Here is a 576,716-nt window from a genome sequence, read left to right as displayed (position 1 = left end):
ATTAAGTGAATTGTGGAGCCAAACAATTTTAATAGATCTGATGGAAATTTAACATTTTGGTCCAACTAGACACAGAGAATTAATAGTTGTGTTTGAGGATAGTTGCAAAATCATAACCAGGAGCGGGTCAGTGTAGACAGAATCTACCATTTTGAAGCGTTGGTCATGTCTGAGTATGTTGGCTACTTACCTCCTCCCCATATGACACGGGTTAGGAGTGTGTAGAGCAAAACCTAAATGATCCCTCAGGATCTGTGTGTCAGAGAAAAATGGACCCGGTTATTGAAGCAGGCCTTCTCCCAACAGTGACCATTTTGTCTTCCTTTCTGTGAGCCACCCACTTTCAGGGCATAAACCAATCTAGAATTTGTAGGAAGGAGTTAAATTTTCTAGGTGCAAATCAATTACCTGGCATTGTATATTATTGTCACCATGGGATGAAGCTAAGTTGTATCCACTTGTTGCTTTATCAAGTTATGTCATGACCTCTAATTCTATGACAGAAAATATTGTGTCAAGTTGTTTCCTCTCTGTTCATTGGAAAGTCAAAAACTCTCCCAATGAGATGTAGACATCTTGCTCATCAAATATGTGTTTCAGTTAGAGGTTAATACTTTCATAAACTTTATGATTTTTTTCCATTAGTGTGATCCAATCCAGAGGTATTCTAATTTCTGAACAAGTCAGTATCTTCAGTGGTTCCAATATGACTTTTTTAAAACTGTAGGAAAAATCAGGCTGGACAAACATAAAAAAAAAAAAAAATTTACAGGCGAAAGCTGGAATAGCTCTTGACAGATGAGCAATAAACAACTTTTATTTCTCAGATTCCCTAATTATCCTTTGCTAACCCTTTGTAGTTGTTCCAAAATATTTAGAAAAAGAAGATAATGGTAAAAACATTGTCTTATTTTTAAATACTTGTCTACATTGGCTTTTAGTTTTTATTTGCAAGTAAATGCTCATGGTAACCATAGAATCACTCATGCTCAGCACCAGAAGAGAATTCAAAGACTGTATAGATCAACCACCTAAATCCCTTTTGCAACATCTAACTAAGTGGTCATTCACTTTCCGCTTGCATAAGTGCAAAGACGGGGAGCACACCAGCTTGTACGGATCCCATTACCTCCTTGGACATCCCTGACCATTTGGAAGGACTTCTGTATATGGAGCCAAGATAAGTTTCCAGGAAACTTGTAACAATCAGTTATTGTTTACAGAATTATCAAATATCAGAACTGAAAAGGACCTTCTAGATGTTATATTCCAATGATTTACAAACTAGAAACCACTAGTGGTTATAAAAACCAATTTAGTAGGGCTCAACCAGCATTTTGTAAAAATGAAATAGAATATCCGAGTAAAACAACTATATCAAGGATACATTTTCTTTTGTGAAATTTTGTTTTACCTAAAAATACATGCATGCGTCTGTTGGATTGCAATGCAACATTTATTTGTCACCATTGGCTAATTTTAAAGAGTTTAAGAGGCACGGATATAGTTTACCTTCATTTTGTAGATGAGATATATTACTATCAGAAAAGTAAAATGATTTGTCCAAGATCCCACAATTGGCCAGAGGAAGAGCCAAGGGGGAATTTCCTGAACCTACATTTAGTGCTCTTTCTGCTACAACATCAAATGCCTGGGGCCTTGCTGAACAAACATAATATCTTTTCCATGTATTGGTCCTTCAAATGTCAGTAGCCCTGTTGGCTCCCCGCTGAGCTTTCTCTTTTTCACAAAAAGTATTCCTATTTAAAAAAATGAAAACCAAATGGTTTTCAAGTTCTTCTTCATCCTCATTGGCCCTTCTATATACATATATGTGCTTCAAATTGTTTCTATCCCTTTTAAAGTGTGGTACTCAGAACAAACAAAAAAAAAAAGAAGAAGAATTTAGATGTGTTTTCATCGTCTGCATTATTCCAGACACTATCCTTCTATAAAGGCAATCTAAGTTTGCATTATCATTCTGAGAAACCATATCATACTATCAAGTCTTACTGAGGTTGTTTTCAATTCAACCACTTAATCCTTTTACTCATGATGGGAAGAAAGGAAGGGAGCAAGTCACGACAACAAGGAAGGAAGAAAAACATTAGCATCTATTAAATGTCCACCATACCCTAGTTACTTCCACAAGTGTAAATTTCCTTCTTAGAATAATGTTGTGAGATATTTATTAGCATCATTTGATAGATGAATACACCGGAGTCAAGGATGGGATATCAATAAACTTGCCAAGACCACAAGACTCTCCACCAGCAAAAAGATTATGACTCACTTTACTGTGGTGGTTTGGAACTGAACCTGCAATAGCTCCGAGGTATGTCTGTACCTTACTTTTGTCACTATACAAAGGTGAATGGGTTGCAGATGCCCCAACAGTCAGCATTCTGATTAACATTGGATAAAGGTCTGGTGTCCTGATGACTCTTTAACAGTTCTTAGCTTTCCTAGGCTCAGCTTACTCATGCTTTCTTCTCCCATCACCATATTCCAACATTGTGTGAAATGTCACACTCTGCTTGGGCCTTCCAGAACACATAAATCAGACGCTTCACTGGTTTCAACAAGAAATCCACTCATACAGTGCATTTTATCACAGGGTATTTTAATATGCATTAGAGTCCCTATAGTGATAACAGGGAAGGTATACAATAATTTTAAGGGTAAATTTAATGCATGTATTCCATGGTGGTGATGGGAAAGGTGTGTAAAGACTTCCCTGTTTCATTGGCTTTATTTCATCTTCTCTCCCTCCCTAGAATAATTTTTAAAAATTATCCCCTTTGCCATGTAAGGAGTTTCTACCCACAATCAGGTCCCTTGGGGACCTCAGCTTCTCTCTCATGAAATTTATGCCAAACAAATATTGCGTTCTCCTTTCAAGAACTTGTAGTGTATATAATTTTCTTCTTCTCATTATGCCATTATTAAATTTCATACTATTATACAGCATTTAAAAAGAGAGCTTTTCTGCCTCAGTTTTCGCTGAGTCTACAAAAGCTGTGAATATTTAATAAAGTAGGCACCAAATACCCAAAAATAATAGGGACAGGGATTAAAGCACATATGCAGAATACATATTATTCTAAGAGAGTGTATTAGGTTGGTGCAAAAGTAATTGTGGTTTCAAAAGTTAAAAATAACTGCAAAAACTGCAATTATATTTGCACCAACATATGAACAGTCTGGCCAGCACTCGACTACCTCCCATCAGGAGGGTGTGGGGAGCCATGGTTAAAGCTAATTGCAAGCCTTAATGGCTCTGCTAATGCATAACCGGTTTGTGCTCCTGAGGCATTGTCTTTGCCTGCACCTGGAGGGTGCTTATGAACTGCTAAGGTATGAAGTGGGAACAACCAGTTTCAAGACATAGTGATGCTAATCAGGGTAATTGATGGATTCTGTCATGGGACAATCGTTTTGGGGAGTTTCAGTGATTAAGTAAGTTTCTGTGAAAAAGTTAAAAAATCAACTGTTAATGATGTAATGCATTTTTGTGATTGTGAGCTTGCATGTACTCAAAAGGTATAAATTCAGCAGAGAAAATAAACCTGGTGCTTCAGGAGCGGCACATTGGAGCCTATCAGTACATGCGTGGTGAGCACGGCACTGACCCCTCGGTCGAATGAGTGTGTGAGTGAGTGATAGCCCCACGACTTTGTGTTACGGAGCTTGATTGGGCCCCAATCTGCGGTTCCGGTTCTGTCATACGGACGGATTTAGCCCCGCAAGGGACACGGCCAGACGGGCACCTGGGTGATTTCTGTGTGAAAGAAGGACCGAGTCAGGGAAAAGGGATGGGTCTTGCAACCAGCAAGGACCTGTATGTAAGAGGACTTAGGAAGTTGCTTTAGTCGTGTAAGCCGAGAGCAGTTAGATAAATTCATAGACTTTATAAAAAAAGTCTGTCCGTGGTTTCCTGAGGAAGGAACAGTCAGCTTGGAAATCTGGCAGAAAGTGGGAGAACAATTAAAGGATTTTTACACTGTCCACGGGCCTCAGCAGGTTCCGATTGAAACATTTGGACTGTGGACTTTGATCCGGGACTGTATGAACCTTAAAAATGAGGAATGTAAATTAGAGAAAGTGAAACAAGCCGGCGATGAGGAGGGAGGAGGCGCAAAGTTTTTAGAGGGAGTTCTTAAGGTTAACAAAGAGCCGGTTGCTCAAGAGTTTCCAGACGACATATGGAAAGATTTGAGCCCTCAGGATCAGAAAAAATTAGAAGATGAAGTAGCCAATTATGATAGGGACAAAAACCCTCCTTTAGTGGCTATGGCTCAAGGAGACAAGCAGCCTGCAGGCACTGCACTTTCTTTTGCAGATCAGCTAAGAAAGATTCAGGGACAGCTGATTGAGCTTAAAGTTGCTGTGGATGGAGGAAATTGTCCTCGGAGTCCCCAGATTCCTTTTAGAGATCAATAAAATCCTCGGGGTAAAGATCCCCCTACAGTTAATCTCTCTGCACCTCCTCCTGAGGAGCCCTGTAGGTGGGGACCTCCGCTGCAGTCTTCGGTTTGGGAAATGCCTGATGAGCCTTCGCCAGGTTATGTTAAGCCAGGATCGGACTCTGTTGTACGATCCCCTCTTCAAATGGCTTGTGAAAAAGCTCACAAGCAGGGCTGGATCCACAGCCTGAGGCCCCTGTTGTAGCACCTGTGACAATCAGACAATTATCAGGCGTAAAAGATCAAAGGTCCCCCTTACAAAAGATTTTACAAACTGCTAGTACAGGAGCAACTTTAAAAGGGACACATTGCTTCCTCTAATTCTCCCTGGAATTCTCCCATTTTTGTTATTAAAAAAAAAAAAATCTGGTCAGTGGAGATTATTATAAGATTTACAAAAAGTTAATGAAACCATAAAATTAATGGGAGCCTTACAGCCAGGCTTGCCCTGTCCTACAGCCACACCAAAAAACACATATAAAATTGTTTTGGACTTAAAAAGATTGTTTTTATACTATACCTTTAAATCCTGATGACTGCCCTAGATTTGCTTTCAGTGTTCCTTCTGTTAATTTACAAAAACCTTTTAAGAGATATCATTGGCTAGTGCTACCTCAGAAAATGGCTAGTAGCCCTACATGATGTCAAAAATTTGTATCAGCTAAAATAAAACCTACCCAAAGGGCATTTTCAGATATTTACATCATCCACTACATGGATGACATACTTCTTGCCCACTCTTGTGAACCAAAGTTGCTTGCTGCTTTTGCTCATTTACAAAAAAAGCTCCACAATTATGGGCTAGTTCTAGCCCCAGAAAAAAATTCAACAAGTGCCTCCTTACTCTTATCTGGGATATTGTTGAATGCCTCAGGCCATTGTGCCTCAAAAAATACAAATCCGGCGACATTGTTTAAAAACATTAAATAATTTCTAAAAGCTACTGGGAGACATTAATTGGATTAGACCTCAGTTGCGGTTGACAACTGGTGAATTACAACCTTTGTTTAAAATACTACGTGAAGAAGCTGATCCTGCTTCTCCCCGCGAGATAACATGGGAAAGAGGCTTTGCTTGTATTTCTCCAGGTCTGGAAGAAAAAACCTTTGTAAATTCCTGGTCGGTGTTAAACCATACCGTGAACGACAGCCCACAGAAAAAGAGACATCTATAGATACCCATCCACGCCCCTAGGGTGTGAAAAAGCTCTCACTTTCCACAGCTGCAGAAGGACTTTCCACTTCAGACCCTGTTAAATGGATAAAGACTTTGGGTAGAGGGTTTGCTGGGGATATTGCTATTCTGTTTATTGTTCTGTTTGTTTTACATAGTCCTCAGATGTGGACAAATAGCCCTCCGACAGGCTGTAAATGAAATAACTACATGTTCTGTGTTTCTCATGCTTCAAAAACAAAAAAGGGGGAGATGTAGTCACACAGCAGCCTAGCCGACTGTCCCCCCCATGTCTTTTCTTAAAAAAAAAAAAAAAAAAAAGTCAGTGAGACTGTGCCTTTTTAGGACTTTGCTTATCTTTATGTTTTACACCTTATGTCTCTCTGTCTGGTCCCCAAAAGATGGTTTGCAGCCAAAGACGGGTAAGATATCTCAAGGGAGATACAACCTAAGCCAGGCAAAACCGAGTGGGGACCCCCAATGAGCTGCCTTAGAAAAATATGGGAAGAGGCCTTGCCTCCCCTTCCCCCTGCCTGGGAAAAGCCTCTGCTGTCTCTGGCTTTCCTCAAAGGAGATCGGTAGCCAATGACGGGTAATGATCAGTAAGCGTTTTTTACAACCTAAGACAGGAGTCGATCGCTTTGATGATTGATATCCAATGACGGGTAAGTCAAAATGTCTGTACTGACCACCTAAGCCAGACACGATCTCAAAAATATAAAATAAAAAGGGGAGATGTGGGGAGCCATGGTTAAAGCTAATTGCAAGCCTTAATGGCTCTGCTAATGCATAACCGGTTTGTGCTCCTGAGGCATTGTCTTTGCCTGCACCTGGAGGGTGCTTACGAACTGCTAAGGTATGAAGTGGGAACAACCAGTTTCAAGACATAGTGATGCTAATCAGGGTAATTGATGGATTCTGTCATGGGACAATCGTTTTGGGGAGTTTCAGTGATTAAGTAAGTTTCTGTGAAAAGTTAAAAAATCAACTGTTAATGATGTAATGCATTTTTGTGATTGTGAGCTTGCATGTACTCAAAAGGTATAAATTCAGCAGAGAAAATAAACCTGGTGCTTCAGGACCACTGAAGACCGGCCGCATTAGCATATGTGTGAGTGCCTTTTTCATTCCCACTCCCCTTGTCAGGAACTGTTCGACTCGTGGCGGCTGGCTCGCCACAAGTGGCGCCCGAACAGGGACCTGAATATAGGGGTAATAGTGAGGAACACCGCGTGGGAAGGGCCCGGCTCATTGGAGCTTATCAGTAGATGCGTGGTGAGTACGGCACTGTCCCCTCGGTCGAATGAGTGTGTGAGTGAGTGATAGCTCCACGACTTTGTGTTACGGAGCTTGATTGGGCCCCAATCTGCGGTTCCGGTTCTGTCATACGGCATAACGGCGACTGGGCTTTACAACCCACCGGTCCGGGGAATTATACCGGAGCGCCTCTAGCTAAGACGGATTTAGCCCCGCAAGGGACACGGCCAGACGGGCACCTGGGTGATTTCTGTGTGAAAGAAGGACCGAGTCAGGGAAAAGGGATGGGTCTCGCAACCAGCAAGGACCTGTATGTTAGAGGACTTAGGAAGTTGCTTGACTAGTCGTGTAAGCCGAGAGCAGTTAGATAAATTCATAGACTTTATAAAAGAAGTCTGTCCGTGGTTTCCTGAGGAAGGAACAGTCAGCTTGGAAATCTGGCAGAAAGTGGGAGAACAATTAAAGGATTTTTACACTGTCCACGGGCCTCAGCAGGTTCCGATTGAAACATTTGGACTGTGGACTTTAATCCGGGACTGTATGAACCTTAAAAATGAGGAATGTAAATTAGAGAAAGTAAAACAAGCCGGCGATGAGGAGGGAGGAGGCGCAAAGTTTTTAGAAGGAGTTCTTAAGGTTAACAAAGAGCCGGTTGCTCAAGAGTTTCCAGACGACATATGGGAAGATTTGAGCCCTCAGGATCAGAAAAAATTAGAAGACAAAGTAGCCAATTATGATAGGGACAAAAACCCTCCTTTAGTGGCTATGGCTCAAGGAGACAAGCAGCCTGCAGGCACTGCACTTTCTTTTGCAGATCAGCTAAAAAAGATTCAGGGACAGCTGATTGAGCTTAAGGTTGCTGTGGATGGAGGAAATTGTCCTCGGAGTCCCCAGATTCCTTTTAGAGATCAATGAAATCCTCGGGGTAAAGATCCCCCTACAGTTAATCTCTCTGCACCTCCTCCTGAGGAGCCCTGTAGGTGGGGACCTCCGCTGCAGTCTTCGGTTTGGGAAATGCCTGATGAGCCTTCGCCAGGTTATGTTAAGCCAGGATCGGACTCTGTTGTACGATCCCCTCTTCAAATGGCTTGTGAAAAAGCTCACAAGCAGGGCTGGATCCACAGCCTGAGGCCCCTGTTGTAGCCCCTGTGACAATCAGACAATTATCAGGCGTAAAAGATCAAAGGTCCCCCCTACAAAAGATTTTACAAGCTGCTAGTACAGGAGCAACTTTAAAAGGGACACATTGCTTCCTCTAATTCCACTGGAATTCTCCCATTTTTGTTATTAAGAAAAAAATCTGGTAGATAGAGATTATTATAAGATTTACAAAAAGTTAATAAAACCATAAAATTAATGGGAGCCTTACAGACAGGCTTGCCCTGTCCTACAGCCATACCAAAAAACACATATAAAATTGTTTTGGACTTAAAAGATTGTTTTTATACTATACCTTTAAATCCTGATGACTGCCCTAGATTTGCTTTCAGTGTTCCTTCTGTTAATTTACAAAAACCTTTTAAGAGATATCATTGGCTAGTGCTACCTCAGAGAATGGCTAGTAGCCCTACATGATGTCAAAAATTTGTATCAGCTGCAATAAAACCTACCCAAAGGGCATTTTCAGATATTCACATCATCCACTACATGGATGACATACTTCTTGCCCACTCTTGTGAACCAAAGTTGCTTGCTGCTTTTGCTCATTTACAAGAGGCTTTGCTTGTATTTCTCCAGGTCCTGAAGAAAAACCTTTGTAAATTCCTGGTCGGTGTTAAACCATACCATGAGCGACAGCCCACAGAAGAGAAGACATCTATAGATACCCATCCACGCCCCTAGGGTGTGAAAAAGCTCTCACATTCCACAGCTGCAGAAGGACTTTCCACTTCAGACCCTGTTAAATGGATAAAGACTTTGGGTAGAGGGTTTGCTGGGGATATTGCTATTCTGTTTATTGTTCTGTTTGTTTTACATAGTCCTCAGATGTGGACAAATAGCCCTCCGACAGGCTGTAAATGAAATAACTACATGTTCTGTGTTTCTCATGCTTCAAAAACAAAAAAGGGGGAGATGTAGTCACACAGCAGCCTAGCCGACTGTCCCCCCCATGTCTTTTCTTAAAAAAAAAAAAAAAAAAGTCAGTGAGACTGTGCCTTTTTAGGACTTTGCTTATCTTTATGTTTTACACCTTATGTCTCTCTGTCTGGTCCCCAAAAGATGGTTTGCAGCCAAAGACGGGTAAGATATCTCAAGGGAGATACAACCTAAGCCAGGCAAAACCGAGTGGGGACCCCCAATGAGCTGCCTTAGAAAAATATGGGAAGAGGCCTTGCCTCTTGTTCCCCCTGCCTGGGAAAAGCCTCTGCTACAACCTAAGACAGGAGTCGATCGCTTTGATGATTGATATCCAATGACGGGTAAGTCAAATGTCTGTACTGACCACCTAAGCCAGACACGATCTCAAAAATATAAAATAAAAAAGGGGGAGATGTGGGGAGCCATGGTTAAAGCTAATTGCAAGCCTTAATGGCTCTGCTAATGCATAACCGGTTTGTGCTCCTGAGGCATTGTCTTTGCCTGCACCTGGAGGGTGCTTACGAACTGCTAAGGTATGAAGTGGGAACAACCAGTTTCAAGACATAGTGATGCTAATCAGGGTAATTGATGGATTCTGTCATGGGACAATCGTTTTGGGGAGTTTCAGTGATTAAGTAAGTTTCTGTGAAAAAGTTAAAAAATCAACTGTTAATGATGTAATGCATTTTTGTGATTGTGAGCTTGCATGTACTCAAAAGGTATAAATTCAGCAGAGAAAATAAACCTGGTGCTTCAGGACCACTGAAGACCGGCCGCATTAGCATATGTGTGAGTGCCTTTTTTCATTCTCACTCCCCTTGTCAGGAACTGTTCGACTCGTGGCGGCTGGCTCGCCACAGGAGGGTATGAAAGAGGCAAGGAGAAGAGCTGTTGGTGCAGTTCTTGTGCATTGACTTTCTGCCCCCATGGGGCAGGGGGTGGATTTATCTCACTCAGTTCAAACTGTGTGAGAGGAGATTTAAGGCACCCCATGGAATTTGGGAACTCAAGGACTGGTGTTGCAGAGCTAACTCTGGAAAGAGCTGCTCTTCCACTGAGCAAGAACAAAGATCCATACCTTACATGGCCCAGGTATGGCTCCTGCAAAAGGAACCTGGTCAAGATTTTCTTAAAAATTATCTTGTTCAAGTGAGGTCCTGGGCGGTGGACAGACGGGTTGACACCAGAATCTCTGAGGATATGGGAGGAGTCTTAAGTGATCAGCTGCGAGAAAGCCACTTCCCAATCAAGGGACCTATAGGTAGAAGACCCCAGCAGAGGATCTCAGACAAACCCACAAAAGCAGCCCACAACATAAAATTAGTTTTGGACGTCCATCATGCTCAGAGAATGCAGTGATGGTGACCAAGTGCCAGTCAAGACAAAGCTCTTCAGCCCCCATTCCTCTTTTCGTTCCATCTGCTCCATCCCCATAGGGACTAGAAACTGGAGGGACCCTACCTAGTGAGTGTGTGTCCTAGCTCCACTGCCATCAGGGTTCTTAGTTCATTTGGGCTGCTATAACAACAATACCAGAGACTAGATAGCTAATAAATGACAGAAATACATCTCACAGTTCTGGAGAGTAAACATCCAAGATCAGGGTGCCAGCATGGTGGGCTGAGGGCTCTGTTTCAGGTTGCAGATTTCTCCTTGTATCCTCCTGGGAGGAAGGGATGGGGAGCTCTGTGGGTCTCTTATATAAGGGCACTAATCTGATTCATGAGGGCTCTAATGACCTAACCACTTTCCAAGACCCCACCTCCTAATACCATCTATCACACTGGAGATTAGCATTTCAACATTTGAATTTTGAGGGACATAAACATTCAAGCCATAGAACCAGGATACATTTTTACAAACTCTCCATTTGTTTTTGTGAAGTAATATTAGTAAGTCACTAAATATACAATCTTGATTATTACTTTAGCTGAAGTATTATTTTGGGGGAGTATAGTAAGTGGCTATTTTAAGCTCTATTTTAGAATAAGTATTATAAGTCTATCTCTTGGACTATAAAAGCTGTTATGGCAAGGTTTACAACTTTATTTAGCTATGTTCAGTACCTATCAAAGTGGTCTGGGGATTCTCTGAAGATGTTGACAGGAATTCTGCATTTAAATTAAGCTCTTAGCTCCCAGCTCTGTTCTGCCTTATTCAGAAGGTCACTCAAGCTTGGGTGCCTGTTTTCTTTAAATCATCTCAATATCTCATTTAAGACAAGCTACAATATTTAATACAATTGGAAGTCTCATGATGAAGGGCTAAATTTTTTTCTTTAAGAAAACATTATTACAGAATTTCAGAAGGGTGCTGTTCAATTTCAAAGACTGGTCTTAACAAATATTTATTAAAATCTTAAGAAATTTGTAAACCACCAATTACTGGACATTTTAATAGAAGTTCACTTCATTTATTTGAAAAGACTCTTGCAAATATTTTGTTTATATTCTAGAGTGTTGTGTTAGTTGAGATTTCTCAAGAATAGACACTCAAGTAGTTTATTTGAAAGTGGATTCGAGGAGACACCAGAAGAGGAGTGAGGACGAAGGAAGGGATGGCAACCAAATAAGAGTGTGTGATCCAGCTCAAATCTCTGGGGAGCTTAGGAGTCAGTAAAGCACACCTCAGAGTTATCTCAACCAGGAGGTGAGGAAGTTACCTACCCATCACTTGTTGGGGGCTGCGCCAGGGGCACTAAATGTGGGGCAGTTTTGGCCTGCTCTGGGTCAGCTGAGGGGACTCCCACAGTCAGAATAAGAGAGCCCCACATCAGTTGCAGGTCTTTGCTTTAAGCAGACTTGAGGTCCTTCAGATCGTGGAAGGAAGTGACTGGGGAACATGGGCCAGACACTGGCAGCATCTGCTAAACTTGGTCTAATAAGAAATTAAAAGTTACTGCTGAAATGGGTAGTGGTCCCTGCTATAAATCACAAGACCATGTGAGTTTCAAGTCCATTATCGCCTTTCTTAAGGTGAATGGGCAAAGGTTATATTCATAAACCAATACATTTGGAATAATGGAGGTCATTGAAATCAGACGACACTTTGTGAAGGACATTAAATCTATGTAGTGAAATGTCGCATGACCCCACATAAGGGAATAAAGTGGGGCTAAGCCAGAATTAGGGTTAAGTATGGTTAGAGGCAAGTAGAAAGGTCTGTGGATACCTGAGTGGGAGCATGTATGTGTGCGTTAACCATACACTCAAAAGAGTTTGAAAAGTTGGAAAGACTTTATGATGCCTTGTGAAGTAGTTGGTGAGAATAGATTTTATTTTAAATACATATTTAAGAATAGGACAAATTATAAATGCGTGGGAAGTTTGTTCTCCTCTGTTATGACCTGTAAATTTGAATCTTGGTTACCTTTACAAACTAACAACCATCACAAGCAATTGCTCTATTCATTGCCAAGGTAACATCTAGAAATCTCTGTTCTGTCCTTTGAACAACTATAGCAAACCAAGAATCTAATTTGGTGCCTCATAAACGATTGCATTCCATCTTCTGACATTTATTTTTAAATTCTACGAAAACACTGGCTCACAGGATGTTGTGTTTTGTTTTTGTTTTTTTTCTGTCCAGTATTTCTGCTATTCCCCAGCTGTTGGAAACATGTTGTGTCTTTGAGTTCCTCAAACTACCTCCTGTGATGAAGATTACCTTAATTGCTTGTTTGTGGAACATTCAGTCAGAGACAGAATATGCTGTAACAATTACCAGTAGGTGAAGGCTGACATTTTACATTCCTTGATATTCCATTAGCAGTTTCTTGGCTTTTTTCTTCTTCTTTGAAACCAGAATTTCCTTTGAAGTTTTGTGATCACAGCTCCATCATACCCCAGCACAAAGGCCACATCATGGTCAGAAAAAAGACTTATTTCCTTTAAAACAACATTCAACAACCATTTATTGAGCACCTATTATGTGCCACACACTAGTCTAGATGTAGGGGATACAGATGTAAACTTAGACCGGGTCTTGCCTCTATAGTATCTGTATTCTAGTGCAAGAAACACAAAATAAACACGTAAACAAATCAATCTGTGAGGTAATTTCACATAATGACAATGCTATGAAGAAAATAAAGGAACAACCAATGTTATCTTTTTTTGATGTTTTCTCTCCCCACAGCTATTTTATGCACATATAAAAAGTCCAAATACATATTCCATTTTCTTTCCTTTTATGCAAAAGTGGTAGCTTACCTTTGAACAAATACAGTTGACCTTTGAACAACATGGTTTGAACTACATGGGCCCACTTATACACGGATTTTTTTCAATAAACACCTGTGCCATTTTCAGTGCACAGTGGGGTTCTGTGGATTCAGAGGGCCCACTCTATGCAGTGATCTACACCATTTTATACAGGAAACTTGAGCATCTGCCCTTTTGGTATCTGAGGGATAGGATGGGGGGACTGGTTTCTTAGAAGAAATCCCCTGCAGATACCAAGGGACAACTAAGTTTTTGGGGAAACAAAAGTTATACACAAATTTTTGACTGCATGTGTGTGTGCGTGGGGTTGGGGGGTCGGTGCCCCTAACCCCCGCCATTGTTCAAGGGTTAACTTACTGTCTTACCTTTTCTACTTACCCATGTATCTTAGAGATCATTTCTCATCAGTATTAATGAATTTCTTCATTCTTGTTTATAGGGCTACGCAATATTTCTTTATGCAGTGGTATATAATTTAATCCACCAGACTTATTTTTGATGGATATTTAGGTCATTTCAAGTCTTTTGCTTTTACAACCAATGTTGTAGTGACTATCTTTTTATGTAATTCTGACTATTCTTTACATGATTTTGCACATGGAAGGCATAACTGCTAGATAGTTTCCAAGAAGTGAGAATTATTGGGTCAAAGGTATACATATTTATAATTTTCAAGTGAATGTGTTTTGTATCATAACTTTTATGATATAACACGTACACATAGTAAATCTTCAAAAGGAACAAAATTATATATAATGCAAACTAAAACTTTATACCTCTTTTCTCCTAACACCAAATTTGCTTTTCCAGAGACAAATGTTACTTTGTTACTTGTTTCTTGTGTATCATTTCAGACACATAATATACTATATATATACATACACACACATACATATATGTGTGTATGTGTATGTATATGTATGTGTATATATATATATTATATATATATATATATATATATAATGTAGTCTATATAATCACAATATACACACATATACTTTATTGCCTCATCCTTGTATTTCAGCCGTAAAGCATCATTATGTTGGATGTCATTAATAAAAGTGTTGGTTTCATTGACTCTCCCTATATCTTTGTTTGTTGTGAAGGAAGGACTTCTATGGGTATGATGTCCTATACTACCCCTGACCACAATTTTTTGAACCTGTTCTAACATGTCCTTGTTTCATTTGGTGCTCAGTGCGTATCAATCATCCTGGAATTCTCCTTAATCATCAATCTAAAGATTCCCTCAGCTGTGTGTGTGCGTGTGTGTGTGTGTGTGTGTGTGTGTGTGTTGTTTCTTCTATCACCTGTGTCATATGAATTTTTCATTGGAGGTTTATTCTCAACTTTAGGTGATACACATTTTTCAATAGCTCCCTGAGGAAGAGTTTGTGGAAGGCAAATTTTTTGAGACATTGAATGTCTGAAATGTTTTTACTCTGTCTTCTCACATAAATAATTGTTTGGCTAGACACAAATTCTAAGCTAGAAAATAATTTTCTTTTGAAGGGGACTTTTTCATTATCTGTGAACTTCTGCTGTTGCTCTTGAAGATCCAAAACAATTTTAATTACTAATACTTTGTAGTGAACTTCCAGTTCCTCTCTGTAACTCTTAGAATATTCTTGTTCTCAGTGTTCTATAATTTTACAATGATGGACCTTAGTGTGGGTCTGTTGTTATTCATTTTGCTGAGCATTAAGGGGCTCTCTTATATGGAAAAATACGTTTTTCAGGTCTTGGTAATTTTCTTGAATTATTTTACTGACTATTTCCTCCCTGAACTTTCTTTATTCTGGATTTCTTATTATTCAGATATTTCAACTTCTGAACTAGTGGTCTTCCAACTTTGTTGACTTGTTATTCTTATTTTCTATCTTTGTCTTCTTAGGTTCTAGGAGATTTTCTCAATTTCACCTTCAAAATTGCCATTGATATTTTTCTTCTCTGGTCTCATGTTTTTAATTTCAAATACTTTTGAAAAAAGATCTCTGAATGTTTCTTTCTTATACCATTCTTTTCTTGCTTCATGGTTATCATGCAAGCAGATGAACCACCATCTCTTTGCTCCCTTTTCTCATGGAAAGATCAGTATGAGGCTGTCAGAACTATAAATGTAAAAGAAAGTTTAAGTACAGGGTTGTGATGGGAAACTGAGAGCTAAAAATGTTGGGATTATGATCAATGACTGAAATTTGAATTAACTAGATTAAAAAATTACTAAGCTTGATTTAGTTCACTGGGATAGATTAGACCAAATTGTCTTCTCTAGTTGAGTTAAATGTTCAAAGCCAAGAAAATATATGCAATCATAGAAACAAAAATAAGCCTAATAAGCAAAAATAAACCTAATAATAGTAAGTCTAATAAAAATAAGCCTAATATATATATAGGCTTTCTCTGTTTTTCTGATCACATCTGTTTTCTATAATATCTGCCTATTCTGTAGGTTTTTGAGTGATGTTGAAATTCCCACATACCTGTCATGGAGCAGAGGTGCTATGAGAGATTCCTTACTTATGGACAACTATGACAAAGATAGGTAGCTGACCAGTAAGTGTCCCTGTTCTCCTTTCAAGTGGCTGCTCATTCAGAGACTATGTAGTCCATCTCCCCCTTGCATCTAGGTAGGTTATTAATGATTAATAGGTAGGTTATCTATGATTAATTCTCCCCTAAAGTGTGTGAACAGAGTGATATATACCATTGTCACCCAAAGTGCTAATATTGGGTGCATATCTGTAGTCATTCTTCTCCCTATGAAATCTTAGCTATAGGAAGGATCCCTGCGTCATCGGTTGGAGGAAAATCTCATTTCAAACAGAGTCACGAGCAAGAAATAAACTTTCAAAATTGTGTTAAGCCATTGAGATGTTAGGGTTGTTTGTTTTAATATTTTATGCTGATAAATACACACATAAATACATTTTCTGTATTTATTTGACTAGCTGAAGCTAATGGGAATGCTCCTTGTGTTATTGAGATTGCTACCTATGACAAAGATCAGAAATATTCTTACATCTAGGTACATATTCAATCTTGGGGTCACTTTTTACAAAGGTACTATGGTAGAGCTATATCCCACTGTAAAAAAAAAAAAGGAAAAAAAAAACAGTAGATGAAAACCCAAACTCATACCAATAGATAAAATTGATAATTATTCTCACAACAAGAGGATTATTCACTTTACTGAGTAATCTATCTTATCATTAAAAAAATACATCAGGCTTCCTTAGGACTTTAGGAACTATAATTTAACTTAAGATATGAATTCCTTTCATGCAAGAACCAGCTCATGCTTCCCATGAGCTATCCAGTTCACTTGAAATTTGGTGCACATTGGAACTGCTATGCCAAAGGCCAAGGGAGAGCAGTTTCTACTCAATTGACTTTCCTTCCAAGCACTCATCACATCGGCAGTAACACTATAGGATACACTTCTCACAAGTGCAAAGTGAGCAGAAACAATGAGAAGTTCCAGCCGCTTCAGGCTCAGAGCACTCATTTACCTCCTGTGGGACTTTGGGTTCTAGATCTCTAGATCCCTTCTCTGGCTTGTCCCTGGAAGCCCCCTAGTATATGTTACTTTTTAGAATATCACAGAATGTGCTCACCTCAGTTCCCTTCAAGGGTCACCTAGGACACATCCTTTTATCATTTGTGCCCAGTCACTCCTTACTACACAAAAAGCAAGCACTTAGCTTTGGAGAGAAATAAGAAAAGTCTCTTAAAACCATCTCACCTCTTCTCTACATTTTTTGACACTTGTATCTTGGGAAAGGCTGAAGAAGTAAAAGAAATGTACAAGTTCTAGTGGGTCAATGAACATTCCAACTTTCTTGAACTTTAGCAACAGATCAAGGTATTTGTGATAATATTTGAGTCTCATGATATTTCCAGAAATCTACCTATTTTACATTCTATACAACTGTTTATGGTAACAGCTAATATTTATAATACCCTTACAATGTGCTGAGTGCTGGTCTAGTGCTTTACAAGTATTAACTCATTTCATCCTCAAAATTGTTCTCTATGTGTTTGAAGCGCAATGGTTAATTGCCCAAAAAATGTTGACTGTTTTATCCAGTCTACTTATTGAATAGCCTTTTCCTGTCATTCTGATTCTTTTGTCCTGGAGAATCTGTCTCATTTCTGGGTTGCTGGTTCATAGGCCTTGCTCATCTGGCCTTTAACTAAATCAGGTTGTGACAATTAATTATAGTTGTTTTGATTTTCTGTTTACAGTCTCTGCCACATTCTCTCCCACACCACCCCTTTCCCTTCTACTCATCTTTTCCTTCAGTTGTAATAAAAGTAAATACAACACACATGCTTTGGTATTTGCAGAATCATTTTTCATAGAATCATAAGCTTTTGGAAGTAGAAAGAATCTCATAAAATTTTCTGCTTTTTGCAGATATGGAAACTGAGCTCAGATTGAGGAGTTACTCGCCCAAGATTACATAGTTGATTTGATTGTTCAGCTGTTACTATTCTTCAGAAATTCAGAAATGCTGCTTTCAAGTCCATTCTCATTATTCCATACAGACTCACTAAAAGAGAAAAAGGCCTTCATCTTAAAACTTTTTTGAAATAATGATATGGATAAAAATCTCTCTCTCTCTCTCTCTCTCTCTCTCTCTCTCTCTCTTTCTCCATCCATCTGTCTTTCCATCATCTAAATTGCTTAGGTATGCTTTTTCGAAGTGCAACTGGGCATAATTTTCACATGATCATACTGTCATATTGCCAATTAATATGGAGATATCCACTGATCATTTGAATACCATGTCTGTTCATTTATAAATGTTATAAGTGATGAAAATGCAGTGACTGCAAAAAATTGTATGCATTTCTGTGCACGTTGTTATTTAATCACAGAATTTTATGCAGTTTGGGGCATTTCTTTACCTTAGAAGTTTTAAGCTGGGCACAAGTGGTTGAACCACGTACAAGAACTCTAGAAACCATATAAGAAATGCTAATGAAGAAAGATCAAATGGACTATTAAATTTAAATGACACTCAGTGTTGGTGACAATGAAGATGGAAAGAAAACTTGAATAATAAGAAAAATAATTAGAAACATAAGACGAGCTAAATGCAATCAGTTGATCAAGCAGTACAAAATCTTAAGAGCATAATGTTAAAACTGAGAGCTTGAGAATGGAAGATTTTGGGAACAATCTTTAAAGACATTGAATAAATCCTCAATGTTATCAAGATGAAAAGGTTTTATGGGCCCATTGTCTGAGCCAGCCACTCAATAACAAAATCTTTGTGTATACATGTGAAGAAAATAATCCACAAAGTATATACTAAAAAGCAAAACTCAGCAATGACTTTCACATTGCAGGATGCCGGTATAAAGTCACCACCTGGAAACGGGCCAGGCGATTTTCAAACATTTGGCCACGTGAACAAATACATCAATATTTCATTAATAACTATTAAGTTCTGCTTAATGCGTGCATGATGCAGTGTATGATTAAGTTATTGTTCATTCCCATATGGAGAAACAAAATCTCCAATGGGTATTTGGCCCAATGGGTGTTTGGCCCATTGGAGATTTTAGCCACCAAGCTATTAGGATCCCACATTCTTGGATTCTGACTAAGTCTGAATGACCTCAGAGTAAGAAGAGCTGAAAGAGGGATAGTTGGACCTGAAATACAGGTCATATAAAAGTTTAGATTTCTTTCTTAGGGTTTTTTTACCCCTCTGTTAACTTCAGGATAAAGGCTGAGTTCAGAAGTTAAGTTTTAGTTAGAACATTGATAAACTTGAGGACATGTGAGGAGGTGGTGGGGGAATGACCAGGATCATGGATGATCTAGTGACCAAGTCATAGGAAGAAAGATTGAAGGAGCTGGATTCATCATCCAACAAAGAATAATGGTGCTTCTGCAATACACCAGTGACTGAACTGCACTAGGGATATAGCAGTGAGCAAGACAGTAGAATTCTATTCATGGAGCTACATTTTAGTATAGAGACAGACAGTGAATAGATATTTTAATGTAGTGCATTAATATTTAGAGTATGGATTAAGAGCAGAGTGCCATGGGAGGGGTGCCTGATTCATCTATATAAGGGGGATGGTGAGGGACGAGTCTGAAAGAATGAGCAGGAGTGATCCAGTTGATGGGAAAAGAGGGCATTATAGGGAGAGGGCATGTATTAAGGTCCACATGGGAGAACAAGATGGGTTTGGGAACTCAACATAATTCAGAGTTTGATAGATATTGTGTAAAAGCAAAGGAATGATGAGTGATGAGCCTGGAGAAAGAAGCATGGAACAGATAATAAGGACTTAACAGGACTTAAAAAGAAACTGAGTTTTGCTGTGTGTTGTTTTTTTTTTAGAAGATGTTTCTGTTAAAAATATTATTCAGGCTAATGTATTAAGAATAGATTGGAGGAGGCAAGAATGGAGGCAGGAAGGTCTCCCAGGACACCGGGAATAATTCAAGGGAGAGGAAGTAATGGGAGTGAGAATAGAGAGGAATGGGCAGTTATTAAATATATTGAGGTGGACTTTGAACAACTCGATGGTTGATAAGATGCCGGGCAGATGTCTTCAAATATTGGAAAGACTGTAATTTGGAGGTTCTCGTGGGCTCAGGGCAAAAGTGGGATTATTGGGTAGAACTGAGTTTTATAAGCAGGCAGTACTTGCAAACAATGAGCATCGTGCAACAGTGGGACGGGCTAACATTGGAGGCCATGGAGTCCTGGTAGTCACTGTACCCCATTTAAAGCAGAAGACGGGACATTTGCCTGTTGAGAATGCTGCAGAGGATATTCCTTTATGGCACTTGGTCTGTGTGACTTTGAATGTCTACTCAAATTCTGAGATTCTGTCATGGTTGACATGACACCATGTCACTTCCCCTAAGACTGTCTCCAGGCAAGCAATAATGTCCTGATAGTCACCTAGCTCTCTTGGCTCTTTGGATTTGCATTTTTTGGTCTGAAATGGAGGTATTTAAGGGGACATTGAGAAGAATGGAGGGGGAATTAAGGTAATAAAACTTTGAAATGTGAGCTAGTGGAGTCCAAAAAACATTCACTTTGGTGGCAGTGGCAGGACAGCAAAACTGAATTTCCAGGGAAGTGTTGGCAGTGAGGGTTATTGTGGTTTCCCGTACCCCCTACCAGCAGGCTGGTGGCACAAGCTGCAATATCTGGAGCTTGAAGTCATTGGCAATTGCAACCTCACCAGTTCCTTTACGAGATATGGGGCTTTGTTTCTGCCTGCATTGTTTGTGAGTGTGGTTGTCACCCGTTTTTGGTGATCATGTGAACTATCCAATATTCTTAAATTCAATTTCTGCTTCAAATCAACCAGAGTTGATTTCTATTGTGGCAACTAATAATCTTAATTAAAAGAGGACAATGCTCTAATAATCTAATTCTGGGATAGTAAACATGAAAAAAGTTACATCAACAACTACTTTCTCTGTTTGCTATTAAACTCTCTCTAATGAAATAATTATTCACACAATGTATAGGAAGGAGGAAAAGGAGAGCAGAGTATAACTGAGTTGCTTATATTCTGTTATGTTCTATGGGTAAAGGGTTCAGATAAAGAAGGCATGGTATGGAAACTAATTCATACTAAAGTATAAATTACTCTGCTCTGTGACTAATTTGCATTTGAAAAGAGAAACTTGCATTTCCACCAAATCTTTAAGGCACAATGAGAAGATTTTTAGTATGTTAATTGGGCAAGTTATCTCATTCCACTTCAAATATCCTAGCTACTCTGAAAAGAATTCTATGGCTGAACAAATATGGAGAGAGAGATGGTGAGGTAGGGAGGAGCCTCTCAATTTCCCGTTTCCTTCACCAGAATTCTCTCCAGAGAATCAAGTCCTTTGGACTATGGGACCAGAGTCAGGTTGTTAAGTATTTAAATATTGAAACCTGAAATCTCCTTGCTATAGGACACACTGGGAGAGTTATACTGTTGACACCTTGACTGCTTAGAGTGAATTGTGGAGTTAAGGAAATCCTGTGCTCACCATTCTTTTTCAGATTAAGGTATTTGTTTTTCACTGTTTTTATTTGCTTGTTTTATTAGGATAGTCAGCATTTACTGAAAAATAGTCTAAGAATTAGTGTCATATATTTCTAGTTAGTCTTCTACTCACAGGTCCATCTTCTCTTTAAATAGGGTTTTTTGCCTTTATCAAGGCTGTTAATGTGTAAAAAGGTACTGGCATAATGTGGTTTCTGCGATGAGGAAACATATTTTCAGAGTTTACAGGTTCCAGTCAAGGCAGAAAGCCTTAAATAAAAAAGTTTTGAATAAAGCAAGGCACAAATTTGGTAGTTATGTTTCTTTCATAGGGGTCATTAACCTACACTTTATCTTTAATTTCTTCTAGTGAAATAATTAAAACAAAAACTGACTTTTTCCATTCATTCAACAAAACCCATGTATCGAGCACTTTCAATGTGCCATATTCTATGCTTGGCTTGGAGGATTTGAAGATAGGATGAGACATAATCCCATATCTCCAAGAGCTCAAGGCCCAGTTCTATTAGTTGTTAGCTCTAAATTCTGGCTACCATTTTAGGAAGGCACTGGAAGGACTTCAGGACTTGTGCTCACTGTGGGGGAATTGCTCATGTAATTTTCATTAGTGTAAAATGGAAAAGAGGTGTAAATCCACAGTGAGCTGACTGAGAAAACAAACATTCCTTCTTTGACTTCTGTTGTTTGTTTCTATTTGTTCCAGCTTGAGTCAGGGAAATAATCAGGAAAATTATACGTGCTCAATTGCCCGGTTGCTCCAGAACCCTTGGAGTATCTAATCACAGTTAATAATTAAAACAAAGCAAGGAGACTCAAATACTGGATTTAAGCACTATCAAGAGGGAAAGAAACCATTTGAAGGGGAAAGTATGAGGAGTGCTTTGTGGTAGATAGATTTTTATAGACAGAAACATCGGCTATAAAGGGAGAACGTTCTTTTAAAATGGATGTAGATTAGAGCAGATCAGTTAATAAATATATATTAAGCTCCTACTGTGTCCCTAGCTCTGTGTTTGACCATATTGGGGACAAAGGATATTTTTCACAGTCCATCAGGGGAGATGAAACTATCAAATTATATGTGATTGAAACAAAAACTGTGACTGGTGGTATCAAAATAGGACAGGATATTTGAAGTAAGAACATTGACAGAAATTGCAGAACTTGTGGTCGTAAGTCTTGATATCAGTTATTCAGATACTATAAACTTTGCTGCAGCCATAAATAACAACCAAATCTTAGTGGCTTATAACAACAAAGGTTTGGGGCCCTGTTTATGTCTCCTAGCTCTGGGATCCAGGCTGATGGAGTAACCACTATCTTGAACATTGCTATAAAGGGAAAGGAAAGCTCTGTAGGGTCATGAACTGGCAATCAAACGCTCCCTTTTACAACTCACTGGCAAGACTTAGTCTTATGGTCCCATTCAACCACAAGGGGACCAGGAAACACAATCCCACTATCTGCCCAGAATGCAGATAGCTAGAAATAGGTGAGCAACACTAATGATGATGACTTTAAGCTCACCATGCAAAGTGTTCAAAGGAAGTCACACTAAAAGTTAAATTCAATGTGATGCCTGCCCCTTCACCTGTGTGAGATTTTCCTGAAGGCCTAGTGGTTCTCATATGTGGGCGTGCACTGGAGCCACTGAAGGGCTTGTTAAACCATAGATCACTGAGCCCCACAGCTTGTGGGATGGGTCCCCAAATTTTTATTCCTACCAAGTTCCCAGAGAATACTGGTGCTGCTCATTTGGGAACTCCACTTTGAGAACCACTGGTCCAGGAAAATCCAATGAAACATTCCTCTCTCAAACTTCAGTGCAATCGTATTCTATGAGCCTGGTTGGTAGTCTGGGGAATGGATTGAAGGTTTTGATACTCCAGCCAGAGGGATGGTTGCTTGCAGAACCCACAGGGTCCTGATACAACCTTATGAGGGGACTTTAGGGTCTGCCTCTCTCCTTTGTCTCTTGGACGCCTCCTCTGGCAGGGGCCATCTTTCTCTTACTGGCTGGAAGATTCCAGAAACATGTCTTCAGATTCCATGACCAAGAAAATAAGATCCAGAGAGAATTTCTTCCTCTTCTTCCTTCTAAAGTCAGGTCTCCCAGTCTTCATTTCCTCCTTTGGGAACCTCCTTTCCCCAGGATCCCTGACGATTTAAAAGTATTCAAGTCCTTGTTGGGACACCTTGACCCAGACTCACAAATACGTGGCCGCCACAGCACAATCACATCAGAAAACAGTAATGCCAGATCCTTAAAAAAAGATAAACAAAAAGTAAGGAGGGAAAGAGTGGCAAGCTATTTCCATGGCATTTCTCCTTCTGTATCACAGAAAAAGAATGGCTCTTTTAATTTGGAATATTTTCTTAAATCTGGGTTGTTTAGACTTAAGTAAAACCAGATGTGGGTCGTTAGCCTTTCAGTCCAGGCTGAGCTCCCCTAGGCCGACCCAGCTTCCGTGTTGTTGTCCCCTCTCCACGTCATCCTGCTTGTCCTTCCTGTACTCCTTTGATTCTCAAACTTCTGACTTCCTGTGAGCATCAGTTCAAATGAGAGCATGCTTATCTGCTGGGAAACAAGCAAGGGTGATGCACGGTGCCATTTAGGAGAGATCAGAGCGACTGTAGGGACATGTCTCTGCCTACAGCGCACAGTCTCTGCACAGTCACACAGAGCTCTTGGCTCCGCGGAGTCACTGAGAGTCTGGCCCATTTGACATGACTTCCAGAAAAAGGAATACCTGCACTACAGGTGCAGTCAAAGCTCTACCTCCTGAAATGCAGAAAACTGTAGCTTTGAAATGGCAGTTTCCCCAATTCCTATCATCCCTGCTAAAGTTTCAAAATGTTAAGGGTGTTTCAAGCCAGAATTCAGCTCAAGGTGCCATGCATGTGCTTCCTCTTTCTCAATAGTCTTTTCAAATATAATATAATATAATTAATATAATATAATATAATATAATATAATATAATATAATAAACAAAAACTTTTATTTTAGACATAACTTAGAAATAGAGCTCATTCCTGTGGTGTCAGCAGGAAAAGGACCACTTTTACTTTCTATCATGTGATTTATTTTTTTCTCCCAGGATCCCCACCAGAGTGGTACATTTGTTAGAATTGATGTACCTCTGTTGACACATCATAATCACCCACAGTCACAGTTTACATTAGGGTTCCTTCTTGGTGTTGCACATTCCATGGATTTTAACAATATATATATGTATTACTTCAAAGGCCAGAAGTTCTTGTTCACTGAACACTTACCCTGTGCCCAGCTCTGTGAGGGGCACCATAGACTCAGCATCTCATTTAATCCCCCCCGCAGCTGTGTGGTAAGTACTGTTATTATTCCTATCTTACAGGTAGGAAAACTGAGGCCCAGACAGGTTGAGTAAGTTGTCCTAAGGTTGCACATCTGGGAATGGGACCAGAGTCCCAACCTGTGTGACTCCTAAGTCCAAACCTCTCCATATATATATATATATATATATATATACACACACATATGCATATAATGATATATATATGTATGTGTGTGTGTGTGTATATATATATATATATATATCTATCCACCATTATAATATCAAACAGAATAGTTTCACTGTCCTAAATATCCTCTATGCCCTGCCTACTCATCCCTCCTTCCCTACCAACTCTTTGCGACCACTGATCCTTTACTGTCTTCAATTGTTTTGCCTTTTCCAGAATGTCAAATAGTTGGAATCATACAGAATGTATCCTTTTCAGATTGATTTTTTTTTTCACTTAGTAACATGCATTTAAAGTTTCTCCACATCTTCTCATGGCTTAATAGCTAATTTCTTTTTAGCACTGAATAATATACCATTGTCTGGATGTAGCACAGTTTATTTATCAATTCACCACCTGAAAGATATCTTTGTTGCTTCCAAAACTTGGCAGTTATGAATAAAGCTGCTGTAAACACCTGTGTGCATGTTTTTGTGTATTTACTCAAAGGAGTTGACATAATTTTCAACTCCTTTGAGTAAATACCAAGAAGCATGATTGTATGGATTGTATGGTAGCTTTGTACGAAGCCATTGGATTGTCTTCCCAAATGGGTGTACCCTTTTGCTTTTCTAGCAGTAATGAATGACAGTGCCTGTTGCCCCACATCCTCACCAGCATTTGTTGTTGTCAGTGTTTTGGATTTTTGCCATTCTAGTAGATGTATTGATTGTTAGTCTACACATTATTATTTTAATTATTTTAATTTTCATTTTCCTGATGACGTGTGATGTGGAGCATCTTTTCATATGCTTATTTGTCACCTGTATATTTTCTTTAGTGAGGTGTCTGTTAAGGTCTTTGGCACTATTCTAATTTTTCAAATTAGATATTCTAATTGTTTGTTGTTGATGTATAAAAATGCAACTGTCTTCCATATTTTAAACTTACATCCAGGAAGTTTGCTAAAATCTCTAGTGAATTCTAACATGTTTCTCTGTAGACTCTTCCAAGTTTTCTTTGTGGACAATTACAAGTAATTAGTGACAGTTTTGTTTGCTCCTTTCCAGTCAGTATGTATTTTTTCTTTTTCTATTGTACTGGCTAGAGCATCCAGGAAAATATTGAAGAGAAGCAGTCATTCTTGTTTTATTTCTGGGAGAAAAAAGAATAGTTTCAATATTTCATTATTTTCTATGATTTTTATGGTAGATACACTTTATCACTGTGAAAGTTTCCCTTTCTTCACACTTTAATATTTCTCTCATGAATGAATGTTGATTTTTGAACGTCTTTTTTTTGGTCTATTGAGATCATGTTTTCTTTTTTAAAATCTTTTATTGTGGTACATTACAATAATGACTTGTATATATCAAATCAAACCTAAATTTCTGTAATAAATCAGTTCAGTCACAGTGTATTCTTTATAAATTGTGGGATTCGGCTTGATAATATTTTTGTTTAGAATTTTGCATTGCTGTTCTTTTTAAAGTTTTATTAAATTTATTGGGGTGACATTGGTTAGTAAAATTATATAAGTTTCAACTGTGCATTTCTATAGTACATCATTTATATATTGTTCTGTGTGTTCACCACACTGTCAGTTCTCCTTCCATCACTGTATATTTGATGCCCTTTTCCTCTGTTCTTGAATGAGGTAGGCTTATAATTGTCCTTTCCTGTACTATCCATGTCTTATTTTTATATGATGAGTGTTAAGATTCACGAGTGTGTGTGTTCATGAACGATAAACACTGACTATTAACTGTGATTATGGCTGATTAATTAAATTAAAGGTGGTTGTGTTTTCTTTATAATTTGCTGCATTTCTACTTTCCCGCAGTGGGAAAGGATTATATATGATCACAAATCATTCATACAAACACAGACATAATCGCAGACACAGACATGCAGTCCAACACAGGGTTTGATTGTTGATAGCAAGGCATGGATGGCCTGTACTTTATCTGGATTTTAGGATGTTCCCAGATGTGGACAATAAAGACTGTCCTTTGGGAATCCTAAAACTAACACGGAATGCTAGGATGTACTGTGTAAGGAAAATGCAGTAGACTTGGAGGCCCAGGTTTGAATATGTAGTAATAAACTATGTGACCTTGGGCTTGTTCATCTAACTCCTCTGAACTTTAGTTTTCTCACTTGTAGAATGAGGAAAATAATTTATACTCATGCTTACTTCATAAGTTGTTGGCATATTGGAAGCATAGTGAATGTGAAAGTGCTTTGTAACTTAATTTAATTTGTCTTCACACATATCCTATGTATATGAATATACTGGGGGTGCCAAAAAATGTATAAAATTGTAGTGTTCACCATAATCAGAAGTGTCTGGATGCTGATGGTAACCACTTTGAGCACCTCTTGTAATTGAAGAAGTCAAATGTGACTTGTATTCATCTTTTGTTTTTGGTATTACAATTTTAATACAGTTTTCCTTTCTTAAAATGTGTATATATTTTTTGGCTGTGTGTGTGTGTGTGTGTGTGTGTGTGTGTGTGTGAATAAGTGTCAAAAGAAAATGATTTAAGGGACTCAAATAGAGGTCGCTAAGGCTTTATCCAACTGATTCTTTGATTCAGGGAGCATCTGAAGACCTGGTGACATCCTAACAAAAGCAGGATCAAAGTTTCACAGAATAGGAAAAGTTGAGTCCCTGTCCTTATCTCTTTGACTTAGGCAGCAGTTTGCAGCCGTAACTGAAACTCATGGTTGGGGTCATTCCTATTTTGTGCTCCTTGCTCACTAACCACCAGAGCCATATTTTCCAAGAACTAGTTTTTATGCAAGTCTTATAGTTTATTGACTAGTCAAAGTTCATAAGGTGGAAGAGGTAGTTGGATACAAAGAAAGAAAGAGGGTAAGGTAAAAGACAAGAGAAAACTAAGAATTTTCCATTATGTTTGTTTTCAACCTTTTCCAATAAACAGATGTAGAAAGATATAGATCAATAGACAAATTGATGTAGAAAGTAAAAAAAAGAACAAAATTATTAACATATAAGTCAGTATTCACTAACTTTCTCACATCATACGTTATAACCCTCCACAAGCACCTATCTCACTATGGCTCCTAGAGGGAAGAATAGATGCTTCTGATAGCATTTGTTGTACAGATCCTATGCAGGGGCAAAGGAACAACAGCAACAAACTCAAAGAGGATGTTAGTTGATGTTACAAAAAAAGTGGCCGGTGAGGGGTGATATACAAGTTATGAGGATTGAAATTAGGAGAGTTTTGAGGTATGGGAAGTAAAGAGTGGGGAAAATAAGTTTTGGGGAGCAGCTGTCATTCCTGTGCATGATACTGAGAAGGCAGAGATAGGGAGAGAAAATTATAAAAATGGTATTCTGTGCGTAAAGCCTCAAGAGACTAAGTAAAGATTTGAAGTTTTAAAGTTACTTTTTGTCTGCTGATCGAAACCAACCGTTTCTTTTAATATGACACTATCCTGAGACTGGAACACATGGGGCCCCAGTTAAATTTAGGTTATTCATAAGAAATTTGCTTTGGAAGTAGAAGGCTTAAGCAAAACACAGTGTATACATTTACTGATTTTTCTTTTCTTACCTGGGACGTTAGGCAGATATTTGTCTGTGATATAAAGATACTAGAAGAGACAAGTCTCACTGAATGATTCCCATCGGTCATTATTGTTAATCAAAGCAGAGTTATTCAGTAAAAATACAAGACAAGAATTTCCCTCTGATCTACCATCAGTTCTGCAGAAACCCTCCCTTTTGATCCAAACCTCATCAAGATAACTCTTATTCAGATTTTTTTAATATCACTACATACTCAAGGGTTCTGCTTTTACTCAATGTTTTCTCCCCATATTCTCATCCTCCTGCAGAAGAAAGATACTGAACTTTAAAATGCTGGGACAAGAGAAAGACATGGAGAGAACAGGGTTTGGGAATGCTGAGCAAATACAAGATGGGATGGTGTAGCAGACTGTCTGTGTCCTGCCCATATAATCTTGGCATGCACCTTTTTAGTGCTTACCCACCACCTCTTACTGCCACCTGTAATGTGTCCCATGAGGGCTTTCTCTGGGGAGGGCTAGCTGGGTAGTTAATGCCTCTGAGAACGGCCCAGTCAATGATGGATGGGGGTTGGTGGATGAATACCCCAGCTTTCTTGCTCCTAGCTGGGATTAATTCAAAGGTTTTGCTCTCTGTAAACACTCTCACTGGGTTAAGCCTCAGTTGTCCTATTGCTAATTTGCTTGACAATGCTCCTTTTTTCATTGCCCTACTTCCTTAACAGAGCATTCTGGGATCACCTCCTAAATAAGGTACTTGCACTTGTATCTGGTGTCAGGGTCTGCTTCTGGGAGCAACCATCCTGAGATAGGTGGGTATGGAAGGCATTTGAAAGGGGAGTAAGGACATCAAAGACAAATAGTCCCTACTTGTGTGTTGCGTTTCAGTTCAGATCTTCTCGTTCTCCTGTGTTCTTTTTCTGTGGTGAGGTTTTGCCAGCACAGCTCTGTTGTCTTGCATAAGAAAGTTGGAATAAAAACACAGAGTAACTGCATGATGAGCATCTAATGGATGAGATGTCACATTTAAAAAGACAAAAACTTAGAGGAAAGTTTGTGTTTTCTATAGCACTCTGAGAATAAAAATCCATTTCTGATTGATTTCTTTCTTAACGTTGCATCCTCTCCCAAATCCCCTCCCCTCACTTGGATAATCTGGGCAGTTATCTACCTCAGGTTTCAGGCAATGTGCTTTTGACCTGGATTGTCTTCCAGAAAACCTTGACAAGAGATGCATTTTTAAAAGATTTTGCACTATGTCAGCACTATATTTAGTGTTCCAATAGTCTGTCAGACATTCTTCTTTTAGGGGATTGAAGATAGCAGTCAGAAAATGAATAGTTAGGAGACCGCCCATGATGGTTAATGTCCAATACTTTGCGGACCCAGAGATGATAAAGGATGATTCCTAATGATTGCTGGACGTTATGATACTAGTGGAATATCTCTATATGTAGAATGAAAAATGCTATTCTTTTGAACCTCACTGGTTTTTCGGTGTGCAGTTTTTTTGAGCTACCTTGGGCCTAAGTTTACCTCCCTTTCATTTTCTAAAAACATTAGAAAAGGAATATACAGAGCCAAATTTCAAGGTGCTCCATGTACCATTATCTCTGTGTCCAGGTGGAATTTAAAAATAGTACCATAATAATCACTTTCTGAGGATATCCACAGCTATCCTTCTAGCACTTCCCTCTCTTCACCAGACCATAATCATTACCTTGTATTCTCCATTTCTATATCTCTCTCTATTTTGAATAGTGAGCACTTCTAAGGACATGGATATATTTCAGTCATCTTAAGATTCTAGACAATAATGACTACATAGTCTGTGCTCAGTAAATGGTTGTTGAGTTGAATTTTGAAGACTTTCATGTACCTACCTGAAAACAAATCATTGATATGCTAATTTGAAGTGACTGACCTTTTAATGAAAGCACTGGCTATAGATCTTGGCTTTTCCAAGCTTTGTTAATTTTTGGTCCATGCAGTTAATATAAACAAACAAACAAATAAAAACACCCAAATTGCAGTTCTCAGTAATTATTCTGTAATTTGGACTTGTTACTATTTCATATTGTTCTTCTATCTCTTTTCATATTAAATAGTATTTTACTGTATTTCCAAAGAAAGAAATGTTTGGATGGCCAAAAGGAGTTAAAATGGAGAATAAAGTGATGATTAAAGTTGCAAGAAAGGAAGAAGAGAATTTCAAGGGAAACCTAATGTATGTTTGTGAAAATTTGCATGAATTCAGTTCTGTTTTGTCAGCATTAATTTAGCACTTACTAGTAACAAAGAACATGTCTCCTGAGGGATTAAAAGATTATTAATAGTTCTCTAAAAACTGTAAAAAATAATCATCTTTGCATAGCACAATAATTGATAAGGGGCAGGCTTTTGGAAATATATTTAAAAATGATACTATATTTGGTTAAATGTAATATATTTGTATTTATATAATGTAAATAGGAGCTAGGCAAAGAGAAACTTAAGAATAACCCAGAAATAGGAGGTGGGATTGTGGAGGAAGTTTACTTTTTATTTTATATCCTTTCCTTTGCAATTTTTAATGAGTATATGCATATTTTTATGATAAAAAATGCTTTAAAAAGTAGAATAAATAATTCTAAGTCCTCAGAGCACTTAAAATGACCTCACAGAACATTAATGCATGATACATAGTGCAGATCCATTTCCAAAGATGGCTGCCGTTAAGTTCCTCTTCCTGTAAGTCCCTGCCACTCCACTCATCAAAAGATGGAGAAGATTTCTCTTACACTTGTGACTTGCAATGAATATCATGTTGTGCCAGATGCCTAGCACATAATAGGGTCTTAGTAAATATTAATTCTTATCCTCTCCTCCACTCTTTGTGTTATGGGAGCAGATTAGCCTTCTTATTCATGGCATAAAGAAATATTAGTGAAAGGAAGAAGGAGAACTATCTGGAAAGAGAGAAGACTCAGAAGGGCTTGAAAAATCTCAAACTAGAAAACGAACTAGATTCAATGTAGATTGGGTGTTGTGTAGAACATAAAATTGTGGATCATGGGCATTCCTGGGCCCCTTAGATTTGGGGCATATTCCCTCACATATCTGCCTAGGGTCTTATTTTTCCGAGACTGCAAATTCTTAGTAATATCTCCCTCACTCACTATCCCTGTCTTATTACTCTCTCTCTCTCTCTTTGATTTGTTTCTTATCTCTTCTCAGCCACCCAAGATGTGAAAGAAAATCAGAATCAGCCCATGGCATGGATGTGTGCATTCTAGAGCCTGGGGCTGGAGGCTCTGAAGCCGGAACTGCTGCATTACTTAGTTTTGTTGGGTGAGGGGAGATCCTCATATAAGATCTGTTGAGTTTTTCAGGGTACAAGTGATGAACACAAAGATCTGTGAATTTCCAAACACTTGCCCTTCCAGGAGAGGAGCCTCATTCAGTCTGTCCAGTGAGACACAGACCAGGGGAGTCACGCCACCTGAAGGCAATCTCTTATCCTGACAAGAAATGAAATATATTCATGGAGATATTAATATAGGGAAGGGGCATGAAGACTATTTTTATAAAAGAAGGAACTAGGAGGTTGGATTCCAAGGCTGCTAGCTGCATGCTACCACAGAACTCAGGCAGTTATTGATCAATCACACAGAATAGACCATCCCAAGTCTATTGAGCAAAGAGATTCCATTGTAATGGCCATTCCCTTAATGAAACCTATTATAAACTAGCCACTTGACAAAAAGTTAAAGATAAACCTGCCCCTATTCTTCTTGTTCCTTGTAGAAATTAAAGATAAACTTACCATTGTTCTTCTTTCCTCCTTTTCCCCATACCAAGAAATTTTCCACAGAAAGAAGAAACACATATAAACCCTAGCCGGAAGGGCAGAGGGGGTCTCTCTTCCACAAGCCATTAAAACGATTTAGAGACTGCCACTCCGTCTGTGGGGTGGCCTTTCTTACTCTCTGCTAAATAAATTTACTTTCACTTTAAACTCTATTGGCTCATGTTTGAATTCTTTCCTACGTGAAGCCAAGAACTTTACTGGCTCAGGGCTTGAGTTTCCACTCCAGGGAATTTACCTCGCCAGCATCAATATTGTTCCAGGACCCAATCAAAAATTATAATCCCTCTTGGCATGAGACACACTGGCTTAAAATACTGTGTCTACCCTTCAAAGCTATATAACCCCACTGAAAATATTTGATTTTTGAACCTCAATTTCTTCCTCTAAAGAGTGGGGAAAATATCTACTGTACAGTGCTGTGGGTGAGTGTTAAAATAAAAAAAATAGTGTATAGTAAGTATCTGGCACAAAGTAGGTGTTCTACATGTATTGGTTAGAAAAAGAAAGGTATGAGGATGGTACTCAGTAAATACTGTCTCCCTACCATTGAGGGAGGGCAGAGAGCAGGGAGGGTAAAGGAAGAGGAAGATGTGTTAATATTCATTCAGGCCCGAGGGGTATATACTGAAAAGTCTACAGTATCCAAGCAGATCAAATGAGACTCAAGCTCTCTGACGTATCTCTCATTGAGAGATGGTGTCTGTGTCCCTTCCATGTGAATCTGAATGGACTTATGAATGTTTCAGTCAACAGAGTATGACCTCTGAACCTAGGTCATAAAAGACCATGTAGTTCTGCCTGGTTCTCTTAGAACAATTGCTATGGGGGTGAGGGGCATGGTGGGGATGGGTTAGCAGCTACTACTTAAGAAGTCCTGTGGTGCTACCTGTGGTGCTCCAATCTATAGCTCCAGCTGGGTCCCTAGCCAATATAACGTGCCTTGACCGCAGCCCCGTGAGTAGCCATCTTGGTTGGACTGCTAGTCCAATCAAGACTTCAGAGACTGCAGCCCAGCCAATGCCTGCCTGTAATGACAAAATCATAAGCTAAATAAAATGGTTATTTTAAACCACTGATTTGGGGGGAAATTTGTCACTCAGCAATAGATGTCACTAGAATAGCTAGGTAACTGGGACCATGTTGAATTGGAGAATATGTGTCTAAAGGGGCAGCCATTACTCAGCTCATGCAGGTGTTATGCTGGAGGGATTCAGGTCTTGGCTGGCCAGCTGTGTAACAAAGAGAAGTTAGAGTCAGAATTTTGTGAAATCTCTAATTGTTTTAGGTATCAGTGACTAATTTTAAAAAAATTGAAGACACCATGTGCATCACACGAAAGCTGCATATGTGCCAATAAGGCCTGTGGGCTACTAGTTTGCCATATCTGTTGTCCCTAGGAATGTGCAGTGTTTGCTTTCCCCACCCTATCCAATGCTTTCCTGTAAACTGTGGCTATCAGCCCTTGCTAGTGGCCTCAGGCCCAGCACAAATGCCTCTCTATAACATATTAGCATATGAAAGCCAGAATTTAAGCAAGTGTTTGTACATTCCCACATCTAAGCCAAACAAACTCCCTCTTGTTTCACCAGTGTTTGGAACTTTGACCCATTTAAACCTGACAGCAAAACAGCCCTTAGCAGGGGGTGTTGTTAGTGGTGTTTTGATTTGGGAGAGAATGAAAGAAGTTGGAGAGAGAAGATTGAGAGGAGGGGCGATAGAGGGAAACTTCCTGGAGGACAAAAGTTAATCAGTTTTTCCTTGAAACTAATTTAAGGGCAATAGAAAGATAACAAAAATCCTCAGTAAATTGTTACGTGTTTTGAAAACAGCTCTACTTATTGTTTTTGGCTCTTGCTGAGGATATTTTGCTTTGGGCACTTAGGGAATTCACCTTTAACTGGAGTAAAGAAATGCATATCATCCTTTATCAATATCATCCTTTATCAATTTCTTGGATACTTTTCAGGATATGAGTGAGGCAGAAGACAGAGCCGCTGAGCTGACAAAAACATGGCCAGTGCCAAGAACAAGCGGACCTTTGTAGCCTAGAGGTGGGGGACCTAAGAAGTGGGAACAGGTGATCATTGCAAAGCCTAAGTATGTGCAGGAGGGACAAGAGCAGCACCCAGCTGGGGACAGCTTTACAAATAGTGGCAGAAGGGTCAGTGACCACAAGTCAGGCATTAGGGCTATCTATGTGCTCAGTCTTCATCAAGAGAATGAATAAATATATGAATATTCCCTAAGGGGTTCCTATCTCAAAAAAAGTGTTCTATAGTATATTAAAAGACTATTTATGTTTTGATCTTGTACATTGAACTTATTTTTGAATGGTGCAAAGGGCAAATAGTAAAAGTCACATGATATAAACTTCTGGCATGTGATTACTTTGTGCCAAGCACCAGTCTTCAGACTTCAAAATCAAGTGTTCTCTGTTGGACTGTAGTTGCCTCCAGACTCAATGGTTATGAAAAAAACTTGTTTAGAGGATTTTGAAATCTGGCCTATAATTGGCTGAAATGGGAGATTCACTCCAGGGCACCATAAACTAATCTTTGATTTGGGCCCTATACATATTTTATACTTAAAACTCCCACTAGTTATACTACAATCCTCAGGGGTGGGGGTGGGGGGACAGATTTAAACTGTAGCAATACCTTGAATTACAGTATAAGCATAGCCTGAATGTTTGACTGTCTTACTGTCTGCCTGTCTGACTGACTATCTGACTGGATAATTGACTGTCTTATTGAATGTCTAACTGACTTACTGACTGACTGAATGAATGTTTGACTGACTATCCAACTGTCTGCCTGCTTGATTGGCGGATTGACTGAATGTCTAACTGAATAGCTGACTAACTCTGACTGACTGACTGACTGAACATCTGCCTTACTGATATTCTGATGAGCTGGCTGACTGGTTTCAGTAACCATAACATGAATATGTTGCACATGGAGTTCCCGCAGCTGATGGAGGTTGGACTCTCCATTCTAGCACCTAAGCAATCAATTTATTGGGTGACATTTTTTTTTTTTCAATAAGAAACCAACCAGCCCTCTGAAAAATAAACACCATTAAAGGAGGTGTAATTCATAAATTATTGTAACAAATTTATGGTATTTGCACAAGCTTGAGCAAACAAAAACAAAGCAAACAGAACAACTTTTATAAACCTCCAAATGTCTCCAAATCAAACCTCAGAGCTCAGTCAGATTCTGTTGTCCCCTCCCAGCTGCAAACAGGACCCCTCTGAGGTAAAACTGTGATGTAAGAAAACTTTTCTATGAGCTTTCTCCCTGGTAGTGACCCTTTCTCTCTTTTCAGCTGACCAGGGCCTTGCCCCCCTCACCTCTTCCCTCTCTCAAAACATAGAGAGATCTGATCACCAGCCATTGGTACTTGTTGACTGATTGACTGATTATGTTTTGACTGGAGCTCATATTCATCAACACCTTGTCTGAAATAGCCTTGTGAAGTTTAAGACTTTTAGCTATAATTATGGGATGAAAGGTGTTCCACTCAAGTTAAAAGAATTTCGGGCATTAGCAAACAGGAAGACAGAGGTGAAGGTCTGCTTAGCTACCTCTGAATGTGGCTCTGATTTGTCTTCTTTTGGGATTTTTTTCCCCACAAGAAACCTTTGGTACGACTATGGAGAGTAATGCAGGGCTAGCAGAAATAAAGTTGCTAGAGACCTATCCCAAGGATTGTATGGATTAGAACTGTGGCTTCTTCTAGAATCTTCTAGAGCTTGCTCCCATCTTTCCTGCTGGATCACAGACAGACCTTGTTCCTTACCACCTCAACTGAATTCCTGACCCTAGGCTATCTGTTCCAAGTCTCCGAGACACATTATTTACCTGTTCTGGGCATTTTGATAGTTTAGTGATTGTTGAGTTTTTTTTTCTATTATAAGACTGCCGATCTAAAATATATGGCCAATAATATCTCTACCTCAGGTTAGAAAACTTCTACCAAGTACAGAAAATGTGTCATTAATATGTAGCTTATTCATTGATTAGAATTTGAGGGCATGATTAACAAGGAAGCTTGGAAATGAGGACTCTGGGTTTCAGTGTCTCTTTGGAATCTGTAGGTTTGGGGGTATCTATTGAGTCCTAACAGCAAAGGTGGGTATTATCCCCATCTTACCTATGAGGAAATTCATGCTCAGCTCTGTTTAGTGATCTCCCCCCAAGAACACCTCTCTGGTAAGTTTTGGAGCCAGTGTTTGAGCTCAGTTCTGCCTTACTTCCAAGTCATGCTCTTTCCATTACAGCACAACAGAAGGAAATTATTTTATTTCCCAGGACTTGTGTATCTGTAGCTATACAAACAGATAACTATTACTGCTAGTGCTGGGATAAAATCGACAGGACTTATTAAAAAGTAGGCAGTGAATATCACTATTTGTAATATCTCATTGTTGTCTTTCAATCTTTTCACAGTTCAAAATTTTCTAAGAGAAGAATTTTCAACAATTTTTTTTAATTATAATGGTCCTTACTCTTGCAAGAGGCTGGCAAAAACAAGTGCAAAATGGACAGAGCAGGTTGGGTTACTTTTAAAACAGTAATTATTAATGTAAAAACAAATGAGAGAGAGGTCTTTTAAAAAATGAAAAACATGAACTCTTGTCTCTGTCTTGACATTTGTTTTAGGAGTAGGTTAAAAGTTTACCATAATACACTTTGGTTATCTGTTCGGTTTTAAATCCAAGATCGATAAGGCTTATCAGGGCATTTTTATGACTTTAGGGAGGTTATCACCATCTTAATGTAGTGATGAAGACAAAAGCCAGACCTCAAGAGAGGTCAGAACTGAGCAATCAAATTAACATCTGTTAGAAATGACTTGGTCCAGTCTTCAAGGTCAACATATTCACAGATGTCAAAGTGTCTGAGTGAAGAAATGATAATCATTGACCCTGAAACCTTCTGGGGGTTGGCAGGCAGCTGTGGAGGAGATAAGGAGCTTTCTGTTGAGATAGTAAATACATGTTTGAATGTATACTTCCTTATTTTCCTTTTGCAAAATAAGAGGAAATGCCAAAACCAAGTCTTAGTTAACCAGGGTCCTGCTGGATGGAGATAAAGCAGATGGCGAGGTCTCCTTTCCCACAACCACTTTCTATAGAATGATAATTCTGAGTCCATGACAGATGTTAATTCCATGTTCTTTCTTTTACATATTAACCCCAAAGAGGAATGGAAAAGAGGTTGGCATCCAGAAAAATAAAGAGGAAAAGAGAAGTGTTTAGTTATAGCTAATTGATAGAGGGGTAGGCCAAATTTGCATAGAAAAGCCCTAAATTTCAGATAGCTTTAGTAGGCCATCATTAACTAGTTAATCTCTTAACACGATCTATAAACTGAAAGATTTTCCCACTTCAGATCAGAAATTGAGTTCCTAATTGTAATAGAGATCTGGACTTGAATTCGTTAAAACAAACAAACAAACAAAAAAACCCGAAAAACTTAAAAAGCTGACAACTGTGTCCTTTACAGTCTATGATTTTGGAGCCTAAATGAATATTATCTACTGATAATGTAAGCACCTAACAACAGGAACTTTATCTGTTTTTTTCCCTCGTGTATTCCCAATGTCTAGAGAAGTTGAGAGGTACACTATTTCTGTCGCCACGTTAGAGTCTCCTGGTGCATTTTCTCTCACAAAGTGAAGCAAACTAGTCAACTGAAATATGATAAACTCAAGAATACTCTGACAAGGGAGATAAATTGGACTGGAGGCTTGGGTCCTCATGGTGACTCTTTTAAAGAGGTTTTCGTTTATTGGGTATGAAAGTCAGGGTCCTATGAAACTGTTTTTTGTAGAAGAATCAACCCATGTTTTATTCATTTGTGAAATGTTGGTACAAAGTAAGAGTGACTTATAACTTGATTTTGTGCCAATCAAGACTGACTTGACTTTTAATTGTGATGCATGACCAAAGGTCATGTAGTAATGGCCCCATCTATATACTGGCCACAAAATGATGACATTGTAGAATACAACTAGACGGGATGCTATATATCAGCTATATGGCTGATAACAAAAATGTTACACTGCCGTCTAGGTAATAAAATGACCCATAGCAAAGCAGGAGAAAAGGAAGATTGTAATCAGCAAACAGTAATTGGCTAGGTCTATAACTTGGCCAGGGTCTTGTTGGTCTACCTAGGAGAGATAGCATGGAGTGGTAGAAAAAGCACTCAGATTGGGTAAGCTGGGAGACCTGAATTTAGGTACTAATTCTGTCAATTATTGTATTACCTTGGGAAACTTACTTAACCTCTTGAATTCCTAATTATTTATCTCTACAACATTATTACCAGGGGTCCTATAAGGATTCTTCTGAGGGAATGTCATTCAAAATAAGACTTTGCAGCAAAAGACACTTGGGTTAGTTATTAACCGATAAGTTATCCATAAAGTAGATTTCCCACTCTACTTTTTAATCCTAAATTGGCTTCTCCTGTTACTCCTGGGACACTTCCATGCAAGCCCCTGCCAAACAGCCAGTGTGTTTGTGGGAATAGATAGTGAGTTGAATTCTCATGCTCTTGCTCCTCAAGGAGAAAAAGCACACCTTCCAAACGGTGTGAAGAGAACCCCTCACCTGCTCCTCCCCCACCCCCAGTGGCCTCTCTTATCTTATCCTGAAGTCAAGCGTTCCTGGTTCTACAGAAATCCATTAAAGGCCTCCTCTTGCCAATGCATATCAACAGGGCTCAACACGGCCTCCAATAATAACGAGGATGATGATGATGGTGTTAGTAATAGCATTGTGGTTAGTGTGACATGACCTCTGGCCCTCTAGCAAACCCAGACTTTTGATTTTACAGGGAGAGGCTGGCTTCCTTTAAATCCATTTTTCACGCTTGCACCAAAAACATTGGCTGTTGTAGTGATGAGAGGATGTCTGTTTCATGATGGGATTAGGAGCTAACCTAAATTTTGATAAAAGTGAGTAGTGTCTTTGACAAACTTGCTTATTAAGAAAAATCTCTGTAAACTTTCACTTACAAGAAAATACTACAATTCTTGATATAAATACCTTTTGTTAATCAGAAACCTAAGATTTTTCTTAAATTGCTGAATTAAAAATAGGAATTGGATAAAAACTCAGATTGATTACACGCTCAGGAAATGGTAGTACGTTGGGTTATACGTTCCTTTCCATTTTTTATGCCATGCATTTTCCCACTTGCGTATCAGTAGACATTAAAAAGGAGTAACCCCATTATGCAAATTTCTTTTTAGAACATCTACTGTGCTATGCAAAATAGCAGAGTAAAGAAGGAATTCATCCATTGAACGTCAACCATATGCCAGTTTCTTTGGTGTCAGGATCAATTTTCTCCCTGTAAAATGTCTCAGGATAATACTAGTTCATGCATTTTCAAGTTAGTGTGAACATGAAGATCATATAGATCAATCTAGTAAGTCAAGTTTATCCTTAGGGTGGACTCTCACTCCCTAAGCATCCCCAGTACTCTGAGTTGCCCCATGCTCCCAAGGTCTTTACTTTTGCCTAAGGACCAAGTTCCCTATTAAGGAATAGCTGCATAAACTCTTTCTCACTGACTGGTAAGTGACTCATAATTTCTGAAAATGAATTGTCTTAGGGAGATTTGTATTTGGTTGGGATAGAAGCCTTCAGAATGATACTTAAAGAGTGAATTTAGGAGTGAGACAGCTGGCAGGAGCAGATTCCTTTTGGGGAGGAATGGAGGAGTGAGTAGAGTCGGCTTCTCCTTACAGCCGCCATGATCTTCCTCATTTATGAGGAGGGAAGTGGCTGAGATGTGTGTGTGCTAGAGAACTAGGGTGTGCCTGTTCCCTTGGAGATGCTTCACAGCTCATCCATGAGAGGGCACTGGTGCTCTAGATAGCCATGCTTAGAGTCTTTCTGAAGAGAGACATTCATCCCATAACTTCAGGAGTGGTTAGCCACTTGTACCACACCTGTGGTTTGTGTTTGATTGAAGTCACACACACACACACACACACACACACACATCTCCTTAGGAGTTCTTTCCTTTTGCCCAGCTTAGTATATCTGTGGTCTTCAGACTCTGGCTGCCGACTGTTAAAACTACTGCCCATGTGTGGAAGATATGATCGCAGGATGTAATGGGTATTTTCAAAATTAGAGCAACAAGTGATTTAGGAGTAAAATAGAAAGGGACACCAGAACCCCGTGTGAAGCCCTCCAAGGAAGGAAAAGGGCCTCACATGGTAGAAGGAAAGAAGGTGTAGGAAGAAAAAGAGAGAGCAGGTAATTTCCAGTGAAATAGATAATGTCCTGCATACCTCACCCCGAACTGAGAAAGGTCTTTTGACATGGGGGTCAAAGAAAAGATAGCTCAGGGCGCATGCATGCATAGATTTTCAGATGGGAAAAAACAGCATATGACCACCTAGTGAAATCTTCCCTATTCTTCAATAGTCACTCTTTTACATATCATCCTGCTTTATTTTCTTCATAATATTTGACACTATCTGAAATAATCTTAATCATTTGTTTGTTTATTTATCACCTGTCATATTTACTAGAATATAAACTCTACCATGGCTGAAACCTCAGCTATCTTGTTCAGCACTATAGCCTCAGCTCCTGGAAATACTGCCTGGCAGAGTAGACACCAGTATACATTGAATGAGCGGACAATAATGATGCATGAAGCTGTCAAAATTTCACAAAAAGGGTCAAAGTGATTGTATTCAGTGAAAGGCTATGGCTTCCGACATACTGAAAAAAGATTCACAATGCAACATGCCCCAGTAGGTTTTGAATGCGGGCAAAGTGCAAGGGTTGCTTTTCTGACCAAGGTGACTATGTGGTCAACTCAGTGGCCATATACCAGATGGTATTACACACACACACGTATGCACACACACATTTTATATATTTTTATAAACAATACGTAATTCTGGAAAAAGTGTCTACAATGTTGAATTGTCAGAGTTTTGAGGAAATGTGTTATTCTATTGGGCAACATGCCATGAAACAAATTATCTGGGGAAATTCATGAAGATTTGTATATATAACTGACCTACCAGTGGAAAGGAGTGACCATATGGCCAAAATTTTATTGGAAATCCCCATATCTTTATTTTGGGGTTCAGAAGATTTGACCACTTATACATATAAATACTAAGTGACTTCAAAATAGAAATATGATCTTTTGTTGAAGTCAATCTTAATTTGGACTGTAAATTCTGAATAACCAGATAATGAGGTAAGGGTGACCAGCTTTGGATAGGGTGTTGAAAATTCAGAATCAGTGCCTGACTTGGGGAACACCAGACTTACTGGAGCCATAGAGTGGGTTTGCCATGGCCATCATAAATTTATGTCTACTTTCTAGTATCAAATGGAATTGAACAATCCAGAAAATCAAATGGCGGAACACATTTTTGAATGACGATCACGTATTTGTACCAGGCTAAGGCTATGGGGAGCATGCAGTATGGTCCTCCCTTTGAGAAGTTAAACTGTGCTGAGAAAGTATGGCACACATGTATCAGAATTTTTTCAGTTCTTTATTAGTTAAGGTTCTCCAGAGAAACAGAGCCAATCGAATATATCTCTATATCTTTATCTCTATCTTTATATCTACCGACCTACACACACACGAAGATTTATTGATTGATTACAGGACTTGGTCACATGATTATGAAGGTCAAGAAGTCCCATGATCTGCCTTCTGCAAGCTGGAGAACCAGAAAAGCTGATGGTGTAATTCTTGGTCTGAGTCCAAAGGCCCAAGAACCAGAAGCATCAATGTCCATGGCCAGAAGATAGATATCCCAGCACAAGCAAAAAGCAAATTCACACTTCCTCCACCTATTTGTTCTATTCAGGCCCTCAACAGAGTGGATGACCACAGTGTGAGGCAGTAAATTGTAAATATCATGCAAATAATTCAGGTTGGAAATGATTTGAGGGTTCAGAGGAGGGAGAGTTAATATGGTTGATTGAAGTCATGAAGACATACTCCAAAGGATAAAGATAAGATTGGTGTGGCCCTTGCAGGACAATTTTGGGGCATCTTCTCTGCCTAGACACTTTCTGGAGGGTTCTGAGTGTATGAAAGAATGAAGTTTGTGGACAATAAGCCAATGATACAGCCATTGTCCAACATAACTTGCCACCTTGAAATATAGTAGAGAAATTTCCCACCTGTAAATGTCTATACGTCCATGTAGTGCCATTTACTGAGCCCCAAAGTGCCTGGTTGACAAATTTTTCTTCGCGTTGATGGAACAAGTTTCATTTCCAGTTTTTGGTGCTACTATTTGTTTCAAGGCTTGCCTGAGCTGATGATCGGCTATCCCAACAAGTATATTCCCCAAGCCAGTCTTGAAAGCATAGGAAGCATTCTATCACTGGAAGAGCCAGATGAAAACCACTAACTCAATGTATGAGAGATCCCCGTGATCTAGCTCTTGTCTGGGTGGCAGACATTAAACCTTTTGTGAAATATTATTTCTGAAAGGAAGACCTCATATCTTCAGTTAATTTATTTTTATGCTGCCTTTTTATTGACCCACCACACAATAAAACATGGATAAAAGCATTCATTAGTAAACAGGGCTTCTCTGATTGCATCATGGTGGTTCTTGTTTTATAAATTACCACTAGGAAAACATATGCGCGTTGTTGTGTTGTCAGACTTGGATATAAACCATCTTTATCTTTTCTGTTAGAGCTCATCAACAGCATATGTCAATATTGACCCAGGATCTAGGGTTCCATGTTAGGTTTATCTGGATGCTATACAATTTGGGTTCTCATAGAACTTTTTAATATATTGAAATTGTGTTTCTGTACAAAGGTTAAAAGAAAGATAATCAGGAAACCCAGGATATGTATACTCCTACAGGTTGGAAGGATTGATGAACTGGACTCCCCAAAATAGTGTAGGGATCTAAATGCGTTCACTGGCAGCTTCCTGAGGGAGGTAGATAACGATGGATTTCTGATGTCCTCACATCTCACTGCTAATATAGTAGAATCCAATCCATTGATCTATTTCACTTTATATTGGTAAAATGGACTACTTCCTGCTTTCTCTTACTTAGTATGTTGTGTATTTTTTCAGCCTCAGAGTAGTTCTCAAGAATATCTGAACATTTTTTTTTTCCTAGAAAGATTTATCTTCCCATGTTTTAGGTGATATTTTTATTGGCACATATTAAAGTTTTGGGATATTTTTCATATTATACTATCTTAACAGCTAAAATTCCAATGACTAAATACAAGTTAAAATTGTGCACAGTAGAGTTCCATTTTTAATCTGAGGGAATGCTCAACAAATGATTGATTCATTCAACAAATACTTATTGATTATTTATAGTCAAATGCTTTGATTAAATATTACTTCTATTATTATTAGTGTCAGACATCTTTGTGTCTTAATTTAAAGGCTTGTATTTGACAATATTGCCTAATCCTCTATTCCCTAGGTGAAAATACTATAGATATATGCATATGGATATAGTATATATATATATATATATATATATATATATATATATATATCACGCATACATACATATAAACACAAATTTATATTTGGAAAAAGTAAAGCCCTTTATCACTTGCTGAGAAAACTCTGCTGATTTTAATGAAGGTAGAGGATCTTAGATAATTAACATATTACAATAAAGGGAAAATGTAAAAAATGAATGACTTTTTGAAATACTAATAGCTAAGGAAAAACACATAGATGATAGTTTTTATTGTTTTAATAAGTATTACAGGGTTATTCTGTAATAACATTTTGATGGCTGCTGATTGACACTGACTTCGTGTATCACACACCACTGCCCTTCTTCAATCTTTAGATCTTTTTCACTTAAGTGAAATCAGGTGAGACTTTGTTTGGGGGTGCAGGGGAAAAGTCCTGTGACAAGAGTCCTAAATTGGTTTATACTTTGCTGACGACTAGCCGTTTAACCTTAGCCTGTTAAAACCCCTGCTTGTAAAGTGGAAATTACATGGTCCTCATGACCCTCCTGAGTTCTATAAGATGCAAAACCAAATGCCCTTTGGCTTCAGAGGGAAAAAAAAGTCTGGCTTGAATTTCAGACGGACTTGGTTCAAGCTGCACTACCTGCTAGCTCTGTAACCTTGGGCAAGCTGCTTAACTCCTGAAAGCTGACTTTCCTCCTCTGTGCAATGGGGTTAACGATAGTCCAACATGTACTACAGCTGTAACCTTGGGTATGTGACTTCGTCTCCTTAATTCTTGCTTTTCTCACTGTAAAAATGGTGGGAGTAATAGTACTAACTCGTTGGGTTAGGAGTAGAGGCCAGTTTAAGATAGCACAAGGAGGTACTTAGCACGGTGTGAATGGATGGGAGATAGTCAACTGATGGAAATAACTGATGATAGTTAAATGATAGATAGTCAGCTGATGGAAAGATGGTGGCATTAATTTGTTCTCTGCTCTCTGGTTTAGGAAAGTTGAATAAATAAGAATAACAGAAGCTCAAACAAATAGATAGGATGGTGACAGAAGACAGACTGGGTTCGTGCCTCCTGTCTCAGTTTACCTCAAAGCAGCCCAAGATGGCCCTGGGGTGGGGGTCTAGCTTGCTATTTATGGCCATCCAGCCTCTGATACCCTGAAGGAATATTGGTTATGCAGTCTACACAACTTAAAAAGCACTTAGAGGAATGCAGTTCCATTAGACCAGGCATAATGGACCCACTCAGGGCCGTGCTTTGTAAATACACAGCTAATGTCATTCTGACGTGTTTACAGGCCAGGACTTGCTTCACATGGGTCAGGACCTTTGGGTGAGTCGGCTGGCTCTCAGGAGCCAGGTCTCTTACCTCTCACATCCAGAACTTAATCCTTATTACTTGGACATAAAACTAAAAGAAAAAACACACCAAAAACTGGCAGTAAATAAATTACTGTTTCAAAAGACTGTGGAATGACCTTGGAGGTACAACATGTCAGACCAGCACAAGCAATTGCCCAGAGGTGAAGTAAAGCCATCAACATACTTCGTAGCTGGTTAATTAAAGGCTACTTTTGTCATCTTCAATTCTGAGGAAGTCAAGAAAGCTACAGTCAAACTTTCACAAGAGAAATTCCTGAAATAACGGGGTGGAAGAGGCTAAACAATCACAGGTTTTCTCTCTCTTGAATAAGAGTTAAGCATTTGTCCTTCTTACACCCTCCAAATTTTGCTTGGTGCAGTGTAAACCAAGATTTCAGTCCTTTGAAGCTTCCTGGAGTCTAAATTACTTGGAGATGATCCTACAGGAGGATCTTGCTGTTGCAGTTTATCTGATGCCTTTTTCCATTTTGCAAGGTCACTGGCATTACTGATGATAGGCTGTAATAGGTCTTAATACCATGTGTTAAAAACTCACGAAAGTATTTCTTAGAATTTTTCTCTTTAAATTTTCCCCTTTAAAAATTATGTATTAAACACTCATGAAAATCTTTCTTAGAACCTCTCCCTTTAAATTCTGGAGACAATTTGTTTCATTTCTTGAAATACATCAGTATTCCCCCACTCAGAGCAATTTTAAATCAATGCCTAATATTTTAAAGCTAGCAGACTTCTAAAAAGTCATTTTGTGGGCTGCTTTATTTTTGGCACTCATTTGCAAGGTCAAAATAATTGGATTGCAGTAAAAATTTATATATTCTAAAATTCCATCGCAGGAAAAAGTCAGCTGAAGTTAATGATAGCTAATGTTTAGAGAGCACCTCTGATTTCAGAAAGCCTGAATATCTACCGTGTTTCCTGGAAAGTAAGACCTAGGTGGACAATCAGCTCTAATGCGTCTTTTGGAGCAAAAATTAATATAAGACCCAGTCTTATTTTACTATAATATAAGACCGGGTATAATATAATATAATATAATATAATATAATATAATATAATATAATATAATATAATATAATACAATATAATATAATACAACACCAGGTTTTATATAAACTTTTGCTCCAAAAGACGCATTAGAGCTGATTGTCTGGCTAGGTCTTATTTTCCGGGAAACACGGTATGAACTTCACCTCACTTCTCTCTTAAATCCCCCATAAGAACACTGGATCTCCTTAGCAATAAGAGGAAGGGTGGTACATTGTCCTTACTCTTTGCTTCTCTTTTCATTGACAGAAAGATAGGCTGATGCACTTCCAAGTAAATAATCAACTGAATGAATGTTCTAGTCAAATGGTACTACTTTACCTGTCAGATGTTTACATTGAGTTTCTAGGTAGTCAATATTGAGAAATCTATCTTATCGTGAAATTAACCAGTGGAAATGAGTCATGATCTTCAAACCTAAGATTTCAGGAATGGAGCAACCCTAGCAATCAAACTATTGGGGTCCCCGACCCCTGGTGTGTGATAAAGGAGAGGGATCAGGCTCATGAGGAGGAGACTGGAATGTTTAAACCAAGAGTTACTTAAAAATGTTTATTGCTTGGCTTTGAAATGTACTAGATAATTGTTAAGATGCTAGTTGGTTTCTAAACATTTTGGTGTTAAATTAGTTTCTATTTAACACGGAACCACATTGTTGTTTTCCAAATGTAGCTCAGTCTATGGTTTATTGTCTGTCTCACAATGTTCTCTCTCCTTAGATGCACCTTCTTTTCTACTGTTTCCCTTTGCAACTAATAGCCTCTCCTTTGCCACAGCTTTTTCTAGCCATGGCAAATTTCTATGCATCTTTTATTGAGCTGCATGTAGCTAATTGTTTCCCTTTCTATGTGTGTGAACTTCTTGAAGGGGGTCCTCATATTGTTCATTTCTTCCAAAATTAAAACCCAAAGTCTGAGGATCAGTAGGTAATACTTCTTAAGAATTTGGTATGTGCCAAATATTTTGGCACACAGCAAGGCCAAAAGTTAGAGACTGTTGTTATCCCTATTGCACTATCTTGGAGCAGTAACTAATTTGCTCAAAGACTTACACCTTGTGAGACGTGGAGCCAGGGTTTGAATCCAGTTGGTCTATTTTCTGATCTGAGGCTCTTCATCACCAGAGGTGATGGTTTACCACCGGACAGGGTGGTCACCTGTGCACCAAACTCACACAGAGAAAGGAGGACCCCAACTGAAGGGCAAAATCCACTTACAGGAACTTGAGGGTTGACTATGGGACAGCGGTCCCTGATACCTCCTAGATGTCTTACAGAAAGTACGCAGATTCAGAATACACATGGATCCTGAGATCTCCATGGCTTTCATGTGGTTAGAGTTCTAATTATAGACGTGCACTCCCTTCTCCTGTTTCTGTGTTCTAAATCTTATTTTCTCATGTATATGTGCTTCTCAACCAGTTCATTAATCCCTTGCATTCAAAATGTTTTACATTTTCTATAAATCTTAGCAGAATCTCTTGTATGTAGAAGACATTCACTAAAGGGATGCTTATTTTTATTGACGTCATTTATAACTTTTTATTGAAGGATACAAGTCATACATAAAAATGCACAGATCATAAGCATACAGCTCAATACATTTTTGCAAGGAGAATATGCCCATTTCACCGCCACTCAAGAAGACTGCCTTGTGATGTCGCCCAGAAATCACCACCCAAAACATAATCACTATTCTGACTTGTGTCACTATAGGTTTGCTTTGCCTTTTTTTGAACTTTATACAATGGAATCAGAGAATATGTACTTTTTGTGTGTGACTTCTCTTATTCAACATTTTATTTGTGACATGCATCCCTGTGGAATGGGTGGTTTATTTGCATGCTTGCATAATATGACACTGTATCAATGTACCAAAACTTATTTATCTGTTCTGTTGATAGACAAACAGGTTGTTTCCAGTTTTGGGTTATTGCAAGTGATAACTGATGTGAGCATTTGTATACAAGTTTTTTTGAGGGGTGGTGTGGAAGGATGCACATATGTGTGCATTTCTATTGTGTATACATTTAGGAGTAGAATTGTTGGTTCACTGGGTATGAATATATTCAGCTTCATTAGATACTATTAGGCAGTTTTTCAAGTTAGTTGTGTGAGTTTACTGCTCGACAACAGTATGAGAATCCCTGCTGCTTCGTATCATTGCCAACATTTTACATAATCACTTTTGTTCCATTTTAGCAATTCTAATGGTATTTCATTGTGATTTTAGTTTGCATTCCACAATTGATTTTTGTATAGTGACGTGGTATCCAGTAAACTTACTAAATTCAGTATTGATTCTTATAGTTTGTCTGCAGATCCTTTTTTCCCCCTATATATACCGTCATACCATCTGAAAATAATGATAGTTTTTCTTCTTCCTTTCAATACCATATGCCTTTTATTTATTTTTCTTCCTAGGACCCCAGTACAGTGTTGAATGGAAGTGGTGATAGCTGACATCCTGTGTCATCCCCAATTGTAGAAGAAAAGCTTTCAATATTTCACCACAAAGTATGATATGCACTTTGGGCTTTTTGTCGCTACTTTTGTTGAGATTAAGGAAATTTCGTTTTATTTTTAGTTTGCAAAAATTTGTTTGAAATCAAGAACAAGTGTTAAATTTTTTCAAATGCTCTTTCTACATCTATAAGATGGTCATATGACTTCTCCCTGACCTTTTTTCCTTTCTGTTAATGTAGGAATTGCATTGAGTGATTGCAATAATTGTCCTTTCTTGTAATAATATTATCAGGTTATGATATCAACTTTATGCTGATTTCTGTTTCCATTTTGCTCTATTTTTCTTCTTTATTAAGGTTTCAGTTATATATTCTTTTACTGTTATTTAACAGTTCCCTAGGCACTGCAAAACCTATCCTTGATTTATTATCATGTTACCTTTTCCCAAATAATGTTAGAAACTTTGCTTTGTTTATTCCCCATTTTTTGCATTATTATTATCATAGTAATGTGACAGTATTTATACTACATATAATTAATAAATTTGTAAACAATACACACATTACGTACATATTATTAGATTGGTGCAAAGCAGTTGCGGTTTAAAAGGTTAAAAATAATTGCAAAAACCGCAATTACCTTTGCACCAACCTAATATATAATGTACATATCATACATGAATAATATGTACATATTATAACATATTATATATAATGTGTACATATTTTATAATATACTTATCATACATACCAAATATGTATAAATAATATACGTATTTATAAATATTATAAATATATTATATATTATATATATTTATTATATATATATTTATTATATATAATATATATTTTACATATATCTCAATTCCACAAGACATTATTAGTGTTGGTTTTACTGTTAATATTCATTTTTATTTTCCTAAATTTCTACTTTTTCTGCAGTGTGTCCTTGTTTACATCTGGGATAATTTTTTTCCTTCTGCCTGAAGAATTTCCTTTAGTGTATCTTTTAATGCAGGTTTAGTGATGAATAATATTTTCAATTTTTGTTTGTCTAAAATACCTTTTACTTCATCTTCATGTTTTAAAGGATTTTTGCATTGGATACGGATGTCTAGATTGGCAGTTAAGTTTTGTTAGTGATTTAAGGGTAGTGTTCCATTATTCGCTTGCTTCCACATTTTTCTACTGAAAATTCAACAGTCAGTCTTATTATTACTCTTTTGAAAGTTATGTGTTTTTTTTCTTTGATTTCTTTTAAGATTTTCTCTTTGCCTTTGTTTTTCACCAGTTTTACACTGATGTGCCTAGTTTTGATTTTATTTTATATTAATCCTGGTTTGTGATGGTAACACTTTATTGAACTGTTTGCTATGTTTCAGAAGTTTTGGAACATTCCCACCTATCATCTATTCAAATATATTAAATATATTTTCTGTCCCATTTTATTATTTCCTTCTGGGACTCAGTTACAGATGTGTCAGACTTTTTCAAAGTCCACCATATTTTGCTACTGCTCTTTTCTGTATTTTTGAACTGTTTTGCTCTCTGGGATTCAGCCTGGATGTTTTATACTTCCCATCTTTCACCTCATCAATCTTCTTTGCTGTATCCAATCTACTGTGAAACCTACCTATTGGGTTCTTAATTTCAAGTATTGTAAATTTTCAGTTTCAGAATTTCTATTTGATGCATTTCAAAAACCATATTACAGTTTTCTCATGAAATTTTCACCTTGTTCTATCTTTTAAAAACCATATTAATCATAGTTATTTAAAAAAATCTGATCTAGATAGCTCCAATAACTGGGTCATGTATGAATTTGCCTCTATTGTGTTCTTATTCTCTTGTTTCTCCTTTTTGGTATGCCTGGTGGCTTTTGATCAAATGCCAGACATTGTACATAAAAACTCCGGAGACTCAGGTGTTCACTTCTTCTAGAGAGGGTTCGCCACGCTCTCCGATAAGCAGCCTGAGTGGGGACGATTCCCTTATCCTAATCAGACACAGTGCTGATCCAAGGCTGGGTTGCAGCTTTGCTAAGGCTCCATTCACCCCTTTGTTCATCCTTGTTCTTAGGGATGAAAGCCTGAGGTGTTTACTTTGCCATACCCTGCTCCACTTTCAGGTTGTTCCTAAATTTTAATTTTTCTTTCATCAGCATATCAGATTGTTGAAAACTGGAATATTTTCACAAGCTTTCTACTGGCCATTTTAACCTGTTGCTCTGAGAAGCCTCTTGCTCTTTTTAGCCTCTTGCTCTGATTTTGTCCTTGTGTTCCTTTCTATCCAGATTCTTGGTCACTCTAGTACTGCTGACCAGGAAGCTCCAAACCGTAGTTTTTTTCCCTCTCTACCCTGTGAGATTTCCAAAGTTTCTAGTGGCTTCCTTATCGCTTGGCCATTGCTCTCTGCCCAGTTTCTCAGATTCTACCTCATAAAGAAAAGACTCAGCAAATGTCCCGAGATCAGCTCACCTCCCTACGGTTCCCTTCTTTCTAGACTCTTGCACTCTCAAGTCCTGGTTACCTTGGCAGCTCTCCAATACCTTCAAGTAAATGTATTAGTATTTTTTTTCTGATTTCTGAGTTAGTTTTGGAACTATCACCATCATAATACAAAGCAGATGTCAGTAGATTTATGTTTTTTTAAAAGCCTGTAACCAGCATATGGATTATAGTTTCAGTGTGGGCATTAAAACGTCTTTTTGATAGAAAAAGATGCAAAGATAGTTGTGAAGGCAGGTAGAAAAATGGGCTTTTGGAATGCATTTATGATGTGCATGTTATATCTAATACAAAGCAAAGACGATAACGTAGCATTTTGACTAGGCAAACAGTGCTGGTGTTCTATCATTTGACCATGGAATATATAAATGCCTTTAAAATAAAACTTTTAGAGAGAAATAGTTGGGGTTGTAGCAAGGAGTACATTAAAGTATGTTTAGCATAAACTCATACATTCAGAGATAGGCTCATAGGGAAATGAAGAGCAAAAATTCTGATCTAAGCCATTGACCTTGAAATAAATTCAATAGTTATAAGTTGCCAAGAGTAATAATTTTTCTAATTTTACATATGGTTATATTATATAGTGCTATACCTCTTCTTAAACATGTTGAAAAATCTGTATTAAATGACATCTGTCCTTAGAGATCAGTTATTTTTGCAAAAGATGTGGGTTAGGAAGGTTAGATTATTTCCAGTTTTGAACCCAGGATAGTCCAGTGAGAGAATTCATCCAGTTGTCATTTTCCGCTTCAGGAAAGTACTGACCGTGCTTTGTACCATGTAGTGGAATGAAGAGTTAAGGTAGTTTATTTTATTTTATTTTACTAATATTAAAAGAGCACTCTGTCTTCTGCAGACCTTGCATCAAAAATTGTGTTATAAGCCAAGGGACAGTGGCATCCTGGACAGCTCACTCAAATTCCCAGTATCTGTCTTTGCTGTCTTTTCTGTGGAAAAAGAAAGCCAAGACATCATATTCTGAGAGGAGTGAGGTGATGCTTTTTTTTGCCAGAAAAAGTTTGAAGACCAGCATTTGACTCCAGGGAGTCAAAGCACTGCTTCAGAATTGGAAGGCCAAAACAAATCGCATGAGACTCCCTGTGCCCAGGCGCACTTCTGGTGAATGAAGTTAGGCAATGGGGATGATGTCTGAGGAGGTGAGACTTCTGGAAACTGAAACTCTGGGGATCTGGGACATTCTTTTTGATGCCATTAGTATTACGGGTGAGGGAAGTGCTTATGAATCCTTTGATTCATTTTTAAACTTTGGATGGTAAGTACTAGAAAGTGTCCCCGGGCATTTAGAAAAACAGAATGCTGTAGAAGATGAAAAAAACCCCTTTCTGAAAGTCGTTTTAAAAATAATAAGAATTCCCTGGATACCTTCGCTGTCATCCAGACATTCCTTGTTTTGCATCTCGGCACTCTGCCTGTGGTCATCTTCCTACCTATAATCTTCCTTTCGCAACTCCACTTCTTTGAATCTGACCAGCCGTTAAACCCAATTCAAACCCCACCTTCTCCACGAAGCCATCCCAGATGCAGAATTGATGCTCAGAAAGAGAACCTGCTTGGAATGTGGCTCTGGGAACCTTCTCCATAGTACCCATCGCTGGTGCAGGGGCAGGTTGATGCATTCCCTCAAGAGATGGGGCAGAGAGGCTTGCACTTTCAGGGGATTTGTACATTGAGGAGGCAAGAGCAGGATGAAAGCGGTCTGAGAAGGTAAGGAAAGTCTCCAACCCGAGGAGAAAATGAGCTCCAATGGAGTCATCAAGTCCTGAGAGGCCCAGAGGATAAGAGTCACCATTAGGTTTGGTCAATGTGGGGTCACTCAAGGCTTTCAAGCTATTTTTCCCATATATTTGTGGTGAAAGTGGGATACAAAGCAGTACTTTGAAAATTAAAGGATTAAAAATTGCTCTGCTGTGTGCAGTTATAAAGTCATCATCATTATTGTTATAGTGATATAGAAGACTGTACATCATTTTCTTCTATCCTCATGATTTCTTTGGTTCTGAGAGGATTTCTCTACTTCCAAGAAGATTTTGGATAAACATTTCTCTGCTTTCTTCTCTGTGTCTCTTTTTCATTAGTTGCCTCTAAACACATCACACATGGGAGGTTGCATTCTTGAACTGTTTCCTTTTCCATCTAATTGCCATTTTCTCTCATACTGAAAACAAACTCAATCTTTGCGGCTTAAACAGCGTTGTATTTGGAGACTGTCAAGCTTCATTAAAACTGAATATTTTTCCAGGTGGTGAATTAAGGATCAATGTAATAGACTGCATTCGGGGACAGAGCCCAGCCCTTTAAGAGGTTCCCTGATCCGGGAGGTGAAGTTCTATTTATGGGTGATGTATCAAGATAAGCCTTCTCCAACCGATTCAGAGAAAACAGCTCCCTCTCGTTCACCACTGGTCCATTAAGATCGAACATGCTTCCAGTTAGCTTTCTCAAGGAAGAGAAAGAAAAATAGATCAATAATATTTATGAATCCTTGAAAAGACATCTTCTTGCTGTAGTGTTGCTTCATTAAGGCTCTTTGCTATTAATAGAATTGTGTTGGTTGCAATGAGGGACATTAGCCAGGGTGCATCATATCAAGATGGCTATGAAAATTGTCTTTGCTATGTCCAGCAGAAAATGTTCAGAAACTTCATATGAGTATTAATTTTGGTGCAGGTTTGACATGCTAAGAGTAATAATATTGTGATGGCATTGTTTTATGATAAAATGATAATTTAAAAATATTGAGAACAATAATAATACATACCTTTTACTGACTGCTTCCCATGTAGTCTACTAGGGCCTATGCTAAGTTCTTTGCATATATAATATCATTTAATCTTCAAAGCAATATTGTAAAGGTGGCAGCCTCGACCATTTTTAAATGAGGAATTTGAAGCATAGGCAGGTTAAGTAACTTCCTCAAGGTCACATAGAAGCCTGGATTTTGAACCCCAATCTTCCTAACTCTACAGCTCAATTTCTCTTAACCAGACTACTCTGCCTTTGATAAAGTCAGTGATTTATGAATCCGTAACATATAATGTTAATTCTACAGCATAAATTTTCCACTTGGGAAAATGTAACAGTCTGCTTTTTGAAAAGTCACAAATATGATTCATTTAATATGCATGCTTAAGTGTTCTATTAAGCAAGTCTAACTCAGATCTTTTCATGGTTTAATGTCAGATAAAATTACTCAAAACATCTATTTTCAAAAAAACTTTTCATGCTGTTTTTATAATCACAACATTAAATCTACAAATTTACTCCATTGATAAATTAGGTTATTAATGAGATTGCCTATAGCTTTTAATCTGCTTTAGAACATCATGAAAATCAGCACTGATAGCATCAGTAATACATATTCATCTGTGCTGGTTAATGGGTTTGAAAAATGAGCTACAGATGGGTTCATGTTTATGGATGTCCACATAATTTTGCAATAGCTAATGAGGATGAGTTTTGGGCACTTGAATATGTGTCTGATAGGTAGACGAGATGCAGAGCAGGTATGGAAATCTATCCCCCAATTCCCATATGCTCCCTTATCACTGTTCTCTTACTGATCACTTAATAAACAGTATCATTTAGTAATTCAGGGGTAATCATGGTGAGGATTTTTGCATGAACTTTAAGTGTAGGTGTAGTTTCTACCTTCAAGTGTTTTACAGTACAGTGAGGTAAGAATAAGTTGTGAGATAAATACGTAATATGGATCATATGGTAAAGATGACCAGTGTTGGAGGACTTCGAAGTTTGAAGAGATCATGGAGGGCTGAGGAGGTGAGGAGAGGTGTTATGGGCTCAGAAGCTGGGCAGGATTTGGAGAGAGAAGAGAAGGAAGATGGTATTCCAGCTGCTCATGGGAAGAGTTGGAGGTGGGAACTAGTGAATGAGACACATGGTTGATGGAGTAGAAGACACTGGTCCTGTTTTCGCAGACACCATTTAGGAGGTGATGGGGGATACACTGGTTTGGATAATGTGGGACCATGATGTGGAGGATATGTAACAGGTCTGCCCAATATAAAACAGGATGGCTGAAGTTAAATGAAGAATCTTTCCCTCCTTAAGTTGATTTTGAGGGTGGAAGGAAGTGATATGGGAAAGATGGGGAAACACATTGAAAATTCATGTTTTGTGGGGTTACTGGTAGGGAATTATGATTGATTTATGTTGGATTTCCTAATAAAGTTTCCATAATAACTTTTATTGATATTATTTACACTAAAAACAGTATAACAATATTAAAACATTTTTAAAGAGAAGTTTATTTTCACCACTCTGCTGTAAGAGAGAAAGCAAGCTAGTATTATTTTTGTATATGCTTTTCCAATCTGGTTTCACATAATTGCACCAAGAGGGTAATAAAATTTTGTGTTCTGCTCTTTTCACATAACACACATTTTTCCATAGTGTTCATAATTATAATTTTTAATGAACACATAATATTCCACTGAGTCACTTTAACCAAGTTTGCTGAAGTATTAGAGTATTTTTGAAAACTTACATTGTTTTCTACCTTTTGTCATTATACTGCGTTTCCCCGAAAATAAGACCTAGCCAGACAATCAGCTCTAATGAGTCTTTTGGAGCAAAAATTAATATAAGACCCGGTCTTATTTTACTATAAGACCCTGTCTTTATAATATAATATGATATAATATAATATGACATAATATAATACAATATAATAATATAATTTAAGACAAGGTCTTATATTAATTTTTGCTCCAAAAGACGCATTAGAGCTGATTGTCCAGCTAGGTCTTATTTTCAGGGAAACATGGTAGATAACACCATAAGGGACACCAGTATGCTTGTGACGTTTTTTGGCTTCTATTGAATTACTTCCTAAGCACATATTTTCAGGAGGGTGAGTACTGATTCATAGACTAGGAACACATTATAACACCTTCTATATGATATCAGGTTGTACTCAAAGGCCCATACTAATGGAAGATGCCACCAGCAGGAAATGACAGTGCCATTGTCTGCTCAAATTTGGAGAAGGAAAAAAAAGCACTGTTGTAGATAGTAAAATATTTCATTCACTGGAATTTCTGTATAACTGTGAGTTTTGTTCTTTTAAAACATTTACTTTCTAAATAATACGTTTCTAAACTTATTTCTCATTATTATCTGTAAATAATAATGAGTCTGAAGTAGATCAGAAAGAAAAGTAACTGATATGTGATTGGGGCGAGAACAATGAGAAGAAAAGGAGAGAGAGCAATGGATAGGGATGATGGCAAGACGAGAAAAAGAAGACGTGTGGTGTATAACTGTACAGTTGTAGTTAAATAGTGAAGGTGCCTATTGGAGCTCTTTGGTTTCTGAATGCTGTCAGCCTTATCTCTCCCAAGGGTGTGAGAGTTTCTGGGAGGGTCAGGTCTGATAATTCCCATTCTACTTCCTCAGCTGTGGGCACCACCTGAAATTTTGTGTTTTTCTTAAAGACCCATTCCACCAGGGCCTTCTGTCTTTCTTCACGGCTTCTATCTGCAGGTGGGGCTGATGGCCTTGCTCTTTGCTAGCTGGGCATGGAGGTGGGAATGCTTACCAGGGCCAGCTGTACATCCTGAAGCTTCCTTCTTTCCTGTTCGGCCCTTGCTTTTGGTCTTTCCTTTGACAGGTATTTGGGAAAGGCCTTAACTGTTGACATTGGTCTCTGGCTTTGCCCTTCCATTATCTTAGATCCCTGTGGATCACAGCTGTGGAGAGAGAGTGCACAAATATTGTTTTGATTTTTTTCTTTTTAAAATTAAGTTTCTAAAAAATTTACGCATATTAGTGCAGGACTACACGTAGGACCTGTGGAAGCTGGCTGGGAAACATTTAAAGAAAGTGCTGGGGTGGCAAGGACTCCTCTAATACTTCACACGTTTTCCAACCTTATATTTTTGTCAACATTTTATTAGCAAAAGTATAAATATCAGGAAGTTTTAATATAATTTTAACCATCATGGAATGTCTGATTTGCAGAAGAAATCTGGGCTATAAGAAATAATTTTTTTTCTTCCGGAGTGATTTTGCAGGTTCTAAGCAATGGAGGCGTTTCCTCTCCTTGAAATTCTTTCCCCCCAGGTGGTCATATGACTTGCTCTCTCACTTCCTTTAGGTCTTTGTTCAAATATCACTTCCTCAGAGAAGCCTTCTCTGACCATTCTTGCTATGAGTCTTTCCTCCGTCACATTCTATTCCCATATCGACTTTATTTTTCTTTAGAACAATTATCTGATACCACTGTTATTAACTTATTTTTAATTATCTCTCTCAATGGCCAAAACAAAAGTTCTGAGAAGACAGAGCCTTTGGGTCTCACTAATCACTGTATCCCCAACTCCTAGAACATTGCCTGATGCATAGTAGGTGCTCAAAAATATTTGTGGAATGAATGAATGAAACAAAAGTATTGGATCTTTTGACTTAAAACAGAAAGAAACATTCTAAAAATGATTGCACTCGGAATAATACTCGGGCATTGGAAGAACTGGAAGAAATGTATTGAATACAACAGAGGTAGGGTATGAAGTGAAGATGGCTTAGGGAACCACAACATTCTTGATAGTAGAAATTTAAATGCATATCCCACTGCCAATCTCATTTTCATGTGTGAAGTATAGCCTGTAATGGGAGCCTGCATCTGACAGCATACCCACAAATGTGGAAGCGCTAGTTCCCAGTCGTGAGTAATGGGGAGGATGGTGGTGGTTGACTGTGCAGAATCTGAGAAGAGTCAGGATGCAGTTACACTACCAGACTTGGATTGATACAATTGGGGTTAGAGAGCATAGGAAGTAGGTATTTCCTTTTCCCTCTCCCTCTCTCCTTCCAACACAGCCATGCCATTCTCTTTTCCCGGAAAGTATCAGATCTGGAAGTAGAAAGGAGCAAAGGGTGACCAATCATCCCCTCTTCTACAAATCATAGTGATTTTAGCCACTTGTGGGAGCCTAATGAAGCACAGGGTCTCAGAGCCCAAGTGAGGACACTGCAGAGATGTAGCTGGCATTAGGAATGTGTGTAACTGTCCAGGGCTGTTTCTCTCCCTTACTGCTAATGTGACACCTTTTCTCCCACCCTGAACTACTCTGAACGACACAGGGCAACATATCTGAATTATAATTCACTATTTTTCTGAAAGTAACTGGCGTTTGCTTTAACCTTTGGGTGTTAGGAGATGGGAATTCTGTGAAAGAAATTTCACTTGTTCCTTGGACAAGAAATGAGGTCAGGCCTTGCAAGAGAGAGGTTTCCCCTGTACCTTAGAAATCCTGGATGCCAGGTGAAATAGATTGGACCTGCCTCTCTAACTGCCTGGTATGCCTGCCCTTTATAATGTGATTTTGCAGCTCTTCCCATCAAGGGGCACAGTCCATTTCTCCTGAGTGCAGCACAAAGGACCATATAGCAGCCCCAAGCCTAGGCCTCAGGAGGTAGTCTCCCATGGCTTTGTGGCTTGAGACAGGGAGGAGAAGGGCAGAGGTGCAAAGAAGAGCACATTCCTTACCTGACCGTTAAATCTGCTGAATTCAAATGGTGGTAGCAGAGAAGTGTATTGATAAGGAAAAAAAATTCTGTTTTCTTTAACATGCTTGGACATATGGGTTTGGATCTTCGTGTTTGACCTACCAACTACCCCCAAACTTTGGCTTGGAATCCTGCCACTACCACACGAACAAGCCTGAGCTAGCTGTTGAGCGATCTGGGACATGTGACCCAGTCGATGCTGTCATTCCAGCCATCATACAACCACAAGACATGTGATGAGGCCATCCTAGGCGGGTCAGCCCCCAGACGAACCACCAGGTGACCGCAGACACATGAGCCAGCCTGGTCAAGAAGGGAAAAGCCTGGCCCACATCCATAGGCTGCACAGCTAACTCAGGCACTTCAAGCCTTGTTGTGAGGATTTGTTACATAGCAATAGATAACTGATACACCTAGACTCAGGGAAGATAGTTGGGGTACAATATTTGGTTGAATTTGGAAGTGCTTCCCCACTCAGCCATGCAGAGGGGAAAATGGTGGTTTGGGTGTCTGTACTGAAATATTCATATAACCAAAGAGCCAGAGCAGCTGGCTTCCAGACGCTGACACGGAGTTCCTTATGTGGGTGCATGTCTAAACCTTGGCTTCAGTCATGAAGCTAAAGCGACCAGCACTGGCCCTTTGGACACTGCCTCAATCTTGGACCTAACAGTTGGAGAGAGCAACCTCCAGGAGGATTAGACCACTTCACAAAGGAGGCAGGAGCTGTTAAGCTGGGGGTGTCATTTGCTTTCCAAACAATGACATGGGAGAATCTAATTATGTGAATATAATGATTATATTGGACTGTTGGTCCTGACAACTCTTCATTTCAGTGTGAACTCTGCTCGCACCCTGCCAAGGGCCCTCCAAACCCCATGAAAACCTGGTCATAAGTGGCAGGATGTCGATGATATTAGGATGTAGGAGTGATAGATACAATGGAGCAAGATGGTACAAGCCCACACTTGGTGGTAATTGAAAGTGTAGTCAGAGGAGAAATGGAATAAAGAACTCCTAAGATGCAATCACCAAACTCAATTTATAGCCACCCCCCACCTCGCAGCCCCTTCACACTAATCTCATTTCTGCTTGCAATCTGTCAAGAATTTCAGAACTTTTCATGGATAAATGCTGGAATTAGGACTTGAATTTCCTTTAGAGATAAAGGCTCAGGACTGAAAATGGTACTCTCCTGGTGGTAAAGCGGCTTTCGGGTACAATTCAAAGGAAATTTTGTATTTGCCCAGGCTGGTAATTTTAGGAAATTGACGTGTCAGTCAATGCACCTTTCATGTTCTGTAGAATGTACGAACTGTAGTGGCTGGCTGATTGCTAGACAATAAAAAATGATTTTCCCAGGTTTCTGAAGATGGTTGTGGCCTCTGTGGAGCCATCTGATGATGGTTGTTTACAGCCTTGTTTATTGTTTTTTGGTCATAATGCTGAAGTCTCAGAGCACTTTGCCGTGCGTGTAAAGGCTCTTAATTGACTTGACAGAGATGATGGCGTCCACTCTCAGCTGCTCCCCTTGCTTCTTCCTTTCTCTTTCTGGAAGCTTTGGTCAGATCTTATTTCCTCTGTGGTTTGAGTTTCAGACAAGTGTTTGGAAATATGTCATGGAAAGAATCACAGTTTCTAATATTTACAATTTAGACTGTAGTTTCTTTTAAAATATTAATGTTTTCTCAGTCAGGTTAAGTCATTGCATATTTGCCTTTCTTTATTTGCTTTGGTTCTTAGTCAGAAATTTCAGACTCAGTTTAGTAGGTTTTGTTTGACTCCAAATATCAAGGGGATAAAGGAAAATTAATGTGACAGGCATGTCTTTCCCGGGTTAGGGATCAAATGGCTCCAACCTCAATCCTTCCCTGAGTGTACTGTCTGAACACCCACCTGTAGAAGGAGGTACCGAAACTCTAAACCCCTCAGGCTCCTGCAGCATGCTTGTTTGGTCAGAGATCCATGAATGTCTGGAGGGGAGAAGCCTGGTCTTCTTTGGTCATATATCGCTGTGCCAACTGCAGGGTAAGACTGCAGCTGCTCAGATGATGGGGGCCTCAGTGAGCCATGCCCAAAGTGCAGTCAAAGTCCTGACTTCCCAAATGGTCTAGGTGTTCAGGAAGCTTCACCCTTACAGTAACTAATCCTCATCAATCATCTCCCCTCTTCCCAGAGTTCTTCTGTGGAAGGGTTCCTGGCTGAATTGCCTGGAATCATTGGTTTAAGATGTACCAAACCTACATCCCTTGCTGATGTGAGGCTGTGGCGATCTAGGCTGCAGGGCCAGAGCCTCCGAGGAACATAAGAGCCTGGAAGAATATGAGATGTCTGAGGAATGTCACATTGGAAAGCCTTTCCTCCCAGGTAGACCAGAATCTTCTCAATAATAGGATGGCAGTGAAGTCTCTCCAAAGGTGGACATCAGGCTCCTCAGGTAGGGGAAACAGTGCTAGGGGTAATTGCACACCCACATCTCAAATGAAAAATTGCTTAATCATCACTTCTTTCAGTTCTCAAGTGCAGATATTTGCCAAGGAGCAAGTGGGCATGAGGAGCATTGAGTTAAGGACAGTTCCAGGATTCAGCCATTGAGACCAGCACCAAATCGCACACCATCCATAGCCAACACCACCTGTTTGGGAAGAACCATTCTTTCTCCAAGGTCATTAGGTCATAGCCTCTGCACCTGCTCTTCTGTTCTAATCTGGATTCCCTCCAAGACAGACCATGAGTTAAGAACATGGGGTGTAAGTAGTTTATTTGGGATGGGATTCTAGGAAGCATAGTTGGGAAGTGAGTCAGAAAAGAGATGAAAGATATTAAAAGGTGTATTAATGAGCAGGTAACCAATAAGGGCAGCTGGGACGCACCCTGATTGAGCACCCTCTGAGAGACTGCAGAGCCACCTCAGGACTGTTGTGCTGAGGCACAAGGAAACTGGGATACTGGTCCACCAACTAACATCCATTATTTGTTAAGGGTCACACTAACTTCTTGGCCTTTGACTATAAGTGGGTGTTTTAGCAGAACACCCACTTATAGTCAAGGACACCCTCAAGCAGAGAGATGCAGGGCGGCCTTATCGTGTGACAGAAGTGTTTGCCAGTGGATTCTCGAAGAGCTGAGGGGATGTGAATGGGATATGAAAAGTGTCCACTACTCCGTGTAAGACAGACCATGCCAGGGCCTCCAGGTTATGTGCTGTTCTTGCTTATTCTGTTGAGTGGTGGGCAATTTTTCTTATCAAACAGAAGAAAATAACACATACATGCATATATTTAACTCCTCCCCAAGGAGCCTACCATGTTCAGAACAGAAATGTGTGAGAATAGGCTAAGGACGCATACAATGGGAAACACTAAAGAGTTGGTCCCACCTTGAGGCATGGGGTTAGTCTTTTTGTAGCCCCTCCCAATTCAGTCATTGACTGAGGTCTCAGGGAGTGGGCTTCAGCCATTTCCTGAGAAGGGGCTTCAGGAAATCTCACAGTAGTTGGGAGATGGTACATTGGCAGGTAAAAGGGAAGAGGGTGCGTGATAACAGCATCTGTGATACTCCTCTTTCCCATCACAATTTTAGTGGTTAATAACTATTTAAAATTTTTCTTTGATTGTAGCTTACTTAGCACACTGAAGACACCACTAATGTAATATCGGGACTATGTGACAAGATTCAATATTATCGTTGTTTTCCATCCTTTCCCTTTCTCTCAACATGATTTTGATTAAGCTAAACATGCAAGTCAGGAAGAGGAAACATTTCAGGTAGCTATGTTGCTTACAGGTGGGGCTAATATGTTGACATGCTGCATTGGCATTTCCTTTGCTTTAATGTGTTGTAATAAAATAAAAACATCTTTGACTCATCCTCAGAGAGTTTTGTAATATGTTCCCAAGTGAGTGGTTGCTGCTTTACATGAGATGCCACATGGAGAATTTGAATGACCTTTTCAATATTAACTAGTTGGGGATTTATGGATAGATCCAGAATTTTCAATGGAATAAATAATCACTAGAGTTTATTTCCTTCTATTGGGATCCTAATAAGCAGAGGCAAATGCTTCACCAGGAGAATAACCTGCTAATGGCGGGAGAAGACATTCTTAGGGATTGAAATAGGTTTTCATAATGGAAGGAGTGGGTTGACTTTGCAATCTGCCTGAGTCAGAAACAGTATTTACTATGTGCTTCTGTTTGACCTTAAGGCTGATACAAATTGAAATGGCAGAATTGATTTCCTCCTTAATTTATGACATTGCAAGAGGGACAACAAACTCTTGTTTTCCTGCCTCTCAGAGAAATCTTGTCTCGGTTCTCCACGAAGAGGCATTTTCATATTCTGAAGAAAATTCTCTTGAAATGTGTAGTATTAATGTCAGAAATCCTGCTTGTCTTTCTAAAGATAATTACCATGTTTGTTAATTCACAGAAGAAGAAAGCAAGGCTTATTGCAAAATGAAAAATCCAGAAGTTGTCTTATTCCTTGGATTTATAATGGTCATGGGAGGGGTTATGAGCTTTAGGAGAAAGGACTTTTTCAGGTTGGATTTTGGGTCACCTTTCATGAAGTTAGAAACAAAAAGGAGGCAGTTGTAGAGATGCCTCACTTAGCTGTTGGTCGACTGCTAAGTTGGCTCAATGCTTGGGAACGTTTTGCTCCTTACCAATGGCACAACCCCTGCTAATGGCTAAACCAAAACCTCGTTGACTCCTATATTTGTTACTTTTAACATAAAGGAAGTGATCCAAGGAGAGGATTGTTTTCCAAATATGCCAATATACCAAGAAAATATTTATTTTGGGAGTCATGTATGTGAAATGCTTGTAAAACTGAAAATCACTATAGAAATGAGAAGCATAATTATTGTTATTGGAGAAAGACTTGAGAAGTATTCTCTAGGCACAGTTGGCCTTCATATAACATTCAGAGATCCAGAAGATATCATCTGAGTGGTGGTGCCTGCAGAGACCTTGCAACTCTTTGAACATCTGCTGTCACTGGCTTTATTTAGAGTCAGGGGCACACCCCGGGACAGGAACTAGCCCTGAGTGGGCTCCATTCTATAAAGAAGGCTTTCAGATGACTTGCCCATCCAGGCACAGTCTCTTGATCACAAAGTTTGGTCAGATCCATCTGAGGGATGTATGCTTTTAAAACTATATAATACTTTTTGCATATAAATATAGCAAAAGAAGTAATTGATAATGGCCGAATGCAGTGAAGTCATATCATGTATGCATTTAACTAATATAAAATCGACTACTCCAATTAAGCAAAATGGGAAAATATTTCCATGATTTGCTCTGAAAAAATTATCCCCAGTCAAATTACCTCTTGGCCTTATATTCCCAGAGGAAGGAAGGCCACTGCCAAAATACAAAGAGAAACAATACAATTTATAATTCTTGGTTTTTGAACACCAATGGATCTGTGTCCTGGTGAATTCAAATCTGTTGAAGGAATTTTCAAGGATAATTTAGGCCAAAGCTTATTTGTAGGGTCAAACCTTTACATGACATACACATTCTAGAAATTCTATTTATAACAACTAGGGTTTATTTAAGTATAAATGTATACACACCATCTACCAGCATTCTCATTGTAGCTAAGCACACTTGCAGCTCAGCCCCATAACTAAACCTTAGGAAATGCGTTCCACTACGTTTTACCAGGCAACATGAAAGAAGTGTGTGATGAGGCTCTGGTGTCTCCTCTCTTCACAGGGCCTGGCCTTGGAGAAACACCAAGGTGGTCCTGGTATGGTCTGATCCCTCCATCTCTTTGGTTTTTTGGTTGGTTCTGTTGGCTGAAGTAATCTACATCCTACAGTAAAATTATAACACTTGTTGCTTTCTCCTGCGTTAGTAAATCCTAAGGCATTCTTGGTTATGAATCTACGATAGAAAACTAATACAGTTGTTTTATTTCAAGTTATACGTGAGAGTCCTTGGATTTGGGCAATTTGTACAATGATTTTATAGTTGCTACTTGATAATGGCTACTGTTTATTGACTATTTACCACAGACATAGGCACTGCTCTAGGTGCTTTATGAAGAGTAATTTATTTAACCCCTACGTCAAGTCTATGATACGAGTACAATTAACATCTTGGTTTTCCAGGGAGAAAAGTGAGACTCAGAGCAGTCAGGTAACGTGCCCAAGTTCTGAACTCTTGTTTTTTGTGGAATTGTGATTTAGCACAGGTAGATTTCAACAGCAGGTCCGGTTCTCCTGACTTCTCTGCTATACTGCCACCTTGTCTGCCATGTGGAAAGGTCATCAATTTTGTAGATGCGAAAGTTTAAGCCCTGAATTTCTTGATGAGACGGTACTAAAACCAGAGCAAATATCTCTGGGCATGTGGTCGCCAGGGTCAGGATTTTTAGTAAATCATGGTGCTTGTTGAGAAACTCAGGTGCTCCCCAGTCTGAATGGAGACACCTTTCAGCTGCATATAATAGAAGAGCTAGGACTGGGAAGTGAGGTGGGCTAGGAATGGAACAGCATGGGATATTAGGACAGAAATCCTAGGCGGCCAATTATGAATGGACATGTGGTCCCTCACTCTGTGACCTCTTTTAGTAAGTTGGATGTCTTTATCTTTCCGAGCCAAGAGTATGGTCAAATATTGTAAGATTCCATGTAGTTTGTTGAAAACTAATGAATGTGAAATATAAGCAGAAAGATAACATTATAGTTCCCACAACCAAGTTTCCCCTATTTTCTGGGCTTCAGACCATCCACAGGGCACAGCAACCCCTTATCCATCTGTTTCCACTTGGTGAGGTAAAAAATCAAATCATCACACTGAAATCAGTGAAACCAATCATGCTGTTCTTGATGAGAAAGCAATGAGATTTTTTTTTTTTTTGGCTTTTATTTAAGACTATAAAGCAAAAGTATTCAATCATGCCTGAAAAAAAATACGTAACCATTATCACATAAAGATAAAACTAAAGGATTGTTTCAGCCCCGCATTAGCCCTTCCATCACACTTTAAGCGCCCTGCTGCAGGACATCTGCACACCACTGATTCGTGGAATGAGAGCATAGGAGTACGAAAATATGTTCTCCACTGTCCCAGGTCATTTAATGTTTATTTTTCAGCATGCTGAGCTGATGTTTTTTTGTTGTTGTTACTCTTTAGTAATTCCAAGCTTTAGTATTGTCCTACTCAACAAAAATATCATAAAAGCAATCTATTTTGCAAGTAGTGTATTTGATTAAGTGACATTCCATTCTTGGGAAATATAATTGTTGAAAATTGTTTGTCAATTGTTTATTGACAAATACCCTTTACTTAGCTGAATTCCCCTGAATTCATGTCTTTAACTAGCCCCCAAATGAATTAATTAGAGGATAAGGATGAGAGACTTCATGGTAATTTAGGTTAATTTGATCAGAATGGTGTTAGCTTGAAAGATTTCAGAGAACTCTGTTTTGAAGCAGTTAGACTGTATGGAGTGTCTCCAGGTGACTTGTAATTACTTTCGTCTCCTTGATATTAACATGTGAAATAAGCACAGAAGAGGACTGTACTTACATTCTATTATTGACATCCTCATAAACACTCCTACCCACCAACTCAATGAGGGATTCTACAAGACTTTGCTGAATCCTTCATTGCTAGATGATGTGCTGATTTTGTGTGTGATTTTATTTATTTATTTATTTATTTATTTATTTATTTATTTATTACTAAAGTACAGCTGAGAAACAATACTTAAAAAAAAAAAGATTTACCAAGAAGTATGACTTAGTTATATTATGTAACACAGTTTCCATTGTGACTGAAAGTAGTGAATGGAATGGGAGAAATGAGATGATAGAAAACTAGATTTGAGCAATTAATGATTAAATTTGCAACAACTACCATCCGTTTGCATTTTAGGCTTGATCCCAAAGATAGTTGTTTTCATTCTGTTTCCTTTTGACCTGATTCTTACTCCTTGTTGCTCCTTGAGAAAAGCTGAAAATCATGTCCTCTAATATATAAATGTATCTCCCATCCCATCAGTTCATATTAAAATGTGATTTTTAAAAGCATTGTTTATGTTCCTCCATTTTTATCTAATATGGTTTTACTTTTTCTGATTCCTGTACAATGCTTGGTCTGCCTAACTTTATGTCTTCTATAATTCTGAAACATTTCTAGTGTTCTCGCTAGAATGGGAATGTATGCTCCAGCTCTTAAATACATCTTGAAACTTGAGAAGTTGAGAAACAATATACTTATAGGCAGTTGAATTGTAACTCCAGTAGCCAGTTTATTCTGTCAATATTATTCTGATTATACAATTTCTAAAGCAATCTCAGGAGAGGAAAGTGAGATATTGGAGGCAGAAGATGTCATGGGATTTCATAATAGAAACTGGCAACTATCTTCAAGGGAAGTTGGTATATGAATGTGTATTTGGAAGAATGGTCAAATTGCCTGTCCATTGGGAATACCAAGAACTGATTTGTCTCGTAGTAATTATTTCAAAGTGGCCCAGTGGACTTGCTTTTGAGTTAACCAATAATTTTCTCTTGGTTTAAACACTTAACTCAAGATGTCTACTGTGTTTCCCTGAAAATAAGATCTCGCTGGACCATCAGCTCTAATGCATCTTTTGGAGCCAAAATTAATATAAGACCTGGTCTTATTTTACTATAATATAAGACCGGGTCTTGTATAATATCATATAAGACCGGGTCTTATATTAATTTTTGCTCCAAAAGACGCATTAGAGTTGATGATCCAGCTAGGTCTTATTTTCGGGGAAATGCTGTATAATTGAACTAATCTCTACCACCGTCTCCCATTTTCCTTATCCCTCTTTCCAAGTGTTTCTTATCTTGAATGGAGCCAACACCCATTTGGCCGTGCAAAACCAAAGTTAGGAATCATCCTTGATGCCTCACTAAACTTCGCCTCCAATTTTAATGGAAAGACTTACTGATTCTACCCTCTACATATCTCTCAAGGACACTATTTCTTTGCTCCATTGCCACCACTGTCCTAAACCAAGCCACATCATCTCTTGGGTGGGCTTCTGTAGTAGCCTGCTATGGTCTCCCTCACATTGTCACCTTTAATCTTTTCCCTACACTACAGCCAGAATGATTATATGTACCAACATGGTAATCTCTTCTCTATTTAAAACACTTCAATGGCTTTCTCTCACTTTTAGGTTAAACACCAAATTTTTTTAACATGGCACTAATGGCTTGCACGGTGGTGTGCTTATCTCCTGCTCTGACCTCATCTCACCCCTCACTGCTCCTTTCTCCCTAATTTCCAGCCACACTGGCTTTCTTTCAGGCCCTTACAACTACCCTGTTTCCTCCTTGCCTTTGGACATGCTCTTGTCTCTACTTGTAACTTCTTTTTTCTGTCTTTGCCACAATCCTGTGCACCCTTCAGGTCCCAAGTCAATTACTATGTCCTCATTGCAGCTTCCTGGAGCCCCAGACCAGTTCAGATCCCCTATAGTCTTACCCACCTTGCCCCCTCATTACACCTCATTACAATGCTTCTGTAAAATTGTGCTCATGACATTGTGGCTTTATAAGTATTTCTGTGATGACTTCATTATTATACATCTCTCCCACTAGACTATAAGTGCTAGGAAATCAAGGATTATCTATCTGTCTATCATTTATCTATCTCTATCTATCTATCTATCATCTATCTATCTATCTATCTATCTATCTATCTGTCTGTCTGTCTGTCTGTCTGTCTGTCTGTCTGTCTGTCTATCTATCTTCTATCTATCTGTGAAAAAAAATCTAGCCTAAGGAAAGCTTATACGAGTTTATTTGAGCCAAACTGATGACAATTGCCAGAAAGTAAAATATCAACAGATTGAAAAAATGCTCCAGAAAATGGCAGTTTTGCAACTTATTTTGTATATTAGAATCAAAGGAGGAAGGTTACATGAAATCCATTGGTGGTAGATTAAGGGGGTTGGAAAAGGCAAAGCAGGGAAATCTCTGGGATTGGATAAAAAGTAAATTTTTTATTTTTACTTCTTTTACATTGGTGGGTACAGGATAGTTTCCGTGTTTCCCCGAAAATAAGACCTAGCCAAACAATCAGCTCTAATGCGTCTTTTGGAGCAAAAATTAATATAAGACCCAGTCTTATATCACATGATATTATATAAAAGCAGGTCTTATAGTAAAATAAGAGTGGGTCATATTAATTTTTGCTCCAAAAGACACATTAGAGCTGATGGTCCGGCTAGGTCTTATTTTCGGGGAAACACAGTAGTAGTTAGCATTTTACAGCACATAGAGATGGTAATCAAGGGACAAGAACAACAACGAGGGATTCTGTAGTTTCCTGCTCTGGTGCAGGTAGGTTGTTCCCTGGGCAATCTGGAAAAAGGCATTACTCTGACATTCCAAGGGTGTATTATCATAGATGCAAAAACACAATAGACAGGCTCACTTAAGGTAAAGATTGACCTTTGTCAAGGAAGCTACAGGCCAAAGATGTGACTACCGGCCACCACCCGCTTTTACGTAGGAATTTTTATATTCAGATCATCCTAACGTGGTTAATTTCAGACTCTGAGTTTGTAGGGCACACCATGCTGGCCTCCCCTAAGCTTGTCAGGTTTAGTATGTAGCCCCTTTCTCATCCACAAATTTATTTGACCACTGTACTTTTTAGTCACTTTTTAGGCATGTGTATTACATTCTGAAGGATATCAAATTTAGAGATGCTAAACTGGTGTGATTAATAATGCAAATAACTGATTATAATACAATGTGACAAGGGTTTCAATTCAGATATTCTCTTAAGTTTTATGGGAAAACAAAAATGGAATATTTTTATGCCTGGAAAAACCAGGGAAAGCTTTGATCCATATTTGTTGAACCCTAGAACAGACTCATGCTTTATGGATGAGGTCAGAATACAGCCCTGATAATAATAAGTCCTGATTCACTGAGTGAGTCAGAATAAGTTACTTTTCTATTTCTCTTTCATCTGTAAAATTAAGATAGCAATATTGACCTACTCAACAAAAATATCATAAAAGCAATCTATTTTGCAAGTAGTGTATTTGATTAAATGACATTCCATTCTTGGGGAATATAATTGTTGAAAATTGTTTGTCAATTGTTTATTAATAAATACCCTTTACTTAGCTGAATTCCCCTGAATTCATGTCTTTAACTAGCCCCCAAATGAATTAATTAGAGGATAAGGGTGAGAGACTTCATGGTAATTTAGGTTAATTTGATCAGAATGGTGTTAGCTTGAAAGATTTTAAAGAACTCTGTTTTGAAGCAGTTGGACTGTATGGAGTGTCTCCAGGTGACTTGTAATTACTTTCGTCTCCTTGATATTAACATGTGAAATAAGCACAGAAGGGGACTGTACTTACATTCTATTATTGACATCCTCATAAACAGTCCTACCCACCAACTCAATGAGGGATTCTACAAGACTTTGCTGAATCCCTCATTGCTAGATGATGTGCTAATTTTGTGTGTGATTTTATTTATTTATTTATTCATTTATTTATTACTAAAGTACAGCTGAGAAACAATACTTTTTTAAAAAAATGATTTACCAAGAAGTATGACTTAGTTATATTATGTAACACAGTTTCCATTGTGACTGAAAGTAGTGAATGGAATGGGAGAAATGAGATGAAAGAAAACTAGATTTGAGCAATTAATGATTAAATTTGCAACAACTACCATCCGTTTGCATTTTAGACTTGATCCCAAAGATAGTTGTTTTCATTCTGTTTCTTCTCCATTTTCTTTTGACCTGATTCTTGCTCCTTGTTGCTCCTTGAGAAAAGCTGAAAATCATGTCCTCTAATATATAAATGTATCTCCCATCCCATCGGTTCATATTAAAATGTGATTTTTAAAAGCATTGTTTATGTTCCTCCATATATGGTTTTACTTTTTCTGTTTCCTGTACAATGCTTGGTCTGCCTAACTTTATGTCTTCTATAATTCTGAAACACTTCTAGTGTTCTCGCTAGAATGGGAATGTATGCTCCAGCTCTTAAATACATCTTGAAACTTGAGAAATTGAGAAACAATATACTTATAGGCAGTTGAATTGTAACTCCAGTAGCCAGTTTATTCTGTCAATATTATTCTGATTATACAATTTCTAAAGCAATCTCAGGAGAGGAAAGTGAGATATTGGAGGCAGAAGATGTCATGGGATTTCATAATAGAAACTGGCAACTATCTTCAAGGGAAGTTGGTATATGAATGTGTATTTGGAAGAATGGTCAAATTGCCTGTCCATTGGGAATACCAAGAACTGATTTATCTCATAGTAATTATTTCAAAGTGGCCCAGTGGACTTACTTTTGAGTTTACCAATAATTTTCTCTTGGTTTAAACACTTAACTCAAGATGTCTACTGTGTTTCCCTGAAAATAAGATCTCGCTGGACCATCAGCTCTAATGCATCTTTTGGAGCCAAAATTAATACAAGACCTGGTCTTATTTTACTATAATATAAGACCGGGTCTTGTATAATATCATATAAGACCGGGTCTTATATTAATTTTTGCTCCAAAAGACGCATTAGAGTTGATGATCCAGCTAGGTCTTATTTTCGGGGAAATGCTGTATAATTGAACTAATCTCTACCACCGTCTCCCATTTTCCTTATCCCTCTTTCCAAGTGTTTCTTATCTTGAATGGAGCCAACATCCATTTGGCCGTGCAAAACCAAAGTTAGGAGTCATCCTTGATACCTCACTAAACTTCGCCTCCAATTTTAATGGAAAGACTTACTTATTCTGCCCTCTACATATCTCTCAAGGACACTATTTCTTTGCTCCATTGCCACCACTGTCCTAAACCAAGCCACATCATCTCATGGGTGGGCTTCTGTAGTGGCCTGCTATGGTCTCCCTCACATTGCCACCTTTAATCTTTTCCCTACACTACAGCCAGGATGATTATATGTACCAAAATGATAATCTCTTCTCTATTTAAAACACTTCAATGGCTTTCTCTCACTTCTGGTTAAACACCAAATATTTTTAACATGGCCACTAATGGCTTGCACGGTGGTGTGCTTACCTCCTGCTCTGACCTCATCTCACCCCTCACTGCTCCTTTCTCCCTAATTTCCAGCCACACTGGCTTTCTTTCAGGCCCTTACAACTACCCTGTTTCCTCCTTGCCTTTGGACATGCTCTTGTCTCTACTTGTAACTTCTTTTTCCGTCTTTGCCGCAATCCTGTGCACCCTTCAGGTCCCAAGTCAATTACTATGTCCTCATTGCAGCTTCCTGGATCCCCAGACCAGTTCAGATCCCCTATAGTCTTACCCACCTTGCCCCCTCATTACACCTCATTACAATGCTTCTATAAAATTGTGCTCATGACATTGTGGTTTTATAAGTATTTCTGTGATGACTTCATTATTATATATCTCTCCCACTAGACTATAAGTGCTAGGAAATCAAGGATTATCTATCTGTCTATCATCCAGCTATCTATCTCTATCTATCTATCTATCTATCTATCTATCTATCTATCTATCTATCTATCTATCTATCATCTTCTATCTATCTGTGAAAAAAAATCTAGCCTAAGGAAAGCTTATATGAGTTTATTTGAGCCAAACTGATGACAATTGCCAGAAAGTAAAATATCAACAGATTGAAAAAATGCTCCAGAAAATGGCAGTTTTGCAACTTATTTTGTATATTAGAATCAAAGGAGGAAGGTTACATGAAATCCATTGGTGGTAGATTAAGGGGGTTGGAAAAAGCAAAGCAGGGAAATCTCTGGGATTGGATAAAAAGTAAATTTTTTATTTTTACTTCTTTTACATTGGTGGGTACAGGATAGTTTCCGTGTTTCCCCGAAAATAAGACCTAGCCAAACAATCAGCTCTAATGTGTCTTCTGGAGCAAAAATTAATATAAGACTGGGTCTTTATAATATATAATATAATATAATATAATACAATATAATATAATATAATATAAACCTCCTTTCTTGCATTAGTTCTTGCTACCTCAGTGTCTCACTTTTTTCTTTCCCTGAGTTCCTTGAGCCAGTAAAGTCTCTTTCCCCACCTTCTTTTCCCCCAAGTTGCTAGTTCTCTTCATTTGACAAAAGAACACCAAAATGAATAAGAAGAATAGAGTTTCTGACCCACCATTGTTTCTTGGTTCTTTCTTATCTATTTCTTTCATATTCTCCTCAGCTCCTTGCCTGCTCTTCAATTTAATTCAGGGCTGCACTTCCATGAGGCTCGCCCCCTTGAATCACCAGCTAAGCGCTGTGTTAGCCGTGGCGAGTGGACAGGCCACAACTGCACCATTGGTCACCATCCCCAAGATGTTTTATCTCCATGTCATCTGTGCTTCTTAAAAAAAAGTAAAAGACTAAATAATCCAAAATTGCTTAAGAATGAGCCATATGCTTTTTAACTATTAATGAATCATTGAAAATTATTATTTCAACAATCTTTCTGGGAGTGAAATGTTTTCCATGTGTGGGATTGCCCAAGTGGTCTTAGTAGCGCCTGCCATCTGGAATACTTGTTTGGTGTCTCTGGCTACATGACTTTTCTAACTTTTCCCTAACATCTCCAGAAACCATTCATGTCCTTAATTGCTCATTTTTCCCCTCTGAATTTTAATGAACAATGTGGCAGCTGAGGACACAGTTGGTTGGAGAGGTGATGTGATGAAAACTTGGCCTCGTCTGGATAGTCTGGCATCAGGCATGATTGCAAAGTTGCCCTCTTGCCTTCCTTTCTCTTCTTTTGGCTCTTTGCCTTGCCTAAGGCCCTCTTCTTTTCACAAGACATCCATCTTATATCACGTATAGGAAAGGTAACATCAAATTAATGCAGCTTTGAAAGATTATAACTGAGAGAATGGTGGGGAAATCATCGTACCTGGTTAATAGTGTCCTCATAAATATTTCATCAAACTACAAGACAGTGGACTTCCCTGCCTTCCCATTCTGCCGCCGACCTTATTTGGAAGACGACGAAGTGTGTGTGTGTGTGTGTGTGTGTGTGTGTGTGTGTGTGTCACAGGATGCAGTAATGGGATTCTGACTTAGAGTTAGCTGGAGCCCCACAACAATTGGTGTTAACTCTCTCACATTCCAAAACCAGGTGCTCTCTCAGCATCCTAAGCTTCCACTTAGGTACTGATTTAGAGACCTTAGCTGACCACCCACTCCTGATCTACAAGAAGGCTGGAGAGGCTACAGAAGAAGCTGAAGATTAGGTCAAGAATTTTTTTGGTGGAAGATTTGCCCTGGGTCCCACTGCCACCCCTCATGGGTGAGGAATAGGGAGGTTTCTCTCTTTCCTAACAAGCTGCGCTTCAAGCGACCACTGGAGCCCTTGATATGTAACCCTTCAAATCTGGGGAATGGTGTCTGACCCCCACTAGAGAAAGCTAAGGAGCTTAAGGCTGGATGATATAGTCTGTATTACAGAGCCCAGGAAGGCTGCAAATAAGCAGCAGGACCTGCACAGTGAGAGAGCGAGAGAGAGTGTAGAGGTGCCAGGCAGGAAAACTGTGCCAGGGACCTGCTAGTGGGGGAATCCCATAGAAGTGTGTCTGCCAAAACGCCAACAACGCACATCCTGAAAAGGCATTTCCACAATCAGGAAACAACACCCCAAGATCAATGTCAGTGAAGTAAGAGTTTTTGCAACCAAAGGAATAGGGGAAGCTCAGTGGGTGGAGGATTGAGGGGAACTGCATGTGAGGGAAGTAAGGAAGCTGGTCATACCTCTTTCTCACCGTGAGCTTCCTGCCTGACTTAGGCCAGGGCAGGCAAACAGAGAAGCTGAGCTCTTAAACAAAGTTCAACATTGATTATTGCCTGGCATATTGTCACTTCTGGCCACATGCCCTTGGCCACAGTAAGTCACATGTCTGAGTCCAAAGTCAAAGGGCAGAGATGTATGCTTCATCTATAATGCAGCCGTGGCAAGGATACAGAGGAAAGAAGTGATAAAGAATTGGAGCTCCAAATACAATCTACCATAGACAGATCCCTGGGAAATGATGAAGGTCCAGGACTAAACACTGCATATGGGAGGCAAGTGGACACCTATTGTTTCTGCATTGTTTGTGCCTTTAGTCCAGATCTATCTTGGGTGAATAGGTCGTAAAAGGAGCGAGGCAGGGAAGAATTGTGGTGAGTCTGCTTATGGAGTGAAAGTTCAATGATGTTTCCTTCTGTCATTTCAGAAGGGAGTTAGGACCAGCTTTGAAATTCCAGTCAACATGCCTTAACATTTACTATTTTGAAAGTCTCTGTCCCCTTACTGTGATTATTAGAAAATCTCTGAAATAATAGTCCTGGGAGCTTATCTGGGGATATGTTGTTAGCAAGGAGCTGAGGAAACTGTATCCCATTTTCAAATCAATCTTCAGAGGAGAAGAACCTAAGAAAATTGGGTAGATGGAGGCAAGAATAGTGGGCTGAGCCCTGGAGTCCATTCTAGGGAAGCAAGGATGGGAAGGTATTATTTACCGAATGCCTGCTGCATTCTAGGACCAGGCTAGATGTTTTTGTGGAGCATCTGATTTAATCTTCACCAAAAGAACATGATATGGTAGTCATTAATATCCCCGTTTAATAAATGTGAGAACTGATAAAAAAAGAAGTGAGTGACCTTCCCAAAGTCACAGAACTAGTGCCTGATTAAGGTAAATGGACAAAGGGGTCTGTAATGCATCCACCACTCAACTCTCGCCTGAGGTGAGAGATCCATTGTAGAAATATTCTTCCACACCCCAGAGCTCCAAGCTTACATACTTACACTACTTCCCACACTCTCACTGAGACCAGGAGAGTGCCCATTGGGGACCAGGGACGTGCCTTCTCAAGATGAGACACATGATGGGGGTTGATTGGACCATCTGACTGAACCGCATATGTAACACCTCCAGAAATATATAGCTTCCTAATCATTACAAAATCTTGCCTTGTCTCTTAAATTGGGGCTCCCTGTCTCCCAGAATGAAAAAGTCAAATCCATATCTGGTTTATTTTTCAGTGAGAGAGAGGCTCTGCCTTTCTAAGATCCCAAATAACTTCTCCACGTGATTCCTGCCTGTGGCAGGACCAGAGGTATGCTCCCCTTGGGCCCTAGCCTTCATTAGTTTCCAAGAAATAAAAACACGGTCTCTGCATCTCACTGTCATTTTTTCCCAGGCCCAATGCAGGAGAGCGTTGCCATGGCAACTGCAGCAGAATTGAGGACATAGAGGATATTTTGGCCCTGCTGTATCTTTGACCAAAAGTTATGCTGTGTGACTGTGACAGTATCATGACTGCCCATCTGGGGTGTGGCTGCATGTCTCCCTCTCAAAGTTATGAGCATTTGGATTAATTATTTTCTCTTTTCAGATACTTGTCCCTCATACTTGGTACCTTGCTTCATATCCATCTCACCAGTATTCAAATGTCCGATTGCCTGGCTGGCACTGGAGCAAAGCATATATGAGTGTTCAGCTGAGCACTCTGTTTTTCCTCTCTCTAAGCTCTCCCCAAATTATCCCTACCACCTCCTCCTCCAACACACACTAAGAAATATCAGTCACAAATGGGACTTCCCATGTTAGTGGCTGAGTCAAGGGTCATCTTTGAAAGATTTCTCAAAGTTATTTTTTAAATTCATGTTTAAAATGTTTAATGTTCTCTTATGGGGCAATTGGAGTAAGTGGACTAGATATTCGATGTGGTGAAAATTAATTGAAATGGAAAGGTGGTGATAATTAATAATCTGGGAGTTACATTAAGATGTTAATAGGATTAATCTCTGATTTATGGGAATATGGTATACTTATTTTATGTTTTGCTTAAATTTTTATATTGCACGTATACTGCTTTGTCATAATAAAATGTGTTTTAAATTATTAAGTAAAAAGTCAATGTCGTTTTTCAATGTTATTAAAATTCCAAAGCTAGTTAAAGTTTGTGGCTAAAAACAAATCAAAATAGTAAGTTTAAGTTCTACTTTCTTTTCACTCTACGCACGCACACCCAGAAACTCTGACATAACTCCTGCAGAATCACTTTTGAATATGTGAAAGGAAAAAGTAAAGGAGATGATGGAAATAGATGCTCTTTCACCAATGCTTACTATTTCCTCCATCCAAGAGCCTAAGATACTATGGCAGGAAAATTCAACAGTGAATCCACTCTTCCTTTAAAGCTTCCCGCCTTCCAACAATCTTGCTCATCATCCAGCCAGGGCCCTTAGTACGGGAAAGTGTCCTACCACTTTGTCCTTAAGGTGTCGTTTGGGAACCAGCAGCATCAGCATTACCTGGAAACTTGTGAGGAAAGTGAAAACTCAGGCCCCACTCTAGCCCTCCTAAATAGGAACTTGCATTTTGGCAAGATCATCAGGAGATTCAAATGAACATTAAAATTGAAGAAACACTGCCCGATAACCACCTCTAGACCTGAGGATTTTTCTTCCCTCCCAGGCAGTGACAACCCAGGAATTCTTGGCTACAGCTCATACCTATATCAGATACCATAACACATCCTGTGAATGGGTAATTTTAAAAACAAGTCCAGGCTATGAAAAAAAAAAAAAAAAAAAAGATTGGGACCAACATTTGGCTCAGCTGGTGCTACGACAAGTACTTGTCACTCTTAAACCCTGCCTTGCTTGGCTACTTCTGTTACATATGCCCATTGTATAAGTTATCATTGCTGCATACCAAATGAGTCCAAAACATAGTGGCTGAAAACAACAAGCATCTATCTTGCAGTTTCTGTGAGTCAGGAAAAGACAGTATTGTGTAGCTGGCTGGTGCCTCTCAGTCAAAGTCTAGGGTTGCCAGATTTAGCAAATAAAAATGCAAGATGCCCAGTTAAATTTCAGATGAACAATGGATAATTTTTTAGGACCGGTTCCATTCAATATTTGGGACATGAATACAATAAAAAGTTATTTGTTGCAACCCCGTCTAAGTCTCTCGGAGGTTCTGGTCAAGCTATTGACCAGGACTGTTGTCATCCTGAAGCATTGCAGGTAGTTAATTTTATATGTCCACTTGACTGGGTCACGCAATGCCTGGATACTTGGTCAGTCGTTATTTTGGGTGGTGTGCTTTTGGATGAGATTAACATTTAAATAGGCAGACTGAGTAAAGTTAAATGTGGGTGGGCCTCATTCAATCAGCTGAAGCCTGAATAGGACAGAAAGGCTGACTGTCCCATGAGTAAGGGGGAACTCTTCCTGCTAATTGCCTTGAGCTGGGATAGTGATCTTTTCCTGCTTTGAAACTTGAACTAAAACATTGTCTCTTCTTAAGTCAATCTGCCAGCTTTGGGACTAGAATTTAACATCACTAACTTCCTGGTTCTCAGGCCTTTGGACTTGGACTGGAACTTACACCATTGGCATCGACTCTCTTGAGTCTCCAGCTGGTGATGGCAGATCTTGGGACTCCTCAGCTTCCATAATTACACGAGCCAATTCCTTATAATAAATCTATTCACACACACACACACACACACACACACACACACACACACACACATGAGATGGTAACTGACCTATTCCTGGGTGAACCATCCATGAAAGAACAACAGAGAGTATGTCTAGTGTGGGAACCAGTCTTTATATAACCTAATCTTGGAAGTGATATCTCACATCCCAGTAGTTCTGCCATGTTCTATTTGCAGACCACTAAGTCCAGCCCACATGCAAAGGGATGTGAAAACCAGGAGGCAAAAATCACTGGGTGGCTACAGTTAGAGGCTGCCTGTCATACCCTTGCTTCTTTCCACCAGCATGGAAATATGGCTTAGAAGCGGACATAGACACTGAAAATTGCAATTCATATTCCAGAAGCTGATAAAAGTTACAAGAAGGTAGTGAAGTCTGAACCTGACTCATAAAGGTGATGGTCACTCCAATGACATGAAAATGGTGCAAAGAACCCTTGGGAAAGGGATTTAGCAATTAAGCTGACAGGAGGTGCTGTAAGGTCTGAGGGTCCCTGTCTGGCAGCCCAGTCCCTGGCTCCACCACCATGAGTTTCTGTTGAGTTTCCCTTGTAGATTTCTATAGAGACTCCTTGGTCTTCTCAATCTTGCCAAAATTACATGCTAGGTTTGAAAGAGAAATGTCCCAGCAGTATTTGGTGTAGCATTTTAAATACAAAGTGTCTTTAGAGAGCTGAGAAAGTAGGACCAGGGATGGGAAGGATGATATAGTCTAGAAAAATCACCCAGAAAGGATTCTTCTTTTAAATTGCATTCCCACAGCTCATTTCCACAGAGAGAGAAGTGGCTCCTTTCCTTCTGTTCTGCCTTTCTCCTCCCTGCTCATAGAGATATGAGCCACAGATGTGACTACACCATAGGCCAGCTCAATTCTGAATCCAATCATGTTCAGAGCATTTTATGGTAGGGGAAAATGGGATCAAATATAAAGGGAAATAAAATGGTAGGAATGAAGGGCATTCAGCCAAAAGCACCATTAGAATAAGAACATGAAATAAAATACATGTAACCATCTTAAGGTCATTTTGTTTTTGTTGTTGGTGGTTTTTTTTTTAAACACTATGCTATGCAAACATGAAGAAAATTATTTTCACAGAACTCAGCTTCATTTGAGGTGGCCCTATATAGAGCCAACTCCTAATAATTATAAGGCAATCTCACAAAAATAAAGCTAATTCCATGGCAGCCTATCAACTTAAATTCTTGCAAAACAAAACATCTTTCCAAAGTTTCCATTAAGCATGGCCTGGCCTTGTAAGCATATTATGTATTAGACTAAAAAAAAATAAAATAGAAACAACTTAACTAAGTGGTTTTTACATTGAGTTCTCAGAGCATTTTGTACATCATATAACATCATCTGTATTCCAAAAGTAATCTATTCATTTAAATTTAATAGAATAAAATTGGAACTAGGTTCAATAGGGAGATATCCCCAGTGACCTGAGAATTTTCCTTTTACTTATGTTACAAAATTTGGATAACATCCCTTGTTTAAATTTATTGCAGAAACAAGGCTTATTGAAAACTTCTAACTCTCTGCAATTCCCATCAGAAAGAAGCAATTCCTTGTGGAGTTTAAGTGCTGTTCTGTAGTTGGTTAGGTTGAGCACATTAGCACTGGCATTTTCAAAAGGGGCTTTGGTTTTGGAAAGGCAAGAAAAAAAGCGATTGTTTTTTCTCATAGAGTTGTATACAGCTTATCATGTTTTGCTTGTACAGCAGGATCCCTCATTTTTAGCCCACAGCCAATTCAGCAGTTTTTAAACAATTAATCATGAATTTAATTCAAAATATATTTATTGTGTTAAAGGCAGTGTCTTAGCAACAACAGAAGAAAGAGGTGAATATGAAGCAATTTCTACCCTCTAGGAACTTTCCACCTGACAGTGGGGTCCATGCAAATGTGCCAGGTATGGCCATCGTTAACTTCAGTGACATGCTTATTTATGTTTCAGGCAATGTTCCTGGTGCTTTATGGGAAATAAGTAAATTAATTCCTATAATAGCCATATGAAGTAAGTTCTATTATTGTCCTCATTTTATGGATGAGGTAACCAAGGATAATAGAGACATTAGGCACTTTTTCTAAGGTAAAACAGCTGGGCTGTGGTATAGACAGTGCCATGGGCTGAACTATGTGTCTCCAAGGTTCATATGTTCAAGTCCTGACCCACAGTACCTCAGAATGTGACTGTAGTTGGATTTTCTTGCCTTTTAACTGGTAATTAAGTTAAAATAAGGTCATCAGGATGGGCCCTAATCTTTCATGACCGGTGTCCTAATAAGAAGAGGAAATCTGACACAGTCACAGAGGGAAGACCATGTGAAGATACAGGGAGAAGGTGGCCATCTCTAAGCCAAGGAGAGAGAGAGCTCAGGGGAAACCAACCCTGCCAACACCTTGATTTCTCACTTCCAGCACTCTGGTGGCTAGGTTCCTGCTGTGTAAGCCACTCACTTACACGCACTTTGTTATTTCAACTCTAGCAAATGAATACAGACAGTATTCAAACGCAGACTGGCCAGCATAAGTGTTCATGCTCTTTGCCATTACAGCTTGGCTGTGTCACCTCTTTTAATTTAAGAACAACAGAGGAGAGGCACAAGCACATGGCAGTAGAGATTCAAAGGATGGAGCAATCAAACACCTTTCTGATGGCTGGGAACAAAAATGCTCCTATATGAAGAGGCACTTGACGTGGTGCTTGAAGATGGGTAGGACATGGACAGATTTTGACAGCTGGGAGAAGGCATTTCAAGTGGCATAAACAGATGGAGCAAGAGTGCTATAGCTAGTAAAGCTTGGGGTCCACTTGTCAAACCGGGAACTGTCCTGGCATGGACAGAGTGTCGGGTGCGATCAGTTAAGATCAGCAGTTCTGAAACTTTTTTTTTCTTTTGGACCACATAGTTGTTTGGTAATATGGCCAAGTCTATGGATGCTTTTGCAGATAAACGTTTTGAATTGCATAAAAAAATACAAAAAATTTTTTAAAAAATAGTCATCAAAATAATATTAAAAAGTTATAGAGCATATAATAAAAACATATGTGCTTCTTTATATTGAAATATTATTTTATTTTAAGATTTTCATTAAAGTATAGGTAACATACAATAGTATATTAGTTTCAGGTATACACAATAGTTGTTCAACATTTATATACCTAAAGAAGTGATCACCCTAAGTCCAGCAACCATCTGACACCGTGCCACGCTATCACAGTATTATTAACTATATTCCCATGTGTACACTATATCCCCATGACTTATTTGTCTTATACCTGGATATTTGAACCTCTTGTTCCCCTTCACTTTTTTGCCCCCTTTTTAAATTTTCAATTACAGTTTACATTCAATATTATTATATATTAATTTCACGTGTACCAGCATAGTGGTGAGACATTTATATAATTTAAGAAGTGACCCCCCTGACTCGTCTAGTACCCACCTGGCACTGTACATAGTTATTACCATATCATTGACTATATTCTCTATGCTGTACTTTACATCCCCATGACTATTTTATAACTGCCAATTTGTACTGCTTGATACTGTCACCTTTTTTCACCCTGTTCTCCAACCCTGCTCCCATCTATCACCCCAATAAATCTAGTATCCACCTGACATCATACATAGTTATTACAATATTATTGACTATGTTCCTTGTGCTATACCCCACATAACTACTTTGTAGTAACCAATTTGTACTTCTTAATCTCTTCCCCTTTTTTACCCACCCCACCCATCTGGCAACCATCAAAATGTTCTCTGTATCTATGACTGTGTTTCTGCTTTGTTTGTGTGTTTATTTTGTTCTTTAGATTGCACATACAAGCAAACTAGCATTGCATCTGTCTTTTTCTGTCTTATACTCCACTCAGCACAACACTCTTCAGGTTCTTCGTGCTGCTGCAGATGGCGAGAACCCATTCCCTTCCATGGCAAAGCAGTATTCCACTGTATATATACTCGTATACAACCTACTCTTTATCCATTCACCCATCCATGGGCCCCCAGGTTGCCTCCATATCTTGGCCATTGTAAACAATGCTGCAGTGAACATATGGATGTACACATGCCCTCGAAGTAGTGTTTTGGGTTTCTTCAGATAAATACCAGAGGTGGGATTACTGGGTCCTTCTTTGTCTCTTGTTATAGTCTTTGTTTTAAACTCTATTTTGTCTGGTATAAGTATTGCTACCACAGATTTTTTTGTTGTTGTTTCCATTTCATAAAATAACTTTCTTCCCATCCCTTTACTTTCAGTCTGTGTATGATCTGGAGTGAGTCTCTTGTAGGCAATATATCTTCTGATTGAAGCATTTAATCCATTTACATTTAAATTGTTGATAAATATGTAGTTATTCTCAGTTTATTATTCATGATTTTGATCTCTCTTTTTTTTTTTTTAGTCTTAAAAAGGTTCCTCTAACTTTCCTTGTAATACTGGTTTGGTGGTGAGGAACTCCTTTAGCTTTTTCTTGTCTGCAAAACTCTTTTCATTCCTTCAATTCTGATAGCTTTGCTGGGTAGAGTAATCTTGGTTGTAGGTCCTAGCTTTTCATCACTTTGAATTTTTCGTGCCAATCCCTTCTGGCCTGCAAAGCTTCTGTTGAGAAATCAGCTGATAGTCTTATGAGAGCTCCCTTGTAGGTAACTAAAGGCTTTTCTTTTGCTGCTTTTAAGATTCTCTCGTTGTCTTTTACCTTTGGCATTTTAATTATGATGTGTCTTTGTGTGGGCCTCTTTGGGTTCATCTTGTTTGGGACTCTCTGTGTTTCCTGAGCTTGTATATGTATTTTCTTCACCAGGCTAGTGAAGTTTTCAGTCATTATTTTCTTCAAATAGGTTCTGTGGTTTAATTGTAATTGATGTTGTCCTGAGAGGAGGTCAGTACGTTTACCTACTCTGCCATCTTGACCGGAAATCTAAGTGCTTCTTTAGTATAATGCGTTTGATGACTCGTTATAGTGGCCAGTCTAGGAACTACCATAATTTTGATGAGCATGTGTGATATTTTGAGATATCTCCCATACGTGTAGTATGATAGGGAAATATTAATAATTTGTACTGATAAAATCATAGGTACGGCAATTACTATGCTTTGTTGCCTACATTCACAATCAAATGAAATGCTAACTTACAGTGAGAGATTAGTAAAAAGTAAAGATGTACTTTTTTCCATCCAAATTTACAGACCTCTGGCCTGGAGCAATGGTTTTTATCTCTTTAGGTTCCTTCATTCCTTCTAGAATCTGATGCAAGTTGCAGATCTTCCTGCTTCTTACTGCTGGGGGTGGGTGTGGGTTGGGGGGGGACACATGTACACATAAACCTAATTTTGCATGCAATTTGAGGAGATAAGTGGACTGCAATCTAGAAGGATGCCAGACTGGAAAGACAGGTTCAGACTGTATCGTAGGGGACCATAGATAACAAGAAGACTTTCTACTGAAATTGATCGCTAATGATAGATAATTGGAGGGTTTTCAGCAGCAAAATAATGTGATTGGAGAAGTGCTTTAGGAAGATTTACCATAAACTATTTCTTGAAAAGTCAAATAATCTCTTTTTGATGGTCCTTTAATTTAGTTTTTACAAATGTATGAGTCTTTTATTTTTAAATACTTGCACAATCCTAATAATGCATTTTTTTCATGTAATTTCTTAGTAATGTAATTTTCTTGCTTACTAACTTTATGAAGGGGAACCATAAAGAATGGTTATGAAGCATAAGAAGCTCCGGCAGAACCTGCATCAAAAGCATTGGTGACCACTGTACCTCAGTTGTGGTGTTCATGGCAGTGGCTGAGCATTCAGCCATCGATCAACTGCTAAGTATTCAATCCAATTTATTTGTTAAAATGGCTGGAACAACTAGGCAAGTGCCACTACAAATGCTTAACCACAGAACTGGCTTAACCACTCATCCATCAATTGATTTTTTTAGTCCACATGACAGCTGGGAAACCTAAGAATAATCTCTCAACAGTTCATTCATTGGCATTCCACAGACTTAGCTACTCAGGTGAGAGAGTACCCTTCCTTTTCTCCCTGGTGCCATCTACAGCAGTTCTCAGGATCTGTGGCAACACTGGAAGAAGGAATGGGTCGCAGTCTCTGAGGGAGAATAATGGTCTGCAGGAACCCTTCAAAACACAGCCACTGTAGGCTCCGCCTTTGGGACCCTTCCATGACACACAGTCCTGTGGAAGTCAGCCAAATCCTTGACTTGTACTTTTCAAAAGCCAAATGGGGACCCATCGTAACTCACATAGACAGCCTGACTCTGTTTACTTCCACACACTCTGCAGGGATTTTTGTGCAGTGCTCCTACAAACCTCTCTCAACTTCTTGGCCGGCCCTGTATTTATCTCCCATTTTCCTCTTCTATCTTCTCCATTTCTTTATTATGTGGATTGACTAAGCCTTTGTATAGCGAGGAGGAATCCTTCTTCTTTTAAAGGAGGGTAAAAGGAAGGAGACAGAATGTATGCTGGCAGTTGCAAGACTCTGAAGGCCTGGATGGTGGGGAATCTGTGAACAATTCACATCAGTCATTTTGGTTCTTGTCAAAGTCTGAAGACTGTTCAAAGTTGAAGGAGGCCTTGGAAGCCACTGATTTACAGATGAGGATAGAGGGTGTTAGTCTATTACTGCTGCACAATATACGACCATGTTCCAGTGGCATACAGCAATCAGCGCTCACTCAACATGTATAGGTTGGCTGGGGCTTGCTGTTCTGGGCTGGGTATGGCTACACTTGGCTGAGCTTGGCTCCAAGCTGTAGATGGTGTCTACACCTGCTCCAAATGTCTTACATTCTCCTTAGACCAGCAGCTATCCAAGGCTTGTTATTCTTATGGTGAAATGTGGGAGTGTAATAGGCCAAGCCCACCTACATAAGCAAATTTCAAAGCTTTGGTTATATTATTTCAGCTAAATACTATTGAACAAAATAAGTCACACGATTAAGATCTAAATCAAGTGGCGAGAACATATCTCCCATGGAGATGAGGTAAAGTAAATAAATGTTTTTAAACACTAATCAAATCTACTGTACCACCCTCGGGCCTTCTGACCACACTCCATCAACTCTGGTTCTCTTTCTGCTCTTTGAACCTGTTAAACTCATTCCTACCTCAGGGTATTTGCACTTATTTTTCCCTTTGCCTTTTCCAAATGCTGGTTTCTATTTTTTTTTTTTTTTTTAAATCCAGGATTTATTTCAACTGCTACCTGTTCAGAGAGAACTTACCTGACCACCCTCCCTGACTCTATCAGTTTCTATCAGCTCAATCTTTTATATTTGTGTCCTAGCTCTTGCTGTCTGAAAATACCTTTTTATTTCCTGACTCACTGCCTGGTCCCCCACCCTGTCCCTGGCTGCTGACATACAAACAAGAATATAAGTTCTATGAACACAGTCTTGTTCACACTCCACCCCAGCATTAGAACAGCAACTGGTCGTTTGCAAATTTGCAGAAAATATTTGTTGAATAAACAAATACATTGTAAAAATAGTATAATGTTCAATCAACCCTGACAAAAACTAGGCTAAATGTTTCCTTACTTGTACTTTATTTCACACATTCAGGTCCTTCTATCTCTGCTACCTCTTCCAAGGTTTACTTTGTGGGGCGTTTTTGCTTGCAGTTCAATCCGCAATTGCCAGAGTTAAGCGGAAGAGCGTGGTGACAGTTGAGCAACAGCAACTCACACCAAGAAGCTGTGTACCTTAAGATGACTCAGTAGCAAACAAGCCAGTGGTCTCGATTCACAATCAAAATATCTTTATAAAATAGACACCACATAGGATCTGTGTGTGAATTAGAAAAAGTGCCCTCTTGGACCAGGAACAGCTGTAAGATGAGTGGCTTTACAAGCTGAACGTGCTTCCAAGCTAAAGTAAAGTTACCCCTTCTTTTTGACAAAATTTCTTGCACCAGGGTACATAGCTTGTCACATAAAGCAGGAAGCAGATTTCAGCAGTTTTCATCCTCCTTTGCTGGGTGTTTTTGTGCTGTACCCAAACTGAACAACTGTACTCAGTTGCCTAGAGTTCACCTAATGCAAATATCCTGCAAACTTGCTGTGTTTAGTAATTCCTGAAGGTTGTTGGAGATTCTTCTGGATTTTCTGCCTAGATAATCATGCCTTCTGTGAATAAAAATAGTTTTATGTCTTCCTTCCCAAATTGTGTTTACCTTTTATTTCCTTTCCTTGTCCCATTGTATTAGCCAGAACTTCTAGTATGATGTTGAAAGGGCTGGTAAGAGGGAACGTCCTTGCCTTGTACTTGACCTTAGTAGGAAAGCTTCTAGTTTCTCACCGTTAAGTATGATATTAACTGTGGGTTTTTTGGTTCTTTTTTTTGTTCCCTCAGTCCTAGGGGTGGTAACTGCTTCCTAAAGTTTCTAATCTCTGGGTACCCCAGAACCTCTTTTGCTCTTTTGGACTTTCATCAATTGTGTAATCTATTTTTTGCATTAAATCTGTTCTCTTTGAAATACCTAGCATTGTTTCTGCTTTTCTAATTGGACCCTAACTGATATAAAAAGTCAAAATACGTATTTCAGTCTCAACTGAATTTGATCTCACTATGTGAAGCAGCTGTTGTGTAAGGATGTTGTTTTGGGAGGAGAAATGGATTCTAGTTGTAGCTCAGCTAATATTTCACAATTTGACCTTAGGCTAACTACTTCACCTCCATGTGTCTCTCTATTCATCCACAGAATGATTTGAACTCCATCACCCCTAGGGTTTCTTTCATCTTAAGATTCTATGATTTAATCATTTGAAACTCATCCTAAATTTCATGTGAGCAATCAATTAGATTTTCCAATTCTCTCTGTAGTAGATCTCTCTATACCTCCTAATCACTTCAGAAAATTATTCTGTCTTGCAGACAGTGTTCCCCCCCGCCAGGACCTTCCTGTAGCCTTATTCCAGTTAAGTCATCTCTTGGCTACATTGGTTTTCCCAAGGAAAATTTAACCATCCAAGACAAAAATTACCTCTTTCTCTCTGGGGAAGCCTGAGGATGGCCTTGGCTCCCTTCTTAGCTCAATGAACTTGTAAACTCCTCTCTAACCCTGTGAGTTTTGTGCTAAACCAGTTTCTCTATTAATGTATGGAGCTGCACGATTTAGCTATTATGGTTGGCAAGTCAATATTCTGTCTACATACTCTTCTTGACGTGGAGCAATAATAACAATAACAAAAAGAATAAGCTAAATGTGTAACAGATGCCCAAGTGCAAATTGAGGTGAATGATTATGGCTAAGGAACTGTCATCACCTACATCACAAACATATCCAGCTGGTATCTAAGACAAATTATATAGACATGTGGAACACACCCTCAACCTTGAGCATCAAAACAAAAGCGTGTATTTTAATGTTGGTGAAAACACTGATACACACAGGGTGCCCCTCACCAGTTTAAAGCACATATTCCTTTTAGAACTTGGTTCATCTCTATGCCTAATTGGCCCAATTCTTATGCTTGGGAAACAATGCCAGAATCTTGGCCAGAAAGGCTGAAGCAGGTGGTTCTGGGGTTCTCGTTGATGAGCAACATCCTTCAGTGAGATGACATGGGCCTCCCACTGGAGCCACAGCAATTATTAAGTTAGAGACTGAAATGATTGCCAAAAAGATGACATAAAAGAGAAACACAGAATAGAACCTTAGATAATGCTGGCGGATTTTTTTTTTTTCTGTTTCTAGGCATCCTATAGTCATTCTTTTTTATTGATTAATAACTCTGATTTCCAGAAAATAACAATGGAAGAATGTCATGTTTTTCATGTCTAATTTAGGTCTCTCAAACTGTGCTTTATGTGGGCTCCACCCATTGTCCTGAGAGGCAATAGATGAAGAACTGCACAGACCCACTGAGAAGCTTAATATTTCTCATCTCTGGGCTTAGCGCCAACACCACTGCTAGACTTTTAGGGGCTTCTTTAAAAGACACTTGACTCCTTTGACAGCTTACCATGTGTGAGATAATGGAAAATATATATATTGGTCTCTGCCTCCGGTTCCTGGCACAGAATTCCTGAAGCCCTTATAATTTCCTGGGTGATAAGAGTGTTTTTTGTGCTAATGAGGTAACTCTGGGTGGGCGACTAGCTGGGGGCTGATTATTGGAAAGACCAAAACCATGATTAGAAGCTTGGAATTTTCAGTTCAGCCCTCAATTCTCTTGAGAAGGGCTGAAATGGAGTTAATGATTAATCATGTCCATATGACAAAGCCTCCATTAAAATCCCCAAAGTCCAGGGTTTGAAGAGCTCTCAGTTGGTGAACATGTGGGGGTGCGGTGCTAGAAGAGTGGCATACCCAGACAGGACAAGGAAGCTCTGCATCCTCTCCACCATACCTTACCCTACGCATCTCTTCCATCTGGATGTTCATCTGTATCTTTTATCATATCCTTTTATAATAAACTGGTAAGTGTAAGTAAGTGTTCCCCTGAGTTCTGTGATCAGCTCTAGCAAATTAATCAAATGGGAGGGGGTTGAGGAAACCTACAATTTGTAGCCAAATTGGACAGAAGTTGTGGGTAACCTGGGGACCTATGACTTACAATTGGCATCTAAAGGGGTGTGGGAGGCAGTCTAGTGGGACTGAGCCCCTAACCTGTGGGATCTGACACTGTCTCCAGGTAGATAGTATTAGATTGAGTTAACTCCTAATTAGTGTTGCAGAGAACTGCGTGGTGGGAATCCCGTCTCCACATTTGATGACTAGAGGTATTAGAAGTGAAGTGTTTTATGTAAAAGTAAAGGAGACTGACAGCTGGAAAACTTAGCTTTTCTATCACAGCGTGGTCTGGGGAAAGTGTTGAAGGAAAGGGGACTTGAGTGGGTGCCAAATACTGAGAGATCTTTTCCAGCTTTAGACCCATCAGAAGGACAATGCCTCAGGTGACCATGTCTGCTATCATTTTGGAGACAGATCTTGATTTCTTCAATTTCCATTCTCATCTTGTATAATTATTTTCTTTTCAAACCACTCAGAGACTCCTCTCTCTACCCAATAAGTTCTTCCACATTAAGTCCTTTCAAAAAACCTAACCAACTTGGTGAGGGCTATAAATGTCTAACTATGGCATTATTTTGTACACCTGAAACTAATAAAACAAACAAACAAACCCCAAAACCTAACCAAAAGGAGATTGATTTTGAAGAGAGATGGCAAATTATCTGTTTCACTGAAATTACATTTTCTTTTCCAAGCTTAGAGTTGGTCATTGCCATGTGCATTCCCAGGCTTTGGTTATCTAAAGGGATGTTAAAATGGTAAAGGGGGAGGGGGTTGGTCGATGAAGGTAAAGGGGATCCAATATATGGTGATGGAAGGAGAACTGACTCTGGATGGTGAACACACAATGGGATTTATAGATGATGTACTACAGAATTGTACACCTGAAATCTATGTAAGTTTGCTAACAATTGTCACCCCAATAAACTTTAATTAAAAAAAAAAGGAAAGTGTGGTAGAAACCCTTATGCACTAAATATTAGGTATTAAAGTAAGTTGCAAACGACGCCTTGTAGGATTTCAAAGAAAAGAACTGAACGTCAATTACTCCCTAACTTTCATCAGGGCTAAAGTTGGATCTAGATGGACAGACATGAAGGGAGAATTTGTGACAAGGATTTCTTTGAAGAGAGCTGTGCTGAGTCCCACCCACCATATCTTCCCCAAGATGAAGGGCAAGAGATGCTTCCTGTTTAGTGAGAGGCTGAGAGCTACTGTGTGACCTTGTCTTGTGTCTCATGAACTCAGAAGACACAGTGGTTCTTGGATATGGAAGATGAGGTTATTATTTAAAAAAAACAGTCCTTTGCTTTCCATCACTATGGGTGGAATATATTTCACCTGCCTCTTAATTTATCACCCCACCATATGACTTGATATGTTAGGAATGGGCTTGCTTCGTTGGACATGCCCTCTTGGTGCCTCTGTCTGTCATGAGAAGAGGATGCCTGGCTAGGCCGCCGGTACAAGGAGAATGAAAGACTTGTGGAATGCATCTGCTGCCCCAACTCACCCACAGGAGTGAGAATTAATTATTAGTATTTTAGGCCTTTGAGATTTGGGATAGTTAATTGTGCAGAATCATCGTGGTCGCAGATACTGATAGTTTTGCTAACTACTTTGCTAGTAGAGAAAAGGAGAGTTTCTGGTTGCTGCATTGGAATCAGCCCTCACTCTCAGTGTGTCCAAAGACATACTTGGGTGGATGGAATGTGTGCTCTGTGCTGGAAAGAGATTTAACATGGGGATCATGTCGGCAAGACTGACAGATTTGGCTGGTGAAGAAGCAATGAGCCCTTATTGGATTCAAATAGTGTATTACCCACATAGACAGCAAATGCATGAGAAGCCCATGTGCCAGTTTTCTATTTCCCTTGTTCCATGGAACGACACCAGGACAAAAGGGGCTAGGTGACTGCAATATGAATGATGAGACATCGCGTTGAAGAACCATTCTGCAGCTAAGCAGTTTTGGAGCCTGCAGCAGCTGTACGCCAATGGCAGTGAGACAGATAGCCTCATACCTTGTCAGAATCCAGGAGGCAATGAGGGATCTCATGATGGTTCCCAGGAGCACAGGAGACAAGTGAGAGATGGCCTTGTACAGCAACTGCCACACCGTGTGCTATCATTAGTCTCTTAGCTCAGAAAGAGTGTTTAGGTGCATTGTTTTCAGAAGTATTTTCAGATTTCAAAATTGCAAGGAAATTTTCAAGTGCCACGATGAAATCTACCATAATGATAAAAAAAAGTTCTAGCTCCTTCCCTTTTTAAAAAAAATTAAAGTTTATTGGGGTGACAATTGTTTGTAAAGTACATAGATTTCAGGTGTACAATTCTGTAATACATCATCTATATATCACATTTTGTGTTCGCCACCCAGAGTCAGTTTTCTTTCCATAACCATATATTGTATCCCCGTTACTCTCATCTACCACCCCCTTCCCCTGTTACCTGCTGGTAACCACTAAACTATTGTCTGTGTCTACAAGTTTTTGTTTCTTCATTTGTTTGTCTTGTTCTTTCATTGTTTTCAGTTTTATATACCACAAATCAGTGAAATCATATGGTTCTCTACTTTTTCTGTCTCACTTATTTCACTCAGTATAATAATCTCAGGATCCATTCATGTTGTTCCAAATGATACTATTTAATCTTTTCTTATGGCCAAATAGTAGTCCATTGTGTATATATACCACAACTTCTTTATCTAAGCATCTATTGAAGAACACTGGTTGTTTCCATGTCTTGGCCACCATAAATAAAGCCGCAATGAACATTGGAGCACATATATCTTTATGGATAAATGTTTTCAGATTTTTTGGGTAGATACCCAGGAGAGGGATTTCTGGGTCATATGGTAATTCTGTTCTTAATTTTTTGAGGAACCTCCACACTGCTTTCCATAACGGCTGCACCAGTCTGCATTCCCACCAACAGTGTATGAGGGTTCCTTTATCTCCACAGCTCCTTTATAATTAAAGACATTATCAGAGATCTTTGGAAGGCATAGCTATGGATGAAAGTCATCACAATGTAGAAGAAGAGTTTCCCTTTTCTCGTGCAACTTTTTATATTTTTGTAAAAAGCTTTGCTTGTTAGGTTACTGTGAATAAAACCCCTTCCAGATGAGAGTTTAAAAACGATAGCAAAATTTTGCAAAGACTGTCTGGTTGAGTTAGGACTTAATGAAAAAATTTTTATTGTTTCGGGGGGAGATCATACAAACAGAAATTTTATTAAGTATTTGCATAAAGGTGCAGACAATATTTATTCAATGTTGAAGCAAGGCATAGACGATTGTATGGCAGGTGTGGGCTGTCCTGCCTCTATTCTTCATAACGCGACTTAAACAGCATCTGATGTCCTCTCTATTGACATTGAAGTAATTGTCATGAACTTCTTGTACTTTGTCATTTATATTGTTTGACCTAAGCAATGAAAGGATTTTTGTGATATTTTTGGCATTTAGTATTCTTTAATCCTCTTGTATTCAAAAAGCCCATTGGCTTTCTCTAACAATTGCCGTTGAGAGAATCCTCAGTTTATTGAAGCACTGAAATCACATTTTAATTCTGAAGGAAAGGCCCCAAATTTTTGTTGACTTTTTAAGGAATCTATTGAGAGAAGTCTACTTTTTTCTTATTACTTACAGTTTTCAATATCTCTTTAGCAATAGGATTATGCAAACTGAAAGAAAAGCAAAGAGTATTAGTGAAGACTCCATTTTTTTAATGAAACTCCTTGAATACGTTCAAGAAATAAATGACAGAAATGTGTATTCCTTTAAGTGTCAAGGCTGTTTTTAAAAGAACAAACTTACTTATGAACAGGAAAAGAAATTCTGACTTGAAGGGGATAATTATTATAGCACCTGCCATGACTGTGTTTTGAAATGGATTTTTGTCTCTTGAAGAATTCAATTATATTAAATGAACATTGCTACATACTCTTATAATATGTGTAATGTTGAAAAAGAAGGGATTGAAAATCAACAATGCTCTCTCTCTCTCTCTCTGTCTCTCTCTCTCTTTGTCTCTGTAAGTGGAAAACATTTTAAAAATTGTTGATCAAGTGATTCAGTGTAACCCTGAAGAATGGAAAAGCAAGTTGTGCCATGAAAGATGGCATTATGTGTTGTAAGAAATCAAACTTGAGCAATTCTTCGTATTGTTAACTTTATGCAGGGACATGTTCAGTGTATTGGCTCACAATGCTAATTTTGAGCATGGCTTTTCATTAATGAATGTGTAATAGTCAAAAGAACAAAATAAGTTGGATGTGACCACTATAGAAGCTAAGTTACAATGTAATGGGAACAGAGATCATAACTGCAAGAAATTTTATAAGCAAAACAAGTAATTGGTCAAGAAAACCAAATCATTAGAGAAATGTAATTAAAGAAAGAAGGCAATAAGATTTTGGTTTACATTTTTAGTATTTCTTAAGTAGCAGCAGCACTTCCATTAATATTCCCTGGTTAAGTAAACTTCATTCATATAAATGCAATTTAGATACTTATCAGCTATTTCAGATAACCAACAAGTAACTTTTTAATACAATACATTCCTTATAATATTTTTCTTTTATCTTCATCTACAGTGCATGGTCAGCTCAAAATAATTAAAACTTATTTGGGAATCCCATATTTTTATTTACTTATTCTGACAACCGTAGCAAGGAGGTCAAACAAAGGACACTTAGGGCTCTCCTAAGCTATCTAATTTACTTAAGAACCAATCTTTGACATAAGTAGACCATGGCATAAGCAGACTATGACATATGGGGAAAAACTAGCCATGGTAAATATAGGGTCTTCAAATAAACCCTAGAACCCTAGATGTTGTCTAGTCCAACAGCAGAAGAAATCCAATTGCAAAAGGTGACCTTTCAACCCTGCCTCAATAGCTTAATGCTGGAAAGATGCAAATAGACGGTCAGTGCACTTGTATAAATGTCTCAATACTTTGTGTACTTTTTAAAAGTTTCAGTTTATATAAAAGTCACTTGTAGCGCTTGTCTACTACTATAGACAAAGCAAATTCTGATATTCAGCTGGAAATTCAGCTGGAATGGGGCTGAAGAGTGTAGGGGCAAGAGTACTCCTCAGGAAAGAGCCAGCAGGGGGAAGGTGAGGGGATTAGAAAGCACAGTCGGTAACCACAGGATTGCCACGGGATACGAAAGTAAATTTGGGGAATGTAATCAATAGCATTGTAAAGATTTTGTAGGGTGTCCAATGGACACTTGTCTCATTAGGGAGACCACCTCAGGGAGGATGTAGATGCCTGATCACTGCACTGTACACCTGAAGCTGAAGCTGAACAATAATGAATGTCAACTACAATTATATATATATGTATATGTATATGTGTATATATATATATATATATATATATATATATATATATATATATGATTACAAGAAGAGGAGTACAGCATTAGGAATAGAGACAATGGAAATGTAATGGCTGTGTGTGATGTCAGAGGGATAGTGGATAGGGGGAGGGGAGTTGTCATTGTGTGAGGGATATAAATGATAAATGTCTAACTATTACATTGTTTTGTGCCCCTGAAACTAATAAAAAACGTTAAAATAAATAAATAAATAAAATGAAAAAATAAAAATAAATAAATAAAATAAATAAAAAGAAAGAAAGAGCCAGTAGAACCCAACCTCTTTGATGCAAAACAGCATTTTTTCAGATGGCCTCTGAGATGTGTATCATGGTAACTACTCAAGAGTTACCTGATCTACTTTTCAGGGCTTTGCTTTTCAGGTGTTTTACTTTTATAATTTGCAAAAGAAACTCATGAGGATGTGGAGAAACTGGAGTCCTCCTACCTCACTGGTAGGGCAGCCACTTTGGAAAACTGGCAGTTCCTCAGAAAGTTAAACACAGAGTTCCCATATGACCCAGCAATTCCACTCCTAGGTATGTACTCAAGAGAACTGAAAATGTATGTCCCCAAAACTCTTATATGTGAATGAATGATCATAACAACATTATTCATAATAACCAAAAAATAAAAACAACCCATGTATCTGTCAACAGGTGAATGGATAAATAAAATGTGGTACAGCAGGATATTATTAAGCCAGAAGGGAATGAAATACTGATAAAACATATATGAAATTTGAAAACAGTTTGCTATGTGATAGAAGCCAGACACAAAAGTCTACATACTGTATGATTCCATTTAAATGAAATGTCTGGATGAAGCATAAATATATAGAGACCGAAGTAGACAGTGGTTGCCAGGGGGTTGGGGTGGGGCAGAGGAAGTGACTGCTAATGCATATTGGGTTCTTTGTGGGGTGATGAAGATATTCTGGAATTGAATAGTAGTAATGATTGCACATCTTTGTAAATATACTAACACCACTGAATTGCATGCTTTAAAATAAACTTTATGGCATGTGAATCACCTCCCAATTTTAAAAAAGACTCACTAAAACTGGGGGAGAGGCTGGAAAGAAATCTCCTCCAAAGTGAAAGACAGGAATTTATACCTAAGGGACAGAATCTCGATTTGTGTTTGGGGATTCACATATTTACTTTGGGCCTTGGCTAGATGTGTTTCATTTTGAGCACTTTATGATATCTATAAAATAATACTTTTTTAAAAAGGTGAAATTGTGAATCTCATACAAATATAAAATGAACACATAACAGGCTTTATTTAATTCATCAATTAATGAGGAAACTAGTAAGATGTGACAACAGATTCAAAGGAGAATTCAAAGAATGAGAACTACATAGGCAACAAGGGATAATGAAATAAACCTTCATATAAATATAAAATTGTTCTATCTGCAGGGCAATACTCAGTTTTGTTCCACAGGACAGAATTCATTCGCATTTCCATGGACAAGAGTCATTTGCACTATAGGCTTTCTCCAACTCCCAGAGTTGTAAACTAGTTCCAAGTCAATAAAAGGCAGAGAAAACCCCAGAAGAGTGTGCTAGAGATGAGATCTACTAATCAAAACTTTTTTCCCATTTCAAAGTCCACAGTTTTATGTCAATCATCAGCCAATTGATACTTATTTAGTAGCTACTGGGTGCCAGGCCAGCAGCTTACAACTTACATAGGGTCGGATGGGTGGGAGGCACAAAAAGCATTTGAATACGAAAGTGACTAGCCTCTTAATGAGAAACACTGACAGTGCAAGACAGAGTCCAAAGAAATGAGAAATTACTGAGGGCTGGGTTGATCTTAGCAGAAGTCGTACTTTAGCTGATGCTTTAATGCAATAAATATGTATTAATAATAATCAATCACTAAAGGCAATATACTGAGATAAGAGTTTGGGTTTGAAAGACAACCAACCTGGGTTGAATAACAACTTTACTATCTACACCTCAATTTTCTCCTTTTATAAATGGGGCTAATAAATGGAATCTATCTTATGGATTGCTTGTGAGGATCAAAAGAGATAGGAAATGTACAGTGCTGCAAACAGCACCTTGCACAAGTATACCCTCAATAAACAATACTTATGTCCATGAAACTGTTACTGATGGCTCTTCCTTGCCCTGTAAAAGCTCAAAGTCAGGAAGGAAGATAGCTGTGTACAGGGAAGGGGAACTGATTCCTTAAAATGCCTGTAAGTGAAGGCCTTATCAGATGCTTTCACACACATCATTTCCCCTAATTCTCATGACAAGCTTATGAGTTATATATCATCATCCCCTTCTTAAAGGTTAGGAAATGGAGGCCCACAGAGGTGATTAAGATCCTGGTCCACTTTGGGTTGGGAATTAGTGTTTGCCATATAAATGCCCTGTGTTCAGAGCAAGGATGTATGTGTTCTGTGCTGAGAGAGCACAGAGGAGGAATCTTTTCCTATCAGGAGAAATATTTTGGCAGCGGGAGAGCCTTCTAGGTAGGGAAATGGCTTGAGCAGAGGCCCAAAGGCAAACGGGAATCAAGAAATGGGAGGTGAGTGCTACAGACGAGAAAACCAATTAACACATGTAACAATGACAATACATGAGGAAAGACTAATAGCATGTTTGGATGCAAACACACAGAATGGCAGAAGCCTGAGAGTACTACAGCTTTAATTCCTTCAAGCCTTGCCGTTCCTTTAGATCAGTGTTGTCAAGTATTTCATTGTGGCAGCAGGATCCTTTTGTTCAAACATGACGTAAAATAGTTCAGTTAAAAAAATGAACCTCTGTTTGAGGCTGAGGCTGAGTGGGGGGCTAGAGTCTTGCCCACCCATCCTTCTCTGCCTCCAAAAGACAGAACTTGAGGGAAATCTTCGGAACCTCAGGATTTCCTAGAGCTCCCTGGTCCATGGAACATTGTGTAAAAAGTAACGGAGTTGGATAAATATGAGTTGATCAAAGCAACCTGGAATTCTGTGCCCAGCGGGCAGCTATCTGTGGCCAGAAATAGGTGGTATCTATGGTGGTGAGGACAGTGAGAGTGAGGTAACTCACAAGAATCAAAAGTCTGGGTCAGATCCACAAAATTTAGGTAGTGGACTGGAACTCAATTGTGTAGCATGCAGGCCAGGGGGTGGAAATCCCCGAGAGGGAGGCATCACTCCCAGCATCTTTGAGATACAACCACTGTTTGTGTACTTCTGGTGATTGGTGTTTATACCCAGGAGAGCTTGACCACCTATCTGGTTTAGTCATTTTCTCTGAGCATCTCTATCTGGACATGTACTCTACTGTCTGTCAAAGACAGAGCCACATCTTGGGATTGGCCAGGGGATGTAGTGGGAGGGTTATTGATCCTAGGAGTCTCATTATGTCCAACTAGGAAGGTGAGTGAAGCTTGAGGGTTTGGGCCAAGGCTTCATCATCATCTGGGCATTTTTTTCTGAGGCACTTGGTCTCTGAGCTCTAAGACCTTGATGAGGACACTATTGGCTAAAAGTTACTAGGTGTCTGAAAGATTCAGTAGAAACTTACCAATACACTTGATGGGTCTTGTCTTTGGATCCAAGCCCTGATGATGTCAAGGTCACACTGCTCCTCTCCTGGTTTTCAATTTCAAATTCCCCTTAATGAAGAACCTTTAAAAGTTTTACTGAAGAATCAGTAAATAATGATCTATCCAGGCTGCTGATGAGAGAAATGGCCTTTCAGTTATGAAAGGAAAATATATGTTTGATTTTTCCATGGCAAAGAAGAGCCTAGGTTATGGAATTTTCTTCGTAAATTGCGAATGTCTCTGTGTACAGTAGTTTGTAGAATTTTCACTAAGGGTCATTAGAATCTGGTAAGTTTCTTTGTTGCTTATGAACAGATCATGCATGCTGAGAGTAGTAACAATCTAATTATCCAAACTGCCAGTATCTAAGATACTGTCTGCCAAGATTAATGTGTTTGTGTTATGAGTTTCCCTCTGAGTGAGAGACAGTGGTCCTAAATAAATTGCACTGAATTGTTGTAACGAACAATGAAAATAAATCAACTTCTCATGTCAATTCTAGACTTTGGTGATTTCCACTGTGGATAAAACAAGGCCAGTCTTATGTGTTAGAATTAAAGCAAAGCAATTTTGTGGACAATAAAGAACCACAACAAGCCTTCTTGGTGAATGTACTTGTTGCTCTTCTTGAAGCTCTGTCACCTACAATTGTCCTTTTTAAAAAATATTCCTTTCTGCAGATGTTCATTTCACCCTGTAGCTTTCTATCCTGCCCAGATGCATTTGCGTAGTCCTGGAGGTGTCTCACCTGTGGCAAAGACACCCCAAGACTGGGGTAGGTGCTAACATAGTAATTAAAAAATGGCTCTGGAGCCACAGTGCTCAGGTTCAAATCCCAGCTTCTTATTTACTATGCATCCTTGCACAGTACTTAACCATTCTGTGCTTCTCTTTCACCATCTGTAAATGGGGATGATATTGCAAAGATATTTTATGGGTCTTCTTATTTATGAGGATAAAATGAGTTCTACATGTAGAATGTGTGGAACAGTGCCTGGCACAGAGTAGGTTCTTAATAATGTGAGTTATTATCTTTGCTATAACTGCATATTATGATGGAAATTGTCCCGGATATGGAGTCAGAATAGCTGGGTCCAAATCCAAGTTGACTACCATATTCCAGATCTATGAATTTGGGAAATGTTATTTCAACTCTGAAGTCTGTTTCCCATCTATAAAAGGTGGTAACATCTATCTTATGGAGTCTCTGAGAGGATTAAGTAGGAATGCATGTGGAAGCAGCGATAAATTACATAGCGGTCAAGGGCATACATTATGGAGCCACAGTGATCTGGGCACAAACCTCAGTGAGCTATGTGGCTCCAGGTAAGGTATTTTTCCTTTCTAGACCTTAGATTTATTATCTGTAAAATGGGAACAGCAGTGCTATTTATTGTTGTGGAGATTAAATGGCTTAGCACAGTTTCTGGCCTGTGTTCCATTGAGCAATCAATAAACAGTGGTGAGTGGTATTGTCACTAAAGGACTCAACCAGCATTTGGCCTGTAGCTGACACTCAGAGCACTCACATTCCACCTGTTCCCTCTCCCCCTCCACCCACCCCTCGGGACCGGCCAGCAGCCTTCTCCCCTGTACCTAGTTAGGACCTGCTGTTTAGGGTAGTCACAGATTTCAGATCCCCTCTCCCAATAGAAACTATACCCCCTCCTTCCCTGGGAGTGAACCTATCAAGAGATGTGAACAAACAGAATCCCGACCCTGGGCCTCCTGGGAGTGCAGGGCCATAGCAGGAGAGAAAGAAAGGTGTTCCATCCTGGGTCTGATCTAAGTCTTTGTTTCTTTCTGTGGCTGTTGTTTCTCTTCTTGGCAACAGGGCAGACACTCTGCTGAATGGCTCTCAGCAAAAGTATTTCTCAGTGGCTTTGGTGAGATAAAGCTTACCAAAGACTAAAGAGATTATTTCAGAGAATTCAGCTCCTGAAATAATTGCTGTTTCTTCTCCTACTTATTAACTCAGGGAACACTGTTTGTATTGCTCTGTACTTTCCAAAGGGTTTGTATGACAATGAAGTCCTACAGAATAGAGGTATTGATTAGCACCATTCAGCAGATCAAAGGCGTACGGGCAGCAGCCCTCACATTTATCGAGGGTCTAGGATGTGTCAGACATGCATGAAATAGATCACCTATCCCGGTTATGTGGATGCGGGAGATAAAGCTCAGAGAGATGGACGGGCTTTCTCACTATATTGCAGATGGGAAGATCTAGAGATGAAATTTAACCAAGGGTTTGTTTGATTCCTAAACCTTGAAGCTTAAACACAAGTCACAGAAAGAATCAAGGACTTGCCACAGATGTATTATTACTAAAATGTGGCAGAGAGATTATTGGAATGCATGGTATATTTTGGCTTTCTTGATTTAAAAAAATAAATAAACAGTGAAATGTCCAGAATAAGTCAAGAATCAGCCTTAAGGAACTCATAGTCCATGAAATTCATTTGTATAACGGGCACATATCCATGTGACTCTAGCATGCAAGAATTCTGAAATAAACTTTTAGTAAAATCTAAACCTGCATTGTACAATATGGTAACCACTAACCATATGTGAATATTTATATTTAAGTTTAAATCAACTAACATTAAATACAATTAATGCAATTAAAGCTATGTTGTCTGGATTTCCTGCCAATACTGCCCTAGTCAAGAGCTGGGGAAAGTTGTGTTTTGAAGGAATCTAGCAAGGAAGAAACTGCACTGGTCCAGCAGTGAAGAACAAAGCAAGCTGCCTTGAAACCAGGAAGTGGGCAAGCTGCCCTAGAATCCTCTTCTAACATCTTTTCTAAAAAATACAGAAGGGATACAAGGAAACATTTGGAATATGGAAATATTTTATGTGTTGATTGTGGCCGTGGTTTATTGGTTCTATGCATCTGTCAAAGCTCATTAGACTTATAATTTAAATAGATATAATTTCTTATATGTAAATCATACCTCAGTGAAATTGATTTAAAAATATATATGATAAGCACTAAATGCACACACACACACACACACACACACACACACACACACACACTCCCCTACCTCAAGATGGCTAAAATGAAAAAGACAAAAATCATCAAATTTTGATGAAAATGTGAAGTAATTGGAGCTATCCTAGTACTGTTGGTGGACAGATAAAATGTATGACAATAGAAAACTCTTTTGCAGGAACTATTAAAACTTAACATATGCATACTTTGAACCAAAAGTTACACTCCTAATAAATAACTAACAGAAATGCAAACGTATGTTCACCAAAGATGTCCCGTATTAGGTTGGTGCAAAAGTAATTGCAGTTTCTGCAATTATGTTTCACCTTTAAAGCGCACTTACTTTTGCACCAGTCTAATAGAATGGTCATAGTAGCACTGAAATATTCATAGCCTCAAACTGGAAAATATCCAATTGGCTACAAGAGAAGACAGAGCAGGTTAATCAATTACTGTATATTAATTAGTATAATGGAATATTATGTAACAATGGAAATGTACAAAATATAACCACACACGTCAATGTGGATGAATCTCACCAATACCATGTTGAATGTAAGAAGACAAACACAAAAGAGTAAATAGGATATGATTCCATTTATAAAGACATTTCAAATAGACAAAAAATTATAGTTAGAAGTCAGGGTAGTGGTTACTTTTGTGGGGGGTAGTGACAGGAGGGGAGATCGTGAAGGTATTCTGGGGCATCGGAACTGCTTTCTTTCTTGATGCGGGTGATGGTTATGTGCATGCATTCTGTTTGTGAAAATCCATTGCCCTGTGCCCTCATGAATTATGCCCTTTTCTATATGTATGCTATACTTCATTAACAAGTTTACTTGCAAAAAATATCGGCACTGCTTAATTTACTTAGAACTCACAACCAACTGGGTTTGAATCTGTTTTAGGGGAACTTGTGCTTCTTCAGAGAAAATAAGCTGTTACCATTTTAGTGTGTTGTGAATCTGTTCCCCTTGGGTAGACCCCAGGTATCATTTGCAAGAGCACATGGAGTTATTACAGGCAAGACAATCTAAGGTGCTCTTCAGGTCCCTGTTGCCAGGTGGAGGACGAACCACCTCCTGCAGACCAGGTGTTCCTGATCTAAGGCTGAGAAGTCCTGAAATGGGAGTAGGTGAATTTCCTTCAACGGGTAGAAGTTTAAAACGAAAGACGTTTAGATTTTTTCTTCATTTTGTTCTGTTAGGTGGCTGTCTTTCTAGTTTGTGCATCTAGGCGAGAAGAGACTGAAGAGGCCAATGACATTGACGTAAGCCTGGGTGGTGGATGAGGGAAAGGCATCCTAGTGGAACAGAGGGAGTGCGGGCTTTGCACACACACGGGACTGGACTGAAACTCTGAGTCGTCACTTGGTACATCTATGTGAACTTGGAGAATGTTATGAAACCCCAGATTTATCATGGAAAACAGAAGAGAGACAGTCCACATTTGGGGCAACTATAAGCATAAAGGTTAGTTTTACACACTGTTTTTGACCATAATCTTCATTAAGATAAATGTTTTACATTTTATATCAGGACCCAGTACAAGTTTACACACACACACACACACACACACACACACACACACACACCTTACAAAGTAGTACTCTTATGATTTGTGATGGCCTGATATTTTCAATTCTATTTTACTTGTTTTTTAAAATAAAAAGCACCAGTTGTAACCATCAAAATCTATTCCATCACCTACTAGTAAGCCACTGCCCACAGTCTGAAAAACACGAGTGCAAGGCACATAGCCGTCTGGCATAAATGAGACACCATAAAGGTTGGAGCAAGTAACTTCTTTAAAATTCCATAAGACTAAAAATCTGCTGTTCAGTAGCAAAACAGGACCTTCTAAAGCAAAAAGTTGTGGTACTTGGTGGAACTCCTGACTTTAGTAGTGGTTCTCAGGCTTGGCTGCGTAGCAGAATCACGTCTTATGCTCAGAAAACTCTCCATGCCCAAGCCACACTCCAGGCCAATTAAATCAGAATTCCTGAAGGTCATACCCAGGCTCCAGTGACACCTGAAGTTCACCAGGTGACTCCAGTGTGCAGTCAAGACTGGGAACCACAGGTCTAATGGGCCACATGGACAGTCTGTCTCTGCTCCAACTCATTCTTCTTCCTCAGGGGTCAGAGACAACTGGACACTCAACCCTCCATTTTGTCCAGCCCCCAAATGCCCATCAGGTTCACTAGTGATGCCTCATTGATAAGACTTTGATACTCACTTTTGGGAGAAGGGTGAGAACTCACTTTCTATAGTTCAGAATCAATGACTACATTTGCAGTTATCTGTGAATTCACCTGAAATGACCTGACTGGGCAGCCTGCTGACCTCTTTCAGGCTCTTGTTGGGACTAGCAGGCTAAGGCTGGTAAAGCACATTGAGGACCCTGGACCACTACTGAGCAGAAAAAAACAAAATGGTGTCTCCCGTTGGGGTGTGCCCAGATTGCACACTCTGCTGCTGTCACTTCAGCTTGCGTTGTGTCCCATCATGCGATACACGGAGATTTAGCTAAATGAGAGACCAGAACTTCACATTTTTTACCTGTATTCTGAAATGTACTTGTGACCTAAACATCTCATGGCTCACAAGACACGTTTCCAATCACTTTGAAACATAATTGTAAAGATACTCTAAATTCCCAGTCTAATGGCAGCACTTGGCCTTACCAGAAATCTCTTCCTCTTACAGAAAGTGTGGCTGAAAAATGACACAACAGAAATGTTCAGCAAGTTTTTTTTTTTTTTTTTTTTTTCCCCACAAATGAGCATTTAAAAACAAAGTTTTCTTTGCTTGTGTTATTTCTTATATAAAAACATTGTTCCATTTAGCATGTTTAGCAGTGCTGAATCACAGGGGAGGAGGGAAAGAGGATGGGCAGAGCACAGAGAGGACATCCATCTTCTGCATGTCATCCTGATCAATCATTTCAATTATGACATGATACCAGGCACCGAGTTATTGCATTATGGGGCTATCGATCTCAGATCTTTGAGACCCCATTGACTCTTCCAGAGTATGTGCTCGGATTAATAATGGATGGTTAGCCACATAGTTAAGTAGAATGATTGGCATCTTTTATTGGTTGTCTTTAAGACGAAGAAACGGGCTGACCAGAGAGCAGAGGTTTGTTGCTGGGCTGCCTAACAAATGCCTGGCTGTATGTAAAATGAAAAAGCCCTGTTTCCAAAGGTCCAGCTCATGGTACTCTCTGGAAATTTGCTCCATTGTATGTGGATGCTCAAATTCTCTTGGAGACTATGGCCCCTGAGTCTTTCTTTCTTTTTCACCTTTTTGGTAATTGCCAAAAGTTGATGCTGACACACGTATCCCCCTAAGCAGACAACATAACTAGAAATTAACCATTGGGTTGGTGCAGAGAGTAATCCATGGGCCAGGTAAAATTTGGGAAGGATGGGCTGAAGTATGATTTCTAAACATGCCAAAACCTAAAAATTAAAATTAGAAAACCTGACCTACAGTAAGCATTATATGTGTGTGTAAGTGTGTATGTTGAGATCTGCGCTGAGTATGGGATAGGGACTGTGGCTGAAGGATGTGGGTTTCTCTGTGACAGCTGGAGAGTGGGGTGGGTGTGGGGAGTGAACGTTTTTACCACTGTCCCATCCTGTGCCAGACACTGACAGGTATTTTACAAATTGACTTACTACAGCTCATACCAACCTTTCTTGGTGATGTCTGAGCTAGGTTTCTTCTGCTCCGCCTCCCATCTCCCATCCCAGGCCCGCTCTCACCTTGTTCTGTGCCACCTAGGAGGTTGGTCTGTATGAACTGCATTGACAGACTCCTTGTTCTAGGGTTTCCACTTGGGTTTGGCCAACAGTTTAGCATTGATAGGAAAAGGAGTAGGAGAAAAGCAGTTAATTTACTTTTCTGGTCTGTTCCTATGAAGTTGCCAAGAGTTGACTGTATCTCTCTATCAAAGGGCACAAGACTTGTCAGATGACCCTCTCTGCAAAGTTACCCTCTCTGAGTTCTAAAAATGGTTCCTTCTCCCAGCCATTCAGGCCTAAAACTGCTAATGTAGTCCCACTGCCAGTGTAGTCCTTGTACCGGTCCTTGCTCGTTTTGCCAAACCCTTCTCACACCCTGTAAATAATCCCTTTATTGAAATCACCCCCAACACCCAGCTTAAGTGCGCCAACTAATTCCCACCTGAGTCCTGACCAAAACAGTACCCCCAGCCCTGTTTGTAGAGATGAGGGTCTGGAAATTCAGATTGCATAAGTAACTTGGCTGAGGTCATATAGAGTAATTGGAAAAATTGTGTCCCATCTTTTATGAACACAAGGCCAGTATCCTCAGATATCATAGTAATTGAGATCCACAGCTGTGGCTTGATTTTTCTCAAAGCGGAATAGATGACAACTCAGGTGAGCATATGAAATCAGTGAGGGGGATGGGCATGCTGGCCAGGTCTTCTGATGCCTCCTATGGGTCAGTCACCCACTCTACTGCAAAGGGATCTTCAACAAGGGGATGAAGGCATCAACATATCTTAGAATGATAGGGTTATCAAGATACCAAGATCATCTAGAGGCCAAACTAGAGTTTCTCAGAGACAGAAAACTACCACTGTTTGACATTTGCCTTTGTATTGTCAGCTACCTGGCAACTCACCAAGGGATTCTTACTTTCCCCTAACACTTTCTTAAAACTTTTGCAGTCCAGTGGGAATTAAAGATGAACAGTATTGCTGTATAGCAAAACTGTCATGCTGGGAGAACTACTCAGCCCATTAAAACATAATAATACAACTAATATTTATCGAGTGGTTATCATGTGCTAGACACTGTGATCACAACTGTGTGTACATTCAAGTATTTAATTCTTCCAAAGCCCATAAGGTAGGTCCTGGTAACATTCACGTTTTACAAATGAGAAGACTGGGTTGTAGAGAGACTCAGAAACTTGCCTAAACTCTTAGAGCTAGTCAATGGTAGAACTTGGACTTAAATCCGGGTCTGTTTGATATCAATATCTTTGCTTTGAACCATTATACAACATAGGTACCTAGGTAGCTATATAAGTATTCTTCTTTTCTTTGCTATTTCTCCTCTAATATAGACAATACAGTTGCATTATCTACTGAATATGCTCCACTTTCCATCTCCTTCATAATACACATTTTCCTAAGCATTCAAAAGATATCCTTTCAAAGATGGGAGACCTCTTTTCTCATTGTGTAAACAAGACACTGTCTTTGATCTTCCATAGCTTTGAAATTATTGAATCTAGATATTTCCAACTTCTCATTTCATTCTTTAAATGGAGAGAGCACGTTTGTACTAAATGTTAAAAGTAATGGACCAATATTTAAGATGCACTAAGAGCTCTCCCATTCAATACTTTCCCAGAACATAGAAGTATTTCCAATCACTCTGCTTTTCTTCAAACCTCGAATCAACAAATGAGTAACAGATGTCAACTTCCATGGAAGGCTACTTACTGAAGCCTGCCTGGCTGGCTGTTCTTGCTTATTGGAAACCTTTTAGCATGGGTTCTTTGTGTTTCTGCTACCATGATAATATTTGGCCCCTTCCCATGTTTTCTTTTTCCAAATCGGAGGCACACTTCACACAGTGGACTAATCAGTACAACAAGTATTATTTGCCGTGTATGATGGTAGTCTTAAGTGGATTTTGTTAACTGTCCTCTGTCAGGGTGTGTTGTCCATATGATTGCTTCAGTTTGTCAAGTTATGGCATTTAGCACAATTGATATTTCCACTATTTATGCTTCAGATTTCAGCTCAAGGATCACTTACTACCAACTGCTTTCCTGACTCTACAAGGTTGCTAAGGTCCTTGCATTATCTCTTTCATTGCATTTTTCACAATTGGTGTAGTTTTATTATTATTTTCAAATTGACTTATATTTTAGAGAAGTTTTATAGAAAAAATTGAACAGAAGGTATAGAGAGTTCCTATATATCCTTTGCCCCTCCACACACAATCTTCCCCACTATCACACCCTGTACCACAGGGGTGCATTTGTTACAATCAGTGAACCTACACTGGCACATTGTTATCACCCCACGTCAATAGTTTACCTTAGGGTTTGCTCTTGGTGTTGTACGTTCTATGGGTGTGGACAAATGTATAATGGCCTGTGTCCACCATTATTGTATCATACAGAGTAGTTTCACGGCCCTAAAAATCCTCTGTGCTCTGCTTATTCATTCCTCCCTCCCTACCAACCCCTAGTAATCAGTGATCTTTTTACTGTCTCCAGGTTTTGCCTTTTCCAGAACGTCATATAGTTGGAATCATACACTATGTAGCCTTTTCAGATTGGCTTTGTTCACTTACTGATATATATGTAAGGTTTTTCCATGAAAAGATAATCTGACAGCTTGAGAGCCCATTTTATTTTAGCACTAAATAATATTCCATTGTCTGGATGTACCACAGTTTATTTATCCATTGATCTAATGAAGGACATTTTGGTTGCTTTCAAGTTTTGGCAACTATGAGGAAAGCTGCTATAAACACCTGTGTGCAGGTTTTGTGTGGACATAAGTTTTGAATTTATTTGGGTAAATACAAAGGAGCACGTTTACTTGATCATATGGTAAGAATGAGGTTGTTTTTTTTTTGTCAGAAACTGCCAAACTCTTCCAATGTGACTATTTTGCATTCCCAACAGCAATGAGTTCCTGTTGCTCCACGTCCTTGTCAGCATTTTGTGTTGTCAGTGGATTGGATTTTGGCCATTTTTATAGGTGTGTAGTAGTACTTTGTTGCTTTAATTCGCATTTTTTCTAATGACATAGGGCATTGAGCCTCTTTTCATAGGCTTATTTGCCATCTGTTTATCTTCTTTGGTGAGATGTCTATTCAGGTCTTTTGCTCATTTTTTAGTCAGGTTGTTTGCTTTCCAGTGTAGTTGTTCAACGTCTGTGTTCCTGCAGGAATATAAAGTCTTTGAAGGCAGGGGCTGTGACTTTTTCTTTATTGTTGTATTCTCAGCACCTAGCTCACAGCATGTAGAGGAACAATAAATGTCGGTTTAATTAAAGATCGAGGGTGTACACAAACCTAAAAACTGCTCTAGTAATAAGCGAAGCAGTCAACCTGGCAGCACTGATATCCATAGGTGCCAATTTATTCACTCTGTGGCCATGAGTAATTTATTTTAACTCTCACTTTTCTCATCTCTTAAGTAAAGATAATCATAAAACCAAACTTTCTGTTGTGAGAATTAAATGAGATAACAAATGCAAAAACCTTTTATGAACTGTAATGCTAGATGTTTGTAAGATATTATTTGTGATTAAGTTCAGCAAATTGGACCTTAAGTAAACATTTCAGGCCTTAAAAAACAAACCTAGGTGCAGGATGAAATTGTCAAAGATCTATGTCAATATTTGCAGTCTCATTACAGAAGAGTTTAATTACAACTACTGTTAAATGAACGTGGTCTATATGCCAAGTGTCTTACCACACATGATTTTTAATCATTACAATCATTACAAATTCTCTTACCTTAGTCTGTAAGTATCTTTTTTTTTTTCTTTTGCAGATGAAAAATCTGAATCCCAAAGAATTTAAACTTGTGCAAGTTTACAGTGACTGAGCAGGAATTTGGATCCAGGTAGGTTTGACAGCAAACATTAAGTGCTTTCTACTTGCCCTGAATGATCTCTGACAACTAAACTATATCAGCCTAAATGCAAATCTTTTGTCTGCATATTATTAGAGTTTTCTAGGAGAATAACTCAGTCCATGCAAAAGAAAATTGAGAAACAAGAGAATTCCATTGGTTGCTTTGTGTGGTCTTTGTAAAAGTGTCTACCACGTGCTCCCTTCACTTGAGCTGTGTGTGTTGGGAGCCTGAGGCTCTAAGCCCTCAAGCAGAGATGGACAGCGAAGTCTCATGTAGGGGCCGTGGTTAGCCCTGCCTTCCTTGGCTGTGAAGACAGCCTCTTCATGTCAAATATGGACAGCTATGCTTTCCCCGATGGAATTACATGTTTCAGCCTGAGGCCCAGATACAAAGGCATGAATATATTTATTCCTTACCCACCAACCCAACATAAATCCAAAGATTATACTTGATTTGATGGAATGTTCTTTATGACATATGTTAGGTCTGCTCGTTCATGTGTTTCCAGTGACTAAAAGACTGGACTGTTGAATGTTGCTTGCACAGTGACCTTTTTTCCCTCATCTTGCTACATCCATAAAACTCTGGCACAGAAAGAGTAGGAGGCCACCCGGAGTACAGATCACCTCAGACAAGGGGTTTGGAGCTGTGTCTAGTCCTGTTTGTGCAGCCACAACACAACAGATGTAGATTTAAAGGCATCTGTTAGAATCAGTCCTGGGCAAATTTCAGGAGCTTGACAATTGCTAGGATTTCTATTTTAGTCTAGCGTCTGAAAATGTGTTTAGTGCTTATTCTGCTGCCGAGGTACAGGATTCTCCCAGAAATGCTAGCTCTTACTCTCTTTTTTCTTTTCTTTTAAACTCTCTCAGAGGCAGAAATATTACTCTTCTCTACACTGCTAGAGATTTCCCCTTAGAACACGTATCACTTCAACTATAGTAAAACTAGAAAATGGTTAAGTGCTCTGTCGTTGATGAAGGTCTACAAACAAAAATGAACTTTCTTCCCAACTCTACCTTGTCGCCTGTCCCTGGTCATTATCCCTGTCTGAAACATTTCATGAAGTCTGTTAGGACCTCAGATGTGAAAGGGTGTCCCCATCACCAACTCTGACTTCTGCCTTGCGTCAGTGCATTTTATTACCCTTATCTGCTTATTGGATTACCATTAGCTACTTATCTTGACAAATGCACAACCATAAATATAATTTACTGGATTTTGAAACTGTAAGCCATGGCTTGTTTATATCAATCTTTATTTCCAGGCAGAATTTAGTAGTACTTATGTTTTATTAAGGGATCGTCCCTCTGGCCCACTCTGAGCAAGGGTATATATTTCCCAGCTCCTTTCTCCTTTATTTCTCTGATAAAGAGGCCCAAATAAAAACTTTGGTTTATATACTTTTAAACTTTTTTCCTGAAACAGAAGGATATGGCGTTTGAGCAAAATATGGTACTTTCTTCACAGCGATTTGTATGTTAGTGGTGAGCCAAAGAAAAATTCAAAAATATCCCTGACACCTATGTCTCATATACGTGCCAGTGAAGTTTTAGACAGGAATTCATGGAGTAAAGAATCCTTTCATATTTTATCCTTAATGAATGCATGTCTTTCTTCATCCGAGCAGTGTATATCTTATGAGCCCTTGAAGGCACAGCACCTATAAGTTGGGTTTCAGCTGCCAGACATAGAATCATCGATTGGCAAACCACTATTCTGCCTCAGTGCCAGCTCTGCAAGTTCTTTGAAAGGCCTCTTTCACTTGTTCTAAAACCACTAATAACACCTTACCCTTTGCCTGTGAATGCTTCCCCCCTGGTTAACTGAAACACTTTCCTGGAATCTGATATAAAAACTCAGCGTCAGGATATGAACACCTGTGTTGAAAATTTGTACTTGGAGTTGAAGGTAAATCCAGAAACAGAATTCAGTGGCTCGGGCATGGAAGGACTTCAAGAGTCTGCAACTCTGCTAATGGGCTCAGCAATCACTGCTTATAGACCTCTCATCAAGCTGTTCCTAAGGAAGCAGAGAGGACCCACCCTTCGCCTGTGCACTACACAGATTCTCTCCTTACTTCAGCTCTCAGGCCCCAAAGGAATGCCAAGGCACAGGTCCAGGCTGCCTTCTGGCCTCTAATACTCCCTGTTATCACAACATTCTATTTTGAGTTGGGGTCAGTCACACAGGCAGAGGCAAGGAAAGAGCATTTGCAAGTGATTTTATTATTTTTACCAAGTGCACTTAAGAAAACAAAATATTCTATTCAAAAGAGCCCAGAATTCACCAACCAAAGGTCTCAAACTTCTGCGGTGGCACTTATATGACTCACAAGAAAACTCACGCCACCATCCCATCCTCCATGGGATACTTCTCCTGATATCGCAGGAGACTTCTGGGAGCTCTTTGTCTCTTCAGTCCACACTGAATGCAGTTTGGTAACACACCTTTAGGTTTTCTCTTGTTGGTTTTCTTCATACAACACTGGGAACCACTCCAAATCTTTCTCCCCTCAGAGTACTATTAAGACATTTATATATAGTGAAATTTATAGAATGTTTGAAATAACAGAAATGCCTGTATAGCTGGGCACAGGCAACAATTTCACCTTGGATATTAGACATCTGTCTCCAAAGAGTCCATCAACCGTTCCTTACACAGACAATTTATCAGTAGCCAGGACTCCTTGGGCACCAGCAGGATTTTTGGGGCCTCCTTCTCTCTTGATGCCTTCTCTTCCTCCCTGCTTCCAAAAAATAAGTGCCTTACATGTCAGTCCAGCTGTTGACTTCCTACCTCGCATTAATTTACAGGACAACCTCTGCATAGTCAAAACTCGAGGATGATCGTCTAGCTATTCACATTTTATCGGCATAAACTAAGGAACACATTAAACATTTAACAACCGATACAGCCTGGCCCTTGTTAATCAGAGGGCCAGCCATAAATCTTTACATGGCTAGACCATGTGTACCACTGAAATTCAACTGTAGGGCAAGAAGCATGAACAGAAACAATGAAATTATGGTTTCTTAGGCAGGAGTTCCTTCCTCATCAAACTCTGTAAGCACAAGAGTAGTAGTGTAGAGATATGCTCTCCCAGGGGCCAGAGCAAGTCATTTCTTTTCTTTTCTCCTTCTAATTACACAGATATTATGGATATTATTTATTAGCACGTGGAATATCTAGAAATGGGAAGTGAACATTCATTAGGTGCCAGCCATGGACTGGGTACCAGACATCCTGTTTAAACCTAATACACTGATGCTTAGAGAGAGGTAGCCTAACCCACCTTTAATGAGAGAAAGATGGGAGGCTGAGGCTTGAAGATGCTAAGTAACTCACTCAAGATCACACTCCTGGTAAATGGTGGAGATGGGATTCGATCCAAGTTCTGGCTAACTTTTTGGTCCATGACCTTCCCTTCATACACGAGAGTGAGTTCCCTAGAGTAGCTTCTTCTAGTCCCTCTCTCTTGCCTTTTTGACAGGTATCATAATCCAGGCACCTAGGAAGAACCTAGGAAGCAGACGTCTTCTAATAACTTCAGCTTCTGCCTTCTGTCTTCTAAACATACACTGGACTCCTTCGAGAAGAAGTTTTTACTCTCCCATCTAATAAAACACGTAAGTTCTCCAAAGCTTCACAGCTGTGTAACACCTCCTCCTCAAGCCCTGCTGTGGGGTATTCACTTTGTAGGAAGGCCTGGGCTGCATCACACATACTGATTGCATTTTATCTCTAACATCTATTGGCGCAATTCATTTTTATACCTCCATTGTTGTTAATGTTTCAGGTGAGAGGTTATAATAAATAAAATAAACTAGAATATAAACATGTTCTCATTTCCCCACTAACATAGAAGTTTGAGAATCTCTTTTCCCATGTTTTCCCATTTCCTACACTGACTCTCTGAAGGTCAGTGTCTTGTCCACTTATTTGGAATATTGGTGAGGTGACCAATGGCCATGGTGGGGAGGTGGAGATCAGAGATGGTTCTGAATGGTTCACGCTCTCCTTGTTCCTGAGCTCTTTTGATTACAACCACATCTGATGACTGATTCTGCTTCATGCCAAGAGAAAAACAAGAACTCTTGGTAATTTTTCTTGGTCTTGTAGAGTTACCAAGTTTCTCAAGAACATCTTCTCTGAGGGATGAAAGCAGAAAGTTTCACTGACAGATCAGATCAGAATTAGCCATTTAATAAAGAATCCTGGATTATGTCAATAGACATTGATAAATGAGCTTCAAAGGTTCAACAGCAATCCCCAGGACACTGCTGGGACAAAACCATGGTGGACAAGCCACCATCACCTCTCACATGGATTAGCATATTCAACTCCTAACTGGTTTCAACTGTTCCCTTCATGGATTGGGGGCCCCAAGGCTGCTATCAGGCTCAGTGATTTGCTAGAAGGACTCACAAGACTCAGAAAAGCTGTTATACACATGGTACAGTTTATTATAACAAAAGCATGCAGATGGAAATCAGCACAGGGAAAAGGCACATGCGTCAAGTCCAAGAGAAACCCGGCACCAGCTTCTAGCTGCGCTCTCCCAGTGGAGTTGCACGGAGCACACTCGATTCTCTCAGCAATGACATTTGACAATATGTGTGGAGAGTTTCAGCCATGAAAGCTTGGGCTTTAATTGGGGGTCAGTAATGTAGGCATGCTGTGTCTGTGGGACTGACTCCAGCTACTCAGACTCCAGCCTTCTTACCTACTGTGTTTCCCTGAAAATAAGACCGGGTCTTATATTAATTTTTGCTCCAAAAGAAGCATTAGGGCTTATGTTCAGGGGATGTCACCCTGAAAAATCATGCTAGGGCTTATTTTCCGGTTAGGTCTTATTTTCAGGGAAACATGGTAGTGAAACACTGGTAAAAAACCAGCCTGACCTCAGGGACAACACGTTCGTCACGCAGAGTATCCAAGGGCTCCGGGGCTGTCTCCCAGCAGCTCAAGAAGGGCCTCTCTGGAAGCCCAGAGTTTTGTTGTTGTTGCTGTTGTTGAATGTGCAGAGTTTGAGCAACTCAGGCCTGCTGAGTTAACCCTTCCCTGTCCACACCCTCACTTCCCTTAACTCTATTCTTTGCACAGCCAGAGACATTCTGTTTAAAACTAAAGTCAGATAACATCACTCTTCTGCTCAGAACCCTTCACTCTCTTCCCTTGGTAACACAACCGCCCTGACTCCACATGGTCTGGCTTCCTCTCATGCCGTGTTCACCTCATCTTCCCCTCCCTTGCTCACTGTACCCCAGCTGCACTGGCCTCTTCCCTGTTCCTCAAAACCACAATCATATTCTTACCTCAGGGCATTGGTTTCTTCTGCCCGGAATGTTCTTCCCTCAGATATACACACGGCTTCCTCCCCGGCCACACCACCTAACACCATCCAGAACATCGTGTATCTTTCCTCCTTATCACTTACCATTCACTATCATACTCTATAACTTACTTCTTTATTGTTCATTGCTGGTCTCTACCTTAGAATGTCAATGCCTTATGTGTTTTATCTGTTTGTTCACTGCTGCGTCCCGGATGCCTAGAATCAGTGCCAGGAGCACTCAATAATTTTGTTGAATGAATAAATAAGTGAGGCAAAGGTTGTCGCATCTATCTTCATCTTCAGTAGTTAGGAAACAATTATCATTATTATCACCATCAATAAAGTCTTACTCTTTTTTGGCATTTTACAAATTACCAAGAGTTTTCACATCCGTTAATCACCTGGTCCTTACCACCCTCTGACACAGGTATACTAAGTGTCGAGTCCCTCTTCTGAACAAATGCGGGATGTGGGAGAAGGTAAGCAGAAGAAAAGGCAGGGAGGCACAGAAGAAAGAACACTGGATTCAATATCAAAACACTTGGGGTCTTCCACAAATGTCCATTCTATGCGTTTTGCATGGGTCACCTAATCATTTATAGATTCAGTTTATCTTTGTTTATAACATAAAGAGGTTTAATCTGTATTTGATCATTTTAAATCTTGCATCTTTCTGAAGCTAGTTGTAAAATTTCAGTTTTATGAGCTTCAGTGTGATTTCTTTCAATATATATTGTCCGCCTCTCTGTCTGAGAAATGGCAACTTGGATCTATTCTCTTCTTCTTAAGATCCCCAGACTGTAGGTGGGGCTATAGACATGTCCAAACATTCACCATGAGCTTTCTGTGGAAATTCCTGTTATTGCAATCATGAAGGATCATTAAGCCCTTTCTAAGTCTATCCCTTTATTCTAACCAGGAGTCTTTTGTGCTTTCAAATATGCAACAATGTTTTAATGCCTAAGAGATATGCTTATGCTATCTTACTAAGTGTAAAAAAAAGCATCTAAAGTAAATCTGAAATATAGTCTCAATTACATAAAAACATATATAACAACAATACAATGAGGAAATAAGCAAAATGTCAACTGTGGTTTCCTCTATGTAGTTAACTTACGGTTTTTCCACCTAGATATTTGTTCATGTCTGTATTTTTCAAATATTCTAAAATAAAAATACATTGCTAACTAAGTTTCTAATTAGAAATTTTTAATACAAACCAAAAAAAAAAACAAAAAAACAACAACAATAAGAACAAAGCATAAAATATAGAGAGACATTATTTATAACAGCTATTTTTATTTTCCAAGATAATATTTTGAGATTCTCAACATAGCTGAGAACAGAACTGTAAAGTTTGCATTTCCTCTGCTTGTGTTTCATTTCAGCACTTAAGCAATCCCAACCGGTGGCCAAGCTACCCTTTTGGGGATATAAGCTACAGGATCAGACATTCATTTGAGGAGAGTAGACACTAGAATCACAAGTCTTAATGCAACTTAAATTGGTTTCAGAGCTATTTTTTGCTTCAGGCTAAATGAGTTTTCACCAACCACAGTTCAAGGGGAAGTAACTCAGAACCAGAAGGCCTTGCTCTTTATCAGTTCTGTAACAGGTAGACTCAATTAGCAACCAGTTCTTATTCAAAATGGACCAACCCAATGGTGTTGATAGTGGTTCAAACCAACATTCCAGAGCAAAAGCAGTCTGTGTGTGTGTGTGTGTGTGTGTGTGTGTGTGTGTGTGTGTGTGTGAGAGAGAGAGAGAGAGAGAGAGAGAGAGAGAGAGAGAGAGAGAGAGAGAGAGACAGAGAGAGGAGAGACAGAGACAGAGAGAGACAGAGAGAGAGGTTCTTGGTATTTTCTTAAATTGAGTCAGAATCCAGTTCTTTCTCATAGCTGTACATGACTATCCTTCATTTTTGGGAAGCCATGATGTAAAGTAACAACATCAAAACCTTAAGTGAACCATTTCCATGCTTCATTGACTGTCTTTTATTTAACTATGTGCCGAGGTACCTAAATTCAATCCCCCCACTTTCTTCTCTTTCTTATGTATGCCAAAACTGATGGAAGGTTCTTTTACATAAAAAGCAAAATATGCTTTCCCAGGAATCAAGTTTTACAGGAGGGTGTTGCATAGATGTTACCAACTATACTGTGTGTGTTCTGGGTAAACATTTAAACTTCTATTATTGATGTTAATCTACCCAGTTTATACCTTTGCCAGCCAGCCTCCACCTAAACATCCAAGGGATTGGGATACAACTGGATTTTTGATAACACTAATCACCTAATTGTGTTCTGTATCAGTGTATGTCGGTGTACATACTACATCTTCCCTATAAAATTATAAGCTCTTAAAGATTAGGGGCTGAATCTACTTTTAAAAAAAGTTCCGCATCCCATCACACAGCGTCGTTGTAACAAGAGGTTAACAGCTTGTCACTGAGACTACCTACATCTGGGCACTAAGTGGCCTGCTGTTGATGGAAGGGTGGGGACAGAAGAGGGCAGAGAATTGAAGTGCATTGAGCTCCAGCTCTTGACAGTGACTGGACTAAGTACATTACAAAGGCTCATTTATTCCCCATATGATCTTTTAGGTGTGTGTTATTAGCCTCACTTTACAGGTTAAAAAAAAAAAAAGGAGACGTGAGAAAGAACACCGTTTATAAGTGGAGGCATTAAGATTCAAAAGCATTTCAGTCTAATACTCTAGTTCTAAATCTTGTGATTGACTCTTCCATGACTCCACTACACCCTTGACTGAAATTTCCCCCTGATTATCTGACAGTCATGGAAACCTCATGTGGTACAGCAAGAACTGTACCACCTCTCTCTTGTTTTTCTGTAGGGTCCACTGCCCCATTTGTGAGGGGCATCCAGAGCTTGGCTTTGAATATTAGACACACTTGTTGAAACCCTAAATGGCATTTACGAGCCCCCAGGGGCTCATAAGTCTAGTACTTGCAGGTCGATCCCTGACCAAATTGAGATCACCTTTCAAGACAATGGTCTTTCTTTATCTCTGCTTTGTTATATTGTTCAAGGCAGATAACATAGCAGTAACAGCATGTCAATCAAATCTTAATTATTAATTATTGTCAACCTCAGACTGGACACTTGAAAAATGCACACATTGTGTGGCACGTCTCTGAATGTATTTGCTGGTTCACATGACAGCCTTTAAACAAAGCCTACGAATTCAGTCCATTTCCTTCTCTGACTCCAGAAATGAAACATGCTGGAACAGTTTAAAAAGAAGGTCTTGCTGCACTTTTTTTGATCACTGTAGTGAGCCAGCCTGTCTCCCTTCTGCTCACAACATTATAGGCAGCTGGTGATCTTGAGAACACATCTTTCATGTTTAGAGAAAGTAGGAGAACTGGGAAGCTTTGTTGGAAATTAATAGGAATGAAGTACTCTGTGAGCTTCTTGCAGCCAAAATTCTGCTCATGGGGGTGAAGGTGAGGTTGGAAATTTAAGGAGGAAGAACCAGGAATAAACAAAATGACCCCAGCACAGCAGGGACCCCTCACTCCTTCTTTGGGCACATGAGGCTCCCTCCTAACCATTCCTTACCCCCAGATCATTCCAAAGTTGTCCACGCTCACTGAGAGCTTGGTAAGAAACTTTGCTCACTTGAACGTTTATTTACAGCAGAACTGTGCACAAGAAGCTCACCCTGAGATTTCAAGTAACCCCTGCCATTAGCCAAAAGGACCATCTGCAAACAGGGCAAGGATGAGTGTGTCTGCCCATGTGCAATGGGACTTGAGAAAGAGAGCCGCTCTGGACACCACATGGATGGCCAAACGCAGTGAACTTAGAGAGAGTCCAAATGTGCTTCGTGCTTTTTCAAAACAAGAGCTGACCATGAAACTCCATGCTCAGGGTTTCTGTCAAGTTCTTTCCTCTGAAGACTTTATTTTTCTTGTGTTTTTCTGCAGAGGAGCTGGACTTGAGACATGGTGGGTTGTTAATCAAAAACACAATAAACTTCATTATTTACTTAAAATTAGACTTTCATGCTTTAAACACTGAGTGACCACATGAAATGAAACACCCTCGTGCAGATGAGGCACTGGGTGATTACATAACCCAGGCCGCCAGCTTCTCTTTTTCCTAATGAAACAACCGCGCCTTTGGTTTTATGGGCACAGCTGAGTCTGAGAAAGGCACAGGTCAGCTTCCCTCCGGTGGAACAGGCTGGTGAGAGTCCTCCGCTTTGCACTGCTTCTCTTTCCTTCACGCCCTTTGTTGAGTTCTTCCTTCATTCCTCAGCAGAGGAGGAACTGATACGGGTTGAAATAAATTTAAAATGAAGTCTTTGACTCTATCCCTTACATTGGTGACTTCTTCCCACTTGAGTTTCTGGATTTTCCCATGCTGTGTGAGATGTTTGTTTATTTTCATGAGCAGATAGTCTCAAACATATTATGGCTGTATTCCTAAGGACACTTATGGGTTTGTGTTAGAACCCATAATGGGTTGTGTTTGGAAGTTGGGTCCCAAGTCCGGATCACCAGGTCTGATGTTCACTGAGGTCATAGGAGAACCTGACTGTTGAGGCTGAGTGTTGCTATGTGAACCAACATCCCGATTCCTACTTGCTAAAGCAGGAACATGGTTGAGATTTTTGCAGAGAGATGGGTCGTATTCCTACCAGGGAGGTGAGGGCAAAGTGTGTGTTTGGGTGGAGGAGGGATGGAAATGCAGAGAGTCTGGACTAAGGAGCTCAGGTGAGGCTGAAGGACATTGGACCCAAGCGATATCCCTCTATCTGACCTTGACCTTAGCCGAATGCTAAAAAAAGAAGAAACATGAAATGAATTGATTCATCTATGCTATTCCACACAAAGAGAAGTTTAAGTGACGTTTACCTCCACCAATTATCTTTCCTCTCTATGGCTCTCTAATACCCTCACAGGCCTCAAACAAAGAGGCATAAGTCTCTTCTGGTCAGTTTTAGGCAATGTGGCTGTCAAGGGAAGATTATAAAGTGAGAGTTCCTCCCAGATCACGTGAATTTTCATCAAGGTGACTGCTGACCATCTATGTGAAGGCCAACTTGGCCAGCCCTCAACAACCCTGACTTGGGTCAGCCACTCTGAAGAAGCTACATTAGGGAAATCAGGAAGAGAAGAGTTTCTTTTCACAGTGGGCATTCATGCCCCATTTTTCCAGCTCCTTGCTCCCTGGGATGGCCCCCCAAGCCTTGGCACCATCCCACCAGGCGTTGGAGCTGCGCATTACTGAAGTCTTCAGAACGGCTTGGCTTTTTGTCAACATGCACATCTGGGATGTGCAGCTGATTCAGAACTTTCCAGTGGACTCTGGAACTGGGCAGAGTGTTAGGACTGTTAACATTTACTCAGCGTATAGGGGTTACAGCACATCTTTCCTCTGAAGGCGTTTCTCACTCCATCAACACCTGCAGCCCAAGGCGAGAGAGGGAGCCTCTGCACCTCTTGGGCAGAGAGTGAGATCATGATGAAGTTTGATGAACGAGTACAGCACAGAAGTCCAGATGTCTGTCCTCCATGGGATGAGGTTTTCTGTCCAGAGGAGAGCAGGGAATGATAGACTGTGATTAGGGACTCACAGCACTAACTGGTTGCTTTCTGTCTGCCCAGCAGACCATGGCTGCCTCATGGCACTCACACGTAACCCAGGTTGCAGAAGCAGGGCAGGCAGACACAGCCATTCCCACCCTCTCTCCTACCACCCTACTTCTTTAGTGTGTCTGAGTCTTGAACAACAACAGCAAACATTTACTGAATATTTATGAAGTTCCAAGAACTTTATATATATATATATATATATATATATATAACACACACACACACACACACACATATACATACACACACCACATTGGGTTATTGTAATGATTAAGTTATATTGGTTCATTTAATCATTACGATAACCTAATGGTGTATTATTCTTACTCAAATTTGAAGCAAAGGAAAATAATATCAGAGACATTAATTATCTCGGCCATGGAGGCACAACTAGGAAGCAGCCAAATGAGATTCAGTGTCATTTCTATCTGACTTCACAGTCCATACTGTTCATGGCTACGAGTACATCATGCCACTTCTCAAGCACTTTTAACTCTATTTTTCAAGAGTTTGGATAGGAGTTACAGCTGTAGATATAGCATCTGATGCCTGAATTGTCTAGGATACAGTGTGACTGCTGTAACAAAGACTCCAGATATGAGCACCTTATCAAATTAAATTTTTCTCAGTCCAAACAAAAGCAATTCAACACTTACATGGCAGCTCCAGTGTCAGGTAGATACTACAGTCCCCTTCTCAGCCATGTTCCCCAATGCGGTTCTTCATGATGTCTGCTTCCAACTGGCAGAATGAAGAAAAATGTGACAAAATGGGGCACCCCCCCCAAATAGCAACATCCAATTGACTAAAACTTATAGAGCCCACATATAGCAATAAATATCGCTTAAAAATTAGCCTTTATTCTGAACGTTTATGTGGATAATTAAAGTCTAGTAGCAAAGAAGCATAGAAGAAGGCAAGAATGGCTATCTTTGCCAGATATCCTAGTGGCCAATCTGAATTTCAGAAGGGAAAAAAGTGTTATAACTCTAATATGAAAGAAACTGGACATCCTGGAGGGAACTGATCAAGGATAATCGGAAACTTAAGTGCAACTAAGTCACACTCCTGGAAGGGGGGGCGGGGGAGAGAGAGAAAATATTTTTAAAGGTACCAGTGATTGATATCTTGCTCACTTGTGTTTACAGGCCATTAGACAGAACTGGTCACATGACTAACTGGACTGCACTGGAGGCTGGGAAGTACAGAGATGCTCATGGATTTAGGGTGAGTACCAACTGTCTCTGCCATGGAGATTTCACATGAAAGCAAGAATTTCCAACTTTTCTTGGAAAATCAGATATAGCAAACTCAGACCAACTTTTACTGGGCAAGATCCACTGGAGTTCCTCAGCTGCCTTCTTAAGTCAGAGAAATTGGTTTCCAGTGTGTCTCACTCACCATTTAATACCCCACCTTTGGGGACTGATATTGTCAGAATACAGTTTAAAATGATTTCAGGAGTCTTTCCTAAGTGGTTCCTGACAGTCCAGGGCAATCGATCTTATAACCAGAGTTGGAATCATTTCTTCCGAAATGTATTACCTTACATTTTCCTCAATGACTCTCTATACTGCCTCACAGTTTGCCTTGTGAGAATGATCTTAATGTACCCCGTGGGGTTGATCTTTTGCCACTCAAAGATTGTGGGAAATATCTAGTATGGACTTTGTAAATAAATATAAGAAATATTATTTCGCACATTTTAATCAAAACTTCATGAATGGCCATGCCTCGTCTTTTAATTCTATTCATGGAAGGTGAATGAATTAGTAATTGAAAGACCTATGTTGAAGTCTTGGTCTTATGACTTGTTAGCTATCTGATGGATATATCCAGGATGGATATAACTCAGTCTCATGGAGCCCACATAAATATTCAGTCCAAATAATCAGTACAACGGTGGTCATGAGGATTAAGTGAAATAAAGTTTATGAATACCTTGTAAATGCAACACCAATTCCCTTTTCAATCTAGTTATCTTTCAAGTTTTATTGCTTTCCATTTCTTTTAAATTTTCAATGATACAGTTACTTCTACATTTTATTTTACTTTATTTTATTCTACTTAAGAAAAAGAAGGCAAGAACTGAAACGTAGTTCTGGATATCTAGAAGGAAAAATAATAATTTTCTCCTTATATATAGTTATCTTTGCAGTCAAAGAAATTGAAGAACATGCAAACATAAATAGTCAAGGGAGTGAATGAAAAACCAAATATAGTTGATCCTCATTATTTGTAGATTCCATAAAATTTCTTTGTAACTCCAAAATCAATACTCCTGATGCTTTTGCTGTCATTTGCAGAAATACGCACAGCAGCAAAAAATTTGCTCATTCCTAGCTGAGTTCGAACACGGAAACACTCTGCTTTCTTGTTTTAGCTCTCATACTGTAAACTGTCCATTTTGCAGCTTTTTGCATTTTTGTGCTTTTTGTTGGTGCTTTTGCCCAAACATGATACTGCAGTTCTGTCTAGGGTTCCTAAGTGCAAAACTGTGATACGCCTTTTGGAGAAAGTATGTGTGTTAGATAAGCTTTATTCAGGCACGAGTTATAGTGCTGTTAGCTCTGAGTTTAATGTTAATGAATCATATAGCCCTGTCTTTATAGGTAACTTACATTCCAAAAGTGACTTTTATATATATTATATCTCTATGTATAATACAGTGTCTTTAAATAAAAACACATGAAACAAGATCATGTATTGATCAGTTGAAAATATTGTGACTATCGGCTTGCAGAAACTTAACTCTATATTTCCCCTAGGAGCAATGGTTTAGTATTAGCTAATTATTGGTTGGAGGCAACTTTATAGAACATATTAATAATTACTGTGAATGATTAAAATAAACTGTACATTGCCAGGTGAAACCCTTCATCATAATTGAAAAGTCTTAACAATACTGCTCTCATTTTAAGCCTCTTTCAAGTGAAGTGATGCAACCGATGGTAAGTTGGAAATACCTAGTTTAGACACAGGTCACTTTTGACTCCAATGAGCTGTGGCATGATCCTAAATTTAGGATTTAGGTTCTAAACTCAGAAATGAATGTACTTCATTCCTTTTTGACTTCACAATCAAAATAAGGTAAAATTTGAGTACTTGGTGAACTTAGTTAATGGGACAATAAGTTATGGAACATTTAGATTCCTTGTCTCCTCTTGAAATAATTGCAGGAATCAGTGTATCTTTCTATCTTTTTTCTCTCTTGCCTTCCTTCTTTTTTTCTTCTCTATTTTCACCCTTTTCCCTCTTTTACTCCCTTTCTCTCTCCTTTTTTCTCTTCTCTCATCTCCCTCATCTCTCCTTTGGATGGTACTGTTCCTGCATACACAGCACAAAGCAAATGGAGACTTGACAACTACTCATTTAATTTTGTGAATAGAGAGCCAGCAGATCAAATCTACTTTGAGAACTCTCACGATCCAAAGATCAAAAGGCAACCTGAAAGAAGCTGTGTTTTGAGATAACTTTTAAAACTCCATTTGTGTTTCTCATAGCTCATGGTAAAGGAATGAAAAATAATGGGAATGTATTTTAAATAAATCTCTGAGTCATCCTGTATTTAGAGGTAGCTTACATCTCCAAAGTGACTTTTAAAAACATCATTAGATGTTGGCTGCATTGAACAAAGCCTGGCAATGAAATGAAGAAATAATCTCACTTGGAGATTTAGTTAGAAATTAAGTGAATTTGGGACTTTGATTGCCCTTCGTGAGATATCCACCTGGTTTACATAGTTCACATTTTAATAACTAGCCTGGCTTTGTTAAAGATGTGTGCACATTGGAGGCAATGTGTTTGATCTAGTTTAGATCTGTAGAGGCCTTCTCTCTTCTCTCCCTTAGATGCAGAAGTTTCAGTCCTGATCTATCATCCCAAGATAGGAGCTGGAGAGCTTTCAGTTGAAGAGTAACCATTTAGTCCATTTGAAAAAGTCTCAGTGATGCTTCTCGGTTCGCCTGGAGTCACTTTAACGATGCAAGGGAGAACATAATGCACTTTACCCTGACGTTTCATTACTTTAGGCACTAACCCATTGTCAGATCCACCATCAGTATCGGATTAAAATCATCATTATGTCCTTGACATTATTTTAATAGCACTGGCAACTGCATGATAGAAATAAATAAATCACGAGCCTGAGTTTTCTTTTATGTGATTTCCTGACTCAACCCACCACTCACTTTCTCTTTTGCTATAAAACTACTTAGGCAACGAGTTACTCTTTTTCAGTTGGTGGGAGCACAAAGATGGGAGATATTCATAATTGCTTTCTGTAGCATTTGCTTAAAATTGCTGACTTATCCATGGAGCCAAACCTTTGAACATCAAAGACAAAATATGTCTGACTCACCTTGACAAGAACTTGGCCACAGCATTCTCCAGTATAAGCCCCAATTCCAGTTTCCTGGTAACAGTGTGTTCTCCTGATTCTTCCACACAGGTAAACCATGGGTCGACATGCTTACTTCAGTCTTTGCTAGACTAGAGCAGTGTTACTATTTCGAGTTTCACAAGTGGTCTGGATTTCTGTATTTCAGAAGCTTGAATAAATTGAGTATCTCACCCGGAGAAGTTCTCTGCCCTTTTCTTTCTTTTTTGTCTAAGAACATATAAGCCTTTATACCATTTACTGATGCAAACTGTAGATTTTTTTTTTTTTTTTTTTAGAACTATGCTGTGGCTAGCTTCTTTAGGATATAAATATTCCAGCTTGAGTGTTTTAGAGAAGACAGCTCAATTATGAATTTTGTAGAAAATCAGGGTAAGATCAGGGTCCTATTATATAATACTATGACCAAGGGGACACAGTTCCCCACATCATGCTTCTAGAGCACTCAGCCTTCCATGGAAGTTACCTGAGAAGCAGAGGTAACCACAGGGTGATGAACTGAAAATAGAAGGCAGAGTAACATCATTTTTGGCTTGGTTCCATCCTAATGAAAAACTTGAGTGAGGTGGATTGGGTCACAGAAAAGTAAATTTTTCTGCTACAAGTTAGACCTATGACTCTCAAACTTGAACATGTACCAGAATCATCTGCAATCCTGGTTAAAATAGAGATTACTGGGTCCCGTCCCCAGAACTTCTGATGTAACAGGTCTGGGATGGCGGCTGACAACATGCACTTCTTATGTGTTTCCAGGTGATATTACTGCTACAGAGCTGGGGATCCCACTTTGAGAAACACTAAATTAGGTCTTCATATTGAAAGATTAAAGCAGGTCTGACTTGCCTATACCCTCTCAAAGTCCACACCCAAGGTTTTTTTTTTAAATAATAATGTTTATATTTTTCAATTACAGTTGACATAAAATATTATTATAGTTTCAGGTGTACAACATGGTGATTAGACATTTATGTAACTTACGAAGTGATCGCGCTGATTAATCTAATACCCATCTGACACCATGCATAGTTATTACAACATTATTGATTATATTCCTTAAGCTTTACTTTACATCCCCATGACTACTTTGTAACTACCAATTTGTACTTCTTAATTTCTTCCCCTTTTTCATCTACCACCCTCCCACTTCCACTCCCTTCCCATCTGGCAACCATCAAAATGTTCTCTGTACCTATGAATTTGTTTCTATTTTGTCTATTTTGTTCTTTAGACTCTACATATAAGTGCAATTATATGGCATTTGTTTGTCTTTCTCTGTCTGACTTACTCCACTCAGCATAATACCCTCTAGGTCTATCCATGTTGTTGCAGATGCAAGATTTCATTCTTTTTATGGCTGAGTAATATTCTATTACATATAGGTACCACCTGTTCTTTATCCTTACATCCATTGATGGACACTTAGGTTGCTTCCATGTTCTTGCTATTGTAAATAATACTGCACTGAACATATAGATGCACATGTCCCTTTGAGGCAGTGTTTTGGGTTTCTTCAGATAAATATCCAGAAATGGGATTGCTGAGTCCTCCTTTGTCTCTTGTTATAGCCTTTATTTTAAATTCTATTTTGTCTGGTATAAGTACTGCTACCACAACTTATTTTTTCATTTCCATTTTCATGAAGTATCTTTTTCCATCCTTTTACTTTCAGTCTGTGTGTGTCTTTTGATCAGAAGTGAATCTCTTGTAGGCAGCATATGTAAGAATCTTGTTTTCCTATCCATTCAGCCATCCTATCTTTTGATTGGAGCATTTAATCCATTTACATTTAAAGAAAGTAATTGTTGACAGATGTGTAGCTATTGCCATTTATTAGTCATATTTTTTAATCTTTTTTTTTCCTTCTTCTTAAAGAAGTACCTTTAATATTTTTTGTAATACTTGTTTGGTGGTGATGAACTCCTTTAGCCTTTTTATGTCTGGGAAGCTTTTAATCTGACCTCCAATTCTAAATGATAGCTTTGCTGGGTAGAGTAATCTTGATTGTAGGTCCTTGCTTCTTATCACTTTATGTATTTTGTGCCATTCCCTTCTGGCCTGCAAAGTTTCTGTTGAGAAAACAGCTGACAGTCTTATGGGGGCTCCTTTGTAGATAACTGCTTTTCTCTTGCTGCTTTTGAGATCTTCTTTTTGTCTTACCCTTGTAGTGGCAGGAAAGCCCTGCTCAGTTCCTGGCTCTGAGTTGGCCCTTGCCCAGTACCCTGGGCATCTCACTGCATTTCTGTAGTTCCAGGTCTGTCTGATGGATGAAAGAAACTCACTACTGGGCCCCATGCTTAGAAGAGGAGAAAGAAGACAGTGCCGTTCCCTCAGGCACTGCCCCTGATCGATTTTCAGAGGCTTCACCCTCCATGCTGTGTCCCACTAATCTGTGTGCTGGGAACTGACCAATCGGTGCAATCCCCCATCTAGCATGCCCAGCATCATTAGAAGAGGAAACTCTAGCTCCATTTCTTTCTCCACTAGCAAGTTTCTTTGAGAAACCACAGCCTGTAGTAACTTGTGCATCTCATTGCCCACCAGCACCAATGGATCTTCTTTGCATGTCTATCTAAACAGCAGACATGCGTGGGAAAGTTGCACAATTATGTTTGAAAACAGACTCAAATTCTAAATGTGTTTGCAGAAAGAATCACTGAAAGTAATCCTATGATGAATATTTTCGGAAATTATGCCCTTTCTTAAATCTTCCATTTTATATATTCCTGCTTTCATGCATATGGTCTGCTATAAGGGAGGCACATAAATTTGCACCTATCTGCCTATTGCTTATTGTTGTTAACATTTTATTGTGGATAATTTCAAACATGGTTTTATTTTTCAATTAAAAAAATTTCTTTATTTAAAAATGTTTTACCCAGCTTTTGTGCTGTTCCAACTTTATCTGGTGCTGAGGGAAAATAACTATAAAACTCTCTAAGGAATTCACCCTAAAGATAGTCTATCCCCTGCCACATAGTATTTCCTTTGAGAGGCTTCAGCGTTAGGAAAAACTCTGTCTTCTTTGAGGAACTGGTATCTCTTTATTGTACAAATAATAGGAATCTTGCCCTGATCATGTTTCCCTTTGCTTTGGCTTGAGGACACTTAGATTAAATTTGCAATCAACTTGCAGCAATCATGCAGAACCTTTGGGTACTCACTTCAGAATGCTAAAGTTGCCCTTATTTTGTTTCCCTTGTCTCTTTTAAAATTCTATTTTATTTAAAATGTTTTTGTAAACTCTTTCTAATTGTCCTTAAAAAAGGAGATAGGGTAAAAACAAATGATACTTTTCATAGAAAGGCACTATCTCCCTGTTCTTAATATATACCATAGTATGGAATCTGGGTGCTGTACAGGAAAAGTGTTTGATCCCATAAAAAAATAAAATAAAATAAAATGTAAAAAAATCTACCCAGAAGCAAACTGACAGACTAATCGCATGAATTTCAATGGCTGTTATGAGAATGAATTCTTGTGCTGAGTCTCATGCCTTTCTGTGTTGGGGATGGTTGAAAGCTTCCATTACCCTCATGTGGAGCTCATTTACTTGACTGGACTCCAGTGAATTAAATGGCCTTTCAAGTTTGTTCCCTTCTAACATACAATAGGGTGTGATTCTATCAAGTTCTACTATTTTTGAGTTGTAGAAATAGTATATATTAAGGTAAAATATATGGATGAGCTCATTTGTAATATATAAAGAACTCCTACAAATCCATACAAAAACAAAGCACCACAACAACAAAAACCAACAACTCATTAGAAAAGTAGCATTGGATCGAACAAGCAATTCACAGAACTAAAAATGACCACACATGTCTGAGAAAATTCTGGGCAACCTCGTTCAAAACAGAGGACAAGCAAATTATATAACTTATAAAATAATGTCTTTGGCCCACCAGATTGGCAATATTTTAGGAAAAGTAGGAGCAAGTGTGGGAAATAAATACTGCTGATGGGATTATAAATTGTCCTAGACTAGAAGGCAACTTTGCAAAGAATTATAAAAAATTTAAATAGGGAGACTGTACAAGGAATTCTTTCAGGGATTTATCCTACGTAAATATTGGCACATGTGCAATATGCATGTTGTAGCCATATTAATGATAATATTAAGAAAGGGGGATAATTAACTCCTTATTAACAGGAAAATGATTAAACAGTGAAATAGCCATACAATGGCATACTACACAGCAATTTAACAAGCGTGCTAGCGCTCTATGTGCCAACATGGAAAAACTCTTCAAACCATATGGTTAAAAGGATGAACGCAAGAGGCAGAACAATATGAAAAGAGTGTGAGTCCACATACGTAGTGAACAAACTATTGCAGGCAATGTGTTTTTGTGTGTGTATGTATAAGAATGCGAATACATAAAGAGCTTTTTTTATAGCTCTCCCTGGCTGGGAGAGTGGGACGGAGATGGGGATGGGGAGAATGAGAGTGAAAAAGGACTTTCATTTTTTTATTCTTTATCGTTCTGTCCTAGTATGTAGTTTGAACTTTTGCATGTTTGCATCCCCATGTTGTGCAATATTACAAAAAAACCCTTTAAAATAATAAGAAAAATAAAAATAAAAGGATGAAATACCTACACACTGTACACTCTGGGTAATGAGATTATGGATAATTTTTATTTTTATATTATTTTGTAAGCAGACCAGAAAAACACAAAACAAAAAACAACAACAAACAAAGAAACAAACAAAGAAACTTTTCCAGTTTGATACAGTTCACCCCTTCCTTTCTGAATACATAGGAAGGGAGATGTCATACTGTATTAAAGAATGTCTCCTATTTCCTTCCATTACAGTACGTGGTTTAATACTCTCTGACAGGCTTTCTCTATGTCTACTCCCAAAACCTGAAATAAGTTTCAGCCCGCTGACATCTTATTCCTAGAAATGCTCGTCAACTCCCCTTCCTTCTGGAGGGTGTTAAGGGACGATGCTGAATGTTTTTCTAATTTGTCCTTTCTGTTGGCACAGCATTAAGCAATCCAGAGTCTCCATCTTCTGTAGATTTACCTGGATACCTGGAAATTTCTTATTTAAAGGAAACAGTTTCTTCTAACTGTGCTCTCCTGGGGAACCCCCATTTGGCCCAGAGCTTTCACATGCTGAATTTCTACCAGGCTCTCATGGATTGGCTCAGGGTCATATTTTCTTCTGACCATGCCATGTGGACGACTACCCACAGCCTGTTCACCTTCCATCATAAGCACGTCAAGGCACCCATGTGCAGCACATGTTTTTGAGAGGTAAAGAGTATTTCACAGAAATAGATCCATGAGTACATTTCCTTCCCCCCGACACCTTGCTTCTCCCTCCCACCCCAACGATATCTCTTAGCTGTACGAAAAGGTCTCTTTAGGGCAGATTTCTCAATCTGTACCACACAGGCAAATCACCTGGTCATCTTTTTATCATGCAGATTCTAATTCAGGAGGTCTGGGGCAGGGATTGCCCCAATTTACTTTCTGACCAGTAATGTGTGAGAGTCCCCATTTCTCTTTGGCCTAACAATGCATGCTATCTAATACTTTGAATCAATGCCGGTCAGATGGGAAAAAAAATATCAGTATAGTTTTAGAACCTTTTTATTCAAGTCTAACACACATATAGAAAAGTACACAAATCACAGTGCATTAGGAAATCAATTTTCAAAGGGAGCACACATGTAACCAGCACACGTGTATCAACAAACATTACCTAGAAGATTGCTGTGTACCACTTTCAGTCGCCATGTCCTCCTGCTAGGTAACCTCCATCCTGTGTGCTAGTGCCATAGATGAATGTGCCTGTTCTTGAGTCTTGTACAAATAAAACACGGTATATACTTTTTGGCTTCTGAAGCTCTATGATACCTACCTTATGAGATTCAAACATATTGTTGCTAGTTGTCCTTATCTTACTGAGCTCTCAAAGACAAAGCTTTTATTCCATTTCATTTTTGACACATTTAGAACTCATTCTGGGTTATTATATGGGGTATGGAGACAAATTAATCTTTCCCCACATGAGTTGTTCCCACTCCATTTACTGAATAGACCATTTTTCCACACTGGTTTGTAATGTCACCTTAATTATATATTAAAGTCATATATAAGAGTGTATCTCTAGATTTTTAAAATTCTGTTCCATTCATGCTTCAGTACCATTCTGTTTTAATTACTGAGACTTTAGATTCTAAAGTTTAGAACAAGTTTTAATAATTGATAGTTTTAGCCTACTCTCATTTCTTCTTATTTTTAGAATTTTCCAAGCTAGTCTTATTATTTTTGTGTATGAAATTTAGTATTGGCCTCTCTAGTTTTAGAACAAAACAAACAAAAACGGCGATCACTAGATTTTCGTTGAGAATGCTTTCAATTTACATATTAACTTGGGAGGATTGATATCTTTATGATATTGTATCTTTCTTCCTAAGAATAATGTCTCAATTTTTTTCATGTCTCTTTTTGTCTCTTAAGAGTGTAGGAATTAAAGAAGGAAAAAAAAAAAAAAGAAAGAAAGAAAGAAAAGAAAACAATCAGAGGGGAGGTATTTATTAAATAAATCATACCAGAAAATTTATATGACCTGCAAGATGCATGTCTTTCTGTTAGAAAAGCCCAACAAATACCCAGCTCCATAAACGATAAAGGATTCATACTCAGAAACAGTGTGAATTTTCAGAACAACAGGGATAAAGGTACACAGAGGGAAAAATAAAAAAGGAAAAACAAACTGGAAATGAAAGAATGGGTATCCGAAAGCCCCTGGGTTCTTGATCACACGCTCTCATCACAGCCTGGGCAGAGCTGGCTTGCCCCTCCAAGGTACTCCTCTCTGTGCTAGCGGCTTGGTCAGTCTCACTGTGAGTGACTGCATTATGTCTAAAAGTAAAAATACAATCATGGCAAGTGACCACTGTAGGTAATGATACAGAGGTAAATCTGAACCAGGTGGTCCCCAGCTACAATGCAATCAAGAGTCTGATATACCCAGAACAGGTGGGGGCAGTGAGCAGCCCTCCTTAGAATGACGTGGCCATTTGTCCATTTGGCACATCATACTGTAGTATAATTTCCAGAGGAGCTGAACCTGCTTTATCTCCGGCATCTAAATATTATGTGGCATCCATAGTTCCTCCATGAAAGCTTATTCAATAAAAAATAAAAGAATGAATGGACATTTCCTCTTTGAGGCTCATTACCTATCACCTATGAGGAAGGCAGATGCCATGTAAAAGAAATGTACATAGGTAAGTTAGAAGCAATAGAATCCTGGTGTGGCATGAATCAGAACTGGCGAGGAACACAGAGGGATCCAATCTTTTCCAGTGGGCACGGAGAATTCGGATGTTACCCTTTGGCCTACTTCATGGTGCATACTGAGTTTTAATTAATAATGGAGACTTTAATGAAACATTTGGAAGCACAAAACTATTTAATAATAACAACACAAAAATGCTTGCAATTAGAAGGCCTCGTTTTGAACACATGCCCCCTTGTTACTTTTAAGTTTACTTTTATGTTTTCTAACAGTTTAAAATACATGTTTCCTACAGAAGTCAGCATGTCTGTTTTCAGGCTTTGAAGAAAATGTATTTTTGGCATTTATATGGTTTCTGTCTCATTTGGTAGTTTAATTTTTCTTTCCTGGTATTTGTTTTTTCTCCATATTTTTTCATCCGTGTAATGAATTTATCTCTCTTTTACACATATGCCCAATACAGTGCAATGAACCCTGAATGGTCTCAACTCAATACTTTTTCATTAACTCAGAGTCATTTTCATCCTTGGTTTCATTTGGACCAAAAAATATCCTCCTGTGCCTAGCAGATGCCTTGAGGTGCCCGACAGCACACTGTTGTGAAAGACTTCAGCCGACTTGCCAAGGAGACTGAAGGCTCCTTCCTTTTACCTTAGAGAAATGTCCCAATTTAAAAACTAGTCCCAGACATATCAGAGAAATGTCCACCCCCACCCCGCCCGCCCTCCGCTTCCCTGGAAGAGATAGTACAGCAAAGCTGCGTCATGTTTCTGCTTAAAATCGTGTGAATCTGATTTTCAATTCTTTCCTAAAGTTTCCCTCTGTAAATGTACCAAATAAGTGCCTGTGAGTCATGTCAGGGACAAGGCCGTTCTGCACTAGAAACAGGCCAATCCTGTGAGTGATTAGGAAGTTTCCTAGAGGACCGTTCCATGCAAATTCGAGTTAGCACAAGACCTGACTTCAAAGGGCAAAACGGATGGTTAAGTGGAGAAAAATTATTCCCTTATGATTCAAAAGAAAATGGTGTATTGGGGGCAGGCTAGCAGCATCATTATAATGCAAGACTCTTCTCTGACTTCTGTGAGGAAGCAGGAGAAGAGAGAGCGAAACTCAGGCCACCCATAGACTTTCCCTTCCTTGGGGAAGCTCTAGGCCAGTGCTACTGTGAGTTCTGTGGATGGCTGCCAGTTCTCACACTGTTGGTTATGGCTAACAAGACAAAGAACTTGCAAGGGAATGTAAATCCATTCCATCACTCAGCACACTCTTCAGTTCAGCTGAAACTCACAAGGAGACTTCCCTGATGAAGGAAGCCGTGCCTTGGTTCACCTCTGGTGCCAGCTTCTTGTCACAGGCAGACTGGCATTTTGGGTAGCCCTGCTGTAGTCTATGGTAAAGGGAAGCCACAAAACTAGCTCTGGCTGAAAGCAGCAGCAACACACTGAAGCCAGCTCCAGAAAAGAATTTACTTTAGGGCTACAACCATGGAACCTCAGGGAAATCCAGGAGCTGAGGTTAGAGCTGAAATTTCCAGAAGCTCGTGCCGGAGGCCAGTTCCAGATCCAAAGGGGTCTAGCAAATGCAGCAGCAAAGACTTGTGAACCTACATCGTTATACTATTCAATTATCAGCTTTGAGGGACATTTCACTCCTTTGTTTTTACTTACAGTTTCTGCGCCCTCCTGACTGTGTATCTCAGAGTGTTCAGCACTTAATGAATTGAATCTAAAGACAGTATTTGAGGTCACCCTTCTCTCAAAGGATTGCATCAGAGGCAAAGGAAACTTGGAGTTATTAAACCTCTGCATGGGATGTGGGGAAATACAAAGGCTTAAACAATGTACTGGCAAAATTTTTACATTCCATTGGCAGTGATTCAAAAAAAATATTTGATGAAGGCATTGATCACAGTGCCAGTCACCAGAGATAAGAGAAAGATAAAAAACAGTATTCAAAACAGACACATGTTAATTGTCAGACAGACAGATCTACCTTGCAGATGTGCTTTATTTGGCCTGCAGATCACTTTTGTACATACACACACACAGGGTATATACAGTACATACATATGTCTCTCTCTCTATGTGTGTGTGTTTGAATTAGCCCATGTGTATTAACACATATCATATTATTAACCCATATATATTAGTTTCCTGTGGCTGCTGAAATAAATTGCCACAAACGTGGTGGCTTAAAACAACACACATTTATTTTCTCACAGTTCTGGAGGCCAGAAGCCCAAAATCACTCTCATTGGACTCAAATCAAGATGTCAGCAGGGCTGTGCTCCTTCCAGAGGCTCTAGAGGAAGGTGTTTTTGTTGAATGTTCCATCTTCTGGTGGCTGCTGGCATTCTATGACTTGTGATTGCATCACTCTAATCTCAATGGTCATACCTATTGCCTTCTCTTTTGTGTGACATCTTCCTTTGCTCCCTTTTATCAGGACATTTGTGAATGCATTTATGGCCCACCCAGACAATCCAAGATAATCTCCCATCTCAAGATCCTTAAATTAATCACATTTGCAAGAACCCTTTGCCCATATAAGGTAGTATTCACAGGTCACAGGGATATCTTGGGGCCATTATTCAGTATGCCACACCATATTAAATTATTATTTGACTGGTTTTGATCTGTAAAAGTAACTTTCGTAAGGTAAAATCTAATAGTTGCTAGCACATAAATCAGATTTTACATAAAATACAGCTCTCTGTTTTTGGAAATGGGAAATCTAGATATACTTAGGCCAGATCCTAAGTATATAGGAACATAACTGGATGTCACAGCATGTGCCCCTGTTTAGGTCCCACTTGTGATCTCCAGCTCACTGTTGTACCCATTTACAGTACTTACTTGGATGCTAAATGGGTTTGAGTTTGTAACCTCTGTCTTTAAATCTAGGCTGAGTTGCAACATTCATACATACACACCTCTAATACAAAAGACCAAGGATACCTTCATGGAGAAGGTGTATTTAAGCTGGTTCTAATGGGTTAGCCAGGCAGAGTATAGGGTGGGGTAGAGGTGAAGGCATTCTAAGTAGGTGAGCTTGGAGGTTGGAAAGTATCAGGTGCTAAGCCGCCTTAGGGCACCCGGATGTTTCTTCCTATGATCCCAAAGGCAAGACTGCTCTTACGTGATGTGGCTAAACATGAACCTGAGATCAAGAGAAGCTAAGAGTTTCATACGTCCCACCCCATTAACCCTGATTCAGAATCAACTGAATGAGGCAGCTGGCTCATTCTACAAGGTCCTGGAAGGCATAGCACATTTGTCCCTATAGCAACTTGCAGATACAAATGATTATGCAGACACAAAATGAAAACTAATGATGAAAAATAAATATATAGTTTCAATGGCTTTTATCATGGTCCTAAAATGCTTTGTGAGGAGGTATTCTTAGTTTTTTGAAGGTTTTTTCCCCCCACTCATATCATAATGATGTCAAACTCTATTATTTTTTGAAATTGTGAATTATACCTTACTGAAAACCTGCAAAGGACTAAATGTATTTCATTATGAAGAAGTAATATACTTTTAAAAAATTATGGAGTCAATCACTAAAAAATGAGTTAGCTGAAGTCAGGTTGACATTTTTGTAGCTTTTCTTTTTTTTTTTTTAATTGACTCAAAGAGAAGAAGTGGGAACAGAGATATGTGGTTTGTACATCCAGGTGAATTGGTGTCTTTGAGAGAAGTAGAATTGTGTAACTCCCCTCTTTCTTCCTCCTTTCTCCTCCCTCTCCTTTTTGCTATGCCATTTCTGTCCTCGCTCCTGAAACAAATCTGTTCCATGATTTGGAGGGGAAAAAAAGATTGATATTTGGAATTAAACTATAATGACTTAAGTTTGAGTAGTCAAAACTTTTATGAGACAAGGTAAGCATCTCCTGCAACTCAGAATCCTGGGCAGAAAATGCAGTAGTTAAAAGTCCTGGCTATGATTGAGTTAACTATTTTGTCTTAATATTTATAATGTGGATGTTGAATTTTCAGATTCTTTTCTGGGAAATAATAAGTGAAAAGTTAAAATATACTGTTCACCAAAGTCTGGAGCATGAAAACATGTAGTTTTGTCTTCACCTTCTTCTCCATCACATCTTTAGGTAGTATCTTTTAATTTTGTGTTTATTAATTAAACAAATATTTCATGAGTTTCTACACATACTTGGCACTGTTATAAGGTGATGTGATGGAAAATTTCAGTGAAAAGAACAGACAAAAGTCTCTGAAACTTGGAGATTGTATTCTAGTGGGAAGAGCAGACAATTAACAACCGCATAACAAATAAAGGAATGATTATACACTAGATAAGGTGCTGATAAGGTGATTGAGGAATAAAAGAAGGATAATAAGGAGCTAGGGTGCTGGGAAATGAGTTGCAGTTTTAAATGGGGTGGCAAGATGTGCCTCATTAAGAAGGTAACATTTACACAAAGACTTGGATGATGAGAAGGAATGAGCCATGCAGATATCTGGAGAAAGGGGAAAGGCCAGAACAAAAGTGCCGCTTTGCAAAACAAGAGAAAAAATAAAAATAAGTAAGATACCTAAGAGTAAACATAAAAATACGCCAAAAACTTAGAAACAGACTCCTGGGTAATTATGATAATGAAATTAGCAGAAAAGATTTTAAAATAATTATGATTAATACGTTTAAAAAAATTAGAGGGAACAAAATAGAGCTTTACTGTAGACTTAATATCCTTAAAAAAAGAATCAAATAAGAATTTTAGCACTGAAAAGTACAATGTCTGATTTAAGAACTCACGAGATGTGTTTAAAAGCAGATAAGATGCAATCAGGCAAGACTGATAAACCGAATGATAAGTGAATAAAAATATCTAAACTAAAGTTCAGAGAGGAAAAAAGTGAGAGCTACGGCAAAAAGAAGTGTAAGAGCTATTTGCAAAACAATAGAAATAGACTAATACATGTGACCAGAACACCAGGAGTACGATGGTAGTGATAAATCCAAATATATTAGTAATTGCAATAAGTGACAAGAACTCCTATGAATAGGAACAGCTGTGTTCCTATTCAGGATTTGGCCTCAGCGTATCCAGATCTTTCCATTTTGAAAAAGAGGCAGAGAGCTGCATTTTATGAAAAACCTGATTTATTTGCTAGCAACTATTAATTTTACCATGTGAAAGTTACTTTTATAAATCAAAAACAGTCAAATAATAATTTCATATGGTGTGGTATACTGAGTAATGGCCCCCAAGCTATCCCTGTGACCTGTGAATACTAGCTTATATGGGAAAAGGGTTTTGCAAATGTGATTAATTTAAGGATCTTGAGATGAGAAATTATCCTGGATTATCTGGGGGGGCCTTAAATGCATTCAAAGATTATTCAACTGAATAAAAATATAAAAGTCACTTATATGCTACTTACAAAACACATACCTTAATATAAGTAAAATGATATTTAAAAATATACCATTTAAACAATCAAAAGAAAGCTGGGGTAATGCTAATATCAGACACAGTAAAATTTACAGCAAGAAGCATTTCTAGAAACAAAGCAAGTTATTTCATAATGATAAACAGGTTAATCCACTGGGGGAAATATAGCAATTCTGAATCCGTAAGTACACAGTAGCATGGCTTTAAGACATAGAGAGCAAAAAATGACACAATTAAAAAGAGAGCTCACACAAATCTAAATAATTTAGGTTTAGAGACTTAAACTGCTCACAACTGATAAAACAAGCAGACAAAAAATAAAAAAATGATGTAGAAGATGTTAACAACACAACTGATAAATATACTTAATTGATACAGAATACTGAATCAGATGATGTCAGAATACATTTTGTTTTCAAGTTGCATAAAATATTTACCAAAATTTCTAAGAAAAGAGTAATTACATAAAGGTTTTAAATGCATAATGCAAGACTCCATTTCAAGGAGCTGGGAAAAGAATAGCAAAAGAAACTCACTCAAAGAATCCAGAAGGAAATAAATAAATGAAAAACAGAAATCAGTGGAATGGCTATCAAATGTTCAATAAAGAAAATCAACAGAGCCAAAGTTGATTCTTTGAACAGATTAATAAAACAGATAAACTCCTAATGGCATCAATAAAGGAAAAAAGAATAAGTTATTACTAATAGAAATAAAATGAGGACATCAGTATGCATCCTACAGATATTAAAAACACCATAAGAGGATATTATAAACAATCTTCCACCAATAAATTTGAAAATTTAGATGCAATAGACCAACTCCTCAAAAAACAACTGCTAAACATGACCCAAGAGGAAATAGAAAATCTAAATAATTTTTTAAATTAAGTAAATTAAATGATGTCCATTCCAGAAGGAAAACTCCAATTCCAGATGGCTTCATTGGTGAATTTTGTCAAATATTGAAGGAGGAAATACTATCAATCTTACCTAAGCTTTCCCAGAGTGTAGAAAAAGATGGAGCACATCCAAACTTGTTTTCAGAGGATAGCTTAATTTTGATACCAAACCCAGCCAAGGACACTATAAGAAGGAATATTACAGACCAGTGTCTCTCATGAACATATTTTATTTCCATATACCAGAAACAAACAAATAGAAAATTAAGAAAAAACAATTTACACACTATTAAAATTAGTACATGTATTTAGCAAAATGAACAAATAGGTAATTATGAAATATAAAATTATGAAAGCAATGAAATGCTTAGGAATATACATAACAAAATTAGTGAAGTCTTTTACATTGTAAATTACAAAACATTATTGAGGGGAATCAAAGAAGATCAAATAAATGGAATGATATTTCTTAATTGTGAATTGGAAGACTCAGTGTTGTAAACATGCCAATTTTCCCCAAATTTATCTATAGATTCTATGTAATCCTAATAAAAAATTCCAGCAGGGTGTGTGTGTGTGTGTGTGTGTGTGTGTGTGTGTGTGTGTAAGTAAATTAAAAAACTGATTAAAAAGTGAATATGGAAATGCAAAGTGACAACAATAATAAGGCACTTTTTGAAGAAGAGCTAAAACAAATCTGGATGACTTACACTACCAGACACCAAGAACCATGATAAAACTATAGTAATTAAGATAGTGTTATATTGACCCAACCATAGACCCATTGGCCAGTATAACAGAACAGAGAATCCATAAAGAGGCCTACACAGTCTCCTGGTTTATGATAGTGACAGTGCAATACAGTGAGGAAAAGATAATCTTTTTAATAAATAGTATTGGGTCAGCTGAATATCCATGTGGGAAAAAAATAAATCTTGACTTCTATTTCACCCCATACACGAAAATCAATTCCAGATGGACTGCAGATGAAAATATGAATGGTATAACAATAAAGCTTTTAGAAGAAAGTTTTCATGAATATAGGCAAAGATTTCTTAAACATTGTACAAAAAGCACCAGTCGTAGAGGAAAAAAATTGGTGTATTGGACAACAATAATACGAACCGTGTATGAAAAGATATTGCTAAGGGAGTGGAAAAGCAAGCTATGGAATGGTTATGTTATTTGAAATACATACATCCAACAAGGGATTCATGTACATAATAGACAGGATATATAGACACATGCATAATGTATCTTATGTGTATTTATATATTATATATTATAATAATTTAAATTATATATTATTATATATAATATTTATATACAAATATATAAACCCTACTCCTCAATAAAGAGGCAAGAAAACCAACAGAAAGAAGGACAAAAGACTTGAGCAGCCACTTACAGCAGAAGGTATTCAAATGGTGAATAAACACATGAAAATATGTTCAACTTCATTAGTCATTAGGAAAATGCAAAAATAAAACCATAATGCATTATGTCAACATACTCACCAGAATGATGAAAATGATAAAGGCGAAAACCATCAAATGTTGCTGGAACAATCATATCTCTTGTGCACTGCTGGTGGAAGTGTAAATTGATAAACCATGTTGGAAAACTGTGGCAGTATCTGCTAAATCTGAACATATGCAGACCTTATGATGAAATAGTTTCCCTTTAGGTATACGCCCCGCAGAATGCAAACATATGTTCACCATAAATATATATAAGGGTGTTCATAGAAGTACTACTTGTAATCACTCAGTATTGGAAACAACCAGAATGTCCATCAAAAGCTGGGTGACCTGAAGGGGACTTATGGTTACAAAAAGTGGTCCTATAGTAGAAACTGGCAGGGATCCTCTTGTAAGGTACAATTAGGGATCTGAGAGTCTGGAGAGGTGAGGTCATTGGATACCAGAGGAGGATGGTTTATCACAGATACGGCACTTCTTCATTCCCCTCCCTCATTCCCATTCCATGATGTCAAGTGAGCCCATGTAAGAAGAGGGACAAAAAAATCTATTGCCTGAGCTTAAAACTAAAAAGCCTGTGAATAACAAGTGAATGAATTTCTTTGGACTATTTTAGATTATGTTTTCTAAAAAATTATTTTCTGGCTTCCTACCTCTTTTTTAAAAATTTGTGGTAAAACACACATAACACAATATTTACCATCTGAACCATTTTAAGTGTTCAGTTCAGTGACATTAAGTGCATTCATATTGTGCTACCATCACCACATGAATTCTTTTTATCTTGCAAAACTGAAACTCTGTACTCATTAAACACTAAATCCTCATTCACCCCTCCTCCCAGGCCCTGACAACCACCATTCTACTTTCTGTCTTTATGAATTTGACTACTCTAGACACCTCATATAAAGGGAATCACACAGAATTTGTGCTTTTGTGACTGGCTCATTGCACTTAGCATAATGTCATCAAAGTTTATCCATGTTGTAGCATGTCAGGAGTGTCTTCCTTTTTAGGACCGAATAATATTCTATTGTATTGATATTCCACATTCTGTTTATTCATTCTTCCATTGGTCAACACTTGGTTATTGTAAATAATGTTGCTATAAACATGGGTGTACAAATACCTCTCTGATTTCCTGCTTTCAATTCTTTTGGGTATCTACCTAGACATGGAATTGCTGGATTGCATGGTAATTCTATGTTGAGTTTTTAAAATAATTATGGAGTAACCACCATATTGTTTTCCACAGCAGCTGCATCACTTTACGTGGAATATTTTAGATTAGACTTCTAAGTGAAAAGGAAATGCAGGACAAAAGCTAAGTTCAGTTGTAGGAAAACAAAGATAATTATGTTTATTTTCCACACCCATGTTTCTCAATTGAAGAAATGTATACTGGCTGTACTAGTTTGAATTAAAGATTATGCTTTCTGCCTCCTGAAGTTTGAATTCGATAACTGGCCCCTTATTTTTTCCAATCTACAGAGTATCTAAAAAAATAATTTGCATAATTTTTGCTATCGCATTCTGTGTCTTAGCATTGTGGAAACACAGACTTTCCCTTAATTTTTATGGGTTGAGAAATAAGTGGCAGCTTTAACTATGGACATACATTTTTCCTCTAGTCCTCATCCTCCTTGACGTCTTCACTGGATTGGATATTGCTGACCAGCATCCTTTAAAGTTTGTCATCCCTTAGTTTCTGTTCCTGTTTTCTTTTCTACTTCCCTGACTGCTTTTCTACCTCCTCCTGTTCCTTAAATGTCACCAAGGATATGCCCTTGAACTTTCTCTCCTCTTGGGAATATCAGTCATCTCAGTGGCTTCTGACACTGACAGAACTCTAGGAAAGCTGAGTGGAGGCTGGGAGTCAGAAGCCTCGTGACATTGACATAGCTGTCAACGGCCAAGTACATGGTATGGCTGAGTGAATGGGAAATGCCAGGGTTGAGGTGACTCAGAGGTTCCTGCTTGGGCAAATGGATTGTGCCACCACTTGTGAGAGAAAGCAAAAGGAAGGGACAGGCTTGTAGAGAAAGACAATAACCTCAGTTTTAGACATGTTGAGTTTGAGCTGCCTGCAGGACATTCAGGTGGCATATACTGTTGTCCTATCTCTCAAATCTACCCCATTTCCAATCCCTATTGCCAGGGCCTATATCACCACTCACCTGGCCCAAGCAAACAATCTCTCACAGGCCGCTCTGTCTCCTGGTTTCTACTTCCCGTTCCAAACTACCCTGTGCTGCTGGATTAATCTTCCCAAAGCACGACCACAATCATATCTCATGCTATCATATTTACCTGTCACACAGTACACACTACCACACAATCGTATCACATGTTACCATAGACCATGGGTCACACGCACATGCTGTCACACAATCATATCACATACTATCATCATATAGTACATGTCACATAGTACACACTATCAAAGCACATGCTATCATATATCACACATCAATCACATGGTACTCACTACCACACGATCATATTCCATGCTACCATATATCATGCATTGCATAGTATGTACTATAACATAATCATAGCACATATAGAAACTGCAATCACTCAGTAACCTTAAAGGTTACTGCCTATCTTCCTACATTAAGTATAATTTTCCTACCCTGGAATTCCATAGACGTTAGGATGTTTTTAGTTGCAAGACACAAATCCTGACTTAAAAAGTCTTTTCAAGGGTATTTGACCTTTTATACCCAGTACGTAGATAACATTAACGCCAGTTTCGAGAACAGGAAACCAAGAACTCACGTTCTTAACTTGCCCAGCACAAAACAGCTAATAAATATATGAGTCAAGACTTTTAAGTCCACCTTCTCTGTCTCCAAATCCCCTGCTCTATACCCTCTTTATACTCTCTGATTTGACTTCCCCTTGCCTTCTCCGTTCCTTATTCTAAGAGGTTAGGGTGACGACCCTGCTGAAATTCAGGATCAACATTTTTTCAATTTTGAGCCAGTGAATCAAAAAGTCCTTTTGGAGTACCTGCTGTGCCCCAGCACAGTGGGAAATGTTAAGAATTGCATGGCCTGTTTCTTGCCGTCAATGAGTATCTACCTGATAGAAGAGAGAAGCCATACAAGCACAGGTCATCTTTAGAAATCAGTAAAGAGGGTTAAGTCTGTAATTGTACAGAGCAGAAGAGACGCTGATCACACTGCAGAAGGCCTGGGCCTTGTCAATGGGTAGGATTTTCATAACGTGTGTAAGGAGTACATTCTCAGTGAAAGTAAGAGCATGAACACGGGCATAGAGCAGAAATGCATGAAGAAAGTAGTGGCTATTAAACAAGAAATCCCTCTATCCTGCTATTTTCTGTGTACCCCACCTCTTTTCTTCTTCATGTTCAGTTATAGGGAAAGGAGTACGTGGCTAGTACTGCACCTACTTCCCATCCTAAACCCTCCTTCCTTCTTGGGAGTTTCCTCTCACCTGTCTACCACCCATTATCTCTACAGTCAGTCTCTGTCTCTGTAATGACTACTTCCAAGATGCATCAAAACATTCCCTAAGTCTCTCTGATTTTAAAAAAGAAGAGATGCTTTCACAAATGCATCCATCTTTCTCTTTGCTTCACATTCTGATTTCCTAAGGAGAGATCTATGCACCGTATTTGATTCCTCACCCCTACTCCCCAGTCACTGTGATTTGGATTTCAACCCTACTACATCTCTTCATATCATCACTAAGCTCCCCAAATGCTTCTTTGTTGCTAAAAACAGTGGCCATTCCCAGTCATTATGACCGTGATCAAGCAGCAGCGTTAGGCACTGGCCACGCTCTCCTTGAAGCATTCCTTCCTGGATTCTCTGACGACACCCGCCCCGCATTTGCCTCTGTCATCTTGATGTCGTTTAGAAGGTCCTTTTCTCTGCCTACCCCCTCCTTAACTGCTGGTGTTCCTGGTGCTGACCTGGACCTACTTATACTGTAATTGCACACTCTGTCTCAGTGATCACCAACTCCTGCCTTGACCTCAACTTCTATGAATCCCAAATATATGGTTCTGGGTCGGAGCTTTCGCCTGAGTTTCAGACCCTAATGGACATATCATGGGGATGTCCCCAAGACCCTCAAAGTCAACAGGTCCAAAACCAAATTTGTCTTCTCTTTCTCCAACCCCTCTGTCTGCCTCTCTATCTATTTGTCCTACCTCCATAAACAGCACCACTACCTCTCCTGAACAAGAAACTTGAACCTCTCACCCACCATGGCTAATCAATGACCACGTCTTATGGATTCTAAATTTCACACACACACGCCTCCAAGTGTTCTCACCATCTCTTACCTTGGTAAGTCCACCATCATCGCCCTCATCTGGATATGTGGAGCAGCCTTCTAACAGAGCTTCCTGCTTCCAACCTTCCTCCCTTACAGGCCAGTCTTAAAACTGCAGCCCAAACCAACTTTCTGAAATTAAAACGTGGTCATGTCACTCCTTTTCTTAAAATCTTTCCATGACCCTTAGGCTATTGATTTTCACCTTGGGTAATGTGGCTCACCCCTCCAATCTCACCTGTGACCATGTTCTTCCCACACTCTTAGCCCTATTCATCCTGAACTTCTTTCATTCCTAGAAAATGTCATTCTTTCTTTTGCCTTTGAATCTTTGTAGACATTGGTCCCCGTTGCTTACAACATGATGCTTTTCTTGATATTCTGAGACTGGGAGAGTTGCCCTTCCTGTCTTCTCCACAGCATCCTCTACTCCACTTTCATCATACGTATCTCACTGTTTTTCACCCATCTCATGATTGGATTGTGAGTTCTATGAGGATAAAGACTATGACTAACTTTTCAATTGCTGGGTCCCTTGGGTCTAGCACTGTGCTTGGCACCCAGCAGGCATTCAACTTTCTGTTAAATAAAGGAAAGAAAATTGAATGAGATGACTGACAGATTACCTGTCTTTCTAGGTGAGTTGACGAAAAAAGGTAACGGTGAATTAACAGAATAATAAGAAGATTCAATGAAGAGAAAAATGTTAGTGTGAGAAAACACCTGGGCTTGGAGCTCTGTCTTAGAATTGGAAAGTTTAAATCTAGTGTCATAAACTTGCAGAATGTTTGAGCTGAAAAGGCCATCAGATATCAAACTGCACACACTCCTTATTTTATAGATGAGGAAATTGACATGTAACTTGTCTAAATCTGCAATGTTGCTAATCTAGAACCAAAGACTTTGGTGGGGCTTGGTGATGGCTACACACAATGAAGCCATGAAGTTTCTTAAAGTCTCAAGGCTCTTCCTACAACTGCAGTTAGCACCAGGCTCCAGTTGGAGGCCAGAAGTTGGCCGGGACACACAGCACCAAGATCTGTGCTGTGGCTCTCGCAGCCTCCACCACTGACCACATCTCATTTCCCTTTGTGGACCTGCTCTGAGCTCAGAGTACCTAGGAGGCTGCTTTACTCTGAAGCAACCCTTGTGCACCCCAGGTGATATAAATTAAACTCTTTCCCAACTTTCTGTCATCCTTCACCATGAAGACAATAGACTCATCTATCAGACTCAGATGTCTCCTATCTGTTTGTGCCAAAGGGTAACACTAAAATCCTTCCTCACCTAATCTGATGCTATTTTAAAAAACAGTGTTCTTTCCTGGTGTCTGTTTATCATTATCAGATAGTTCTTCCACAAAATGTTCACGTGTACACAGTGCCCTCCCAGCCACTATTCAAAGCAAACAGGGCAAGGAGTCAGTGCTGCTCTCAGAGCAGAAATTCTAGAACCAGCATAAAAACTAACCAACTAGTGGCCAGGTGCACACAGGGAGGGTCTGCTCGGACCTGGGCCAGTACTGAGAGATTTGCATTGGCCTTATAAGCAGGCACTAGGTTCTGAAGGGTAGGTAAGGAAAGGGAGCGATAGCTGAATCACCCCTGTGAGTGAGAGCTGAAGTCAATTGTTTCTTTCCAGGCCTCTTAGGAGTGACAGAGAGGTGAGACTTTACCCAGAAGATAGATAGAGCATGTCCTTGGCGGTGGAAATTAGGCAAGGTGAGGGAGGGACATATGGCAGAAAGAGGGACTGGAGAGGGACTTTTATGAGAGGCCTGAGAACTCAGGCCCAGACTTACGATTCCATTTCCCATAACAGGCTGCAGCAGGTGGGAGGTGCAGAGAGAGGCATATGCCCTGTGGGATCAGTCTATTGGGGCCCAGAGAAAATACTCATCTGCCAATACCAGCAGTGCAGTGGCTGTGGTTAGGGAAAGAAGTCGCAAACCTGCTACCCTGCATGGAGTGCCTATCCCATCGCTGTGTGCTGCCCACAGTGAATTGGTATAAAGGTTAGTAAACTCCAGTCTGCTGGCCAAATCGGGCCTCTGGCCTGTTTTTTTTTTTTTAAGGAATACATGGTAAAGACCTTATGTGGTCCTGAAAGCTTAAGAGATCTGCTTTCTGGCCCTTTAGAGAAAGAATTTGCTGACCTTGGTATGGAGGACCATGCTGTCTGGATGATTCAGTGAAGTATAACGTTTGGGTATTTCCAATTAAGGACCAGCCTTCACGGCCTCTGGTGCAGATTCCCTCAGTGCCCAGGCGGGACCAGGCTCTGGTCTCTGAAGTTGCAGGGGCAGCCCCACTGCATGGAGACCTCATTCCCGCATTGCCCACCTGGGAACTGAGGGTCCATTCTAGTGTTCCAGATAGGACTTCTAAATACTCCATATACTTGGGGCATTGCTGTAATTAAACAATATTTTTCCACAGAAAGACTAATACACACATATGATTTTTTGAAAGGGGAAGTTATACAATGAAAAGAATCTTCCTTCCACCCTGGATTCCCTATTTATAAGAACTACTACTGAGAATTCCTTGTGCATCCTTACTCGTGTGTGTGTGTGTGTGTGTGTGTGTGTGTGTGTGTGTCTTTTACTTTATACAGATACGAACAAGTTACATCACTGCCATGCTTTCTTCCTTTTTTTAAATCTTAGTAATATAATAAGATGTTTCCACATGAGCAAATACAATCTAGCTTATTTTTAATAGCAGAGTAGTATTCCTTTGACTGAATATACTATAATTGAATTAACTATTCCCTTACTAATAAAAGTTAAATTACCTCCAGGGTTAATCTATTATAAATAGTACTAAATTTCTAATCCTTATACATATAGCTCTGTACAGATGAGTAAATGTAACTGGAGGATAAATTCCTAGATGTGGAATTGATTTGTTAAAGAGTGAGAGAATTTTAGATTTTGATACTTGCAAACATCCCTCTAGAAAAGTTGTATAAATTTGTGCTCTCACCAGAAGTTAGTATGAGATCTTTTCCCAATACCTTCTGTAACATTGAGCCTTACCATTACTAATTTGGTAGGTGAAAAAGACATTCCACTGTATGCCATTATATAAGCTTGTATAAACTGTCATCTTTTACTTTTGTTTTTATGGGATCTGCCAGTTCATGTTTTTGTTCATGGAGATGTTGAAGTTTCTCTTTTTAACACCTCCCACCCCACGTTGCAGACACCCTTCAGAACGCAGGGACTTTATCTGGCTTGTTAGCCTTCAGTATCCCCAGAGCAAAGCCTAGAACTGTGCCTGACATATGGTAGGCAAATAATAACTACTCGTTAAATGAATGAACAATTCATTTTATAACAAATCATTATGTATTAAGAAAATTAGGCTCTCTGTCCATATGTGTTGCAAGTAACTTTTTTCACTGTGTCAGAGTTCTTTGGTTTTGTTATTTATTTATTTTAAATAAATAAATGTAAAAGTTTTGTGAAACTTTTCCATGCTTAAGGAAATCATTCTTTGATTCATTTAAAATATATTTTGCTGTAAGGTGTATGGAAGAGCTCCAATTTAAACGGTTCTGCTTTGGTATAGTTTTAAGAACAGTTGAATAGGCCTCTTCCTAGAATGCCTTCTGCGTGCTTGTTGGTCCATGAAATGCCACTGTAAGCACATCATGCTTTTATTTCAAGGCTCTGGTTCACACTTTTGAGATGTAGTCTCAACACTGCAGGCTCTCATACTTTGATATAAACAAATTCAAAAACTGTTCCTAAAGTAGGCCTTACTATGGTGAAATGATGGGACATGACTAATCTGAAATGCTGGATGGAATGCTGGAGAGAGACAATCCCATCAGAGAGCCAAATGTTCAGAAAGAGGAAGTTAGAAAATCCAAGGATGACCATTGTTTATTTTGCAATAATTCTGGGACTGGCTTAATTAAGATATCTTTCTTTTAAGGTACATGTAATTTTGTTTTGGATTTTTTTTTAATGTAATACAGAGATGTCAATTCTGAGCCTTTCTGGTCCTTGAGATCTTGGGGAGATTGGACAAAGACCACCCTAACAGTTTTGAGAATTCTTGGAAGTCTTAAGTTCTCCTGCTTCCTCTGTCTCTTCGGCTCCATCCAGCTTATTCACCATTTATTGTGGGATGGCTCACATGAACTCCAGTGGAAACATAAATCCTTTTTCATTGCCACCACCGAATCACCAACAGAAATCCTGCATGCCAAATCCCTCATGCCAAATCTTTAGTGACATTTATTGAAGATATTTTGTGGTGAAACTTCCTACCAACATGCGTGCATGATCTTTCTCCCCATTCTAACGCTGTGTCTCTGCTTGTTACACTCCCTAGTGGACTGGTTAGAGAGCTTGCAAATTTTCTCCCCCTGTTTAGACAAGTCACACCTTTCCCCTCTGAAACTGCCCAGCAGGAAGAGGACAAAGTGAGTCACCTTTAACCTCACACAGGATTTTCCCAGCAAAGACAGTTTTGTACCCAAATGGAAATCTGGTGCCAACTGTTGAGGTTATAAAATGTTCTCCACCTTTGCCACATTTACATTACGTTTTAACAGGTTCATTACTGCTTTCTCCCGTTACACTCTAACTACCACCACACACAGTCATCCGTATGCACACACATCTCTCCTTGCTTCTCCCTATTCATTACAAAGCAACTTAACAACCAATATAAAAGCCAAGTGAATGAAAATGATTGATAGTCTTCAGGGCTTGGCTGAGGTTTTGTTGGTTCATTGCAATATAATTGATTAGGCAGATGGTGTCTAGACCTGACTCAGAACTTCTCACTGAGTGGAGCAGACACTTAGTGGGGTTAGTGGTCCCTTAAACTGTTTGTGGTCCTAGGAGAAAGTCTAGACTGGTAGACAAAGGGCAACAGATAGAAGGTGATAGTTTAATACTTCCTCTGGCACCAGGGGAGTCTACATAGACTCAGTCACACAATGTCCAGACAGGTGGACAGGGGCTGAAGAGAAAGAATCCAGCAGCTAATTATAGGCTTTGCCTGGTGTTTTCAATTATTGGCACATGGATATCTAGTCCTGCTCCATTTCAATGGGCAGAACTGTTGTCCCTGAAAATGGAGTGAAAGAGGCTGAGAAAATGAGTTAGGTGTGTAACAGGCTACTAAAACTGAAAATGGAGGAAAACCCAGAGGGGAGGTAAACTTGATCATGAATCTGTAGAAGAGGGGTCAGCACGTAGATCATAACCTGTGAGCCAATCCAGCCCACTGTCTATTTTTTGTAAATAAAATTACAGATGCTGCTCAACTTATGATGGAGTTATGTCCTGACAAACCCATCATAAGTTCAAAATATATTAAGTCAAAACTGCACTGAATTCCCCTAAGCTACCAAACATCACAAACATCACAGCTTAGCCTGGCCTACTGTAAACATGCTCAGAACACTTACATTGGCCTACAGTTGGTCAAATCAATGTAACACAAAATAACGTAACACTATTTTATAATAAAGCATTGAACGGCTGATGTAATTAATTATGCCTTTGCTTTTGCACCATCCTGAAATTGAAAAACTATAAGTCAAACCATCGTGAGTTGGGGACCATCTGTATATTGAAACAGCTACACCCCTTTATTTGCACATTGTCTATGTCTGTTTCTCTGCTCTAACAGCAGAGTGGGTAGTGCACAGAGATCTTATGGCCTGCAGAACCTAAAATATTTACTAGCTGGCCATTTACAGAAAAAAAAGTTTGCCTACCCCTGCTCTAGAACGTGAGTTTCTGAGGACAGAGTGTTTTGTCCATCTTGTCTATATCTCTATCTATTTCCAGCACCTGCAATAGTGCCTGGCGTATATTAGGGACTCAATCAGTTTTTGTTAAGTGAATGAATGAACGAGCAAATGAATAAACAAACCCCTGAAAATTAGGAATCTTGCATTTCCCAAGTTCCTTTCTCCAAAGAACAGGACTGGTCATGGAGACTAGGACGGGGTCCTTCTCAGCTCTGGAAAGAGCAAGGTTTACAGAGAACATTCCAGGACTTGAAATCATTCTATAGGCAAAAAGAGGCTTTCAGACATTCCTAACTGCTTTACCATCAGAAACCTCCCCTGTATGTTTATTTCTAGGAATTAAGGCTAATTTTAAATCTGCAGAATTAGCTAAGCACCCTGATAGTTTTCACAAATGAATACTCATGATTAATTATGCTTAGTCTCTTAATGGTTTCCTCCCTCCTCAGGGCCCGCCTTGCTGGCTCTGCTCAGAGGGCACACAATGAAACCTATTGATTACATTTCTTCAAAAAAAAAGCTTTGAGTTCATTGCAGGTTTCTTTTCCTTTCCTTATTGATCCTGCTTGATTTCACTGATAACTAAGAGCTGATAGGGGAAGAATATAAGAATGGCAACGAGCTAAGTCATGTACCGTTTTCAGTTTTAAATGCCCGCTGGTGACTGTTTAGACCTTGCCTTGCAAGAAGGTTGGTGTTAAGTGACCACCCCTCTTCCCCAACCAACAAAGTTTCTAAAGAAGTAAAATAAAGGCCTCTTAGGACAGAGCTTGACAAGAATATCAAATCCTGTCTAAGGCACCAAAATTGCTAAGAGGCACCCCACTCTTTAGGCCTCCTGGGTGAACATGTATCAAAGGACCCTGTGATTCTATCATTGGTCATTTCCCTCAAGTTTTGCTTTCTTAAGGAAGAAGGGAGATTATGCTATGCATGACAAGTCTTCAAACCTGTAAATGCGGTCACCTCTTAGTCCATTCAGGCTGTTATAACAATAATGCCACAGACTGGGTGGCTTGAACAATAGATAATTTTTTTCTCACAGTTTTGGAGGCTGGGAAGTCCAAGATCCAGGTGGCAGCAGATTCGGTGTCTCGTGAGGGCCCACTTCCTGATTCATAGATGGCATCCTTTCATCGTGTCCTCACATGGAGTAAAGTGAGATCATCTCTCTCGTGTCTCTTCTTATAAGGGCACTAATTCCATTCAGGAAGGTTCTACCTAATCACCTGATAACCTCCCAAAGGCTCTACCTCCTAATACCATCATACTTCAACATATGGATTTTGGGAAGACATATACGTTCAGCCCATAGAACCTCTCCTTCCCCATTAAAGCACTAACCTTAGTAAATGAAACACTTGCTTTCCTGGATTTTCTATCACTGATCGGTTTACATCTTCTGAGGTCTTACTGAGAAGGTACAGCGTGTTGGTTCCAGTCATCATACCGCCACTCTCCTCACTTCTGCACTCAATGTGCACTGTTTATAGTATGTGCTGTAGTGGAAAATTAGGCTCCATAGTTACCAGAAACCAATGGTGAAATTGGAGGAAAAAAGGGAAGTTCATGGGAGTGAGCAAGAGACGTGCATCCAAACCCTCTGCATCTGTGACTCTGCACATCTATTTGACAATTAGATTTCAGCACCTTCAAATGTGACGAGACATGCAATTGGAGCAATTTCAGTCGGTGGCTTTGTCTGAATCATCATGTTGGAAGGACTCCAAAGAGTCTGTCCTCTCTTTGCCCCAAAATAGTTTGCAGAGATAGTGTTAACACTTTAGTTGAAACGAGACATGACTACATCTTGGAGGAGTTTCTGTAACTTCCCCCTCCATCAGTTTACCATTCTGTGTCGATATAAATTCATTATCTTTTAGGTATGCAGTAACTATGCATCTTTAAGCCTCTTGTTACACATTTTACACATGAGTGCTGAATAACACTTCTGTAAGACTATTGTGACACTGCTGAGAAATAGAGTTTGAAGAGTAAAACCCCCTTTTGTGGTTAAGGAATGTTTGAGATACATGTCGATATATGCAAAATGAATTGTATCTTGCAAGGTATATAAGAATGTCCCCTAGAACAGCTCCTGGCATGTAGCAGATGATTAATAAATGCTTTTGAGACATTGTCAAAAGTGAATTAGTATAGTCCTTAACCTTTTTCAAAGAAAACTATTACTATATCCTCTGTAAATCCTTCTTGAATCCCACAGTAGACATTTCCTGACATCACAAGTAATTTCCCCGCATGCAAAACCCTCCTGCTCCCTCATCCCAATGAGTTGTTATTCTAGGTGATGCTTTATCATTCATTCACTTATTCTCTCAATTATTCATTTATTCAACACACACTTAGAAAGCTCCTGTTATGTGTTAATCTCTGGAGATCTGCAGATACAGCACTCATACAAAAGGGTTAGCTGTGTATAGACAAGTTAAATAGATAATTCTGTAGAGAAAATAGCATTTGAAATATTATATAAAATACAGCACTGTAGTAATATTAAAATAGATATACCCATCCAGCTCTCTATCCTACGGTATTGAGCGATCTCCATGTTTCAGGCACTGACCTATTTATTACTCTAATACATTATTAAATTTTATCCTCAACATACCTTAAGATATAATAATCATGTTCCCATTTTACAACAGAAGAAATTGAGGGTAGGAAAGAAAGAAGAGAAGGAAAAAAAAGACTCAGAGGCGATGGGATAAAAAGAGTGCAAAGAGGAAGGAAGGGATTAAGAGGTAAAGAGGGAGGAAAGAGGGGAAATGAACATCCAGAATATCTCTCTGCTGAAATCACACAAGTCAGTGATTAGGTTTTCTACCACAAGTAGAAAAAAAAGTTCTGCCTCGTGTTCAAAGAAAAATGTGAAAAAACATCTCTTCAATTAATTTTCTCGTCAGGGACATATTTACAACATTGTACATGGAATGTGCCATTGTTACCGACAGCCTGACCACAGTGCAGTAACCTGGAATATTGAAAAGCACCCTAGAGAAAAAAAAAATTCTTCAGAACCTGATTTCTGAGAGAATTTGTTTTCCTTACATGTGATATAGCATTTTGATTTGGGATTTAAAATATGTAATTTTGAACAGAGACATAAAATTGTTTCACGATGTGGAGTTCCTAACAACATCACATTTTCTGAGCAAATATTGGGAGGCCTGTTTACTGCAGTTCATTATTTCCATGAGGGGTGGGGTGGGATGGAAAGCACTTGGATTGCAAGGAGAGGGATTTTTATGTGGATGGTCGGGAGAGATTCCCAGCCAGGAGATGGAAGGTCACATGTGAAATCGTTTAAGACTAGAAAGGGCCTCCAGGGCCCAAATCTAGGGTCTGATTTATAGAAAAAGGAAACTGAGGTCCCGAGGGATTAAGTCACTTGTTAATATTCTTCTCAGGAGGTTTCCCAGAGAGGGTAGTTAGTGGGTCACCTTTGACGGTGCTGATTTATATAAGGTTTCTTCAGGTGACAAGAAGAGTGACTGGAAGAGATTTTGAGATTCCTTCTGGGAATTCATCTTTTTGTCCCTCTTCAGCTAGTTTTTTGGTGGTGAGCAAGAAAGGAGGAAGGAAAAAGAAGACAAGATAGAAGAAAAAAAAGAAAGAAAGAGGAAATAACTAGATTACACAACTGAGCCCTCGTTGAGTGTGCGGTGTTCTGATAAAACTTTATAACTTCTTTGAACTCACTTAATCCTTTCAACCACACACAAGGTAGACACGATGGTTGCCGTTTTACTGATGAGGAAACCGAGACACAGAGAGGTTAAGAAACTGACCCAAAGTCACATGTCACACAGCTGGTAAGTGGCAGAGCTTGTAGACCCAGGCAGTCTGGTTCCAGAGCTCAAATACAAAAGAGAAATAAGGGAATAGAAGTGGGAAGGGGATGGGAGGGAGACACAGGAACGAGGAGAGAGAGAGAGAGAGAGAGAGAAGAAGAAGAAGGAGAAGGAGAAGGAGAAGGAGAAGGAGACGGAGAAGGAGAAGGAGAAGGAGAAGGAGAAGGAGACGGAGAAGGAGACGGAGACGGAGACAGAGAAGGAGAAGGAGAAGGAGACGGAGACGGAGACGAAGGAGACGGAGAAGGAGAAGGAGAAGGAGACGGAGACGGAGACGGAGACGGAGAAGGAGAAGGAGAAGGAGAAGGAGAAGGAGAAGGAGAAGGAGAAGGAGAAGGAGAAGGAGAAGAAGAAGAAAGAAGAGAAACAGAGAAGGAAGGAAAGGAGAAAAATATTGAAAAGACAAAAAGCGGGGGCAGCGCAGAGTACTGTATGGTTGTAGTTTAAGAGAAGAGTGAGCAGTCCATATTCTCCTATCCTGTGAGTGCCCTGGCCAAGGTTTCATGTGTCAGTGGCTTGTCAGCACCAAGATCGCTCTGATTTTTAGTTGGAAGGCTTTAGACTTCCTGGTAAAATTACAATGCTCATCTCCTCAGTGCTGTTGGCATTAGTAGATGCATATTTACGACAGATTCCTGCAAAAGGCAGTTATTCAATGAGTAACATATTTTTATTTAATTCTCAAATTTATATAAACTGCTGAACATCTCAGACTGGACAAGAACATTGTATAGGTCTGCTTACAAGCAGCATTGTCTCCCTGTAAAGCATTCAAAAGGGAATGTGCTGGGATGGAGAATAGAGACAACTCCTTTGGATGATTCTTGGAGAAGTTAGGTTTTAACATGGACGGGATTCTGCTACTTTGCTTAATTAAAAAGTTGTAAAAAATTAATCTACTGTTTATCTTCAAATCCATAGGCCTTTTTTACACGCTGTCTATCCTCTGAGCATCATTTTACCTCCTCTGTTTCTAGACTTTGCCTGTTTATCTTTCCTTAGGGAAGTCTCCCAGGGGACCTGATCACCTTCTCCATTTTCCCAGACCTGTGCATACCAAAATCATGATAGCTGTGCACGTATAAATCATTGATGAGTTATACAATATTTGTTGACTTCCTTATAAACTTGACCAAAAATTTTACGTGCTGTCAGTCTTTGTCATTTGAGGAATGGGAATGTGTGTGTGTATGTGTGTGTGTGTGTGTGTGTGTGTGTGTGTGTGTGTGTGTGTTTGGGGGGGGGTATTGTATGTCAATACAGGTAAAAGTAAAGTTTATAAACAATCTATTGGAAACCTGAGTCTGATTAATAGATTTTATGCTGAGTAGCAGAAAGTAGCTAATTAAATTTAGATTATGTTTTTTTAATGCCCTATGATAATAAGGATAGTTTTGTGAATGATTGCTGCACAGAACCACCCTGATTGTATCCTGAGCAGCTCCCTGGACAGCCACACACATAGATCTCATCTTGGTTGCACGCCATGTGTTTTGTGCAGTACACAGTGTGGGCAACCATAATGGCAGTCCTAGATAAATACCTACTATGAGCCAGATACACACATACTACATCCGTAATCCTTATAACAGCTCTATAAGGTAGAAATAACTTAGCCAAACACACACAGTGACAAATCTAGGGTTTGCATCAAGGTTTGTCTCATCTACAAACCCATGCTGTTTTCATATATGGCGTTGGCCATCATTTATCGAGGGATTACTATGTGCTGGAAACTCTAATGGCTTTACATCCATTGCCTCATTGGCTGTCACAACAGCATTGGTGAGAGGAAGTACCAGTCAGGGCTCAATCAGAGAGTCAAAACCAATGGAGGTTCATGTTTGCTCCCGAGACTTGAGCTGACCCAGTGCAGCATCTGGTTTAGCAGTCTGTATGGATTTTGCATCTCTTGTCTCTGCATCTGATGCTGGATCTTGAAGTCCACCAGGCAGGCAGTGGAGGAGGGAAGGTGAATGTAAATTGAGGGGAGGAAGGCCAAGGTGAAATCCACAAAGATGAGCTGGGGCCTTGTGAGATCTATAGGGACTGATTGGAATCAGTATTGGTCCTTGTTGCCTTTGATTTTGATGGTGTGGGGGTCATGAAGAAGCTTGGGGGACTTTGCCATGGAGCTAAACACACACCTGACCCAGGAGTCGTAGAAGCTGAAGGGTCTGAGGAAGCAGGAGCAGTTGTAGACACAGGTGTGGCCTCATGTCATTGAGGTAAGCCCGCAGGTAAGCAAGGACCTGTGTGCGCTACAACATGGCTGTTGCTTCTCTTCTATCTCTCCCCTCAGATAGGCCACAAAAGATTGTCTCTTGTCACCTACTCGAATTAGAAACACACAGAAAAGAAAAGGTATTCTGGGACATGTAATTCAATCTAGCCAGGTTTACACATTCCAAAGCCACCACAGAGGGCTATTTTCTTTATTTAATAAGTGAGAAAATTGAGGCACAGATGGGTTAAGCAAGATGTCCAAGGTCACAGAGTTAACACACCATTTAGTTAGCAATATTGGCACAGAGCAATGGCCTCCCTTGACTTTGGGACTGCCCAAGAGAAGTGAGAAGCCTGGAACTTGCTGAGGGACAGCCCAAGGGCCAAAGTGCCTTAACAGGTAGAGGAAGGAGGACAGAGAGCATGGGGGCCTGATGACTTCAGGCCACAGAGGCGCCTGATCACCTCTGAAGATGCAGACAGCAGAGCAGGCACTCAGGATGAGTTGGGAGGAGCCACTGAGCATCAAAAAAAGTCCCCCATCTGGATGCTACAAACCTCTAGCCCAAACTACTGTGCCAAATAAGGAATCTCTAAACTCAGGTGTCACCCTAGGAGAAATGGGGGGAGGGCAGTTCTGAATTGACTGGATACTCCCCCAAAAGGGACCCATTGAACCTAAAGTTTACTGAGTTTAATCCAAAGTGACTGGGTGTCACAGTTATGTTTCTTTCTTCGCCTTTAGCAGAAATAGGGATTTGGAACTACTTCATGTTTTGTCGTAGAGAAATAAACAGTGTTCTGTTTTCGCACCACTGAGTTATCCAATCCACATCTCAGAACAGTGACACCCTCTCCAGGAATGGTTAGGAGCAGAGGCTGTGGCTCAAGACTGGGACTCTTTTTCTCAGCACCTCCCACCTTTACCAGCCATAAGAGCTTGGGGAAGTCACTCATTCATTCCGTGCCTCTGTTTCCTGGTTGGGAAAATCAGGGTAAAATAGCACCTTCCTTGTTACTATGAGAATTCAATGAGGTCCTCTGTGCACAGCGGTTGGTGGCATCACAGAAGGCTGGCACTTTGCTTCGTGTGACACACACACGTTGTGTTCTGTATGAGCAGGGCTCCCCTGATGCCAGTAGCCCTGCTGCAGTGGCTGGCAGATTGCTTCAATAATGTTGGCTATTATTGTTGTAAGTATTATTACTGAGTTCATGTTTCATCATCTCCTCTGGAATGTCTTCCCTGCCCTGCATCCCTGCTTCCCTCCAGCCTGGGTGAGTGGTTTGCAAGCACCTGTGGGGGTGCTGAGAGCCCTGTCCTTTGCTTCTCTGTCCCACCTACTAAGCTGTGAGCTCCTTGAAAACAAAAATCATGGCGATTGTTTATCTGTCTTCAAGCCAAATACAAGTCAGAGAACTTAACACACGTGGCTGAGTGAACACAGCCGGTACAGGAAGAGTGGGCGTCGGAGGCCAGGACTTCTAATATTAGATCTAGTGACCTTTATTTTATCACACATTTTTGGGTTTCAAAAATTATAATAGAGAAGTGGGTGCTGAGACAGGACAACGGCTGTGAAAAGGACCAAGACAGGTAGTGTATTCGTTTCCTATTGCTATTGTAACAAATTACCACAAACGTGGTGTCTTAAAACACAGAAATATATTTTCTCACAGTTCTAAAAGCTAGAAGTCCAAAAGCGGTGTCACTGGGTTAAAATCAAAGTGTTGGCAGGGCTGTGCTCACTGTGGAGACTCTAGGAGAGATCCATCCCTTGCCTCTCCCAGCTCTGGTGGCTTTGCTGTTCCCCAGCTCACAGCCTCATCGTTCCAAGTTTCAAAGTCGGCATCTTCAAATCTCTCTCTGCTCCATGTTCACAGGGCCTTGTCTTCTTGCTTTTCTTTTATAAGGACAGTTATGATTGCATTTAGGGCTCTCCCAGATAAACTGGGATAATCTCAAAATCCTTTAACTTAATGTGCAAAGAACTCTTTTCTCAAAAAAGGTAACATTTGCAGGTTTCAGGGATTAGGACCTGGGTCTCTAAGAAGGCATTATTTAGCCTATTACGGGTGGTAACAGGCATTTTCTGTAAATTACCTGCACTTTTTTCCCCCTCCTGTTTCAGCGTAGAAAGAAGCAGTTATGGCCCAATTCCCAGGAAATTTCCTGGTGTCATGTTATCCTGGGGCCCTGGCTGGAAAGCCTGTGATTGTGATGTTCCTCTCTGAGAAGCAAAGCTGCTTAAATTGCATGCAGTCAGTCAGTAAGAAGCATTCATTATGCATCTTCCATGCGTGTGACCTTGACTTGGATGTATGCTGGAGAGGTAAGGGTGAACAAGATAAGATGAGGACCCATTTTTAAAAAAAGTGAAAGGAAAGATAAAACTTAAAGACACACATATAGTTATTATACTATTCAACAAGTGCTTGATTAAATTCCTAGGATTGTTTTAAAGTCCAACCAAGTGGGAATTTAGTTGATAGATAGAACCTGGCCCTATTTAAATACCACCCAAATGTCCCATTCCTTCCAGGTGAGGCTGGCAAACTCTGTTCACAAGGCAGTTAAAGCTGCCTTCAGCAACTCTCTGCAGAAAATGCAGGTGACAGATCTCAGTTCTTCTTGGCACTTCTGTTTGTGCTAAGCTAGAGCTCAAAATAGTATCCGCATGGGACTGTGGGGCTGCATCGGCTTCTTCATTGTCTGGATCTTTTTCAGAATTGATGCTGAATTAGAAAGGAGTTGACTTGGGGTGAGTATTTGTCTACTTTCAACGTTGTATTTTTAACTTGTCCTGTCATTTTCCTGTAATTTATTTTCAAAGTGAATTTAGAATTGGTTTTGCATATGAAAACCATGCTAGCATAAATGTTGCAGATTTAATAGAACTCCATAAAATGAGGACTATTTCATGTAGATTTCAAACATCAAAGCATACTCCCAGATGGAGTCCCTCATCATATTCTCTGGGGAGATTTTAGTACCGGATGGGTGTGTTTGATCACACTCAGAATTTGTGTTAAAAATAACATTCTGAGACAATCTCTTCTAGTATATAAAAATCTCAGCCTGTCCCTACTTCTCCTTACTGAATTTCACATCTCAGGTACTGCTGCCTGAAAAAGCTCTCACTTTATACTGCCTCTTCTCACTGTTCAACAGTTTTCTCTGATGAATCCTCACGTCCAACAGGAGAGCACAGCAGCGCTTTTAAACATGAGAAATATGCCTTGTGACTCTTCCATTCATTATTAAACAACTATCAATTGTGCAAGAACAGTTTTTCATTTTTGAGCTTGACGCCTCTGACCAGTATTCATGAATTTTACTGTCAAAACTTAGGGTGCCACTTGGGGCATTTGCACTGGCTATTTGCACTGCCTTCTTGGGCACAAAGGACAACCAGTCACAGACACACAGTGACAGGACCAAAAGTGGAAGATGTCCATACAGTTTTAAAAGTGTATGTATCCTGCTAGGAAAAATTATCCGTAACTTAGAAACAAGGCAAAAGGATGACTAAGTGTCCTCTAATGTCATGCTGAAGGACTGCCTCACAATCCTGCTCAAGGGACATCTGACTCTAGGGGAATGTAATTTCGTTTGCACAATGGATTAAGGTCCAGACATTTCCCATCCTGTGAAACTGATAAGGTGTGATGAATTTCTTTCTGACTCTGAGACAAAATAGATAGCCAAAGGTTATGATTTCATTGCTCAGGGGCACTGTTGCCAGTTAGTATCTAATTTAGTGATCTTATTTTTACATTCCTGTATTTCCCATTGACCTCAAGATTCCCAAGTTTTTATATTCTCCTTTTGAACGGGTGTTGTCATCCTTCTGTTTCCTTATTCATGAGTCAAATAAATCTTTGGCACATGTTCACTATATATTGTGTGAATTGTTTTTAAGTTTTTTTTTTTAATTATATTTTCATACCTGTTACCAGCCCACACTGCCTGTATTGAACTATGACCTAATACCGTTTATAGATCTCTCAATAGCCTTATGAGTGGCTGGATCATATGTGTTGCATGTTTGTTAAGAGCATTAAATTCTTCAGTGTAAACAGTTAAAACATGGCACAATTTTTTAATCTTTGTTTTGGCATTAAAAATAATTTTAATATATCAGGAGTTTCAAATAAGTGAAAGAGGCTTCTCTTGACTTCTGAGAAACCCTGGTTGAACACATTTCTTCTGAAATGTGCCCTAAAATGTGAGAAAGTCTCTCCTTGTTGCTAAATTGTGAATGGAATTTTAAACACTTACTGAGCAGTGAGAAACATTAACAGATACTGCCCCTCTCCATGCCCCCCCGCCACATTTTTGTTCCTGAAATAAGAACTTAAGGATGTCTCTTAAACCTTTCCCTTTGATTTTTATTTTTTATGTCTCCCTCACTGTCTGGGTACCATTAACACCTGACTTCAAAGTCGCAGGCCAAAAGCATGACCTTCCTCAAAGAAATCCTAGAGAAGATTACTTTTTGAAAATGGCCAGTTATAGCCACAGAATTTTGGGAACCTGAAGGTAGAGACTGCCTTGTATGGCTGCCCTTGGTAATACTGAACTGTGTGCTCTCGACAGGAGCCCCCTGGATCTCTGTAGTACATCACCTGTGTATACAGCAGCTCTGGATGGGGTTGCTCACAAGAATCACAAATTCAACATGTCCAAGGCAGAACTCATGATGCTCTCTTTCTTTTCTTCCCTCTCTCAGTCAATAGTCCTTATTTTTCTCATGACTAACCTTGGAGTCAATCTTCAAATACCCTTGTCTTCTGATGCAACCCAAGCAGTCCCCAATAACTCTACCACCTAAATATCTCAGGAATTCATCCACACCTCCCCACATCTATTGCCATCAGCTAAGGTAATGACATAGGACATGTAGCCTAGGAAATTGACAACCCCTTCCAGGATACAGCTGAGGTGCCTCACTGGTTACACAAGTGACAAGTGACTGTTCCCAGCACAGCAGCTGGAGAAGAAGAAAAACCAGTTCCATCCAGCAAGACTAATCCCCTTGACCAGGACCAGACCTTGAGCTAATTATAATGTCATTATAATCTCTTTTACGTTGTGGTCACTACAATGGGACATTACCAAAACCTGCCCCCGGGAGGTGGCCCGCACTTCCCTCTCAGGTGTGTACTTTTGTTTCAATAAACTTCCTGTGCTTTCTTGCATCTGCCTCTCTCTTGAGTTCCTTCTGTGCTAAGACAAGAACATGGTCACTGCTGCTCTGGGTTGAGTCCTTTCTTGGACATGCCTGTGAGCCTCTGGAGACAGTAAGGCAACATTCTTTCTCTCCCAAGTGTCTGCCATACTTTCCTAATTCATCTACCCACATCAATCCTTACCTTCTTCCAATTTTGTAAATACAAATCAGTAACTTTTATAGCTCACTGCTCCCGTAGAATGGAGCCACTCTGTGACATGGCCTACAAGACCATGAATGACTCACTTACCTCTCCCGGCTCATCCCCCTCCTTCTCCCTTTTGTTCTCTTATCTTCAACTGCAATGGCCTTCATGCAGTTCCTTAACTATACCAGGTCACATACTGCCCCAGGTCCTCTTCACATACTGTTTCCTCTGCTGAGAACACTCTCTTTTCTCCTTGGCCTCTTAGGGATGACTTCCTGATCTCCTGGGCTGGGTCAGAACCCCTTTGGTATAAGTCCTCACTTCACTCCATATTCCTCTATCAAACCCTTTACCACAATGGGAACTGTAGCAGTATTTCAGTGTTTGAATATTCAACATATCATTAGTATATGGAAATCTCTCTATATATTTTTCTTTTCTTCCTCTTTTTGTGGACTCTATCCTTGACGCAAGGGTGATTCTTTCCAGCTCACAGTGAAAATATACCTCTTTCCCTCCATTTTTCCCACCAAATGCAGATCAGGCGATTCTTTCTAAAGTCCAAGGGCATTGTACCCTTGAGAGAGGGACATGTTTTCTGTTGGAAATGGTTTGGGAGCATGTCTCATAGGGGTGAGGTTCAATTAGAAGAGACATAGGGGTTTTGAGCTAAAACATTAAGAGGTTGAAGGCATGGACTTAAGACACCTGGGGCAGGGGCAGGTTAATGGTAAGAAGGAGAGGGTTCTGGATCTGAGGAGTCATGTGCACTCACAGATCCAGATTAGTTCTCTGTGAGTGGATCTGCTGTTAGGAGGTGTCTGGCAAGTGAATCAAGAGGAGGGCTACTGGAGAGCAGCAAGCCTACCAGGCAGCTTTCACGAAAGTGGCAATCCCAAGTCGCCTGCACCTAGGCACTCTCCATCCCCCGGGTAAGGAGAGCTTCAGAGTATCTGTAAACCTAGAGGATCTCTTGAAGCCTAACAGGGAGTAAGGACTTCTAAAGAGTTTAACTGAGCACTCGAGCATTCCAAGCTCATCTAGAGCTCATCCTACTATATAATTTAGCAACGCTGCATTTAATGCCTGTATGTCTTCCATCTCCACCCTAGTGCAATGTGACTTCCAGGAGATCTGGAACTGTCTCCTGATCACTGTTGTATACATATATCTGACAGCAATTGGACAAAATTCTTGTCGAAGTCCTCACTGGAAAAATGGAGAGATTGGGTCACGTAAGTTGTTATTATGGTGATTTTAGCCTTAGAAATGTCCCTAATTTAAAAAGAATCTGACTTAGAACCCCAATATGAACATTAGTTTAGAATGGTTTAGCTCTGGCTGAGTCAGGAATGGGAATTTGGCCCCCAAGCAACTCATAGACCCCTATCTTCCTTGCTCCTTCCTGAAGCCTCCCTAGCTGAGCTCCTTGAAGGCATCGCCCCAGGCCTGGATCATTTATTAATGAGCCTGCTCTTCAAAGAGTTGCGTAAAGCTTTCCAGTTACAACGTGCTTTCCCATACGTTATTCTCACTAAATTGGTGACCTCAAAATGCATCCTCTTCTAAGGCTCTCTAAAATTAATGTGGCATGATAGTGAGCTAAGAAAAATGTAAGCTATAAGAATTTTAAGGATGAGGCTATTTTTTTTTAATTGGGGAATATTGGGGAACAGTGTGTTTCTCCAGGGCCCATCAGCTCCAAGTCATTGTCCTTCATTTTAGCTGTGAAAGGCCCAGCTCACTGGCCAATATGGGAATTGAACTGGCAACCCTGTTGTTCAGAGTTCTCACTCTAACCAACTGAGCCATCTGGCCACTCTGCTATTTTCTTGATGCCTGAGACTAGAATTCCTGACCCCAGAAATAAATTTGGTAGCACACTGTGATGAACTGGTTCTGGTATTTCAATGAAATAAGGAAAAGTTGCCATGGCTGTGGGCCTGTCTCACACCCTTCAGGCAGTCAGAAAGGTTAACCTACCCAATTCCTGCTTTGGACAGGAGGGTTGTCTGGTTTCTTTGATTAGCTATTGCATTAGACGTCCTTGCCTCATCTTAGACTCCCAGCCCTCTTTTACCTAGATCTCAAGAATGAGTGTAGGGGCCCCATTCTGCCAAGTCTGGGTTTTGTCTGCGTACTTCTCCCTGCCTTAAACAGACCCACTGTCTGCCACATGTGTGCGGACCCAAAGCAGACTGTGCTGTCGTCCACCAAGAGACTTGTTGCCAAGACTGAGACTGCTCTGCCCTCCTCCTCTTCTACTTACTCTCAATCACTGGCTTTCATTTAGGGGACTGTCCCCACTGAGTAAAGATAACAATGTTTAGATTGCATTTGCTAACATGCTGGGGCCAGATTTTCAGCATAACGCCAGCCCCTTGTGACAGACATGCAAATTAGTTTAGATCCAAGGGCTCCTGATCTGTAAGAAATGATAGAGGATTAAAGCTAATCACTCATTGTAGGTAAACACCTTTTATGTTGAAAATATGACTCATGGCTGTAGGACAGGCAATTTGGCCAACATCATCTCCCCTTAACACAGCTGACTGAGAGCAGTGCCTGGATCCTGCAGTTCTGAAATCCATAGATGCTTAGAAAGAGGCCCCAATTCCCCAAACTATAAGAGAAACCAGCATTCATGTCTTCACAGGCAAAGATGGTTATGATTTTAGACCACAATTTAATATTTGATAGGCCCTTGAAAAATATTACTGTGCTTTTCTTAAACAAACAAACAAACAATTATGTTGCTCTCTAGTTACACTCTGAAAATATTTCTGACAACAGATAGAATTTGATTGATCTTCATGAGAACAATTTCTATAGACCCTAATTGCTCCGATTGAACAATATGACTTCCAAATTCTTTTTTTTTAAATTTTATTGGGGAATATTGGGGAACTGTGTGTTTTTCCAGGACTCATTAGCTCCATGTCAAGTTGTTGTTTTCAATCTAGTTGCAGAGGGTACAACTCACTGGCCCATGTGGGAATCCAACCGGTGATCTTGGTGCCACAAGCACTGCGCTCCAACCACTGAGCCAACTGGCCACCCCCCAAATTCTTTTACTGAGGGGACTCCTGTCTCAATCAACCACCCAGAGCAATTTCCTGACATATTCCCCCATCCTTCCCTCCCCACTCCTGCCTTTTCTCCAGATGAATGATCCCATTACACTAATGGGGAAATTCTGACTTGTGGCTGGTAAGTTGTGAAGCCAGCAATTGAACACACATCTGTGTTTCCAAAGGATATTGTTTTTGCAATCTCCTGGAATGGGTTATCTATAAAATCCTTCCTCTGCCAAGATTCTATCCATTTTAATTTTTTTCTTCTCCATTTATTTCAGCCCATCCATCCATTTCCCACCCCACCCCCATAGCACTTCCACAGTAAGCCACGTATTTTTCCCCTTCCATTCTTATTTTGCAGTCACAGGACCAGCCACAGAAAAAGGAAAACTTATTAGACGGGATGGAACATAAACATACTAGTCTTTGTGCTCTATCAATTACACTAGATATTCAAGGCTCCTAGAAGCTTTCCAAACAAGTAACCTCATCTAAATTTGTTCATCATAAAATGAATTTCTTGGGAGAACATTACTTTATTGGGGACTAATGCTCCACATTTGGTTTCTGTTACAATAAAACCCCGTTAAATTTAGCTTATGTCATTGGGAAAGTGCTATATGTCCCTGCATTGGGAGAAATGACTTGCTTTTTTACGCATCTATAAAGAAATAATATGCTAACAAGTACTAGTGTAAACAAGGGACACACTTGATCAACTTTAAAGAACAAAAATATTTAAAGAACCATGATATATGTATTGTTTATCTGTTAACACTATTTCTCAAACATCTGTTGTTTAATCAACACACTCTAAATTTTTACTTTTCTTTATATCTGATCTCTGTTTTATACAAATAAATATATTTCTAAAAGAGATTTCATATCTATAGATAAATGGAAAACAAGACTCCAGGCATAAATAAAAGCTACTAGTAAACATCAATTCAAAGGAAACAGTACAAATTACCAACTTCTGGCTAGACATTGCCAGCTGAAGCCTCGCAGCCTGAAACATTCTCTCTCTCTCTCTGACTAGTAAGGGTTAGAAAGTGTTGATCAAATAATTGTCCTGTATTGGGTCTTCCTCCTTTAGGGGATCAGAATGTATGAAGAAACTTGCAAATGGAATCACTTTTTGCTATGCAATTTTATATTTTTTAATACACTATGCTCTTATAACCCCAAATATTCTTTCACAGCGGTATGTTCCCTTCACCCTGAGAAACCCAGTGAGTCTCATTCACTCACTCACTCACTCACTCACTCACTCCTTTATTCACTCGCATTCTCTCTGTAAGCATCAGGGCTTCTTGTAAATATTTAATAACTAGTGAGTTTCCAAATTTGAATGTCACAAGACTTCATTCCTTTCAAGTACTCCATAGTTCAGATTCTTACTACTTTGCAGTGACCACTCTGCGCCTTCTCCTCCCTTATAATCAGCCCATCTTAGTTGTGTGTTTCAGTATAAAAAACCTGAAGCCAAAGTTTTGGTGCCGTTCCTGACATAATTCTGAACTGTGCTGCCCCACTTAGACACAAAGTGGGTGAGCTCACCATGCAACTACCCTGCACTGTCACTCAGTACATAAATCCTCATTCACTGGTATAATTGCAATAATAACCAACCTCTCCAGAGTGGTTTCCTCTTTCTGGAAGCCTCCCTAGGGCTTCAGACTCCTCCCACTAGTGATGTCGTGTTTCCTTTGCACCCACCTACTGTAAATGATCAAAGTGGCAAGAACTGGTTGGTGGGCAGATCCTCCAGGGACACACAGAGAACAATGAATGACAATTTGGAGATTGAAGTGTAAGGGTAGAATTCTACTTTTACAAAGCAAAAACAAAAACAAATCTGCATGTGAAATAATGGTGAACTGTTTTTTTTTTTTTTTTAAAGGTTTTTATTGGGGAAGGGAAACAGGACTTTATTGGGGAACAGTGTGTACTTCAGGCCTTTTTTCCAAGTCAAGTTGTTGTCCTTTCAATCTTAGTTGTGGAGGGTGCAGCTCAGCTCCAGGTCCAGTTGCCGTTTTCTAGTTGCCGTTTTCTAATTGCAGGGGGCACAGCCCACCATCCCTTGCGGGAGTCAAACCGGCAACCTTGTGGTTGAGAGGATGGATTCCAACCAACTGAGCCATCTGGGAGCTCAGCGGCAGCTCAGCTCAAGGTGCCCTGTTCAATCTTAGTTGCAGGGGGCAGAGCCCACCATCCCTTGTGGGACTCGAGAAGTTGAACTGGCAACCTTGTGTTTGAGAGCCCACTGGCCCATGTGGGAATCGAACCGGCAGCCTTTGGAGTCAGGAGCATGGAGCTCTAACCGCCTGAGCCACTGGGCCAGCCCAATGGTGAACTTTTAAGTACTGTTACTTGGATGTACTTATTTTCTATAAGTAATTAAATCTTCCTTCTGACTCTCTAAATGTGTAGAGAATGGGAAACTTAAAAGTGCTACTCAATGGATTTTTTTGATATTCTAGTCTCTTTGTGAGTATAAAGCACTTCCTGCCCCAGTTTAGCCTGGTCTCTCTGGGGGTAACTAGACTGTAAATTCAAAGTTTAACTCTCCTTCTCCCTATCCCTCTCCCAAGATGGTGTCTGGTTAGATTATTGCTGAAGGCTCTGGCTGACATGGGACAATAGGCAAGGGTGGCACCCGTGGGACAATGGGCACCATCCAGGTGCTATCATTGTCCACTGGGCTCTGGGTGAGAGGCTTTGTCCCACTGATTATTGAACACAAGCTTAGTCTCCCCTGAAGTCCCTGCTCAAAAGGAAGCTCCATGAGGACAGGAATTTTGGGTTGTTTGGTTTGTTCTTACCTCCCCAGTAGCAGAACTGTGTCAAGCACACCATCAGTGCATGAGAATTATTTCTTAAATAAGTGAGTGTAATGGGGTTCTCCTCTCCTGCTGATCATGAGCTACACTCTTACTGCTGAGGCTCCAGCCTTGGTGGCTTACTAGGCCTGTGCCAGCCTGTGCCAGCCTGTGCCAGCCTGCAGGCCTTTCAGTATCTTCCGTCACCTCCTTTTCCTGGCAGACTCAGACCCAGAACCATATAGAAATCTGAAGAATGCATTTTCTTGGTCCCTTTTATAGTGCAGAGAAGAACTCAGAAATGCAGAATGGTGATGTTGAGTCAGGAAGAGAAAGGAGAGCAGGCCTTGCTTAAAAATTTAGGAAAAGTTTCTCTCTTGCCAAAGATAATAATCTTTCTGTAGGTTCAGAGATTCTATCTTTGTTTGTCAGAAGGATACACTGACTTGGCTCTTTTGGTTCCTCCTGTTGGAAACATAATTCTCCCCAAGGCAAAGGTATGTCTCTGCCAGAAAAGGAGAATGGTCGTGTTCAAGGCAACGCAAGAAAGAAAGACATTATGTTTCCAAGTGAATTAGCCAGTAACTTGTGTATATGTAGGCATAGAATTTTCATGAATACAGAGAGAGTTCTGAGAGAATAAATGGGACATTACTACCCTTCCTTCCTGGGCTGGCTGGGCTGGAGGGAGATGGTATTTGTACCTCACTGTGATGCCCGTCTTCATTGTTTGAATGGCTACAGTGAACATTGTCACTTTCGAAATCAAAATCTTGATACACTAGAAAAGTACTATAAGAGTAAAAATGATAAAATAAGCTGCTTGAGTCCTCTTCAGAGTTTTGTGTCTGTATGTTTATGTGTTTGCTCTGAAGCAGCACTTGGAGGCTTCAGGTTCATGAAGATCACTGGGGAACGGAACACAACCTGGAGGCCGGAGCCAAACCCCAGATAAATCGACGTGATTGTCTGGAAGTGGAGCTTGGGATAATCCTCCTGTACAGGGGGCACTGAGAACCACACTCCGGCATGAACAGCAGCCACGGTGTCCTCCTGTCAAGAAGTCTTCCTGTAGAGGCAAATTTGAGAAATAAAACCCTAAGACCGAGTTCTGTGACCTCATCTGTCTCATTCTCTACCCTCAAAGTGGGAACGCAGACACACCGCAATGATAAGCAACACATTGCCAGGGCTGCCCATATTTAGTGCGAGTCATTAATTTCTTTTACAAACATTTATTAGATACCGATTGGGTGTGGGGGGCACATCCATAGCATGGATTCTGTCCGAATGTCCATTGAAGGCTCAGGGATTACAAGGGGGTGAGAGCGTGTGCTGAGGTGTTTGAAGAAGCTGAGACCAATTTGCAAGAAGCCCCAAGGAGCCTTCTGGGAAGGGTTTCGAGGCACCCAGATTTGGAGCATGGGTTAGAGAATTGGAGGGATTACAACACAATCCTGTCACTCCACGTGCTCTGCAGCTCAACTGGAGGAGTATGCCATGAAAAGTGAGCCAAGAATTAGAAAGCCATTTTATCAGAATCTGGATATGACTTTAATATTGTAAGGCCCCAGCAACAGTGACCCAGCAGCGTCAGTAGTAAAAGGAAATAGGGACAGAGATTTTGAAACTGTAAACACAGGGTTGAGATGGCTTATGACAGCAGGGGCCTACAAGAACAGCCCCTGGAGGAAAGGAGCCACTCAGACATGCGTACTCTTGGCCTCAGCATCATCACCTGTGCATCAGTGGCCTCGGGTACATCCTAGGGACAGGAGGCATCGGCATGGGAACCTACAGCTCCAAGAGCTGGCTCATGGAGCACACGTGAGACACTGCCTGGGAAACTTCCAGGAGTATTTGTTAGGAATTTGAGGTGGGAGTAGAGCTAGAAAAATACTGTTTGTTTCATCGTTAGTCTGATTCAGTCTTGGGCCCCCCTCCAAAAAAAGGAAAAAAATTGCATAAATGTCAATGGCCCTTCACCAGCTTAGAGCTCTGAGCACTTAAAGAGACACAACTTTAGGACCTGGGAGGGCAGGAAAGGCAGAGAGTGGTAGCAAGGATTCACCTGAGGAGGTGATGGGAAGTTTGCCCCCAGGTGGGCCCACACAATGCGGGTGTTTGGGTGGAAATTGTTTTGTCTCTGTTACAACCCAGCGTTCCCATAAGATATCAAGGAATCTTCAGATTCCTGATCTATTGGAATTCACCAATTAGCTTGCGGGTCTGTATGGCCCTTGGTGAGGTGGGGAATCGCTGGTTAGTGTGTTGTCTGAGAATGCTTGTAGTAGATTGGGGGAGGGGAGTTATCACTTTGTGAGGGGTATAAATGATAAATGTCTATTACAGTGTTTTGTACACGAGGAACTAATGAAAAAAAAATTTTTTTAAAGAATTCTTGTGGTTTCATCTGAGTAGAAGTTCCAGTTACCAACTTGTACCAACAAGAAAAGAATTTGTCACCTGGTATACTTCAAACATGACATTCGAAGTCCCAAATATTTATGAAAGAAATCCAATGATTTTTCTATTTCTTTTTTCCCCAATGTCTCTGTTTGGTTCTTCGTGTTTTTCTTACTTGTGATGAACCCTTTCCTTCCAGCTCTGTGTCTTCTGTCAGCAAGACCCAGGTCAATTTATGGGGTTTATGTGGCAGCTTCTTTTATGGTGAAATAAAAAAAGAAAAAGAAAAAAAATGAGGTAAATGTGATTATGCTCAGAAGACCAAAGAATCATTCTACTGCTTCATTTTTGTGAGTTCTACGGTCTTATGTTTCAACCCCTCTGAAGGAAAATTCAGAGTAAAAAGGAAACTCCCGAAGATATCAACTTACCTTTTACCTCTGCTTCTGCACATTCAGTGATCCTTATAGCTAGAAACAAAACGAGGCAGCATTTGCCAAGACATATGTTTAAAATACAGATATGTTTCAGTAAAATTTAAGTCTATTTAAAACATATAAACTATGAATTTCCAAGGTATATTTAAAAATGAATAAATCATAAAACATGGTTGTAAAAACTGAAGTCTGTTTTACATGTTTCATTTAACAAATAGAAGTGTGATAATGATGTAATTAAGCCATTCACAAAAAGCTTTTCAGAATTTGCTAAAAATATTAATTTATTATGAAAAGAGAAATAAGGTCTGAGAATAAGACCTAAGATCAGAGTTGTATGACATGTCCTTTCATTCCGTTTCATGTTTCTTGGGGAGTCTTTGTATGACCTCATGTGAGGCCCCTCGTGGACATGAAATGCCACCCAAATGGCCCCATGTGGGCTTTGCTCTGGGTTAGCTTAGCCTTGCTTTGCCGCAGGGGCCAGTTTCGTGCATGTGGCAATGGCCATGAGAAAAGACCTGTGCTTTTCACTCAGCTTGCTTTTCATTCTTGTAAGGGTTTGGGTGTCGCTGGACCATGAATCCTGCCCACAGCACAAGAGGTCCAGCCTTTTGTATCTGGCTTCCTGTCTGGAGAGACCAGTGGGCTTCTCTCGAGCCGTTCACAGATTCTAACTCATTCTCCCGTATACCACACACACACTCTTCTCCTCAAGGATCTATACAACATGGTGAAGGGAAACAAGACACATAGACTTACCCTGGCATAGAAACATGGTACAATTGGCATGGGGTCCCAGCCTAAACATATACAAACAAACAAACAAACAAACAAATCAAAAAACAAGAGAACGGGAGGTATGAATTTTAACTTAGGTTGAAAAACAACCTCTAGGTTCTCCATCTTCAACTTCATCAGATACAGTTCTATGTTGGCCCTTGAGGGCATGTAACATTTTTGCAACATGATAGGAATGTTGTGGATTAATAAGTATAGACCCAGTGACTGCACCCTACCTAGGAAATTTTCTTGAGCAAAATTCTAATAGAAATGAATCTGTTCTAGAAAAGTTCTCTGAGGAAACTTCAATATGGGCATCGATTGACTTGGGAGTGTTTATTAGAGGAAGAAATGGAAAAGAGAAAAAAGAAAGACCAAGCCCAAACAACGCAGGGACTTTTAAACAAAAGAGTGTGAAGAGAGATAAGGGAAGATGAGTTCAGCCATTCCTTGGCCTTGGGCTGAAGGCTCACTGTGATTGGGGAGGAAATAGGGGTGTGGAGCTGGCTAGATGGTGCCCTGCTCTGAGCCTCAGTGACAGATTGTTGCCAAGACAGAGCAACAACTACGTGACTCATGGATTAGGGAAGGAGGTTGAGAAAGTTCCCAAGATAAAGGTGAGGGTTGGTTCAATAGGGAAACTTCCAACTTTTTCCATCAAGAAATCAGATGACTCACTCTGTGTCTCTAGGGTACATGTGCAACACAAAAGACGTGCATGAAAAGCTTTGGTTAAAAGTCCAAAAAGGTGTCAGAACACGGAGAAGGAGGAACAGACACTAATACCGCTGGGATGATTTTATCATTAGTAAAAAGGCAAACTTAACTTCCCAGATTTGCTTTGAAACTTAATGGGAGGGAGAACTGAAAAGCGTAGAGTTTTTCCTTCATTGTATAGTATACATGAGTCCTGACATCACACATGTAGAAGGGCATTGATGTTACCTTATTTAGGGTGCCATTTGTGTCTTGTTTGTATACGTGAAACAAAATGCACCAAGGCTTCATTTGTATTGTCATAAACCCGTTGCCGTAATACTAAATCCTGAAATCTTTATCTATGTTCTCCTACTTTGAGACTTCCAAGGACATAAAGCTTTACATTTCCCTAAAAATCTGAAGGTCTTGAGAGTAAAACCCAGATTTGCCACGTTTAGTCCTAGTTTTCCGGGGACTGGGAGTAAACGTGTGAGCAAGTCCAGATGACCTTGATGCCCCATGATCTTTCCAAGGTTGGAAAGTCGAAGCCTTTGAGAAACTGCTTAAACAGCTCTTCAAGAACATATCACCTTCCCGGACTCAGGAACACTTTCTCTGTACCTTCTCTGTGTGGCTCACCTGGGATGCATGAGAAGGTCTGCTCACACGTATGTTCAGTTTCCTCCCTACAAGAAGGAAAAAGGAACTGGGCCAAATGCAATTACAAAGAGCAGTGTAAAATTTCTGGCATGGGACCTGGAAAATAGGGATTTTAATCCCACCTCCGTCACCATCTGATTGTACACCCTTAGGCAAATTACTTCACTTCTCTGAGCTGAAGTTTGCTTATCTTTAGAATGGGAGGTGGAGCTAATGCTGTAGGATTCCTCCAGCTCTTACATGACAAGATTTTTTTTAAGCATAATTTTCATTTTTGGAGACATATGAAAAGAATACACCTTTGTGCTCACCACTTTTCTAAAACACCTTATATCACAATACTTACCTGTGTCAAATTCCTCTGTATCAAATTATCTTCTCTGATTTCAACCCCCTTCCTCCATCTTAGAGGGAATGACTATTCTGAATATAGTGTTTATCATTTCTTGCATTTCTTTATGCTTTAATTATATGTTTGTACCCCCTACGCAATACATGTTTCCCCCACTATCCGAAAGTAGTGTTCCTACGAATCCTCTCGTAAAACAAAATGGCATAAAGCAAAGAAGCAACTACTATTAATTCATGTGGAAAAATTTTGAGTGCTCCCAGACCCAAAAAATAAGCTACCAAATTATAACAAATAACACATAAGTCTAAAATAACACTAACATATAATAAAAGCAGGAATGACATGATAAATACATAGCCTGTATAAAGTAGAGATAATGTACTCGTATGTACAAATTAGTTTGACTTATTAAAGACTGATGGATTTCTCTTTAAGTATAAATAACAGAACACCACAATTTGTACACCCATCAATCCACTCAAACAACAGACTTTCCATTTTATTTATTACTGGATGCCTACTAAAAGAGATCACTTTTCTACTAGCAGAACCGATAGTAACTTTGTCAGCTTTCAAGATTCTTTCTTTCTGCATAAAATAGTAAAAACAGTGGATGCAGGCAACTTTAACACACACACAAAGTCATTATTTCATTAATCACAATGTAAACACTTCATTATGAACAGTTTTCCACTAAGTCTTAATACCTCATGAGCTCTCCTAGCCTTTTCTCATACTTTAGGCCAGCTCTTCCTAACGGATGCACACAATACATCAAGTTAAAGCACAGATGCTCACAGACACAGTTCAAAGCTACGGTGGCTTGATGCTGAGATGCTGAGTGTAAGTGGGGAAAGATCTCAGCATTTAGGTTGTTTTCCATTTTTTTGCTATTACAAACATCAATATTTTGGTATATGTAGCCTTGTGTATAAAGATATATTCTTAGGGCTATATACCTGGGAATGAAATCGCTGGTTTCAAGGTGCGTGCATGTGCAACTTTAGTAAGATACTTTTCCAAGTTGTTCTCTAACATTGTTGTGTCAATTGACATTCCCACCAGTGGGATATTAGGTACAGTACATGCATCTAGAAAGTGAGGCTCTCATATGGCTGTTCCTGATAAGGAAATATAGTGCTTCCTTCATAGGTGGTGAAACATTTTGTCTAATTTTTAGAGTGACAGTGATGGAAAATGCAAAAGAATGAATATGATGTATTTATTCCATAAATATTCTTGAACTCCTACTACATACCGAGCTCCGGGAAGTGTTGGTAATCAAGACAGTCCTGCTGTCACGGAGTTAACTACACATGGGTTTATTAAATATCTCCTTTGTGCAGGGAGTTTATTGCTTATTATGCTCATTTAATCATCCCAATAACCATGTGAGGTAAATATTGCCAACCGCATTTGGCAAATGGGGAAACTGAGGCACAGAAAGAGCACAGAACGAAGAGTCAGGAATGGATCTGAACCCAGGCATGACTGCAAATATCCCATCTATTCCCCGGTTTGGTCTTTCCCCACTGGTTGTCTGAGTGCCTCTTTACAGGCAGAGAAAGCCAGTCTCCTGCTGGACTCACACCAGGGTCCAGTGTGAATTGGAAATGCAAAGCAGTGTGCTGAAATTTCCGATTGAGAAGCCTGGCAATCCCCAAGGAGGAAATTGTTCTTTAAAGCTCTCATATCTGGAAATATTTTGAAACTCTTGGGATAAGTTCTTATGTCTTCTCCCATGCTTTCTTTCTGTATCTTTTGGGAGAACTGACATTTGATTATGAATGTCTGGGTTATGGTTTCTGAGAAACCATAGACACTCCTACCCACAGAGATATGAAGCTATGCAGGTGCTGAATAATATTAAGTTTTAAAGAGCGGGAGTCTTGAGGTGGTCCCCTCCCCCCCACAACATCTTGAAAGTATTTTCTCTGTGTCACCTACATATTCTAATCCTAAAAGAAAGATCTCGATATTTGGAAACTGCGATGTGCCCTTTTCCCTCAGCAAGGTGTACAATTAATTCCTTATGTTCTTGCATAAAATGGTGGAGCAGAAGGTGTCTCCAGAATCCCCAGAGCTTCCAGACACACAATAAGCATGTTTGTCTTTTCATTTTCAGAAGCGAGTGCTGCACACCCCTGCCTGCAGGAGAATGAGTAGCTGCAATTCTTTTCAATTGTTTTCCCAAAGAGAGAAAGTAAATGAAGTCATCAAGCCATCTGGTCCACCTTAAGCAGGCATTTACTATATTCATTTAGCACATCTATGAATAAGTTGGAATAACAAGTAAAGCGTCACAGGAATAAGAATCTTGGGGAAAGTTTGTGTTAAAAGGTTACAAGTTATAAAAGGGGGAAATGGGAAAAGGGAATCTACCATCCTCATCCTTACTCTCTCCTCAGTCTGCCTGTGTTTCTCCATCTGCCCTGCAGTCCTGGCTGTTAGTTCTGACTCCTCATGGTGACAGGTGGTTTTCATACCTCCCCACCATGGGGGAAGTGGGAAAGAGGGAATCAACTTTATGGGGAATTCCTTCTCTAAAATCAGGCCTCTGCTTCTCAAAGGCTGAGTCATACGCTTATAGGCAGCTGGAATTCAAAACACAGGGCTGCCGGGCTTCTGAATTGCTATCCCTCCCTGCCTCTCAACTCCCCATCATGGAGACCTAACTGGTTAATTAAAAACAAAAGTCTTTACCAAATTAGAGCAGGACACACAAAACCAACATATTAACTCCTGGGAACTAGGGCAAATTTTTGCAGCAGAAGCGAGCTAGAGTAAAACCACTCCTTCCCAATGTCCCTCGGATCTCTTCTGAAGGCGTACAGTATTCATGTCTTCCAAAAGCACCTTATTTGTAGGCTATTAGGTAAGAAAAGATCTGCGATTATCTGGTGCCATAGTGATTCTGCATATGAATGTGTGTGCAGGAGGGGCACCTCAGACCTACACTCTGTGTACCGTCATCTGGCTACACAAATCCCCGACCCCACCCACCACCCACCCCTACCTGGGATTGAGGGGCACCTTAATCATTGTATCTCTTTGGATCTTCCTCAAGGATGCTGATCAGATAGATTTTAAGAATACTAACCCAGCTGTTAATTCAGCTTTTAGGCTTCTTTCCTGAGTGACATAGCCTTTAGCATATGGCATTTAGGTGGGAGCTTTTTACCTTCAATTACTGCATTTATGAAGTTTTATAATTGCCTACATTTATTTTTTAGAGTGTGGGAAGAGAGGGCAATGGGATGAAATTAAAAGTATAGTTGAGATTTTAAGGTTGGGTGGAGATCTTAAGCTGAGTAGAAATTTTAAGGCATAAAGCTTCTCTGGGCCACTGAAAACATAGAAGAGATTACCCCTAATTAATCTGTACATGGGGCTGACCCTGCATTCTGCAGGTTTTTAGGATAATATATATATTTTTTTACTAGATGCCCAGAATTTTCCAGTATGTCAAGTAGGAGCTGTATCTGTTTCTCATACTATATCTGACTTTTACACATGAAGGAAGGAGAGAAATTAAATTCATTAGTTATTGTGGTAGATACTGTGATACGTTGCCCAAGTGCCCTTTTAATGAAAGAAGTTTTGTGCCAGCTGCTAGGAGTGCTTTCAGCAGGTGGCTTTCACCTAGTAGTACTTTCAAGTCTCCTTCCCCTAGAGAAAGCCCCTACGTCCTGTGGTGTCCCACACCCATGTCTGATCAGTATGGCAATACAAAAACCTGGCCATCTCAGGCCAACCCGGATGGGTCATCTAGCTTCAGGGTCCCTATAGCTTTAGTTATAGCTGTTGTTGGGCTTGCAGTTTTCTCAACTTTTCTCTCTGGCCAATATTTCTTCCTCATTCTCCCTTCCCTAAGTGTTGATCTGAAGAACATGCTCTAATAACTATCCTTCATGTTAATCTCCATCACAGTAAATACTAGGAATGGTCTGGGAAAGTAGTGCTACAATAGGTTTTGGAGCTGGATTACTGACCTTTTTACTAGAAATGAAGGCCCATCACTAGTGGTAGGAGGAGTTCACACATCCCCTTGCAAAAAACAGCCATAAAATTGTTAAATTTCACTGATGATAAGATAACATTAGCTATCCATTTGGATTGGATTAACTGGTGAGATCTATGAGAACTTTGAGTAATTTGAGGGAAATATTAACTACAAGACAATATAATTTGGTGGCTATTTCTAAGTTAAAGTTCCAGGGAAAGATAAGGCAAAGCTGAGAGCATTAATTCCCAATGGAAAATTTAGTGTGAAAGACATAGGACCTCATTTTACAAAAGGATTCTCACATCCACAGGGAATGACACAGAGACCTGAGAACTAGGTCCAGGACTTATTGCCCAGAGTAGTCCAACTTCAAAGACGGGTGAACTCCCAACCCTCACACTGGAGAGAAGCTACCAGCATCAGTGGTGGCTCTTCTCTCAGGCCAGAGCTGATAGTGGGATAGAACATTACAGAGTTAGGCTCACTGATGGAAATGGGGATAATAGGATCCTAAAACAATAGAGGGCAAGTGGCCATGTTTAACCATCAGAAGCCAGAGGAAAGGAATTATAATATTGAGTGGCCAGGTTGGTAGGATAACAGGGCCTTACCTGCAGAGAGTTATGGGGACAGTTAATGGAATACAGCATGCTCATGAGGCAGAATAGAATGGGTGGCTAACAAGGATACTACTCAATTTGTACCATTAAGAATATCAAGGATCCATAATATGAAGTGACATCCCATTTACCATAATGTGTTGGTTAAAAGCAAGTCATAGTTCCTGCCCACACTCAAGGGAAAGAAGTTATACAGTATAAATATGGAGGCACCCTACGGTCTAGCTCCCACACTGGGTGATCTGAAAGCCTGCCAGCTTCAAGTAGTCATAACAGTAAAGGGCTTTTTAGCAGGTCTACAGTCCAGTGTGAATAGCCCTGCTATTTGGGCCATAGGGCCTGAGAGACCCTATGGTGTTAGAGGTAAAGTGCTGGGAAGAAAGGCCATGTGGAGTTTGTTAATATTTTGGGTGTATAATTTTATATAATGCAATAAATAATAAGACTTCATTAATGTGATATCTTGATTAATCATGCAATTTTTCTGACTCACTTTCCTACAAATTCATCAAAACTCAGCAACTTTGCTTTCAATGATATGATTGAAAGCAATGTCAGTTGTTCTTGGTAGATGTAAGATCAAAAATAATTTTTAATTTTGAGAAGGGTCTTTCTGCTGATACAACCATTACTAGAGCTGTTAAGAATAGGGTTGGATGGGTGGCTCAGTTGGTTAGAGCATGAGCTCTGGGCAATAGGGCTGCCCGTTCGATTCCCACATGGGCCAGCGAGCTGCGCCCTCGGCAACTAGAAAGAAATCAATGAGCTGCTGCTCAGCTCCCAGGTGGCCAGATGGCTCAGTTGGTTGAAGCGTGGGCTCTCAACCACAAGGTTGCCGGTTCGACTCCTCAACTCCCACAAGGGATGGTGGGTTCCGCCCCCTGCAACTAAGATTGAACACAGCACCTTGAGCTGAGCTGCTCTTGAGATTCCAGATGACTCAGTTGGTTGGAGCACCGGCTTTCAACCACAAGGTTGGCAGTTCGAGTCCTGCAAGGGATGGTGGGCTGCGTCCCCTGCAACTAACAACGGCAACTGGACCTGGAGCTGAGCTGCACCCTCCACAACTAAGACTGAAAGAACAACAGCTTGACTTGCAAAAAGTCCCGGAAGTACACACTGTTTCACAGTAAAGTCCTGTTCCCCTTCTCCAATAAAAAACAAAACAAAACAAAGTTTATATAATGACATTTTGTTTTATTTATTTTTTAAATTATTATTTTTTTTAAATTGAAGAATATTGGGGAAGAGTGTATTTCTCTAAGGCCCATCAGCTCCAAGTCGTTGTCCTTCAATCAAGTTGTGGAGGGCACATATCAGCTCCATATCCAGTTGCTGTTTTTGATCTTTAGTTGTAGGGGACATAGCCCACCATCCCATGCGGCAATTGAACCGGCAACCTTGTTGTTGAGAGCTCGCGTTCTAACCAACTGAGCCATCCGGCTGCTCCTCTGGAAGCTCAGCTGCAGCTTGTTGTCTTTAATCTAGTTGTGGAGGGCACAGCTCACTGGCCCATGTGGTTATCGAACCGGCAACCCTGTTGTTCAGAGCTCGCACTCTAACCAACTGAGCCATCCGGCCGCCCCTGTGTAATGGCATTTTAATGCCTCCTTTGACATTTCTATAACTTGTGGAGTTTGTACAAGAAACCAGAAGTGACTTCATGATTTATATATAATTCAAAATGCCTGTTATATAGTCTATTGCTGTATCTTCAATGGTAAGAAAGCATTAATTTTAAAATTGCCTTTCTTGTTAGTAATAAGTTCACTGGGAAGTTCATATGAAACCACTGTTCTTTTCTATTGGATAAAACAACTTTTAAACGTAATTTCTATTTTTAAACCCATGGATCTTTACTTTCCAATTCTGCAGCAAGTTTCAAAACCAGAGATTCTAAACTATTTAAAGAATTCTAGGAACTCCCTGATATGCTTCATTGCAAAGTCCTTCTGTATGCTTTCTAAGAAGTTCTGGTCACAATTTCAATATGTGTGTGTGTGTGTGTGTGTGTATAGGTGATGGTGGTTTCCTCATACATCTAAGCACTTCTTGGACACCAACTGGGTGTCTCACAATTCAACTCAATTCTGATATTATGACTTGGAGATAGTGCTAGATTACACAGGTTAAGGGCTCAGTCCTACATGACTGCATACACACACACTCACACACTTCAGATGCCAACTGCAAGTCCAGGTTTTCACCTGTGCTTCTGACCAACCAGTGGCTATAGATTAGAGGTTCTAGTGACTCCCCTCCTTGGGTTCAATTTATTTGCTGGATCATCTCACAGAACTCAGACAAACATTTTACTTAGTAGATTACTGGTTCATTATTTAAAAATATAACTCAGGAACAGCCAGATGGAAAAGATACATAGGGCAAGTGTGGGGACAGAGCCAGGAGTGCAGTTTCCAGGCTCTCAGCCTCATGTGGAAAGGTGCTGGCTCAGGTAGTAAATGGCCATCAACTGTGATTGGATGGCCATAAGCTGTGGCTAGTTGGCCGTCAGCTGTAACCAGTGAGCCATTGGCCACTAATATAACCGCCACGGCTACGCTAGCAGAAAATGGGGGCTAGCAAGCAGATGGTGGCTGGCAAGGACAGAGTGTGGATTGCAGATCGTGTGGCTCCTGCTTCCTGTGTCTCCAATCCAGCTGCCAGTGAGAATATAGTGGTATGATTCCCGTATCTATGTCTCCGTGGGTGTTCCCTTTTGGCCTCACCATATCCTGCATTCTTGTGTGGGGAGCAGGAGCAGAGACCCTGCATGACACCTGTCGTGCAGGGCGGCCTGCAGGGTCTCTGCTCCCACTCCCCACATAAGAATGCAGGATGTGGTGAGGCCAAAAAGGAACACCCATGGAGCCATAGATGGGGGAGTCATACTACTATATCCTTGCTGGCGGCACTATAGTCTCACTGGAGGCTGGATCTACACTGTCCGCAGCCCACCATGCTAACTGCAATCCGTGCTTGCCAGCTCAGCCACCATCTTCTTGCTAGCCCCCATTTTCTGCTAGGGTAGTCACAGCAGTTATATTAGTGGCCAATGGCTCACTGGTTACAACTGACGGCCAACTAGCCACAAATGATGGCCATCCAATCACAGTTGATGGCCATTTACTACTTGAGCCAGCACCTTTCTATGTGAGGCCGAGAGCCTGGAAACTGCTTTCTAGGGTTCTGTCCCCACAACACCCTGCATGACAGCAAGGGATGGGGAAAGAGCACAGAGCTTCCATGCCCTCTTCAGGCACATCACTCACCACTCTCCTAAATCTCCAAGTTTTCACCAACCTGGAAGCTCTTCAAATCCCATCCTTCTGCCTTTTTAAGGAAGGTTCATTAGATAGGCAGATTAATTAAATCATTAGGCATTGACAATTCATTCAATCTCTGGCCCCTCCCCTCCCTGAAGATCAGCACGGTGGGACTGAAAGTTCCAAAGTTGTAATCACATGGTTGGTTCTCCCATGTCAACCAGCTCCCATCCTGAGGTGTTTTCCAAAAGTCATCTCATTATATAACCAAAGACACTTTTGTAGCTCTCATCATTTAGGACATTCCAAGGGTTTTAGGAGCTCTGTGCCAGAACTGGGGCTGAAAGTCAACATATATATATATATATATATATATATATATATATATATATATATATATATATATATATCTCCAATATGTATTTCTTGCTATAAATCACAGTATCACACTTTCATTCTGTAATAATTTACTAAAATGTCTACTGACTGAGCACAAGCAATTCCTATCCTGGTGCTCATGCCTGAGGTTTAGTATTTGTGCAGATGCTATAGGGACAGGCTCCAGAGATGGATGGAAAAGCTGGTTTCTCACCACAGGTCCCAGCATTGAACTCATGAAGTATCTCTCCCTTCTTCCAGGGCTGCGGCTGCCACCATTGCTGCTTCTGCTGCTGCTGCTGCTGCCACCGTTCCAGCCCAGGCCACTCCTTGGGGACTTTAGGGTTCTGACCTGCCCCAAGTATGTTTGTGTGCACCAGGAAGCCAGGCCACCTGCTCAGTGTGCATCCTGAACGCTGCCTGCTATGCCCATGGACCTGAGCCCGTGTGTGTACACTCTTACCTGATTCTTTCCCCTATGCACAGGCATACTCCGTTGTCCCTTTGGACTTCATTTACAAGGCATAAGTTAAGTTCAAAGGTAAAAATCATTAAGAATTTCAAGATAGTATCAACAGAATATTAAACTAAGCATGTGCTCCCTTATGGAGTGAGGGTCCTGTGTGACAACACTGGTTACATGTCCATGAAGCCATCCCTGATGGGTAGAACTCACTGAAAAAGTGAGCATCACTGGATGTCCTGCATGCTGCTTGCTGCTACACTGTCATCGGAATAAGCAGCGAAAACCACACAGAACCAGGAAGAGAAGCCCCTTCTTCTTTTGGGGTCTCTTCAGTGCAGTGTTGCGCTAGTGCCCTCTGCTAACACAGCTTAATATTGTGTCAGTTGGCAAAGAAAAAATGTTCTAGGATCAAGCTCCACGATCACATCACAGGATAAAGAATGTATTTAGGAAATAAAGTGTTGACCTAAGTCACTTTGGAAATGAGTGGTCTGTGAGGCTAAAGGCAAAAGGAAGTGCACTAAGCACTGTATTCTGTAGATGGTTTTATTCCATGAGGGTATGGCTTAACAATTCTGAAACCACTATACATGTATACTTGGGTTGAACCATTCAGTAAATGGTGAGAGCCATCTTTCACACTTTTGGACGCTAGAATGTTCTATGTGGTAATAGAGTTGGAGACATCAGTATGAACCCATATTTGGCTCAATATTGAAACATATGGTTCTATACAGAAACATTTATAGATATGAATATATCTAACAAACTAACACTGGTTAGTATACACACATATATCTCCTTGACTTGTCACCTGAGAGGGAGGACCCAGAAGCAATGACATCTTAATTGCAACAAGTGTACCTAGCACCAAGATCTTGGTTTCTAATACTATTCTCCAATAAAAGGAACCAGGGCTCCTTGGAGAAAGAGAGATAACTGATTCTAGGACTGTGGCAGGATATATACAAGATGAACCTAGAGTATCTCTACTGTATGAAAGTAAGAAAATTCTCGACAAGGGAGATCAAAATGGCGGCATGAGGTGAGCCTCTGTAAAGCTCCCCCGGAATTTACAACTAATCGAACAACAATAACTCCACAAAGGACTCCCTGCACAGCAGACAGGCAAGATGAAGAGGCCCACTACTGAATTCACCTAAAGGTGGGTGAATCACCCGAGCAGGGGAGGGGGGAAGGGAGAAGTGTGGAGATGGAGCCGCGGGCGCAGGACGCAGACCTAGCTCAGTGTTCCAAGCTCGCTGCTTCCCGGAACTACCGCAGCTGTGGGAGAGGGAAGAACTCGGACGCCTAGGGCTCCGCTTATGGCCCACAGGGCTAAGAGGGCAGCATATAACACGGCTGAACCCAACGCTGACGGCAGAGACCTCGGAGAAAAGACTGAGGGAAGAAGGCTGAAAACGGTGGTTTAAGCCCTCACTGCTGAGCAGAAAACAGAAGCCTTAGACACTGAGACTAGCCGCCTCCTCCCGACCCTCCCAGAGCTCGCCCCACCCCCATCTGCCCGGTGCTAGAAGTGGAACAGTAGCAGTGTCAGATCAAAAGAACAGAATATTTGCTGTTCTGAGAACTGTGGACCACAGACACAGATTCACAGCCCAACTAGTTCCGGCAAAGGGGAGGGAGCTGTGGAAGCAGGACCGGCTGTGGTGGTGGTTGCTGCCATTGCTCTGGGCCACCTCTCATAACTCACCCCGCCCCTGGCCCCACCTATATGGACGGATCCCTGCAGAAGTAAACAGAACTGCTGAAACATATGAGCTCTGAATTTGATGCAGGAAGAGAGCTTTGGAACTTCAAAAGCTCTCCGCATACCCACACGGACACTGTGCCCTGTGACCCAGGCGAACTATTAACAGACGAGAAGCCCGTCTCCCAGGGAATCCCCCCATTGTGTGAGAAGCTGGAATAGTGCAGAGAAAACATAGCACTACCATGTGAGAGAGAAAAAAAAGGCTGCAGTCAGAGAGAAAATAAAACATTCTACCAACAAGTACTGGAAAACAAAAGAAAGACCTCTTCCTATCAACCTGTTGCAGAAGCCACTCCTGTAGATGTCTAGGAAGAGAAATAATAAATCAGTAATTGCCATGAATAACCAAGGCAACAAGACAGCTCAGAAAGAAAGTGAAAAGTCTCCAGAAAAGGAACTTAAAGATATGGAAATATGTGACTTAAATGACAGAGAATTCAAGATTGCAGTTCTGAAAAACCTCAACGAGATGCAAGAAAACACAGAAAGGCAGTTTAATGAACTCAGAAACACAATCAAAGAACAACATGAGCATTTTACGAAAGAGATTGAAATTTTATAAAAGAACCAAATAGAATTTCTGGAGATTAAGAACTCAATAGAAGAAATTAAGAATGAAATAACCAGCTTAGGTAGTAGAGTTGACCAGATGGAGGAAAGAATCAGTGACATCGAAGATAGAAACCTGGAAATTACACAGATGGAAGAAGAAAGAGACTTGAGACTTAAAAGAAATGAAAGAACTCTACAAGAACTTTCTGACTCCATCAGAAAGAGCAATATAAAAATAATGAGCATACCAGAAGGAGAAGAAAGAGAGATGGGAACAGAGAATATATTCAAACAAATTGTTGATGAGCACTTCCCAAACTTGTGGACAGAACTGGATCCTCGAATCCAAGAAGCAAATAGAACACCTAATTACCTCAATCCCAACAAGCCTTCTCCAAGGCACATTGTATTGAAGCTGTCTAAAATCAACGACAAAGAAAGAATCCTCAAGGCAGCCAAGGAAAAGAAGACGGTAACCTACAAAGGAAAGCCCATTAGACTATCATCAGATTTTTCAGCAGAAACTCTACAAGCCAGGAGGGAGTGGAACCAAATATTCAAACTATTGAAAGAGAGAAATTATGAACCAAGAATAATATATCTGGCAAAGATATCCTTTAGATATGAAGGAGGAATAAAGACCTTTCCAGACATACAGAAGCTGAGGGAGTTTTCTAACACACGACCTGTGCTATAGGAAATACTAAAGGAGGCTATTCAACCACCATCAACAGGGACAATTTGTGGCAACCAAAACATAAAAAGGGGGAGAGTAAAGGCCTGAACCGGAATATGGGAATGGAGAAAGTAAGTGTGCTGAAGAAAACAGAATACTCTAAATATCAAACTTTCTTTTACATAAACTTAAGGGTAACCACTCAAAAAAAATCCAGAACTGAAATATATACTGTAATAAAAGAAGAAACAGAGGGAAACATCATAGAATACCACCACACAGAAATAATAGACAACAACAAAAAGGCAAAGAAACAATGGAGACACAGCCTTACCAGAAAACTAAAGATAGAATGACAGGAAATCCTCACATATCAATAATCACCCTAAATGTAAATGGACTGAACTCACCAATAAAAAGGCACAGAGTAGCAGATTGGATCAAAAAAATTAACCCAACCATATGCTGTCTCCAAGAGACACATCTCAGCTACAATAGACTCAAAGTGAAAGGGTAGAAATTGACACTCCAAGCAAATGGTACCCAGAGAAAATCAGGTGTAGCCATAATGATATCAGATGAAACAGACTTCAGGGTGAAAAAGATAACAAGAGACAAAGATGGACATTTCATAATGGTAAAGGGGACTGTACAACAAGAAGACATAACAGTTATCAATATTTATGCCCCCAATCGGAGCACTGAAATATATCAAGCAACTACTAACAGAACTAAAGGGAGAAGTTGACCAAAACACAATTATACTAGGGAACTTAAATACATCATTGACAGCTATGGATAGATCATCCAAACAGAAAATAAATAACAAAATAGCAGCCCTAAATGACACATTAGATGAAATGGACATAATTGACATATATAGAGCACTTCATCCTAAAACATCAGACTATACATTCTTTTCTAGTGTACATGGAACATTCTCAAGGATAGACCATATATTGGGACATAAAATCAGCCTCAGCAAATTTAAGAAGATTAAAATCATACCAATCATAATCTCTGATCACAAGGCTTTGAAATTGGATATCAACTGCAAAAAGAAAGCAGGAAAAACACAAATACATGGAGATTAAACAACATACTTTTAAAGAATGACTGGGTCAAAGAAGAAATTAGAGGAGAGATCAAAAGATACATAGAAACAAATGACAATGAAAATACATCCTACCAAAATTTTTGGGATGCAGAGAAAGCAGTTTTAAGAGGGAAATTTATATCATTACAGGCCTATCTCAAGAAACAAGGAAAAGCCCAAATAAATAACCTCATGTTACACCTTAAAGAACTAGAAAAAGAACAAGTGAAACCCAAGGTCAGCAGAAGAAAGGAAATAACAGAAATCAGAGCAGAACTAAATGAAATAGGGAACAAAAGCAATAGAAAAATTAATGTGACAAAGATCTGGTTCTTTGAAAAGATTAACAAAATTGACAAACCCTTGGCTAGACTCACTAAGATAAAAAGAGAGAAGACACTAATTAACAAAATCAGAAATGAAAAAGGGGAAGTTATCACGGACACCACAGAAATACAAAGGATCATCCAAGAATGCTATGAAGGACTATATGCCACCAAATTCAATAACCTAGAAGAAATGGACAAGTTCTTAGAAACATATAGCCTTCCAAGGCTGAACCATGAAGAACTGGAAAATCTAAACAGACCGATCACCAGTAACGAAATTGAATCAGTCATCCAAAACCTTCCCAAAAGCAAAAGTCCGGGACCAGATGGCTTCACTAGTGAATTCTACCAAACCTTCAAAGAGGATCTAATACCAATCCTGCTCAAACTCTTCCATAAATTGAAGAAGAGACAGTACTCCCTAACTCATTTTATGAGGCCAACATTACCCTGATACCAAAACCTGGTAAGGACAACACAAAAAGAAAACTACAGACCAATATCTCTGATGAATACAGATGCAAAAATCCTAAACAAAATTCTAGCAAATCGAATACAACAATGCATTAAAAGATTATTCATCACGACCAAGTGGGGTTCATCCCGGGGCACAAGGATGGTTCAACATCCAAATCCATCAATGTGATACATCACATAAACAAAATAAAGGACAAAAATCATATGATTATATCAATTGATGCAGAAAAGCATTTGACAAGATACAACATCCATTTATGATTAAAACACTTAATAAAATAGGTATAGAAGGAAAATACCTTAACATAATAAAGGCCATATATGACAAGCCCTCAGCTAATCTCATAATTAATGGTGAAAAACTGAAGCCCTTTGCTCTACGTTCAGGAACACGACAGGGCTGTCCCCTATCACCTCTGCTTTTCAACATAGTGTTGGAAGTCCTTGCCAGAGCAATCAGGCAAGAGAAAGAAATAAAAGGCATCCAAATTGGGAATGAAGTTAAATTATCACTCTTTGCAGATGACATGATGCTATATATAGAAAACCCTAAAGACTCCACCAAAAAGCTATTAGAAACAATCAACGAATACAGTAAAGTTGCTGGCTACAAAATCAATGTACAAAAGTCCATTGCATTCCTATATACTAACAATGAAGTCTCAAAAAAAAATTACCAAAAAAAATTTATTTTGCAATTGCAGCAAAAAGAATAAAATACCTAGGAATAAACCTAACCAAGGATGTGAAGGACCTATGTGCTGAAAACTATAAGACATTTTTGAAAGAAACTGAAGAAGACACAAAGAAATGAAAAGACATTCCGTGCTCATGGATTGGAAAAATCAACATAGTTAAAATGGCCACATTACCTAAAGCAATATACAGATTTAATGCAATCCCCACCAAAATCCCAATGGCATTTTTTAAAGTAATAGTACAAAAAATCATCAGATTTGTTTGGAACCACAAAAGACCCCGAATAGCCAAAGCAATCTTAAGAAAAAAGAACAATGCTGGAGGTATCACACTCCCTGATTTTAGCTTGTACTACAGGGCTACAATAATCAAAACAGCATGGTATTGGCAGAAAAACAGACACATAGACCAATGGAATAGAATTGAGAACCCAGAAATAAAACTACATAAATATGGACAGATAAATTTTAACAAAGAAGCTAAAAACATACAATGGAGGAAAGACAGCCTCTTCAATAAATGGTGCTGGGAGAATTGGATAGCCACGTGCAAAAGAATGAAACTGGACTGCTATATGTCACCATGTACCAAAATTAATTCAAAATGGATCAAAGACTTAAGCATAAGACCTGACACAATAAACTGCATAGAAGAAAACATAGGTACTAAACTTATGGACGTTGGCTTCAAAGAGCATTTTATGAATTTGACTCCAAAGGCAATAGAAGTAAAAGCTAAAATAAATGACTGGGACTATATGAAACGCAAAAGCTTCTGCACAGCAAAAGAAACCATCAACAAAATAAAGAGGAAACCAACTGAATGGGAGAAGATTTTTGCAAACAGTGCCTCCGATAAGGGGCTAATATCCAAAATATACAAGGAACTCATGCAACTCAACAACAAAAAAACAAACAACCCAAGTGAAAAATGGGCAGATGATCTGAGGAGACATTTCTCCAAAGAGGACATACAAATGGCAAATAGACATATGAAAAAATGCTCCACATCACTAATCATCAGAGAAATGCAAATAAAAACCACAATGAGATATCACCTCACCCCAATCAGAATGGCTATCATCAACAAGGCAAAGAGTAACAAGTGTTAGAGAGGCTGTGGAGAAAAAGGAACCCTCATACACTGTTGGTGGGAATGCAGACTGGTGCAGCCGTTATGGAAGGCAGTGTGGAGGTTCCTCAAAAAATTATGAATAGACTTACCATATGACCCAGCAATCCCTCTCCTGGGTATCTACCCAAAATATCTGAAAACATTTATACATAAAGACACGTGTGCTCCAATGTTCATTGCAGCTTTGTTTACAGTGGCCAAGACATGGAAACAACCAAAATGTCCTTCGATAGATGAATGGATAAAGAAGTTGTGGTATATATACACAATGGAATACTATTTGGGGGTAAGAAAAGATGATATAGGAACATTTGTGACAACATGGATGGATCTTGAGCGTATAATGCTAAGCGAAATAAGTCAGACAGAAAAAGCAGAGAACCATATGATTTCACTGATATGTGGTATATAAACTAAAAACAACAAAAGAACAAGACAAACAAATGAGAAACAAAAATTCATAGACACAGACAATAATTTAGTGGTTACCAGAGGGTAAGAGGGGTGGGGGGTGGGAGATGAGGGTAAGGGAGATCGAATATATGGTGATGGAAGGAGAACTGACTCTGGGTGGAGAACACACAATGAGATTTACAGATGATGTAATACAGAATTGTACACCTGAAATCTATGTAATTTTACTAACAATTGTCACCCCAATAAATTAAAAAATAAATCACAATCAGAAAAAAAAAAGAAAATTCTCAAAAACAAAAACAAATTAAATAGACAAACAAATAAACAAATAAATAAGTAAAACTCCACAATAATGGGTATGTGTCAAAGGGATCCAGATTCCAATTAAAAGAGTTCCAAATAGCCAGAGCTGGAATTATTTGAGCAACAAAATAAATAACGTAGTATTGGATTATTGCCCAAAGTATAAAATAAACATCTACGAGTCCATACCGATATAAATAAATGATTGAATAAATTACTAAATATGAGAGAATAGACAAATCTGCCATGCCAAAGAATTCTGAATAATTTATGTAGCTACTCCTCCACTCTCAAGGTGGCAGAATATTGAAAAAGAAAAACACAAAAAAGAGTAACTTTACAGTGGAGAACCAGACGAACATTGTCTCAAGCCAGTTGAGCCGAGTCAGCGTCAACAGTAGTAAGTCATACTGATAGCATGTGCTATTTAAATGAAGTCATGAGAATGGTCCACAGCTTGTGGTCTTTCTGCCCAAAGCATCTTTACTCATGACAAAAACCTTAGACAAATCCCAACTGAGGAACATCCTATATGATAACTAACCTCAAAGCTGTCAAAAACAGCAAAAATAAGGAAAGTCTAAGAAACTGTCACAACCAAGAGAAGCCTAAGGAGACAAGACACTAAGGGTAATGTGGGGCCCTGGATGGGATCCTGGGACAGAAAAGGACATTAGAGAAAAACAGGAAATCTGAATAAAGCATGGGCTTTAGTTAATGATAATGTGTGAATATTGGTTCATAAACTGTGACAAATGTACTATACAAACGTAAGATATTCATAATAGGGAAGATTGGGTGAGGGATATACAGGAATGCCCTGTACTATTTTCACAATGATTCTATAAACCTGAAACTACTCTAAAATAACAGTTTATTTTTAAAAAGTTGAGAGGCAGAAACTCAAGAAATGGTACAATATATGAACGTCCTTCAGAGAGTATTCACCCCCGAAAGAGGCACTAAACTACCAAATAGACAAAATATTTTGGTCCAGTAACCGCAGGCAGCCTCTCTCATTTGTCATTCCAATAAAGGCATAAAGGGCGCATGAGTGAAATGTCCACAGGGCCAGGGATGAAGGCTATGCATGGGCCACTAGCATGTACTCCAACTTACCAAGACTGATCAGATGACTTCATTGCCGAATGTCCAACTTCCCAATTACAGGGGTCAAAATGAGTCTTTGGTATGGCACCAGCTCTTAAGGATGCAAGATGGCCACTTGGAGTCAAATTGTGAAGTTGATTACATCGGCTCTCTTTTCACATTCCCAATCCTGCTTCCTTTTCTTCCCTTTGACAAGTAATTGATTCCAAAGGCACTCCTTAATAAACATCGTATATGCTGATCTCCATTCCAGCGTCTGTTTCCCAGGGATACTAACCTGTGACAAGCATCTAATAAGTGTCAGAATCTATGCCAGACGACTTAACATTTGTCATCTTTGTTATGCTTCACAATACCCTGTGAGATGGTTTGAATGTTGGCTACCTTTAAGAGTTGGGCCGGGAGCCTCAGAGGTTAATTAACTTGCCCAGGGTTCTATCACTTTTAGGTCTGACTGACTCCAAAGGTCATGTATGGAATGTCTATCACGTTAGCTACACCTGGTGTAGGATAAAAGAAGAGGACACTAATAATTTCCTACTAGATCAGACATTGGGCTAAGGCACTTGTACCTACACATTGTTCAATTTTCACAGTAAGCCAATTAAAGTAGAGAGTGTTACCCCCATGTTTACACATGTATGAAACTAAGACTTAACAGGTTTCCATAGGGTAAGGGGCAAAGTTGGTTCTGGAATTCAGACTTGTCTGATTCCAAAGGCAGTGCATCCTTTTCTCAGTCAAGCTACTTACTCTGTCCAAGATGGAGAGTCACTTAGGGAGAACACGAGAGACTGGAGGCCCTAAAGCACTCATTTGCCCAGAAACAGCCCCAACTACACAATATTCATTGAAATATTTACCATAGAGATGGGGAGTCTTCCACCAACCTTCTAAACCCTGTGGTGACCTGTAATTAGAGTGGTTATATAATTTTTTATCTGAAACATGACACTCTCAAGTGTCATGGGACAATAAGTGTAAACCAGGATGGCCACGGGCAAATAGAAAAGAATTCTCACCCTAGTATTGGGAAAAATTGCTATGGTTCTTAGGTACCACTCTTAGTTTATATTTAGCTGATGCCTCAAACCAAACCACACTATAAGTTGGGTTTTAAGAGAGAGTGCTTCAGTGATTCTCTAAATTGCCCTAGCTTTAATGCATTAAGTTTTCCTAGCAAATTCAACCATGATGCTAGCCTCTTAATCACACAGCCACTCAGGTTTCACTCTGATATAAACAGTGTGCATTTCTGATTTGTGGAATTGTTTTCCTTTAATTAAATGAAGTGGGGAGGTGTTGTTATTTTCAACTCTGCACAAATTACTATCCAGTAGAAACTGAATAATGTATTGTAAGTAGTACTTATTCTATTTATTGTACCATCTATTGATGTGTGTTGGACTTGTTCTATTTTGGAGGCACTGCCATGGTAACTGGGCTTCTGACAAAGGCCTGTGTCAGAGCAGAACTTGAACATGCAGAACTTTAGATAAGTGATGAAATAAAGAATTAACATCAGCAGGCTTAGAAATAGCAATTTGGAAAATCATGGTTTGTTCCTAGGTGTATTTGTCCATAAAGTTGGGAAGTCCTGAGAGGCAGCTCATAGGATTTATTAAACATTGATTAGTCCTGAGCAAAATGGTGGAAGAAAGTCTGTTTTCAGTCTTATCTCCTCATCAATATCTGTGGCTCTGCCTCTTGTTCCATTTTGGCCTGTCGGTCAACATCACAGCTTTAGGCAGAAAATATAAGCTTGTATTCAGCCATCAGAAAGCCAGGATGGCTCTAGTGGACTGGCCTTGAGTCCACAGACCTGAAATGTGGCCCTTGGCTCTGCCCTTAACCAGCAGAGGGCTAAACCTGAACTGGCATTCTATTTCCCACTTACACATTTGGATGCCCTTGGAGGGCCCAGGAACTCTAACCTCATGTTTCTCTTGAAGCTGGTGTGAAGGAGAGAGAGGGAAGGGTTCTGATTGATTCACCATTCTCTGTGGAACCAGCAGATTCCCGTGTTCTTGCAGGAAGTAGGCACCTAAACTATGCTGATTTTTTATAGTCCATGTCTGTAGGAACTGAGGACACAAGAAGGAAACCCACAAGAGCAACACTCCTTTCCCTGCAGTCTCATCACTTCTACCTAATTTCTCACTTCTGGGGAGTTACTGATAAACACCAGCAGTGACCAGGTCTTGCTCTGCCTTCTTCATCTCCTTCCACCTCCACCCCCACCCCCATCCTCCTTCCCCTTCTCAATCCCTCAGCCTTTCCACCCAGGCTTGGTTTACCTAATGGCACCATCTCTCAAGAACATTAGAGAAAAACAGGAAATCTGAATAAAGAATGGACCTTAGCTAATGATAATGTGGAAAGGAGCTCATGTGTCCATGGGTGGCTATTGGCCCCTCCACAGAAGTTGTCTTGGGATTCAGAGACAGTGTGAGAACTGTCTTCTCCTTTTCCAGTAGAGTTTTATCTATTGCTCATGGTGTCATGAGCTAAATTGATTAGGCTTGAATTCCATCAAAAAGCAAGATGGTCACGATCTCTCAGGAACTTGCTCAGAAGGACTAGAAATAAAGGTTCTGTATGTTAGCCATGGGCCTCGGACAGGAGGCTGATGGAAATGGTATCATCTGTGCAAAGTTCTTGACCCAAGGAAGAGCAAACCAGAGCACAGGGGGTGGGGGTAATAGAGGGATTCCCCTGTTTATTAGAGAAACAGCCTTTTACTTGGCTGACATAAAATTTGCAAGATTATCTAAGAATCCCAGCTTCTCAGTCATATTTTCTACACCCAGTATTTGAAACGTGGTTGTAAACTTGGTACGGAAGGTACGGCTTAGTGCCTGCCCTCTCCTATTCTTTCAGTCATGCTCCTGCCAACAAAGCACTCTGTGTCCCATCTCCTGATCCTTGCGCTCCCCCACAAAATTATTTTAATCCTTGGCATTCCAATTGGCCCTCTCTTATCCTCACGCCTTAGCCAGAAGACTTGACCCTCTCACAGGTTTCCATAGGTCAAAAATAACAGATGTGGCTCCTGGATTTAGAACAGACCCAGCTCTCCTCAACTCTCTCACCCTTTCAATTTTTTTTTATTGATAATGGAAATCCCACATCTCTCTCTAATCCTACCTGTATTTCTCTTTCCCCAAATATCCCTCTCTCATAAACAACAGAAACAACTGGCTTGCCACTCAACAGCCTTCTCTCTTGGGATTCTGGGTATTTCCAGTCAGGAGAGTCAGCTATCATGCTAGCTCATACATTTCTCCCTCATTTAATCAATCCTTACTCCAGTTCATCAAATATTTCCTTTGTCAATGACACATTTGCTGTGAGGAAGGGTGAAACAGAGTTGAAGATCATGGAGGTGTTGAGACAACAGGTGTGGAAATCTGCTACAGCTAGAGTATTTTTTTAAGTTAAAAAGAAAGCTGAATAAGATGTCCAGTGACTGTAATCTTAAGATTTTTCTAGAGGGCAGATTTCACAATTTGAAAAAAAGAATAGAAAGGAGTGCTTGAATGTCCACATCTGGGGTGAATATGTGCAAAGGAGAGAGAGGGGGCATGGAGGAAGTAGGGGACTGGACAAATTCCCAACAAACTAAGAGAGGAAGACCAAGATAGGGCTCTGTATTTTTAGGGGAGACGGAACACTTCCGGTCTGTGAAAGCTTGAGATGTTAATTATAGGACCTGTGGATGTCAGCAGAGATCTTTTAAAAGAATAACTTAAGTGCCTAAAATCCCCCAAGAACACAGAGCCGGTTTTAGAAATGGCCCTCAAAGACAACAAAAGCTAAATGCGCAAATGCCTTCTACGCAGGGTGGTGCTGGGCAACCAACTCGCTTTCCAGCCTCCCCCCACGCTGTTGCTAGGAGACCAAAGGGCTATACTTCCATCATCTCCATACTTGCTGGGAGATTGAGTAATTGGTCTCTGGATGTGCGTGTGCTGCTTCCCAAAATATCTCTTTAAAAAGAGGTGAGAGAGATGCGGAGTCAGTGGGTAGGATGATGGAGGGCGGACTGTGCTCCAAGAGGACAGAGGGTTCCAAGAGCCAAGATGAAGCTGGGGGGTGAGAGACCCACATGGGGGATAGAAATGGGGAGCTGTTTACAGCTTTCCCAGATTTTTTCTTATCCTCAGCTTTGTTATCGGGGAACCTGGAAATTGATAACTAAAATTTAGGGGCAATGTGATTTGGTTTTTCGTTCTTACTATTGAGATACAGCAAATACTTTAATTTTATTTTGTAGATATTTAAAATGTAAATGCACACCCTTTATAGTTTTTGATTATAGGTGTTGAACCTTGTTTTGTGGGGAAGAGAGATGGAGGAAGAAATAAGGCATATTATGGACACACCCATGAGCACACCCACACCTGCACATACACACCCATGCACACAGGCCACTGTGATAAAAATGCTTGCTTCAAGATGCAGAGAGTCAAAGAAATAGAACATTAAGTCCCATAACTGTAGGGTCTTTGGAAGTTAGGAAACCTGGGGGTGACAACACTGCCTCTAACAGCTAAATGACTCCTCATGACCTTTCTATGACTCAGTTTCCTTATCAGGTTGAGCATACCCAAGGCACGTTCCAATCTCCAACTTTCTCCCACCTCTTTCCCATAGCCAAGGAACAAAGTTGTATCATGCCTTTATGGAGGTATTCAATTATCTCCTTTAATTAATGGGGAAAATTTGGGGCTAGCCCAGTGGCTCAGGTGGTTGGAGTGCAGCGCTCCTAACACCAAGGCTGGGCAGAAGAAAGGGGGGGGGGAATTAAAATAAAAAACAATTAATGGAGAAAATCCATTTGATTCCTACATTTCGCATTTTTTCAAATGACTATTCATTTACCTATTGTGGGAAATCTGGAAGAGTAGATTTGTAAGTGGAATAGCTGACTTTTACATTTTATTATTTTTCTTTTTGTCGTAGTTTTCATACAATACTTAATATGTTCAAAAATCCAATTTTAAAAGGAAGGAAAGAAGGTGGAAGGATGTAGGGAGTAAAGATATATTGACACTAATTCCTGATCTTATAAATGAGAACTAAGGATTTGGGAGTTTTTCTTTAAGTCACTGGCCAGGTGATTGTGCTCTAAAATTCTATCAGGAATTAGGCAACTCACCTTTTAGTTCTGACTCTGTCCCTAACTCATGAAACCATGACCAGACCCTTATCTGTAAAATGGGGGTGGAGGGAGCCTGTGCTCCAATTCTCGTAGGAATGTTAGGAAGCAAAATGCCATAATAAATGTAAATTCACTTGGGAATATAGAAATGATGCACAGAATGTTCTGCGTTCTTTTCACTGTGTGCCTGATATTTACTCATTTATGCAGCAAGCGTTTTCTGAAATGCTGCTGCCACCAGGCCCTCATTAGGCATTCATTCACATGGCAGGTACACATGGTCAGTGTCATCCATTGTCCATGTCCGTCTCGTCCCAGTTCCAGGGAGAATGCCCCCCGACTACTACAGATCACTGAATTCTCAGCGACCACACCCCCTGGATACTAGACATTCTTCTAGGCTGAATCTTTGCACAGTGTGAAAAAGTGCTCTTAAATCACTCCCACGAGTGTCTGTCTTATTTTGTTCTCGAACACTCCCAGTGACACAAACCTCAGACACTTTACTTCCTGTGTTAATGAATGCCAGTGCCTAATCATTGTACCAGCAGATGTTCCTTAGGAAAAAACAAATAAAATTAAGGCTATCTTTAGGTTAGCAAACACCCCCACCCTTGGCTGAGCAGACAAACAAGCAATGCCTTTCACCTTTTTTTCTCTCTCATCAGAGCCAGCAAAGCTCACTATCCTGTGGAACACCCAAACTCCCTCATGGTCCTTGTTTTTAATGGCACACAGGGAGGTTTGGGATGGACCCAGCGTATAAGGGCTGTGAAAAGCTCTATTAATTGTCTTGACACCACTGAGAAATTATTTTTCCTCGAGAAGAGGCGATACACCTCACTTTTAATCTCTCTGATTTCTTAAAAAGTTACTTGCTCCTTGTGCTAAGAATGTGTTGTCTCCTGGGGAACAAGTGGGGCCAAATGAGCTGATGGGACTGAAGAGTAGCCAGGGACTTGTGGGTTGGACTTCCCCAGGCAGAGCTGGGTGCCTTGCCCTTTCTCCTGGGTATTTGGCAAGCGGTCCAGTTTTCTGTAGGGGGATGGATGGGGGAGGAAGACCACAAGGAAGTCATAAAGGGATGCCAAGTCATAATGAATAAGAGTTATTCTGTGCACTCCCAGGAGATCCGAGCCCATGCGAGGCAGTTGTTGGTTCCGCACCAGGAAGTGCTTGCTAAGAAAGCTTTGTAAAATGCAAATGGACTTTGTTTGAGGGCCTGGGGGAGGGCAGGGAGAGGTGTTCCAATAAATTCCCTCTCACTCCTTCTGAACCCCTGGCAAGGATGTGCACAGGACTGACCTCTGTGGCCCTTCCAATCCTAGGAATCTGTGATGCTATAGGAGAGCCATTCTGATACATAGTCACCCCTTTTACTTCAAAGCCAGAAAGGCTAGTGGTACTATTTGTGTCCAAAAAGTTCTGTCCCAGAAGTACTGGTAAGAGGGGATTCAATAACTCTGCAAAGTATTTTTTGAAAGTCCACTATAGGAAAGTTCCCTGGTCAGGCTGAATTGAACAAAATCACCATCACCTTAAAGATGCCACAGAATTATTTTTATGCTTTTTTATTTCGCTTAATTGCCCAATTTCCAGCAAGCAGAGAGGGATGTCCTCTCTAAGGGACTCTTCATACTTGATTCTGAAGATATGGATTCTTTTTAAAAGGGAAACCAGGGGCTGATGGGTGGCTCAGTTGGTTAGAGCGTGAGCTCTGGGCAATAGGGCTGCCGGTTCGATTCCCATATGGGCCAGCAAGCTGTGCCCTCCGCAACTAGAATGAGGTCAATGAGGTGCAGCTGAGTTTCCCAGCAGCCGGATGGCTCAGTTAGTTAGAGCGGGTGCTCTCAATCACAAGGTGGCCGGGTTCCACTCCTGCAAGGGACTCCTGCGCCCTCTGCAACAAACAACAGGCGACTAGACTTGGAGCTGAGCTGTACCCTCCACAACTAAGATTGAAAGGACAACAACTTGACTTGGATGGAGCTGATGGGTCCTGGGAAAAACACACTGTTCCCCAATGAAAAGTCCTGTTTGCTTTCGCCAATACAATCTTTAAAAAAAAAAAAAAAAAGGAAACCACCATGGTAACACAATTGTCCACTTGAGAATAAAATCCTAGCCATTTTTATTTTCAGTCTTGGTAACTAACCTTGCTTCTTCTGTAGGCTTGTCTGGGGTCCACAAACTAAGGAAGAAAAATCACTCTTTTTATGTAGGAATGTTTTAAATCATTTATATTAATAACTTAGTTTATGGTTTCAAACCATGGATTAGCTCCTCTGAACCTGGAGGAAAAGCCCATATTATATAGTTTACAAATGAGTAATATAAGGCTTAGGAAAAGTAAAATGACTTGCCTAGGGTCACCCTGCCCTGTTTCTAAGCATCAGTCTGGCATAACTACCTGCCCAGTTTCTTGAACTCTTAAGCTACTTAACACTCATCTATCTATTCATCCTCTCATTAATCCATTTATTCATCTATTTACACATTCAGAAATGAGTGAGCACCCACCTATGTGTCAAGAGTTATCCTAGACAGGGAACCATAGACACTAAAATTTCTGCCTGTATAAAACTTACGTTCTAATTGTGGGAAATAGCCAACAAAAAGTTAATAAATAAAAATTGCAACATTGTCACACAAGCAAGGACACATGGCTAGATAGTACATACAGCATATCTGCTGGAATATCATGATGGGGGAAGACTCACGGGGACAGAATCAGTAGCAGGTACGCATGTTTCCAGTTCAGTTGCCCTTCATTCTCTGGGATTGCTGCACACAGCAATCTGGTAGGACTGAAGCTGGACTTCTGAGGAGGGATCCTGCCCTTGGGCTCAGCGGGAGTATAAATTGCATGATTAAGGAAGTACTGGCCCCTCCCCTTCAGTGATCCAAGGCTAGCAATTAACAGCAATATGGCAGAACTTCAACTCTAGTGTCTTGTGCAGGTTCAGTTTTCATGGTCCCAGGCTGGGTCCCAGGCTTGTGGTTGCTCTCCGTGGTGTAGCAAGCTAGCAGCAGGACGATGCCCATCAGAATCCATGGGTGGAGAACCACCAGCTGTTCTGACACAATGGGGAACTGTAGTCCCAGCCTTTTAGTTGAGCAGGACTGATGATTATTTTAAACACTGGGCCATAACTGGTTTCCGTGGAGCTTTGCAGGAAATTTCTTTTCTGAGAGAACATGTAATTCACTACCGAACTCCTTAGATACTGATGATCGGCTTTCCAGATCTATCTAGTGCTCGATCTATCACTCTTGAACTAAAGTTCTAGGTCCTTCGCTGTCTGGCCCAGTTCTCTGCTGAGTCAAGTCCTAGGTCTAGCACCAGGAATTTCTGTTTGGACGGTTGAAATTCTGGGGGTAAGCCTTATTATCCCCTAGAACAATATTATTCTACCCTAGCTGCACTTTAGAAACACCTAGAGAATTTGCCCCCCACCCCCACCCCAAAACGCCTGTGTCTTGCCCCACCTCAGCCTAATAGAAACTAATTTTTTCAGGGTAAAACTTTGGCTTCTATATTTTTCAAAGTTCTCTACGTGATTCTGATCCAAAACAAAAGCTGAGAAGAACTGCTCTAATATTCATCTTGCTGGAAAAATAAGATTATGTGAAGAGAACCCTCATCCCAAATTAAGAAAAAAAGCTTTGAGATTTCTAGAAAAGATGGAAGACTGAACTGGTGCACAAAGCCTCCTTTTGTTTCAAACACATACACATGCTTGATAAAATATAACAAAGTGGAAAAAAAGAAAGAAAGAAAACATTTTTGTGAGCCAAATGAAACTAAAGGCCAAATTAAGGTTTTGGATGTAAAGCCGTCTGACCCATCTTGAGAACAGATAGTCATATGGATTCATGTAAGGATTCAGGGAGGTGGTGGGCTTTGGAGGGTGACTATGTTGTGTCTGAGGATGTGTGTCTTAGATGGAGGACTCTCAGCTCTGACACCTGAGCCACTGGATTGGGATGGACAGAAACTATTCTCATACATCCTGGGTATCAGTGAGCCTTGGGATTCATGGGTTACCCTAGGAAAGGGAGATACACCCAGAGATTGATTTTGTCCCTGCAGGATGTGGACTTGAGTCAAACAGCATAATTTAAAGGAAAGGAAGAAAGTGGAATTTCCCACACTTAGTTTGGTACCTATAAATCCATATCAACTATAGGAAAAGAGGCTATAGCAGTCCATAGGGAGGTTGTTATATTGTCTGTGTGGCAATTGACTTTAAAATAAGTATATGCAATGTGATGTGTATGTGAGTTAAATCTAGCTTATACACTAGAAGTGCCTACGTATCACAAGATATATAATGACATCTAGATATTACATAGATGACATGTGTGACATGTACAGTATCCATGTGAGAAGTGACTTTAGTAGTTAATCGGTATTTAAAATATTGTTATAAAAACTAGAGGATTTATTACTTAGTATAAGGGACATTAGAGGTGTGTGTGTGTGTGTGTGTGTGTGTGTGTGTGTGTGTGTGTGAAATGACTGATTCTAAAGATTTATTGGAAATATTGTATGTGCACCATCATTCCTGCATAAAGAAAGCAGAAGAAACTGGCAAGCTCAGCTCCAGTGACAAGGGTTCCCTGGGTCTGCTGTTGTCCCTCTGTCACATGGAGGGGACATGAAGAAGAGGAGACAGAGATTAGAGTGATGCAGCCACAAGCCAAGGAACATCTGGAGTCACCAGAGGCTGGAACAGGTAAGAAACAGAATCTCCCTTAGAGCCTCCAGAGAAAGTGTGGCTTCGCCAACACTCCAGGGTCAGGCTTTGGGCCTCCAGACTGTGAAAGGATAAATCTGTGTTGTTTTGAGCCACCCAATTTGTGATAATCTGTTACAGCAGCCACAGGAAACTAACATACAAACACAACACCTTGGCATACAGTGAGCCTTTGTGTTATTGGTCAATTTGTTCTAAAGGTAAGGATGCCAGTTTTAATGAGGTTCCTCATCACAATACTTCAGAAGTGTTGTTCTCATCCAAGATTTCAGACATCCTTAAGAGTGAGTCAAAAGAGTGTATTTGAGGGGAAGGCTAGACAGGGTCTACAGAATTTAGGTAAGCGCTCTGAAAAACTTGACTTCAATTTTGGAATTTAAACTGATAGCATTGTAATTAGGAATATGAAAATGTAATCTGGTAAAAGTTTGGGTTATAGTCCAAATTGGGTTATAGCTCTCCAAGGCATCGGTCTTTAACTTTTCCCCTTTAATCCACAGTTCCTTTGACTAGAATATACACTTCAATTTCACAAGGACATATGATCCTATTTGGATTTTTGGACAAGTTGTTTTCCCTTCTTACCACAGCTTTGAATTCCCTAAGTACCTGCTGAGCTTTAACTTGGTCGTATTTTTTTTTAACTCAAGGAAAACTTTTCTGCACCACTGAGGCTGAGGGAGGGGTGTCATGAGGGAAAGTTCCCGAGGAGTTTGATTTGGGGACAGTCCACTGCCAAATCTTATGTTCTTGGAGCCTACACTAGGAGTGCTGCCCAGATGTCCCTTGTGCCTCTCAGAGGTCAAAAGGAAGAGGTCAGACACTGGGGGATATGACTGTGAGATACAAAAGAAGTGGGTAGACCACTCTGATGGCAAGGAAGAGATAGGCTATGAGACCCCTGCCAAACCACCGTTATTTTGTCCTCCTTCGTCTTAATGATTTTGGAATCACTGGTTATCAGAGAGGCCAAATGGAGTGAGACAGTTTTGTTTTTGGCTACTTCTGCTCTTGGGCCATTGTGATTTTCAACGCTGCCCCAACCTTAGAATACCATGATATCCAACATTTTCCTGGGTAGGTTTTTTCAGTCTGATTCTTAGAAATCATAGTGATTCTATCTCCTCACTCTGTGATGTCTAACATGGGATACCTGAGACACATACGGCTACTTAAATGTAAACGAATTGAAATTAAATAAAATGTAACATTCAGTTCTTCAGTCATATTGGCTGCATTTCAGTGGTAGCCACATGTGGGTAGTGGCTACCATTTTGGACAGTGCTGATGGGATAGTTATGTCATTGCAGAAAGTTCTATTAGACAGTGATGTTCTAGTTATCCAAGATATAGATTGAAAGTGTCAGATTATGGAGAGGTCAGCCAGGGAACTTGTACTGAAGGCTATTTACTCTTATTACCTTCAAGTAATGAATACTGCAGGCATTCGCAGTGACCATATCTAAAATACATACATACAGATAGAAAAAAGGGCACACCCTGTGAAAATTCTATACATTTTTAAAGTAATCATGTCATTTTTAGTCTCTCTTTTGGAGGATGTTATTTATTGTAAGACATCATTTTTATTAAATACACTGTAGTACAAGAGACTTTCCATGTCAGGTTGAGAGAAGCTGGTCACATGATTTACAAACAAAACTTTTTTTTTTTTTTAAACACTGATAATCTGGTGTCACTTTGAAATCAGCCAAGATGCAGTGGGTCTTAGTAAAGCAGTGGACCTCGAAACAGATTGAAAAACAGGAACCAGTAAGTATCAGCACAGAGACGTCACATTAAAAAGAAAATAAAGCAAATAAAAAGAGTTCCAAAGACCAGGTCACAATTTAAGGGGCAAAATATCTTCAGAGAGATACTGAAGTGTGTGTGTGTGTGTGTGTGTGTGTGTGTGTGTGTGTGTATGGCCGGATATATACAAACATCTCTCCATATACAGAAGCAAATGCAGAGAATGTCCACGTTTCTAGGCAGATTTGTAAGTGACAGGTAATGATCAATAAAGGCAGGGAGCAATATTTCACCGTAATTTGGTCATTTGTCAAGAAATTACATATTTAAGATCCACATTTAATTCAAAGACCTTGTATTTAAAACTTTTCCTGCTGTTTTATACATTTTTAAAGCAATAGTAAGATATACAAGCTGCAAGATGTAGGCCTTTATGTTTCACTTCATTTTCTCCAATGTTTTTCTAGTTCAAACATGTGACTATTAGCAGCTTTTATTATGCTTGTTCCACTATGTTGAACATTCAGCTAACCTTCACTCAGGATCATTTTTATTAATTCACAGACCAAAGAAATAAAACAAACACGGACCTGGCTTAGAATGCATAGACTAAAAAATGACATCCCATGTTTTCCCATTTCGTCTCCTGAGACGTATGGTAAGATGGCAAAATAGTTGCTTGGTTGCTGTTGTGAAGTTCACAGTGTTTTGCCTGCAACACATATACATATATATAAATTTTTTTGCTTTGCTTTGTGTTTGTGATAAATGGAGCAAAATATATAAATAAGTAAGTAAATAAATAAATAAATACAAACATACATACATACATACATACACATATAAATAAGTAAAGTAAAAAGAAAAGGGAAAAAAATTCAAAACTTAAAGATACTCAAGAACCTTTGACTTGAGAAGCAATGATTCATTCCAGCCTTGACAATACGAAAATACCCCTTCGTGTGCTGTCTTATTTAACTACAAATCCCTCCCACCCCTAATTTTTTAGAATAACATTTGCTATCACAACCTCGGAGTCTCTGCATTCCACAATGATACATTATAAAGAAATTGCTTTCACTGCTCATTTAGCCATCTGAGGAGTTGGATCACTGACCATTCCCTCATGAGATTTTCCGAAACAGTGACAGAGAGCCAAACCAAGACTCAACATTGGAAATGAAAGTCCTCCATTGGGAGAAAAAAAAAAAAAAGAGAGAGAGAGAGAGAGAGAGAGCAAGAGAATTGAGGACGTGTGTGTATGCAGTCTTTATCTAATTAGATACATAATTTAATGTTATTGGCATTACAGACAGTCCAACTTGCAAAAGGATGAGTTAAAAAGATGAGTCCATTCCTGACCAGGAGATCCTTTCATCATGGCTCTTTGCAAAGGACAGCCTTGTATGCTGTTGTTGCCTGCATTCCCACTTGGATGTGGAAATTCCTAAGTCACTCGCCTTGCTGTGGGGTCTTGGACTTCTTCCCATCAGCTTTTGAGACACTGGGCTCCCAACATTCCAGCTCTCTTCTGGAACATTGGACTCTAAACACAAGTGTAAAGAGGTCATAATGGGACAAGGTGAGCATAACACAAAAGATGAAAAAAAATCCGTATTCCTTTCCTGGACCTTTAAGGAGGTCTATTAAGTCTGGTCTAATAAGGAGGTCTATTTCAGTCTGCATTTTCCCTTGCAAGGAGCCAGAGAAAGGACTCAGTGTAGTGAGATGGCTTTGAGTCAGTTGTTTTGGGAAGCACATTATCTTAAATATGTCTTCCACCCATGCAGTACTGCACAAAGTTGAAAAGTGCAGTGTAGTCCTGCCCACATGGAGAATGGAAGCACTAACAGCAACATGACACTAAAAAGTTTTGGTTATTTAGCAGATTTTAAGCAAATTATTCATACTGCACCCTACTTATAATTATCTCTATTACTGTGTGCCTATAAATTTATACATAAGTACACACACTATTATGTGTGTTTGCATATGTATAAATCAAGTATTTATAACACATAAATACATGAACATACCACAGGTAGCGCTGATGTGAACACATACGTATAATATGACTTCTGATATAATCCTTTATAGGATAGTTCAAAATGTTGTCTAAATAAGCCTGATTATGACATTGGTTCAGTGTACAAGGATTTAGCTGAAGCTAGGAGCATGGTTATCTATCATGATATTTCAGCTGTTGTCAATCTTGTGTGTTTCATTTTGTTCTTCTAACTTTATACCCTGCTTCATGAATTTATTAGCATGCTTTCTTTTCTGGATTGGAGTCTCTAGTGGACAGAATCATGAACTTCAGAGTCAGAACATTTTGATTAAGTTGCACTGGTGCCAGAAGCTAGCCTGGAGATTTCTAGCATGCCATTTAACTTCTCCGAGTCTCAATTTTCTCACCTATAAAAAAATGGGAATATTTTACCAACCTATGTGAAAACTGTTTGGAAAACTATTAAACAATTTATAAACAGAAAAGATTGTCAGAGTGTGGGCTAGAGAATTAGGTTTGTCACTACTACTTGTTGTAATTCTTAACAAATTGGATGGCAGGCTATATTCTGTGATCATCACATTTTAGAATGAGGTGGTTCCTTTTCTAAATGTTAGAACAGCATGAGAAGAAGGGATTGTGGAGGACAAGTGTGGAACATTTGAAGATATTCTGTGGTTCATTCAGCTACTTTAAAAGCAATCTGGTATTCTTTCAATGCAAGACGTCTCTGAAATCAGTACATACTCTTGAGACAACAGAGGGGGGGAAAATCAGAAACATAAATAACTATAAAGCTTTGCACTTGCATAGAACCTTTCATTTCAAGACCTTGAGGGACTTGTCAAAAGGTAAGGAGAGGTGTTTTTTTGTTTGTTTGTTTTTGCTTTTTTTTTTTTTTTCCAGAGGAAAATGCAGCCCTGGAATGGAATGCTCCCACCTTCTCATTTGCCTGAACCAAATCCTTGCTCTCAAACTGCGCAGCCCTCCTTGAATGTGATCCCTTAGAATATCGCCTCCTTTGCTCTGTTAAAATAAAACAGGTAAGTTGCAGCTTCTTCCCCTAGAGCAGCTCGCCAGTCATGCAGAATGACAAACCTATGTAAGTCTTCAGGTCATCACTGATGGAATCTAGAAAAGTTTTGTACAAATCTGCCTCTTTTTACTGCTTCACAGAGTGCCACAGTGTTTTAACAGTACCATGGGTCCTTAATAGGATATATACGTGCAGGTATATATCACAGAGATATGGCTTTCATTATATTATTATGTGTATTCTGGAGGGTTTTTATTTTCCCACTGACAAAGAGAACAAACAACTCAACTCCCATGTCTCATACACCAGCGCAGAACTTGAAGGGACTATAAGGTTTGTCTTATCCAACTCCCTTCACTTGACTGTAGGTGCTACTGGATTTCCTTTTGTTCTCTGCTAATTGACACTTTTGTTTGTCTGTTTGTTTGTTTGTTTGTTTTGAGAACTGGCTTTCAAACCTTATAATGGAAAATAAGGTGTTCCAGTAATTAAGAGCGCAAGCAAAACCTAAACAGAGCAATTGCACCTTCGGAAACAAATATGAAATAAAATGACTTAAATGAATTAAAATCACTCCCTTTCAAGCTGGCTCATGTTATAAAGATGTCAAGTTAGCAAAATTCCCCTCACAGAGGGTAGCAAGTTTTCTTCAGGAACAGAAATAGTTTTCTTCCTTGGTATAACTGATCACCCAAATAACTGTAAATTTCTATTTAAATTTACAACCTCTTTTCACAAAACCTGTGACTGTGCCCAGAAGTACACCTCCAAAGCTTGGTCTGGGCAGAGCCTCCCATTGGCATGCTGTGCCTAATTTTTTACTTCTTTTAATGGAGTGAAGAAAACAAAAGAGCATACTGACAGTTGGAATGAAACCACTCTCCCAACCAGAGCCCAGAGCAAGGACTTGGCCTGTGTACACTGAACTTCAATGCATATGATGTGCCCAGGGATGAGGTTTCCTTTCCCTCAGGGATTGACCTTGCTCTTCCCACAGTCCCACAGAGGGTTTGACGTGCACGAGGACATCCAGGCTTCAGGGTCCATATTTGTTAAAACCCATCACCACCATACGGCCCAGAGACATTTATATTCAGCTAATGAACTCCATTAGCTTCCCCTAATTATATAAGTTATACCTTTTATGAATCTGCTCTACATATCTGGGACACGATGTCTGGAACAGTAGTTTCTGCACACAAGGTAGTAATCGACGAAGACCATGCACAATTTTGCTTGCACAGTTAAAAGGATGGGTGGGGTAGCGGTCGGAGGGAAGTGCTATTTGAAAAGTTCAGTATAAGAGAAACTTGCCTCCGAATGTATAGCGTGTCCTATCTTTTCCAAGTCCTTGGCTTTCCTACCCAACCCTGAAATGATCTCTAGACAAGAATCCACCTGTTTTCAACTGAACTTGACAAAGGGTCAGTGGATAACACTTGGAAAAACAAACCAGTGGTATCGCCATGATCTACAAAACCAAGACTGTCTGAGTGTGTGATGCGCCATCTTTTGTCTCACGGAAGCCGTCTTTTCTCTCCACTATGCCCTAGTGTTTCTGGTGATGGAAAAAGAATAGTCCATGGCACAGAGTGCAACAGTCTTTTTACTCCTCAGAAAGGTCCTCAAGGGAAGGAGCCAAATACATTCCTCCCAGCTAACAGTCGCTGGTTTTTCCTAAGTAGGGACTGACGCCAGCTGATCCCAATGGTTGTCTTTGTTCCTCCCATATTGCGGTTTATAATAAATCTTCTTTCTCTCTGGTTTTAATCTCCCATAGATAAAGGCTTCCCAGATTGAATACAAGTTTTCTTTTTTTTCATACACAGGCTTAAGCCATCCAAAAACAATAAGAACAGTAATAATAATAAATAAATAGAAGTGAATCCATAGAAACTCTCGATGTCTGTACAGCAGAAGTGACAAAGTTTAAGTCAAATATTTGTTTTCCCTTTTTTTCATCCACATCAAAGGCAGGAATACAACAAGGCATTGTTAGTTGTGGTGGGCAAACTGGAGTGTCTGCTGATATAACAAATCAGGTTTGTTAAGGCCTTTGTCTATGCAGAGTTAATAGTAATGCAGAAGCCAAATCGATTAAAAAAGAAAGGGTAAGGACTGTGAAGCAGGGAAGAGAAAAGAAAAGAAAAGAGAAAACAAAAACTAGGGAACAAACCGAGGGAGATGGAAAGAGAGAAAGAGATAATGCCAAAAGGAAGTCCATACTGTGTCTACGGATGGAGAAGTACACATTGCTTCCCTCTGAAAGCTTCTTAGTGTCTTTGTTGTTAATACTGTCAGAGTAGAGAACAGAAGACTGATGGCATCCAGCGGCAGTTAAAAGACGTTCATCTTCTCGGCCCATCTGAGGAGGTGCTTTGGGAAGGATCGGTCAGTCTGGGGGAGAGGGCCCTAGCCTAGAATATCCAGATAGACCGGAGATGCCTTGGCCAAGTTCTGAAGGAGGGTGTGGATGCCCTTGATGTTCTTCCTCATGTGGGGCTCTCGTTGCCAGCACCCCAGCATCAACTCATAGACCTCTTGGGGGCACGTTCGAGGTCGCTGCAAGACTCTGCCCTGAGTGATGCATTCTATCACCTGGATGCAGATCAAAGACAGGATCAGACAAGAGCAAAAACAATGAGATGAAAATAAATGTCAGTCCAAAGAAAGCGGTGCTTTAAAGAAAGCCACTCATTGTTTATGGTTTTCAGGAGGAAGAGAGCAATTATTATAGGTTGGTATACATTATGGTTAATTGTATTGGTTTACACTCACTTTTCAGGCCACACTGATTTCACCAAACTGGTGGAGAAATAACTTATGTATAGGGGATGGTCCCAAACCTCACCCTAGAATTCCAATGTGTTTTTGTTTTACTGGCCTGAGATGGATCCTAGGTCACCTTTGTGTCAGGGTGCTGACTGATGAGGGACTTCCTCCCCCCAACCCCAGGCTATAGAAATGAGCAGTCATTTTAGATCATGGAATTGGACAAAAGACAGACTTGGGACTAAGGAAGATGTGAGGTGCCTGACCAAGAAGCTATACTTCAAATACAGACATATTTGTAAAAGGATTAGCATAGAAAAAACAAAATGCTTGAGTTTTTCACTTGAAGTGAATTATGGTAAAATGTGCAAAAAGGAAAGAACGGTGAAACCTTATTGGAATAATAAAAACAAAAACAAAAACCTTGCTGGACTCTAAGGGTGCTGGAATGTCACATCTGCTATTAATTTGTTAGATGAGCAGCACACAGTGATTCCTCAGTCTCGTCACCAGAGGGTCACAGGCCTGGCCGCAAACACTGTGCTTTTCCTTCTCTAGAGCTCTTAAATCTGGAGCTATACTTTGGCCATGACACTTAGGTTCACAGCAGGCCATTTGGGAGGTGCTGTTCCCAACAAAGCCATATAAGATCGTGTTCTAACTTCCGGCCAAGGAACACCTCTCGGTGTTAGCCCTTCTGGGGGTCTCGCCCAGCCCACCGCGTACCTCATTGTTGGACAGCTGGTACCAGGGCTGTTTGCCATATGTGAAGATCTCCCACAACACGACCCCCAGGCTCCAGACGTCACTTTCCGTGGTGAATTTTCTGTACATGATGCTCTCTGGAGGCATCCAGCGAATGGGCAGCATCGTGTGGCCACCGACCTGGCAAAAAAGGGGTGAACAAGGAGGCATCAGTCACCCCAAAATCAAGTTCCCACCATCAGAGGAAAAGGTGTGGAAGGGAGACGTGAGGGACATTTTTTTTCCTTTCCCTGATTTGTATTCATTAATTTTAATTGTTTAAAAACACATGTGGTGATGGAAGAAGCACTGACTCTGGGTGGTGAACACACAATGTGATATATGGATGATGTATTACAGAATTGTACACTTGAAACCTATGTAATTTTACCAACCATTGTCATCCCAATAAATTAAAAATAAATAAAAACACATTAAGGAAATACAATTTCTTTATAATCTCAAGCACCACTGATAGAGAGCAAAGAATGGTCAATGCATTTTCCCATATTATTTGCAGTTCTCTTTCAAAAGTAGATAGGAGCAGAACTATTTGGTGGATGTTCATTTGGATCAACACACCACACACACACACACACACACACACACACACACTTTTTTTCTGGTACGTTGATTAAACCTTCTAATTAACAAGGTAAGTCTGATCAGGATAACGAAGAGTGGATTCTGTTCCAAAAATGACCCACCAAGTGACTCTACTTTCTTAGCAAGGCCAGAGTTCTTCTAGTTTAAGGTGTTAGAATGAGTGCACAGCGCTTCCTCAAACACCCTTGCCACAACCAAGTGATGGACAGGGAAGAAATTATTATTCCCATTTTACAGATGAGGTAAAACACAAAGAAGTCAGTTTTTTGGATTCTGAGCTCAGGACATTTCTCTATGACCGGACACTACAACCAAGCTTATTTATAAAAATAAATAAATGACTACGGTTTTGAAAAGCCCATTGTAGTAAAAACAGGGAGCCTGAGGAATGAGATAGTAAGAGTATTAGCACAGGCAAAGAGAACTTTATTTAACACAGTAGACTTGTTTATGGTTTCCTACTTCCTGGAGAAAAGTGAAGAATTCCATTTTCAGGTTTGTAGCACATCAGCGCTGTCTGATTTCTGCACAGTAGCCCTATGGGTGGTAGGTCCCAATTTTCATGCTGGTAAACCTCAGTACTACCAGCCAAAATGCCATGCCTGACACCAGGGCAACAGGTGAGCTCACAGACAGCAGGAATTACCTCACTGACAACTCTCAGACCCTGAGATCTGAGACTAATGCTACATAGAGCTTCTGCCCAACTTTAATTCTCAATATCCATTTCTGACTCATTAAAGGAAGAAAACGGACTAACAGTGCCTGAAAAATGCTGCTCAACTCCAGAGCCCAAGGTGCTGAGATGGTCAGAGATGTCTAATATGCTTGGTGATTTCAAATGATGCTCTTAGCATCAAAGAAAGCACAAATGTGAAAGGAGGAGGGTGTTCTTTTGTTGTTGTTGTTTTCCATTTTTCTCTGTGCAAGACTCCCAACCTGACAAGGAAGAACATAACTTTCTGCCTCAAGGTCAAGCTGCCCCCATATCTTTCCTGTTCAGCTTTGAATACACCCAAAGTTCATACACTAAGTAGAGACTAGACACCTCCCATCAGCTTCTGATTTCCTCATTTTCTTCTCATCCCTGCAGTGACAGGTAGTGACTTTTCAACAAGCACAAATTTTCCTCATAAAGCTGCCTGGACAGGCCTGAAGATGATGACAATACTCACCATCAGGGTCTATATTCAAAACCCAACCTGTGTGACGTAGGCACTGACCAGCCAGAGAGAATGGTAAACTGATTTGAAGGTGTGTTTGTGGGGGTGGGGGGGAGAGATAGGGAAACACTTAAAAACATCTTCTAGAACAAGACAGCTAAAAAAAGAAACCTCTGAGATGTGTTAACATAGTGAGATACCATACTTTCTATATTCCTTGTGGATTCCCAGCTGTAGTGCAGTGGACAACTCTCAGTTCATGACATTAAAAACATTGGATTCCAAGGCACACTCTAATATGCCATTTCCTAGATGGGTAAACTTGACTAGTTGCCAAACTTCTTTTAGGCCAAGTTTCTCCAATGATAAAATGTAGGTAACAATGAATACCTTCCAGGGCTGTCGTGAGGTAAATGCCCAAGCAGGCAATATTTGCAAAAGTGCTTTATAAATTTTAATGCACGAAATACTTTCAAGGTGTTGCTTTCTTCTCTGTAATCTTACTGATTTCCTCAGTGGGAAGCAGCCATTCTGGAGACATTGAGAGTCAACATGTGTGTCTCTCCCATACTCCTCACTCTGCAATGATAAGTTTGTTGGGGTGCCTCTGACTGCAGCACCTACTCTACCAGGTTTTCTGTCCTGTAATGCTAATGGCATTACCCTCACACACAGAGAAAAAGCTCCTGTTGTTTCCTTTAAAGGACAAAAGAAAAAAGAAAAGAAAAAAACTCCAAATTTTGATTTACATGTTTTCCCATTTGATCATTTATTTTATGTTTGTAGTCTCTTTGGGACAGATTTTTCACTTCAATTCTTTCAAGAACCACTTCTGGGATTCCACACATGCTGTTATAAATAATGCTTTCCTTGTTCTGATGTCAAACGGGTGAGTGTGGGAGAATCTAGTAAAAGTTCAAGCAGGGTTCACAAGTTTTCTAAACCCGTTTAGAACATTTCTGAACATTTTTCAGCCCTTTCTTAGGATTTTGGAGCATATCACAAAAGTAGACCAAAAAAAAAGAAAAAAGTCACCATTGTTACAAATTACTGTCACATTCCAGTCACAATCACTGGATGGTTTTGGGAACCTCACAAAACCACATACTGTGCGGCAACAAACAAAATGAGACATTTGTTTTGTGTTGTGCCACTTGGCAACTTGCCCTCACACCCTTGCTTAAATATTTGTAAGATGGAGTACGATCCCAAGTACGACACTGGGAGTCAGAGCTGCTGCTGCTTTGACTGCCGGATACGCTCTGGTGCCTAAAGAGGTTCTCCAGGGATGTACTTGGGTCAGGCCACATGCTCTTCACTAAACTCACTGGATTGAATTGATGCAAGATGGGAAATCCAGTTAGCCGGAGGGCTGACTTGGATTTGCAATTTTCATTTTCTTCAACCCAAGAGACTGAGGTTCTAGTTCTACATTCACCCACCACTACTTACTTTGTCACCATAACCATCCATCAACATTTAGCACCTCACCTTGATAAAGAACTTCCACTCAGTTATCTCACTGGAACACAATAGTTACCCTCTTGGGTAGAGATTGGCTTACCTTCATATTACAAACAATGCCTCTAAAGTTCAAAGTGTTAAGTAGCTTTCTTAGAGTCACACACATAATGCCTCCTCACTGGATAGCTTACATGCATTCTGAGTCACTCTGAAGCTGGGTCACTCTGTGTTTCCACCTTCTGCAGTCTCCAACACAGGCCCTGCGATCAGCCAGCAAGCTGAGTTGTGAATCCTCCCCCAGGCTGAACTACTCAAGCCTCTTGGAAAATTTGATCTCCTTTCCTTTCTACCTACTTCCCAAAGGTCTCCTAAAGGTAAGCTCAAGTTCTATATTTCAAGGAACTCTCTGTCCCTGCTATAGCTCAGTGATTTTCTCAGTACCAGGAAGCCTAGCACCCTTTAGTACAGCTCAGGTATAACACTGCAGGCCAGGAACGCCCTTCTTTTGCTAGTGGGTCACTTACCTCAAGAAAGATGGATGCTAATCAGTTATGTCTGACAGGGCATGACAGGGGGTCAGTGGGCGAGCATACCACGTCTTCCAGTGGCTTTCTTGTGAGTGCTGATATTTAGGAAGGAAATCTCAATGTATTATTTCAAAGAGATCAGCAGTATTCACTGCTTTCCTATCTATCCTTCGGTAACTTCTCTAAACTCTCAATAGAACCAAGCCTTAGACTAAATATATAGAAACTGGCTTACCTATTTGACTCTACAAATAAAAACCATTCAATGAAATTTATAACTTCTAAATAAAGCATAACCAAAACTACTGGGGTTCGCCTGGAGCATAAATGTTCTCTAAATTGTAAGAGAAATCCCATTCCTCCGTTTGCCATCTGTACAATAGACAGGGGAATCTATGGTGCAGACTTGGAACTATTCAATCTGGGAATGAAGTCTAAAAAGACGTCATAAAGCATAACATGAAGGGGGTATTGTTCTACAGGTGGTGACCAGTAGGTCATACCTTTGGAGGCTGGAGAACAAGGACAGAGGCTGAAGAAAAAAATTAAACCATGAAAAAGAAAAGGACTGAATGACCACCAGGGCTGCTAACCATTGCAACATGGTGAAATCAACAAAGCTAGCCAAGACAATGTCTGAAGTCCGTGGCCAAAAGGAAATCCCGCAGTGCCGAAAATAAATCAAGTTATGGAAAATAACAAATTCTGTTTTTAAAACATATCAAGAAAAGAGTGGTTCATGTTTATTTCCATGACGCCTCATCATTTTGACAGTGATATGTATTGGATGATCTGGTTAAAAGCAAAAATAACAACTGTGTTCTAGTTAAAATACCTGGGCCTGGGCATCCTTTAAATCTACCTGCTTGAAAGGTATTTAACACAATAAATCCTGGAGAGAATACTAAAAGGCCCTTGGTAAAACTGTCTTGCATTAAAAAATCAATGATTTTATCATTTTAAAATCAAATTGGACACATCTAATCATTCCAACTACAATATTTATTTCTTATCCAATAAATACTATTTGGGTACATACTTTTTTGGTCATTAGGTTTTAAATTGTGAAAATTTCCCCATCACTTAACAAACAATATGATTTATCTTTCTACATTGGAAAATTAGGATTTAGGGAAGTCGAGGAACTTGCTGAGGAAGTATAGATTTGAACTGATGACCAGAAGTATTGACGACAGCTCTCTATCCCACCATTATTCATAGTGGGAGTCTAGGTTCTTTCTTATTTTTTTTACAAATATACGAAGCATCTTTTCCCCTCATACAAGTTAATGAGGAATGCACAAGCCATTTTCAGACACACTGGGAGATGAGTGAGGAGGTGACAAGTTTAGCTCTTCTTCTGTTGGGCTTCCCATAAAATGCATCTCCAATCCTCCTTGGTCCCTCTTCTATTGTATCCATTCTTCTTAGTGTTGCCTCTTCCCAGTCCATTCCTGCCTCTGTTTTTTTGAATCTCCTCTCAAGTCTCACTTGTCCAGCCCCATTTCAAATACCAAGATTGCATTTAGTCTGATTCTTTTTATCTCCCCGAATGATTATGCTTATCCCCACCACAACTCATTATCTGTCCATGGTGATGCCTAGTCTCCCTTCTGTGCTTACGAGAGCTACAACGGTAGGCTAGAGCCTTTCTGTAGATCCAACGCATATGCCTACCTGGCTTTGAAACCACTGGTGATTTAAAGTGAGTAATACTAATCCAGGATCTTCTAAACTCAACAAGCAAACACCAATGATGCCTGGGAGGCCACTTTCAGCTTGTGGTATTTACTCAGTGAGTGAGTGATAACTTGTTTGGAAGCCAAACATTTTACTCCCTTAGAAACACACAGACCAAAGGGCAAGCCCCATTAAGAGATGATTAGCTGTCAGAGGCTTTTGGCTGCATTAAATATTGAAAAGGCTCCTAGACCTCCTTACACACCCTACACCCAATCGCCTTGTTTCAACAGTTTCTCTCGATGTGCTCCTTAACAATTCATAAAAGCTATAAACTTTAAGAAATAGCTGGATCTAATTTCCTTATTTATTATGTGTTGCATCTGTAGGATGAAGTTAAAAAAAAAATGAAGGGAAAAACCATTCATGCAAAATATTCCCCTTAGAGAACCTGGAACCATTATGGTGGGTCAAACTATGGGCGTTTTCTGACCACATCCAGGAAGATCAGAATTCTCCTATTATAATGAGTGATGAGGTGGTGCTTTTGTGGCGTGTGGCTACGGAACCAGGGGATACTTCATGGGAAGAAAGTCAACCCTCCTGGCCATGCCTAGAAGTTCTGAATGAATGCAGCTCTGGTTGAGTAAGGAGTGGGAACTGACTACTGCTATGCCTGAAATTGCTGTTATTTGCAGCCTAGAAAATCTTTCATTGTCTTTTAACATAGAATCTGGTCATTATTGATCATATGGTCATAACATAAAGGCTATGACTGAGTAACTTCAAGCCAAGTATTTTGGGATTTGTCATAGAGAAGAAGTGCGGGACCTTATTGCTAAGAATAGTTTTGCAAATCCTTTTTGCTATAATTAAATCTCTATCCTGCCAGAATAGAGCAAATGATCATGTGTGGAAGGGAAAGGTCCCAGAGCCGTCATTGCTTTCTCCTGACACTCGGATTCTAGGTCAGCAGATAAGGCAAACTCAATAACAATTTCTACTGAGAATTCTATTAGGTTGGTGCAAAAGTAATTGCAGTTTAAAAGGTTAAAAACAATTGCAAAAACCGCAATTACTTGTGCACCAACCTAATAATATCTTTATTCTACCATGAAATAATAATAATACAAATAATGAAAATAACAACAATAATAATAATGCCTCATGTTAGTATAACACTTTTTTTTTGCTTTTTCATAGCATTTCCATATTTATTCATTCTATAATAATTGTACCTACCTCAAAATATGGTTGTGAAGATGAAATGAATTGATATTAGAAAAGCTTTGTGTTGCCATTGCATAATGTCATTTATATGACATTCTTGAAAAGGCAAAACTATAGGTCTAGAAAACCTATGGTCGACAGGGGTTGGGAATTGGGAGTTGGGGAGGGATTTGCCTTAGAGGGGCATAAGGGAATTTTGTGAGGTGATAGTAACGTTCTATATCCTCATTGTGGTGGCAGTTAAATGACTGTTTGCCAACACTCAGAACTAGACAATAAAAAAGGTGAATTTTACTATACGTATATTACATCTCAATGAACCTGACTTAAAAATAAATAAATAAATCTCTTAGAATAACATTCAGTACATCATAAATGTGCAAAGTATATTAGCTGTTGTTGTTACGCTAAGTAATTGATTTTCCAATAATCTTATAGCGTACGTCAGGCAGGTAACTGAGAGTTGCCCAAATGATGAACGGGAGGGCAAAGCCTTTGGAAAGAACTAACACAGCAAGCTGACTGGTGCATGATGACTGTGCCTGATATATCACTCAGCATCAGGAGGTTGTATACTCCAATGTCATACGTTTCATCAAGAAGTCATTACTTTAATGTTCAATATTACTGAGTTTTTTATGACCTCCTATGCATTATGATTTTTAACCCAAGAGATCATCTGACTCTTTAGCATGTGAGACCGAAGCATTACATCCTTTCCTTGTGAAAAGCCACAGGGACTGACTTAGTGCTGGGCAAAGGCGATATATATTCATGTCCTTGACTGTTATGGTGATTGCATTATGTTGGTTTAGTATCCAAATTCCAATGTGAAATTGTCTCTATGGAAATAACTCAGAAAGACTGGCATTCTAGCTAGCTTTTAGAAAGGAAGAAATCAATGACTTGTCAACAGAGCGGGGTGGCGGGGGGATAGCTTCTCTATATCAGAAATAGCGCTGTTCGTACCAGCTGGGATTACCGTGATTACTGCTGCCCTGGGTGCATTACATCCTGTAAGTGGAGAGATCAGGTTTCTGGGTGGACACCACATATCTGTCCCACCATTAACCCCAGCTTTTTAGTTAACACCGAAGACCCTGACAGAATGTACATTCCACCATTAACCAGAGATGAGGACTTAATACACCAGAGCCAGTTAAAAATGATTAGGGTCCTGTTTCCTCCCAGTTCTTTCTGATACAGGAACTGATGTCAGCGTCCACACGAGTGCAACAATAATGGGAAAGTGGCTTTCTCTAGCGAACTCTGAATGCCTACCTGGCATCATTACGGTCCTTTTCTGCAATGTCTATGATATATGTAATATGTAGAGATCGTGACCTCGATTTAAAGGACATCATGATTTCTTATCATGCTTGTGAGAGCTAGGAAGTCATGTAATAAAAGTACCTCTCAATTACTGAGCACCTACTCTATGTGCTCTGTTCTGTGCTAAAGACATTACCTAGATTTAAAACTCACTTTTCTCATACCTTTCCCGACATACCTACAGATAAAATGTGCCCATAGGAAGTGCACATATTACAAGCAGCAGCTGTTTCACAATTGTGAAATCTGAGCTCTCTTTCGGATCAGCAGCTTTTCTGTGCACAGTGAATAGTGGCAGCTCAGTGCTATGGAAAACCAATGTGGTGTCACTGGTTGTTTCTCGAACCTCTCCACATGTAATATATAATTAATTTTGCTGTTTTCATAGGCCTTTGTTTCAGTGCATTTAGTTAGTGCACATAGTGTCATCCCCAGCATTGTGGGGGAAACAATGTTGAACAAGATTAGGTCCTTGACCACAGAGCTTATTCTGTAACCATAATGCAAGGTAGAGAATTGATGCCATTGTGGACATGTGAGCAACTGGTCATGGATCATGATACTAGAGAAGTGTGGCCCACTCCTTAATCTACTGATGCTTTTAGCTCCCTTCCTCTAAGCACTCAATATCAGGATGCCAAAACACCTGCCACTGTATCCAAAGGGTCACATAAAAGGAGACTATTGGGAAATATCAGAAGAGAAAGTTTTCAAAAAAGATCAAGACCCCAATTCCTCACTGAAATGTCTTGAGAAGAAGAAGTTGGCCACAATGCCCCACAGAGGCTGTGATGGCCGAGTTGTGTTTAGCTTTGTAGCTAGTGTTGAAATTTAGTCACCATTTATTGTAGGCCTGCCACATGCAAGGGACATCCAAGAACTTGACACATATTACTTCACTGAGCTGCACTGAACCAGAAGCTGAGCCAATGCAGGGATGAAGAGGGCACCTGAGTTAGGGATAACCATCAGCTGCATGTGACAGACAGTGGCTTAATCGTGGGAGACATTCACTTCTCTCACTTACTGAAGTCTGAAGTACGCAGTCAAGGGCTGGTGAAACACTCTGAGAAGTCCTTCCAATGATATCTTTTAAGATACATCGCAAATATGACCACTTCGTTTCACCTCCATTTTGATCTCTCAGTTCCATCATTACCCTCCCTAGGCTACTGCCACAGCCTCCTAACGGGTCTACCCATTTCCCTCTTACCTTTCTCCAATCCACTGTCCATTTAATAGCTAGAACAATAGTCTTAAAAGATCAATTGTATCAAATCATTTGTTTTTGCTATAAACTCTTCAGTGACCTCCCATTGCTTAGGATAAAATTAAAAATAATTAAAATGGCTGATAACACCCTGGTTGACCTTAGTGCCTCCTTCACTGGTCTCTTCTTATGCTTTCCCCCTTTCCTTGCAGTGAGCCATCCATATTGGTCTCAAACATCTTGGTACTTTCTCACCTTAGGCCCTTCACACGTGTACCTCCTCAATTTTCACCTGGCTAACTTCTCAGGACTTAACTTAAATACCATACTTTTAGACATCAAAAGCAAGTTACACTATCAGGCAGCACTACTTACTTTCCCTTCACAGCACCAAACAGTTGTAATGATAGGCTTATTTGCATGGTTACATGCTTGCTATCTCCCTCTGCCTGTAGATTACAAGCTTCATGGAAGAAAACACTATCCAGTGCTTGGATGCTCAATAGATATCTGTCAAAGGAAGAGATTGCACTTAGCTACCTCGGGCAATGGACTTGGTGGATAGAAAATTCAGTATGAAATAAATATGGAAGGAGAACAAGGCACTAAAGCCAGACAGGTAGCTTCCTGTAGGCCTATGTAGGCATGAACCCCCTTGGAGCTGAGAGAGGGGAAAAGGAAAAAATGGACAGTAGCCGATTTGCTTTAGAGAGCGACACCCGTTTCTAATTTAAACTACAAATAAGGAATGAAAACATACATATGTTGTACACGGAGTAATGAGCATATGGGATAAGTTATCAAGAAAGCCATGTGAGCTGAAATTAATGGGCTGAGGTGACACCTCGGTTGAGCAGGGGGTGTGAAGGTGCTGAGAGAAGTCAGAGAGAATGGAAGGGCTGGGTGTCCTGTCCCCAAGTTTCCCTTCCCTTTGCTTGTCCTGTGTTATGTCTCATTGGTCATCCCAACTTCACCCCATGAAGCCATCCCACTTACAGAGGACCCCTTATAGCCCCATCAAAATTCCCCAATGGGAAAATCTCAGAGTGGCAGAGGCTTGGAGGTAGGAGAGGCTTGCCCTGAAGCAGCCTTGGTATGGCACCACCAATGCTTAGTTGCAATGGCTGGAGAGGTAAAGGAGGCAGATGGAGATTTTGAGATGAGGTCTAAACGCGCCAAACCAGGCCCCAGCATCATCACTGCTTCTGCATGAGCTCTGACTCTCGCCTACCGCCATAGCTCCACAACCCTAAACCATGACCAGAGCACTGTGGAGTAACTAAACTCTGGAGAAGTTAAGCTAAAAGCCAAATCCCCATCTTTGAAGGACTATCCATCTTCATCACAGCAGATAATATTAAGAAAAACTATTATAACACTTTTGGGGATAAAACCCCTGTTGCATATAGTATAGATTGATCTTTTTAATCACTGAGCTGATAATCATTTGTTTATTTTGGTATCATTCACTCATTCAGCAAAAATGTATTGAGCTACCTCCTGAGCATTGTTCTAGGCACTGGGGACACGGGTATGAATCAGCTCCACGTCCTCATGAAGCTCTCCATTTAGTGGGAGATACAGAACATATATAAGTAAACAGATACCTATGCATGGTAATGTCAGGTGGTGATAAATACTGTAAAAAAAAAAAAGAGTACAAGGATAGAGGGGCAGTGCTCCTTAGATAAGAAGGTCAGCAAAGGCTTTTCTGAGCAGGTGACATCTAAGCAGAGATCTGAAGAAAGTGAAAAAACAAGGTATGCAAACATTAGGAGGAAGTACATTCCAAGCATTGGTCAGCAGGTGCAAAGGCCCTAAGGTAGAGCAACCTGGATGTGCTTGAACAGCAAAGAGGCCAGTATGGATGGAATGACAAGGGAGGGAATGGTGGGAAAGCAGGTGGAGTGTTACCTGGGGCCATCATTGGTGGGGTTTTATGTAATGGTGCACCTGCACTGAAGGGTGTGTGTGTAGTGCTATATATCCACATCTGTAGCTATATTTATATGTTAACTTCTACATGTAAATAATACGCTACATCAGATATTTTTAGGTAAGTGACTTAATATTATGGGGTTTTACAACAAACACATAATCTATGACCTATTATTACCATTTACTAGGGAGGGAAACTAAGACCTAGAAGCCCAAGGCCACAATCATAATCAGAGTCCAAGGTGGCAATGGAAGACAGATGTTTCAAATCCACTAAGTTTGCCCCTTTCTCTTTGATTTTTTTGCCTCTTATTTTGCACCACTTCTTCAAACTCGACTGGTGGCATGACCAGCTATGCAAGCTTACTAAAAGTAATCACCAGCTACTTTCTCTGAACCCTGTCAAGAGGAAATCCCTTCTTCTCAGATTCAAAGAATTCGACAATTACATCAATGCACTGCAGCAATAACCAATGCTTTCTTTTTGCAGGAAGTGATGGACTTAAGAAACAAAGTGGGTCTGATTGTGTGGGTCCCCCACCCCTTTCTTTCAATGGAACAAGGAAGGGGCAGTAGATGGATCCTATTACTTCTAGTCCCTGAAGTAGCACAGATGTATTCCTGAGTTTCTCAGGATGATGAGTTATAGCCCCCTTGGTATTTAGCTTTAGGATTTATGCTGATGGTCTCTGCATACTTCTCTCTGTCAGTACATGAGTAGGAGACTCCTTCCACACCACTTTGTTTTTCCTGATTGTTTCCCCAATATTCCACCAGTTATATGATCACATCCTTGCTGATGTCACTCATTGATGCCTAAAGCAATTCCTTCCTTTGACTTCCTTTGAGGAAGAAAGCTGCCCTTGTGATATCCCAGGGGAGAAAAGATTCCATAATATTGAAGTCCTTAATCATGGTCTGTCAGCATTCTTTCTTTGTGCATCTTCCTTCCTTCCTCTCAATCCCATAGTCAACCCACGCCCATTTTTATGCACATTTCCTCCCAAGGTCTCTATCCCTGCAATTACATTTTGTTTATACCAAAGCATCTATTTAAGTATAGATCATTGGCATTGAGAATACTATATTTACTGGTTAATCTCTACTTGAATCCATTTAAGGAAATAACTTTCATGAAACACATAAAAGTCTTTAGGCATTACAATCTACTCTATGAATACAGACTCAGGGATAACAGTTCTCTTCAGCCCTGAATTTGCCTTTCGAAATGAAGACAAGAACACTCTAGAGAAGAGTAAGGTTTATACATAATAAACCAGCTACTGGAAATTAACTTAAAAAACTGTAGGGAAAGGCAGAGATGATTCCCAACTTAAGAACATTGGACTTTAAACAATCTGCCCCCTTTTCCAATGGTTGTCTGTCCTCTACTTACCCAAGCAATAAATGTCCTTAAATGTCCTCCCCTTTTTGAGCCCCTGCTCCTCCATATGTCTTCCCCATCCCCTTAAATAGCACCACCATCCCCACCAATCACCACTATTTCTTTTTTTTTTTTTTTTTTTTATTAATTAGTTTCAGGTGCACAAGACAAAGCAAAACTTAGACATTTATCATTTATATCCCCCACACTGTGTGAAATCACCACTATTTCTTGTTCAAAGCTAAAAACCTAGGAGCTACCATTGATTCTTTATTTTCCCCTTACTCTCTTTATCAAAGTCATCAATAGGTTCTTTCAGTCCTACCTGCAAAACTTACCTTGAGTGCACCTCCTTGCCCATTTCACTATTACCCGACTCCACGTTGCTATATGCTTGCACCCAGCTTACTGCAGTAGCGTCCTCTGAGCTATCTCAGCTCTAACCCCAGCTCAGCTGGAATCCTATGGGAGTTCTTATCATCTTAGCCTGGTCTGGCCTGAGGCTCAGCGTGTCATTTGAAGATACCTTTATCCTGCCCAGAGAAACTCCCTCATGGTCTTGGTGGTTTGTTCCTGCTGCTTCTGCCCCAAAGGAATGACTCTCTGGATGACTCTCCTCTTTGCTCCAGATTTTACCTTTACCTATCATCATAACTATATTCAAATAAAACTTAATCCTGGAGGGGTCAAATAACAAAATGTATATGCTCAGGTGGTTAGTTCATTACAAGTTGTATTTGGTAAAATTTGCAGAAGACATGAATGCTTCTTTTCTGAGGAATTTGTGAAACACTTTTAATCCATTTGCTAAGCACTTTAACGGTCACTTCATTGCCTCTCTAAATTAAATCACTAAAGTTGCACCATTATTGTAAAGTGGGAAAGGTGGTTTACTCCTGGAGGGAAAAATTAGGTTCAGCAGAAGGGGAACCCAAAACGATCTTTATAAAGTAAAACGCCACAGAGAGACCACAGCAACTAATAGCATCTGGGCAGCCCTGCATATCCACACATCTGAGGTTCAGGCCAGACATGGACGGCGAGCCTCGGGGGTCAGGCTCTTAACGATCTCTGCTAATGAAAACTCAGCCAATCAGAACTGGCCTCATTCTCATAGTTATCCTCTTGAGGTCTTCAGAAATTACGACCAGGCTTGCTTTGCATTTATATCACCCATGTCCTGGTCTGGCAAACTGGGAGCTAGGCAGTGGGGCGTAGTAGAGAAGCAGGCCAGGGAGTGGCCTGAACACCACCTTCAAGTGATGAGGCAGTATCATCAGGAGAATAATGCCCGGCTGCTCGTCACTAAGGGCAGGTCAAGAAAAGGTGAGGGTCAGTTGTCACACCAGGACCTTATATTAGAAACAGTCAGCTTTGTGATATTCATGGCCAATAGGTCATTAACTGCTTGAATGCTCAGATGAGGGCAGCTGTGAAGTCCTCTTCTCTGTGCACCTCTGACGTCCTATGTTAAGGTGTTCCATGGGGGTTTTCCAGGCGTTCCTGGATTTAAAATCTTAGGCCTGTAGCAGAGAGAAAATGAGCTCTGGGTACTCCGTATGCTAAAGAAAGCCTCTGGCTCAGCCAGGGTCCAGCACAGGATTTGACTGCTGGATCTGACTCCTGCTTCCATAATAGAAAAAGGCCTAGCACAAGCACGCGCCACCTTAGATAACCTGTCCTCTCTGTCTGTGTGGGGAGAGAACTGAGAAGGGGAATAAGCAAGAGTGATGGGGCTATAGGTCTGGGGGCCACTGGTGGAATGTTCCTGAAGAGAGGTCATTTCCTTTCCTCTCTTTGTCTCTCTGTTTCCCCCATCCTCAACCTGAAATCAGGGAAGGGGCTTCAAAAGAGTTCCTGAGAAAGACCGGGGGTGCCTTAAGAAGGGGAGACAGGGACCTCATTTTACATTTGAGCTCTGTTTAGGCAGCAGACTGTGTGCACTGCAAAGGAAAAGGGAAGTGGATGGACAAAGATTGATAGAGCGAAAATGGGCAGCAGGAGAGCCTGATCTCCCATCTTGTAGAAGGGCAAAGATGCGTGAGTTTGTCGTGGATACGTGAACACTGTGGAAAGCATCTACGTTTGAGCCTCCTTTTCTGTGCCCTGGCTGCCCACAGGTGAACACCTGACCCACAGAGGTGTTAGCAGAAAAACAGTGATTGGCAGAGAAGAAGGTGATAACTGAGAGATAAAGAGATGTTTGCCTTTCATCCTTAATCTGTCCTCCCAGCTCGTAACCTCGTAACCTCGTAGGAGCTACAGCCAGAAGAGGAGAAGGAAGTCCAGCCTGTGATGCTGGAAGGGGAAGCTTTGAAATTCACAGAAGAATGAAGTTGTAAACTGGATTCAACTGATTTCATAGCTGAAGGTGAACAGAAAGACATGGAGGAACCTTAACTAAGTGAAAGAGCCCGTTAGAAACGGTTAAATACTGTGTGATTCCAACTGTGTATATGACTTCCTGGAAAAGGCAAAACTATGGAGACAGTAAAAAAAGAAAAAGAAATCAGTGGTTGCCAGGGGCTAGCAAGGAGGGAGGGAAGAATAGGCAGAGCACAGAGGATTTTTAGGACAATGTAACTATTTTGTATGCTACTACGGTGGCTACAGGTCACTATACATTTATCAAAACCCATAGAGTGTACAACACCAAGAGTGAACTCTTCTGTAAACTATGGACTTGGGGTGGTACTGATGTGTCCATATGGATTCATTGATGATAAAAAATGTCCCACTCTGGTGGGGGATGCTGAACGTAGAGGAGGCTGTGCGTATGTGGGGGCAGGGGCTTATAGGAATTCTCTACTTTATGCTCAGTTTGGCTGTGAATCTAGAACTACTCTAAAAAATAAAGTCTGTGTTTTACAAAGTGGTGTCCTGAGGACACGGCTATGGCAGTGGCAGAGGCTTGGTTGCTTAGTTGGCATCCATGCCATCTGAAATTTCAGGAAAAGAGATTGCCAGCCCTGCGCTGTCCTCGGTGTGATCTGCTGTCCTTCACTGCACTGTGGAAGGTGCTCTGTAGAAGCTGAGACCCTCAGCAGTGAACACAGAAGTATGGCTCAGAGGAAACCAACAGAGAATGCAGCAGGGTTGAACGTGGCATGAAGTGGTCCACCCCGGGGCAGAAGTCAGTGCGGCTGGAAGTCCTCTCTGAACGGGAAACAGGAAACTGCTGCTCAGGAGCCTTTGAAATGGGGACACAGCTAGTGCTTGGGCAAGAGGCCGAGAAAATGTGGGGCAGGACCATTCTCACCAAGATGAAATTAAGTTTACCATGGAATGCACACACTGTTTCCCTGGCATGTGAATGAAAAAAAAAAAAAAAAAGAGAGTGAGACCTTTTTGTTTTAATTTTGAGAACTTGAAAGCTAAACCTGCCAAAGAGGACTACAAGAATGTTGGGCATATCAGCATAGCAATGGTGCTGAGCTGGAATAAATTAAGTCGAGGAAGGATTGAAGGATATTAGTGAGAAGTGTCTTTAATTATAATGATTTGTGCCTTAATGGCCCAATATGTTGACAGTATCATAGCTAAACATCTTAGAATATGATTTTTATCATAACAGTTCTCTTTGAAAGATATTAGACTTATAACAGACAGTACAAAAAGAGCTTTTAATAACTTAGTGGCAAGGAGGATTCACAATTGGGAACAGTGAATGTCTTATGACTTATTCTTACAAGCTTCAACAGGCTTAGGCTGTTGTAAAAGAAAAAAAAAAAACAACTTCAGTACTGGGTTACTGAATGAGTGTTCAGCAGGAGAGGATAAAACAAATGGGCTAAAATGGACCTTATCTTCTGGCTGGGTGTTCAACCGGGTCCTCCAACACATCTAAATAAGTGATTGTTCTCTTATGTGAACCAAGGAGAGAGGCCCTGGCAGGCACTTGAGAAAGAGTGTTCGAAAGATGAACTAAGAACTTCAAGGTCAGAAGACAAGAGGAAAGAGTTTCTCTGGCTGAGACAAAGGGAAGTCTGCTTGGGAGTTTTGTAAACTGAGACTGACAACCTCAACTAACTACACATGAGAGTCCATTTGGGGCAAACTTTCACATGCTGGGGCTTCACGAAAATGACATCCTCTGTGTTTGGATTGCAGAATCATGTCAGGGGTGACATTGTGTCATGTAGAAATGAGGTCCTTCTAGTAGCAAATTCCTCTTCTTTCCTGAATGGATTCACTTTATATCAAATTCTAAGTGAATGTTTAGTGAAGTAGAGCCTGGGGTCAAAGTTTATCTGCTCCTACTTTCATAGGGAGTGAAGGCCAGAGAAATCAAAGTCAGGGATAAGGAGATAGAGGCAAGGAAGGAGGCAAAAGCAGTAAGAAGAGGAATTACTGAACTAGCCACTATTTGGTGTCCATATGACCGACTCTTTGCTTCCAGGTTTTTTTCTGGGAGGATACAAGAAGTACTGGGCCTCAGGAGAGTCTGATTGAAGGGAAGCACAGAGAATAATTTATTTACAGGCTCCTGTCCCCTATTATTCGAAGATTCCAACACTGGGTGTTGTCTTTCTTGCACTTCCACGTGGCGCATGCGTGGGCATCAGAGTCCAATGGCGTTTCATAGCTCAGCATCAACAAGGAGTCACCAGGCCGTGAGGTGAGAGGTACGAAATGTGGACAGGATGCAAGGTGCTGTGCTGTCCATTGGGGAACCCATGCCCAGCTGGTCATCACAACAAGAGCTGGAGCAGAACCAGATGGCCAGAGGAGCCAAAGACAGGCAAAGCCAAGAGGGTCTGAAGCAGCGCATAAGAGGTACCTGGTGTAGGAAGGGGGTAGGCAATGAGATCCCCATATCTCTTCCTTCTGCTGCTGTTCCACCATGGTTAGACCCATCTTTCCTCACCTAGGTTTTCAGACCCACCATTACTTAAGCAGCCCCAGTGTACCCATCCCCTTCCTCAATTTACTTTGCTGAATACAGATTCGACCTCCATGTCAGGCCAACTTGGTGCCCCACTGGCCACCCAGCCACCACCTTATGTCTGGAATCAGTCTTCTCATTCACCTTCCCCCAGGGGAGCAAGTGTCTGTTCTGGCTCACAGTTCAAAACCTACAGTGCTGTACTTTCTCTAGGCAGTCCATTTTATGGTACAGGGATTCTGCTTTGTTTGTAGTTACCACTCCAGGAGCCTTACCTATCTCCCCGATTTCCAGAGATACCTGTATCTGTGCTCCTAAACAAAAGCTCATGCCTGGGTCCCTTTCCCCCAGGATAGATTCCTTATAGCTAATTCCCTATCCACAAAACTTTGGGGTATCTGTGCATAAGACTCCTCATTTCTGGGTCAGTCTACTTCAAGGGGCACTTAGTTTCTTCTTGACCCTTGGCCTGGACTAGAGATTTTTTTTTTTTAATTTATTGGGGTGACAATTGTTAGTAAAATTACATAGATTTCAGGTGCACAATTCTGTATTATATCATCTATAAATCCCATTGTGTGTTCACCACCCAGAGTCAGTTCTCCTTCCATCACCATATATTTGATCCCCCTTACCCTCATCTCCCACCCCCCGACCCCCTTACCCTCTGGTAACCACTAAACTATTGTCTGTGTCGATGAGTTTTTGTTTCTCATTTGTTTGTCTTGTTCTTTTGTTGTTTTTGGTTTATATACCACATATCAGTGAAATCATATGGTTCTCTGCTTTTTCTGTCTGATTTATTTTGCTTAGCATCATACTCTCAAGATCCATCCATGTTATCACATATGGTCCTAGTTCATCTTTTCTTACTGCTGAATAGTATTCCATTGTGTATATCACTGATGAATACAGATGCAAAAATCGTAAACAAAATTCTAGCAAATCGAATACAACAATGCGTTAAAAAGATTATTCATCACGACCAAGTGGGGTTCATCCCTGGGGCACAAGGATGGTTCAACATCCACAAATCCATCAATGTGATATATCACATAAACAAAATAAAGGACAAAAATCATATGATTATATGAATTGATGCAGAAAAAGCATTTGACAAGACACAACATCCATTTATGATTAAAACACTTAATAAAATAGGTATAGAAGGAAAATACCTTAACATAATAAAGGCCATATATGACAATCCCTCAGCTAATCTCATAAATAATGGTGAAAACTGTTGCCCTTTGCTCTGTGTTCAGAACACGAGAGGGCTGTCCCTATCACCTCTGCTTTTCAACATAGTGTTGGAAGTCCTTGCCAGAGCAATCAGGCAAGAGAAAGAAATAAAAGGCATCCAAATTGGGAATGAAGAAGTTAAACTGTCACTCTTTGCAGATGACATGATGCTATACACAGAAAACCCTAAAGACTCCACCAAAAAGCTATTAGAAACAATGAACGAATACAGTAAAGTTGCTGGCTACAAAATCAATGTACAAAAGTCCATTGCATTCCTATATACTAACAATGAAATCTCAGAGAAAGAAATGCAAAAAACAATTCCTTTTGCAATTGCAGCAAAAAGAATAAAATACCTAGGAATAAACTTAACCAAGGATGTAAAGGACCTAAATGCTGAAAACTATAAGACATTTTTGAAAGAAATTGAAGAAGACACAAAGAAATGCAAAGACATTCCGTGCTCATGGATTGGAAGAATCAACATAGTTAAAATGGCCATATTACCCAAAGCAATATACAGATTTAATGCAATCCTTATCAAAATCTCAATGGCATTTTTAAAAGAAATAGAACAAAAAATCATCAGATTTGTTTGGAACCACAAAAGACCCCGAGTAGCCAAAACAATCTTAAGAAAAAAGAACAACACTGGACTTTAGAGATTGTTTTTAATCTCAGGAACCAACTTTGCCCCTGGGCTAATCCCTTACCATTAGCTGGACCTGCCCACCATAGTGCTCTAAAACCCAACACCTGCCTGGACCTACACCTACCCTGTCTGGCTGCTACGTCTTATCTGCAAAGGCTACACCATCAAGACAACAGCAAATCAAAAGCTGATAGAGACTTCATCCTACATTGGCTTTCTACATGGTTCTGCAAGGCTTACTGGGCAAAAACTACTCACCTCTATTGACAGGTAGAGACAGGGATGAAGAAGACACATTTTGCTAATCACTGAACTTAATGGGAACAAAGCTCCAGGTGACTCTGCACATGAGTGAAAAAACGGGGCCCACCAGCCTGGAAAGAGCCACAGAGAGGAAGGGGGTCAAGCAGTGGGGGCCACTAGAAAATCAGCCTGATCATAGAGCACGTGCTGCAATGAGGCACACCCCTGAGGTAGGGGACAGGTTGTTGTCCTGTATTCTCTGTCTCTTTTCCTCTCTCTACCTCTCTCTAGACCTGTTCTCCACTCTGACTTCCTTTTCATTTCATTTCTCATACAATACCATGACATAGACAGCAGGTCTGGCATTTAAAGGCCTGCCCAAGGCCAGCAGCTTCCTGGTTGAAGACCTAGAATAGAGCCCTAATGCTCTGATTAAATCCAGGGTTCGCTGCCTTCTATCTCATGGGGTCCTGGCAACAGCCTGCATCCTCTTCTGGGAATTATCACATGATGAGAGCAGATTCTGAGCCCCAGTGCAGGATCTCTTTCCTCCAGTCATGTGTGGCCAGGAGAGAAGCAGAGTGGGAAATCGCTCCATTTGCCATCTGCAAAGCTGAGCTTGAATGACTTGCCTCTGGGCATCTGAGCTCTGCTCACCAGCCCACAGCCACCTGGGACACGGCCTCTATCTTGCTCTAGCTCTCCCTCTGACAAGACACCATAAAGATTTCTTTTGCAAACTTGGTGGAGTAAGAAACCATGGTGGAGATCGTTGCCAAGTCTTATCACAGCAACGTCTCTCCTGCTGCATTAATAAATTTCAACTGCTTAATCACTCACATTAATGGGAAGGGAGTTATGCCTTTAGAGATGCTTTTTTCCCAAGATTAATATTTCATGCTAAATCTGTTCACTCTTTTGACATTTTTATGACCTGTGTACAGCAGCCTCGTATGTTCACAATAATGTTCAAATTGAAAGAGTATGATGATCACTTCACAATATAAAAAGTGCTCTTTGTTAAGGCAATTTAAAGCATCTTGTTACATTTGGGACTTGTGTCCAATCAGATATTTTCCTTTGAAAGATCTGCCTGCCTTATTTTTCCAGGGTTATAATGTTTGGAAAGGCTAGAAAGAAATGTTGATTTCTTGGGGTCTCAAGTGTCCATATGTTTCTTGTTTCCTATTAAAGTCTAATTACCTTTAGCAAAGTGAATGTGATCTACTGAATTAAAAACTATAAGACTCTAGAATTGTTACCCTAAATTTGGACCTTATCTCAAGTTTCTGTTTAGTTGGCTCGATCAAGATGGTATGTTCCAGTGTTGGAAACATAACCAACATGTATTCCAGGCCATATGCTGGTCCTTTACATATGTTAATTTATTTCATTCTCTCAACAACCCAGAAAGCTAGGCTTCATGATGTCCAATTCTCAGATACAGAAGCTGGATCAATGACTTGCCCTGGTGTGTGGCAGACCCAGTCCAGCAGCACCTTGATTCCCAGGCCAAAATTGGCTCCAATCTGCTGGAATTATTCTTTGGATTCAGTTCAGAATATACAGAAATTATAGGTGCTCTTCTTTTGGGCACCTGGGATTCCATGGGGCCTGAATGGGCAGAGTGAGACTCATAGACCACCCCACGTGAAAAAAGCAGGGGATAAAGAAGGGTCTTTCCTTAAATTCTACCAATAGTATAATTGTTCTGGAAAAACAACAATAATACTATGTAGTCATTCTTCTTGGAAATGCACTTCTTTACAGTGTGAGTCTTTCTGAAGCCCAGTAGGCTTTGTACAGGGCATGCTGACAGGAGATCTGGGACTGCCTGCATCTCATTAGGAATCTATGGACTGCATTTCTCTTAGGGAAGGCCCTGCAAGGGGAAACAAAAATAAATCTAATTTTTCCAAGACGTTTCTGTTTCTAAGGACTCACATAGAGTGTATTATTCACCTTGCTGTTTCTAAAAATGGTTTTAGGGTTATCTCTAAGCCCTGACCACAATATGTCTCTTCTCAGGGAACTTCCTACCCCTCCAGTTGGAGCATGTTTTGTGAATTGCCATTGGGCTCTAGGCACATCCATCCTTGCTGCACATTAGTGACTTGTCTGGGTCTAATTTAGGCCACAACACACATCGGGCAGGAACTCTTTAATTCCATGTTCTGCTCTATGTTCAGCAGATTTTGTTCACTCAACAAATGTTAAACGCCAGTAATAACTAACACCTTCTCTCTTTAAATAGAGCACTATTTTGAGATGGCATATACATGACCATTCTGATTTAATCTTCTATTTAGAGAACAGGGGAGAAAAAGCCACACACAGATTCTGTCAGCAATGATTGAATTTCGAAGTCTAAAACTGGGTCATGATGACAGGATGGCGGCTATGGGATGCTGAAGTGTCCAGAAGCATTTAAATGATCTGGGGATGGTAATCATAAAGAGTGTCTTCTGCAAGTCTTCCCAAAGGAGCCAGGGTGGGAGAGTGGAAAGAACATGGGGTCAGGGAGAACTTACTACTGAGCCATGGTCTCGGCTCTGTCACTGCTGTTTACTTGTGTTCCATTTAGCTAGCAGCTCGTCTTTGTGGGACTGAGGGGTCAAACTGGATGATGTCTGAGAAAGGTCTGTTCATTCACCTAAATTATTCATTTATTGAGCATATATTTATTGGGTGCCTACTCGGTTCCATATGAGGAAAACTATGGCGAACATGATCCTCACCCTCATAAACCTTAGAGTGGGGCAGATATTAATCAAATAACCTCAAAATAAGTATGAAATTCAAGTGCAGTAAATGCTACAGAGGAGAGGTACATGATGCATAAAAATGGGAGAGATATTCCAAATATCTGACAGGTACTAATTAACCATACCTTTCATAGATCTTTGTGGCTCATGGTTCCATGTTGTGCCTGGAAGCAACTCTTCAGTGGCAGAAGAAAGTGGACTCAGGGTGGTGGCTATTTACCCATGTGTGCAGAAATATTTTAATTTTTTGCAACTAGAGTTCTGGCTAAATTTTGGCATTGCATAAAAGCTTATAATGGGAGTATTTGCTCTCGGTTGGAAGGATGGTAAAAAAGAGGCTTTATGTGGAGGTGATGTTTGAGCCAAGACCCATGAAGAATAAATAAGAATAAGTAAAGAGAGAAGGAAAATTATTCTAGGCATAGAGAGTACAGCATGTTCAAAGTCCCTGTGGCAGGAGGGAACAAACTGTGTTTGAGGAGCTTAAAGAAGTCCATCATGGCGAGAGGGCAGTAAGAAGCAGGTGCCTATTAGGGGTGAGGTTGGGGAGTTGGATATGAAACAGAACATGCAAGATCTTCCAGGTCAGCGAAAGGATTTCATTTTTTCCCCTGAGCAATGGGAAGCCATTAAATATTTTAAGCTGTGAATGGCATGGTCAGATGTGCGTTGTACAAAGAACACTCGGGCTGCTGTGTAGAGCAGAGATTGCAGTGGAAGCAGTTGGAAAGCTGCTCCTAAGTCAGCCAGGGGAGAGGTTGGTGACTCAGACGAGGATAGTGATGATAAGGGTGGTGAGAGTAGATAGTTTCTTGCTTGCTGAATTGGTAATGACAGTCATTCACTGAGATAAGAAACACTACCATAGGCATGGGGCATGTTGGTGATGGGAGCTCGGAGGGAGACTGTTGGAAGGGACAGGGGCCGACCATGTTGCGATCGAGGAGCCACTGCAGTATTCACGGGGAAACCTGGGTGTCGGGGAGTGGTCTGGATCGGAAGTATACATTTGCGAGTTACCCTTGTAGCAGTGGTCACTGATGCCTGAACTGTGGAGGAGACAGCCTAGGGACAAGTAGTGAATGAGGAGGGAACCTTGAAAAATTTCAACAGTTAATGGTCAGCTGTTTACCTGTGCAGGAGACTAAGAAAGAGTGACTAGTGTAGATGAAAACGTGGTGGTGTGATATCAAGGAAAGAACACATTCCAAGAAAGAGGGAGTAGATGACAATTGTCAAATGGATGAGGACTGAAAATGCCCATGGGCTTGATCTCCAGAGAGATTTCACTGAGAGGTTAGTGAGAGCTGCTATATTTTTCTTGTAACGTTTCACTTTGAACTAATGATAGACGCATAAGTCATTGTGTCGCACAGAGAGGTCCCATATACCCCTCGTCCAGCTTCCCCCAATGGTAGCATCTTCCACAGCTATAATATCAAAACCAGGAAACTGATATTGGCACAGTACAAAGAACTCAACTGCAGACCTTAATCAGATTACAGTAAGCTGCTTTGATAAAGCAGTGGGGCCAGAAGTCAAATAGGAGTGGGCAGGACAGGGAGCAGAAAGAGGAAATGGGTAGGGTGGATAGTGAATACTTATTGTATTCTGCTCTGTGCAAGGCACAGCAACAGACACTGGGCACAGAGGGGAGCCCTGAAGAAACCTTCACATCCACAGGATCTGGACAAGAAAATGGGGAAAAGATAGCTAAGGGCAAAAATCTACCTCTGGCAGTAGGCACCAAGTGTCAGAGGCCACAGTGGGCCTGGGAGCAGGAACTGCAGTTGGTGAGTCATTGAGAACGTCCCCGGAATCCCTGGCAGTGGCAGGAGAAAGTATATTATTATAGTAGAAGAAGCCTTAAGAGTCTTGCTTCAGGACAGATTTTTTTCTGAGCAGTTTGTCATCCCAATGCCTCTCAGATTTTACAAACAGTTAAGAGCAGAGAACCTTTCTGTAATGGAGCCCCAAACATTTTATGGCTATTGCATGTTTGAGTTGAACTTGAGAAGGAACTTGAGCTAGTGGGTTGGAGTAACACGTTCCTAGCCTAAAAGGCCCATTTTACAGATGAACACACTGAACCCCAAGCTCCCAAGGGAACTCACATCGCCCAACCACACAGAAAGTTCTTCCCTGGATCTCGGGATTCTGATTTGTTGATGTTTCCATTCCAGTGCCTCTTAGAGGTTGTTACTTCCTGTGTTGCTCTGATTTCAAGTAAGAGATTCGACTGAGCCATGTAAGTATTCACTGCTCCTTGTGAAAGTCTGATTGTTTCTTCTTTCCATTATCACCCAAGGTGGCTATGCACAGGTATCAAACAGCCAGCAATGTCACAGGGCATGTTCTATGTCTGTCTCTCTAACTGATGAATGACCAAAAACCAGAAAAATGATTACGCATATGAAACCTTAAGGATAGATTTTACTGCTGCTCCACATTCTGACTCCTCCCCCCCACCCCCGCCAGGGAGGGGGGGACATTCCATGAAGCTGTTTTCAAGATGAGGGAAGCAAAAAAGAAGAGGGCAAGGAGGAGATGTAGGGGGAAGGTGGCAGCAGGACCTGGATCCCTGCAGGGCTGGGGCTGTGGTTGGCCTCACTTGGACAGGTGTGCTGGGAGGTCCCCCTCACCCTGCTTCTTCCATCTCAGCCAGCAGGACTTAGAGAGCACTGGCTGCTGTGTGAGAGAAGCTGTTAGAAGAGGCTCTGGTCCTGCATACTAATTGGACTACTTAAATGGCTCTTCATCCCCTCCCTCCAACTGCAACAATCCCCTCTTCTGAAATCACCAGCTCTTAGTGGAGGAGGCTCGCTGCCATGGCAACCAAGCCTTCCAAAGCTGGGAAAACTCACCATAGAGATGTGGGGAGAAAAATTCTACTGTTGAATTTCCAAAGAAGGGCTCAAAGGGGAAGGAGAGGGAGAACAAAGGTTTGGGGAATGATGTGGTTGGAGATGGGGAGCTTCCCTAGTTGAGGGCCTGGGGTGCTATACACAAACGTGCATCCAGACACTCACATAAACCCAGAGACCAGACCAGACAGGAGTGGACACTGGAGACGCCACCTACATATGCTAATGTTTGTATCACTTCATCCACAGGATGCCCAGCACAGAAGAATGGGGGCAGGAACACGTCTGCAATAACCTGTCTCTTTAATAAAATGCTCCCTATGTACTCATGGAAATTCGGTACAGAGATTAAATGTGCCCTGATCACAAGGTGGACTTTGTCACTGAGGGTTTTGTTATTGTTTTTGCTCTTCTAGAAAATTGTATTTGAAACACAGTTATATCTCCTTTGAAAAGAGAGGAAATATATTCAGTCTAACGTGTGGGCTTCCTCACTGACCAAGTTGTTCTAGGAGAGGGGAGAATCCATCCTGGTATGCTTGCTGGGAGGCAACCTGTTCCCACCGAGTGTGACCTAAGAGTTGATGTTGCTTAGGGGAAAGACCACAGGTGGACAGTACTTGGAGCCTCCATATCCCTTTAATAGGACACACACAAAAAAGCAACAGACAGGAGTGTTTGGTGATCCCCTCTAATTCTGGGGAGTCCCTTAGCATTGTCTGCAGCTCTCTCCTTTCTGAAATACTTTAATTCATTACACTATGTTCCTTCAAGTTCCTCTTCAGGACCCTTTTCTTCCTGTTTCTAAAGCAAGCAGTGCCTTTTGCGTCATGAGCCCACGGCATCATTTCTGAAACACCCCAGTGTTAAGGAGCTGGCACACAATGTCAAAAGGGGTTTTTCGTTCTCAAAACCAAAGCAAACACACACACAAATGTTCTCTTTAGGACCAACGTGGGAGAGAGTTTCTAAAGGCAGACCACAAGCTGATTGTGTTTCTGACAGTCTCCTTCTCTCAAAGGAGTGGGCAAATTCCGCCATGCCTTTATCTGTGCCTGACAACTGCCAGAAACAAGCCAGGGCTGGGAGCTGGCTTCAGATTCAGGAAACCCTGAGAGTAAGAGACGGCCTGCGCTTGGAGAATGAAGCACTGGAAACCACACAAAAACAGGAGGCAATTGGTTTGCAGATGGAGCAAACGGTGTAGAGAAAAGCCTTATTCAGTTGTATTAAATAAGATACACAACAATGTCACATCCACCTTTGTCCCTCTGATGTCATTTTTGACACAAAGACTTTGTAACATGCTTGACTCCCAAGCCCTGGCATTCAATGTGACATTTGAAAAATCTTTCATTCATTTCTTTTCAACAAATATTTATTGAACAAACTCTGCTAGGTGCCAGAAATACAAAGATGACGATCTGCCTGGCCTTCTTTTAGAGGATATTGGAAATAATAGCAATCTCATACATTTGTAGACTACTTCCAGTTTCCAAAGTACTACACACATCATCTAATTTAATTCCTGGGACCAGCATGGTAGTGTTAGATAAAGCCTGTGCTACCTGAGCAAGAAATGAGGGGCAGAAAGCGCTCGACAAAAAGACACCACAAACCTTGGGGGGGCGGGTGCTAGCCTTGATACTGCCAACTCACTTTGCACTTAGTAACTTTAGGTGCTAAAAGTACGTGTTCTCTGGGTATCAGGCACAAAGCTTTCTGGGTATAAAGAGCCTTCCGGGAGATTAAGTAAATTAGGCTTCAAAGAAATCTTTGAATGTGAGGACGCTATTCAGAAAGAAAATTGGCTTTACTTTCAAAGAAGACTGCAAAGAAGACATTTTCAAAGCTATGACTTAATGAGGTAGAAAGAACACTGGCCAAGGAGGTTGATAACCTGGACCTACTTGGTAGCTTTTGGAAAATGAGGAAATTGGGCCAGATTATTTCTAAACTGCAGTTAAAATTCTATACGATTGACCAGGCAGGTGTGCAATTATATATGTTGTTCAGCAGTTCCTGAAAAAGGTTTGATCAAATACAGTTTTAAAAATTATGCAATTGTTACATATATGTGTATTTATTTGCCACGACTGCTTGAATGTAAAGAACTAAATAGCATTTGTGAGGTCTTTTCATTCTGAGGTGTCATCTAACATGTACTATAGGAATGACGAGGATGGAAAGTGTAATGCCTGGAACAAAATAAACATTCATTCCATAAATATTTGCTTCATAAATATATTAAGACATGAATGAATGAATGAGGAACAGATGACCCTAGGCAGCAAAGAACAGAATTTTATCATGGTAACAAATTGGAAAATGCAAAAGGATATCCTTCTGAGAAGTATATGAAAGTATCTCATGCCAGAAACAAAAGCCATGCAACCAAGAAACAAAATGGTGCCTGTCAGGAGGTCAGGTGGAAGGGGTGGGTACATCTGAGAAGCTTCAATTTTATTACTTTAGTCCTACTATTGTTTTATTAAGGTTAGTTTGTTGCTTTATTGCTAAGTAGCCGAGGTGCCTGTGTTCTCTGATCCTAGATACTTGCATTTAGAAAATGAGGTTACTTCTCTCTCCAGCTCCAAGAAAGCGCGATTCTGTGCTGACCCAAGCATCTGATTTAAATCCAGAGTCCTAGCTGGTACAAAAGAGATTTGTCATTTTATGTCATCTTCTGCTGTCAGAGAAACCACCAGTGGTACTATCAGCTCCTTGGCATTTTGGTCCGTGGGCTGGCACACTGACAGTACCTGTAAGGTTATGCCAACCCTGCCTGCTGTGTAGGTGCACATTTAAGGACTTGACACCTAGACATCTCCCATTAAAGAAACCTTTGGCTACAGCCATGGAGAGCTGTCCATGTCTCTTCTTATGCCCCTGTTTGCTGTGGCTGTGTTTCCTGGGGAAATATATTCATATCTCTTCTGGATCATGTCAGTTCCCTTCAAGATATAGTTCAGGCTTCTTGGGAGCCCTCTAGGGAAACTCCCAACAGAGGAGAGCATCTACTAGCATTTACCTTTTCTGATAAAACTACCTATCAAATTAAACTTTGTGATGCTGTCACTATATATATATATATATATACTTTGTCTTTCCAAGTAGATTAAAAAAACCCTTCTATATTTGCAATCACATTGCAATATATAGATTGTACACCTTAAACAATATTACATGTCAAATTTATTCAATTAAAAAAATAAAATCTTGTAGGGTGGGGACTGTATTGCTGCACACCTATGTCCCCACAGGGCCCAGTAGGGGCTAAATAAGCATTTGTGGATTAATGAGTAATAAGTACATGGTAATGATTTTAAGGAAGTAATTGCAGCATTTAAGGAATCAAATTAGAAATTCACAACTTTGAAGGCATATAGCATTCATTGTATGTCAACCAGAGTTGTAAAAATGTAAAAGTTCAGAAGTTCTCCTATTAAAATTCTTACTGTAAAAATAAATTAAAATTTGCATTGTTTGCATAGGTATAATTTAGTAGTGGTAAGTTAAACAATCAAGAAGAAATTACTTAAAGAGTAAAGAAGGAGCAGAATTATCTCTTCACATGTACCATCACTTAGTTAATGTTTCTGCTCAGAAAAATAACATTTAAACTGCTCAACTTGTTTCATTGATTTTTCATTTTTAATGCTTTGCTACCCTTTGATTCCACAAAAATGAATCATGAGCTTTGAATGTGTGTGAGGCTAAGAGGGTGATATAAAGAAAAGGAAAAAGAAAGGACATAGGAAGGAAAACATTTATTCGCTGCTTTCCTCAGGACTGGTACCCTGTCTCTGCTCTGGTAAACAATACTCCTTGCATTCCCTAACTTAAAAAAGAAAATGGGGGTGGGATTTATGTATTTCTTTTATAAAACTGTGTCACAATCCATGTGCCCAAGTTATCTTAATGTAGTCACTAAATCATTTCTTCTTCTTCCACCCAAACCAATTCTTTACCAAATACAGATAAGAGCCCATCCAATTTAATCCCAGTTCTCAATTCTCATAAAACTACAATAATGCATTTTAAGTGGAGGAGTAGGCTAAAAGGCTAAACTTCCTAACAATTTCCTTTCACCTTGACATGGAATATTGGGCCATTTTGGGGTTTATAATGCTTACTTTTAAAAATCAAAAGATATCAAATATATGATCTCATTTGTAGGAGAAAGTGTGATTTTTTTCCTTCCTCACCCTTGTCAGACAGCCCAACTAATTGACTTCATATTTCCTGAGTGGAGTCACCAGTGTTGCAAAGCCCAATTATAAAATAATCTGTTCTGATCTAAAGGATACTTTTACATAGTTTTTGGATATCTTTTAGAATGTCCTGAGTGGAACAGTTAAATTAAAATCATCTTTCTGGACTTAAACACAGTGAATGAAACAATAGGGACCCCATTTATGGGTACAAGGTCTCCCTCTCCCCTCTCCTACCCCACACACTTTCTCTCTCTCAACCTCTTTCTTTCTCTCTATCCCCTTCACCTTTTTCTCTATATCTTTCATTCTCTTCAATAATTTATCAAATAGTTTTAGTAGATCTAAAGAAATTAATTCTACCAAGAAATGAGAGGCATAAATGACCATGAAACTTGTTGATGTGATACGTGGAAGAAGTTTTAAGTGCGGCGAAAACAGTTTCGGTGGTGACGGGGGCAATCTCTCTAAAGCCACTCTGAATTGAGGAGGGCTTGAGAATGTTATATTGGTTTCAGGGCTGTTTATCAAAGGGTAATCATCACTGGCCTTCACATAGCAACCAGATATTAACTGTAATTTAATCTACTCATGCTTTGCAGACAGCAACCACCTTTTCAACTTTGGGGAATGGTTCTATCAAGTACACCCAATGCATCTCTGTGTAATTAAAGTTGCAGCTGCGTGGCTCTACTCATTAGAGATTCAAAGAGTCCTGGAGACCAGTCTCTTTTAGTCTTCTTCACCCCTTCCCACATCCTCTCCTTGTTTCTTCCTCTTTCCCACCCTTTCTGGCTTTATAATCCATCTCTGAAACTATAGCAGAAAAACTGCAAAAACACTTAACAGTCCCACTTCCTCACTGAACTGGGTGCTCCTTGAAGGCATGTCCTATTTGTCTTAACACAGAGCCTTAAAAAATGCTGGCAGAATTAAGGGGAGTCCCCTTTGCCTATGATGTGCACAAGAACATTACTTCCAAGCAGATGAACCATGAATCTTAAAATCTTCAGCCTTACCTCAAATTGAGCTTAAGCATAATTTGTGGTATCTTCCTCTTCAGGAAGATACCACAATAACGTTTATCCATATTTATACCAAACAGTGAGCATAAAAGATTAATTAGTGGGTAGACATCACTCCTAATAAGTCAATTGCATAGCTGAAAGGGCAGGCTACTAGCAGTTAGCTTTTTGGCTGTGCAGAGAATAGTATGCAGGTTCAAATCCTGGCTTTCAACACTTATCGATGGTGTGAACGTAGGCAGACGCTCTTTACCTTTACAGTAGGGCCCAGTGTACTCATGGAGTTGCTGGGTCAATTGAATGAATTATATCTATAAAATACCCAGAGGGGTTTGTCCTTAGTAAGGCACAATAAGCATTAATCACTTCAGACAGCTGATCAGAGTACTTTCAAATAGAGATACAAATTACAGGATTTCAGAAAGGGCAACTTCCCTTTGTTTCCATCATGGAAAAGGGACACTAAATAACGTCAAGAGATTGGGTCACACCTGATTAGTAATTCCCTATGTGTCTGAGTTATCTAAATATGAATAATATATTAATAAGTATGAATAATATAATATATTAACAAACATCCTTGCAAGCACAGGTAAGTTATTTATTTTTTATCTCCTTTTCCTAAGAAGACACAGTCTTGTACTGGTAGCTAAGTCAAAGGCATGTCTATGGCATTAGGGCAAAGTCATGCTCATAGCCCATAAAAATAGTAGCAACTCTACTATTTTATTGTTTAATATACTAATACTGGTTAAAGCTTCCATAGCACATATTCTTTCACTTGATCTCTGCAACAATCTGCCAGAGATACACGTGGAATAAAATGAAAGAGGTCAACAGGTTTTCCTTTGGCAATACAATGAATGAATGGCAAAGATAAGACAGGAAACCAGGTACGTTGACTCTTAACATCAAGCTCTTTCTAGTTTACACACGAACTACTTCTTCATGACCTCCAATTAATTTTTAAAAATCAGAGTACATGCTAAAAATGTTTTTTGTCCTACCTTTTAGTAGCGGTTCTTAGCAAGGGGTCCTCAGACCAGCAGCAGCTGTTTTACCTGAGAACTTACTAGAAGTTCTTAGCCCCGTCCTAGACCTGCTGAGTCCGAAACTCTGGGGTGTGGCCCAGCAATTTGTTTTATTGAGGTTTCCATATGACTCCCACATACACCAAAGTTTGAGAGTCACTGCCCTATAACAAGGAGGCTAATCACTAAATTATCTCATTTAATCCTTACAACTACTCCAAGGTAAGGAATACTGTCATCACAATCTTAGATATGAGGAAACAGAGGCTCTAAAAAAAGTAGTCAACCTTTCCATGATCATGGGGTCCGTAAGGGAAAACGGAAACGCAAACTTATATCTGCCCGACTCCAGAGGCCCAGCCCCCAAACACACTGTCCCATTGCCTCTCGACAACTATAATTGTCAGAATGGGTTTTACTTGAAAGAGTTCAAAATCGGCTTATCTATAATTTTTACCCAAATAAGGGTATTCCTTGTCTTTGCAATAGACCATCACATTGAAAATGATGGTTATCATGTCCCCTCACTTGTATCATGTAATTTGGGAGATGGGGTGTTAAAAGAATCAGTGGAAAATTGGGCTTTTTGAGGAAATCCAGGCTCATACAACCTCGGTCATTTTCACACTACTCCGGATGTGGAACCGAAGAACACTTTTGATCACTGAGCTCTTCACATGGTTGGCACTTATTTTCTAAGGGAATAAAAATGCAATTGACCTCAATTTCCATAACTAGAACAAGCTCAAGGGTTCAAAGAGAGTTTTTTATAGTCAGACAAAGAGTTAAAATAATGGTGTAGTCCTCAATTAGCAGAGGAGACTCCCAGGTGGGAGTCTTGACAGCTGTCATTCTGTCATTCAAGGTACTTTTCAAAGAACTACAGGTGCTGCGTGGTTTTGTCCTGGAACCTGTTGATACTGCTCCCAGGACAGGGCCTGTATTTAAATGATGCATATTTCATTTGATGCTGCCTCCCTCTTCATCAATCTTACCTTGGGGTCATTAAGTTTTCAGGGAACCATGGAAACAGAAGTGATTATAAACTTAAAGGACAGCAATTTAGTATAAGATGCTATTAAGAGGCAAGTAGCTAGTAATTTTTAAGACTAGAATTGGGGACACTTAAGGGGCCTTTCTTCCTTAGCTCATGTATCTGCAAAATGCCCTCACTACGAAGGCCTAATTTAGAAGGATCAGAATACTGAGTACCCTTTCCCACTTCCCTACCCAAGCTTAAGCCAACAAAAGTGCGGTGAGGGTAGAATGAGACAAAAGAAGGAATCTACCATAGCTCTGAAAAAGAAAATCTATTTAATCTGCAAACTGCATGTTGTCCGTCCCCTTTGATAAATAATCATATATCATTACATTTTGTCTACATATCTTTGTGAAATGGAGATTAACTTAGGATACAGCCTATCTTTGAAATCATTTTTAAGTCAAAGCATGGAGATTGCTTCCTTTAAACCAAATGGTCATGTGAATAGCTAATGGTAGCTATCCCATATACTAGAGAAATGTTAGCTACCTTACATTTTATATTCTGTGGTATGTACACAAAAGTATAATTTTGTGACAGCACATTGACAGAGGCATTTAGCAACCAAGTGGATTTAGATTAGATGCCTCCTTTAATATAATACCTCTGTTAATTTAAGGTTAAGGTCCTGCTGAGAAAGAATCCTGCTCAATTGTGCTTTGCTAGCCCTTAGTCAGTAAGAGCCACCCAGGAAACCTAACATCTGTCCTCTCAGTGTGGCAGGAGATGGGTTTTCCTAAAAGCGATCTTGGCTAAAGGCCACCACACTCTACTCTGCCTCTAATACTGACAACTAATACTAAAACTTTGTTTCATGAGGGTGTTTAATTCATAATTCAACCCAATCAAAAAGAAAAATGATATTACATGTAAGCACTAAGAAAATGCAAAACATTCTTAAGTAGTTTACATTTTCATTAATCAGAGTGTCTATGCAATAACAAAGCTCTGGAAAAAAATTCAGAAATTAAATCCCTTGGTTAGTTATTCCACATAATACCAATCAATCAACTGGATTGATATCCTCCTTGCCTATTGAATGAGCTAATTTCTTGGCTAAGCCAATTTAATTATTTTGGCTGCATAGACTCTTCTTCAGTCGAATCAATAAAAACCCACAAACTATCATTTTAAAGGTTAAACTGCTAAGTGATTCAAAACAAAGGCATTTCAAAATAATTTATCTCTCCAAAACTCCTTTGTTTTTATTCTGTGGACATAATGGCTAAAGTGAAATGCTATTTTTTAAAAATGCAATTCTTCCACTTATGGAGAAAAAGGACATTGGGATGTCATACTTCCCCAGATGATTGAAGAAGACAATGAAAAAAATCAGCAAGTTTCAAATATTATATAATTTGAATTATAGGTTAAATAAACTCTATTTTGTTTCCAAAATAAAATGCAAAAATGGATTAGGAAAAGAATATTTGTTTAATTAAATATCCATGACCAATTGCATACACATACAAACACACATTTTAATATCATATTTTAAGGAATCATTCATTTATAAGGAAAAAAAATCAATACCTCAAAATTTAAATGTTAAAAGCACACAGGCAAAACAATCTGCATGAAAGAAAACAAAAATGGGTTACAAAAATTGGGAAGTGGGTGACTTTGCCATTTGTCCTTTGCAGTTCCTTCAGATAGATTTGCCCTTCCAATGAAGGCATCACCTAAATTCGTATAAAAACCTGGCATAGTTATCTGAAGAATGTATTTCAGACTACCTGTCCTCTCGCAGTTTTACCCAGTAAACTTTGCTTCAATCCTCCAAAGTTCTTCATGTATGTCCTCTCTGAGGATGACACTCAGCATTGAAAGCTTTGATGCTCCCTTTCAGACACATTCACCAAGGTCAGTCTGGCATTTCCTCCTTCAGATACCCCACTCACAATCGGCCTCTGCCTTTTATACTCAGAAGGTGGGTGAGGGACTTCCTTGGCTGTTGACTTCCTAACTTGCCCCAAAGGAACTAATCAACAGGCAGCGGGACAGAGACCATGCATCAATAACCAAGGAATCCAGATTCACACCCGAGGGACTGTGTTTTATTTAGGAATTTGCAAAGATTTTCATATAATCACTAATCTTCTCAGGGGCCGGTGCAACAGAGGCACCCAGGGATTAGTGGTTAGAAATTCATATACTGATGTATCCTGTGAAACTGTTTTACAAGCAGGATAACAACATAGATCAAGAGTCATAATAATGTTCACGTCCTTTGAGCCTGTAAGGCCACTACCTGAGCTTATCCTAAGTAAATAATTTAAAAGAAGACAGAAGTCTTATAGGCAATCATGCTCTCTGCACAGTTCGTTAAGATAGTAACAAAAGGAAAAATCTAGAAGTTCAACAATAGAGAACAATTAGGCTAATTATGATAATTCAACTAGATGGAAGATCAACTTAGCCATTAAAAATGATTGTTATATAATGATCGTTCATTGGGATAAGAAAATGTTTATAATAAAAGACCAGGCATAAAAAATGAATAAAAATAATAAGTTCAAGGTGATTACAGCTATATAATGTTTATGTATGTGTCTGTATATAGTGTATATGCCATAGATCCACATTATTTGCAAACTCTGTATTTGCAAATTTGCCTACTCCTTACAAGTGATTTGTAACTCCCAAATCAATAGTCACTGTGATTTCACAATCATTCACAGATATATGCATAGCCGCAAAAACTTTGTCATTTGACCTTCCCAGTTATGGTCGAGCAATGTGGCGTTCTGCTTTGTCTTAGCCCTCAGACTATACATTAGCATCTCTTTTGTGGTCTGTTTAGTGCCACATTTTTGCATTTCTATAATTTTTGTTGGTGATTTTGCTGATTAAAATGAGATACAAGCATAGTGCTGAAGTGCTGTCTAGAGTTCCTAAAGGCATGGAGGCTGTGATGTACTTAACAGAGAAAATATGTGTGTTAAATACGCTGCATTCAGGCATGACTTAGAGTGTTGTTGGCCATGAGTTCAATATTAATCAATCAACTTCATATATTAAGTAAGGTGTCTTTAAACAGAAACACACATAAAACAAGGTTATGTATTGATAGGTTGATGAGAAGAGTGTGACCAGAGGTTCACAGGAACATAACCCTGTTTGTCCCCGAGAAGCAATGGTTCAGTATTCTCTAATTCACTGTTCATAATGACTTTATAGGACACAGCTACCACTAATAAGAACCAACTATATATACATATGTATGCATATATGTGTTTGTATATATGTGTATGTATATACGCATATATGTCTGTGTATAAACACACACACATATAATGGGTATACTACAAGGGAATTGTGTGTACAAATACACAAATACACAATTACATGGGTTTCAGGATGATTTAGCGTTTCTCTTAAAATTTCAAAAATGTTTTTATAACATTGCTTTCAATATAAAAACATTTAAAATGGACGAAAGCCAAAGAAACCCTGATGACCGATAACAGAGTTCTCTAGTCATATATATATAGTTCTTTTGGAATCAGTGTCCTTACTACCTCTGTCAAACACAGCAGGTTGGCCAGCATATGTCCCTCATGCTCATTTTCTGGACAGGTCATCTGATCTCCCAATGTTTTAGTTGGCTCTACTAAGAGGTAAGGATAATAGCAGGCCTTGCATGAATGTATACATCAGAATCTGGCAGTAAGTTTCCCAGGGAGATAATCTGGTTCTCTTAGGTCTCTACCATAGTGGTCTTCAGAGTGTCTACTCTAGACTGTTACTTGGTGCTATGGACTGAATTTTGTCCCCCAAAATTCATATGTTGAAACTCCAGTCTCCAATGGGATGATATTAAGAGGTGTCGGGAGGTAATTAGAGTTAGATTAGGTCATGAGGGAGGGTCCATCATGATGGGATTAATTGTTAAAAAGATTAGTTTAGAAAATATAATTCCAAATATTGTCTTATTGACAGAGAGATTGAAACCCTGACCTCTTCATTAACTGGTAAGAACATCATCACCTCGGGGTCACTGGAATCATTAAGAGTGGGACCAGCACAGGACAGTGGCAGCTGCACTGCCTGTAGCACATGGCTTGTGATGATAAGGCCAATGTGATGGTAAGAAATGAAACCCCTTTTGCTGTGGCCGAGAGCACAACTTATTAATATGACATTTTTCTTCCCATACTCTGTGAGCCAGACCTTCCATGATCTCTGGTTCCATTTTAATTTTTGCCATGTCTTTTTTCTCCATCTTAGTTCCATTTGCTGAAAAGTCTCCATTGTTCTAGGGGTCAGGAAAAAGGGGCAGGGGGAGTGCTTGTTTAGAAGTGATTGCCTAGCAACCCGTCTTCCTAATTCCAAGGACAGAGGCTATTTGCATTTTGAGAAAGAAGAAAAACAGCTCTACTTCTCATGAGTCCTGGGGTAAGAATGTCTTGCTGACCACTCCTCAAAGGAACCTTCCTTCCTCTGAGAACTCCCCCTGGGTGGCCTTTGCCTGCATGGCTGGGTCTCCTCCTGAGGGGGTGGGTACCGCCTTCCAAGGTGCACCCAGAGCTGCCTAGGGCACTGAGTGCCTCTGGGCACTGCCAAGCTGCAGCCCCTGGCGGGCAGCACCAAGAAAAGGCTCAGAACATCCTGATCTCATTCAAGTGGATATTTCTTTCCCACACTGTTCTTTCCATTTGTAGCATTCTTTCCTGGAAATGTGCCATACCCAGGGGATGTTCAAGCCTGCTGTTCTTAACCCCCAAACTGCTAGTGAGTTCCTTGAGCCTACTTAGGGAAAGCTGAAGCCAACAGGGGCATGGAAAGAGGGGCATAACCTCCACCCGGAAGTTCTTAGCCAACCTATAGGAGGTGGGAACGGAGGGAGGAGAGAAACTGAACGAGGCTGGTATATGGAAAAAAAAAATCACTGTTCCAAACTAGAAACTTCCTACAAAACATCTCATCCTCCATCCTGCTCAGTCTCCATGATGAAGGAATCAAAGGTGGTTCTCTTATAAGTGAGGTGTGGAGAGTGGTAAGATTGGAGGCCTCCCTGCTTTGTGTCTTAAAAAGGTAAAGAAAACTCCTGGGCTATCTGGCTACAAGTTTCATCTTCTGAAGCTCTAAATTACCGTCTGTAAAACAGACCTTCAAGAATGACATAGACCGCTGTTGACAATGCTTGACTTTTTTGAACGGCACCGAATAGCACAGGCATGTACCCTTGGCTGTACTATTTAATGAAGACCATCTGACGATTGTGTTTACCTTGGTTCCTTTGCCTCCTTGTCATGCCAGGTTATTTGTCATAAGGGGAGGCCCTGGCTATCCATAGATAATACTGATCTACAACATGATAGCAGATACATCTGGCATGAAAGAGATGTTATCGGGTTTTATATACTTTTGCATTCCTTTGTCATTTTATGTATTTCATGCGCATATACACCTAAGACAAAGAAACCATGAAAGTTGGCATGAAGTTAATGAATAAATAAACTTTGACTAATATAGGGATATTCCTCTAAGAGAGAAAAGGTGGAAGAAGATAATATCACCTAATCCTCTTATCTGTAAGGCTAGGAGATAAATGCATCAAAAGTAAATTCTGAATGATTCATAGGCGTTGGTCGATGAACAGGGAACAAAGAAACACATTTTTTAAAATACCACTAAGCAAAACTTGACCGCTTACAGAAGAACATAACTGGCTTTGTGTTTTTTTGTTTGTGGGTTTGCTTTTTGCCATTTGCAATTTCTTTAAGAATTGACCTTAAGTCTTCTCTGTGCAGTAAATATTTTTATTTAATTCCTCGGAACTGGGAATTGAGCTGAGAATTTTAGAGCTAAAAAGACTTTAGAAGTTATCTGACCCAAACACTGTCCTCATTTCATAACTGAAACCTACACACTGAGGCCCAAGGAAGTTCATATTTGCCCAGATGACAAACAGATCACACAGGTGGCACTTAGTTCACAGGAATCATTATTTAGGATGCTCTGGGTTCGTGTAACCAGAAGTAGTTGACCCTATTAATAATAGTATTATGTTTGTTGGCACGCCAACATCGTTTCTCATTTTGAAAGGATTTTGAGGTAAATGCTTTTGGGAAGGAGGAACCTACAATGTTAAGTAATGGGCTGAAATAGACCACCATATTCCTGTTCATATCTCATTCATTTCAATGGGAGCATTTCAGGACACACTGGGTGTTCTAGCACTGAATGAGCAAGTGTGTCCTTGGGTGAATGTTCTCTCTACTGCAAAGTTGGTGAATTTTGCTGAGAATTCAGAGAATAGTGAAGCAGTCATCTGGTAAAAAGTTGAATCAAACATTCTCTGCGTTTCCCCGATCTGCTTACCATTTCCGTTTTTTCCTCTTAATTACTGCCACTTCATTATTCACAGTCAGTTGTGCTTCAAAGCCATGAACATTTGGTCATTCTCTTCTCTGTGACATGGAGAAACTATTGGGCATTGTCCTTACTCTTTTTAAATAATTATGTCATAAGAATAATGAGATACTAAGCTTCAAACTTTTTAGAATAGTCCATGCACATATAATGTCTGTGAAATTTTAGATAAAGTTTGGCAAGTTTGAAAGAAGCAAGGAGAGTGTAGAACAAGGGCTTATTAGAGAGCATAGGGTGAGTTAGAACCATAGTTGATTCTGGAAGCAGAGTGTTTCGTAAATTTCTCCCTGTGCAGAGAGTACCTATATCTGGTCATATCCTTTCTGTTTGGGCTAAAATAATTTACAGAAATGAGACTATGGTAGCTGATTTTAATTGTTAGAAGAAAAACCATGGAATCTTTGAGTTATAAAGGTCTTAATAAATTATCTATATCACATACAATCTTAAAACAAAACCCGCAAAACTAAATCAAATAAAAATGCCTCATATCAGTATGAATTCATTTCTAAAGCTTCAAGTTGTTAACATTTATGTATTATAAATCAAACCACAAAAACACATTAAAGTTTTGCTGTTAGCCGATGTGTTAAAATCATATATACAACCCATCTGAGCATGTTGGTTTCCATTAGTTTTCATCAATGGTTATAACTTAGTATTAAGAGCTATACTAATGGTTATAATACAGAAAAGCAGACGCCATTGAAATCAGCTGCTTCTAGAACCAATTACTGAAGCCTCCCTCCCCCCGCACCCCCAACATCACTGGGTTCCACAATTTAGAAAACACTGAGCCCATTCTACAGCATCGTGGAGGACAGAAAGCCTATGTTTGGATACTCCCTCCAGTGACAAGGAATTCATCTCTTGGCAAGGTAGCCCACACCGCAGCTCTTATTCTTAGGCAGTTCTTGTTTACACTGTGCCAAACCTACTTCATGAAACTTCTACCCAACAGTCCCAGTTCTGGCTTCTGGAACCACTTTCCTCCTCTGTGTGGCAGAATGTATTCACATCTAGGTCTTCCTTTCTCTCAGCACAATGCCCCCAGTTCCCTCAATTATCCCTGCTGTGGCATGGTCCCAGACTTCTTGATCACCTCCTCTGAGTGTTCTCTTGCTTATTAGAGACACCCTTGAAATACAGATGACTTAAAACTACTTCAAACTCAACACATACCAAACTGAATTCTTGGTCTTTCCCCAGCTCATTCTAAAACCAGACAGTAAATAATACTGTCATCTTACCAGTTATGCAGGTAGAAATCCACTTTACCTCCTTGACTTCTTCCTCTGCTTTGCACTTTACATACCTAATTCACCACTAGGTCCTGCAATTTTGCCTCCTAAATAGCGTATAATTCTCTTCAGTTTGCTCTGTCTCCACTGGCACCACCCTGGAATGCCATGCCATTGTCTCTCTCCTAAGCTTCTGTAAGAGCCCTTAACCCATCTGTCATAGCTGCTCTGGCTCTCCAGAGTTGCACCATCTCACATCTTGCTTAAAACTCTTAGCAGCATCCTATTTTTCATGATAGTGGAAAATCTTTAGCATGGCTGACAAGGTCCTATGTGACGTAGGCTCTATCTGGTTCTCCAGTTGGATTTCGCACTTTATGCTCTGTGCCCAGCATACCAGCCATCTTCCTTTTCCTTCACCATGCTCTGCTCCCTCTGCCACAGGGCTTTCCTCCCTGTTATTTCCTCTGTCTGGAGTGCACTTTCCTCTTCTTTTAGTCTAGTTAACCTGCAAGACCTGGCCCAAAGATTCCTGCCTCAGTCTTCCTAGAGCTCTAATACATCCAACTCCCTTGGTATAGGTTCTTATAGCCCTCAGGACCTCTGCTTCATGATATTTACTACAGTTCTTACTTAGATACAGAGGGTGCCAATACACACACACACACACACACACACACACACACACACACACATACACACACATTTTATACTGATAACAAAAGATGAATACAAGTCACATTTAACTTCTGCAATTACAAGAGGTGCTCAAAGTGCTTACCATTAGTGTCCAGACACTTCTGATTATGGCGAACTACTGCTAGAGCAACGTTGACCAAAGTCTCTACTTGTGTACATTTTTTTGGCACCACTGGTATACTGGGATTATTTTATTGATGTCTGGCTCTACAGATGGACCCTTAGCTCTGCTCGACTAAAATAAGTCTATTTTTGCTCACTTTTTTCCTCCTAGTGTACATAAGGTGCTCAAAAGTTTTTGTTGAGTGAATTAATTATGGAATTCCTATTTTTATTCTCTCTGTTCCATCAAGAAAACTTATTTTAAATCTAGAAAAAAAAATGGAACAAACATGGTCAAGGGGAATTTGAAACCCAAAGGAGGTGAGATTAATAGAGAGCTCAAAGTTGTTTTTAAAAGAATATGTGTCTCCAGGCACCATTAAATAATGCCCCAGCCTACTCCTCTTGACATTATTAAGACATTCGTGCAGACAGTAGGATGGAGGGAAAAGGAAGAAGCAAAGATGAAGAGAGATGGACAAAAGTTGACATGTTTTTTGAAAGAGAGTGAAGAAGCAGGACTCCAGAAACAACTGATAATTAAATATGACCTTTGTCCCAGACTGAATATTAACAGCAGCTATTCAAAAATGGTTTGAAAGCACTTGGAAAAGGAAGCAGTGATGACCAGGAGCAAGTATGGATTTATCAAGATTAAGTCATAGGCGATGACCACCCAGTTCCTGTTAGGTGAACTTGCAGGACGGAAGATGGGAGGTTGCCATGGGCATGAAGTATGTATATTGATCTTATCAAGACTCTTGGAAAAGTCTCCCATGCTATCCTTGAGAGCCAGAGAAATGTAGGCTGACCTCACAGCTTGTCAAACACCACTATGCGCGTACCCAGCTTACCACTGCTCTGCCCAGGGCTGATTCACTCTAATGCTATTTATCTCTGAGATATTCTCTTTAAAAGTTCATATATAATTATAATCATAATAGTGGACACATACAATGCCCACTATGAGGTGCACACTGTTTAAAGTGCATTTAATCTTACAATAGCAATTTGAGAAGGTATTATGGTTGTTGCCACTTCACAGTTGAAGAAATTGAGAATGGAGAGGTTAAGCAACTTGTTCCAGGTCCCATGGTTAGTAAGAGGTGGAGCTGGAATTTAAACCCAGAAAGTATGGCTCCAGAGTCTCTGCGCTTTATGCTATCTCCACCTCTATCTCCATGCTTCAGAGGCTCTAGAATGCTCTCATCCAGTAGGACTTTATTGTACTTGACTAACAAGCATTTGTGCACTATTTTGCAATGCTCTAAAGCAGGAGCTCTTTGCCTGTAATGCACAGACCCTCAAGGGATCCATAAATAGAATTCATAGGATTCTATAAACTTGGATTGCATCTAATTTCCCCTAATCTCTAACAAAAAGTTATCATCTACTTAAATTATTAATGTAGGCAACAAACCACAGTAGTATCAGAAGAATATGGGAAGTTGTCACCTGCAGAAATCAGACATTTTTCATATCACATTATTGTTGTGGCAGTTATCTCAAAACATTATTTGTGCTCATCACTTTGAAATTAGAGTGGTTATTACACCTGCTACCATATCTCATTATTTAATGTTTTAACAAAAACACATGCACTTTTAGATCACATATTTAACACATTATAGCTGTACTTCAGTACAACTGTGCTCTTTTGTCTCCCTATGCATTTTCTTTTGTATATTTAAAGCCTTATTTGGGGAAGGAATCCTTAGGCTTCATCAGACTGCTAAAGGGCAGAGCTCTGTCCCAGGCTAGCCAAGTTGAGCTTATGTTGCAGTGTGCGAGGTTTATGCCACACTAGTTTCCCTTTATGACATGTGTCTCATGCCCAGGCAAATAGTGGTGACTCATAATGGCTGACAAAAGTAAGCAAGTGATAGTTCTGGACCAACCACACAGAGACAAACAAAGCATATCACACAGAGTATTAAAATGTGCTGTCTGTCTGGCAGCTCAAGTTTCCCTTAAAGGCACAGTGGAAGAAACAGAGTCCAGATCAGCAGGCAGTACGGATGGGGGAAGTCCTTCAATGTTCTCAACGACCTCATAAACATCACGCTAGACTGGGAGGGTTGACCAACGGTGTATGAAGAATGGCTATAAAACAATCATGGGAGGTATATCATAAATTCAGGAGGCGAGAAGAGAAGAAAAGTGTGATGGCCAATGTACGTGCCCTGAAAGCAACACCCTGGGACTAGTCCATAAAGATCTGAGACAGCGCACACATTCCTAGGAGCCCATCCCAGATTCAGGGGTGTTTATGAAGAAAACATCCCTTCAAACATGGAAGGTGGAGCCCGGCATGTGCCACAGGATCATACTTTGTCCCTGTTCACCAATAACAACAACTTACATATTACACACGTATACGTCACAATTTCCATGGTGGCTTCATGACAGTACTAGTAGCTGGCAGAACAGACTTGTCTATTGTTTTACAAGATGGAAAGAAAAGTTCAGAGCCGTCAAACGAGTTGGTCAAAGCTATACACTGTACGCATATTGCAGGTGAGAACTGAGCTAGGTCTGCTCTCTGCTGGTTCCATGTTCTTTGGGGTATTTGCCAGATTTGGAATCTGGAAAGAATCCATGTTTCTTCCTTAAGAAGGTCAGACTGGCTATTTCTGAAGCCTTTTCCCAATAGAAAAGGTTGTGGTTCTGAAATTTAAAGTATTCCGTTTCCTCCTTCAGCTAATAAATCTTTAGGACTTTGTCGTATGCAGTGAGCAGCGTCCCAGATGGACCTGACATGACTACTAAAACTGAGCTCTGAGAATCCACCAGGCAACATCCCTCCTCTGCCTCCCGGGGAGAAGACTAGAGGAGCTGGGATATGTTGAGGGCATCAGGGAGGTTCAGAGTGAGAAGAGAATGGTTTTTACGTTGGACAACAAGGAGTTCAGGTGCTGGCATTGCCACCTGGATAAGCTATAGTGTCTCAGGAAAGTGACTTCCCCTCTCTGCATGTTATTCTCTCCATCTGCATATTGTTAAAGATGGTTGAGAAGGTTACACGTCAAGCTGAGATATAAAAGGAGGCCAATAAATGTTAGTCTTCCTTACAAGACCCAACATCAACCCTCTGAGACATTAACATTGTGTAAGTTCACAATTGTTTCCTACAATGACGTCTAATGAGTTTTCCAGAAGAAATTCACTACTTGCCCTCAAAGAGTTGGGAAGAATTAAAGCACCTACGGTAGCCACGAGAAAACCCATTCATAGTGACGTAACTCAGTCTGCAGTTTCACCTTGGGGTAAATGTTTCCTCCATGCCCTTAAAATTGGGCCTCAATCATTTTTATACACTTGCCAAACCCAGGGAGGTTTCTGTGCTGACTGCAAAGGAGGGACAGGAGCCTAGAATCCTCCTCAGCTTCCGCTGCCATATCCCCCGTCATCAGGAACATGTGAATGAACCAAATTATCTCCAGGGCTGAGGGCGTGGGCCACAGAGCCGGCTGGGTTGTTAACAGAACCCAGCGTCATGTTCTCCACCCCCTTAGTAGATGGCTGATGCTGTCGTAGGGCTGTGAGGGAGTAAGCCAGCCTGGAAATGCCATGTAGGGAAGAATCTGTTCCGTTTCAGTGTTAGGATTTTAAAATAGCTGCTAATAAAAAGCCTTCATACTGTGACACTTCAATATAGACACCCACAAGGATACCTTGACAAGCTGTTTGACTCCTCACAAGCCTTTTTTGCTTTTCCTGCGCAGGGCCCCCACTAGTCACCCACACAGATACACAGCCATGCAGTGACAGAGAAGGCCAGCAGGGGTCTGCCAAGACTGCCAGACTCGCTGGGGAGCTCTGGCTCCCTGCTGGAGGGAGGCATTGCTGCTATGATGTTGGCTTGTCCAGAAACATGTCACATCAATTTCAACCTGCTGCTTTTTCTGTCTCTGTCTCTATCCTCATGTTGTCTTTGATAAAACTAAACTAGAGAATGAGCTAAGCTCACCACCTAGGAGGAGAGGGGAGAGCCTCGAATAATATTTCATTTACCAGTTCAGAAATGCCATGATTCAATGAATCTAGGCTCTGATGGTAAGGAAAGTAGGATATGATTGTATGATAGTGATTAAAATTCAATGTGTCTTTCTCATTGGAAGTCCTGAAAATCCATTAATTATAGTAATACCATCTCCATCAGGAAAATAATGATTCAAGCTTGAGAAAAAATTTAACAGCGTGTAACCTGCTTTTGCAGCTTGCTAATTAAGATCTTTTACAATGTTATCATTTGAATCTTAGCATAAGAGGACACTATGCAGGATCAATATATTTCTTTTTTAATTTTATTTTTTAATTACAGTTGAACTTCAATATTATATTAGTTTCAGGTGTACAACATAGGGGTTGGAAATTTATATAACTTACAAAGTGATCCCCCCGATAAGTCTAGGACCCACCTGGCACCATACATAGTTATTACAATACAGTTGACTATATTCCCTGTGCTGTACTTTACATCCCTGTGACTATTTTGTAACTGCCAATTTGTATTTCTTAATCCCTTCACCTTTTTCACCTAGTCCCTGGCCCCAATACCCTTCCTATCTGGCAGCCATCAGTTTGCTGTCTGTATCTATGAATCTGTTTGTTCATTTATTTTGTTTTTTAGATTTTGCATATAAATGAAATCATATGGCATTTGTCTTTCTCTGTCTGACTTATTTCACTTAGCATTATACTCTCTAGGTCCATCCACAGACCATCCAGATGACAAGATTTCACTCTTATTCATGGCCAAGTAATATTCCATTATATATATATATATATATATATATATATATATATATATATACACACACACACACACACACACACACACACACAATGGAATATATATATATATATATATATATATATATATACCACATCTTTATCCAATCGTCTATTGATAGACACTTAGGTTCCTTCCTTATTGTAGCAATTGTAAATAATGCTGCAATGAACATAGGGATGTATTTATCTTTTTGAATCAGTGTTTTGGATTTCTTTGGATAAATACCCAGAAGTGGAATTGCTGGGTCATAAAGTAGTTCTATTTGTAATTTTTTGAGGAACCTCCATACTGTTTTCCATAGTGGCTGCACCAATTTGTAATCCCGCCAACAGTGCACGAGGGTTCCCTTTTCACCACATCCTTGCCAACACTTGTTTGTTGATCTATTGATGATAGCCATTCTGACAGGTGTGAGGTGATATCTCATTGTGGTTTTAAATTTCATTTCTCTGATGATTAGTGACATTGAGCATCTTTTCATACGTCCATTGGCCATCTGTATGTCCTCTTTGGAGAAATCTCTATTCAGAGGACCAGTATGATTTTTAAACTCAACTACACATCAGACAAACTCACTGAAGAAGCTTGTTAAAAATATAAATTCCCATTTTCATCCCCTTAGAGATGCTAAATCAGTCTATCTAAGGTGAGGCCCAGTAATCAATGTTTGGAAAAAGCACTCTGAGCTATTCAGATGTGCAGTCAAGCTTGGGAGTCTAATAGTGGGGGAGTGCTATACCACAGTACCAGGTAAGACAACACTACTATGCCTCCATTAGCAGGAAAAGAACCTGACAAGCTGCGTCACAGTCGGATATCACAAGCAACTTTGTGTTTGAAAATTCTCTTAGTGGAGCCCACTTTAGGATGCATTTTTATCTCATAAGTGGAATTTCTTGGGTTAATGTCGTACTAAGTTCTTATGACTGCCAATGGGGTAATCACCAAGAGAAGCTGCTGCAGCTCTGCAGAGGGGTCAGTCCTGGTATTTTTCATTTCTTCATGTATATCCAATATTAAGTCAGGTTGTCGAAAAAAAAATATATATATATATATATTTTTAAATTGAAGTAAAATTGGTATAGAACAGTACGTGTTTCAGGTGTATATCATTGTGATTCAACACCTGTATGCACCACAAAGTGAAGGTCTTGGAGTTTTATAGTTTTTCATATCTGGACAAATAGACCGAGCAAAAATAGGAAATAACCACCCAGGGACAGAATTCTAGGAAAGTTTTATGGACCGTTGAGAGATGAAGTCATACTTGGACTTAGGAGAGAGCTCTACTCTAAATATCTACTACGGTGAAGAGCATTTTAACTTTCAAAGACTTCCAAGAAGAGTATCATGTATTCTTTCTTATAACCTTGTTTTAGGCAATTATCATAATCAGTAAGAACCTAGGAAGTGCCTAGCACTGTGTGAGGCATTATGAAGATCAAAATTATTAATAATCATTTGTAGTCAGGTCACTTAGCATTCTTTACACTTCAGTCATTTGCAGTAATTTTTAAGTTCAACAATACCCCCATCTGCTCTTCTGCCTTTAAGGCCCAGGTCAAATCTTATTTCTTCCAGAGAATTTTCCAGATGTCATCCCACATCCAAGTAAAAATCAATTTATTTCTACTCTTCAGAACATGTATCACACTGCCTAGTATCAGAGTGATTCATTCATGTTTCTTCTCCCTAGGAGATTTGTGGTTTTCTTTAGGGAACAGAGCATATCTTCCTCAGTATCTACATATTGAAGAGGGATGGCTAAGAATTATATAGACAATATGATACCATCTTGGATTAATTTAGTCATTTATCCAAGGTGTTCTGTTCCTGACCAAAGGACAAAGACTGTAGGAAAGTGTGAAAAGTGTGGAGCATTATTAATATTCTGTCTGCACATTTTTTTCCAAAGCCTTTTTGAACCAGTTCACATTTTGAGCCTGGGGAATCTCTCAGAGGTAATAGGGAAGCTAAGATAATTTCCTCTTGCTCAATATTCACTGGAGATGGAGAAAATCTACTCTCCTACTTAAGTAATAATCTTGTGTAGGCAGGAAAACTTTAATTGTAGAAGAAGTATTATGTAAATGTAAGTTATTTAATTAAAAAGGGGAAAAAAAAGGCTTTACAGGGAGTAGCTTTCTAAAGAGGTGGGAGAACTTGTTTTCTTTACTGCAGTTTATAAGTGGTTCACTGACAGATTTTTGAAATGACGTATTCATCACCAAGAGAGATGGCAACTGTCTCCTACTTCTAGACAAGGTGGAGTAACAGGGAAGAGATCTGCTTTCTCACCTGAAACAACCAAAATATGGCTTAACTATAGATGAAACAATTATTTTCAGGACATTAGATAACAGGCAATGCAGGATAATGATTCTGAGAGATAAGAAACAATAGTAGTGAGTCCTACGATTGCCAAGCTTAATTCACTGAAAGAGAGAGAAGAACTCATGTGGAGCCCAACGTGCTCCCTAAGTTAGAAAGATGGAGCTGAGAGTCTGAGGAGATCATGTGGCTAGAGTGGAAAGGACAGAATACCAGAGGAGAGAGAGCTGCGCAAAGAGAACTCTGAAGATGTACAGAGCGTGCCCCTGGAGTATTCAGATGAGTATTGATTAGTGCATGTGAGGATACTATCAGTGGCTGGGGAAGAACTATCCAAAAAGATTAGTGAAAACAGAGCCCAGTGTTCACACAGAACCAGGAATAGTGCTGGTTCCCACGAAGCAGAGTGAAAACCTCATGATTCTTGGGGAACGGAGTATCCAGTAGCTCATGCCTTGGTAGTGGAGAATCATTAGCTCTAAAGTAAGCACTGGTGTGGTACTGCCTAATCTTAATAGCAACACACCAAGGGAACAAACTGTTTCGAGGCAGTATGATCATACTCTAGAACAAAGTTCAAAAATATGTATAGGATTGCAAAAATATCCAGCAACCGACGAGATAAATTTGCAATGCCTGGCACCCAGTCTAAAATTACCATGCATTCAAAGGAGAAGGAAAATATGATCCATAATGAGGAGAAAAATCAATTAATGGCAATTGATCCAGGACTGACACACATGATAGAACTATAGACAAATATAGTGAAACATTTATTATAAATGCAGACAAATATAATGAAACATTTATTATCAATGCATTCCATATGCTTAAAAAGATAACTAGAGGCATAGAAGATATATATTTTTAAAAAGGTCCATATTTAATGTCTAGGAATAAAAACTACAATATGAGATGAAAAATACACTGAATGGAAATAATAAAAATTAGACATTGCAGAAGAACAGGTTCAGGAAGTTGAAGACAGAGGAGTAGAAACTATCCAAAATGAAACACACAAAGAAAAGAGAATCCAAAAAACATAAAAAGAGCTCAGTGAGCTATGAAATAGCCCTAAATGGCTTAATCTCCTTGTAAGTGAAATTGGAGTCCCTAGCAGGTACGTAGGGGGAACAGAAGAAATATCTGAACAATAATGGTCAAAAAGTTTTCAAACTAAAGATGCTAATAAGCCAAAAAATCCAAGAAACCCGAGCACAAGAAATAGGAATAAAAGTATACCAAGTCACATATAATCAAATTGCTTAAGACCAGTAATAAAGAGAAAAATTTAAAGCAGCCTGGGAAAAAAAGAAGCATTGCACACAGAGGATCAAAGATGTCCCACTGAGGAATGCCAGTACTTTTATTTCTTCAGCAATGTTGATGTATCACTTCAGTTTATTGTCTTCAACAAACTGTAAAGGCAGGAGCTTATTGCAAATAGGAAACAGAGGCTTTGATGGTACATAAGGTGAGTATGACATTATTTTGTTTCCCCCAAAGCCATTTACTTTCCCTCTCTTTTTTCCTGTAGCAGCATCCCAGTTTGCCTAGGTCTTTGGTAACAAGCCATTGATCTGTGTGAGTTCATCCCTTAGTCTTGACTCACCTGTGGCCAATGAGGTGCAAGGAGGAATCTTTTTAGAAAGGATATTCTGGGAAAAATTTAATTCCTAATGTGAGGAATGTGTGCAGGGAGAAACTATCTGCTTCCTGTAGCCAACTTGCCTCCTTCCTCCTCTGATGGCAGTTCTGATATGTTTGGAGTTGCTCCAGCCATCTTGGAGCCATGAGGAAAAGACTAAGAAAATATCGAGTACCAAGCCATAGCTCTGACACTGGAAAGCCTCCAAACCTATTAGAAATTGCCCACCTGTGAAGTTTTTGTCATGGGAGCAAAACCAACTCCCTATCTGCTTAGGCCACTGCTAGTAGCATACTGCTTCCTTTGGCCAAATGCATTCCTAACTGAGAGAACATAAGGTTAGAAAAGGCAAATCAGACATCTAGGACCCCAGTCTGATGCTCTTTCCTTTACACCTCAGCTAAGTCTTTGTTGTCACCTTTTCTTTTTAAGGGGCTCTGGTCTGAGAGATGCAAAGGTATGCAATGTCACCAGCATGAGAAAGCTGAGGCCTGACTGTTTCAAAAATGGTGGAGAAAAGGGAGAAAGTACTTGCTGAAGATACCTCTCAGCACTTTGACAAATCAGAATCCTTCTGGCCCATCCAAATCAATGGCCTATGATCTACCTTCCTTCGCAGTGCACCTAAGTGCATATTTAATTTCTGCATGAAGCACCTCTATACACAAAGCAGATACACTATTGGTTTCAGGAATAAGGGATTCAGAAGACTGCAAAACCAAAGAGGATTTATCCCATCTCCTGTTAACAGTCTTCACTGTTTGGGAACAAAGTTTCTCCAGGACAGCTCTGTGATGGCCTTAGCCATTTTCCATAGCACTTCTTGAAAGGCCACAAGGCACAATAATAGATTAAAGACTCTGAGGAGCTCTGAAGCAAGGAAATTATTATTTTCCTAGTGATCAGGGATTTCTTTTATTTGTGAATGTCCCCTGGCAGCTCATAGATCCAGTTTGAGAGACACTGCTCTAAGCCAATCAAACATGTACAGAAGTAGAGATCTGGGAATCTGCTGGGTGGATCTATTTTCATAAGCTGACATAATACAATCTGACATGTCGTTTTTCTGGCATTAAAAACTCTCAGTGGCTTCCCACTGCCAAAAGGACCAAGTCCAAAGTCTTTGGCATGGCAAACAGGCCCCAGTGAAAGCTGATAAAAGCCTAAATAGCCTACTTCGTTACCTCAGATGCATACAAAGGTGTCCCTATTCTCTGGCCACACACCGTGTGATGTTTACACTGTAGTCTCTTTCCATACGCTATCACCTATGCCAAGAACGCCCCTCCTAGCCCAGGGCCTTCTTGTCAATAGAAAAATTTGGGGTTTCTATCTTAAATACCAGCTCAAATATCACATCTCTGTGAATCCTACTCTGATTTCCCAAAGTAGGCTGGTGGCTTCCTCTTTCGGGTTGCCAGTACATATCTCTATTACAGCATTTATCACATTATCACATGTCTAAAAACTCCTTCAAGTTACAGCCTGTGTGTCTTTTTTATCTGGATTCCTTTAGTATCTAGTACAGCATCTAGCACTTAGTAGCTGCTTCATAAATATGTGCTGAATAAATGAATGAAGGAATGGACACTCACCCACCCTGTTGCAACTCCAAAGAATATGTAAGATTCTTAGGAAGGCTTGAATACAAACTAAGCCAATTTAGCATCTTGAAGCTATTTATGCAAATCTAGTTTAATATAGAATTAGTCTAAACTCAATGTTCTGATTTCTCCCTGACAGACAGGTTCCTCTGAACTGTGCTCTTTCTAAGTGTTGTTATACAGGGCATAAATTGAGGATGATTTCATAAAATAAATAGCTTCTTATGTTTCTGAGTCCATTTTAATCAAAAGAATGCAAACAGAAAGGTCTATAATTGCTCACGTGAAAGTCAAGAGTCATTGTGTAAGTATTATATATTAAGGGGGAAAATAAGGAAAGGATACATGCAAAAGAGAATTAATGACATAGAGGACATTCCTCTTTCAGGAAAGGATTGTGTTGCCTCTTAAAGTGAACACTGTGCCTGATTGTAAGGGTTCTAGGCAAAGTATACCAGAGGAAGTTTTCCTATTATAGTATAAACGCAAATAATTTCAGTTCTGAGCTCTCCATTGAAAGCAAATTGTCCGAGATAAGGATGTCCCTATATCCCTAGCTTTACTTCCTGAAGTCAGTGCTCCCAGCCTCAGAGCCAGGCCCATCTTCAAATCTGAGTACCTTCTGTATTCATCTACAGGGCTAAAAAGACACATTCATAAAGGCTTTTCCTGATATGTGTCCTGTTCAACAATCATTGATTAACCACCTATGGCTGTGCGGTCAGCCAGTCTGTGAGATACAAATATGTATAAGATTTGTTTTCTCCCTGCTCTCATACCAGTGAGAAACATATACTGGTATGTGAACAAATTTCCATGATGCAATGTGCTGTATGCTGTAATGCCTATTTATATCAAGTATTGAGGGACCACAGATTTGTGAGCAATTACTCTGCTTGAAGGAAATCAGAGAGCAGGTGAAGCTGAAATTGCATCTTAAGAATTAGCAGGCATTCACCAGGGAGATACAATGATACTCCTTTTAGAGGGAATGACATTGACATTTTATAAAACCACATGCTGAAAAAACATTAGTGGGATGAGTCAAGATATCTATCTATCATCTATCTATCTATCTATCTATCTATCTATCTATCTATCTATCTATCTATCTATCATCTATCATCTATCCCTTTCTATCTCATCTGGCTACCTACCTATCTTATCTAGAAATGTTCACATTATATGAAACTATTCCTTAAAAATAAACACATTCTTTTCAAAGACTGAGGTATAAAAGTTAACTCTTGATGATTTCTTATGTGCTTGTCCTGTTCTTAAAATATCTAAGCCTTGTCCTCTCCTCTATAGTTCGTGACTTGATTTTCTAGTTCATCACTCCCCTTACTCCAGGGTGGGCAGTGTAAGGGCAAAGGTACTGAAGTTCAAATCAATTTTTTTCACTACTTGTTCTATCAGCTGACTTCAGCACACTCTACCTTCTTTTCTCTCTGTAGCTAATAAACTGGGATTGAGCACCCAAAGATGATTTCTTGGACTTTGTTTCTGAGATCACTTTAACAGTTTAGCATTGTGACCATGCATGGCCTTGCTTAGCTAAGTTATATGCATTTGTTCATTAAATGTCCACCATAAATCAATGTGCCTATTCTGCTTCCTTTTCCTCTTAAGTGGAAGATGAATTAAGGGATAGGATTTCTTACCACCCCAACATAAAACTAAAGCCCATAGGAGAACAAGACTTAAACACTAGGATTTCAGATGTTTAGGAGCTCTGCACTCACCAACCGATCACATTCATTTTAAGCACATTTTGGACCCACACAGTGAAAACCACCAACGTGCACATTAAAAAAATTTCAGTGGATTTACTGTGGCACAGTAATGACCAAGTAGAGTGAGATCCTAAGTCTCCGACAGGCAGAATTTGACAGAAATCTTGTTCAGATGTTTCCTGAATGTCAGGTTTTACCAGTGGAGGGAAGGAATAAAACCGGAATAAAAGATGGGCACTATGGCGCTGCTAATTAAAACAATTCAGAGAACATAAATGCTAGAGTAATTTTGGACCCGCCATATCAGGCTGCTTTCAATGCAAATGTGGTGTTCTGATTTCTTCCTGCATCGGGAAGATATAATTAGCTCAGCTGAAACAGGGTGAAAGCCTTGAGGCAGCCGTTTCCTGGTGCTGCCAGCTCCCCCATGATGGAGGAACAGCTGCCACCCGTCCTTCCTGCCCCAGATTGTGCAGAACTGTGGTCATCCCACAAGGCTGCTCACAAGCCACCCTGAGCAGAGGGCTCAGGCTGTCAGTGGGATTGGTTCTTGCTTAAATACGAGTATAAGGGACACGTTAGTCCTCAACCAGTTGACTCCAAGCTCAATCACCATCCTTCCATGTCAGATAGCCTGGGCTAACACAAAAATCCTCCCTGGTTACTCTGGCAGAAAGGATCTTTACCAGTGGTGATGACAGCACACATCAGCTACAGCACCTCATCACTTTGGAGTGTGCAGGCTTTTGGAGAGGATAGGAAGAGAATAAGGAAGAAAAGGTGCCTGCAAACAAGAAATCTGAATTGTAAGAACACATTTCCCAGCTGCTGTGACAGAGAAGATGAAGAGACACCATGATGGGGAGGGATTTAATGCCAAATTTATGAATGATCCAGCAGGTGGATAACTCATGTGAAAGTGAGAATATTCTGGGAAATAGTCACTGCAAAATGTTCTGGAGTTCACCTGCAAAAACAGAACAACAGCTTCTGCTTCTCTCTTTGACCAACTCCACAGAATGGACTCCACCGATAGGCTTTTGATGTTTTAATAAGCAAAAATGTTCTGCAACTGAAGTCTATGATGATCGATACTATCATGGAACCAAAAGGTGGACCATTTTTTTGAAATTTTAGAGAAGGCAAAATGAAAGTCATTGATTTTTTTTTGTTTGTTTTCCTAGGCTACTATCAAATTGCCAAGTCTTAAATCTCTCAACCAATTTCCTACCTGTTTCCGCCCATTCCCACCCATAACGGAGGCCAGTGGAAGTGGTTCTTCTTCCTCATCTTCAGTGGGAACAACAAACAACCAAGTGAACGCACAAACCCTGCAGCTGCAACTGAGTAGTGACCATGGTGTGGGGCAGGGGGATAAATAAATGTGGCATCTGAAGCACATTTCTTAATGACTACAGTAGCTCCAAGAACATTTAACAAAGAAAGGAACTCAGAATCATTATTTTCTCCAATCAATTCAGAAGGAAATACTTCAGGAAAACGTCACCTAAGTGGAGGGTTTTCTTTTTTTAACAAATGATAAAATATGGTAGATGACAAGTGACCTTGCTTTTACAATGCATAAATGACCACAACTCTTTATGTCCATAATCATGGTTACTATTTTGCTAGTATTTTTCTTTTCAAGGTTTTTTATTGAGATATAATTTATGTACCTTGATATTTACCCTTTTAAAGTACACATTCTATAGTTTTTAGTATATTTGCAAATATGCTAAACAACCATCACCACTAAACAATCCTAGAACATTTTCATCCCCCAAAAAGAAACTCTATATGTAGTAGCAATTACTCCTCATTCTCCATTGCCCCCAGCCCCTAGCAACCACTAAGCTACTGTCTCTGTGGATTTGCCTATTCTGGACATTTCACATAAATGAAATCATATGATATATGATCTTTTGTGCCTGGCTTCTTTCACTTACCATAATGTTTTCAAGGTTCCTATGTGTTGTAGCATCAATCAGTACTCATTCCTTTTAATTGACAAATAATATTCCACTGTATAGATTACTATATTTTTTGTAGCTCTATTCATCAGTTGATAGACACTTAAATTGTTTCCACTTTATTGCTATTATGAATGATGCTGCCATTTCATCACACAAGTTTTTGTGCGAACATATGATTTCAATTCTCTATATGGTGACTCTGTGTTGAGCATTTCGAGAAACTGCCAAACTATTTTCCAAAGCAGCTGCACCATTTTACATTCCCACCAGCAGTTTATAAGAGTTCCAATTTCTCTCCATCCCTGTTAATACTTGTTATTACCTGTCTCTTTATGACAGCCATCTCAGGGGGTATGAAGAAGTATCTCATTGTGGTTTTGATTTACATTTCCCTAATGACTAATGATGTTGAGCATCATTTCAAATGCTTATTGGTCATTTGTATATTTTCTTTAGAGACAGCGCTACTTAAATCCTTTGCCTATTTTTTTTAATTGGGTGGTTTATCTTCATATTGTTGAGCTTTTCAGTCTTTTCCCTCTGAATTGTTTTTCTAGAGATTGTAGAAAAGGACATTGGGTTCCATCTAGTTCAGTCCTGGCTTTGGGAATGAAGCATAACTTTATCGAACTGGATAATTATAAGGTTGAAAACATTTACTGCGCACTTATTTTGTGCCAGGCACTCTGAGACCTTTATTAACTTATAGCTGAAGAGAAAGCTGTTGCTTGGGTCATATGTTTCTTCCTTAGATGCTTATTAAGATCAGCAAAGGTTTTCCTTAGGGAAGCATCAAGTGTTTCTTTGTTCTCTGAGACAGGGAGATGCCCCCATCCCCACCTCCTGCCAAGGGAGCCAGATACATCCATTGGGAGCTAATATACAACCCTTCCTCCTGCCATGTTATAGCTATCTAGAACAACTTAGTCATTGCTAGACTCAGGACAGGTGCTTTGAAGCTCCACTTTGAGCACCTGAAGTTGAAACTATGATCATGTTTTCTACAAATACACCCAAGAGAATCTTTTCAGCTTGGTCTCTAGTCCTTGTTATGCAAAATATGGACAATGCTTATGGAGGTGACAAAAGAAGAAACCCCACAAAACAATCTACAGAAGCATATACAGCAAAGCAATCAATTCATTGTCTTAGACTAATTATAGCAAAGTTGGCTCAGCTAAAGTACAGAGGCATTGGAGGTAAGTGAGGCTACAAGGAGAACAGGAAACAGACTGAGGAGGTCACTTCTCAAAAATAAATCATAAAGGAAAGAGCAAAGGTGAGGAAAGGCATTTTCTTCACCAGTCCTACCTCTTTATAAATGTTAGTTAAGTTGCATGTTTTATCTGCCTAGGCTATATTCATATAGCACACTATTCCTTTTCCTTCCTATTTCCTTCCTCTCCCCTTGAAAGTCCAGCAAAACAACAACAACAAAAAAAAACAAATTGAGGGGTTGAGGTAGTAGAACACCACATGGACCTTCACTTTTGATATCATGACTTCAAGGTCTCCAGAAATGTCCCTTTTCTCTCATACCCAAGTCCCAAGATCTCACTTAACAAATCTAACATGCCAAAGGGGCCAATTCCTGGTAATCAGTGGATTTGAATTATTGTCTATAAATCTATCCCTTCGAGCTTCTAGTGGTGGAACCCCAGGTGGGCTGGGTGGGACAATTCAAGAGCAGACAGGAGGGAACTTCGTACATCTCACCAAGATGGCCACAGGCTAATCCACTTTCAACCAAGATGATTCCGGGTGGGAACTTCCAAGGTCTAGTGTACTATTAATTATGTGAACAACTTCATCTTAAGTCAAACCTCAAACAAAGGCTCCAGGCATAATTGCACAGATCAAGTGCAAACCTCAAAATTATTTAAACACATGCCCTCCAGGAATTTCCCCAAGCCCTCAGGATCCTCTGGCAAAATCCTCAGGCTAGGAACTTTCCTCTTAGAGACATCATACACCACTCTGGAGAGCCATGGAAAGAGTAGAACAGGTGTCGTGGGCTGAACTGCATTCCCCCCCCCCCCCAATTTATGTGTTGAAGCCTTAACCCCCAGTACCTCAGAATGTGACTGCATTTGGAGTTGGGACCTTAAAGAGGTGATTAAGTTAAAATAAGGCTACTAGGGTGGGCTCTAATCCAGTCTGACTGGTCTCTTTATAAGAAGAGGAAATTTAGGCACACAAAGAGACATCAAGGTGGTGTTTCCACAGAGGAAAAACCATGTGAGGACACAGATAAGGCATTGTCTGCAAGTCAAGGAGAGGAGTCTTAGAAGAAGCCAGCCCTGCCATCACCTTGCTCTTCGACTTCTAACCTGCAGAACTGGGAGAAAATAAATGTCTGCTGTTTAAGCCACATAGTCTGTGGTATTTTGGTACGGCAGCCTCAGCAAATGAATACAACAAGCGTCTCCCAGTAAAACAAAGCCCTGGGGTCTCCTGGTGAGCGCGGCCACTCACCCTGTAGTAGTCAGTGCTGTACACGTCCCGGGACATGCCGAAGTCCCCGATTTTCACCAGGAGGTTCTCGCCGACCAGGCAGTTCCGGGTGGCCAGGTCTCGGTGCACGAAGTGCTGGGACGCCAGGTAGACCATGCCCGCGGCGATCTGCTGGGCGATGTGCAGCATCTGTGACTGCGTCAGCTCCGTCGGTGGGTTGCCTTCAGCCATCAGCCCAGCATCGGGTCCATGTGCCCTGTGGAGGACACGGAAGGCGTTGCCAAAGCTGGAACTCTGCCTGGGGGGCCCTTTGCCCCTTTATCAGCTGCTGGTTCTAAAAGACACTGCCTGACTTAGTAAAAAGAGGAGGGAAAGATGCTTCATCCATGATTGTACCTCAAAAGCACCCAGGCCTCAATTCCCAGAGCCTAGAATTCCCAGGACCTGAATGGTGCCCCCTTCAACATATAGACAGGTTCATGTTTTAGGGGCTCCCGAGGTATGCTCTGGTCAGGCACTGACCAGAGCCCCCAATCCTGAAAAGCAGTAGGTGGCTGAAGCACAAAAACAAAACAAAATTCTGGGAGAGAGTGTGGCTCTCCTACAGCAAGGGGTCATTGCGCGCCAGTGAGAGCACCACCGGGCCCCCCAGCCACAGGCTGCAGCCAAGTACCTCCCACCAAGGCTGCTCTCTCCAGAGTGTTCCACCAGGGCCTGAGTTGGCATTTATGTTGTCCCTGATTCTACCTGCTCTGCTGCCCGGTATGGTTTCCAAGCTACATTGATCTCCCTCAAGCCCAATTCGGCAGAATCCCAGGGCATCCTCAGCCTGAATATTCATTCCAAGTGAAAAATACCATCTCCTCTGCCCACCCCTTCCCCTGACCTCCAGCTCAACACATGCATTGGCCACCACACAGGAGAATTCTTTTGAATCACAACACATTTACTCTTTTACTAGTGCAAGTTTAATTCTTTACCCTTTTTGGGGGGTGGAGGTGGGGAGGTGGGAGTGAGAGTACGGTATTTTATATGCCTTCTATCTTACACACCAGCCTTTTCCCAGCTATGGGATGAATTGAGGTATCATAACACTGACAGGTGCTTCAGAGAGGGGAGGGCCCCAGTCTTAGGATCCTCCCTCGGCAGCGGCAGTCCCCACTTTGGAACCCAGCGAGGTGAGCCCAGACTGGTGCCACTACCCCTGGCGGCCTGAGGGGGCGCTGCAGGGCAAGAAGTAAAAGCTTGGTCAAAGGGCATCTCCCTTCCAAAGGCAAGTCGGCCAATTACATCTCCTTCCAGACAGTTTGAAGCACTTGAAACACACATAGAGGATTTTAAATGAATTTTAAAGTGGTTCTTTCACCTGCAGAGTTCCCGAACTGTATGACTATTTGAAAATGAGAGAGCCAGAATTCAAAAATCCAGACCTGGTGCTGCCCCTCCCCTTACCCTCCAGCCCCACCTCTGATGAGTTACTCAAGCATGGGCATTTACCCTTCTCAGTCATGGCTCTGGCCCAGAATGATTCCTCTTTCTTTGATTTCTAAAATATGCTGTCATCTGATCTTTCGTTCCTGTATTCTCAGAGAACTTTGCCAGTGTGTAATTCCCCCACCCCCACCCCCTCTTGTTACACTGAGGAGCAATCTGTAGGACAGCCTCGGGATCTCTCCAGCTCTAAACCTCTCACTGGAGTAAGCAATCTTGCCATGCAGTGGGCAAGGCTCTGGGTGTCAGAACTGAATTTGAATCCTGTCCTAACATACTAGCTGTGACCTCAGGAGAGCTCCAGAACCTCTCTGGGCCTGTTTCCTCATTCTGTAAAGTGGGGATACTGACCCCAACTTCCTTAGCACACTGATGTGAGGAGTAATTGAAACTATGCTTGTGTGGTGCTTTGCGGCCTTTCATCAAAAAGCCAGAGCGAAAGGCTTCGCAGACAAAGGTTCTCTTTTAAAAAGAAATCGAGAGGAGACAAGACAGCACAACTTATCTTCTGGGCATTTCTTTTTCTTTTCTTTTTCCGAATGGCCTGTGACAGGACTCTTAGGGATACCAAAGGGCTGGGTCTTCCCACCTCACTAAAGGTTACTCAAGCCCAACCCTTCTCAGTATTAAGAGGGAGCAGAAGTGATGTTTTCACTCATCACAGGAGACAAAGCTCTTCTGTGACCTCATCAGGAGAGGGACCTAGGGGAGCACATCAACTATGAGAAATCTTGTCAGACCCAGAGAATCTAGGCCAAGATAAATCTTCATAGATTTAGTTCAAAGAGGGAAATAAGTTGTTGATTTGCCCCAGCTTTGTTTCAGCCCCAGAAATCTAGATTCCTCTAAGAATCTGTCCATTGCAAAGACTCCAGAGATAAGGAAAATTTAGAGGCGAGTATCAAAGGACACCACTGAGCAAAACAGCACACCCCAGCCTTACACTCTTAGGGTGCCAGAAAGCCCCAGCCTCCACAGCCTTCTGCACTCTACACTACCATGTGTGGCTGGGGCAGGCGCCGGCATTTTTAATGTTAGTATTCCTCATGCTTGCTTCTGGGTATTTGAACAAGGCTCCTTCTGATGGGAGAAGCCTCTGGATGCTTTCCTTGAGCAGAAAGTCCTATTGTAAATAGAGGGCAGGTGAGTCTTCTAAACAAGTTCTTAAGAAGAGTGTAAATAAAGTTAATACAACGGCCCTCTGTTTCACTCCCCGGAAATAAAAAACATGTTTCAGCTCTTCCAAGAAAACATGCCTGAAGAAGGGAAAGCAATATCAGCACTCTGGTGTGGGTGGCAGGGAGGTGCAGGGGGCTTCTGAGCGGGAAGGCTGCTCACCCTTCCTCAGCTTGTTCTCTCCATGTGGGTTGTAGTCGGCACTTAGCCACACTGTCCTGGCTGTGGAATTCCAGAGCACACTAACTTCCTTCTGCTCTTCTAACAGCCACCTTAAGAGGAAGGATTGCAGCGGTGATGACTAGGGGTTTTGCAGACAGGGAATGTGGGTTGGAATCCCAGCCCTGTCACTGACTAGTCACTGACTCAGGTTCTTCAACTGTAACATGAGAATGATGGTAATAATGGTTTATGAAGTTTATATAAGTTATAACATTTTAAATGCTTAGAAAATCTCACTGTTAACTGTTATTGCTTGAAAACGCTTTGTTTTCTCCTCATTGGAAGAGAATTTTGGAGAGTTTGTAGTAGGAGAAACTCCAATCTCCTTGAAAGCAAGAACTGTATTTTCCTCCATATTTCCCAACCTAGCATAGAAGCTGACCATGTTGGTACTCAGTGTATGCCCTTTGGATGAATGAAAAGGGTCGGAAGATAACTGTAGGCATCTGTCATCATAGGGTAATGCCAATGACACTGGGGATATGTTCATGGCAGTTTAAGGGCTGGGTTCCCTTCCAGAAAGAGAAGATACATTGTAGTTCACAGCACAGTATTGCACCTAAGAACTGATTCTTGGCATGGAAAACCTCTTGTTCCCAGAGTTCAGCAGATTCTGAAATGGAGCTGAGGAGGTTTCCAATAGCTCCATGGCCCATACAAGATGCCAAGGGAGAATCAGGTGCCTGCTCCTTCTGGAAGGCAGGAAGGAGAGCTAGGGATAGGTCAACAGATCCAAAAGTGAAAGAATCAGCACACACACACACACACACACACACACACACACACACGTGCGCTTATATGCATGTGCATAGTCTGAGCTCACAGGAGCATTTAATCTCATCCAGGTGAATACATGTGGACTTATTATGCTATGGTTTTTGGAAAGCATCATTTTTAATTGGAGAAGTAGCCTAGAGCATGGGAACAAGGAAAAAATATTTCTCCTATGAGCATCCAGACCTCAGCCAAATTCAGCTTCTTTTCCTGCTTTCACATTAGATCTGACGATACTCCATGCAAAAGCTATCATCATTCTCTCTCGTATCACCTACAAGAAAAACTTTGCTGACATCAGATAGTGCGTTGCCAGGATGAGTGTCTCTGAACACCATAAATTGGCTCCATATTCCTAATCTCACCTGGCAGTCCCTCACACACACAATCAGAGGCAAAGCAGAGAAGGAGAACTAAATTACACATGTATTCATGAGGCTAGAGATGGTGAAAGTGATCCAGATGGCACAAATCACGTGATGACATTTCTAAACACAGCGGTACACTCTCCTCCTTCCACTGTTCTCTCAGTGATTGACTTATTACTTAAACTATACAGTTTCTGAATCTTCCAGTGGCTACATGAAGCTACTAGCGCTGATTTTTGTGGAAAGCCCTCTTCAGTGCCCACAGAAACCAGAGGAGGTCAGAGGTGTAGGCGTAGGTGTCGCCGTGACACGGAAGGCGTAATATCCCAGGATTTTGGATCCCTCAACCAAAATAAAGAGGAAAATGTGGCAGAGAAAAAGGGTTGTGGGGACAACATCTATTGACTACCTCCTATCACAATAGTCCTGACACTAGTGGATGTTATTATACCGCTTTTACATGTAAGGAAACTGAGGCTAGTAAAGGCAGATGCAAATTGGTCCCCTGCCCCTAACATCTTTCCTGTTTCTGCTAAATTACACCACCTACCAAGAAATCACAAGCAGCACATTTGCTAATCTTTCAAAGCTGAGGGGCAGCTCTCTGATAAAGAAACCAGCATGTCAGAGGCAGACGTGAGTTGGAGAGGAGCTAATCATGCAGGCTCTCTGAACCATGAGGGCCTCTCCCTCCTGGAGCCCACTTCCCCCCTCGCCCCTGCCCCCGCCACTGCACCTGAGGAACTTGTTGAGGTCCCCGTGCTTCATGTACTCGAAGACCATGATGAGGGGATCGCCTTCCACACACACGCCATAGAACTTGACGATGTGCTCGTGCTGGAGGTTGGTCAGCAGCTCGGCCTCGCGGTGAAAGTCCTTGCGTGCGTTGTCACTAGCGTCCTTCAGTGTCTGGGGACCAGCGGCAGAGAGGAGAGAAAACCAACACGTCGTAAATGGAGGACATCAAAGAGAAGGTTGTGTTGAGAAGGAATTAATTCAGTGGGTCCGGAGGTCCCTAGATAGGAAGGAAACTCATCTCATTTATTACAGGAAAGATGGGAAAACAGCCTAATTCCTGAGGAAATAGTGTTTGTATGAATAACTGAGGAAAAGTCCCTGGTGGGTATGCAGAGCTTTACAGTTTATGAAGCACGTGCCCAGATGTTAAGTTATAGACACGAGCATCATAGAACCTTCATCCCTTTGAAGCCTGGCCTGGGCCCCACTAGTACCAGGGACGTCTTTCCAATTTTGGTGCCTGAGGGTGCAACGTGAACCTCACCTCTGCTCATATAACCTTTTTAAAACTTAATATTACGGAAGTATTCAATAGAGAGCAGAGCATAAAAAGCTCTCATGTACCCATCTTTCAGCTTTGACAATGATGATTTTGCTGGTTTTATCATGTGACCCTCTAGAAAGCCTTCTCCACCTGGTTCCCCCACACACTGCTGGCTCAGAAAACGTCCCTGCCAGCAGGCCATTCACGCTGCCAAGATGAGGGTGCCCAAGATCATGCCAGCTGGGCTCTGGTACCTTGACTTCTGAGCTCCGACCACTCTGCAATCACGGTGCCATAGTAGGCAGGGCAAAGCTGGCATCTGTTGATGCCACGCACATGTGCTGAGCTCCTGTCCTGAGCCAGTCACTGAGCCAGACCTGGGATGGCATCAAGAAGACACCGACCCAAATCCTGGCCTCAGGTGCTTATGGGCAAACGGGAGATAAGTCCCATGTATAATTAACTGTAATTCAAGCTTAAAACACAATGTCCTTAATGAACCATCTCCCCTGCATCTCTGTCCAGTGTGACCTCCTGATATGCTTCTCTTGATCCTTATGCTGTCACTTTACAAACTATCTGCAGCTGCTCAGATGACACTGAGCCACACCTCCCAGCCCTGCACATGTTCAGTCCTCTACCTGGAATGCTGACTCAGGCATGGTGTTGGCAGGTGAATAATGTCCCCGAAAGATGTCCAGGTCCTAATCTCTGGGACACATGACAATTGTACCTTACATGGCTTTGATTCAGTAAAGGATATTGGTGTGAGGAGATCCTGGATTATCAGAGTGAGTTCACTGTCACCCGCAAAGGGTCCTTATAAGACAGGGGCAGGAGCATCAAGACAGAGAAGATGTCAGGATAGCAGCAGAGGTCAGAGAGGAGAGAAGGTGCTATGATGCTGACTTTGAAGATGGAAGAAGGTGCCATGAGCCAAGGATGTGGACGGCCTCTAAAAGCTGGAGAAGACAGGAAGCGGGTTCTACCCTACAATGTCCACAAGAGTCAGCCCTGCTGATATCTTGACTTTAGCTTAGTAAACCTGGTTTTGGAAGTCTGGCCACCAGAACTGTGAGAGAAATAATTTGTGATGTTTTAAGCCACTAAGTTTGTAGTGATTTGTTACAGCAGCCATAGGAAACAATATGCCTGGTTAACACCTAGCAATCTTCCAAGACTAGGCTCAGATGTCACCTTTCGGAGAAGTGTTCTCTCACCCCCTCATTGCTGTCACATCCCCTCTGCCCCCAGGCTAAGTTGCACAACCCCCTTAGGCACATCTCATACTTAACTTCTATCCTATTGCCAGCCACAGTACATTTTAATTGTGTATTTACTTGCTTATCTCTGGTATCGATGGTGAGCTACTTGACCGTGCCTTCTATCTCTGCATTGCCAGCACTGGGCACAGTGCCAGCACATGGCAAGTATTCAGCACAGGTTTGTGGGAATGACTAATAAAGGCCACGAGAAGCAAACACCAAGAGCAAAAGAGGAGTTCAGAAAGAGAGTGATTGCTTCAATTGAGGGACAAGGAGGAAGGAAGCCCAGAGAACTCCTCCTAGTAGAGGTGGCATGTGAGTATGTGAATCCCTTCTCCAGGAAGACTGCAATCAGTCATTATTAAAGTTAGATGGCAAATGTGAACACTCATATTCACTTAAACTGGAACAGAATGAAGCATGGCGATCCACCAGATGTGGATAGAATGCAAGACTAGAGACTATGGCCTGTGTCAAAGAACTTTGCCGGATCTTTGGTGGTTATTTTATAGCCTGCTGCCTCAACCCTCTCTCCCTGGTGGGATAATCCTGACCTGGACAATTTATAGACCTTGGGATGTGCCATGGGTTAGGTTCCTGGAGAGCAAATTCTGAGATGGAGAGTAGACAAGACATTTACTAGGGCATGCTCTTGGTATTAACACCTGTGGGAGGGACTATGCACAGGAGGAAGCTGAGCTGTGATGCAGTCTCAACAGAACTTCATCTGGCTTTACAGGATGACCCTTCAGAGTTGTCCTGAGTTGGGACAATAGGGTTGAGCCTTTATGACCCCTTATCAATCAGTCATCAGATGGGGGCCACCCCAGGAAGGCATCTGACCATGAGAGGATTTGCTGAGCCCCCACAGAAACCTGGCAGCTGAGGACTGTCTGCTGTAGCTTTCCCAGCAGGTGGGAGAGCAAGTCCCACTTTTCCAAAGTGGGGCCAGCTGGTTTGTCATCGAGTCCAGCACAGGATGAGTTTGCAAATGCAACGTACTGTGCCTGGGGCTGCTCTCCACACAGGGGGACACCAGGGAACAGGCAGGGCCTGCCTCTCATCAGCCATGAGAAACATTAAGATGACAAAGGCAGCTACAAGATCATAGTCTTTTCTGCTATGATCTGCACAATCTAGCGTTTTCACAAACTGCCTTTGCTAGGATTTGAAGCTTTCTCCCCAATGGTGACCTGATCCAAGGAGACAAATTGTAGGTGTAGTTTTCATTAGGCCAGAGGCAGCTAATTCTTCTGCCAAATTCAGGAGATACTGTTTGAAAAAAAAGAATCTGGTAATGGGGTCCCCATTCCCACTTTAGCATGTGGTTTTTGGAGAAGTGTCCCTTAAAAAGCATCACCAGTTCTACTTTGAAAAGTAGGGTGTCAGATAGGTACTAGACTAATCCAGGGATCACTTCATAGATTATATAAATGCCTAAGCACTGAAACTAATACAAAATAATATTGAATGTCAACTATAATTTAAAATATATATATATATATATATATATATATATATATATATATATATATAATCACAGGATGTAAAGTACATCATTGTGAATATAGTCAATGGTATTGTAATAGCTGTGTACAGTGTCAGAGGGGTAGTAGACTTGTTGGGGTTATCACTTTGTGAGGGGTGTAAATGTCTAATCATTTTGTTGTTTTGTACACCTGAAACTAATAACAATAATTTTAAAAAGACACAAAGACAATACACTCATTGGGAAGGAATTTGGGGTAAATATTTGAAATGAATGTGTTATTGGTTTATAACAACAATAAAATGGTCTACTTTTCTGAAAAGAAAGAAAGGAAGGAAGGAAGGAAGGAAGGAAGGAAGGAAGGAAGGAAGGAAGGAAGGAAGGAAGGAAGGAAGGAAGGAATCAAGTATATTAGGGTCAGCAAGTATTCAGACAGGCCGAACAACTTTGATAGATTCGTTTCCATGGAAACCATACATTTTTTTCACTTAATAACAAAATGAACAGTTGCCAAAAACCTGGTGTCTGGGGCTCTGCTCCCTCAAAGCTCCAGAAACTGGGTTTGTATCCATCCAAACTAAACTCTTTTCCTCCCTGTTGTACAGGGAGGAGGAGTGAAATGCTTATCCTGATGACTTGTTTAGGTTGGTTTTACCCATGGACGTGCTTTTAGCTGTTTTTTTTTTGTTGTTGTTGTTGTTTTTTGTTTGCTTTTTATCTACCCACTGTTTTGTCTTGCTGAACTTCTATGCAGAAAAGTGGCAGATGAGGCAAGGAGACAGGCATGGAGGAGATGAACATTGTCATCCTCTGGGTCCTTCCCCTGGGCCCACAGAGAAAAACACACACATCCAAGCATTTCTCACACTTGGACTTACACCATAGACTTGAGTATGTGTCTGTCTCCACCACTTCCTTTGACAGCAAAAGTGTGTTGTGTTCACCTGTTTATTGCTGCTGCCTAATCCAGGGTTGAGCAACTAAAAGAACCCCTGACCCATGAGGTCTGTGCAAACTAGAGATAAAAGAGGAAAGGAATGAAAAGGGACTGTTCATCTGGAAAGAACATAGGCCCAAGTAAGAAACAGAAATGAAGGAAGGACCAGGAAAAGAAAGCAGGTAGGACAATGCAAGGTTGAGGGAGGCCCTTCCCAAAGCACCCCCTCCTGTAGAGCAGGCCCCAATGTTTGTGTTCTTCCAGTCAAAGGGCAGATATTCACAATGGTGGTGCTCAAATCAAAGGAGTTCTAGTTTAAAATCAGAAGATCTAGTTCAAATCCCGGCTCTGCTCTGGACCTCTGTGGACTCTGGTTTTCTCCTCTGGAAAATGATGGTAATAATATCCTCTACTTCACAGAGGCACTGAGGGGATTGGGTGAGACAATGTCAGTTGGGATGCCTTCCAGGGTCCCTGTAGAAAGTAATATTTGGGTGATTTGAATTTGAAACCACAACCAGGACTGCATCTAGTTTGCTCAGACAAGGACCCAGGAAGGACAAAATGAGCATAGATAAGGCACCGGATGGGCCCAAGGCATGAGAGTAGCAGTGCTTCTGAGGCTGCCACTGTTTCTCTCCTGAAAGCCCTTGAACGCTGCAATGTTTTTCACAAGATCCAGAAGCTGCTGAGATAGCTTATTTGTAAGGCCTTGGTCTGTCTTTATCAGTGAGTTAGAGAAGGTGACAGACCCATTAAGGTCATTATCACAAGGCATGAACTAATTCTGCATGTAATCTTTCTTCTCAAGTTTCAGCAAGGTAGAGTTGATTCAAGATTGTGTGTGTGTGTGTGTGTGTGTGTGTGTGTGTGGAGAAAGAGAGAGAGGGAGACTATGTCAGGCAGTGGGCTAGAGGAGTAAAGTAGGAGAGAAGACAATGTTTGCTTTGGGGGGGGCACCAAAATGACAGAGTTCACATGCATCAAGTATTTCCATTTCCCGAAAGCAAAACACTATGGGAAGAGACACCATCCTTTTTTCAATGTCAAAAGCTGTGCTTCAGTACCATTTTTGGATTTAAGAGAGATTTCGCTATTCATGGGACAAACGTATCTCACAAACTTGGCCTCATCCGATGTGCCCATCCATTTTTGCACGTTGGATTCTTTTTCTAAATTATGATTCAATTCTATTTTAAAAGGTTCAGAAAATATGGTGGTAACAAGTTGGGCAAAATCATCTTCTGAATTTGGCAATCTAAGGCTGGAATTTTTCTAAGGTTGGAACCATAGCCAGACAGCAATCAGGAGCTGGAAAAATCCTGCTATCAACCCTATTTATAAAAATCAACTCTGTTTTAGTATCAGGGCTGATTGTCATTTTACTCAATTAAGGGAGGCTTGGCTGTTTCCTGGAGTCCCTTGGCAATGGACATGAGGTGGCAGCCTCCCTCTCTGATAATTCCCTCCACTTACGTTTCATTTTGACAGGCATGTTTGCCCCAGCATTGAGCATTGCCACTTTCTTACTCCTAGTGTCTGCTTTGTAACTTCATTTTTTTCTTATTCCTGATAAATTTCCTGACACAGTAAAGCTGCCATACTTTCTGAAGTCGTTCTCAAGGGAGAGGTCTCACCCAGAACCACAGTGAGTTACTGCCTGGAGCACACATCGATTCAGAGTTGGAAGAATGAAGTAGTATGAAATAAACTTGAGTACAGAACTGAGAAATGACTGAAGGCAAAACAGAAGGAAGGAAAATTAACATTCATCTGAAATGCTCTAGCAACATATTAAAGCTAACATGAAGCTAGTAAGAGAGGCAAGAGAGCTCATTTGAAATCATTGTGTGATTAGATGTTGTAGGACATGATAAACGATAATGCATTTCAAAATATGGGTGGTTTAGGAGACACAAGGTAAAACAGAGATGGCGTCCTTTTTTTATACTGATCTTTTATCCTTCACTTATACCTTTTAGAGCTCATAGGAACAGAGTTAAGGTGAAAGACTTAAATAAAGAAGAGATTATTATCGGAAGATCGCATTATGCCCAATGTCCACCACCATGCTTAAAACATAAATAGCAATGAGCAAACTCCCATATGAGGCAACCAAGATGTATGAAAATGTTTCTCAGCACGCCTAAGTTCTTCTGGGTCAGAATCTTCGGGTCATGATCTGTTGCTACTAGAGATTCTTTATTGTTTTGATATCTTCTAGACCTGCACAGCCACATGTGGCCAGGGACCATTTGAAATTAGATGTGCTGTGAGTGTAAAACACACACCAGACTTTGAAAACTTGGTATCGATAAAATAGCTCATTAATATGTTTATATTAATAATATGTTGAAATAATATTTTTGATGTGTTGAGTTAAATACAATATATTAATAAAATTAGTTTTATTTATTTTTTTACTTTTTTATTGCGCATACTGAGAAATTTTAATTTTTAAACATTAAAATATAAAAGTAGCTTCCATTTGTGGCTCATATCATACTTCTGTTGGACAGCATGGTTCTATAAAAGAGGCTATTAATATAGGCTATCAATGGGTCAACCTGCTTTTTTGGAAATGTTGGAAAACAATGCTAAGCTGACATAGAATTAAGGCAGACACCCTGCTTATAAGGTTCTTACAGGCAGTGATAAGCCAAGTATTTAGAGTAAGCCATAGTCACAATGCTGCATGATTCTTCTAACTTACTGGGTCTCCTCTAAAGAAAGGTAGAGGAAGCATCTGTCAACTTCTTACAAAAATGAACTTTGGAGTAGTATATTTTAATAAATGCAGAACTAGGCAGAGCTTGATAAAAACAAAATCTTAGAAACTAAGGGGAATGCAATAAGTGGCTCCCCCACATTTTTACAAATGTAAAAACAAATTAAATGATTGTATGAAAATAATAATGAAAACACTCAGATAGTGTGCACTATGTACTAGACACCAGCACGTTGTGTATATCAAGTCAATCATATGTAACTGGCCTTTGCAAGGACTTTAATTATGTACCAAGTGACAGCCTAAAATACAAGATTCATAGCCAGGGTGTTGATTGCTGCTATCTTTATTTTTCACAGCCGGGCTGACTCTAATGGTTCAGAATCTAACAAGTCCAGCAGCCAATGGGAAACATGAGGCTCAGTTCTAATTCACATACTTTAAAATATTTGCAATAATTTGGAGCATACAATTGATGGTTTATGCGTGCATATTACATCAAGTTGCATATTAGAAATGCTACACCTTCGGAAGATAGGAAACTAATTCATAGAGAAATATCAGAGAAATATTGACTCAAGAGAATGAATCAGAAGTTGGCCTCCAATGTGGAAAACTGCAATATAATGACAGGCTTTAAATACGCCAGCGTACAATTATCAGAGACAACTTCACCAGTTACACAGGAGTTGGTGGATCATGGTAGACCGTGACTCGACTGCAAGTTGGGCTATCATGTTAAAGTCAATTAAAAACAGCACAACTACCGCAGTGCATACGTTCCAAAGATACAGAGATGTGAAATTAATCCTCCAGCTATGTTTGGTACCAGATGATTCGTCATCAGAGTGAAATGCACTGCTTTGGTTATAGTATTTATGAAAAGATGGGGATAAATTGGAGATAAGCCAGCAAAGAGGGTTGACAAGACAAATTGACAAGACAAAAAACAGATCTCCCATCAAAGGTTAAAAGTTGAAATTACTGGGAAAGGGACATTGTACAGGCAGGAGGGATTCTTAGAAGGAAATGTTGCTCTCCGTCCTACAGCGCATGTAAGTTGCACACGTGTACACACACACACACACACACACACACACACCAGGGAGGCATGCACTTACACTAAAGAACAATAGAAATCAATTAAGCAATGTCTGGACCATAAAGGTAATTAAGCTTTTTAACAGGCCACTATTAAAAGTTCCACAGTCTCTTTTACTAGAGACTTATAAAGATGGACTTGATAGTACTTTCTGCAACATTATATCCTGTTAAGGTATACAAACAATTTTTTTTAGTGCTACACTGATAAATGTTCTCTTAAATACACTAATCTTGTTATTATCCATTTCCATTTTGTGGGAACAAGGAATTCACATGCCAATATAAATGGAGAAATGGGGAGGAAGCACAGGAAGAGGGAGGAATGGGAGAGAGATTTCACATTAATCAAGATGTGAGTCCTGATATGACTGTCATAAAAAAGAAAGAAAGAAAGAAAGAAAGAAAGAAAGAAAGAAAGAAAGAAAGAAAGAAAGAAAGAAAGAAAGACAACAGCCATCTGTCTTAGAAATACACTTCTCTGAGTAGTGTACTTGAATGGACGGATGCTGGATGTACTTTCCCATCTATGAGTTGTATCACTGTTCCAGAATTGGAAAGAACGAGCTTTCCTTTTCAAGTCCTTATTCTGTCCTTACGTGTATTCTGAAACAACTGGCTCTAGTTGCTTCTTTCCCATAGGTGGCTTCATGTGTCATGTGAACACCTGGGATGGTTGGACCACAGGTAGGTGGCCTGGCATGAAGACGGATTGGAATAACTGGACTCATAGAGCTCTCCTTCTTGTGGAATCTGAATAGAGACCATGTGAATGTGGTTGGCATGAAAGCAGCAGTCACATGTTAGGGAGCAGCAGATGCAAGAGATAGCTGCACTACATTAGCAAGGAAGCCTAGAGGACAATCCCTGATGTGTCCAGCAGAGAGGATATAGAAGGGACAGTCATAAGGGCTACCTCAGATCCTGAGTGAGCTTTTGAATCCCAACTGTTCCAGTAACAGTGAGGCCTAGCTGTCCTGCAGTTCCTATTTCAGTTGCTCATCTTTCAGTGTTTCCTGTCAGATCTCTTTCCTCCTTCTTTTAGGTATAGCATCTCTAATATCCTTTCAGGGAACCAATGCTTCCCCGGACATTCAGTCAATGTGTGTCGGGTAAAGCTGCCCCTATCTTCCACTTCCAGGGATATGCATGTGCCCCAGGCCTGGATAATCAGAATATTCTATTTCCTTGCCCAGAAGGCCTGGCGACACAACTCAAGGCAAGCCAATAGGAGTCGCCCCTTGAACTTTTGCATAATTGTTGGGAAGGAGAAGCTCTCTTTTGGGTTGTTAGGATGGCAGGATCTAAGTCCAGAGCCATTGCTGGCACGTCTTTACCACAATATGGGGAGTGCCTGCCTGAGAATGCAGTCTCAATATATAGGGAAAGCAGAGTCGAGAGAGATTAGATAGATAGATGATAGATAGATAGATAGATAGATAGATAGATAGATAGATAGATAGATAGATAGATGATAGATAGATAGATGATAGATAGACAGATAGAAAGATAGATAGATAGATAGATAGATAGATAGATAGATAGATAGACAGACAGACAGACAGACAGACAGACAGACAGACAGACAGATAGATAGATAGATAGATAGATAATTCCCTTGATCTAGCAGTGCTGGAAGCCAGGACATCAGTAGCAAGGTATTCCAGTAGCTTGAGAAAATAAATTCTGTTTAAACCAGTTTGAGTTGGGTTTCCAAGGAGCCTTATGCTGTTCTTCTTATCAAAGCTGATTATGATGTTTTGCTTATATTTCCCTGAGGCCAAAGTGCTCACTCCAGAATCTAGTTTTCCTTGTTTCCACCTATTCCTTGAATTACATTTCTATCTGGGAAAACATGAAAGTCTCTATCATCCTTACATACAAATGAGCACAACTCACACACTCCTTTGTATTCCTTGATAAGTGGCATTGTGTTGTTTTCTTCAATTTGGTTTAAAATTCATGTGTAAAATTCAATAAATAAAAATGCAGTGCAGAGTAGGCCATGGACTGCTAAGGATGACTGACTTTGTAGTCCGAGGTCTCACCTTGAGTGACCTTGTTCAGCTGTGTGACTTTTGATGGGTCATTTATCTTTTCTGGATTTCTGTTTCTTCATTAGCAAAACATTAGAGTTAAGCTAAAGAATAACAATAATAGCTCTATGCATGTGTGCAGTGATTTGATGACTTTTAAAATGATTCCTCATTAGATTACATTATCCTCTCTCTATATATCTTTACAGTTCCTCTCAGCTATAAAATTCTACGACTATCAATAGTTCATCAGATCATTTCCTTACCTAGAAGTGCCAACCGCCAACTCTTTACTTTTTCAAAAGGCTATTATTTGTATAGTCCGTCCATCTGTCCATCCATCCATCCCTTTATTCCTTTAACACGCATTTACTGCATGTTATGCAATATGCTGAAAGCCATGGTTCCCACCCTCAAGAACATGCCACTTTAATGGAAGAGACAGCAATTGATGCCATTGATTAAATAAGCCCATGACTACATATATAATTACAACTGTGACAAACGTTATAAAGGATAAGTATAGATGCCTTAATAGCATATAATAGGGAGGTCTGACCCAGATCAGGGAGCCAGCAAGGGGAGCTCTCCCCAAAGAGGAGCAACCAGAACAACGGAGAGTGGACGGATTGGTGGGAACTGTGTGGAACAGGGGCTGGGCAAGGGCCCTCCAGACGTGGGAATGGCGAGAATGTGTTGGACGTTACTTTGTGGCCACCTCATGATAACGTGCCAGAGGCTTCTCAGTCAACTTTTCCAAAACCCTTGGTGAAGGAAATCATAATTATTTCCCGTTGACAGATATTCAGAAACATGAAAAGCAAAAATCCTAAATTATAGTCAAAGAAAGCACCTGCTGAACGCAGATTTCACCGTTTCTTGTCTTGCCAAGTCTTCCTGTGCAGCACCTCTCACTCACTTTAACTTACACCTCAAGGGAGTCACTTGGCTTCCCTGGGTCTTGGTTTTCTCATTTTTCAAACATGAGACCTGGGTTATATATACGACGTCTAAGGTCACTCTCGCATTTGACAGTATATGTTTCCAGAAATACACCTGAGTTAGTGGAGAGGGGACAGAGAGGCCATGAATCCTTGAGAGCCATATTTAAAAAACAAAGATCAGCACGCATTCATAGTACAAGAAAATGTTGTAGGAATTGTAGCTATTGAAATGCAGGTTGGATAGAGCCAAAAATAGCTAATGCATCCAATGCAGGGAAACTGCAAGGAAGTGTTTCCTTGGCGATTGAGTTACTTAAAGGCAAAGTAACTCATTTTGATGAAAGACTTGTTTTTCTGCTTCTCATCCTCTCTAAGGGTTCTTCAACTGTAACTCAGTGTAAAGCAAAAAAAAAAAAAAAAAGGTTGACAAATCCATAAAAAACACTTTATCCAAAAATATCAAGAAAAGGGCAATCTGGTTGGATCCAAACAAGCAGCTACTCTAATGGGAGAGGCAGGCTCAGCCCCCATGTGCCCTTGACTGCCCTGCACCTGCCTTAGGATCACTTCTATCTTAAACTGGCTCCTGTGGACCTCTCAAGCTCTGAAATCATTTGGGGCAAGCGACACCAGAATTTACAGGAACCTGACACGTGTCAGTCTGAATGTGAAACCTTGGATTTCAAACCAGTTAGCTCCTTCTAGACAAGAAAAAAAAGGACAATAGATGCTATTTCTTTGCATGCATAATCAATGCTGCAGGAGTTGCTAGGCAACAGGCAGAAAGACTGTCAAACATCCCTGGGTGCCTCCAATGGAAGAAGAGCAGCCCTGGCAGCCACTCCTCAGAGGTGACAGTCACGGCTGTGCAGGCCCTGGAAGCCGCATTCAGTTTGTTTCAATCCTTATAAAAATAAAAAAAAATCTCTTGAATCTGGTTGGGACTTAACCATAGACATTTTCCTTCCAGGCTATTTAAATAGTCTTGGAATACACTTCTAATTGGCCCACAGCCATAAAAAAGAGTAGGTCAGGCTGGTGAGCGGTAGCTCACTTATGTGTCGGATCAATTCACCTTGGGGTCTGTGGCAGGTCTGACTTTTTCCTTCTGTGGCTGCAGCCTCTGGATCCCAGAGGATTAAAATAGGCATCCTCTCAGAAGCTTGTAATCATGTTAGCAAACATAAGCAAAGCCTCTGATTTCAACAAAAATGCACATTCAAGGTCAATGAGATGAGATTTCTTAGGTGTGCTACCTTGAAGTTGGAATACATTTTGAAGCTTTTAGGAACTTTGTCTTATCTACTTGAGATAATAGTTTCATTTGAATTTCAAGGAGAAGGGGACTAGCGAAGAGAAGGAGTCAGGATCTCATAAAGGGGCAAATCCATTTCTTGTTTTGTTCTGTTTAGCAGTGCTGATTAAAAAACAAACACACTCGTCATAGATCATTAATTCACAAAAGCTTATTTGGCAAAGCCAGGCTGTGATACGAGGACTAGGTTCTGGGTTTGGGTCAGAGGTGGGATTAGGGCTATGGTTGGGATTTCAACCAGAGAGAAGCTTCACCCACAGTGGTGATGGGAGATATGCCCAGGTGGAAGCAGGACAACCGGCTACACACTGCTGTCACTGGCCAATCCCTCATCGTTACTAGCCCAAGCCCTGATGTCCTGTTTTAGCATGTGTTTGGACGAAAATGTAACACATGTGTCGAGGGCGCCCTGCATTTAGCTATGCAACACCTTCTCCTTAGGGGAATTGTAAGAAGTACAGAGAGGCAGGTAAAGAATAAGGCATGATACTAGATGAAAAGTTATATCCACTGAGAAATCTGGTAAACCTATCTCTATATCTGGCTCTATAACTGTCACCTAAGATTCCTGAACCTCCCAGGATTTTCTCACACTCAAAGATTCTCACCTTGTGACCCCATGAAGTGAATTAAGAGTCTGAGGGCCTGACTTAGCTCCCTGGTGGCCCCCAAATAGCAGTGGGAAACATGGGCCAGGATATGAATCCACCATCTTCAGTCTCCTTGTCTATAACACATGGCTAGATTAGAATTAGATGTTCTCTAAGCTTCTTCCAACTCTAACATTTTATCCATCTACGAATCTACAAAAATAGAGGCACCTTTTGGTCTCATTTACACAAAGAGAGAAAAAAAAAAAGATAGAAGAAGAAAGCAAAGGCTGCAGATTTAACACTGCCAAATGTTCGGAACATTTTGTGCTTAAAAAAAAAAATAAACTTTTCCAATAAATGAAAGAAAAGAAGAAGCAATAACAGCAGCAGGAATTAAACATCTCCAAAATCACTGAAGGATTCTCACTTTACACCTTTATCCACTTGGCCTCAACACTCTCTTGCCTCTCCTTTCCTCTTTTCTCTCCTCTTGTCTCACTCTCCTTCCTCCATTTGCCAATCTCAGTGTGCTGATGTGTATTTGACAGCTATTACATTTATCATCCCTAGAAAGGTCAGACCTTTTTTCACCCCAAAGTGCAGTTTTTAGGAGCCTTTCTGAGAGTCTAGGAGTATTCAGGCCACACGGGTTAGTTACTTTTGATGACAAGAAAAACAAATGCACACTTTTTCATCAGGATGAATTTTAACAGAAACTGTGTTCAGTCTGCAGGATGGATAAGTTCAAGAAGAATTTGATCTCTGTCCTCAGTTACCCATTAGGTTTACACTGAAGTATCTTAATGCTAAGGTAATGATAATATACACCTGATTTTAAAAAATGAAAGGTTGTCCTGGCTATAGCTAGTAAACAATTGCCATTCACACACATATTCTGTGTTTGGCAGAAACAAACAAACAAACAAACAAATAAACAACAACAACCCAATCATCTTATACTAAACGAAGAAATTATATTTTATTACATTAATCATGTCCATAATCATTTACCGCTTAATTCATTTTATAAATATGTGCCTCTTTTAAGTGTTTTACATGTTATTCAACACCTTGAGTATTTTTTTTTAATTTTGAAAATGCATATGGAAAAGATCTACAGCAGTGTTTTGCCCTATTTTTGTTAATTCTTGTGTTTCAGATTGCTCAGTGGACACTATATCCCCTTCAATAATGTTTATCTTACTGAAGACCAGGTCTCCTTTTTCAGTTTCTGGGAAAATGGCTATGGTGAAGGACTCACAGGCTTGTTTATTTTAGTGAAAGCTTGTGTTTCCTAGTGTGGCAGAATCCACAAGAGATGCCATCCATCCCAGGATGGAGTCAGGCCTGCACTGTATAAAATCCTGCGACCACGGAAACATTTGTGAGGGGCAAGGTATGCTGTAACCGAAGATCTGAGAGACTGAGAGGGGATGCGAACTCCACAGTTTCCCTTCCAGAACCTCAACAAAGACAAGACCCAGCTGAGCTTGGCACAAGCACCAAGCAATCCGAGGAGACAGGCTGAGTCTCCAAGACTTAGCTGGTTGAATTGTCTGACCCCACTGACCTGCGTCCAGATTTTAGTTAACATTGACTTGGAAGAGTAGCTCAGAGCTATTCACAGCCTGCAGACTGGTAGGTTGCCCCTAACGAGAACCTCCGACAGTTAGATATGCTCCAAATGTCCTTCCCACTGTCCATTTTGTTACAGGAATTTGAACACATCCACCACAGCAGACACAATTTGCTCCTGAATTGGCCACACAAATAAAATTAAGTAACATTTCCACACATTCCTGTGACCATGGATAATGAGACATTCTGGAGTGTTCTCTTACCTTCACTGCCACCAAGATCTTGTCCTGCTCAGGACAGAGGTTATAGCATTCAGCTAGGAAAACTTTTCCAAAGGCTCCTTCGCCTAGCTCCCTTTTCAGAACAATGTTATGTCGCTTGATGTGCTGAACAACTGTAAAACAAAGACAGAATGGAAATTGGAATCGAAGCATGCAGAGGTGAAGGCAGAGGATGGAGAGTCCGTGGCCCGCATCCTGAGCTTGCAGGCCTCGATTCTCTTCTGTGAACACAGCAAACCAAAGGAGAAGCTTGGGGTCCATCCTCACAGTCCACCCAAATGCCTGGGAGGCGGTTGCATCGGCTTGCTCTCCACAGCTCAATTATTGCTTTTAAGAGAACTAAAGTAGTGACCCAGCTGTTGGCTGCAGAATGTCATTAATGAACTTTACAGACTAGGAAAGGGGAGAAATGAGAAAGAAATGGACTTCAATGGCAGGTCGCTTACAAGCCAAATGCTTTGCATATATTTGTTAGTCATATGTCTAGTGGGGAAAGGCAGAGAGATAGCCAGGAATCCCTAATTCTTTGTTAGGGTGCCTCAGATTCCTCAGGGAGAGAGGCTCAGAGGACACACACACACACAAAAATGCAAAAACTGCATTGCTAATTAAAGCTTTTCACCCCAGTTCTAGTCTCCTGGTGAGTGGGCTAGATCATAGTTGATTCTCAGTAATTCCCTTTGTTTAGAATAGAAATGTCTAGACTGTGCTAAAGGTATCTTTCCTAGTCCCTTTTGAAGATTATGCCCTAGTCTTGGCTCTCTGAAGCCAAGAGACAAAAATAGATGAATCTGGGGAAGAGAGACTATTTCTCCCCTCAGTCTAGAGCAGAGCTAGCCCTTGTCACTCATCCATATGCCTTCCTGGGGAACAAGGCAGGAGGCAGTGAAAGGTCCTTTGAAGCCCATTAGTTGCAAGGCGGAAAGTAGAGCAAAGCAATACTCTGAAGGACAGAGCCAGTGGAGAAACCCCAAAGGAGACTGTAGAGGACAGAACTGCAGTGTGTGTTTGTGCCTCTTCACTTGCATATCGAATACTGTCCCCTCCGCACAGGGTGACCACCAGGACATTGGCCACCCTTCTTTCCTGAACTCCTCATCTCTGAATGGCAGTACTGAAAGGAAACTGACTCCTTCTAAAGCTCAGAATGTGAGGCCAACAGTGTTCTCTCATTTCATTCTCACAACCCCGTGAAGCATTCCTCTCTGCATTTTGTGCATGGAGAACCTGAGGCTGCAGGAATTTCAATGATCCACAGTGTGGGAATGGAGGAGTTGGGATTTGAACCAGTTCTGTCTGAATCCAAAGTCCATGTTTTTTCTTCCACACCACAAAGTTTCTCTTCAGTTGTAAATTGTGTTAGCCGTGACAAGAGAAATAGAAATATGTGCGTGTAAGTAGAAGAGTAAAAAGTAAAAGTAATCTCCCAGCCTCCTCTGCCAGTTCAAATTCTCACTCCCTCAGACAGCTTTCCAGGACCACTTTGACCTCCAAAGATCTCCTCCTCTGTAATCATATTATATCATGGCCTGTGCTTAGTTGAATTCCGACTTATTCCCCAGTTATTTCACATCTGTGAACTCCCTGAGGCTAAGAGCAAGCCCTGTTTATCTCCTCTTACCTCATGTGCTGAGCACATAGAAAGGATTTATTACTGTGGTTTAATTTGACAATCTTTCTTTAAAAGTTTTTTTCTTGACTATAAACTGCATTGTAAAAACAAAATGCAAAACATGTCTCTGCAGTTTAAACAACGATCATAAAATAAATACCCATGAACCCAATATTCCATTGAAGAAACAGAATATCATGAATACGTTAGTAACACTACTGTGTTCTTTTTGATTGAATCCACTTCCCTACTCACCTCGCAGGGTATAACTACTATCCTCAATTTTTTGTCAGTCATTTCCTTTACAGACTGGCTACTAATGACATCACTAAGGAGATATTGTTTGGCTTTACCTGGTTTCAAACCTACATAAATGGAATTATACTATTAATACATGTATTCTTCCATATCTTGCATCTTTCACTTAACAATGTCTTTGAGGTTTGAGTTATACTGAGTTACAGTGTGGGTGTCATAGCAATTCTTTTGCTTTTACTACTTTATAATATTCTGAGGAAGGACTATACCACCATTTATTTATCCATTCCACGTTGATGAACATGCTATACAGTTTTTTTTTTTAGATACAACTTGATATAAAATGCAAGTGGTGATTAAGGTTTTGCTTTAATAGGATTTTTTCCCCTCTGATAATTCATGTGGTTTGCAGGATGACGGCTTCCATGGATCTCTGGGAACTCAGGGTGATAAAAATGAAAAGGTCTTTTATGAGCAACAATATTAATGAATCTAAGAATGTATATTAATTTCTCATGCTCTAGTAGCAACGCCTGGATTTAAGAGGAGAGAAATGTGTTCATTAGGTAGAGTGCCCATATAAAGAGACAAATGTAATTCTTGCAGAGGATTAGCTGCCCTATTTAAATCTAATATTTAACCATGGTTGTCACATGTTCACTGGGAATTAAATTGTCACTTGATTTACTTTACACTCTAACCAGATCAAGGCAAGTACTTAACTTTTTTTTTGCGTTTGATTTACTTTTTCTTTCTTCCAAAAACTTTCTAAGCAGGAAAAAAAGTTGGTGGGAAAGAAGTTTATAAAGATATGGATAAAGAGATAATTTCATCATCTCGAAACTAAAATCTGATGAGACTGGTTTTCCCAATTTGGCCTTGAAAGTAGTAAATGCATCTTTTCTTTAAGAAATGGCTGTTTTGCATTATTTCACTTTATTGGGTTGGGACATAATAGATTATATGAACGATGGCCTTTTGCCAATGTAGTCCCCTTAAACAGAATGAATTTTTCTTTTGTAAGACTGAAAGCCCCTCCCTGGCACAGGTAACAATTTTGTGTTTGTATTTGCATTCCCGACAGGGCCTCAGATTGCTTTGCATACAGTTGGTGTTATAAAATATCTGTTGAAAAATGTGCTGAATGATAATAAAATTGCAGGCAAACACTGTTTAATCATATTATTTCTGTCAATTGACAATACCCCCTATCAAGTATGTAGGCAGTAAAGCAACCCAATATTCTAAGTTATCAGATACAGAGAGAACTAACCTGAGGCTATTACATCATCAAGCCAAGAATTTCTTCCCATTCTCCTCCAAGAGAGCATTAGGATTTATCTCTACCCGCCTCATTTCCTGTTTCCTGCAATCGCCACAGGAAGTCCTCTGCACCCTCTTAGGGCATTCCTCCTTAACCAGGCTCTCATCCCAACTCTGCTCATGAGTGCTCCCATCTGAGTCAATGCTCACCCCTTCACCTCCCCCACAAACCTTTCCATGGGGCTCTCTGGGCTCACTCCCTGTCATCCATGAGCTCCCTACATCTCCAACCTCTCCTTAAACTTCCCATTACCTCCTTAACTCAGATAAAACCTTGGCCATGCCTTGAGGACATCCATGCCTTTCCCCTGCAGCCCTCTCAAATGGAAGCCATCCCGACCCCTTACCCTAGGTACCAGAGGGCCCTTGTACTTGATTTTTGGCCATTATTCTCTCTCTCTTCTGCTAGAGCTCCAGCTGACAATGTAAAGCATGTATCTTAGGGAGCCACCTCTGTCCCCTCATTACTGACATCTTGGTTACTCCTCTCACCTACTGAGCTCCTGACTCAAACTTTCCCTCTCCACCTTACCAGTGGCATCATTCTCAGGGCCCGAGGCACAGAGAGGTTTAGGAACTTGCCTAAGCTGTAGGAACACTAGGAAGCCATTTATCCTGCATCTTTCTATAGTGCAGCTAAGAGGCAAGGCAGCGGGAGGTTTGGTTTGACTGTTTGCATGTCATGAAGGTGACTTTTCCAAGGAGCAAGACTTTCTTAATGAAGGAAGCAAGTACTGATTGAGGTTCTGGAAAAGCTCTTTATCCCACTGTGGACTAGCACCCTGATTATCGTTGTCTTAAAGAGCCCTATGAACATCTGCATTCATTTTATACAAAACAATCTGAGTGAAGTAAGTTTTAGGATCTCATGATAAGTAAGTTATCAAGTACGCATGTAAACTTTTTTCCATACTTCCTTTCCCTGAGGTCAGTCCATTCTCTGTTTGGAACTTTGGACACTTGAGTAAAATCACCTCAAACCCAATATGAATAATTAAGAAAAGTAAATAACTAAGAAAAAATAACTAAGAAAAAAAATTTGTTTTGTCTCCAAACTCCACCGTAAATGGCTTCCTAGATTTGGAGAGAAACTCAAAACAATGGTTAAATTAAAACAAAAGAAAAGTTTTGTAGAAAAGCTTCTCTTTAAAATTTATCTTGCCAAAAAAAAAGGAGGTATCAATAAGAGGTGTAGGTAATGCAGGAAATACACCAACCTTGTGTTATCTGCAGACTGGTCTATGTTCCTTGATAGAGTCAAAACCACGAATGTGATTAGATTATTGTGCAAATAAATCTACTTTATAAAAGCAGGGAGAAATTGATGACCAGCAATAGTAATCGAGATGAGTGGCTGAGAACTGTCTGGCCATCCTTGTCATTAATGGAATTTTCCAGAGTGGAAATTTGGTGTCTTTGGTCATTTGCTTCATGTGTACTAGAACTGAGTAGATTCCTGGTTTTGTATTACAGCCACTGAAAAATGCATTTTGTCATGAAGTAGTTTTGATAATTTACAGAGATGCTGGCAGCTTCAGATAGCTAAATCGAATTCTTATTGATATCTCCCAAAAGTAAATATTCTGTATATACACACAGGCTATAGATAAAGTATTAATTCATGTCTATATTGGTTACCACTAAATCGATACATAAACAAACAAATAAATACAAACTGTATCCACTTAAGGTTGAAATAGGAAATGTGTCTTTCCCATTTCCTCACTAATAAGGTTTCATAGAAAACCTTGGCCCAGGCGACATATCCTGCTCAGCACATAGACCTTAAATTGAGACATTTATTGAGTCTCTCACATATGCCAAGTACTAAGTGATTTGCAGTTCAAAGGAAACATGTTTGGAAGTTTTGAGCAGGAAGGTAAAAAGTAATATACCCCCAAAAGATAATGTGCTGTGTTAGGAGCAATCTCTGTTTCCTTACAGATCTAAATATAGGGCTTGCCTCAGCAGTTCCATCTCAGAGGACTGGACGCTGTGATGGGAAGACAACTTAAAGATCAGTGAGGCTGACTCCTTTGTGTTTGACAGTTGGCAAGCGAGACTTGGAGGGGGAAAGTGACTTCCCCAGGGCCACACAGCTAGAAGGTGGCTGAATTAGGACTCAGGTCCTCTGACTTTCAGAAAAACAGCACTTGGACTCTGTAATATAGGTCCTATTTGAGACTGAAGGCATTTTAATTTCCTGACATTAAAACGGAAACAGGTATTTCATTTAGTTAATTATCTCTTCTGGTAGAAATGCTTGAAACGTTCACATTTGTCATCTGAAATGGACTAAACATCTCATAATGAAGAATTTCATTAGAAAATGACCAATAAACATAAAATATGAGTGTGAAAAGCCAGGTATAAAAGTTAAATACCTTGAAAGATGCTTGATCTTGATCTTAATACAATTAACAAAAATAACTTACTAAATATCTTAATGTCTTTTTCATGGGAAGTATGTTGAAACAGATAAAATCATCTGCTTTTGTAAAATAAATTTGCATGAAAGACAGGAACTTTGTTTTTGAATTTCATCTACCTTTTTATTAAGATACAACTTGGTACTAAAATGAAAATAAATGCAATTAAGACTACAGACATAAAATATACCAGAAGATGACACGGCCAAATATTCATAAATAATATTAATGATGAAATAAAACATGTAATAATACTGAGTCATTCTTAAGCACTTTTCAGCAAAAAATCCCAATGTGCATTACCATCAATTAATTTTCATATCCCTCTGAATGAGGTCAATAGTCCCATTTATTTTACAGATGACACCACAATTAATTGACTTACTTGTGGTCATAGAGCAATCCACTTATCCTTTTCCAAGTGCTATTTCCAATGAAATGAGGATAGAGGGAGGGAAGTGAGGGCCTAACATGTGCTGATTGCTATTACGAGCCAGAAAAATGTGTTGAGAGGTTTACAATGGTTATCAATCTTCATAGCCATCCAGTAGGGTATCCTTACCTCTGGTTTTAAAAATTAAAATAATAATGAAAAAGCAGGTCAGATGAGGTATATAACTTACCCAAGGTTGTACAATTGGTAACAGGCAGAGTTTGAATTCTTTCCACCACACCACTCTACCTTTCCGTGGTCTTCTTATAAAAAAGAAAGTGAAAGTGCTTGAGCCTGACTTTGCCAACCTAAGGAGTTGCGTGTCTACTTTTATCAGTTTAGTTCAATAAGTGTTTATTCAGTACCTACCACTATAGCTTGGGCATTTTTCTAGAGCCTAGAAGAAAGGATGAGTAAAATAACCCTATTCTTCAAGGCACTCACAACTAAAGTTACAAAAAACACATGTGCATATATCTATCATACCTTTCTTACATCTTTGCTTCCTTCACAAAAGATTTTAGGTCCTTTATATAACCATACAAGAAAGAACAAAATTTAAGTAAGAACTCAAGTCAGGGAAAATGGAACAGAAGGCAAAGACAAAGCATTAAGTAGAAACGCAAACATGTGAATTCTAGGGTCCCACAGGATCATTCAAATTAAGTCATAATTTGACCCTGAGCTTCCTGGCAGCAGAAGCAAAAAGGAAAACACAATAATTTACAACCTTTTTAACTACCCATATGTAAAAATATAGACAGTCCTTACGGTAAGATTCTTCATGGCATTTCATGTTCAAAGGAATATTTCGAATGGATTTTACACAAGGGGTCAATGTCCTTCACAATGGCCCTAGAGTAAATAGTGAGCTTCCTAAGACTACTTCTCAAGGCAGAACTCAATAAGAGATAAACATATGACACAAAAGCCACCCTCAGCCAAAGCACTGCACAGACAGCCCACAGTTCTTATCATCATAATGGCATAAAAATCAATGTCTGTGGGCATACTCAAGAATGCTTTGGGGATGGGGTTGAAGAATAGATGTAATTTCCCTGTACCCACTGCTGGGCCTAAAACATATTAAGCAATCAAAACTATTTTATGAATAAATAATAACATGAACATATAAAAATAGATGAGTGATTGAACAAGAGATAGGAACGGGAGGAAAGGGTATTTGAGGTGGGGGAAGAGAAAGAGTAAGGATGATGATGAGGAGAAGGCCAGATTGTACTTAAGAAACTGTGATTGATCTTGGTTTACTGCTGGAGACTAGGCAAATGCTGTAAGAGCAGAATGAGACTGGCTCACAGAGGCCCTTGAATTTCTCACCAGGTCGTTTAAACATGTTTGGGCACTAATAAGTATGGGGTCTTGAACAATGATGTCACTGCCCTTTGCCTTCATTTCGTCATCTTTAAATGTGGAAATTTGAGTTACATGGCCTCTTAGATCAGCTCCAGCGGGCATATTCCACAATCTGTGAGCCCATGACTATTTTGTATGTGAGTCCTGTGTAGACTTAGTGAAGACTTTTGAGCATGGGAGAAAAGTGATAAGGACAAATCATCAGATTCTTCTGGCAGTGGTACACTGGAGGCAGAGAAGCAGGTGAGGGTATAGCTCTGCAGCTTGTTCTCACAGAGGCCTATGCTAAGTGGAGGGTGGACTCCATCCACTTATTATCTATCTTTCCTCTTTAGCTCCTCGTTCATTGAACGCGCACAGCTCAGAGTGACTGATCCCAGGAAAAGCTGAGGTCATGTCTGTGACCCCAAAGGGAACAGAGGGTATTGCTAAGAACTAATCCTCTGATGTTTTCAGGGAAAGACAGAGAACAAGGAGTCATAGAACAAGATCAAACTAAACAATTCAGAAAGGCAGGAGAATGGGCCATGAATGAGCTTCAGGAGAGCAGAAGTCAGACTGCGAGGAGTTAGAGGGATGAGTGAGAAGTGAAGACATAGAGGTGGTGAGTGGAGACCACACGTATGGGAGGTCAGAGGAAGATAGGCTGGGCTAGAGACAGTAAGCTGAGTCTAGTGGATGGGGGGGATTTTTGAGGAGGGAGAAATTTGAGGGTGTTGTACATTAAAAATAGTAAGGAGTAAGAAATTAGATAAGCACAAAAATAAAGGCAGAAAAGAAGGAAGGGACGGAAGGAGGGAGGGAAAAAATTCATGGGACAGATTCTTGGGAAAGCCAGTGAGAGTACAGCGGGGTGAAGGATGCAGAAAAATGATAAAACAGAGAGGAAAGATTTTGAGTGAGCCACCTTCTCAAAGCCTTAACTTTGATGCTCCTGAAGGAAGAAGTGGACTTTCAAGGATCTCCAAGGGCACCATCATGGGCCATTGGCCTAAGCCTTGCCGTGGGTCCAGTGATGGACAAGACAGACCCTTGCAAGGTGATTTTGCACTCCGGGAAGGGCACCAGGTACCAATTTGGATGCCCCATACAACATCCAATGAGCCTTTCTTCTTAAACCAAGTTTTCATACTCTTATGTTGAATGAGAGAAGAACGGCTGTGGAGGGAGGCAGGAGTAGTGCTTACTTTAACCTGAACATTAGAGTAAATAAAGGCAATCGAGTTATTGGAAGTTAAATTCCCAAAACTTCTTATAGAAAACAGCCAAGGAGGGGGAAAGCCCCAGAAATCTTTCAAGCTGTTAGACTAAAGGGAACACCACACTTCAAAATACACACGACGGCACATCCTTCGCTTTGACAGCACCGAACAGCCAAAATTATATCTGTTCTACACACTGGCATGTGGTAGAGTTGGATTGATTTGCCCTGACAGCCCTCCCTGCTGGAACAATACTTGTCACTCAGCCCCTGCAATGTTTGTATTTTCACGAATAATTATGCACAGGGATTGTACAAAATCCTGGCATGTGGGCCAGTCTTGTCGGCCTACCTCTCCGACCCTGTGTCCCTGAGCCCTAAAGCTCTTCCTTCTCCTGAGGATGGAAAACATCCCTTCGACACCCACCCCCCACTCCCAAGCTTTGTGAAAAAACCTCCATTTGAGGTTCTGTGTTGGTGTTTTTTCTATCATTTGGGATCCTCTACCCCTGTGCTCTCCTCATGGAAACTTTTCTCCCTTCAATCATTTAAACCAGTGCCTACTATGTTTTCCTAGGTGATTTCTTCAACTTAGTCGGCCTTCATCAATGTACCTCTACATGAATGCTCCCATTGTGAAAGACATTTTTTGTTTTTGGTGCAGATAATGCACAAACCACACCAGTGCACATTCATGGGCTTCCCTGACCTGTTTCTTACTTTTGAACAGTTTATCCTAACATAAATGTACATATGTAACATGTATTTATGTAACATGTATATAACATATGTACATGTCATATGCAGGTTATATACACATATAAGTTATATACATAGAACATAAATATCTGCACGCATACTCTAGTGAGGTGGCAGGAATTGGTAAGAGAAATGCAGGTACAGCCATAATGCTGTAAGAATGTGACAAATGGTGATGAGAGAAGCAAGCATAGTGCCATGCAAGTGAGCCACTCAGGAGACGCTCTGTGAGTCCCTGAGTGAACCTTAGAAAAGCATGTGAGTGAGGAAAGCTCTGAACAGAAGGGACAAGCACTTAGCCTGTAAGCGATGAAAAGCCAGTGGGCATTTTATGAGGTCTGGAACTCCATACTAGCTTCCCAGCCTGCTTTCCTTGGCTGTAGACTCTGCCTTAATTCCATAGAAAGGCCGATAGTCAGTACAGCTCATAACCAATGCTATGTGGCCAATGTCTGTAAGATGGAGAATCACAGACAAGCTTTTTGAGTGCATCCCAAATGTTTGCCATCACTGGATGGCTTTGTATCCAATTAATATGCAAAGCGGAGTCCTCTGATAACTCCTTTTTAACATGCTTATTTGAGAACTCATGTTTCAAAAGGTAATGCCAACGTTGATTTACTTTAAAAGATTTTGTAATACTTGCAGCATTTTTGAATCCAGCATACTTTCCCCACTCCTCATTTCACCTTTTAAGCATAAATATGAAAAAAACTGTGTTTGGTGCTGTGGAAGGTTCAAGGATGAACAAGGGGGAGAGAAAGTCAGTGGTAACTAATTATACATCTGCTATGTGTTAGGCATTGTGTTAAGCATTGCACATGCATTTTCTCCTTCAGACATCCTGACGGACCAAGGGAGAGATATCACTGTCTCCATTAGGAATGTGGTAACTGAGTCTTGGAGATGGTTATTTGCCCAAAGCCATACTGCTGGAAAGTGAGCAAAGCAAGCTAACATTGGCTTTAAAATGCATGCAGTCTTTCCCAATAGAACACAAATCTGTTCCCCAAACGATGAGCAGTCTAAAAGGGAGATGAGACAATTACACAAATAACAGTTGTTAAAGGCGGAACATAAAAACTGCCATGACAGATGTAAAAACTACAAAGTAAAGGGTGTTTAGGAAAAATAAAAAGTAAATCCTTTGAGTATAGGGTTTGAAGTTGGAGAACGTGCCATTTGAATTTTCCCTTGTAACTTGAGCAGGGCTTGAAATGTTGGTTGGAAAGGAGGGTCTTGTGAGACATAATGAATTATGGCATTTCCAAAATGCCAGCACATCATATACTGGACCTCCATGTTAAGGCATGTCTGCATTAAAGTCCAAAATCTGAAAAGTATTCTGGTTGAACCAAATGAAATTTCCATTTGTGTAGGCCCAAACAAGACAAATATCAGCTGTCTCATATGGTTCAGCCTAATTTATCTCTAGGTTATATCTTTGCAAACAGAATCTGAATATTAGAAAAGAATTCATATGATTTCTTTTAATTTTCAATGCAAATGGCAACAAATGAAGTAGTTCTGAAGAGCTTAAGAAAGAAATAAATTGTACCCTTCCATGCTCCCACCTGTTCTCAGTCCTACTTCCGGGGAAACCAATTCAGTCCAATTTGCCTTTTGGTTTTCTAGGGATTACCTCCATAACTCTAATTAATATGCTAGGCCTCCTATTCCTATAATTTAAGATACTGATTTTCCAAATATAGGAGGAGGATTTTGCTCACACTATCTCCCACCTCCTCCCAATAATTGGGAGCTGTCTTATTTTTAGTTCTATCGATCTATCATATTACATCTCTATTTCAGCCAGAGTATCCGGATACTCCTCTGTATATGATGAGCATAATAGCACCCCTGCCCCCCCTCACTTCCCATATTCTATGAACTTGACCTTTACTGCAACCATATTCTATGAACTTGGTCTTTACTGTCAAGACCATCGTTATGTACAATCCATTCACATGATGCAGTTAAGTGCCTTATGCTTCTAAAAGTTGAAAGCAATAAACAGAATTTATGTTAATATGACCACTTTAATACTGATACTGTAAGGCTAAGTAAGTGCCATGACTGCGTTTTCTTTTCCTCGTGTCTGATGTCACACAGAGAACTTCTGAGACATTTGAAGAAGGATGCTTCCAGCATCAAGATCCAATGACTTCTCTTTCCTAGCTTTAAGATTCCCCTAGCAACCAATTCAAGTAGATAGATTTTTTTTCGTTAATCCTGCTGGCACATAGTGAACCTTTCAATTTGAGATCTAGGTGCTTCTCCAACACTGGAAAATCATGTTCTGGTTTTTTTTTCTTTGATTTTTTTCCCCCTACCATATTTCTGTTTTAATTATTAATTGGAAATTGTCATAAATCACTTCTCATGATACAACCGAATTGTATGAATTCTCTCTCATGGATTGATTTTCTATTTCTCTTATCTTTACTTCCCCAGAACGATCTCTGCCTTTTTATACTTTCGTCTGGACAATTTTCTTGATTGTCTTTCAGACCTGTGATCGAAACTTTCATTTTAGCCATCATAAATTTAATGTTTATGAGTTCCTTCTTCGTTGTTTTATAATTATTTTCTCATAGCTACTTAACTTTGACTTATGTATATAAAATCTCAAATCACTGTATACTTTTTTTTCTTTTAAATTCTCTTCTTCCTGTTTCCTCCAAGATCAGTTTTTCCCTTTGGATCTTCTCTTTCAGGAGCTTATTGTCCTCATATGTATGGTGAATCCTGAATCCTATTTATATTTAATAAGGAGAGATTGAGTAACTAGTGCTCTTATGTAAGTAATTCTGTTTTGAGGTACGAAGTATGGTTAGGAATTGGGTCATTGGTAGAACACATACCTCGATAGGCGGGCCTTGCTTTAGGGCATATAGGCAGAGAATGAACCATTAAGCCAGAGCATAAACACGCCAAATGAAAGAACATTACTCTGGGTCTCCAATATCCACACTACTAGCTCTCATCCTCTAGGACAATCTGGCACAGAGGTGTCTTAGACCTCCTTTTTTTTTTTTTTTTTTTTAAATCTTTTTGGTCTGAGTATAAAGAATGGGCCATCTGATTTTCTGCCAGATTGGAGGTCGGAGTGCTTGTCACTAGTGTGGTTGTCCTTGCCTTATGATTAAGCTGTCTCCGGCTGCTGCCCTCTGTTGCACCTACTATACCTCTTGACCCCAAGCCTAGAGCCATTCCAGGTTCCACCAAACAAGATGATCCTGCCTCCACTATAGACTCTCTCCAGCATATTCTAAGCTGAAGTTTCCTCCGCTATGTTTCATGCGTCGACATGGCAACCATGTCCAATCTCTCTTCCAGAAATCTGTTGAAACTCATCCATTAAGGACCCCTCTCCATGACCTCACTGTGACAGATAGGAGGCACACAGACATGCTCAGCTCACAATCTGAATACAATGTCTTCACTACCATTCTAAGGAAGTGTTGCTTGGCATCCCCATAGCCCCTGGAATGTTCCCCAGTAGCTCAAACAGGGTGCCTGAAGACCTTCAACAACCTATTTATTTTACAAAAAAGGACAGTGGGGCACTGTCAAAGTGCCAATTTCCCAGAGCTGAGTTAGGACCCCAAACCCATTTGTTTTCCCTCAAATCCAGTGCCATTTTCATTATATCCTGATCATTCTCACTATAAATATGTATCAACCAAACACAACATATAGCTCGAAAGTATAAGAACAGGGGAAGGCAGGGAAGATAAAGGCTCTATGAAGTCAGTGGAATATTGCTACAGCCTGTCCCCAGAAGTCAAATCACCCTTGCTCTGTAGCTACCAGACTTATCCCTCTCGTCCTCTGTCTATTTACACTCTCTATCTTTGATGAGCTGCAAAACCTTGGGTGTGAACTCATGTCAAGAAGCATGGTGTTTAAAGCAGTTTACAAGCTGGGAGCAGATTTATTATGTGAGAGTCATGGTGCTTGGGTTCCTTTCCTCTCTGTCTTTTGATAAGGGCTTGTTCTGTGTGCTTCTGTCAGCTGGAACACTTCCAAACATTGCACTCAATGATACAAACTCAGCTTTTGGACAACAGTTATAAAAAGCGTACAACTAAGTCACATTTACCTAATCACGCTTGTGCACTCTTGGTGGGACAGCAACTGGTGCAGTCCCTGTGGAGAACAAGATGGAGATTCCTCAAAAATCTAAAAATAAATATACCATATGACCCAGCAATTCCACATCTGGATATTTATCCAAAGAAATTGAAAACACTAATTTGAAACAACATATGTTCCCCTGTGTTCCCTGCAGCATTATTTACAATAGCCAAGATATGGAAGCAACCTAGGTGTCAATCAATAGATGAATAAAGATGTGATACACACACACACACACACACACACACACACACACACAGTGGAATATAATACCATTTGTGACAACATGGATGGATCTAGAGGGTATTATGCTAAGTGAAATAAGTCAGCAGAGAAAGACAAATAAATAAAGTTTCACTTATATGTGGAATCTAAAAAAACAAAACAGATAGACAAACAAAATGAAACAAAAACAGGTTCATAGAAACAGAGACCAAAGGGATAGTACCAGAAGGAAGGGGATGGGGGTGGGTGAAAAGAGGGAGGGGAATATAGTCAATAATATTGTGACAAGTTTGCACAGTGATAGATGATTACTAGAATTAGTAATGTGATCACATTGTAAGGTATGAAAATGTCAAATCACTATATTGTATACCTGAAACTAATATAACCAATATAAGATTGAATACCAACTATACTTCAATTGAAAAAAAAAATTTTTAAAGAGAGAACTGTTCCCACCCACTAGGCTTTGGGGTACTGTTGGGGATACTGCAGAGGGTCAGACAAATCTGAATTATCGTATGATTCTCCAGGTTTTGCAACAAGTCCTTTATAAAAATTGCCTTCTCTTGAGAAAGTTTCAATATTACTGTGGCAAGGGGAACTTATGCTGGGTTATTAAAAAGTCTGTTCTTATATGTTAGTATGAACCATTCACATCTGGGATTGGCATGGTCTAAAGTATTAAAGCGGCATCAGATATTCAGAGTATCCAAGAACAAGCCAATGTTAAATTGTATGGTACGCTGAATTGAGGAAGTAATCAGTGGCAACAGTTTGTCCCTGTGAGTATGGCTAAAACATGTCCAGACCTGTTTCATAGTCCTTCCTGGGGCCTGGTGCACAGGCATCCAAGGAGAACCTGATTTCTCAGGAGGCTTGAAGTCTGCACTTGGGCCAGAACTGTGAGTGAGGGCACAGCATTGGACTCAGGTCACTTCCCTGATCCAGGCTCCTCCATCTAAAAATGCTTGAGTGAATCCACAGTATTTGTAAGGAACAGTAAAACACTCTTACATTTTGTCCCTCAACCTTATGGATGTGCACATGATTATAACAAATTGAATAGGAGTGAGATCTTTACCATCTCAGATGAAACCACCTAACTATAGAAGAACCAATGAAAACCAAGAAGAGAAAGGCCCACTGAGGAAGGAAACTGAGAAACAAGGAGGGGAGTGTCCTGTGGGCAGGACCCAGGGTGGTGATAGGGTAGCAACGAGTGAAAATGCAGGCAGGGGTTAAGAGAAAGAAAGAGAAGCCTCAGTTCAATTGTTGCTAATAAGTAATGACACGACTTAAAGCAACTCACTTAATGTATCTGCCCAACTTTGATTGCTTTCTTCTAGCTGTAAAATAGGAATAAAACTACCTGACCCCTGCACCCCAGCAAGAACAAAATGGTATTCTAAATAAAAAGCACCCTGACAAATAAAATGTATTATAAATGTTATATGGCATGACCACTTCTATTTAGTAATTTGGCTCTCAAGATTACACAGTGCCTTACAGATACATTTTTTCTGTTTAATTTAATGTTAAATATTACAAACAAGTACAATAACGGGCCTTCTGATCCCAGAGCACTTTAAGGCTCATAAAGTACTTCCACACGTAATTTTAGTTGAGCATTAATACAACTCTATGAAGTAGGCTGTGAAAATGTCCTGAGTTTCATCCTACAGCTGAAGAAGCAGAGGCTCAGAGAGGCCAAGGGGCTCATCCACAGTTACACAGCGGGTCAGTTATAGAGCCGACCCCAAGCTTGGTCTTTTGATCCCAAGTTCAATGTTCTTTAGACCCAAGTAGCATAGTAGGCATTCTGGAGACTAAGAATTAAGAAATTAAAAGTTTATTCTGGAGACGAAACTTGTAGATAAGACACTAAGATCCATGAAAGGTGCTAATGCACAATAGTGCCAAGTATTTGCCTGCTTGAGGGATAGGAACTCAAGAAAGGAAAAGTTAATGTGGATGGCAGTTAGAGGAAAGGCTTCACAGATTAAAAAAGTGTGGGTTAAAAAGTGAAAAGTGGATTTATTTAAATAATTGGAGATAAAGGTGGACTCTTAAGAAAGAAGGAGAAGCAAAGGCATGAAGACAGGGCAGTGGGAATAAGATTGCTCTCATCACACACAGGTGTGTGTGATGAGTAGTAGGGAACAAACTTCAATAGACACAGACAACAGTTTAGGGGTTACCGGAGGATAGATGGGGAAGGGGAGATGGTAAAAAGGGTAAAGGTCAAGTATATGGTGATGGAAGAAGAACTGACTCTGGGTGGTGAACACTGTCATGCTGGGTGTCATGCAGGGTCTCTGGTCCCTCTCCCGACATAAGAACGCAGGATATGGTGAGGCCAAAAAGGAACACCCACGAAGACACAATAGGGGAGTCGTACCACTATAGTCTCGCTGGGGGCTGGGTTGGAGACACAGGAAGCAGGAGCCACACTATCCACAACCTGCCGTCCACTTGTCTCCGCCAACCAACCAACCCCACTTGCTAGCTGCAATCCACCCTACTATCTGCAACCCACGCTTGCTAGCTCAGCCACCATCATCTGGTAGCATAGCCATGGCAGTTATATTAGAGGCCAATGGCTCACTGGTTACAGCTGACAGCCAACTAGCCACAGCTGATGGCCATTTACTACCCGGGAAGCACCTTTCCGTGTGAGGCCGAGAGCCTGGAAACTGTACTCCTGGCTCTGTCCCCCACAAGCACACCGTGTACTATATAGATGATGTACTATAGAATTGTACATTTGAAACCTATATAATTTTACTAACCATTGTCACCTCAATAAATTTAATTTTAAAAAAATTCAATAGACGTTTAAATAGGTTAAATGAGATCAGATCACAGAGAGACTGAAGGTTACATGAAGGGGCTGGATTTGATCCTATAAGCAGATGGGAGCTACTGTAGAGTCCCAAATGAGGGTGGGGCATTAAATAATTAGTAGATTGTCTGGTAGGGATGTGCATAGTGTAATAAATGTGCACTGAAGCAAAGAGAGTACTAGGAGATTGCTGCATTAATAAAAGCATAGTCATGAAGTCCTGGGTTACAGTGGTGGCAATGAAAATAAAAGGAAAGCTATAAATCCTAATAGCCAAGTTATTTAATAATTGGAGCAAAAGCATTATTCACTCAGCTGCCATACCCCACGTGACCCTCAGAAACATGAACGGTTGTCTCAATCACATTTACCCTTAACCATGCTGCCAAATTAAGTGATTCAGTTGCCAAAGCAAAGAGTTCATTAAAAAAATCACATGAATTTGTTGAAAAAGTTCCTTATTTCATCCCTTTGTCTTCTATCCAAGAAGACCTCTCAGAAATAGCATGATTGTACCCAAGCACAAACATCACTGGGGTGACCGCAGACCATCCCAATGCAGGTAAATATGGGCTCATGGCAAATGAATCCCTGCATCTAATGTCAGAAGATATTGTCACATGTCATCTCTCATTGGGCCCATATCAGCTCTGAGGCAATGGAGGTAAATACGGGGAGAAGCAGATGCAAAGGAGACAGAGGAGGAGAAGGAACAGAAGGACGAGGATGAGTGTGGCACCGGTGCATGGAGAATGTGGATCCGAATAACTGGATTGCTTGGGCCACTTAGAGTCTTGGTGCTTGATTCTGCCTTTCCAGCACCTATTATCTGAAGGCCTCCCCCAAAGCAATAAACATTAAGGGTTGAAATCAGTCCCCTTCCTTTGCTCAGCTGGTGGGTTCGTAAACATGACCAGATTTACAGCCTCCACTTTCATAAGTAAATTTTAATAAAGACACAGTTTCCCTTTAAATTTCCATAGCTATGTGGTGCTTTCCATTCCCTTTTCATTTCAGTGTGTGGGCATTACCCACACACACACCCAGACACCTCACACGCTGCACTGACAGCTGCTTGCCAGTCAATGAAGTCACATTACTCTGTCATGGGAATGTGTGCAATCAGCCGCCTCACAGGAGGTGGGCAGAGGCATGCACAATGCAATCAATGTAAACGGGAATTTTCTCTCTCCCTGCGCCTGCCTGTTTTGTTGGTTTATTGAGCAGAGGAGTAAACAAGCTTCATTGGGCGCAGAACTGTATTTTGAAAAAAACCTAGTCTTTTTATTGTCATTAGATGTGATAATAACTTCATGAGACTGTCACCTTGAGATTCATGCTGAATAGATGAAGCAAGCTCCTGGTTCTGGGAAAAAAACCAACAGAATTGACCTCCTTTTCCCATGGAAATGTCAACAGCTATTACACAACCAGCACTCTTCTAGGAAATATACCACAGCCCCTTGGAGGGCTGCAAGGCTGCGGACAGCTCAATCGCTGTCGTGATATCTCCAGTACCTCAAAGCATCTCCCTTAGAGCTGGTACCTACGATGCTCCAGGCCAGGCACCTGTCACTGGGGCCCAGGAGCTGCCCAGCCCAGGCACTCCTACCAACGGCATGCGCTTATGGGCTATCATTCCAGCATAACGACCTCCATCCCAGAGTCTGGCAATCCAGAAACTGATGACCTACACCAAGTACCTGAGAGATCCCCTGTATTATTTTGAAGGAATTTTGTACTTCAAGAAAAGAACTTTTGAAAGACAGATGTTTATTTGGGGTCAGATGCACGTATGCAATGCCAGAAAAAAATTGTTTGTCTCATCTGATATCATTATACAACCCACAAGGATTTCTATGCCCCCAAAGTTGAACCTCTATGCAAGACACACCAAAGCCAATATGCAGACTTGACTGTTTAAATAAGAAATGTACAGTGGAAGGAAAGCTACAGGACACCAGGGTAGGATGAGACGCCAGAAAGCTAATTAACAGGACCAGGACAAGGGAGTGTGACAGACTCTCACACACAAGTGAGCTGGCAGCCCTAACTAATTAGCAACAATTAATTTTACGGTAGGAGCAAGAACACATGTATTATGTTCTAAAAAAGCTTAATAGATGTCACCATTAATCATTCCCATCTCTCTCCTGAAATTCAGCTTGCAAGCAGGCTGCCTTGAAATCTTTAGGAACGGTACAGAGTTGCTTGCTATGTCTTGGATCTTAATATAAAAAGCAAGATGGTTTTTTCTCTGCCACTTAGCCCTCGACTAATCTCAGCTGCTGTAACCGAGGCTGGCATTAGCAGGCTCAGCCTCACCCATGCCCTGAACCAATTCTAATGAAGGAAGGCAAAAAATGAGCAGCACCCATCCTGCTCCTGGCAGGATCTGGGACCCAGTGTCCCACTCTAGATCGGACAGCCATGTGCCCAGAATGAGCTGCTGGCTTGAGACACAAAACAAATTTTTTCTTATATACCTCCTCCTATCATTTGGAAGGCCTGCATGGAATGTTATATTGGGGAGATCAGGGGCTTAGTGGGAAAGAGAGTCATGATTTACTAGTAATGTCTGCTGGGCACTGGAACTAGGAGCCCGGCTGCTGTTTCTCTTTGTTTGTTTTGTTTTCATTTACCAGCATTTTTTTTAAATTGTGATAAAATGCACGTAACATAAAATTTATCAATTTAAGGTGTTCAATTCAGTGGCATTAAGTACATTCACGATTTTGTGCAACCATCATCACTATTTAGGCCCAGAACTTTTTCATCACCCGCAATGGAAACCCTGTACCTACTAAGCAGTCACTTCCCATTTCCCTCTCCCGTAGGCCTCTGGGAATTACTAATAGTAGGCTTTCTATCTCTAGCTCTGTGGATTTACCTATCCTGGGTTATTTATATAGAAGAAATCATACATTATGTGTTCTTTTGTGTCTGGCATCCTTTCACTTAACCTAATGTGTTCAAGGTTCATTGTGTTGTAAGAGGCATCAGCATTTTTTTTTTTTTTTTGGATCACCCCGACTAGCCCAACCTGTGGACCAGTGTTCTCCTTCAGTTTCCTAAACAGCATCTCAGTGTTCTCTGAGCTGAGAAGCCACGATGAAGCCCAGCCAAGGTCCTTGTAGGCCTCTTCTTCAAATGGTTGTGCTTTATTTCTCATCCTCCCAGGCTCTAGTGGAACTGTGCTCTGAGAGGGCAGATGAAGGGTAACTAGGACTCTGTTGCTTGTTAACCAGTTCTTGCTGCTGTGAGCCACCAACCAGGTTGGGCTTCCTCAGAACAGAGGTGGACGCGGCCCACCCTGTGGAACACTCTACGTTGCTTACTTGGGGCCAAATGATTTCAGATGCCAGACTTCAGCCAATTGAGTTCCCCTAGTCCTGAATCTACATTTGCATACTTTTATTAATCTTACAGAAACCTCAACATTTTGGTATTTATAATAGTAAATTAGAATGTAAGAGATGGGACTTCTGCTTCCAGAAAGATGGAGTGGATATGCTTGTCTCAATTGTTCCCACTAAGTACCATAAACAATATATAGAAAATAGATACAAGAGGACTCTGAAAGGTAGAGAAACGAAGGCAGGTTGACTAAAGACCTTGGAATCACATGGTAGTGAGTTCCCTGGATTTCACTTTTGCCTCATTTATCCTCAAATTGGATCTGTAGATACCAGTAACCTGAAATAATGAGCACAGGCAGAAAAATCTCCAGAAAAATGAAAAACCCAAAACTGCTCTCGCTTTCCAAAAGGCCAGGAAAGCAGCAACATAGGAAGACAAAAACTCGTAAACAATAACCATTCTACTGCTACTGAACCCCATAGGATAACTGTGGCTCCACCCATTCCTATGCCAGCAAAGACTAAATGGGGATCCTGGACTTCTACCCTCATGAAGCCGTAACAAGGCACCCACCCATCGGCCCAGGTGGTGTCAGAAAAGGCCAAGTAGGGAGCTGAGACTTTTATCCCAACCAGGCAACAAGTACCACTCCACCCCCACAAAAATATTCTTGGAGTCCATGCAGGGAGCCTGTACTTCCATCCCCACTGTGCAGTAACCAGACGCCCACATTCTTCCCTGAAAGGGTGGTGTCAGAGGAAGCCAGGAGGAGCGTCAGGGCTTTTACCATCACCGAGCAATGATGAGGCCACCCTTTCCATACACTGTGGTATGAGTGGAAGCCAAGTGGGGAGAAGTAACAAGGCATTCCCACCCCTCCCAACCAAGGAGGTATTAGAGAAGGCCTCATAGGGAGCTGGTACTCCTACCCTCACCCAACAGCAGTGAGGAGACTACCTCCTAGAGTGTTAACAGAGGTTGAGCAGAAAACCTGGATGTCTACCTTCACCTGGCAGCAACAGGGCAGAGTCCCTCTTCTCCTACTAGGGTTGTATCAGAGGAAGGTAGCTAAAATAGAAGATTTAAATAAGATCTGAGTCTCATAACGGAATACCCCAAATGTCCACATTTCCATCAAAAAAATCACTTATTAAACCAAAGACTATGAAGATCTCAAACTGAATTTAAAAACAATCAATAGATGCTAACACCAGGGTAACAGCAACGTCAGAATTATATGGCAAATATTTTAAAGCAATCATCATAAAAAATGCTTCAATGAATAACTACAAACACAGTGAAACAAATGGGAGAAAAAAAAAGTAAGTCTCAGCACAGAAATAGAGGACATAAAGGTATACCAAATGGGAACTTTATAACTGAAAACTACAACACCCAAAATTAAAAACTCAATAGTCTGAACTACAAAATGGAGGGAAAAGAGGAAAAGATTTAGTAAACTTAAGACAGAAGGACAAAAATTTTCCAATCTGAACAGCAGAAAGAAAATAGACTGAAAAAAAAATAAATGGAGCATAAATACATGGAACTGTGGGACTATAACAAAATATCTAACATTCATGTCCTAGAAGAGGAAAAAGAGGGCATGGTCTAAATGTTGTCAAAGAAATAAAGACTGAAACTTCCCAACTCTGGCAAAAGACATAAACCTGAAGATTCAAGAAGTGAACCCCAAATAGAATAAACCCAAAGAAATCCATACCATGAAGTTTATAGTCAAAGTTCAGAAAATTGAAGATAAAGAAAAAACTCTTCAAAGCACTGATGAAGAAATGATACCTTACTTATAAGGGGAAAATTATTTCAATAACTGGATTTCTCATATGAAACTGTGGAGGCCAGAAGAAAGCAGTGCAACCTTATTCAAGTGATAAAAGAAAAATACTGTCAACCCAGAATCCTATATCCAGTGAAAATTTCCTTCACGAACAAGGAAAGGAAAAACTAGACAAATATAATACCTTTCTCTTCTTCCTTGGAGTTTTCTAATTTATGTTTGGTGGCTGAAGCAAAAATTATAATATTGTCTATTGTGATTTTAAATATATAGAGAGGAAATATTGAAGGCAATTATATTATAAATGAAAAGGGGGAAGTAAAGGGGTGTAAGCCTTCTGCATTTCATTTGAACCAGCAGACAGTAATAAGTTATGTATATATAATATAATACTAAGAGCAACCAGTAAAAATGGTTTGCAAAAAAAGCACACTCAAAAATACTATAGATACACCAAAATGAAATTCTAAAACTTGTTCAAGTAACTCAGAAGAAGGCAGGAAGAAGAAAGAGCTATAAAAACAACAATGACAAAAGAGAGCAAACAGAAAACAAAAAATAAAATAGGTGACTTAAGACCAAACATATCAACAGTTACATTAAATGGGATGATCTAAATACACCAATTAAAAGATAGAAATTGATGTATGGTTTAAGAAACATGAATCAACTCTATATGGTTATCTGCAAAAAAGTCACTCCAAATGTAACAATATAAGTAAGTTGAAAATGAAAGGATGGATAGAAGAATATATACATATATATAAATACACACACACATACATATATACACATATATACAGCATTCTTGAAATGACAAATGTATAGAAATAGAGAACAGATTAGTGGTTGTCAAGGGGTTATGAACAAGAGAGAGAGCAGCCTGGGGAGGGAAGTGGGTGTAGCTATAATAAGGCAATATAAAGAATCTAAGCAGTGATGGAAATGCTCATATCTTGATTGTACCAATATCAGTACCTTGTTGTGATATTGTACTGTAGTTTTACAGTGCAAAGTGCAAATGATATTACCATTGGGGGAAACTGAGTCAAAGGTACTTGGGATCACTTCGTATTATCTCTCACAACTACATGAGAATCTACAACTATCTCAAAGTAAAATTTTTAACTAACGAATGTCAGAGATGTGCTTTGTGCCATTGGATAAGTTTTTCATATGGACAAAGCACATTGCTGGCTTGTAAGAAACAGTGTGCCACTAAAAGCTACCATTCATTATTAACAATTATGGCTTTGATCTCACCTGCATTGTAAGTGAGCACCTTGACAGCCCGACTCATGTATTATTTATCCATAAATCTCCCCCAGCAGCCAGCAAGCACCCTGCTATGTAATAAGTGCACAATAAATGTTTGTTAACTTCATGTTTTCATCAGTAATGCATTGGGTATGTTAGTATGTGTATTGTGCACTATTAAACATAAACATAAAACATTGCTTGCTGCAAATGAGAAAAATATTAAAGAAATGTGTCATGAAGTAAATTAATGCCATCCTTAAAAAAGCAATTAGATCTCTTCGTTTTTTTTTTTTTTATCATGTTCTGTTTGTTTCTTTGTTTTTGTCTGATTACAAAAATAATCGATGTTCGTTATAGAAAAGTTTTGTAGTCTAGAAAGGCGTAAAGGCATTTCACTGCACCTATTTCCATGACTAGACAAGTTACTTCTAATCTGACGTGGTATGCTTCCAGAGTGTTTGATTCCAATTTTCTTGTTCAATGAGTCATCCATTCATCAGATGTATGTTAAGGAGCTGCCAAAGGCAGTCATGTGGATCCAGAGAGAAATGTGGCCCCCTACATTCTCCTACGAATGAAATGGACTCACTTATTTGAAGGGTCTAGCCAGAGGGAGCTTTATTTCTCCTTTCTGCTGGCCAGTATCAGAATAACCTCAGAATCCTGTACTTTGACATCTTAAAAGGACTGTATTCCCTGGTTAATGATAAACACAGCTGAGCATTTCCTTAGCAGTAAAAGGGACAACTCCAGGGGACACCTATTGGCCTGGTACTATAACCAGTGGAGAAGGCAAGAAATAGGCAAAGGATAGCGACTGACCTTTACATACAACGTTGGGAGTTCAGAAACTGTGAAATTGGGCAATATTTTTATTGTATGTATTCAAAGGCATTCAGACACAGAACAAAGTAAAAAGTAACATAGAGCAAGATGCTGGGTCCATAACCAGCATCGTATATTTACATAAAATCTATATTCTTGGAAATAACTGTATTCTTTAAAAAGAAAAAACAGTAGTCCCTCTGAAGACTACCAGGCAAAACCTACTTTACCAAGAGAAATTCATGCATTTCATTCTCTGATAGGTGTACCTGGTGTAAATTTTTATCCACCAGTCTGAGCAAAAAAAATAAGCAAAACTTTTGGGATTTTTGTTGGGCAGGTACAAAAACACGTGTGCTATATTTTGTTCCACATTTTGAAAGAGAAGTTAACTAACTCAGAGAGTGTTTCTGTTCATTGTTCCTATTGATAATAAAGGGGAACTGATCTAGACTTTTACCAAAATGCCAAATAGGATTCCAAATGCACATGTTTTTCAGCTCATTTTCTGAAAATGTCCTGTTGCTATGAAAATGGCTGTGTGATTTATCCAAATGAAACTCATTATTTACAGGTGAGGACTTTCTAACGGACTCATCATACTTTCTTGCCTTTTATACAATGATCTAGTTGAAATGTGTATTAGACGCAGTCCTTCCAGCTAACGAAAAGAGTCACAGGTGTCAAGTTCACATTTATCACCACTTGTTATCAGTGATAGGTGATGCTAAATACATTTTTTTGTGGCTTGAAGGAGATTCGCATGTTTCCACAAATATCCATTCTACATTCGCTTGAGAACTGCCACAAACGCCCTAGTCCTCCCTGTACTCTATAGAAATGCTTTGAATTTCCCAAAAAGCATACTGAATTTTTTGAGCCACAAAATTGGTTACAAATTTCCTTCTATTTAAAAGTTACTTTTGAAAAAGGAAAAAAGATAAAGAATAAGTCCAGGGGCATGGGAGGGGAGGTTACATGTATTACGTACAATTTACAAAGCACTGCACCGAAACATTGAAAGCCAAGCAGTCTGTCCAGAGGCAGAGCAGGCAGCTGCCCACATGTGATCTCAAGAGCACCAGAGGCCACTTGTGACTAAAATCTTCTCTCGCTTGCCTTCAGCCCCTATGCCAATGCCAGAATTACCTCAGGCTTCACGGACCTGGTTATTATGTGACTGGACAGGACTCATTACCATTCACTGACTGCTAGGGCTCTGACAGAGAGGGATAGGGAATGGGTCCATTTTGACGGAAAATACACTAAATGCAGCAAGAGTCACTGATGTAGGGGTTCGGCAGAAATGGGAAGAACCAGTCAACGGGAAGAGCCCATTAAATCTTCTCAGTCACTTTCCCTTCTGTCCCTTCCACTCTCATTATCTCACCACTGGCAGTCTGTCTGCCCACTGGTGGTCTAGTGAAACCCCTCCAAAGTCACTAACTGGCTTCACCTCACAAACCCAGTTTTCCCCTTAGCCTTCATCTTTTGTCCTCAGTGCATCATTTGACACCTGCTCATTAGAATTTCTCTTATCAGTCCCATGACACTAGTTGTCTCATTTCCTCATCTTTTTCCTCTTTTTCTTGCTGCTCCTGAACTCCAAGCAGCCAGAAGCCCGGAACACTGGAATCGGTGTCCTCTTTTCCTTCTCTTTACACATTCTCTCAAACTATAACTACACATTATTTTCAAGCCTCAAATCTTCCTTTCACACAGATCTCTCTTCAATATCTCTAGCCCCATAGCTCTTCTGATCTGGTTTCCCGTTTCTACGTTTCTTGAGGACGTTTTGCTTTGGATGTCTTTTCTGCTCCTGGAATGCAAAGCCTTAGAAATCATCCATGTTGTAGGATATAACAGGATGTACTCCTTTTTAAAGCTGGCTGATAATCTATTGTCTGTTTATGCAACATTTTGCTTATCCATTCATCCACTGATAGACACTTGGCCCTTCCCTTCAAAGCCCTGCTTCTGTGTCCACATCATTTCCTTGCACATTCCTAGTTTCTAGCATGCATGTGTACACACACACACACACACACACACACACACACACACACACACACACACACAACTTCTACGACCCCTCCATGGAGTAGGTATGCGGATAATAGTGTCACCTGGTACTGCGCTTAACGAAACTTCTCTTTCCCCGACATTAGCAAATAGTTTCTCATGAACGTGTACATCCTCTCAAGCCCCTGTGTGTCTTCTCCTCTCAAATTGTATTTATACATTGCATCAGCATCATCTCACTGTCTACATTTCTTTTTTCTGTTTTATTAAAAGAAAACATAAATGTTTAATACTCCTTAAGGTTGACAAACATGAGTATGACTAGGAAAATATTGGTGTAAAGGAGGAGAAGAGCTAGATATTTATTAACTAAAACGGAACTGTTGTCTATTTTATTTTAGTACTTGGATTATAACAGTGTTACTATCCACTACATTTTATTGCAAAACTAGAGATTCAACTTTGAACGAAGTGAAATAGACTTTTGATAGCTAGCATCATAGTCTAACCACCATTTATAAAATTGTTCCTATAAGAGCAATGCATTCCAAGTTTTACAAAACTGGCTTTACAGTCAGCAAACATCTGTAATGTAAGAGAAATAGCTCCTCTCTCTTCATATAATACTTTGTCATTTGAAGTTGTATCACTAAATTTTTATCTCTGATATTAGAGGAGAAACAGTGTGAATGAAAATATGCACAGACACTTCAGATGTCCTTTTTCGTAATTTGCTTCCACTTTCTTAATTACATTTCCTTAAGTGACAGTTGTTATAAGAAGATAAAATATTATGGTGGTGGATGATGGTAGAAAATGTCATCTAAGTGGTGGTGGAAGGGAAAGAAAGCAAAGTATGTGAAGAAGCCATAAAGTAAAAGCCATGCTTGAAGAATATATATGGTTGCTTGGCTGAGAACTTATTAAAACTCAAAGGTATATATAAAGATTAAAAAATAAGGTTGGCTGGAGTTACACAGCTAGGCACGGTCCCTGCAAATTCCATTAATAATTAAACCTTTACAGCATTCGATGTGACTTCTAGAGGAAGGTATTAAAGACACGAGGTGTCCTCTGGCCAAGGTTAGGCAAGAAACCAATTCAATGATAAGGATTAGAATTCATGAATTCTCAGTTCAGAACAGCATGTGCCTAGCATACAGAGTAGGAAACAATAATCTATAATAACTTCTGCTTAAGAAAGTGAGGCCAGACAAGAAGATGTTTAGAAGTAAGGGCATTTCCATAATTAAACTGTTTTGTAGCACCTTGTAGATTTTTTTTCTCAATTTTTCTTTTTGATATTGAAGGTACCATTCATTTAGATTCACCAATTTTGAACAACCTGAAGCAGCTGCTCAGTAATAGTTGAAGCATCTGCATAGTAATACTCCAGGTAGGGAGTTCAACAGATTCATTGATGAAGCACCCCCCTGATTCAGTAAAAAGACCACTGCTCCCAGGCCAGGTAAATGTCTTTAGCATATTCTGGAAGGAAGGAAGGAAGGAGGGAGGGAGGGAGGGAAGGAGGGAGGGAGGGAGGGAGGAAGGAAGGGAGGAAGGAATAAAAGAAAGAATAAATGGGGGCCAGGAGAGAGCAGATTTTCCTGCCTACCAAGAATACACTGCTTCTTCTAGCTGACCTCTTTCCCATCAAAAGATATGACACATTGAGATCAAAGAATTTGTCCAATTTAAGCTAGAATTAGTAAGTATGTCAGTGCTCGGATGATCATAACATGGGAAGTGGGAAAGATGATGAAATTATGAGAATATGATTAGCTGTCGAAGATCTCCAGATGATCAGCTCTACTCCGTTCTCATGGTTTCCATCCTCAAAGTCACTCCATAGTCACATCATTGACCCGAAAGCTCCAGATGTTTTCCGGGAAAGCTTATGTGTTGCTAGAACCACATTGGCCAGAACTATGTCACACCTATAGCTGCTAGAGAATCAAGAGTTGGCCCATGGATTTTTCTGCAATGACGGAAATGCTTGATCTGTGCTTTCCTACTTCACAACCATTTGGAATAAGAAACTGAAATTGTAATTTTCCTTAATTTTAATTAATGTATATGTAAATAGCCACAGGTATAGATTTTCAGCTGGGAAGTCCAATTGAATTAAAAAATTCCCTCATCTCTAAGTTACACGGAAACCATAATTAGGTGGGCTGCAGTGGGGAAAGAGATGAAGAATCATTTAAATGGTTTGTTTGTAAACATGTGAAACCATGATAATGACTTGGTGATTAATGTTGCATTTAGACCTCACAGAAGCCACAGCAGGCTTTATTGTACCCATTTTACAAATAAAATAACTAAGGCTCTGTTGAGTGACTAGGCTAAAACCATGGAGTTAATAGTTGCAGATGTGAATTTTGAGCCTGGGGTTCTCTGACAGCAGAGCCCATGCTGTCTCCACCATCAGGGAGAAAGCTGCAGAGACTCAGGAAGGAGGCACCAGGATTCCTAGATAAGGCACCCAAAGGTTTGGGCGGGAGAGTTAGTGGATATTTTCTAACTGGAGTGTCCTTCTATCATCCCTACCTTGCTATTACTCATCCTGTAGATTTGTTTGCCTACTCCCTTCTTTCTATGATAATCTGAATTTTTCTTAAATTAAAAAAATGTATACTCATTGTTCACAAAAATTCAGATTCCTCCTAAAAGTACCAAAAACAGACAGTAAATAGCACCCCCACATCCCATCCATCCCCAGTCCTAAAACTTTGCATCTCACCTCTCTTTCTCATGAACTGCTATGAAATATTAATAGAATACAGGCTCACAGATTCTCCCTAATTTCTGTGTCCATAAACCAAGCATATGGAGACTCAAGCCGTTCAAAGAAGAGCACACAAGATTTTAAAAGTTTTTTTTTTTCTTTTTGCTTTCTCACTAGTAGTAAAAAGATCTGTGAAGTAAAAAAAATAATGATGGTGCTGATGCTTGTCTTTAGATACTACTAAATAGTTATTAAAGTAACGTGCATCACAACTTCAAAGGAGAGGCAAGTTTCTGGGCACTTGGAGCAGTGAGAATTATTATGGCTTAAACATGGGTCGAGCTGGGGCTTTTGAGAAGACAGTGGAAGGAAAGGGGAGTCAAGATCCAGGGGGTGCCACCAAAATTATTGCACTTTAGACACATCCATAATATTTTGGAAAAAGCAGGGTTATAAATAAACAGATTAAAATAAATATGTTTGTCATAATAATTTGGGGATTCTTGTATAATTGCTAATTATGGTTCCTTTATGCTTATTTTATAGGACTTTGAGTATTGTTTAAAATTTTTAAATTATAACAGAACTTTTGGTAATTTATATTTGTCTCTTCATTTTTGGGGGTACTATCTGTGTTATTTGCTGGGGAAAAAACATAACCTTAATCAAAAAACCTGTAACTGCACATTTTCTTTTAGAAAATACCATTCAATTTATAATGTTCCACTTAGTGATTTTATTTCTAGGTTAAAATGTGAACTGACTATATGCAGTTCATTAGCACGACTGGCTCCTTACCTCCTGCTATTTGTCTTTTGATCAATATGCTGCTTCCTGATGTTTGCCAAAAAAAAGTTTTTGCCCTCAAGTTGATAAATGTTGTTAGCTGTTGAAAACTTTTAAATGGAAGACTTGGGGAAAGGAATTTTAAATTAATCAACAAAATGAAGCTTTTTCATTGTATCCAGGCTGTGCCCTGTCGTCTGAGATGAGCAGAGGAGCCTTCCTTTCTCTTTTGATGACTGGAGAAGACTATCCAGTTCGATGATTCAATCACCAAAAAAGTTGACAATTTACATGTAGGCTCACAAGTGGCACTTTTTAAATAGCACGATTGAACTTTCTCAAAGCATGCTTCTGAAATGCAGCTGCTTTGGTTACTTTAGAATTGTGGCTGAGAGATATAGATGATGTACAAAGGAAGAAGGAAACAATGGAAGCCAGCCCCTCCCTGTGTCCATAGTACCCCTGGGACTCTTTGCAGGGAATCCAGATTTAAGGATGAAAGCTTCAAGAATATCCTTTCTTCACTAACCTCTACCCTAGGAACATATCAAGAAACACACAAAATCCTTCACTTGTCCTGACCTCAGGAGGTGAGGGAGAGGAGAAGGGCAGTAACAGAGCCCCCAACAGAAGCAGGTAGATTGCCTTCTCATCTCATCTCTGCTGGTTACTAGCTATGAGGCCCTGGACCAGTCATTTAACCTTTGAACAGTTTTCTTGTGTTTTAAATGAAGAGGTGAAGTAAATGAGCTCCAGGGTCCCCACCAACAGTAACATTCTAAATGTGATCATGAATGTTAGAGAGGTTATCACTTCGTTTCCCTGATACTAGCAGCATTGGTATGATTTCCAACATGTGAAGCACTTGGCGCTGTGTCTCATGGGAAGGATGCAGCTGTGAGATGTTTGTTTTGCTTGAGATGCCCCCAAAGTAAGTTGTTCCCTTCACACAACCTCTTTCCTTATACTACACTGACAGGTATTGTCCAATCTCATCTCTCCTTGAATTTTCTAAATGGCCCTAAGACATAGGCAGGACAGGAATTGTTTACCCCACAGACCAAGGAACTAAGAATATGAGGAGCTGAGTGTCCACCCAACAGGGGAGTAGAATCCTGGTCTCTGTGTTCCTAGGGTGTTCACTATATGTGATTCTCTGTTCTTTGCAAGACACATTCTCATTCTTCATTCTTGTCTCTGCCCCTGATTCTAAGTTTCTCTCTTCTTTCCTCTATGACCAAAATCTTCACAATAGGAATGAGAAACGTAATCCCTATGTAAAAGATATAGAGCAGTTATTTTCAAAAATTAGTTGGTTCAAATTTCTGACCCATCTTCAAATATGTTACTCAGACTATGCCTTTTTGGTCTCCGATGACACAGTTGCAGGAATGGGAACACCAGAACAGTGAGTGAGTCTTGGCTGGTGGGAAGGCGGGTGCCCTCTCAACTTCCTAGAGCGACAAAAAGTAATAAAATAATGATTGGTCCCATGACTGAATTGTTAAAAGTTCTATTTGGATTGAAGGTACACATTTAAAACCCACGGCTATCATGCCGAGAGTCCTCTGTGCATCTCCTGAGATAGTTTAGGCACACTCACCTACATGATGTCCTGAAATACACGTTCAGCTTCTGATGGGGAGTTACTTCAGAATTAGGTAAAGGAAAGAATAAAATCTCTAGGTCATTCGAATTTAAAAACATATTCCATGTCTCTCAATATGGTGAGGCAAATGTCCATGCCGGTATCTTTCCAAAGGAACTACTAATACATCAGTTTTGAGAATCGTCATCTTCCTATCCAACAAATCTCCGAGCTCAGATCAGGCCATACAAAGTACTGCACCAGACTTTGTTGTCACTGAAGACAAGTATCTCAGAAAAGTAAGGCTTTATTCAGAAATAAACTGAAAACACTGAAAAATCTTTTTCCTCAACAACTTTCAAGCCACTCAAGTCTGAGTGTGTACGTAGTAGGAACAATGTCCATTTGTCCAAACAGAAAGATCTCCTTCACCTAAGTGCATTGTACCTGGCCACAGGCAGTCACAAGTTGATATATCACAGCATCACTTGGAAAACCACAAACAACAAGTAAAATGAAGATATTCTTCTGAGAAAGCATTAACACCATAGAATACAGCTCTGAGAGACGTCAAGTCCAGAAGTCAGACATGTCCCAGTCCCTCTAATATGGCTTTAGAGAATCTCATCAGCTAGAGTCATTTCCCATTAAGGCCACTGAGGTAGTAGCATTTTCATTAGAGATGAATCTGTCTTACAAAGGTGGTTTTCAAAGCCAAATATAGATATCATAGAAAGAATAAAGAGCAGCAGATAGGACTTTCCTCTTTGTCTTATCTCATAGGGTTTCTTGTCTCTGGGTTTTCTTGCAAGTCAAAGGTAGCATTGCACATAAGACAGTGGGTCTGGCCTTCTACCCACCCCAGGGCTATGCTGCAGTTGCCATGGCTACAAAGATGTGAGGATCCCTTGGTCTTCCCCTCACAGGCCTTTTCAGTTGGCATTTCTTTCATCTTCTTCAGATCTCTGTGTGGCAGGAGTGAGACGGAATTCACCACTGTCCCCTCATGACTGACCACCACCACACAAGTGATCAAACAGAAGATTCCTGAAGAAGAGTTTTGTGAGGGTATGAAGGAAGAGCTTGCTTCTGTGCCCCATCCTTCTGGGTCCTAAGGCACTGATCACATATGGATTCAGGCATCATTCACAGTCTCACACCATTTTTGCCCATAAACAGGATAAGAGCTTCTAATACCCAAGGGAATCCTGTGCCAGAACAGGCAAGTGGCCACGATGAAAGATGTTATAGGACGCAGAGCAGAAGTCAGAACCAGGATACAAACAATGTCACAGTAATACCCAAAGTATTGTGTCCTGGAGGACACAATAGGGCGTGATGGTTAAAATCTTGAGCTCAGAGGGTAATCTCCAGAGTTCCTTTCTAACTCTTCCAATGAGCAGCTATCTGGCCATGAGAAGTCACAATACCGCCTTGGGCCTAGGTTGCCTCATGTGTCAAGAAGGGATAATGACATTACTAATAACGTGTCGCTTGGAGCTGTGACTATGACTCCAGGAAAAGTCAGGAAAGCAGTTCCAGGGAAGTGAAGTGCCCCCCAGATTATGGCCACTCCTCCTGCTCCCAATTTTCAGCTACTGTCATGGAATTACCAAGGGCTACCCTGACTCTTTGCTGACTCATTTACTCTCACCTATTGTAGTCATAGCCTCACCATCATTCGCACCAGGAGTCACTCCTAGAGAGTGGCAGACCAAGAAATTAGCAACCTGAGATGCCCTGCTATTGGGGTTTTGGAATAGCTCAATACTAAATTTTAATCCATTCTCTTAAAATGTATGGTAGGTGGTCATTTAATTTATGTGTAAGTACCATCAAAAGTCACAGGGGGAAAAGACATTTTGTTGAAATGTCTATTTCTCTTAAACAAGCAGGCCTTTCAAATTCATGTATACTCTACCAGTTTCATCTCAGAGATGCGTAAAAGAGCTAGATAACTCAGAATACTGCAGTACACCAAATTACTTTAGAGACACACTGCAGTACTTCCTTACTACCAATTTTGGGGATATCACAAGTTGTTAGAAGTGTGTTAGTCTTTGGGAGAAACATATGTGCTTCAAATTCCTATCACTGCCTGTTCCACCCATCCAGCATGTTACTGGGTACCTCCTCTGTGCCAGGCAGTGTTTTAGGCACTGAGGGTATAGCAGTGTGTAAAGGAGACCAAAGCCCCTGCCCTCATGGGGCTTATATTCTTGTACATTGTGGGGTACTGAACAGTGCTCAGCAAAAGTTGTTGAATGAATGCATGCATGCACTTTCATCCTAATGACCAAATCATCCTGCTAAATCTATAGTAGCTACGTAATTTCTTCGAAAAGTGTAGCCATGTGCATAAGCAATGTTACCTTGAAAAAAAGTTAAAAACCAGCCAACCAACTATGATTCATTTGCTAAACAATAACAACAAAAACAAGACAGAGAGAGAGAGAGAGAGAGAGAGAGAGAGAGAGAGAGAGAGAGAGAGACTGGTTTACACAAATGGGGCAGCCTAAGAATCCTAGGAAAATGTTACTTAGAAATTAATATAGGTTTCTCCAAGAGAACAACATAGACAAGTGCCCTATCACATCCTCTAAAAATCTCATCGAACAAAAGACCTCAGGGCACCATTTGTCTTTCATTATCAGGTAATAATTCTTCAAAACTTCTCCCCTCAGCAAGCAAGCTCCCTACACTGCAAGCTTCAACTGCAATGGTGAAACAGGAGAAGGGAGTGAAACTTGGCAAAGGCAATCCTTAAGAGCTTTGTGTTCCCTTTTCTTCAACACTGTATTGATTTGCTCATACTCCCCAAAGATCTGAGACATTTTATAATCATGACCATAATTGAATGCCATCAGGGGTTCAAGGGGGACTTCCCTCTTTACACGTAAAGAGACAATAGCATCAGTTTAAAAGTCATAAAACTTTACCAAGAAGCTAAGGCAGCCTTGCAGATGGACCTGCCTTTCTGACCGCCACTTGATTGTGGCTCTGAGTGCCTGGCCACCAGCTCCAGACGTACCTGGAGAAAATTCCCGTCCCTCCCCAGGATTCCACTATCTGGATGCTCGGACGGGACAACAAGCAGAAGAAGAGAATAAGAGCTTCTAGGGGAGACTCATCTCCAGGGAAAAACAATTAAAAAGCCTTTCATCAAAGACGGCTACTATGAGCAAAACAGGTAATGGTGCAAAAGTGCCAGGAAATTTCAAACCTATCCACCTCCAAAATTGTATCTAGGCAACACCTTACATTCAGAGAAAGTGGAACTGTCTGTATCAAAATAATTGCTTAAAAGTTAAGGCTGGAAAGTTGCAAAGTATGTCTTTAAGATTCAAAAGACTTTTAAAAACGAGAGTATAAAATTCACCGAGCCTCCTGTCCTCGTCTGTCTTATTGTCAATATCCTGCTGTCTCCCCACCCTTCACTTCCTTCTCTTTTTCCTGAGTTTGATAAGTTCTGCAGGTTATTGTCTCACGCTGCCCTTTTACCTAAGGGCTATAACATTTTCCCATTATTGCTTGGATAAGCTTGATTCAGAGTTTATATATTTTCCTGCAATTTTAATCCAGCTGAGCCAGCTGATGCCTCTCTAATTTCCCTCTATCTATTAAGCTTTGTCTGTACCTAATTAGAGGAAAAATCTTATGAATTGTGTCTCCAATCCTGTATGGTTATTTTGAAGTCATCATAGATAATATTAGAGATGATTGATTATATCATTTTTTTTTTATTAATGTGATGTCTGTCATCACTCACGTTTCAATATATTTGTAAGTTAGTCTTCATGATAAGATTTTGGTAGATGAACTATTGCTCAGGTGATAATTTTACATGAACACAATATTTCCAGACTGTACAACTCAAAGAAGCTTTCTGTTCTTGGCCAGCCTTAAGCAAGGCAGGCTGAAGTTCAGGTAGGTTATTTAGGTGGAGGTGCTGGGGACGGTGGGGGAGTCTTCCTGTTTCTTGCTGAGTAGACTATGACGGGTCCATGTAAGACAGAATAGAAATAGAAATGTAAGATAGAGATAGAATAGAAAGTTAGGATGTCTAAGCTGCAATAAGCCAAAAAAAAAAAAAAAAAAAAAAATTACTCAACTCTGCCTTAGCTCAGCAGCCAACGACTCATTAATGTACAAAGCTAAATAAAATAATCTGTTAGTGGAGATAAGCGTGACTGCTGCTGGTATGTTTATACAAACTGTGTCCCATTAAATTAGGTATGTGAGATGCAAAACAAAGGGAACCAGCTTACGGTTGGAATGCATTCAAGGCCTTGGAGCAGCATCTTTCTTAGGTAAATGTGGGTAGACTATTAAAACCCCTGCAAGCGTGGGGTCTGACCAGTGCATGCAATTGCCAGGCACCTGTTAGAGTTTTCATTTATTTAAATAACACTGCGTGGCTCAGCCTTGAGAACACACTAGCCGCATGGTCTGGCCCTCTGGATTTAATAGCCTAATGATATCTCCTTGCACCGCTTGGTTGGAGAGGCCTCCTGGGGCACATTTCATCTGTGCTGCCCTCTCTGTGTTACTGAATGTACCACATCTATCTTGGAAAGTAGGGTGACCTGTTTCTTGCTGTTAAAAGAACTCTGTGGGTTTGGAAAAGTCTCAAAGATAACGTCAGCTCCTGCATGCGGCTTCTTCTAGACTGGAGGCAGAGCGGGCCGCTTCTGCCTGGTGGACCAAGAATCCTCACTCTGTTCTAGAGATACACACCATTCTTCCCCGGATCATGCTGCATGCTTTGAGGCAACGTAGTCCCTCCTTTGTTTCATGGAACGATCAGAATAAAGTCAGTAATACAGAGTCAGTAACACAGATTCACAGACACAAAGGCAGACACACTAATGAACGCAGGCACGCCCGCTCCTCACTCCTGGGGTGTGCGCAGGGGCCTGCGGTGCCTTCTGCTCTCTGCCAGGTCCTGACCCCCCGCCTTGTCGATGAGAAGCTGCTGCTGCTGCAGGCTTTTAGGGACTGCAACCAGGACACAGGGTCGACTGCTCCCAAACTGCTGAGCAGTCAAGGACGACTCCTAGAACAATTCTTGCTCCTAGGAGGCAGCAAGAGGAGCTGTGCCTCCAGGCACAGCCGCCTCTGAATTGAGCACAAAGAAGCACGCTTCCCAGGTTTATGATTTTAAAACAGGATTAGAGAAAGCAGCCCAGTTCTCACACAGAATACATACATACTGCTTGTTTCCATTCATATGAAGCTCTAGAACAGGCAAAACAAATCTATGTTTAAAGATGATGAGAACAGTAATTATTAGAAACAAGGGCACATGCATGTAGGATATCTGATTTGTTGTCTGATGGAGGGTGGGCAGAAGCAATTGACTGGAAAGGCACAGGAGGAAACTTTATGGGGTGAATAGTAATGTTCTGGATCTTAATGGGGTTTGGGTTACACAGAAGTATGCATTTGTCAAAACTCATGGAATAGTATGTTTAAGACCAGTGTATTTCATTACATGTAACTTTCATCTGAAAAATAAAAGAAAGAGAAAGAAGCAGAAAGAGAAAGAGAAGGACAAGAGAGAAGAAGGAAGGGAGGGAGGGAGGGAGAGAGGGAGAGAGAGAGGGAAAGAGAGAGGGAGGGAGGGAGAGCGGGAGGGAGGGAGGGAGGGAGGGAGGGAGGGAGGGAGGAAGGCAGAGAGGGAGGGATGGAGAGAGAGAGAGAGAGAGAGAGAGAGAGAGAGAGAGAGAGACCATAAATAAATATTGAACTCTAGCTTATGCTTACTGAAGTATTTAAAGTTGAAGTGTCCTGTTGATTACAGCTTCCTTTGAACAGCTTCTAAAAACAGATAGACTAATGATGATAAAGAGATCCTTCATTACAGAATCCAGATGGGGGTATGGGTGTTCACTAAAGAATTCTTTCAACTTTCCTGCATGTTTGAAACTTTTTGTTAATAAAATATAGGGAATGGAAGGAAGAAATTCAATTCTGCTTTTTAGAAGTCAGGTTTCAGAGTTGGCAATGTTAGCTTTTGGGACGTGCCAGATGGAATCTCTCACACAGAAAGTTTTAAGATGTGAGAGGCAGACCTAGCGCCCAAGACGGCAGTGCACAGGACTCCCTGAGCTTTGTGTGCGTCCTACTGCTGGGGCCTTCTCTCTTGCTGGGCTCTACCAGACTATAATATACAATCCTGCTCGGCAGCAAAGCTCAGATAATTTAAGCAAGAAAAATGTTCTTTGGACAATTTGCAGACTTTGACCTGAAACAAGGGCAGATACATTTAGATATATGATTTGTTTTCTGGCTGCTGTGCTATTTCAAAGTATCCTTGTTACTGCTTGTGATAAAAAATATATATAATAATAACTCCCCCACCATCAGAGAAATGAATCAGACAGGCTTACTAAAATCATACCCTATAGCTCTCCTAGCCTACATCCATCTTGTTATCATATTGGCCTAAGTTCATCTCTTTAAAAAAATACTTTTAGTGTGACCCACATACAGGGAAAGCATTCTTCCATTCTTCTTCTTCTTCTTCTTCTTCTTCTTCTTCTTCTTCTTCTTCTTCTTCTTCTTCTTCTTCTTCTTCTTCTTCTTCTTCTTCTTCTTCTTTTTTTCCCCTTTTCTAAGCAGACTATACTGGCTGAATCAAACAAGTCACTTCCCTGGACATCTTAACAAAACAGGGTCCCTTCTATATTTCTGTAGGTTCTAATTTATAACTCTCAATTCCATAGGGTAAAGGATTAAAACACAGATGTGCACATCAATAAAAATCACTAGTATTGGGCTTTGGGACTCAGTCCTAGACGTGTACTAAATGAGATAAATATATGAACTAACCAGCTAGGCTATATCTCAGTCTCCTCCCAGATCAATGTTCCAGGGTCCCAAGACCCAACTAACAGTTGAGAAAAGAAGCAAAACTGGGAATTGCCTCTCAAGTGGCAAGTCCATGGTAGCAGGTCAAGGTTAAGCAAAACCAAGGAATGAATACTGACATGATTTCCAGAACAGTTCATTTTACTTGACTACTTGGGGTCATGTATTTTTATACTAAAATATAACAGATATAGTCTGGAATGGTGTATAAAATTCTCACGTCATAGTGGACTGTTACTTTGGTTGCCTCCAATAAACCACATCTCCCTATTTCCATGCCCCTATGTAAGCTCCTCACTCTCAATCCAGGCTGGCTCCCTGCTTTAACCAGTAGAATGCAGTGAAAGTGAGATTGTGCCTATTCTAGATCTTGAGCCTTAAGAAGGCCTGGCAACTTTTACTGTTGTGCTTTTTGAAGTGTTTGACTATCTTGAGTCCTCTGTGACGTGAGGAAGCACAAACGTCCATGTGGAGAAGTCCACATGGAGGAGAATTGAAGCTCTTGGCTTATGATCCCGGCTGAACTTCCAGCCACCAACAACTTGCCAGGAGTAAGAGACTATTTGGGCCTTCCTAATGTCCAAACTGACACTGTAGAAAACCCCCTGGTCAACCCACAGATTGTGAAAAATAGTAAAATGTTCTTGTTTTAAGCCACTAAATTTTGGGGTAGCCTTTTACACAGAATTAGATAACCAAAGCATATATTTAAAATAAAATTTGATTTCAAAGAAATTTTACAATTGAACACGGCTTCTTAGACTTACCCCTTGAGACCTCTATCCACCCAACTGGGTACTTCAGTGAAGAGGATAGAGAAGCAGTTCCTTAGAATACAATTTATGAGAAGATAATCCCCCAGATTCAGGCCTATTTTCTAGTTGATATGTGATTAAGAGGAGCTTGTGCCCTAAGCTTTTGTTGGGTGATCAGGGATAAACATTTTTTAACCATGTCTGCTTATACCAAGGTGATTGCTAACTGGATTATTTTAAGACATTATGGAAGTAGGAACATTATTTATATCTGGCACTCTCCTCTAAATCTCTTAATTATTTTTCTCCCAAATTCCCACTTTTGTAACTAAGAGACTCCATCCATATGGCCAGCTGTAACTGATCATACAGCGTGAGAAAATATCAGTAAAGTCCATGTCGGCTCTACCCAGCTAAGACTAAGACTAAGAAATAAGCCCTCACTCTAGCAGTTCATCAAATGGCCCCTTCATAGCAAGACCCTCAGTCTCCCTGCCAGATTAAATCTCTGAATTAACATAATGACTAAGTCCTGGCCTGGCTCAGTCCCTGTCACACAAGGATAATAAGGGTCACTGTCATTAGCATTGATCAGTTCCATTCATGGACCCACTATTGCCCAGCCCCAGAACCTGAGTGACTGGGAATCTAATGTGATCCACGGTGAGAGAGAGAAGGAAAGGGAGAGACAGGAGGACAGGACACACACCCATTGAATACAAAGAGCCAGGCATGATGCTAGATGTTATAGGCGTTCAAACTCACTGAGGATGAAGAAGAACCAGACCAAGTGGCTATTATCATCCTCATTTTAGGCACACTCTGAGCATGTGGGCAAAGTGCTTAGCTCAGCAGCTAGCTCTTAATACGCGCCCCACAATAGTAGCCATTAGTTTTTTGGTGGCTTTTTAAAAAATCGTGTTATTAATTTCATTTTACAGAGTGGAAACTGAGGCTCATTGAGGTAATGTGACTTGCCGAAAGTCACACAGGAGCAACAGTATGGGGCCAAGGTTAAAGTCCAGGTCTGTCTGATGCCACTGTCCCTGTACTAGTAATAATGTTAGTGTCATAAGGACAATTGTTTCCTCCTGTGATGGCTGGAAAAGTTATACCCTTAGAATATGTCACCAATGATATGTTCAAAGTCACATCAAATTTAAAATACAAAAATATTTTGGGGTCTTGTTTAAAACATCAAGGGCATTTTAGAATTACAAGAGGGGGGAAATATTTTTAAAGAGTCGTTTAAAAAGTCAGTGCTTTCAGTAATAACAAATGGAGAAAGTTCATCCAATGAGGCAATTAGCCAACAGATAAAGGCTGAGCTTCTCAAGGATTTAAACCAAAGCAGATTTTGTAACCTGTGACTTGTCCTGCAAATGGACTCAACCTCCTATGGTTATGGGTTGAAGTGGGTATCTGGAGTCAGGTCAACTTCACAGTGTGTGGAGCACTCTAAGAATTGAGGCCATCCCTTCGGGTTCCATAGGGTTGGTGGCCAGCCCCTCTGGAACTTGACTCTAAGCTGTACTAAGCATTCTTCACGTGGTAAGACAAAATACAAGTAAGCTTGAGTCCAGAGCGTGGTCCAAGACACTGCTCCTCTTTCTGGCCATCACTGCCTCTCGGGATGTTAGGTAACCATCTCCAGCAAGATGGCAGCATCTTGCTTTGTTATATAGATTTCAGCTGTCTGGCTTGGACCCCAGTAGAAAATATAAGTTGGGAAACTGCAGAAGGGCTGGGTCCACATTTAAAGGTGTTTGGTGACGAGTTGTGGAGGCGGAAGGCTTCAGGAGTCTAGGTTTGTGTTTTTGTCTCTGCTAATTTCTACCTAGACCATGGGTCGTACTTAAACTCTCCAAGTTTCACTTTTTTCATCCATAAGAAATTGCCTGAATGTGAACTTTAGCCGAGATAATATATGTGGAAACACTTAGCTCATGGTAAGTCTCAAAAAAATTCCCTTTTCCCCTTCCCATTCCAGAACTAGTTAAGCGCTGTCAATGTTCATCTCTAACCTTCGAGCCCAAGAATAAAATTTTCTTCTGCTTTCTTTGTCCTGGCTGACTTTTATTTTCCTTATTAACTACTTGGATAGTAATGAGGCTGGATTTGTTTTGTTTTCTGTTCTACTCTGTGGTTTGTCAAAAAGCCATGTACCTTTAAAAATATTGTTTTTAAACCTTTAAAAAAAGTTTTTTGTCATTCCTTGTAAAATTTATTTGAATCTTAAGCAAATAGGACATATAACAAGATCATGGTTCCCTCTCATTCCCCATAACATCAAGAAAATAATTTATGACCTCAAACAACACTAACAAATTATCTTTCTCTTAAGGACAAAAATGTGGACTCAGCCCTTCTGCAGTTTCCCAACTTAGATTTTTCTACTGGGGTCCAAGCCAGAAAGCTGAAATCTATATAACAAAGCAAAGCTGAGAATGGATGCTGCCATCTTGCTGGAGATGGTTACCTAACGTCCCTAGAGGCAGTGATGGTCAGAAAGAGAAACAGCGTCTTGGACCACGCTCTGGACTCAAGCTTACTTGTATTTTGTCTTACCATGTGAAGAATGCTTAGTACAGCTTAGAGTCAAATTCCAGAGAAGCTGCCATTTTTGTTTTTAGATAGCAAATCATTTTCTTCTTAAACCTCACATCACTTGGCTTCAAGGCCTCTACTATCACGAGTGATAATTATAGAGTATAATTTCTTAATTCCTCTGACAGTAGGAAAACATCCCCTCCCGGGGGCACTTAATTCTTGCTAGTCACTTGATGATGAATAGGTCTCAAGGCCTTTGGCAGCTGTTGGCCAGATTCACACCACCAGAGGAGGATGCAGGGTGATAGGAGGTAACCTCAAGTCAATCCTTAAAAACTCCTTTGCCTTGAAAACTGACTTAGGAAAAGTGCCTGGTGTAAGAGGGTGAGAGGCAAATGAGCAACACACACAGTTACAAAACAGCAGTTAGGGCCTCTGCAAGAACCTCTTCCATTTCTTGAAATATGATCAATTCTCCTAAAATTAGATACATGAAAAAATGCCACAAGTCATAGAATTTTTTTTTCTTTCTTTCCTTTTTTGATGAACCACATACCTTCCTCCCAAGCAAAACTTCTCTCAGGAACAGAATCCAAGACCATACGGAATCTGTATCTCTTATTTAAACCCCATACTCATTTTACCCTTAGCTAGTTTAGGCAGAAACTGATGGAATTTAATGCCTTCCATTAAGCCAGTCAAGAAAAATTGCTTACCAGGTTTTACTCCTTCATCAGCCTAATTAGAGCCATTCACTGTTCCTTTCACAGAGATTTTAAATTCTAACTCTCAAAGACACACACCACCCAAGAGACATCTGCTTCCTGGCTTGCTCTGTGTCCTTTTGCTTTACCCAGTGAAAAATACTTGGTGGCCCAGAAAATACCAGTTAAGCAAAATCTAGAAGTGAGAATTCGTTTCTAGCTAGCGATGGGTCAGGTCAAGGACAAGGTGTTGAGATAAAAATAATGGGAGACAGTGGGATAAAAAGACAGAAAAGACTTTTAATTCAACACATTCGGGAAAGGCATTCGGCCTACAGAATCCAGTGACAAACCTCAGATGCCTCTGTGCAGCAACAGAACGAAAAAGTAGAATATGCACATGTTACTAAGGTAAAGCTGATCCGAAAGAGTTTGAGGCACCAAGTTGGAGTAGGGGTTCCAGGAATGGCAGTGGCACTAGGTTTGTGTGATAACCACTAAGGCTGGAGTTGAACACAGCCTAAGCACAGCTCTGGTAGCAATTACATTTCTCCAAGCCATCAAATGTTGGATATTTAGGCGATTATGGGACCAATAGCTAGACAAGTTTGAGAAGCAACTTCCCATGGATCCACAGGCCAAACTGAAATTTAACCTTTAATGGAAAATATGGGGAACACAAGTTCAACCTCATAAAGTGTGATAACCTTGACTTTCTCTCTGGAATTTTTTTTTTTTTTTTTTTTTGCATTGAACTGCTTTAGCTGAGTCCACAGCTAATTCGTTGTAGTGGTCACATATATCTACAAAAGCATACAATGTTGACCTAAAGAGCTAAAATCCCATTTCTCATCTATAGTGTCTTCTGAGTTCTTTGCAGATCTCATCTTTCTGGCTAACTCATTTGTTGGTAGACACTTAATGTAAAAAAGCACAGCATCTTAGATTGCTGTTGAGAAACCATTTTGAATGCTGGGTTTAAAAAAACCTCAAAGGAAACAGGTCCTCATGTAACATTTTCCTTCTGAAGTTGCCCAAGCTAACTCTGTTTATTTATTTATTTTTTTTGTTTAGCTTAGAGCTTTTACATGTGATTAATATAATGCTTCTCAGGATTATTAAACACACACACACACACACACACACACACACACACACACACACAAAGATAACTTCTTTCCACTACAAGTTCATTTTATGTACTCGATTTATTACAGCACAAAGAACACTAAATGTGGTTCATATTAAATCGTGTCTTTAATATAAAGATCTAGGGCTGCTAAAATTGTGAATGTGCAATAGCTGCTCTTCAGGAAGCTGTTTCATACAGTAGCTGGATATCATATTTTGGGGTCTGGACCTCACTATTTAGAACTCGAATCTCTTTCAATGATTTGTCAGTTGAACCTTATTTTTAAGGGACCATCAGAAATTAGGTTTCTGGTTTTTTAGGTTTCTAATTAGTAAAGCCATATAGAAATTACTAAATATTTGATAAACAGGGCTTAATTAGATCACAGATTTTGGAATTGAGTAGCTTGAAGGGGCCTCAGTGATCATCTCTACCCCAGAGAGTTAGAAATTACTGGTTAGTGCAGTAGACACATTTCAGTCCAATGTACTACTTCTTTCTATTGCCTTAGTCTAAGCAAGAAGACAGGATTTTCCCATCCGTTTCCTGGCCTCTCGACCACATTCAGTATATGTTTTACTTATTGTATATTTTGCTTAGGCTTTATCTTTTATGTTTAACATTTTGAGAACACACCTCAATTCGGAGAAATACAAACAATAGTGCAGTTGCAAAATACCATGTATGCACTGAAATATATTAAATAAAGGAAATATTTAAAATCACTCTTACTAGCACTATATGCAGTATATTTAGTGTTAAGTGTCTGTGATAAACTGTGCCTAGCAAATTGCTCAAGCATTGTAAGCATTATGGAGAGACCACAGTTTTATTAAACACTGAAAATTGTATTTTTCCCAGTGGTTATACTGCAAGATAATGAACTCCCTATGAGTGGTGGCAGAGATGCAAATTCAATTTTGCACAAGACTCACAAATACCGTGATATATTATGTGATGGAGACATAGCCTCCGTCTAGACAAAAGGAAAAAATGCCCTTGTGTTCAGTAAATGTGTATAATTAGGAAAATATGAAGAACAGCTAATCATAAATATTGCATGCATGTCTGTATCTCCAATCTTACTTTGTTTAAAAAAGTCTAGTCGAAAGTTGAACTTCATTCTTCTCGGTTTCTAGTTTCATTTTTCAAGGGGACTATTGATATTAGTGAAACTAGAAGGCAGCCTAATCAGGCCCCAAAATTCATTTACTCTTCCTTAAATTTTTCCTTTCAACTCAGTGGCATGCCAGGGTTTTAATTTATAAGAGCAGATTTTATTATACAAATAAGCAGACACTGTCTAGGGGACAAAATTGAAGCAGCTCTGATAGTTTTATTAATTTATTTGATTTACTTCTGGTTTCTCTTCCCAATCTTATTTATGTCAAGGTAAGTTGAAGCAGACTTCATTATGTAGTGAAATTCAATTTGAGCACTTTTTATTGGGACATGGTGATTCAATCATCTCTCTCCTTAAATCCCATTACCTCTTACATTATATTGTACCGATCAAATCACCTAGGATGAAATTCCAAAAGAAATTTAAGAATTTGTGGGGAGAGATAAAATAATATCCCAATAATTCCTTATGCTGTGAATACTAAATTATACAACAATTAGCATTCTTACCATTTTGCAATATGATAGCATATTTTCTCTGAAGGAAATTAGCTGAGTTAGTGAACTTGACTTTTTAAATAAACTTTTGAGGCAACTGTATAGCTCCTAATCATTTTGATATAGAATGATCAGCAGTGTTGAGCTTAAGCTGACCAAGTTTGGGCATTTCTGCATTTTGCTGATTTTATGTGGATTACAGAATTTAGATTACAAAGTTTGCAATCTACTGGATCTTTTCCTCTTCAAACAGTAGAGCTTCAGAGTTTTTTCATTTTAGTAAGTTTATGAAATGTTTTTGAAAAAAATAAATGGAGATTCCTCATTTGCTACTTGTTTACCTGTTTTGTTGTGTTAAATATATTGTTAGTACATAGGGAATCCTTACTTCCTAAATGGATTTGGTTACCAAACTCCAGTTCCATGTTGACTGTTTAGATAGTAGCCATTGTCTCATGAAGACATTGCACTTGTGCCTAGAATGACAAGACTACTTCTTAAATGCCTTTTAAACCTCTGTGTTATATATACTATACCCTTCAAATCACAATTCCTATGCCCTAACCTATACAGAGTGAAAGATTTCCATGTTTAGAGACCTGTAAGAGCTCTACGCTGGCAAGAGAGGGTAGCCAAATGTCAGCAAAGGAGGAAGAGCCAGGTAAAACTTACCAGCAACAAAGGTACAAGCCTGTCCTTAGGGTACTTGCCTCCTCATTTCACCCAGCTTCATGGTCCTTCCAGAAGAGAACCTTCCACAGTGGGTCTGGCCTATAACAATGATCCCCAAACTCTAACCTGCCTCAGAATCATCTAGGGGTTTTCTTGACAATGTAGATTCTCTGCCCTTACCTCTAGCAATTTGAATTTGATGGATATTGGTTGAGATGCAGGAATTTGATTTTTGTAAAGCATCTCCAGTTAATATCATGCGCACGCATGCACACACACACAACAACAACAACAACAACAGGGACCACACAATGAAGATTCCAGGCCCAAAAGCTTTTGCTTGTTGATGACTGCCAATAGCTAACTGGCTAGCTGAAAAGTGCTGGGTTAAGGGCATATAGGTACAGGTCTCCTCCAACACTGGTCGCCTCCAGCTTTTCTGGGTATTTGAGAAGAAAAAGGTTGAACAAAGCTTCAAACAAAAGGTCACCATGTGACTCTACCACGACCTCCCAAAGCCATGCAGCTGCCATTGGGTAGCTCTCCATCAAAGATGAGGCCTTACGACCCTGGTATTCACCATTTGAAATCATTCTCCACCTGTGCTATCATAGGTTGTTTAGAATGCAAAAAGTACTTTTTTATAGTATAGGAAGGAATTTCAGGACTTAAACTATGGGCAAAATGAGAACGTTGCAGATATATCATCCCACCAGTTACATTAGCTAAATTTCCAATGTAAACTGCTTCGAATGTTTTGTGAACCAATGTGTGTATGTTTGGAGAAAGCATGAAATAAGACTGACTGAATGGATAGGCAGAGGCAAAGAGATGGGCACTAGTATATTTGCTTAAGAAAACAGGCTCTGGAGTCATACTGTCTAAGTTCAAATCCTAGCTCTTCTGCCTATTAGCTCCCTGTCCTTGATCAAGTTGCTTAATTTTTATGTGCCTTATTTTCTTCAACTTTGAGATTTAAGTAACAGTAATGCCCATTACATAGGGCTATTGCATAAATTAAATTAGATAAACATATGTAAACACACTGTACAGTGGCTGGCATTAACTGTATAATACTTATGAGTGATTATTGTGTTAGAGATAGAATTAAATCTTAGTTGATAACAATCATTAATCAAATTCTTAGTTTCTGAGCCAGTTTTTAACTACAAGATTAGCCAGCACAAATTTGGGGGGGGGGTCTAGGCCTTGATTCACATAAAAGTTTCTTGTTAGTCCAAGGAAGGAACCATCTGACACATCTAAAGGGTTTGGTCCTGAAACCCCCCTGCCTCTTACCAAGAACCTTTTGAGTCTTTGACAACAAGACTCCCCAGTCATCTTCCAAGCAGCCCTTTCTTGGTCCCTGAGCCTCAACTCTTCCTGATGACCACTGCTTTCAGGCCGTGACGTTATTCTCTGTTGTCAATTTTTCCAGAATTGTTCTTCGCTTAGTTTTCCCATCCCTACTCTTTGTGGTCTCCCTTTAGAAGCCTCTTTGTGCCTATCTTGTTGCCAATTCTTCCCCAAAAAGTCACCCTTGGAACTTAAACGTCAGGCCTCCTGAGAAATTATTCTCTCATAATATAAAATGTAAGGCACTAATTAGCATACCTGAAACCCAGTTTAGAAAACCAGACAGGAGAATTCTCAAAACATAAACAACTCGGCAGTTGGAAAAGAAAAACGAAAAGGAAATAAAGCTTTAAAGCCAACAGTGAACAGATGTGGCCATCGGAGTAGATAACATACAATTCAAATGGAAAGGTTGCCTAATTTCTGTCCCTAACAGAATCAGAGAAGAATTTTTCTAGCCATGCTTGATACTCAGAGAAGTAGAGATGTATTTTTCCCCCAAAGCTACAGTAATATTACAAATACAGTAGATACATTTATCCATTCATTTGTTCATTCAGTTATTCACCACATGTTTCTTAGACACCTACAACATCCTGTGCACTGTTATAGGAGCCAGAGATGCTAAAACACTTGTTTGTCCACTGATTAGGAACTTAGATAACTGTCAATAAACATTTCCATCTGTGACTTTCAATGTTATTCAATGACTACTGCCATTGAATTCCCAGGTAAGACCTGACTTCCGGATTACACATATCATCCCACAGAGACATGATTGATTACATGCAGAGCCTAATCTGAACTTTCATCCCTATCCCCTCTACCTGGCCTCATCCTGGAGTTTCATTGTTAAAGGTTCCAGACAGTCTCATTAGTCAGAGATTTGTTTTACTTCATTTCATTGGGAAAATTTTCCATATTGGCAAATGTACTTAGGTACATGCGGAAACACACACAACTCCTACTCCCAAGGAAGCAAAGGACTCATCAAATTCCCTCTTTGGAAATATTTCTATTCCTTTTCTCTGACGTCTCATTGTAGTTAGTCTCTCCAAGGTGATCTTGGGCTGTGCTTCCTCAAAGGGGTTTCAGAGCTGCCCAAGTTCCGAAGCTTTGTGATAATATATGCGGGGGTTCAGGGGATCGGGAAAGCTTTAACAAACAAGATGTTGATTGTTTCATGACTTGTCATGATGGACTTTGGACTGCAATTGAATAATTCATACTCTGGTCTTTTCTAAGTTATCAAGATAATTAAGAGAGTCAACACTGGGTCAGAAAAGAATTTGTTCCTTTTGGCTAACCTCACCATTCTAATTCATCTGCACGCATCAAGCCCAGTTAAGACTTGTTATGCGGCGTTTTGGGGAAACACATGTTACTCCACTTATTAAAAGATTAATATGAGGTACTTGTCATATATACAAATCTGTGTGAGCGTACACGCCTGTGATAAAGTAGGTGCTTAAAATATCAGCTCCTTAACATCCGCTGACCTTATGAAGTTCCTGATGCGTGTTCTTCTCGTGGAAGAAATGCTAGTTATCAATGCCAAGTTGTGTTTTTCAAAAAACGTCCTAAAGGCTAAAGATCTACAAGGATTCTGACCCCTTTTAATTAACCAGTTTGAAAACATGGACCTTTGCATGGAAAACGAAAGAATGAGTCACAGAAGGTGAGCCAGAAAAGTGACTTGTCTGTTCTATACGATATTCACACATGACTGGCACAAAATCGGTCGCCAGTGGAATGGTCAGCGAGAAGGCAGTATTGGCCTCTGTGTCCCCTTGGCCTCTCTGGAACAGGGTGACCCAGGCAGGGGCTTAGGAGCCTCAACCTTCAAATCATAGCCTACAGAAACCAGTAAATGGGTGCACCTCAAATTGCTCCTAAAATACTTGGCTCTCTTTGAACTCTGGCTTTGAGAAGATTGGCTTCAAGTTCACCTAGAAAATGAGATGTGCCAATCTCAGAGGAGTGAATGTATTCAAGAAGGGGTTAGAGATCTATAGTATTAAATGCTTTTCCTAGGATTTTCTGAAATAAACAAAAAAGGTAAACATTTCAGAATGGGCTGGGATGGGGGAGTGGGATTTTTACATGATTTTAATTCGCAAAATATAAATGTCTAATCACTATGTTGTATACCTGAAACTGATATAATATTGTATGTCAACTATAATTAAAAATAAATTTAAAAAAAATGTTTAAAAAATAAATAAAAATAAGGTTTGATTACTCATGATTATTTAGTATTTCTGGTAAGAACTCCATTGAGAAAACCTCACGACCATCCCAGCAGGCCCTGTGTCAACTGTTCCGTTAGAGACTGGGCCTGGGGTCAACTAACCACTGGTTGCTTTCTCCTTCAACTGTAAGTTCACTACTTGCTATCTGGCATTCCTGAGTCTTTATGTTTGAAGGTTAATACACTCAGCATGCATTGAAAAACTCACATGAAAGGTGCCATACCAACACTGCAATTCCTCTTAAAGAGTTAGAAAATTGCTGGATATTATTTTTTGAAAAGGTGAACAGTAGCCCTAGGCTACTGCTTTCCCCAGATTTCCAGGAGGCTGATCTGGGCCTGAACAGAAACTCTCTCACATATTGGGGTATAATCTGGGTTTGTTATTTTTCCTCCTAACCTCTCTGAACCTCAGTTTTCCCAGCTAAAAAAACAAAACAAAACAAAAAAAGAACAAAAAAAAACACAGACTAATAATATTCATATTCCAGCACTTAGAATAATTTTTTTTTTTTTTTTTTTTTTTTTTTTTTTATGTGAAAATGGAACTCATAGGGCCTGGCGCATTAGAGACTGGTTGTTTAAAAATCATAAAGAATACAGACATTACAATGTGGTTCATGACATCAAGGAATAGACTGAGTGAAAATGGAGTATTTAGAATCTCAAATATTGTTTCTTTAATTTAGCAAGTGTAATACTAAAACTACAAATGTGGGAAAAGAAAGCATTATCCAATATTTTTTTTTATTTCACTTATATCTTAAATGTTTATCCACTTTTTCCTAGATGATTTCTCAAATTTACTGAGAGGGTCCTCTGACTAACCTACCCTTTTTACCTTTTTAAAAGATTTTTTTGGGGGAGAAAGGGGGCAGGCAGCCTTGTTCATTTCCTCACTCTGGAGAGTCGCCTACAAAAAACAAATGCAGTGAGAAGATGAGAGTGCATGTCTCTGCAGATATTTCAGTAGATAGCACGGGATGCTTAGTGCTGGAGGTGCTGAGGCTGGCTGAGCAAAAGGGGGCCAGTGAAATGTATCTCCAGGGGCAGATGGGGTGGGGGTGAAGAAGCACAATTAGGCCAAGAATGCAGGAAGGGAGAGGAGACTGAAAGCTAATCAGCCCAGCAGCTAATGTATACAAAACTGAGCTTTGCAACACCCAGAGGTTTACACAAGATCCAGGCCAGAAAGAGTCTGTGTCCAAGGCCAGGCTAGGGTGAAATCAGTTTAAGGGAACGCCCAAAATTCAGTGATGGAGATGAATGATATTTTAAAGCAATATTTTCAAAAATCAAAATTAATGCAAACATCTATGCTGAAAAATATTAAAATGTTAAATTGCTTACAAAAGTAGGCAATGGAGACCACAGATCTGATAGGATCTGACACTGTCAAGGGTCCGTACTCACCTCACCAATCCAAGCCCTCTGGGATCCTGTCTTTATTTAAGATTCTGCCATTTTTTTCAGATTTTTTTTTCCATTAATTTTTGTCTTTTAAAATACCGCATTAAAATATTACTTACCTTGATTACTGAGATTGTTGGTACCCCTTTAAATTCTGTACCCTAAGGGAGGTCCTCACTCACTTTATCCTATTCTGGGCCCTGCCTGGGTGCAGAGGAGGCTGCATGAAAGCCCAGAGGGGCCACTTGGGAGCTAAACGGGAGCAACTTCTAGGGGGCTATTTGTAGTACTTTTAGAAAGCCTAACACTGAATTATATTCTCAAGTCTATGTAAGAATAATTATTAGTAAGTGACAAAAGTAGGCAACGGAGACCACAGATCTGATATTCTTGTCTTTATTGGTATACGCATTTGGCTCTGAACAATCAACTACATCACAAATTCCAATACAACATATCTTATTTTCATGAACATGTCTGTAGAATAAAGAATTCCAATCTCCACTAATCACATTGATATGCGTGGACAAGCCCTGGGGTTTGAACATAGTAAAAGAATGCAAGTCATGTATTATTAGATCCACTCTCTTGCATCAAATATAAGAGAGGAAAATGGAATTAAGCAACGTGCAGCAATCCACAGAGACCCCTCCCTAGCATATCTCCACAGATCATGGTGCAGCATTAGAGGGCAGAACTGCTGAGACCAGCACTGCAAGGCAGCAGGCAGGCCCAGCAGTAAGAGGCGCATCGCCCACAGTGGGGAAGCAGAGACACCTCTGAGAGAGGATCACTGAAACACCCAGGCTGCATGCCCATTAGCAGAGAAGTCTCCTTGGCAAGCATCATCTTTACCCATCCACACAAGTCTCCTCTTTCCAAAAGTGGGCCAAGGGTATAGGGACTTCGAAGAGAACAAAAGAGAGCACTGAGACGTTCACATCAAGGACCGTATCCAGGTATCAGCTATTTGACCCCAGTCTAGCTAACATCCATTTTAATTAAATCTTGGGATGCAACCTGTAGGAAACAGCAGAGAGTATACCCCACCCCAGAGGAGAAGCGGGATTTAAGAAGTGAGTGATAAGCTTATTCCCTTTGCTACTTGGCTATCAGCTCCCTCCCCAAAGCTCAGGAGTTCAGGAATCAAAGGTAGAGCTCCCCACCACCAATATCTTACTAAAAAAAAACCGAGTGCTTTCCTCTTCCAAAACCAATGTTGGTAAAGGTCCAGGTAGAGTTCAAGGAAAACTAAAACCTTATGTGTAAATAGGAATTTTACAATCAACTCAAAACAAAGGCCCTTAAGAGGGAAAGAAACACCCCAAAAGTGACAGCCTCAGGAAAGAAGAAAATGGCCCTCTCAAAATAAGGGTCAAACAGTGATATGCATTCATAATTGCTTCTGTGGGTATCAGGAAATGGCATTAATGGAACGAGGAAGAAATGTGATCATTAGCATCATGGTTCCTGAGCCCTAATACACAGAGAAAAGGAGGGAGGATGGCAGCATGAGGAATCTATATTTATGGGATGAGAAAGTAAAGCCAGGATAGAGACAATGTGAGACCAGTTACTCCAGCTGCCTGGGGTACTCTATTAAAATAAAATAAGAATGTGGGTTCTGTCCCTGGGCCATCAGTTAGTTTCTCTCTGTTCTTTAGCAACAAACTGAAGTCCAGCTACCTTGCAAAAGTAAATTCTTTTCAGGAGCAAGGGTGGGAATGAGTACTGGGCATGAGAGTATAAATGGATCTGAAACTCCATTATTCTTGCAGGTAAATAAGTCCGTGGCGGCTCAATGGTGCTATCTCTGCTTATTTTACAAGCAGGTGTATCACATAATATCTTGTAGTAAAGACAACCCCTGACAAACAGACTAGCTTTTTTGATATAATTAGCTAGTATAGAATTTTATCCTGCCCCCTCTATACCAACCACTTGGTTGGAACATTAGGAATATGGCACTCAGTCTAAATGCATCATTATCTAATAATGAGCTTGGGTTCCACTTTAATGTACCCAGAAGGTCAATGGCGTGGCTAAATAAATGTGCTACATAATAGCAACAGGATAAAAAGAATGTTGATGTCTACCCATACTCATAGCACATACAGTAACTGATAAGAATAAATTATACAGAAACCAGGCATTAGATTACTGTTTTCTTTGTAGAATTCTTCCCCCCACCACCATCACCATCTTTGGTTCAAAATCATACAAATCTAATCTCTTACTATCATAGGAATTTACGTTTTGAACTCATTTTTAGAGTCTGTCAACCTGAACATTACTGTGCAAAACAGTGACACTGGCATACTACTGGCTGTCTTATTATTGAGAGAGGTCCCCTTGCCAGAACCCTAGTTTAGGCTCAAATGCCTGAGACAGAAAGACTGGAGATTATTGGGCAGCTAACTCCATCAAGTTTAGATGAAGCAGAACATCTAAGGGGAGATTCCAAGTCATCAGAGGTTCTTGCACCAGCCAGGGATCGTGGGTGGAAGAAAGGCAGCCGACATAGTGGGAAACACATCAGACGTAACCAGCCTGGCCATGTAAGAGGCAGCACATTCAGTTCCCTGAAAGGAGCTAGCGGGTCAGGGTGAAGAACTGGGAGACAGAAAGTGATCGTCTGCTTCAGGTGAGCCGTATACTACGTTTGGAGTCATTAAATGTGCTGACCCTACACCAGAGCCCTCAGCCTGCCTTGGCAGAACAGGAAGCCTCTATTTCCTGAGTATTCCCAGCCCACAACACAGGCTGAATCCCCTTTATGATGCTCACCATACGAAAGCTAAGCTGCTCTGGATTTAGGGTCACTCCAGACCAGACCTGACATAGCCAGTCTATCTTAACCCCATATACCATGAAGCAAATATGAAATCTGAAACTGGCAATAATATACCCACTGTGCTTCCTACAGACTTTCCAGCACAATCCACCCAAGATGAACCATTGTTACAGAAATACGAACAAAGCTCAGTGCAGATAAAGATGGGGCACAAATGGTTAGACCTTATATCACAGGAGATTAGAAGGACATTCACAAGACTAGAAAGCCATATATACCAATGGTATTATCAGTGGTTTTCTCTACCAGTTAGAATTACAGGTGAGTTTTTATTTCATCTTTGTTATGTTTTTCAAATTGCCTACTATAACCTATATTATTTATTTTTGTTTTAATGTCTCATTTTAGGACACCTGGAGGCATGTTGGGTAATTAAGACTTAATTCTGTCTTACTGGCAGACACCATCACGTCTATACCAACTCGGGTGGCCAAGCCATTGTTGTTTGCCTGGGACTGTCCTGTTTTTAAAACTGAAAGATTCTCATCCTAGAAACCTCCTCAGTCCTGGTGGTCACTATAATACTGACATATCCCTTTCCTATGGGCCACAAATACTGCCTTCTGATTTACCCTTCCCTGAGGGGGGGCCAGGCATTCAGAAACAGGAAGCATTCTCTCAGCGAAAAGGAGCAGGCTCAGACAGAGGGCAGCACAGATTCACAACCCGGTGGGCAGCTGTCTCCCCCTTAGGAGGCAGCTCTCGCTCCTACCACTTAGGGACTGAGCCTGAGGAGCCAGACTGCCTTTGTGCATGGCCATCAGGTTGAATTAAGAAGTACTTCTCTCCCCAGTTCTTTCCTTTCCATGGTATGGAGCAAATTCCTATTACCTGCCTTTCAAGAGAAGTAACAACTACCAAGAAAAAGCACACTAAAACAAATAAACAACAAAAAAACGACTACAATGTCAGTGAGAATAAAGGGTAGTAAGACTGTGCCTCACTGATGGCATGGGGAGAAATTTGAGAAGAAACCCAGCTACAGTGGATTACCCTCTCTGGCTGGCAGAATTAGTAAAGGCAGAGAAAAATCTGCACTTCACAAGGAGAAAACGTACACTCTGTTTTAATAGCTGCCATCAAGGATTGAGCGGCACTTCCAAGGAAAACTCCCATCATGCCATCTCAACTTAACCATAGGGAGCACTCAAGTGTTCAAAGCATCTGGGTGGCAGGAGCTTCTTAGCAACAGAAGAGGCTCCTCTGCATTTGTGTTTGCTGAGCTGGTCCTGGTCCACAATCTGCTGGCACATGCATGAGTGACCAACTGGAAACCAAAATGGGGGTACAGCTTGATTAGATTCATCCTGCTGGTACCCACTTTCCAGTTGAGCTGGGCCTTGGGAAATACCCAGAACAAATGCATTAGGATTCTGTATCTTCTGGCATGCTTCCAGCACATCACTGATGATTCGGTGAAATTGGACCGAAATGTTTGATGTGAGGGGGATGCATAACTCCTTGGTTGGCCAATGATGTGGAAGTAAAAAACATTTTCACAATATCACTATGAGTGTCTCCTCAACCTAAATTCATAATTGTTTTTTCCTTTTCAGCTGTTACGTGTAGGATTGAAGGGTTTTCTCTAGAGGTCTAGGTATCATATAACCAGGTGGTATTTCTTCTTGATAACAAATAATATCACCCAGCAGTCAAATGCTAATAAAATGATGTCTCTTATTTTACTTGTTGTAAATGTACTTGGAAATGGTTTGCTAACAAATCTTCATCTTGGTGGAGTTTATAACATGGCTTACGTTGTAAATGTAATTATGCAGCACATATTCATTTCCTTTTTTCTAGGGACCTCAAGTTGCTTTTTAAAGCATTATTTGATAGCTTCTTACCATCTCCTCTGGAGTTGAAAAGAGAATATAATATCAAGCTGTTATAGCTAGCAATGGGGGACTATGGCACCGAGAGGGAGAGAGAATTGGACTGGGACCTACAGAATTCAAGTGATGTGCCATGAAGACCCCCAAGGGATGAATTGTCAACCCAGTGTGCCGTAAATGAAGCAATTTCTAAGGATCCTAAAATAAGTGCGTTCTCTCTGTCCTAACACTCATGCTGGGCAGAATGGACTTAGCTTATTTTTAAAGTGCAGGCCATGGCCTTCAAATGGGAAATAAACAGCTCCCAAAGCAGCTATTATTTGGCCAATTAAATGCTTAGAAGAAAATATACTTTTGAAAGACAAAATTAAGAGAACAAGGACAGAGATAAGTGCTAAAGCAATTGTTTCTACCTGTTTTTAAATCCTATCCCTGACCGTCAAAATGGACCATAGGCACAGATGGCACTCGAGTTTGAAGATGACCTCGGGTAACTCTCAGTGCTCTCATCCTTTGATTTAATGAGCTCCTATGGTCCAAAACCTCTGCAGTTCTGTGAGAAACATCACCTCCATTGCCTCCCCTTGTTGGTAACACAATGACAGTGTGAGTATGACAGTTACAGGGAGCGAAGGGTGACCTGTGTGATCTTTTCAACTATTGTTAAAATACTCTCTCCCTTTATTATGTCTTATTTCCTTATTCTTTGCTGGTCTATGAATCTGTGCTTATATACAGAATTGCCTAATAAGCATGTAACCAATAGGAAAACACACACACACACATACACACACAGACACACACACACACACACACACACACACACACACACACACACACAAACTATAATACCTGGAGAAGTATGGCACATTATGCAGGAAATCAATAAAGATCCATTTCACTGGAAATGGACTCAAAGTGAAAAAAAGTCAGAATTATTTATGTGCATCTACCACAGGGAGTTACTAGCCCTAGATATACATAGAGGGCATGCTCTGAGAGAACAAACACATACAGTACATATTTTGAGACAATTCTCATTTAATTTAGGCCCTAGGTCTAGGACCCTAGCTAATTTACAAGGATGTTCTAGGAAAGACACAATTTTCGGGATGGCAATCAGTCTACGGCATTTGCTTTTCCTGCAGGGGAAGCTCTAACACATTCCCACCCTTCAAGAGAACCCAAGGTTGATGATTTGGGGGCAATGCTGGTTAGTGTTTTTTTCCTTTCTCCCTCTTTTTCTCTTTCTTTCTTCCTGCCCAGAAGGTGTGTTCCCATTGTACCCTGCCTGTCAAAAATTTTCTCAGCAGTCAAGGAGAGGATGGCAGCACAGCTGTCCTTGAACCAAGCTTATAACTCCTACTGGGAAACCACCCCGTGCTGTCAGATGACGTGGTTTTCAGACATGTCTATACGGACTAGTTGACTTAAAGACCAACTCCAGACTTGATGTTGCTGAGCTCCTCAGCTCCATCTTGCCATCCTGATTGATCGAGGAGATGGGTCTATAGTTAAAGTGGCATAGCACTTTGAGGGTTTAGTCATTAGAGCACACTGCTTTCTCTCTGGAAGGTAACTTCTTGCTTGGCTAGGTTATGGAAGCTAAGGAGTGACGTCAAGATGTTGTCTGGCCAGAATGTGCAGATAACCATAGAACTCTTCTCCTCCATCAGGCATGGATTTAGCCTCCTTTAGTTCCTGCAGTGACACAGGAGCCTCCAAATACCAAATTATTATCAGGCGGTCTTGGGGGAACCTCTGGGCCCTGCAATAAAGTAGACAGACTTGCTATTGGAAAGTGCTCGGGAGTGATTCAGCCCTGTTCAGATTGCTCTAAAATCCTGCAAACCATCTCTGGACTTGCTAAATGAAACCTGACATAGCTCTTGATAGTGAAAAAGTACTTCTGGGGATATAATTTATTAACACCCTTCACTTAAATGATCGTATGCAATATTTAAAGAAATCTGGTTTGATCACGTTTGTTGTTTTTAAAGCAAAACTATGCAAGTATCGAGGCTGTGTAATTTTGGTAAATCCACTTGTGAGCATTGTCTGTAAATAAAATAAGGGAGTTGTACAAAGTGCTCTTTAAAGTCTAACTCCAGGGTCACAGACAGGTGGTGGTGGTGCACTACAGAACAAATCTAACTCACGCTGGTATCATTTATTGATCCCACCCCATGTTTTAAATCTTGGAAAATTCACATAAAATAATAAGTGCTGATGCTTATTGGAAAAATCTGGTAATAGGGGACCCATGCTCCAACATGGCCTTCACAATGGCATATCATCTTTCTGATCTGACCTGTTTCTCATATTGCCTGCATGATCCTGTAGGTAATGGGTTTAGGACCCTTGCTCTAAGCTATCCTATCACAGTGCTTTGTAATTCTATGATAATGTCTTTAACCTCCCTGACGAACTTGCCATCCTTGTCACTGAACCTCCAGTTCCTAGCGTTATAGGAGTGTTGTGGGTAGTCAATAAATATTTAATGAACTGAATTTCACCTTCTATATTAAACTTTTGCAATTCACTAAATAAGACTAGGACAACTCTTTGTAAGATCACACATATATTCTAAGGAGTGACGTCAAGATGTTGTCTGGCCAGAATGTGCAGACAACCATAGAACTCTTCTCCTCCATCAGGCGTGGATATAGCCTCTTATTCAAAGTTGCTTTTGAATAGCAGAGCAACTTTGAATGGCAGGTAGATACAAGAAATAGAAGTAAATTTGCTGGTTCGTGGCCCAAGCCTCTGATAGGTCCAGAGGTTGGTGGTATACTGTCCATATATCATTTTGCTTTAAGCATGTGAGAAAAGTTCTAAACTTTTTCTGAGATCTTCTTAATTTCTTTTTTTTTTTTTCAGAAGTAACCTATCCAGCTTCTTGGAAGAGCCCTTCTTTAGAGGTTCTTTAGAGATTAAGTATAAAAATATTCAATGGGAATCACTTAATTGAAAGCTAACTTCCCAAAATTGCATAGGCCTAGAGCAACAGATCCCTTTGTGTGTCAGATCTATGCTTTCTGAAATATCTTAATTTCTGGGTGACTATAATTATGATGTTCAAAGAAAGGATTTTTGGTTAGAAAATTATTTCTGCTAAAATTGTTATCTAAATCTGTTTAAATTGGCTAATATATTGTTAAAAACATGTCTAACAAGTAAACTACTAGGCAGGCAAGTTTAATAGGAATAGAGCCAATGAAAAAGGCTATGGATTATCTTTATTTGTTACAAGTCTATAAGCAATTACTATTTCAGTAATATATAGCCACATCTGGTAAACACCTGGCCAACATCAAAAGTATATCATAACTCACACTATGAAGGAATCGTTCCACAGATACTGTTTCTGCTCTCTAGGAGCTTACAATCTAACCTAAACAAGACTACAGAAACACATATGAGTACAAGAGAGTGGTCATAGTCAGAACAACAAAAGGCCACAGATACACTGAGGATAAAGAAAAATGATTATGGGGTAAAGAATGACTTTTAGAAAGGATGAAGGGAAGAAGAGAAGTAAATTGCTTCTTCATTCCCATTTCTTTGAAAAAGAATTCATAGAAGATGTGTGATTTTAAGTGTTGTTAATCATGAAAAAGCATATGGCTTAAAGCTTAGAAGAAAGAAAATTTCTTTTGCCATAAATGCTGAGCTGAGTGAGGATGCTGGGTGAAGGGCCCAGCAAGACTTTCTAAAGAAGGAATCATCAAATGGAGAATCAATGGTGTGGATACCTCTAGCAGAGGACAGAAGCTGAGAGGAGAAGGCTGGTCTCCTCAAGTCTCTTCCAATTCCTTCTAAGAGCCGGTGGCATAGAGTGGCTGAGCCACAAAATCAAGACTCCTCCAAAATAGTAAAAATATCTAACCCAAAACCTTTTCAAAAATCTCCATGGATTCTAGATTAAGGAAACGACCTATGGAAACTTTCTTGTGGGATTTCTGAGGGTCAAAAGCACTTCTAGATTGAACCACAGACTCCGCAGCCATCTAGTCCACTTTCTTCTATATATCCCACTTGTTTTTGTTTATGTTTCTTTGCTTGCTTTCTTGCTCATTTGCTCATTTTCTCTTATTGGACTTGTTGGGCCGATGCTATCTACTTGATTATTCAGATTTATCTTTCCTCCATTGACAAAGGAGAGCAAACTTTTGAGGACAGGTTGATTTTAGTCAACCTCAATTATGATACAGCCTCAGGCTAACTGAAGTACATTATACAGCCTGATACTGGGGTGACAGGGGTGTCAAAGTACTCTGTTGCTAGGTAGAAAAATAAAAATGATGGCAGATTCTCCCATCATAATATGCTGCTTTGCCTTATTCAGTATTTGACTGTTAAGCATGCAGGGTATTTCAAGGACCTTTGGAGGATGCTTATCTCAACAAAGGATGCAAATTTTAAGCAATGCCTCCACATGTCTTATCCACAATATTAGAATTAATAATACCTTAACTTCAATTGATACCTTTCGTTTCAAGAAGCTCAGTATTCTTCACATCTACTATTCTATTTATCTTGTTACATTACATAGTCAACTGAAATCTGTGGTGGAGTCCAGTTTCATACATTACAAGCTTATAACACTGTTCTTCCTAATGATTAAACGCAAATCCAATATTAAACATACCTTGAGATAAATTTTAATGACTAGGAGGGAAAAAAACACACATGTATTTCCTTATCTATGAAAAGATCTGATACTCATTACTAAGCCTCCTTATTCCATTAGAGTTCTCAATGGAATGTCAGTCCCCAAATCCTAACCTTACAATAGTCCTACCTTGCCTCTGAGGCAGTGCAGAAGAACAGCATTTAAGATGGGGTGAGAATACACAAATGGAGAGTAGGTATGCATTATTCAGTGCCAGGGAGCCCCTGGGGCCTGGGCCACCTGATACTCTAACCTTCATAGTCCCTTATTCATGTGTGAGGGAAGGTCTGGAGTTCCACTGGCATAGACCTGTTTGTCCAATGTGATTTTATTTTTTGTTGTCCTTAAGGCTGTGCTCCCTTTATTGCATTTGAGCAGTGGCTCAGAAAATAGGATAAGAATCTCTGAAAAAAATTCAAGCTTCCAACACAGGCTAATGGGTTAACCCGGTTCTAGAATTACAAGGCAGCCTACTTAACATGCACACAGTCTTCTGTGATGTCTCTTTGCTATCGTGACATCACAACAAGTCTTATGCTGGGAACTAGGACTGAACAAAGAATACAGAACAACTGGAATTGATACTACCTGTATGCAGCTGTGCCTCCTAACTACCTATAGTGCCTATTTGAATGATTTTCAAAAGCAAATTTAAATCTCACCAATTGCCTGTCTTCTGTAACTGATGTATGTGCATTCTAATGATACTTCTGGTTTCTGTCTCTATCATTTTCAAGATAAGCATGCCTTGATTCCAACTTCATGTTGACAAATGGTTTTGGAAATAGATCTCAAGAGAAATCAGTAACTGCCCACAGTTCCAAGCCCAGCAGAAGACATGCACTAAGAATTCCATAAGCAACAAATCAAAGGATCTATTCCATGGTCCCAAAGTCCCAAGAATCCTCAGACGTTTCACTGCCCTCTCCCCTGAGTCATCCCTCTCCAGGACTCTGATAAATGTGCTTGTTGACACAGCTACGCAGTAAATGGGCCAATAAGTATAAACAGCTGTACTTACATGTGTCTGGCTTGAGTTGACTGTTGGTGATGCCAAAGTACTGGGGATTTTCAATGACAGGGATCTTGGTCATTCCAATAATGACGGCATCGGGGCCGCCCTCTGAAGATGATGGGGTATTGCTCCCATTGGAGATGTGGTGGAGAGGGCTAGCAGAGTCATCATCATTGCTGATAACTGAAGCTGGGCCTACAGTTGGAAAAAATACATATGCTCCTGTCATTTTTAAATGTCTTTGTTGATCTATAATTCACATACATAAAATTCATCCATTTGAAGTGTACAATTCAGTGGGTTTTAGTATATTCACTACAATTTTAGGACATTTTCATCATCTCAATTGGTTGTCACTCCCCATTCTCCCCAATCCCAGCCCTATGCAGCCACAGATTTAGTTTCCTTCTCTATGGATTTACCTATTCTGAAACTTTCCTGTAAATAGAATCGTACAGCATGTGATGTTTCGGGACACACTTCTTTCACTTAGCATAACGTATTTAAGGTTTATTCATCTTGTAACATGTGTCATTATTTTATTCCTTTTTAGTTCCAAATAATATCCCGTTATATGGATATACCATCGTTTGTTAATCCACTCATCAACTGATGGACATTTGGGATGTTTCAACTTTTTGGCTACCAGGAATATAGCTGCTGTGAGCATTCATGTACACGATTTTGTGTGGACATGCATTTTCACTTCTCTTGGTAGACTTGCTGGTCACACGGCAACTCTATGTTTCACATTTTGAGGAACTGCCAAAATGCTTCCCAAAGTGGCTGTACCATTTTCACATTCACCACCAGCAATGTGTGAGGGTTCCAATTTCTTTACTTCCTTCTTCTGTAATTTAATATGTAGCTTTCCTCTCTGTTCTCTGAACATCTTTGGAACACTCTCTCATTGCAACTCAGCGTAAATCTAGGATTCTGTTTCACTGTGTACTGAAAGATGTACTAGGAGTTTGAAGATCTGAGTTCCTTTCTTCATTCTTCGGTCAGGTCACTCACCTTTTTTCTACCTCTACATCCAATTACATTTGGAAAATGTGCAAAAGGATATCTGCTTATTATTCTATGAGACTGGAATGAGACTACTGATATAAAGATGCATTGTAAATTTAAATGTGCTTCATGGGTATGAATTGCTACTAGGTATAACTAAATGAATTTACAACTGGTAGATTGGAATTGCATTGGACTGTCCTATTACTGTGTCCTTCTCTCTGTATCTTCTGTCAGTAGCTGCACCACTTTTAATGGCTCAATCCCATGGCAATTTACCTGCTTTGCCTTTACTCTTAATATTATTTATAGAGTCATTCCACAGATGTCTTTATACTAAAGCGATAATCATAGCATTTTTCACATAACACTTTAATTTTCTAGTCCAGAGTCTCAGGATGTATATGCCCATAAATATGGTCTACTGTGTATTGTCTAAACAATTTATCGATTGACCACTCAACGCATGCTGTTGCAATAAAAAATAGATTCACAAAGATAAAGGTCTATATGGAAGCTTCAAAACAATTAAGATCCTGGTAGCTCGTAGTAGACACTCCATACATGAAAAATAGACAAAGCCCCATACACATATGTTTTTGCAGGGTACTAAATGGGTCTGGGGGTCCCACAGAAAGCAACCACTGGCCAGGGCTACTGGATAAGCCAAGAGGAAGATAGGAAGGAGAGGATAAGAAGGAAAGACAAAGGGAAGGCAATGAAAAGGCAGAACTGAATACACAGCCAAGGCAAATGCGTCCCAGGGAATGGAAAGGCTGAATCACTACTTCCTGAGCAAGGGAATGTGTTTTCATCCAACCCCCCAGGATGCATGTTTCAGCACCTCCATTCATTCTTTCCCTCTTCCCTCACACTTAAATATTTCAATGAGAAGCATTGCAGTTCTAAAAACAAAAGTGGTTGTGTCATACATTTTTAAACCCCCTATGAAATATCATAGTAATCCATCACCCAATTCAAGATCCATTTTCCCCTCATATGGGGATTATCACAGTATGTAGTGATAACAATTGGACAATCCCCAGCTAGCTGGATCTTAAACAAACTATGCAGGAGGCAGCCAACTGCTATTATAGGTAATTTTTAAAAGCATTATCTCAAGGGGATGTGCATTTAAGATGCCGTTAATGATACACTCTGGCTTAATTCTGCAAACAAGTCCTCACACAGCCAATTGAGAAGCCACAGAATACTCCAAGCAAAGGCAAGCTCCCTGGTCATGCTTGTCTTGTGCCTAGCTCACCAGCATTAGCAAAGACCAGAAATTCTGCCAACAATAAAGACAAGTTCTTCCTAATATACTTAACCATCCCTGTTTTATGATTTGTTTCCTAACAGCCCTAGGTCACCCAGAGCTTAAACCCAGAGATGGAAAATGTTGTGCTGAGGTCTCTGCATCTTGTCAATAAAACTTTCCCATTGCTGGCTCCCTCACTCTGTTCAGATATTTCCTCCTTTGGGGGTTACCCAAGCAGGCTACCGCCTGAGTTCCCCGAGGGGGGTACAGTCAAGGCCACACATTTCTCAACAGATTCCAGGCTGTACGTTTATCCTCAGAAATGCAGGAGCTGTCATGTTCAAATACTCCACATGCTGTCAGAAGGCCAGCGATCTTTGTTTCTGGAGCCTCTGCAATGATCAGAAATGCACTGATCCCAATTGCCTTTGTCTCTGATTTCTTTGGGCCCAGGTCAGATTATCAGCATTCCCGTAGCATTTCCTCATGTTGGAAGGGATTGATACCTAGAAGATAATGTTGAGATTCCTCCAGGAATCTAGAATCTGAATCATCTGCCATGGACACAGTGGGGTCCTAACTTAAAGGGTTCAGCGGAGAGACATGCTCTTTGCTTCCCTTCCTCCATTGAAGGACATCTTTTCCTTCCCCTGGCGTCTCTGATTAAACCCTTGACTCTGATATAGCAGGTCAAGAGGAAACGCACTCTCTGTTGGGGGGGGGGTAAGGGGAGGAGGGCTGGATTTTTAAGCATAAGAGCAGTATAAAGCACCAGAGGTCATTTTTCAAAAGCCTTTTCACTTTGCCAGAAGGTTGCTGTTGACAAATCTGAGCAACACATAAACCTCAACAATTTATCAATTGGAATATTATTTCAAGTGCTGTTTTCTTCATTATTGATGTTCCAAATCCTGGAAGATTGATGTGGCTGGCAGGGTTGCAGCGATTCACCCCATTTTTCTATGAACATTTTGATCTAATGGAGCTCAGCAAAGTTGGGAAGGGGAAAAGCTCTCAGCGGGGACAATGAATGTCTATATAATTTGACAGCAGCCTGTCTGTGCATGTCACGCGATGTGTCATTGTGTGTCTGTGCACGTGCTTGAGGAGACACCAAGAAAAGACAGATAGAAGAAGAGTCAGGGGCACATCACAGCGAGTTGTAAGAAATTCATACAAGGACTTGAGAAAATGTCTTATACAGTTAATTAAAAGTTTTAAATTGCTGGGTATGTGCAGTTTGCTGAGTTTGGGATAGATAGTTCTAATTACAGAACTGACAAATATGAGTTATGCCTGGAAACATCTTGAGCCCATTTTTCTTTTAATGTGTCTCAGGTGCAAAGAGGAATTTTTCTTTTATCAGAGTGTCTCGGTAACATATCCTACATGTAAGACTGTACAGACCTTTCTAAGCCTAACCGAGTTATTTCCCTGTGATAAGAATCAGTGAAGGTCTTCGGGGAAAGGAGTTTCCTTCCCTCAAGACCAACAAAGCCATCGAAGTGAGGGGAGAGATTATTGTTCTTGAAGAGCTGTATTAAGCATGTCTTTTATTTTTTGTATTCTGAAGTTTCAATATCTGGGGCTTTGATGACCCTGGAGGGACTAACCTAACCTATCCAGGATGAGCCAGTTACCACAGATAGAATAAACCTTGCCTGTAAGAGTATCTTTCGTATACAAACAAACTAATCCATAATCTATACCCCAACCACATTCCTTATCAAACTATCACACTCCAGGCTACTGTCCACGTGCCCAATTACACGAGACCCAAATATCAGACAACTCAGCACAGCTCTGATACCCCAGAACCCACTGAAGTTCCTCAAAACACACAATCCTAAACCTACTTATCCTGCCTCACCCATTCCTTCCTGAGGAGACCACAGTAAAGGCACTTGTCCACATGTCCCCCTCACTCCCTCTGCCTCTTGACTGACCCAGTGTGGCCCGTGTGGCCCCACTGAGATGTGGCATGCCCTCTTCTCTTGGGAGCTGTGGGTAATGAACTATCTTTTCAGTGGTAGTTGTCTCCTGACTTATCGGCCTCCTCGTACCTGAATAATAACAAAACCAACATTTTAAGCAGCAGCACTTCTGATGAACTGTAGCTGAATGAACAATTCTGAAGAAGAATTCTCTCTGTTGTTGCCTTAAAGGGAAAAACCTGTTTTTGAAGCTTTCTAGGAACCAGCACCTCTCTGCAGGGCAAACTGGCCTGGAAAATGTCTAATCGGTTAGTCATTTTGCTATTTAGTGGAAGGAAGACCCCATCTCACAGTGCTATTGGAGAGTTTATTACCCAACTCCTCCCACCCACCCACCCCCACCACACACACACACACACACACACACACACACACACACACACACACAGCACAAGCCTTAAAACATGACACCTTTAAGATTGCCCAGCAGGACACTCTCTGGACTATGTTCAGCTGTATCTGAAATCTGCCCCTGGAGAGTAGCCAATGAATCCTGAGCTGGTTGAGCTCAATGTTCCAACTTTACCACATCTCCACTTTCCCTTTACTGTTTAAGAGCTTTTCCCTTGGAATTCATGGTGATAGTTAAGGGTCAGGGTGACAGCTATCAGGCTCAAAAAGGGAAAGGAAACAGGATTCCTTGCATGGCTGGATGAACATGTATAGAGCAAATGGCATGGGACTGAAAGGCTTTGTGACACTGGCACACCTCCCTACTTTGCAATTTGATCTATAGCCAACTTTGCTACCAAAATAAATACTAACCAAAGGATGTCCAAGATGGCCAGATCTTGGAAATGCACATTCAAAAGGGAAGAAAGCTTGTCTTTTCATGACTTCTAAGTAATTCCTGTCCATTGTCTCTATACCCACAGAAATTACTGAACAAATTGGAGGCCCTGAGAAATCACACCTGGTTTCAATCCTAGACATGTGATACATTGTCTACACTCATTTGGTAGCCACAAACTCTGCTTTTCCATCGTCAGCACATAGTCTGAATGCAATTAAGCACCAATCATAGCATCTGGATGTTAGTCTTGTTTTGAAAGAGAATGATCATAAATGAACAGCTGATTTACCAATTCAGAGATTTATTGCATCTTGGCCAATGGGAAAGTTAAGACCCACACTTTTCCACACTTGAATATTCAGGCAGCTTTGCTGTGCATGGAGCTGTAGTATAGTTGCATTTTATTAACCTCCTCAGGGTCATAGTTGACACTTCCCCATAAGGATAAAAACAAGTCGACTTCAAAAACAGAACCATTTACTGAACTCAATTAGCAACAGTGATGCCTTTTCTGGAAAAATTCTAGGCCTCTTTCTTCAACCAATCAGAAATCAGGAACACAGAAAAAGAATCAAAGGCCAACAAGTATGAAGAGGGGCTAAACAGTTTCAGCCGAATTAAACACAAGCTCATTACTTATCCAAAGAAGGAGTGAGGAGTGAGAACTACTTACCAATACCTTGTCTTGATTTTACTTTCCCAAATCCAAACCATGAGAAATCTGAAAACCACAACAAAACATAAAATAAACTTCGAAAGAGAAGCGTAAACCAGAGGTATTCAGCACTGTCCTTAGTAAAATAACTTAAATTCCCTCAGAACGCTCCATTGAGGACTGAAGCTTACTCTGAAACAACTAACTTTTGGATTTTTGTGTAAAGATTTATTTCTCATCCTGAGAACATGGAGATTCAAATCAGATAGGAGACAGCAGCCTGCCTTCAAGAAAAATGGCCGATACCTAGGTGAACAGCTCTGAGTAGTTTTCTTTCTTTCTCACTTTCTCCCTTCCCTCTAAGTATCGAATCATCTAACAGGAAACTTGCAAGGGTGAAAACACACAATGCCTCAGACAACTGCACTACAATTGGTTCTGAACCAGTCGTGTGAGAAAACAAGAAGAGAAAATAGATCTTTTCGGGAGCTGAGACAGGCAGTAAAAGAGAAACATGAAAGAAATTCCTTGGGAGAACTGACACTTGGGCTGGACGAGGATTGAAGAGAAATAAAAAGGGGGGGATCTTAATTCTACACGGATTCTATGTCTGACTTGTTGTGTGACAGTGGACAGCTCACAGCGGCTCTGTGCTTCTTACACTATAAGGCTCCACGGGCACGTGTAAGGAAAAGTCTGCCAAATGTTTGGACGTCCTCCAGTGAATAAAGCCACAGTGAAGTGCCTATTTGTTACCTGGGCCCAACTGTTCTCTTCTAGGTAATTTCCACTGGGTTAAAAGTGAATTCTGCACAGAATTCTGTATCCCTGGATATAAGGCCAACAAAGGCAATGGAGCTCAAGTAAGTAACTGTGTTGTTCAGCTCTTTAGCTTTGCAGCGATTTTTGCAGGCAGTGGGATAAAAAGCTATGTAGAAGAGCCAATTAAAATGAAACAATGCATATAAAACCCTGTGCACACTCGAAAATGCCTTCCAAAGCTGTCATGATTGCTATTTTTTTCAAATATATTTAGCCCTTCCTTCCCTGGTATTCTAGAACTTCCGCTCTCCAAACGGAGTCAATTTTTACTTCTGATTGGTATTCTTCGGAATGCTTTCTTCCAGATTTTAGAAGACAGGATGAAGGACTGGCCTCTATCCAATAAAGATTTCTTTGCACAAAAGACAGTGAACTTCATTCATGGGGTCCCTGGTCTAGTGGGGCAGGGCTTTGCCTGTGGATTTCTTAGCTACAACTAATCTCTTTAAAAACGGAATGTATTTTACTACCAGTCACTTTTTGTTCCCGCTATTCATTTGATTTCCATAGCTTTAATTAAACTGTTGGTTGTATTTTTTTAAGACTGCTGTTTTCACCTGAGCATTGTTTTTCAAAATCATGTTTCCATCTTACAGAAAACCCACTGAAGGCCAATGCCATAGCAGTCCCTTACTGATTACACCTTTCAGATTTCTTTTGATCATTAACTACCGTGTTTTGCCCGAAAATAAGACCTAGCTGGACAATCAGCTCAAAAGCATCTTTTGGAGCAAAAATTAATATAAGACCCCCCTCTTATTTTACTATAAGACCCGATCTTATTTTACTGTAACATAAGACTAGTTTTATACTAATTCTTGCTCCAAAAGATGCCTTAGAGCTGATTGTCCAGCTAGGTCTTATTTTCAGGGAAACATGGTATAAAAAACACAACTGCAAGGAACATCTACTCCTCTTAGGTGTTTCTATCCCCATTTTCAAAACTCATTCCCTCCAGGTAAATCTTAGAAATTGAACTACTGGGTCAAAAGGGATGAGCATTGTTAAGGTTCTCAACACATGTAATCAAATTGCTTTCCCACTGGTCTTACTTTCACCAACAGTGTATGGGGAAGGTAAGAGTGTATCTCCAATGGGAAAACTACTTCCATCCTGCCATGGGTATTTCTCCACCTAACTGAACAGAGACCTGGCAAATACCCATCCCTGACCTGTGCCACATGAAACCACTCACACCCCACCTTTCCTAGGCTGGTGTTCATCATGGGTACAGTAAGGAGAACTGTAGATATGGAAAGAATAAGAATAAGGCAGCTAACACGCATGCAGTCATTATAATTCACCAAGTGCCTCCCCCTGCCCCAGTCACTTCTCCCTTGGTCCTCAGCCAAACCCTGTAACATATTATCCTCTGTTCATTGACGAGGAATTGAGAGACTCAGAAAGGCTGGTAGATTTAGCAAAGGTCATAGCTTGTAGTGACTCAGCCAAATCCAGGTCTTTTATTCTTTCATAGTTGCCTTTCCAAAAGTAGCCAAAATTAGCCAAAGTTTACAATGTTACAATCAGAATTTAGTTTTATGTAGAGAAAAGCACTATAAGTAGTCAGGCATTCTCATTTATTTATTCAACAGGCAGAGCAGAAGATTCAAAGAAAAATAAGCTGCATGGCCTGCCCTCATGGAGTTTGCAAAGATCAGCAACACTAGAAGTATGTCCGGGTGTATGGGCCCCCATCCCAATGGGGGGGGATATGGGTCAAAGGAGAGTTCTCTAGCTTCTAGACAATGGGTTAGAATTAGCCACAAATAGGGGAAAGCAGAGGGGTCATTCCCAGCGTAAGTAGTCCAGTTATGGCTAGTGTGGGGGGTGCTGCCTATGTCATGGGGCTGATGCAGCTGGAAATGGGGAGAAAACTGAGAAAAAAAGCAAGGGCCAAGCCAAGAGTTTGGATTCTATAATGAAAATTACAGAATTACAGGTAGCCTCCCCTTCCCCAACATGGGAAGGGAAGGGGAGGGGAGGGGAGGGGAGGGGAGGGGAGGAAAAGAAAAGGAAAAACTCAAGCTAGGCAATAACACGATCAAGATTAATTTTAGATAAATGATTTTGGCTGCAGGGTACAAACAGAATTATGAGAGGGCAAGACTAAGGGCAAGAGACTGGTTAAGGAGGCTTCTAGAGAAATCAAGACACGAGAGAATGGTGGCCTGGACCAGGCACTGGGGCTATGGGACAGGGAAGAAAAGGGAATGGCTGTCAGGCACATTTAGGGCAATCAATAGGGCATGGTGGTAGATTGCAAGTTGAGGGAAATGTGAGAAGCGAACAAGGAAGTGTCAGGATGATGTTGCTGCCCACCATGTCTCCAAGGAACTTAGAAAGGAAACAGGACTAGGGGGTTGAACTGACAGCACTGGTGTGGGGGCACAAATCCCAAACAAGATGTCTATGGAAGGAAGGACCAATGTTCAGACCTCAGAGTACAGGTCTAATGCCCAAAGTGGATTGGCCCCTGTTCAGGAACCCACAGTTAACTGAAACACAGACTCTAGATGCTGTACCTAGGACACATTTCTTGTTTGGGCACACAAAACACCCTTCTTGCAGGCACAAATGAAAGGGCATCCAACTGAGGCTAACTTTTGACAAAACTTCTTCCTAAATTCCTAAAAACCTTTCTAAGTTATCTTTACCAATAACACAATTATTACGTGAAAGAGAATACAATCTTTTGGGACATATCCCAGAGTATATGGAAAACTAAACAGACCAGATATAGCAAGGTCAAAAGAATACCTCTGCTCCACTCCCCTGAATCTATCCTTTATTCAACAGCTCATTCTTGATGGATTTAAGCAATAGTCTTTAAACCTTAATACTAAATTTCACCAGCAAACTTTTCCCACAAGGCCAAAATGAAACAATTTCTCAATTTCCTGTGATATTTCACCCATTGGAAGAGCCCTGCCAAACAGTCTTTTATTTTCTGTTTAATAAGGGACACTTTACTCACTGCAAAATAAAGGGCTCCGTCAAAAGCAAATGTAGTTGCAGTGAGCTTAAAGGAACTCCTCCTTTTGGAATCTAGACCAACAAACACTCTAAATTATGAAATTAACCAATGAAATCCATCTTACATTGAAGAAAGTTCAATCTTCCCTGACCAGAGAAGGGAAATGTAGAAAAAAAATTGCACATTAACACACTAACAACTCTACAATGGGACTTAAACGAAATAAAATAAATGGCAATAAAAACTGCTTTTCAAACATCTCCCAAAGGAAACAGCTAAAATTTAGGGGGTTGAAAAGGAATATTTACAATGCCAGCGAGACAATCAGAGGAAGGAGCGAGAAACAGGCAATGCAGAGAAATGTAATCCTCCCTGTGGATGCTGACTTGCACAAACGCTAAACGTGATTGTTAGAAGGGTTCTGATCTCCAGAGAATGCAATTTCTGGATTTTTTTTCTTTTTTAAGTTTTGGAAAAATCGTTTTAGTATGTTAGGAGAAAAATCAGCTTTCCTCCTTTGTAACTCTGGAGAAATTAAAATTTGCTGTGTTCTCAAATGTAATTTCTTCATATTTTAAGGCAAGACTCACCACTGTGCACCCCCAAGAAAAGAATCTAACATTTTAATGGGAGCAAATGGGAAAATGATTCACTGACAGAAATGTATTCCATCCCCAACTTCTTAAGGCCACACCCCCTAAAGGACACAGGAAAGAGGAGCTGTCTGCGGCCTTGCTGCAGGGAAAGCATGGACCAAACAGTGCTGAGCTCAGAGTAGACACTTCATGAGTACCTGATGGAGTGGCCGATCGCCTGTTACCTCAAACAAAGAACTAGGAGGACTGGTCATTGGAGTGGAGGGGAAACGAATGCAAAGGATCACTTTACTGACAATATAATTATCTCCCTTTCCAAATGATACATAATCAGACTGAGTAATAGTTTGCTTCAAATTAATTCCAGTTCCTGAGGCCACTGAACAATGTAGTTGAGGGCCAAGTTTCCACTTCAATTTAATCTTCATCTTTCACTTAAGGACACAACCTTTACATAAGTCCCCTATCCGCAGACAAGGAATCAGGTTTGCTTTGAGTTAAATTGGTTGTGGAAATCATGATGCAAAGGGTTTTCTAATCCTCCTGACCAATCTTCATTGGCTTCATCCCTTCCCTTCCCTCAAACTTCCAATATGACTTATTGTTACTGCTCTCTAAGTAGTACTGAACACCTCCAATGTGACAAATATAAAGAAAAACATGTGTGTTTTAGCTGAAATGGCTAGCTGCTTTCTGAAACCTTTATTTCCTCTTTCTTTTCCTAGGCCCATACTGAGACGACATTCCCAAGCCCTTCTTGGGGTTAGTTGTGGCCATACCACTAAATTCTAGCGGATGGACAGTGAGCAGAGTGATGGGTACCACTTCTCGGGCTGGCCCATCAAGACTTACCTAGTGTACTACCCCATGCTTTCCCCTTCTACCTTTCCAGAAGAAAGACAACACTCATATCCAACTTGGAAATTATGACTTGAAGATAGCAGAAAAATCCTCTGCTAATTCTCCCAGTATTGTCTGGTGAGTGTAGACAGTATAGAAATTGAGTTATTCTACTGAGGTTCAATGAAGCCAAGCTTTTTATCTTCCAACTCTCATTCAAATGAAAAAAATAAACTATTGTGTTGGAACCATTACCAATTTGGGACTTCCTTACTATGGTAGGGTGCCTACCCTAACTAATAAATATAGACAAAGAAAAAAATATTTGTTGCAGCCACTATGGAAAACAGTATAGAGGTGCCTCAAAAAATTAACAATAGAACAACCATCTTCACTTCTGGGTATGTACCTAAAGGAAGTGAAAACACTTGAAAAGATATATGCACCCCCGTGTTCACTGCAGCATGATTTATAATAGTGAAGATATGGAAGCAACCTAAGTGTGCATCGATGGATGCACGGATAAAGAAAATGTAGTATATGTATACAATGAAATATTATCCAGCCATAAAAAAAGGAAATCTTGTTATTTATTACAATATAGATGAGCTTTGAGGACATTATGCTGAGTGAAATAAGTCAGACAGAGAAACACAAACAGTATGTGATCTCACTTATATATAGAATCTAAGAAAAGAGAGAAAAAATGTCATAGATACAGATAACAGATTGGTGGTTGCCAGAAGCAAGGGGTTGGGGGAAGAGCAAAACAGGTGAAATGGATGAAAAGGTACAAGTTTCCAGTTATAAAACAAATAAGTCCTGGGGATATAACGTACAGCAGGTGACTATAGTTAATAATACTCTATTGCATATTTGAAAATTGCTGAGACATCTTAAAACTTCTCATCACAAGAAAAGAATTGTAATTATGTGAGGTGATAGTTGTTAGCTAGACTTATGGTAATCATTTTGCAATATATACAAATACGGAATCATTATATTGTATACCTGAATATAGTATAACCTTATATGTCAATAATATCTTAAATAAATTTATTTATTTATTTATTTATTTATTTTAAGGTTTTTATCGACTGACTCCGTAGCTTCCCAATCCCCCATCAGAAATTCAAAACTGTGTATCCATGTATATTTGCATTTTTCTGGAAAGTGCACAGATTTCATTAGATTTTCAAAGATTTCTTTACCCTGAAATGCTAAGAACCACTGAAATACGTACATATACATGATTTTGGAGACAGAGATATAAATACACATGTATTCTGCATTGCTATTCGATTTAATCATGTTCCCTATCAACAGTTGATCTGGGTGCTGAGAGCCATCTATCATCTGTCACCTAGATTTTTGCAGCAGCCTTCTAACTCAACTCCTGCTTTATTCTTGCCTCCCCTCATCTCTTCTCCACAGAACTGCCAGAGTAATCATCTTCAAGTATAAATCAGATTATTGCATCTCGCTGCTTAGCATCCTTTAAAGGTTTCTCGTTACATTTGGTAGAAACTTCTGACCACTACTGTGGAGTCCCGCATAACATGGCCTCAGCCATCCTACCCAGTCCTCCCACCCCTCTATTTCCTAAACAGCCACAGTGGCCTCTTTCCTGTTCCTGCTCACTTTCTTGCCTCCTCTCAGAAGCATCTTCTTGATTCTTTTGATGCCTAACCACTTCTCCTCCTTCAGGTTTCAGGTCAACTATGACATCCTCTGAGGGGCCCCAACCGCATCACTTTAACCAGAGTCTTTCTCAGCCCTCTCCACTCACATCCTTCTCAGCATGTACCGATCAATCGCCTTATTTATTTGATTTATTAAGTATTGTCTATATCCTTTCCTAGAACTTGAGCTTCAGGAAGTCAGTGACTGCCTTAAACAAGGCTTCCCCGGAAACAAACTCCGACTCAAGGATTCAAGTGAAGGCAGTTTACTAGGAAGGGATCCAGGAAACACAAGAGGGAAATGACATAGGCAGGGGAGGGAAGCCCACAATGGATACATGTTCCAGTGGGTTACACTGGGGACAGCTGGAGTTCAAATCCCTATGGAACTTAGGGAGATGGTATAGAATGCAATCTCAGAGATACCCCATCCAACAGGTGAGGAAGTTGTGTCATTGACCCTCCAACTATTATACCATCTGTCATTGGCTGATGGCTTCTGGCTAAGAGAAAGCCCTTAGGCAGAGAGTCATGGGTGCTTGCAAGTACAGGGATGGTAAGAGCTGAAAGGATGTGGGCAGAACACGAGAGTATTTGCTACAGGGATCTTGCTTGTGCAGTTCACCACTATCTCCAGTGCCTTGCACAGAGCCTCAATAAATACTCGTTGAGGGATGAATTAGAACAATTTTTTAAAAGCATACAATATGAAGTACAGCAAGTCTAATGAAAATGCCAATATGCAAATAATGCACCCAACATAAAAACCACTATATTTTGCAAATATATTTGCTACTTTCCTGATTCATTTCTGGACCTCCAATAGAACCTCACTGAAGACAGTCTGTAATGGCGAGCAAAACTTAGAACCCAGCACTCCAGGTAGAGTGTGAAATAAAGACACTGGACTAGATGTCACATGTGGGCTCTCTCTAGACACTGTAAGAAACAAACTATATGACCTTAGATAAGCCATTCTCCCCTATCCCCCCTCCCCCCCACACACACCCCTAAAGTTTATTTCCTACTCCATGAAGACAGACACGAAGAAATGGCACTGATGACCCATTCAAGCTCCAGCAGACTATAGTACTAATCATTAGGTATCTATGACTGAGACTAGATTGCCACGTGGCCTTATATAGCTTTCCAGGGTATTTCGGGAATGTGAGATCATGTACAATTTAAAGAAAAGCACTCAGTCAACTGGCCTAGATTTTCTCCTGCTAAATAATACTCAGATGCTTTGTGGTCACAATATCCTCATCCTGAGAGAAGGACATGTGCTCTGCAAAAGCAATGTTAAGAAAACAGTACTTATTAAATACTTGCTATATGCCAGGAAACTTACTACAGATTAGATATTATTTTAATTAGGGAAAATTGGTCAGCTTGTATGGCAGCACTGAAAAATATAAAAACAGACATTGCCCTAAACCTTACAAAGTTCAGAAGGCTCAAGTGGGACTAGATGAAACTAGACTTGCTAGGAATGTGGCAAAATGTCCTGACCCTATATTTCAAATATTTAATTTTCAGAAAATAAAACTGCCAACTACTTCCGTCTTTTCATTTTAAACATGTGGAGTATTTCAAAGAAAATTCAGCTGGTCTACATCTTCATTATTCACAATTAAGCTGTACAAAGTGTTGGGTTTTTAAAATCTATTGTAAATTCTGAAATTCTTTTCTTTGACAAAGGCAGTCACAATTGTTCCTGGGTGGGTAAAAATTGGAACCTAGAACTCCTAATAATTAGTTTCCAAGCTTGGAACTTTGAGAAAGGCAGGAACAATCTCTGCTTACTAATAAGAGTTGACAGACATAAGAGAATCACATCAAAGCTTTTTCTATGGTACAACTCCGGTGAGAGCTGAAAATGCTCTATAAACATTCTTTTTCCGGCGGTCAAAAGCTCCCTTCAGGGAAGGCAGGTGATGTCGACGCACAAACACAAAATTTCCCTGTTCACACTGTCTTAACTCGGGATGATTGACTGCCTGAACTTTGCCCCAAATTCTCTGCAGAGCAGTGTTGGTGAGCTTTGGGAGCAAGTCTTTGGGAAGGAAATTGGCTGATTCCCAGGGAATCATCGTACAAGTGATGTTAGTGGCCCTCAAAGAGAGCAACAGGCCCATAGAGGTTGGCAAACACCTTCTGCCAAATTCCCATGAGCTTTTGTTTCCATGGAAAACCTAAACAATGACTCAGATCTCGCTGACTTGCTCAGACCTGTCCATTGTGCACCGTCACAAAATGAGGCCTGAATGAAGGAAGGAGCATGCTCTCTCTGGTCTTCTTTGCACAAGGTTTGTTGCCACATTAAATGCACTTGGAAATGTCTGCAATTTCTGCTACATATTTATAGTTATATTCATATTTATGCTTGTATTATTTATATTCCTGTATATAAAACATGCAAATTCTTTTTTTAGTTCCTTTACACCAATGTTTGCTGTAGCTAATGCAAAGCACCTTATAGGAATTTATTTTTTCTGTGATTGTATTACGGAATTTTGGAGGAAGACGGAGCATAACAGGGTTTCCAGCTATGATGTTTTCCATTGTATATTTTCCACTGTCAACTGTACTGAAACTCTTCCCTCCAATCTGAGAACATGGTGACTTGCTTCATGTCCTCCATCAGTACTTTTGTCTTTCTTTTTAGTGACCCACCACGCCACTCCACTCTCTTGAACCAGCCAAAGTCAGGAAATGTGTAAGGCCGACACAACAGCCACGATGGTTTTTTAATTTTATTACTGCACACTCTTCTACTAGGAAACCCCTATAATGGAATAGGATATAACAGGATTATATACACTTCTACAGCTGGGTGCTGAATAAAAATAATTGAATAAAATGACCATAAATAGAACAAAATGATAACCCATTGTTCAAAATGCAATGCTAGTCACACAAATTAATGATCGGTCACCCTGCTTAGCATCACTTGAGGTGGTTAGACACTGTCAGTGAAAGAAACCCAAGCCCGTAAGATGAAAGTATAGTTCTTTAGTGTTTTCCCACTAACTGCCCAATATGTTCTTTAAGACCCACTGCTTTTCTGGAAACTAACCAAAGTTGACTGGCTAGGTCAGTGGTTCTCAAATAGGGACCATTGTGCTGCCCAGGGGAAAACTGGCAATTTCCAGAGGTATTTTGGGTTGTTGCAATGGCAAGGAGGAGGTTGAGGGAGTGTGCTACTCTCATTTAATGGCTAAAGAGCGGTAATGCTGCTAAACGACCAACAATGCACAGGACAGTTCCCCACAACAAAGAATTTAAGGCCCCAAACGTCAATGGTGCCGAGACAGAAACACTGTCCTAGGTCCTGGGACAACAGAGATGGAATTTATCCTAAAACCTCTTATCCCATTAGAAAGAAACTCTAGTCTGTCTTTGCTGACTCTCACTGTGGGAGTTTAGTTTTTGCTCCTGTTAGTCCAGTGTTCTTGTTACTGGTGTCCTTGCTGCCCTTTCTCTCTCAGTTTACCCTGTACCTCATAAGAAACACTTCGGATATTGTCACTTCTGTTGCTCCCAACCACCAGAAAGTGCTGTTCTGGCTCCCAAACAGACAGGCAATGAGGTTCAAGGGGACAGAAATTGGATTTGGACTCCGAGCATTGCGTTTCAGTCTTGGATCCTTCATTTCTGATAGACACCCCAGATTCTCTCTAAGAATCTCTCCTCAGAGCAATAATTACTGCCCTGGCCACCTAATAGGGCTGCTTTAGGATCATGTGAGCTGGTGTGTATGTGAGACCTCTGTGAACACTCTGCTGTTACATAAACATGAGGGTAAGGGAATAATAATGGCCCAAATCCGCAATGACATTCAAAACCTTGACCTGGCCTCAGTTTTGTCATTTCTGACTCCTCTTAAAACATGCCAGGTCCCAGTGAAACTGTTAGTTTGCATTCCTTAAATAAATGTGCCTTGAATTTTCCTATTTATTCATTAATTTATTTGAAAACTATTCTTTGATCACCTGAGAGATAGAAGGCAGTGTGATAAATGCTTGGTATGTGACAAAGAATAAATAAAATAATCACAGTCCCTCCCTATATGGAGCTTCCAAATTTCATGTCTTTGCACCACTGTTGTTTTCTACCTGAAATGTAACCTTCAAGCTCCATCTTTGATCATTAAACTCCATTTATTCAACAAAATCCAGCTTAAAAGCCATCCCATCATGAAGCATTTCTTCATTCCCCAAATCAGAAATTGACATGTATGTTCTTTGTCTTTTGTGATAAATACTACATTCTCCACTGTACTAATCACTTACATAATCTTATTTCTCCTATTAGATTTTAAGTACTCTAAGTCAAAAAAATCTTCTAATTCAATTCTTCACCCTCTTCCATTACCTTCATAACAATTACAACAGTGCCAAGCAAGATATTTTACCCATGCTAGGTACTCAACAGATATCTCCATTGCGGATTAGATCCAACTAGAAGGATTTAAAAATAGGTCATAAAACACCCACAAAAATAGTAGTGATTGAGTTTAAAGCGCAGATAGACAGCAGTAGGGACATCTATTACTGTTGACGACTGTTCTCTGTCCTTCCCAGGCACACTGTTCTTCCCATCGTACTTCATCTCATTATGAATTTTTTTTTATCCACTTACTTGTTGGAACCTCCCCTCAAGTTTATGAGCAATGAATGTTCCTCTCTGGTCTCTCCATTGTACTTCCAGCACTGAGCATAGGGCCTGGTGCATTTTAGGTGCTCAATAATAATTAATTGAATAAATAAATAAATGAATTTCAACTTTTCACCTTTGCCTTCTTCAATAAAGAGCCAAATTTGGTATAACATGGGTTTATGGTTGTGGTAAACACTGCATGGCTCACCTCTCATTCCTGGCCTAGCGGAGGATTGGAGCCCACCCCACCCCACCCACCGTTACCACCACCAATCCATGTTGCGTGCTTTTGCCAATGTGAAAGGAGCAGACGTGACATGCATCACTCCTAGGCAGAAGATTTAATGGTCAGTACTGGCTTTTCCACTTCTTTTTCATCCTGCCACAGTGAACCATGAAGCTTCACATTTGATGATAGTATCATAAAGTTCTGGGTGCTGAGAGGCTAAGACGAAGAAAGCCCCCCTGCCAGGCTGTGTTGTACATGCAAAGGAAACATAATCTTTTCCGTTTTAACGGTTATTTGCTTCTGCAACATAACTAGCCTAGTCTGACTGACATAATAGTGAGGTGTGCCTTATTAAAAGGCAGTCTTATTTATAAAAAATATGTGGCTTTTGTTTTATAAAAGACTCCAATATGTATGGTTAAGAGATTACATGCCCCCATATGTACCCTCTAAAGCATATGCAGATGTGTTCATAAATATATAATGAATAAATGTTAACAATAAATGCACAAAGTTTTTAAAAACTCATCATAACTTAGACGGAGAAATCAGAGATGTGACCTGGCAAGCAATCCCCTTAGAAAGCCATGCCTTTGTTTCAAAGATATAGCACATTTTCAGAGTTCCTCTTAGGGAATTATCTTTAATTAATGTAGTAAAGTCCACCAACTATGTAAATATTCATTATTTGAGGGGAAATTTTTATTTTTAATAGTCAAATATCATTGGGAGCCAGGTTTGATGGGATATGTGGGTGATTAAGGTGGGCCACATCACCATTATTGAAAATAACAGGGGGTCTGACTCTATAGCCTCTGCCTTTTTTGTGGACCTCATAACTTTTCACTAAAGATATTTCCAAAAGATGAGTTCCAAAAATGCACAAAGTCTGTTGTCTAGTGATTCTCAATGTTTTTCACAGTTCTAGAACTGTAACTAAATGTCTGTCTCCAGGAACCTTCTTGGCCCCTAAATTCATGGTCATTACATAGATGCAACATGATTGAATGCATGGCTGGGTGTTCTTCACAATGTATAGTAGAAGCTACCTAAACACGTTTAGTCTCAGACCATAAAAACAGCTGACTCCTGATCGATGAAAGGTCACCTACAGAATTAATTAAAGATGCATAGCTGGGGATTATCATTTTGGTGTTCTGGACTGAATTGTGTATCCCCAAAATTCATATGTTGAAGTCCTAATCCCCAATGTGGCTGTGTTTGAGCCTTTCAGGTGGTAAAATTACCAGATCACCAGGGTGGAATCTTAATCTTAAAGGGCTGGTGGCCTTATAAGAAAACACACCAGAGCTTTCGCTCTCTCCCTGTAAGCCACAGAGAAAAGGACATGTGAGGACACAGTGAAAAGATGCCGTTTGCAAACCAGGAAGAGACCCTCACTAAGAACCTTGGGTGCACCTTGATCTTGGACTTCTAGGCTCCAGAACTGTGAGAAAATAAATGTCTGTTGTTTAAACCTTCCAGTCTGTGATATTTTGTTATGGTGGCCTGAGCAGACTATTCAAGTTTGTTTGTTTGTTTGTTTGTTTGTTTTATTGTTGTTGTTATGGTTGCTGTTGTATCACCCGCCTTATCTACTTCCTCCTCCTCAACTGGTAATGATTTTATTTGGTTATCCACCCAACCCTAGACAGCCAATGTGATTCAAAATGGAACCAATGGCTCAGGCATTTTAAAAAAAAAAAAAAAGCATAAGTCCATTCCCTGCCCACAGTGGTTGCTTCAAGAATCTTCATGTGACTAAAGAGAGTCAGATCAAAACCAAGCTTAGAATGTGTGTACAAAGATTGGTGGAAGTGATATTCTCTTTCCCGCTGGACATGTTTCTGGAAGGATATAGCATCCACAGTGGATGAAAGTCATCCTTGCTGCAACCATGAGAGAAAAGTTTGTATCCAGTTGAGCCAGTCCAATGGAAGAGAGACAAAAGATGGATTCTAATCTTGATGTTTGAGCCTTGGATCAAGCCATAACCAGAAACTGGTAGTTACTCCCTGATGGTATATTTATTGTTAAAGACATTTACAACTATAAGATGCCAAACTAATATAGGGATGGGGCAACAGCAGTCTAATTGTCAGTAAATCAGTCCTGCATCACCAGAGGCTGGAGTGAATGGATACCACATTCTGGAGTCCTTCCATGCACTTAAATTTTATTACCACTAATGTGGAGTTGGCCTGTTACAGAGATATAAATGTTCTGTTCTTCAAGGCACGTTTGACAGGATGAAAGGCTTTGGGATTTCAATGACTTTGACTCCTCTGGAGATGGGAGGACAGCCTATTTTAACAATTTCCATGGGAATGAATAGACATATACTCTAGCTATTCAAATATTTAACTAGCTCTTTTGTTGTTGTTTTGAATCCCAACAAGCTGCAGCTGCCTGTTTGCGTCTGTTGTGACTTTAAGGGGCTTGCTGATTCAGTAGGATCCCTTGAATACGTTAATTAGCCTTCTCTCATTTTCCCAGCCCATGCCGATGAAGAAATGAACATTTGCAGCTCCAATTGCAGAACCTGATGTGAGTCTTGAGGGTACCCGATGAATGGAGGCTCAGAATTGCCCACTTTTCGATGGGTAGTTTTATGCTGGCAGCAGTCTGTGTGGTAAGGGTTGTGTGGCTACATGATTAATTGATTGGCTATCACTATTGGCAGTCAAATGAAACATAGGCCATGGGTTAAAATGTAACAGGGGAGATGAGGCATTAATCAGCCCAGGTACATGAGTCAGTGGAGGTAAGGATCCAGAGAAAATAAAATGTTATGGAAAGCTGGGAAATGATTTATCATTTTTAATATATATCATGTAAGCCCACTCTCTATAACTGCTCATAGGCCTCCATGTTGTGAAGACTTGGGCAATAAAACACTCCTTTCTTAAAACACTAAAGTGAAAGATGCTGGTGGGGAAAATAAAGAAGCACGAAGAATAAACCGACTGGAAAAGAAAAAAAGTGTTTGGCTTAAAATTAAATTTCCACTTGTTTCTTTTTAAATGATTTAGAAATACAGCTTTTGCTTGGAAAAACTGGATTCCATCGATCAGATAGAGAGAAAGATATGAGGTCTATCCATGAGGGACAATTTCTCAGATCATTTTAAAAATTATTATAATACGAGAAAATGTACTTTCAAAGAGCAAGAGGCCATGGCAGGCTTAAATGTTAACCCAACCCACTGAATTACTGTTCACTTAAGAATCCTTAAGCTTGGAAGCTTGGTTCTATATAATTAAGTATTCTCCAACTTGGAAGTTAGCAAGAGTAAAGTCTAGCAATTGAGTTGAGACTTGTATGAAATGAGACAATCTCTCTTGCATTAGTAGTTGTTAGTCCTCCTTGGGGTTCTTCAAACCAAGAAATGATAAGAACCACTCTTAGGAAGGCTTCCCTTTCTGCACCAGGCAGAAACAAACAACAGCACACCCCTCACATTCTGTAAAATCTTATACTGCGTTTCCCCAAAAATAAGACTGGGTCTTATATTAAGGTGTGCTCCAGAAGATGCATTAGGGCTTATGTTCGGGGGATGTCATCCTGAAAAATCAGGCTAGGGCTTATTTTCCATTAGGTCTTATTTTGGGGGAAACACAGTAGCTTCTAACAGTAATGATTCTTCTCAGTTCCCCTTCAGAAATGTCAGGTGTTTCTAGAAAACAGGCCGAAAAAGAAGAGCACTTAAGTAAGTTACCAGAAACATCAAGAAACATAATGAGAGAAGAATTTGAAGAGGTCCATTGTCTGCTCCCTCATTTTATCCCCTTTACCAAAAGTTTCTGACTTGTTTTGATCATTGGAGAAATCTATGCTATGCTTGTAAACATAGAGTCCATTGCTTTTTCCAAAATAGTGAATCACCTTTGGCTAGACTAATGCTAGCTGAAAAGGCAATGACCACTGCTCTGGCTTCGGCCTCTGCAGCTCCCACAACAACTGTTGTCTTGGCCTACTGCAGCTCCCTACCTTCCTCTTGCCCTCCTCTGCTCCAGTGTTCATGCTGCAGCTGGAAAGAACTTTCTAAAATGCCTCTCAGATCCTCTTCTTCCCCCATCACTACTTAAAATCAACTGAGGACTCCACATCATCGACTTCTTATCTAGGTCTTGGCCTCAACTTCCTTTCCAGACTCTTCCAGTCTCTTTCTCTCATCTTATCCCCTAGCACCTGAAGTAGTGATTGGTAGCTCTGTGTTCATATTGGGCTGGGACTTGTCTTTGTGTTTCGATGCTATGTCTTTGCCAGTGCCAATCCTCTCCCAGTTTTTCCTATTTAAACTTTACTACTCAGGATGCCTCCCCTTCAGGAGGACCACTTAAAAACAGTGCTTACCCTCTGATAATGTACACTTATGTTTTATGAAGATAACCGTGGTAGTGACGAGGAGAATGACTTGCGGAAGGGCAAGACTTGAATCAGGAGAGGGATGGTTCTAAGAGGCCCCAGCTGTTGACTGAAGAGGCCAAGGGCCTCTTCCCATGGAATCGTGTTGCACCCCATCGCACACATCATTCAGACTCAGCTTAGCCAGTCCTTTACTGTACTTAAGAGCTGCCATGCATGCAAGGGTGGCTGGAAATGAAACAGACTAGGAGGGATTGCAGAGGCACCCACATTGGTTGTGTCATCACATTTCTGGGGAAAAGGATGAATAATCCTGCCTATTGCTTCAATGTTTTATATATGAGATGCAATGTACCTGAACATATAGAAATATCTGGGCCACTAAGATTTTCACTTTCAGTGGAATTATTCTCAGCACATAACCCTGGGCCTTGCTTTCCCCCAGATGCAATCGGGGACACTCATTCTTTCACTCATTCATTCAACAAATATTTATGATGATGAACTATGTTCAGACAAGTGAACAAAATAGACAAAAATTCCTGCCTCAGTGCAGCTTACATTTTGTGGGAGAAACAAATGAGCAACAGCAACAACAAGGAAATATGTTGCATGTGCGTGAGTGACTAGGGCTTTTAAGAGCGATAAGACAGGGAAGGGGAAAGGTGCAATCCAGTAGGAGTAAGGACTGCGATTGAATAAACGGTCGAGAAGACGTCTCGTGAGGAGGTGACATTTGAGCAAGGACCTGAAGGAGATGAGGAGAGCATTCTAGAAAAAGGGGACACAAACACAAAAGCGGAGGGGAAAGAGTGTCCCCAGAGTGGGCTCTGAACAGCAAGGAGGCCTACTGGGGGCAGATAATAAAGGAGAGAGCAAGGAAGCATGGACCAGGTTAGCAGCTGTGTGTGTGTGTGTGTGTGTGTGTGTGTGTGTGTGTGTGTGTGGCGGGGTGGGGGGGAGAGCAAAGCAGTTGGATTCTAGATCTATTTTGAGGGCAAAACTGATAAGGGGTTGGACAAGGGGTGTGAGTGAAGAGAGGAGTCATGAGGACACAGATTTTGGTCTGAGTGTCCATCTATTCAGCTGGGTAATACCCTGGGAGGATCATATCTTGGGGGACAGCCCGGGGCTCTGTTCTGACATGCTTAGTGTGAGATGCTGGTCAGGCATTCAGGTGGAGCTGCTGAGCAGATGGTCGGCCATAGAAGCCTGCAGTTCAGAAAGAGGTCTCTGCCAGGGATGAGATTGAAGCAAATCCAGCATTCAGATAGATTCAAAGCCATAAAACTGGATAAAGTGCCCATAGAGGTGTGTGCAGCTAGAGAGGAGAGAGGCTCAGACACGGCACCCTGGGGCTCTGCACTAGTTCCCGTGGGGAGACCAAAGAAGCCACCTTGGAGGTGGGAGGCAAACAAGAGGATTTGGTATCCTGGAGTCCAGTGAAGACAGTGTCAGAAGAAGATACAAGAAGCTGTGCCAGGTGCTGCTGACAGGCCAAGGAGGGTAAGAACTGAGAGTGACCGTGGGAATTAACAATGGTAACCTTGACAGGGGACCTTCTGGTGCTACATTTGGAGTGAAAGCCCAATTAGAGGAAACTAAAGAGAAAGCGGGAGAGTGGAGTCCAGAGAAGAAGACAGCTCTTTCCGGGAGATCCCTGTAGGAGGCGAAGAGGGTGGATGGGGGCAGGGCTGTGAGGTCGGGAGGAGTTTGCTTTTCACAAGTGAGAAATGACAACATATTTGTAAGCTGATGAGAATGATGCAGGCAGAACAGAATGTGATGTTGCAGGGAAAGAGGGGACCACTGCTGGGGTGATGTCCTTCATCAGGTAAAGGGGGTAGAATCCAGTGCGCACCTTGGGAGCTGCCATCCCAAGGGGAAACAGTGTGTGACGGGGGTGGAGAGGCAAAGCCATGGCACAGGGAACAGGTGGGTGAGGCGTGTGGGGCTCTCTTCTGAAGGTGTTTATTTTTTCGGGGCAATAAAGCAAGGTCTGGAGCTAAGAGTGTATGAAGGGGAAGAGGAGGTGGAGGGATGTGGAGAGAGGAAGGTATGGAAACTTTCTCTAGGAGAGAGGGAGAGTGAGAGCACCAGCACATCACTACAGAGGGGGTGCTTTGTGACCTGGGCTGGGGGAGTGCTGGGATTATAAGGGTGATTGTTTTGCCAAGAGAGGGCAAGGATGCTGAGAGTGCGGGGGCGGGGAAGGAAGGGATTCCGGCCAGTGAACATGGAATCAAAGCTAGAATAAGTTGAGGATATGAGCTGGAGGTGAGAAAAAGAAGGGGAGGATTAGGGGGAAAGGAGGGAAGGGGAGGGAGAGAGAGGGAGTAAGGGGGAGGGGGAGAGAGGAGGTAGCGAAAGAGAGAGAGAAAGAGAGAGAGAGAGAGAGGGTAGAGAGGGAGGAAGGAGAGGTTAAGGTTTGTGGTCTGGGAAGGTCAAGGACTGTTGATGTAAGGGTAGCAAAGAGCTAGCTCAAAACAGGATGGAAGAGTGGCATTCTTGAGATTATAGAGAGGCTGCCAATGACAGTTCAAGAAAATGTCCACATGAGAGTGTGACTGCAGCAGGACAGACGGCATGTTTCTCACAGAGGACCAAAAGTAGTAATAACAGGCTGGTCATTTTCCCTCATGAGTGGGAATAATCAGTAAAGAGATCTTATTTTATTTCTAGGGTCTTTAAGAAGAAAAGGGAAGGAAGGAAGAGAAGAAGGGAGGGAGGGAGAGAGAGAGGGACACTGGCAACAAAACAACACCACTTAATAACAGATTTATTTCTGAAAGTAAAGCCTGAGAAAACGTAACCAAGAAACTCAAACCCTGCAGTTTCAGAACTTCCCAAGTCCTTCACCCGTACCTCTAATAAAGAGCAGCAATCTGTGTGCATTTTGCAGACACACTTGATGTGCGGGCAGCTTCCTCACACACTGCCTGTTTGCAGGGATTAGGTGAAAGCAGCAGCATAACTCCTGGGCAGCAAAGCGGAGAAAGCCCACAGACAAGCTGGGGCCTGGCCTGAAGAAATCACAGCTTGCTCTGCGTCTGCTAGAAGCTCTGAAATCTGCTTTGTATCATAAAATCTAAGCCTCGGCCAAATTCGGCACAGAGCAGGGCACGGAGCAGGCACTCCATAAATATTTAGTATTGACCAAATGAAGGAAATGGCCGCTGCTCTGGATCTTTATGGAGCGTGAGGGAACCCCAGGACGTATGTGCCTTCAGAGGAAGGTCATAATGGGCTGAGACCCTGCTGGGGTAAGCATTTCATAGTGAAAGGGACTGTGGGGACCAACAAGTTGAAGACCCAGGTTTATTCTCATTTCCACCCAGTCTACAAACATTTTGTGAACAACTGTTATGTGCTAAGCTTTGTACAGAGAACTGGGGGTCTGATATAAATCCATCAATATGACAAAGTTACTAAAATGGGTAAGATACAATAGAGGCCAATGAAAAGTCGAATTAAAATGTGTGCTCACCTGTGGCCTATATTGCTTTAGGTTTTTGAAAAGTAGAGTTTGATTCTTCTGGTAAGAAGTTATTATAAGAGCAGATGAGAACTAGCTCACTGTCTCACACACAAAAATGGTCCGACAAAGATCCCCATTAGGTTGACCACCAAACCACAAATGGAGAGTAATAAATAATAAATAGCAATGGTTAGAATCAGTATGAATGTGGGTTAATTACTACAGTAATAAGGGAAGTGAGGTAATTTTTCAAGGAGTTAATGAAATGGATCTTTCACTTTCCAGGGCCTTCTTGTACATCTTGGCATTTCCTTTGTTCCAGAAATTGAATCAAAGTCTTATAGCAGGACATTACAAAAAAAATAATTAAGGTTCCTTTGCATAATTTCAATGATTTTTAATCAGTAAAACAGGAGGTAAATAGTGCTATTCAATATTTTAAAGACTAGAACTGTCTATTTTGGGTAATAAGCCACTATTTATCTTACTTTAAATTACATATCAGCAATAAAAGTTCATAAAATAATATACATTATAAGAAGAAAACTAATACTAGGTAGGTAAATTCACTCTCTGTTATTTTTTTTCCTGAAACGTTTTTAAATAACTTCTTGCATTATAAAACATGTGCTTCCTTTTTGTAAAAAATTTGAAAAAAAGTATAAAAAAGAAAATAGTGATCATTTATAATCTCATGTCCCAGAATTATTAATATTCTGATGCTTTTATCTCATTTTTTTCTATATGAAAAATAAGTTTGGAGTCATAATACATATAGAATACATGCTGAGTATAGATTAATATTCTAAACTTTTTACTTAACATTACATTGTCAGCATATACTTTATTTTGTTATCTTTGGAATTTTATCATTCAATTAATCATTCTGGTATTATCAAGCATCAAAAAGCATAGGGTTTTTTTTCTTCTTTTTTTTCTGTTATAAATTATGTGAAGAGTACCAACTCTGTACACATAACTTCTTTCCCATCTCTGTCCCTGTTTTCTTCTGGATATACTGTAGTTGTTGTTCTGAAAGATGCTTTTTTTTTTTCACCATTATTTTATCTAACATTATTGCTAACATAAGAGAGAGATACTGAATAATCTGTTTGGTATCTGGTCAGATTATAGAAACTTTCAGTTCATTACTGGCTTTGGATATTGGTTCTCCACCATTTTCTAAGTACTCAGTATCTATAAATGTATCTTCCACTTTCCCTTAGGTAAACTTCTTATACCCATTTCATGTCTTATTACATCAGAGAGAACTTCCAGAACATGATAAAATCAGAGTGATGATATACGCATTCTTGCGTTGCTTCAAATTTTAATGGGAAAACGTTTGAAATTTAACCATTAAGTATGTTACTATAGGATATAGTATCTTTATCATACAAAGGAGGTATTCTTCTCTTCTTAGCCTAGTAATTTTTATAAGTTATTTAATCTTGTCAATTAAATGGAGATAACCAGATTTTCTTTTGTGACTTAGGCTTTTAGTTTATCACGGTAGCAAAGGGCTATTCATTTATTATTAGGTTGTATAAAAGGTTACCTGAAGTTCTATATTTTTATGTCTAGAAGCCCTCTCCATTGCATCAGACAAAATCCCTCACTACAAAGTCTCCTTCCAACGCCCCAGATATAATTAACATTCACTGAGGGCCTATAAGTTTCCAGGCACAGTTTCTAAGCACTTTACATGCATCTCTCAACAATCCTACAAGGTAGATCTTATTGTTATCCCCATTTGATGCTTGAGGAAATTTAGAGACACAGAAGTCAAACCACCTGTTTGAGTTCACACAGCCTGTGAGTGGCAGAATTAGGCAGCCGGACACTGAAGTGTGCTCCTAGCCATCCTCCTAGTTAGAATCACAGCTCTATCACCTGTTACCCAGGTAGCCTTGGGCAGGTCATTTAACTTCTCTCAGAAACACTTTCCTCATCTCTAAATTAAGAATAACAGTAGCACTACAGTGGTCAGGCAATTTTGTGGTTACCGATTGTGCTTTCTAATGCCCTCACCTTCTCCCTCATCCCCACCCCCACACATCCAGCAACCCTCAGTTTTTCCTCTATGTCTCTGAGACTGTTTCTGATTAATTTGTTCATTTATTCTATTCTTTAGATTCCACATACAAGTGAGATCATATGGTATTTGTCTTCCTCCGTCTAACTTATTTCACTTAGCATAATGTTCTCTTGGTCCATCCATACACCTGAAGCTGAACAATAATGAATGTCAACTATAATTATATATATATATATATATATATATATATATATATATATATATATATATGTATATATATACATATAGTCACAAGAAGTGGAGTACAGCATAAGGAATAGAGTCAGTGGAACTGTAACAGCTATATATGTTGTCAGAGGGGTAGTAGATTGGGGAAGAGTGTTATCACTTTTTGAGGGGTATAAATGTCTAACTATTACATAGTTCTGTACACCTGAAACTAATAATAATCATAATAATAGTAAAAGAATAACAGTAGCAACAATACTTAGCAGCACTGGTGTGAAGCTCTCTATGTCTGACATGGAATAGAAAATACAATGACATTTCTTACTATTACTTTTATTTACTTAACAAGTATTTATCAAATGCTTACTCTGTGCCAGACATTATTTTGAGTATTTGAGAAATAACATGACTCTCATGGAACTACTCTTATAGTATATTCCATAATTATTTAAGATTATATTGTACTATATAATACTCTACAGGATCCCAAACCATTATCTGCACTTCTGAAATCTAAGATGTTCTCAAAACCCAAACTTAAACTCATTGGGCACTAACACCGTACATGAACTGCAGTGAGGTTATCTGTAGACTTGACTTATTCCAGTTAGTGAGGCTAGTCTTCAGTTTCACTGCAGAAATATCACTGAATGTAACTACAAAGAGCTCCCCGCAAGTCCCACTGGAGGTGGTAGTGGTATTCACTGTAGGAACCTTATTGGATTTCTAAAATCAATAAAACCCAATCCAAAGCATCTGGTTCCAGAGGTTTTAGATTTTTTAAAAAGAAGTATAGTCTTGTATAATCTATGCTCGTATTAGATTATGTTAGAAAAGAAGTACCTTACTTTCTAGTGTAATCTAATGGTGTAATCAATTTGTTCTCTCTATTAGAATGCAAGTCCCTTGAAGACACTGACTTTCCTTGCTCATCACATTGTCTCCCACAGTAACTCACATGCTCCCAGGTGGGTTCTTGAGAATCATTTTGCTCCAATTAATTCAACCTGAGAGAATCTTCCTCGATCCAAGATATTCCAGTTCCCTGCAGGCTACTTCCCACAGATAAAAGCATCAAAATCAACCTAGCCACCATTTTCTAACCAATTGTGGGGCAAATGGGTAGGGCAGACCACAGGAAGGAATGGCCTTGATTTGCATTTCTGTATACATAGAGACGATTTTCTGCCTCCTATCAATGTATTTGGTCTTAAATATCCGAAAAATAGTTTTTTTTTAATACGATGTTCAAAATATGTCAGCATATTTTAACGGTTTTATTTTCATCATAAGCCTGAGTCAAAACATTTTGGCAAAGAGCTTTTGCTCAAATGGTAAGGAGCTGTGTCTCTGAGGTTTCTGCTCAAAGATAGCCAGCCCCAAAATGCAATGCGATCCAGCATTCTGCCTTGGAACAAGGCATGAGCTATCAATCCTGTCTTATGCTTCAACCATGAGGGCCTCCTTATGTTTTTGGAGCTGTTTCATCTTGTCAATTGTTTTGAGTTTAAATGAGATTAGGATTTGCTGGCATTGCAGGGGGAGATGCCGAAACTGCCTCAAGCAAGCTCTAGAAGCCATGAATAAGAAGAACAATGACTTACATTGATGTCACACATTTTATTTTTCAAAGTACTCCCTCATACACAATTTCAGAATACCTGCCCATCAGCTGGCTTCCCGGGGTCAGCCTTACCTGGCCATTGCCCTCATAGTTATCTTCAGCCCTGATTCACAGGGCAACACTTTTGTAGTTTTACAACCTGACTATTACAAAGAGGCAACTTTGATTTTCAGCCAACCCAATGTGTCATCTTTGGATTTTTGTAGGTTTATTGTTATCTCTGCCTGAGTGTCATAGAGCAAATGCCAGAAAAACTGGTCCCATGGTTCTAGCACCTGACGGACACACCCTTCTTTGTTGTGGGGAAGTTCACTGTTCCAAAGGCAGCAATGGCTGCCTTTCAGAGTCCGCCTAGTTTCACCAACGGAAAATAGCTCAGCACACTCCCCTCTTGCAGTGCGGGATCATTCACAGATGAACACTGAATACATACACTGTGATGATTGATAATGATGATGGGACAAGCGAGGGAAGGTGACTTGAACAGGGCTAAATACTCAATAATTGCTGATTGATGAATGGTGACAGCTACCAAATGCCACCCTATAAGATAGCTCCACTTGAAAAGACATGTAGGTGAATTCAAGCTCCCAGATAAAATGCCTGGGATTAAATTGTTGGTCTTTCTTAAGGCAGGCATGCCTGGGAGAGTGGGAAGGAATGCATAAGCAGTTGTCATGGGTTTTCCCTGCCAAAGGAACACCACTTACCAAGACAGAAGACTAAGGCCATACCCACTACAAGGAATGTTAATTATTGCCCAGGCAAGTAAGCTACTGCTTTTAGTCTATTTTGCCTGTGTTTTATAGTATGAGCTGAACCAACTACATAATTTGCAGTGTCCAGTGCTAAATGAAATGCAGACCCCTTGTTCATAAATTATTAAGAATTTCAAAATTTTAACTGCAGATCTTTAAACCAAGAAACCTTCTACAGGGTGCCCTGTGTGAAGGCACAGGTCCATTCCCATGAAGCTGATCTTGCATATGACTAACGGTTTGCATATAATGTTACCGTTGTCCTTCTTGTTACCTGTAATCAGTGGGCTCTTGGAGTCCCAGAAGGTTCAACAGGTGGGCAGAGCTAATAATAGTCATAAAGACTCCATAAAACCCTGCCTGTGTTTAGATGAGATGAGGTGGTGTATAACCTTCCAGGCATAGGACACTATACACAGAGCATGAATTTAACTGGAAATTGGCAGGGACACTTGGCAAGGCTTGAGCCTGGAGAGTATGAAAGGCAGCACAGGAGGGTGTTGGGAAATCTGGAAAAGACCAGATGACAATGGGTCTGAATGGCCCGACGCATCTCCTAACCTGCTCCCATTGCCAGAGCAACTGTGTGTTTCCATATCCAGCATAATCCTACATAAACCCCGTAATGTCTTAAATCTAACTGTAAATGGGGTTGGTAATGAGTGCCTACCACCAGGTGGTGTCCCTTAAACCACTCTTATTCTGTAGCAGTGACAGCTACAGAGCAGCTTTGCTCCCAGATGTTTTTGATGGCATATTCGCAAGAATTACTATTGTTTTCTCCCATTGATAGATGAGAAATAAAACACACTCACATTCAGTGAGGAGAAAAGAAATCCTTGCTATTTCTTGTGGAAAGGCAATGGTCATCCAGGAGTTCCCAATACAAAAAAAAAAAAAAAATATGGAGCTTAGTGAAGAGGATTAAACTGCCATATCCATCAAAGGCAAAAAGAGAGCATCATAAATCTGTGAACAACCCCAGAGGCATCTGGTGGACCCCGCCATCTATCTTGGACTGTCAGAGAGGAGTGTGTGTGTGTGTCTTTGAAATGAGCCTTCCATCACAGCTCCCTCTTATATTCGGGCCAGACCCCAACGGCTACCCAACATGCAAGTGTGCAGAATATCACCTAGAGTGAGGCCAACAGAAAGAGATTATTTAATGAATCAGATCCCAAGAAGACTTGAGAGCAAAACTGGTCTAGTTGTTCAACATAGAGGAAACAAAGGCATTTTAAACTGTTGGGTAGCATGGCGTAGGGCAGAGATCATGTCTTGGAGACCATGGAGTGAACATGCCCTCACATGTGCTTTATTTAACTATCACCTTGTTTAAAAAAACCTATACATGATCTGCCCACGTTTTAAAATCAGAAAATTTGATATAAAAATACAGATTTCTGGCTTCCCTTAAAAAAATAAAATTAAACAGACAATCCTACAAAATGGTCCACATTCTGTTGGCAGAGACAAAGTGATCCCCTTTGGAAAGGGCATGCAATGTCCTCAGGAGTCTACTGCACTAATTTATATATTTGCCTGGCCTCTATGATAGCCATTGAGTTTGCAATCCCTGAACCATAGATCACACAAGTAAATGCAATAACTGGATATCTCACTCTTCTTCAGCTTGTAAAAGGGATTGACATTTTCTTTCTTCCCTTCCTTTGAATTTTACTAACAACAACAACAACAAAAACGAATAAAAAAATTTCATTCCAATTTTTTAAAAAGAAACAAAAATCATACTGAGTTAGAGACACAAGGGAATAATTCTACTTTTTGGTACTAATGAGTCCATTTGAATTCTCTCTGGAATGGAGAAGAGAATTCATCTGTTTGGAGGAGTGGAGCAAAAGGTGGGAGGTTTGTCTTATTCTCCAGGAAATCTTCCCCTGCACCCTGGATCTCCCTAACGACAAGCAGAATTAGGTAGAAAAAGCAGATCCAAGGAAATGCAAAATTTCCCTGTCATAAGAATAAATCCTGAAAGATAAATTTTTAGCTTCAACATAGAATGAAGTTATAGCTGTTTGACAAATGATGTTCTGCGTTGTCATGACAACTGGGTCTGTTAGAGGTATGCATAAAGAGGCCTGCCCATTAATCAGAACATTTTAGGAAGGGGTTAAAACAAACATTTCTAGAGGATTCCCAAGATGTAGTACCAAAAATATAATTATAGACATTTGTATCAGTCTGCCATAAAGCATGACAGCTCCAATTTTGCAGAATGTTAATTAAAAAATATCTATTAAACTCATGTCCCTCTGAGAGAAATTAATATCACACCTAAGGTTGGGAGTCAGTGCAACTCAATGGCTGTGAAAATTGGATGGCAAAGTCAGAAAGGAGGCTTAAAAGCACACTAATCCATAAGCAGTTTAGTTAAGAGTTTGGGCTAGATTCTGACCGTCAAGGAAAAAAAATGCCGAGGGCCAGATGACAGTGCGTGGAGTCTTTTTGGAAGCTTGAGAGAACACGAAAAAGTAATCAAAGATTTGGAGATGGAACTAGAAGGGAAACACTGATAGATGGAAGTTAGCTCATCTGAAAATAATACAGGGAGGAGCAACGAAGAATCAGTCAACCCAGGAGGATACAAACAATAAGTGTGACCATTAGCAACTTCCAATGAGGTCAGGAAATATGAGAATTAGCTTAAAATCAGACATGGGAAAAATGCTTCTCAAGGTAAAGGTTATGACATTCTACTCTGAGGGTCACAAATTGGCAGCTTACAAGCCAAATGGAATCAAGACATAAGTCCTGGCTGGCCTATCCAGTGTTCTTTTAAAAATGTAGTATCGGCCAACATTTAAAAATCAGGAGACTGCACATAAAATTCTGGCTTTAAAAAGAAGCTGATTTGGCAGCAGGAGGCCTAGATTCCAATATGGCGACTGGAGCTGGGTTCACAGAACAGAAGCTCCATGAGGACGAGAGGTTTGCCTTGTTCCACCCTGTGGACTCAGCACTGAGAACAGTATGTAAAAGATAAACTATAAATGGTTGAATGAGTGAATGAGCAGCAGCTGCCTCTTTAAATAAAGCTACACTCACTGGGGGATTCCACCACCCAAGCTGCCTGGCCCCTAAAGGCATTTGAGGTTTCTGCTTTGCTTGGTGCTGTAAGCTTTCCTTTGGTTGGGACACCCTGTTGCCTCATGACATGAATTCCTCATAGAACCCACTCTAATGGCCACATATGCAGGCCTTTGAAGTGAAATGACAATGCAATAATGTTCTTTAAAGGTTTTTATCAATAGTCCGAAAAATGAGCTTCCTTTAAAGGTTGGACATCATAGTTCATCCTGCAGGCACAAAGCTACATAAAAGTAGAGGTTTCCCCCGCTATCTGAAAGTAGTGTTCCTACGACTCCTCTTGTAAACCAAAATAGCATAAAGCAAAGAACTAATTACCATTAATTTACATGGAACAAATTTTTGAGCATTCCCCCCAAAATAACCTACCAAATCATACCAAATAACACAGAAAACCTAAAATAACACTAACATCTAGTAAAAGCAGTGGCACTGTCAGTGCTCAGGATGTTTGCTGCCTCTGTAACAGCTCTCTGCAAAACAAACACAAATGTGAACCCTATTTTCACTTTTCACCTTTTGTCATGGAAGCAAAAATCCTGTTCAGATTTCTTTCAGTTAGTGAAAACAGGTACTGTTAATAATTTAGGTCTATTGTAAAAGTAAAGTTGCAGAAAGCAAACTTTCTAAAACCGAGGAACATATATACCTGCTAAAGCCTCTTCAGTGCTTGAATAGAGCAACTACTTCTGATAGGCTTCAGATATGAGCACTTGTCTATTCATTCAACAAGCACTGAACCTCTTCCAAGTGTTAATATGACGATTGGGCTATGTGATATGTCTCTGAGATTCCTGAGATTTAAATTTTTATTAAATGAATAAATGAGTAATGGGAATCAATATAAGACAATAACTACATTGTGACTCTGCTATGTGCCAGATACATTCTTAACTCTTATTCCAATTTTATAGAAAGGGAAACTGAGACTAAGAGTGGCTAAGGAATAAGTCCACAGCATGGGCCAAACAGGGATTTGAACTTAGAGCTGCTGAACCTACACCCTGTGCATTCCATTATGCTATCAACCTCTCAGATCAACTCTATTCTCAAGTGTAATTAATGGCCTCCAAAAAAGATACGTCCAATTCTAACCTCTGGAATGAGTGAAGGTGATTTTATTTGGAGAAAAAGTCTTTGCAGATGTAATTAAGGATCTCAAGATAAAAATCATCCTGGATTTAGAGGGGGGCCTAAATCCAATGACAATTTTTCTTATGAGGCAAAGAGGACACGCAGACACAGAGAGAGAAAAGTGCTGTGAAGGCAGGCAGAGATTGTAGTGATATGTCTGTCTACAAGCCAAGGAATGCCAAGAATGGCCAGAAGCCACCAGAAGCTAGGAGAGGCATGGAACACATTTTCCCTCAGATCCTCCAGAAGGAACCAACGCTGTCAACACCTCAGTTTCACACTTCTGGCCTCCACAACTGTGACAGAATAAATTTCTATTGTTTTACACCGGTCAGTTTGTGGTAATTTGTTACAGCAGCCCTAGGAAACTAATCCATCAAAATATTCCTGGCCCACGTACCAAACAATTTCCCCCCAAAACTTAGCCTATACTGTTCATAGGGAAGATCAGGCTCCTAAAACTTGGCCAATCTTCCTCACCTCAGAGGTTCCCTATTTCTGATCAAACCTTTCAGTTTGAGGCCCCACACAGCATTAGCCAAAAACATTCTTACATCACAACAAAAGTGAACTCAACTGAGTATTATATATACTTCATTTGCTTCTTTGAAAGTACAGTGAGTATCTCTTACAGGAATGGCATGTGGTCTGGTGCTTTGGAATACTTCAATTTAGCGCAGCAATAGAGGGCCCTGGCTCTCCTGGCTAGATGATCAAAGTGTAATACAAAGTATAAGAAAGAAGGTGTCATTTCTGTGTGGGCAGTTCTTGGGAAGCTTCTAGGAGGAAGGCAGGAATTGAGCTGGACCTTGAAAAGGGATAATAGCAATAATCATCATCACAACGATGTTATCATTTATTGAGCACCTACAACATGTCACATGCTGTTCTACTGCCTTGCCATACTTTGTCCATTTAATTCTCCCAGTCACCCCACAAAGTAGTGTGGGGACAGAGTCCCAGAGAGCAGTTTCCAGGCTCTCGGCCTCACATGAAAGGTGCTGGCTCGGGTGGTAGTTGGCCATCAGCTGTAACCAGTTAGCCAATTAGCCACTGATATAATTGCCGCGGCTGCATTGGTTGGTCAGTCGGTGGGTTGGCAGGCAGAGAAGCAGACAGCAGGTTGCAGATTGTGTGGATACAGCCTCCAGTGAGACTATCGTGGTATGACTCCCCTATCTATGGCTCCATGGGTGTTCCTTTTTGGCCTCACCATGTCCTGCATTCTTATGTGGGGAGCGGGACCAGAGACCCTGCAGGCCGCCCTGCACGACAAATGGCGCAGCAAGCAGGGTCTCCCGCACGACAGTAGTTATTTGCCACCATCGTTTTCCTGAGAGGAAATCTGGTACTTGGAGAGCTAAGAGCCAACTCCAAGGTCACCTAATCAGTAAGTGCCAGGACTCTGACAGATGAATGTACAAGATGATAGGAGGAAGAAGGTCAAGCCAGGTGGGGAAGAGGAGCAGAAGTGGTGGGTGAGGAAGCCACTGCTGAAAAGTCGGACTGGAGGGAGAAAGTTCTGGAGTTTGAGTGCCATTTTGAGGAGCTCGGACTTGATCTACTTAGCAGTGCAAGTTGCAAGAGGTATGTAAGTGAGTATAAGACTGACTAACTCAAGCCCGCATTTGGGAGGAAAATGCTGGACTCAGAGATGGAAGTTGGTGAGGAGTGAGAAGATCAGTCTGTCCCTGTCAAATATGGAGGGCCTGAAGGCAGAGGTGGTGGGACTGGGGACACTGGGGCAGATTTGAAAGATATCGGGGAGTAGGACGTGGTTTGAACAAGACGTGGTACTGAAGAGGTGAGGGCAAAGCTGTCCTGTCTAACATGGAGGTTTGGAAGGACGAGTGAAGCATTTACTACAGCAGAGGGCACAGGCCAAGGGCTGGGTGGGCAGACATGGCGGACTCAGTTTAAAAACATTTGATCTGTTCTTGCCGCCATGACCCTCAAACTCCTGAGATGTCTGGTTAGCAGATGGTGTTACAGCTTCTGCCTTCTTCCCCTGCCTCTGATGGACTTCCTTCAACAGAAACTGGTTGGAGTTTAGAGGTGTATCTTTAAATTAAATAGATGAGTAGTTTCAAACTCTCCAAAGAAATAGTCCACTCTAGGTTTGTATTGTGCAGAATGTGTAAACCACTGGCCTGTGCCCCAGAGAGGTGCACCTCACCAGCATCAGGGTAGCATTTCTCATAGGCCCAGAACTCCGCATTGGGGAACAGAGCACCCCAAACACTGCCTGCACATCAGACATGAAATCACCAAACTTACTGAGGAGAATTTAGAGCTGCGAGTCCCTACAGACTCTTGTGAACCCACACAGGACTGTCTAAAATGTTGCCCGTTCCAGAGCACCTTCCTACCTCTCACTGGACTGCCCGTGTCTTCTCTGAAGAGCCAGACAGTCCTCTCTCCATGCAATTCTACAAGAGACCATCTAAGAGTCTGGGACCGACATAGCAAATCGCGTCTAAGATAATCTGAATTCACACACTGATCTCATTAAGCAGCAGCTGGAAAGAGTGTCAAGAAGCACTGGACTGGACTGGAGTCAAAACACCAGGGTTCAAATATTGACTTGACCTGTGGTTCTTATTAGTTGTGGGCTTGGGGAAGTCACCGCTCTCTGGAGGAGGGCCGTGCTGGGGTCCCCTGGGTCCACTGTTGCTACGGTTGTACGCCCAGCCTGTGTCACAGCCAACAGCTGTGTCTCTTTCCTGAAGGACTGCCCTTGAGCTATTGGAGCCCACTTTTGCCTATTGGGACCCTCAGCCAGTGATGAGTGGGAGGACGAATATGAAAGCCCAACACTCAAATCTCTGGATGGCAACTTCCATTCTGGAGTTCCCGCTTCAGTAGACTATGTCTGAAATCATTCTCCTGTCAGCGCCCTGTCCCTGTCCTCCTCCCTTCCCTCACTGGCCCCCTAACACACACAGGCTGCCCTGGGGGCACACCCTTAGTAAATCACTCACACATGAATCCTCATTGCAGTGTGTGCTTCCAGGAAGCACCCCACCCCCCCGCCCCCAAGACCAGTCTCTGCTCGAGGCCATGCTGGAGGATTTGTATCTTAAAGCAGCGAGCAAAATATCTAGTACAAGGGTCACAACAGGCAAAATTTGGCAAAAAGACATGTTTTGTTTGGCTCACAGACTTTAAAAAATGTGAAGGGTCTTGCCAACATTTAAAAACAGGGAAATGTTACACAAAAATCCAGATCTCCCCTTGTCTGGAAAAATCAAAAGATCCAGCTACTCTGAGCCTGCACTCCTGCACAGCAGCAGTGGGGTGGCGGGGTCTGGGGGCCAGTCCCCAGCAACCCCCCTACTCATTGACATCCGTAGTCACCAGAGTTGGCAACCTATGGTCTAGCACATAGAAGTACTCAGTACAGTCTGTCGAAGCCGAATAAGGCATAATTTTTCTTGAAAACAATTCAGCTCGAGGGCTGCTGGAGAGCAGGGGTGAATAACTGCGTAAGAGGCTGTATCACTGCTCCACTCCAGCTCTCTCCTCACGCCTGGCAAGCCACCGATGTACACGTCCATAAACACTCTTCTGAAAGAAGATGAATCAATGACGAGCGCTGCCATGATAGGAAATTGTTTGACAGGGAACACGTAATGAAATGAAATAAAATCACTCGTGGTTTCAGGATGCAGGCGAGAAAAACAAAAACAAGTCTTAGTTTCAGATGTTGTTTTATGTTGCCATAAATAAAAGGATGGCTACAGCTCAAAAATGACATTTTAAACATTTCAAAATGTTGACTTGCCTGGCCTGTGTACTTTTTTTTTTTTTTTTTTTTTTTAACAATGATTATAGTTGAAGCCTTTTAAACCAAGGTAACCGGTAGTAGGTCATTTAAAGAAACAGAGGTTCCCTTGAGCACTGGAACCCAGCCATTCAGCCAGGAATGTTCAGGTCACTGCCAGATGGGTCAGTATGTGGTACAGAGAGATTGGAACAGTTGTTATCCAGGACGTTGGTTAAGCGGAGGTCAAATAAGATAGCTCCTATTTTCTGAGAGCACATTGCAGACTTCACCTTCAGGCAGCATAATTGAACAAGGGCCTCAGCTACACCCTGAAACCCATCTGTGCTCTGAAATCATCCCCTCATTTGTCCTGAGTCTGTGCTCCCCATGGACCACGCTAGCACCAAAGGACTGAGAGTGGTAGGACTAAGGCAGACCCATCTTGGGAGACAAGAAACTTCTCTGATGGTCGACTTTGGCTCAAAGACTCCCAACAGCCTTGTCCATAATTCCTTAGAGTGAATGGTCTAGGATGCTTGACCTAGCCTTCCCTCTCTGTCGTTTACCAAGGTCATACGTGCATTACATTTTCACAGCCTTTTCTGGCTCCTTCTCCATTTCCTTTCACACAAGTTTCTCCTGATTTAAATCCTTGCAGCTTTAATCCCATCTTGGCATCTGCTTCTCAGAGGACATGTTCTGCATTTGAAGATTCCTACTGCCTGTATTCAGCAAAATCTGCCTACTCTACCCAATAATTGCAGGCTCCCAACTTCTGTGTGGTTACATGAATCCAAGGAAGAAAACACTTATGAAGAGAAGTCAAAATGAGTGGACTTTAAGAAATTGGGTATGGAGTTAAGAGAAGAAGAGAAAGAAAAAGAAGGAGGAGGAGGGTGAGGAGGGAGAAGAAGGAGGCGATAACTTCTCAGAGTTCCTCTATTTTGACAATTTTCCACTAAAAATAATGGACATGGAGATCCCCTAAAACATGACCTATTCATAACTCTAGGAAAAACTCTGAGACGTTCTATGGTGCCTGACTTGCTCTGGAGTCCCAACTGTTAAATTGCCATTGGAGGATGAGATATACAGTCCCTTAGTGGACTGCCAACCAAGAAGTCCCACGTGACCACGACAAAGACCACGCAGTTCACATTCCCATCACCCCAAGCGTCAATGTGTCCGGTTGTCATTTTGTGGAAAGGCAGAAAAAGAGAAGTACACTGCCTGTGTGAAATATGTAAACTATAACTCACCACCAAGAAAATAAAGAACACACACACACACACACACACACACACACACACCCCCTTACTCTGCTAAGAGACTTAATGTTAAAAGAAAGCCTTCAGGCTGGTAATTTCATAACTCACAGGAAAATAGAAAAGGGAGACGAAACCAGCAGCATCGTTTATAAGCCCTGGAAAATGGAAGTTTCCAAGCTGTCATAAATAAGGATGGAAGCACTTGCCAAGTCAGAAATTTTGCCAAGTTTGAAATCCACTCAATTCTTACATCTTGGAGCTCAAAACAGAACACCAACCTTTTGGGATTTGTAATCATTTCTTCTCAGCAAAACTTCTTTCTTTTCATAAAGAAGTAAAAACAAGAAGCAAAAAATACGATATGGAAAGTTTTTCAAAGAAGTTGGGAACATTAAAGCACAGTGAGCACTGGGGAGGCGATAATGCCACAGCTTGTATATGTACTGGGATTAAATTCCCATTTAATCAAACAGGGCTTAAAGTATGCAATATTACATGTGTGTGTGTGTGTGTGTGTGTGTGTGTGTGTATTATTGCTTAGAATTATGTCTTTCCTTGCTGGTGCCTCTGTCTCTCTCCCTCTCTCTCTCAAACACAGACACACACACACACACACACACACACACACACACACAAATCTCTCTCTCTCATGCACATATACTATCCAACTAATTTAAAATTTGTAATGTGTAAAAAATAAAGAAAGGATAAACAATATTTTTTCTGTTGGGAAAGAGAACTAGAGAAAATAATTTTTTTTAAAGACAAAAGGGAAAGATAAAATAGGTAACAAGGGAGGGGATACTTTTCACTAGTTTATAAACTGAGTCAAGTGGAATTTGCGGCACCGAGATGAAGTGTAGAGGTCTGATGGCTATCTCAGAGCTCACAGACATAGGGTCCCCCAGAAGGCAAAGCAAAGCACTGATCTCGGAGAAGCTGGACCAGAGCATAGGTTTTATAAGTGGGCAGATCTGATTTGTGCGACCTTAGGGAAGTTACTTAACTTTCTAAGCCTTTGTTTTCTCATGTGTAAAGTGCGGATAATAACAGCATCAACATTACAGATATTACCATCAGACTATAGCCCATGAGGCCAAAGATGGCATCTGTTTTTGCTTATTGTGGTATTTCCCAATGCTTGGCTCACTCTCTGACCTATAATTGATACTTAATACATATTTACTGAATTTTGAATAGACTCAATGTAAGATAAAACAAGATAATGTATTGAAGAATTTAGTATATGTGTCTCAGTTAAGGTCATGTCAAGGAAAAAGAACACACCCCAAATGATTTAAATTGCAAGATGTAGGGACAATGTACAGAGGTATGGCCAGGTTAAAGGGACAAACAAGAAATGATGAGGCACTGGCGACTGACCACAGTGGGAAGAATTTCCCACCTCGAGTGTTGAGGGGACAGGTGGAGAAAAGATGGAGCCCATCTTGAAGGATTGCAGATATAGAGAGATGAGTCCTGTTGGAGATAAGCCTAAACTTGTGATACAGGGCAGACACATCCTGACCGCTCTCCTCCACTGGAGACCTGCTAGTCACCCCACTGTTTAAATGCACTGAAAAGCCAGTGCACTACAAGGACCAAAGTAAAACATGGCATGAAATCCCCCAATGTTTAGAGAAGGAGGGCAATAGAGAGGTAGTCAGTCTCCCCCAACTCTAGAAGCTGAAGTAAATGCAGAGAGAAAAATCTGTCAAGGAAGGAAGCTTTGCAAAGCCTGAAGCACCCTAACAGGCTATGGCTTCGTTCATTTAAAACCTAGAACTCCCCCAAAAGGTAAAACAGTGCTGGCAACTCTTACTACCACTCCTCAAGGCTCAAGGGTCTTTAGTGAAATTGCATGAACTTACCTGAAGCTGAATTCTAATCCTTAAAGCAAACAGACATAGCCTACATTTTTACTTAGTGATTCAACAAGAGTAATTATTGTATAATGAGAATTATTAAAAAGAAATAGAAGGTAGTGAATAAACACAAAAGAGATTTCTCCTTGCCTCCTGGGAAACAGAATACAAATTTTGAAAGAAGAGAGGGTGGGGAAAAACTTATTGTTCATTAGCTTATGGTCAGGCAGAGATTTTAATTCAGTAAACACGGGCCCTAGGGTCTTGTGGTGTGTGAGATGAGACTTGACCAAATGACTGGAAAATTAGCATGTGCCCTTGGCAGTCTTTTTAAGTCACTGGCTGCCAGACGGGACATTCAGGGACAGGAGCGACGACGTGACTGAGCTGCTTAGATGCTCTCTGTCTCGTATTTCAGAGGCAAGGAATAGGTCAAGCACGCATTTTCTGCCACCTTGTTCCAATGACTGGATCCTCTTCACGCAAGTGACGGAATGTGGCCTCAAACATACATATCTTCCCACCATGCCCTCCCCACCCCATCCCCATCAAGGTGGTTTCCCTCGCCATCACTCATCAGAGAGCCAGGACTGCCCCCAAATGAACAGAAAGTACTCAAGTTCAAGAGCGACAAGAAAATTCACTTTAGAACAATCAAAACCAACACACCCATCTTCAGTTACAACGAGCAAAGCAAACATTCCCTGGGTTTTCATTAATTAATTACCACTGAATAGATACTTGATGAAACTTCTTGTTTCATGACGTAAAATGTTGAAAGCATGTGCCAGTTTCACTACCTGGCCCTGCAAGTCAAGATCTGTAGGGGTTGGTTAGTAGCACAATCAACTGGGAGCTCCCTGGGACAGTGTGCACCTTCCCAATGACTGAAGTTCACCTTACAATTCTGCTTTGCAACAAGAAGCTCTGCTCAACTGCTAGTGCTGGTAAGAGCGACCGCTGGGCACTTGCATGGCCCTGAGAGAGTCCTAGGCACCTTGTTGGCCTCACCCCAGTCCCAGCCCTGCTTAAGGGTCCAGCCCATGTAGGGTCGTTGTTCTGCATATCGGCACTTAAGCCAGCTGCCTGAATCCAAACCCTGGTATTATCACTCATTAGCCAGGTAACCTGGAGCAAGGCCCTCCATCACTCTGCTTCTCAGCTTTCTAACATTTAAAACAGAAGCAATATTATCATTGGTCACACAGAGTTGCAGGGAATGAATTAACACCTTAACATATGTTTTAATATTTAAAACATAACATGTGCTTGGTACACAGTGAGAAATCAATACACATTAACTATTACTATACCTTTTAGTTCCAGTGGCAGAGCTCACTCCAAAATGTGTTAGAAAAGGTGGTAACAAGAGTATAAGTACCTGAAATGAAGTGCTGGTAAAACTTGGATGCTGCTCGTTTAAAATGATTTAACAATAACAACAACAAAAGCCCACATTACAAAATATTTTAAAGGAATGACCTTTTATTACTTCAAACGTGAAGTAGCTCCAAATAAGCTAATCACGTTTTGCCTACTAGAGCTTTTACGAGAAACTACCTCAGGAAGCAGAAAAGAAAAATCTAGTGATTTGTAACTCATTGCCTGTAAACACTTGTTTCTAAGACTTGAGGGAACTTGAAACAAGCCTTTGCTTTCAAGCAACCTCTCAACCAATTTATTTGTTATGTATATTCTTAACCAAAGATTTTCAAATGGATAATTCAAAAGTTAAAGTGAATATAGACTCCATTCAAATGATCAAAACTTCTAAATTAATCAAGTGAGAACAAAAGAAGCAGACCATATTTTGGATATGACTGTCAAAGCTATTTTTTTTCCAGACTCCTCAAAATACAGAGCACCATTCAGACTCATGGATGATTACAATATATGCCCAAACAAATCGTATCCTATTATTTTATCAAAATCACATCTGAGTAGAATCAATGCATGGGAATCACCTGGGCAGAAAGGAGGCGCTAAAAATAGAAATCATGACAACTCCTGGGAAAGCTCCAAATGGCCTTCACAGCATGGACACAATAAGAATGACCCAGTGAGTGAAATTGCCTTTCATTTCATTCCCTTCCATTAGTCATGTTCACATAATCGCCATATAACCAATACATGCCAGTGAATCTATGTGTGATTCACAGGCACTTACTGAGACACACCCAAGCACTGTGCAAGCCCAAGTCCTTCAAAGTATTTTATCAGTGAAACTGAGAAACCGAGGGCTCCCCACTCCACGCCTCCCCCCGGCACTTGTCAGACAATGACTAAGAGTTTTACCTGGACCATCTCACTTGACTCCCGTAAGAGTCCATTGGGAAGGCACTATTACTATTATCACCAACTCATTTTGCAAGTGAGGAAACTGAGGAATGGAGTGGTGAAATAACTTTTCTAAGGTCATTTAGCTTATGAGTATAGCTAGGATTCAAACCTGAATGAATAGTCTGTGTCCAGTGCCTACCACCTCAAATTGTTACATGACCTTCAAATGGACAATGAAACCTGTTCTCAGCTCAGCAAATTCAGAAGGATGTTTAGAAAAAGCACAGGTCACCAGCACTGAACAGGTTCTTAAAAGAGGGTCTGTGTACTTGGCTTGATAAGACATCGGGTCACACTGGATCAGTTTTTTCAATCCCTAAGTCTTCAATTTGGAGCAAAACCCTTTCAAAGTTACCAGCAGCAGGCTCAAATGAATCACAGCTGGGGTCCTACAAACCTTGCTTTTAGGTCCTGTCTTAAAAGGGGGAAATGAGGAAAGGACAGTATTGCTAGCTGGGCAATAAAAACAAACGGGACATAAAGTGTGGACACCATGTAAATAATTACAGTTCGATAGTATCTCATCTCCCTGTTCACTTGTCTTTCTCTCTCTCCCCTTCCATAAAAGCACAAGTCATCATGTTCATTTGACCACAAAGTCACTTAGAATTGAGGGACACAGCGCCAAGGGTACTCTCTTGCTGGTACCTGGGTCATTCCAAGTTTTTAAAATACCAAAGGACTTTCCCACAGAACGCAGGGTTGTGTTTTTAATTCCCTTAATTTTTTTTTTTTGTTTTTTTAGCCAAATGAAAATATATCTGATGGCAAGAATCAGTAAACAGTAAATGAGTAATTCATATTGATGGAAATTTTAGAAGTCCTTTTTTGTGGGAGAGTTATTCCAGAATCTACAGTGGGTTTGGGACTTCCCCCAAGTTCTCTATGACATTTCTCACACTCTTTCTTCTAACACCTTTAGTCTTAAACACCACCAATAACGCATGGAACAATGGGATATGCTTGAGGAAGGGAGGGGACATGTACAAGGTCCTAGAGAGAATGCAAGACACATGGAAATAAATTATAAAACTTTATTGGCTTGTTAAAAAAAAATGAATGAATTCAGCAAGTACATTTATGATCTATCCACATGTTAAAACAGCACTTAAAAATAAAATAAAAAGTGATTATCCATTATTTACAGGAAATGTGAAAAAACCTGGAACATTATGGGGGTAAAAATAAGGCATGAGAATGATTCACAGGCTACCTATGGATTACAGCAAATGGATTTCAACGTGAAATGAGTGACACTCAAAGATCTGTCTTTCTTTGGACTCTCTTGCTTCTTTTTTCTTTTCTACTTCTTTTCAGCTTTATTGAGTTATAATTGACAAATAAACCTGTAAAATATTTGAAGTGTACAATGTGATGATTTGAAACACGTATACATAGTGAATAGATTCTCTTGCTATTTCATATTTGTTTATGCTCCATTCATAAATGGGCTGTTTTAAAGGTGGTCAAAAATCTCTTCTTTTCTTCCCTTCTCACACATTTGTTTTTCATGAAACTAAGACTCCAGACACACCAACAGCAACGTATCTTGGGCGCCTGCTAATGGCCATCGCAAGGCTCCACTGCAACCTTAGCCTGAATTAAACTCAGAGTGGTCTCACTTTCAAAATCAGATGGCTGGGAGGTCTCTTTGGTCCTGAAGACCAATACAAGGAAATGGGCTGACTTGAGTGGAAAGTTGCCTTCTGTGACAGTTGTTTTTCTGTCACTTTCTGGGTTGGGAATTCTGTTAACTTAATTCAGTCTGGCAGCACCTCACAGAAAATTACATTCATGCCCTGTCCAGAAGAGTCCTCCACCTTCCCAGGTACCCTTGAATAAACCTGCCATGGTCCATAAGCACTGCAAGTGTGTAAACACTGCAGCACACGTTTAACAGGACGGCTGCTTCTGTCCTAGTTTCCTTGCAGTCAAGTCTGCTGACTGGCACAACCCACTGGGTTGGATGCACTACCCTGTGAAGAGCCTGGATTAAATGGAATCGCTTCTCTTCCGTTGCTGCCCCTCTGTATCTGGAATCTAGATAAAACACAACGAAATGAGCTTCTACTGTTGTGTGAGGAAATTAGATGAAATCCAAGGGAGGAGTTCTAGACAGAAAACACTAGAGCAGGAGAAAGTGTAAATCACCCACTCTCCAACAGAGTGAGAGAAGAGTTAGTTCAGGTTCCCTTTAGTGCTTTGATTTCAATTCGCAATGCGGAAAAAAAATGGTGTGTGCAAAGCAACCAACAAAGCAAATAAAAATAAACTCTCAGCTTGTCATGGAGTCAAGTTAGAATGCAAGACGGAGAGAGGGCAAGAGGGAGAGGGAAGGGTAGAGGAAGAGGAAGAGAAGGGGAGAGGGAGAAAAGGGGGAAAAAGAGGGTGGAAGGGAGTGAGAGGAAGGGAAGGAATGAGAGAGGAAGTCAGGGATTTTAGGCAAATCAAAAGAAAAGAAAGAGGCGAGAGGAAACAGGAGCACCTCCATTATGCTCACCAGTACACCTGGCAGGGAACTGAACCCCTGCCTTGAACTCCTTGAGCTGTTTGCTCCTCAGACTGACAAATAATGGTGGGCTCTGCTCTTTCTGAGGAGGAGCTTCCAGCTCTAACTACTGTGGGTATCGTTCAGAATTGCTTGAAGAATTGGAGCCCAAAGCAGTCTCCTTCTGTGCTCTGTGTTGTGGGGTGAGGCTGGGGTTGTTTAGTTCTAGTCTTTGCTCCCTACTTCTGGAAAGAGCCCTCAATGGGTCAAAAGGAAATTGGTTCCTGCTGGAGATCAGGCGTGAAAATCCATGAATTGTCCCAAAGTAGGTGGGGATTCCTTTTTCCTGCTGAGAGATGGACTTTGGCCTCAGACTGATGTCTTACGTGATGACTGTGGGAGTCTCCGTCTATCTCCGCTGCCTTGGAGGGTCTCAGTGGGATCTGAGTCAGGATTCAGGGCCTGAATCATGACTCTTGAAGATGACACCTGTCCTCCACTTACCAATGGCCATACACTGGTACATTAAGAACACCCATGAAAAGGGGCTGTGCAATTTCCCCTGAACTTAGGTGCACCTAAGTGGGCCCAGAGACATGGACATGGGTGAAAGGAAGGTCATGCCAAATAAAACCGGAGGAAGGACTCACCGGGTTGATTAGGGGATGAAGGGCAAACATTGTTGCGAGAGAGTCCCAGGCAGGGAGAGAGCCATGGTCTCAGCTGGGGGAAGGCACAGGAGAGCCCCAAAGGTAAGTGACACACTGCAGTGGTGATAAAGCTCTCCATGGCGATTCTGGGAAGTGTGTTTGCGAAGGACAGAAGGATACGATGAAAGAACAATGATCTTGCTTTAAAACAAAAGTAACAAACTGGCAGCCCACAGACTTGTTTTGTTGGCCTACATAATGTTTTAAAAATAACTGAGCCAACTTTTTAAAAATAGGGACATTAAAGTCCAGGTTTCAAGGTTCTCTTAAAAAGTCAGAAGAATTGGAAACTTGGGCAGAAGCTGGCTGGGGCTGGGTGACAGTTGCCCCTCCGGAGGGGTGGGTGTTCACTCATTTGGTGCACATCTTTCATCTAGGGCACCTGCCTGATACTGAAATGCTAGGTCCTTGCTGGAGGGTGACAAACTTGATTTCAGCAAAAACGCTGTCTCTCCTTTTCTAATGTGGCAAAAATACATGATACATGTCATTAGGAAGCTTGAAAATGATTTCTTATAGGGAACATAAAAAGCCAAAGGATGAAAGGGGATGGTGTAGAGTATAGACAGGAGAAGCCATGTTACTGATTGTTGTCTTCAGGGATTAAAAAACAAGAAAAGAACTCAAGAACCACATGAAACAATTTTCCAACAGCCTGCTGTTTTCATCGTTCCCTAGGAGATGTCAACTGCTGCTTGATATATTAAATTGCCTTATCTGTCCACTTCTCTCCATTTTAAAACAAAAATTTACCCTGCTATTCGTCTAGCTGTTGAGTACAAATGTTCTCCCCGCCCCCTTTTGGGTCTGGGAAACTTATAAAATAGTGCTTAAACAATTCATCGCCTTTTTATGGCTCCGTGGAATAACATAAAAGCTTTTTAAAAAATTGTACTGAATGGCCGATATTTAAGAACCCTAGCCGTTCTGCCAGCCTCTACTTGGCTTACAGTTTCAATTTCATTTTTCTTTCAGGGTTCAGGATTTCTCCAATTAGCTGGCCTCATTGGTAATCAACACCTTTGGGAAAGATCATAATCTAAGTAGTGACAGGAACTGTCATTTAACAGCGAGCAAGAAAATGGGAATTCAGAGAATATTGAGACCTCTCCACACCAAGGGCCAGCTGCCCTCCCACTCAAATGTCTTTCTGGAAAGAAAACGTTTGAGAACGAGGAGCCTGTTCATACTTTGGAGAAACTGCCCTTTTCAGGGCTTGGTGTGGGGTAGCCAAGTTAAATGCTGTAATCCATAGGACTCTGTGAAATGTCGGCATCTAGCAATTCCATATTTAATGGCTAATGTAAAAGATAGAGTATAAAATATTCATCACGGATAATCTTTTCATATCAAGTGGTTCCTAAACGGATCTGGTTTATTAAGATGAATGCCTTGGTTACACAGGATTCAAAATAACATTTCCAAACATGTTAGACTAGGTAAAAATCTATGACTCCTTAAAGCTGAACTGCAAAATTTGAGTAACTATTTCCAAGAAGGAATTTCTTTTAAAGATGTCAATAAGTTTCCAATTCAGCTGTGGCATCTAAGTGCATGCCTTAGCAGTCAGAGCTGATTGCGTTTTCAAAGGAAATGCTCCAGGCCCAGCTCTGAAGTCCACCTAACAAGAAAAGTGTGAGGAGAGGTGGGATGGGGGCAGACAAACCTGTCTTTGGGACAGGGATCCTGCTGGGTGCCTACTGAGCAAAGCGTACAAAGGTCACTGCGGTGGCCAACCGAGTGAAACAGGGGTCCGTGGTAAGACTAAGGCAGGGTCGCAGGATTCTGTAGCTGTAAGGCTGCCCTCTCAGCAATGAAGCTGGACAATATAAAGCACATATTCATTAGCGACCTGCCACCTCTGTGCTGCTGGGGTCAGGAAGAGCTGCCCTGCCCATGAAAACCCAGCAGCAGTGTAGTATGTTGTAGGGGGACTATCCGACTTACAATATTGTCTTCTGCTCACAGCAGGCCAGCCATTCTGCATGCAGGCCTTTTCAGAGTAGAAAAGCTGCAGTTCAGTCATGGGAACAGCATGAGATGCTGCGGCCTCATCACTCGGCAAACTTCTAAAAAGCCGGTAGATCGCAGAGGGCAAATAAAAGGACATATGCATACATTTCACACTTTTAGTTATTCTGCAGCTGACGATGACTAACCTAAATCTACAGCCCAGGATCAAGCAGCTTTTTTTTTTTTTTCTTTTTGCCTTTAAGGAAACCATTAAGGAAACTTTAAGGAACTCATTAGCATTGACTGCAGGACTCTAGACCTTATTGTCAGTGATATCACTGTGTCCCTACAGCGATGATATATATGCTCTTTTAGCTGCTGCATTGTAGATGGAAAAATGAAATTTTCTGAATTCAGTACTGATTAAATAATAGAAGACGATGCTAAAATACATGTTACATGGAGATTACAGTTTAGTGTGCACTTATACCTGTCCCTAAATTTAGATTTTTTTTTTTAACTTTGTCGTTCATCTTTAATAAACAGAAACAATGAAAATCAAATACATTTCCAGCATGGTCTCACAGCACATCTTTCAGAAGAGAAGCACAATCCAATGGAATTTCATTTCAATTCTGTATTTGAACAATTGTAAGAACAAAAGGCAAGCATTAATTTGTTTTCTTGAGTTTCTGCTTAGCTGCCTGTGAGCTGCCTCAGCACTGGTGCTCCCCAGTCACAGCTCAGGACATCTGCAGGCTCTGTGCAGTACCTCCTGCAAACAGCCCCCGCATCTACCAGAAAACCCCAGATAAGCAGCACTTCCGGGAGAAGCCAATGCCCATCCCAAGAGTCCAGCTTACAAGGCAGCATCAACCAACAAGCACCACAGCCCTTTCTCTGTCTTTTCCTTTATTTCAGCTACCCATCCAGTGGGATCTTATGAAACAAAACAAAACCTAAAAGAAACACAAAATAAAACATAAGTCATGCTCAAAAGAAAAAATCAATGGAAATTAACATACAAGTACAATCACTTTTAAAAGAACATAATAAACAAACATCAAAATTAAGACACAACATGAAATATGCTTTAAAACATAAAACGATATATAGTAACAGAACAGAAATTGGGAGAAAATGTGCATCTCATTATCGAACAACTTAGCTTTAAACTTAAAACCAATTTTGCATGGCATGGAAAACATGGAAAAAAAACATGAAGGATTTCTACACACAACTCCACCCACTACTGATATTAACTTCTCAATTTAAGGAGGAGAAATCAGTGAACAACATAGATGACCACTGAAGAATTTTTATGTATAAGGAAAAAATAAATAAAACTGAACAACAAACATCTCCTCAGAGCCTAATTCTTTTTCCCTGCCAAATTTTATCAAGTTATTTCTGAAGTAACTGATTAATTACTCAGCAACCAAACCAGAAAACTGGCTAGATTTAACTGGTAAAATACTGAACCACACACAGATTTTGATTGTTTTTCAGGAATCCTAATATTAAGTAATTAATTAATTGCCTAAATTTAATCAAGCACCACAGCATATATATATGACACATATAGAAATGTAATATCCATTATATTATATATGATACATAGCATATAACATGTAATATACTGTATGTATATTATATATACAATATAAGACATAGTTTATGTGTATATTACATGTAACATATATAAAACATATAATATGTAATACTTAATATTAATTCTTCAAACATTTTCTGAGCACAGACCACATCATAGACACTGTAATAGAAAATACGGAAATAAAGAAAATGGAGTGTCCTTGACCTCAAATACTTCATTTACGCGCAGATGGAAAAAGGTGGGTAAACAACTTGCATAATAAATAACAGCTAATCTATTTTGTGCCAGACTCTCTTCTAAGCTCTTTGTCCAAAGCAGATCTTTTAATTTCACAATAACCCTATGAAATAGGTTCTATTATTGCTCCCTCTTTTCTGGTGAGAAAACTGAGGCCCAGAGAGTGAAGCAGCTTGCTCAAGTTCCAACAGCTAGTGTCTGATGGAGCTGATTCCGACCCAGGAACTCAGAGCCTACGGCCACCTTGCTGTGTCCCTGTGCAGGGAGGACAAACTCTCTCTGAACTTGCCCATGAAAACCCAGCAGGAACAAGGAAGGTTATATTGTATGTAATTCTGTGTGTAGTTTGCATGACTCTTCATCAGATTCATAAGTGACAAAATAGATGACGTGGTGGTAGAAACCGCCAAGACGTTTTCAAGTTCAGCTTTGGAAGGCGTTTCTAAACCCAACCCTCCAGACTCTCGATCTTCCTCAACCTGGTGTCTGGTCTGCCAAGTACTGGTGTCATCTGCCTCCAGAGCTGTAATTACCACCACCAATCTGTATCATCATTTATAATAACACTACGGAGCTTGATTTCCATGGCATTTCGGTCTCCTGCCCTTTCAAGTCTCAGGGAAAGGACTTGGTATGGATGCCAAACATCGTTTATGGATTTAATCACCCACAAAGTACCGAGAATTTCGGAAGTACATAGTGGCGCTGATTAATTCTCCTTCATATCTGTCTCTATTCTCTAAAAGTTTAGCCTCCAGGCAACATAAGCTGTAGTAGTTTAGAGGGCATGATGGCACATAGTACAAGCATGCCAAATTAACCACCCGAATACCTTAATTATTCCATCAGGTCTTAACAGGGTGATTCTCAAATTCCTTCCCACTGAAACAACAGGATTAATATTGGGATGTCAAATTTGCCAATAAAAACAGGAGAAACTTGGTGATACAAATAGAAGACATCGCCTCCAGACAGAAAGATGTGTTGATTCAATACACTAGTTTCTCTGCATATATAATTTCAAAGGGCCTTTGATTAAAAAATAATAATAATAACAGAACAGATTAAACTGTGAATGCAAGCCTTATTTCCTATGGGTTTATGGCACATGAAGTCTAAGATTTTACTGATGTTCGAGTGTTTACAGCAGGAACCAGGCCACTCTCCTTTGTTTCTATTTGACATTTTCCTCCCTGACGCTTCTCCAGGCTGTTTAATCATTACAATTAGGAAACAATTTTGGTTTGCTAGAGGCAAGTTCTTTTGGACTGCCATTCATTCAGGGTGCAAGGGCATTTTTGTCCCTATTTAGATTGATGTCAGGTGTCCCTCTTCAACCTCCTTCTTCTTTGCTTTTTGTGATGTGTCCTCAAAGAAGCACACCTCAGCTCCACATGCCCATGCAATAAAAATGAGTGACGCTACCATAACAACACATGCACTATCTCCCTTGTGAGATAGTTCCAGGGATAAGCCAGCCTGTTCCAGGGATAAGCAATGTGCAGTGTCTGCAATCAAACCATCACTCACCACCACCCCTCACCTCAAGGAAGGCAAGTCAGCCTCTTCTTGATACCCTTGACCTTAACAATTTCTTGATACAGTAAAGATATTGAACAATTAATTTCATTTAAAGATTTGATCCTTTTATAAGGAAATGTATCCAATGTTTCATATTGGATACAGTAAAATTCACTCAGGGCCCCTATCTACCTACCAAGATCTCCTGACTTTTGCCCTCTCATGCTATAAGAAACTTAAAGAAAGGGGCCACAAAATGATATAAAACAATAGATAATTATTTTCTCCTAGTGAGGGGGAAAGTTTTTAGACCACAACAAATGGCTGAACATCTTGTGGGTTTAGCAGCCAAACAAGCTGTCTAGCTTCTGAGCCTGAAATATAGATATTTTGACAGTGTGACATTCTGAAGCATTTGCAGCATTCCGATGGTGCATGGTAGTTATTGTGAGAAGAGTTCCTTTATCAAAAAACAACCTTAGAGAAACTTTGCCACTGCTGCTTACACTCGCTGAACTAAAGAAGAACAAGGATAGAGCAGATGTTGTCTGAGGAATATGATGTGAAGTTGAAAGCAAGAAGAAAAACCCGGATGTGTCCTAAAACTCATTCTCTGCTATTTGCTGATTTCATATCTGCTCACTGACCTCTTCAAAGGAAGGACTGGGGGATGGGGGGGCTGAAGGTCAGTGAAGCGCTGCACTTTCTTTACCATTGGCTTCTGACTCATTTAGATTTATTTACATTCAAACGTGCACACATTTTCCTCCCATTACTCGGAAGCAATCAGCCATAAAATGGCAAGGATCTGCAGTACATTTAAATTAACAGCAATTTATCTGGAGCAAAAAGGAAAACTGCTGAGTCGAAAGGAAGCAAAAGGAACGGAAGAAAGATGCAGCTGCTATCTGAAAAAGCCAATCTTACCACATTTGTTATTTGGAGAGTTCAACTAGAAAACTGCCAACTTGGGTGTTTGCATGTCATGGGGCCACTTGGGAGACTGTGTGGTGGCTAGGGTGACAGAACAGCTCACCTTCATTGGAGAGCGAAGCAAATGCTCCCTGAGCTTTCCAAAAAACAAAGCAAAACAAAAAACATTTACTAGGAAAAAAAAACAAAAAAACAAAAAAACACACACACACAGAAAAACTCCTGCATTCTCATAACATTAAGAGCCTGAAAAATAGTGCGGGCAAAAAGCTTTCCATCACAAAGTTAGTCTTGAGCTAGGTGCAATTCTGCTTTATTTCAGCACCTGAGTTTAAACACCACTTGTCCAAATTTGACATTTGGGGAACATTTAATATCTATTGGCTCTTTCACTGACTAGCCATTGCTGTTCTACCTTTTCTATTTCATAGGTGACTCACTCCACCCACAGGGTCATTGTGATATGTCTAAGGAATGGAGTGAGAGAGCTGAAATCTAAACTCAGAACTTCTGGGTTGTCACTTCATCTTTTACAATTGTATTAGCTGGACCTCTAGCAAAATTCTCCCAATATATAAGATTAGGTCCTGGCGATGCCTTCTCTGCACTCATTCTAGAAGTTGCTTAACCATCCTTCAGACACCCCTTTTGTTTCCTAAGGATGTGCTTTGTCCATACACCACCTCTTTTCTTAAGACCACCTTCCACCAAGAGAGCTCTCCTTATAGAAGCCTTGACCATTCTTGAAGGTTCAATGCAAAAGAGGTCTCTTGTGAGTATTTAGTTCACCAGCCTCTTAACTTCTATGGCATCTTCCGTTCATTCACATGGCCTTTTTTATGCCTTTTTAAATCTTATATTTCCTTTCTCTTTACTTCCTGCATCCCAGACTGTAAGCCACAGGAGGGAAGAGAGAGCATGTCTAAGCATCTCCTAGGCCTGACGCTTCCTGCACAACACCAAAGACTGAATGCAGTGTAAGTTTCAGAATAATGTTTAAATGTTGAGCTTTATTGAAGAACTTCAATGAACTCAACAACAGAACCAAAATGGAGGGGAAGGAGAGGATACAACACAATGTAGTATCTCCTGTTTCTCATTGGTAACTGGGTTAATTAGATGACTTCAAAACTACTGTACAAAATCAGATATTTGCTCAGAAGGATATTGACGGTTACCGTGTTAGACATACGGACACCCAGTGAGTTCCTCCTGAAGAAGCATTTTAAGATCCTGGGGAAAAGGTGCTAAACTTAGTTTATTCTAATTTTCACAGTGATCACAATGACGGCCGCCATGGGAGTGGGATGAAGAAACCTGTTGTCTATTTGTTAGCTGGAGATGAGAAACTAAAAATAAATGGCTAAGGATGGTCAGCATGGCTTTTAAAGCTCTGGTGTGATTTTGTAAAATGAAGTTTCGTTTTATGAGCTGAAAATTAAAGCAGGAAACACAGAGTTCTTGGCAAAGCTCGAATACATAGGGAAAGCCAAAGCTACTGCACAATTAAAATTCAGTGATTCTAAGGAAGATGTGATCTGGTCAGCGAGCTCTGATGACAAGTGTCCAAGGGCTCAACCACTACCATGTCAGGGACTTCACATAGGATGGATAGCACATCCAAAGGCTGATGTCATCGCCTCTATCTATGGAATCACCTAAAAATGCTCTACGTGGAATAGAAAAAAAAGGAAAAGAAAAGATGGAGCTCATGGTTGAAGGGACATTAAGATACTCAAAAGGTCTTCACAACAACCACACTGAGATATCCAAATCAATCCATTGTTCTCCTGTGGGTGTTTCTAGCCTCTGGCTTACGCATATATTGCAAAATCTATAGGGTAGCTCTTTGCAACATGAAATGACATCTTCTTCAAGGCATTGTTTCACAATTCTCAGACCAGAGAGGCTTACCAGTGCTTCAAACATTCAGCACACATAAGCATGCCATTATAAATTTCATTATAGAAGAGCATATTCTTGTGCTGCCAATACAGACTTGTGTCTAGATTTGTTTTTGCCAAAATCCTCCAGCCAATGATTCTTCTTAGTATATGAAGCCAGAGTACTAGGCCCTACAGTGTCCAAATAGGAAACAAATGACATAAAACCTATTGCTCAATTAACCTATTACTACATAAAACCTGCAAGAACCACTAACACACACAATGAAAGTTACTTGGCTCTGCTCAGTTGTGGCTGACACCATGGTACACAGACCAAAATAGATCTTGGAATAAATTTCTAGAAAAGTAAATAATGCATAAAACAAGCAAGGGAACACAAATGGACATGGGTTAGTCAGCACCTATCTAATGGTGATGATGATGATGGAGATGATAGAGATGAAAGCAGGAGATAAAAGGAGGAAGAACAGGAGGCAGAGTTCTTAAAGAAAAAGTAGTTGTTGATTCATTTGGGAGACCTCAAGCATGTTAAAAAAAAAAAAAAAAGTGACCACAATTATTGGAGAATGAAAAGAGAGATAATAAGGCCTCAGAGCAGGACTACAAGTCCAGATCCAAGTTTGAGATGATCCTAGAAGGAAGAGAGTAGGTAAAAATAAAATTTGTCCTGGACCTACCAGCAATACTTTAAAAATAAAGTTTGAAGATCGTTAACATTTAGGATGCTTCCTAAGAAAGCAACAATGAGGGGGGCTTTTGTGTGTACAGTGTCCCTGCCTATTGCTGCAAAGCCCAGAAGTCAGATCCACTATTGGTTCCAACTAAGCAGAGAGAGGGTCAAAGAAATGACCATGTTTCCCCAAAAATAAGACCTAGCCAGACCATAAGCTCAATGCGTCTTTTGGAGCAAAAATTAATATAAGACCTGATCTTATTTTACTATAATATGAGACCGGGTCTTACATAATATAATATAATGTAATGTAATGTAATGTAATGTAATGTAATATCAGGTATAATATAATATAATATAATATAATATAATATAATATAATATAATACCAGGCCTTATATATAAGACCGGGTCTTATATTAATTTTTGCTCCAAGAGACTCATTAGAGCTGATGGTCTGGCTAGGTCTTATTTTTGGGGAAACATGGGATCTTCACTTGAATAGACATACCTTATAAATCTCATCGCCATTTAAATTTCCTAAGTGCACAAGATAATGAAACCTCAGCTAAACACCAAGTATTTCAGAATGCAAAACAAAGATAGGTGGAGTTGATAATCTCCATGAACTGACTACAATAAACATGAATTACCCAAATCTGCCCGAAAGGAGGACAAAAAGCAAGGCCTTTGTTCAGCCCGGCAATAGATATTTTAGAAGGTTGGCCGCCATCCTATGCTCTGACGCAGACAAGATAAAACTGTCAAAACCCGCATTCCGAGGACAAAGCTCCGGCTTTTGGAGGAGTCTGGTTTGTGTGGTCACTGCCCAGATGTGTGATGGTTTCCTCTCTTAGGTGTGGCTGCAGCACCCCCGGCCTCCTCCTCACTGCCCAGCCCCCACAAGCAATGCCACTGCGGCCCCCTGTCCAGGGTCCTGCTTCCTGACCAAAGTGGGGGTGCAGACCTGCTTCCATGGCTGCTGCAGGCACACAAGGACGCTGCCTGGCTTCAAACATACAGTAAGTCCTCACTTAACTTCACCAATAGGTTCTTGGGAACTGTGATTTTTAAGCAAAATGAAGTGTAAGGAAACCAATTTTACCATAAGATAATTGATATAAACAAGACTTAAGTGCCTACAGCATATTTCTGGTCACAAAACCATCACCAAACTTCTAAACAAAGACCCAAAACACTTCTAATATTAAACATTGAAATAAATATGAGCTATACATACATGTAAGAAAGATGACTCAAAACACGTAAGATAATGATTTTCCAACCTGTGTACTCCAGCTCAGGGTCAAGGGTGGCCAGAGCCTCTCCAGGCAGCTTACAGCGCAAGGCAGGACCCAGCCCAGGACAGGATGCCCGTCCACTGCAAGGCCTGCTCACACCAATACCCACACTCACTCAGAATGGGACAATTCAGACATGCCAATTTACCTCGTGCACATCTTTGGGATGTGGGAGGAAACCACAGTCCCCGGAGAAAACCTACACAGACATGGAGAGAACGTGCAACTCCACATAGAACTGTGGATCCAGTAGGAACCGATTGTTTTGTTCTTACCAACATTGCAATGAAACGATGGTGAGCGAAACGATGTTATTCAAGGACCTACTGTACTTCTTTGTACTCAGCCTTTTATCCAGAAAAAGTGACTATCCCCAAACTCGAAAACATGTGATGCCCATGGGACCAGGAGGAAGTCCTTCACCCAAACAGGCCAGTTTTCTCTGGTGCCTTTTCCCCAGGTTTTCCCCAGGACAACCACCAGCAGGACTTCCATCATCTCAGAAGTTGCCTCATAGGACAAGAATTAAAGTGCGTCTCTCCTCCACAGAATCTGAGATGTGATGGGAAATGTGGGTTGAAATGGTGGTTCATTCTGCCCTCTGTCCAGCTACCTGGGACATTACTTGACACTGCTCTGTAAAGCAAAATTTAAAGCCCCAGATCATAGTCTGATTTAAATTCCCAGATACGACCCAGCAGAAACGTATCCAACTCAAACTCCAGTGAGCATCTTGTACCCTACCAAAGCTTACAAGGGCATATTCAAGAATTGCTTAATAGTCAGGAAGAGTACTCGCCCATTCACACCGCCATGAACAGACTCTGCACTCAAAAAGTGTTTCTACATCAAGTGGAACCCTCAGGATTCTGGCGCCACAGCCAATTGCTATGCACGATCCTTTGGAGTAGCAGGTGACTCATTTTGAAAAGCCTCAGTAAAATAGAGAGCTTACTCTAGTCTCAATAGGAAACTTGAAAAGTGCAAAGTCAGTGCCAGGGTCACAGCCTTATATGCATTCAGACTGAGGCAGCCAAAAGAACTTCCAACTTGACTTAAATTAAGCCCACAGTTCTAGAAGCCTCTGCTGCTAGTGACATTTTTATTTGCTCAAAGAGCTCATTTTGCTATGCCATCCCACTTTACTGTACTTACTAATACCTCAACAACGTCTTAGAGCAACTGGATGTGTGCCAACTTCAGTGGTTTACAAGGCAAAACCTCTTTCTGAAAGACAGGGGAGATTCTCTCTACTCCTTGCTTCTTTCTTGTTGGAGCACAGCAAGTCCCTTCATAATTCTTTGGTTCTGGTACAGTTTATACATGGAGAAAACTCTGGATTTTAAAAAGTATGTGTTTCATTTATGCACGCGCGCGCGCACACACACACACACACACACACACTTTCCCTTTTAAACTAACTATGCATGGCAGATATGGCATATCAAACATAGCAGCTCGGTTAAGACTTATAGCAGCCATGCCAAGAATCAACTAGAACCAAGACACTGGAAAAACAATGCTTTCTAGATATTTTTTTAATGAAAATTCAATGTATGCAAACATCCGAAATTCCTTTAAGAAATGGTTTCCAAATCTTATAGGAAGTTCTTTGCTAAGTCAAAGTGATTAAAAAGGAAAGGCTATTTACCTTGTAACCCTACACATATTCTTAGTTCAAAACAGAAATCACCTTCTACATAAGTAAGCACAAGAGACATTCAAAGACACGTGATAGACAATGCATTGCCTTATTTGAAAGCAATAAAAAAATTAAATGTCACATAGATAACAAGACAGTATAATTACATGTGCATAGGATGACTGGATTATAAACTACTTTCTCTTTTATTCTGCATAATTAGGGCCATTTACCATCCATTGTTTAACTATACAAGATCCTAGAACTTTATTTCAGTTACCCCGGGAATTAGAATTTTGGTAAGTACAGTCACCCTGCATATTTATCTTCCTTGGCAATTGTGTGCTAAAGGATTCATTTCCATGGTGATGCCTGATGACTGGCTGGTTAGAGAGCAAGAAGCAGCCTGAATCCAGAGAGACGTAAGTATGAATACTGCCCCTCCTGAGCTGTGTAACCCTGGTCAAATCACAAGGACTCACTGAACCTCAGTTACCCAACTCTAAACAGAGATGAAAAAAAAAAAATCTGATATATTGTGATGTCTAGAATTAATATGAGTATCTAATATTGTCTGGGCCATGTACCAGCTCCTCAACTCAGGGTAGTTGCTGACATGTGTCTATTAACATTTAGATAAAGTGCCAAACATTAGAAATTCCAAACTTCCCTATTTATTTTAAAAAACACAATTGGAATGACTCCTCTTATTGAAGATAGTTCTATGTTTTATCAACTATGCATGATTTAAAAAAAAAAAATGTTCAGGATGATGAACTGTAGCCCATAAATAAAAAGTGACCTTAATCCACCTTCATTGAGCCCATTTAGGACTCTTATAAATGTGCAATATAATTTTGAACCAATTAGTAATGATATTCTTAAAGCTCACAAGATTGGAATGTACCTTCAAAAATACACGCCTTGTTCCAAGGTCAATGTAACCAAGAGTCTTTCTCTTTAGTCTCCCAATTTTTCATCTTCCTGTGTTGTTTTTCTCAGCCACCCAAATGGCTTTTTTGGAGGCTATCTCTCAATCTCTCTCCCCCTCTTTTGTCTCATTTTCTCTGCATGTGTGGGTCCTTCTCTCATTTCCAACACTCTCTATTTTCTTTTATGGACTGGGAAGAACTGAGATATATGTTGACATCACTATTTTTATTTATCAAGTGGAAACTACTCGTATGTTCTAGATTGGGATATGAGAGGGTTTCTTCTTTAAAAACTAATTTGAGTTGTACTTTATTTATTGAAAGTTCTCTCCCCAGTCTGTGTTGCTGTGTTTGTTTACTCTGTTTTAACATAACTGGGGACAAAGGACATTGAACCTAAGTGCCAATCAGAAAATATTATTAAATAACATAAGCAGGAGAAATATGGAAATTTATGAAAATCTGGTTTCCATACACCTTTGAAAGTATATATGGGTCATATTTCCCGCACTTCTTTTGGGAAGGGGGCTATCATTTGCTTATTGCGAAGGGAAAAGAAGATTCGTGCTTCTATTTTACAGACAAAAACATAAAGGCAGAGTGATCGTATTTTGTTTGACTTAAGTACATGTTTCCCTCATTCATCACATAGTAATAAACCACCTCCCATTGTGATGGCAGGACAACGAAATGTCAAAAAAAAAAAAAAAAAAAAAAAAAGGAAAGAAAAGAAAAATTATCTCGTGTAATTCAGCTCAGGATTTTAAGACAAAAGAATTCTCAAGCTTCCTTTCCAAATCAAGGACCTCTGTTCTCCACCAAGAATGAATGCTTCAAGAACCAAGGGGATTTTAAAGTAGATAAACGCTTGTTACACCAACCACTGGGGTGTTGCTGGGACGCTTTTGTGCTACACATGAGAATAACTATGCCTTAGTGCGTCCCAGTGCTTTTCCATTCACAGTCATGAGCCGTGACCTCCGACCCTGCCCACAGTCACCTCAGCAGCCACTGCAAATGATGATTCAACTGCATTTTCAATCATAGGCCTAAATAGATTCTTTGTCATGAGCTATGAAGTAAAAAAGTCATGGAAAGGAACTTTGCTCAAAAATTCCATCTTCACACTCCTGGAAAAGCGTGGCCCACAACGAGTTAGAAGCCCTGAGGACGCTGTGGAGGGAAGTGCAGAACCACAGCTATGAGGTCCTGGGGGGCGTGGGGGGCGTTACATGCTACATGCCTTCTTGCACCACGCTCAGCAGGTAAAATGACTTTCTTTTCTTTTTTTTTTAATTAAATTTCATTAGGGTTACAATTGTTAGTAAAGTTACATCAACAGGGTCTAATATATGGTGGTGGAAAGAGAATTGACTCTGGGTGGTGAACACACAATGTGAGATATAGATGATGTATCACAGAAGATGGCTTTCAATGCTGAAATGGTGACTGCTGACCGGTGTTATCACTTTGAATCTGAAGCTTGGCCAGTGCCAGGAATTTCACACCCTTGGTCTGAGGACCATTTCATAGCTTTAGTTCTAATTCCACAACCACAGAGAAATTTTTGGCAAAAGGATTTTGCCTTCATCCACAGTTATAGGAATCTACAATTCCACAACTGAGGAACATACATAGATAATTATGAAACCACATCTGGATAGATTTCCAACTTGCAATTGTCCTAGACTCCTGAACTAGCTGCACAAAGGCCAGCGGAGACCCTCCAGCCACATGTCCTCGAGATCCAAAGCTGTTTCTGAGATGTTGCAGGTTTCCTCCTACTAGCATCTTCCAGCAGCAGCTAAATGAACCAAGCCCTAACTAAATTTAACTGGCTAATTGCACCTAAATTACAGTCACAAAGCCCCTTCAGAAGATTCAGTCAATTTCTTGAGGGAGAAAGTAAATGTTTTACTATATAATTATAAACGTAATTAACATAAAATAAATTAATTAGGGACTTGTGCTGGTAATGAACACCATGGTTTGGCTGTTATTTGCTGTATTTTCCAGGGAAGCTAAACCTACAAAAGAGGGCTTGTACTTTAAGCCCAGTTTCATCTCACCTCTCCCACCCCCAACCAAACTGTTAGATTTCTGGTTGATACACAGCAAGACATCTGAAATTCTACAGAATTCAAATGGAGACAGGTTAGGTGCTAATCTCTAGGAAAAGAAAATCCCCATCCTAAACCATCATAGCTATAGCAGTTCCTAGCTGGCAGTTCACTAAAATAACAGATGATTATCCAAAACAATAGTTTCTCTGTCCCAGAATATAATGACAAAACTCACCTAGAGCCGAAATAACCATCTGCCACAGACTGTTCCACATGGTTTGCTTACTTATTTTTTTTTTTTTTAATTCTGAGAAAGAATTCAAAAAATGGTATTGGCAAAGAAGGATGATTTCACAAAAATGACCCAGTTTCCAACCTGTATTGCCTCAACTATCACCCGGAATTTTTTTTTTTTTTTTTTTTTTTTTATCTAACTTAGGAGGTTGAGAAAAGACGCCTTGAAAATGATCCTTATGGCACAAAGTAGGTTTTTGGTGAATGAAAAATATCTTGTTCTCATTTTCCAAAGTCTCCATAATTTCTAGGAACCCCGACCTGCATCTCTCATACTTGTTTTCCCCCTAATTGCTGTGATGATGGAGAAGAGCTGCTGTGTCTGACCCACCTCGAGGTAGAAAGAAGGGTGGTTGAGAGTATGGGCTCTGAAGCTAGAAGGTGAAATGACTGTGCGACCTTGGGCAAGTTGCCTCAGTGTCCTCATCTGTGAAATGGAACGAATGATAGTACTTAATTTGGAGCTACTGTGCAGCTAAAATAAACTACAAGATTAAATTAAATACATATAAAGTGCTCAGAAGAGTGTCTGGCACATTAACCATGTTCCATAAATATTAGCTTTTTCCATTATCTATAGACTCTAGCTCTCAGCTTTTGTCCCTTTGAAACAGCTCATGTTTTATGTTCAAAAAGAGCTGCAAATGTTTAATAAGACAGATCTAATTTGTTAGATACCCTGGTCAACTCAAGCCCCAAATGGAAAAGACAATTCAGGGCTGAGACTGTGAATAAAAAGAATGTTCTTGTTTCAGATAAGAAAGGATCCATGTCGTTACTTCATCAGAGAACTTCAGTGAAGAAAGGAAATGTAGAGACCCTGTAGCCCATGCATCCAGCCAGTCTTGCCCTCTCATCTGAGGAGGAGGAAGACAAGTTTCTATGAGCTTGAGTGACTTGCTCAAGAGCACAGAGCCCGCAAAGAGCAAACTCAGAACCCTTGTTGTTGTGCTGGCTACAGACTCAGAGCTGGAATGACAAGTCAACATGGTGAGAACATTTCTCATGACAGGCGGAAGCTAAAGACAGAAAGGGAAACAGTTGTTTTTGATATGAAAACAAACATCCTAATGGCTCTGGTCCGGGAGTTCTGAATACATTTCTACTAATGTACCCACATATTTTACTTTATTCTATTTTTTATTTACCTAAATATTAAATTGATTTCCACATGGAGGGGAAACGGGACCCCGTCGCTATGTTCAGCTCCCACAGAATCACCCATGCCTATTTATGCATGGGCTGGCAAACTTTTTCTGTGAAGGGCCAAAGAGTAAATATTTTCAACTTTGCAGGCCATATAGTCTCTGTCACAACTACTCATTCTGCTGCTATACCATGAAAGCAGCCACACAATACGTAAAGAAATGAGCTGGCTGTGCTCCAATAAAACTTTATTTATAAAAACAGATGGTAGTTCAGATTTAACCCGCAGACTGCAGTTTGTTGATCTTTGACTAATGCAACTGCCTGCCTGATGTTGTCTTTACCTTATTTCCTTTACCTTTCTCAGCTTATGCTTCCTCCATAAACGAATGTTCATACAGTTTCAATATTCTTACCAGGATATGATCAATATGCAGTAGAATCTAATTTATTGTACACAAGAAAGGAAAGCCAGTGTGAATTTATGAAAGCTGTAAATTAAGAAATATGTTTAAAGAAATGTAGTTTTATTACTTTCATATACATATAGGAATTGAAATTAATCCAATAAAACATTTCCAGCATGTTTTGGCAAGTAGGGGGTAATTCAGACTTACCCAAAAGAAAAGAAGAACATAAAATTATATAATTCATCAACTGTTTTCATGAGATTTCTTCTAAAGAGATTAAAAAGTTTGTTCCCTAAGATGGTGAAACACGATTCCTACCACCCCATCTTGTTTTCACTATTAATTGATTTGGTACTTCCTTTGTTCATAGACGATGCCCAAATACTCCACCAAACCAATTCCTCACTAAATTAATGAGCTGCATCAGCAAGAGTTTTTGAACTTTCAGAAAAGATAAATAAATTATAATTCTATGACATCATAGATTAATACCACCTTTTGAAACAGCTTTTCTGCTCTCTAAGGGACTCTATTTAAACTTTGGCAGACATAGTGGGTTGGTTATTTAAAATCCATTCACAATACCTTTCTCCCCTCATTTCTTCTACCTTTGAGGGAGAAAAGTCAATATACTCAATTTCCCAGTATCCCTGGAAGCTAAGGGTGGGCCACTGAGATATAGCTAAAAGTCCAGGAAGTGGAGTCCTCTCTTCTTGAGGTGAAAAGCAAAACCTCATCAAAGAAAGCTTCATTGCCCATCTTCCTTCTTTCTACTTAGAATGTAGATTTGACTTCTGGAGCCACCTTGAGACCACAAGGTCAGGAACATGAGGGGGAAGCCTACCGCTAAGGATAGTAGAAGGGAAAGGTGGAAAGAGCCAGTGTCCCTGAGGTATCACTGAGCCTTCATAATAGCCTTGGATCCAGGAATTCTTGCTGTGTGAAACAAATAAACTTCTATCTAAGTGGTTGCTCTTGTTTGCTTACTGTTGCAGCCAATATACTCCTAAGTGACACATTCAAGGAGGCTTTGGGCTTATTTCTATTATTCCAAGGCTGTGGGGAAGGAGGGGAGAGAGAGAGAGAGCAGGAGAGGGAGAGGGAGATAATGACTCTAAACTAAAGAGCCTTAACTGCTGCAACAGAAAAGCAATTAGCTTTCAAGTGACACTGTGGCATTTGTGTGGCACCTGGAACCCTCTGCAACAGCCCGTATTACAATAATGTGGGGCTGGGTGGGGAGCCAGGGCAGAAATATCTGAGGACAGCCACACTTGTGGCCTCAGAGAGCCATGGGGAGCAGCCAAACATTCTCCATGCCTCAGAAAGGGTCACATAAGGGACCCCGAGAGAGAGAAGGTGCACTCAGTTTCATGAGCAAGAAGGTAAAGAAACTTTGGGAGGTCCAGGAGGGAGAACTGAGCGGAGGAAAGATGCAGTGGGGGGATATAACTCAGTGAATTAGACACTGAGAAGGAGACACTGAGACCAGTTGAGCCCTCAGGCCAAAACTCTGGGTTGGGGGGAACCAATAGAACCCCTTGGACATCTGAGGATTGGAGAGTTGAGATTGTGGCTACTGTTAGGTAGCAACTGCCCCACCTATGTCCCTGCTTCTTAGGGCCCATGAGAACAGTAAGACAGTGCTGTGCTTGACCTGAGCTTGTGTGAGTGATGGATGGCCTTACAAGGCTCTCTGGGTCTCACAAGAGCCCTGAGCGAGAACATCCATAAGTACCTGTGTGCCCAAGAGAGGCACAGAAGTGGCCAAGACTCACTGGGTCTGAAGATAAGCTGTTGGGACAAGGAGAACACAGAACAACCTGGGGGGAGCTAACACGGGGCATCACAGCAGGCCTGAGAATGTCAGTAGGCACCCAGGGTAGAGGCCAACATCTAACAAGGACCAGGCAGAAGCCAGGGGAGTGCTGGCAAGCAGCGGGCCCAAGCCCTTTCCTCCTCCACAGGGAGAGAGGACAGATCTCTGAACCACAGGCAGAGCTGAGATCTCAAGATAGAAAGTTAGTTCAGGGAGATGAAAATAAAAACCACAGAGGTTTCCAAATCCTGGACGAGAGGGAGTTTTAATATTTTCCCCAAACACAGATGTCATAAGATTGTGCTTCTGTCTACCCATATACTTCCTTACCGAGATTTTTTTCTTCTCACCAAACACAGCAAGATGGAAACATGTCAATAAAGGTGAAATGCCTGTGTGTCAGAGCAAGATGTGGGGAAAGGAGTCCAGCCTACTTAATATTAGATTCAACCTTTGTCCCAGACTTCTGAAGCCCCTATATATTCAAGAATTTCCTTCCTTGGATGATACTCACCTCTACTGTAATCACAAAGGTCTGTGTGTGAAAGAGGGAAGACAGCCAAAAGGGGGAGGGTAACTAAGGTTTCTCATGTACCTAATTGTGTGGGCCACCTAGTGTACAGCAGCTCATTCAAAGAGTGTTTTATCCTCATATCAGAGATGAGAAAACTGAGAAGACAAGTAACTTGCCAATCTCCACCTGCCAATGAAACTCAGCTATATGTAACCTCTAAGAGTATTACATCGTATTGGGGTTTCTTTTTCTGTGCCATTTTGTAAGCCAGTCTGAACTGCCATTTTAACCAGTTTGCTCTCTCTTCTGGAAAAGACATTAAACAGCCATCAGTAGCCTTTGCTCTGCCCTATAAACAGATGCACCAACAGCAATGGACAAGGATGCCATTCTGAGGTAGTTTGTATCGACTGCCAAATGCTGCAGTTGAAGGGCAAAGTATTCCTACATGTAGACATCATTACCACCCTGACAGATACGCGTCAATACCTGAGACCCCCAACCCTCCCTGCTGAACTTGCATCACTGGACATGAAAAGATGGTGACTTGAGTTTGTGCGAAGTCAACCAGATTATTGGAAACCTCCCCATACTCCACAGCAAGGGCCAGCACAGTTATTCTGTAAAGAGCCAGGTAGTAAAGATTCCCAGCTCTGCCATTTATATGGTCTCCTTCTGATGCAACCACTCTCAATTCTGCTGGTTTAGCTCAAAAGCAGCCATAGAAAATGCCAACAAACAGATGTGGCTATGTTCCTACAAAATTTTATTAACCAACACTGATTCAGCCCATAGGTTCACTGACCCGCTCTGTAGTCATTTCTGTGAGCCACAACATGAGGGTTACCTGTTCTTCCCTCCCTCTGCAAAAGAACAAATAGAAATTCCTTCCTATTAAAATAGCTCAACCTGTATAACATGAACTTACATATATGATGCACATCAAATGTCTTCTGGGAAAAATAAAAAAAAACTGATGTCATAAAATCATCATCTGTGTTTGCAACTGGGGAAACCAATGCCTAGGGCAAGCAAATGAGCCTGAGGCAACGCGGTGTTTGTGGGATACAGCTGGGAGAAGATTCCCGGTGACCACACTCACCATCCCCAACTTCACCGTATGAAAAATGCTGCTTCTCAATTAGCAGAGCAGAAATAGTAGTACTTCCATGATGACTCACACGCTGCAATTTAGGTCATGCCTACGGCAATCAATAAAATCCTCCACTTAGATTCTCCATGGCTAATTTGATTCCCCCTCCCCCCTTGCCTCCCCTAAACCGGGAGACTTTTTTTTTTTTTTAGTTGTTTTCAATTAAGCCAATTTGTCACCAACACCTCTGTTCTCAATAGGGTATTTTTGCCCAATTCTCTTTTATTTTGAAAATAGCAAAGTGGGTGAAATGCATGTGCAACTGTTAGGCTCAAATCAATATAGTTTGTGCACGGAGTGACTGTAAATAAAGGAGCGCTCTCTTAGCAATCACACAGCACACATCCCAGTGGCCTCCCTTTATTGCCTCACTATGCACATTTTGTACACAGCCTTGAGTGAGTGAAATGTTAGACCCTGATGGTGGTGGTGCTGATGGTGACAAAAGGTACACATGCTATGAAGCATCCACGTGGGTCACCTCAAATCCTCATCACATTTCTGCTCTCCCTGTTCCCAGAAGAGGAACTCGAGGCTCAGGGACATCTATTTTACAGGAAGACTATGGAACACTGAAGTCAAAAGATGCAGCTCCGAGTTCAATTCTCCATCTTACTAACTTGAGCAACTTTTTTAACCTTGGGAAAGACTAGGTGTCCTCATATATAAATGGTGATGATTATATTTTGTTTAACACTATGTGGAAAGAATCAAATAGGATATCGATAAAGCTCCGAGTATGATGCCTTAGAACATGTGTTAGTCTGACCCATATGAACCACATGAAAATGTCTGCATTTGACCACTATCCTAGCCTAGAAAATAAATCATTATTTCATATGGTTGAAACTAATAACTGCTCAGCCAAGAGGCATTATTAGTAGTATTGTTGTTATTATTGTGCAAGGACAATGGTAGGTGGCAAAGAAGGGATTTTAATCTGAATTTGACTGATGGTAAAGGCCAGTGCTTTTTCTAACTTAGTGACCTTCAAAGAAATCCAATGACACTTTTTACTGAGAATTCTTTTAATAAACTGAAACTGGCATCAAGGAGCTCGTAAATGACAAGAACAACATTGGTATTTTTTATTTTACTAGCAGCATTTTATGAACAGGACTAAGTCCATTTCATAATCAGCTCGGTATATCTAAAATTGGTTTGAAGTGTATTAACCAAATGTGAGTTGAATAAAAATGTGAAGTATTGCTCTTCTTTAATGTATTAAGGGTCATGATCTACTGAAAATTGGGATCTGCCTCATTAACCATTTATAATTAACTCTGCTCACAATATCCCACTGTGGAATTGCTGCCGTGGTTCACGCTTAAAACTAGGAGGATAATTCAGCAGCATTCGATGAAAGAACAATCAGATTTTCTCCTGGTCTTGATGGGAACGAGGAGTAAAAATAACTTTCTCTTCTCAGGCTGGGGAATCGGAGGGTAAAGAGACTTCCCCTCAAATGCCTGTCTGCTCATTGACAAGCTTAAATAAATAAATTCCCATATGAAACTAAACCATTTCTCGTTTTACTGTGTTCCCAGTGGCTACATATGTTGAAAGAATCTAGACATTTTTCAAGCTTGAGTTGCATTTTAGATGTCTTTTAAACCCAGAGATAATTCTAAAAAAGAAGCCTTTCTCTCTAAAATATGAGAGTCTAATCTCCAGGGTATTGTCTCTGAGGACTGTAAAATCCAATCAGAAAGAGGAATTTCTTCACCTGCTTTTTTTCTAAATAAACAACAAAACATCATTCTAAGGGCAATGTAGAGAGAAGAAATACCATGGTCAAGAAAATGTTTGAAATTATTTGCATGCTATTTTGACTGGAAACCACATGTGTTCTCTGGAACTTTTCAGGGTACCTACTCCTGATGGGTCTCAAGCCAGGAGAACTCTCTGAAGATGAACTTTTTAAAATGACCATTATCACCATGGGCTCTGTCAGCCTTTAATCTGCACAAAAACAAGGTTTTCTCTGAATGTTGCAGAGCGAATAGTCAGTTATTTGGTTCTCTGTGTGTGTGTGTGTGTGTGATTGAGACATAAGCAAACATAAGTAAATATTAGGGCAAAGACAGTTAACTCTAAAAGTTAATCTGGATAATCTAGTCAAAATCCTCAAATAATGAGATGACCAAAGGGAATACATCTTTTGGAGGGATGGGAGTCATGGAACAGGCCCCCTTTCATCATCTCTCAGTCACCATTTTGAATCTTGGGTTGTACAATTATCAAAGCCCTTTTCATAAGAAGCCAAGAGAACATTACACTCATTCTGGTCATCAGAAGAGATAAGAAGCACATTTCTCTAACATTAGTAAGTTAGAGACTCTTTGTTCTAAAAGGCTCAACTTAGCCAATAAATACTATGAAATAAACAGAATATGATATGACACTACAAGGGAAACCCCAAGGGGAGCAATGTTACATTTGAAAAGAAAGAGCTAACTAAAATATGACACAGAAATAATTGAAGAAGAAACACACTGATTCATAAAACCACATAATAGCCAGAGTTCATTTTATAGATAATAAATAATTGCCGTATGAGTACAGATTGACATTCATAAGGGGGGTTTCCCTCTCAATTCCCTAGATTAAATCTTGAACTAAATTAGTCTTTCAACTCTTTGAAAGACTACTGTCCTGTAGATGTCCCACCACAGATACCTACACTCTTTTCTTCAACATCTCATTGGCACCGCACTCCAAACCATAACTCCCTGCACTGAATCTATGCAAATCTGTCAGGGTGGATGCATGGGATGGTTTTCAAAACTCTAAAAAAGGCTAGCTGACGTAGCAAATATCAACAGTGTGACCTTGAGAATATTGATCAAGCTCTGTTACAGATGTAGAAATTAAGTAGTCTTCTAAATCATTAATGGATTCTTTTTATGTTCTGTTCAACTCCCCATCCTGTGCCCAAGCCAGGAATCTGCATCCTTACATCTTGGTGGGAAGTGGTAAAATTTCTCCTGTCAGATGTTCTAGAAGAAAAACCAATTTTCTTTCAACCATTGCTTAGAATAGGCAGGGAAAACAATTACCCACAATCAACTAAATAACTGCCTTGGAAAGACATATAATTTTTGCTTCTTTTGTAGGGCTGATCGTAAGTCTCCCTCAGAAATTTATTAAAGAAGTAATGAGAGAAAAGACGTTAAGCATTTAATTTGTAACTAAAAGTTTGCTTGACTTCATTTTTCTAGCTAAAACTTTTCTGTAATAGAATACTGAGATTGGCATATAGACCTCTTAGATTTAAAGACAGAACCTGTCTATGCCCCAGGGAGAGACCCATATTAAAATTGCAAGTGTACTGCCTGGAAAAAATAGAATGTCACGTGCACTCCCTCTATTGCCATCCTAATATGTAAGGTATTTTGTTAACCAACCACCTACGGGAGGAGAGTAGCAACTGCTGTTATAGGTAGGAAGACAGAAAAAGGGTAAGAAGTTTAGGGTTAAGATAAGCTTGATTGATAATCTCTGTGGCCAGAGGGCAAGAAAAAAGCACAGGGCAGGGGGGTGAAGCGAGAAGGGAGAAGGCTGTAGGGATGTGTGCAGTGAAATGTGTACAGGGGCAAAAAAGTCCTCCTAGATTTAAGTCTGCCACTAACTCCAGGCTGACCTTGGTAAGGTCAAGGCTCACTCTGGGCCTCAGTTTCCCCATGGAAGCTATACTAGGAAGCCTCTGAACCCTCTTCCAGGTCTAACATCAGAGGCTCTGTGACCCAAACTTGTCTTTCTTTACAATCTCTAGACCAAACCCTGAGTCTCGGCCTTTTCGGTTGATGGATGCAGAGATAGCTGCCTGTGAGGGCCAGGTCAGCAAGGCACTCTGTCTTCTTACACTCAGCTCTGGCCTACCAAGGTCTGGCACAGATACAATGAATTCAGTTCACTTCCCCGAGACTCCTGGCTCTTCCCCAGCAGCTCAGCAATTTTCCTATCTGCTCATGTTGAAGCCGGTCCTCCTAGTGGTCATTCCTTCAGGCCACACCTGAGGACAGGCAGCAGCTGCTATGTGTTTCTGCCAGTCTCCCTGCTTCTCTTCCCTTCCTGTTGTGAATGAAAGGCGGACACTACGGCTCCTGCCATGCCAGACCTAACGTTTCTTCCATTTGCTTGGATCTTGGCTTCTCGGTCCTGCCACTTCTCCGCAAGTTCCCCTCATGGCCATCACAAAAGCCTTACGAACAATTCTCAGTGGCCTTTTCTCCAGTCTCTTCCAGCTGACCAAGCTGAGGCCTTTGGTACTGGAGAGCACACCCTAATTCTAAATGCTCTACCCCTTTGGTTTCCTTAACACCACATTCACGTCTCTCTATCCTCAATCTGGTCATTTCTTCACCTCCTCCGCCACAGTTTTGATTGTCCCCAAAGCTCTCTCATTCGGTGGCAGTTCGTCCACACTCCAAGCGCCCACTTGGAGTTAGGCTATGGCTTCCCAACCAACGTGTCAGGTCTGTGTTCTAATTTCCTATTTCTCACTGCTGGAAAACAGACACCTGCTCTGGGGAGGACCGGAAAGCTGCACTCAACTCACGGTAGCCCACGAAGCTGACAAAGCCCCTCTCCAGGTGCCCTAAGCGAATAAGTCCATCCCAGGCTACCCTGATTTCCATCTCCCTCTCTGTTGTCTGACTTCAGTCGGTCTACCAGGACATTACTTGACACTTGTTTGTCCTCATGCATTTTTTGTCTCAGGCATACAAGATGCTGTTCCCACAGAACACCTACCCTGCTCTCATTCCACATACTCAAATCTCTGCACAAGTTCCTTTTGCGACGTCCCTGCTTGGGGGACTCTTACCTTCAACAGCCAAGCTCAAGTGCCCTCTTCTACATAAAGCCAGCCCTGAGACTCTGAGGCTGGAGCAGCGGAGCCTCCATCTGAGCGCTCAAAACAGACACTGATGACAGAACATATCACACTGCTCTCTAGGACTGGCTTTCCAGCATACTCGTACATTCAGCAAATACTTCTGAAGGGTGACCATCCCTCTGTACAGCCCCAACACATGGACTAGATACTCCATGCAATCATGAAAAATGTGGACTCCCTCAATGAATCTGATCAGCATCTGTCAAATTCACATTTTTGTTAATTTTCATTTTCTTCCCACTTTTCCAATTTTTTTTTAAATTTAATTTTCATACCAAGTACATTACTACTGGTCTCTATAAAATATTTCAATTTCTAAAAAGAGTATTATATTATGATATAATGATTATAATTAAAATAAATAAGAACTAATACTTGTTGAATGTTATTCTTTGTTTACTATGTACAATAACAGTAACTAATACATGGTGTTAACCAGATGCCAAGCTTTCTTTTAAGTACTTCACATGTGTTCATTCATTTCATCTTCACCACAGCCCTACAAGTAGTATGATGACAATCCCCTTTCAGAAGGGAGAAAACTGACATGCAGAAAGGTTGAGTAACAAGCCAAAGTCACAAAGTTGGTAAGTGCTGGAGCTCGGATGCAAACCCAAGGAATCTGGCTCCACAGTTCACTAGTGAGCTAGAACATCGCCCCTCTGGACACTATACTGCCACCACACTAAGGGCTGTCTAGATATTCTCTTATTTAATCCTCACAACTCTATAATGCAGGGTAATTATTATCATCACTTTGTGCAATTAAGAGAACAGAGGCTTTGAGAGGTTAAGAAAAGTCACCAAAAGTCACATAGCTAACAAGGGGAGGTCGCTAGAACTGGAAGGCTAGTGTTTTGCCTAACTTTTCACTTTGGACAAGATGAGATGAGGAAAGGACATACAGAATTTATTAAGACACATCCAGCTATACAGTCATTCCTGCTTATGCAGCAGCATTCCACTATGACCCAGTACCCCAAATAACAGAGAGATCTGTTCACATCATCCTAATTCTGGGGATGGGCAAAGAGCCAGTGACTAGCTCTGTCTAGGAGCCATGTCCCCTGGGTCCTGAGACTCCTGAGCTGGCCCCTTTCAGTTGCCTCTGTCATTTTGCGCCTAGTCATTTTAAATATGCATTGTTTTGGGTAGCATCATTTCAAGCTTCCGAAATCTGACCAACAGAAATGTGACTGCTTCTTTCCTGGCTCAAGGACAATGACATTTCAATAAAAAAAGATAATTACTGAGAATGGCATTAGTATTCAAGAAACCCAAGACTCTTTATTGGAGAGCCACCACCTCCACCCTGGCATTGCTCTTAAAGCAGACAAGGTATTTGCAATTCCAGACAAGTGATGGTCTCTGGGAGCTGGAGGCGCGTTCTTCAAACTTGTGCAACATCAAAGCTTTCTCAAAAACAAGCTTTTTTCTCATTGTCCCTTCTTCTTCAGTTTTGAGATAACACCTTTCTTTTCAGAGGTTTTTTTTGTTGTTGTTGTTCAATGTTATTTGGCAAAATTATTTAAAAAAATTAGCCTATAAAGAAAATAACATGTCCTATTTTGGAGAATAACAGAAAAAGGAACCAGAAGTGGAGACAGATGGGTCAAAATGACAAAGGGGGAATAAAGGAGAGAAAAGAATAATTGGAAGAAATAATAATCCTGAACTTCACTGAGAATGTGTAACTGACATCTGCCCCAGTTTGGATCCTGGTATCTCTACTCACCACATACACATATGGAACCCCAGGCAAGCTACTTCATCTCTGTCCTCATCTGTACTTCCTCACCTAACTCACAAGTTTCTCGAGGTTTTAAGTGAGATGATAAAGTACAGAAATATGCTTGGAACAAAGCAAATGCTCAATAAATGTAACAATTGTGGTGGTGCTGGTGGTGATTTTAAGGAAGACACACATTTTACCAACTTGATAATTCCCAGGGGACTCAGGGAGTGTGAGACTCTCAGATAAGATGTGGTTGGCAGGAAATGATGAAAGGGACTGGAGGTTCACACTGCAACTCAGCACGCTCTGGTTTCCTTGGATTTATACAAAGGCATGTGCAACTTTTGGAATTCCCGGGTCATGCTTCTGAAAGATTTCTCAGTTACTTTCACATTCAAGTTGCAATAAATTCTGGCACCCACTCCCAGGGGAGAGGCTCTGATAGCATGGCGCTGTGTATAAGTCGCCAATTTGGCCAGGAATGAAAGAAACTTCAGTTCATCCTTTATCTGCAATGATTAGCTGTCTCTGACTCTTGAAATTGATGTTTTAAGAACTGTGAGTTCGACAACTAATGTTTTCCATGGACAATTTCTTAATGTAATGTATTAAAGAATGAATAAAAATGTCAAAGACACAATACACAATTAAAAAGCATATGCCATAAACACTGTGTGATTAGGGATTTCTCAAACTGGAAGATATTTTGCAGAACCAACTGAAAACCAGTTCTCCTATGAAAGCATCTTGGTAGCATGAGCCAGAAGTAATCTTTCTCTCTGAAGCCCCACAGAGATCCCTTTGTCTTTCTTCTTGAAAATAAGTTATGTTGGCCCTTGAGTCATAGAAAAGCCGCTTAACTCTCAGGGCTACTGCAGTACTTATTAGGGTGTCATCATCACACTTCTTTCTCCGTGTATACACATAGCAGGCCCTTCACAAACATTTAATGAATCAGTGAATATACACATCAGAGGCAGAATACAGACCCTCAGGTGTATAACCATGTGGGTGATAAAGACAGCTAGATTGGTGCAGTCAACCTATTCCTGGAAATGATTGGCTTTGACCTGTGGAGCATCATTTTGGTTTTGGATTTACCATTCTTGTTGTTTAAACGCGGAGAAAGAAATGGGGACGATCTTTTCTAAAACTTCCGTGATGTTACTTGCATTTTTAAATTGCTGCTAACATCATCTGTTTATAGGTCTCGGGAGAAATACAATGAGAGGATTAAGCAGGAACCTTCTCTCATGAAATGGACGAACCCTAATTAAATAGGATTTATGACTCTCTTGTTCCTCTCTCTATTTCGCCAACCTCCCAAAGAAAATGGATTCTACTATATAAATGGGTTTACCAAAACCATTTTATAAATGTTCAGTTCTTAAATTAACTAAATTGTGAAGAAGAAGAAATACTCAATAAGATATGAATAAAACCCTCCAAAGGGCTTATTCTTTCCAGCTGATCTGAATTAAAATGTTAACTCAGATGAATGTTATTTTAGTATTTTGATTTATACTGGATATTTGACCCTTTTGTTATCATATGTGAAGGTCAATTAGTTGACAAACATTAATTATTAAACACTCTCTGTCCCCATCCCTCAGGAGATGTCACCGAAAGAAGCAGAGTCCTTAGCCTGGGACCTTCCTTGCACATGGGGACCACTAAAGCAGTATTTGTTGAGTGTGCAGCATGTAAACAAACAGTTTTAAATAAGCACAGAGACAATATATATCTGAATGAAGGCCGTCTTTCTGTCTTCATACACATACCCAAATGCCTTGAAGAGTACTATCAAACTCTATACATTTAACGCGTATAATCTCATTCCGCTCCCCTTTCGTTGTCCAGAAGAAGAAAAGCCAGCTAAGAAAGGTGAGGAAACTATTTGACTTCATATAGCTAGTAACGCATCATACTGGGATTTGAACTCACATCTGCCAGACTCTGCCCATGTCTTTCCATCAAGCTATGCTGCTCTGTTCAACCATGCTGCCTTTGCCCACAACACTTTTGGAACTCATTTGAAACTTTACCTTTAGAAGTCACTAATATTAGTTTGAATTACAGTAGTCCCCCTTATTCGTAGTTTTGCTTTCCATGGCTTCAGTTACCCAAGCTCAACGGCAGTCCGAAAATAGTAAATGGAAAATTCTAGAAATAAACAATTCATAAGTTTTAAATTGCACGCTGCTCTGAGTAGTGTCATGAAACCTCACTCCATCCCTCTCTGTCCAGTGAGGGACATTAATCATCCCTTTGTCCAGCATACCCATAGTGTATATGCTCCCTGCTTGTAGCCATCTTGGTTATCAGATTGGTTACCAGCAAGAGAGAGAGAGAGTGAGAAAGAGAGACCACATTCGCATAACTTTTATTAAAGTATATTGTTATAATTGTTCTTTTTTACCATTAGTTGTTTTTAATCTCTTACTGTGCCAAATTCATAAATTTAACTTTATCAAAGATATGTATATATGTATAGGAAAAGCATAGTATATATAGGGTTCAGTATTATCTGCCATTTCAAGTATCCACTGAGAATCTTGGAACATATCGCCTTTGGATACGGGGGAACTACTGTTCTTGAACTCACTCATCCCTGTTCTAAATCCTATCTCCAGTCATGCTCCCCAGCTCTCCAACCGACTCTCCTCACTACTTCCAAAAGTTTTTTCTACAACATGCACATAATTAGAATGCTTCTCCCCAGCCTCCAGGCCCTGCGCCTTAAAGTCCTTTGGGATGAATGCTATCTATGAGGTATCCAAGGGCCTTCAAGGTGGTCTCCCTAACTCCCCTTCAGTCTCTCCTCCCAATTCTCTACACCTGTTCTCTGCTCAGCCAAACCAAAGTCCTTGTAAATGTATGAATGTCACAAATTTTCTCATACATTCATGTCCTGCGACAGGAAATTCCTACCTGCAATCCTCCCATCTTTCTTCTCATTTACCTTCCCCCAATTCTCACACTCTGCAAGCTCCAAAACTCAATGTGTAGGACCATTTTCTGGGCTACTACATATATTCCTCTACAGAACTCTACAGGGCTCCCCCAGCAACCTGTACTTACCCTTTCTCAAAGCACCTTTCAAAATGTATTTGAAGTATCCACTGATTCTACACTTTCCCAGAAAAGTACATGCTCCTGGGAGATGGGACCATCAGACCCAACGCTTATTATACATACATGTTTGTAAATGAATAAATGTAAGTAGGAAGAAATGACAATAAACAGTCAACCTTTGGGGGTGACTCTGACTCAGAGAAATAGCTGAGAATTATTCTGAGCCAAATTGAGTAAATAATGTGAGTGATGATGCTGGGTAACACTGTTTAGGGTCCAAAACCATTTCTACAAAAATATATTAAGATAGAGATCATTGTCAAGAAGCGGAAGTCAATCCCTGTATGTACAAAACATCTCTTCACAGGCTGCTCAACAGCCCTCTAATAAACACCTGTGAGAACTATCATCAAGAGTGTTTATTACACTATACTTTAATGATCCCTCATACTGCAGATGTGGGGGCAATGAGAAGATATTCACAGGAAGATAACAGCGTGTGTTTCTTATCTGAAAAACACATCCTTGAAGACCTACTAAAGCTTCAGCAAACCTCAGTGGTTTCTCTTGGACTCTCGCATATCTACCTTCTCATACTTGGGGAAGTCAAGCCCCGTAATTCCAGACACTTCAAAATAGAAGCCAATGGGTAACATAAGATTAAGCATCACAGGTTGATCAAAGGTACTGGTTTAAGAAAAATAACTTCTACAGAAGTCAATTCTCACCAAGCTGTTAACATATTTCTAAATACTTGCAAGTTAATAGACAATTGTCAGGTTGGGCCGTTATATTCCAGAGGGCAGTCCCTTACAAATGCTGAAGCAAAGAAACATCGCTGCCTCAGAAAATGTGGCACTTGGTGATATGACAACTACAATGGTATTTATCATCCATATCCACTGCTTAATGGACATGAGCCATATCTGTAAAGGGAAAGGGTGATTCAGCCCATTAAGTATGCAGAACATCATCTTTCAACACAAGATGGTCCGTGATGATTTTTTTTTTAATGTATCCAAAGGCTCCATCCAAGTGGGGAAAAATGCAGAAGCAAAACAAGCTACAGCTTTTCTGCTAGAGCTACAGCCACAGCAAAACTAAGTATTACTGGGCAGAGGGGAGCTAACAATATGCAAACAGCCTTTGCTCTCTTTACAATTCTGTTCCCTATAGAGGGGCCACAGCCTTATACTTAACTCTTGCTTTCCCTTTTCTCTATTTCCTTATAAATGTTTTTACAAAGTTTTCTGAGAGCTAGATTTCAAGTATGTTCAGATTAGAAATTTCCAAAATAAAGCTTTCTATAACAACTTGAGTCCTGGCAAGCCCACAGGCCTGGCGTGGTAAACACTCTCTGTTGAACTGAAGGTGAATTGTCTGGTCATTGATGAGCCAAACGACATAAAGCTGTCATTTAGTGAAACTTAAATCCCAAACCCTGCTCCTTCCTCCCACCGACATTCTTCTACGAGGCCATCTTATAATCGTTTAAGCAATTCTCTTATACAACTATTTAGTTTTAAAACACCCTCCAAGGTATTATCTAAAAGTTCTCCATTAAAAATTCATTACAAATGGCCCTGTTATAAATGACTTTACCAGCTAAGAGAGCCCCAAGTTAAAGTGAAAGATACTAAAGGAATTACCATAATAAGGGGTTAGGTAGATACTTGATTCTTTTGATTTCAGTCAATATAAAAAGACCCTCACAATTAAATGTTATCTTCTATTTACTGCATTCAAATGGAGTATACTCTTAAAAACCTAAATAACTCTCTAAAAAATATCAGTTATATCCCTACATTGCCCCATGATTATCCTTGATGTATTTGTACCAATTGTACGTGGGCCCCCAAATCAGTGCCAATACTTGTTACTGTTTCCACCAGGGAACATTGGTCTCATCGAAAATAAACATTTTTCAACTATTTGGCTAAATTGAGGGTACAAGAGAAAGGGTGTCAGTTATACTGAAATGGCTAAAATACAAACTTTATTTATTAATCTGGAAATTCACTTTCAATGGGAAGCATAAAGGCTGTCTTTTAGTGGTAGTTCTCAAATGAGATGCTTCATATACGTGAAAATATATGAATATGGAAACGTTATTCTTATGTTCTAAAAGGTAAGACATATTGGAGAATGTTGTGAACTCTTCAGAAGTGTCAACAAAACATATATGTAACGAGCACCCAGCTATAATTACAGATTAATTTTAGAGGCTGCAATTAATTTTAGATTAAGCTTGGAAGCGATAACTTAAGATTCTTCCCCATCCTAAAAGTATTAACAGACTCCCACAAAGGCAAGGATTATCCCTTTTTAAAAAATAGCTGTTTCTCAAAAATCGTGTCACCTTTCCTTTGACTGGACTACACAGTTACTTTGCACTCATAAGGCCTGGAGACCAGAAGATAGAAACAGGGCTGCCTTCTTTGGAAAAGTTATGAAGAGAGGAAGAAAAGACAAGAGAATATACGAAGGCCACACATTTACCACTTTACACTGTGAATTCTGATAGTCTTTTATAAAAAGTAAAACCCATGTGAAGCTACAACAATGCCAAAAAGCACTCAAATACAGAATTGCTGAGAGAATCGTATCAGAACCATATCTTTTTTTATCTACCAAAAACACATCATACAAAGTTTGCTGTGTCCCTGAAGTTACCACCACCAGAAAACTCATTTTTTTCTTTACAAAAACAGATAGAAGAAAAAAATTCGAAGTTTATATTTCTACCTATAACTGCCCACTACACTAGCTTTTTACTACGAATCAATAGATCAGTAAGGACTATTACTCAATGAGGTCAAACACCACCTTTGTCCCCAACTCTGATGGCAGCTTTGAAAATATCTCTTTCTCTTTTGAAACAGTCTCCATTTTCATATATAAAACAGAAGTGTCTGCAGTGGAAATCACTGACTTTTAAGGTAAAGTTGCAAGAGAGTTGGGCCTTGATATTCTCTTGAGCTAGAACTTCTTTCTGCTCCCATCTCACTCACTGCTTGTGCTCTCCTTAACAAAAGCCAAACCAGCAACCTGTTACAAAGTACGTGGGGAGCGGCTGAATGGGAGGCTGTTATTTTATTCGATTTTTTGCTTGGTTATTAATGTAAGGCAGGGGTCAGCAAACTTTTTCTGTAAAAGGCCAGGTGGTAAATATTTTAGGCTTTCTGAGATATACGGTCTTGGTCACAACTACTCTTGTCGTAACAGTTGAGCATGAAGGCACCAATAGACAATCTGTGAACAAATGGGTGGGGCTGTGTTCCAATAAAACTTTATTTATAAAAATAAACAATGGGCCAGATTTGGCCTGAGGGCCTTAGTTTTGATAACTTCTGTTTTAAGGGAGTAGCTAAGTAGCTTAAGTTCTTTCCTTCTCCTATACTGGTGGAACTTTAACATGTAGCACAGCCTAGAGTTTTCCTGATGCCAACTGTGTTAATCTCAAGTAGATTTTTAGAATAATGTAGTCTCATCGATAATGACTTATTTTCTATTCCCAAAAGCCAGCTGCCAGGGTGCTCCTCTGACCCATTAGTCGTGTGGGTTGTTAATACTGGACATGGCCAGGAGTGTCTTGGTTTCTTCTTGGTATTTGTTTTTATCAGGAGGAAACAAAAATATCTCCTGTTTCTCCAGAAAGAACATGCAATGTGGCATTAGGATTTCAGCCCCAACACACTTGAAAAAGGTTCTTCAAATTTGCACACTCTTTTTCTAACTAAACACCTCACCTTCTTGTTCCTGAACATTTGAGAAACAAATGGAGTCATTGCCGTGCAGCTGAGCCTTTAAACAACCCAAGCCATTGCCATGCTGTTTCCATGACAGGGGCAAAAAGAAGCTGCAGAAGACTTATGGCCTGGCATAGCACTCCTTTCGTAGAGAATACTCCCCCTCTTACGGAGCAAGAAAATTCTTGAAGTTAATCTGTCTCGGTGTGTCGAGACAAAAATTTGGGACAGATAATACAAAGTCTTCTTTTAAGAAATTCACTTCTGTTTTTGCCCTTCACCAAGAAAGGTAAGACGGGAGTGAGGGGGTGGCTAAAAATTGACCTCTCAAACACAGCAGACAAGCTGTCGTTTTGATTTGACCTTAGCTTAAACAGCAAATCTATATACTCCATCTCCTTGCTTGTTAAAGCACTTACAGGAGAGAACAAGCCCTCTTAGAAATGGGTGCATTTTATATAAAAAAAAAAAAAAAAATCAAATGGGAATGGAAGCTCTGAATCAATGTTACCAGGTTTCCAATAGAGTTGACGTAGACCCTTTGGAATATGCATCTATGTTATGTGAACTTTTTTATTATTATTACTTGTTAACATTTTTACTCTTGCCCATGTGCCCAGAGACGTTGGCAAGATGAGCATTTTACAAATTTGACAAATAATTGAAGCCTCCCAATCAATATCACCCAAGGGAAAAGGAAGTAGGCACTCAAATCTGCATTAAATTCAAGGTCCCCCCTGCTGGTAAACGCTGGGGAAAGAAGAGACAGAGGAAAAGCTCATCTCACTGGGATGGGCTGAGTGCAGCAGGCTGACTCCTTCCACTTATCCCTCAATAGAGAGTAAATAAGTCCACTATGTGGGGCTCCAAATGAGGGGTACAGATGGGCCAGAAAATGGTGAAGCAAAGTCCATCAGTGTGAGCTGGGCAGTCCATACAGAAGGGCAACTTGCTCACCATGAGCTTCATTGGAACTGCAGTGTCTGGGCTCACACTTTAATTCTCTGGGAAAATGTTTCTGTCAACACAGCAGTAAAGCACTCCAGAAAGGGACTTCACAGAATTCAGCCAAACCGAGCCCAAGGGAAATTCCAGGGTAAGACTCTTGAAGAGATATAAAGCCTCATTAGTGCAAAGAGGATTTACTGTGCTCCCAGTCCAACCAAGAATACAGGTACCTTGTTCCCGAATTTGTGATTCATTATGATTCTGCAGATCACCCAATTATAAGGACTCTTCACTGGTTGGTGTCTGACTAGCCTCTTGCTCTTCTAAAAATATAAGTGACAATCAGACTGCACCTACAGGCCTTTCCATAGCGGAGAAATATGCTGAGCTGGCGGGTGGTTTGTTTAAAGGAAGCAAATAGCCAGACTGGTTATACCCACAATGTAAAGGAAGACTTTAAAAAAATATGACATCACATTGTTCAAACGAAGTTCGAAAATCATTTAGGCTGTCATCATGCCTTAAGGTAAGCCTATCTACCATGTTTCCTGGAAAATAAGACCTAGCCGGACAATCAGCTCTAATGAGTCTTTTGGAGCAAAAACTAATATAAGACCCGGTCTTATGTTACTATAAGAACAGATAATATAATAATATAATATAATATAATATAATATAATATAATATAATATAATATAATATAATATAATATAATATAATATAATACAATGTAATACCGGGCCTTATATTAATTTTGCTCCAAAAGACTCATTAGAGCTGATTGTCCGGCTAGGTCTTATTTTCGGGGAAACAGGGTATGAATCACCAGGGGCAAACAGAACATAAGTTATTGTAAATGACCTTAAAAAAGAAGCTTCTACAAGCAAACCATTTCATGATCAAATTACCTTCACTGTCAAAAATTTGCTAATTAGGACGGTTTTGCAATGGGTTGCTGGAACTGGCTCATACTGGGTTTTCAAATTTTCAGAAATTTTGAGAGCTGGCTGACTTCACATTATTAGTAGCTTGAAATCAACCATGGTAGGAATATTGACACCATGGAAATCAGCAAGCACTGCAATTTAGGGCCCCAACTCCACTCCACCCCTGCGAGCTGACTGTTAAACATTTATTAATGTACCATTGTCACAGGCTTTGTAAAACTGCTCCAGCTTTCTCTTCTCTAAACACTTAACATACGTTGAGAGTGGAGAAAAACTCTAGGAGTCAAAGCAGAAATCTCATTTACAACTTTCCAGAAGATTTAGCCTCAACTTAGAGCAAAAATAAATAACTACCTTGCAAGACAATCCATTTACAAAAACAAAACTGCTGTATTAGAAAGTTACCATTAGCTCCAATTTACCTCTACTATCTTCCTACTATTTGCCAATCTTTTAAACATCTATCTTTTAGTCTCTTCAGAGCTCTCTGAATTATGTCATCTCTCTCAAACCACAGGGAAAGAATGGGTTCCATACTTGAATGGTACAACCAACACCACAAATTGCAACAGGTGACCTTGCTATTTATGATGCGCAACCCTAATTGCCTCAATATAACTTCTCCTTTCATGTAAGGAGCTAAGTTGAGTGCCCAGACTGGAAGTTATTTACTTCCTAGAGGCTTTCAAATAGAAACAAACCTCAGTACAATTTAGGGATTGGGAAGTGTATCTTCCATGACTTCTAAAAAATATTTATGAGCTCTAAAACCTAACAAGAAAGATGTTCCAATACCCATTTTTGGGAGACAATTCTCCATGGTTTCCTTGCATCTTACAAAGAGAGGCACTGACTGCTTTTTGTTCTGGATTATCCATGTAAGGAAGTTTGTATAGCGAACAGCCTTAGAAGCTAGAGATAATATGTCTGAAGCAAAGGGAAAGCGTGTTTACTGCCCATTGAAAAAGAGTCAGCGTTCTTTTTCTATAATACAGCGTATGTGCAGGCATCCTCTGGGCCCATCTTCATCATGCACATGAGACTTGGAACAGAGAGAACTGATATGCTGCTCATGCTGCGTCCCGTGGAATGAGTAATAACATCCTCTGTCTCTGACCAAGGAGTTTCATGTCTTCTCATGTCTCATGCCACCATCTATGAAATTGTGGCAGGTTAACTTGTTAGCCTGCAAGTAAAGTAAAATCCCAAACCCTTCACAGTTCTTGACACCTGTTACCTGTAAAGCTTTTAAAAAGTAATCTATGCCTATACTTATATCTCTATTTCTATCTCTATCCATCTACCTACCCATCTAATAAGAACTAATTGTGATCCTCAGAGATTCTGTATAACTTTCTTGGGCAATAATGCATAAGACCGACCACAGTAAAGTTACTAAGATGAAAATTGCAGAGCTGTTCACTCTATTGAAGGTATACATGTGAAACTAGGCAAAATGGGCATGTACAAAATAATGATTGATCTTAATGTCCTTTGTGTGCTCTAGGACAGGGCTTCTCAAACTTTAAGGAACATATATATCACCTGGGAATCTTGTTAAAATGCAGATTTGTATTCAGTAGATCTGGGATGAGGCCCAAGATTCTGCATTTTTAACAAGTTCCCAAGCGACGTTGATGATGCTGGTCCGAGGGCCACACTTTGCTATCAAGGCTCTAACAGCAACTAAATACAAATTGTATACATCTGAACACTCTGTTTTTATAAACGCTAATATTTTTAATAAAAATATCTACAACTCAGGAAGTCCATAGAAATCAGAGAACTCCTATATTGCTTTAGTAAAGAATACTAAAAAAATTCCTAAGTACACGATTATGAGTGTTTTATACTTATATAAGGAAAATATCAATATTTGCTATAAATTATTCTTTCTTCTACACTAGAAACATATTTTATTCAAAGAACGAGGAGCAAAGGAAACGTGCAGGAGAAGACCTTCCTGGGTTGTACAAGCATAAAATAAACAGGGCCAATGACACTCTTCATGGTTTATGTTGCTAATAATTCTCTCTCTGGCTAAGTTAATGCAGTCGGGCAAAACATGACAGGGAAAGAGAAAATAATATGTGGACATAAGACTGACTCTGAAAAAGGAAATGTACTGTCAGGGAAAACACAGTGGGCTGGGGAGCAAGGCCTGAGGTACGGCCCCCACACTGTCATTCCCTTGCTACAGGAGCTGAGGGAAGCAGAGACAATCCCTGCTGAGAAGTGAGAGAATGAACGGGAACTCCGAGATCCAGGCCACTTGCCACTTCTTAACTCATGTCTTGGCGTAAGGTTTCAGTTACTTGCCCAGGCAGTCTCTCAGCCGTATGGACCATTTTTAAAGACTGTCATCAGCCTGATGAAATCAATCTTTCTGTCTCATCTCATTCACTTGGGAAAAAGTCTGTGTGCCCATTTGGAAAAAGCACAAGAGAAAGGGCTCAGAAATATAAGAAAGGTGGAAAATATACTGTAGAATTTTATTGGGAAATACTGAGTAGTGCTTTTGCTTTATACTTTTTCTTTCTTCCACTGTCTCTTTCTTTCCTTTCTTTTGACTTCTCTTCTCCTTCTTCTCCTCTTTCTTTTCGTTCTCTCTACCAAAAAGACACCGGGAAGGCAGCAAGGTGTATTTCAGTATTCCACACACTAGTCAATGAGGTGAATGACTGCTATGTTTAAAAAGATTTCTGTGGCCATGTAAAGACACTTAGGAAATCCTGGGTTAAACAGAGATCAAACGTTTTTGGTTTTGTTTTTGTTTGTTTTTTTACCATCTGAAGCCTTGTACAGGCTGATGTACATGGTGACTCTCCAAGACGGAGCTGTAGGAAGCTGCATTTTCTATATTCAGCCATGGAAAGCCCCGCCCCCACCCTCTTACCCCCTCTAGTGTTCTGAGGAATTCACTCTGAGAAAGACAACTCTGGTATAGATTTTGAATGCTGGAGCCAAGCGGCTGTATTTAAATCAGTTCCACCTGGAACAAGCCCTGTGGCCTTGCACAAGTCACATAATCTCTCTGAGCTTCCAGTTTCTTCATGTGTAGACGTGAATGACACCTACCAGATGGTGCCATTGACAGGACAACGCATAACAAAGTACGCAAAGTATCAGGCATTGAAGCCCTTCTCCAGGGCTGGTTGGAAAAGCATCCATCTTACTGAAGACGACTCTTGGAGATGAAGCCACCAGCCCCTCTTCTGACTTCAAACAAGTTTCAGAACCTGACTTGGGTCTCGCCCTGTCCACTCAAACCTGAATATTCCCTTCCAAGGGCTGCCCACCCGCTGTGCTTGTCTGTGGTCAGTCCCAACAGATGACATTTGCTAAATGAATTAGGAAGAAAAAGGAAATATTGAGACAGAAAAGGTCACAGAGAATAAACAAAGGCAGAAATGAGGCCAGACCAGAGAAAGAGGGCACGGCTGTCCTGAGTCAGATCCAACTTTACCTCTTCAGAGAAACATGGACCCCAGCAAACAAATTCATCTTCCTGGCTCTCAGTTAGGGTCCCCACTTGAAAAATAACACAGAGCCGTGTTAAGGAATTACGGGGGATGATATGTGGAAAGCACTTAGCACACAACCTAGCACAGAGCAGGAACTCAGTAAGACAATAACAGCAGAGCTAAATGTTCTTTTTGGAGCCAAGGGGAAAAAAATAAATGCTTTTATTCTCAATTCCAATTCTCTGGTTTCTACATTAGAAAATGGATATCATGATCCTTCAGAGGAAACCCCAGACAAAAATATACACAGGGCAGAGCATTTCATTCCCCACAAGTGAATTCAGATATACCCAATGAGTAGAGGCAGATGTAGTTTTCATGCAGCCGTTCTGAAAGAGAGAGACTGAGAGACAGACACTACTGTCTACTGCATTTCAAGGTGATTAAAGCCAATGATGAAAAAACACTTTAATCTTGCTGAATAAGGACTCCCACCCCATCCTCCTCACAGAAATCAGGCAGAGACGTCACTTCCTTAAGACACGACTCCCCTCACCGCCTCCACCCACTACTGTATTCTTCCTGCACCCTTATATATTTATTAACCTATTGTCTGTCTCCCTCATTGCAATGGAAGCTCCACAAGGTAGGGACTCTATCTGTCCTCAGAGTCTATTACAGGCTGGCCCAGAGCAGCCTCTCAGTAAATATTTGTTGAAAAATAAACAAATCCCACATTAGCTATTTAATAAGCATGACCACTCAAGGATTTATAGTCCTTTAAAGCAACATAAAGATCATGAAACCAATTTTTTTAAAAAAAATTAGTAATTGTATTATAACTCAAATAAACAGCTTTACTAATCTCTTCCAACTTTAATAGCAAATCAAGGAAGAAAGAAAAAAAAGCTTGGTAGGATCCAAGAAATCAACACAAACATGATCACACTTCACATTTAGATGCTCTAACCCTGCCTCTAAGTGACTTCCTTATCAATCGTTAAATTCAGTGGCTCCACTGTGTCCTCAGGACCAATTCCAAACTCCATAGCATGGCAGAAAGGATTGTTGCGTCCTGGCCCTTGTTCATCTCACCATCATCATCTCCTGCCACTGTCCTCTCATATCTTCTATTCCAGCAATATCCGAACTACCTGAAGACGAACCTCCATGCTTTGACAGGTGCCTCCTTCTCCATCCCATTCATGTGGTGAACTTCTAGTCATCCTTCCAGACCTCATATGAAGGTCACCTCCCCTGGGAAGTACTCCCTGATTTCTCCAAACAGAATGAATCAGTCCCCTCCTGTGTGGGGCTATTTAGATTATCTACCACCACATTATCCACTTAGATGTCAGTCCTTTCTAGACTACAAACTTCTTGAAGGCAAGCACTGATGTACACATATTTATTCTTTGTGTCTGGCACATCGTACATCCTCAGGAAGATGCTTATCAGAAGAACAAATAAATGGATGCATGACTGCTGTTACACTTTCTATTCCCCCATCACTGTCCCTTCTAGCTAATGACCTTACAACTAATGACAAGAGACCACTGAAAAGATTCTGAGGTAAACTTTATGGAACACCTAATATCTGCTGGGCCCTATCTTATTAACCTTTAAGTTATCCTTAGAAATCCTCTCTGAAGTTGGTGTTGCTACACCCATTTTATAGGTAAAAAAATGAAATTCAGAGAAGTCAAGTCACAGAAAAAAGAACCTAGCAGAATTTGGAGTCAAACCTGAGTCTATGCTCCTTCCACTACCCTATCTTGACTCAAATGTGCATTCCATTTCATTCTTTACCATTTCAGAAGGGTGTTATCTTCTCAATTGTCCTCCATCATAATTCTCACCTATTAAACTATGTCCCCAAGTGGCCTTCAGATAGTATCTGGCTACCAAACTTCTCCCAGCCTACTGGACATAACCCACATTCCTCTCTCTTACACATCCTCTTGCCCCAAAAGCATGACCTAATGTTTCCTCTGCCTTCTAGTTCTTCAGTGTTTCTTGTGCCCAAGTCACTTGAATGGCTTGGAAACAACTTATAAGAATAAATCATGTATACCAAAAAGACATGGATCCTTCTTCTGTACTTCAGTTCAATTGAAAAAAAAAAAAAAGAAAGACATTTACTGAGGGGTAACTCTGCCTTGCACTATACCAGTCCTGGGAACATAGAGATAATAGAGCAACCCTGTGGACCTTGAGGAGCTTTTAGGTTAATGGGAGGATTAATAGGTAAACATCTTCTTTCAATATGACAGCAAAGCATTTTTCTGGATGATTATTCATGGTAATACTAGTCTACAAAAAAGGACTTTGTCCATCCTGAGGTTATCAGAGAAGGCTTCCTGGAGGAAGTGATGCCTGAGCTTCATCTTTAAAAGATAGGTAAGAAACAACCAGGCTAAGGGATAGATTCAGAGCACTCCAGAAAGAAGGAACAGCTGTTGTCTGTAACAAATGCTGACACCACCTTACAGAAACTGGCATGGTTTTTGTGTATTCTTGCTGAAATTTTCACTTGTGTAAGGCTTGTGTTGGCAATGAATAATTCGACCAAGGCCGATGCTAGATGGAAGTCCATTTAGATGGCCATGCCATCACTGCCATTATCCCTTCATATTTTTATTTTTATTTTCCTTTAAGGATCTCTCCATGGAACAGACTGCTAACTGTTGTGGGATGAGTTAGGGCTTTCAGGATGCTGTGGTCCAATTAGGGGCCTGAGAAAGTCATTTTCTAAAGAGCATCCTGGTACAATACAGTCACAAAACTGAGTATGACCACCGCAGAGGGAGAGCCAAGAAACTTCCATCCTCCCAAAGTGCATTCCTAACGTCCTTTCTTGTTTTCACCTTCTCCATGATTTTGTTTTTCTATAAACCACCCAGATTCTGTCATATACTGAATGAAGATCTCGCTTTCCACAACCGATTGATATGACTTGACTCAAGATTAGGAATTATTTTCAATCACTCCCATTCTAGGTATTTGGTAATGTACTTTGCTATCTCTTAATAGACAGTCATGTCTCTTTATCAGTTTTCATAAGCTATGAACTTTGATGTTGGAATGCCTCTTTGATAGCATCTAGAAATACACGTTTTAATATACCAAGAAAGAGAGTCAGCAGGGCAGCAGTTGGGAAAGCAAAAGCATTAAAACCAGAGAGCTCTGGATATAAATTGTGGTTCTGCCAATTACTAGCTCTGTGGCTTGGACACATTAATAAATGTCTCTGGACTTTCAATTAACTCATTCTTAAAATGCAAGATTAGTATGAAAATCAAAGAAAATGTGTCAAGGATGCAGTATACAGTGCCCCCTCAATAAATGGTAACTATAATCTATACCTCACTTAATTTTTAAATTAACTTTTAGATCGTCCACTTGCACATACATAACCCAAATTAGTAAACAAGAGATAAAAAACAGTTTCAAATATACTGATAAAAAGCAACAAGTAACATTTAATTTCTTAGAGCTCCTACAGAAAACAGTGTTGTCTTAGGTCAGTTGCTCAGAAGCAGACCCAGAGAGCAGTGTTCATGGCAAGTGACTTATTAAAGAAGGGCTCCAGGAGAGAGGGAAGCAGGAAGGGGAAATACAGCCAAGCAAAGCTGCAATTTCCGGTGAAGTCTCAGCCTTGGCCTGATCCTGCAGGGGGCTCTAGAGTATGAATTACACCACAAATTCTACAGAAAATTGGTCAATTATCCCCCAGTGTTGGCCCAGCCTGAAGGCCAAGGGGTTGAGCTTTCCTGCTTCTAAACCAGTCATCGGCAAAAGAGGGGTTGAGGGAAGGGGTGGAGGGTACTTAACTCCTAGACACTTCCATGTGTGTGTATGTCTGCGTGTTGGTGTGGGGTGAGAGTTCCACTAGCTCAAGGCTAGCCATGTGAAGAAGGTTCCAGGTGCTAGCCCTTAGGAGCTAATGTACACAGAAACCAGGTTAAGTGCACAGGACCATCAAGGGAGTTTGAGGGAAGCTAGGCAGAGCACAGACACAACATCTGAAAAATTAATCAAGAGAATTTCACAAAAACCTATCTGTGTTGACTCTGCCTTCAGTCACTGGAGCTGGGGATGTACATTTAACTATAAGTACATTCATTTTTATTTGGTAATTTATGAAAACTAAGTTTGAAGTAAATATTTCCTACGAGTATAAAATTCAATTTTGAAGGTTTGCCCTCGGGAATCAAAAAATGAGCACTTCAACCCATTACAGTTGTGGTTTTCTGCTGAAGAAAGTCATGCCAATCACAGACTCTGCTCAGTTGGAAGTGGCTGGGAAAGGGCAGTGGCTAACTCCTCAAATACCAAGAGACAAACTGGCATCAACAACTCCTGGGCATATTCATTTAATCATTCACACTACTCAGAGATTCTGGGATGCTATTTAAATTGAGTTGTGCAATCTATGCATCTAGTTAATACACATCTATCATATAGAGATTCAAGACTCTTCTTTATTCAAACAAATTCTTGAGATATATATATATATATATATATATATATATATATATATATATATATATATATATATATAATTTCTTATACCTCTACGTCTTTATCTGCAGAAGGAGAAGGCTGACTTGAAGACTACAGGTAATACCATGTTTCCCCGAAAATAACACCTAGCTGGCCAATCAGCTCTAATGCGTCATTTGGAGCAAAAATTAATATAAGACCCAGCCTTATTTTACTACAAGATAAGTCATATAATATAATATAATATAATGTAATATAATGTAATGTGATATAATATAATATAATACCGGGTCTTATATGAATTTTTGCTCCAAAAGACGCATTAGAGCTGATTGTCCGGCTAGGTCTTATTTTCGGGGAAACAGGGTAGGGACTTGATGAAGACAGCCAACTGGGCAGATAGGCTGGGTCACCAGGTCACCTGAGGACTAACTAAAATATTATTATAAATGGCTACAGAAACATGAAATGTCAAAATGTTTTTTAAATAACACATGCAGTTACCTCGTTATGGTTGTGAAAGATTTTATACACCCCATTTAAAAAAATGTCTAGTAATGGTTATAATTTAGCAATTGATAATTTAAGGCAATTATGTCAGCACATTTGTACGACTAGAACTGGAACAGGAGAGTATACCCTACAAATGCCAGATACATTAAAACAAAATCCATGAAGAATTTTTGAGGGGCACAATAGACGGATAACACTTATGATTAAATAGCACCTCAAGTTTTTGTACCTCGATATAAGTTCCAATTTTAAATAAATAAATATTGATGGCTGCCACTAAGCAACAAGAGCTGCTTAGTATTTCAGGGGCTCTCAAAATACCACAGGCGTTCAGGCGATGAATGGAAAATACCTGTGGGTACAGGGACAAGTGGAGGGAAAGGGAAGGGGATTGGCGAGGAGAGGATTTAGCCTAAGAATGACAGTGCCTTCCTCAAACAAAATTCTCAACCATTACCACAGTTACAAACTACCTGCAACGAACTATCATTTCAAGGGAAAATATTTGCTCAAATGAAGCTGCTCAGACTTGGCATCTCCCACTCTTGGCATATTTGAATTCTGGGGATTCAGTCTGATTACAATTCTCTGCTTTCCCATGGATTGTTTCATAATTGAAAACTTTTGGAATTGATAAGAATCTGATATATAGTATAAGGTACTGAACAAAGGGAAAACTGAGATGTCAAACCAAAATTAATACTGTCTAAGAATCCATTTTGATAATTGAGATTATCCAAAACTCAGGTTGCTGTTTTCCATGGTTAGTTTTCATTATGCAGATCTGTACATGGCAGATCTGTCTTTTCCAATATGCTTTTTTTGCCGGTAATATCTGGTTTAATGTCTTTGAATTTGTTAACCCATAAGCATATTAGGTGATGGGTAAGAAAATAGACTAAATATGTATTACTGGGCACTTCATAAAGACAAACATCTACATGACAACTATGAAGACTTGGAAGGAATCCGTTTCCCAGGTCTTATGGGGGAAGGATGCAGAAAATTCAGTTCCACCCCACCCAGGGCAAGAGGACAGGGACAAGTGGTTGGGGAAAAGAAGGAGGAAGAGGGAAGGTATTCCCCAAAGGTGGTAGTCAATCAAATACTTCCCCAAATAGGGAGAGAATAAGAGCTGGGTGAAGCATAGAGATAGAAAAATGCATTTAAGGAGACCTAGATGGCTGCTCATAGAATAATTAAATCCTCCCCACCCCCACCCCATGGTGATTCAAGAAAGAAGACTAATTCAGACCACAAGATGGCAAAGTGCTATTAGTAGTTTGTCCAGAGGATAATAAGCAGGAAAATCAAGTGTTATCTTCCTCTCTAGAAATGCACGACTTTGAAAACTTCCAGCCTTTCCTATGTTCTTGCCTTGTCTTGCAAGCCCAAAGTAACATCATGTGGAGAACATGGGCTCTACTTAATGTTTAATCATCCTTATGAGGCAAAACAGATTTCCCACAATGTCTTTGCTCACTCTGAAAATGCATCATTTGAGTTTTCAAATAGTGGCCATTTTCTCTCAATAGCAACTGAGATCTCAAAATGAGAGAATTTGACTCAAATTATATCAGCCATAAAATGAACTATAGTCTAATGACCCAGCCTTTGGAGTGAAGTGGGCTGCATACAAGGAATCAGAGTGAAGATGATAAGAATTATAAGAAAAACTCAAGACATAACTCAAAACCTGGGTCTTACCCCTTCAGATCTCAGGTGGCATGGTCATGTGATCACTAACAAACATAGCATTCTAGGAGAGTGGAACACGGGGGAATGCAGATAACTACAAAACTTTACAAACCATCATTTTGGGCTGTGTGCTGAGTGTAAGCAAGTGTGTGTGTGTTTGAATGCTGAGCTAGGTAGGAATCATACTCCTGAAGTGAAGCTGATCGTGAAACTAAAGTGAAGTTTTCTCCATACCCTTGTATCATGAACTTCTCTCTCCTCTTCCCCCAGAGATATTTCCCCCAGTCATCTTTTGTTATCAGAAATTAATTCAGTACATTGATACATTAGTGTTGCCTACATTTAAGTGCTTTACAGACACTTTCATGGTTTATGCCTTATCCAAGCACCCTTCAAAGAAAGGCCTTATAAGGCCTGTTCGTTCCTACACGAGCTACATTTCTGCCACTTCTCTGATCTCTCTTACTGCTCTCCCCACTCCCAGCCCCACTCTGCTCTAGCCACACTGGCCTTTGCTGTTCTTTCAACATGCAGAGCTTAACCCAGACTGCAAGCCCTTGCATGTATTGCTCCATCTGCCTGGAATGCTGTTCCCTCAGATATCAACGTGCTCACTTCCTCACTGCCTTCATCCTTGGTTCAAATATCATCTTATCAGATAGGCCTTTCTTAACTATTTAAAAATAACAAAACTCTCACTATCCTTTTCTTACCTTGATTCATTTTATTCACAGCATTTGGCATTGTCTATAGATTACATCTATATTTCTTTCTGTTATGTTTTTGTTTTTGTTTTTGTTTTTTGGCTTTCCCCTCCACTGAAGTTTAAGCTCCATGATGCAGAAACTTTGTTCTGTTTAGTATTAAATTTCCAGTGCCTTAGGATAGTTTTATTCAAATAATATTTTTAAAATTTAAATTGTTTACTTAATATTGTTCTTTATTTCCTTTTTTTAACTTAAGTCTTATCCTAAACAATAATATAAAACCAAGGGTATTATTTGTCAGGTATATTTTTTCTAATAAATATTAAAATAGGTATAGAACCATCAAAATTAAAGATGTTAGCCCCTGAGTATCTCCTAAAACCGTCTTGTTACCACTGATGATACATGTCCTTGGCTTTGAGAAACACAGTATCATCCAATGGCAACACATACCAGTGACAACACTACTAGTGACATCCAATGCAATATGTACTAGTGCTAAAGCAGGGTATGTGGTGTGGAAATAAGTTTTATTTATTCTTATACTGTTTCTTAATCTCACAGCATAAAATATTAAATCTGGAGTCATGAGGCCTGCTTTCCAGCCCTGGATCTGCCACAAACCAGCTATGTAACCTTAGGCAACTTGCTTCAATTCTCTGGGCCCTAATGTGCTAATCTCTGTAATAAAGGCTCTGGATGAGTCCAGAGCTCACTGCCAGTTCTCACTGTCTTTGATTCTACCAATAATCACAACAATGCAGGAGAGAACACTAAAGCAATTAGGTTTATTATACCTACTTAATGTTTAATTATGTGATAAGGAAAAATAGAAGAATTCCCACAATATCTTCACTCAGTGATTTTGAGAAACACAGAATAATAATTTATAAATAAAACAATATTTTTGATAGAAAGCACTGTGACAATAAATGTTTTCTATAACTCCATGACCCTCCCCAATGTAGGCAGAGGGACACGAAACATCCATTGCCTCAAGGAAGGGTTATCCAGATAGAACTAAGATTATAAAGTTGAAATCCTTCATCAAGGCCAGGATGCTTTGTTTTATTTTTGTTGTTGTTGTTGTTGTTATGTGTGTGTGTTTTAATAGAAGACAGTGTGTAGAAGGAATGATTGGATTAGAAAATCAACATTCTGCAACCTTTAGAAATTAAATACTTGTTTCAAGAAAGGATCAGAACTGGATAGCAAGCCCATTAGGTTCAAGTTTTAAGGAAAGACGATATTTGCTAGAGGCCAAGCTGTTAATATCACCCTGCTAATTACCCAACCATTGCAAAGGGAAAAACTTACATTTACAAAGAAATGATCTAAACATCTCACCTGAATTTAATCAAGCCTTTAGAAGTAAGTTCTGGTTCAGAGGAAATGCAGGGGATAAATGACAAATGAAAGAATCTCACAAGGAAAAAATCAGAGCCAGAATGAAGGACATTCTGCAGGACAATTGGCTGGTCTCTTCAAAAAGTCAATGTCAGGAGGAAAAAAGGAAAAAAATGGAATTCACGTTCAGAAAAGGACCAAAGAAACACAATGACAAATGCAATGCATGAATCTTGAGTTGATCTTGGTTTGAAATGTAAGTAGCTATAAGAGGCATTTTTGAATAACTGGGGAAATTCGAAGATGTACTAGGTAATATCTATTATTATGGAGTTGTTTTACCTTTCTTGAGTGCAGGGATAATGGTATTGGACTTGTGCTTTTAGGAGATATTGTGTCCTTGGCTTTAGGAGAAACATGCTGGAGAATGTAGGAGTGAAGTGATGTGATGGGGACGACTTGTTTTCAAACAGCAAAATGTTAAACAGAGGTTGAATCTGGGTGTTAAATATACAGATGTTTATTGTAATATTATTTCAATTTTTCTTCATGTTGAAAACTTCATAATAAAAAAATGGAGAAAAATCAAGATCCATATGTATGACAAAAATTATTTGGAAGAAAATAAATTCAGAGAAAACAACTTTTCATATCTGTTCTGTCTCTATGGGAAATGGGAAGAGTCAGAGAAGAGGAGCCTTGTAACCTATCCCCTAGTCAAGTATTGGGGCTGGGGAACCACAGAATCTTTAGTCATGAGTGGAGACTCAAAGGAGGGAGAACCCTGAGTACATCTTTCTGGAAGGACCTGAAATGGCAGCCAAGAAATCAAAGCAATCCCAAGGCATGAGAGTGATGAAGTAGGGAGACTACAGTGTATCTAGGCAGAGAGAGCTGGAGTCAGTTTCATAGCATTTCCTGTGTCCCCAAAGCTTTAAGGACACCCTTGCAGAGAGGTGTGTGAAGATAGTGGATCCTGGTTAGGAACACAAGATAGTATTCCTGTGACTTGCCCAAACTGGTGGCCAAGGACAAGCTGGAAAATGGACAACATAGCAGCCACCACCATGAAAGCATAACACCAGTGGCCGCAGGTACTCCCCCTCCCATGCCGTGACACTGAATAACCCTCATGCACACACTCCACCATCACCCAGAAACAGAAATGCAACCTGAGGAAATGGAGAGAGTGCGTGACTCTGACTTGATGGATGAATTTTCTGTGATTGTCCATAACTGTCTGAGATGACCCCAAATGATCCAAGATTAAAATCCTGCTACCTAGTGCCAAAAAGACTAAAAATCGATATTTATTGAACTATAGAAGAATAAACTCACCTTACAGTCTGTGCCTGAGAGATGTGTCTGCTCCATTATCAATCCCATCCTAGAAATCTTAGCTATTCCTCTACCCACTGCCATAGCATCACAGGAGAACCAAGATATAATGTAAGGAATAAACCATTATGAGATATGCAGATAAATAGACATCTAAAATTACCTTGCAATTTTCCACACTCATAGAGGGAACGCTACATGTAGATAACACAGGAATTATTTAGTCTGGGCTATGGAATGAGAGTGGCATTTCAATATAGATAAACCTAACGTTCTAAGGATTTATTTCAAACTAAATAGCAAAACCATGCTGCAAAGTCTGACTCAAAAGAGTTGGGAAACAGCCCAGCTTTTGATCTGCTCCCTGAAACCCTCACCATTCCAGGAAGAGATGGCTGGGCAGGGCTGAGTCTGTGCTCAAGCAGAAATGTCAAAGGTGCTCCTGCCAAGATACATACTACATGTAAATTAATAGTAAACAGAGTCACTGGGAATGTCAACCAAATAAGAAATAGCTTCTGTTTATAACTGGGAGGCAACACTTCCTTGAGATGATCACAAGTTTGAAAATATATAATGTATTTGGTTTTGACCATACACTTTATTTTCTATGTTAACAATAAGGAGATGGTGGTTCCACAGTGGAGCCACCATTACACACCAAAGGATATCACCAGAAGTGCATGGCAGACTCTTTTAGTGAGTGTGTGATTGTTTTGAATGATTTTTGTACCAGGATGGTCAATATTAAAGCTGGAGGGAATGCTCGGATGCCTTTTGGTCCTGTACTGTTATTTCTGGTCTTTACACAATTTTGTTTTACAGATGATCCAGGAAGTAAGTGTGGGAAAGGCTCAGTTGGGTGGTTGACTCGACTCAAGTCATGCCAGGACTACTAAAGTTCACAAGCATGACCATGAATAGAAACACCACCTCATTCCCAACATTCTCCCTTCCCACACCTCTCTCACCCCTGAACTCAAGTTCCTTTCCTTCCTTCCACTGTCACTAGTTGGGGCTGAGATGACTCTTCTACCTTCAATTCAGGATTTTAACCTCTTACTAAAGATTTAAAGAGTTAGAATGCAGATTCTCACTCACTCTGTGTGTGTGTGTATGTGTGTGTATGTATGTATGTATGTATGTATGTATGTATGTATGTATCTATCTATCTATCTATCTATCTATCTATCTATCTATCTCTTTCTCTCTCTTTCATTCTCTCTGTCCTGAGACCAATAAAGTTCCCAGACGATCACAAAAGAAGTCAATGTTTTCCTAGTTTTGCTGATACCTGTATGAAAACAAAGATTTTCCACCACCGTTTGCCTGGCCACGCCTTGGGAAACCCTCTTTGCATCTCTAGTAGGCTGTAAATACATCAAAAATTAAAGCCTATTTTTCTTAAAAGAAATCATTTTAGCAGTTGTAATATCCTCCATGCAACAGGGAAGCGCATTACAACAGAAAGCTCAATGGGATCCTTTCCATATTTAAGCTAATGGTTATTGGGAGGAGGCGGGCTCTCTTCCCCGTCACACCCCTGCCTGCCCTCTCTGCCCCTTCCCCATATTACATGCTCCCCCCAAAAGAAATTAGTAAATCCTACATACCAAATCAATCAATCAAACAAACAGATTTCTCCTAAAGTCCAAAACAATTTCAACAGATGAAATGTTAAAAGGACAATAAAATTAAACATTTGCAACAATTTGTGCATCGTGCCTTTAAGGGCTAAAGAGCTTAAAATTAGTATATTTTTCAGCAACTTTGTACTCATAATACATGTCCATAAAGTAGAGACACATTATCATTATAATTTTTTTCTATAAACTCAACTAATAAATCTTAAAATACTACTACACACTGTATACATTTGGGACAATTTTCTGCAATTCAGACTCACTATAAATTCAAACAGGACGCTCCCCATACTCTTTTCCTTAATGATGTATTACTATAACGTAAATCTGAAAAATTACTACCTTGTATGGAATTAATTCAATGAACCAGGCACTAAACTAAGCACTAAGTTAATTCTTATAATCACCTGAGAGATGGGTATTATTGCCTCTTTTAACCAAAGAGGAATCTAAGATTTAGAGAGTTTAAAACTGTGCCCAAAATTATGGTTAGCAGGTGGGAGACCCATGATTTGAACCCAAGCTTGTCTGATTTATAAATTCCCAATATTATATATCTATACCCTCCTAGGTTTGAAGACGTAAGAGTTAACAATTTACAAACATGAAGGATGGGAGATATTCAAACAGGCTATCTTCTGAATCACCATGTGACAAGTCGGCTGATTTAGAGCTAAATTTATTCCTATAGTTATTCAGTATTCTTGCCCAAAATAAAGTAAGATAAAACCAGAGCATATGTTAGAATTTCAGCCAAGTTATCTGTGCTCTTCATAAATTCTGAAAAGGTTGTCCACCAACATCAGATGCTAGGAATGAGGAGGAAGAAAACCAAGAGAGAAAGGAAAGAATGTAAAATTAGGAAGCACAGAGACACGAAAGGACAAAATGGTAGGGGGAAAAGAATAGGGGGTTGAAAAAAAAAGAAATGAAGAAGGACAAGAAGAAAACCAGCAGTTCTGATTTGGGAAAAATTTTTTGTTAAAGTACACCATGATCTTTAGGAGCTCAGAGTAAGTTCACTACAGGATTTATGGAGGACTAAAGAAGACGTAACAGTTTTTCGTGACTTTTAAGTATAAAATCCAGTATCGTAAGGGATCCTTTACCTTTTAGTGAAAGAAGTAGTGTGGGAAGTCCCTAAACAACACTTTGAGCACTTTCTACATTACAGACAAACTTGGGCTCTTCCCTGAATCGCACTGGCCTTGTGGGATGCCCACAAGACCAATAATTTAAAAGTTCAAGGTCCGTGCTCTTGCAAGGCTCAGGGGAGAAAAGCTGCTTCTTCTATTTCCTGTCTTCTGTGATGTTGCCAGTTCTTGAAAGTTATATACCCATTTTCAAGATGCTGTAAAGAATAAGCATGTTCTGCCCTCATATGGACATAACCCAAATGTGGCCCTAAAAGAAGTAAGAGAGTTTGGAAAGTAGAACTTCACCCCCCAAACATATGGGGAAAAGTACCTTTTATAATATCTCCCAATGACAGGAAAGGACTGGTTGGGCTAATTCTTTTCTTTCAATAAGTTTCCAATTTGTCAAATTACTGAATAACTCTTTCAACTGGTACCTTTTCTGAAATTTCTGAGGATTTGATTGTTATAAACAAATGTTGTTCTCTACTGAGAGAGCACTAAGATATACTTTGAACTCAATCTGAAGCTTGGGAAAGGAAAAAAAAAAAGATTCCTGTGAAAGCCTATTATCTGTGATACTACTTTATGAGGTTTACATTCCCACATTATAAGGGAGAACCAACATTGCTCATTACTTTACTAAAAAGAGTTAATCACCAAGTTCTTCCAGATTTCTTTTTGTTTTTATTAGTGACTTTCTGATTCCAGAAAGTTAAAACAATACTGTTGGTCTCTCTGAAAATGTCACACTAAAATTTGTTCAAATGTCCTTATTCAGTGCAACTCTGAAAATGACAGAGCACTTCACACCAAGTTTTTAAATTTTCTTTAAAAGATTAAAGGTTTTAAAACACACAGAGTAAAACTAGTAAAACAAATATTTTTTTTTTTTTTTTTTTTTTAGATATGTGGTATATAAACCAAAAACAACAAAAGAACAAGACAAACAAATAAAACAAATATTTAAAAGTGTATTTACTATGTTATGGTGGAGGAGGCCTTCCTAACACGCCTGACACAAAAACTAAGACAGAAAAGACAGACAGATTTGCTTCTATAAAAAGATAAATATTTTTGTTTGCCAAAAGACACTATTTTTAAAAAGTCAAGACTAGAAGAAAACATAACCAATATATACACACAATAAAAAATTAATATACATAATTTATAAGATAAGTCCATAAATCAACAAGTAAAAATAAACATTTTGTCTTATTCTTCACATAATAAAGATGTTTAACCGTATTCTTAATCAAAATATGATTTTTAACTGAATTTGCAAAAACATAAAAGATTGATAATATCTGATACGGATGAAAATAAAAAGAAAAGGATACCCTTGTATACTGTTGGTGGGAGTGTAAAGTGATAAAGCTTTTAAGCAAGGTAATCTATCAACATTTAAAATATACACACATTTCTCTTAGCAATCCATTTTGAAGTATATGTCTTTATATATAAGATATTATTTGAAGCAATTTTCTGAAAATGTGGCAAATGTGTAAATGTCCATTAAAGGAAGATAATAAATCATAATTCAACAACAATAATAGCCAATATTTGTCTAGTAATTACAAATGCCAAGAACTTTCCCAAGTGTTTCACATATGTAAACTCAGTTTGTCGTATCACAACCCTATGAGGTGGGTAAAATTATTGCCCCATTACACATGGAACTACTGCAGCAAGAGAGGATGCGAAACTTGCTCAAACAGCTTGTACTAGGCACAGCCAGGTTTCAGACCCAAGTAGCCTGATACCAGACTGGTGGGAAATAATACTAAAATAAAGTAGACACCTAGGTACTGATATGGAAAGATCGGTCCCTTTAAAAAGATGCAGACAAAATTAGTATTATTTTTTATAAAACCAAAAATGAATATACTTGATTATCTACATAAGTGAAGCTATATATATTATTATGTATGTAATATGTGCATTCTAGATGGCTAAAGAAGATTATCCTTGATCGTGGAAATGGTAGTGGGAGAGGAGGGTGAAAAGAAACTTCCATTTTTAGTTCTATTGACTTCTAAAGTGCTTGAAATTGTGAAAAACAAGAATGCATTCATGTGTTACTATTACAGTTTTTTAATGTTATTTCTCTTATAAAAAAAAAATAGAGGGTTGAAGGGTGGGGGACATATGGAAAACAGTTTGTCCTTACAGATGTTCCTACAACTGTGTTTCTGGCTTTCGGTCACATTTTTCCTTCTTAAAAGTTGATCCAAATATCTGCTAAACTTAACCTCCTAAACTTTCCAAAATTGTTTTCAGCTCATAGAAAAGGCTTTAACCTTCAACCTCGTTAGCTTTGGCCCTGCTAATGTTTAGGCCTATTTTTAAATAACCAAACTTTTGGTTGCTGTTGAAAGACATTTAGAAGATCATTTATAAGACGAGAAACTTAAACTGTGGGCCTTGAATCTGGAGTAAGAAAACCTGGCTCTGCATTCTCAGGCAGTGCGGTTGTTTGGCCAATTACTAATTGGAATTCTCTACAGCTCAAATAGCAGGGATGAATGCATATCGGCAGTTTACATGCAAGGATAGAAGGCTGCAGAGGAAATATGCAGGCTGTCAACACTGAATGAGGGAAAGGCTCCCTATTCCACTTCCTCCTGCAGGATCTCTTAGAGTCACTTAGATATTTACTCTAGAAGGACAAAGAATATTTACCTAGGGAAAAAATATCTTATGTGGACTTTGGACTTCCATCACGACACGCAAGGAACACAAAGCTGATGGCCACAACTCTTCTTACCAGCGTGATGAATGTCAAGCCCTCTCCATCCTCCTGGCTCCCTTATATTTATTTCAGCTCTGTATACCATCAATGCCATGAGCTTATAGTCACATAGACTCATCTCCAAAGGACACACCACAACTCAATGGTTGTATTCTAAAATCTAGGTTTAACTTCCTAGTTTGGAATTTAGAGATCACCTTCCCATGGAAGCAATGCCACCAGTAAAGTTTGGGTTCTCAGGTCAGTCCATAAATCTTGAGTGGACCTGCATTTAGCTGCAGTGTGATTTCAAGATGTATCCAGTTTGTTTTACCCTGGGCCCTTCAAATCAACAGTATTAAATTGTAGTTTATAATACTGAGGCTGTGTGCAACACTGGGGATGGGCAAACAGCTGTAAATGCCTATGGGTGGGCTGGCAGCCATTTTCAGTCTCAATCTGTTTCCAGGACAGGAAATACGAATGGGGGAAGAGTCTCCCCAAAGGTGCTTATGGAGCAAGAATTACATTTGGAATAGCTCATTTGCACATCAGCCATTGGCCTCTCACACGGAACCAAGCCCCTGGTTTTGGCCAAGGCTATGAACATTTCATATCTTGTTACTCAGAAATCACAACTGACATATTTCTTAATTATTGCAGGAAGTATAGTAGTGTTTTTACTTATTCTTCCCTTTTTCAGACATGTTTTTTTCAGCAGTAATCCCAGCCCTAATAGCGTTTAAAGTACATTAACTTACATTAATTTTTAAATGCTACTTTTTATGCAATTTCATTTGACTCATGGCATGAGCTTCATCTTCTAGATGCCCAAAAATTATCAACTCAGCATCTGACTAGTAAAACAATAACCTCAGAGCAGGCCCGTTTTGTTCAAACCATGGCACAGATAGACATGTAGCTAAAAATAGAAAAATAAGCTATTCTAAATAAGAATGTGAGTCTCCGAAACAAATTTTTGAAAACTATTTAACTTATGTTTAAAAATAAGGGAGTTTAAAAATACTGCCTGAAGTGTGTTTCCATTTACTGGCTCTCTGACAAGGTTAAGCAAAATCTTTCTTACAATTCATTAAGGATATAACCTTAGGCTGTGTGTGGAAAACGTAGGTGTCTTAGCAGTAATCACCCCAAATTATCCAAATAAAATACTGTTTCAGTCTTACTTCCAGAATCTCTATATGACATACAATCTTCTCTGAAACAAAATGTCTGCCTTTAACTCTCCTCCATTACTGAGTTACAGAGAATATGCTTTCACAGATCATTCTGTCAGTCATTTTCCTAACAAAAAGCTGGGCTGGGGAAGGGCTCCTAATATTGCTCCTAGGGTTCCCAAACTTTTTCTGAGCTCCCAGAAGGACCAGGACATATCCTTTCCCTGAGGAGCCCATGAAATGAACTATCTCAAACTGAACTCTCAAGGTGAGAAAGTGATAGGGCTAGAACCTATTTCTCTCCAGTAAAATCTACGTCTGGGAACATTCACTCCATTACCTCTAAGGAAAGGAAGCACTTGATCAAAGTGAGGAAAGCAAAATGCCATGGTAGGTAGCCAACATGCAGAGAGCAGAAGCATGGTCCAGACCTGGTTGCCAGCTGAACATCGAGAGCCAGAAAGGTCTGAGAAGCAATGGGTGAGTTTGGTTTGCAGTGCTTCTCCCACATCTTGTCCCATTCAGAAAGAGACCGGTAGCCCACATTTATCCCGTGGAACAGTGATTCTCCTAGACTGCTCAGGCAATAACAGCCCCAGCATTCCTTGAAAACTGTTAGAAATGCCCATTTTCAGGCCCACCACAGACCTATTAAATCCGAAACTCTCAGGGTGGCCCAGAAATCTCTTTTCACAAGCCTTACAGGTGTTTCTGATGCCAAGTCCAGTTTGAGAATCACCAGCGTAGGATTAATTAAAATCACTGCAGTACAGTTCCTCTCCCGAGACTAAGTTATAATTGGAGAATGAGGGATCATTCCTTCTCCAAAAGAAATGTCAAGGACCAGCAAGCCAAGGGGGAGTCCAGAGGAGGCTTGGAGGGCTTTAAGCCCCAGTTTACCACTATGCCTCCCGGTTCACTTTGAGTATAGGAATTTTGGTCATGGGCACCAACAGATGTCAAAAACAGATCCGATCCACCCCAGAGCCCAGTGCATGCTGGACAGCTTCCTGTTAAACATCCCCTTCCAAGTAAACAAGCAACATTAATAGTAGTGGTAATAAACCACACAGATCAAGAAAACCCGTCAGACTTCCTCTCCAATGCAACTAAGATACCACTAACCTTCTTCACAGCTTTCCCAAGCTAGTGGCTATTTATAAGAGACCACATAAAATTTAAAAAATAACATATTAGTTAATCTATAAGTTTAAACTTCAAGGCAAATGCTCTTAAACAACTGAAATTCTTGGCTCTTATATACCAAGAATACGTAAATAAGTTTTCCCACTAAAATTAATTTTCAATTTTCTATCCTCTGAAAGAAATGAATGACCTCTTCTTGGACATCATAGTCCCTCATTTTTAATCAATCCCTCAGAATTTTTCCACTTTAAAAAAAAATGTCACTCATTCACAAATTTCCAATATACCACCAATGGCTGTTCTTATTTTGCTTCCCAATGCTGTTCAAATGTCGAAAGATGAGGAGCTGAAAAAGCAGTAGCACTACCAAAAGCACACCATGGGAGAGCTAAAAGTCACACGAACAGCAGAAGGCATCTTTCTGCACAAGATACACGTGTGCATAACGAGCCTCCTGTTGCGCCTCACCTGCCTTTCTGAAGCAAAAGGAAGACTCGGGCATTATATGCCTATATCATTATTAGTCCCTGGGACACTCAAGAAATCAGTTCTGTTTCTTCTGGAACAGCTCTCCTCCTTGGAAAGTGGGTAGTGCTGAGTAATCATCATTATTTTGCTCTGTCTTAGTTTGTGGTATCATACTCTTGTTGCTGTTTTTCCAGCTTTAAAACCTAGTCATCGTAAATCTAGCTACTTCCTTCTTTAGTGATAATTAGCATGAGTCATAAGTCAAAAACGATTCCACATAAGAAGTAAAATAAACACAACCCTTCTTACCTTTCATGCCAAACTTGGAGTGTCTTGCCAACTTCAGTAGAAACAGCATTACCAGCAGGAAAAATCCCACTACAGATGCAATTACCACCACAGCATATACCTAGAAAAAGGAAGGAAAAGCAGTTATGGCTTTGCTAATTAGTTCCCTACTGTATTTCCCCGAAAATAAGACCTAACCGGAAAATAAGCTTGTCATGCAGGGTCTCAGCTCCCACTGCCCGCACAAGAATGCAGGACATGGTGAGGCTGAAAAGAAACAACAACGGAGCCATAGATAAGGGAATCCTACCACTATATTCTCTCTGGTGGCTGGGTTGGAGACACAGGAAGCAAGAGCTGCAATCTGCCGTCCGCTTCCCTGCCAACCAACCAACCAACCCCCTAGCATCACCACAGCAGTTGTATTAGTGGCTAATGGCTAACTGGTAACAACTGATGGCCACCCGGCCACAGATGATGGCCATCTGATTACAGCTGATGGCCATCTAATAACCGAGCCAGAACCTTTCCACGTGAGGCTGAGAGCCTGGAAACTGCTCTCTGGGACTCTGTCCCCACAAAGCCCTAGCATGATTTTTCAGGATGACATAAGCCCTAATGCATCTTTTGGAGCAAAAATTAATATAAGACCAAGTCTTATTTTCGGGGAAACACGGTACATATCTAGATGCGATGATGATGATGATGATGATGACAGTTAATGTTCATGGACTGCTTACTGCCCGCACGTCTAAGAACTTTATGTGCATCAATTCACTTAATGCTCAACAATCCTATGATGAAGTATGTAGGTCCTATCATTATCCTATTTTACAAATGAGAAAACATAAGTTAAAAGTTATAAAAATGGCTATCTAGTTGATATTATGTAGAGACAGAGATATGTAATAGATACATGCATAGATATACGAGTATGTAATATATCCATGTAGAAAAGATATTAGCTATATGTATATTTCTATCTGTCTCGTCCCATCTACCTACCTATCTATCTACCTGCCTACCTGGAGAAGAAAAAAGAGAAAAACATTCATGACAAAATACTAATAATATTTGAAGTTTGTGAAAGATACAGTGGGATTCATTTTACTATTTCCTCTACTGTTGTGCATGTTTGAAAGATGTCCACAATAAAAATATATTTTTAAGAAAATAAAACAGGCTGCCTGCTGGCCACCCTAGCTAAAGCCATGTGATGATCTTCAGGAAAAGCATGCTTTAAAGAGGGAACAGCAGATGTTAAGGGTGTGAAACAAGAGTAACCATGGAGTATGCATTAAAAAAAGATAGGTGGGGATGGGTGGGGGTGGCCGGTTAGCTCAGTTGGTTAGAGCGCAGTGCTAGTAGCACCAGGGTAGCCGGTTCAATCACCCCATGGGCCACTGTGAGTTGCACCCTCCTTAAAAAAAAAAAATGGTAGGTGGTAAGCAGTAAGGAGATACGGGACAAGAAGTCAGAGACAGACAGCCAGGATATGTGGGGCTGTTTTAGCCACCATGAAGAGTTGGGCTTTTACAGTAAGAGTTTTATTGCAATGTATTGGGAAGACTCTGAGAATGATAATAAAAGAGTGATCTGATTTGTGCTTTAAAACAGTTGCTCAGGCTGCTATGTGAAGAAAGGCCAGAAGATAAGAGTAGGAGAGGGGGACAGGGGAGAAGGCTGTGGCAGTCATCCACGAAAGAACAATTATGATGACCTCTCTCTGTAAAGAGCCAGATAGCAAATAATTCCAGCTTTGCAGGCCATACAATCTTTGCTGCAACTACTCTACCTGCCATTGTAGCACAAAAGTAGCCACAGACCACACGTAAATGGACATGACTACATTCTTTTTTTTTTTTTTTGACATCATTTTTTTTTTTTTAATTTATTGGGGTGACAATTGTTAGTAAAATTACATAGATTTCAGGTGTACAATTCTGTATTACATCATCTATAAATCCCATTGTGTGTTCACCACCCAGTGTCAGTTCTCCTTCCATCACCATATATTTGATCCCCCTTACCCTCTGGTAACCACTAAACTATTGTCTGTGTCTATGAGTTTCTGTTTCTCATTTGTTTGCATGACTACATTTTGACAAAACCTTATTTATAGATATTGACATTAGAATTTCATAAAATTTTTCATGTGTCACAAATTATTCTTTTGATTTATTTTTTCAAACCATTTAAAAATGTAAAAAAGAAAAACAAACAAACAAACAAAAAACCCCAACTATTCTTAGCCTGCAGACTTCACATAAACAGGTTATAAGCCAGACTTGGCCCACGGGCCTTAGTTCGCCAATTCCTGGGTTAGCCTTTAGCTGTGGCAGTGGAGGTGGAGAGATATGGATGGGTTTGGTGTTTATAACGAGGCAGCGCTCACAGGACGTGCAACTGGGCATGCAAGACAAGTGAGGAAAAGAAAAAATGGAGGATACCTGCTGGGTCTTAACCTGAGCAGCTGACAGCCCACCCTGCTGCAGAACCCTGGAGCCAAGTGACCATGAGGCTTTCACAAGCCCCTTTCAAAGCCTCCTCACTGCGTAATAAATCTAACCCCCTGGCACTGTGTTTCAAAACCTCATGACCTGGCACAACCAACTTCTCCAACCTTGCCTCCAACTGCCACCCTTCACATACCTTACCTTCCAATCAAGATTGTTTTCCAGTTTGCAAGCTATTGCTCACACCCAAAATGCTTTCCCTTCTGTCCCAGGCATCCTGCACAGACCATGGAAAATGCCACCTGTCCCACAAAGACTCCTCTGGCTCTCACAACAGGAACAGACCACCTGCCCCTCTATTTCTATATATCCCCTTACTCGGCCTCTATCTGTATTTTAGATGTATTTTGGTAGTGCTTTTAGATAGTATTCACATCTCAGGCCTCTGACTGAACTGTAAGCTCTGAAAAGAAAGGACCTGAGTTTCATTCATATTTTTATATTCTCCCACATTATAGTTTTACATTTGGTGGGCAACGAAATTTTTATTAGAATATTTAAGGAAACAGGTATGAAGGTGTGCAAAACAGGAATAATTATACATGTTTCTGAACAAGAAATCTGCTTTCTTGCTCTTCTAGTAAATAACCTTTAAAGGGACTGTCGTGCGGGGACCCTGCTCGCTGCGCCATTTGTCGTGCAAGGTGGCCTGCGGGGTCTCAGCTCCCGCTCCCCACATAAGAATGCAGGATATGGCTAGGCCAAAAAGGAACACCCACGGAGCCATACCTAGGGGAGTCATACCACTATAGTCTCACTGGAAGCACTATAGTCTCACTGGAGGCTGGATCCACATGACCTGCAACCTGCTGTCCGCTTCTCTGCCTGCCAACCAACCAACTGACCAACCAATGCAGCCGCGGCAGTTATATCAGTGGCTAATTGGCTAACTGGTTACAGATGATGGCCAACTAGCCACAGCTGACGGCCATCCACCACCCAAGCCAGCACCTCTCCACATGAGGCCGAGAGCCTGGAAACTGCTCTCTGGGACTCTGTCCCCACAGGGACAGGTATTTAAAACAGGAACCACTAGCAATAAGTCAAAGACTATATTGCTACCTTTACTACTTCTCTTAAACCTTTCTTCTAATTCCCTCCAAACTTCAAGGTCCAATGTGCATCCTGAATAGCTGAACAATATAAATGTCTTTTTGAAAGACTTGTGTTGAAGCAGCTCCATTTCCTCCAACATTTAAATGTTGAAAATGCTCAGAACCAACCTCAGAAATAACTCTTTATCCCACTCACCGAGAGATGTTCCCGACCAGTTTTATCGGCAACATCGGTGGAAGAGATTTCGTTACTCCTGTTCGTGGTGTCACCAATATCATTCGCTGCAGTCCCATAATCTAATGTGAGAGAAAGGGAAAAGAGAAGGAACCATGAGGTTGTCATTAGGCTGCCAACAAACTTGAGGCCACAGAACAAAGCCAAACCAATCACAAGATTCCAAACCACTGACAGCCTGCTTGGGGAGGAACAGGACCCAGCTGTTGGGTTAAATCCATTGTAATATTGGGACTGTACAATGCTAAAATTGTATTCAGCCCATCATTGTTTTGTTGGTCAAATTCTAAATCCGGTTTAGGGTTTTTCTTTGCACATAAGAATATATCCCTTTTTTTGGTGATTTAATATAAATACGAAAAAGAACCAATCATCTAAGCATCAGAGATTTATAGGCCTGGAAGGGTTTTCAGAGATCAAGTTTAACCACCACTTTTACAAAATAAGAATGTCAGCTGAGGAGAGTTAATTGACTAGTCTAAGGTCAACTGGCAAGAAGGTGGCAGAGCCTAAACATGAACCAGACTGGAAATCAGAAGCACTGATCCCAGGGCAGATGCATCTTATTTGGATAAGAGGCAGCCCTTCAAGATGGAATGTAGAATCTGCACTGATAGGAAACTTGGGTCCACATATGAATTTTTTTGAAGAGTTCTGAATCACCAATATTTCAGTTGCAGCATTAACAGACAGGGAATAACGCCAATACAATATTTAGAATTGTGAGGATATGTTCCTCATATCGCCATGTCTCAAATATAGTTGCCATCTTTTGAGTCAATTTGAGTCTAGATGGATCAGGATGAAAATTAATGACTGATTTTTTTTTTTCTGGGCAAAGTTTTCATTAGTAATATTACATACAAAATTCATAGAAAATTTGTCAAGCTTATTTGCAGACAATGCTATATATAAATGTTTTGTATTTTTATTCTAAATAGATATGGCGCCTGCAATTTTGCATCCTGAACAAACAACCTCATTAAGTCAGACCCAGCTAAACTTCCCTCGGTAGAATTATCATGCAAGCCTTGTTGTAACCAATTTAAATTATATTTTTATTAGCAGAGTGCTCCTTTGAATGTGAATGAAAAGTAATAGGAAAAGCATCCATTTTCTATCTGTTTGCTGTTTTATTACTAACTCCAAAACTACATTCTCACAATTTCCATTTTGAATATATTAAAACTTAATTTCAATCAAACACTAAGAGATATTATTTACTTGCTTATTTTTCCCTCTTCATATCATATCTAGCCACTCATGCAAAATTAAATCATTAAAGTATCTATAGCTTAATATCATAACATTTTGTCCCAAAGACCCAAAGTGGAATCTGAGGTCAAAGGAAAGATGACATTAAGTCTTGAGGTTACTTGGAAAGGAATCCAAAACATAATTTTAAAATGTAAAATCATGATTCAAACATATTTCTCTGTGATACAATTTAAGATACTCTTCCTTTAAACCGTATAAAGAGAAAAAACACAAAAATACCCAAATCACATGCACAAAATCATCCAACCACAACTTGAATGAAATATAGATTAACATATATGAAGCAGGTAAAGACAATATAATTCCCCAGGTAAAATTAGCTCAAGTTAAATACACATACATATAATAAGCATATAAACACAGAATCATTTTATAGACAAATAAATTGCTAATGTGTATATAAAAATATAAAATTAAAGAATAGAATGCTTTATAAAATAAATCATAAATACAAGATTTTTAATCCATCTAACTTTTAATGAATCTTAGATTTCCAGCCAAGTCTTGAAATTTAGCCTGCCACTTCCCCAAACAGAGGCCTCCTGGTCATGAAATTGGTTTGAAAATCTGTTCAAGATTTTTCACACCTACCAAAACAACCCTGGCATTCAATTGAAATAGCAAAATATAGATGAGATATTCATTTAAAAGCTAACATAGTGGCTTTTGGGTTTTCCCCTTCTACTTTCTTAAGAGAACCCCATTTTATTCAAGGGGTTCAAGTACATCCTCCAAGGAAGCTGATCTAAACTCCAGGGGACATTCTAGTTAGTCAGGGGTTAATCCATCCACTAATCATAATGGAGGCAAGAATGCATCATGACCCTACTGGGTCTTGAATCAGATACCAGGAGGGCTAGGTGGAGGTTACTGGAAAGTTCTCTTTCTTCTAGAACCCTTTCAGAAGCTCTTCCCTTTCCCCCATCAATATGAACAACAATAGCCCCCTCTGATGGTCTCATCTAATAACCATAAGAGAAGCCAGCACAATGGGCAGGAGAAGGTAGAGATGAACAAAACTTGGGCCCCTGATGCCATGGGTGACCTGCTGGTTTAACCCACCCTAAAACATGCGCTCCCTACCTTTGAGGTTCGTATCTGTGAGCCAAAGTTCCTTATTATATAAGAAACATAATTTTGAATTGGGTTTACTGTCATAACTAGAAACTGATACACCTCCCTTTTCTTGGTAGCCATGGCTTTTAAACAGGTAATTAGTTCCCAATTATGGAAACAAATTGTCTGTTACAGCAGAATGGATTTATTACTTCCAAGAACCGAGCATGAGAGAGAAAATGCTATTTACAGGCACTATAAATATCAAGGGAAAATGGCCATCAATATGAATGATTTTTGAAATACTATTTTGCCCTATGTAATACTTGAAGTGTATATTTAACTGAGCTTACAAGTGTTCTTTTAGTTGATTTATTTCATTTAAGACAAACATTTTGAAAAAATACAACATAAAGACAACATGATAGCTACCTTCATAAATTACCTCAGGATAATTTGGGTCTGCACCTAAAAAGCAAAACAAAGCAAAGATTTGTTAAGTATGCATTCAGAGTTTTAAAAAAATACTAACTTACACCCACTAAAATGAGCTAAATATATACTGAAGTTTTTATAACTGAATAGATTGTTTTATAGAACAGGTAAATAAAACCTGAAATTCTCAGCTTGCTTCATGTTAACTCTGTTCCCCTCCCTAGTCCCACAACCTCCATCCCTCTAAAAAAATAAAGGAATAAAGGAAATCATAATGAAGACCATTTCTTTTTTGTTTGTTTGGGCTTTTTTTTTTTTTTTTTTTTTTTTTTTCACTGTTTCTATTATACAGTTGGCCTTTTTATTTGCAATTTTTGCATTTGTAGCCCAGAGACAAATCTTTTCTGTATGACTTTTGCTTATTCTCTGATGATTTGGGGGTTACTTTCAAACTATGTTTTGGCAGGTCCATTTGCATTTATTAACCAGCCTGTATAGCAACACCTAAAGCACAATTTTGTTTCCTACTTGGTCTTCGGGGAGGTTGCCAAGGGTGAAAAAAACCTTTTTTTTTTTCTTTTCACCCTAACACAACACAGAAAAATAAGTGTACATTCTCTATTGAAATTGTTTATGTATAAGAGATTATAAATTAATATGTCTGAGAAATGCAAAAAGTATACCCGCTTAATTTTTTTGGATGACTGTATTCACCAAGATGATCAGAATACTCTGTTGTAAAATATTCCCATGAGAATTTGCAAAAACATTTTAAAATAATTTTAAAAGTCACCGTCAACAAGAGCTGGTGACAAAAATAGTTCCTATTTATTCTCCATTTAGAACTAACTGGGTCTCTATATGAAAACTTACTCGAAAATAAAATTAAACTTTGATATAACATTGAAGTGATTACAAAATGAATTTCCAAACCTACTTCCTATGCTTTTAGTCTTCCATGTGAAAAAGTAAAACTTTTTTTCACACTTACTATGTGAAAAAGTAAAACTTGTAAACCATAAAGGTTACTCAGTTCTCATTTCACTTCTGAATCTTTAGCAGAAAAATATTATATAAAATAAAGTGAAACTTGAACCAATTTTCTGTCATGTACTCCTTAGTGAATAATTAAGGTTAGTCGAAATGAACAAACAAATAAAAGTAGCCCCAATCTTCAAATTAGAATTTTAACACAGTTCAACTAGAAGTACATCTATATTAGCAGGAGAAAAATTAAGTAGATGATTGTGCACTTCAGTTTAGGGATGCTGCATACTGTTGTGCAGTCCATGCTTTGTACAACCCTAAGGGGGCACCATTCAGACTGTAGTCTATGAAAAAGGCACCACCTGAAGTTGTGCAGTGCACAACCTGTGCAGCCACATGTGATGGCCCTGTGTCACTTCACGTAGTCATTGAGTCTAGTAAATTTCCATTACATTTTGAGCTTTATTATCCCAAACCTCATTTCAGAGTAGTTTTGAGTTACCATATGTCAATATGTATTGTCAGAATTATTTGTAACTGATGTGACATTCCAGAGAAGGGCCTTGAAGTCTGCTCTGCAGTTCGAGAAGTAATACAGTGAATAAAGCAGCAGGAAATCCCAGTAGCAGCACTGGTGATATCTTTTGCAGGGCACCCACCTATCTGCTGAACTCTTGTCCCTTGGCAAAGTACCTGGACCCAATGGGGTCCCCTTACTGTGAGGATTTCCTACCCCACTGAAAAAAACCCCAAGTGAGCAAGTCATTCTTTGAACTGCTCAGTAATCCATTACTTTAAAAGATCTCACTCTGGTCCCTTTCTCATTGTGTCCTCAACACACAGTCTAAATCTGCAAGGCCACCTGCCCACCAGAGTCCACTCTTCACTTCTAGACCTCAATCCAACTCCCCAGGACCCAGAATTACCTCCCCACAGGCCCTAAACACACTTCCTAGGACTGGCTACCCTTTCCACTCCATCTGTCAGCCACATGGCTACACCACCAGTATGAGCAACCTCTGACCCAAGACCCAAGGGAGGGGTGAGGACTGAGCCAGAGCCGATGGGTTAGGGTGACCACATGCACACTCATTACCTCTCATATACCTCACGCTGTATAGTCAGAGGCACAGGGCAGAGGCCATGGACAGGGACCTGCTGTACCAAAACCATTATGTTCCATCCTGGCCCTCCAAGTATCTGAGAAGTCAATCTTCAAACCCAGCCTTCCAGGTCATTATAAACATATTTAGTGGAGGGTAGCACCTATTTTATTCAACAAGGCGTTAACCTGATTTATATTTTTTAAATATTTGCATATAACAATGAAGACTTTCATTCATACTCAGGTGACCCACCACCCCAGATTGTCCAAGAATGAGGGGATCCCTGAGACATTGGACTTGAAGTTTGAAAACTGGGATAGCCCCAGGCAAATCTGTGCATTTTGTCCAGGTATGAAGGCTTTCCCTGGGCGTTGGCATTTTAGTGCTAATACTGAGACTAGTTGGTCCTCCTGATTTGTTCTCATGCCCTCTAAGACCCCCAGTCACCACCTACTTTTACGCCTACAATTACATAGGAAAGTAAAAGGATGCTGAGGACCTGGAACCAGATTGATCGAAGCCACACATTGAAAGGGCCTCAGTGAAACTGACTGACAGGTGCAAGCAGCCTCACCACAGAAAGGGAAAATCCAAACACATTCCTCACACAAAGCCTCTAGGAATATCCAGAATATCAAATCAATTAAATGTAGCAAATGTCAGATATAGAAAAATGGAATCTGGGGTGGAATCAAAAGTGAATAGATTAGTGCATAAAATAAAAACAGGTTATTTTCCAGATTTATGATTCATGTCAGAGCATGCCTTTTCCATCAAGTTTACTAGCAAAACCATTAGGTCACATCTGAAGTTTCTGAAAAGCACTGTATTTTCCTACCTTCATTTTCCCAGATGTATGAGATGTACTGTCACTTTATTTTCATTGTCAGGAATAGCTAAATTTAGTGCAAGATTATGAAACTTGCAGAAAGACAATGTGGTAGGAACAGTGAATGATGGTATTTTTTTCCCCTGCCCTCGCATTCTGTACTATGTCTGATAAGGGCCTACTCGCCACAATAAAACAATGCCCCTTCATGTACAAAGGTTTGGGAAGCCTGACACGTGCATGGGTACACAGACCTAGAGTTTATAAAAAACAAGGGTCACATTACCCTAGCTGACCCCAGCTCATCAAGTTCTTTCTAACAATTTCTCAGTCACGCGAACCTCCCATGATGATTACACTCCAACAGTGAGGTGGTTATTAACATCATTTTAAATGCAGACACAGGAAAAAGTGACCACTTCATTTTTAGACTTTTAGCAATAGTCAAATTTTGAAAATATCCTGCCATGTTTAAGTCTAATTGGTTCCTTTTATTTTGTTTAAATATGTTCATTATATATTGTTATATGTTAAAGGTAGAAACCGCTGTTGGAGATATTCAGGACAAAATGGTGACTGAGGAAAGGCAAATTCTAGCTCAGAGGGAAAAAGCCAACAGAAAGAGAAGGGTCATGCTTCCTTGAATACTATCCTAGTAGCTCTCATCAGGTAAGAAATCTCAAATCTAGGCAGTAGGAGGTGTCATCAAGCCCGAAAGCTTCCTGTCAGGACTCTCCGGAATGGAATAAGGGAACTCCATTTACCCACTGACATTCAGAACAAGCGGCAGAGCGTCTTCTCCCGCCACAGCTCACTCAAACGCCAAAGCTACAAGTCCTCACCAACCCAAAGAAGATGTGTGCCAAGCAGGAATGTCTGCTTGTCTGATGTTCAAGTTCTATTTTCTGAAGTTTATTGAGCATCTCCAGGTGCTATGCTGACTTGCACTTTGCTCTTGACCTAAGGCATGTTATCTGGGACTATGGGAAAAGGGCTGACAAGTCCTGAGCTCAGTCTGAAGCGCTCCCTGTGACATGAACAGTGGAGATTGTATTACAGCCACACACACACTCCTGACAAAGCTCTGTATTGAACAGGCCGTGTCTGCATCTCTGTGAGAGGATCCATAGGGCATGTAGGCTTCTAAACATGGATGATAAAATCACTTTTATCCCCCAACAATACCAAAGCAAATCACTTCACCATCCTCTTAATTCCATGTTAAATGACTTAAACGAGGCGTGTTTTTTTTTCACTTCCATTTTCTCATCTCAGTTATGGCTCATGAGTAAATCTTATGACTTTATGTAAATCTTCATGAGTAAATCTTTATGACTTTTTATCTGTAAGGCTGCACAGTTAAAGGAAAAGCACATTTGTAAGATTAAAAAAAAAAAAAATTGTGAGGGGGTAGGTAACCTGACAGTAGGGTTCACTTTCCATTCAGCTGCAAAGATAAAAATAATGATGGAGGCCAGAAGACAAATCTGTTTCCCTCCTTTAAGCTTTTAGTCTCTAATGCCCCCCCCCCAAAAAAAAAGAACTGTTCTTTCAATTCTATTTTCAGACTCTCTTCAGTGTGATCTTGAAAAATATTTCAAAGAATTCCATATGATAAAGCCATAGCAAAAGGTTGGTTCTTTTCAAATAAACTGTCCTTTGTCAACACCGTTTTCTAACTCATGGTAGTCCATCTTTTGATTTCCAGATCCTTCTCTTCCCTTTCTGAAGAGCAGACTGAACTCAGGGCCTGAAAACATTGGGGGTTCAGATGTCGGGGTTTCATTTCTGGCTGAACCACTAACGTGCTATTCAGCATGGGGAGTCTCTTCACTTTTTCTGTAACAAAGGAGTCTTCCATAGGACAGGAGAGAATAATAGCATTGGTTTGGCGACTCCTCAGGAGCTTCAGAAAGCATAATTAATTAACATTAGTACTCTTGAGACATAAAGAGCTATTTAAGTATAAATCTTAATTATCACGATTATTATGAGTCTATGGCCCAACAAGACTCTTCATGGTTATTTAAGGCAGAGAAGCAGATAGAACTTTCTTTCTTTTCACTACCAGAACAAGAAATGGGTCCTGACAAATGGCTTAAGGAGCAAGTAGTTGGGGTGGGGGGTGGGGGGTGGAGGGCTCTATTTTCTCAATGTGTAACATTTGGAGGAATTTCCTTTCTCTACATTCGTTGGCCTAAATACACCAAATCTAAATCTCCCAGGTTGAGGGCATTTTTAAGTGCTGCAGGGAACTCCAGTTCATCCAGACGTCATGAATCTTTTGATAAAACGGCACGAATGAGTAGCTGTGGGGAAAACTCTTCCAGTATTTATAGTTTGCTCCTGACGCGAATTTTGCATAGGAGACAACTGCTCCGAATTAGGAAGCATAACTCACTAACTCCCACTGCTTATGTGAATGAGCATTCTTGAGCTGTGACATTCTTCCTGAATGAGTGGGCTATGGAGACACTCTTTATGTACTGCCTAAAGAATGGGAAGCTTTAAACCATGGGTATTTTATCATGTAGTGCTCTGGCTAGCTTTGTTCCAAGCCTAACAGATTAGTCACATGGATAATGATTTCCATAGGAAAACCTACTCTTAAACAATCTACGTGTTCACGTTCATGGAAATATCTGCCCATGAAAATTCTGGAAATGTATGCTCTCTGATTAGAAGATACTAATAAAAGCTCCAGGTTCCTTCCTCATGGCACTCAGAAGCAATCTCTCTGCCATTAATTTCTGCTTAAAATTCTGCTTCAGAATTCAGAAGTCGGCCTCCACACACACACTTCTGTGTTCAGGAGGAGGATTTTTCTATATGTAGGATTGAATTCCAATGACAGCCACATAGCAGATCAATTTCACCTCAGACAAGTCTTATTTTTGGCCTGTAAGCTAAATAGGATACAGCAGAATCTGAGGAGAATTCTCAGATAACCACGCTGTCTATGTGTTTGCCTGCACTGCTGCCTCCTTAAGCCACCTACTGAATGTATCCTTTTGCCAAAACCAAATAGAGTGCCTCTCAGTGCACCAACTATTCTATATTTTTATCATCAATACTACTGATATCTTTGAGGAGTCAGTGTGGTCATCTTGATGGGTGTCTGACCAGTTCTTCCAGTGGCTTCCTGTAGGTCCTGCAGGGCAGAACTACCCTCACTCCTTGAGGTGTGGTCCAGGACCGGCAGCCTCAGCATCATCTGGGAGCTAATTAGACATGCACAGTCTTAGGCCCTTCTCTAGACCCATGGAATCAGAATCTGCATTTAATAGGCTCCCCAAGAGATCTACGTGCTCATTAACGGTTAAACAGCTCTAGTTTATAACTCTATGAGAAATCTAACCAAAGGTGAAAGGCCCCAATGGACATAAAGGATGGCAATTTTATAATGAAACATAAAGCAAACCTAAAAATAGCTACCATGTTTCCCCGAAAATAAGACCTAGCCAAACAATCAGCTCTTATGTGCCTTTTGGAGCAAAAATTAATATAAGATCAGGTCTTACATTATATTATATAAGACCCGGTCTTACATTATAGTAAAATAAGACCGGGTCTTATATTAATTTTTGCTCCAAAAGACGCAGTAGAGCTGATTGTCTAGCTAGGTCTTATTTTTGGGGAAACACGGTAGTTACCCAAATATTGAGGGCAGTGGGTACTCTCTGGCAGTGGCTGCATGAAACGTTAGGCGTAAGGGCAAGAGATGTGTTTTTGTCCCCAGCGGCATACCTCTGGTGCATTCTAAATGGGGAGGGGAGGGAGAAAGAGCATAAACACCAGAGAGGGCTTACAGCTCCCCACTCTCTCTAGGATCCAAACCTTGACTTAGTTTTCTCCTTATAGTGCCCAGTCTAGAAAGTTCAGGCAGTCAGGTGGCAGAGTCCTGAGGTTCTCTTCTCTGGGCAAGCCCCAACTTCTAGATCAGGGAGGAGAAGGCCAGTGCTCTGAGAAAAGCAGTTCTGGGCAGAGAGTGTCCCCCTAAGGGCTACAGAGCAGAAACACAAAGGGAGGTGAGGAATGGGTTCCTTCATTATTATTCTCTCAGTGCTTACCTCCCCAGAGGATAACACAGCAGAACTCACAACAGAAATGGCTGAGCACTGGATCCATGTCCTTTGAAACACCTGATTCACACTGGACTTTAAGAGGTCCCAGAGAGGAGAGAACAAGGAAGAACTTAGAACTTTCTTTGGGAAGAAGTGTTGCCCTTGCCACCACCCCACAGTGGGGCTTCCGTGGCACCGCTCTGAGAACTTGAACTTGTTCCCTGCAGGCAGAAGTCTTGGAGGACAAGTGTCTGACTCCTGCCAGAGAAGAGTAAAGCAACCTGTGGTGGCAGGATGCAGGTGGCATTTGGGTTTGACCTGTATACCCAGAGATGTGAGAACAAGGCATCATGAGGGCTCTCCATGGACCAGATACAGGCAGCATGGGAGAAAGTCTGGGTGGGGAGTCTTAGGTCCTGACAAAAGGTCCCTTGGAGGAGAATAGGGACCCCAACAGCACAAAGCTGCATCTGGATTGCTGAGGAAGGCGTTGCTTCCACAAGCTGGAATAGAGATATGGTCCATCATGGGAACTGCAGGAGAGGGACTGCAGAGAACGGAATCTCCAAAGAAGCCATAAAGGTACCGTGTTTCCCTGAAAATAAGACCTAACAGGAAAATAAGCCCTAGCATGATTTTTCAGGATGACATCCCCTGAACATAAGCCCTAATGTGTCTTTTGGAGCAAAAATTAATATAAGACCTAGTCTTATTTTCAGGGCAATGCAGTATCCAGGACAAAGGTCCATGAATCAGCCCTAAACATGTCCATGTCTCAAAAGACAAAGCCACCAGCAAGCACACTTCCCTGCCATCTGTCCCCCATGCCCACCCTCTTCCCCCTGGGCAAGAAAGGGGTTAAAACCTCATTAGCAAGCTCCGGCCTCCACCCCCATGCAGCCAGTCTGAAGAGAGGGGAGGGGAGGGGAGGGGGGGAGGGGAGGGGAGGGGGGACGGGAGGGGAGGGGAGGGGAGGGGGGAGGGGGGGACGGGAGGGGAGAGGAGAGGAGAGGAGAGGAGAGGAGAGGAGAGGAGAGGAGAGGAGAGGAGAGGAGAGGAGAGGAGAGGAGACTGGCCCTTAAAGCAAGTCCAGAGTTTTGATTTGTAATTCAAACAGGACATGTGCAAGAAAGAGCCAGAAGCTACTGTTTCCGGCACTAGAGAAGATTACTCCTAGTGAATAAATTTTACAGAGACAATAAAAAACAAAAATGAAATAAAACTAGTCTGATTGCCACAAGTTGTGCTCATCAGTGTTCTAGAAAGATAAAACACTGCCATTCTCTAGATTTCATTTTGAAGCCGAAAGTTACCTTTTGTGCTTTAAACATAACCCAACACTGGACAGGGCTGAGTTCAGTTCTACACATGGCATCACAATGATCAATCTAGTGTTTAAAAAAGTCTTTCCTCCCTTTCTCAGTTACCAGCCAGGTTGCCAGTGACTAACAGATGGGAAGGCACTAGCTAAGTATCCGGGATCCTGCTTGTTTGTCTAAAGACCTGATAACACCTGTCCTTCCTTATGAGTACCCCGGCTGGGTCTGGTGAAGGAGTCCGCAAGGTCCCAGCACTCTGCAAAGACGTTCTACAGGGACCTTTACTGCCCACCTCACATCCTCCGCCCTATGGATGCTACCCTCTTGGCGGGGCTGAGGCTGGCTCACAGACTCTCTGCCCCATGAGTAGAAAGCAGTGTCGGCCACCACAGCCAGTGTTCCCATGCCATGCGGTATTAAAGGCAATCAGGACTGTCTCTACCTCCAATCAGCCCATCCTCTTCCATGCTCATCTATTTTTGTTTTAGGAACTTTTTGTTCATTTGTTTTTATTATGGGTTTAATTTCTTTCGACAGTTTTCACTCTCTAGCTCCAAATAGAGAATGAATTCGTAAGCAAGGTGACCATCCCATGGAAATGTCAGTTCTGAGCTGAATGAGGAATGCACACTCTAAGGACAGCAGAGCGGCCATTTTAATTCTTCTGGCTTTGTGCAGTAATGCAAACCAGCTTCAAGGTGATCCCAGGCTGCTTCCTTCCCTGGAAGCCAGGAAACTCACAATGTTAAAAAAAAAAAAAAAAAAAGGAACTTTGACGTATATAATACTGTATTGATGACTATAATCAGCATCCTGTACATTAGATCTCCAGAACGTATTCATGTTTTTAAAAGTCCGGATCTAAGTGTTCTCACCACAGAATAGAATGATAATTATATGATGTTATAGAATTGTTAGCTAACATTATAGTGGTAATTGCATTGAAACATATAAAAGTATTTAACCAACACATTGTACACTTTTTAAACTTGAATCATATTATATGTCAATTATAGCTCAATAAAAATAAGTAATTTTTTAAATAAAATAAATAAATTTCAGATAAATAAAATAAATAAATTTCAGATATTTTAAAAAGATCTCATCAAAACAACTGGGGGAAAATAGCTGACACTTTTCATCAGAAAGATTTGTGTGTGCTAAACTTCATTAATTACTATATGATGACAGCAGAAGTATTAAATGAATATAAACCTAAACTTGACCTGTTGTCCTTACTTGGAATGTACCTTTAGACCAGCAGGGAAATTATATATATATATATATATATATAAAACTGACATATATATATATTTGCTATTTGTTTATTTTTCTGCAGTTTTAAAGTGGGTAAGAAGGAAAGGAATCAATTCTAAGAAAGGCCATTATCTGTATGCTATGGCTACAAATCTCGTAAATACCCACAAAGATTCTATCACACAAGCCAAGTGAGGTCAAGCTCTAATTGGTCACACTGGTTTATGGCCCACGAGGGCCATTTATATCCACAATTACTCTGGGCCAAGTCTCTTTCATTTCCACTTTCATTTATTACTCCTTGATAGCTGGTCCTTGAGTAAATACTTAAAGAGAAAAAACAAAATCAGTCTTTTCTAAAAGCAGATATTTCTATTTTAAAGAGTTGATAAAAACTAATGAATTAACAATAAGAGGAGCGTAAAGGAGGGCAGAGTACATCTTTATAAAATTGAGCTTAACTTTTATTTTTGGTAAATAATTATTTCTTTTAAAGGGAACATTTGAGAGACTAAGTTATTCTCATGCCAGAAAACAATTCTTTCCTATCACTTGCTAAGTTAAAACTAATAGAAATGATTGACAAAAATGAGGCCACATGGATAAAAAGGAGTTAAGCTCTATCAAATATTGGCAGCATGCAGAAATGTTCAAAACAAAATACATCAAAATACTACCTAAAATAGAAGCTACTGGCTTTACACAGACAGAACTCTGCATATATCAAAGCACACAGACCACTTCTAAAACTTTTAAATGCCTGACCTTCACCCTGAATCAAGTTCACCTCCAACAGTTTCAAAAGGCAGTTGGCAAAATTCAAATAAAGTCTGAAGTTTAGTTAACAGTAATGTACCAAGGTCAGTTTCTTAGTTTTGACAAATGTAGTGCAGTAATACAAGATGTTAACAATAGTAAAAACTGGCTGGGAACTCTCTCTTAGGTTTTTGCAACTTTTCTGTAAATCTAAAATTATTCACAAATAAAAAGTTTACTTACAAACAAACAACAAACAGTTGTCCCAAAGCAGTCTCTAGATTTAACTATGAATCTGTATTCCCCAAAACATGCAGAAAAAACAGTAATATAGAGATTTGCCACAGCAAATGTAGCCAAGCAACTAACAATTAAAAGGAAGATTTAATGGGAAAGGAAACTGCCAGAGGTATCTGCATAAGGCATCCAAACACAACTTGTTTTATACACTCCTGAAAGGCTGTTTGTAAATCAACTTATATAATTCAAAACACATTTTGAACACACTAAGGAAGCTTGTGCATTTAAATAGCTGTTTAATAAACATCATGGGAAGACTTATTACGTAATGAGAATCACGGCATTCTCATTCACTGTTTGGGGAAGGCAGCTTTGCACACATCACCTCTGTCCATGGGGCTGCCCTAACAGCCATACAAGTATATGCTACCCAAGGAGCTCCTACCCCACAGACCTCCAAGTTTCTCTTTTCCCTTCCCTCTGCCAAGGTGACTTTGGTTAACTCAGAGCTCATATGGTAAGGAATTCAATTCATGTACAGGTACTAAATAACATCCAAACACAAGCTTCGACCTCCACAATGGCAACAGGTATTTGGGCAATAAGATCAAGCAAGTAATAACACTCCATTGAACAACAGTTATCTGAAACAGGTAAAATGCATGGCAATTGTTCTTGCTGTTACTGGAGCTCACATTAAAATTCTCCTGCTGGCCACAGAATGGACTCCTGATGCCAGCCATCCTTTTCCCAATCCAAACCACTGGTCAGATGGGAACTATTACCAGTCTTAGAAAACCAGTTCAGGATTCTGATAAAAAGAAAAAAGATGCCTTAACTCAGTCAGTGCAGGTTAGCAAAACATGCCAGGGCACTGGTCTTCCATCCATGGATGAGAGGGTAGGACTGAATTCTAAATGGTAAGGGGGCTAGGAAATACATCTTAAATAGTTCAGGAGCCAACCAAACGCAGTTCATCTAATCACAGTTTTGCATGGGTTTTGCCATTATGGGTACAAAATCTAATTAAACTTTTAGAATTAAAAATAATATGTGTATATCAGATTATTCATCTCTCCCATCACCTTCTTGGGAAGCATATGAATCCCTGCCCTGGGACTTGTTTTGGCCAATGGCACATAGACTAAAGTGACCATGTGCCAGTCCTAAAATTAGGCCTTCATTCTAGCTGTCGCCTTGTACTCTACACTTGCCAGAGGAAGGAAATCTCCTTTGCAGCTGCTGCTTCTTCACTCTGCACCCCAGAATAAAGATGCATAGGACAAAACCACCCAGCTGAATTATAGACCTATTAGCAAGACTAAATGAGGGTGCTGCAAGCCACTGGGTTGGGGGGTGGTTTATTGTACACACGATTTTGTCCATAGTTGAGTGACGGACCCTATCCTCTCTCCAGATGCAAAACCATCAGGTACTCACCATCATCAATTCCAGGCCAGCCCATGAAGTGAGCAGAAATCTGTTTCTCATCCTTCCCGTACTCATTCTTGGCAACTAACTTGTAGTCCCCATTGTTCATGTGAGTGGGATTATCCAGCTGGAGGCAGCCGTGGTACTCCGTGTGATTGGTAACATGGATTTTAGTGCAGATGTACTTGGACTCGTTCAGTATGGCCCCATTATAGAACCACTGGAGCGCTGGTTTGGGGTTGCCTTTCACAGTGAATGGAATGCACCAGTGGTGGTCTGAGGTTGGAGATTCGAGAAATGTGATAGTTGGAGCAACTAAATCGAAAAAGAGAGAGTTAATAGCATCAGAAAGCTCAGAATTTCCCCCATCTCCAGATTTCTGTGTCATCAATAGGGAATTTTATGCCACCCTTTTTTGGTTTAAGAAAACACATGACCAGCAACCCTGGAATCTATCAGTATTTCGTACCGTCATCAAGGTTGATTTAACTGCCTACAGCGAGCTTCAGAGACACGCCTTTCCGAGGTCTGCTTAGGACCCAGGCATCACAGTCATTTTTCACATCTATCCAGTGTGGGAACCAACTCCAAACCGAACCCAGAGATTTTTGACAGTGGAAAAGATTCAACTGAGGTTGACTTTAGTTTATATGCCTTGATACTATGTAGATTCATCACCAAAACATTGAGGGCTACTATTTTTACAGTACTTCACTAAGTAATACAAATAATGACAAAAATGACTGGAAATCTTGCCTGCAGCCGTAATATCATGTAAGTTATCTAAAACAGATCAAAGTGATCAGTGTGGTGAATGATGCTACTGACGCGGACTGTTTATTATAAAGGATGATAAATTGCTGTTTTTCACTAATTGTCAGTAGTCAATGCTCTTTAAAAGCATCACATTTCATTACAGTACAGTGCATTTTTGCTAGAATTTCAGATGTCAATGTTTTGCTTCTTTAAACACACTAGAGATTATTTTAACATTAAATATAAAGCACTTTATGCTTTGGGGAAACAAACATTATCAAGCAGCATCTTTAAGCAAAGTACTTATCCTAGGTGAAGGTATTTAAAACCCCTCATAATTGTTTATTTTAATGTGGTCTGACTTTGATAATTATCGCATTAAGAACTGAAAAAGACTTTTGAGACCAAATAGCATCATTTTTTCAGATGAAGAAACCCAAATCCAATGAGGTTATGTGACTTGGTCAAAGCCACTGAGCGAGGCAGATCTGAAACAAGAAATTCAGGTCTCCTGATACCTAATCCAGAAGTCCTATCGTCTCATGCACTGCTTCCTGGTTGTATATGTTCCTCACACAAAAGAGAAAAATGAATCATAGCCTGCTAGCCAGTACACTCTGAGTGGGGTCTGGAAAAGGTTATCTCAGTTGTTAATATTTTCTATTACTTATTCCTTCTACTCTTTATCTAAACTTTGATAGATGAGGTTAACTCTTCAGACCATGGTGACCACATATTCCTATATTTACCTAAACTGAGAAATTCTGGATTTGAGAGTCCTTATTTGTAGGTCTGGTATAAACACAAGGACCACAATGGGGCAGGGACCACACTTACCTTCCTCCCACTAGCCCAGGCCCCCATGCCCAGGACTCACTTATTCCTTCCACCATACTTGAATGAGCTTTTGGTGATGTGCTGATTAAGGATATACAGTTGGAAGCTGGCTGTATATGTTTGGGGATAACACTGACTTTAGGCTTCTGGGTAGGTCAAAATCATGAGAAATTATGAGTATAATACCTACTGGGCACAGTGTAGTACTGATAGTGATTTCAATCATTCACTCTAACAATCACATACTGAATGGGTGCTATGAATGGAGATTAACCAGTGTATCGACACCTTGTGCCTACATGTGTGTAGTGTGTAGTCATACATACACATGCGCACTTGTGCTTTTCTCAACCAAATCCTAATCCAAACAGAGTAAAACTTTATTAAATTATACCATGCCAGGTCAGGATTTGCAATGATGTGAAAAGTATATGTGATTTTTACTGAATACACATTCCTACTGAACACACAATCTGGAATGTTAAGATATTTGTCATGTTGTTTATCATACTGGAAAATAATGCACATATGCTTAAGAATCATTAATATCCTCTATCTTAGTTTCAATGTATACAGAAATTTAAACAATTATAATAAAGTTTTTCCGCCGGTGATAATTTTTAATCATTTAAGTAGGATTCCTCCAACTTTCCCACAGGAACTTGATGTCAAATTAATGAGGTTTTGTTGTTTCAACAGTACAAGTACGTGTTTGTGAACAACCAACCCAATACTTTAGGTACCACAAACTTTAAAGCTTCGTATTGCTTTTATATAGAAAAAAATATTAGAAACTGGTTTATCAGAATTTAAACTAAAACAAGCTCAAACTATGACCTACCCAAGAGACAGAGAGAGAGAGACAGAGAGAGAGAGACAGAGAGACAGAGAGAGAGAGAGAGAGAGAGAGAGAGAGAGAGAGAGAGATTGAGACTGACAGAGAAAAAGGCACAAGAGGACAGGCTTAAGATCCAAAAAGAAGCTTGAGGGAAAGACAACGCATGAGCAGGCGAGTTTAGCAGAAATAGAACAAGTGAAAGAGGCTGATAACATTTCTTAATTAAGTATGCACAAAACACTTCATAAACTTTTTTAACACACTTATGCAGCACCCAGAGTGCCCCAGAGACAAATGTAGGTGTGTCCACGATCATTTGCTAATTAAAAGCACATGCCAGTCTGATTACGTACAATGCACAGTGAGGTTCACAGAATCTTGATCTTCTCCTACAAGATTTTCTGCCACACAAGAGATTTGCTTTCCACTGTCATCAGATGAAATGTTAGTTATCCTTAAGGAGCCCTGTGTGTGGCTTGTTTCATTCTACAAATGAATTAACAAAGATAATCTTTATTAGGACTGATCCCAAGTGACATGATTTGGGGTTTCTTCCACTAACTAGAGAAAATAGTTGACAACATTAGAAAATGTTTCCAGCCTAATCTGGGATGGGAAAAGGAGTAAATCAGAAGTTACTCTATTCCTCTAGATTTCAATTGTTTAGTACGTGAAGTTGAGTTAATCCTTGAACTCCAACCTACCTTCCTCCAAGGGAAAAGGAGAGTTCACTCACCTTGCTCACGATGACATAAAAAGCTCACTAGACACATAGAGACTCTCCAGTTTATTGGGTTTACATAACTAAAATGCAAACCTGCATTAGTCTTTATTAAATAAGAATAAATAAGAAGCAAATGTACACCAAAAGCTCATCACACGTGGCCCTATACAATATGATATGATCACTAGGATAATACAATCTCAAGTTCTGAGACACTCTTGTCTCTCTATTAACACAGAGCCAAACACAATCCTTACCATATGTTTGGAAACCAGATTACCAACATCCCAGTACAAATTCGGAACTGGATCGCCTGCAACACTACAAGATAATGTGATAGACTTTCCTTCCTCCACAGTGAGGTTAGGTGCGGCCAAGTTGGCTGAGGGCAAACCTGTGGAACAAACAAAGTAAATTAAGACATATACAAACAGTTAAATGCATTACCAAAAAACAGCAATAAATTAAAAACTCTTTATGCTTTAAAATTAATCATTACTTTCTGAGACTGATTTATGTTGATCTGAAAAAAGTTCCAGGTTGATAAACTTTATAGATTTAATGTGAACCAATAATGTGAAGTAATAAGATTAGAAAACAAACTGTACACATTTCTTGAAAATATTATTGCACAATAACTTTGTTATTTAAAAAAATCTAGCCTATAGAACTATGTTTTCTACTTCTTTTCCTGTTCTACTAGTTACTACTGCCGTTTTTTGCACATACATGTGTAGAACATCTTATCTCTCCCATCTCCTCCGCTCCACTTTTTTATAGTAAAATAACAAAAGAGTGAGAGGCATCTACATTTTTTGCATGAATCCATTTCTTGCAGTAAGCAACTCATAAATCTAACCCACTACTACACCTAGATTTTGAAAGAATCAGAATTAGACTATGGAAGAAAATACAGTTTCAAAGCATTTTTCAAAGACGAAGCTCGAGCCATTACAGCATTACGTTTCAAAGCTATATAAGTCATAGTTAATATTATGGGTAAAACTGGTCACCCTATTTGTGATATGACTTTAAAAAAGTTATATGGATCCTAATTCCAATGAAAAGTTCCTTTGGTGGAAAAACCCCGAGAAAGTATTTATTATCAGATAAAATTCTGAACCTTATAAACGTTTTTGACTATTTCAGCAGAGCATCATTTTTGTACTTTTACATTTGAAAAACTAGCTTTCCTTTATGGATGTTGCTATCACTTCATTAAACTATCACACCTTTTGGGTGTTTACACTGCTTGTAACCACAGGGGAATCATAGTATTTCTCACATGAAGGCGGGTCTTAGAGGGTGTAATAATATGTCAGTTTTTGCCAGTCAAGTCAGTCTCTTGCTTGGTATTAGAAATTCTGCTTGGGACTGCATTCACCCCAACAGCTATGACCCACAGAACTATGACACATCATTAACTCAGGAGGAATCTGAGGTCAGAAAAGGCAATTCATCTTCAACAGTCATTAAACTGCAATTAACGCACCCAGCTAGTGGTATCTGAACCATCATCTTCACAATACTATGCATAAACCCCTCCCTTATGGCGCAGTCCTTACTGACAAAGCCTTTATTCTTTATTATTAAAATCAGACAGGAACAAGATTTACACAGCATATGTCTCATGGTAAGCCCACCATTGGCAGAGGACTTTTCAACAAGATCTGGCTTCCAGTGACTTGTGGGACCTTTTCGGAAGTCTTCCTTCCTGTTAGCCTCCAATAGAGAGCGATGTCGTATCTTTCACTGGGTTTCAAAAAGGCCCCTAATTCTTTGAGTTGTACAGGACAATGATGCATATACGAGTGATCAAGAGGCAGCATGGTTAACAGGAATGAGCACTGGGTCAGGAGTCAGCAGCTTGAACCCTAAAACCAACTCATACTACCATGTTTCCCCAAAAATCAGACACAGCCCCTAGCAGGACAATCAGCTCTAAGGCGTCTTCAGGAGCAAAAATTAATATAAGACCTGGTCTTATTTTACTATAAGAATGGGTCTATAATATAATATAATACAATATAATATAATACAATACAATACAATACAATACAATACAATACAATACAATACAATACAATACAATACAATATAATACAATATATTACAATACCCTGTCTTATTAATTTTTGCTCCAAAAGACGCATTAGGTCTTATTTTCGGGAAAACAGGATATGTGGCCTTGTGTAAGTAATTTCCTCTCTCAATGTATTGTCTCTTAATTTCTATAATGTTAAGTTGTTAAAATAGAAGATGTAACTCTAATTTCTTCTAGTTCTAATATTTGGTGACAACTTCCATGACAATTAAGCTTCCCAATTTATGAAGAAGTATGCCAAGGCAAGATATAAAATTTTAGTGAAAAATCTCCTTGAAGTCAGTGGTATGAGCTAGGTGACTTTTTTAAATCTTGTATTTTTTTTAAATCAAGATCTATAGTCACATAGTTTGAAGAGTCTATATTTCTACAAGTCTTGTTATAAAAATTATTCAAACTACTGTGTGAAAAACAGTAGTCTCACCTCACCCATGTGACACTATTTCCTGTTACTAAGAGGCTCTCATTTCATCTCTTTTAACTTCTTTCAGGGGTATTGATCTCTATAGCACTAAATATCATCATTACATTGCTACCGCTTGATTTTTCTGTTTCAACATGATCTACTGATCTCTCGCTATGGAAGGTGAGAACTAAGCTCCCTTTCACCAGAAGGCCAGCCTTAGCACACTCAACATACTCTGTCCATATCTTTGCATATGCTGTGAAGTTAGGTTGTCTAGATGAAGTTTATTATAAAAGTAAACTTCTAACAGCTGAGCCATCCTATGTAATCATTATATATTATCAGGTTTAAGACAGCATTAATTATAAGATACAACACTGTGATATGTGCCACTAAGAAAAAGAAAAAGCTAATGTCAACTCAACTATGATGCAATGTTTTCTCATCACTTAGATCTCTTATTATGTGGATGTTATTTATACCTTCTGGACACTCCATCAAATGTTTTCATCCTTTCTTTCCTGTTTTCCAAATTTTTTGTCTATTGTTCTATTTGCAGAGAGATTTCCTCAGATTTACCTTTCAAACCTACTTTTGGGGTTTTTATTATTCTGTCATAGTTTTAGTTTCCAAGGCTGATCTTTCCTTCCTGGATGGTATTCTATTATTATAGCACCCATTTTTTCTTTCATGGGTGCAATATCTCTTCTGATCTCTACGAGATTATTAATTATAATTTTTCTTCTCTCCATATAAACTTTGTTTCTTGTAACTTTTTTCTCTCTTTTTTTGTGTTTTTCTTTTATATCATAAGCTTTTCTCAAACAGTTGGTGATCCTCGGCCATTTACACATCCATACGAACTAGACATTAGAAGCACCGTGTATTCATTAACCATCAGTTTCATTGTAGGACAATATCATTGGCTTCCTTACTGGGTACTCCCTGATGTCAGCATTATTGAATCATTTGGGGGAAGGGACCGGTCAAATTATTCAGATAATATTCTTCCACTGTCCTGCTTGGGAGAGGAAGAAGGCTGGAAATAGCAATATACAATATGTAAATTTGTCACTTTCCTATGGTTCTCACAGCTTCAATTCTATCTGGAGTTCCTCGTGGCATTTGTTTTATCCTCTTTAGAAAATAAACCTGCTGAGGAGAGAGGGGTACAGTCACCTGGGATGTATGGAACAAAAATGGGATTAACTGCTTCTTAATACACTTTCAACCAATCTTCTGTATTTGGTTGAGGAGGCATTACCTGTACTCTCACTTCCTGAGCCTTGTAGCAGTTCTGCAATATAAACCAAGTTTCCCCTTTAAGTCAGTTACTACTTATCCCAGTTTGCAATTTATGTGCTTTGTGGACTCCTCCGTCATCTTCTTTGTACGTATAGATGTATCTGCCAATTCTGGAGGGACCATAGAGCCAGAGCCTGCCATGCTGCTGTTTTTAGGGTATGACCTCCTCCACAGCCAGACCCCACCAATAAAGCTTGGAGACACCCCTCTTGGTACCTCAAGTATTAACTGATGGGATGAATTTCCTACCTTTTATAAACGTATCTCATAGTTTAGACATTTTGAGCAGAAAATTGTTAAAATAAAGAAATTCTCAGTAGAGACTTCTATGCCATAATCTTAATTTCACCTATAAAATCTAATGTATTTTTTTCTTCAAGCGTAAACTTACATGACTAACAATTCTAAAAATGCTTGTCTAATTACAGTACATTACAGTAATAGCATACTCTTATCTAATACTTTAAATCATTGTTTTATTTAATCCTTACGACCAATCTTAAAATTCATGAAGACTGAATTTTGGAAAAGTCAAATACGTCTTCCAAAGTTGTCCAAGTACCTGTAGTCCTGAGCTTTGACCTTACAGCTCAGAGTCTTCACAATTACACTATACTCCCACTCCAGACTGCATATACCCAGTGAGGCTTCAGCACAGACCATAAATACCAATATATATCTATGATCTAGGAATTTGGTTCCTTAAAAAAATAATTATGTGTCTATTTATGAGGGAAGAGTGAGTCTCCTTTATTTATAGAGAAATTGTATCACCCTGTCACAGCAGTTTCCAAAGGAATCTGTGCAAAATTGGCCAAGTCTAGATCTTTCAAATGTAAAGCATCTGACTCACGTTAATTCTACATCATTAATATGCTGGCCAAAGACTCAATAATGGAAAAAACAATCTGTACTTGAAATATCACTTGAGGTTTAATTAGCACAATAAAAATGAATTGGGAAGCATGAATAGCCAAAGCAGGATAAACCATTTGCCAGGCACTACTTCCTGGCTTAATCAGATTTTAAATCGGCTTGAGTACAAAGCAAAGCTCAGCAATGCTTCCAAGAGCTTCTAACACTACTGTAATGGGATCCTGATCTAAACTTGAGAGACGTCTTCCTTTGCACTCTGAGAAACCTCACTGGGGATAAGAGATGACTAGCTGTCCAGGCAGCAGACACCTCTGTGTCAATGTCTCTTGTCCTGGATGTGTTCAGGAAGGACAGACCCGCCTGTAGACCTCAGCAGAATATCATCAGCCATCCAGGGAAAAGCCTAATTTTCTTTAGATCAAGGCTTCCCAAACTTTCATATGCATATGAATCACCATCAGATCTTGTTAAAAATGTTGCTTCCTTTCCAGTAGGTCTGGGTTGGGTCCACATTTCTAACAAACTCCCTGTTCCACAGACCACACTTTGAGTACATAACGGGTGTTGGACTATTGTTCACTAGGTTTCTGTTTCTACAGCTGTTATTTTTAAACCTGACAGTAGCCTAAGCAATCATCCAGTCCACCAAACTTCCCCCAAAGTGTATAGTGTGTTCTTTGGAAAATGTAATTCTTTCAGATGTCCTGTATTAGAAAGAAAGAAAAGAAAGAAAGAGAGAGAGAGAGAGAGAGAGAGAGAGAGAGAGAGAGAGAGAGAAAGAAAGAAAGAGAGAGAAGAGAAGAAAGAAAAAAAATCAAGACAAAAACAAAAAAAACTATCGAAAATTCTGTAACTCTGATGTTCACTATGTACATTACCACATTAAAAGCTCTGAGAAGTCCTGCTCTAAAGGAACCATTTCACTATCATTGATCTTATATTCCCCAAGCTTATTTGAGTACATACCAATTCTGTGGTATCTTGTGGCTTTGTTGCTTTTATTTGAAGTAATTTAACAAAATATAAGATATACTTAAATTCAGATATACAATATGTTTAAACCTAAATATTCCTAGCGATGATAGTAATAACGTTAATAGTTAATATTTATTGAGTACTCAATATGTGCCAGACCTCATCTGAAATATTTTCCATATTATCTTATTTGTCATCCTAAAAGCTCTAGAAAATAAGCGTCATTAATATCCTTATTTCCAGATGAAGAAGTTAAAGCTGATCAAGTGTCACAAGTAAATAGCTATGAGTGGGAGCTGGCTCTGCCTTACATTTGTCTGTCTATGGCCTCAACCAATACATTGATTGGCTCTGCTCCCATATATTAGTGCACGCTTCTGGAGAGTTGACCAGATTGTTAGGTCCTTTGATCACTAATTCAAAGTATGCAGGTTCTCACTGTTAATAATTGAAGAAAACCAACCTCTAATCATTTTAGATTGTTCTCTAGGCTTTGCAATAAAAGAGATGGGTCAAGTCTGCATTTTATTTTTCAACACCCACCTGTAAGTCTCGATTGTGTTTTTCTGTATTTTTTTTTTTTTAATCTCATTTGAGTGATCCAGAATGCTATTCATTTCGTGTTGGGTCATCACTCTGTGTGTATAAAAATATTCAAGTAAATTATGATCTTGTCTCTCTCTGTGTTCTCTCCTCTCACTTTTTATCTTCTTGGAAGATCTTCCAATTTCTTGGTCTCCTAAACACATATATTTCACTACCAGAAATGAAGCCAGAATGAGCCTGACCTATTTACACCTGGTTGCAAAAGTAAAATTAGCAAAGAGACCTTCTAAGCTCAAATTGAAAATTGTGCTCCTATGCTAGTGTGAGCCGTATTATGACAGTGACAGCAGCCACAAAACTTCCAAACACAAAAATTTGAAATGCCTGACAGGTTAGGAAAACAGTTTTATTTGCCATTCTAAAAAGATAAAGAAAAGCACCGGTCCAATATGTTGCTCGCCTTATTTTAGTAGATAAACAAAACTGATCTCTAATCAAAGTAAGCAAAGCAGGAAACTAGATTTTGTAATAGTTTAAAAAAAAATCAACCCAGCTAAGATGCTAAGAAAATAATGTTTTGCACCAAACTAACTTCCACATAGAGTATTAAGACAGCATTTCCTTTTAATCTTCTGTGAATGCTAACAAAGTAGACTTGCTTTCAGTCTGTTTTCCTGGTTTGAAACAAACAAAAGAGTACGTATGAATATGCTAAACAGATGTGTACTACAAACTATGGTGGAAACCAAAAACAAATCTTAAGAATAAATCATTAGAATCAATTTGCCTGAAGGAATCAGGCGTCTCCTCCCGGGCACCTGTGAACTGACCTTTCTCATGATAAACAGTATTTTGTTGATGTGTCTTAAGGAGTCTCTATACTAAAAGTTCAAATGTTGGAAATGGGGAAAATTGAAATTGTCGGTATTGAGTAACAAGGAAACCAAAGGCAGGACTGATTTCAACCCACAAAACCATTAAGGATGTTTTCCATAGTAAAACACTCCTTCAACCATCAACTGAATTACCACTTATGTTCACTGCTTGGCTAGTTAATTATTAGTAAAATGGGTTGAGGGATTGTTTTGGAATGATCCAGAGAAATAATGCCTTTCTTAAATATATTTGCCATCTACTTAGAACAGAGCGTTTCATCCACTACTAACACTTCCTGAAGAAACTCTGTTCCAGAGATTTGACTCATAATTATAGTGTAAAAAAAATTAAAACATAAAGTACACTGTTCCTTAATACTCCCATTCAGCCAAAGGAAATGATTAAAACGTTTTTGAAAACTAACTACTGAAGATCAACCAAAGTGTACAGAAAGTGGGGACAAAAGTTTTAGAATATACTATGTGATAGTTTCATTGAAAAACACTAAAAGAAGCTGCAGGGATATTTTTTATATGGAATGATAAATAATCTTCCTTAGCGCTTGTGTGATTTTGGTTTCTGTCTTCAGAACCAATGCTCATAGCACCCCTTTTTTTTCCCAATTTAGGTGGAAATTTTATATGATCATGTTTTATTGTCTTGTAGTTAATCAAGTTTTTCTAAGGTTAAAAAGAGACCTTGTGGGGCCGGCCCGGTGGCTCAGGTGGTTGGAGCTCCATGCTCCTAACTCCAAAGGCTGCTGGTTTGAGTCCCACATGGGCCAGTGGGCTCTCAACCACAAGGTTGCCGGTTCAACTCCCACAAGGGATGGTTGGCTCCGCCCCCTGCAACTAGCAATGGCAACTGGCCCTGGAGCTGAGCTGCGCCCTCCACAACTAAGACTGAAAGGACAACAACTTGACTTGGAAAAAAAAAGTCCTGGAAAATACACACTGTTCCCCAAGAAAATCCTGTTCCCCTTTCCCCAATAAAATCTTTAAAAAGAAAAAAAGGGACCTTGTGGAGAAACAGACCACTACGTGTTTCACAGCATGAATAAATTTACAATAATTCACAGCAGGAAGGGACTGTTAGAAAAATATTGTGGAGCATTTTGACTGTGCAGTTATTGGGAACGCCGCAGCGATACTTCCCTGCCCCGCCTGCCATGATCACTTAATCACTAAGGGCAGAAGGAAAAAGGAGAAAATGAGATTCTTTCAAAATGCAATGATGACAAAAATTTCAAAGGGAACTGCAAAATACTAAAAAAATATGGTAAAATTTGGCTAGAATAATATGTGTTTAAGTTCTCTTATACTGAAATATCTGCATCATTATATTTAAAATCTGACCCAATATGATCATTAATATAATATGGTTCATGCATTTATTAATTGATAAATTCAGCAAACTTTAATCAAATCTCTATTATGTTCAAGGCATGCATTAGGCACTCTGGAGGATGCAGGGTTGCATGTAAAATGTAGACAACTTGTTCACCACATGATACCTACTTGATGAAATACTAAAAGGGGAAGTTTTTTGTTTGTTTTTAATTACAGTTGACATATAATATTATATTAACTTCAGGTGTACAACATAGTGATTAGACATTTATTAGTTTGGTACAAAAGTAATTGCGGTTTTGCAATTATTTTTAACCTTTTAAATTGCAATTACTTTTTTACTAATATATACCTTACAAAGTGGTCACCCCTGTAACTCTAGTACCCATTTGACACCATACAGTTACTGCAATATTATTGACAATATTCCCTATGCTGTACTTTAGATCCCTGCAACTATTTTTATAACTGGCAATTTGTGCATCTTAATAAAGTGGAAGTTTTTAAAGAAAACCCACCTTGTAAAGAATTAAATCCTAACAGCTCCTTTTTATTGAAATTATTATCAGTTGCAAACTGAATGAAATAGCCATAGTTATTGGCAAATCGCTGATTTACAATGATGAAACACACAAGACCATACACTTATGAGTTATTCTCAATGTTAGCTAAAAAGTTTGATCCCCCCCAAAAGTGGAAATGAGATGAATTCAACATATCTGTGGCTTAACTAAACACAACAGATATGTTTTAAAAACTTCCAAAGGGTGAGACCCAAAAGAAAAGCCACTTGCCATGAATCCGTGTTTTAAACAAGATCTAACTTGGAGACATTAGCATATTACCTGATTTCTTCAACATGGAATTTCAGAGATCAAAAATCCAGTGTAATTTACTGTTCAATCTAATTTCTCTTTAAAGAACCAATGTTGGGAAACCATCGTGAAGAAAATTAATACATAACTAAATTGAAGTCTCACCCACTCATCTCAAATCTCTAGAAATTGCATAAAACAAATTTTTAATCCATGTTGGAAAATAATAAAGCATATTATTGATAGAAAAGAAACTATGAAGAACCCCTGACCAAGAGAAAGCAGGGAAATAAGATTAAAGAAAAACAGCACAGCCCCAAATGAACACATAGTACGTGCTAGATGAAACAGGGAGGCTGTAGGCCAACCCAAGACTGAAGGGGTGAACTAAAGAAGAGAGTAGAACCCCATGGAGGCCAAGCCACAAGGGCAATGGTTACCAACAGGAGGAATAAGCATTCCACATCCCGCCCCTACTTTCCTATGTGGACACAGCATCCAGCAACAGCTGTAGTTACCTCCAAGTGGAAGCAATGAGTGTGAGAACTGGACAGGAGAAAACCAGTCATGCTAGGTTCTGTGACACCCTAGACATACGGTGACCCCCAATGTGGAAAAAGGCATTTCATACATGAAAACCAATTACTAGAGAGTGTGGAAACTGAAAATTGATTGTTGGAAGAGAAAAATTCAGTAGCTAGAGAAATAGCTGAAGGGCAAAGTAGTGAGTAAACCAATTCTCCTACAATGCAGCATGAAAGAACAAGCAGGTAGAAGGTATTACAGAAAGATTGAGAGGTCTGAGGGAGGAGCCAGAAGTGTAAATATTCATCTAAATAAATGAGAAAATTCTTCCAAAAGTGACGACATGAACACTCATATTGAGAGGGTAACACTACCTATCAAGCAGAATAAATTTTAAACACATACACACACACCTGCACACACACACACACACACACACACACACACACACACACACCTAGTTACACTGTGTTAGAATTTAAGAATAATGTGGATAAGGACAAAATCTTACAAGCTTCTAGAAGAAAAGAAAAGCACATGTTACCTATTAAGAAATAAGCAGCAGGTTGGCCTTGAGCAACTAATCAGCAAGACTGAATACAAGGAAAATATGGTACAATATCTGCAATATTCTAAGAGAAATTATTTTGAGTCTAGAGTTTTATACTCAGCCAATACTATTGAGAAGAAAAAAAAAATACAGCCTAATTTTCCACAAGGCAAGAACATGAAAAATTTTTTAATTTCTCTGAAAAAAATGTTAGAGAATATACTCCAGCAAAAAAGAAAAACCACTCCAAGGGGAAGTAGTAGGATACAAAAATCAATGATACACAAAGAAATAGTAAATATTCAAAAAAAATCAAGTAACAATCTAAAAACAAAATCCCAGATGGTAACAAAGTGAGAGACCGGTGGAGGAAGTAAAGTAAAAGTATCTTGTCCCATTGAGGGTTATATCTAGATACTTACAGAAAATATTGTTTAAATATGTGTGGTATTATACATTTACAAAAACAGAAACATAATTTATAACTTTCAAGAAATGAAGAAAAAAATGAAACAAAGAATACTATCAATGGAAGAAAAAGAAAAAAAGGAAAACTAGACAAAGGATATAAATAGGTAATTCACTGAAGAATAAACACAGTGTCCAATAAATATAAAAGATACCTGATAGTAATCAGGAAAATGCAAACTAAAAAGCAATGACATAAATTTTTTAGAGAGACAAAAAATAAGAAGCTTGCTAATATAAAGATATAATTTGCTGGGGTGAGTACAAATTGGTATAACCATTTTCTGAGGTTCAAACCAAATAAATAAAAAATTCTGCTTCCTATTATGTACTCCAGGAAAACATTTGCTCCTGTACATATGTACAAAGAGAATATGTAAGGACGGTTGTGGAAACGTTTTGGTAGTAATGAAAAATGGGAAATAAGCTAAATACCCATCAATATGGAAGATTTAACATACTCAGGATTTATTTTACATGAACACTATGCAATAATTAAAAAGAATATGATATATCTATGACTACTGACCTGAAATTGTTGCAAAGAAGTAAAAGACAAGTTTTATGTGTAATACAGGAAGTTTTACAACAAAATGTATCAATATTATTGTACAATCATAAATAAAAACTCTTGAAAAAAATAAAAATTAACAGAGAAATAACAAAACAGTCTAAGAATAGGAAAGTGGTAGAAAAATAAGTTTATCCATTCATCTTTTATAATATTGCCTTTTGGAAAGCATCGTTCACACTGAATTTGTGAATGTTACCATGAATGTAACAATTCAATCCTAATGCATCAGTCAAGTGTCTGTTCTCTGACGGTGGATTCAAAGTCTCCCTCTCATACACACAATTCATTGACTATTTTGTAGGAAACAAAAAAATTATTGAAAATTGACGAATTGATCAGGAAAAATTAAGACCAGTGCACTGCTACCCTACGGCAATCACAATTGTCTATCAACAACACGTACGGTGGGATGCATTATGGAAATACTGTCAAGACAACATGGCCACAATTAAAAATTAGAATTGGTTTCAGGCAAGGGCAAAGCAAACATCTATTAAGAGGCAGTTTGTGAAATCAGAGCAGGAGGCAGATGCTTTCTCTTTTTCCCCTCTCAGTGGTTACTGAACCAATGTGGTCACAACAGCCATGGGGATTTGGGAGCTGGCCAAGAGGCCAGGTGACTCAACATTGATTTCTTATCCCTCAAGGCAATTTCTCTCAGTGGTGCAAATTTATACAAACAGTTACCTTTTTATCAATCACAAAAAGATATATATTAAGTTTTTTTCAGTGTTGGCTAGCAAAGAAACCTGAGGGAAGCTGGCAAGGCACAAAACCTGATTTCCCCCATTATGAAGCCAAAGATCTCTAGTTATGACAGAAAAATCTGTGGCAAGGGTAGCTGCTGTCTTCTAAGCCCCTTTGGGGTAAGAAACAAACCATTATCTTTCCTTTTATTAAATCCTCATTTAAAATAAGCAGCAGCTACATTTTCCTTAAAGAAAAAGTGATCCCAAATATTGGGTCCACTGAAAACAAAGAACAGAATGTTTATGGTTAATTATACAGACAGGTTCCTCTCGGACAAGAACCAGGTGCTACGTGGCTTTCTGTTGAGTCACCAGCCACTAGGCCAGAAGATCAAATATACTAATTGTGAGATGATTAACTGGTTGACTAACTGATTAAAATTTCAACAGAGGAATAATACACATACGCATACGTGGGTATGCTAGAGGTGTGTCACAGAAGCCCTTAACAGTAAAATCCTAACAGGCACACTTGGATGTTCCTTTCTTATAAACACACTGAGCCTCACAGAGAGCTGTGATTTTATTATATGGTGCCTTTTTAAATTCTGGAGGTGTAAATGCTGAGGAGAGGAGTGATAACAAGAGTAAAGGAAGAGATTATAAATTCAGACATGGGGGAAAGCATGTATAAGGGCAGATTTGCAGTGTCCCATCGAGAGACACAGACATCTGGTAGCAAGACAAGTTTAAGGGAATGTGCTGGATTGAATCTCATTTTCTTGTGCTGCCAAGACACTATCACCTTGAGATCCTTCCGTCTATATGGCCTACATGCCAACCAAGTATATATGTGACCAGTGAAGTACCACACTCTTAGCAGATACTTTTTGGATGGATGGATGGATGGATAGGTGGATGGATGAACAAACAAATGAACAAAGAAACAAAGGAATAAAGAGTGTACTTTTTTTCTCTATGCACTTCAAAGTCCTCCATTCAAAATTAATATTCTACTTGCAAAAAAAAATTAGCAAAGTTGCTCCCAGCTGATTTCTCCACACTGCACACAAACGTTGCCTGACTCTCCGGAGACATCAACAGCATGCTATATAAAATCCGGGTAGTGGTAATCTTCCCAGACTCTCCACCACACCAAGGCAATTAGAATAATTAATAGCAACTACACTCATTGACTTAAAAGTAAATTACCACAATTGGGTATCTGCAGGTTCACCAGGGGGATATTCTTGCTGCTTTCATTTAGGCAGTACAAATCCTGAGTTTCTGGACTGGATTTAGTCTCCTGAAGAGTCTTGATCCACATAATATCACAGGAGCATGTAAATGGATTGCCCACCAAGATCCTACATGGAACAAAAATGAAACCCAGTTAGGCTTCTCTTGTTAGTTTTAACTACACTTGTGTTCATGAAACACTTACAAAATTATGAACTTTTTCTAGCCAGAAATCTTTGGCAGTCATACCCACCTTAATAGTATAACAGTACTTATTATTCGTTCATTGCCCTAATACTTACTGAGTTTCTGCTATGTGCAAACACCACTGTAGAGACTAAAGGATGCAAAGTGATATACGGCGTTTCAGAATAATAAGGACACAGGATAGAGACAGAAATAGCTGCAATGTAGGACAGAAAGGGTGTCTCATAAAAAGGGGTGGGAAAGGTGCCATGACAAATTTATCGCACTTATTATACAGTTATTCAGAAGATCTTAAGTGAAGATGCCATCAATAAGTTTTCAGGAACACTAACATATTTATTTCTGGCCAGGCTAGAGATTGCAAGAAATGTTATCAATTAATAAACCTAAACTTCAGTGGGGAGCAGAGCAATTTCATCTTAATTTAAAATGAGACTGTAAACACAATGCTAAGATTAAAGTGTGGGAACTAATCAGATGGCACTCCTAGCTTTCTGCAACCACCATTTAGTCTGACTGATGCAAGAGTGCTGGCATGAATATGAAAGAGAGAACCTGGAAGGGAGCTCTTAGACCTCCGGCATGCACACACAGATACACACACACACACACACACACACACAACACACACCCCACACACCAAGCTCAGGGTTTCTGAGAGCAAGGATAACTGAGCTCCAGATTGAGCCTCTTAGCCCACTGTGAGAGGGTCTGCTGAGATAAAGCCACCATTCAGCTGTGCTGCCTGGACTCCTGTGGCCTGTGATTGGTAAAAGAGGAAGTATTCAAGAGGAAAATAAAAACCGCAAGAAAAAAAAATCTTTATATGCTTATTTATAATACTCAGTGGCCTATTTAAGATGAATTCCATTTATGGTAATGAGCCTTTAAATGAGGCCATTTAAAATCGTTACATAGGCTCTGCCTGGATTAACCGCAATACTTAAGATTTCCGTGAGGACAGGACCTGAGCTCTGCAACATCATTTACTCCTGTGGTTTTCTGGTCAGGTTCTAAGAATCTCAGGGATCCCTGGAGACTTTTCCTGGAGCTTCTTTGGGGAAAATGTGGTCATGGCAGACTCATTCAATGCGTGTCTGCTTGATGGCCTTCAAGTATCCCTCCAACACCAAAACAGGATTTGACGCTACTGGATATGGCATATAATGCAGAAGAGATCCACAGTGTTTAAACCCCAACTACCCCAAGATGTTTCCTGGCATTCTGAGTACATGAAAAATGAAAGAATCTTTCTGAAAAGAAGGCATGATTGAATCCGCAGAAGGATAAAGAAGTGACTGATCTTCAATTATACATATAGAAATGTTTGTATGACCACACAATGCTGGCAGACAGCTGGTGTTTTTCCTCTAGCTCACTGAGCAAACTCCTTTTTCAGTGATTGTTATTACACTTATTTGTCTAGGCTTCTACCTCTTCCACTGGATAGCAGAATCCTAGAATACAGATAACAGTTCTCCTTATATCTCCATGGCCCAGTGCCATGCTAGTTTGATTTGTAACAGGCACACAATTAACATTTGTTAAATGAATTAATTAAATAGGCTTAAGGGAGAATATTGAGACACATGAATTTGGAATCAGAGCTCTCATTTTTAACATGTCAAGAAAAGTTTCTACAGTGATGCTTAAAATTTTTACAGAATATCTTATTCTATTTCATATATCTTCCTTAAATTAAGTTTTTCATGCCAATCCCTGTGTTAGAAACCTTGTGTTTCAATTGCCTAAATTCAGTTTATTACAAAAAAATTGCCAATCGCCAAGACTTTAACCATGTAACCCTCATTATTACCTATTAACTTGTCACTACACTTGTAGCATCTTCTAATCTGCACAATTTCCTCATGAATAGGGGTAGATCCTACAACTCAGGCAACACACAGTTTAAGCAAAAGCTTTGCCTGGTATGCAAAGGCCTTGTCCCTCTGGGCCCACCTCGGCCACGTAGTAGAGTCTCTGCTTTTGGGTTCTTAGGGTACCTTACCCATAGGAATGTCAGCAGTTTACATTTGCTTCATGGTAATAACACAAAAACTGAAAACATTTTGAAATGCTGGCTATTAGTCATCAACACATTTCAATATTTTTCCTATCACTTTATAACAAAGGACATTGGTGCATAAGGATAAATAGTGAATGCAGTGGCAGACCTAGATGAAAATCTTATAAGAATGGGTCAGGAGGGAAAAGGACGACCTCTTCTCCAAAGTTCCCTAAGCACCAGCAGGCATTGTGGTTGGTAGAGAAAAGCTTGGGTGTTTTTCTCATTGTTACTTCCTCTTTGAATGGGTTTGCTTTCCATGAGGGCCTGGACATAACAGGGTCCAAACAGATGCTATGAGATATGTCACCATTTTGACACAAAGCCGCCATCTTTTTCTCTTTTTCCTTCTATTAGGAAAGAAATCATTTATGTAAAAACAACACTTAAACTCGTCATAAATGATATATTACTATTGAGATTTCTAATTTTTTACTACTGAATCACATCTTCATAAGGGAAGAAATCAACAAGTCACCAAAACTTGAGAAATCATTTTTCAAGAATTTTTGACAGTAAAATAGATCTGTAGCATCACTCATTTAAAAAAAGAAAAGAAAAGAAAAGAAAAAACCTTAATTCCCCTTTTCCTTGAAATCCACCCCACCCTCCAAACGCCACACAAAAATCATTACTTACAGCTCAGACAAGTCAAGGTGACGGAAATGTTTCCTAGACAAATTTGTCAGCTTATTTCGAGTAAAATTGCTGAAAGGAATAAAAAACATTAATTGTGAATCTAAAAATCTACATTTTAGGAATAAAGTATTCAAATAGAGATTTTTAAAAACATATATATAACTTTATTTGATCATGGTTCATGCTTGCTTAGACCCAATAATTTCTTTCTTTGATCTGGAGTGATAGCTTAGTTTTTTTTGCCTCTCCTATAATTCTTGCTTGGGGGTGAGGCATAATTTTCATATTTTCTATTTTTAATCCCTTTTTTACCCAAAAGCTTATTTTTTCACATGCTGATTCAGAGCCAAGTTACATACCTCCTAGAGATCTCTGACCTTTTGAACAATTAATAGGAACATTAAATTTAATTTAATTTAAAACCATAAACTCACTAGGGAGACAAGATGTTTTAAAACTAATGAACATCATGAATATTTTCAAATCATGTGACATACAAAACTCTGAATAGTAACTGGATTTAATACATCCTTATAGGAAAGAACATACCTATTGACTGATAAACTCTGTTGAGATTGTTTATATGTGATTTCTAAATAACCAGATAATTCCATAAAGAGAACAACAAAAAAATCAGATAAAAGACTATGTCAGATTTTATCTTGAACTATTTATTCTAGCGACGTATCATTTTAAGATTTGGACCAACCAATGAAACGCTGTCATATTTGTGATTGAAAAAAATAATACGGATTTTACTCATATGTTTCAAACATGCAGTTTTATTCAATGGACAGGAGTTTCAGTTTCTAATGATCAGTACCATGAGACCTTCGGTTGGGAAATTCTGAGCCATAATCCTGGCAGCTGACTCTCTCTGTGAATTTATTTACTAGTTGTATTTATTTAAAAAATGTCCAACGATTGGGCCTCTAGCCACGTGTTTAGTAAGTAACATGAATATAAAACAAACCAACTTTTACAAAAACAGCCAAGCTTTCAACAAATTGCAATGAACCTTTCAGTATGTATTTCCTGCTCTGGAAAGTGAGTGTTGCTGGGCTGTGACTCAGATAAAAATGGGAGGCCTGAGGGGACAGTAATCCTGGGCCCTTACCTGAGCCGTCTGTTGTGTCAGCCCAACAGAATCACTAGCTGAAACATCCTGCTATATCTCACCAGTCACCTTCAGAGAGGAGTTTAAACCCAGGAACTAAGGCTAATTAGTTGATGAATAAAGAAAATGCCTCGTAATTCAAGAATGCCTATGTCCACTCCCTGCTTTTATTCTATATTGACATTTCCACTCACCCAAACCCCTACCTTCACAAGGGTGCCCTCTTCCTTCTATGCTTGCATCTTCTCTCTTTTCACACGGAGTGTAAAGTGTTCACCCACATGAAAAAATACTCCACTAGAAAGTTTAAAAATGTGCCCACATACACCTTTTCTTTTGAAATGTGAATTAAGAGTCTCTCGTTAGAGTACAATATACTAGAAAGTCAATCTGCCTGTCTTCTCCAGAGTTCTGGAGACACAAATGGTTTTATGTCCATCAGAAATCCCCATCCTTGGGGTGAGGGGGTGAACCTGTTCTTCCTCCCAAGAACAAGGAGAGAGGAAGCAAAGAAAGAGGACACTTATTGTCAAGGTTTTCCGGTCAGCTAGCGAGCCGACACCAGGAGCAGCTGCCTCTGTCCAACTGCCAGCAGCACAGCCCTGAGCGGGGTTATGCTCCAAAGAACAAGATGAGTTTTATGAACCATACTTATTATTGGGGCCAAAAGCCAAAAAGGAGGAGGAAGGGGGGAAAAATCAACAATCCTCTTACTGTTTGATTATAGGACTTTGCAAAGGAGCTAATTAGCACCTCAGCAAAGCCCTTGGAAAACACAAATCCTGGTTTTTCTCACAGTCTCTGTGTTCTCAGGGGTCAGGGAGGACTTAAAGCACCAAAAAATAAACTCAGTGACCAGTTACAAGGGCTCTGGAGAGTCATCATGAGATGATAAATATGCACAGCATAGAGGGAAGTGTGATGAAAGTGAGAGACAGGAGCCAATCTGTATTTCCTTAAAACTCAAGTGAAGTAGACTGCTCTTGTGCACATTTTGATACTCTTGGGGAAACTCACAGAGATAATCAGTACATCCCAGAGATAGAGAGAAACAACTTCTGATACACATTTCTTTCCCAACTCACTGTCACCCACTGGGTTGATATTCCAGGTAAGAGCACAATTTGCATGTGGTCAATCAGGGGACAGGAAGGCAATTGCCCCAAGTCCTCAGTCATAAACAGAGGTTGGTACTAAGGTCTGGAAAGGCAAACGCTTGACTTCATTCTCTCCTCCCTCTCTGCCATTCTCAAAAGTCAACTATTTAATTTAATTTCACATTTTGGTGATTAGGAGCCTCTTTCATCACATGAATATATGAAGCTTTCTGACATTTCACAACTTCTTCATAACTGAATACTTGCCTGCCTTCATTCTTCCTTACTATGTAAATAGGCCTACCCATATCAATAGAGTTTTTGCAGTTTGTCCAATGATAGGACTTCCAGACTATTGGCTTTTAAAGAAACTATATAGGATATGCTCATCTCTTTGGTTTCTTATTTTCAAATGGTACTTCTTACAACACAAAGACTGTCATTAAAATTATTCTACCATATATCACCCTGAAAAAAATATACAAAGTGGCTTTGGTTTTCATAGAAATAGCATGTAACAGGAAAAGTAAGGAAAATATGAGTTATAATAAAGAAATAAATACATCTATTACTAAAACTACAATTAGCCATAGCCCACTATACAAAAATCAGAACATCAGGGCTTAAGTGATATGGTAAAACAGCCAGTAAAAAGTAGTTGTTGAGTAATTCGGGTCTAAAGTCAGCTGTAATGAAAATACCAGAACTTAATCACTAAGGTCATTAATTACATTTAAGTGATTGCATTAGAGAGCATTTTGCCTTTTTCTTCCATCCAACTTGTCTCTTGTTTATGCTATCAAGGCCTACGCAGACATCAGATTTGTGCAGGCAAATCAACTACAGAGATGAGGCCAAAAAGCATTTAAATGAAATGTGTTAATCAAGTTCCTTGGAGTTTTATCACATTTTTGCCAAATGTTTTTTATCTTAATTCTACAGACTTTATTTTTAAATTGATTTCATCATTAATGCCACCTATAAAATATGAAGTCACCGTACTGGCTTTACGAAATTAAGCTTTTTCATAATATCAACAAATTTCCATAAAGAATTCAGGCAATCTGCTCTCAGAAAATGCTTCCTTTTATAACTGGCATGAAAATCAGTTGGGAAACTGTTGTCCCCAAAAAAAGAAAGAAGACAAATGTTACAAGAAGGACTGACTCTCAAATTTTAAGGATGGCACAAATTTTGTTTCTTATTGGAAGAGCATGGCCAGGAGTGAGTCCAGAGGTCCTAATTCTGGCACTTTCAATCTGTGGACCCGAGCAAGTCCAACAACTTCCTCACTGTGATTTTATGTCCATGCAATGGGAATAAAAAAGATCTTCCCTACCAGTTTTTAGAAAAATCAAGTGAGATAATGCAAGTGAAGAGCCCTATAGGTAAACTGGAGACTCTGAGATATGTACGGCATTATCGCAGGAGAATTTGCAAAGCACAAAATGGCCAATAAATGCAGGCAACATTCCTCCGGAAGAAGGTCACATTGGAAACTCGGGGCATGGGGACACCAATCTACGCTTAGGAGGGGGTGATCCTCTGTTTAATGAAGAAACTTCTCAGGATGGCCACACTTTATGGACTAAGTGTCATCATCTACCAGGATTTAGCAGCAAACAACCTACGAGCTCCCACTGTCCCTATTTCCATTTGATTTCAGCTGACAAAGCCTCAATATGACTTCAGGGAAAGCATTTGCTATTATTAATAATTGTCTGAACCTTTGGCATGCCCCATGATTTATTTTTCTCCACTTTTATCAATCATGACAGACAGTTTTGGGAACACGAAAGTTCAAAAGCGGTTCTATTGTAGCAGGGAAAGCATTAGTAATTTTTAGCTCCCTAAAAAGGCCACGGCCAAGTCAGTTCCTTTCAATTCCATTGGTTTGATGTCTTTCAGGAAACATCATTATTCCAAGGAAAAGAATCAAGGACGCTGTACCAGAACATAGTTTTCACATCAGGCTCCTTGCTCTTGGCCTATTGCTCTGTCCAAGATGGAAATGGCCCAGAAACTCATGAAAGGGAATAATCAAGCTGTTCTAATACCCCTCTGAAGCTATTCAGAAATCAAAGTTAGTGTTTCTAAGTTATTGTCACAGCTATACCAAGTTTTAAAAAAGGAGATTTAGAGTTGGAAAGGAAGGAAAATAAACAGAGGGGGGAAATACTGAATAAATTGGGTCGTGGGAAACAAAAGAATCATCCTTTACTTACATGTGCTGTAAGTTGCTGTTTTTCAGAAATGCTTTGTGAGCCACAAATTTTAATCCAGAATCCACAATTGTCCTATGAAAACACATCATTGCATACATGTTAGAACTAACCCATGAATAATAGAGCATAAGGAAAAGTTCTGAAACAAAGTACACAAGTCCTAAGTACTCACAGATTTTTCAGTCCTGTGTAAGCTTCAACATCATCTTCGTTGATGATTTCTAACCTTTTCTGATTTGCAATGTAACTGCAAAAAAAGCAGAAAGTGATAACCAGTGACTCAGAACGTAGGCAGTACATAAAAGAAGGGGGAACTTCCACCCAACTTCACCAGGGTGCTCAAGGTGATTCTTCCCCACCCAACTTAATCACACCATTACCAAAAAAAAAAAAAAAAAAAAAAAAAAAAAAATATATATATATATATATATATATATATATATATATTATATTATTATATGGCTAGGGGTGTCAGAATGTGATTAAGGGAAAAAAAACATGATTGATTAAGTTTCACAGTCAATGACAGGTTCGCCAGGTTTCATTTTTTTCTTAATCTTTTGTCAGTTTTTCAACTAACAATTTCAGTTTGCCTCCCTTTCCATGGTGTCTCCTGTGCATAAAGGTGAAAATAACTTGGAAATGCATCCACTGCCTGTCAAAAGTGCTTCACCCTTATGGCGACAACCACGGGATGCTGGCATCATCACACACAAGACAAATCACATCTTTGCTCACATTTCAAGAGAAGCAGTCACGCCCTCCTTTTGCCTCCTAAAACACTGAAGCAGATTCCCTTGCCCCTTTCTCTTTCTCTCTCCCTCCCTCTTTCCTCACTTTCTCTTTTCCTAGCCCAGCATCCCCTCTTTCTGCTTTTGTCAGTAATTAATACCAGTGTTTCCTTTCAGGAAACACATTCCACAAATCCCACATGACCCTAATAGGAACCTTCCTCTTCCCCCACCCTCCAAACCCTCAAATATAGGAGTACACTGATGAGTCTGGCTGGTTAGAGAGTTCCATTCCCTTAGCCATGGTGATTGGCTTAGAGATGTGCATGTGACCTCAACTGGACCAGTGAGAATCTTTCTTAAAATTAAACACATGAATGCTGAGACAAAGAGAGTCTCTCTCCTCCTCTGGGATCATAGCTGAAAGATTACGCAGGCCTTGGGCTTCCATGGGAATTTTTTCTGCCACAAGGAAACAGACTGTCCAAGACAAAAGTCAGCACACAGAAGAAAAGAAAGCTAAAAGATATATAAAGAGACAGAATCCTAAAAATGTTACTGGAGCCTTTGAATCCATTCATTTCTGAGGTTGGATGTCACTAACAGAAGTTTGATCTGATTTTCTGTCACTTAAAACCAAGAAAATCCCTAGTAATACAAACACTCAGCTATTGGAAACTGCTTCCATGGGCTTTCCTTGTGCTATAGTTATTTGAGAATCTATCTACCCAGTTTTCTTAGATCACAGCCTCTTTGAAGACAACTGGATCCTGCTTTATAGTTCTTAATATGCACCACAGTATTTAGTAAAGTACTTTGCACATGGTAGGTATTCAATGCATAAAGGATGGATGGATGGATGGGTGATGGATGGATGGATGGATGCAGGGGCAACATTTGAGTTCCAAAAACTATAAGAAGTTGACCCAGGATGAAGTTTCCCTTTCTTTTTCAAAAAATTTAAGATACATGATATATTCCGATTAAGACACTGAAAACAAATATATAAACCTGTTGTTACCAACATGAGTTTAACATTTTTTTAAAATAACTAATGGGGAAGAAGATACAGCTACCTAACCCCTCCAAAAAATGACAAAGATTAATGTAATCCTTGGTACCCATTTTTAGAAAACAATTTTTAGAAATAAAATAAGTAAATGCTCTGAGGGAACAAAATTACACCAAAGAAAAATAATTTTAAAAGGACCCACATAAACATTGTTCCATTGCATAAAAATGCAACCACCAAGATAGGAAGACATCTTCTACTCAAAGATCTTGGTTCTCCTAGAGACTCAGGGCCTGGCACTTCATAGATGTGCAGGAAGGATGCATTCCCTTATCTCCTTCTACCACACACAGAAGGAAACATTTTAAGACTCCAATTTAATGCTCCAACAATTTTCAGCATCAAGAGTTTTTACAGAATATTTCAAAATGATCTCACTTAAATACATTTTCCGAGATTTTCATTCCACTAACATTTTTATTAGAGAACCACAGTGACCTCCTTCTTCTAAATGATGTCCCAATAAGAACTGCGTTCCAGAGAGCCCTAAATTTTAATGCATTTTTCATGCAACAGCAGCAAAAATGGTAAATAATGTGGGTAGGGTTTCCTTTGGGGTCACAACCAGGACTTCCAGAGAAGGCTGTCCACTCCTTACAGCTGATCTAGCATGGTGGCTGTCACTGTTCTGAAAACGTCAACTCTCTTTACCTGGATCATCACTGTATCTCATGACAGGGGCCTGACACTCAGTGGGTGCTTAATCAATGTCTTTGGCACCAATCATTTATCTTTAACTTTTCTTTTACTTATTTATGCCCTTTATTTTTATTTTTATTTCATTTTTCATCAGATTTTTAAGTTAAAAACTCACCAGTTGTACTCAGTAAAATACAATGAGCTAGCACAAATAAAAATGGAAGGCATAGGAGAATGAAAAGCAAAGGTAGAGACACCAACGGAGCTGGAATTAGGTTTAAAAATGCATGTACTTATTAGGAAAAAGCCACAAGCTTAATTCTAAGCTTTCTGGTCACCAATGCCCAAGAAAAGAAGGAATGTGGTAAGTGGTAAATTCATAGTGTGCATGAGATGAAAATAAGTCAGACGTTAAGCAAAGCATAACTGTTCTTGGATCTAAGACTAGACAGGAGATTTTGCTGAAAACCACAAAAGAACCATAAGAAATTATGAAAAAATGGCTACTCTTCCACTGTGGAGGCAGGAATGTCCTAGACAAATAATGAATTTTTCACCAGGGCAAAATGGAAACATCAACAGAAGAGCTGGATTAAAAGGTTGGCAAGTGTCCTCCCAGATGCCAAGAATTCCCCTTTATAAGTTGCCATCTGCAGAGATGCCCACAAGATAGCTGCTGGTTATAAATTGGTCATGAACTCTACCCTCTAAGAAACTCTCCTTAGCTACCATCGTAGGAGTAGAGAGGATGCCAGTAAAGCCAGTAAGAGACAAGTCACAGAGGGGAAACTTCAATGGCCAAAAACATATGAAAAGCTGCTTATCCCAAAAGAATTTGAAATGTAGATTAAACAATGACATACCATTCCTCTCCCACTAAAGTGGCAAAATGTTTAAAGTCTGACAATACAACACATTTCAAAGGCTGTGAGGAATTTCTCTACACTGTTGGAGGGAGTGTAAATTGGTATAACCACTTTGAAGCGCAGTGTGCCGATATCCTGGAAAATTATAAATTGGCACGCTTCATGGCCCAGCAATTCCATTTCCCGGTATTCACCCAAGTGAAATTCTCATGCATGCACACAAGGAGACATATACAAGAATAGTCATTATATTTATGGTCAGAATCAAAAGTTGGGAACAACCCAAATGTCCATCAATAAAGAAACTACTCAGCGATAAAAAAAAAAGATGAAATATTGCCATTTGTGACAACATGGATGGATCTTAAGGGTATTACGCTAAGTAGTATAAGTCAGATGGAAAAGGACAAAAACCATGATTTCACTCATATGTGGACTATAAAACAAAAAGCAACAAACAAACTAACAAAACAAACTTATAGATACAGACAACAGAATGGTGATGGGGAAGACCAGAGTGGAAGGAAAGGGGTTGGGGAGAGGAAGAATTGGGTAAAGGGGATCAAATATATGGTAATAAAAGGAAACTAGATTTTGGGTGGTGAGCACGCAAGACAGTACACAGAGTTTACAGAATCATAATGTTTTACACCCGAAACTTATATAATATTATTAACCAATGTTACCTTAATAATTTTAATATTAAAAAAAGAAACAGAAAAAAATAAGGTGTTAAATACATAAGTTGGATTGAACCAGATCTTTATATTTGAGCAGAAAAGAGATCTTCATGCTAAGTGAGAAAGAAAAATAAGCCAAATTGCATACTGTAAATATATACATATAAAAAAATTCATGCAAAATTTTAAAAACACACAGAAAACAACCACACAATGTTCATAGTTAAGTATATCTGTAAAGTATAAAAAGATTGCAAGGTCACCTTGGAAAAGAAGAATGGGCCTGGGATAAAGAAACTTAAACTGCTAAAGTATTGTATTAAACTACTAAACTATTTCTTTTATTAAAAGAGAAAAGACTTGTAACTAAAAAGACAAAAAATGTTAAAGTGTCAGTTCTGTATATAAGTACATGAAGTTATTGTTATCTGTATATATTTTTACATTTTAAAAATTTATGCAGAAGGAAAGAAGGAAGGGAGGGAGGAAGAAAGGGGAGGAAGGAAGGAGGGAGGAAGGGAGGCAGTGAAAGAGACAAAGAAAGCCATACTAGTGAAATGACTTCAGGGAAGCTGGACTCCAGGGCTTGTTACTCAATGGACAAATACACCTGGGCTCAAGCTGTAGTTCTCTAGACCGCCCAAAAGGCAAAAGTCAAAAAGCCTCTGCTCCCTGCCCCACAGCCTCTGGACAGGAACCAGAAGACTAAGGAGCATGCTGGGCTGCCCCCTACTGGTGATTTCCATGTGCCTTTAGGAGGAGATCTTGACAACACCAGGCCTTTTGAGATCCCTCATCTCATTACCACTGCTCTGAAAAGCAGCAGCTGCAGAGACCAACCCTGAGTTAGGAAGGAGAGAGGAAGAACCAGTCCAGGGCAGGCAAGTAAAAGATGCACCGACAGGCAATGCAGCAGGCTTTCCCCCCCCCCTGAAAACCATTTTCCATCACTCCAGTCAAAGTGCTGTCAAACTCTCAGGGCTCTTTACTGAGTCAAGCTTTCCTTAATAAAATACATATCCAAGAAGGGTTTCATTCCCAAGGAAGCAACGGGAAATCCCAGAATTTTGGCACAGGCCTTTCTCAAAAGCTTTCTCTCCATAACCCTTAACTATGCCCACTGTTCTGGAAAGGTTAGGCTCCAGGGGTTTTAAGGCACAAGTCATCCCCCCAGTGCCCACGTCCCAATGCTTGATAAGAATCTCATATGAATTCAACAGAGCTTCGTTTCTTCATGGGAAATTAAGCTTCTGCCCCTCTAACCAGCCGGCGTTGCTTTCGTTCTCTTTTGGCAAGTCAACAGACTTTGAATAGTGACGAGGAGACTTGGTGAATTTGGATTTAATTTGACACTCCTTAAGAATTTCTCTCACCTCCTTGGATTCTCAGTCCCTCTGGCCCATCCCTCCATTAGCAGTGTTTCTGGAATCATTGTTGGTCATCAACCATCCTGTTTTGTTCAGATATGCTTTCCTCTGTTCTCAAATCCATATATGTATGAGACTCTCGCTTAGATCTCATATTATTATGAATATTGTTTTTTACTGTAGTTTTACACTTTTACTACATTCCAAGACCACGATCTACTGCCCTAAAAATTGGATCCCATATTCAAAGGCCATCTCAATGAATTTGCCTAAATCTATTCTGGAACCCTACAACATCTGAAACATTGCTTGATTTGTACACAACACCAGAAAGGCTTTTTCTAATCAGAACATTTTTATTCCATCAGTTGGCAAGCTTTTTAAAGCATTTATTGTACTTCTTAACTTTGTAATTAAAAATAAGAAGAAATGGAGGTGTTCTTTATACCAACAATTGTATTTTTCTATGAACCTATCGACTGCCCAAGTGAACTGTCAGCTCCTCAAATGGAGGGGTCTTATTCATCTCACTGCATCTCCATTTCCTAGCACAGAGCTGATGCTCACGGAATACCAGCTGACTTAAGCAGTCAAACAGATCCAGGTATCCTCTATTTGGAGTTTTTATTATCCCACTGGAAAGACCAGACACCTACACACATGTGCGTGAACAATAAATTCTAAATGAGGACTGTAATAATAGAAAATGACTTCATTCATCCTGTAGAAAACAAGGAAACAAAGTAAAGACATTAACAGAGGAGGAGAGAGAGGTAATTTTGAAAAAAAAATTTGACCAATCTAACAGTGAATTCAGATCACAAGCATACAACATATTCAAACCAACTACTGTACTTATTTATTTTTTTAATATAAAAACTAATTGCCCTTGTAAAATGAGCATTTATTTGCCATTAAACCCCTCAGTAATGCTAAGGCTAGATATGTCCTCCAAGAATCTTCAGATCCATAGTTCTTGACCTTGAAGGAGGTGAGGCTCTCTGGGGAGAGTGCTACTGCCAACAGTATTTGATGAGCAGAAAAGAGACAGTTCCAAGCAGATATACCAGCACCTGGACAGCAAGTGCACAGTGGAAGGAATGACAAGATATGATTGGGCAGGTCACTGAAAGCTTCAATGAAGGTCAGGCCTTGTAGAGAGATCAGAAAGTCAACAGATATAGATTCTGAATATAAGCAAAGTCCATACTATCTGCCATTTTATTTTGTATTGCTACCAAAGCTTCTCCAGTCTCAACTTGACATCTAGGACCTTCACTAAGACACTTTCTTGAGGGTGAAGAATTTCCTGTCCTCGGGCTTAACAAAAAGCTTATCAGTGGCTTTTTGGAAAGGAAGAGAGAAGAGGTAATTTTAGGAAAAATTCACAGAAACGTTTTTTAATTACAGGTTCCTAGAAAGGGTACTCATTCCATGTTAAAAGATCTCACATTGGCTTTAAAAACCTATCAAAAAATTCCTCCAGGTAATCTGCCCAAGTAACAAAGAGTGGTTTCTAATGCATCTTTTCTTCGCGTGTATTAGCTTAACCGCAGTATTGCTCTAAAATAGAATTTCCCTTTAGCTTATACTGAACTGTACTTCGGCAATGCATCAGAAATAAATGGAAACATCAGTGAATATTTCTAATGGCCACTCTTCAAAATGGAATCACTTCCCACTACCCTGCCCACCCCTGACCCCCGCCACCAAATAAATAAATAAGCTAATATAATAAAAGTAGACAGAACTCAAACACCACAAGAGACTGTGATGTGTGCCTAGGCTTACAGCCATGGACTGAGGCATTTCAACTCTGATAGGGTCCTCTCTATCGTAAAATTCCCATCATAGAGAATATAATAATCCGTGTGTTTTTTTAAATTACCCTTGTTCCCTGAGTCCACAACTAGGAAGCTTCAGTTTCTCAACAAAATGCTGAGAAAGAGATTTGAAAGTCAATCCATGATGGGTCAAAGCAGGACTCAAAATAGGAACTTCTCAGTATATTGCTCCATTCTTAAAAGAGGGTACGACCCCCAACTGTGAAGACATGAATATAGAGAATAGCAAACAAACATGCTCAAAAGCTGAATTTGACCCGCCTGCTAGCATCTGCCGGTTAGCGTCAGCACTTCTGCCTGCTTTCTGGCCATGGTCATTGGAAGTAGCACTGGCAATTCCCCTTTATGGAGTGTTAATTGTGTGCCAGGCACTGGGGTACCCAGGGATTGTCTCTGTTAACACAATACTACCAGGAGAGCACTTTGATTGTTTCCACTTTTCCAAAGAGAAAACTGAGGCCCAGTCATGTCAGGTCACTTTCCCAAGGTCACATAGCTGCCAGAACAGGATTGGAACCCAGAACTACCTGCCTCTGATTTCTGAGCACGTAGACACTGCACCACACCACTAGGACTGTGGACTTGTAAATCCTGCACCTTCAATAGGGAATACCTTCTAAAAGCTATGCAAAATGGACCTTCGCAAATAATCACTGCCTAAAAACAACAGTCAATGAAAAGGAATGAGGACATTTTACAGAATGCTCTCATATGTTATATCTACAGAGAGCTATAATAAGAGATAAATGAAGAATCTTCTTCAGATTTTCTACAATGCCAAGCTCCGAGAACTGCAGCTTCCTAGACTAGCCAAATACCCTGGGAATTTAAGAATTCAAGTGCCTGGAAAAGAATGAGTGGTGAAGTGTGAGGGATAAACACACTCCACTAGCATCACCTCTTAATAGCTACGTGACCTGGGGTAAGCCCCTATGCCTCAGTTTCCTTGTCTATAAAATGGGGTAACAATGGTAACTGCCTCATGGGTTGGTTGGAAAAATTAGAAAACTGCTCTAGCACAAATGAGGACTTCAGTTAATGCTAATTATTATTAATAATGATCAGAAGAGCAAGGTTCGAGGGCTGATTTAGTCACTAACTACATGGTGAGCTTAATCTCACCCTGCCTCCAGTGCCCACATCTGTGAGAGGAAATATGAACTTGATAATGTCTCGGTTTCCTTCAGTACACAAATTATAAGAAAACTTCAGCAAAATATTATGAAGAAAAAAATTGTACTCTGGGTTTCTCTCTGAGTATTTTTATAGCTTTTTCTTATCTACCTCTATCAACAAGGTGGTTCCCAAAAAGAAACACTACAATTTAAGACCAGAAAAATGAATTCTGATAAAATACCTTAAAGTTGGCTTTCCACATAAAACACCTCAGTCTCCAATAGGAAAGTGTAAGTTTCATTTGACTTAAATTAAATGATAACCTCCCATGCAGACTTAGAATTGGACCCCAGCCTACAAAAAAATGTGATAGGTAAACCTTACTAAACTGGTTGACCAGAAGTCACAGCGACAGCATATAGCCCAGATCTAGAGAATACAGGGTCCTTTATTTTTCTACATTTTCTTATTAGCCACTAACTTTACAAAATGGGAAGATTTCACATTTCAGAAACCTAAATTCCCAAATTCTCTTAAAAAAAAAAAACAGAAGGTCTGCCAGACGTGACTAGCTTTTCTTCCTGGCAACAGTCAGGGGGAGCTGACTGACATTGTCCCTGGGGGCTTGGGGCACATTTCCAGTTGGTCACATTCCCGACCAACCTCAGCTATTTCACTGGCCCACAGAAGGATTTCATGACACCTGGCGTAATTCTTGATTGTAATTTCCTCTGAGACTTCCATGTTCCAACTATTCTCCTACATTGAAATGTCATCTCCATGCACAGAGATTCCTAAAATAAGTTTCATCCAATAAAGTGACACACAGGCCACAATAAAAATATCTCACTTTTTAAAAGAAGCTACTTCTACCTGTTCCAGAACCTTTAGAAACTTCCTCTGTCATTAAAAACTAACTAAAATGGACACAGACAGAGCCAAGTGTAATTTTATACTTGGTACAGTGGTAAATAAGTCCCTAGGAGGAGAAACAAATGTGTTCTTTCCTGACCCCTACCCCCAAAAATGTTTTCCTTCCAATTAATTGACTTAATATCAGTATATATTTCACATTAGTTCTCAGATCTTTCGATAGGTTACAATCACCAGCCACAGCAAATGAGAAAACAAGGAGCTAAACATGTACCATGACACCATTGGACCATATTAGATAAAGAACCCCAGGAGAGAAATGGTCCTGATACCAAACTATTGTCAAGAAGGAAGCTTAAGCTATGTTTAAGCCAAAATTTTTATTTAGGGCAGATGTCCTCTAACATCGGTGAATAGAAAACCATCGCAAACATGAATCAGCTCACTGTGTGACTTGGGTTGCACTTTGCAGCTAATTCATCCTGGCAGGCCAATGAGGGGCCATCCCTCTCAGGGTTGGGGGCACCCTGGGAGCCTGAGGGGGTTTCTCCTCTCCTCTGGCTGGGAAGCCGGCTGGTCACACCTGCCCCTAACAGCTTCTCGATTAAAATCCTCTCTGCTGTGCCCTGTGGGTGGTACCCTGCGGTCTCAGTTGAGCATCTGTCCATGTTCTGGTGCAGTCAAACGGCTACTTGCTCTGCAAGCCTGGATCTGCCCGCTGCTACCTCCCCAGCTCATCTTCACCCAATGATGGGGTGGCTTCCACCTGGATCAGCACACAGGCCAGGCTGCTTGGTCTTTGTCAAAGGATGTCAGCCCCACCATCTGCTTGCCTGGTTTCTGAAGAGAATATATCTGCCTTAACCAGCAACCAAGATTAAAATTTTCCAGGTTCTGGTCAAAGGAGCAACTTGAAATCATGCACAGCCCAGCGTCTAGCAAAGCCTGATTCTGCGAATGGTGTATGGGGATGGGAAACAAAGACCCTGCGTTGGATCCATTTTATAAGCACAGCACTGGGAGATTATATTTTGGACGCTTTTAGCCTCCTTGCAGAACTGATATCCTTGTCACTTCCCCCAACTTTCACTGGCCTTCTCAATAAGAAGAAATGAAATCTACTTCTGCATTTTTCATAAAAGCTGTGAATTACATCATTCATTGTCCCTGCAAAGAAATTCCTTTCAGAACACAGTGCCATGTTCCTGTGGAATTAGTAGGCATTCTTCTTCCTAATAATGAGCTTCTCTTTTCACTGCCAGGAAGTTGAGAACAACTGTTGTGCTCAGTTACAGCAACTATATCAACCATTAGAGTTAGTTGCAGTTCATGTCTCTCTCTTTTTTTATTCCTCATTCCCTCCCTCTCATTTTCACCTTATTAACCTTATTGTGTAAAGTAATTATCATCAGTTATTCAAACACTGATTAATTGTAACATTTCTAATATTTGTTCAATACAAATTCAGTGGCCATCATGACTAATATGCTGATACTATAGGATTACCTTATAGTTGTTTTCAAAAAATGAATTAGGAAATCATTTCACCCATGATTTTTTGGTGTTTCAGCATGAATGGTCATTAGAAAAAAAAGTGCAATGTTCTTGTGACTCCAATCTATCACATACATTATCGTTTTGAAAAAATGTCTTTTCCTCTTACCCTGCTACGTTTCATTTATGACCAGTGAAGACGAACTTCCAGTGATTAGCCCAGGCATTAAGAATTCTAAGAAGCATTCAAATCAGCACTAATCACAGCACGACATATTTCTGAATGCTCTTGGCCTCCAGTCAAGCCAAATCATTCCATACGAAGAGAATTTTTGGATCTAATATTTCTGCGCTAACTTCAGGGTAGATCAAGCATGGCACAGAGGAAAATGAGCATCAGGCATAACGTCAAGAAAAGAGAGTGATTCAAGTGGTAAAATTTTAGGATCTCTGTGAAGGTCTGTTTTGATTTTGGCACAATTTTTCAGCCAACATTTATAGGCTGTGGGAGTAAGGAGAGCAATAGAATATGAAGAACAATTCCAATTTTATCTTCACTGGTTTCACTTCCCATGTTAACCTTCAGTCACTTTTATGGAAGGTTAGAAATTACTTTCTTTGGGGTTAAACTGCAAAGAAACTGGTGGCAAGGGATCCCAGTCATAAGTGGTTGTGTAAGGCCACAAAAAATAGCAGTTACTTTGCAGAAAGAAAGTGCAAATGAATTTTGAAATCCTGAACGAAGCTCTTATAAAAACTTTTAATTCAAAGTATGTCATTGTTTGAAAAGACATATATTTTTGAGAATAGTCAAATTCATAGAGACAGAAAGTAGAATGGTGGTTGCCAGAAGCTAGGAATGGGAATGGAGTGTTGTTTAATGAATACGGTTACAGTTTTGCAACATCAAAAGACTTCTGGAGATGGATGGTGGTGTTGGTTGCACGACTTCAATATACTTTATGTCACTGAACTGTGCATTTAAAAATGGTTAAGATGTGTATTTACCATAATTTAATAAAAAGAAAAAATCCATGTACTTTTTAAAGGCTTTGCAGGTAAAGGATGAGAAAGACAGTGACTAGAGAAAATGGAGTGCAAACTGACTGATAGCCTCCAGAGTCCAGGGGCGCTATTGTAGAAAGCCTAATAAATGTAATGGACCAGGACCATTGAACTAAACAAAGTTGCAGAACAAAGACCACAACCTGAATCATAGTGGTTAAATCTGACCCATGGCTGCTCAGCACAGCACACAACTGGTCAATACCCCAAACCGCTGAGCACACAGGTCCCACAAGATGAGAGAAATAAGCAAACAAACGAAAGGGCACACCATGGCTGCAGTAAAGGGAACCAAGACACTTTTACGTCTGTCCCCTTAATCCCTGCGCCTGTCCAGTGCCATACTCAACACAGATTCTTTTGCTTTTCGGTCCTTCCCCAGCCCTATAGAGTCCACTCTCCTTCAAAATACAGTGAGGATAGACCCAAAAGATAAAAACTAACGGCCAAGCTCTTACTATGTGTTAGGCACTGGTACAAGCATTTTACATGCATCAGCTCATTTTAACCCAATGAGAAAGGTTCTATTATTGTCCACTTTTACAGATGGGGAAAGTGAGACACAGAGAGCTTTAATAACTCATCCAACGTAGCGAGGACAGACAAATTTCAGAGTGAAGCTCTTAACCCACCAAATGATCCTGCTTCATAACCTGTATCACTTCCTTACACAAACTCCCTAAGAAAATGAAAAATTCATGTGTAGATCCACCTATGTTCAGCAATTGACATATTCAGTGATTTTTTGATTAGGAAAAAAAATAATGAGGCAAGGAACTTATTAGGCACAGTTTTCAAAATCCTAAGATCTTCCTAGGGTGCCAGTAAAAAAATGAATTCAGCCATAATGAGCTTATTCTTAAAATATCACATTCAGATATAGACCTTTCAGGGGCAATAATAAAATCTTTACAGGGAAGAGAGAAAAATGGAAGCTGGTAGCTGCTGATGTTTAACAATCCCCATTCATTGCTGAGGACAGACCTGTGCTTTGCAGGTCTGTCTGTGTTTGTGATATTACAAAACTTTTAACATGAGTCAGGAGAGGAAATTCTGCATGTGCTGCCCTTGTTGGAAACATGGACCCCATGCTTGGGAATTCCTCTGAAGACAGGGGGACACTGCAGTGGGAGGAGTGGTCTAGATATCCTGGCCACCGCACTTCATACTCCCAAGGCATTAGCCCTGTACCTCCTCTATTCCAGAGAATCATCATAGCACAAAAGTACCAGATGCAGAAGCCAGATACAAGGCAGAGGAGCAAATCCCTTGTGCCCTTATCTCTGGACAGTGGACCTAGGCCCATTAGAGGCCCTGACTCTGGCACTCCTCCAGCTTAGGGCCTCTCTCTGAGGTAAAGAGACTACAGGGCCAACAGGATGCTTCTACCTGGAAATGGCACCTTCCATTCTTGACCTCGTAGGATCCCAGAATCCCCTACTCAAAGACCCTGAGTGCACTCCCGGGAACTGTGTAGGCATTTTCTGCAGATCTGTCCTCCTGAGAGCCTGCCATGCTATGGATGTGCATGCCCTTAGCACAAGAGTCTGGGGGAAGGGGAGGTCCAAGGCTGCTGTCTGCCATGGTGCTGATGGGGTTTGGATGTGTAGGATGGATTGTCCACACAGCTGTGGAGAGAACCGATCTATCTGACTGGGAACCTCTGTCAGTTTCCTTCAACAGACCATACAAATGGTAAGCGCTGGCCTAAGTCTTGTCCCCTAGGGCCCAGAAAACTGCCTGCCTGGTGAGAGGACATGTTCAAAACATATTTGTTGATTGACTAATTCACTAAATGAATGAATAAATTGATCAATCAATCAACATGCGCATGTATAAATAGTCAATTCCTTCAGCATAGCTGAAATGACTTTGTCAACAAAGATCTATTACCTTCTGAACTGTAGATATAAAATACAATGAAAGGAGAGTAACGACAGAATGAATTCTAGGGTAAGCTGAGGTAAATAAAAGGCTCAAGAGCACCTTCAAGATGCCAGGCAGTTAAACTCCAGCAGACATTTTTTATTGGTGAGAGAGCAATTCTCCGAAAAGAATAAATGAAATGGCTAAGAAGTTAAATCCCAGAGAGTCACCTAGGCTTACCAAGAGAGCCAATGACTCAACCAAAAATAAGACTTCTCATCAGAGTTAAACTTTATATGTTGGTTCTATAATGCCCATTCCTTTTTTAAAATTTAACTTTCAATATATATATGGAGTCTAAACTGTTTTCATTTGTATGTATATTATGAACATACTGTATCGTGTAAACACAAAATAAACGAATGTTATTTATATCGAGGGAGAATTATCTTTTTGGATCATTCAACACAATCTGTTCACCTATATACTTCCCCACACTATTTTTAAAAGCCTTTCAATCTCATATGTCTATCAGTTGTTTTATGATCCGTTTTGCAAACAACTATCAAAATTTCTAAGATGCTGATAGTGTTACTATTATAAATGTAAAGGAAACTCCATGAAACATTCATAGGACCAGCCCAATGCATCTTGATTGCAAATGCACAAAAGTATATATATCAGACGGGATATTAAACTGGACCTGACACCTGACACGCTATCTTTTCGTACCCCCTGATGTCTGCAGTTCTGTAAGGAAAAAAAAAAAAAAAAAAAAAAACAGTCTCTACCATCCATATCACAAGAAAAATAAATCACGTCTGAAATCTCACACCAGAATCACTTTTTAAGTAAAGCACCATCAATGCAGTCACAGGGAAAACTGCAATTGATCCACAGGAATATCCATTATTAGTCATTACACCACAAAAAGGCACAACTCTTTCTCATTAGACCCATTTGTTTGCTGGAATCAGATGTCCCTGGAATGGATCTTTTTCCCTGGATTTACCTCTGTTGCTGAGCTGGCCCGTTGTGCATCTCTCCTCATCTACTTGCCCTCATCCTCCCGTTGCTTCCCTGTCCCTCCTTCCTGTTGGATACAGAATCAGCCTGCCTCATCAAAGCTTTGCCTTTCTTCCTTTCCAGCGATGCCATGTCTCTACAATAAATTGATTTCTTACTGTGCATGAACCGATGTGGTGCTGTTTAATTCCATAGAGGTTATTTATTTAAAGAAACATCTTAACCTGATGACTTCATAAAAGTCATGTCTAGAAATTTACATATTTACAGTCCAAAGAACAACTAATAAATACTCTTATTTGGAACTCTAAATGAGAGATTTATAGGGAAATATGTGTGGCCATGGTGATGTGTGCAATGTGGAGATCCAGGACACTGTGCCTTGTGCCGGGGAAGAGCAGTGAGCGAGAGCCACGTGGTCCCGCCTTCATGCAGTGTATAGTCTAGTGGTGTGTACAGACAGGAAGCCAGCATGCATGTGTGATGCTAAGTGACCTGTGCTGAGCCTGGGAAATACAGGGGTTTATAAGATATCAGAGCACATGGTCAAGACACAGCCTAGAGGTTTGACTTTGAGGATGCATCGCTTTTAAGACCTGTTAAGACTTGTTTAAATATATAAATGTAGTGCTATTTTCATTTAAAATACCAAGACAATGCAGGTGGAGCTAGGCAAGCAAATCCTAAAATTCATATGGAAAAATTATCATGTAAGGCTAATCCTGAAAATTCTGAAAGTGTAGACTGGTAAGTAAGACTGATACTTCAAGTAGAAAAATAATTGTAATATGAAGCTTTAGGAGATAAAAAATGTTTAGTTCTGGCATGTAAATAGACAAGCTGATTGACAGAATAGGATAGGTCCCAAAATAGGCCCAAATACAAAGGTGATCTTTGTATACAATCAAATTATTATTTTAAATTGGTGATGGAAAGGTTGAATTATATAAGCAATGGTGTCAAGAGACCTGACTGGCTGATAATCTATCTTCAAAAAATAGTGAAACAACTTTTTTGCTGCCTCGCTCCTTATATTTCAAAAATCCAAATGGAGCAAAGCTTTAAACACAAAAGCATGAAAAAGTAAAAGCAGTAAAAGAAAATATAGGAGACTTATTTTATACTCTTAGAGAGGAGAAGACTCTTTTTAGCCACGTTTACAATATAGAAGCCATAGAGATAACGGAGGAGAAAGGGGAGAAGAACAAATACCATAATCAGCATCACAAGACAAGCAAAACATTAGGCAAAGTATAAGTGTTCTTATTGTTAAACAGATTTTATGAATCAATTTTCTGAAAAGGCCACCAAACCAACAGAAAAAGGAAATAGCTAAGGAATATGATAACATAGTTCACTGAAAAAAAAATACAAATGACTTACATACATATAAAAAGACTTTCAACATGCATCATAATTAAAGAATTATGAAGTAAAACAATGGGGAGATACTATTTCCCAGGAATATGATTGACAAAGGTCAAAAGGTTTGATAACAAATATTAGGTTAGTGCAAAAGTAATTGCAGTTTAAAAGGTTAAAAATAAATGCAAAAACCGTGATAACTTTTGCACCAACCTAATAGTATTGGCTTAGCTGTGGAAACATAGGTGCTTCCAATTTGGGGGCAGAATAAAATGATGTGGCCTTTTTGGAAGACAACTTGGGAATATCTATCAAAATCACAAATGTCTTTCAAATATCCCTGCAATTCAAATCCTAGGAACTTTTCCTACAGATAAAATCATGCATGTGTGCAAGAACTTGCACACAAGCCTGTTCTAACAGGAAGTTAGTAAAATATAGTTGATTCATTCAATGGATTACTGCACTGTGGGGCTTTGAAAAAAAGAAGGTTGGGGTACATATGCTGATATAGGGACATATTTAAGATACATTGTTAAGTAAAAGAATACCAAAACACAGAACAGTGGGTATAGTTAAATCGAAGGTATATATATTCCCCCATTTGTGTACAAACAAAAAGACATAGATATGTACTTGTTTGTACTCATTATGTGAGTGGACTATTCTGGAGGCAGACTCACAAACTAACATCAAAGTTTCTACCGGAGAAGGAGGCTGAGAGATTGAAGGATTTGAAGTGAGACTAACTTTTCATGATACACTCCTTTGTACCACTTGCATTTCTTATCATGTTCAAATATTTCTTTAAAAAAACTAGTTACTAATAAAATTCCATACAATCAAATCAGTGCATTTCAGAGAAAAGATTTGCAAAATCACTTTAAAGAATCTGAAAGGTTCCCAGGCCTGAGCAAAACTTGGCTAAAGGTACTAACCTTTCCAAAGAAAGAATGTGTCAATCAGAATTGGTGCTGGGCAGTGAATGAAGGAGAGAAAAAGGAGTGTCCATCCGGGGGACACAGATCTGGGCCAAGTACTTCAAGTTCTGCCTTCCCTTTGTGAAGGCACTTCAATTATGGAGATGGATGCGTCAGGCAAGCTTAACTTAATACCATTTAACATTTTAAATACAGAATTAAGTGCCCTTGCTCTAATTCCAAGATTGCCAAGCAAGCTTCCAGTTATAATTTGTTCTCCTTTACAGATCTACTGGTGTAGAAAGCAACTGTAATGCTGATCTGTGTATTTGAGACCATGTGACAGCTATATGTTTTATTACACACCAATATATTGACAACCTGATTTTATATTTTTAAAACAAAAAAATAAAAAATAAAAAATAAAAAAATAAAAAAAAATTGAACTTTATTTTAAGAGACATGGGAAGCCTCAGGGCAATTAGAAGCAGTGACATGATAAGATCAGCATTTTAGAAGGACCACTCCAGCACAGTGTGGTATATGAGAGGAAGCAAGACTGGAGGTGAGGATGCCGAGTAGGAAAGTTGCAGCATTTTAGGTAAAAATTATGGTGGAATGAATTAATTATTTTGCTTATGTAAGTACTTGTTTGATGTTTGTTTCCCCTCCGAGAGGGGAGCAAGCTTGGTAAGAAATGACCAGGTCAGTCTTTCTCACCACCATCTCCCAAGTATTTAACATGACACAGAGCCCACCCCAATGAATATTTGTTGAATGAATGAATGAATGAGGCAGTAGAGATCAAAAGAATTGGACACATTTTAAAAATCTGGTAATTACTTGGCAAGACATGATAATTAAATGAATATAAGGGTTAAAGAGAGGGCAGAATCCAGGTTTCTGGTCTGTATTATTGAGTAAACAGTGGTGCCATCCATTAAAATAGAGAATGCTGGTGATGTTTTTGGAATAATGATGATAAATTTAATTTGAAAATGTCAAGTGTGACACACTGTGACATATCCAAGAGTATGTTCAGTAGGCATAGGAGCCCAAAGGTCATCACTGATAGTGGCTGGAAACATGATTAGGACACAGAAGACAACAGAAGTTAAGGATGAGGGTGACATAGCCCAGGGACAGCCCAGGAAGAGAAGCAGCCCTAGGACAGAAGCCCAAGGGATATCATCTAGCAAAGGAGCAGAGAAAAGAGAGCCCACAAGTAAGACTAAGAAGCAGCAGATCGAGGGACCGGGAGAAAACTAGGAAAGTGCAGTAACACCAAAGGAAAAGGATGCTTCAAGACGGAGGGAATGAGAAATGAGGCCAAGTTCTGCTAAGAAGCAAGCAAGAGAAGAACAGAGAAATATGCCCCATGGAGGTCTTTGGGAACAGCGGTGGAGAGCGAGTTCAAGGAAGCCATGGATTGAGACAAGATTAGGAGGTGAGGAAACAGACATCATGAATACAGACCAGTCTCCGAATATCAGGCTTTGAAGGGAGAGGGGAAAGGGCAGGGACTAAAGAGGGATGGAAGGAGTGGGAGGGAATAGTGCTGAAGGAAAACTTGTCTAAGATGGGAGAGACCTCGTCCTGATTAAATTCTGATATTTACAAGAGAAAGAGGTTGAAAATATAGATGAGAGGGGAAGTTGCTAATAGAGAAAAATTGAAGAGGATGAGATCTGTAACAGAGGTGGAATGACTAGCTTCAGCCATGAGGAGTGCCAGCCCTTCCATTGTAACCTAAGGGAGAGGTAGTTTCAGACGCCGGCAGCTTGCTCAAACAGAAAATGAGTGGACAATCCCACAAGAACATTAAAAATTGACAGAGAGAAAACAACAAAACTCAGCTGGGTTACAAGCAAAGTAGGGGGTGGGGATTGCTCACATCCAGTCTACACATCTATGCCTCCCACTGTTAAACAGTGAGAACCATGCACATTTGGGAGGAAGAACACTTTGTAAATGGCCCCATGTCTGGCTGAAGCTGAAACAATTATGATGTAAATGTAGGCTTTACTCCCATGTGTACTGACTGTCCCCATCATATTACATTAAAATTAGATGTTTATGCATCCCTCGCTCCCCTTACTCAGGGGCTCCTTGCTTCAAGACACTACCTTATTTGTCTGTGGCACCCCAGTTGGCCTCAATAAACACTAGTTGAATTGAACTAACGCTTGCAGGAAATTTGAATTCGATGGCAGGCAGCCCACGTGACAATTGGGGAACGTGTGATAAATTCTTCCAGCCAGCGGGAAAGGAAAATGTGATGGGCAGAAAGATGAGATTTGATTTTAGTGCAAGCTCCCGCTTTGAGCATCACAGAAGGTGGAGCCTGGCCAGACGCAAGCCAGTTAGCAATCCTCCAGAGCACCATCCACAGAAGTGGACCCAGATGGGCTGAAAAAGGCAGAACACACACCTGGGAGCGGGTGTCTGATCGGATGTGAACATGTGGATTAGTTGATGAATTGCTGAAAGTGCAGGTAGACAGTACATGTTAAGGAAACTATCTCTAAGAAAAAAAATAAAAGACTGTTTTGATTAATGGGAGACCATAGAAGTACTGCCACCCAGGAAGCAGGGAGCTGGTGACCTGCAAAGCCATCTGACCTGAACTGCAGAGTTGGACTCAGAGAAAACTCACAGATTGAACTTCTGCTCTTTAAGCCACCATGACAACTGGAGCAAGCTCTGGGTTGGCCCAGGGGAGAACACAAGGCTGAATTCCGAACAGAAAAGGAAACACGAGTGCCCATGGCTGACTGATTCAGAACCACAGAGCCTTTCAGGGGTTAGCATCCATCAAAGACCCAACCTCCAATATCAAGATAAAGAAGCTCAGGCTGGTGAGATTAAATGGCTTAGCCAGGATTCCAGGTTCTGTTAGTGTGAGAGTGTGGATGTGAGGCCTACCATCTCCCCACCCAGGGCCCCTCTCAGTTACAACAAGTTCCTGTTCTTTGCTGCCTCTCTGACTGTGTTAACCTTATCAAGCCAGATTCACTGGGAATCACGGTGATTGGCCCAAAGGTCCTACAACCCAAGATTTCTTCACAATCCATTAAAGGGACTTTGCAGCCTGATGCCTACCAGAGAAAGAGGGAGAGAGAGAGAGAGAGAGAGAGAGAGAGAGAGAGAGAGAGAGAGAGAGAGAGAGAGGCAAGTGGGGAGGGGGATAAGAAACACCACCACAAACAGGAAGGAGACTGAAGAGTCACAACAAGAAAAGGCTAAGGAGTACAAAGGAAACATGCCTGGAGCAAAATTTTCCACACCACTCTTGGAGTTTGGGGTGGCAGCTCTCTGAAGTGAAACAGGGAGTAGACTACAAAGGGTGTTATGGTTTGGGTTTGGTTGGGTTTTTTTGGAGCGAGGTGCTTTTTTTTTTTATCATACCTTGCCAGAGAGCTTAGAGGCCACCGTGTCAAGCTCTCTCGCCCACCACTCCCCACCCCTGCACACACATTGCACAGATGCTGCGTAAGCCAAGGCAGGAGAAGAGAAGCCAGCGAGCTGTCCCACAGTGAGCACCCATCAGGCCCAGGCCCTCTGCCGCGTCGCAGCAAGGGATTCTGGAGCACATGAAATAGAAACAACTTCTGTGACAAAAATTAGTTTAGAAGACCCTATCTTTTTAGATTGCACTACATTTCAGAGGTTGAAACCAAAATTCTAATATCTTTTGGCTTAAATTAGACTGTTGTAGAATTGTTAAAAAAAAAAAAATTTCACTGGTAATATAATTTTTATTTATGTTGAGAACTGATCAAAAAGGGTAGACACAAGGGGTCTCTGAGTAGCCAAGTGCTAATAACACTCACATACTTCCCTCAGAGAAAACCCCCATCAGGTCCTCATGGAGAGAAAGCCAGAATGATTATAACAAAGTTACAAGTCTGGGTGGGCATCCAATGTACAGCATGGGTACTATTGTTAATAATACTTTATTGTATGTTAGAAAGTTGCTGAGAGAGTAGATCTTAAAAGTCCTCATCACGAGAAAACAAATCTTGTAGCTATGTGAAGGGATGGATATCAACCAGACTTACTGTGGTGATCATGTCACAATATTCACACTACAAATATCGGATCATTATGTTGTACAGCTGAAACTAATATAATAGTAGTCAATTATATCTTGATTTTTAAAAAGTCTGGGTGGTCTAAGGAAGTAAATCCTAAATTATTAGGAAAATTTTACAGTTCAAGACAGCTAAGTCTGAAAGTACCACACCTAGTAGAGTTTTATACATGTATTTAGATATTCATAGACACATCGTACACATACTAATAAGAGTTGTAATGTGTGTGTGTGTGTGTGTGTGTGTGTGTGTTCAGATAATTGTTAGGATATGAAGATTACAGGAAAGGTAGGAGTGCTAAATAGCAACTGGTCCTTATTCGCAATAAAAAAGAGGGATTCTGAATGGTGTATAATTATTAATATTTTTTATTTCATACTAGAAAATGCCATATTCCTACAGGCACACAAATCACTTATCTTCTAATGGTATATAATACATCTTCTAATAGAAGATGATGATGGAAAGGGAAAGACATGAGGTGACATGTCAGTCCACCTCCTTCCCACTGCCATGCTGTTTCACTTGTGACTGTGTATTTGAATCTATACACTTCTCTTAAAACTGCCTGTGCTCTGAAGGCCAAATTTGGGCAAGTGGGGCTGAGCAGACAAAGCTCTAAGCAAGACACTACATGGGGATCTAACCCAAATTACACTCTGCTTGACCAGAGAGCCCCGGGCACGCCAATCAACTTGACAGTCGCTCCAAGGCTGTCAAGACCTTCCCACCTACTTCAGTGAGAGTTTTTAAACAGTGCCTTTTAGGACCCTGGGGAGAAGCCCTGTGTGAAACCAAAGGTATGTCTCAGAAACGTGTTGTCACTGGAAAAGCCTTAGTGCATGGACAACACACAAAATGGTAGCAGAATGAATTCTGGATGTGAGTCAACAACCCTTAAGCTTGCCCACTGGCTCAGCCACTGAGCTCAGCCATCAATCTTGGGGCGATTAGAAGCCAGGGGGAAAAAAGAAGGGAGGAAAGAGTAAGTATTCTCCAGCCACAGTACTTTCATGGGAGCTAAAGCAGACTTTGGATAAAGGGCTGTGGGTTCCTCCACTTACATAACTAGCCCTGACTGTCGCAAAGACTGCAAGGGCAGTGGCCTTCCTTCTGCTGTCTGCTCTGCCCTCACTCCAACCCCAGCCTGCCAAGATGACCCAGCAGGCATAGGTTAGCATCCCTCACTGCTACTAACTCATGACGGCTTTTCTTTGCAGCTTAACTTTTATATGAATTGCCTAGTAAAGAGGAAGACTTAAAATTAAAAGAAAAGAATAAAACACAGTAAACTAAACAAAAAGTGTATTACTTCCTATGTGAAGACAAAGTCATGTCTTTGGGATTAGCAGCTCATGCACTTTTTAATTGCTTTGTCTCCAGTAGCAACCGGTTTGCACAGACTTAGCCATACTAAGCTTGTCTTCATATCTCCGATGCTTCTAAAATGGCTGGCTGGACTCAGGTTCAGTCCAAGAACACGGAAGGGAGGGGAGGCACCCCCAAAGTAAAGGCCAAGGCATTTCCTTTGGATGCTTGGCGAAAGCCCTTCTAGTCCCCACAATGTCTTTAATGCATCATGGCCTTAGGTGACTCACTTCATGGTAAGTCATGCAGAGGGGGCTGCAGCAGAGCATTTCTAAGCCCTTCTCCTTCCGTGGTCCTGATTCTAAGTGACCCTGTGACTTCGGCCTCATCAGCCCAGCAGTAACATGCCAGCAGCCTATTAGCAGCTCATATTTAAAAAGACACAGTTTGGGGAATTCAGAGCAGACACTGAAAATATGCACATGTGACATATGACACCAAAAGTCCTCAGACTCTCACACTGCCAGGCTCTGAACACTCCACACCACCCTTTACTTTATAGCTGATGTATAAACCGCATTACCTCCGTAACTGAAGCTTTGTGGAACTTCAGAGCCAGGAGAAACTTGTCTGAGCATTGACTCCAAAGCCCTTGGTTAACATCTGACAAGCTCAGGCCCAGAGACTTGAAGGAGCTACTTCCAGATCCGGTAACTCCACACCACCTTTCTATCACATACGGTTTTGGGTTTTGGTATTTTGTTTTGTTTTGTTTTGTTTTTTCTAAAGTAAATTTCATACCTATGCTTTACTTTTCTTCCCAGGTTTATAACACTCACAAGCTTTCACTCCTTCATCTCCCAGACCAATATTTATGACTTCCCAATCCTTTGTACAGACCAGAGAGCCAAGTAAATGGTGAGAAGGCCCCCTGATGATGTGGGATCTTTGCCTTTTTGAATGGAGATCAATCAGTAATTAAATATAGAGCTACAATTATCAGGCCACTGCAGGGCTCAGATCCCTGCCACCTGGAGGGTGCAGGGTGGGATTTCTGTTTTAAACTAGCTCAACCACGTAGATTATGAAAATGATCAATCAGCTATTAATAATCCAAGGTTGAGTTGCTCTCTTTTGCTCTCTCTCACACACATCAAACAAGTAAAAATTTGCCCTTCCTAAATAATCTCTCCCCAAAATCATCCTATTGATTTATACACATCAAGGAAAAGCAAAATGTGGCACTGTTCCAAGGGACAGTAGGTTCAGTGCCACATCCTTCTCTGTAGTTTTTGAACTTAGAAGCTTTCCTGAACAGTGGTAAAGTTCATCAGGGATAATGTCAGTGTATGGTATTCAATCACGGTTTGATAATGTTTCTTTCCCCAACACACAAGAAGAGCAATGAGTTAAAACCAGAGACACTTGCTTAATACCAAACACACACACAAAAAAAGAAAAGAAAAGAAAAAAATGCAATTCCCTTTCCCCAGCTAAACAAAAAAACTCTAGGTTTTATACTCCTACGACCTAGATATAGTCAAAGAGATCATACAGAATGTTCCTAGGGAGAAAGAGACCTCAACTCTCAGCTGTTCAGCCAACTTTTCAGCTTAGTAAACGTCTTTACAAGGGAATACTGAAATAGACACAAACAGAGGCTTATGGGATACAAAAAAAAAAAAAAACAACAGTGAAAGATCTTAAACAGAGCTAAACTCAGTGCTGGGGAGCTGTAACCACATTATCTGGACTTCCCATTACTTGCTTGTACTAACATATAACCCAGCCTCTTCTCTTACCACCAGTGCTCGGAATTCCCATAAGGAAATATCACTTTTCGGAGAAGAAGGAAAAAAAAATCAAACACATTTTCCCGGATAGTCAATGAGAGGTGATGGAAAGGGGGAGGTGGAAGAAAGTAGGGTCAGAAGGGTCACGGGGTTTTTCAATTCTTTGACCCAATGTAATAAAAACCTCCATTATGCAGAGATGGAAGGCACGAAATGAAGACGACTTCCAAATGGTAGTACTGAGCTGAATTCTGTAAATACCTTCACTTTGAAGACAGCATGTTTTCAACTCCAGCTTGCCAGTTGTATTAAATAATGAATGATATACATTAGACTCCCTTATTTATTAACAAGTCCAGTGTGGCCTATGTAACCACACTCAAAACTTATTCTGTTGTTCTTAAATACATGTAAAGTACAATTCAAACTTCTAGAACCTCCAAAGGAGGGACTTTAGAAGTAAATATCAAAGTAATAAAAACTAGTGCCTTTAACTGAATTTTTACAAATGCCAGAACTGTTTTGTTGTTGTTGTTGTTGTTGTTAGTACAATTAATTGCAATGGAAAAACTTACTAAGGTGAGAGGGCCAAAATCAATGTACTAATGACTTAACATTACAGCTGCTTAAACAAGCCAACAACGAATTGCGCATAGAAGCTTTGGCAGAAAAAGCTGCAAATTCTATTCGTGTTGTACTAAGAGGAAAACTATTAGACTTGTCTCCAAGCATTACCCCAAAATCAGAGACTATCGCCCAAGAAATTCAGAGAAAAAAAGGTCATTGTTGGTCTTCATAAAATATGGGCAAGATAAAATTTCATGCCCTTTTACCAAAATGTGAATATACTTAACACTACTGAATGGTACAATAAAAAATAGTTAAGATGGTAATTTTTGTTATATGTTTTTGACCACAATAAAAAATAAACAAATACATGCCCTATTTTAACTGTGCCTCTTACTATTTATGTGAGACAGAACTTGTCCTTTGCAATGCATTTTGGCACTTGCTAAAACTGAGATTTAAATGGCTGGTTACATAATTCCAACAACAGGCTTTACTCTTCAATTCCACTTATATGTGACAATGGTATGGTTTTAAATTGCATTTAGCACAGCTTTGGTATAACCATCTCCAAATAAAAGCTGGAACTTATCAGCAGTGTGATAATGGGTAAGTGTGATGTATATCTGTGGACACAGATACAGCTCTAGATCTAGATCATGTTAGTGGGTAAAGTGGATGAGACAGATACTGTGATGGGAGATTTTTTTAATAAAATAGGGTCAAACAATGACTGAAAATAAAACGTCATTTTTGCTTAAAATATGCATGTAGAAACAAAAAAAAACACCTTATCTCTTAATTAATTAATACATATACTTAAGAAATGCTCTACCATGGCCTCTCTCTGAATTCTAAAGGCACAGTGGTTATATTTTTTCCCCAATATATAGACATTAAAAGATACCATTTTCAAATGATACAGTAAACTGTTGCTTCAGCACATTATAATCAGTTTATTTGCTTACATTATTCCTATTTTTAAAAAAATAGAAACATGTAAGTTCAGCTAAACACCATTAAACCATAACTTTAAAACAGGTTATTTTAGGAATACCATTGGGTCTAATAACAAAGTTCAAAAAAAAAAAAAGAATCTGTAATTCGGTTCCAACTGTAGCGGGTACCCACTGGCCAAAAATTTAAGCTGTTCAAGCAAATATTAATATGTAAGATAAAGATCACAGATGGTGTCATATAAGGATGAGAATGAAACAAGCTCATCCACTGATGTCATTTTGATATTAAAACAGCAGAATTCAAAATAATTATACTAAGTGCTTTCCAAACAAGGATTTTGATATATTTTATAGATAAAGACACCTGGGACGTAAACAGGATGGGCTCAATCAAAGCTGAGGGACAGAGCAGAGAAATGCACTTTTTCTCAGAGTTCACATCTACCAGCCTAATTCCCCATCCTGGACACTTATTCCCACATACTCTCAATTCAATCAATCTCAATGAATTTTTCAATCAAAAGGAAAAATATAAGAGTAGATATTGGGAGTGGCATTATTGAATAAATGACGGTGACAATTGCTTTGGTAAATATAACCAAAAAAACCAATTGTAAAAAGCCTAAAAAGTAGGCACCTGCTATCAGATATAAGAAACAACAGGAATTGTGAAAACTGATATTAAAAAAAAGCTCTGCTCAAATCTACTGATTTCATATAAATCAGGCAGCTAGGACCACTAAGATTTAAAATAATACTTATTAATTTAAAAAGAGTTTTATTTTCTTTTTCTCTGATTATGGCCTTAAAATATTAAAGTGAAAAAAGCATTAAAGTGAAAATGATTAGCCCTATCTCATTTCCTCTTTCTTTATAGATCTGTCGTCTAATACAGAATTTAAAAACAACAACAGCAAAACAGCACGAAGGCACTCCCTATGGTCTCAAAATAGTCTGAAGGGCTCTGAATTCCACATGGCTTCCTCCATCCGACTACTGACACCCCATCTCATGAAAAAGACACAGATCCTGACAAAAGGCCACACACACTCTGACCAGCCTAGACCAGCTTAGCCCAGGGCCAGGACGGTTGGGGTCCTACCCACCCTTCTGCTCCAGCCTTGTCTGCTGCTATCCTTGCCAAAAAGATTGAGATTCAAGCATCCTGGATCCAACCTGACAGTTGGCTGCACCCAGTACATCTCAGCACTGCTAGGCCTGCATGTGCCCCCTCTGTTCTGTTGTCCCTCCTGCCCAAGCCTTATAACAGAGCATCACCAGCAGAACAAACATCAGAGACTAAGAAGGTCTCTTACTTACATGAAAAAACAGGTTATCTTGGTCAACTACGTTGGCAGAAATAGGGTGTGCGTTTTCTGTTGGGGGGTGGGGAATGCATGCGCACTTGCCAACCGGAAGGCCACAGCCCAAATCCTACTTTCAGGGCTGCCTAGCTCAGTATCAAACACCATAAGGAAACCCGAGAGAAACTTTGCCTTACAACCCTCTACATGGATGAATAAAATCTCATGTTAACAAAATGTATGAAATGGCAAAGTCCCTTGTGGGGAGGAAACAATCACCTGTAAAAGAGGTGACAGGAATGCTAGAGAAAGGACTGGTAGATTTCTACTTGGAAATGTATTTGTCACAAGTCATCCTAAGAGGAGGATAGAAATGCACAATTCTGCTTCTCCATCAGATCAGGACAAGCTCAAACATTCCTGGGGGTGTATGGGATCCCATGCTAAAGGCAGCATTCATCTGAGTACTACACACTGCTCGATCATCCAACCTATTCCTGGGAAAATATTCAATGGGCAATTAAGATTTATAATCCAAATGGTCTAAAAATTATATCTCTGGGAAGTCAAGTCCAAATTAAATCAGACCAGGCTTTTAGGCTTCCAACGATCACATTTTCCCTTCTGAGTGAGTGCATTTCAACACTCAGAACTTCTCCTCTTACAGATCATTTTCAAGGCCATCTCTGGATGCAATCTCCTAAGCAAAATCTGATCTATAAAATGAAAAGGGAAATTGGTGAATGCCAAACCTCAGGAAAAAAATGTTAACGGGGTCTCTAATCTCCTTCAGCAGATTTCAAAAAGTTAATTATCTTAACCTCCTTTCTAGTAAATGTTACTGGAACTTCTCCTAACACAACAGACACATTGCACCTTATGAAACAAAAATATCCAAAACTAAGTTATTGCATATGGAAATCCTAAAGTACACACAGCAGGGCTTTGAAATACAAAGTACAATGGAATGCCTTCCATGTCAATTATATATATTATTGACATGTATACTTAAAACTTATTTTAAACTTCTTCCCGCGTTATCGGCCCCAAGCCAGTGAAACAGACAGGTAACTGACAGATGGCCCAGCCCTGCAACTCTCATTTCTGACTTCTCCCCAGACTTGAGACAACGTTCATGGCCAGGACGGACCGGTCTGGCGAGCCCTAGCCCTCCGGGCCAGGGAAGAAGGAAGGAGAAAGATGACCAGGAACTCACATTTCGGTGATGTTCTCAGGATCTGCACTGTTAGGCACCAGCCTCGGAAACGCCACGATGCCAGGAGTAGGGTCGCTGCACCAGATCCGAGTAGCGCTGCATTTGCAGGACGTGGGACAGGCGAGAGCGGCCCTCCAGAAGCCCACAACCAACCAGCAGAAGCCCCAGAGCCGCGCCATGGCGGGTCCATGCCACCTCGTCCAGGACGACATCCCTAGCCGCCAGTGCCAGCCCGAGTCAGACTGAGTACGTGTCCCTGGGCTGCACCAGCCGGCCTCTCCTGCCGATGCTGGGCAGTCTTTGCCGTGCTCGCAGCTCTCTATTCCGTGCTGGTTGCGGGCGCGCAGAGCCGAGCGTGTCCGGGGCTGATTGTGTCCTGGTGGGCAGCACCGTTCACAGCCGCCGGGGCATCTTGGGCCGTCTCACAGGGGGCGCTCCCGCCGCTTGGAGCTCCGCCGCGACCGCCACTGCATGGCCCAGCGCGCTGGGCACCGGCCCGCGGCGTTCCCGGGACTCTCTAGGGCGCAGGCTTCTTGCTAGAGGCTCTCTGGGGTTCGGGACACACCTCGGGGCTGAGGACAAATAGACACGCATAAGACTGAGCGCAGGACCCCAAACACCACGAATTGGTCCGCGCTCGCATCACCCCCACCCGGACCCCAGCCGGGAGATTGGATGGATGAGTGCCCAGCTCCCACCCCAAAAATAAACTTGCCCCTCGATGGCACTGACACCGCTGGGGCCACCAATGTGCCCACCCTCTTTCCAAGCCTGAGGTCGAGGTAGGGGAAATAGGGCAAGGGTTCCTGAGACAGGATTCCATGGCACAGGCCAGGAGAAGACCCCTTAGAAGGGGAAGAAGGAACTGCCGGCGGCGATGGCTCCGCGACGGGGCCTCTGAATGATGCTGCAGAATCTGTCATTGCCGCTGGGCAGAGGGGGCGCGGGCAGGTGGCGCGGCCGGTCCCACCTGGTGAGCCGCCGAGGCCGCCCAGGGGTGACAGTGACGGCCGAGACGACGGAGGGCACTGTCTGCGCTGCTCACCCGGGCTCCGGCGCCTACCGCCAGCCGACGGCGCCTGGGTCCAGGCTCCTCCTGTCTCTGGGCACTGAGCGCGGAGAGCAGGAGAGGAGTGAGCGAGGCTCCTGCTCCAACCCAATTCCGGGAGCCGCCGCCGCCGCCGCCTCTGCTACTGCTGGCGAAGTGACGTGAGGGCTGACGCAGAGCAGGGGCAGAAACTCCAGAAAATTAGTCTGAAATCCAAAAACACACACGCTCATACACACACAAACCCATAACACCCTCCAGACAAAAGCAACAGGGAGGGGAGGGGAATCTGGGGGCGAGCAGGGAGGAGGCAGGCATCGGTGCCACTGGTCAGAAGCAGACAGCAGCAGCATGTGGGAGTTCACACACGCGCATACACGCACACATCCTGGACATGTAGACGCGCGTGCCTCGTGTGTGTGTGTGTGTGTGTGTGTGTGTGTGTGTGTGTGTGTGTGTTTAGATCCAGGTACCTCTGAGATGGACTGTTTGGCCGCTCAACGCCTACCAGTCCCTTATTCACACCGTAATCTCTTCCACAATCGCAGTAGAGTCTGTCTCCTTTTTTGAAATGGAAACCGGGCTCGGTTCAGCTCTGAAAAATGCGCTGATTCTTATTATAGGAATCCTCCCTCCCTTCTCTATCCCTGCTGCGTTTTCCTTTCCCATCCTGCCTAAAAGGGAGGGTGAGCTATCCTAAAAATAAATAAATATTGTAAACACCAAAACGTGTTCAGCATCGGTAACCAAGGATAACCGCCCCCATTCCGGGCCACCTATTTGGGGATCCGTGGTTTTCGAGGGTCTTTCTGTTGGCGCTTTTGCAGAGGAAGGGTAGTCTCCAAATGCAACTCTAGCCCTCTAAGTAGGTCTTTTTCTTGCTGTTTTTTTGGCATCACACGCCGGGGAAATAGAGACTTGTGAGGGGAAAGGAGCGCGCCTGACGCGTATTGGGTTCCCTAAATGCGCGGCCGCAACCCTGGCCTGTCCGATGTGTGGCGCCGCGTCATTTTCTCTCATCCGTCAACCTGGCAGGATGCAGCCATTCCCAGATCGTAGCTTCACTCCCCGCGATGCCCACCCCCATGCGTGTCACCCAAAGCCCTTGCTCCCCTGCCGTACCTTGCGCGTTTTCGTGTGTGCGCGGGTGTGCGCGAACGCTTGCCCCGCGCCCGCGCTGCCCAGAGCACGACACGAATCCAGCTACCGAGAAGCCCAGCACTAGCAGGGCCTCAGGGTCTCATTAGGGACAAACGAGGCGATCCGGGAGGGTCGGGTGACAAACCGTAATTGTTCTGCGGGCGCAGTTAAATGATGGCTGCGGAGCATTCGCAAGCCTTGTCTGAGAATCCGTCTTCCCATTTGCGGCTCGGAGAGTCTCTTTTTCCGCAGTCATTTAAAAAGGAACTGGGAAAATGCACCGCAGTGCCTGACACTTCCGAGGGTTCTAGTGCCCCCGCGCGGGGAGAGAGCGCCCGGCACACTGGAGAGCACCAACCCTGGGCCGCGGCTGCGGCGGGCACAGCGCAGGGGGCGCGCTCTGGCGCCAGATGCGCAACCAGCGGCGCCCGACGCGTGCGCGCCCCTGCCCAGCCAGCGTGTGGCCCGCCAGGCCTCATGGAGCTCCGGCTGGAGAAAAACGCAGGCAGCACTCCGCGTCAGAAAGGGCAAATGAATGGGATCTCGTCCAGAAGATAAGAGTGGTCACCGTCTGTGCGTAGAGGCAGGGGTGGGAAGGATCGAGACCCTGAAAGTCTAGGTAAATACTTAAACCTCTGCAACGTTTTAAATATTACAAGGGAACAGAAAGCATCTACTGGAGCTTTTGTGCAAAACCCGGACGCTGAGTGTAATCGCAAGAATCCTCGTGTAGCGCCCAAAAATCTCCCTGCAGGGCCGGAAGACAAAGCCAGCAGGTCTGCCTCTCTCCACGATCACTTGGCTGTGACACTCATTGGGTGTTGAATGGACAGGCTGAAGTTCATTTCTCTTCTAGGCTGCCAACCCCCGCTGGGTGAAGACATGCCAAGGAAGAGAAGCAAAGGGCAAACATGTCTTGGTCGGGATCATAAAGTAACTCTCTTCCGCCTGTCTTGCCAGTGTCCTTAATGGAACTGCCCCTACAGAATACCCGAGGGAAGGGTGTGCATAATTACCCACATCTCTCTCACACCCCACCCTCACCCCCTTTTTTTTCTTTCTCAGAAATGGCCCATTTGTGCCCTAGTGGCTCCAAAGTGTCAGTGCAGCACCCAAAGGACAGTTTTAGAGTGGTTTGCAGACGAGAAGATTCTAATTATGTTGTAATATTTTTAGAATTTGTATTTATTCATATATACTATTATATTTAGATTCTAAATATACCCCTATTAAATATCTCCCATTTAAAATTAAAACTGGAGGCCCCACTTCTAATCATCCTTCCCCTACTGTTCCATAGTACTTACCATTTTTTAACAAATCATTTACTTATTTATTATGTTTACTATATATCGTATTTCTCCCAGTAGAACATAAACTCCATGCAGGCATGGATCTTTAGTTTGTTCATTAATATATCCCAAGGACACAGTATTAAAATATCTGTGTGTATGTGTTTAATGAATAAATAAAAATTGAGATTCCTCCAACAGGCCATCTACACTCTCACTTTCTTAACCTCCAATCCTACAAGTCCATCTGAATGATTCCCTCTGGACACTTTCCCTCCCATCTCCACAACCTCTGAGTCCTCCCTGTGCTAGGAGTTCTGACACAGGGAAGATTCCTGAAGCCTTACTTTCTGCTTCTCCTACTAGCCAGGTATGTTCTATCTAGCTCTGGGCCAGAGAGGGCCTCCCTGACATTCATGCTGATAACATTATGTACAGTGCCTGAAACATACTGGTCAATCAATAACTATTTCTTAACTGATAAAAAATATGAATCAATCTCAATTTTAAGAACTACAAGAGATTTCACAGAGATTTCAGGGATTCTCAAACTATGGCTTTATAGGAGATGATGAACATTTTGCAGATGGACAAAGTGAAGTAGGGGTAATTTTCCTCAGATCGTATGAACTCTTCAAGGCAGGGATGGAGACTGAGTGTTGCAGACTCCTGCCCATACTGGACCATGATGCACCTAGGACAGTATTTTTTAAAACTATTTTCATCTTGATCCACAGTATGAAATGTGTTTTATATCACAATCCAATAAACACATATATGTGTGCATGTACTCAAAAAGAGCTTCACAAAGCAAAACTCATTTACACTTAATACATGGAATACACTCATTTTTATTTTCTATTTTATACCATTTTATTTTTTAATGGTTGTTATAACCCAATAAGTTAATTTTACTATCCAAAACTGGGTAGTAAAAAAAATAATAATAATGCCAGCTTCTGCTTCTTACTAAGATGGAGTAATAGGGAACAGATTTAACCTCCCAACCAAATCATCAACACACTGAACAAAATACTTGAAATAACAATTCTCAAGACAGTAGACATAAGACAATGAAGGCTGTGGCTCAGGGAGAGGGAACTCAGGAAGAGCCCAACTCCCTGATTTGAGGAGACATAGCTGAATGTTCAGGAAAATCATGGAGGGCAGAGTTCACAAGGACAGAGGAGCAGGGAAAAGAGTAAGGTACAGAGAGAGAACTCCAGAGGTCTGCAGAGGGTCCCTCTCAAGCATTCAGCAGAGTACAGATTAGCACATGCAGGTGATGAAACTGCCTGAGGCCAGAGAAAGAAGTGCCAAAAGGATGAAAGGAACAAGGTCAAAGAAAAATTCAAAAGGGAAATGGAAAACATTACATATAAAAAATTATATTTACATGTCAATTATACTTCAATAAAACTGGGGGGGGGGAGACAGTAAACAAATTTTTAAAAAATAATTTGTGAGATGCCCCTAGAGCATCTTAAATTATAGCACTAAATTCCTGATTAGAAAGGAAGAAAGGTCTCTAACCAGTGAACTCAGTTTCCACCTGAAGAAGCCAGAAAAACGTAAAGAAAATTAAATACAAAGTAAACAGGAGAGAAGACATAATAAAGATCAGAGTTGGAAACAATGCAATAGAAAACAGAAAAACAGGAGAGAAAATCACTGAAGCCAAAAGCTGATTCTTTGAGAAGATGAATAAAATTAATAAACCGCTGGCCAAACTGACCAGGAATGAAAGAGAAAAGACGTAAGTTATCAATAACAAGAATAAGATCAATGATATCACTTAATGTATGGATAGTAAAGAAACAATAAGAAAATACTGTGAACAACTTTATGCAAGTAAGTTTTACAACTTAAATGAAATGGACATATTTCTTAAGAGATACAAGCTTACAAAGCTCACTATAGAAGAAACAGATAACCTGAATAGTCCTGTGTCTATTTCAGAAATTGAATTTATAGTTAAAAACCTTCCCGTGAAGAAAACTTCAGGCCCAAATGACTTTTTGGTGAATTTTACAAAACAATGAAGGAAAAATAATATCAGAAAATTAATAGTATCATAATAATCCCAGAAAAATGAGGATGAAGGAACACGTTCCAACTCATTCTATGGGGCTATCATTGCCTTGATACCAAAATCAAACAAAGACATTACAAAAAAAGAAAACAGCAAACCAATATCCCTCATAATGTTAAAATTCTCAACAAAATTTCCACAAATTGAACCCAGCGAAACATCAAATATCCAAAAACATTGTGACCAAGTGAGGTTTATTCCAAAAACAATTTTTTTGGTCTAATATTAAAAAATGTAATTTACCATATTTACAAACTAAAAATCTAAAATTATACAATCATCTCAAAAGATATATATAATGTAAAATTATATGATCACCTCAATTTGACCAAATCCAACTCAGCAAACTAGAAATAAAAAGAAATATCCTCAACTGATAAATGGAATCAACAAAAAAACCTACAGCTAACATAGTGCTTAAAGTAGAAGATGGAACGCTTTTTCCCAAATATCAGAAAGATATTTATCCACTTTCACCATTTCTATGTAGCATTTCTCTGGAGATTCTAGTCAGTGCAATAAGTCAAGAAGTAGAAGTAAAAGGCATCCAAACAGGAAAAGAAGAATAAAATTACCTTTATAGACAACTTGATCTCCTACATAGAACACCCAATAGAACCTACAAAAAAGCTATTCATACTAATAAGTGAATTATCCAGGTTTCAGGATACAAGTGAAGTGTTTATAAATTAATTGTATCTATATACTAGCAAAAAATCAGGAATTAAATTTGTAAAAAATAATACCAATTATAATAGTATAAATACACGAAATACTTAAAGCACAAATTGAAAAGGAAAAGGATGGATAAATTGGATCTTATAAAAATTACTAATTCCTGCTCTTCAAAAGACAGTTAAGAGAATGAAAAGAAGAGCCACAATATCGGAGACATATATGCAAATCATATATTTAATAAAGGGTTTGTCCAAAATTTATAAAGGACTCTCAAAACTCAATAATAATAAAAAAAATATATTTTTTTAAGTGTGCAAATAATGTGAACATATACTCTACTGAAGAAAGTATACAGATGGCAAATAAGCACATGAGAAGATGCTCAACATCATTAGTCTCTGGAGAAATACAAATTAAAACTACAATGGGATACCTACACACCAGTTGGATTGGTTAATATTAAAAAGACTCAAGTGTTGATAAGAATATAGGGTAACTGGAAGTCTCATACACTGCTGGTGGGAATAAAAAATGGCACAACCACTTTGGAAAAGTAGAGCATTTTCTTGAAAAGTGATTCATATACCTATCATGTGATCTAGCCATTCCAATTTTATGTATTGTCCCAAGAAAAATAAAAGCTTATGTCCATACAAAGACTTAACATAAATGTCCATGCAGCTTTTTTTTGCTTTTTTTTTTTTTTTTTTTTTTTTTTGTACAGGCAAAAACTAGAAGCAATCCAAATATTCATCAACAGGTGAATGGGTAAACAAATTGTGACGAATACAATGAAATGCTACTCAGCACTGAAAAGCAATACACTATTGATACCTGCAACCACGTGAATGAGTCTCAAAATAATTATGCTGAGTCAAGAAGCCAGACGAAAAGTAATACATACTATATGATCCCATTTTTATAAAACTGTATAAAAGGGAAACTGTTGTGACAGAAAGCAAATCAGTGATTGCTGGAGAGGGGTGCGCGGAGTGTGGAGGGAGGAGCCAGAGGGAGCAGTGACAGAAGAGCACAAAGAAGCTTTGAGGATGATGGATGTATTCATTATCTTTATTGTGGTGATGGTTTCAATATTATCGAATTTTATGTTTAAATGTGTTTAGGTTATTATACATCAGTTATAGTTCAATAAAGCTATTTTAGAAAGCAAGAAAGGAACACTGCCCTACATCCTCTTATCATCAGCTTTTTGGTCCCTTTGGAGTGCCGTTAGAACTTCCAATTTTAGGAAGCATTTATAAAGTTTGTAGATTTTTTAATAAACATATTCTGTAATGTTCCAATTTTAGAGGGACCTACTATGTAATAGCTTTTACATTTTAAAAAAAAGTTTGTGGAAACCATCACTTCAGAGAAAGAAGAGATAGTGGCCCACACCTAAAAATAGCCTAAATATCCATTAATAGTAGAAGAATTCAAAAAATTGTCATACTTCATTTTTATAATGTTATACACCTAATTAAAATTAGTTACAACCATATACATTGACCTGGAGGTACATCTATAGTATGTTAAGTGAACAATGAGAGTTGCATGACAATATATAGTCTGATCCTACAAAGAAAGCCAGTGTTTGTAAATGTGAAATACAGAGAAGTACATATACCAAACATAATGTCAATAACCTAGAGGGATCTGAAAGAAGGACAGGCCAGAAAACTTGTGAAATGTTTGTTTGGCACTAGTAACCTCCTTACCCATGTTTGCCTTCTTTCTTCACCTTTTCCTCTTTTTCTTGTCTCTTTTTTTCTCAGATGCAGTGTTATCCTATTTCTAATAGGATAAGAAGGAAAGCACTGCATCTAAAAGCATGTTTACTAACTACATAATGTTAACCAGCGGATGTTTGACTTTCCCAAGAATACCTGTATGTTAGTGGAAGACACTGGAGAGAACGCATAATCCCAAAGAATTTCAGGTACCATGGCCCCATAAATGGGGAAATACTGGGGGGAAAGGACCCTCAACACAAGCTACAATGGAACCAGAGGCTGCGGTTCATAATTAGCCTCACAGGAGCTCCTTCTCACCCCAATCTCCTCTTTTGTTGCTCAGAAAGTTCCTAACTGTCTCCTACCTCACACCCTCCACCTCTGCATTAGGATCTTACTTCCTGTCTCTGCTCAGGTAGTCTATGAACTATATGCCTCTCTGTCACTGTGACCAATGGCTACACCCATGGTCTCATCCCACTCCCTTTCCTCCCTGTGTGCACTTAACCTAGTCATACACTTAAGAACACACTACATCAATACAGATTTATGGAGCTTTTATGAACACCTGAAAAAAAGCATATGGAGAAAACCCGACAGAGCCTCAGGAAATTAGTCTCACATAACTAGGTGACCCCGAAGTCTAAATTTGAACCATCTATCTGACAAGGTCTCATGGTAAACGCTGGATTATCTTCCTAGTCTATGTCATACCTGTCCTTGTGTTGTCCTGTTTTATCAGACCTATCTTATCACACCATCAAAGAATTTTTCTTTAACAAAAGAGTTTACTTATTCCTCAATAAACAATTATGATATGGCTTTTCTGTGCTACCCATCCTAGATTTATTGGGCAGTCAAGTGCTCATGGTCCCAAGTCAACTGACAATTATAATCTATGTAAAGAACAGTGTTTATGGCCATCTTACCCTTAGAGTTGAAAAGCTACAAACATTTAATCATATCAGACCTCAACTAAATGTTCTTCCAACTAAGGTAGCAACCCATTAGCAAGTAAGTCAATTTAGCGGGTTGTGATCACAATATTTCTTATGAAATAGGATAGACTGTATTAGAATAAAAAACATCATACGTGTAAAGGTAATATGGTTTCATGCAACTTTCCTTTTATTACTAGGTGCACTGGGTTGTATTGTAAATGTATTTCTTATTGTGATTCTCAGTCAAACAAGTGGGAGATCCACTAGCAGAGCACAATGTCTCAGACATTTGCAGAAATCCCCTCTACAAGGAGACAGGATTCTAAGTCAGTTTGAACTCTTCCAGTAACCCTCCTCATCAGGACATCAGCAATAAGCATTTTATAGATTATATTAAAGTTTGTTGTCTAATCATCAACTTTTTGAAGGCAGGCATTCTCTTATTTGTATTGTGACCTTGACTTCTAACAGAGCATCTTTCACTGAGCACAATATATGTCCGTTGAATTAAAGTTAATCTCATTTTTGAGCACCTCTAATTATTAGAAAGTTTCATTTTTAGGGTGAGCCAAAATCTGTCTCCCTAATAATTCTCATTCATTGCTCCTGGTTTTAACCTCCTAGCTGGAAAGGAAAATAACAGTGAAATCCTTTCTCTATGTCACATTCCTTTCAATATTCAAATTTAGTGCTCATGTCCTTTCTAAACATTTCCAGCTCCTTTATTCATTCTTTGTTAACTATGTCCAGGAGTCTCATCATCAAGGTTGTAGTCTTTGAGATCCAGTTTTGACAATAATGTTTTAGACCCATGCAGTCCAATATGGTAACCAATAGAATGTGTGGATGAGTACTTGAAATGTGGCCACTAATTCAAAACAAGATAAAATATATACTTAGTGGTATACGAGTATATAAACAGTGGAATACTACTCTGCCATAAGAAAAGATGAAATAGTGCCATTTGCGACAACATAGATCGACCTCAAGATTACTATGCTAAGTGCAATAAGTCAGACAGAAAAAGTCAAGAATCATATGACTTCACTGATACATGGGATATAAAACTTAAAGCAGCAAAGGAACAAGACAAACAAATAAAGAGACAAAAACTCAGAGACACAGACAATAGTTTAATGGTTACCAGAGGGTAAGAGGGGCAGGAGGATGGTAGAAGAGGATAAAGGGGGTCAAATATATGGTGATGGAAGGAGAACTGACTCTGGGTGGTGAACACACAATGTGATATATAGATGATGTAATACAGAATTGTACACTTGAAAGCTATGTAATTTTACTAACCATCGTCACCCCAATAAATGTTAATAAAATAAATAGAAATTTAATATTATAAAAATATATATATACACTTAGTGTAAAACGTTAGGTAAAAATGTAAAATATCTCATTAGTAATTTTTATATTTATTTTATGTCAAAACAATAACATTTTGTATTTATTAGGTTATACAAAATACATCATTAAAATTAAATTCATATGTTTCATTTTACTCTTTTTAGTATGGAAAATTTCACTTTTGTTTTAAAAAATTATTAACTCAACATTTATCCTTCCTAAAAATCCTGCTGTTGTTATATTTGAATCAATGACTCATATCTTTGAGTCTTCTGCATAACCTTTTAAAATCTTGAATCTAAATAAATGAATCCAACATTTTAGCTGTTCCTCCTATATTTTTCACCTGAAAGTCTAATATGTATGCTTTTTATGCACCCATTTAAGTCACTGATTATATATATATATTTAACATAACAGGTCTAGACACTCAACTTATCTAGGCTGACATTTATTCCTTAACTAATTAATTCATCTTTACATTGAGTGTGCCTGTTTAACCAGCTAAGAATCCATCAAACTGAATTCCATAATAATGTTTTCCTTGACCCTTGGCCTGAGTCACACACCTAATTACACAAAAAATAAGCTGGGTATTGCCCACTAGTGGTTCTTGTTTGGAGGTTTTTGTGGGGGGGGAGGATTTTGTTTTATTTGGGTTTTGGGTGTTTTTTCTTGGGGGGGGGGTGTTTGTTTTGTTTTGTTTTTTACAATTTCCCTAGAACTCATCTCTCATGACAACTCCAGACCTATCTTCATTCTGACCCACACCTAGCACTTATATGCTGGCTTTTTGATGTATAACTCCATTTCTTCCTTTGGTCCCTTTTGATCCTTATAAACTATTTCTCCAATATTTAAGTATCAGCTTCTTCAGATGAATTTGTCTTGACTGCCCTTTCAGCACTTGGATTGTCCTGGATAGGAATTCTTCCTTCATAGCTTAGGTTTGTGAAACCCAGCCACAATCCACCTAGCCAATTTTAGATCCACTCGCTTTTCCCCAAATGGGGAAAGATTGAGCAGAATAGCTCAGAAAGAGGAGGAGTACAGTAGGCAAGTGGGAGGCAGTCTGAGAAACTGAGTGAACAGTAATTCAGGTGCATTCTGGAACTCTTTCACTCCTTTCTGGAAAACTGAGACATTTTCTGTTCTTTTCTTTCACATACCATCTCTCCCTAAGTATTACCATCAGTTGTCGCTTGGTCACATGAATAAGCCCAGTAATGACCTTTATCATCTTTAGAACCATTGAAATCTGTTATAATATCTCTTATATGGTCTCACTTAATTTAGATGTCAAATTCTTATTAACCACGTTATTTCTACCATTTCCAATGCAAAGACCCTTTTTCTCACCAGAGGAGGGCACAGAATTAAGAGGTGAACAATATTGCATTGTCTGTATAATCTTTTAATATCTCACCAACTGCCCCAGCTCTGAGCTTATCTCCATTCTTCTTCTTACTCTAAGCCTGGTTCAAATAGTCCTTTTTTGTTGCTCTCTGTATTTTTCTTTTACAACTTTAATGCATCCTGGAATTCAGTCTTTCTGCCACTATTCTCATAGATCTGTGATGCTCTAAAGTATTCAAAACTTGGCTATCTACCCCTCCTTCCATCTTGTTCCATAACAAAATCCACAGCCTAGTTATACAGTCTCATTTCTTCCTCTTGGAGATTATTCAAGCCTGTGTGGTCAGAATTTTATATTTTAGAGTTTCCCTTCGCTCTCAAATCAATATTCTCTTTTAGAGTCAGCTAGTCAAAGGATTGTATCTATTTTTCCTCAAAAAAGAAAAATTCTGTTCCCTAATGTCTAGGATACATAACAGCCTTCTCAGCATCCCACATTTAGCCAATATGATGTCCAGTTCCTCAGCCAGATCAATCTTGTGGGTTTCCATGGCCATCTCATGAGTGTCCTTCCCTGTCCCCCAGCAAGTCCTAGGGTCGCCTATTATATCCAAGCAAAATTTCCTAAGGGCCAGGACAATGGTATCTGTGACTGAAATGGAAGCATCCCAACAGAAAAGAGGGTCAAAGGGCAGAAGCAGGCTGAACCAGAGTAGTTGCTTTCTCACTGCTTCCTTTTGCTCAGATGAGTCTTTCCTGTGGCCAGTCTACCCTCAGCAATGCAACAGCTTGTTTGAAGGGTATTTGGTGATTCCTGCCAAGACCTGCATCTGACAAGCCCTGAAGCTTTTCCAAGTATTTTCGTGCATGTACATTTCTTCCTATCCTTCTACTGGAGGATCCTAGCCCTTGGCTTTAGATGACCTTAGAATTGTTCTATCCTTAGTCTGATGAATAGAAAGTCTTATAGTGACAAAGTCCATGTGGTAATTGCACTTCTGAAGTCGCCCCAGCAAAGAAAAAACAGAAAACCCATTATTTTGTAGGACAAAAATCCATCTTTTGTTGAGAGTCTGTTGTTTTTCACCTATGTGGTTTCTCTTTCTTAAAGGACCTTCATGATCCGTTGACTGACCTCATGCTTTGCAATATAAATACCTCTTTTCTGTTCAGAAGGTTTGGAGATTCTGCAAGGCCTGTTGCAAACACAGAAACTGCAGCTTTTGCCTTCCTCTTATTGCTCTTTAAAACTTTTAATAAACCATTACTATAACTGGAAGACGTCTATGCACAGGGCAAGATTTCTTATGGATTAAGAGGGAAGGTCTTGGAAACGGGAGAAGGCTTTCTTCCTTCCACTTCCTCTTACTCTCACAAGTAAACTATGTAGAAGAGAAGACTGTCCTCAAGGAATAACTGAACTTCTGAGGGCAGATAAAGCTATTTCTGGGTTTTCTGTACTCCAGAAGATTGCTAATGAGTTTCAAGAAGTATTATCAGATATAAAACCTCAAAACACAAACCCCCAAAATCAATTATTTTTAACTTAAACTTGAAAAAATTTGCGACTCAGTACAAATTTGGGAGGGGAAATCTTGAGAGCCATCGCAGTGGTCTTACTACCCCAAAGACTTATCAGTCACTGGCTTTGATTCTGATTCTCCAGTGTCCTTTGAACTCTTTGTTCTCTAAATAACTGAATAAATAATATTCAAAGAAGAATCACAAATTGTTTCACGTTCTCAACTTACCTTTCTGTGCCTATAACTCCACATTTATTTAACAAATGGAGATAATGTTATCACACATCTATCTCACAAGTTTCTTGGATGACTAATTATTGTCTTTGAGTGGCTGAAACTTTAAGTCTGAAACTTTCTTTATGTGAAGGATATTGCCTCCAAAAATGGTTGCATTGCCTTTATTAATTTTATAAGTAAGTAAAGGAAGTCATGCAATGGAGACATAACATCACAACAAGGATCACAAGTGTCAAGGTAACCCCCACTTTCCGGGATGGAAGAAACAACAAGCAGTCTCTGAAAAGCTACCTATGCCTATAGAAGGATTGTCCTGTAGCTGGCCATCATGACAAGTGGCAAAGCACAGAATGGCCTCGCCTCATCCCAGAAGCAGCAGCCTGCTGGCTTCCTTTGCTTTGGGCGTTTTGACACAGTTATAGGGCTGGCTATAGGGACCCGATTACCTCCTACTGCCTGGGCTGCATTGGATGTCTTACTAGAGAATGCCAGAGAGCTTCTTGTTAAGTTAGCCTATTCTCTTCAGCCATCTTTTAATTCTGGGATACAATTTTCTTTGCAGAAAGGAGGGCGTTCCAAATAGTTAGGTTTGTCCTTCATTTTGGATTTCAGTGGCTACGAGAAAGAGAAAGAGAGAGAGAGAGAGAGAGAGAGAGAGACTTTTACTCTTCTTACTATCTGCCTATGAGTGGAACCCCATCTAGGCACTTGCTGCTAGAGTTTGACATAGCTCTTTGTATAAAGAAGAAATTTCCCATTTTCTTATTTTTATAAGAACAAAAAGAAGTGGTCATCATAGCTTAGCCCAAGACCTCCTCCATCTGAGAACTGGGGCCTTTTGCCAGCCATCTCCCCAGCATGTATGGTCTCTACCTCCTTCTACGTCCCCTGTACTTTCCTAGGGACTTTGCTCTAGAACAGAGCCAAAACACGCACATGGGACCTAAGCCCACAAGTCTTTAGCAGATACTCAAGACTATGAATAGAGCTAAATTTTAAAACAAATCAAAAAACAGCACCAAAAAAACCCTCCCATTTATTTTTAATCTCTTTCCTTCTCTCATCATCCTTCTTGATTACTATTTATTTTTCAATATTTCTCAGCAACACAAGCAAGTTTGTTTCTGCTCTGTTTCCTATCACTTTTCTCCAGACAGTCATGGGGAGTGAAGCAGACCTAAGACTGCCATCTTGTGCTCAAGACAGTTATCATAGTTTCTTTTGAAATTAAATGTGATTTGTGGGATTTAGGAAAAGGCCTTGAAATCCAGGTCTGATATTCTCTGACCTAGGTTTTCCCAAAAGCTTTATAAATTTGCCATCCTTTGGCATTGCTCTTTCCTGGCCCCCCCTCTCCAGGATCCTATGAGTCATCCCCTAGTTGAAAGCCTTTTTTTTTTCAAATGACTCCAAGTGTTACTTAGAATAATTATAGTTCAGATGCCACTACCTACCTATGTGTTTATGACTGGGCTCAGTGACCCAGTTTGGGAGAGTGGGTATTTAATAACTAAGACAAAACAGGTAGTTTAAAACCAAAGACCTATGGTCTTTCTCCACATTCCACCACCATCTCTACATTGGAAATTGACCACTCATGATTTCACCGATTATACCTTACTCATTTGTGCTGTGTGTGTGTGTGTGTGTGTGTGTGTGTGTGTGTGTGTATCACACATGCAGATTCATGGAACTACTATTCATAATCAAGATGCAGAACTGTACCACCACCCTTTATAGCAATACCCACATTCTAACATTCTCCCTCTCACCATTCCCTAGCCCTTGGCAACTACAAATCTGGTCTTCATCTTTATAATTTTATTTTGGTGTACTGCATGGTGGCTGGAGAACCTGTCAGGTCAAGGTTCCACAGAACCTAGGAAAACCCAGACAGGCCACTCTCAGGTGACTTTTGGCACTAATCAAAGTTGAAAGTGGTCTTAAAACAATAACCTAGGAAAGAGTAAAGGAGAGAGGTAGTAGAAATGGAAGGAAAAGAACCACAGGCCAAGAAAGGAAAGCCAAGGAGGTTACAGATGCAAAGGTCTAAAGTGAATGAAGAGAGATCCACGTAGGAATAAGCACTGGAGAACTAAAACAATAATACAAGGAAAACAATAATGAGGAGAGGTAACACTGACAGCCAACAGTGTCAGGGAGTCAACAAGATTGTAGTAAACTGCAGAGAGTGTGTCCCATTCAAAGAAACATCTTAACTCAAAGACACAGTTGTCAGGGAAGAATGTAGCTTTACTATTACTGCATCTTCTGATTTTTAAAAAGAACACATAAATCTCCATTTGCACATGAAAACTTCACATTTTTTAAGTTCGCACAAAATATTTTTTAAAACACTATGTGGGACAAGTATGGGGTCGGACAACTAAGTTCGTAAACTCATTCTATACAAAAAGTGCTACGTACCTCATTGCTGAGTATCACTATGGTCACCTTCAAAGTACTCACCTTGGGAAGCTATGCACCGACACCAGTGCCTAGTCTACCCTTCAAAGCAATTTTGGAATTCTTTTTTCTGGATTGGCCATCAGAGCTGCTATCGTATTACACTTGATGTCCTGAAAATCATCAAAATGTCTTCCTTTCAATATTTCCTTTATCTTTGGGTAAAGAAAGAAGTCATTGGGGGCCAGATCAGGTGAGTAGGGAGGTTGTTCCAATACAGTTATTTGTTTACTGGCTAAAAACTCCCTCACAGACAATTCTGTATGAGCTGGTGCATTGTCATGATGCAAGAGACATGAATTGTTGGCGAAAAATTCAGGTCATTTTCATCTTTTTCACACAGCCTTTTCAACACTTCCAAATAGTAAACTTGGTTAACTGTTTGTCCAGTTGGTAAAAATTCATAATGAATAATCCCCCTGATATAAAAAAAATGTTAGCAACATTGTTGTAACAAGTTTGCCAACTTAATTATCAAATCTCATATGTTTATAGGCCAGATTTGGCCTGTGGCTGCTGGTTTAAGACCCTCCCTTATGTCTGACTCAAAATTGTATTGCTATATGGGTGCATAAATAGATACGATAGCTATACCTCCAACACGTTCCCCTGTCTCGCATTCAAGAAAGTTTATGAAAACACAAGTGAGGGAATGTAATGGCTGGTATGACTGGCTGTCCTCATTTCTTTTCAAAAAGCATTTACATAATTAGACATCCATAAGCAAAAACAAAAACAAAACAGAAACACTTAATCTAAACCTCAGAACTTACACAAAAAAATTATTCAAAATGGATCATGGACTTAAATGTAAAACATAAAATTGTAAAACTTTTAGAAAAAAAGCATAGGAGAAAAATCTTTGGGACCTAAGTCTAGGTGAACAGTTCCCATATTTGACATGAAAAGTATAATCCCTAAAGAAAAACTGATAAATTGGACCTCATCAAAAGTAAAAACGTTTGTTCTGTGAAAAATCCCATTAAGAGGATGAAAACACAAATTACAGATGAAAATAATACAATTGCAAACCACAGAGTCAACAAAGGGATTTATATCTAGACTACACAAGAACCCTCAAACTCAACATGAAAAAAATCACACAATCCAATCAGAAAATGGGCCAAGACATACACAGATATTTCATCAAAGAGGAAATTAAATAGTTAATAAGCACACAAAAATATTTCAAAATCATTAACTATTAGGAAAATGCAATTAAAATCACAATACAGATATCACTTTATACCTTTGTGAATTGCTAAAATTAAACAAAAGAAAAATAGTGATGACATCAAATGCTGGTGAGGATGTAAAGAAACTGGATCATTCATTCATCGCTGATGGGAATATAAAATGGTGCAGCTACTTTGGAACTTTGGAATATAGTTTGGTAGTTTCCTCTAAAACTAAAAATGCCATATAACTTACCATATGACCCAGCAATTGCATTTTGGAGCATTTATTCCAGATGAAAATCTATGTTCCCACAAAAATGTGTACATGACTTTTCATAGCAGCCTTATTCATAATAGCCAAAAACTGGGAACAGCCCTAATTTCTTCATTGGGTAAACAGTTCAACAAACTGTGACATAGTCATACTGTGGAATACTATTCAGCAATAAAAAATAATAAACTACAGATACACACAACAGCTTGGATGGACCTCAAGGGAATTATTTTGAGTGACCAAAAGTCAATCTCAAAAGGCCAAATACTATATGATTCTATTTATATTATTCTCAAAATAAAATTATGGAGATGGAGAACAGATTTGTGGTTGCCACGGGTTGGGGATTGGCAAGGGGGAGAAGGTTAGAGTGTGGGTGTAGCTATGAAGGATGAGCATGAAGGAGCCTTGCGGCGAGGGTACAGTTCTGTATTTTGATTATGAATAATAGTTACATGAAGCTGCATGTGTGATATAGTCACATGCAACTACACACACACACACACACACACACACACACACACACCACAGATGAATACAGGTGTCACTGGTGAAATCTGAGTCAGCTCGGTGGATCATGGCTAATGTCAATATCCTGGTTATGCTATTGTTCTACAGTTACATAAGATATTACTATCAGGCAAGGCCAGGTGAAGGGGCTCATGGAACCTCCCTGTACATTTCTTCACTATTTCTTCTGAGTCTGTAATTAGTTCAAAATAAAAAGTTTTTAAAATTTCACAAATTTAAGCACATTAACCATAATGAATAATATATTATTTATGCTATATCTTGCAACAGAACACAACGTAGAATGCATCATTGCATCTGAATTAAAAACTGAGGTCCTACTCCTCCGCTCTAAAATGGATTGCACTTAATCAGCCCCATATAGTGGATTTCACAATTACTGACTAAGCCAATGGTCTCAGAAGAAACTAAATCAAACATCCCAGGAACAAAAGGGCCTTTGTCATTCCCCAAAATCCCATCCATTCAGGATTTTCCCTCATATTGAATCAACTGTGAGTCACCTACCTTGAAGATTAGCTGATGAACAATGAATGCTCACAAAACTAGTGGAGTGAGTGGCTCAAGTAGTAGCTTGAACAAGCCAACTGCTCTAAGAAACAACCCACAACTCCGAGTGGCCTAACACAATAAAAGTTTATTTCTCACCATGTAAAGTCTAAAGTAGATATTCCTGATTGGACGAGTCTCCTCCCACAGTGACTCAGGGATCTAGGCTCCTTCATGCTATGTCTAGTCTACCTTCAATACAAGTTTGCTCTGGCATCACACAACTGCCATGAGCAAGGACAATAGGGAATATACTGAATGGAACAGGATGCTTTCAGGGTCAGTCCACCAGCAGCATGTATCACTTCCTCCAGTACTGCTCCCACAGCTCCACCTAGAAGCAAGTGGACCAGGAAATGTAGTTTAGCTGAGTTCTCAGGAGAGGAAATGTTTTGATGAGTAAGTCTCTGTCACACCAGCCTTTCTAGAGGCACTTTTCCTGAAGGCAGAAATTAGCTGTTAAAGAACTGAAGGGGAGATAGAATAGGCAACATGGGACTGGGGTAACTGGGGTGTGGAACACAGAAGGTTCTATGTGGGAGCTTTATTTTCAGGAACTACCAGAAAACCATAACTTGTTGGCATTCAGAAGGATCCCAAAATTTCTAGATGATTGCAAATTGCTCTCACAGATGCTGGGGTTTGATCCCATATGCTTTGCCAGTTATTTTTCCTCTTATTTACAATGATATTGTCCTGATAATTATTCACTGCATATATTAGTTATGCACTGTAAATTATTCTGACCTCAAGTCTCCCTTTCAATTTCTTAAAGGTGAAATAATTCACCAAATAATCCACAAGAAGAGGAAAACTCTCCTGCAAATCCCCCCTTATAAGAAGATAGAGTCGATTTAGAGCATAGAATGCCCATAGCTTCCAGAAAAAAATTATAGTTATCTTTCCTTGCAGCACGGGAAACTTTCAGAACTTGCAAATGAGAAATTCATTGCATCATGGGGAGACCAGATCCAGTAATACATCTTTTCCTTGGCCATAGCCCCAACTGGACTAAATTTGACCTCTTAATGGTGCACAGGTAGGTTATAAAAAGACTTAGTCATCATAAAAGTACTCTAAATGTGAAGCAAACCCTCTAAATAGTCATGACAGATCCTTTTCTAACCCAAGGTGGGGATGTTGGGTGGTTTATTTCCACCCAACATCCCCTCAAATGCCCCACCAAAATGTACCCCTTTCCCTGACCTTCCCGCAAAATCCTTGCATAAACCCAGTGTTCCTCATAAACCAACACTTATTGCTGCCACCTGCTCCTGGCACAGGCTTTCTAAAGTGGCCTCTTCTGTTATGGTGTCACCATGAATCTAGTTGTCTGAAGTAGAAATCTGAGTCATTCTTACACTCCTTTTTCTCTCTCACTAGCATAATGAGAAGATCAACAAACTATCTGGAAGTAGATGCAAGCCACTTCTTCAAACCAAGCAGCCATATAACTTCATTAGAAGTGCTTTATCAAAACCAAATAACTACCATTTTTCATATTCCTTTTTATAGGTGAAAGAGAAAAATAAAAAAAGTTAAGCTCCTATTAGAGATTTATTCACAAAATCAGCTGGCAATTTATGTTATTGGGTCACTTCACCCTATCATCATTACCTACTGTACACCACAGAGAAGGCTGACATTCATATGCAAAAAATATCTATATGAGGACAGACAACTAAGTTCGTGAACTTTCCACAGTGTCAGTGCACAGTGGAAAGCTCTCAAACTTAATTGTCCGACCTTTCATATATGGCCCATTGGCTGTAAACTTTAGACCAGAAGGTGACTTAATGTACATTAAGAAGATTTGGGCAATATAGAATTAAATAACCAGGGTTCTAGCTAACTGCAAATATTCCCCAGATGTTATCATTAATGGAGCTTTTTACTGCATATTGGACAAATTGGTCTTCCAAGGTAAGGGGCACATTGGAAGGCATTTACCAAGGTGTCATGGTACTAGAAATTCAAGGATGAAAGGACATTAGGAACTCAATGATACATGCATGATGGACACTCAAAAACAACTCCAGATGAAACTAATAAAATAATAGGAAGAATTAAACTGTAGTTAGTTGAGCACCTACTACATGCAAATATTTAGTCTTTACATAAAGCCTATCATATAGATATTTCTGTATTCCTTTAAAAGATAAAGAAAAAATAGAGTCTTTGAAATAACTTGACCAAAATCGTACAGGCAATTGCAGTGGAGCCAAACTTCAATCCTTAGATTCTAAAACCCTTGCTCCCTTCACTGAGCAATACTACATAGAAATCTCTTTCACCAACCCCGTCTCTCTTTTTTGAGCTGTCCCACATGAATAAATATTTTTCCATGCTTTTTAAGGAAAATGAATTTTTCATCTCAAACTTCATTCAATTCTTCTTTCATCTCTGAGCTTTCTATCAAACCAAACTCTCTCTCAACAGCTCTTTCCTTATTAACCCCACAACTGCATGGTTTCATACCATTATAGAAACTCCTGAAATCTCATGTGTTGAAAAACCTCTAGCTCGTTAGAGCAGAGTGCCTTTGAAATATTTCTCAATCACCCCCCTGAAATATTTGTCCAAATCTCCATCTCAATTATAATAACCATACTTTAGATATAAACCTTTCTCTTACAATACTACTTTTTGTAGAGTAAATGAATTAATATTAACCCTAGCAGGGTGGGCAGAGAAAATAAGGCTTCCCAAAAATGCTTCTAAGAACAGCATCAAAAGGAGCTTACCTAGATGTAACATCTTAGGAAGCAAGAGTAGGCAGTCAGACAGAAAGTCAAAAATGAAATGGAGTAAATGTTAATAGGATAGCTCTTTGCCAGGACATCACAGATAACGTGACACTCAGAGGTGCGAGTTAGAAAAAGAGTAGCATGTACTGCAAATAGCAGCCCAAGCCACAGACTGGGAGGATCCTGGAAGGCCGGTAGTGTGGAGAGTGTGGGTGTCACTCAATTGCCTCATTAGCTCTATCCATGCGGTGACCACAGTGCAGGAAAGCATTTGGGGGGAAAGTGAATGAGTCAGTGGGCAGAGGCCCTTTGAGAACTAAACAGGGATAGGAAATGAGCTTAGCAAGGAACAGTAATAGGAAGATGACTAATAAGATAACTCTGATAGCCAAAGAAATAAGCTCTCATCCTTCAGAGTCTTGGAAGCTTTGGATATTGGATATAGGGTATAGGAAGTTTTAGATATGGGGTAGGGGATAGGCAGACAAGCATTAGCAATTGTTTCTGCCCACAGGCAGCCAACGTTCTAAGCGCGTACTATAGTTTCCCGAAATTTAGGAAGCGAGTGTACTCCCAAATTCTTCAATGCCCTCTTAAGGAGAGAAATGAGTATCCTTAGTGTAAGTAAGAAGAAAGGGTCTTACGAACAGTAGATGCTCAGGAATTTTGCTTATTGTTTTATCTGTGTTGCATAGTATTTCCTGTTCACTAAAACTTTAACTGTGGTTAAGAACGTTTTTGATAGGGGTAAGATGCCGCCTCATGAAATTAGAGGAGTTTGTGAAACATTATACAATGCGTGTGCTGAAGTCCACACACATCTAAAGTGATCACTCATAGTCCTAAGGTATTCTAAAATGCAGCGAAGGGATGTAATTTGTAATCATTTGGCAGAAGCTAATGAAAGTTAGCCCTGTGGTTGAAAATTGTTTAGAACCTTATTGTCCAAGAAAGCCGTGAAAAATTAGATGATCACACAAATCATGCTGCGTCAACAAGAGACAATTTCTCTGTCCTCTGTCAACGCATTTATGACATTCACCCAATCTACTTTGTCATTTTTAGCATCTCATTGTGAGAGAGGCTTTCCAAATTAACTTGCCATGTGATCCAAAGAATAAATGGAGTCATCTGGCTGGGAAAATCATGAAGAAATCTGTTTTTGGTTTTGTTTTGTTTTTTAAATAATCATCCTAATTACCTGTAAAATCAAATCTTGGAAATTTCTATTTAAAAACATAAAGAAAACTTTTCCAAAACTTGATTCTCAATAATTGTGAGAATGTATGCTTTTTTTGTTTTATTTTGGTTGTGTGTGTGTATGTGTGTGTGTGTGTGTGTGTGTGTATTCTCGGCACTCTGACCTCAGCAGTGCACTGTACACTAAAGAATAAAACTTCACCAACATTATTTTGTAAAGTCAGTAATCAAAGTATTAATTTTAATGGGTTTACAAACATATATGATGGGGTTATAAATCAGAGTCAGCAAACTATAACAGGCCAATAATAAACACTTGAGGCCTTGCAGGCCATATTGTTTCTGTAGCACTATTCAATTCTGTTATTGTAGCATGAAAGCAGCCATAGACAACATATAAATGAATGAACGTGGCTGTGTTCTGATAAAGATTATTTGCTAAAACGGGTGATGGGACAGATTGGGTGGGCAGGATTGCTCACCCCTGTGATAGATTGTCTCCTATAAAAATACACAGCTCTCTGCAGCTGCTCAGGTTTCTCCTTATGTCTTTCCATAACCAAGAAACAAATATTAATACCAATTACCCTGCGACAATTTCAATGCCCTTCAGTATACCTTCCTGTACTGCACATGACAGCTTCTAAACTATATTGATAGGACTCCCTTGCAGCTCAGGTTCCTGAGGTGATTCTGCTGCTTCCGGACTGTGTCAAAGATGGCAGCTCCCTTGGAAGACTAGGTCTGTATGTGATTTGGGGAGTCCTTCCAGTAAGTTCAGGCCTATTCCCCATAACTAATAACTATGACTAATACCAGAGATGAACAAACATATTAGGAAGTTAATAGCAAGCATCTGCAAAAATTAATTTATATATATTTATACATAATACTATTTATATAGTTATATATTTAAATATATAAAAGCATATTTAAATATACAAAATATATTTTAAAGATATTAAAATAATTTATTTAAATATATAAATAAATACAACCATATAAATGTACATATAATGCTTTTTCACAACATATAACATGATAGGAACTTTAATGACAATAAATTTCCAAAATCTAAAGAACTCAAACAATGCACTTTGATAATGTAGCTAAATTAAAACAACTTATAAATTTCTAAGATTATTTTTCAAATTGTGTATAATTTGACAGGTGCTTCCTGAAAAGGAATTCCTTTAAAACAAAAATATCAGGAACAACAAAGCACCAGCAACAAAATACCTGAAAAACAGTGAGTTTGTCATTATGATCTCATCCCTTTTTAAATACTAAGTTTCCATCACAGATGAAATGTTTGGATGAAGGATCTGACTGAGAGGTAAAAATCTCTAAGCAACTGGATGTTGTTGGGAGTGAGGCTGAATTTCTCAGTCTGACTGGTCCAGCGATCCAATAGAAGTCTCCTATTAGGAAGGTGTTTAAGACTAAAGGAATAGAGACTGTATCATGAAGAACAACAGTTTTTACTTCCCAATATAACCAAAATGGTTCCAGAGACATACCAAGGTAATTTTATTCACCCAGTCTGACATAACATTTACCAAAAAGAGGAAGTTCTACCTAACGATTTAATTTACCCTCTTAGTATATGGTTATATGATTGTAATGCTATATATACCTGGCTCCACCCATGATGACCTTGTGCAGAATACCCTTGAACATACCAGAACGCTGTTTGCCTCTCAATTATCCCCTTTGTTCCTCAACACATTTCAGGCAAGGGAACGTGAGTCTATGGCCTGGTGGGTCTTTGCTTTTCTTTCTTTATTAACCCAAAGCTTCACAGCCCAAAATACTTATTCCCTATGTACCAGTCTTATCATGTCCTTTAACTCTTCCTAAAAGCCAGTTTCCTGTTTTCAGTAATTCCTAACAAAATGTCAGGAAAATTATTCCAGTGGATGTTAAAAGGCTTACATTTTAATTTCCTGGTTTATAAAATATTAAAAATTATAAGGGCACGAACTCAAATGAAACTTGGGAAATAATAAGATGGGATCCTCTCTTAAGCCAAGATACATATAATAAGCAATGCTGATTGAGTACTTACAAAGAGCTAGTCACCATCTCTTCATCATCTCAATCTTGACTCCAACTTAAAATAGAGACACTATGATTAGCCCCATTTTAGAAATGAGGAAACTGAGTCCCAGAGGTAGTATCTTGGAAAAGCTACACATCTGGGAAGTGGCAGAGCCAGGACTTGACCCCAGGTCTCACTGCTCTTAAATACCATGTCAGGGGCTCCTGACACCAGTCCACAGCTGGGGCTGGCTGGTGACAATGCTTTTAGCAGTCAGCCGTGCCTGAGCAAAATATATTCTATTTTTTGAAATTATGATTTTATCCTTGCTACATCCTTTGGGATTAAAGCACCCCTCTTTTTAAGAAATGGTGCTCTATTAGGCCATTAATGTTAGCTATCCCCTCTCACATTACAGTCCACTGTGGTCCAGGTAGCTCGAACAGGTAATTGCTGTTGTGTGGACCCACCATCTTGAAGTTCTTCACTTTAACCTGGGCATGAGAAATGAGAAAAAGAGCAGAGAAGGAACTCTGGCTCTTAATTGTCTTCGTCTGGAAGTGAATCAAGTCACTTCTGTGTACATTCCATTGGCCAGATCATAATAAAAAAGCTCCACCCAACTAGAGGGAGATTGGGAAATAGTCTTCTTGTGTACCCCAAAAAAAGAGGAGAATTGAACAGTGGTGAACACTAGTAATTGCTACAAGAGATGGGGATAAAAAATAGTACATATTTTTTATCACTGTCCTTATTTAGCAAAATCAACTGTTGGTAACTCCAGGCTGAAATCTTAAAATATTGTTATTCTTATTTTATGTTATTTGTACATAAGTCTGACACTCTCTACTGTATCCCAATCTATGTGGTAAATGGTAGGAAAAAATGTTCAGGTTAATTCATTTTTTAAATAACTAGACTATGACAGATTAGGGGGCAAATAATTTAACTGAAATTTAGCGCAAAAAAAAAAAAAGTTTATTTCATACCCACAGATGAGTTTTGTAACAATATTACTAAAAATACAGACTGTTACTAATTTATACTAATACTTGTTGATACTTGTTCCTCATCACACTTTCTGTACAACAGATTTCCCAATATATCACAGACCCCATGTAAAGAATAGTGTTTCAAATATTAACCGATTATTACCATTAAGAAGTAAATATATAAATCTCCTCTGCTTATAATAAAATATATTCATTAGGATTCTCAATCAAAAACTCAAAAATTTATACTTTTAAGACTTATATATTCTACTTCCACAATTAAAAATATTTATGCTATCATTTTCTTAGAAGAGGTAATCCTGTGTTCCTTTTAAAAATATCTTATATAAATTGTATAGTTGCCACACTAATTCAAAGTGGTTGGAGAACAATGAAATGTCCATAATCTAAAAGCAAAACAAAACAAACCGAGATTCAAATGCCTAAAGTTGCAATGATATTTCAAAAGCATTGTGTTGGAGAGCCCGTCTAGGCTTTTGGATTGACCATCAATTTTTTGATTTCAACAATAATTTCTGAAGTGAGCTATAAAATATATCACTTGACTGGTGAGCAAAAAAAGAAGTAAAAGCACCATAGTTCCTTGCTGCCTATATAAGCATAATTGATGTTTCTCAGCTCTGATGGCTGTGAGATTGCCCTCTGATCATCTACCGCTTAAGTTCAAAACAAAAGTAGGCCAAGATGTGAATTATTGAAATATTTTAAATAATCTTTCAGAGAGTTTGTTTGTTAAACTCAGAAACTCTGAGGGCTGAACACTTTGACAGTAATCGGCAAATCCACTAAGCCCATCTGGTTTTGATTCTCACATTCGATTCAACACAATAGTTTGAGATGATGTCATTTGTGCCCAAAGTGATTTTTTAAACAATTGTCTTTAAGGCTGGATTTGTTAAAATTCAGCAAATTTTACACACTAGTGAAGTAAAAGCACTATTGGAAAGTTCATATAAACTTCTAACAAAATGAGTTTTAAATAGATCTACTCTTGGGAATAGCATCCCCAAATCCTAGTTTACATACAGAGACTTTTTAACAGCAAATCAAAAGCTCATTAAATAAAAAACCTATCTGAAACTCTTTTCACTTGCTCAGCTCCTTATTAATCCTACTTTGATGCTCCATAAATTAGACATAACAGGACCATTTTGATAAGGTACAAACAAAAGCCTCTAAACTTCAGATTTCAATTTCCCAACAAACTACATGGAACATGGATCTCTCATAAGTATCTCAAATTCAACACAACCAAAACTGAACTCATCATCTCCACAAAACCTACTCTTTGCCCAATTGTATCTCCTTTCACTCAAGCTACTCAGGCTGACAACTTTTAAATCATTTTTGGCACTTTTTTCTCTTATCCCACCACATCTAAGTAGTTTCAATTCCTATTGATTGTTTCTTGAAATAGGTCTTGAATTTGTCTTTCTTTTAGGGCCACTCTGATTACCTTAGTTCAAGTATTTATTACTTCAAGCCTAAGATTATGGAAAGGACTTCCTTACTGGTTTGCCTATCTCCTCCTTCCCGTCTATCTACTGGCTCGGTTCTCATCTGTCACGCACGTGAAGTATTCCTTGGTTCCCCATTCCCATTCCACAATTCAACCTGGCCTCAAGATTATTCACGATCTGATGCTAACATCCTTCTGGAATATTTCCCCCCTCACCCTCATCTAAACTTCAGCCTAAGTACATTTCTTATTTCCGAAACACAGCCTCCACGGTCTTCATCCCCAGCTTTGCTCATGCCAACCCTGTCCATTTGGAGTATGCTTTCCTCTCTTCCATCTGCTGTCAGTTATGCGGCTTGGATCCTTAGCTTCAGCTCAGTGATGTTTCTGCATTAGGAACCTTACAACGTTCCAAAAAAAGTTATTTCTCTTAGCTACTATCATTTCTTGTTTGTTTCACTCAATATAGATTTGTCTTACACTGCATTACATTCTTTCAAATATCTTTATTGCCTACTAAGTTTCAAATTTCCAATTCCTATTCATCTCCACAGCTCTTTTCATGGTATGTAAGAAGCCTCTTGCTTGCTGAGCAAATGCCCACTTAGCTTTCAAATCCTACCTCAACTGTCACTTCCTGGGGGAAGCCTTTCTTGACTCTCCAAGGAGTTGCTTTATGCATGGTTTTCACACCTCACCTCTGACTCTGATTCCCAACATTATCATATCTTGCTTACATAGTGTTTACCCTACAGGAATGTAAGAACAACCATATCTTAGCCATTCTTTTTACCCATATGTATTTCAAGCCCACTGCAGGGCCTGTGTGATATGTAATACCCAGAAGCTGTAGGAAGTTCAATTGTGTGAAGGTAGATTTCTGCAACACAGGACCATGAACCTGGTTTTATACTCAATTGTCTCATCGTCCAATAGAATCCACCTGAAATTATTAATCATAATAAAAAATTGGCAACTGGAATTCCAAATTTGAGAATGGTTAAAGAAACTATGCCATATCCATTGTTACGTAGCCATTTTTAAATTATGTTTATGAAAGTCTAAAATAACATAAAAAAATTCTAATGCTGTGTTGCTCAGCCAACAAATCTTTACTATTAACACAAAGGTTAAAAGGTAGACTGCAAATACATATATTATGATCAAAATTATGTCACACATAAGAGCTATTGCCAAGAAAAAAAAAATAAGTGATTGTGTATAAGCAGTGGAAAGGTGTGTTTCTCCTTCTACTCGTTGCCATATCTTCTGAAATGAATATGCATTTCTTTTATAATCTTAAAAGCACAATATAATCTCAAAGACTTTATGAACTGTCATTCCTACTCCAGTTTTCAGTTTCAGTTTTTGGGCTTTAGATTTTGATTCTGATTAAATTTTTGTATTTCAGTTTTGGGTATAAAAGTGTTCCCTATACTATTCCCTTCACTTCTCCCCTCAGGTTAATATCAAAGTTGTCTGAACTTCACGTCTGCCAGTTGTCAGCTTTGTTCAAAATGAAATAACAGCTGCTCCGTCCAAGAAAGAACGTTTGTCAAAGAGTATGAAATAAGACCAGCAAACTCTGCTGTTAGTATTCTTCCATCTCCATAGCACTAACCCAAGGTTCACCAACAATGCAGAAATTATCACTTTTCACTTAAAGCAACATATCTTTGTTTTTAACATCTTTTGCACACACAAAAAATCTCAGTTTCTTCCCCTTTCTCTCTCACATTATTCTGTCCTGCTTTCTTCCTTCTCTTTTCAAAAATAAACTGCAAGGCACTTTGAGTTTTCTCAGTTAGGCATAAAGTATAAAGAGCCACCACTCTTTGGTTTTTCAGACTAAGGTGAAAGTCTTCACTGAGTTTCAAAGTTTTCTTTTAAGTATTTTTTCTATACAAGAGCAGATCAAACCAGTCGCAAGGCATTTTCTTCACTGGAGTTCACATTATAGTTATTAAATTCTGTGATTGTAGAATTATTTTCTTAGGTTAATGAATATCGTTGTTTCTTCCTTTCCATGATATTTTTATTTTTATTATTGCCACATCTGCTAATTATTTTGGGTCGTATCAAATGCTGCTAGCCAAGCACAAAGATGATGATACAGATTTACTGCTGAAACCGTTTTTCTAATATAGTAAACCTCTCAGACTTGTGATTATGACATGCCTTCTTCCCTGTCTTCTTTCCCTGTTAAAAATGAGACCTCAGACATGAATTTACAACTCCTTAATGACTTGACCCATAAAGCAACAGATTCTCACTAAGGCAGTGAAATCCACAGGAATTTATTTTTTAAAATGGTCTAAGCTGTGAGTTTATAGGCTAAATGTGAGAAGGAAAAAGGTTTTATTGCATGGGGCATGGTCAAACACTGCAAATCTACTTATGTCTGAACCAAGTAAATACTGCCACAAAAATACCCTTACTCTCAAACATTTTCCTGAAAAGTTTGTTGAAATTATTAAAGAAGAAGATTGCTGTTCATTTTTTTTCCCATTACTGTACCCCACCCCACCTCCCCTTTGGCAACCATCAGAAGGTTACTGTTTAAAACAGGTGTTTATCTCCTAGAATATGTAGTGCAAGAGATCAATGAGGATGAGGAGATGTTGTCATGGAAACAGACCTTACCTAACATTTGCCTTTCAAGGACTTTTGAGGCTTTCCTGTACATTGGATTTTTAATGATTTTTCTAGATAAGTGACCCTGTTCATGAACATAATTGGAGCAACAATGAGTGCTGTGTAGAGTTTGAATTTCAATAACTGTAATTATGACTCTCAATAATTTCCTTTGAAATATAATGATTGTTTATCAGCCCATACCTTTATTTACCTAGAGAACAATAACAAAGAAAGATGGGGAGGAATGTGGAAACAATATTGGACCTCACAGATTTTGTTACAGAACACACGAGCAGGCAGAAAGAGGGGTTTGTAACCTATTTCCAAGGTGAAAGTCATCCATTTATATTCCAAGGTAAAGCTGATCCATTTGGAGGCAGCTAATTCAACTGTGTCTCCATTCAATGGGAAGAGTCTAACATATGAAGGGCTATTGGAGGCTAATACATTGGTCCTGGTGAGAAGCCTTGTCTCTGTTGGGTCTGCCCTGTCCCCGTCTACACTGAGGTCCCCAAGCCTTGTGGCTCCCAATTCCTTGTGTATCCTCTAGGCCTCCTGTCTTGGTGTATAGTTCTTACCTAACATTACAGATACTTCTTTTCTCTGGACACACTATATCCCCAACTGGTGGTGAACATACTTAGTCCACTGAAGAAGTAGTTTACTGTGGTATTTACAAATATAAACTATGAAGCCAGACTCCCTGAGTTCTAATCCTAGCTCCACCACTGATGGAATGACATGGGGAAGGTGACATAACCACTCTGTGCTTAGCGTCCTCATTCATAAAACGAGAAAAGTAATACTAGCCTCCTCAGAGGGCTGTTGTGAGACTGAAATGGGAATGGATATAAAGTTTATATATTTAGGAAGTGTTTGCCATTGATATTTTCCAATACCTTCACTGAAATCATTTGGAGAAGTTCACAAAAGTAAATGAATATATATCTATAAATTCTGACTAATATAAATAATTTTATTCTTTATAACTTTCACCTACCATAAGCCACTTCTGAAACAATATTTTTAACATTTAGCTGAACTAGGATGACATGGTTAGAAAGCATTGTAGGTAGAAAAGTCTTGTAGCCTGGGGAAAGTTGAAGATTTCATGCAAAACTGTCTTTACCATAAACATCTAACTAAACCTGCACATGGAGAAATAAAAAAGGCACAGTGGCAGAAGTGGGAATGCTTAGTTCAGATGCCCATTAGAGAAAGGACTTGCCCTGTGGCTTCCAGGAGCCTGGATGGCAAATAGCCTGCAGGTGTTAATTCTTGCAGGGTTGGTCCAGCTTTCTTGCCCAAGTCATCCTCCTCTGGGGCGGCCCCCAGACAACTATGCAAGGCAGTGGTACCAGGGCTCAGTACAAGGCCTGAACATGGGACTTGTCTACTGAGCATCCAGTGCTTCCCAGTGGACTGGCTGAGACTGTGATGTCTGCCTGGAGGTCTGATGGCTTTCTCCACCCAACCCTGCTTCCTCCCTTTTCCTTTCACAGGTGTTACCCCCATAAACTTTCTACACTCCCAACTCTGTCTAGTGTCTGCTTCACTGAGAGCAAAAGTTGCACAGTATCTAGGTCCAAACTTCATTAAACCAGTATTATAAGAACCTCAAGCAATCTAGCCCATGCAGAAAAATCCCCCCCAAAGGAATTTTTCAGCATTTCATTTTTTAAACATTTAAAATTTGCTCTAATTAAGAAAGTAATTGTGTTCTTTATAAGAAATTCAAATATAACAGAATTTCATAATGTAAAAGCAAATATCTCCTGTAGTCCCAAACCTCTTAACCACCAGGGGCTTATTCCTCCAGGTTTTCTTCATATGCATATGCTAATTATTTGTTATTATTTTACAAAATATAATCAGACTGCACTCTTTTGCAAGTTGCTTTAAAAATACATGCTAAGTATTATCATCGATGTCCATACATATAGAAATACCTCATTTGATTACCAGCTACATGAAATCCCATTGTATGACTATTCCATAATTTATTTAAATATTTCCACACAAATGGGCATATGCGTTGTGTCCAGTTTTGCATGAGCACAGCAGAGCTTTCACACTATTTAGTTTGAGTTAACGTATTAAAATATTTGTGAAAGTGTACATTTGAGATTCATTTTAATTCATTTTTAGCTCCTGTTTTGGTATTTGGGGGGAGGGAGTACAAATGGGAATTCTAGGGACTAAACCCACATCTATAATTTTGGACTTTTAAGTAGTGTTTGTGAATCATTTTCTGCTCAGTGGGGTTTTGCCCATCATCACGAGGAACTCCCCCACTCCATATATCCTCTTCCTCTAACCTGCCTTATGACTTTAAGTACAGGTTATCTGAGGGCTAGTAGGTGGAGGCAGGTGCTAACTCGTAGGACGGACCAAGTCACTAACCACATAAATGTCTCCTTCCTTTTAGATTTCTAGCACTCTGTGCTTACAAAGGCCTCTTTTGAACACTGAAGAGCGTGCAGTGATATTCTACCATCTATTGTATATTTGAACATACTGCATAGCCCAACCTCTTTGAAAAGTAAGCTTTCCTTGCTTTTAAGAAACTCTGTTGTGCAGAAACCTCCTTTTGTTAAACTCTTAAAAAGAAAGCGATGATAAAGGGAAGGACATTGAAGCTATAAGCCCAATCAATATTTGTATCACTGCCAGTTGAGTTGTTTTGGCCAATGGATCAAATGATTTTGCCAAGGTGAATTCACCCTGTCAGAGAGTCCCCTGGTCTTAGAGACAGCTTAAGAGCCACTGTGCAATTTCTGCCAGTGCTATTCTAACAAAAATGTCCTTGTCTTACAAATGTCTTGTGCATTTGTTTGGTTAAAGGACCCAGATAACCTCTAGGAGACAGCAGGAGAGGTCTGTCAGGTGAGCCTGGAGGGCTAAAAAGGCAAAACACATTGTACAAATACCAATAAAGGGAGATCAGAAAGTTGATAGAGTACACCCACCAGTAACTCACAGATAGCTTCATTTTCTTTAAACAGCTCTTTGAAAATAATGGTAAGCATTTTAAATATCTGCTGTAAAAAAAGAGAAAGTAAACCAGTTTTTTTTTTTTTCCAGTTTTTATTTTCTACTTGAACCAGGTAACCAGTTACTGAGTTCCTAAATTTTTCAATTCGTATATGTATGAAGCCAAAGAGTGAAGGTAGAGACAAAGTGGAAAACTACACCCACGGACTAGTGCTCAGACTTCAACATGCTAAGACCCACCAAAGGAGCTCACCAAAATGGTAACCTCTTGATCCATTTGGCAGAATTCTGATTTAGTATATCTAGGGTGACGCCCAGGAATCTGCATTTTTAATAACTCAAGGAGATTCCCATATAGGGGACAGGGAGACCACACTTTGAATTGGTCCACAGCCTACAAAACTCCTTTTTCTATTCCTAGTCTGTTAGTAAGTTTCAACATAGCTTTGAGGCAAGTCACATTCATCGCGTCCCAATTTCAGTCTATAAAGTGGGGCTGGTCATATTTGCCACCTACCTCATTACCATCACATGTGGATTCATGAGATAATGCTGTGAAGTAGTTTAAATTCCTCAGTAGAAAGGCGTTATATTTCAAGTATTATTAAGTATTTATTTCCAGTATTACAGTGACATTTTGTTTCCTAGGGACCCATAAAAAGTGGTACCATTGCTGTGAAATGTGTTAATAAAACTGCTGCACTACAGGTTCAAAAGTTGGGCACTGAAGGGAAATGGGTTTCTGCCTCAACTTTGACTTAAGAACTCAGTGAAATCATGGTCAATGTCATTTTTCAACTACAGACCATATTTTGATATTCCATGGTGTATCAGTCAGGGCTCTACCAGAGAAACAGAACCAGTAAAAGAGGTATCTATATCTATAATTACATATATACACATTTGTATATACATATATAAATATATTTGTGTATATATTTGTGTATATATATATATATATATATATATATATATATATATATACACACACACACACACACACATTAGTGCTTGATTGAATATAACCAAGTGCTATAGTTGACATATAAAACTAACCATCACACATAGCTTCATGGTATTTTTCAGTGACTGCCAACTAAGTAGTTTATTAGAATGGAAAGATCTATCCAGAGAACTTAACAATTGCACTGGTAAACTAAAAACTTATTTTCAATTCATTCTTATTACCTCATAGTTTGATAGGACAAATAAGCTAATAATAGATTTTTCATGGGCCTGAAAAGATCTTGTACCTATTTTCTAGGTTGTAACATGGTCTTTCTTTGTAAGGTCTTAATATTTTATAAGAAAAGACATAAAACTACTGAGTCTAGAGTAAATGCCTACTTTTTTTCCCTACTTTGTTGGCTTTTTTTATTACTAAAGTATAGTGGACATAAAATATTATTTTAGTTTCAGGTATACAACACTGTGATTTGACATTTATATTCCTTATGCTGTGATTACCATGATAAGTCTAGTAATCATCTGTCACTGCACAAAGTTATTATGATATTTTTGATGGCCAATAGGCTTATGAAAAGATGCTTGACACCACTAATCATCAGGGAAATTCAAATCAAAACCACAATGAGGTATCACCTCACACATGTCAGAATGGCTACTATCAAAAGGTCAACTGTCAGTGAGAATGTGGAGAAAAGGGAACCCTGGTGCACTGATGGTGGAATTGTAAATTGGTGCAGCCACTATGGGAAACAGAATGCAGATCCCTCAAACAATTAAAAATAGAACTACCATACGACCCAGCAATCTTACTTCTCGGTATTTGTCCAAAGAAAATAAAAACACTAATTCGAAAAGATATATTTTTGCCTACTTTGATTCCTTCTTCTGGTGCCAGGCCCTAGATTTACCTTTGGAACCACCTCTTCCCCATTCTTGGTCCACTTCCCCTTCCAGGAGGAGGCCTCATGAATCAGAGAATTGCACTCCACTGCCCACTGTGATGGGTTCAGAGATAAGCAGATGAGTCAAATCAGACTGATTTTCCTACTCGCTAGAAGCAGTAGGAAAGCGATGCTATCTTTTTGCTGTGGTTATTACGCTGGTAGAAAACAATTCTTGAATTGTTACTGACTAACTTGCCACAACAATAGGAGGACCTGCCTGAGAAAGCAGAGCTGAGATAAAGAGAGACAGATTCTGAAGCCACTGTTTGAGTAACTGAATACAGCAATTCCTGAAGCCAGTCGGATTTGGGCTACTAAACCAATAATTCCCTCTCCATGCTTAAACCAGTTTGAGTTAAGCACCTGTAACTTGCCAAGAAATGTGTCTGACTACATACCAGCACCCACCCACACACACACACACACACACACACACACACACACTTCACATTTAGGGTAGTATTCACAATGAGTTTGCTCTGCACAGAAGTACAAAAAGAAGCATTTCCTCTGCTCCCCCGCCCACAGGCTCATTGCTGGAGCCAGCATTCTGATTTTCCCAGGAGTGCAGCTTGTCCGGTGGCAGCGAAGGTCATCCTAGGCTAGACTGCTGAGCCAAGTGGGGGCACTCCTCTCAAGAGGCCCTATCAGTCCCGCTGGCATATTCTGATGGGCCCTCACTTCTGCTTGGGGCTCAAAGGCAGGTGAAGCAACAATAACATAGAAAGGGTAACAACTACTACATCTGAGATCTACCTCTGTTTTTGTCTAGGTCAGCACTAGCTCCCCACAACGTGAGGTTAGAAGAGAGGGAAAGAAGAAGGCAATAAGGGAGGGAAGAAAAGGGAGAAGAGGGTGAAAATAAATTTTTATTAAGCTCCTCCTACTAAGTGCTAGGCACCATGCCAAATACTTTTCACATAATTTATCTCATTGGATTCTCATCACGTTCTATGACGTTCTGTGAAACAGTTCTATGACGTGCTTATTACCATCTTTGTTTTAATCGATGAGCAAATAGATTCATAGAGATTACCTGACTTACCCAAGATTATATTACTTACATAGTCAGTGGCAGAGCTGAAATTTAGACCTGTCTGATTCCAACATCTGTGCGTGTGTTTCTTACTTTGAAAATATTCTTATAAGGAAACCCATGATGTAAAAGAAAGGTGGTTCACCTGCTCATTCTCTCTTTCCTAGTTCCATGGAAGATTCTGCAGCCTCCCCTTGGAAATGGGAAACTTCAAGACCACAGTTTGAAAAGCATAGATATGTATGGCGGAAAAACCTTTGGATGGGTTAGGACTCAGCTCAAACACTAGCTTGTTCTGCGATGAGAAGGTGGTAAGGAGAATGGAATAAATATACCAATAATAATAATAATAAAAAAAATAGCTCCCAAGTCCCTTAAAGTTCTAGTACCTACACAGAACCAGATACAGCATGGGTGCTTTATAAATATTTATTGAATGAATAAATAAATGAATAACACCAAATGATTACCTTAATCAATTATAGTAAATGTAAGTGGAAAAGTTTAGCTTCTTGGCTATATTTCTCCTTGCAATAACAATCCCCTCCAAGTTCTGTGTTGGATCATGTTCTTGAATGCTGGGGCACTAGTGATGGTTTGTTGGCAGACTGCCTGATAAGATATGGTAGACATATTATTCACCACTTGATCTCTGGTCTTCCTATCAGAAGAAAGGATGTACAAGGCTTTTAGGATCACTGAGGGAATACGATGAGTAGTAGTGAAAGGAAATGTTGAATAAAAAGCAAGGTAAGGAAGTACTTTCTTGCAATTCTAATGATGATATTTATTACTCTGTTAAAACAAAATAATCAAATGCCATTCGGTTTACACAATCCTGAAGAGATGTTTTGGAATAGCATCCTGTGAGTTCCAACACAAGAACTGGCCTGGCACCAGCATTTCTCAAATTCTTCAAATGGACCAGTCACTGAAGTAGACAGTTGTTTCTGATGCTCTGCATCCACTTACACTTACCTCCATAAAGATAAGCATCCTGATTTTAGGTACAGGGAGGCACCCCTCCCCCACTCTTAGCCTCCATGCTTCAGGCAATGCTGACTCCACCCCTGACTCCAGCATGTGACTTATGCCTGGCCAATGAGAGCAAGCAATTACCCTGGCCACGGTGATTGGCTGGAGGAAGGGCACATGACTCAGCCCAAGCCAAGTCAGAGCTAACTCCACCAATCCCAAAGCCCTTGCCTTCCAGTTGGATTTGAATCTGAGAAGTCATGGGATTGGAGCCATCTTGCCCTCACATGAGAATGAAGCCAATATAAGGAAGAGAGGGAAATGGAACTGAAAAGTGGAAAAACAACAACACAAAAGAGATCACTTCATTTGGCTCTGAATCCAGCCTGAGGATTACTCTGAGGCTTTTCAGTTACAAAGAGCAAAGAATTTCAACGTTTTTGCTTAAGCCAATTAAAGTTGGGTTTCCAGTCACTGATAACTGAAAGAGTTCCAACTAATATAGGCTGTTATAGCCTCCTCTTACTTGATGTGCCTAAAAACTCAGTAAAGATGGAATTAACATTCCCATCTTAAAATAAGAAATCCAAGGCTTAGAAAGATTAATTTACTTGTCCAAAGCTGCACAGAGGGTGTCAACTCTAATTTTAGAAATGAGGATTATTCTTACTGTCTATGACTATTTAAAATCATGCACAGGGTCTTATCATAACTATTAAAAAGAATGATCTGTTGGGAATCTGAGGATGGATAACTTGACACTTTTAGGTTTCTTCAACATTGTGTGTGTGTGTGTGTGTGTGTGTGTGTGTGTGTGTGTGTTTTATTTAATGTCAAGAAATGGTCTGTGTAATGGTTGAGAGTGTGGATTCTGGCGCCAGGCTTCCTGGTTCAAATCCCAGTTCTGCCTATATTAACTGTATGATCTTGAGCTATTATTGGTATTGGTCATTTCTTGGGAAAGTGTCAAGATCATGTTCACATAATTACTGTTCAGGTGGAAACATCTAAAAACTCCTGAAAGGGAGAAATTAATGATAATCCAGTCTCCAAGTTCTGAGTCATGTATTTCAGTAAGAATTTACCTTCTTCCAAAACAAAAAGTAACATTGAACCTCAATTTCTGCTGGAGGGGTGAAAGGAATAAATTAACTAGCATATTTATCAAAATGGGCTGTAGAGATTATGTATTATAGGGGAATTCTTCTTAACTACAGTCTCACCATTGAACCATGAAAATTGTATTACTGTGTTTTGCACAGAGTGACACCTGAAGCATAGAATCTGACTAAGCTGTGCCTTGAGTTCTGACCCACAGAAACTGTGAGATAATAAATATATGTGTCATTTTAAGCTACTAAATTTGGAATCATTTGTTATGCAGCAATAGAAAACTAATATACATGCCTCTCTCTCCTCACACTGTCCTCACTGCCTATAAAGCCTCTCACCTACTCCCATCCATCCTCCAGATAGATAATTCTGACTCACCTGTTAAGGCTCAATCTGAACATCACCTCTTTCAAGCACCCTTCTCTTAACTCTTCCTTCCACCCCTCTCCTTGGGCTCCATAATACCTGTAGACATTATTATGTAATATGTATTACATAATACATATTATACATATGTATTGCACATATATTTGAATCATCATTATCTTATGTGTCTGCCTCTTTGACTGGATGGCACACGCTTGAAGCAAGGAGCTACTTCTTAGTCATATTTATTTTCTCAATATCAAGCATGATGCCTGCCACATTATAAACACTCAATAAATGTTGGTGCGGTGGGTATGCATCTAAGTCGCAAAACGCTTTATTTTGAATAAATCAATATCATTACCAACTTCAAGCCCCATCTTCACCAGGGTGGCAGGAAACTTACCCTCAGTTCTTCCTTAGTTTTCCTTCCCTGTTCCAGAAAGTAATACCAAAAATCCAAGATCTTACACTGTGCTAAAGCATTATGGGTAGGAGGCTCCATCACCTGTCTGCCCTGGTTGCTGCAAAGATATTCACTGTCTCTGTGTACAGCCTCTTCTGCACATAGGAATTAGGACATAAGAATAAGAATTAGATCTATCACTCAGCTATCTCTCTCTCTGGAGACCTGTCTCATCCTGGGGATCCCCTATAGAGAGCTAGACCTGGATCCCCACTACTTCTAGAACACAGCTCTCTCTCTCTCTCTCTCTCTCTCTCTCTCTCCCTTTCTCTGTCCTCTCTTTCTCTCTCTATCTGTATATCTATCCCTAGCTCTCTCTCCCCAAGAGCACATTCAAAAAGTGGCTATATTTTCCTATTACTTCGTGAGCTAAAATAAAAATAGGTTAATAGGGTAAAGAATGGTTTATTATTAACTGAGCCAAAACATCTGCACTTTAAGGTGAGAGCTGCAATAAACTGTCTGATGGTGTCTCTCCTGGCAGGCGAACTGTTTTGTCTAAAAGCGGAGACACACACCAAAAATAATAAATAAATATGGTGGGATTGGCAGCGTTCATACATATCAGTGTTATTATTAACATTGCTTTGAGTGGCAGAAAGTTAGGTGATATTTCCTTCTCTCAGGGTCCAATCACACTAATTAATGTGGCACTAGATAATGTTTACATAATAAAATATTATAAATTTTATTGTCATTAATATTTAGAATGAACATATACATGGAATAACTAATCCTATTTATAGAACAGAAAACAAATGTTATTAACATTGGCACTATAAAAGTAACAGGTTGTTAAATTTAAAAAGATAATCAAAAGAAGGATTAAAAAGAATGACTAATTTAAAAAATGGAAGAGAGGACTTACATTCATTAATGCAAATTGATTTAGCTAAAGCATTTCATAATGGAGAATACTTGCTCTTATCTAAAGTTGTAAGTCAAGAAGTAGAGGTATATGCATTTTATTCAAAGTATGGAGCTGAACATCAGAAGCAGTAAAAAATAAATGGTTTAAAGAATTTTCTTCAAGGAGAAGACCAAGTAGGCTTTTATTTTGCAGTAGATGTCTGCTCATACAATTTGAATTTTATAATAGAATGCATTGTTTCCCTGATACTCAAAAAATAGGAGGCTCTTGCCATAGTCAAGGCATGGTGTGTGTGTGTGTGTGTGTTTTATTTAATGTCAAGAAATGGTCTGTGTAATGGTTGAGAGTGTGGATTCTGGCGCCAGGCTTCCTGGTTCAAATCCCAGTTCTGCCTATATTAACTGTATGATCTTGAAAAAGTTATTTAACTTCTCTGAACCAGCTTTAGTTCTATAATACAAAATGAGAATAACAAAAGTCCCTCTCAAATTGTTGTAGGGATTAAACTAAATGATGTTTTTTAATGTTCATCACAATCCCTGTCACTTATGTACTGAATATATGTCATTATTATTAGTGTTATCACCATCATCATTTTCTACTCTCCATCACATTTGGCAACCACACACAATAAAGAGGAACCAGACTTGAGACAGTACATGTGGTTACCTGGTTTATAAGGTGAAGAGAACCAAAGGGCTTTGTGTGGCCCCCCCAGTAGAAGTAGGTAAGGGCACACTAGCCCACTGGTAGAAACGTGCTGCTGCCCCCAAACCTTGCCCCAACCTGCCCTGTCTCCTACCTGCTCAGACACAAGAACCAGCAGAGGCACCACTCTGGTTGGGCCTGGGGTCTGGATAGCGTGGCTCCCATCGGCAGCCCCATTTCCCTCTACATGGAGTCTGTTCATGAGCATTTCCAGGAATCAGAGCAAACAATTGTCACTTTGGAAAGAAAGATTGGGTTAAGGCTAAGCTTGAAGTCTTTGGGGGCTCCAGCAGGGGTAGCCAAGCAAAAGGAGATGTGGGGGACCTGTCACACTGAAGCCTGACATTCTAGAGGAAGATGTAGACCCAACTGGAAAAGCACATCCCAGGCTCAAGCAGGATCAACACCACGGAAAGGAATCAAGGGAATGAGAGAGGAAATGGTGAAAGTCAAGACAGGCTGTGATGATGGGGAAAGGGAACAAGGGCATTTTCATGGCACTGTCTTAAACCTGGCCTAGGACCTAACCAAAACTGTCTACCTTCGTGAGGATTCTCCCCTACCCCCTCTCTTTCTCTCTCTATCTGTATATCTATCCCTAGCTCTCTCTCCCCAAGAGCACATTCAAAAAGTGGCTATATTTTCCTATTACTTCGTGAGCTAAAATAAAAAATAGGTTAATAGGGTAAAGAATGGTTTATTATTAACTGAGCCAAAACATCTGCACTTTAAGGTGAGAGCTGCAATAAACTGTCTGATGGTGTCTCTCCTGGCAGGCGAACTGTTTTGTCTAAAAGCGCGGAGACACACACCAAAAATAATAAATAAATATGGTGGGATTGGCAGCGTTCATACATATCAGTGTTATTATTAACATTGCTTTGAGTGGCAGAAAGTTAGGTGATATTTCCTTCTCTCAGGGTCCAATCACACTAATTAATGTGGCACTAGATAATGTTTACATAATAAAATATTATAAATTTTATTGTCATTAATATTTAGAATGAACATATACATGGAATAACTAATCCTATTTATAGAACAGAAAACAAATGTTATTAACATTGGCACTATAAAAGTAACAGGTTGTTAAATTTAAAAAGATAATCAAAAGAAGGATTAAAAAGAATGACTAATTTAAAAAATGGAAGAGAGGACTTACATTCATTAATGCAAATTGATTTAGCTAAAGCATTTCATAATGGGGAATACTTGCTCTTATCTAAAGTTGTAAGTCAAGAAGTAGAGGTATATGCATTTTATTCAAAGTACGGAGCTGAACATCAGAAGCAGTAAAAAATAAATGGTTTAAAGAATTTTCTTCAAGGAGAAGACCAAGTAGGCTTTTATTTTGCAGTAGATGTCTGCTCATACAATTTGAATTTTATAATAGAATGCATTGTTTCCCTGATACTCAAAAAATAGGAGGCTCTTGCCATAGTCAAGGCATGGTGTGTGTGTGTGTGTTAAGATGTTATTTTTAGGAAATTAAAGATCCTGGCATTTCTAATCCATGCCTGGGAAGCACAGTACAGGCACTTACGGGCATTGTGCACATTTTACTCAACTTTAGAGTTAGTTTCCTTTTGGTGTAAAGAGAATAACAAAACTAAGCAGATGTTCTGGCCACTCTGCAGCTGCCTGATTTACAATGTGACACCAGTTTTATGAAATCAGCTGGGGGACCCCATGGCATCCTAAGGTTTCAGGAAGGAAAATTCATGGGTTTGAGTCAATCCAGTTTCCATGTTGTCAAGTGTTCTGCAATGGGAAGTTGTTATGAGGTCCCCAAAGGACAGCCATGGAAGTTAGGGGAAGGCAAAGAATGAACATAAAGCAACGTGCTCCCTTCCTTGACAGGACCAATGGGAGGGTCAGGAGGAGGAGGAAGGATGGAGAGGAATCCCAAGAAGGAAAGAAAGAAACCCCATTTTTCAAGCTGATAGTTTCCCTTAAGTTTGCTTCACAACTCCCATCCCAGCATGGAGTCTGAACCATTTCCACCACAATGAGGGAACACCTGCCCCGGGGTATGTGCAGAAGTCTGCACCATTCCTTCTGCACGCTTCCTACCCTTATTGTGCTCACAATAAAAAATGGGGTCTCTGTAGGCTAAAAAGTGGTCTGGTTTGGAGATTAGTGAGCTAAAGAGAACCAAATAAAGTTTGACAACATCACGGTTGAGAAGTCTATCCTGAGGCAACACACTTAGTAATTTGTAATAAAGTTTCACTGCAGGAACTTGCAAAGACACCATATTAGCAATCTTTCGTTTTCTGCTTCTAGATGGAGTGCACGATAATTGCATTTTAAAAGAGCTCCTTTAACTTCTCTCTTGCTTGTAAAGAATTTTCAGAATCATTGGCCATGAAGTTTGCCAGCCACCCCATGATAAAAACAAAAACAAAACTCATGTGTCCCCTACGCATGGCAACATTTGTGAATGGTCAAGAAGGTAACTGGGGGAACAATGGCAACTGCAGTTTTAGATATGTTGAGTTTGAGATGCTAATTGAAATATTGCGTACGGTGTTTCCCCGAAAATAAGACCAGGTCTTATATTAAGTTTTGCTCCAAAAGACGCATTAGAGCTGATTGTCTGGCTAGGTCTTATTTTCAGGGAAACAAGGCAGTGTGATAGCAACTATATGAGGAAAATGAACTAAGTTCCATGGGAAAGTGTCATCAATGGACTATTTGCTGCTTGACATGGGACTTTTTGTAACATCAAATATTGTTACCAAGAGCAAAGAGAATTCACAAACCAAAACCACTGTCATGGCACAAAACAAATGAACACAACTCACTGCAAAGGAACATGTTTCCTAAAGAAAAAGAAAAAAAAACAACTTGTAAAACTTCGGGGAAAATGGCAAACTGAAGCTTTATAGTTTATGCCCTTTACTTGGCCCAGCTACAAACACGTACTGGATAAATTATAACCATTTTGTAAACATGTTGAACTGAGTTCAAAAGAAAGATTTGAATATCCTCAGGCACCAGGAAATAAAAGGAGAAATTAAAAGCTACAGAGTTAGACCTTAGAGATGATGCGATGGCTGCCCAAGTAAGGGAGTTAGAGGTATCAGAGAAGATCTATGAATTACGAGGAGTAAGATACAAGGCCTCAAGCCAGACCCTGGAAGCACTATTTGCTTTGAGAAGAGAGACACAGGAAAAAAAAAAAAAATTACCAACTGTAATTGGCCTACTAAGTGGCAGGGAAGTAGATCTCTGCCCATGACATTGGATGGACCAATAATAAAAGAATAACTAAATGTCTGTGCCATGTGTGATTTAGAGACCGCAAGTATACACTTCCCTGCATGGTGTCACAGTGCCAACCTCAGAGAAATGGTCTTAAGCAAGTAAAACCCACTGAACAACTGGTAGAACCAAGCAGAAAACACTCTGTCAGGATGCTCCACATTCCAGGGATCTGAGATTGCCACAGAAGAACAAATAGCCCCCACTGAAGATGATCTCACAACCCAAAATGAAAAGGCATAATAAGAAACTATCTCCTGTCAGGGAAACCCAATATACACAACAAAAGAATAAATAAAATATTTGAAAGAGACCTTTTAAAAAACCAACAAAACAATACAAAAAGATTTCTACAAGTCAACTTTACATAGAGCTATATAAGCAAAAATACTTAGTATGACGTAATGCAGGAAGGCCTTTACCCAAAGTCATCTCCCCAACTGGTGTTTGAATTTCAACTTTTAGTAACTCATTCCTTTATATGAAACATTTTCTCCTTTCAGCTATCCTTTTAAAACGTGCAAATACTCCTGGGAGAAGCAATGCAAGTTAGCCTTTCTCAAATTTCAGTGTTTATTGGAGCAGTCTGTGGCGCTCTTTCAAAATGAGCTCTACCCCGTGAAATTCTGGTTTAAGTGGATTTAGCATGGGGCCAGGGAATCTGTCTATTTAACCAGTGTCCCAAGTGATTTCTCTAGTGGCTCAGGAGGGGACTACAGTGATGATGGTTTGACTGCTGACCAAGTGCTCTACTGTAGAAGGTGGTTAGGACCTGGGAGTCACCTTGGCTGGGAACCTTTAGTTAAAAACTCTGTATTTCAGATTAGAAAATTTTATTTATATAGAACTATATTAGTCCATAGGTAATCTTCTACATATATAACTTTTAAGGTATAGTGACTTTCTATCTTTTATTTAAGGTTAGACTTTAGCATACTCTTATGGCTATTGGTAGTAGAAGTGAAAAGAAAGGAGGAAGGGAGAAAGGGAGAGTTACTAAGTCAAAAATTAAGTAATAATGAGGAGAAATATTATCTTTATGATATCTGACTCAAATACAGCTTGGGGGATCAGAGACATTTACTACTTGCCAAATATCCATGTGCTCTTCTACATTTTCAAACCTCCTTGCAGTGGGTGTGGCCATGTGAGTAATTCTGACAGTGAGCAAAAGTAACATATGTCCCTTACAGAACTAACCCTTAAGAGCTGTGTGCATCTCTGGCACTCCATTCCTCTCCCCAGGTCTGAGAGTCAATTGCCCAGGAGTGTCACCTGAACCCAATTAGGCTTACATGAGCCATAAATAAAGCTTTGTGGTGTTAAGTGGCAAAAGTTGGGGAGAGAAGGTGTTTGTTCCTCTAGCATAGCCTCGCCTAATACACTAGTCTATGAGAAAAGAAAGTAGATAAAGTCTTGTTTTTAAAAATGGACTCCCATGCCAACCTAGTGGTTATAGATAACAATTCTTATCTTGCAACCTCTTTAGCTATTTATTTTCTATGACTGCTCCGACCATCTTTAATTTGCTAAAGATGAATAAAGATCCCGATAAACTCTAAGATACTACTTATTCATTTTCTTTTTTTTTAATTAAAGTTTAATTCATTTTTTTAATTAAAGTTTAATTAAAGTTTAATTCATTTTTTTAATTAAAGTTTAAAGTTAGTAAAGTTGCATAGGCTTCAGGTAATTCATTTTCTATTCCTACTACCCAATCCTTTAGGCAATGTTCTATGAAGCTATGGTGTGTGTGTGTGTGTAATTGCATAAAAATTCAATAGATGGAGAGTTATACCCAAAAATCCGATAGCAGTAGCTGTTATTTGAGGAGGAAAGTGGGTGGCTGAGGGACAGGAGTAAGATGAGTACCTTTCACTGAATTCCTTTTGTACCTTTTAAATTTTGTACAATGTGCATTTATTACCTACCCCCTAAATAATAATTTTGTAAAGCCTTTGGCTTTCCACAGCATGACCTTGTCTATAAGGGTAGAATCCAGTAGCACCCTAACTGATACAGCAGTGATAAACAGCAACTCATACTTGACTTCTGTGTCAAGAGAATAATAAGAAGAGGTAAAGACTATGGAGAACCTGAAAACATCAGCACCAGCTCAACTCTAGCCCATTTTTGTCATGTGGAAATGTGGAACCCCTTACCAGATATTCCTATTTATTTGAGAGAAGCTACAAATCATATTTTTCACATGCAGGCTTCTAATTTTTAATCGTTTCCTCCATTTAAAAAAATTTGAGTGAAGCCAAACAAAACACACCTTCAAGCCTATTTTGTAGCATTGCACCCTCTGGCCTCCATACCAATACTGGCAGGATCGCTTTATAATTTGGGTATTAAATGAAAGAGCTAATCCCTATTAAAAATCAACCACGTTATATCAGACATTTATCCCATCCGTCACATCTTCATCAGAGTTACAATCTCAGAACAGCTCATCTCCTCCTTAAAAGCTTTCCATTTCAACAGAAAAAAGTTTATGTTTTCAGCTCAACATTCAAGACCCTTCATGATCTGGCCCTAACCTAATCTCCTTGCAGTATTCTTTTCCAGCTGCATCAGACCCTTTGCCCTCCCAAGCACCTTCTAAACTCTGCTTTGCTCACGCTGCTCTATAGAACATGTCCACCTCATTGTTCAAGGGTCAGATGATGGACAATACAGGGGAAAGACTAAGAAACCGAACAGACCTGTTCTCAGAATCTGTGACACTTGCTGGCACAAGGCGACACTTGTTAAGTAGCCTAAAGCTTTCTAAACCACCCACCGTAGAGGCTGAAAATGCCAGAAATACCCAGCCATCTATCCAGCTAGTCTGGGGTTAGCAAACTGTTTCTGTAAAGGATGAGATGTTTTCAGCTTTGCAGAACATTTGGTCTCTATACAGTGGTCCCTGCCGCTGTGGAGTGAAAGCAGCCTCAGTCAATACATAAACAACTGGGATTGGCTGTATTATATAACACTTTATTTATGGACACTCAAATTTGAACTGCATTTAATTGTCATGTCATGAAATATTACTTTGCTTTTGATTTTTTTCAACTACTTAAAAATGTAAAAGCCATTCTTAGCTTGTGGGCTGAACAAAAACAGGTGGCTGGCCATATTTGACCAATGGGCTATGGTACTTTGCCAACCTCTAAACTAGTTCATGGCCACGTGACCCAATCCTGGCCAATGGGAGCTGTGGGAAATTTTCTAGAGTGGCTTCCTGGAAAACTTCTTTAAAGAGACATTGGGAGGAAACACTTCCCTGCTTGGGACAGACATTGTCTTAGCTCTACCTAATGCCATCTTGGGCCATGAGAGGCAAACTAATGACTTTGCCAGAATGCTGAGAGGAATGACAAGTAAAAAGATCCTAGATTCTTGTTGATTGATATCATTAAGCTGTGAAAGCAACCCTGAAACTATTTGACTCCAGACTTCATTTCATAAGAAAATGAATTTTCCTCATTGTTTAGCTGGGTGTTTTGCAGGGGGAGCACAGGGACCAGTGTGCCCTGGGTCCAGACTGCAAGGGAATGTGCAATTTGCATAGACTTTAAAAACAGTACTAAAACCAACCCAAAGTCCATCTGCTTTTATTATCCTTATGCACCAGCAATTCTAAACCACACCAGTGATAAAATATTCACCCTTGTCCAGGTCCATCATTCCCATCACTCCCAAATCGTGGTCCCCAGCTAATATTTGGTAACTTGCAGCAAGAGTCTCCTGATACACCTGCCCCAGTACCCAGCATGGTGTCTTGACTTTATAAACAGTTTGCTGAAATGTTGGAGAACCCATGATCCACATACACGCACACAAGGACACATATGGACCCATGTAGTAGTGAGTCCTGTTACAATTCCATTCTACTGGCTTAAGAAAATGAAGGGTATTCTTAGCTTTCTGCCACTTGACATTTTTTAAACCCACAGTGGAATCATAAGGCCTCCATCCTACTGTGACCTTACATACCTTTGCAGTCGCTTCTCAAAGCCTGGCTGTGTTGGCTAGGATGGTCCTAGAAAAGGGTGCATTGGCTTGAAGTAAAAAAGAGAAGACTCAAACTTAATACAACTCACTTGAATTAATTCAAGAAATGCATAATGTCCCAAAAGAAAAAAAATTAGCCCAACTTAGATAAATGTAGTCTAAGTACCCAGGACTCAGAACTGTATCAAGTGGTGAGGCCTGGGCTCTGCAAGTAAGCATATCTCCTACACAGAGTGCCTGCCTTCCACTGACTGTGCTCCGAGACCCCAAACCATTTCATCTAGCATGTCCTACAGCCATTTTTTGTTTAAAAAAAAGTGGGGGTACACAGAATTTAAATATCAAGCTTTAATTTTTGCCAAGGTTCTTTTTTAACTATATTTCTCTATGCCATAAACTCATATACAATGCAGTCATGCATACACATTCATACATATGCACCTACATGAGCACAAAAACACATACATTGACAAATAAACACGTGTGTACAAACATGCACACAAATGAACATATGTATGCAAGCACGCAGCACACATAAGCATACACACATGTATACACATGTAATGTACATCCACACTCATACATGAACACAAAGGCACATTCATGCACACATACACACAAAAAACAAATACATGCCCATACTCCCATCCCTCAGCACCTAAACATTAAATTTGAGGGTTTCAATTAATATAGTGAAGTTGTTAAGAGAGACTTGAAGCTCAGACCAAACTGGTTTGAAACCTGGTCCCAGGTCTTTCTAGCTGTATGATCTTGAAAAAGTTATTTAACTTCTCTGAACCAGCTTTAGTTCTATAATACAAAATGAGAATAACAAAAGTCCCTCTCAAATTGTTGTAGGGATTAAACTAAATGATGTTTTTTAATGTTCATCACAATCCCTGTCACTTATGTACTGAATATATGTCATTATTATTAGTGTTATCACCATCATCATTTTCTACTCTCCATCACATTTGGCAACCACACACAATAAAGAGGAACCAGACTTGAGACAGTACATGTGGTTACCTGGTTTATAAGGTGAAGAGAACCAAAGGGCTTTGTGTGGCCCCCCCAGTAGAAGTAGGTAAGGGCACACTAGCCCACTGGTAGAAACGTGCTGCTGCCCCCAAACCTTGCCCCAACCTGCCCTGTCTCCTACCTGCTCAGACACAAGAACCAGCAGAGGCACCACTCTGGTTGGGCCTGGGGTCTGGATAGCGTGGCTCCCATCGGCAGCCCCATTTCCCTCTACATGGAGTCTGTTCATGAGCATTTCCAGGAATCAGAGCAAACAATTGTCACTTTGGAAAGAAAGATTGGGTTAAGGCTAAGCTTGAAGTCTTTGGGGGCTCCAGCAGGGGTAGCCAAGCAAAAGGAGATGTGGGGGACCTGTCACACTGAAGCCTGACATTCTAGAGGAAGATGTAGACCCAACTGGAAAAGTACATCCCAGGCTCAAGCAGGATCAACACCACGGAAAGGAATCAAGGGAATGAGAGAGGAAATGGTGAAAGTCAAGACAGGCTGTGATGATGGGGAAAGGGAACAAGGGCATTTTCATGGCACTGTCTTAAACCTGGCCTAGGACCTAACCAAAACTGTCTACCTTCGTGAGGATTCTCCCCTACCCCCTCTCTTTCTCTCTCTATCTGTATATCTATCCCTAGCTCTCTCTCCCCAAGAGCACATTCAAAAAGTGGCTATATTTTCCTATTACTTCGTGAGCTAAAATAAAAAATAGGTTAATAGGGTAAAGAATGGTTTATTATTAACTGAGCCAAAACATCTGCACTTTAAGGTGAGAGCTGCAATAAACTGTCTGATGGTGTCTCTCCTGGCAGGCGAACTGTTTTGTCTAAAAGCGCGGAGACACACACCAAAAATAATAAATAAATAAATAATTTAGTGAGATAAGCTCCAGAACAAGTCTGCTCTGTTTGGTCTCTCACAGGACAATAAAGATTGTTGTCATTTGGAAATTGCCTTGATGCTTTCTATTTATCCCACACTGGCTGGCTTTCCTGAAATTTACAGCCATTCCACGTTTCACCAGTATGGATAAAATGTTGAAACCCAAAAGCCCTTTTAAGTGGAAATAATGGATGTAGGTTCTTGAGCCAGAGCACAGCTCCAGCTGGACCCTCCCAGAAAAAGAGGCAGGGACGTTTGAGGGAGGACAAGCCCATGAGAGAGGTGGGTTTTTGTGTCCAGGGAACAGTGGATACCTCCAAACACAGGCAATTTGGAGATCATCTTTATGGGTGGTTTTATATTCTAAACACACAAGCCACCATGGGATTTGGGGGCCATCTATGAAAAGCATGGTTGCAGACACGTGTTTATATTTTCTCCTATGGCTTTGCCCTTATCAGCTCAGCTTCACCTACCCCATCAGCATCAGTGTTTCCTCGTGGCATCCACAAAGGCCTTGGGTAACAGCTGCACCACTGAGAACTAGAAAGGCCTCCCTTTATCTGTCGGCAGTCATGAAAAAGTGCTCTACTTCTCAACTGGGTGAAACTTACCTGACCAGTACAGCCAAGATTGTCTTAGCCAGGCTAGGCAAAAGTGGACAAACAGAACCCTCTGCAAAATGTTTTGCTATTAAAGTCTTAGCGAGGATGCAGTACATCAACAGGAAAGCTTGTTTTCTCTAATGAGAATTAGCTAAGGCCATCAGCAAACGTGTGAAAGAAAGAACATGACACCAAAAGTAAAAGAATTAAATATTTAGCTTTAAAATTTTAACGGTGGTCTTTATAGGATATAATGAGAATGTCACTTCACCTCTGAAAACATCAGACAAACCCATATTGAGGGACATTCTATAAGATACCTCATCAGTACTTCTCAATGTTGTCATCATCAAACGCAAGGAGACATGACAACTAAATGTAATGTGGTGTCCTGGATGGGAGCTGGAACAGCAAAAGGACACTGGGGGAAAACTAGTAAAATTGAATAAAGTAAATTTCAACTGAAATTTGAAAAACTAGTTACTTACTAATGTTGGTTTCTTAGTCATGGCAGATGTATCACAGTAATGTCAAATCGGGACGAGGAGTATTTGGAAACTCTCTCTACTGTCTTCGCAGGTTTTCTATAAATCTAAAACTAATTCTAAAATTAAAAGTCATTTTTTTTAAAGTTCAGTAGTAGTAGCTGAGAAGAGATAAAGTTTAGTTAGAAAATAAACTACCAGAATGCCGCTGTGTAGTATTGTGATTGTTCTCATATTACTCGTAATTGAATTATTACTATTAAAGCATGCTACATACCTAAGTTAGCACTAGAATATGGTTTAGAAAATTTGTTTCTATAAACAAAGTCTAATTGACTGAAAAGTGTGGTGGTTAGCAGCTGACCCATTTCCATGCCTTTGGGGTGCCCGGCTACCTGGACTGCACAATTGTAGCCAGGTCACATGATTCATTCCCTAAGCAGTGACTCCCCAAAGTCCTAGCATAGTGTTCAGGAGAAAATCAAGAACTCAGGCTTGGTGTCATCGACATGACTCATTCATTCTTTAGTTCACCCACTCATTCATTTGCTTAATTCATTCATAAAACATTCAAAAATATGTAAGTGGCCATTCCATGCCTGGTACTATGCTAGACCCTGGTTCCTGCACTAACAGGGCTAATAATCAATTGTAGCAGAGTAGCTATGACCATTGCTTTGAGGTTTGGTTTAAAGCTTGACTTCTGCCACCTGGTAGTTTTCTGACCTTGGACAAATAATGGAATACTATTCAGCAGTAAGAAAAGATTATATAGGAACATTTGTGACAACATGGATGGATCTTGAGAGTGTAATGCTGAGCGAAATAAGTCAGACAGAAAAAGCAGAGAACCATGTGATTTCACTGATATGTGGTATATAAACCAAAAACAACAAAAGAACAAGACAAACAAATGAGAAACAAAAACTCATAGACACAGACAATAGTTTAGTGGTTACCAGAGGGTAAAGGGGGTGGGGGGTGGGAGATGAGGGTAAGGGGGATCAAATATATCGTGATGGATGGAGAACTGACTCTGGGTGGTGAACACACAATGGGATTTATAGATGATGTAATACAGAATTGTACACCTGAAATCTATGTAATTTTACTAACAATTGTCACCCCAATAAAAATTAAAAAAAAAAAAAAAGATAGTTGCCTCATTTATAAAATGGGAATAATAGCAACAGGACTTTCCTTGTGTTATTTTTGTAAGTTAATGCATATGATGTGTTGAGCCGTTGTCACTATTATTTATCAACATTAAAAGCTCTGAGGCTTGGATAGAAGACTGAATGGACTACAATGGAGCAAATCATTTTTTCCGCCACATCCAGATTGGGTAATCTTAGGACACACGTAACTACACTGGGACTCAGTTTCCTTGTCTGAAAAATAGGAACAATATTTCACACATTAGGTTTTGAAGAGAATCAAAAGGAATAAGACCTGTAACAAACTCCCCACAGTGCCTGGCAGGTGACAGACTTTCAGCTACTGTCTTTAAGGAGCTGTTATTCCTTAAATACAATGGTGAACACGGCAATTACAGGGCAAGATGTGAAGGGCTTGTCCTGTGCGAGGAAGGGAGTCTGGCCGAATATAAGAAGATGGCTACAAGACACTACCTGAAGAGGCATTTTTGGTTCCTCACAAGATGGAGATGAAAGGTTTTGTTGAGGAACCCAAACACAGCCAACTCAACACCAATCCACCTTTTCAGTCTGCTGAACCACCCAGATTATTTTCCAGGCACTCGTGTTGCTTCAACCTCTTCCCCTGACAGCCAGGGCTCAGCATCCTCTACCCTCACACGGCCTCCCCAACCCAATTTTGCTCTCTGCCCCAACACTGCAGTCCAACAAGCCAGCTCCCATTTCTCTTACTCGCGTGTTTCCTCTGAATGCCTGGGACTCCCCACCCTAATTTATAGTCTCAAGTACACGTTCCAATTCTGCCAGGTCTGCTAAGCTGGGTTTCATTATCACCTTTTAAGACGTTTCCCCCAGTTCTTCCCACTGAAATCAGTCTCCCTTGCTCTCCACTCATATCTTGCTCTCTTTTCTCTTTTCTTCTCTTAAGGTACACACTTTCCCCCTCACCTTGGAGATATACTGCAACCCTGCACTGCATGAGAAGCTTCCTGGGGGCATACTTCATTCCCAACCTCAGTTCTTTGCCATCCATAGCTCCAGCACCCCCTTTTCCAAACAGCTACTCACTCCATCCATAAATATTCGTTAAATGTTCTAGACTGGAACGATCATCCATGACAGCTGGCACACACATAAGCTGTTAAATCTGATGTGATTACTCAGTAAACTCCAAATATTTACACGATAGGGAAAGTGGTAATAAAGATGAATTTTGTGAACTGTTTGGTTCAGCTGCAAAGCCTTCCTGGCCATACAGCCTCACTAACAGAAGCAAGGCTGAGGCATGAGGAGACATGGCAGAAGAACTCAAACAGGGACCGTCACCCAGCTCTCTGAACCTAGTCTGAGAGCTCCAGGGCTTGGCACGAACCACCAAGGCAACTGCAAAGCATGAATAAATCAATAAATCAAGCCTGGGATTGACCGAAACTTCAAGGACTGCTGACACATTTCTATTGCCTTTCCTTCACTTTACTCGGGGCAAGGAGAATTTTTAAAATAAAGTTTAACCCTCAGTCTCCCTGTGACATAATAATATATATTTGGTCTCTGCCCTAGATTCCTAAAACAGAGCTCCCAAAACCCTTTTAATTTCCTGAGTGTTTAGGGTGCTAGGATTATCTTTTGTCCTAATATTTGGCCTTTGACTCTGGTTTCTAACTCAAAGCCTCTAAAACCCTTATAATTTTCTGGGTGATAGGAGTACCCTTTGTTCCAGTGAGGTGACTCCTGGATGGGTCCTCAATGAGGGCTGATCACCAGAAAAAGGAAACATGATTAGAAGCTTGGAACTTTCAGCTCCACCCCTCCCAATCTCTTGGGAGGGGAGAGGGGCTGGGGATTGAGTTAATAATCAATCATGCTTACATGATGAAGCCTCCGTAAAAATCTCTAAACTACAAGGTTCAGAGAGCTTCCAGGTTGGTGAACACATAAAAGTTCTGTGAGGGTGACACATCTGTGCCCCTTCCCTCCCCATCCCTTGCCCTATGTAGTTTCATCTGGCCGTTCATCTGTATCTTTTGTAACATCCTTCATAATAAATGTAAATACATGTCCCCCTGAGTTCTGTGAGCAATCCTAGCAAATTATCAAATCTGAGGAGGGGTCTGTAGGAACCGCCAAGTCAGAACCAGCTGGTCAGAAGTACAAGTGGCAACCTGGAGCTTGCAATTGGCATCTGAAATGGGGGAGAGGTTGTGGGACCCAGCCCTTTAGCTGTGGGGCCTGTGCCAACTCCAGACAGCAAGTGTAGAATGGAGGCAAACTGCACGACACCCAGTCAGTGTCCACAGAGAACGAGAGAATTGCTTGGTGTGGGAAAAGTGACACATTTGGTGCCAGAAGTATTCTTAGAATTAAAGGACGTGTTTTTCGTCTTTTACTCCCAGAGTCTACTAGCAAATCTACTACCAACCTCACCCATCCTGAGGAAGAGTTCGAACATGGAAGGAAGGAAAGAAGGAAGAAAGGGAAGGAGACAGGGACGGAGGGTGGAAAGAGACAGTAGGGAAGGAGGAAGACAGAATTTACATAACAATGTGTACTTATAATCCCCATTTATTGAGTTCTGTCTATTTTCTCCATCATTTGATAGGTTACAACTGCTACAAATTTTCAACTGGATTATAAAGATACACATATCCAGCTAAAACTGCCATTTTTAAAGTAAGGAAACTGACACCCTCTGGTTATAAAGTTAAACGCTGGATTCTAACATTTCTAAAGGCCTGAAGAACCCTGATTTGAGGCCCAGCTTGGCTTTCAGACCTAATACAGGTGACGGGGGTCAAGAACCTCTCTTAGATGAAGGCAACAGCGTGAAAATTGACCAGTGGGGAAAATGGTTTCACAAACGCTTTAGAATTTTTTTTATTTTTGAAAAACAGAGTCTTAAGTCTCTCAAAACTTTGTCTAGTTTTCTAGTTTGACATAATGCTTTTCCCTTCATTTAATCCCTTATTTTATTTCAAAGGACACTGAATTTAAACAATGTGTTATTGTAATTAAATAAAGAACTCAGCGATACAAACACTAACATTCTTGTTTGAAAGTAAATCTTTCCTGGCTTCCAGGACTGCCAGGGAATTTTTAAAAGAACTATGGCCATTTGGAGCAAAGAGTTTTCACAGAGCCAGAGTGAGAAAATTAACCAGGAATTTATCCTCTGAGCATGTTGTGTGGAGGCTGAAGTGGATGAAACTCATTCTCCTTAGCCTCGTGCACGCTAACTACACGTCTAGATCAAGCAGTGACATTTCTGAGAAAACTCAGAAATCTCAGCAATTCTTCATTCACGGTAAGTCCACAGCACAGTGTATCATGTTTATTAAAGAGGAGAAGCACACTGTTCTGTAAATCCCAACACACAGTAAATGCCATGCAAAAAATTTTCTGGGAGCTTCAGCTGTTAGTTTATCACCAGCCACTGACAACCAAGATGATCGGTTGAGGGTTATTCTCCTAGAAAAATGTGAAGTTTTAAATGGAAACACAGTACAGAATGAGGATACTTGAAGATAATTGAAAAACAATAAACACCATCTCAACAGCAAAGGACTGAATAACTTGCGTGGGAGAAGACCAGACAAATTATTCTCCAGTGCACCAAGAAATGCTGATTATTTTCTGGATTATGGCAACGCTGCATGAATACGGGTTCAATTGCTATCAGCTCAACGAAGGGTCTGGAATCCACCCTTGTGTCTGGCTCCAATTATGTGGAAGAATCTAATAGGTCAGCCCCAGACAAGGCCACCACCCAAATACTGTCAACTGTGAGGCAGACAGAGACTTGCAGAGAGAAAAGGGCGCTAAGACCGTAAGGGGGGCTATGTTGAAAAACAAACCTAGTTCCCTTTCCTACCTGGGTGGTTGGGTATCCCCTTTTAGATAAGGCTTTTTTCCCCCACATACATGGTGCCACCACCATTTTATTGCAGCTCAATAGTAAAGATTTAGGAATTCATGAAAGCCCACTTATAGAGCAGAAAGAAAATGTCTTCCATCATCACGTCTCACTAATCAAGGAAGGTCTAGTGTCCTAATGACCCCAGAGGGCCAGGAGAAGTGTGGAGGTGCAGTGCGTCTTACCTGTGATGTAAAAAGTCATATCCTAGAAAGACCATTCAAGGCCATGGGCAAGAAAGCCAGTTAAACAGTTATCCGTCAAGAGCAGGATGTGAACTGAAATGAAGGTAGGTTAAGCAACCAGTTCGGAGGAAAGAGAAGTGGGTAGACCAATAGGACCCAAGTAAAAATCTGAATGCCGATTACCAAAATATGGGTTTTTGTGGGCAAAGGGAGCTCAGTTAAAAGGGCTGTATAGGGACTAAGACCCTCTCCCTCATATACTCAACCTACAACAATAATAACAATAATAATCAGTAACATTTATTAAGTGCTTACTGTGTGCCACTTTTCTAAGCGCTTTATGTATATTATTTAATCCTTACAACACAGCTCTCTGAAGTAGACATAATCATCATCACCATCATCTCCCTTTATCAGGTAAGGAACTCAAGTCACAGACAGGTTACGTAATTTGCTAAGTCCCCCTGCCTGCAAGCAGAAGAGCTGAGATTCAAACCTAAGCAGTTTGGCTCCATAGTCTGTGAGCTTAATCAACAAGCTGGTGGGCTCTTTAGGGCTACTGCCCAGCAAGAGTCTATCTTTGTATCACAAACAAAATATTCTGAAGCTCAGACAGCACTCCCACACTGTGACAGGATTACATTCAGGTGAGGTAGTGTCCAATCTTGAGAGTAGAGCTCACCCACCCTCTGTCCCCAGAGCCTAAGAGACAAGCCATGCCCAGGAGCAGGGTCACTGGGATGTTTCCACTCTAGAAGAATAGAAAGTTGTAACTGTGGCTGGAAAGAGCCCCATGTTCTCCCTAAGACCCTGCAGACCACGATGCTATCTCCTCATATTTACAGTGTTCAATAAAACCCAATTTTAGAGTCAGTATTAACTAGCAATGCTTTCAAAGGAAAATCAAATGGAAGAGTTTTTTAAGGCATTAACTAAAAGATAAGTGAAAAAGTTGAGTATGAAAGACAACTCATAAAATGGTTAATTAGAAAAGTATTTTAAACACTGTAAATATCCACACTTTGAACATCCCAAATATTTGCATAACTATTACAAGAGAAGTCTTAACAAGGGGGTTTCAAACTTTCAAAGGCTATAAAAAGACTTGGGTGTTGTTTTCCATGTGCTTGTTTTTGAGCAGAGCTGAGGAATTGTCTGGCAAACCCAAAATGAACTATATTATCTCTCAATGAATGTACCAGGCTTTGCCCTCATTTCTGATCTACACTCTTCACTCGTGCCTTCTTAGCACACTCAATACCTCCCTTACATCCAAGTATGTACTGAGCCTCAAATGGGCATTGTATGAAGGGTCAAAGCTACAGAGGGGCCACCCACAAAGACCACCCCCATAGATCTTGCATTCTAGTGGGCAATGCAGGCAGTAAACAAGCGAACATTTGCTGGTTGTGGTTAACAGCATGAGGGAAATACACAGGAGTGATAGAAAATAACAGAAGGAAAGGCTTCTTCAGGATGGATGGCTCAGAAAAAGGTAATAAGTGTGGAGTTTGTGGAGTTCAAAAAAAGAACGTTAAATGATGGAGTCTTTTTAAACCTCAACTTTCAGTGCTGAATTAGGTCGAGCATATAACTTGTATTTACTTCTACTGCCTTGAGAGCGAAGACTTGGATTTGCCTCTGAGGATATGATTGTCAGCTTACCAATCTTCAAATAAAATATGACTCTGACCTAAAGTTTAGACATCA

General features: G+C 40.0%; 1 protein-coding gene and 2 long non-coding RNA genes across 17 annotated transcripts; 1 reads left to right on the top strand and 2 right to left on the bottom strand.

Moving 5' to 3' along the window:
- The first annotated feature begins 75,593 nt into the window (after positions 1-75,593).
- LOC141571138 (uncharacterized) lies at positions 75,594-180,093 on the top strand. The gene is made up of 4 exons (XR_012495818.1): positions 75,594-75,669; positions 108,135-108,206; positions 120,331-120,409; positions 179,976-180,093. It is a non-coding gene; the product is annotated as an uncharacterized LOC141571138 (long non-coding RNA).
- On the bottom strand, positions 165,202-174,424 carry LOC141571137 (uncharacterized). Of its 2 annotated transcripts, XR_012495817.1 has the most exons (5): positions 171,072-174,424; positions 169,713-169,753; positions 168,945-168,983; positions 168,689-168,769; positions 165,202-167,176 (listed from the first exon to the last, which is right to left on the bottom strand). It is a non-coding gene; the product is annotated as an uncharacterized LOC141571137 (long non-coding RNA). The 2 variants fall into 2 exon arrangements; XR_012495816.1 differs by having other exon boundaries at positions 169,713-174,424.
- Positions 180,094-205,055: 24,962 nt separating the features above from the next.
- NTRK2 (neurotrophic receptor tyrosine kinase 2) lies at positions 205,056-522,119 on the bottom strand. Of its 14 annotated transcripts, XM_019750100.2 has the most exons (20): positions 521,719-522,015; positions 520,594-520,802; positions 519,549-520,120; positions 491,556-491,630; positions 491,384-491,455; positions 486,945-487,013; positions 484,007-484,161; positions 470,994-471,130; positions 470,366-470,498; positions 467,591-467,896; positions 455,590-455,625; positions 452,785-452,885; positions 449,039-449,138; positions 350,425-350,472; positions 344,702-344,890; positions 284,010-284,140; positions 269,215-269,387; positions 264,469-264,703; positions 206,966-207,124; positions 205,056-206,065 (listed from the first exon to the last, which is right to left on the bottom strand). In XM_019750100.2, exons 3-20 carry the CDS (start codon positions 519,758-519,760, stop codon positions 205,880-205,882), a joined length of 2,517 nt encoding a protein of 838 aa, XP_019605659.2. In that variant the 5' UTR covers positions 519,761-520,120; positions 520,594-520,802; positions 521,719-522,015; the 3' UTR covers positions 205,056-205,879. The 14 variants fall into 14 exon arrangements, with proteins under 14 accessions (XP_019605659.2, XP_019605663.2, XP_074186712.1 ...); XM_019750104.2 differs by lacking the exon at positions 350,425-350,472 and having other exon boundaries at positions 521,719-522,081; XM_074330611.1 differs by lacking the exon at positions 521,719-522,015 and having other exon boundaries at positions 520,519-520,706.
- Positions 522,120-576,716: the final 54,597 nt, after the last annotated feature.

The sequence above is a fragment of the Rhinolophus sinicus genome, linkage group LG04 (assembly GCF_036562045.2).
Source record: "Rhinolophus sinicus isolate RSC01 linkage group LG04, ASM3656204v1, whole genome shotgun sequence".
Lineage (NCBI taxonomy): Eukaryota > Metazoa > Chordata > Mammalia > Chiroptera > Rhinolophidae > Rhinolophus > Rhinolophus sinicus.
Note: the sequence above shows the minus strand (reverse complement) of the source record. Positions and strands in the feature narration are given on the sequence as shown.

Excerpts from the sequence above, each read along its gene's own strand:
- NTRK2 (XM_019750100.2), bottom strand. The coding sequence starts at position 519,760 with ATGTCGTCCTGGACGAGGTGGCATGGACCCGCCATGGCGCGGCTCTGG. Across the intron at positions 487,014-491,383 it reads AACAGCAACTTACAGCACAT|CAATTTTACTCGAAATAAGC; the intron begins GTAAGTAAAGGA and ends TATTCCTTTCAG. Across the intron at positions 449,139-452,784 it reads CTGGTCGGGAACATCTCTCG|GTATATGCTGTGGTGGTAAT; the intron begins GTGAGTGGGATA and ends TCCTTTTTCTAG.